This window comes from Takifugu flavidus, chromosome 15 (assembly GCF_003711565.1).
Source record: "Takifugu flavidus isolate HTHZ2018 chromosome 15, ASM371156v2, whole genome shotgun sequence".
NCBI classification, from domain to species: domain Eukaryota; kingdom Metazoa; phylum Chordata; class Actinopteri; order Tetraodontiformes; family Tetraodontidae; genus Takifugu; species Takifugu flavidus.
Window position 1 is genome coordinate 9,204,398 of NC_079534.1, and position 552,663 is coordinate 9,757,060.

The window sequence follows — 552,663 nt, forward strand, 5'->3', positions numbered from 1 at the left end:
CCATCAACAGCCCCCCGTGCTACTGGCAGTAATCCTGTCGTTGAAAGGTTGGTTTTAGTACCCAGGGATAGGAAATGTCCTACGTTTAAGGGAAAATCAGGGATCGGGTTGCTTGAGTGGCTAGAGGAGGTTCAAGCTTGTATGAGAGCACGTCATTTGTCTACATCCGACCGAGCATTTTTTTTGTTTGATCACCTCGAAGGTGAGGCCCGTGACGAAATCAAGTATCGACCTAGTTCGGAGAGAGAGGACCCTGTTGTTTCGGTGTTAAAAGAACTCTACGGTTGTTCAAAAACTTATGTGGCCCTACAGGAAGCGTTTTTTTCCAGGCGACAACAAGACGGGGAGACATTGCATGAGTTCTCCCTCGCGCTTATGAGCCTCATGGCTCCGGTGAGGGAGCGTGCTCCCTATGGGATGGCTAATGCGGAAGACTTGCTACGTGATCAATTTGTCGAACACGTCCAGGATGGTGCATTGCGGCGCGAGCTGATGCAGTATGTTCGGAGGCAGCCCACGGCTACCCTGCTCGATGTCCGGAGCGAGGCAATCCGGTGGGAACGGGAGGGTCTCCCTGGGGGTAGTAGGGGTCGAAGTCAGTCTGTACCGTCGGCATTCGGTCTCCAGTATGGGGTCCAAGGCTCTCGGGGGTCAACCACCCCCCTTATGGGGTCCGAATTGGTAGACATAAGGGAAATGTTGAGACTACAACAGGAGCAGCTAGATCAACTTACCCAATGCCTTTCCTCCTTGCACAATGTTCAACCGCGCCAACCTCTATCCCGTCGTGGCCCTGTCACATGCCGGCGTTGTCAACAGCCAGGGCATTATGCAAGTGAATGCGATGGGGTACGTATCCCCTCTCGTGCTCGGTCATTGTCTGCTGGTCAATCCTCTAATAGGCAGTCTCGCCCTGCCCAGGAGTCGGAAAACTAGTGCCCACCGGACTGCAGAGCCACAGTCCGGCGGGGGTAAATCCTGGCTCGGTGGGGGTGTTGGAACTAATGTCCGCTTGCCCCCATGTTAACGTGAGTATGGGGGGAGTTCAGGTCCCTTGTCTAGTGGACACAGGTTCAATGGTGTCGACTGTGACGGAGAGTTGGTTCCTTCAGAATTTACAGCCCTGGGGCCATGATCGGTTGAGATCTTGTAATTGGCTGAAGCTTAAGGCAGCTAATGGGCTAGCCATCCCTTATGTTGGCTACCTTGAATTGGATGTGAAAATCTGTGGTACTTTTGTGCCACGGTGTGGGGTCTTGGTTGTTCGAGACCACCTTGGAGAGGTGTCTTCCGAGGTCCCTGGTATTCTGGGGATGAATATCATCCGCCGATGTTATCATGTTCTTTTTGGACAACATGGGCAGGCTTTGTTTAATTTACCTTCGGTAACTGAGGCACCAAGGTCAGTTACACTGGCACTCCAGATGTGCAGCCAGCAACCATCCTCACGCCTCACCGGGAAGGTGAAAGTTAGAGGTAGGAAGGCATGTCGTATTCCTGGTGGCACAATGAAGATTGTGGTTGCAACATGTTCTGAGCAGTTCTCGGGTAGGAGTGTGCTGTTTGAGCCTTCCGAGAATGGCCTGCCGGCCGGGCTGCTAGCATCGCCTGCTTTGGTTCGGGTCGTACGAGGCACTGCTTACATCCCGATTGTAAATGTTGGCACCACTAGTGTTTTGTTGTATCCTCGCACCATTGCAGGCACTTTAGACGAAGGGTGTATTGTCAGCATGCCTGCAGGCGTCATTGAGGTGCCAACTAGTGTCGCTACCAGTGCTTCTCAGGCTGTTTCGGATGTCACTCCTGATCTGGTTGAGGCCATTGATTTATCAGCCCTGCCAGTCGAAGATCAGGGGAAGGTGCAATCTCTCCTTCGACAATACGCCTCCGTCTTTTCTTCTCATGAGGGGGATCTGGGATGTACGAGCCTGATCAGCCATGACATTCCCCTCTTGGATGATGTGCCTGTTAGGCAGTGTCATAGGAGGATCCCACCGTCTGAGTATGAGGTTGTCAAGGAGCATATCAATCAGCTGCTTGAAGCTCAGATTATCAGGGAGAGCAGCAGTCCTTATGGTTCTCCGATTGTACTAGTTAAGAAAAAAGATGGGAGCCTCCGCATGTGTGTGGACTATCGGCAGCTTAATAATAAGACAAGGAAGGATGCGTTTCCTCTTCCTCGTATCGAGGAATCCTTGGACGCCTTGACCGGGGCTCGGTGGTTTTCGACCCTTGATTTGGCCAGTGGTTACAATCAGGTTCCCGTTACAGAGGCCGATAGGCCCAAGACCGCTTTTTGTACGCCATTTGGCCTTTTTGAATGGAACCGGATGCCATTTGGCCTTTGTAATGCCCCCAGCACCTTCCAGAGGCTTATGCAGCGACTGTTTGGTGACCAACAATGTCAGTCACTGCTTCTCTATTTGGATGACATCGTGGTGTTTTCATCCACGGTAGAACAACACCTGGAGAGGCTAAAGGTGGTGTTGGGGAGGCTGCAGGAGCAAGGTCTGAAGGCCAGGCTTGAGAAATGTGCATTTTTCCGGCGAGAGGTGCGGTACTTGGGTCACTTAGTTTCCAATCAAGGGGTCTCCACCGACCCTAGTAAAATAGAGGTGGTCGCCAATTGGCCGACCCCCGCCACTGTCACGGAGTTGCGCTCATTTTTGGGTTTGGCAAGCTATTATCGCCGTTTTGTGGAGGGTTTTGCCAAGTTGGCAGCCCCCCTGCATCAGCTGGTAGCCAACCTGAATGTTAGGAAGCCTAAGGGCTCCGAAGAAGCAGTGGCAGGGAACTGGTCCGAAGAGTGTAATCAAAATTTTGAGGCTCTTAAAACTAAACTCACGACCACACCAGTGCTCGCCTATGCTGACTTCACCTTACCTTTTATTCTGGAGGTTGATGCCAGTCATAGTGGTCTTGGAGCTGTCCTCTCGCAGGAGCAAAACGGGAAGGTCAGACCCATAGCGTATGCCAGCAGAGGACTACGGCCCACAGAGCGCAATATGGCAAACTATAGCTCCATGAAATTGGAGTTTGTTGCACTCAAGTGGGCTATGACTGAAAAGTTCAGGGAATACCTGCTGGGTCATAAATGTATCGTTTTCACTGATAACAATCCGCTCAGTCACTTGTTTTCTGCCAAGCTTGGTGCTACTGAGCAACGATGGGCGGCCCAACTGGCCGCTTTTGATTTCGATATCAAATATCGCTCCGGGAGGAACAACAAAAATGCTGATGCATTGTCCCGGAAGCATCCAGTTGGGCCCCAAGACCTAGAGGTGATGGTGTCGGGCACCTCGATCCCTGAACCCTTACGGCAGGCATTGCAGGGTCAAAGTCAATCTGCCAGCCAAGCTGCCATCGCTGCCTTGCCCCATCATGCACCTGCTGACCTTCAGGCCCTTCAACAGGCCGACCCCATCCTTCAGGAGGTTTTGACCTTCTGGGGGCGGAAGCAGCGTCCCAACACCCAGGAGAGGAGGCTCATATCCTCCTCTGCCTGGGCTATCCTACGCCAATGGGGCCGGCTAGTGGAGCGGGATGGTATTCTTTTCCGGAAGATATTCCGCCCCGATGGTAAGGAGGCTGTATTGCAGCTGCTGGTGCCCTCTGTGTTAAAACATGAGGTGATGGCCCAGGTTCACCAAGGGCATGGACACCAAGGAGTGGAGAGAACATTAGAGATCTTACGGGAGAGGTGTTATTGGCCTGATATGTCTCCCGATGTGACCCAGTGGTGCAGGGAGTGTCAAAGGTGCCAGGTTGCCAAGGACACACACCTGACCACCTGTAGTTTTATGGGCATTTGTTGGCCTCTCAGCCCAACGAGATTGTGGCCATTGATTTTACATTGCTGGAGCCTAGTCGTAACGGTCTTGAAAATGTACTTGTTATGACTGACGTTTTCAGCAAATATACCTTGGCTGTTCCTACCCGGGACCAACGAGCCACCACGGTGGCCCAGGCATTGGTCTCCGAGTGGTTCTTTAAATTCGGTGTCCCTGCTCGCATACACTCCGATCAGGGCCGTAATTTTGAAAGCCTCCTCCTTCAGCAACTCTGCACCCTTTATGGGGTTGAAAAATCTCGCACCACCCCGTATCATCCTGCTGGGAATGGGCAGTGCGAAAGGTTCAATCGCACTCTTCACAACTTGTTGCGAGCTTTTCCTGCCTCCCGGAAGCGAGATTGGCACTCATGCCTGCCGCAGGTACTTTACTCTTATAACACAACCCCCCATCAGTCGACTGGCGAATCTCCGTTCTATCTTATGTTTGGACGAGAACCCAGATTGCCGGTCGATTTCCTGCTGGGTAGGGTCGAAAACCCAGTTGAGGGTGAGATCCATGAGTGGGTTGAGGAACATCAAACCCGCCTCCAGCTGGCATTTGAAGGAGCCAGGGAAAGGTTGAGGGTGGTAGCAGAGCGCCGGAAGAGGAATCATGACCAGCATGTTCGGGACCTACCCCTAGTGGTGGGGCAGCTCGTGTGGTTACGCAACCATGGGTTAAGGGGGCGTCGGAAGATCCAGGACTTATGGGGTCCTACTGTGTATAGGATCTTGAGGGCACCACAAGACGGGGGGTCAGTTTATACTATCGCACCCACAGATGATCAGACGAAAGTGCAGAGGGTCCATCGCACCTTGTTGAAAGCCGTGGTTGGAGAGGCCCCCTTGGGTGGGCAATTGGTCCCTAGTTCCCTTTCTAGTGATCAGTCCCTATTGGACGAGCAGGCAGATGAGGAAGATTTGTTTGTTATGGAGCCTGGGGTGGGCCTCATCGAGGCCCCCAGTGTAGCACCTGTTGTAGTGCCTAGTGCTTCCTCTGACCAGGATCCTGGTGCAGCCTTTGGGGCAACATCGGTGCCATCATTGGGTGTAGACCTCACTGGTACAACTGCAGTAACTCCCGGGATACCATTGCCAGACACTGCTTCTGCCGGTTCAGATCCACGAAGTGTCCCTTTGACCCAAGTAGACAATTCGCTACTTGTACCCCTGGCAGTCTCATCTACCAGTGGCCCCACGGAACACGGGCTGCGAAGATCAAATAGGTCAACAGCTGGTCGGCACCCTAACATTCATCATCTCCCAAGGCCAGTCGCAGATCCTGCGGTCGGGGCAGAAGGGCCCCCAGCCTCCATTGTGAGAACAGTGGTTGCACTTCTTCAGCCATGGTTGTGATATCATAATGATTCAGTTTTTCCATCATCGGGCCGACGATGCAATTCCTGGGGGTAGATTGTGGCAGCATGGAGTTCATGCGCTGCCGATTAGCTTAATTGTTCGGGCAGTTGCAGCTGTGGCGTTCCCCTTAAAAGGAGACTGTGCTGCACTGGCTGCTCTTGTTGTCGAGCTTTTGGGTGCCACGCCACAGTTTACTTGGTCCTCCTCATTGATTGCTGTGCGATCGGGCTGTGCTATCCCGTGCGCACCTGGGACTGCTGTCATCAGAGCTGGGGAGCCGTGGGTGTCTTTGGTTCGTCGGCTGTTTGGCCCTGCTTGCGGGAACGCTGTGGTGGCTCGGTGTGCGTCTCCGTTTTAGAGATTTCTTTCCCTCACCTGACGGTACGTAGCGGCTGCTTTTAGCCTCACCATATGGGGAATTGTCAGCAACTTAAAATTGCTTTCTCTTTTAACAGAAATTGTTACAGGTGCCGGCTCTCGTGCGCTTTCCTCCCGTTGCCCGGCTGCTGTTTTGCCCTCCGCATCGCGTGTATCGCGTATGGTCCCGACTGTCACTCCTGTGTACCTCTGCGAGGTATCATCGTGTGGGGTCCAATCTAAAGTGCGAGTGTGAGTGAACTGCGCCTCTAGGAGGACTAGGATTGCCTTTATTTTGGGTTTATTGTTTTGTTGCGGGGGGGTTATTTTGCATGTTTATTTGGGGTTGATTTGTGATTATTGTTTGTGTGGGTTATTTTGCATGTTTATTTGGGTTTGACTAAGTGTGCTTTTTGCTCGTGTGGGTTATTTTTGCATGTTATTTGGATTTGATTAATTGTGTTATTTGTGTGCTGTGTGGGTTATTTTTGTATGTTTATTTGGGTTCTATTGTGTACGTTTTTCTGTTATTTTCTAAGTGGTGCCGATCCTACCCTGTGGGGTGCAGGTGTTTTAAGGATAATTGTAAAATCTCAATATGAATTTGAATGGGTGTGTGAGAGTATTTTAGCAATTGTTGTTAGCGGATATCCGGAAATAAAGGTATTAATTGGCACACTGGACCAGTCTCTTACCCTCATTAGAAACACTTGTGCGGCCTTGATAATTCTCCAGGTGGAATTCCTGGGGTGGTGTTGTCGACTTGGAAAAGAGATATACCGAGCCCCGTCTGGGCCCACGCCACAAATGCAACATGATCATCTGAAAACTCATGCTGCGCTCACATTATGACGTTTTTGACGTTTTCTCGTGGGGAAACCATCACTTTTGGTCAGGAGATACATTTATTTCAAAACAGAGGTGAATGCAACATGATCATCTGAAAACTCATGCTGCGCTCACATTATGACGTTTTTGACGTTTTCTCGTGGGGAAACCATCACTTTTGGTCAGGAGTTACATTTATTTCAAAACAGAGGTGAATGCAACATGATCATCTGAAAACTCATGCTGCGCTCACATTATGACGTTTTTGACGTTTTCTCGTGGGGAACCCATGACTTTTGGTCAGGAGATACATTTATTTCAAAACAGAGGTGAATGCAACATGATCATCTGAAAACTCATGCTGCGGTCACATTATGACGTTTCTGACGTTTTCTCGTGGGGAAACCATCACTTTTGTTCAGGAGATACATTATTTCAAAACAGAGGTAAATGCAACATGATCATCTGAAAACTCATGCTGCGGTCACATTATGACGTTTCTGACGTTTTCTCGTGGGGAAACCATCACTTTTGGTCAGGAGATACATTTATTTCAAAACAGAGGTGAATGCAACATGATCATCTGAAAACTCATGCTGCACTCACATTATGACGTTTTTGACGTTTTCTCGTGGGGAAACCATCACTTTTGGTCAGGAGATTCAAGTTTCTCAAAACAGAGGTGAATGCAACATGATCACCTGAAAACTCATGCTGCGCTCACATTATGACGTTTTTGACGTTTTCTCGTGGGGGAAACCATCACTTTTGGTCAGAGATACATTTATTTCAAAACAGAGGTGAATGCAACATGATCATCTGAAAATTCATGCTGCGCTCACATTATGACGTTTTTGACGTTTTCTCGTGGGGAAACCATCACTTTTGGTCAGGAGATACATTTATTTCAAAACAGAGGTAAATGCAACATGATCATCTGAAAACTCATGCTGCGCTCACATTATGACGTTTTTGACGTTTTCTCGTGGGGAAACCATCACTTTTGGTCAGGAGATACATTTATTTCAAAACAGAGGTGAATGCAACATGATCATCTGAAAACTCATGCTGCGCTCACATTATGACGTTTTTGACGTTTTCTCGTGGGGAAACCATCACTTTTGGTCAGGAGATACATTTATTTCAAAACAGAGGTGAATGCAACATGATCATCTGAAAACTCATGCTGCGCTCACATTATGACGTTTTTGACGTTTTCTCGTGGGGAAACCATCACTTTTGGTCAGGGATACATTTATTTCAAAACAGAGGTGAATGCAACATGATCATCTGAAAACTCATGCTGCGCTCACATTATGACGTTTTGACGTTTTCTCGTGGGGAAACCATCACTTTTGGTCAGGAGATACATTTATTTCAAAACAGAGGTGAATGCAACATGATCATCTGAAAACTCATGCTGCGCTCACATTATGACGTTTTTGACGTTTTTCGTGGGGAAACCATCACTTTTGGTCAGGAGATACATTTATTTCAAAACAGAGGTGAATGCAACATGATCATCTGAAAACTCATGCTGCGTCACATTATGACGTTTCTGACGTTTTCTCGTAGGGAAACCATCACTTTTGGTCAGGAGATTCAAGTTTCTCAAAACAGAGGTAAATGCAACATGATCATCTGAAAACTCATGCTGCGCTCACATTATGACGTTTTTGACGTTTCTCGTGGGGAAACCATCACTTTTGGTCAGGAGATACAGTTATTTCAAAACAGAGGTAAATGCAACATGATCACCTGAAAACTCATGCTGCGCTCACATTATGACGTTTTTGACGTTTTCTCGTGGGGAAACCATCACTTTTGGTCAGGAGATACATTTATTTCAAAACAGAGGTGAATGCAACATGATCATCTGAAAACTAATTCTGCGCTCACATTATGACGTTTTTGACGTTTTCTCGTGGGGAAACCATCACTTTTGGTCAGGAGATACATTTATTTCAAAACAGAGGTGAATGCAACATGATCATCTGAAAACTCATGCTGCGCTCACATTATGACGTTTTTGACGTTTTCTCGTGGGGAAACCATCACTTTTGGTCAGGTGATACATTATTTCAAAACAGAGGTGAATGCAACATGATCATCTGAAAACTCATGCTGCGCTCACATTATGACGTTTTTGACGTTTTCTCGTGGGGAAACCATCACTTTTGGTCAGGAGATACATTTTTTCAAAACAGAGGTAAATGCAACATGATCATCTAAAAACTCATGCTGCGGTCACATTATGACGTTTCTGACGTTTTCTCGTGGGGAAACCATCACTTTTGGTCAGGAGATACAAGTTCTCAAAAACAGAGGTAAATGCAACATGATCATCTGAAAACTCATGCTGCGCTCACATTATGACGTTTTTGACGTTTTCCCGTGGGGAAACCATCACTTTTGGTCAGGAGATACATTTATTTCAAAACAGAGGTGAATGCAACATGATCATCTGAAAACTCATGCTGCGCTCACATTATGACGTTTTTGACGTTTTCTCGTGGGGAAACCATCACTTTTGGTCAGGAGATACATTTATTTCAAAACAGAGGTGAATGCAACATGATCACCTGAAAACTCATGCTGCGGTCACATTATGACGTTTCTGACGTTTTCTCGTGGGGAAACCACTTTTGGTCAGGAGATACAAGTTCTCAAAAACAGAGGTAAATGCAACATGATCATCTGAAAACTAATTCTGCGCTCACATTATGACGTTTTTGACGTTTTCTCGTGGGGAAACCATCACTTTTGGTCAGGAGATACATTTATTTCAAAACAGAGGTGAATGCAACATGATCATCTGAAAACTCATGCTGCGCTCACATTATGACGTTTTTGACGTTTTCTCGTGGGGAAACCATCACTTTTGGTCAGGTGATACATTTATTTCAAAACAGAGGTGAATGCAACATGATCATCTGAAAACTCATGCTGCGCTCACATTATGACGTTTTGACGTTTTCTCGTGGGGAAACCATCACTTTTGTTCAGGAGATACATTTATTTCAAAACAGAGGGAAATGCAACATGATCATCTGAAAACTCATGCTGCGGTCACATTATGACGTTTTGACGTTTTCTCGTGGGGAAACCATCACTTTTGGTCAGGAGATACAAGTTTCTCAAAACAGAGGTAAATGCAACATGATCACCTGAAAACTCATGCTGCGCTCACATTATGACGTTTTGACGTTTTCTCGTGGGGAAACCATCACTTTTGGTCAGGAGATACATTATCTCAAAACAGAGGTAAATGCAACATGATCATCTGAAAACTCATGCTGCGCTCACATTATGACGTTTTTGACGTTTTCTCGTGGGGAAACCATCACTTTTGGTCAGGAGATACATTTATTTCAAAACAGAGGTGAATGCAACATGATCATCTGAAAACTCATGCTGCGCTCACATTATGACGTTTTTGACGTTTTCTCGTGGGGAAACCATCACTTTTGGTCAGGAGATACATTTATTTCAAAACAGAGGTGAATGCAACATGATCACCTGAAAACTCATGCTGCGGTCACATTATGACGTTTCTGACGTTTTCTCGTGGGGAAACCACTTTTGGTCAGGAGATACAAGTTTCTCAAAAAGAGAGGTGAATGCAACATGATCATCTGAAAACTCATGCTACGCTCACATTATGACGTTTTTGACGTTTTCTCGTGGGGAAACCATCACTTTTGGTCAGGAGATACATTTATTTCAAAACAGAGGTGAATGCAACATGATCATCTGAAAACTCATGCTGCGCTCACATTATGACTTTTTTGACGTTTTCTCGTGGGGGAACCATCACTTTTGGTCAGGAGATACATTTATTTCAAAACAGAGGGTCCGGCAACATGATCATCTGAAAACTCATGCTGCGCTCACATTATGACGTTTTTGACGTTTTCTCGTGGGGAAACAATCACTTTTGTCAGGAGATACATTTATTTCAAAACAGAGGTGAATGCAACATGATCATCTGAAAACTCATGCTGCGGTCACATTATGACGTTTCTGACGTTTTCTCGTGGGGAAACCATCACTTTTGGTCAGGAGATACAAGTTTCTCAAAACAGAGGTAAATGCAACATGATCACCTGAAAACTCATGCTGCGCTCACATTATGACGTTTTTGACGTTTTCTCGTGGAAACCATCACTTTTGGTCAGGAGATACATTTATTCAAAAAGAGGGTGAATGCAACATGATCATCTGAAAATCATGCTGCGCTCACATTATGACGTTTTTGACGTTTTCTCTCGTGGGGAAACCATCACTTTTGGTCAGGTGATACATTATTTCAAAACAGAGGTGAATGCAACATGATCATCTGAAAACTCATCTGCACTCACATTATGACATTTTGACGTTTTCTCGTGGGGGGAAACATCACTTTTGGTCAGGAGATTCAAGTTTCTCCAAAACAGAGGTGAATGCAACATGATCACCTGAAAACTCATGCTGCGCTCACATTATGACGTTTTTGACGTGTTCTCGTGGGGAAACCATCACTTTTGGTCAGGAGATACATTAATTTCAAAACAGAGGTGAATGCAACATGATCATCTGAAAACTCATGCTGCGCTCACATTATGACGTTTTTTGGTTTTCTCGTGGGAAACCATCACTTTTGGTCAGGAGTTACATTTATTTCAAAACAGAGGTGAATGCAACATGATCATCTGAAAACTCATGCTGCGCTCACATTATGACGTTTTTGACGTTTTCTGTGGGGGAACCCATGACTTTTGGTCAAGAGATAATTTATTTCAAAACAGAGGTGAATGCAACATGATCATCTGAAAACTCATGCTGCGGTCACATTATGACGTTTCTGACGTTTTCTCGTGGGGAAACCATCACTTTTGGTCATGAGATACATTTATTTCAAAACAGAGGTGAATGCAACATGATCATCTGAAAACTCATGCTGCGCTCACATTATGACGTTTTTGACGTTTTCTCGTGGGGAAACCAGCACTTTTGGTCAGGAGATACATTTATTTCAAAACAGAGGTGAATGCAACATGATTACCTGAAAACTCATGCTGCGGTCACATTATGACGTTTCCTGACGTTTTTCTCGTGGGGAAACCCACTTTTGGTCAGGAATTACAATTTTCTCAAAACAGAGGTAATGCAACATGATCATCTGAAAACTCATGCTACGCTCACATTATGACGTTTTTGACGTTTTCTCGTGGGGAAACCATCACTTTTGGTCAGGAGATACATATATTTCAAAACAGAGGTGAATGCAACATGATCATCTGAAAACTCATGCTGCGCTCACATTAGTCATTTTTTGACGTTTTCTCGTGGGGAAACCATCACTTTTGGTCAGAGATACATTTATTTCAAAAACATAGGTAAATGCAACATGATCATCTGAAAACTCATGCTGCGCTCACATTATGACGTTTTTGACGTTTTCTCGTGGAGAAACCATCACTTTTGGTCAGGAGATACATTTATTTTTCAAAACAGAGGTGAATGCAACATGATCATCTGAAAACTCATGCTGCGGTCACATTATGACGTTTTGACGTTTTCCTCGTGGGGAAACCATCACTTTTGGTCAGGAGATACAAGTTTCTCAAAAACAGAGGTAATGCAACATGATCATCTGAAAACTCATGCTGCGCTCACATTATGACGTTTTTTTGACGTTTTCTCGTGGGGAAACCATCACTTTTGGTCAGGAGATACATTTATTTCAAAACAGAGGTGAATGCACATGATCATCTGAAAACTCATGCTGCGCTCACATTATGACGTTTTTGACGTTTTCTCGTGGGGAAACCATCACTTTTGGTCAGGTGATACATTTATTTCAAACAGAGGTGAATGCAACATGATCATCTGAAAACTCATGCTGCACTCACATTATGACATTTTTGACGTTTCTCGTGGGGAAACCATCACTTTTGGTCAGGAAATTCAGTTTCTCAAACAGAGGTGAATGCAACATGATCATCTGAAAACTCATGCTGCGCTCACATTATGACGTTTTTGACGTTTTCTCGTGGGGAACCATCACTACTTTTGGTCGGAGATACATTATTTCAAAACAGAGGTGAATGCAACATGATCATCTGAAAACTCATGCTGCGCTCACATTATGACGTTTTTTGACGTTTTCTCGTCGGGGAAAACATCACTTTTGGTCAGGAGATACTTTATTTCAAACAGAGGTAAATGCAACATGATCATCTGAAACTTCATGCTGCGCTCACATTATGACGTTTTTGACGTTTTCTCGTGGGGAACCCATCACTTTTGGTCAGGAGATACATTATTTCAAAACAGAGGTGAATGCAACATGATCATCTGAAAACTCATGCTGCGGTCACATTATGACGTTCTGACGTTTTCTCGTGGGAAACCATCACTTTTTGTTCAGGAGATACATTTTTTCAAAACAGAGGTAAATGCAACATGATCATCTGAAAACTCATGCTGCGCTCACATTATGACGTTTTTGACGTTTTCTCGTGGGGAAACCATCACTTTTGGTCAGGAGATACATTTATTTCAAAACATAGGTGAATGCAACATGATCATCTGAAAACTCATGCTGCGCTCACATTATGACGTTTTTGACGTTTTCTCGTGGGGAAACCATCACTTTTGGTCAGGAGATCATTTTCTTTTATCTCAAAACAGAGGTGAATGCAACATGATCACCTGAAAACTCATGCTGCGCTCACATTATGACGTTTTTGACGTTTTCTCGTGGGGAACCATCACTTTTGGTCAGGAGATACATTTATTTCAAAACAGAGGTGAACAACATGATCATTCTTGAAAATTCATGCTGCGCTCACATTATGACGTTTTTGACGTTTTCTCGTGGGAAACCATCACTTTTGTTGTCAGGAGATACATTTATTTCAAAACAGAGGTGAATGCAACATGATCATCTGAAAACTCATGCTGCGCTCACATTATGACGTTTTTGACGTTTTTCTCGTGGGGAACCATCACTTTTGGTCAGGAGTTACATTTATATTCAAAACAGAGGTAATGCAACATGATCATCTGAAAACTCATGCTGCGCTCACATTATGACGTTTTTGACGTTTTCTCGTGGGGAAACCATCACTTTTGGTCAGAGATACATTTATTTCAAAACAGAGGTGAAATGCAACATGATCATCTGAAAACTCATGCTGCACTCACATTATGACGTTTTTGACGTTTTCTCGTGGGGAAACCATCACTTTTGGTCAGGAGATTCAATTTTCTCAAAACAGAGGTGAAATGCAACATGATCACCTGAAAACTCATGCTGCGCTCACATTATGACGTTTTTGACGTTTTCTCGTGGGGAACCATCACTTTTGGTCAGGAGATACATTTATTTCAAAACAGAGGTGAATGCAACATGATCATCTGAAAACTCATGCTGCGCTCACATTATGACGTTTTTGGAGTTTCCTTTTCTCGTCGGGAAACCATCACTTTTGGTCAGGAGATACATTTATTTCAAAACAGAGGTGATGCAACATGATATCTGAAAACTCATGCTGCGGTCACATATGACGTTTCTGACGTTTTCCTCGTGGGGAAACCTCACTTTGGTCAGGAGATACAAGTTTCTCAAAACAGAGGTAAATGCAACATGATCATCTGAAACTCATGCTGCGCTCACATTATGACGTTTTTGAGTTTTTGACGTTTCTCGTGGGAAACCATCACTTTTGGTCAGGAGATACATTTATTTCAAAACAAGGTGAATGCAAACATGATCATCTGAAAACTCATGCTGCACTCACATTATGACGTTTTTGACGTTTTCTCGTGGGGAAACCATCACTTTTGGTCAGAGATTCAAGTTTCTCAAAACAGAGGTGAATGCAAACATGATCACCTGAAAACTCATGCTGCGCTCACATTATGACGTTTTTGACGTTTTCTCGTGGGGGAAACCATCACTTTTGGTCAGGAGATACATTTATTTCAAAACAGAGGTGAATGCAACATGATCATCTGAAAACTCATGCTGCGCTCACATTATGACGTTTTTTGACGTTTTCTCTTGTGGGGAAACCATCACTTTTGGTCAGGATTTACATTTATTTCAAAACAGAGGTGAATGCAACATGATCATCTGAAAACTCATGCTGCGCTCACATTATGACGTTTTTGACGTTTTCTCGTGGGGAACCCATGACTTTTGGTCAGGAGATACAAGTTTCTCAAAACAGAGATAAATGCAACATGATCATCTGAAAACTCATGCTGCGGCTCACATTATGACGTTTTTGACGTTTTCTCGTCGTGGGGAACCCATGACTTTTTGGTCAGGAGATACAAGTTTCTCAAACAGAGGTAAATGCAACATGATCATCTGAAAACTCATGCTGCGGTCACATTATGACGTTTCTGACGTTTTCTCGTGTGGGAACCATCACTTTTGGTCAGGAGATACAAGTTTCTTTCAAAACAGAGATAAATGCAACATGATCATCTGAAAACTCATGCTGCGCTCACATTATGACGTTTTTGACGTTTTGTGGGGAAACCATCACTTTTGGTTCAGGAGATACATTTATTTCAAAACAGAGGTAAATGCAACATGATCATCTGAAAACTCATGCTGCGGTCACATTATGACTTTTTGACGTTTTCCCCGTGGGGAAACCATCACTTTTGGTCAGGAGATACATTTATTTCAAACAGAGGTGAATGCAACATGATCATCTGAAACTCATGCTGCACTCACATTATGACGTTTTTGACGTTTTCTCGTGGGGAAACCATCACTTTTGGTCAGGAGATTCAAGTTTTTCAAACCGAGGTGAATGCAACATGATCACCTGAAAACTCATGCGCTCACATTATGACGTTTTTGACGTTTTCTCGTGGGGAAACCATCACTTTTGGTCAGGAGATACAATTTCTTTCAAAACAGAGGTGAATGCAACATGATCATCTTAAAATTAATGCTGCGCTCACATTATGACGTTTTTGACGTTTTCTCGTGGGGAAACCATCACTTTTGGTCAGGAGATACATTTATTTCAAACAGAGGTGAATGCAACATGATCATCTGAAAACTCATGCTGCGCTCACATTATGACGTTTTTGACGTTTTCTCGTGGGGAAACCATCACTTTTGGTCAGGAGTTACATTTATTTCAAAACAGAGGTGAATGCAACATGATCATCTGAAAACTCATGCTGCGCTCACATTATGACGTTTTTGACGTTTTCTCGTCGGGAAACCATCACTTTTGGTCAGGAGATACATTTATTTCAAAACAGAGGTGAATGCAACATGATCATCTGAAAACTCATGCTGCACTCACATTATGACGTTTTTGACGTTTTCTCTCGTGGGGAAACCATCACTTTTGGTCAGGAGATTCAAGTTTCTCAAAACAGAGGTAAATTCAACATGATCACCTGAAAACTCATGCTGCGCTCACATTATGACTTTTTGACGTTTTCTCGTTTCTCGTGGGGAAACCATCACTTTTGGTCAGGAGATACATTTATTTCAAAACAGAGGTGAATGCAACATGATCATCTGAAAACTCATGCTGCGCTCACATTATGACGTTTTTGACGTTTTCTCGTGGGGAAACCATCACTTTTGGTCAGGTGATACATTTATTTCAAAACAGAGGTGAATGCAACATGATCATCTGAAAACTCATGCTGCGCTCACATTATGACGTTTTGACGTTTTCCTCGTGGGGAAACCATCACTTTTGGTCAGGAGATACATTTATTTCAAAACAGAGGTGAATGCAACATGATCATCTGAAAACTCATGCTGCGCTCACATTATGACGTTTTGACGTTTTCTCGTGGGGAACCATCACTTTGGTCAGGAGATACATTTATTTCAAAACAGAGGTGAATGCAACATGATCATCTGAAAACTCATGCTGCGCTCACATTATGACAGTTTGACGTTTTCCGTGGGGAACCATCACTTTGCAGGATGTTCCAGGAAGCATCGTGCGCGCTGCCGAGAAGGTGATCGGCTGCAGGCTCCCATCCATCCAGGACCTTATATCTCCAGGACCGGAGGTGTGCAGGTCGGATCACGGCCGACCCCTCCCACCCTGGTCACGGACTGTTTTCCCCCTCCCCTCAGGCAGGAACTACGGTCCATTCGGACCAGAACCTCCCGCTACCTACACATAACAGCTTCTTCCCCTCTGCCATCAGGCTGCTGAACACCAAGTGACTTATCACTTAAGCACCATGTACAGCAGCCAGCCGGACTCACGAACAATACACTACTCCTCATGGACCTGCACTATTTCTCACACTCACTATTTATGTAAATACTGTATATAAGTCTTATTTTATTTTATTTTATTTATCTTATTCTAGTGTGGTGTTGATGTCTAATGTTATGTTGAATGTCGCAGCGGCACACCACGACAAATTCCTATTTGTGTAATACGTGTATTACATGTAAATGGCAATAAACCTTCTTCTGATTCTGATTCTGATGACTTTTTTGACGTTTTCTCGTGGGGAAACCATCACTTTTGGTCAGGAGATACATTTATTTCAAAACAGGGTGAATGCAACATGATCACCTGAAAACTCATGCTGCGTCACATTATGACGTTTTCTGACGTTTTCTCGTGGGGAACCACTTTTGGTGGTCAGGAGATACAAAGTTTCTCAAAACAGAGGTAAATGCAACATGATCATCTGAAACTCATGCTACGCTCACATTATGACGTTTTTGACGTTTTCTCGTGGGGAAACCATCACTTTTGGTCAGGAGATACATTTATTTCAAAACAGAGGTGAATGCAACATGATCATCTGAAAACTCATGCTGCGCTCACATTATGACTTTTTGACGTTTTCTCTGTGGGAAACCATCACTTTTGGTCAGGAGATACATTTGTTTCAAAACAGAGGGAATGCAACATGATCATCTGAAAACTCATGCTGCGCTCACATTATGACGTTTTGACGTTTTCTCGTGGGGAAACCATCACTTTTGGTCAGGAGATACAGTTTCTCAAAACAGAGGTAAATGCAACATGATCATCTGAAAACTCATGCTGCGCTCACATTATGACGTTTTTGACGTTTTCTCGTGGGGAAACCATCACTTTTGGTCAGGAGATACATTTATTTCAAAACAGAGGTGAATGCAACATGATCATCTGAAAATCATGCTGCGCTCACATTATGACGTTTTGACGTTTTCTCGTGGGGAAACATCACTTTTGGTCAGGAGATACATTTATTTCAAAACAGAGGTGAATGCAACATGATCATCTGAAAACTCATGCTGCGCTCACATTATGACGTTTTTGACGTTTTCTCTCGTGGGGAAACCATCACTTTTGGTCAGGAGTTACATTTATTTCAAAACAGAGGTGAATGCAACATGATCATCTGAAAACTCATGCTGCGCTCACATTATGACTTTTTGACGTTTTCTCGTGGGGAAACCATCACTTTTGGTCAGGAGATACATTTATTTCAAAACAGAGGTGAATGCAACATGATCATCTGAAAACTCATGCTGCGCTCACATTATGACGTTTTTGACGTTTTCTCGTGGGGAAACCATCACTTTTGGTCAGGAGATACATTTATTTCAAAACAACAGAGGTGAATGCAACATGATCATCTGAAAACTCATGCTGCGCTCACATTATGACGTTTTTGACGTTTTCTCGTGGGGAAACCATCACTTTTGGTCAGGAGATACATTTATTTCAAAACAGAGGTGAATGCAACATGATCACCTGAAAACTCATGCTGCGGTCACATTATGACGTTTCTGACGTTTTCTCGTGGGGAAACCATCACTTTTGGTCAGGAGATACAAGTTTCTCAAAACAGAGGTAAATGCAACATGATCGTCTGAAAACTCATGCTGCGCTCACATTTGACGTTTTTGACGTTTTCTCGTGGGGAAACCATCACTTTTGGTCAGGAGATACATTTATTTCAAAACAGAGGTGAATGCAACATGATCATCTGAAAACTCATGCTGCGCTCACATTATGACTTTTTGACGTTTTCTCGTGGGGAAACCATCACTTTTGGTCAGGAGATACATTTATTTCAAAACAGAGGTGAATGCAACATGATCATCTGAAAACTCATGCTGCGCTCACATTATGACGTTTTTGACGTTTTCTCGTGGGGAAACCATCACTTTTGGTCAGGAGATACATTTATTTCAAAACAGAGGTGAATGCAACATGATCATCTGAAAACTCATGCTGCGCTCACATTATGACGTTTTTTCGTTTTCTCGTGGGGAAACCATCACTTTTGGTCAGGAGATACATTTATTTCAAAACAGAGGTGAATGCAACATGATCACCTGAAAACTCATGCTGCGGTCACATTATGACGTTTTTGACGTTTTCTCGTGGGGAACCATCACTTTTGGTCAGGAGATACAAGTTTCTCAAACAGACGTAAATGCAACATGACCTCCTGAAAACTCATGCTGCGCTCACATTATGACGTTTTTGACGTTTTCTCGTGGGGAAACCATCACTTTTGGTCAGGAGATACATTATTTTAAAACAGAGGTGAATGCAACATGATCATCTGAAAACTCATGCTGCGCTCACATTATGACGTTTTTGACGTTTTCTCGTGGGGAAACCATCACTTTTGGTCAGGAGATACATTTATTTCAAAACAGACGTAAATGAATGCAACATGATCTCCTGAAAACTCATGCTGCGGTCACATTATGACGTTTTTGACGTTTTCTCGTGGGGAACCATCACTTTTGGTCAGGAGATACAAGTTTCTCAAAACAGAGGTAAATGCAACATGATCATCTGAAAACTCATGCTGCGCTCACATTATGATGTTTTTGACGTTTTCTCGTGGGGAAACCATCACTTTTGGTCAGGAGATACATTTATTTCAAAACAGAGGTGAATGCAACATGATCCCTGAAAACTCATGCTGCGCTCACATTATGACGTTTTTGACGTTTTCTCGTGGGGAAACCATCACTTTTGGTCAGGAGATACATTTATTTTAAAACAGAGGTGAATGCAACATGATCATCTGAAAACTCATGCTGCGCTCACATTATGACGTTTTTGACGTTTTCTCGTGGGGAAACCATCACTTTTGGTCAGGAGATACATTTATTTCAAAACAGAGGTAATGCAACATGATCATCTGAAAACTCATGCTGCGCTCACATTATGACGTTTTTGACGTTTTCTCGTGGGGAAACCATCACTTTTGGTCAGGAGATACATTTTATTTCAAAACAGAGAAAATGCAAATGAACATCTGAAATCATCATGGTGTTATGAAGTTTTCCCATCGTGTGGGAAACCATGTGGGGTCTGGAGACATTTATTTGAAAGAACTTTTCTTCATGATCATCTGAAAACTCATGCTGGGCTCACATTATGACGTTTTTGACGTTTTTTCTCGTGGGGAAACCATCACTTTTGGTCAGGAGATACAGTTTCCAACAGAGGTAATGCAACATGATCATCTGAAAACTCATGCTGCGCTCACATTATGACGTTTTTGACGTTTTCTCGTGGGGAAACCATCACTTTTGGTCAGGAGATACATTTATTTCAAAACAGAGGTGAATGCAACATGATCATCTGAAAACTCATGCTGCGCTCACATTATGACGTTTTTGACGTTTTCTCGTGGGGAAACCATCACTTTTGGTCAGGAGATACAAGTTTCTCAAACAGACGTAAATGCAACATGACACCTGAAAACTCATGCTGCGCTCACATTATGACGTTTTTGACGTTTTCTCGTGGGGAAACCATCACTTTTGGTCAGGAGATACATTTATTTAAAACAGAGGTGAATGCAACATGATCATCTGAAAACTCATGCTGCGCTCACATTATGACGTTTTTGACGTTTTCTCGTGGGGAAACCATCACTTTTGGTCAGGAGATACATTTATTTCAAAACAGAGGTGAATGCAACATGATCATCTGAAAACTCATGCTGCGCTCACATTATGACGTTTTTGACGTTTTCCTCGTGGGGAAACCATCACTTTTGGTCAGGAGATACATTATTTCAAAACAGAGGTGAATGCAACATGATCATCTGAAAACTCATGCTGCGGTCACATTATGACGTTTTTGACGTTTTCTCGTGGGAAACCATCACTTTTGGTCAGGAGATACGTTTATTTCAAAACAGAGGTAATGCAACATGATCATCTGAAAACTCATGCTGCGCTCACATTATGATGTTTTTGACGTTTTCTCGTGGGGAAACCATCACTTTTGGTCAGGAGATACATTTATTTCAAAACAGAGGTGAATGCAACATGATCATCTGAAAACTCATGCTGCGTCACATTATGACGTTTTTGACGTTTTCTCGTGGGGAAACCATCACTTTTGGTCAGGAGATACATTTATTTCAAAACAGAGGTGAATGCAACATGATCATCTGAAAACTCATGCTGCGCTCACATTATGACGTTTTTGACGTTTTCTCTCTCGTGGGAAACCATCACTTTTGGTCAGGAGATACATTTTTTCAAAACAGAGGTGAATGCAACATGATCATCTGAAAACTCATGCTGCGGTCACATTATGACGTTTTTGACGTTTTCTCGTGGGGAAACCATCACTTTTGGTCAGGAGATACATTTATTTCAAAACAGAGGTGAATGCAACATGATCATCTGAAAACTCATGCTGCGCGTCACATTATGACGTTTTGACGTTTTCCTCGTGGGGAAACCATCACTTTTGGTCAGGATATACAAGTTTCTCAAAACAGAGGTAAATTCAACATGATCACCTGAAAACTCATGCTGCGCTCACATTATGACGTTTTTGACGTTTTCTCGTGGGAAACCATCACTTTTGGTCAGGAGATACATTTATTTCAAAACAGAGGTGAATGCAACATGATCATCTGAAAACTCATGCTGCGCTCACATTATGACGTTTTTGACGTTTCTCGTGGGAAACCATCACTTTTGGTCAGGAGATACATTTTTTTCAAACAGAGGTGAATGCAACATGATCACCTGAAAACTCATGCTGCGGTCACATTATGACGTTTTGACGTTTTCTCGTGGGGAAACCATCACTTTTGGTCAGGAGATACATTTTCTCAAAACAGAGTAATGCAACATGACTCTGAAAACTCATGCTGCGCTCACATTATGACGTTTTGACGTTTTCTCGTGGGGAAACCATCACTTTTGGTCAGGAGATACATTTTTTTCAAAACAGAGGTGAATGCAACATGATCATCTGAAAACTCATGCTGCGCTCACATTATGACGTTTTTGACGTTTTCTCGTGGGGAAACCATCACTTTTGGTCAGGAGATACATTTATTTCAAAACAGAGGTGAATGCAACATGATCATCTGAAAACTCATGCTGCGCTCACATTATGACGTTTTTGACGTTTTCTCGTGGGGAAACCATCACTTTTGGTCAGGAGATACATTTATTTCAAAACAGAGGTGAATGCAACATGATCACCTGAAAACTCATGCTGCGCTCACATTATGACATTTTTGACGTTTTCTCGTGGGGAAACCATCACTTTTGGTCAGGAGATACATTTATTTCAAAACAGAGGTGAATGCAACATGATCATCTGAAAACTCATGCTGCGCTCACATTATGACGTTTTTGACGTTTTCTCGTGGGGAAACCATCACTTTTGGTCAGGCGATACATTTATTTCAAAACAGAGGTAAATGCAACATGATCATCTGAAAACTCATGCTGCGCTCACATTATGACGTTTTTGACGTTTTCTCGTGGGGAAACCATCACTTTTGGTCAGGAGATACATTTATTTCAAAACAGAGGTGAATGCAACATGATCATCTGAAAACTCATGCTGCGTCACATTAGACGTTTCTGACGTTTTTGTTTTCTCGTGGGGAAACCATCACTTTTGGTCAGGAGATACAAGTTTTCAAAACAGAGGTAAATGCAACATGATCATCTGAAAACTCATGCTGCACTCACATTATGTTTTTTGACGTTTTCTCGTGGGGAACCCATCACTTTTGGTCAGGAGATACATTATTTCAAAACAGAGGTGAATGCAACATGATCATCTGAAAACTCATGCTGCGCTGACATTATGACGTTTTTGACGTTTTCTCGTGGGGAAACCATCACTTTTGGTCAGGAGATACATTTATTTCAAAAACAGAGGTGAATGCAACATGATCACCTGAAAACTCATGCTGCGCTCACATTATGACGTTTTTGACGTTTTCTCGTGGGGAAACCATCACTTTTGGTCAGGAGATACAAGTTTCTCAAAACAGACGTAATGCAACATGACCTCCTGAAAACTCATGCTGCGCTCACATTATGACGTTTTTGACGTTTTCTCTCGTGGGGAACCCATCACTTTTGGTCAGGAGATACATTTATTTCAAACAGAGGTGAATGCAACATGATCATCTGAAAACTCATGCTGCGCTCACATTATGACGTTTTTGACGTTTTCTCGTGGGGAAACCATCACTTTTGGTCAGGAGATACATTTATTTCAAAACAGAGGTAAATGCAACATGATCATCTGAAAACTCATGCTGCGCTCACATTATGACGTTTTTGACGTTTTCTCGTGGGGAAACCATCACTTTTGGTCAGGAGATACATTTATTTCAAAACAGAGGTGAATGCAACATGATCATCTGAAAACTCATGCTGCGGTCACATTATGACGTTTCTGACGTTTTCTCGTGGGGAAACCATCACTTTTGGTCAGGAGATACAAGTTTCTCAAAACAGAGGTAATGCAACATGATCATCTGAAAACTCATGCTGCGCTCACATTATGATGTTTTTGACGTTTTCTCGTGGGGAACCATCACTTTTGGTCAGGAGATACATTTATTTCAAAACAGAGGTGAATGCAACATGATCATCTGAAAACTCATGCTGCGCTCACATTATGACGTTTTTGACGTTTTCTCGTGGGGAAACCATCACTTTTGGTCAGGAGATACAAGTTTCTCAAAACAGACGTAAATGCAACATGACCACCTGAAAACTCATGCTGCGCTCACATTATGACGTTTTTGACGTTTTCTCGTGGGGAAACCATCACTTTTGGTCAGGAGATACATTTATTTTAAAACAGAGGTGAATGCAACATGATCATCTGAAAACTCATGCTGCGCGCTCACATATGACGTTTTTGACGTTTTCTCGTGGGGAAACCATCACTTTTGGTCAGGAGATACATTTATTTCAAAACAGAGGTGAATGCAACATGATCATCTGAAAACTCATGCTGCGCTCACATTATGACGTTTTTGACGTTTTCTCGTGGGGAAACCATCACTTTTGGTCAGGAGATACATTTATTTCAAAACAGAGGTAAATGCAACATGATCATCTGAAAACTCATGCTGCGGTCACATTATGACGTTTTTGACGTTTTCTCGTGGGGAAACCATCACTTTTGGTCAGGAGATACAAGTTTCTCAAAACAGAGGTAAATGCAACATGATCATCTGAAAACTCATGCTGCGCTCACATTATGACGTTTTTGACGTTTTCTCGTGGGGAAACCATCACTTTTGGTCAGGAGATACATTTATTTCAAAACAGAGGTGAATGCAACATGATCATCTGAAAACTCATGCTGCGCTCACATTATGACGTTTTTGACGTTTTCTCGTGGGAAACCATCACTTTTGGTCAGGAGATACAAGTTTCTCAAAACAGACGTAAATGCAACATGACATCTGAAAACTCATGCTGCGCTCACATTATGATGTTTTTGACGTTTTCTCGTGGGGAAACCATCACTTTTGGTCAGGAGATACATTTATTTCAAAACAGAGGTGAATGCAACATGATCATCTGAAAACTCATGCTGCGGTCACATTATGACGTTTTTGACGTTTTCTCGTGGGGAAACCATCACTTTTGGTCAGGAGATACATTTATTTCAAAACAGAGGTGAATGCAACATGATCATCTGAAAACTCATGCTGCGCTCACATTATGACGTTTTTGACGTTTTCTCGTGGGGAAACCATCACTTTTGGTCAGGAGATACATTTATTTCAAAACAGAGGTGAATGCAACATGATCATCTGAAAACTCATGCTGCGCTCACATTATGACGTTTTTGACGTTTTCTCGTGGGGAAACCATCACTTTTGGTCAGGAGATACAAGTTTCTCAAAACACAGGTAAATTCAACATGATCATCTGAAGACTCATGCTGCGCTCACATTATGACGTTTCTGACGTTTTCTCGTGGGGAAACCATCACTTTTGGTCAGGAGATACAAGTTTCTCAAAACAGAGGTGAATGCAACATGATCATCTGAAAACTCATGCTGCGCTCACATTATGACGTTTTTGACGTTTTCTCGTGGGGAAACCATCACTTTTGGTCAGGAGATACATTTATTTCAAAACAGAGGTGAATGCAACATGATCATCTGAAAACTCATGCTGCGCTCACATTATGACGTTTTTGACGTTTTCTCGTGGGGAAACCATCACTTTTGGTCAGGAGATACATTTATTTCAAAACAGAGGTGAATGCAACATGATCATCTGAAAACTCATGCTGCGGTCACATTATGACGTTTCTGACGTTTTCTCGTGGGGAAACCATCACTTTTGGTCAGGAGATACAAGTTTCTCAAAACAGAGGTAAATGCAACATGATCACCTGAAAACTCATGCTGTGCTCACATTATGACGTTTTTGACGTTTTCTCGTGGGGAAACCATCACGTTTGGTCAGGAGATACATTTATTTCAAAACAGAGGTGAATGCAACATGATCATCTGAAAACTCATTATCACGTTTTTGACGTTTTCTCGCTGAGAGGAAATGTCAGTTTGGGCATGGATGTGCTTTCTTTCCAAAACAGAAGTGATTTCATCAGGATCATATGAAAACTGATCTTGCAATTACATTTTGACTAAATTGACGTTTGCGCAATGAGGAAATGTCAGTTTGGGCATGGATGCGCTTTCTTTCAAAAACAGAAGTGATTGCATCAGGATCATATGAAAACTGATCTTGCAATCACAATTTGACTTGAATGACGTTTTTGCTGAGAGGAAATGTCAGTTTGGGCATGGATGCGCTTTCTTTCCATAACAGAAGTGACTGCATCAGGATCATATGAAAACTGATCTTGCAATCACATTTTGACTAAATTGATGTTTGCGCAATGAGGAAATGTCAGTTTGGACATGGATGTGCTTTCTTTACCTAACATAAGTGATTGCATCAGGATTACATGAAAACTGATCTACAATTACATTTTGACTAAATTGACGTTTGCGGAATGAGGAAATGTCAGTTTGGGCATGGATGCGCTTTCTTTCCAAAACAGAAGTGATTGCATCAGGATCATATGAAAACTGATCTTGCAATCACATTTTGACTAAATTGACGTTTGCGCAATGAGGAAATGTCAGTTTGGGCATGGATGTGCTTTCTTTACCTAAACATAAGTGATTGCATCAGGATTACATGAAAACTGATCCTACAATTACATTTTGACTAAATTGACGTTTGCGAATGAGGAAATGTCAGTTTGGGCATGGATGCGCTTTCTTGCCAAAACAGAAGTGATTGCATCAGGATCATATGAAAACTGATCTTGCAATTACATTTTGACTAAATTGACATTTGCGCAATGAGGGAATGTCAGTTTGGGCATGGATGCACTTTCTTTCCTAAACATAAGTGATTGCATCAGGATTACATGAACACTGATCTTGCAATTACATTTTGACTAAATTGACGTTTGCGCAATGAGGAAATGTCAGTTTGGGCATGGATGCGCTTTCTTTCCTAAACAGAAGTGATTGCATCAGGATCATATGAAGACTAATGTTGCAATCACATTTTGAGTTGAATTACATTTGGGCTGTGAGGAAATGTCAGTTTGGGCATGGATGTGCTTTCTTTCCAAAACAGAAGTGATTGCATCAGGATCATATGAAAACTGATCTTGCAATCACATTTTGACTTGAATGACGTTTGCGCAATGAGGAAATGTCAGTTTGGGCATGGATGCGCTTTCTTTCCAAAACAGAAGCGATTGCATCAGGATTACATGAACACTGATCTTGCAATTACATTTTGACTAAATTGACGTTTGCGCAATGAGGAAATGTCAGTTTGGGCATGGATGCGCTTTCTTTCCAAAACAGAAGTGATTGCATCAGGATTACATGAAAACTGATCCTACAATTACATTTTGACTAAATTGGAGTTTGCGGAATGAGGAATGTCAGTTTGGGCATGGATGCGCTTTCCTTCAAAAACAGAAGTGATTGCATCAGGATCATATGAAAACTGATCTTGCAATCACATTTTGACTTGAATGACGTTTTCGCTGAGAGGAAAGTCAGTTTGGGCATGGATGCGCTTTCTTTCCAAAACAGAAGTGATTGCATCAGGATTACATGAAACCTGATCCTACAATTACATTTTGACAAAATTGGAGTTTGCGCAATGAGGAAATGTCAGTTTGGGCATGGATGCGCTTTCTTTCCAAAACAGAAGTGATTGCATCAGGATCATATGAAAACTGATCTTGCAATCACATTTTGACTAAATTGACGTTTGCGGAATGAGGAAATGTCAGTTTGGGCATGGATGCACTTTTTTTTCAAAACAGAAGTGATTGCATCAGGATCATATGAAGACTAATGTTGCAATCACATTTTGAGTTGAATTACATTTGGGCTGTGAGGAAATGTCAGTTTGGGCATGGATGTGCTTTCTTTCCAAAAGAGAAGTGATTGCATCAGGATTACATGAAAACTGATCTTGCAATCACATTTTGACTAAATGACGTTTGCGGAATGAGGAAATGTCAGTTTGGGCATGGATGCGCTTTCTTTCCAAAACAGAAATGATTGCATCAGGATCATATGAAAACTGATCCTACAATTACATTTTGACAAAATTGGAGTTTGCGCAATGAGGAAATGTCAGTTTGGGCATGGATGCGCTTTCTTTCCAAAACAGAAGTGATTGCATCAGGATTACATGAACACTGATCTTGCAATTACATTTTGACTAAATTGACGTTTGCGCAATGAGGAAATGTCAGTTTGGGCATGGATGCACTTTCTTTCCTAAACAGAAGTGATTGCATCAGGATCATATGAAGACTAATGTTGCAATCACATTTTGAGTTGAATTACATTTGGGCTGTGAGGAAATGTCAGTTTGGGCATGGATGTGCTTTCTTTCCAAAACAGAAGTGATTGCATCAGGATCATATGAAAACTGATCTTGCAATCACATTTTGACTTGAATGACGTTTGCGCAATGAGGAAATGTCAGTTTGGGCATGGATGCGCTTTCTTTCCAAAACAGAAGCGATTGCATCAGGATTACATGAACACTGATCTTGCAATTACGTTTTGACTAAATTGACGTTTGCGCAATGAGGAAATGTCAGTTTGGGCATGGATGCGCTTTCTTTCCTAAACAGAAGTGATTGCATCAGGATTACATGAAAACTGATCCTACAATTACATTTTGACTAAATTGGAGTTTGCGGAATGAGGAAATGTCAGTTTGGGCATGGATGCGCTTTCTTTCAAAAACAGAAGTGATTGCATCAGGATCATATGAAAACTGATCTTGCAATCACATTTTGACTTGAATGACGTTTTCGCTGAGAGGAAAGTCAGTTTGGGCATGGATGCGCTTTCTTTCCAAAACAGAAGTGATTGCATCAGGATCATATGAAAACTGATCTTGCAATCACATTTTGACTAAATTGACGTTTGCGCTGAGAGGAAATGTCAGTTTGGGCATGGATGCGCTTTCTTTCCAAAACAGAAGCGATTGCATCAGGATCATATGAAAACTGATCTTACAATCACATTTTGACTTGAATGATGTTTGCGCTATGAGGAAAGGTTAGTTTGGGCATGGATGCGCTTTCTTTCCAAAACAGAAGTGATTGCATCAGGATCATATGAAAACCTGATTTTGCAATTACATTTTCACTAAATTGACGTTTTCGCTTGGAGACAATGTCAGTTTGTGCATGGATGCACTTTTTCCGAAACAGGATTGATTGCATCAGGATCATCTGAAAAACTAATGTTGCAATCACATTTTGACAGTTTGGGCATGGAGGCACTTTTTAAAGTGAATGCAAAGGATCATTTGAAAACTAATGTTGCAATTTGACATTTTGACAGTTTTGAGGTTTGCGCGTCCAGGAAACGTCAGTCTCAGCATGAATTATTTTCATTATTTCCAAAAGAGAAGTGATCTCATCAGGATCAAATGAAAAACTAATGTTGAAATCACATTTGGACATTTTGGGCATGGCGGCACTTTTTTAAAGTGAATGCAACTTGATCATATGAAAATTAATCTTGCAATCACATTTGGACTTAATTAACGTTTTCTCGTCGAGTAAACATCAGTTTGGGCATGGATGCACTTTAATTGATATCAGCTAACTGCCATAGACTGTCAAAGGCTTGATGCCTCCTGGGGCGGCCACTAGAGGGAACTGTTTCCCTGGTTTAAGACCCCCCGCCTCCTCTGACTCCTCCTCAGCTGTCCCTGTTGTACTCTGACTGCTTAATGTTATCTCCTCCATTTTTTTTGTCTTTTTTTGCATCTGCTCAATTTTCTACAACAACTGGGCACCAACAGAGGGCACCTCAGTTAACATATCTTTCTGCCTTCTCAGAAAATTATTATCCTCTGAAATCATGCCTATTGGTACAACAAAATTGTACAAAGATTGTTGGAGGAAGGGAGATTTTCCACAAGAAGGCAGTGGTGCCCGCACTGCTCCTCTTGGCTGTCCCATTCCTGCTTCCGCCTCCATCTGAAAATCAATCGTGCCTTCTGCTCAACACCCCTTTCCCCGCTCCTGTCCTCAGACTTCCCTATTTTATGCTCTTTCTGCTCCTTCAACTTATTGACTGCATACACCATCTCACACACACACACACACACACATCATGCAACGCTTGTGGGCTTCCATTTTGGTTACCTTAATTGGCCATATTCTAGCTTTTGGGGAGTGTTTCACACCAAGAACACTACTATATATGGTTATCTGGAGGTCATAACTTCTCTCCTAGGTGACATCTTGGGCCCTCTTGTTCTGCCCCCCTACATTCCAGTCTCCTACTAATTTACGTTCTGCTCTGCTCGACCTACTAGCTTGTGGAATATATTGGTCATATTAATTATACTGATGGTACTGAGTATATGAATCATATCAAAAGATACATGTCAAAAGATAGAAATAAAGGGAATAAACGATACACAATCAATATATCACACCATGATAAAATTGTAATTGCAAGCAGAAAAGGAAATGTGTAAAACATAGCAAAGTTGTATGGATTGAGACTGGATGATGCATGATGATGATGATGATGCATTTGTTCTATTTTTATTCTTTATATTTTAGAAATCTTTAAAAGCAAACAAATGCATTAATAAGAAATTAAAGGGGTCAAAGCAAAACTTAAAATAAGCTTTTTCTGACATTGTGTCAGTGTTTTCCCCTCCCATTTAGGCCAGTGGAGAGGAAATGAGACAACAAAAAATACAATGAAAGCAGCAAATAAATATGCAAGGGACAAGCTGAAGGGCCTATAGCAAAGAAAGAAGGAAAGAGTTTCTAAGGGTGAGGTGAGTTCACCAATAGTATAAGCCAAAAGCATTTACTAATCCTGACATACACACACATGCATGTTCACACTCTCTCTCTGAAGTGACATGTGAGTGAGGAGCTGATGGTGAATCCGTAGGGAAACTTCCATTCTTCTCTTGTGGGTGATTGTGTGGATGATGATTGTATGTATGAGTTATTTTCCTTTTGTTTTTTGGTTGTAAAAGGGGTTGTGGATTAGGTTTTGTGCGTATGTGTGGGGTTTCCCCCACTGCGGGGTGGCCCGTGGTGGGGCTAATAAATACCTTCAAGTCCAAAAAGTCAGCTTTGGCCGACCTGTTGGATGGCTCAGCACAGGGTGCTGTGGTCCAGATTCATGATTGCCTCCCAGATGGATGCTCCCTCCCGTTTCTTCCTTAGATAAGAGAACAACATCAGTCACTCCTTACCTACGAGTGGCTGCTCCGAAATCTCAGACTCTGCTGGGTTCTATTAGAACCTTTATAGGAGTGAGTGGTTAAGTAATCCAGATGTGCAAGACAGCTTCTCTAGGGGTCGTCCGTCATTCACCCTGACCAGGCCTACTGTGTGCCCAACAGGTTTATCAGTGATATTAGGGGTATTTTGATCCTCTCCAGTTCCTTGGCCACACAGACTGCTATTTCCATATACCAAGCTTATGACCGGGTTGCACACCAGTACCTGTGGCAGACCTTAGCTGGCTCTGGGTTCAACTGTGGCTTTATAGCCGTAGTCCAAGCACTCTATAGTGGCATTGCAAGTATTCTAAAAACTAATGGTGGGTTGAGCACTCTGATCCAGAGAGGGGTGAGGCAGGGTTGCTCTCTCTCTGGAATGATATACACAAAATGATTCCTGGCAACATCGTGACTACCCTTCAGGAGCTATCTGTTAGTGTTTCTGGACTTCTCCATCAAGCAGTCCCAGTCTCACCTTCTGTTGCAGCCTCGACATTGTAGACAATGTATGTGCTTAAGCTTGAAACTGGTATGATGAGCATGCCTATCAGTGAGAAAGCACCTCATACAAGGTGAAGGACAGGATGTTATAGACTATATTATCTACCCAACATCTGTCGCCTGTGGAGGGTCAGCTGTGAGAAACAATTCCATATTAGGTAGAATGCTGCAACTGTGAAACTGGCAGTGCGGAAACTCACAGGTGAAATGCGTAGCGTGCTTGTGTGTCATAGCCCTCAGCTGAGAAATAAAGGTCTTAAATCTGTGATTTCACTTCCGAGTTTTATTTGCCACACCGCAACACCTTAGGACTTTTCAACAGCATCAATAGTAGACTCTATTCCACTGCTCTGGAACCTCAGGTGCCCATCCCAGCTTGATACTCGGGTGAGGTAGTAGTGCATCAGCTTGTTGCTAAAGTGTTTGTTAGTGATCGATTTCCAACCTCACCTATCCTTCTGTTAAGGCAAAAATAGCATTCATTGTTGATTTATAGTCAGGCAGAGTGATAAGGAAATTCTCCAGCTTCCAGTACGATGTTGAGTTTATCATATCGACAACAAGTACTTGGTTGCTTAATAAGATTGTTAATGTCAAAAGGTTCAGTTACTAGGAAACATGCAATGGTGAGCAGGAGCTTGGAGCCTGTGAATACATCTTTAAATGGTCACTGCATGTTTGGCAACCAAACAGGAATAATTCACCAATCAGTATATATAGCCTGTCTGAACTTGAAGGGGGGGGGGGCTATTCTGATGTACACCTGTACTGGAGTTTTGTTGTCTCCATATTGTGCAATATAAACTTACTTTCCAATCAGTGTTTTGTGGCTTTTCATTTAAAAATGTATCTAGATTACTTTTTGGACAAAATCTTTCCCGACAAGAGCTGCACAGTCAGCCACAGCTGTGATGGAAAAAAGGACGCCAGTCTCCTCTAATTTTTGAGTCTCTAACTGCTGACCATCAATGGGTTTTCCATCATCTGGTTCAGGGCAACGAGTCAGAAACCCAGCTCTTAACACTACCAGGAATCAGCATCAGTTGCTGACTATGCCATCTACTTTCGGACATCCATGGCTAAAAGCAGCTGGAATGACTCGCAATCCAGAGGGGCTTTTGTAAAGGGATTAAGTGAGGAGCTGAGTTAATGGTAAAGACGAGTTAATGGTTTGAGATGAGATGGCGGACCTTGAAGCCCTGGTCTTGCTTGCCAGCTGCCTTGATAATCATCTCAGGAAAAGGCGGAGGGTGAGGTCTTTTAGGTTTCTTCCTCGCATCTGCTCTGTTGCCTTGACCATTGTCACCAGCTGTCTTCCAGTGGAATTAACCAGCCCCGCCCCCTTCTTCCCCTGCCTCGGAGGAACCAATGCAGCAGGGCAGAGCCTGTTTTAACCCTGTCCAAGAGGAGGCTCACTACGCAGGCCTGTCTGTACTGTGAATTTGGCCATTTATTCGAGTCCTGTCCAGTATCTCTCCAGCGCATGCAGGAGTGTTGGTGAGTGGTGTCTCTTCCTGCTCTGTGATCACTTGTCTGACTCTATGACATGCTCCTCTATTTCCAAAATTCTCTTCCCCTGAGCTTCTTGGTCGACTTCAACTTTTTGAGCAGGATGTCATAAAGCAGGCCAACATTCCGAACACATTGCTGCCAGAACTCTAAGACTATTCTGGACCTGGACAGAAGACCTCTAACCTAGCTAACTCATTAAACTGCACTCACCCTAATCTCTGTAAACTCACTGCAATCAGATCCAACTCTTCATTTTCCCCTCATCCTCCTATCCCACTGTACTTGGGCCATCACTGAACCCCAAGAACTTGCTCATGATCTGAGCAATTGTTCAGGAAGCAGCATACTCTCTCCCTGCTTCTTTGATTGCTGCATTGATCTGCACCCAGCACCTCCACTGCCTTCCGTAAGTGGGCATTCTACATCAATATCTTCCAAATAGCTACTGATGAATTTCTTTGGCCACAATTGCAAGCAATTCTTTGTCAATTTGCACATAGCGTTTGGGTCTATAAACACCCTGGAGTCATTTCATACTGACTGTCCGTCTCAACCCTCAGAGTAACAACAGATAAGATACATGGTTTTATGACATATGAGTACTGCTTGAATAAACACTTTGCTGCTCTTACTCCCAGTGTGATGGGTGCAATTGGGACCCAAAAGCAGCACTCTGGAAAGCTGGGACCGTTGGTAAGGACCTTTATTAGTACACAGACAAACAGTTTGTTCTTCAGGCTCGGGGCCCACACAAAGTCTATGGGTTTCAGGCTCGGGGAACGGGATGAGCTGAGCCAGAATGCGGAACCAAGGGGGGAGGACATGAACCCTCGGAACCATACAGTTCCGTTTACAGCAGGCAGGAGTGACAGAGAGGGGTTTACAGGACATGAGGCCAACGATGCAGCAGAGCAGACTGAGGACGAGCAGTAGCAAAGTCAGGACCAGGTGAGCAGACAGGAACCAGAAACGCTGAAGCAGAAGTCATGGTCAGGGATGGAAGGCTGGTGAGTTTACCAGGAGACAGGCAGTGCAGGCAGGTCAGAGGCAAACAGGTTCAGCAACAGGAGGTCAGGCAGGTAAGAAGTGCTGGAGAGTCTTGCATGGAAATGCTGAAGAACAATCTGCCAAGGAGTGAAAGTGCAGGGGAGGCTTTTAAGAAGGGCTGATTGGGAATACGCTGCAGCTGTGCTTGCAGGTGAGTGGCGTTGAGCTGATGGGGTGGGAGTGGCTGGCAGGTAGAGTGGAGCAGAGGCAGGGAGAGTGGAAAATTACTGAGGCAGAGGGACAGGAGGGAACGGAGCTGTGACACCCAGTGCCAGTCCTTCCAACTTCCTCGGAGGGGTACTTTGATCTGAAAGGTTTGGGATTAATTAATTTATCCTCTGGCACAGGCATGTTTTCTCTGACTCAACCACTTTTAATATCAGGTTTGAATTTTTTCTCAATGAGCACATGTCCATTGTATCTTATTTCTGCCATAATTTTACACTTACTTTTGTTAAGTTTCAGATGCACCTTTGGAGTTCTGGTGCAGCCAAAATCTTCAACAGAAGCCTTTTAAATCTGTATGTTTAAAATCGTAAAATGTGTTGAAAGTACACAAATGAGATTTCTTCATTCAGTTTGCCAAAATCCATTTCAGCTACAACTTCTGTTTTGCAGAGAAGGTAATGTTCTCTTTTGATGGCTTAGTTAAATTTTTCTGTTCTCAATTCCATTTTAAGTGCATGCAGTCTTTTGTCAAGTCCAATTTTTTCACATGGCTCTCCTGCTAGAAATTTATCATTTCAAATTTCAGATAAAACTTTTCTTCATACTGACATATCAACATGATTCTGCCTTTAGCTGGAATGTGATGGTCTGCAATCAACAAGCTGATGAAAAGGCTACAGAGAGGCAAAAAAACTAGACAAATGTGTTACTGACATCATCACTGACTGAGAGAAGGGGAGGAGAGGAAACCCTGAACCAGCAGAGTGACACAAATCTGTCAGATGATTATGTTTAGGCCAATAGCAGTGTTACTAGATGTAGATGACTTTGACCCTTTTTAAATGTAATAATGTATGTCACTATAATAATGACTGTAATTACCAAAATATGCTAGATTTCCTTCTGGGTTTAAGGATGTTGAAGGTTTCATGTGCTCCACTTTCTGTCTTGCTTCTGTTTAAATCCATATGTTTTGATACACAGTGGTCAGGGGAGCAACATCTGGTAAACAACTGTTATTTTTTTCTCCAGTTTGCAAGTCAACACAGCAATAAAATGGTAGGGTCAGAGCCTATTGCTGACACCAAGTAGCACACTTTCTACACACATACACTACATCTATTTAAATACAATGACATCTGTACTGATACCAATAATCCCATATTTTTGAAAATTAATCTTGGGCGATTTTTATTATAATAAAAAAAAAAAAAATACAGTTCTGACTGCTGCTGACTCTGCCTGTCGGGGAAGAGATCCTCAATGACCAATGAGACTCCGTTATGTCACTTTTGGTGTGAACATAAAAACCCTCTACCAAAAGGAAGCTTCAGGGCCAAGGCTTTATATTCTGGACCAAGAAAAAGGAGTAGAATAACATTATTTGTTAAAAGTTCTGATTTATATCACTGCAATTCATTTGCTCTCATCAATGTTCTACAGTTAAGGTTACTGTCAAAATCACACCAGCAATTAAATGGTTACTTTCTTGAAAAAATGTTATCCAATTAGACACCTCTTTCAAAGCTCTGTTAGCTGGCTCATTAAATGGTTATAATTTCATGAATTTCAAAGCTTGTGACGGGTATGGTACGGACCCAAGTGCAGTACAAAACAGGCAATGAACTGATGATCAGTTAACAGGTTTATTAACTGCAATCTGGCAAACAAAGAACAGTTTGAGGGCGGGGCAGTGGACTTGGTCGAGGCAGGCAAAAAGTCAGTAACCGGGAGGCAGGCAGAATCAGGCAAACAATCCAGAGGGAGACTGGCTGAGCTCGTGGTCAAAACGGAAGACAGTTAATTTACCAGGGGTCAGGCAGAACAGGCAGGGTCGATACCGGGAAGACAGGCAGGTAAACGCTGGAAAGTCATGCATAGCAGAGAACAATCTGGCACTGAGTGAGTGTGAGGCTGAAGAATATATACTGGTAGGTGAGCTGATTGATGAGTGAGGGCAGGTGTGTGATCAGTGACTGAGAGCAGGTGTGTGATCAGTGACTGAGAGCAGGTGTGTGATCAGTGACTGAGAGCAGGTGTGGTGATCAGAGGGTGTGGTGTGAGCAGGGCAGTGGAAAGGTACTGAGTCCATGGGCTGGAGCAGAGTGTGACACTTTTGTAGAGTGCTTACACCAGGGACATACCATCAATGCCACAGACCTCCACATCTCTGGCTCTAGTATTTTAAAAAGACCCGTGGGATTTCAAAAAGGCATTTATTAATATAGCTGCTAGCAGTATTCATTTATTGCTTTTGTGTAGACCTCTATATCCACAACAATAGTGACATAATTTGGACCAGGCATAAGTATTTTTTAAAGTAGACAACAGCAGAGGAGCAGAAGTGCCTCATGGATTGCAGTTGTTAAAACCTTTTTAATTAATTGTGCAAAGTGGACAGGAGTTGCGGTGATCATTGGAGAAGGGAGACATGGTAATCTTCGGGAGAGAAGATAAAAGGCAAATGTTAGTCAAGGCAATAATCGTTAGTACAAGGAATCTGTAATGCTCGAGTTAGCACTCGCAAGGATAAAACAATCTTACTCTGGATACCTGGTATTGGCTACTTGAAAAATCATGTGGATTAGCTGCAGGTGTGGAAGCAGCCAGTGAGAGATGGGTCTCCCATGCTTCTAGTGGAAACACAGAACACCGCAACCCATGACAATCATGACTTTTTAAAAAAGCTATAAGAAAATTTATTTATACTTCTACCATTTCTTGTCACAGTCTGCTCCTTTCTAATCAGTTCAATTGTACACCTAGGTCTTCCCTTTGGCAGTCAGCACAATCTGGCACAATGTGCCTGGCACTCATTCTTTGCCAGATTGTTTGTGAGCTCGACATGCGTATTCTGCTCCTGCTTAGTAAACTGTTTATTCTTCCGTCTGACCAAGTTTTTGTTTGCACCCAGTTTGTTGTTTGCCTGAGTTCTTCTCGTCCTGGAAGAAGTTCTTTTCTGAGGATCATTGACCTGTGGGTTTATTTCCTGGATTTTTAGGACACTGTGTTTGTGGATGAACAGACTGTTTATTAAAAAAATTCCATCACTGGCAAAGTTCTTCTCTGTGCTTTGTGTGTTGCATCTGGGTCCTGCTTCTGCTTGTGAAAGTACAATCTGGTCCAAACATGGACCCAACACACACTACTTCGTCGCAGAATTGTTTCAATAAATGCTAAAATGGTATTAGAAGAATGGTGGCATTGGCGGGACGAGGCCAGAGTGCCTTTCCTAGTATGGACTGACCAAAGGAACTTGGAATACATCTGGACCGTGTGAGAATAATTATTCTATTATTATCGCACAATGAGAAGAAACAGAGTGTTTTTCACTTCTCTTCATTTACTACACTTGTTCAGAATACCAGATTTATTGTGAGACTGCTTATCTGAAACCTTGAGAGTGGATGAAATTCTATAGGCTGATTCACAAGCTGATGTGAATAGGTTTGCAGTGGAGCAGCAGAACGACGGAGGGTGTCCCAGAGTGAACTGGTGCTCGTTCTCCCTTGCACGGTTACCCGTGTGTCTGTGTCTTTTGATGATTCATGCAGGGTTTTGCTGAGTTGCTCTGTTTTAACTCTAACAACCACCAAGCAATTAAACTCGTATCAAGCACACTGTGCCTTTATTTTTATTTTTTACCTGTTTCCATTTCACCCTCTCCTACAATCCTGGTTCCTGTGAAATCCAATGCCCTGTCTCGGAAATTTCTCTAGGGGGAAAACCCAGGAGAGGAGCCTAAAACCATTCTTCCTTTCCCCCTGTGTGGTTGCCACACTGTCTTGGGGAATCTCTTGAACGCTTGTTTGTTCCGCCGGCTCTAAGGTCCAAGGTTCTGTAGTAGGGCCATGGTTCATGACTCACCTGTCATCCAAAGAACATGAGATGTTCTTCTGCAACACTTCTGGTAGGCCACCTTGCAAGAAGAAGCCTGTGGATTGGTCCCACATATCTCTGGACTTCGTTAACTGTCTACCCCCATCCTGGAACAACATAGTCATCGTATTTGTGGTGGATAGGCTTAGTCAAATGGCCCATCTCATACCATTACCCAAACTCCCCTCAGCCAAGAAAGCTCAGCCACAGCTCAGCTGGTTCTGCTTCATGTCTTCCATATCCATGGCATGCCGGTAGACATAGCCTTTGAACCTTAGTCCAATGGCCCAAAAGAATGCATGAACCAGGAGATGGAGACGGCTGTTTGTTGCATGGTTTCAAGGAATCTTTCATGGTTGGAACAGCTACTGTGTATCCAGTACGTCCAAAATCCCCTCACCTGTTCTGCAACAGGATTGTCCCCTTTCCAGTGCACCTATGGGTACCAACCGCCACTTTTCTCTTCTCACGAGATGGAGGCAACCTGTCCTTCTGCACAAGCCATCATCTTTAGGTACAAGCAAACTTGATCCCAAACTCATACCACCCTCTGTCCACTGTTATACATCCAACCATCATCAAACCCCAACACCCTCTTACCAGGTGAGCTAACAAGTACTGTATGGCTAATGATGCAAGAATCCATTCAAGTAGAGTCACAGAAGTTGGCGCCTAAGATCATCGGTCGATTCCCAAATGAGAAGGTGATAAATACTGTGGTGGTGAGATTGAAGCTGCCCGGGTCCATGTGGATTCACCCAACCGTCCATGTCTCCAGGGTGAAGACAGTACATAAGGGCCCTTTGGTTCAGGCTACTCCACCTCCCCCACCTCCTTGTTGGGGAAGAGGATGACAGTACTTGGTGGATTGGGGCGGTTAAGAACCAGAAGAAAAATCCTGGGTCCCTGCTCATCACATCTTGGATGGGGCTCTCATTTTCAACTCAAGCGGCGGAACCCCGAGCAGGTCCCAGGGAGACCTTCAATAGGTGGAGCCAGCACGTCTTCAATGCCTTGTCCTGCAGTGGGTGGTGGTTATATAGGGAGTTCTGTCAAAGTCTGGTCCATTCTAATGAATTCATTCGTGCACACCTGGGTTTTCCCATTGACTGCAATCTAGCACACTTGTTTGAAACTCTTTGCCAGAATGTTTTTGTGCTCATGCCCCACTCTCCAGCTTTATTCGTTGGATTGTTTTCTTGGTTTCAACCCTGCCTGTTCTCAACCTGCCTGTGCTGCTCCTACCCTTGTAAACTGCTTATTCTTCTGTCTGACCAAGTCTTTGCCCACTCCCTGTCTTTTATCATTTGCCTGAGTTCTAGTCGTCCTGGAACAAGTTCTTTTCTGGGGCTTACCAATTTGTGGGATTATTTACTGGAATCTTTGGACACTGTGTTCGTGAATGAACAGAGACTGTTTATTAATAAAATTCAATCACTGGGAAAGTTCTTCTCTGTGGTTTGTGTGTTGCATCTGGGTCCTGCTTCTACCCATGACACTTCCCACATCTAGTGCCCCTGTTCCTTATTGTCATTTCAGAAAGGTGGCAACCCTTGTCTCAGGACAAATGCCAACTCCTTAGGCCCACTTTTCTAAATCTTTAAATTATCTTAAATTAGCAGTATAGCAATAGTTACGGTGCACTATGGTTACAGAGTGCACTTGGTGCACTATGGTTATATAATAGGTTAGCTAGTCAAGGGCATTGTAAATAACAATATATCATAAAACTATAATATACTGTATATATCTTTTAAATTTAGATATAACTCACCTGATGCTGTGGTGTGTCATTTTCTGGAGGTTCTTTTGTCATTTGAAGTCAGTTGACAAAAAAGTCATCAAACACGTGTAATGATTAGGCTTGTCATTCAATGTTAGCGGTTATGAGGTTAGAAAACGGCCAATCATAATTTAGCCTTTCCAGTTCTCCAATTGGTTGCTTGTTTGACACAAATGTAACGCTTTTCCAAGTTAAGCAAGAACAGAGGCCATTATAAGCATGCACAGCTTGGATCAGTGGGTTTGTCAAGGGGCAGAGAAATGGTTGCAAGCTGTTGAGAATTGTCTTTATCTTGTTATGTGTTTCACCATATGTTTCTGTCTTCCCTTAGAAGTTAGGCAAGGTAGACTCATTAACAAATGTAATAAAGAACAGAGACATTTGCAGGATTGTTGTTTGTTCTATTGTTATCTCAGGAGCCAGTCAGGCAGGAGCCAGTCAGGCAGGGGGTGTCAAACACTCATTGTAAATGCGACATCAGGGGGGTTGATGATGATCACATTTGCATGAAGAATGGGATCTGGCCACTGGGAAAACAATGGAAAAGAAGAACTCTACCAACACCAAAGGGACTGGAGGAAGAGGACGAGGACATCTCAGCAGAGGAACTGGATTGGATTGCATGAACATTGAGAATTTGCATGTGTGTTTCTATAAAAGACTGGGCCAAGGGATAGTTAGGTTGTCAGACTTCGTGCCCTGACAATTAACTCTGTTGTTGCTAGGGTTATGAACTGGCCCGGAGCTCTGTAATATTTGTATCTGGAATTGGTTCTATTGTCAAATACATTTTGAAATTGGTACTTTTCTTCTCGAAGTCTTCATTCAACGAACACGCGGATCGGCAGCTACATACGTATTGCGATCCAACAAAGCATAGAATAATTTTTTTTTGCCTGAACGTTTTGTGCTTGTGAACATATTTTTCTGCGCTCAGGATTGAAGCACAAGTATAATGCAATACAGCTCAACTGTCCAAAATAATGTCGATAAAAGTAGATCTCCATACACCATATTGATAATTTTGGTATGACACTGTGTGCTATCCAAGATTTGTGTTCTAGTTTCTGTTATTTTTCTATGGCACAGTGCACAGTGTACTCTGACATTGAGAAAACCTAATAGATGTAAGTAAAAAAAAACTTACTAAATGAACCTTGTTTGGCTTTTTTTAATATGCACTGTTTCTTAAAATTGTTTGTATAGGAAAGCACATCATGAAAACTGCCTTTTCTGAACTTCAATCACACCGAGGTTCTCTTAAGCATGCTTGACAATGGTCTTATCCCATCCTATCAGCTTGTTTAGCCTTGGTCAAAAAATGCTTCGTCAACCTCTCCTGAGGCAAAACATGGTGTTGTATTCACCTCACGATTGCTTCTTTTCATATGTGTGTGTTGCTTAACTGGACACTCTGTACAGATACTGGGCAGAGAATTTATGAATGGGGGCTCTGTTGTGCCCCTCTAAAGGGGGTTTGTGTGTCTTTCTGTGGGCTGCAGGAGGTGGTCTGTTTGGGCTCTTCTGTTGGCATGTGTTTGACTGAATGTGTGGACAATGTGCTTGTGAGGCCCAAAGAATGTGAATCTATTGGCATGTGTTGCAGTTAAGGAGATGAATGCATGTTGGAGAAAACAAATCTGTTTTCAAGGTTGTGTGATGATGATCACTTAGGTTACTTAAACAAAATTGGGAGTTGAGGGGAATCAATTATTACAGCATTTACGTGAGTTTATTAGTGTGTGTGTGTGTGTGTGTGTGTGTGTGTGAGACAGAGAGAGAGAGAGAGAGAGAGAGAGAGAGATAGAGAGATACCAAGGGAAAGAATAAATGTGAGAGAGATAACTGTTATAAAGCCACCTCCTGTCTTTTAGCACTCAGCTGCCAGACTGGGGTTTGGGTCATAAACAGGGGGCAAAAGCCACGGATGACTTCATTCTAATTTTTAGTGTATGAATATATTGGAGTGCTTCTGGCTGGTGATGCAACTCTTCTTTCAGAAGTGGAGTCTCAACTCTCTCTGTGGTATGGACATGACAGCAAAGACAAGGCAAACTCAGCAAGCTCCAACCACCCCTTCAGTTATATTGCATCTGCAACTTTGAAGGTAAGCAAATTAATTTCCCACAAAGGTACACTGAACACAAAAGAAAATTATCATTAAAACAAAGAATATAAATGGGTTTTTTTCTACACCCAAAAATGGAAAATGAAAAAGTATAATACAATTTATAAACTAACACTATTTACTCAAAGTTAATTTAAATTAAATAAAAAAATATTAACACATTTAATATAATGTTGGAAAAAATTTCCAAAATAGCATAGAGTTAAAATGATTTTTGTGGAAGTGTATTGGTTTTGTTTTTTGTTTTTTTGTCTAATGTAATTCACAACTTATCAATACATACTTATCAATGTGTAGTAACTAAACAATACAATAACTTCACCTTGTATTGAAGTCAAACATTTTAAAATTTATGTTTTCAGACACACTTCATAACGATGTTTCTTTTGTTCATCTGTTTTCATTTTAACAGCATTTAAAAATTCTGGAGGGTATGATCTGTAAAAATCGAATTCACAACAAAGTCAAACAGCAAGAGAAAAAGACAAAAGTTTTTGTATGTACATTTTACCCTATTTACATGTGTCCTGCAATCCTTTTTAGCATTAATTAATGTGAAATAAAAGAAGAAACCGAGGGAAGGAAGGACGGATGGACGGAAGGAAGGAAGGAAGGGTGTTTTCTTTTCACTCCAGAATACTAATAAGAGTCTTGTCTCTCTCACTTCCTCGCTATCTTATTTTCTCTTTCTTTCTCTCTTTTACTAATGAACAGTCCTTTTTGTCAACAGTGTCTTTTGTTTATTTTATCTTAGCTCAGAAAAAGTATCCCTGTGTACATTCTTGTATAGTTCTCTGCAGGTCTACAGTTCTAGCCACCTTTATAGCTGTATGCTGGCCTGCCATCCTCCAACCCTGTTGACCCACTGTACTCTTATACCAGCAGCTTGTATAATTAATGTATTTCTATGATCTCTGCCTATTCTTTCCTCTACCTGTCCTCCCCCTTCTCCTCTCTCTCTACCCAGCCAGCCATCAGCAGGAGGGCCCCCGTATATGAGCCCGTCCCACTCAAGGTTTCTTAATGTTAAGGGGGAGTTTTTTCTTGCCACTGTTGCTTGTTGGGGGTCAGGCCCTTGGATTCTGTAAAGCACCTAGAAACAATTTTGATTGTAACAGATGCTATATAAATATTATACAGTGATCCCTCGCTATATCGCGGTTCATCTTTCGCTGCTTCGCGGATTTTTTTTTTTTACAGTGCCTCTGAATCCTGATTGGCTCAGGGGCTTTACTGTTGTCTAGAAATAAAATATTGACGCTGTACTGTATTGATTTTTCACTTGTCAACAGTTTTTTCGTTTCTGTACATTCTGCCAACTTTACATTTGCACTTGGTCGCTTAGCAACCATGGTGAGAATGGCCACTGAACTTCAGCGCACGGCACAAGAATGGGACCCTTTGATGAGTCGTTCATTGCAGTTCTCAAATATAATTGAAGGTGGCATATCCGTTTATAAAAATCTTCTTGCCCAGAAAAAGAAAGAACGCCAACAACTGCCTATAACAATGTTCTTCTCTCGGAGAAAGACTCCTGCGCCTTCAGTAGAAACAGACGCTACAGCGGAGCGGAGTCAGGACACAGAGGCACAGCTGGGACCGTGAAATACGCGAGTGACAATGTTTCCAATCTTGTACAGTATTACTATATTAAAATTATTGTTTTAAACAAAGTTTGGTCTTTAAAACAGGTTTTGATGTTTGGTTTCATTCTACTGTTCAGTATTGCATTGTAAAATAATTAAAAAAAATAAAGTTGCTACTTCGCGGATTTCACTTTTCGCGTGTTACTTTTGGAACGTAACTCCCGCGATAAACGAGGGATCACTGTGTGTATATATATATATATATAATATTGATTTGATTGAACAAGTAAATAATGCAATAATGATTGGTACCAGGAAAGTTATTTCATTTTAAATATTATTTATTTTTTGATCCTTCAAAATTTTATGAAGCAGATGATGGTTGTTCTTGCATGGTCAGCTTGGATGGAAAGTTACTATAAAGGGAACCCCCCTTGATTTTTCCAGAATTAGCTACTGTCATAGTTGATATTGTTGATATTTCAGAACTCGATAAATAACACATTTAAAAGAAATGACGAGGAAACAAGGCAGCAATTATTGAAAAAATTTAACTTTCTTTTTTATTTAACAGATGACATCTGTCACTTCTCCTCCTTTGGATAGATGCCCTCCCAAGAACGTTTGCCACTCCCAGACACAGACAGATGTTTTAAAGCCGTTACTAGATGCTGGTATGTCTGTTGGAACTTTGAGAAAGAGTCGGCGTATTCTCTCCAAAGATGGGCGAAGCAATGTGCGAATTGAACATGTCAGCGAGCGGAGTGCTTTGTACATGCGTGACCTTTGGACAACATTTGTGGATATGCAGTGGCGCTACAAGTTCTTTATATTCACGGCCACTTTTACAGGAACCTGGTTCTTATTTGGAGTGCTATGGTATTTGGTAGCCTTGGTGCATGGGGACCTGCTTGGTGAGATATTTGTTGATCATTCATCATTTTATTGATGCTTTTTAATGTGCTTTGCTCAAAAACACTATTTTCACTAATTTAAAACTGAAATAAAATAGTCTTCTTTCCTTTTGTTGCATCATATTTCTCCAGATTTTAACCCTCCATCAAACCACACACCCTGTGTGGTGCAAATGCAGACTCTGACGGGGGCATTCCTCTTTTCCCTGGAATCCCAGACAACTATAGGCTATGGTTTCCGTTGTATTACTGAAGAATGTCCAGCTGCAATCCTCCTCCTCATTATCCAGTTAGTCATTACAATGTTAATGGAGATCTTCATCACTGGAACTTTCCTGGCAAAGGTGATTAATGTGACATTAAGCCATCATGACAAGAATAGTGACGTAAAAAAGAAAAGCTGCAAATTTTAACATATCAATCTAGAATATAGATTAATCTAGAATCTACACAAAAAATACAAGTCAATGTAGAGGTTTGGTCCTCCAATATTTTTTGTTAGCTACATCAATTTGAATTTCAAATTGATGTTTGAAATTGATGTAGCGCATTTGAATTTCAAATTGATGTAGCATTTGTAGAGCAAATGTAGCTTGTACAGGAGTTTTTGCTTCACTGAAGTACTTGTGGTGTAAAGTAACTCATCAAAAATAAGCTAATATTAGTTAACTATTCATTAGTAAGTGCCACGGCAATCATTTCGGAATGCGCTAACCCACTCTGATTGAGAAACTCACTAACACTATAGGCTATGTGCACAGCACGTCAGTGACAATTTAGGGGAAATATAAGCAAGCTCAAAAACTTTTCAGTGAACCATCGCTTGTTACAGCCTCTTCAAAATTGTAAGTTCACCATAAAACACATTTTTGCCCCAATAGATCACTTTAATAGCTTCAGTTTGATTAAAAATTGAAGAAAGGGATGGATCCAATCATTTGTATGTGGTTAGGGGACAACGAAATTGCATGTCTCACTCTTGCATGTCGCCACCTGGTGAGGGCTGAACAAATCTCGACTGATCCACACCTCCTCCACCATCTCCTACATTACTTATACATATTTGAGTTATTTTAGCATTATTTTTGTATTCATTAATACATTGCCCTTTTTTCCATACTGAAAAAAGTATAATGAATAAAGTGTTTTTATGCCCAAAACAGCTCATTATTTTATTATTTTTTCCTCCTCAGGTTGCTCGGCCAAAGAAACGGGGTGAGACAGTGAAGTTTAGCCAACATGCTGTGGTGACGACCCATGAAGGTCAACCGTGTTTAATGATCAGGGTGGCAAACATGCGTAAAAGCCTTCTGATTGGGTGTCAGGTAGGGATCTTTTAGTTTAAATATAAAGTGAACTTTAATTTGATCGATCATGAAGAGATATTGTTGTAATGGTCCATTTTGGTTTACAGCCATCTCTGTAAAGTAACACAGACACTTCTGACCCCTGAGGGACAGCTAAAATCTGTTGCTCCTTTTCTACTGAAGGTGACTGGAAAACTACTCCAAACCTCTCTGACTAAGGAAAGTGAGACAGTTCGTCTTGACCAGAGAAATGTGTCTTTCCAAGTAGATACGTCGAGTGACAGCCCCTTCCTGAGTCTGCCCCTCACATTCTACCACCTCATTGATGGCAACAGCCCTCTGAGGGCATGGGCAGCTCAAGGTAAAGATTTCTTATGTTGACAGCAACACCATATTGTCACTAATGATGTTTTTGAATTATAAACTACCGTAATTTCTGGACTGCAGAGCACACCTGATTAAAAGCCGCATAATCTAATTTTAGAAAGAAAATCAATTTTTTACAAGCCGCACCAGATTATAAGCCGCAGGTATCCCACGTAGTAATATGAAAAATTAGATCGAAAACATTCAGTACCGGTATATGTTTTTATTACCGTAAGAGACGAGTCACTGACAAGTGACAAACAGACAGGTAAGAAACAACAGCCACACTTTTCACGTGTATGTTTATACAGAGACCTTAAATCCAATTTTCATCACATCAGGATTTTTTAACTTTTAATTTAATCCGCTTAGCAACATAAATATATCGTACCGGTAAATGTTTGTTTTTTCTAACGGTGTCTGTAATGCAGCTACCTTGAAATATACATTTGTATCAGCTACACACAAATTACGTTGTTTATGCTTTTTTACTCAAACAATGAACAATCTAAAACTCCCCGATGGCCCACCTCTAAAATCTTCTATTTTCATCACGGTGGCGATTGCGTTTGCCTTCATTCTGATTTGTACAGCGGAAACTCCGTGACCGCCTGCTTTCTGTGTGTTGACCCAGTCTTCCAGAAAGTTTTCATGCTTGGGCCACCTGCTATGTTTATGTCTAAAAGCTTTTGTCGTCTCTTTGCTTTCGATCAGTTCTTCAGTCGGGCGTCTCCACCTTCTCGCCATTGATTACCACAATGTATGCCAAGATTACGTGAGCCAGCTTGATTTCCTTCTTCAACCGCCAGAGTGATCGCTTTAAACTTAAAAGCCGCATCATATGCTTTTCTTCTCGTGTTTTCCATGTTGATGAGGGTTAGTAAAAATGACTTATTCACAATAGTTGTGATAGTGCGCCAGGAAAATAAACATAAATAAGCCGTACCATAGAATAAACCGCAGTGTTTAAAGTTTAGAAAAAAAGTAGTGGCCTATAGTCCGTAAATTATGGTACATTTCCATTTAAGTTAAACAATTTTGATTATTTTCAATTTAAAAAAGCTGATGTTTCACATGTCCTGTTCAAATAATGGGAAGAGTCACTGTATTTACAGTAGCAAGCTCAGCCTCAACTTGAATCAGGAAATCCCTCTGTTATAGCATACCACAATTAGAGCATGTCTTTCTGTTTGTTGCCAGACAAAGGTTTTAAACACCTTTAATATAACTGCTATCCCCGCTTTCCATAGTTTACTTGATGTATATAGTGTATGTGTGTAACCTGATTCATGTGTTCACCAACTTTGAAATGTCAGTAATGAGGCACTCGGTAAGGCAGGTAGCTCGCTTGCATTGAAGAGGGTCCTTGTGAGCCCAGAGATTTCTATGCAACACCACAGCTACAGAGTGACAGTGAGCTGGCAACTATGGCTTTTTTGTTTATTTTTTATTCAACAATTGTAATTTACAAAAGTAAGGAATTTTTACTTTTACATTTCTAAGTAAGGTAAGACCACAAAACTCTTTTTTCATGAAAACATTAAACATAGCTGCTGGTGATCAAATGGTCAATAATCTACACTGTTGAGTTCCTATATTTGTAAATTGATTCTGATAGTCAGCGTCTCCTCAGACATGAATCCTCACCACACATCACCATACTTCAACTCAACTTTATTGATCCCTTTAGGATAACTCCCTCAGGGTAATACCAATACCATACCAAGACATAATTAATAGTAATACATTTGAAAATGAAAAGGTTTTTGTCAGTTGTTGTGGACCTTGTTGGCATCTCTTTGGATGTCTTCTGTTTGTAAAATAATACATCAGTTATCCTAAATTTAGTTTTAATAGTTCACCGCAACTGCAGCTGTATTCAAAGCACTCCAGTGATGTGCACTAATATGACAAAAATACACCTCTTAATTTACTTGAGTCTATACTTCATCCTCTATACGTGACTGTATTATACTGTGTCACTTCTTGTTATGATATTCTGTTCCAACAGGTGGAGGTTGGACAGACCCAGACTTGGCAGATTTTGAACTCCTGGTAATCATGAGTGCTACAATTGAACCAACCTCTGCCACTTGCCAGGTTCGCACCTCGTATCTGCCAGATGAGATTCTGTGGGGATATGAGTTCCCTCCTGTTGTCTCCCTTTCCTCATCAGGCAAATATGTTGCAAATTTTGCTTTCTTTGACAAAGTATCTAAGGCCAAGATCATGCCCATTTTTAAACCAGCCAACCCTGAAAATGGGTACCACGGCAATGGTTGTAAGACTGTGTCCAAGGCATCCGATGCAGACAAGATTTGTTTGGAACAGAGATACAGAGAAAGAGGGGAGCAGAGAGATGCTCCTCATAGTGTTCGCATAAGTAATGTTTAAAAATAAAAGTAACAATTGTAATAATAATCAGCATAATTTGTATTTGTAGCACCATTTATATGCCAGTATTTTAAGTTTCTGAACAAAAATAGCTGCATAATAAAAATTAAGGACATTAAAATGACAATACCATATTTTTAAGAAACACATTCAAAAATTATATCAGTCTATCAGTAAAAGTTGTTTGGTCTTGAGCAGGTTGTCCCAAATTCGAGGAGAGTCTTTAGCATTTAGCCTCAGAGAAGACCTCAATATCAACCAGACATGGACTACTTGAGGAGGGGCTGCATGATGCATAATTAATTTAGATAACTGGGGTCTGACCTATGTGTTGTGGGATGAGAAAGTAATAAGTAAAAATCAGTTGTACAGGAAACCAGTGTCAGAATGTAGGAAGCCAATGTCATGAAATGATGATGTGTATTTAAAACTTTACTTTATGAAAACATTTTTGTTATTTCCATTGTGTCCATGCCAGACTGTGTAAGTTATCACCAGACCATATTTTCCATAGTGTGGTTGTAGATTTTGCACAAAATAACAATGTGGTCAATTAGCCTGTGTACATAGCATGAATAAAAAGAGATGTCAGCTTTGTTTACCTTTATAGCATGTATAACGGTATTGAATAAAACTAAGACTTTTTTGACAATGCTTCCTATAAAAAGGAAAGAAAATACTTGTGTTGTGCACAGTAAACACAATGTGATATGCCTGACAAGACACTTTGTTAAGGATGTGTTAAAACTGAAATGCAGCAAAATATCAGATAGAAAATATGTTGTTGTTGCTCTGTATGTTGTTCTTGTAGACCTATGTAATGTTTGTACTATTAGCATGTAAATGCAAAATGTAAAACAGCAATATATCAGCTTTTAACTGTTACTGGTATGTAAGATGTAATGAATGTGCTTGCATACTGGGAACCAGTCAAAAATAGCAGCAGTAACAGTTTTCTAGCAGCAGATCCTTAAGTTAAATTTATTAGATTTTGCAGAGTTTTAGTATTGTAGGTGTAACCATCTGTGATATGCACTCCTGTCCATTAGTTATTAATAATGTGAACATTTTACAAACTGATTGTCAAAGCTCCTTTTTATTAACTGCTTCAAATTGGACAACTGATTGTTAAGAGATGGTAAAGTGAAAGTGATGAAATTGACAATGGTAGCACTAAAATTGATCAAATTATTTTTAAAAAACACAAAAACATTTTATCAACCTGTCAAGTGTCAACCTCCAAAGGTGACAATTCTGTTAAAAAATGATGAGTTCATTAAAGGTGACTAAAACTTGTATAAATACATTTAAGCGTTTGTCATTGAACTATTAAACCAGTACAACAGAAACAAAAACTATTTATCAAATGTACTTTTTGCATAGAATTTTGACAAAGTACTTGGCAAAGTAGTGTCATTACTGTGAATCAACATAGCACGATTGAGTGCCATGTTTTCGGGGAACATTTGCTCCTGATAGGGTTTCCCAGTGGCTGAAAAACCAGATAAAGTATTTTAAACTTATGTGTATTCCACAAAGATTTCAAATAATAAAGCATGTTGTACTTGTAGTAATTCTGTTTTCTTAATTCAAGGTAAGTGCAAAATGTGTTTTAACATGTATGCAGATGCATTTTTAAAAAATTATACTGTAATTGTATTGGATGGAAATTTTTTTTTTTTAGCGGTCACAAGGCAGTATACCTATTTTTCACCTTCTGAATGGATAAAAGGGGATGAACTGGCATTTTCTTGATTGTAATTATTTTATTAAATGATTTGTTAAGTACAAGAGTGTGTGCAGTAAGGATGTTTGATTGTATCATTAGATAGAATGTGTTTTAATCTTGACATTATTTCAAGCGTCATTGTTTGATGTAGTCTTTTATATTATTATATATTAGTTAAAACATTATCTCATGTAAAGCAAATATTTAGCAAAATTAAATTTGATTGACAGTAATATACTGTATCAACAGTTCAGAAGAGGGACCAAAACAAAAACAAACTCAATGAAACAAAAATGAAAATAGGATATATTTAAATATTTAGATATAAAAATAAAAGTCTTTTGCTACATACATAGCATAGAAAGCTACACACTGTATTTACATAAATGCATGAGATGTATATTTTAAGTGTTAAAAAAATATTGTTTTCAGACCAGCAAAGTTTACATTTTTTAATATATAAACTGAACTATATCTCTCTAGAGTAACATATGAAAAAGTAAGTACCATATTGTCAACAAATTTACCTTTTATATATCTTTTAGGACGCAATTTTACAGAATTTTTAATGAGAGGGTTGTTTGCAATATGAAAGCCATCCTGCATCGTAAAGGGATAATGATGATGTTGTCATTGTGATGACATATGACAAAGAGGAAAAAAAACAGCCTGCTGCTGATGGAGTGTCCCTTGGAGAAGGATGAGAAGATTGCAAAATGTACATCTAATGATATCCAAAATGATTGAACCATTGGCAGACATGGCACTTAGAGAGATAAGGAGAAATTGTAAAAAAATAGATTAGAGCGTTTAGAGATCTTGGTTTGAAATAATGGAGCATGTATATAAGATTAAAGGAAAACTAACCACAACAACAAGAAAAAGATTTTGCTGGTGGTGGAGTAAGTGCATGTGCGAGATAGACTATACATTACAGACGTGGAAACACCAGGGCGGCGTTTTGAGATTTGTCCTCTCTGTAGGACATTTTTTTATTCAGGCTTTCAAAATGCCAGTTTTGGTGTGGACGAAAACAACCATATGACAAATAACTTTGGTATAAAAAAAACCCCACACCCGTTGTTACGGTTTAGTTTGAACAGGTCCCGGATGCAGACAGAACACAGCCAACTTGGTATCAAAGGGTTTATTTAACTGAAAGAAATCTTAAACGCCACAGGGGGGAAAAAACTTGCTCGACACGGGGAAGAGATCCGGCAAAATTGTTCACGAAGGGAGGGAAGTGTGGTGACCTTAAGAGAGAAGAACAAACACATTACTAGCTCACAAAGCTCCACCGAGTAGATTCTGAGAGTCCACATCTACCACTAAACTGATGGAACAATCTGACATTGGTGAACAGGAGCGATGAAGCGATGACATGCGGCTAAACATCTCATCGCTGGCCAGATTGGGAAGGGGACCAGAGAATGCTACGGAGTCCGACATCGTTTTTGCGTAGTTACACACCGACTCCAAGTTAATTTTAGTGACCTCCGACTGATGAAGCCGGGTGTCGTTGGCTCTGACGTGAATAATAACTTTACCAAATTTACGATTACGTCTCGCCAGCAGCCATAAATTTGCTTCTATGTCGCCCGCTCTGGCCCCCGGAATGCACCTAACTATGGTCGCTGGAGTCGGCTTCACGTGGCGCAAAACAGAGTCGCCAATTACCAGGGTCGGTTTCTCAGCGGGTGTGTCGCCGAGTGGGGAAAAGCGGTTAGCCACGGGAAGCGGTTGGTGGTGCACCGTGGGCCTTTGTTTTGGGCTACGCTTCCTACGAACCGTCACCCAGCCGCCCTGGCTAGTCGGCTGCTCGGCTGCTGCGGGGGACCGCTAGCTGGGCGGCGGCGCAGCTAGCTTACCAGGGCTACTTGACGCAACTCCAGCTAACTCCAAACTGCAGAACCGCGTCTCAAGCTCGCTAAGTCTCGCCTCCATAGCCATAAATAAACTACACTTTTTGCACCTATTCCCTTCACTAAGGGAGGCAGAGGAGTAACTAAACATTTTGCACAGACGGTGAGGCCATGCTAACGCTAGTGATCGGCGAAGCCCTGTATTTGTTTAATATGGGTTGTTTCTCACTGTTGATATCAGGTGACTAGAATGTCCCAAGTGTTCAAAATTTTAAGTAAAGTGAATACAACACACCAAGTGTTCAATATTAAGTGAATACGGCACCCCGTGCACAATGCAACCAACGAACGATAGAGGAGACAGGAAGTGACGCAATACTCACGCAACCAATCCAATGTCAAGGCTCCCCAGCTCTGATGACAGCAGACCCAGGTGCTCATGGGATAGCACGGCCAGACCGCACAGCAATCAGTTGAGGAGGACCAAGTGAGCTGTGGCATGGCACCCAAAAGCTCAACAACAAGAAAGAGCAGCTCATGCAGCACAGTCTCCTTTTAAGGGGAACGCCACAGCTGCAACTTCCCCAACAATTAAGGTGATGGGCAGAGCATGAACTCCACGCTGCCACAATCTACCCCCAGGAATTGCATCGTCAGCCCGACTATGGAACAACTGATCCCTTATGACATCACAACCATGGCTGAAGAAGTGCAACCACTGTTCTCACCACGGAGGCTGGGGGCCTTTCTGCCCCGACTGCAGGATCTGCGACTGGCCTTGGGAGAAGATGAATGTTAGGGTGCTGACCAGCTGTTGATCTATTTGATCTTCGCAGCCCGTGTTCCATGGGGCCACTGGTAGATGAAACTGCCAGGGGTACAAGTAGCGAATTATCTGCTTGGGTCAAAGGGACACTTAGTGGATCTGAACCAGCAGAAGCCGCGTCTGGCAATGGTATCCCGGGAGTTACTTGAGTCACGGCAGTTGTACCAGTGGGGTCTACACCCAATGATGGCGCCGATGTTGCCCCAAAGGCTGCAACAGGGTCCTGGTCAGAAGAAGCACTCGGCATTACAACAGGTGCTACACTGGGGGCATCAGCGAGGCCCACCCCAGGTTCCAAAACAAACAAGTCTTCCTCACCTGCCTGCTCGTCCAATAGGGACTAATCACTAGAAGAGGAACTAGGGACCAATTGCCCACCCAAGGGGGCCTCTCCAACCACGGCTTTCAACAAGGTGCGATGGACCCTCTGCACTTTGGTCTGATCAACCGTGGGTGCGATAGTATAAACTGACCCCCCTTCTTGTGGTGCCCTCACGATCCTATACACAGTAGGACCCCATAAGTCCTGGATCTTCTGATGCCCCCTTAATCCATGGTTGCGTAACCACACGAGCTGCCCCACCACTAGGGGTGGGTACCGAACATGCTGCTCATGAATCCTCTTCCGGCGCTCTGCTACCACCCTCAACCTTTCCCTGGCTCCTTCAAATGCCAGCTGGAGGTGGGTTTGATGTTCCTCAACCCACTCATGGATCTCACCCTCAACTGGGTTTTCGACCCTACCCAGCAGGAAATCGACCGGCAATCTGGGTTCTCGTCCATACATAAGATAAAACGCAGATTCGCCAGTCGACTGATGGGGGGTTGTGTTGTAAGAGTAGAGTACCTGCGGCAGGCATGAGTGCCAATCTCGCTTACAGGAGGCAGGAAAAGCTCGCAACAAGTTGTGAAGTGTGCAATTGAATCTTTCGCACTGCCCATTACTGGCGGGATGATACGGGGTGGTGTGAGATTGTTCAACACCATAAAGGGTGAAGAGTTGCTGAAGGAGGGGTCTTTCAAAATTATGGCCCTGATCGGAGTGTATGCGAGCAGGGACACCGAATTTAAAGAACCACTCGGAGAACAATGCCTGGGCCACTGTGGTGGCTCGTTGGTCCCGGGTAGGAACAGCCAATGTATATTTACTGAAAACGTCAGTCATAACAAGTACATTTTCAAGACCGTTACGACTAGGCTCCAGCAATGTAAAATCAATGGCCACAATCTCATTGGGCTGAGAGGCCAACAAATGCCCCATGAAACTACGGGTGTTCAGGTGTGTGTACTTGGCAACCTGGCATCTTTGACACTTCCTGCACCACTGGGTCACATCAGGAGACATATCAGGCCAATAACACCTCTCCTATAAGATCTCTAATGTTCTCTCCACTCCTTGGTGCCCATGCCCTTGGTGAACCTGGGCCATCACCTCACGTTTTAATACAGAGGGCACCAGCAGCTGCAATACAGCCTCCTTACCATCAGCACGGAATATCTTCCGGAAAAGAATACCATCCCGCTCCACTAGCCGGCCCCATTGGTGTAGGATAGCCCAGGCAGAGGAGGATATGAGCCTCCTCTCCTGGGTGTTGGGACACTGCTTCCGCCCCCAGAAGGCCAAAACCTCCTGAAGGATGGGGTTGGCCTGTTGAAGGGCCTGAAGGTCAGCAGGTGCATGATCTGGCAAGGCAGCGATGGCAGCTTGGCTGGCAGATGGACTTTGACCCTGCAATGCCTGCCATAAGGGTTCAGGGATCAAGGTACCCGACACCATCACCTCTAGGTCTTGGGGCCCAACTGGGTGCTTCCGGGACAATGCATCAGCATTTTGGTTGTTCCTCCCGGAGCGATATTTGATCTCGAAATCAAAAGCTGCCAGTTGGGCCGCCTATCGTTGCTCAGTAGCACCAAGCTTGGCAGTGAACAAGTGACTGAGTGGATTGTTATCAGTAAAAACAATACATTTATGACCCAGCAGGTATTCCCTGAACTTTTCAGTCATAGCCCACTTGAGTGCAACAAACTCCAATTTCATGGAGCTATAGTTTGCCATATTGCGCTCTGTGGGCCGTAGTCCTCTGCTGGCATACGCTATGGGTCTGACCTTCCCGTTTTGCTCCTGCGAGAGGACAGCTCCAAGACCACTATGACTTGCATCAACCTCCAAAATAAAAGGTAAGGTGAAGTCAGCATAAGCGAGCACTGGTTTGGTTGTGAGTTTAGTTTTAAGAGCCTCAAAATTTTGATTACACTCTTCAGACCAGTTCCCTGCCACTGCTTCTTCGGAGCCCTTAGGCTTCCTACCAGTCAGGTTGGCTACCAGCTGATGCAGGGGGGCTGCCAGCTTGGCAAAACCCTCCACAAAACGGCGATAATAGCTCGCCAAACCCACGAATGAGAGCAACTCAGTGACAGTGGTGGGGGTCGGCCAATTGGCGACCACCTCTATTTTACTAGGGTCGGTGGAGACCCCTTGATCAGAAACTAAGTGACCCAAGTACCGCACCTCTCACCGGAAGAATGCACAATTCTCAAGCCTGGCCTTGAGGCCTTGCTCCTGCAGCCTCCCCAACACCACCTTTAGCCTCTCCAGGTGTTGTTCTACCATGGATGAAAACACCACAATGTCATCCAAGAGGGGAATGTCGTGGCTGATCAGGCTCGTACATCCCAGATCCCCCTCATGAGAAGAAAAGACAGAGGCGTGTTGTTGAAGGAGAGATTGCACCTTCTCCTGATCTTCGACTGACAGGGCTGATAAATCAATGGCCGCAATCAGATCAGGAGTGAAATCCGAAACAGCCTGAGAAGCGGTGGTAGCGACACTAGTCGGCACCTCGATGACACGTGCAGGCATGCTGACAATACACCCTTTGTCTAAAGTGCCTGCAATGGTGCGAGGATACAACAAAACACTAGTGGTGCCAACATTTACAATTGGGATGTAAGCAGTGCCTCGTACGACCTGAACCAAAGCAGGTGAAGCCAGCAGCCCGGCCCGCAGGCCATTCTCGGAAGGCTCAAACAGCACAGTTCTACCCGAGAACTGCTCAGAACACGTTGCAGCCACAATCTTCATTGTGCCACCAGGAATACGACATGCCTTCTTACCTCTAACTTTAACCTTCCCGGTGAGGCGTGAGGATGGTTGCTGGCTGCACATCTGGAGTGCCAGTGTAACTGACCTTGGTGCCTCAGTTACCGAAGGTAAATTAAACAAGGTCTGCCCATGATGTCCAAAAAGACATCATGGACATCCAACTCAAGGTAGCCAACATAAGGGATGGCTAGCCCATTAGCTGCCTTAAGCTTCAGCCAATTACAAGATTTCAGCCGATCATGGCCCAGGGCTGTAAATTCTGAAGGAACCAACTCTCCGTCACAGTAGACACCACTGAACCCGTGTCCAATAGACAAGGGACCTGAACTCCCCCCATACTCACTTTAACATGGGGGCAAGCCACCAAGCCAGGATTTACCCCCCCCCCCCCCACCCCCCCCCCCCCCCCCCCCCCCCATTAGTTTTCCGACTCCTGAGGAGGGCGAGACTGCCTATTGGAGGATTGACGAACAGATGATGACTGAGCACGAGAGGGGACACGCACACCATCACATTCACTTGCATAATGCCCTGGCTGTTGACAACGCTGGCATATGACAGGGCCATGACGGGATAGAGGTTGGCGCGTTTGAAAACTGTGCAAGGATGAAAGGCACTGGGTAAGTTGATCTAGCTGCTCCTGTTGTAGTCTCAACATTTCCCTTATGTCTACAAATTCGGAGGGTTGGTTGACCCACTAGAGTCTTGGACCCCATACTGGAGACCAAATGCCAATGGAACAGACTGACTTCGACCCCTACTACCCCCAGGAAGACCCTCCCATTCCCACCGGGTTGCCTCGCTCCGGACATCGAGCAGGGTGGCCGTGGGCTGCCTCCGAACATACTGCATCAGTTCGCGCCGCAATGCACCATCCTGGACGTGTTCGACAAATTGATCACGTAGCAAGTCCTCCGCGTTAGCCATCCCATAGGGAGCACACTCCCTCACCGGAGCCATGAGGCTCATAAGCGCAAGGGAGAACTCATGCAATGTCTCCCCGTCTTGTTGTCGCCTGGAAAAAAACGCTTCCTGTAGGGCCACATAAGACTTTGAACACCCTAGAGTTCTTTTAACACCGAAATAATTTTATCAGGGTCCTCTCTCTCCGAACTAGGCCGATTCTTAATTTCTTCACGGGCCTCACCTTCGAGATGATCAAACAAAAAAAAATGCTCGGTTGGATGTAAACAAATGACGTGCTCTCACACAAGCTTGAACCTCCTCTAGCCACTCAAGCAACCCAATTCCTGATTTTCCCTTAAACGTAGGACACTTCCTATCCCTTGGTACTAAAACCAACCTTTCAACAACAGGATTACTGCCAGTAGCACGGGGGGCTGTTGATGGTACTGAGGAGTCGAAGGGCTGGTCACTAGGACCTGGCACAGCTGCAGCCTGTCCCTGATGCAACCTCTCATTGTCTACTCTCAGCTGTGCCACCAACTCCCTTAACTCCTGAAGCTCCACCTCCATATCTGAAACTGTAATGCACAAAAATGATATAGCAGATTAAAGGGCAGATAGGTAACTAAAACTGGATTATATGTTCTACTACAACTACAGAAGGCCCAGCTGCTGTTTTGCCTCCGCACAAAATAGTCACCAAACGATATTAATTCTGAGGTCAAATCAACCAATTAAAACATTTATCAAAAGGTAAAACGAGAAAAAAAAAGACACTGGACCACAAGTCTCCACCCTCCAAAAGAGAGATCCTGCGCCAGAATGTGGCGCGTGCCTAACGGGCGCAATGTACAAAATTAATACTTTTATTTTGGGATATCCTGTAACAACAATTGCTAAAATACTCTCACGCACCCATTCACACACACTCAACATGCAGATATTAAATTCATATTCAAGATTTAACAATTATCTTTGAAACACCTGCACCCCACAGGGTAGTGTAGCACTTTTTAGTCAGCTACAGTTACCATTGTGAGGATGAAGTTTTGATCACCCGCGCTGTTCGTTCACTAGACTCAGAGTAACCACACAAACAACAAGAGTTCCTTGCAAGGGGGAGCCGAGCAGCAGTTCAAGCTTCCTCTGTCAACTCCGTTCGTCTGCTGCTCGCTCACCTCTTTTATTGGTGCAAACAGAATGGGTGTCTAAACAGGATCTCGTAACTCATTGTCTTCTGACATCTTTACAAACTTCTCTAATCTTGACCAACAGGATACATCTGGATGCTGAGCTTGGTTGTCAGCAACTTCAGCACCTTTACGAAACACTCTCATGTTCTTCTTTTCTTATCAACATTCCTCAAACACTCAAAATCTACATACAATAGCATTTAAAGATAATACTAATAACAACAATAACAATAATTCTTCTCACACCATGGACCAGATAGGTTCGACTACTGGAGCAGTGAATGAATTAAATGTAATAATAATAACCACAGACCAGAAAATAAATTTAAATTGCCAGCATATTATTTGAATGAAACAGACAGAAAAAACATCAAATATACAGTTGACATACAATTGACAGGCTTTTGATATCACTTTCAAAAGAAATGAAATATTCTTCCCTTTTTGTTCAAGTTTGTAGTTTTCAATCCTTTTTGGGTTTTTCTTTTTTTTTAAGTTTCAACCATTTCTCACACTTTGTTGTTTATACCAACAAACCAGTTACACTTGGAACAATACCCTTAAAGTACTCACAAGGATGAATAACCAAAAAACACCATAGTAAAATTTAAACTCAAAATAATTCAGCAAAAGACTGAACAATTTGTTTCCAAAAATAAATGCCCTTTTTTTTATTTAATTAAAAAAAAAAATCCTTTTATTGTCCTGAACCTTTAATTTAGAGTCTATGGGAGTCTTCTGCACTTTTGCAGAGAGATGTGGGCAAATCCTACCAGTTCTGATGAAAACGTGCAATTTCCAGCAGGGGGCTTTGCTTCTGTGTGATGCACGGTTTCTGGGTCATCGTGGTCTTCATGGGTGGCTCGCCACCTTGTACTACGCACGTGGATTCCAACTCTCCGACTGTTTCTGGTCCACTCTTAAAAAAGGCCTACCATAATAACCAAATAAAATACATATAAACTCAAATAATACATATGGTAGCTTTAAAATTAAATAAAAGTCCATTTCAGTTCACTAAACACTTGAAAAGGTAGTGCACTTGCCGTCTCAGCAGCAAAAAAATAAAAATAAATACCATCCACAGGCTCATGCTCCCCCTCAGCATCTTCCCCACCGTGTATGTTCACCATTTTAACATAAAACAACATAAACCCCCACATTAACTTTGCATCTCCACGAAATGACTGATAAATCATGAGAAAAAAGTTCTTACATGAAATGAAATAAACTTTTACACTCACCAAGTCCCGTTTGGTATCAAAAATAACTTCACCAAATCACGGACAAGTTGGAAAAAACAAAGATACCTCCTCGGAGCACGAAAACAACTCCAGTTCAACTCCTTTTTTCACTCTTTTCTCCTCTTTTTTTCTATCCCAATCAGCGGCTCTGTGAAGAACGTTTGCTCATCTCCAATTCAGGTGCAGTGGAAAAGCCAAAACAACCCGATTGGCTGTGGCTAGTCACCTGGTCCACGTCAGCACAGCCCTTCAAAATAAGAGTCTAAACACAAATTTCAAGTCGCTTCAAACAAAATGGAATCACAATGAATTTGCAAACCTTTAACTCTTACCTAGACACCGTATCATGAAACATACAATTTTAATGATTTTTAACCATCTTAATACCATTTGTCTATCACTTAAAATGTATTTCTTATTAGCTGTTTTTTTACTAACATGCTTTTATTGTATGAGGCTTTGTAAACCAGGGTTACAGTAGGATCTGCACCAATTAGAAAATAACAGGAAACGTACACGATAATAGAACCCAAATAAACATACAAAAATAACCCACACAGCACACAAATAACACGATTAATCAAACCCAAATAACATGCAAAAATAAATAATGTTTATTGGAGAGAACAGTCAGGTATTGATCGGACGCTGCAGCATGCCCGAGGGAGGTTTCGCGGTCCCGTTGGTGAAGAACTCTGAGGTGTTTAAATCGATAGCTCCTTCTTATGCAGTCAAGTAAACACACTCTTTTCTGATGACCTCATATACACAGTATAGCAAACCCAATGGTATAGCGTTCAGTTAGTACCAAAAATGGGAGTAGTAGAAAGGCTTCATGCTACACATCCTCATATGGAGAACAACCAGGAGCCCACGGGCTCCAGCGTCATCTCTTAGCAGCTTGTCTTAGCCATGACAAGCCTTCCCTTGCGATCTTGCAGAAAGGCAGAAGACACAGGACACATGTGGAGCATCTCCTAATATGGCTGGCTGCTAAACACATTGCGGCCTTACAGAAGTAAAGGCCTGCACAGAATGGATACACAGGCTTCAGATACTACACATTTCCCCCCTTCAAGACTACATAGAGTCTCGAAAAATAAAGGATAACCAAGTTTTAAGTAAAGGTGACGGTGACTAATAAAGTGGTATAATTTGATACACGTGAGAAAAAGATTGATTAAATAGGCATGAATAATATGTGAAATTTAGTGGAGTGTGAGAACGAAAAACCCATCCGACAGACCTCTTTCAGTTTACAACCCTCAAAACACTTTAGACGGGAAAATTCTCTCACGGTCCCTCTGCCGACGGCGACCACCTATGGTACTCCAAACCAATTTGCAAAAAGGTTGTATTAGAGGAGAGTTTGGCTGTTTGAAAAAATCAAAAAATGTCTATGGTCAGGCTGGTCGACACATCGGACCTTACCTTGGACCTTTCCCTGCCTAAGGACCCCTTTCCCTTTACCAAAACAAGGAAAAACCTGAGTTCTCATAGCATCTGCCTACTGATGAAATCTCCCTAGTAAATTTATTAGCACAAAACTTCAGATACATGCATTAAACACATCAAACAGTGATTTTTGAATCTGTAGTTCACAGACCCCCTCTTCAGTTGTTCCACATCTTCATTCAGGGTCCTCCAGCATCTTTCACAGTTCATTTTGAATTTCTGAGTCCATTCCAACATAGTTGTCACCCAACATAGCTCCCCAACTACTGTCCTGGAAACAGAAAAGAGAGGTGCCAGTATCTTTGAAAAAAAAAAAAAACATTGGTTACATTAGAGGGAATACAATGCAAACATATCAAAACATGATTGTCACGATTATGTAAATTATGTAACCATTTCCCCCCTTTGTCACCAGTACTACAACGGAGGAAAGGAAAACAAACACCATTAAATGCAAAGAGTAACATAATATTATAGCTCGAAGGTCACACTAGATACTAAATTATTGATTATACAGGATATTTATCAACGATCTCGTCAGAAAGGTCCTCCTCATCTGAATCAATCAAAGCTTTGTCACTTAAGAGTGGCATCTGGATTTGGTTGCTAGGCTTCACTACACCAATCCAATGCAATATCATCACCTTGGCACAAGTTAATGACAAAGTACAAAAACAAAACATCACACCCAGTGACACTACAACTACACTGAGAACCTGCCTCAACATAGCTCCAATTGGACCAAATTTGTCCTGAAGCCAGGCCGTCGCCGATGTTCCCGCGCCTTCAGATGGACCAAACACATCTCTTATCTTCTTCAAAGCGTCAATCACACTTGTTATATTATCACCATTGTCGGGAATCAAAGTATAACAAGCATGTCCTGTCAAGTTCAAAGACACACACAAACCTTCTTTGACCAAGATGTAATCTAGAGCCATGTCATGTTTCAACAATGTAAGTCTGTGGCTCCTCTGAGTGTTGGAAAGATGTTCAAAGCCGCTTATGGTTTCATTAGCAAAACCCTGCAGAGTGTAAGTAATATTGTCAATATGTTCGGCATGAAATACAACACCATACCACGGAAGCAAACCGATACCCCATTTTTCTCTTAAACTAATTCTCCAATGATAAGAGTTATGAAATTGTGCAAGTTCTCTTCTCCTCCTGGCGCTCGAAGCAGCGGTAAAATTGCTAGTAGAAGTAGTGTCATCTGAAAGCGGGGAGTGTAAAAACCTCATACGGGAGTTTCAGTGTTGCCATGTAGCAGCATCCAGTCCATGCATAAGGCAAAAACAAATAAGCTTTGTTGCCACACACCCACCAAATGTCTCTAAACATCCCAATAGTCACATCAGCAGGCAAAAGATGGTGTATAGCCCACACCGTCCGACTGGTTTCACCTTTTGGTCCAGGAAAAATAGCGGGATACAACTTGATACGATTAGAAGGATCAGGGTTGGGTACTTTCATACGATACTCCATACAGTTAGACACTCCAAGGAACACACCATCCCCATTGTACGTGTCATTTGCACAAAAACATGTAATAGTTTTCGCCTTTGTTTTGACCTCAAGAGGGTCGAGTACTGCCATCATCGGATTTTCATATTGACCAAACAAATTGATGTACGGCAAGTCTCCATAACGAGTACAATAACTACTAGGTTTAAACAAATGAATGGACAAAGCCATTAGTACATTGGTTGAAGCCTTCTGGTGATAAGACAACCACGACAACAAAGCAAATTGACAAGCTGATGGTAACGGTTCCGCTCTAGTTTCTAAGATGGAAGGCCAAGTACTTGGCGAAGTCACTTTCAAAATACAAGGACCTTTCGCTGACTTAATGGATCTAACTGAATGGGTCAGTTGCTGAAACCACAAGTTTCTGCCTGCCCACGGATCTGCAATATCCATAGCGGACAAATCAAATCCAAACGCTCTCCATTTAGCATCACGTCTTAACTTGGCATGGACTCGACCAGCTAAGCAATCAGCTCTTGGTCCTTGTCCCGAGCTAACATTATGTGATTCATAGTGTTGAATTGTATTGGAGAAGTCGATCTACTTCACTCCACTTAAGTTTTCTGCACTAAAAGGGTCCTCCACCATTACCTTGGGAGGTGGCGGAGCCATAGAAGCCACCTGTACATATTGAGTAGGATGTGGAGTCGTGTTAACAGGAGATGACGTAGTGGTCGCAGTGGTAGTGGATGGAGTTGTTACAATAGTAGTAACGGGTTGTTTGGGCTCATCCCATGGACTAGGCATCTGGTTACCCGTGACGTTGTTAAGTAATATCAAATTTATCTTGGTAGACCTGTTTTCCAAATCGCGTGTTATGTCCACATCCACCTCTGGTACTTGCCGAGGCCCAAACTGCATACACTCATAAACACCTTGATCTTCTGGTTGTGGTCTACGGATAAGCATACCGCAGTCTCCATCATTTTTTACCGTCCTGTGATCGTTAACCCACACATATTGAGAATATTCAGTATAGTTGGAGAATTCTATCATTGTCCTATCTGCCGTAATCCACATCATAAAGGTCTCATGAGGGGTGAGTCCACAATACGAACAGTCACAAGGAAGTAAAGCTGCAGTCCCGTAAACTACTCTTACTTCGTGTTCTGTAATGCATCGACTGATCGCACGTCCTTGCCGACCTGCCCTGTGTATTTCTGGTTGCACTTCTGGTTGTGGGCCTAGTTCTGCCTTGAAGGAAGTTCTGGTGACTCCACCTCTGGGAGGTGTTGAAAATTAATGACGTCGAAATTCTGTCCCTGTTGTGGTTCTGGGGTGTCGTTTCCAACAGCAACTGAAGGAGGCTCAACAGCAGCCACCACATCTTCCACTTGGTGAGGATCCTCAGGGTTCTCGTGCCCCTCTGCTTCATACTCTACAGAATACTCTAGAAGATGGGGCTGAGCACGTGGTGTCACTTCACTCTGAGCCTTGACACAATGTGACAAATGGTACCATGTAGGTGATCCTTTGACCTGGACCGCAGTTCCGGAACAATGCACAACTTCATATGGGCCTTGACGACGCTCGTCAAACCACTTTCTCCAGAACACCTTAACAAATACCTTATCTCCAGGTTGCACTGTGGTGCCCCTCTGCTCGTAGAGCCTCTGTTGAGCCTCTTCCCGCTGCTGCCTGTCAGAAACATATGTGGATATTCTTTTATGAAGAATAGCCAAATGCTTAACATAGGCACGCATTCCATCCGCAAGAAGTGCCAAACTTGGACCTTTGCCACTTGTGCGCCAACAAGGAGTTGGCATTCGTCTGCCTGTCACTAGTTCATGTGGTGTCAAGTGCAGATCACGGAGTTCACTAGAACGACAAGCCATCAGGGCAAGTGGGAGAGCTGCCACCCAGTTCAAGCCTGTATGTTGACAGATTTTGGCAATGCGATTTTTCAGAATGCCGTTCATTTTCTCACAAATTCCTTGACTTAGCTTTACAGTCTTGTCCACAAATTCTCTACCATTGTCTGAAGATATTCTATCTGGCAGTCCCCATCTACTGATGACTTCACGACACAAGAACTTAGCAACCGATTGGGCGTCTTTTCACTTCGTTGGACATGCTTCAGCCCACCGAGAAAATCTGTCCACAACAACCAACATGTATCTTTTACCTTCTAATGGTCTAATCATGTCAACAAAGTCAATGACTAGTTCACGCATCGGACCTGTAGGTGTTGGAACATAGCCAGGGGGAACCGTCACCCCACGGCAAACATTGTTTTTCAGGCAGATAGCACATCTGCCAATGACATAATCAATTGGCTCCAGCAAATAAGGAGCCCAAAAACCATATTCTTTGGTGATTTTTCTTTTCACCTCCCCCCTTGCAACATGGGCCAAACCATATGCCTCCAGGATCATCAGACCCAAAAGGTCTGGGGGTGCCACAATCAGGCCCTCATGATTCCTCCAGAGGCCAGAAGAGTCCGGGATGGCACCCCGATCTTGCCAAAGTTGTTTGTCCAAGGGGGAGGCATCATTTTGCATGGCAACGTCCTGTAATGTGACGTCTTCCAAATCTATCTCATGAGTGACCAGGAGAACCTTGCCAGGCCTGTTTGCTCCAGTCACTGCTTTTGCTGCATCATCGGCAGCTTTATTTCCTCGAGTGATTCTGGATTGATCAGTTTTGTGTGCCGCACATTTGGCAATAGCTATTTCCTTTGGTTTCATAATGGCTTGTAGAAACTTCATGATCTGAGCATGGTGCTGAATGGGAGAACGGTCCGTCTTTTTAAAACCTCTACTCTTCCACACTGCCCCGAAAAAATGACACACATTGTGCGCATATGCAGAATCAGTGTAGATTGTCACTTTCTTTCCCTCTGCTAAAAGACAAGCCTCCGATAAGCCCACAAGTTATGCAAGCTGTGCAGAAGCTGGCTGAGGTATTGTTTCAGCCGTCACAACAACAAAATCAGGACCTTGAAGTTCCACAGGTGGCTTGATTACCGATAGTCTGCAGGTGCACCAGTCCCCGGCACCACCTGCGGCTGAGGCATGGCTCCACCACACCCCCCCGCAGGAGAAAACCTGCAAAAGAGTTCCCAGAAACTGGGAACCTGACATTACCCCCCCTCAACGGGCGCCTCCGGGCGTCCTTCCAGGCTTCTCCGGGTGGGCATGGTAGAAGTCGCGGAGGAGGCTGGTATCCAAGATGAACCAGCGGGGAACCCACGATCGCTCCTCCGGTCCATACCCCTCCCAGTCGACTAGGAACTGGAAGCCACGGTCTCGTCGGCGGACGTCCAGGATACTCCGGACCGTATAGGCAGGGCCTCCGTCCACAATGTGGGGAGGAGGTGGAGGGTCAGACGGGGGAACCAGATCCGACTCTGCAACAGGCTTTACCTTGGAAACAAGGAAGGTGGGGTGTATCCTCAACGCTGGAGGAAGTTTCAGGCGGGCGGCTGCGGGGTTCACCATCCGATCCACCTCAAAGGGACCCACGAAGCGAGGAGCCAGCTTCCGAGACTCGACCTGGAGTGGAAGGTCCTTTGTGGACAACCAGACCTTCTGACCTGGTTGATAGGAGGGGGCTGGCGTCCGGTGTTGATTGGCCTGCAGTTGGGATCGACGAGAAGTCCGCAGTAGAGTCGAGCGGACCTGCCTCCACACCCTCCTGCAACGGCGAATGTTGGCCTGCACTGACGGTACAGCAACCTCCTCCTCCTACCCCTCAAACAATGGAGGCTGGTAGCCCAGGGAAGCCATGAAGGGGGACAGACCAGTGGAAGCAGAAACCAAGGAGTTGTGGGCGTACTCCACCCATGGCAGGTAGGTGCTCCAGGAGGATGGGTCTTGGGCTGCCACACACCTTAGGGGGTCCTCCAGGCTCTGGTTGGTTCTCTCGGCCTGCCCGTTGGCCTGTGGGTGGTACCCCGACGTAAGACTGACCGAAGCTCCCAGCGCCGAGCAAAAGGACCTCCACACCTGTGAGCAGAACTGTGGACCCCGATCAGAAACTATGTCTGTAGGTAATCCGTGGAGGCGGAACAGCTCCTCCTCTATGCAGTCAAGTAACACACACTCTTTTCTGATGACCTCATATACACAGTATAGCAAACCCAATGGTTATAGCGTTCAGTTAGTACCAAAAATGGGAGTAGTAGAAAGGCTTCATGCTACACATCCTCATATGGAGAACAACCAGGAGCCCACGGGCTCCAGCGTCATCTCTTAGCAGCTTGTCTTAGCCATGACAAGCCTTCCCTTGCGATCTTGCAGAAAGGCAGAAGACACAGGACACATGTGGAGCATCTCCTAATATGGCTGGCTGCTAAACACATTGCGGCCTTACAGAAGTAAAGGCCTGCACAGAATGGATACACAGGCTTCAGATACTACACATTTCCCCCTTCAAGACTACATAGAGTCTCGAAAATATAAAGGATAACCAAGTTTTAAGTAAAGGTGACGGTGACTAATAAAGTGGTATAATTTGATACACGTGAGAAAAAGATTGATTAAATAGGCATGAATAATATGTGAAATTTAGTGGAGTGTGAGAACGAAAAACCCATCCGACAGACCTCTTTCAGTTTACAACCCTCAAAACACTTTAGACGGGAAAATTCTCTCACGGTCCCTCTGCCGACGGCGACCCACCTATGGTACTCCAAACCAATTTGCAAAAAGGTTGTATTAGAGGGAGTTTGTGGCTGTTTGAAAAAAATCAAAAAAATGTCTATGGTCAGGCTGGTCGACACATCGGACCTTACCTTGGACCTTTCCCTGCCTAAGGACCCCTTTCCCTTTACCAAAACAAGGAAAAACCTGAGTTCTCATAGCATCTGCCTACTGATGAAATCTCCCTAGTAAATTATTAGCACAAAACTTCAGATACATGCATTAAACACATCAAACAGTGATTTTTGAATCTGTAGTTCACAGACCCCCTTTCAGTTGTTCCCATCTTCATTCAGGGTCCTCCAGCATCTTTCACAGTTCATTTTGAATTTCTGAGTCCATTCCAACATAGTTGTCACCCAACATAGCTCCCCAACTACTGTCCTGGAAACAGAAAAGAGAGGTGCCAGTATCTTTGAAAAAAAAAAAAAACATTGGTTACATTAGAGGGAATACAATGCAAACATATCAAAACATGATTGTCACGATTATGTAAATTATGTAACCATTTCCCCCCTTTGTCACCAGTACTACAACGGAGGAAAGGAAAACAAACACCATTAAATGCAAAGAGTAACATAATATTATAGCTCGAAGGTCACACTAGATACTAAATTATTGATTATACAGGATATTTATCAACGATCTCGTCAGAAAGGTCCTCCTCATCTGAATCAATCAAAGCTTTGTCACTTAAGAGTGGCATCTGGATTTGGTTGCTAGGCTTCACTACACCAATCCAATGCAATATCATCACCTTGGCACAAGTTAATGACAAAGTACAAAAACAAAACATCACACCCAGTGACACTACAACTACACTGAGAACCTGCCTCAACATAGCTCCAATTGGACCAAATTTGTCCTGAAGCCAGGCCGTCGCCGATGTTCCCGCGCCTTCAGATGGACCAAACACATCTCTTATCTTCTTCAAAGCGTCAATCACACTTGTTATATTATCACCATTGTCGGGAATCAAAGTATAACAAGCATGTCCTGTCAAGTTCAAAGACACACACAAACCTTCTTTGACCAAGATGTAATCTAGAGCCATGTCATGTTTCAACAATGTAAGTCTGTGGCTCCTCTGAGTGTTGGAAAGATGTTCAAAGCCGCTTATGGTTTCATTAGCAAAACCCTGCAGAGTGTAAGTAATATGTCAATATGTTCGGCATGAAATACAACACCATACACGGAAGCAAACCGATACCCCATTTTTCTCTTAAACTAATTCTCAATGATAAGAGGTTATGAAATTGTGCAAGTTCTCTTCTCCTCCTGGCGCTCGAAGAGCAGCGGTAAAATTGCTAGTAGAAGTAGTGTCATCTGAAAGCGGGGAGTGTAAAAACCTCATACGGGAGTTTCAGTGTTGCCATGTAGCAGCATCCAGTCCATGCATAAGGCAAAAACAAATAAGCTTGTTGCCACACACCCACCAAATGTCTCTAAACATCCCAATAGTCACATCAGCAGGCAAAAGATGGTGTATAGCCCACACCGTCCGACTGGTTTCACCTTTTGGTCCAGGAAAAATAGCGGGATACAACTTGATACGATTAGAAGGATCAGGGTTGGGTACTTTCATACGATACTCCATACAGTTAGACACTCCAAGGAACACACCATCCCCATTGTACGTGTCATTTGCACAAAAACATGTAATAGTTTTCGCTTTGTTTTGACCTCAAGAGGGTCGAGTACTGCCATCATCGGATTTTCATATTGACCAAACAAAATGATGTACGGCAAGTCTCCATAACGAGTACAATAACTACTAGGTTTAAACAAATGAATGGACAAAGCCATTAGTACATTGGTTGAAGCCTTCTGGTGATAAGACAACCACGACAACAAAGCAAATTGACAAGCTGATGGTAACGGTTCCGCTCTAGTTTCTAAGATGGAAGGCCAAGTACTTGGCGAAGTCACTTTCAAAATACAAGGACCTTTCGCTGACTTAATGGATCTAACTGAATGGGTCAGTTGCTGAAACCACAAGTTTCTGCCTGCCCACGGATCTGCAATATCCATAGCGGACAAATCAAATCCAAACGCTCTCCATTTAGCATCACGTCTTAACTTGGCATGGACTCGACCAGCTAAGCAATCAGCTCTTGGTCCTTGTCCCGAGCTAACATTATGTGATTCATAGTGTTGAATTGTATTGGAGAAGTCGATCTACTTCACTCCACTTAAGTTTTCTGCACTAAAAGGGTCCTCCACCATTACCTTGGGAGGTGGCGGAGCCATAGAAGCCACCTGTACATATTGAGTAGGATGTGGAGTCGTGTTAACAGGAGATGACGTAGTGGTCGCAGTGGTAGTGGATGGAGTTGTTACAATAGTAGTAACGGGTTGTTTGGGCTCATCCCATGGACTAGGCATCTGGTTACCCGTGACGTTGTTAAGTAATATCAAATTTATCTTGGTAGACCTGTTTTCCAAATCGCGTGTTATGTCCACATCCACCTCTGGTACTTGCCGAGGCCCAAACTGCATACACTCATAAACACCTTGATCTTCTGGTTGTGGTCTACGGATAAGCATACCGCAGTCTCCATCATTTTTTACCGTCCTGTGATCGTTAACCCACACATATTGAGAATATTCAGTATAGTTGGAGAATTCTATCATTGTCCTATCTGCCGTAATCCACATCATAAAGGTCTCATGAGGGGTGAGTCCACAATACGAACAGTCACAAGGAAGTAAAGTGCAGTCCGTAAACTACTCTTACTTCGTGTTCTGTAATGCATCGACTGATCGCACGTCCTTGCCGACCTGCCCTGTGTATTTCTGGTTGCACTTCTGGTTGTGGGCCTAGTTCTGCCTTGAAGGAAGTTCTGGTGACTCCACCTCTGGGAGGTGTTGAAAATTAATGACGTCGAAATTCTGTCCCTGTTGTGGTTCTGGGGTGTCGTTTCCAACAGCAACTGAAGGAGGCTCAACAGCAGCCACCACATCTTCCACTTGGTGAGGATCCTCAGGGTTCTCGTGCCCCTCTGCTTCATACTCTACAGAATACTCTAGAAGATGGGGCTGAGCACGTGGTGTCACTTCACTCTGAGCCTTGACACAATGTGACAAATGGTACCATGTAGGTGATCCTTTGACCTGGACCGCAGTTCCGGAACAATGCACAACTTCATATGGGCCTTGACGACGCTCGTCAAACCACTTTCTCCAGAACACCTTAACAAATACCTTATCTCCAGGTTGCACTGTGGTGCCCCTCTGCTCGTAGAGCCTCTGTTGAGCCTCTTCCCGCTGCTGCCTGTCAGAAACATATGTGGATATTCTTTTATGAAGAATAGCCAAATGCTTAACATAGGCACGCATTCCATCCGCAAGAAGTGCCAAACTTGGACCTTTGCCACTTGTGCGCCAACAAGGAGTTGGCATTCGTCTGCCTGTCACTAGTTCATGTGGTGTCAAGTGCAGATCACGGAGTTCACTAGAACGACAAGCCATCAGGGCAAGTGGGAGAGCTGCCACCCAGTTCAAGCCTGTATGTTGACAGATTTTGGCAATGCGATTTTTCAGAATGCCGTTCATTTTCTCACAAATTCCTTGACTTAGCTTTACAGTCTTGTCCACAAATTCTCTACCATTGTCTGAAGATATTCTATCTGGCAGTCCCCATCTACTGATGACTTCACGACACAAGAACTTAGCAACCGATTGGGCGTCTTTTCACTTCGTTGGACATGCTTCAGCCCACCGAGAAAATCTGTCCACAACAACCAACATGTATCTTTTACCTTCTAATGGTCTAATCATGTCAACAAAGTCAATGACTAGTTCACGCATCGGACCTGTAGGTGTTGGAACATAGCCAGGGGGAACCGTCACCCCACGGCAAACATTGTTTTTCAGGCAGATAGCACATCTGCCAATGACATAATCAATTGGCTCCAGCAAATAAGGAGCCCAAAAACCATATTCTTTGGTGATTTTTCTTTTCACCTCCCCCCTTGCAACATGGGCCAAACCATATGCCTCCAGGATCATCAGACCCAAAAGGTCTGGGGGTGCCACAATCAGGCCCTCATGATTCCTCCAGAGGCCAGAAGAGTCCGGGATGGCACCCCGATCTTGCCAAAGTTGTTTGTCCAAGGGGGAGGCATCATTTTGCATGGCAACGTCCTGTAATGTGACGTCTTCCAAATCTATCTCATGAGTGACCAGGAGAACCTTGCCAGGCCTGTTTGCTCCAGTCACTGCTTTTGCTGCATCATCGGCAGCTTTATTTCCTCGAGTGATTCTGGATTGATCAGTTTTGTGTGCCGCACATTTGGCAATAGCTATTTCCTTTGGTTTCATAATGGCTTGTAGAAACTTCATGATCTGAGCATGGTGCTGAATGGGAGAACGGTCCGTCTTTTTAAAACCTCTACTCTTCCACACTGCCCCGAAAAAATGACACACATTGTGCGCATATGCAGAATCAGTGTAGATTGTCACTTTCTTTCCCTCTGCTAAAAGACAAGCCTCCGATAAGCCCACAAGTTATGCAAGCTGTGCAGAAGCTGGCTGAGGTATTGTTTCAGCCGTCACAACAACAAAATCAGGACCTTGAAGTTCCACAGGTGGCTTGATTACCGATAGTCTGCAGGTGCACCAGTCCCCGGCACCACTGCGGCTGAGGCATGGCTCCACCACACCCCCCCGCAGGAGAAAACCTGCAAAAGAGTTCCCAGAAACTGGGAACCTGACATTACCCCCCCTCAACGGGCGCCTCCGGGCGTCCTTCCAGGCTTCTCCGGGTGGGCATGGTAGAAGTCGCGGAGGAGGCTGGTATCCAAGATGAACCAGCGGGGAACCCACGATCGCTCCTCCGGTCCATACCCCTCCCAGTCGACTAGGAACTGGAAGCCACGGTCTCGTCGGCGGACGTCCAGGATACTCCGGACCGTATAGGCAGGGCCTCCGTCCACAATGTGGGGAGGAGGTGGAGGGTCAGACGGGGGAACCAGATCCGACTCTGCAACAGGCTTTACCTTGGAAACAAGGAAGGTGGGGTGTATCCTCAACGCTGGAGGAAGTTTCAGGCGGGCGGCTGCGGGGTTCACCATCCGATCCACCTCAAAGGGACCCACGAAGCGAGGAGCCAGCTTCCGAGACTCGACCTGGAGTGGAAGGTCCTTTGTGGACAACCAGACCTTCTGACCTGGTTGATAGGAGGGGGCTGGCGTCCGGTGTTGATTGGCCTGCAGTTGGGATCGACGAGAAGTCCGCAGTAGAGTCGAGCGGACCTGCCTCCACACCCTCCTGCAACGGCGAATGTTGGCCTGCACTGACGGTACAGCAACCTCCTCCTCCTACCCCTCAAACAATGGAGGCTGGTAGCCCAGGGAAGCCATGAAGGGGGACAGACCAGTGGAAGCAGAAACCAAGGAGTTGTGGGCGTACTCCACCCATGGCAGGTAGGTGCTCCAGGAGGATGGGTCTTGGGCTGCCACACACCTTAGGGGGTCCTCCAGGCTCTGGTTGGTTCTCTCGGCCTGCCCGTTGGCCTGTGGGTGGTACCCCGACGTAAGACTGACCGAAGCTCCCAGCGCCGAGCAAAAGGACCTCCACACCTGTGAGCAGAACTGTGGACCCCGATCAGAAACTATGTCTGTAGGTAATCCGTGGAGGCGGAACACATGCTGGACCAGGAGCTCTCCAGTCTCAGCTGCCGACGGGAGTTTGGGTAGGGGAATAAAGTGGGCCGACTTGGAGAATCGATCGACCACGGTGAGAACGACTTGATGACCCTGGGAAGGAGGGAGGCCAGTGAAGTCCACTGCAATATGTGACAATATGGAGTCCAGCAGAAGCTTAGTAGGGTGGAAGTGAGCCTGGTGAGCAGAGCGGCCAACGGTAGAAATTAGCGTAGCCCAGAAACTGCTGCAACTGCTTACGGGAGGAAGGAGTTGGCCATTCCATTACCGCCCTCACCTTGGCTGGGTCTGGTGAAAGCTGTCCCCGCGCCACCACGAAGCCCAGGAAAGAGATGGAGAAATTTGCATTTCTCAGCTTAACGAAAAGTCGGTTCTCCAGGAGCCGTTGGAGAACGAGCCGGACATGCTGGACGTGCTCCTCCTCAGACTTGGAAAAGATCAAGATGTCATCTAGGTACACAAAGATGAATTTATTCAACATGTCCCGGAGCACGTCATTAATAAGGGCCTGAAACACGGCGGGGGTGTTGGGGAGTCCAAACGGCATCACAAGATACTCGAAATGGCCCAAAGGGGTGTTCAAGGCAATTTTCCACTCGTCCCCCTCTCGAATCCGCACAAGATGGTATGCACTCCGAAGGTCTAGTTTAGAAAAAACCTGGGCCCGGTGGAGAGGGGCGAAGGCCGCGTCGAGGAGGGGCAGTGGATACTTATTCTTGATCGTGATTTCATTCAGGGACCGATAGTCGATGCAGGGGCGCAGGGTTCCATCCTTCTTCTGCACGAAGAAAAAACCAGCACCAACTGGGAAGAGGAGGATCAGGCCAGAAGCTAGGGACTCTCCAATATAATTCTCCATCGCCTCCCGTTCCGCCCTGGAGAGGTTGTAGAGTCGGCTCGACGGTAACGTGGCCCCAGGGAGGAGATCGATGGCACAGTCATATGGCCGATGGGGTGGAAGGGAGAGCGCCCGCTGCTTGCAGAAGACCTCGCCTAGGTCATGGTACCTCCTCGGAACCTGGGACAGATCGGGAATCTCCTGGGCGGGTGCCAAGGTCCCTGACGAGGAGGTGACCGCCAAACACAAACAGTTGGTGTGGCAGTTAATGCTCCAGCTCACCAGCCTCCCGGTTGGCCAGTCGAACTGAGGGTTGTGTAGGGCCAGCCACGGGGACCCGAGGACTCCAGGGGATGAGGAGGAACGGATGAGGAAGAAGTGGATCTGTTCCCGATGATTTCCTGAGATGATGAGGGTGATTGCCTGGGTCCGGTGAGTAATCCTAGCCAGGACCTCTCCGTTGAGACCCAGAATGGTCTTCGGTTCGGGCGGCGTCTCGAGGGGAAGGCGAACCTGCCGGGCCAGGTCCTGGCTAATGAAGTTGCCGTCCGCACCCGAATCCACCAGGAAGGTTGTTGGCACCGACTCCTGCCCCCAAAAGAGCGTGCCAGAGAGGGTTAGACGGACGGGGGGTGAGCAGGAGGAGGATCTGCTCGCCAACACTCCTGCCGGCGTTGACGAGCTTAATCTTTTGGCCGCACCGGGCAGTCGTCAAGGAGGTGGCCTGCGTGGCCACAATAGGCGCACAACCCAGCTGAGCGCCAGCACCGACGTTCTGCCTGGGTTAGATGTGTTCGACCCAACTGCATTGGCTCGCAGGTTGAAGCCTCAGGAGCTGGGACAGGGACGAAGGCTGACGAGTCCCCGGTGGTCTCCCTCAGCCTGGAGAACCTCCCTGAAGCTCTCACCGTCCGCTCGCTCATCCTCTCCTCTGCCGGCGTCGCTCCCGAAGTCGATTGTCCAATCGAGTAGCCAGACCGATGAGCGCCTCCAAGGTCTCCGGCTGCTCCCTCGCTGCTAACTCATCTTTCAGATCGTCGGAAAGCCCCTGTGTAAAAACTCCCTGAAGCGCCACGTCGTTCCAGCCGCTTCGGGCAGCAAGGATGCGGAAACGAATCGAGTAGTCAGCAACAGAGCTGGAACCCTGGCGCAGGGACAGAATCTGGGAGGACGCTTCGCTGCTCTGAACGAGATGGTCAAAAACACGTCTTAATTCTGCCATAAAAACCGGAAAACTAGAGGACGCGGGGGTCTGGTTCTCCAACACGGCTGTGGCCCATTGCGCCGCTCTCCCAGAGAGTAGGTTCACCATGAAGGCAATTTTTGCCCTGTCGCTGGGGTATGTGAGGGGTTGGAGATCAAAAACAAGCGAGCACTGGAGCAAGAATGAGGCACACACACCTGCCTCTCCGGAATACCGCTCCGGGATAGGAACGTGGGGCTCCCGTGGTGCAGCAGTGACCAGCTGTGACGCGACTCTTGGCGCCTCCGCTGGGGTTGGAGGCGGGGCCTGCTCCGCTCATCCCGAGGCGAGCAGGTTCGTCACGCTGGCGTTAAGAGTCTGGAGAGAGGTCCAGATGTCGGTAAAGAGCTGGTCGTGTTGACCCAGCAACCTACCCTGAGCCTCCAGTGTACGGCGCACTGCGTCCTGGTCCGCCGGATCCATGTAGGTTGGCGTGTAATGTTACGAGCGGTTGTATCAGGACCCGACAGCAGGCAGGACACAGTGGCGTATCGTTTTCCGAGAAGCTTTATTTAAGTTTATAGAACGTTGTGCAACTCAAAAGGCGTGGAGACCACAACTCAGTTCTTAACCAAAACAGGAAATGAAAACTTACGACAAAAAATCCTGAACGGGGTCGAAAACAGTCCACGAAAGAAAAAAGACAAACGATAATCCGATAAACGGGTTCAAATGTTATCCACGAAGGAAAAAGTCTCACGATAGTCCAGGAGGGTATAGCCGGGGTATTCCGAAACAGACAAAACACGCCAACGCTGGCCAACCGTGAGAACAGTCCATAAATAGGTGGCTTGATTACCGAGTGTCTGCAGGTGCACCAGTCCCTGGCACCACCTGCGGCTGAGGCATGGCTCCACCACGCCCCCTGCAGGAGGAACCCTGCAAAAAAAGGTCCCAGAAACTGGGAACCTGACAGTCTTGCCAATAATGTTAAGCATTGCTGTGCTGAAACTCTCACATGGAGTTACCCAGACTGAGCCTTCACCAAGACCTCAAAAAAACAAGACCCCAGCAAAAAAGAGGAGGAGAGAAAAACGCCACAGCGTTTTGATCCCCTATCTGCATGGGGTCTCTGAGAAATTTAGGAGGATCCTCGACATACCAGTGCAATTTAAACCAAGTAACACTCTCAGACAGAGGCTGGTACACCCAAAGGACAAGACACAAACAATGTAATGTTTATGCTGTACAGTGCCAGGAGGAATGCAAGGAACTGTACATTGGTGAAACAGAACAACCTCTCCACAGAAGAATGGCACAACACACACGTGCCACCTCTTCAGGTCAGGACTCAGCAGTCCACTTACACTTAAAAGGAGAGCGGACACTCCTTTGAGGACAGCCAAGTATGGGTACTGGCCAAAGAAGACCGCTGGTTTGAGAGGGGGGTCAAGGAAGCCCTCCATGTCAAATTAGAAAAACCATCCTTAAACAGAGGTGGTGGGCAAAGGCATTTCCTATCACCCACATACAATGCAGTCCTCTACTCCTTCCAACAACAAACCAAACATTCACACCATTTCAGGAGACCTGGTGACTCACCATGTGAGCTAGCAGACAAAGGGGAGACACCTCAACTGAAACTAGGTGAACGACCCTACCAAAGACTCTCAGGTGACCACCCAGATTATTAGCATCCTAATGAGCCACAAGGGCTATATTTTCAAGCTCTGCCCTCAGCGAGTTCAGAACTGAAGAGGCGTTCTGGATAGAAGGCTTCAAAGAGAAGAAATACAGTCCAGTTGACAAAAAAACTACCTTGGATAACTGTGACCTGGATGATTGAGAATCTACACAGACACCAGTATGCCAACTTAAAACATGCATTCTAGCAAGTCTTTAGCAATGTACTCACATACACCATCCTCTGGAACTGAAATGAATCCAAAATGGCTTTTGCAAAAGCCGAAAAGCATTTACAGATTTTGGGACTCGGTGCACACATAAGGCACGCCACATTATAAGGCGCCCTGTCCATTTTGGAGAAAACTTAAGACTTTTTAGTGCGCCTTATGGTCGTGAAAATACAGTAGTTAAATTATGACGGGTTGGATATGGACCAAATAGCAGTACACTTGAGCTCAGGGTCAACTAGAAAAGTCTTCATTTGATAACAGCAACCTCGGATGTGATCTGCGATTTCAGGAAACCGTCTCTTCTTCAGACCAGTGGCCCGAAAGGAGTCTCTGGGTTTAGGATGAGGGGAAGGGAATGGGCTTACTCTTGGTGTAAAGGCCAAGGGGAGGGGCCCAGAGCTGGGCAGCAAGGCAGAGGTACTGATGAAGGGCGAGCGGCAGATGAGTCGAGGCCAGGCAGAAGAGTCAAAGCCGATTATAGCTGGAGACACAGAGGCAGAGTCGAAGACAGAAAGCAGGTAGGTTTTCCGGGGAACAGATGAGGCAGGTAGAACAAAGACAGGCAGGAAAATTATGCTGGAAAGTCTTGCATCAAAGCTGAAGGAACAATCTGGCAAGGAGTAGAGTGCAGGAGAGGCTTATATGCTGTGATAATTGGGATGAGATGCAGCTGAGCTGACAGGTGAGTGGAAAACTACTAAGGGCAGGAGGGAAATGGGTGGAGGGAGCGGTGACATAAATACTGTTTACAGCAGCACATAAATACTGTTTACAGCAGCAGTAGAGGTGTTTTCGCATGGTGAGTAAGAAACAGCCCCAAAAGCAATAATTGATAATTCGCTTGCTAGTGAGTGTCCGTTGTTGTAATGGGAAGTACAGTTTTAGCAGAGAAAATGGTGGCAATTGTTTTTGGGAATTTTAGGAGTGCAGGAATCTGTTCTAAGGAAAAGACAGAGATCGCTGACCAGCTGATTTGAATTTGCATTAGGAAAGGTTGCGCCATGGCAACCTTGGGACCACAGGGGTCTTAACAAGTCCCACCTGTGAGGGATGCTGAGGACGAGTAATTTTATGGGTGCAGGGTAGTGGAACAGGGACCACTGATGTGCCTTTTAAAAGCTTTTATAAAAGAACACTGGCCAAGATTCAGCGTTGATAAAATGAGATACAGCTACAGAGGAATTAAACAAGGCTACAATGTGGAGTAAAACTAACTGGAGAAAAAAGGAAGAGGAAAATGAGGAGTTAATGGCAATGGCAGTCACTCTTAAAGCTGTTGTTGTGTCTGAATTAGAGATATGTAAGCATAAAAATAACGTGCAGCGCAAGAACGTGAAGGGAGAGAACGCGCATCATAAAGAGACAGAAGGGAGATGGCCAGGAACAAAAATAGTAGGAGATTTGTATCCCACACTTGTCTGCACTTGAAAAATCCCTTCTTTATGCGATGCAGACACACGCATTGAGAATTGAAGGAGTTTTGAATATAAAAAATGGAGTGCTAAAAACTGGGAATGATGATCCATGAATGAGAGCATGTGCAAGGCTGTAAGATGTGGAAGAGAAGAGAGGTTGGGAGAGAAGAAAGCAACAGTTACAAAGTGCAGGGAAAGAGAGAAAGAATGGGACAGAAAAATGTTAGAATGAAGCAGGAAGCAGTTTGTGGAGTCAATCTGCAGCTTCAGGGTAAGAGGAGTTGACGATGGTTCTCAGGTCTAGAAGTAAAATGAGCAGTGAGAAGCAGGGAGAAGTAACAGGCCTTCATATGCCCCAGGTGGAGGTTGGGTGGAGGTCTTGTTGGATTGCAATACCTCTCGTGTGTCACTGCCAATCCGCGTGTTCTTTAAATGAAGACTTCAAGTAAACAAATGCCAATTTCAAAATGTATTTAGCAAATAGAATCAATTCAAGATACAAATATTACAGAGCTCTGGGCCAGTTCATAACCCTACCAACAACAGAGTCAATTGTCAGGGCATGAAGTCTGACAACCTAACTATCCCTTGACCCAGTCTTTTATAGAAACACGTATGTAAATTATTGATGCTAATTCAGTTCAATCCAGTCCTTCTTCTTGGATGACCTCATCTTCTTCTTCCAGCCTCCTTTGGTGTTGGTGCGGTCCTTCTTCTCCATTATCTTCCCAGATAGCCAGGTCAGAGGTCATTTTCCTGCCGAGGAACTTTATCAACACCAGTAAACTATGCTGTCACGTTTTACGATGGGGGTCTACCACTTTTCTGTCTGACTGTCTCCTCCTGGCTCCAACTGTCTAAACAACATTCATGTCAAGGAAGGGTCAACTGACTTGCTTATGTTTATTCCTACTAAAGATTATATACTATCCCTAACTTCTAAACTAACTGTAACAGAAAACAAAAACATATAGTATAACACATGCTAACAAGATAAAAGATGCTAACAAGATACAATAATTCTCTTCAGTCTGAAACGTTACAAGTCGTACAATTTAGGAGACATATTCACACAAGTGGAGGACCTTTTGCAACCAAATTATTGCAGGTCACATATGGGAGGGTGTACAGTTCAGCACCCCTGACTAAGTCCCTCCACCCGTGCTGGTCGCTCAACCTCTATCGCCAGTGGCAGCCCTTCATTGAACAGCTGGGCTTACACTTTCCCCTACTGGACTCCCCACACTGCACCCTTCCCCTCATATGTGTGGACAACAGGACCTTTTTATGTAGGTGAATGTAAAATTCCTCCTCTTACTTTTCAATTGGATCAGTCTCGACCAGCATATAAGCCACAGTGCAAAGTTTCACCAGAGGCCACAGAAGGCTTGAAAGATGCCATTGGTGGTGTCCTCTCAGCAGGAGTAATTAAACTGACATGTTCCCCATGGAATATACCCCTGCTTCCTGTTTTAAAAGCAGATGGGAAGTCTTTCAGAATGGAGCATTATCTATGTGCTATTAATAACTTTTTTTTGGAACAGCCCAAGCTGGTTCCGAATCCCATGACTGCCTTAGCGGAGCTTAGACCTAAACATAAGTATTTTACAGTGGTTGATTTGGCTAATGCTTTTTTCCGTTTGCCTGTGGCCCCTGAACTGCAACCTGTTTTTGCATTCACATACAACAATCGGCAATACACCTACAATAGGATGCCACAAGGATTTTCTTTAACTCCCGGTATCTATAATGCCATAATTTAGAGGTGTCCAAACTTTTTACAAAGGGCCAGATTTGGTCAGATGGAAATGTGTAGGGGCCGACCCTTCGGCCTGACATGCTTCAAAACGTTACCATTGTAAATTAACATGTAAATATGTAACTATATCACTTTGCTGTCTGCAGCTAGGTTGATATTGCAAATGAGAATCTGTTGTCAATTGCATTAATAGGATAGTTAAAGGTTTAAATAATAATAAATTAAATACAAATAAACGATTGTATGCGATTGTATGTTGACCGAATTTTTTATTACATGTATTAATTGATTTTGTTTTAACAAATCACATCCCAGTGTATTTTGGCAGAGAATAATACTGTCAAATCAGATGACAGAAATTTGACACAACTGTGGTCTGATCACCAAAAAAAAATCAATTCGCACAGACTTTGGAATTTTTTCCTCAGAATATTTTTTTTAAAAAAAACCTGCATTAATGAGATGGGTAACATTGGTGTTTTGACTGTAGTAAACAGGCCAGGTCTGGCTCAAAAACAGTGGTTTTGATGTACAGGATGTCACGCCGGTGAGAGTCACTAAGTCTTGTCCTCACGCAGTGCTTGTTAATGTTCATAATTGAGAAAGTCTTCTCGCACAAGTATGTTGAGCGAAACAAGCTCATCATTTTCTTAGCAAATGTTCGAATATCTTGGAACCTGTCTTTGTCTAGCTGGCGGTTGATGGGAGGCAGTTGTTGGTAGTGATTGTGACACTCCGCGTCACACTGCAGCTCAATGAGCTCCAGCTGCAGGTAGCCTGGAACATCCTTAGGATCCATGGAAAAGGGGGAGGGAAAAAAGTGCGATCTCCTTTTCAATAGCTGCAAAATCCCTGGAATGCTGTTAAAATTCCTCAGTCAGAGATTAGATGTTTTCAGCATACCTCCTCATTTGCGCACAGATATTGTTTTCTGGAAAACTGGTCATCATTTCCTGCAGTGATGGGAAATGTGTGGTATTGGGCTGCGTTTGTGACAGGTGCCTTTGGACAAGTAGAAGCTTTGTCCCAAAAGCTTTAATGTAGGAATACAGTTGTCTTACCACTTAATTTTGCCCCTGAAGGCTCGTGTCCAGCGTGTTCAGATGTCGTGTTATGTCAATTAAAATCCAAAATCAGCCAGCCAAACATTATCAAAGAGTTCCGACATCTGTTGTCTCTTTTGTGACAAGAATTGTCCGATTTCCTTTCTGAGGGAGTACAATCCATATTCAGTGTGGATGTCCAGTAGAAACTGTTTAAACTGGCGGTGGCACAGGGCTCTGGAGCCAAGATCATATTTCAGATGTTTGGCAAACAAAACTTGTTGGTGAATAATACAGTGGAGCTTTATAGCTTTGCCTCCTTCTTCACTGACTTTTTTGCAGACGAGCGTTGATATCCCACTTTTCACCTACTATGGCAGGTGTGCTGTCCGTAACTCTTGCTTTTTCTCAGGACAGAGTTTCTCCACAATTTTCATCACGCAGTCTTTAATAAATTCACCCTCTCTTGGCAAATTAGGCAGACAAAGTTGTTTCATATGTCAGTGAAAAAGTACTTTCCACCTGATTCCACCCGATTTCCACCTGTCCTTGAAACGGTGGCCCTCGTTGTCGACTTTCCTCTTTTTCGTTCCAGTTGCCATTTTAGAACTGGCCTACAGGAGTCAAAGTTCACACACGGCTCGCGTTGAAAGTGCAGTTGTAGGTCTGCTGCTATGCTGTGGTGAAATATAGAATTGCTTTTTTGTGTGTATTGTTTTCTGAGGTTAAAATGTGCTGGTGGGCCACTATTATTGATTTTATGACAGAATGCTTCAGGCCTGTGGAAAATGTAGACACAGGCCATATTTGGCCCGGGGGCCGGCCTTTGGGCATGTCTGCCATACTTCTTCAACTATTGCAGTCGTTGCAGTTTACAGAAGGTGTTTTGTTGGTTCGATATGTTGAAGATTTGTTGTTGGTGGCTCCCACCCATGACGCATGTCTAGATGCATCCAGGAAGTTGTTACATCTAATAGTAGATGCAGGATTCTAAATTACAGTTGGCAAGGAAACAGGTTGTTTGTTTAGCACAGCATATCTCATCTTATGGCACCATGCTTACTGCTATACAAATAGAAGCAATTCTAAGTCATCCACAGTCAGCAACATGCCAGCATTTTTAGGCCTGACAAACTTTTCACATAATTTTATGCCAGATTATGCTGGGGGAAAAAATCTCCCTTACATGATTTAATTAAACAACAGGGCCATTTGAATCTTACAGAAAAGTTGGAGTGCTCGCCAGTTTAGGAAGAAGCTTTTGTAACACTGAAGCAAACTCTTAGTAGAACTGCAGCATTAGCCATTCCTGATTATGACTCACCATTTTATTTGGACGTTTCTGAAAAGCCTAAAACTGTGGCTGCAGTGCTGTATCAGAAACAAGAGGGGAAGAGGAAAGTCTTGTTGTATGTGTATAATTATTCTATTATTATCAATTAAATGCATTTGTATGTTTAGCACCTAAGCAGATGAAGAAGAAACAGAGTGTTGCTCACTCTGCTTCTCACAACTTTCCTGATTTAATACATTTGTCCAGAATACCAGATTTACTGTGAGACTGCTTATCTGAAACCTTGAGAGTGTCTAGGGCAGGGGCGGGGAACCTTTTTCATATCGAGGGCCATTTCAATTTTTATAAAGTCCTCCGAGGGCCATACTATTATGAACACATACCTAGGGATGCAAAAAAAGACGAAAAAAAAGTCTATAACCACTGTTACTAAGTCTCATGATTGCTGCATTTGAATTATTTATTTAGCACACATGCATATAAAATCACCAAAAAAATAGAATAAAATGACAAACAAGTAAAATATGTTTACATGATCATATAAAACAATAAAAAAAAAGAGGTGCAGAGTTGAGGCAAGAGACCCGTAAGGGCCTGTTCGAGGCCTCTACTCACAAAAAGTGCAATACAACAAGATAATTAAGAAAAGAAATGAAAAGAAAGAAAGATAAAGACAATAATAATAACAACTAGAAAGCACTCGGAGAGCGCAGACCTCCGCCAAGCGCAACAATTCCTGGCATATTGTGATTTCCACCATAAATATTAGTCCCACATATACTTTGACTACATATTTAGATTCCTTGACCATAAAAACATACCGTTAGCCACTGGAATCATAACAATATGTCTTAGTTCAGTTATTTCAGTTATTCACGAAAAAAAAAATCACGCTTTGAAACAATTTTACTTTGTCCGGCGCGAGCACCTCAGCGGCGGCTATGAGGCACTCCTTCACGAACTCTCTTTCGGCGTGAGGTTTCAGCTTCGTGGCTATTAATTCACTCACCACAATACTTGCACGCGTAATATTCTCTCTGTCGGTACATGGTCGTGTGAAAGCTGCTTGTTGAGCCTCCAAACTCCGACGAAGAGCGTTAATTTTATCCAAACGCATCTGTCCTTTCAGCTCGTCGAGTTTAGCATGTTTTGAGCTGTAATGGCGCTCGAGATTTGCCTTTTTCATCACTGCCAGCACCTCGCCACAAACTAGGCACACTGGCTTGCCTTTTACTTCAACAAAGAAAAAAATCATTTGTCCATTTCTCCTGGAATACACGGCATTCTGCACCCACCTTCCTTTTCTTGACAGTTGCCATGATGCATCAATTTTTTGTCCGTGTCAATCAGTCCAGCCCACTACGTACATCACATACTGTGTTCACTGACCCTGACATAACCGTCTGTTTTATCTCAGAAAACGGGAAAATATTTCCTCTTGTTACGAAAGAAATTTCAGGATACGAAAGGCAAAAATACGCTACCGCTGCTATTCGCAGCTCGCGGAGTTTAGCGAACGGTCCAACTGTATAAGTGCACATATAAAATATAAAAATCTTATTGCGTTGCGGGCCGGTAGAAATAATCTCGCGGGCTGTATACGGCCCAGAGGCCGGGGGTTCCCCACCCCTGGTCTAGGGAGTGGAAGAAATACCACAAAGTGATAACAAGCTGATGTGAATAAACGGAGGAGGTTTGCAGTGGAGCAGCAGAACCACGGAGGGTGTTCCAGAGTTAACTGCTGCTCATTCTCCCTTGCAAGGTTACCCTTGTGTCTGTGTCTTTTATTGATTCACGCAGGGTTTTGCCGAGTTGCTCTGTTTCAACTCATATGTCAGTGTACTGTTGGATGGATTAGAGCAGAAAGCACCTCCATGTGACAGATATGCAGCAGCATTAGTGAAAGTGATACAAAACAGCTAATGTGGTCATGCATCACCCTTTGATGGTCACAACATCACATAGCGTGTTTGCATTTGTGTCATTGGCAGCTTTTACTTTGACTTCAGGCAGATAAGACAATTATCAAAGTAATCTTAACCCAGCCACACGTTATATACACACTTGAAGGAATAGATATGGCAGACCAGATTTAGGTTTAGCTCCACATTGCTGTGAAGGAAAAAACGGAAGAAGAACTTAGGTTAAGAACAGGATTGGAGAAAACAGAAATTCATTTATTAGAACAGAGGATGCCTGAAAGTGACGTTTTAGGATCTCTGTAATAGTGGTACAATCTTTTGAACTCAGCGCTCTATTACAACAACCTTGTTACAGCACCGACCCTCATTTCCTAGACTACGATCACCCATGTGTAGTCTGACCCTTCTGACGAGTCCATTACTCCCAACAGCTGCCTCTCTTACCTGACCTAACTGTCACTCATTTCTAGGTTGTTTGTCACTCTTTTCTAACACAGTATCACCAACTTTCAAATTTCTTTTTGGATCATGCCAGCGTTGCCTAACAGCTAAGTTGAGAGGATATTCTTTGTACCATCGGCTTCAAAACTGCTCCACAAGGATGCAACACCACCTTTTTTGGGCATACAGATTCACCCTTATGAACATGGCAGGTGGTGGAACAGCAATGGCTGACTTCATAGTAGGTGGTGTGGGGTTAGTGGTTCTAAGCTGTTTGGGTCATTTAAATTCTCAACAGTCAATGGGCCACCATTCACTATTGCCATTGCCTCATAAAGGAATGTTCTCAAGGAAGCATTGTCTAATCTTCCTGATGAAAGGGAAAGAGTTTGGCTGACAACATTTCTAACTGTATGAATTTGTCTTTCCCATACTCCAACTGCATGACTTGCATGTAGGACATTCATGGTGAAATGACATTGATTTTCAGCAAGAAAAACAGCCAGTCTGTTGACATCAAGTTCCTTTAAGGCTTCGCAGAATGTATTTTTTGCACCAACAAAGTTCGTTCCTTGATCAGATTTAATTTGTCAGACTGTACCACATTTAGCAATGAACATCTCCAACCATTTATGAAAGACTCTGTAGAGAGGTCATCCAGCAGATCATCTTGATATCAATCAATCAATATTTATTTCTATAGCATCTGTTACAATCAAAATTGTTTCTAGATGCTTTACAGAATCCTAGGGCCTGACCCCCAACAAGCAACAGTGGCAAGGAAAAGCTCCCCTTTAACAGGAAGAAACCTTGAGCAGGACCAGGCTCATATAGGGGGATCCTCCTGCTGATGGCCAGCTGGGTAGAATGAGAGGAAAAGGGGGAGGACAGGTAGAGGAGAAAATAGGCAGAGATAATAGAGATACATTAATATAAAAGCTGCTGGTATAAGAGTAGAGTGGGTCAGCAGGGTTGGCACGCCAGCATACAGCTATAAATGTGGCTATACCTGTAGATGGATACAGGGGGATGGGGAAGCAGAGAAACTACACAAGAAATAATATCATCATTGATCTACGAGGAGGGGGGGGAGCCATGACCCAGTGGGGTGACAGAGGCCTGTCAGGTGATCATGTTTCTGGACCCCGGCAGCCTCGGCCTATAGCAGCATAACTAAGATGTTAACCTAAGAATTAGATGAACCTCTATATACTGTATGATAATTAACCTGGATTATTGTAAATATACATCCTCTTTGTATGTTCCAGATTCTATTCTATTCAATTTTCTTATTTTTCTCTGCGTGCTCTGCTGTTGTTGCACTGTAAATTTCCCCGTGTGGGACAATAAAGGACCTGAATCTGAATCTATAGGATAATAACGAACTACAGCATTACTGACAATAAGCTTTTTCAAAGAGAAATGTTACGTGCGAGTTAAGGAGGCCAGGACCCAGATGCAGAGTGCAAAACAAAAGGTTCTTTATTGACAAAAATCCAAACAATCGAACCAAGTAACAACAAAACTCTAAGAAAGTATCAACAGAAAAGCGAACAAAAAAATCACCATAAAATGGGAAAAAACAGTCGAGGAAAAGTACAACTGAAGGCCGTGACTAGGCACTGAAAAAACGTACTACTCGAGAGAATAAGCTAGGCAAATGGCTGGTGATCTCTGGGAGCTGGAGCTAGGTACTGAGGCATGAGCAACAATCAGGCAGCAGAGACAAAGAGGGGAGAGCTTAAGTAGTAGCCAATTTAGGCGGAATGAGCTGCAGGTGTGCCAGAGGCTCAGCGCTCTCGGAGATCAGCCTGTCCTAAATGCCGCTCCTGCAGGTAGAGGGGGAGGTGAGAAGTCTGAGTGACAACCAGAAAACCAAACCACAACAGAACCTCCCCCAATGGACGTCTCCTGGCGTCCTACCTGGCTTACATCGGAACCTTAGATAAAAGTCCCGCAGCAGTTGCAGTTCGAGGATGAGGGAGTGCCCAATCCAGGAGCGCTCCTCTGGGCCGTACCCCTCCCAGTCGACCAAGTACTGGAAACCCCTCCTCCCCCTGTGTACATCCAGAATCCTGTTGACCGTGTAGGCCGGATGGCCTTCGATGAGACGTGGGGAAGGGGGTGGTGGCACAGGAGACTGGTGGGAGCTTTCAGTAACAGGTTTGAGGAGGGAGGTGTGGAACACTGGATGGACGTTCAGGGAGGCTGGGAGGTGGAGATGAACCGCACTGGGATTAATGAATTTTTCCACGGAATAGGGCCCAATATACCTGGGGGCGAGTTTTCTGGACTCCATCTGGAGGGGAAGGTCACGGGATGAGAGCCACACTTGCTGGCCCACCTGGTAGTTGGGTGAAGATGCTCGGCAGCGGTCCGCCAGCCGTCAGTTGCGCTCCGCCGTCCTTCCCAGTGCGGTTCGGGTCCGGCAGAACTGGACGCGGACAGAGGGTACCGCCGCGTCGGATTCTTGGCTCGGGAACAATGGAGGTTGGTAACCATGGTTAATCATAAACAGAGACAGGCCGGTAGCTGAGCTGATGACGGAGTTGTGGGGGTATTCTACCCAGGGTAGTTGTGAGGCCCGGGAGGCGGGAGGCCACACAGTGCAGAGAGGACGCCAAGCTCTGATTTGCTCGTTCAGTCTGCCCATTGGACTGAGGATAGTAACGTGAAGTGAGACTGGAGGTGGTTCCCAGGGCCCGGCAGCACACCTTCCACACCTGCGAGGTGAACTGGGGTCCGCGGTCTGACACGATATCCTGAGGGATTCCATGTAGTCTGAAGACATGCTGTACCAGAAGGTCTGCCATTTCCAAGGCCGTGGGGAGTTTAGGGAGGGGAACAAAATGTACTGCCTTGGAGAAGCGATCAACCACAGTCAGTATGGTATCGTTACCTTCAGAGGGGGGCAGACCGGTAACGAAGTCCAAAGCGATGTGAGACCAGGGACGAGGGGGGATGGGTAAAGACTGCAGGAGTCCTGGGGGAAGTCTGTTTGAGGACTTGCAAAGGTCCGGACGTCCGCAGCCATGGATGGCCACCAGAAGCGCTTCTGGATAAGGGCCCATCTGGGACCATCTGTCCCTGGAGAGCTTCCTGAACTTCCGCCCACCAGTGGACCTCGCCCAGCACACACTCCGGATCTAGGATGGTCTCCTTGGAGGGCTCCCTCTCCTCCAAGGAGAACTGGCGGGAGAGTGCATCTGGCTTCGTGTTCCGTGAGCCAGAGCGGTAGGTGATGGTAAAGCGGAACCTGCCTAGGAACAAGGCCCAGTGGGCCTGTCTTGAGTTCAGGCGACGAGTGGTGCGTAGGTAGGCGAGATTTTTGTAGTCCGCCCACACGATGAAAGGTTGGGTCCCTCCCTCCAGCCGGTGCCTCCACTCCTGCAGAGCCTGGACCACCACTAGGAGTTCCCGGTTCCCCACATCATAGTTTGATTCCGCTGGAGAGAGAGTGTGCGAGAAGAAGGCGCAGGGGTGAAGCTTGTTGTCGGTGGGATGGCTCTGGGAAAGGACAGCCCCAACCCCGGAGTCCGAGGCATCAACCTCGACCACAAACTGCCGCTCAGGATCTGGGTGCACAAGGACAGGGGCATTGACAAAAATGTTTAATTTTTTGAAAGTCTGTTGTTCAACCGGAGACCAGACAAAAGTGGGTTTGGGGGACATGAGACACGTGAGTGGGACTGCCAGGTGGCTGTAGTTCTGTATGAATCTTCGATAAAAGTTGGCAAAGCCTAGAAAACGCTGAAGCTGCTTAAGAGTAGTGGGAACGGGCCAGTCCTCAACCGCTGCCACTTTGGAGAGATCTGCGCGAAGCTGTCCCTTCAACCACGAAACCCAGAAAACTAACAGGTGATACATGGAATTCACACTTTTCTGCTTTTGCGTACAACTTGTTTTCTTGTAAACTCTTCAACACTTCTCGTACGTGTCCAACATGTTCCTCCATTGAACTGGAAAAAAAAAGTATATCGTCCAAGTAGACAAAAACAAACTTATTAAGCAAGTTCCGCAGTACGTCGTTGACCAAACACTGAAACACGGCAGGAGCATTAGTTAACCCAAAGGGCATCACCAAATATTCAAAATGGGGCCTAATGGGGTGTTGAATGCTGTTTTCTACTCACCCCCCTTTCTGATTCTGATGAGGTGGTAGCCATTCCTCAAGTCTAATTTGGAAAACACCATGGCTGTGTGTAGTGGGCTGAAGGCCGAGTCAATCAGAGGGAGAGAGTACTTGTTTTTTACGGTGATTTCGTTCAGTCCTGTATAGTCAATACATGGGCACAAGGAATTGTCTTTCTTCTCCACAAAGAAGAAACCTGCCCCTACGGGAGACGAGGAGGGACGAATGAGACCAGCTGCCACTGACTTGTATTGGTATAATGTATTTTTCCATGGCCTCCCGCTCCAGCTTGGCCAGTTGAAAAAGTCTTTTGGTGGGGAGAGTGGCGCCGGGAAGCAAGTCTATGGCGCAGTTGTAAGGTCTGTGGGGAGGTAATGAGGAGGCGGAGGCTTTACTGAACACCTGTTGCAGGTCCTGGTAGTCAGTCGGAACGTTCGTCAAATTAATCTCCACAGGTGCTGAAGATCAAATCAAATCAATCTTTATTTATATAGCGTCTTATACAATCAAAATTGTTTCAAGGCGCTTTCCAGAATCCCAGGGCCTAACCCCAGACAAGCAACAGTGGCAAGGAAAAACTCCCCTTTAACAGGAAGAAACCTTGAGCAGGACCAGGCTCATGTAGGGGGACCCTCCTGCTGATGGCCGGCTGGGTAAAGAGAGAGGAGAGGAGAGGAGAGGAGAGGCACAGAGCACAGAAATACACACAAAAATACACTATACGGGTCAGCGGGGCCGGAGGTCGTCATGCAGCTCCGAAGGCGGCGATACCTGTAAATAAATAGAGAGGGGAGGGGGGGGAAGCAGAAAAACTACACAGGAATCATCATAACTAGTCTGCTTGATGAGGAGGAGGAAAGGAGAGGAAAGGAGAGGAGAGGAAACCATGACCCAGTGGGGTGACAGAGGCCTGTCAGGTGATCATGTTTCCTGATCCCGGCAGCTTTGGCCTATAACAGCATAGCTAAGATGTGACCTAACGATTAGACGACCCCCTAAGTATGATAATTTGTCTATCTATGATAGTAACTGGAACTACAGAATTAACAACAATAAGCAACAATAAGAGGTAGGTTTTAAGTCTGATCTTAAAAGTAGCAATGGAGTCAGCCTCCCGTACCTGGACAGGTGCTGGTTCCATAGCAGGGGGTCCTGGTAGCTAAATGCTTGGCCCCCCATTCTACTCCTAGAAACTCTGGGAACCACAAGTAGACCAGCATTCTGAGAGCAGAGCGGTCTATTGGGCTGATAAGGTATCACTAGCTCCTCCAGGTAGGATGGAGCTAGGCCTCTGAGGACCTTGTAGGTCAAAAGAAGGGTTTTAAAAATTATTCTAAATTTAACGGACAGCCAATGAAGCGACGCCATTACAGGAGTTATGTGAACTCTTTTGTCAATACCTGTCAGAACTCTGGCTGCAGCATTTTGGATCAACTGGAGGCTTATTAAAGAGTTGTTTGGACACCCTGATAATAAAGAACTACAATAGTCCAGCCTGGAAGTAACAAAAGCATTAATTAACTTTTCAGCATCATGCCGCATCATTAGCCTCTAATCTTTGTGATGTTCCTCAGGTGAAAAAAGGCACTTCTAGAGACTAATTTAATGTGTGAGTTGAACGAGAGATTTTGATCAAAAGTTACTCCTAGATTCCTCACAGAGACTAGATGTTAATGAGATACCATCTAGAGTGATCATATGATCTAATCTATCCCTGAGAGGTTCAGGACCAAACACCATGACCTCAGTTTTTTCTGAGTTAAGGAGGAGGAAATTTGAAGACATCCAGGACTTTGTCTTTAAGACAGGTCTGGATCTTCACTAACTTCTGTCTCCTCTGGTTTCATGGATAAATAAAGCTGAGTGTCATCCGCATAACAATGAAAATTTATCCCATACTGCCGAATAATGTTCCCTAAGGGAAGCATGTACAAGGTGAAGAGGATTGGTCCAAGTACAGAACCTTGAGGAACCCCATTGCTAACCCTACTGTATGAGGAGGGAACACCATGGACTTGAGCAAACTTGTATCCATCAGATAAATATGATCTTAACCAGTCTAGTGCTGTCCCTTTAATTCCAATCATATGTTCCAGTCTCTGTAACAGGATGCTGTGATCAACTGTATAAGATGGGTCTGTGAACCTGGCTGGCAGAGCTGATTTGAGGCAATGAGCGTGGCAGTGGTTACTCCAGTTGCGGATGGTTGCAGTGGACAAATCGATGTGAGGGTTGTGGAGCTTGAGCCAGGGGATACCCAGAATGACGGAGTTCAGAGAAGTGGTGATGACGTACAGATCCAGGTGTTCGTGGTGGTTCCCGGAGAGAATTAGTTTCAGGGGTTCCGTTTTGTGTGTTACCCATTCTATTAGTTTACCGTCCGAGTGTACATCTTTTGGAGTTGCTAGTTCATAAGTGGGAATGTCGTGAGATTTAACAAAGTCCGAGTCAATGAAATTGTCGTCTGCACCGGAGTCTACCAGCACTTCAATGGGGACCGAGTGCTCATGGTCATAGATCGTCCCTGGAACTTGGACCCTTGAAGCTGAGGGGGAAGAGATACGGCTCACCACCGTTCCTCCGACTAATGGGGAGCCCCACCTTTTGGGCACCTCAGGACAACGGGAAACAAAGTGTCCCCGCTGACCACAGTAGAGGTCCCGCATCCGGCGTTGTCTCTCCGCTGGCATAAGGCGTGTCCTTCCTAACTGCTTGGGTTCACCGGTTGGTGGCGGATGTTGCTCCTGGGTGGAGTGGGTGGCTTCAGGAGATCTCGAGGTGGAGTCAGGTGAATAGAGCTAGGTGCTGGTGCAGAGCCGCCCCCTCTTCATCCCCTGACGCTCCCTAGCTCTTTCCCTGATCCGATTGTCTATGCAGATGGCTAAGTCAATGAGGGAGTTGAGAGAATTGCACTTATCACGAACCGCTAATTCATCATTTAACTCCTCTGCCAACCCTTTGAGAAATATGGCCTGCAAAGCTGAATCTCCCCACCCACTCTCCGCCACTAAAATGTGGAAATTTACGGCGTAATCGGAAGCAGAAAAAATACCTTGTTGTAGGTCTAGCAGTTGGTTTACAGCCTGCCTTCCCTTTTACAGGTGATCAAAAACCAATTTCATCTCCTCTATGAATCTAGTGTAATCATTCATTAGCTCCTGGTGTTGTGGGGAGATAGCTACAGACCAGGCGGCGGCCTGTCCGGTGAGTAAACTCATAATGAAGGCTACTTTAGCTTGAGGGGTGGAATAAGTGAGAGGTTGCTGAGTAAACACTAACTGGCACTGGTGCAGAAACTGGGAGCATGTCCCTAAATCTCCTGAGTACCTGCCTGGTATGGGGATATAGGGCTCTTGTGCTGTAGAGCTGGGTTGGTCGGCAGGCTGTCGGCTGGACGTGACTCGGCGGTGTTTGGGGAGCAGGTAAGTCATTCATCCAGAGCCGCCAGCTGTCTGCTGAGTTGGAAGATGACGGCCGTGATTCGCTGCATGTACTCCGACATTTGGCGCAGAGCCGACTCCACCTGGTTAACTCGTGCCGCTTGCGCGGAAAGTGTTTGCTTCAAAAGGTCCGACTCTCCTGGGTCCATGCTGGCCGGATTGTTCTGTTACATGCGAGTTAAGGAGGTCAGGACCCAGATGCAGAGTGCCAAACAAAAGGTTCTTTATTGACAAAAATCCAAACGATCAAACCAAGTAACAACAAAACTCTAAGAAAGTAGAAATAGAAAAGCGAACGAAAAATCACCATAAAATGGGGAAAAAAAACATCGAGGAAAAGTACAACTGAAGGCAGTGACTAGGCACTGGAAAAACTTACTACTCAAGAGAATAAGCGAGGCGACGGGCTGGTGATCTCTGGGAGCTGACGCTAGGTACTGAAGCATGAGCAACAATCCAGCACTGGAGACAAAGAGGAGAGAGCTTAAGTAGTAGCCAATTTAGGCGGAACGAGTTGCAGGTGCGCCAGAGGAGATCGGCCCGCTAAATGCCGCTCCTTCAGGTAGAGGGGGAGGTGAGAAGTCTGAGTGACAACCAGAAAACCGAACCACAACTAGGAAGATTTTAAGTCTAATCTTAAACGTAGAGATAGAGTCAGCTTCCCGTACCTGGACAAGGAGCTGGTTCCACATTTAAATTTAAGGTCATAAATAACTACCTGTGACAATGATCAGTGAGATCATTTCTGCTGAAGGATAATCTCAAATAAAGAAACTTACATAGAGAATTCTATTAAAAAAAATACAACAAAAGAAATTGATTATAAAGTCACATTCACTCAAGTGCAGACAAAATACATAATAAAACTGATTACCAGTACTTAGAAAAGCTGTTCTAAATTTATTAGTTGTGTTATGGAAAAATAATGTTACAATTTAAAAAAATCAAGGTACATGGGGGAAGGAGATGGAATACAATGTTTTATTTTATCTTGATTTTACCATTCTGTTAAATGAATGAACAAATATCAAATCTAAACATAAACAGTATACACACATGTAATAGATACAATAATTTAAAAAAAGAATTTCAGTATGGTGCCCAGAATGTTTTATACTCACCCAGTTCTTTGTTCACCTGTATATCTGCCTCTGAAATATTTTCAAATCCAAGCTGAAATCCTTTACAGTGTGTGGATAAGGCTGTGTCAATAGTGCCAGTTGTAAATAATAATGTGTCTTTGCCTAAATACATTAATACTAAAGCCTACATAGGTCTTGTTGGATCGCAGTACCTCTCGTGTGTCACTGCCAATCCGCGTGTTCTTTAAATGAAGACTTCAAGTAAACAAATGTCAATTTCAAAATGTATTTAGCAAACAGATGTATTTAGCAAACAGATGTATTTAGCAAACAGAATCAATTCAAGATACAAATATTACAGAGCTCTGGGCCAGTTCATAACCCTAGCAACAACAAAGTCAATTGTCAGGGCATGAAGTCTGACGACCTAACTATCCCTTGACCCAGTCTTATATAGAAAGATATATGTAAATTATTGATGCTAATTCAGTCCAATCCAGTCCTTCTTCTTGGATGACCCCATCTTCTTCTTCCAGCCTCCTTTGGTGTTGGTGTGGTCCTTCTTGTCCATTATCTTCTCCAGATGGCCAGGTCCGAAGTCATATTCCTGCCAAGGAACTTATCAACACCAGTAAACTACGTTGTCATGTTTTACGATGGGGATCTACCCTTTCCTGTCTGGCTGGCTCCAACTGTCTGACCAGTCTTCAGGTCAAGGAAGGGTCAACTGACTTGCTTATGTGTATTCCAACTAAAGAGTATATAGTATTCCTAACTTCTAAACTAACTGTAACATAAAACCAAACATATAGTATAACACATGCTAATAGGATAAAAGATGCTAACAAGATAAAATATTTCTCTTCAGTCCCCCTTTTGGCCTAGCCTAAACTAGGCCAATACTACCAAATTATTGTCAATTCCCTTAAATCTCTCCATCACTTACTCCCATCAAGGGAATGGTTTCCCTTCGAATTTGAGCCATCTGGTAAGGAGGAGGTTGCTTTCCTTCAATTGCAGTTACGATTATACGATTACATAGAGAACGAATACAAGGAATACAGCAACAACCACACAAAATTAAGCCGGCAGTTGCAGAAATTAATGACATCAAAACAGATACAATGATCACTTTCCATTTACCAAACATTCTATCCATCCATTTCTCTAGTGGATTAGTTACACCAGAATGCTCCTTCATTTCGTCTGACAATGTCCGCAAACCTTCCAGTGCCCGGGTCATAGAACCATCTGGAGCTGTATTATTAGGAATGAATGTACAACATTGATCTCCAAACATAGCACAAACCCCTCCTTTTTCTGCTAAAAGCATATCAAGTGCCATTCTATTTTGCACAGTCATCAAAGAAGTGGCTGCAACCTGTTCTGACAAGCCAGCCACTGCATCTCTGATGAGATTCGCCAATCGCTGCACATTATAATGAACATAATTGATTCTATCCACATTCTTATTTGGAGTTATAGGAAACAGTGCAGAGATTAAAGGTAAATTTTCAAATCCAGCTGATACCTGGTCCACTAATTTATATTCATCAGGGCTCCCCTTGGAATTCCAATTGAATCAATATATGTTGGGGATCCCTGTGTGAGATCAAATGATGTTCCTCTCCTATATCTAATTGGAGGTAGCACCTGCTCCCCCTTTGAACTTAATAGAGTGATAGGGAGTAGGAGACGAACCAGAGTACATGTTCCTGACCAGTCGGGTGGGATTGCTGGCATCAGAGTGTGCGGATCACAGTGCCAAAACAAATCAGCTCGATGAACTGGAAAGTGTGAAGTGTTACTCCATGTAGTGACATTTACCATGTACTTACACCATGTTGAAGGCAAGTCACCTACCAACCTTCTTCCCATTCGTGACAAGCAGGTAAAATTGGATCTGACTGAAACAAATGTAGGAGGAGATGTCTTATTCGAGACCACTGGAAAAAGAGCTGACAAAGTGGATCATACATGTGTCCATGTTCCTCCAAATTCCAGGGTCTCTACAGCCACCTATGATAAATCAAACTGAAATGTTGTATCACTCCCTTTAGTGTAATCAAGAATCACCCCTGTGTAACCCAGACAGATGTCTCCCACGTTGCCTTGAGATCCTCCCCACAACGCACACCAAAGTAGAACTGTAATCATTGTGCCGTCTCCTGTAGATGTTTCCGAATCTGTCCAAGCGTTCTCTGTGGATTACCTGCTGGGGTACATTGATTCCAGTGATACCAGAGTTAGGGTTAATGTGTTAGAGTGTTAGTATGTTAGTATGTTAGGGTTAACATGTGATGTTCACTCTACAACTTCAAAGGGACCAGTCCACCTGTGCTCTGGCCATTTTCACTTGATGGTTCTCAGAAGAACCCATTCAGCTGTGTGTTGAGTTCCTGGATCCTTCCTGACTGTTGTTACAGAGATTGCCTGTTGGGAGAAAACTGAGAGAGTCGTTTTTAGTTGAAAAAATAAGATTTATATTTCATAAAAGTGCTGGGCTGGTCTATGGATTTTCTGCTCCTGGTCCCGGAAAGAGAACACCCCTCTCGAGCTCAAAGGGGGTGAATCCTGTTCGGGAGCTAACAGAGCTTCTTACTGACATCAAGGCTATTGGAAGCGCCTGTGTCCATTTCATTCCACTGTGAGCACATATCTTGCCAATTTTGCTCTTCAGTGTTTGATTCATTCTTTCTACCTGCGCCTAACGCCTTCTCTACTTCTTCTTAAAATGAGTTCTATTCTCAAACCTAATTTGTTTGGGGAAACCATGTATCGGATTAATCAAAAATTTAATAACACTTTTTGCGCATCTCTTTTACGGGAACCGCCTCTGGGCAGCCAGTGTATGCATCCACTGCCACCAAGAGGTATCGGAACCCATTGACTCAGTCTATCATGTCAGTGAAATCTATAATTTTCTGGCCCTGTCATGGGGGCAATTGGAAACTTGCCCTCGTGTGGTCGAATTGTTGATTTCAGATTAAAGTGTGTGCATATTGAACATTCTCTGATATAATTTTCTACACTGGCTGACAAAAATGGATGCCACCAATGTGTTAGATACCGCATCATTTGTGGTTCCTGCAGTGTGTCAGGCCGTGGGCCTCTTCCAGAACGGCATCTAACAGACCGGGCGGGAGAACAGGTCTGCCGTCTGGGCCCCGCCAAATTCCTTCAACTTTCACAGCCCCCCTTTCCTTCCAAACTGTTTTTTCATGCGGAGAAGCTTCTTTTTGATCACAACTAAGTCTTTCCCTATCGTATCTTGGAAGAATTTCATGAACTGTTTTCTCTGCCAACAACAAATTGTAACTTGGTTTATAACCTGCTGCCTTCTTTGCTGCCTGATCTGCAGCCTCATTACCTCCTCCCTCCAGAGAGTTCTCTTTGCTGTGACCTTTGCACTTTACGACTGCGACCTCTGCTGGCTCCATGAGTGCCTGTGTCAGTTGCCTCATCTCTGCCTCATGTTTTATAGGAGATCCTGATGCTGTGTTAAAACCTGCCCGCAACCATTGACAAAGTTCTAAGTGTATTGCTCCCACTACATATGCTGAATCTGTATAGATGGTCACTCTCTTTCCCTTTGATATTTCTAATGCTCTAATAACTGCCTTCAATTCTGCAAGTTGTGCTGACTCTTTACCTGTTAGGTTTCCTGTTTCCACTTCCTCAAAGCCTTCTTCTGACTGTCTAACTATTGCATAGGCAGCTTTCAGACCCTCTTGTGGGTGTCTGAAACAACAGCCGTCTGTGAATAGTATTTCATCTCATCTGGATCCTTTAACGGCTCCGTCTTAAGATCTACTCTGATTTTTTCATCTTTCTTCACTTTCTCTTCACATCTGTGTGGTTCACCCTCTCCCATGCCATCTGCCATATTGATCCCTTCATGTGTGTATGTTATATGTGGTGCCGTTAAAATCTTGTCCATCCTGGTCTGCCTAAGTGAGGTCATGGTGAATGCTGCTGACCTGACCAGTGATACCACACTATGTGTTGTAAGAACTGTCAGAGCGTGACCCATCACTAAATGTGCTGTTTTTTTTAAAAGTTTTGCTACCCCTGCTACATGCCTTACACACGATGGGTGCCTGTTTTCAATGGGGTCCAGCATTATACTTGCATACATTAATACTTTCCTTTCACCCCCTTTTTTCTGAAAGAGAACACCATTTACTGTATGTTCTCCTTCAGAAACATCCAAAAAGAAAGTATCTTTATATTCCGGAATGGCAAAACATGCAGATGTCGTGAGTGCCTGTTTAAGAGCAATGAACGCTTTCTCTCCCTCAGTTGTCCATGTCAACCGAGCTGTCAAATTACGCATTCCCTGTTCATTCACCATTGCACGTAGGGGCGTAGTCTTTTCTGAGTATGCAGGGATAAAGTGTCTACTATAGCCCGCAAGACCCAGAAATGACAACATTTCCTTTACAGTCTCTGGCTTAGGATGTTCAAGGATAGAGGATTTATGAGCTGGTGATACACCTGTACCCTGAGCAGAAACCACCACCACCCAAGAACGTCACAGAGCGACGACAACACTGAAGCTTCTTTCTAGAGACCTTAAAGCCCTTTTCCCACAAATGCGTAAGGAGTGCCTCTGTTGCCCCACACACCAGACTCAGCTGATGTAGCCGCCAATAAAATGTCATCAACATATTGAATCAAGACCACCCCTTCTGGTAGAGTGAGGTCCTTCAACAACTTCCGTAATGTCTGATTGAAAATACCAGGGGATAAAATAAATCCCTGTGGTAAACGTGTATATCGTAATTGTCTGCCTTTATATGTGAAAGAAAAGATGTCACGCATAGCGGAGTCAAGTGGGAGACAAAAAAATGCATTAGCCAGATCAATACATGTGAACCATTTATGGGAAGGAGACAAAGCTGATATTGCAGTATATGGGTTGGGAACTGGCACTGTGGGTGTTGTCACGATAGAATTAATACGTCTCAAATCATGAGCCATCCTATATTTCCCTTTTTCCTGCTTCTCAACTGGCAAAATCGGAGTATTCCATGCTGAAGTGGAATACTCAAGAACCCCAGAAATTAACAGCCCTTCTATTGTTTCCTGAATGCCTTCCTCAGCAGGTGGTCTGTGTTTATATTGACTCTGCCAGACAGGGTTGTAATCCGAGACACTGAATGTCACTGGCTCAACAGTAGAACACAACCCCACATCTGCCGGGCCAGAGGACCACAAAGTTTCTGGAAGTGAATTTAAAATTTGTGCACTGTCCGGATGATCAGTCTTTTCTCTCCCATGAAACCTCTGAATCTGTCGATGTTGTAAGATTACTGAGTTAGTAGTTGTATGCATTATCTTGTAACTCTTTTCTAAAGGAGAATATAACAGGCCAGGAATCTGAGTAGAGCTCCAATCTGTGACACTCATTAACCTTTTTATCATAGGACCAAGGTCCTTTGCCTGATGTTCAGCATGGATGGCAAGGGTAACGTGGGGACACGCTTCCTCAGCCATCTCATACCACTCATTTTGTTCAGCAGTAAGGTCAACCTGCGCAGCCACACCCTCAGGCCCCACGAACAAACACGGTGATGTAATCATCCAAAAATTTCCTTGTAACTTTTCTCTAAACGCATCCTGATAGACCTCATTATTCTCACGGTCATAAAATAGAGTGACATGATAGGGATCAACTGGCGGGGCAAAGGGACTCAGCATCGACAGCCAGGGCCTCCAGCTCTGAAACAATGCCACAACCCCGACACCAGGTGAGGTCTCAGGCTCAAGTTCTCCCCAATAAATGTCCGCCCACACCCCTTGTTCTGGAAAGGGTGTCACACTCATCAGCATCTGTCCCTTCACACCTTGGTGTGGAATACAGCAATTCAATTTCATTCCATTAGGAAATTGCACCACCAGACCTTTGTCTCCACACAGAATAGCTGCTCCTGTCCTCACCAGGAGATCTCGTCCCAACAGGTTGATAGGGCAATGTGGTGAAATGACAAAGGGGTGCAACAGTCTGTTCAGCAAAACGAGTCACTAATGGCACAGAAAACGGCAGTCTCTCCGGTCTCCCTGAGAACCCCACAAGCTCGACGGTGTCAGATGAAATCAGCTCCGGTGTTAAATTCCATGAGATAGTGGAATAGCGGGCTCCTGAGTCAACCAAGAAAGAATGTCCTCTTCCCTGCACCGTCATGCGGACGAGGGGATCTGCCAGTGCCTCGTCCGCGGGGGCCCCTGGGCCCATCATCACTGCCACTCATCGTAGTGCCAGTTTCCCGCTGGGAATTGGCCTTGTGGAGCAACCTCAGGATTTGGAGCACGATATTGAGGTCTTCCCCTTCCTCTGTTTCCTCTGTTAGACTGGGGGAAGAAAGGAGGGTTTGGGCCAGGTCCGAATGTTGGAACACCGCCTGGTACATCCGGATAGTTGCGATATGGACAGTTCCTTTGCCAATGACCATACCCTTTACAGGCGTGACACTGATCTCGGCCATAGTATCCACCCATCGAGCTGTATCCCTGCCCACCGCGTCTCCCACGCATGCCTCCCCTAGGACTCACCCAATGTGGGTTTATAGGTACAAAATCTTGCTGCGGACCTAACGGATCTGGCTGCACCTGCCGAGGAAACTGCTGAACCATCTGTTTCTCCTTCTTTCATTTATCATTAAGCTTTTTCCGTGCCTCATCTAACTGCATTTTTAGGAGCTGTTCCTGGGCTGTCATCACCCCCTCTTTCTTTCCCTGTTTAACTTTAAATGTGTTGATGTGGTGAGAGAGATGTCTCTCCCAGACTTCCGCTGTACTGCCTGGAAGGTCAGGATTTCCTTCCATGGCTTCTTTCACTGATTGTGGAAGTCCTAAAATTATTGCCTGACGGAACAAAGTGGTGTGTAGATTATCTGAGCCAGGATGGCACCCTGTGGCACCCTGTCTGCATTGCTCCTGGAGATACTGGAAATATCTGTCTCATAGCTTCACCAACCCTGGTTGCACAAGGGCCAAAACGTGCAGCATTAGGTCTGCCTTTAATGCCTGCTGCTACTTCAACTTTATCCAAATCCCAGAGAGACACTTGTCTCCCTAAAATTCCTCTAAAGTCTCCCACCGCCAGCTGCATGCTCTGTGTTAAACTGAAAAGGGTAGACATCCACTTGCCGCCTCCCTCTGCGGGTGGGGCATCTTATCCACCAAACAATTAATGTCTGTGATAGGAAATGGAACATATACTGGTAGCTGTCCTCCTCTTTTCTGTATCAGAGGGGCCTGGAACTGCAGCCTTCCTAAAACAGGCCCCTTACTCCGCGTGTGTATTCCTATCTGACCCGCCTCCTCATTATTTATGGCCCCTGTCAACGGTTCACCTCTATAGTCACACTCACTCTCTTCCCATGATTCTAATTCATATGGTTCTGTCTGAGCTTCAACAGGCTCCTGAACCTCCAATTCACCAATAAATGTAGCCGGAATTTTGTAGGTATCTGTCTTATTCTCACTCTCCTCTTTATCACTGCCATAAATCAATCTTGCCTTCTCCTCCCTGCGCTCAGCCCTGGCAAATCCTCCTGATGGATCAGCTCTTTTCACTTGTTTTGTTTGATTGCTGTTGTTAAGTGTCAATGTCTGGTTTGGATCTTCTAATGGAGACTTCTCTTCATTGGGCACTCGTGTAACCCCCCTAGATCTGCAATAGTGCACCGCTGCACATGTCACAGCCACAACATGTATCCTTCGGCGCTTATCTTCCAACTCCTTACCCTGTTTTTGCCACGATTTTCCTGCTATACAACCTAATTTTGGATTATCAAGATGATCCTGTAATATAGTGTGAATTTCTGACTCCCCCTTACACAATGCTTCTGCTAAATTAACCTTCACCTCTGGAGGGGGAAGTATCTTCTGCTTCTGAGCTTCCTTCCACAACTTTTTTATTGCATCCAATTCTCTCTCCCTGTCCTCTTCTTTCATGCCACTCACCACCTGATCAAGAGTCCACTTCCACTGTTCTTCCACAGACCGAGGATAGGGAGAACATTCTCCCTGATCCCAACACGCTTTACCACATTCCAGTTCCATCTTTAACTATGCTCCCAAGTGAGATTGAATGTGAATGACTCCAACGGTCAACTCAATGCCTCAGTGAAACAAGCTTCTAGATCAAACGTCTTTGATCCGGTTCCACTCTGGGGGTTAATTCCCAAGGACAAAGAGCCTTTTAATTCACGTTCACTCTGGCACTTTCCAACCCACACAAAAACACAAATCTCGGGCGTCGGGAGTGTCCGTCCCGTCAACTGTGCTCCGAGTCCCAACCCAAATCTTTTTCATATACAGTGCACTGCATACAGCAATACAGCACTGTACTAGTTACGGTTTACTCTAACCGTACTTATTTACGGACTCGAACCGTTATTGCTAACGGACTCGAACCGTTTCTATTTACGGACTCGAACCGTAATTGCGAACGGACTCGAACCGTTTCTATTTACGGACTCGAACCGTAATTGCTAACGGACTCGAACCGTTATTACTGCAGTCATTTCAATATTTTCTATATTTGTATCTGGAATTTATAACTAGGACACTTCAATTGACAGTGACGACAAATTTTTTGGAAATTGCCAATGTGCAGAACTTTTGATTAAACAGGTGTCTGCTTACCTTTTATTAGGGATCCCTTTGTCGTCAGTTGTCTTCCGAAGTGACCGTTGTTGAATTCTTTGCCTCAGATGACTTCTCTGTCTTCATCACGTCGGGGTCACCAAATTGTTGGATCGCAGTACCTCTCGTGTGTCACTGCCAATCCGCGTGTTCTTTAAATGAAGACTTCAAGTAAACAAATGTCAATTTCAAAATGTATTTAGCAAACAGATGTATTTAGCAAACAGATGTATTTAGCAAACAGATGTATTTAGCAAACAGAATCAATTCAAGATACAAATATTACAGAGCTCTGGGCCAGTTCATAACCCTAGCAACAACAAAGTCAATTGTCAGGGCATGAAGTCTGACGACCTAACTATCCCTTGACCCAGTCTTATATAGAAAGATATATGTAAATTATTGATGCTAATTCAGTCCAATCCAGTCCTTCTTCTTGGATGACCCCATCTTCTTCTTCCAGCCTCCTTTGGTGTTGGTGTGGTCCTTCTTGTCCATTATCTTCTCCAGATGGCCAGGTCCGAAGTCATATTCCTGCCAAGGAACTTATCAACACCAGTAAACTACGTTGTCATGTTTTACGATGGGGATCTACCCTTTCCTGTCTGGCTGGCTCCAACTGTCTGACCAGTCTTCAGGTCAAGGAAGGGTCAACTGACTTGCTTATGTGTATTCCTACTAAAGAGTATATAGTATTCCTAACTTCTAAACTAACTGTAACATAAAACCAAACATATAGTATAACACATGCTAATAGGATAAAAGATGCTAACAAGATAAAATATTTCTCTTCAGTCTTTAAAGCCTCCATTAGCAATGAATCATACAAATTGGATATAGTTTAAATTTTCTTGGCAGTTTTCAAGGTAAAGCCTTTTGTTTTTTATGATCAGTTAAAAGTTTGTTAAAATTGTTAAAACACCTAGAGGTGTTATGACACATATTTCTTTCCACCGCTCAACCTAGCAGAACCTCTAATCATCATACCAGGAGATAAATTCTCTACTAGGTATAATCTGAGTAAAACATGCTCAAATTGGTCTTCTATAGTGGAGCACAGAAGCGCAATAAAACATAAACTGCCACCACACAAGTACACAGACATGCATCATTGTAAACACACACAAAAAGACCGACGTAATTGCATTGTAATGCACAAGTGGCTGCTGCATTGTTTGATTCATTCCTCAGGTGGAAATTCTTTAGTTATTTGTCTTTTGTCACCCACTGAAAAAAAAGTAAAAAATGGCCCATCTTATTGAGACATTTTGCCTGGAGACTGTACAGCACAGCACATGACTCAGCTTGGACTGGTTTCATCCTGGGTTGCTCTACATGTGTTCTTGGACCAGCTGAACACTCCTTGTGGCCATAATAGCAGATGAATGGAAGAGAGAGAGGTATGTTATCGCTCACTCACAGGCACACATGCATACAAACATATATACACTACCTAATAGATGAATATTTAATAAGGTATATATAAATGTGTGTGTGTGTGTGTGTGTGGTGTGTGTATGAACAAAATCCACAAATTGCTTCCAGTGGATCTCAAAAAATACAAATGATACATATTTAGAGGATATCCATACTGTATATATCCAAAGTGCCACAAAAAAGCAACAAAACTGCTACACATCATGTGATGACAGAATTTGTGTCATCATGAATTTGGATGAATGAAAACTTTGCTTTCCTGTCATCAGCTAGATCTTTTATGTAAAAACATGTTCTAAATCTTAATTTGGAATCTGGTTGGTTAATTGACTATGTTGAATCAGTGAGGAAATGCTGTGGAAATTATTCTATTCTATAATGTTATATCCACTATTGACCTTGGATGTGCAAAGTCCTGTTCGATTAAACAAATGGCCAGTTTAAGTTTAGTGTTGACACCGTTTGTGTTAGGAGTTATCTTTTGTGTTTCCCATTCCCCCTCCCTTCTGTTTCTTGTCAGTCTTATTTCTGTGTGTTTATTTCCAGGCTCTGCGAGGCTGCTTCCCTGTTCACACCCATCATAGGATCTATGCACCTGCAACTCATCTCCGGACAATCATCTACACCTGCCTCCTGTTTTAAATGACTGGTCCACACTTCCATATTTGCCAATTTGTTGTTCTTCCCTCAGTGGTAACAGTTCAGATCAAATACTCTTAGTAACTCGTGTTTTTGGTAATTCTGATTCTCGTACACTGTGCCTGTTTTTTGTTTGCAGCTCTCTAACTCTGTCACCTGATCCTGCCCGTCTCAGGCAGGATCGCTGTGGATTTTTTTTTTATTTTGTGACTTGCTGGTCTTAAAACTGATAGCTTTCAGTGAAATAAGCTACACCGGATTCAGTCGTGTGTGTCTGCCTTTGGGGTTCAGTTCCTGTCTGCCAATCCTAACAGTTTGATGTCAAAAATGTAAAAGATAAGGCTAGAATAACCAAAACTTCTGTTGTTACCTTGTGTAAAGATGGAACTCCCTTATTCAGAGTGGTATGGGATGAATGCCTGAGCAGTGGTCAGTGATACTATAAATACTGACTGAACTAAAGTATGCCTGGTTAATTACAAATACCAAAACTGATGCGGAACACAAGACAACAATTGTGAGACATAAAATAACAGCAAATTTATGTAGCAGCCTACAAAATGACACACTTACATATACATGTACAAATTATCATATGAACATGAAACAGCTTTCATTTTTGATATGTTAAATTATAATTCAACACGCTTCTTGCTTTCAGAATAAACAGCTTAAAGCGAGCTGGTACTCATTCTTCATCCATCCTTTTGAATGCCAACAATGAAAAAAGGCAGTCTGGTTGACAGAAGCCACAAAGTTTTGTGCCATGGAAAAACATTGAGAACATTTATATGTTTTGCTGTGTACTGTGCAAAGCAGCTATTCAAATGATCTACTTTAAATCTGCATCATTTAAAAACAATATCACTCTCATCAAAGAATGCTGATTATTTTGTTATCGCATATAAATCAAAATGTGATTTTCATCTAAAATGCTAAAGTTTTGGTCCAACATCACCTATAAAAAATACTACAAAATGAATGCCTTTTTAGGCACATCAGTATAAATATGAAAAAAACAAAAATAATTCTTACTGCTCAAATGAAGGAAACCAATACATTTTGATGTGATGTAAGGGCAGGGAAGGTATGTTTTTCAACAAACTGCAGAAATTAATCAAACAATAAACTTACAATACAATAAAAGCATTGTATTGACCTTAAATTAAATGGTAAAAATGCATCCCATTCGATCGAAGTAAATGTTCATTGGTCACATCGACTACTCAGTCTAAATCAAAAAAGGCAAAATTGATTTAAAGCCCAAGCTGCCCCTAGCAAATATGTTTTCAGTGAGTTTGAATGCATGTGTGTCTACCACTTAAAGCCCTCCTTGCATGGAGTAAAAAAATTAACAGTAAGATTCTATAAAGAAAAGAAATGTTACTTCTTGTTTTTATCTTCCAAATACTCTCCTTGGTTGTGTATCTTGCATTGTTGTGCTAGCTCAAAAACACCATTCAATGTAAGTGAAGAAAAGGTCAGCTCAAAAGTATTTCATAATTTATTTGTATTTTGTGTGTACAGTATTGCTGTTGAGTGCTGCATATGTTTTCACTACTAAGTGCTATGTTGTTGTTTTTTTAAATCTACTAGTTTCAAAAAGAAATCAATACTTTTGTACAAGTTGCTTTTTAAACAAATTCTGATAAACATAAGTTTATAATTTTTCAATGTTTTTGAATTTTTCTGCACATTCAACCTGCTTCAAAAAGAAAGTTAAAATGCATGTATGTCACTCATACATGAGTCTGCATCCTCTGTGTTTGTCTTTGGGAATAGTCAGAGGGTGGGGATGAATAGGAAGAGCGAGTAGAGCTTCCGTATTGTACCAGTCCTGTCTCAGGACTTTGTTGGCCTAGCCCAGTCCCTTGTCCTGTTGAAAACCTCTCATATGCTGGTCCTTCCTCCATAGAAGGGGCAAAGGCCATGCGATAACTGGTGTATTGTGATGAATATCCATAGTTATCACAAGACATTTGATTGGAGCTATCAAGCAGGCCACAGTCTCCAGGATAATCTCCTGGTGATTGATGGGCTGGATTTGGAGTTGTTTTCTGAATATGCGCTGTCCTGGAGAAGGTGTTGAACTGGGCATAAGTGGCATGGGATATCCTGGAAGGGGGACGGGGGTCATAACACCCTGCTCTTGAACCTGGAACTATGCTGGGAGGAACAGCACCACTGGTTGCAGCTGATGGTCCACTAGCACACGTTTGCCTACTTGCGTGGTTTGGCGAGCGAAACTCTCCTTGGTAGTGTATGGTTCTGGACTGGGGTCGTACTTCATCATGGGTGGTGGCATGAACATTGTAGTAGCCATTGGTTGGATCCTGTGATTAGAGGACAAGGCAATTTAGTCTCATCACCTTCACTTTTCATTAAGTTAGTTGGTACAGTTTGATTTCTATCAAATCTTAATTGTGATTTATTTAATCTTAACTAATTTTCCTTTCACAAATTTCCTTTAGCTATCTATATTTTATGGGCCAAAATATAGAATTGTGGAACCTGACTTGATTTCTTAACCATTAAATTAGTATTGAGCTACTAGATGATATTGTTGGTAATGGTGTGATGCGGTTAATGCAAAAATGTAATGGTGCTGAATAAAATGTGTGCACAGACTCAGGGCATAATCAGTTTCTAATACAAAGAGCAAAGACCTCACCTGACATTTGGTACAACCAGTGTGGATTTAGCCAAATTGTAATACCCTGCATTTGTCGACGTGAATATTTTTAGTCACAGGAATGATCAGGGGGCCACAAAACAGTGTATGTGATATTGCTGTGAAAACTGAATTATTAACTGCTGCTTGATGTTCATGGTGAAACTGAAATGATTAAAGGGTTGATGAAATGTGATGTTCTATATGAAGGATAAATAATTTTGTTTTCACAAAACAGGGAAATCTAACCTTGAGCTCATACTCCTCCCTGGTGTTATTCTCGCTGCTGATGTCCGGCTTCAGTTCCATATTGTGTTTGAATGGCTGAGTGGAGGGAGAGAGGGAAACAGAGGGCAGAAACTAAACCATCAAACAACGAAACACACACATGAAAAGAGGGAGGGTAAGAAAGCAAAAGAGGGAGGGGAGAGGAGAACACAGTTTCAGGTTTTCATCCCAAGATAATGGAAGTTGAGAACAACTATTTACTGGCTTGGTGATTAGATTCTCTGTGACTCCCAGAGGTAAACTAGACAGTGTGTGTCCCTGTAATGTTATATGTGCAAATATTATGGATGCTGTTGTCTATATAATTTTTTGATAGCATGTTCTTGTGCTTTGTTTTGAGACCTCGCCATTTCGTCAGTACGTTTTAAGTGGCCCAACAGCTCCTCTCCACAGTCCTCTAGTGAGTCAGATAGAGGTCTACTCACAGAATACATGGCCTTGACCATTCGGGTTGTTGTGGAGACATCAGCTACTTCCTCCTCCAAGCTTGGAGTCTCCTTGTTTACTGTTTTTACCTTAATATTCGGTTTACCAAGGGTGATGCCTCGCTGACCTAGAAGAAAAGAATTGTACTGCTAATTGTTAAAGAAAGGAAAAATATGAGTCCAAGAAATATTGTTTTGTGTCCAGAGCCTTTTTTTTAAAAAAAAAAAAAAAACTACTTCAACAGGTAAGAAACGCAAACAGTAGCGATATTGCTGTCTAGTGGAAAGTTAATGCCATCTATTGGTAAATGATTATGTTCAACACCCCCACAGTTTAACAATACATTTAAAAGTCTCCAAATAAGATTACAGACCTGTACTCTTCTGCACACACACAAAAACAATTTTTTAAACGACAAAAAAATTCAATTTTTGTCTACATGCTTAAAATTGTAAAAAAGAAAAGAAAGAAAAAATCAGTTAAACTTGTATTCGAAAACATTTTTTTCATTTACAGCAATTTTTTTCAGGAGATCTTTTTCACGTCTTCAGACCTGCTGTGATCAGGCAGCATTCAGCATTCACCTTTCAAGCATAAATATTTACTCCAGAAATCCACTTTTAACAAGGTAAAGTCCAATCTGCGCCCTAAGATAAACAAACGGTTTTGTCTGCTTTCATGTCATTTGTTGGACAATATTGCAATTTGATTTGTCTATTCTGCACACATTCATGGACATAGTGGTGGCAAATTTCTATATGTTTAGTTCTAGAGTGGTCTGCAGGATTCTTGGCTATTGTGCTGGCACCTCACTTTTCCTCCAGATCCACATAAACAGCAAGAATCTCAAGGTCTTATCTTGATCACAGGGATCCAATGTGCTCTGTTAAAATCCAATTTCCATCGAGAATGCAGTGAAAGCCTTGCTCCAGCAGCATGGGGACTGCTTCAGGCCATAGATTGTTTTTATTTCAATTGGCACACTAGGTGTTCCTGTCCAGGTTTAATGTAACCCTCTGGTTGCTTCATATAAATTTCTTCTTTGAGGTGCCCATTAAGGTGCACATGTACCAAGAGTCACAGTGTTTTAGATCCACGTATCCCTTCTTCCCTTAGTGATGAAGACTTCATGAGCTTCTTAACTGATAAAGTTCAAGCTATCAGAGAGAAAGCTAACCAGGCCATCCCAACAACTGGACCATCACCAGATGTGCTGACTGTGGGAACATACAGGTTCTCCAACGAGCCCTTAAACTCCTTCACCCCTATATATTTTTCTGAGGCGTCTTTGCTAATTCAGAAATCCAAGACCAACACGTTTTTAGATCCCATCCCAACACACCTGTTGAAGGATGTTTTACCATTGATAGGCAGTTCTATCCTGGACCAGATCAATTGTTCTTTAGTGACAGGTTATGTACCCCGGTCATACAAGTTGGCAGTGATTAAGCCGTTGCTTAAAAAACATCACTGAGTCCTGATGTGTTAGCAAATTATAGGCCGATATCCAACCTTCCTTTTATCTCTAAAATTCTTGAGAAGGTGGTGGTTACTGGAGCACCTGCAGAGGAACAGCCTGTTTGAGATGTTTCAGTCAGGCTTTAGAGCTCATCACAGCACAGAAACAGCACTTCTTAAAGTTACTAGATAGACTGGAACATGTGATTGGGATTAAAGGGACAGCACTAGACTGGTTTACTAATGATCTTCTTATAGCTTCAGATCATGGACTGGTCTCTATGCTGGTTCTGCTGGACCTCAGTGCTGCTTTTCATACAGTTGATCACAGCATCTTGTTACATAGACTGGAACGTGTGATTGGGATTAAAGGGACAGCACTAGACTGGTTTAGATCATATTTATCTGATAGATACCAGTTTGCTCATGTCCATGGTGTTCCCTCCTCATACAGTAGGGTTAGCCATGGAGTTCCACAAGGTTCTGTACTTGGACCAATCCTTTTCACCTTGTACATGCTTCCCTTAGATAACATTATCATTAGGTTAACATCTTACCTATGCTGTTATAGGCCAAGGCTGCCGGGGTCCAGAAACATGATCACCTGACAGGCCTCTGTCACCCTACTGGGTCATGGTTTCCTCTCCTCTCCTCATCAAGTAGACTAGTTATGCTGATTCTTGTGTAGTTTTTCTGCTTCTCCCCCCCTTCTGTATTCATTTACAGGTATCGCCGCCTTCGGAGCTGCATGATGACCTCCGGCCCCACTGACCCACTTGGCCGACGGCTTGCATAAATAGTATATTTTTGTATGTGTTTCTGTGCTCTGTGCCCGTCCTCTCCTCTCCTCTCCTCTCCTCTCCTCTCCTCTCCTCTCCTCTCCTCTCCTCTCCTCTCTATTCTATCTACCTGTCCGCCCCCCTCTCCTCTCTCTCTACCCAGCTGGCCATCAGCAGGAGGGTCCCCTACATGAGCCTGGTCCTGCTCAAGGTTTCTTCCTGTTAAGGGGGAGTTTTTCCTTGCCACTGTTGCTTGTTGTTGGTCAGGCCCTGGGATTCTGTAAATCGCCTAGAAACAATTTTGATTGTAACAGACGCTGTATAAATAAAGATTGATTGGTTGGTTGGTTGGTTGGGTGACTGACTGACTGACTGACTGACTGACTGACTGACTGACTGACTGACTGACTGATTGATTGGGTGGCGGTTATATGACAGATTGAAATATCTGAATATTCAAAAATGTTTGAATTAAATAATGTAAAGCTGAGAAGGCAAAATTAATATACAAAGTAGATGAACAAAAAGCTGACACATTGTGCATGCATGCCACATTTGTGCACTCACTGCCTTTACGTTGATGGTACAAGAAGGCAAGCACAAATAGAAACATAAGCAGTACTATGCAGGAGCCAACTGTACCACCAGCGATAATTCCTACTGGAACGATATCTGAAATAAACATAAGCAGAAGAGTGTTCAGAGTGGAGGGACAGCTGTGGATTCTTGGTTACATAAAACTGCATTGGTATTTTGCTGTTTAAACACAAATCCACATCATAGATATTGTTTTTTCATACCTGTCTCTTCCAATGTGATAATCATAGTGCCAGGTCCAAATGAGTTCCAGGCAGTGCAGTTGTACGGAGAATGGAAATCAGACTCCATGACGTTGTTGATGGTTAGGGTGGAGATGACTGCTCCACCCTCCGATGGAGGTTTGCTCTGCTCCACTGTGTAACGCTCCATTAGTGTACCTTTTTCCTTGTCCCATACATTTTCCTTCCATGCCCAAACCTGAAATATGTTCAAAAAGTGTGAGCAGGAATGCTAAAACAGCATTGAGATTACTGCCACCTTTCAAAATAGTAATTTCCTCACCCCCTTTGTTGAATTATGAATTAAATGCTATTAACCACATTTTAGGCTAGCGGAGTTCAATTTCAGAACCCTGACCTGGCCAGACCTTTTCTAAAATTCTTTAAGAAATCACTTTTCTGACAAATCGAAGTGAAAAGATCTTGAAAAGATCTAAAGAAAATTCAACAAATAATAAAATAATTGAAATTTTTCTGGAAATGATAAAAAGCCATTTCTAAATGTGTGGGAGTAAGTAAACCACAGTCAGAGCCATTAATCTCTGTCTCTGACAATATATGACAAAATAATGGGAGTGATTGAGCTAGTCCCTTTGAGAGTGCAGTGGTGTCCTGGTATCTGTGGATTCCTAGTTGATCATACAAGGCAAAAAGCTGAGACTGGACATTTTTCCCTTGGTTGCTGTGCAGGGTCTCTGGCTCCTGCAGGCCAATGCCGCCCTAGTACCTACTCTGTGACCATTTCTGCCCTGGTCAGAGAGCTTGTACATCTCTGGCCATTTGGTGGAGTGGGTGGCACAAAAAGAAGTTGATGGAACAAAGCACATAGTGGTTGCACTTGTCGGAACAATGGCTCGAACACATCTACCAAAGACTCTTTGGTGTTTGTCCCCTGTGTGTCATTATGTGTGTCTTGTTTTCCCCCAGGCAGAGCTGAGCTGTGACCAGGCCTTTTCCCGCCACCATATCTGCGCTGCTGTGGCTCATTGGGTCATATCTCTGCAGCTGTGTCGCAGCTGTGGCTCACCATCTCATCAGCCGCTAGTTAAAAGCTGTCTCTTCGTCTCTTCCCTGTGCTTGCCGCTAGTTTAGTGAGAGACTGCTACTGGTGTGTTGTGTGTTTTTGTACACTAAATTCCAGAGGTGCAGTTTGCCTCCACTAGTTTCCATACTTCTGTTGCCACAATGCACATGAAGCTGACGTTGTACAGTCAATGGGTCTGTAGTTCATAGCTGTTGTGAAACCCTAAATGGGATTTTAAAAAAAAAACAAAAAAACCCCTGCGTAACATCCAAACAATATGCCAAGTATTGTGCCAAATGAATGAGGTCGGTGGACTGACTGAATACACCAAATGGATTTTTTTCTTCACTGATATACCGGAGCAGATATACTGGTATTGCAAGATGACAATGAGCTCAAAATTGTTTAAGAGTGGTTCAGGGCGCATGAAACATCATTTTCACACACAAATTGCAACCACAGAATTGAAACCTATATCCTTTCACAACTCTTCTTTGGGATGTGTTGAAGAAGGCTTTGTGCAGTGGTCCAGTTCTCCCATCATCAATATAAGATCTTTGTGAAACATCAATGGAACACTTGACAGAAATAAATCTTGTGACATTGCAGATGCTTATCAAAATGATGCCATAATCAAAGCTTAAGGGCCAACAAAATATTACAAAGGTGCACAACTTATATATATGCAACATACATATGTATGTGTATATATATATGTGTGTGTGTGGGTGTGTGTGTGTGTATATATATATATTTTTAAACTCTTCCTCGCCCTCCTGGGCGGTGCCTCCTTCCTTCAGACTTGGGTCCTCTACCAGAGGCCTGGGAGTCTGAGGGTTCTGCGCAGGATCATAGCTGTTCTTCGGACTGCGCTCTTCTGGACAGAGAAGAGTCCCAATCACACTGTTGCCTTCATGCCCCACATTCTCTCCATCTCCTCCTTCAGCCCTTGGTACTTCTCCAGCTTCTCGCGTTCCTTCTTCTTGATGTTGCTATCACTCGGGATTGCTACATCTATCACCACCACTGTCTTCTGGTGTTTATCCACCACCACTATGTCAGGCTGGTTGGCCACCACCATCTTGTCAGTCTGGATCTGGAAGTCCCACAGGATCTTGGCCTGCTTGTTCTCCAGCACTTTTGGGGGTGTCTCCCACCTGGATCCTGGGACCTCCAGTCCATACTCAGTGCAAATGTTCCTGTACACTATGCCAGCCACCTGGTTATACCGCTCCATGTATGCCTTGCCTGCTAGCATCTTGCACCCTGCTGTGATGTGCTGGACTGTCTCAGGGGCGTCTGCACCTGGGGTCTTGTCTGGTATGGTAGACACTGGCCTCTATTGCTCTGGTGCTCAGGGCCTGTTCTTGTGCAGCCATGAGTAGTGCCTCTGTGCTGTCTTTCAGTCCGGCCTTTGTCAGCCACTGGTATGTTTTTTTTTATATCAGCCACTTTCTCAATTTGTCGGTGGTACATTCCATGCATGGGCTTGTCCTTCCATGATAGCCCCTCAGGTTCCTCCTCCTTGGTGGGCTTTTGTTGCCTGAGTCATTCACTCAGCAGTGGGTCAGGGGGGCCATCTTCTTGATGTACTATCGGAGGCTTGTTGTTTCCTCCTGGACAGTAATTCGGACACTTTCTAGTCCTCGGCCCCCTTCCTTTCGCTTTGTGTACAGCCTCAGGATACTGGACTTAGGGTGAAACCCTCCGTGCATGGTGAGGAGCTTCCTTGTCTTGATGTCAGTGGCTTGTATCTCTTCCAGTGGCCAGGGTATTATGACAGCAGGGTATCTGATTACTGGCAGGGCGTAGGTGTTTAAGGCCTGGATCTTATGCTTACCATTCAGCTGACTTTTCAGGACCTGCCTTAACCTCTGTACATATTTGGCTGTGGTTGACCTCCTAGCTGCCTCCTTATGGTTAACATTTGCCTGCGGGATCCCCAGGTATTTGTAACTGTCCTGCACATCTGCGATGTTTCCTTCAGGTAGTTCAACCCCATCAGTTTTAATCAGTTTTTGATCACCTTTCCTCTTCTAGATATCATCCACCCACATTTGTTCTTCCTGGTAACGTATTGTGTCACTTCCTGCCTCCTCAATCATTCGTTGGTTGCATTGTGCACGGGGTGTTGTATTCACTTTACTTAAAATTTGAACACTTGGGACATTCTAGTCACCTGATAACAACAGTGAGAAACAACCCATATTAAACAAATACAGGGCTTCAGCGATTATTAGCGTTAGCATGGCCTCACCGTCTGTTTCACCCGGTGTCTTTGTCTGTTCAGAGTGTGAAGTGTTTAGTTAGTCCTCTGCCTCCCTTAGTGAAGGGAATAGGTGCAGAAAGTAGAGTTTATTTACGGCTATGGAGGCGAGACTTGGTGAGCTTGAGATGCAGTTCCGCAGCTTGGAGTTAGCTGGAGTTGCGTCAGGTAGCCAGGAGAAGCTAGCTGCTGCGGAGCTGCCTAGCGTAGCTTCAGCTAGCGGTCCCCCGGCAGCAGCCGACTAGCCAGGGCGACTGGGTGACGGTTCGCAGGAAGCGTAGCCCAAAAAAAAAAGGCCCATGGTGCACCACCAACCGCTTTCCGTGGCTAACCGTTTTTCCCCACTCTGCGACACACCCGCTGAGAAACCGACCCTGGTAACTGGCGACTGTTTTGCGCTACGTGAAGCCGACTCCAGCGACCATAGTCAAGTGCATTCCGGGGGCCAGAGCAGGCAACATAGAAGCAAATTTATGGCTGCTGGTGAGACGTAAACGTAAATTTGTCATTATTCATTATTCAAGTCGGAGCCAACGACACCGGCTTCGTCAGTCAGAGGTCACCAAAATTAACTTGGAGTTGGTGTGCAACTACGTAAAAACAATGTCGGACTCTGGAGCATTCTCTGGTCCCCTCCCCAATCTGGCCAGCGATTAAATGTTTAGCCGCATGTCGTCGCTTTGGCGCTGGCTGTCACGGTGGTGCCCCGAAAACCAGGTGGCCTTTATAGACAATTGGAGGACTTTTTGGGGAAAACCTGGTCTGATTAGGAGAGACGATGTCCATCCCACACGGGATGGTGCCTCTCTCATTTCTAGTAATTTGGCTAATTTTATTAGACCCAAAGTGACCTGACAATCCAGGGTCCAGACCAGGATGCAGAGTTGTAGTCTTACACACATCTCTGCTGTTTCCATAGAACCCTCATCCACCAACAATAACATATTTAACACTATAGTCTCTGTTCCACGGTTAAAAGTTCACCAAGCACAGAGCAGGGGAGCGGTCAATCACCATAATCTTATTAAAATTAATACTAAAGCACAAGTTGGAGAAACTAATATCACAATTAAGTGTGGACTCTTAAATATTAGACCTTTTGTGTAAATCCCTGTTAGTACACGACCTGATAGCGGATCATCACATTGATTTATTTTGTCTTACTGAGACCTGGCTTCAGGAGGAGGAGTATGTTAGCTTAAATGAATCTACTCCTCCTACCCATCTTAATTATCATATTCCTCGTGCTATTGGTCGAGGAGGGGGAGTGGCAGCAATCTATCACTCCAAGTTATTAATTAATCTTAGACCAAAATATGGCTCCAGTTCATTTGAAAGCCTGATCCTTGGCATCACACATATGAACTGGAAGACATATCCATGTAGACGTTGTAAATGACAGCTTTAGAAATGGCTTCATTTCATTACTTGAGTCAGTTGGTTTCCTCCAGCAGATAAACCAACCAACTCAAAACTTCAATCACACCCTAGATCTAGTTCTGACTTATGGTGTTAAGGTAGAACATGTGTCAGTGTTCCCTCAGAACCCACTCCTGTCAGACTATTCTTTGATCACTTTCACATTTATGATTAAGGATTCTTCTATGCTCACAGCACAGTCTTACTATAGCAGATGTCTTTCAGATAATGCTGTAGCTAAGTTTAAGGAAGTGATCCCTGTGCTAATCCCAGGACCACTGTGTATTTCCCCAGGGATAAATCATTATAACCTTAGCCCTGCTGAGGTTGACTCTATTGCTGAAGGTGCAGCAACCTCACTGAGAATCACGCTTGATTCTGTTGCCCCCCTGAAAAAGAAAATAGTAAATCAGAGGAGGTGTGCCCCCTGGTATAATTCACATATCAGGACCCTCAAGCAGAAAGTGTGAAGACTGGGAAGGAAGTGGCATTCTTGTAAAATAGATAGCTATCATGTAGCCTGGAAAGACTGTCTATTAGTTTACAAAAAGGCCCGTCGCAAGGCTAGAACAGCTTATTTCTCTTCTTTAATTGAGGAAAATAAGAGCAACCCCAGGTTTCTTTTCAGCACTGTGGCCAAATTAACTAAGAGTCACAGTGTTTTAGATCCACGTATCCCTTCTTCCCTTAGTGGTGAAGACTTCATGAGTTTCTTCACTGATAAAGTTCAAGCTATCAGAGAGAAAGCTAACCAGGCCATCCCAACAACTGGACCATCACCAGATGTGCTGACTGTGGGAACATACAGGTTTTCCAACGAGCCCTTAAACTCCTTCACCCCTATATATTTTTCTGAGGCGTCTTCGCTAATTCAGAAATCCAAGTTCACCACGTGTTTTTTAGGATGTTTTACCATTGATAGGCAGTTCTATCCTGGATCAGATCAATTGTTCTTTAGTGACAGGTTATGTACCCCGGTCTTACAAAGTGGCAGTGATTAAACCGTTGCTTAAAAAACCATCACTGGATCCTGATGTGTTAGCAAATTATAGGCCGATATCCAACCTTCCTTTTATCTCAAATTCTTGAGAAGGTGGTGGTTACTGGAGCACCTGCAGAGGAACAGCCTGTTTGAGATGTTTCAGTCAGGCTTTAGAGCTCATCACAGCACAGAAACAGCACTTCTTAAAGTTACTAGATAGACTGGAACATGTGATTGGGATTAAAGGGACAGCACTAGACTGGTTTACTAATGATCTTCTTATAGCTTCAGATCATGGACTGGTCTCTATGCTGGTTCTGCTGGACCTCAGTGCTGCTTTTCATACAGTTGATCACAGCATCTTGTTACATAGACTGGAACATGTGATTGGGATTAAAGGGACAGCACTAGACTGGTTTAGATCATACTTATCTGACAGATACCAGTTTGCTCATGTCCATGGTGTTCCCTCCTCATACAGTAGGGTTAGCCACGGAGTTCCTCAAGGTTCTGTACTTGGACCAATCCTCTTCACCTTGTATATGCTTCCCTTAGGGAACATTATTCGGCAGCATGGGATAAATTTTCATTGTTATGCTGATGACACTCAGCTTTATTTATCCAAGAAACCAGAGGAGACAGAGAAGTTAGTGAAGATCCAGAACTGTCTTAAAGACATAAAGTCCTGGATGTCTTCAAATTTCCTCCTCCTTAATCCAGGAAAAACTGAGGTCAGGGTGTTTAGTCCTAAACCTCTCAGGGATAGATTAGATCATATGATCACCCTAGATTGTGACGGGTATGGTATGGACCCAAGTGCAGTACAAAACAGGCAACAAACTGATGATCCGTTAACAGGTTTATTAACTGTAATCTGGCAAACAAAGAACAGTTTGATGGCGGGGCAGTGGACTTGGTCGAGGCAGGCAAAAAGTCAGTAACCGGGCAGGCAGAATCAGGCAAACAATCCAGAGGGAGACTGGCTGAGCTCGTGGTCAAGACAGAAGACAGAGTTAATTTACCGGGGGTCAGGCAGAACAGGCAGGTCGTAAACAGGCAGGGTCGATTCCGGGAAGACAGGCAGGTAAACGCTGGAAGGTCATGCATAGCAGAGACAATCTGGCACCGAGTGAGTGTGAGGCTGGAGAATATAGAAACAGAAAGCGTGAGCCTGACTGCCACCGGATTGATGACTCTTTTGACGGGGAACGGTCCAATGAACTTGGGAGCCAGCTTGTTGGACTCCACCCGCAGTGGAAGATCCCGGGTGGAGAGCTAGACCTTCTGGCCCACCTGATATTCTGGAGCTTGGCAACAACGATGGTTGGCAGCAGAGGAGTAGCGGCCAGCAGTCTTCAGGAGGGAGGCTCTAGCTCGGGCCCAGGTCCGATGACAGCGATGGAGGAAGGCTTGAACTGAAGGGCAAGAGGCCTCCTTCTCCAGGGCTGGGAAGAGGGGTGGCTGATACCCATAGGCACTGAAAAGGAGACAGGCCTGTGGCAGAGCCTGTCAAAGTGTTGTGAGCATATTCCACCCACAACAGCTGCTGGGACCAGGAAGATGGATTCTGGGACACAGTACACCGAAGGGCTGTTTCCATTTGTTGGTTCACCCTTTCAGTCTGGCCATTGGATTGAGGATGGAACCCTGATGACAGACTCGGCGTGGCTCCCAGCAATCTGCAGAACTCCTGCCAGAACACGGAAGAGAACTGGGGTCCCCTGTCTGAGACCACATCCACAGGAATTCCATGGAGACGGAAGACATGGTCGAGGAGTAGTTGGGCAGTCTCCTTAGCTGATGGGAGCTTGAGTAAGGGGACGAAGTGAGCCATCTTGGAGAAGCGATCCACGATTGTAAGTATGGCCATCTTCCCCTCAGATGGTGGCAGACCCAGTGACAAAGTCTAAAGAAATGTGTGACCAGGGACGATGCGGCACAGGAAGTGGCTGTAGAAGATGGGACGGGGCCTGACGAGAAGACTTGTTCTGGTTGCAGGTAGGGCAGGCGTTGACATATTTCCGGGTGTCCTCCTCTAACGAGGGCCACCAGAAGCGTTGCTTCTCCCTGAAACTGGCGTGACAAAGCGTCTGGTTTGACATTGCGGGAGCCGGGTCTGTAGGAGAGGGAGAAATCAAACCTGGTGAAGAAGAGGGCCCATTGTGCCTGTCGGGAGTTGAGTCTCTTAGCAGTCCGGATGTATTCCAGGTTTTTGTGATCTGTCCAAACTAAGAAGGGCTGCTTAGTCCCCTCAAGCCAGTGTCGCCACTCCTCTAGGGCCAGCTTGACAGCCAGAAGCTTCCGATTGCCAATGTCGTAATTTCTCTCAGCCGGTGAAAGACGCCGAGAGAAGAAAGCACATGGATGGAGTTTCTGGTCACCTGCTGCTCGCTGAGACAGGACTGCACCCACTCCAACATCGGAAGCATCCACCTCCACAACGAACTGTCGTTCAATCTCCGGGACCTGGAGGATGGGTGCTGAGCTGAACCGGTTCTTCAGGGTCTGGAAAGCAGAGTCTGCAGCGTGGGACCAGCGGAAGGGACTCTTGGGGGAGGTCAACATGGTGAGGGGAGCAGCAATGGAGCTATAGTTCCGGATGAAGCGTCGATAAAAGTTTGCAAAACCCAGGAAACGCTGCAGTTGCTTAAGGGTCTCCGGAACTGGCCAGGACTTTACCGCCTCCACCTTAGCAGGATCCATCTCCAAGCGTCCCTCGGCCACAATGTAGCCAAGAAAGGCCACCGACTGGGTGTGGAACTTGCATTTCTCAACCTTGACGAACAGCGAATTCTCCAGGAGACGCTGCAACACCGTCCTGACATGGTGAACGTGATCCTCAAGGCAGGTGGAGAAGATAAGAATGTCGTCCAAGTAGACAAACACATATTTGTTGATCATGTCCCGGAGGACATCATTCACCATGGCTTGGAAGACAGCGGGGGCATTGATGAGACCGAATGGCATCACCAAATACTCATAATGTCCAGTGGGGGTGTTGAAGGCCGTCTTCCACTCGTCCCCCTCCCTGATGCGTACAAGGTGGTAGGCATTACGAAGGTCAAGCTTGGTGAAGATCTTGGCCCCTTGAAGTAGCTCATAGGCAGAGGAAATGAGTGGTAGGGGGTACCGGTTCTTGACTGTGATGTCGTTGAGACCCCGGTAATCGATGCAAGGGCGCAGGGTCTTGTCCTTCTTGTCCACAAAAAAGAATCCTGCCCCTGCAGGTGATGAAGAAGGGCATATGATTCCTGCAGCCAGGGAGTCATTAATATAGCCCTCCATGGCCTCCCGCTCTGGACCAGACAGAGAGTAGAGGCGCCCCTTAGGAGGTGACGTGCTAGGCTTCAGATCAATACCGCAGTCGTAAGGGCGGTGGGGGGGGCAGCGAGGTAGCTCGGGTTTTACTGAACACCTCCCCGAGGTCGTGGTACTCAGCAGAGACTCTGGCCAGGTCCAGGCAGGTGCTGGGGAGCGTAGTCTGGCGCGGCATTGATGTATCCCGAAGGCAGACCTGGTGGCAGAAGCCGCTCCAGCTGGGAATAGTGGCTGTGGTCCAGTCGACATGCGGGTTGTGTTTGCGGAGCCAAGGAAAGCCCAGGATCAGAGGAATGTTGGATGAGGGCAGGAGAAGAAACTGGATGGTCTCATGATGGTTACCAGAAATCAGCATGTGAACAGGGGCAGTCTGGTGGGCAACCGTTCCCAGGAGATGACCATCCAGGGCCCTGGCAGGAATCGGTGGGTTGAGGGGAATCCTCTCTAGCCCGAGTTGCATACCGGAGTCAATGAAGGTGGCCAGGGTGTGAGAGCCATCGGCAAGAAGAAGCTTGGCTAGAAAGAGGGGGCGTTTAATCTGTGAGGAAGATTTCACTCCCACATGACTCACCAGGACTTCCTCATTCACTGGTGAGCTCTGCCTTTTAACGGACAGAGAGAGATAAAATGTCCATATTGCCCACAGTACATACAGAGATTCCCCATCTTGCGACGCTGACGCTCCTCTGGTGTGAGTCTGGTGCGACCCAGTTGCATTGGTTCTGGGTCAGCAGGAACAGGGGCCGAAGCGGGGGGGAAATCCAGGCGGTGAGCTGCCGTGGAAGGTGCGGGGTTCTGTCTCCTTTCTCTTCTCCGGGCCCTGACATGGAGATCCAGTTGAGTGCTGAGTTCGATGAGTTCGTCCAGTGTGGCAGGTAGAGGGTAAGAAACCAGTTTGTCCTTGATATACTCTGCTAAACCATGCAGAAAGGCATCCAGCAGAAAGGCATCCAGCAGGCATGCAGCCAGGTTCCAGTCACTCTGACGAGCCTTGGTCCTGAAGTCGATGGAGTAATCTTCCACGGAGTGATTCCCCTGCCGTATGGAGAGGAGCTCCGAAGTGCCATCTGGACCCATAGCTCCCAGCCCGAAGACCTTGCGCAGCTCCTCCAAGAAGGCCTGGAATGAAGCACAGGCAGGAGTCTGCCTCTCCCACTCTGCAGTTCCCCAGAGGAGAGGTCTTCCTGTCAGGTTGCTGATGACGTATGCCACCTTGGCTCCCTCAGTGGCAAATGTGTGTGGCTACAGACTGAAGAGCAGGGAACAGGAAGTCAGGAAGGGACGACAGAGCTTGGGATCCCCATTGTAGCGCTCTGGGGCCCCCAGCCGGGGTTCTGATATCATCCTCGGCAGCGCTGGAACGGGAGCAGGAGGTGGAGGTGCTGGTGCAGAGACTGTGGTCTCTGGAGAGGAAAGGGTGGAGGTCAGCTGTTGCAGTTGAGCAGTGAGGGCTGTGATGGCCCTGGCTTGGGCCTCCGCAGCTTGTCGGGCATGGGCAGCCGCCTCCACCAACCGCTGCTCATGAAGCATGAGTACTCCCTCAATTCTCTCAAACCGATCCCGTGGTGACGGTGGTTCTGCTGGGTCCATGATTGGCCAGATTGTACGGTGACGGGTATGGTATGGACCCAAGTGCAGTACAAAACAGGCAACAAACTGATGATCCATTAACAGGTTTATTAACTGTAATCTGGCAAACAAAGAACAGTTCGAGGGCGGGGCAGTGGACTTGGTCGAGGCAGGCAAAAAGTCAGTAACCAGGAGGCAGGCAGAATTAGGCAAACAATCCAGAGGGAGACTGGCTGAGCTCGTGGTCAAGACAGAAGACAGAGTTAATTTACCGGGGGTCAGGCAGAACAGGCAGGTCGTAAACAGGCAGGGTCGATTCCGGGAAGACAGGCAGGTAAACGCTGGAAGGTCATGCATAGCAGAGACAATCTGGCACCGAGTGAGTGTGAGGTCTGGAGAATATATACTGGTAGGTGAACTGATTGATGAGTGAGGGCAGGTGTTTGATCAGTGAGTGAGGGCAGGTGTGTGATCAGTGACTGAGAGCAGGTGTGTGATCAGAGGGTGTGGTGTGAGCAGGGGAGTGGAAAAGAACTGAGTCCATGGGCTGGAGCAGGGTGTGACATAGATGGTATCTCATTAACATCTAGTCTCTCTGTGAGGAATCTAGGAGTAACTTTTGATCAAAATCTCTCGTTCAACTCACACATTAAATTAGTCTCTAGAAGTGCCTTTTTTCACCTGAGGAACATCACAAAGATTAGGAAGCTACTGACGCGGCATGATGCTGAAAAGTTAGTCCATGCATTTGTTACTTCCAGGCTGGACTATTGTAATTCTTTATTATCAGGGTGTCCAAACAACTCTTTAAGAAGCCTCCAGTTGATCCAAAATGCTGCATCCAGAGTCCTGACAGGTATTGACAAAAGAGATCACATAACTCCTGTAATGGCGTTGCTTCATTGGCTGCCTGTTAAATTTAGAATAATTTTTAAAACCCTTCTTTTGACCTACAAGGTCCTCAGAGGCCTAGCTCATTTAGCTGCATTTAGCTATCAGGCTTGTGGTTCCCAGAGTTTCTAGGAGTAGAATGGGGGGCCGAGCATTTAGCTACCAGGCCCCCCTGCTATGGAACTAGCTCCCTGTCCAGGTACGGGAGGCTGACTCCATCGCTACGTTTAAGATCAGACTTAAAACTTACCTCTTTGAAAAGCTTATTGTTACTAATTCTGTAGTTCCAGTTACTATCATAGATAGACAAATTACCATACTTAGGGGGTCGTCTAATCGTTAGGTCACATCTTAGCTATGCTGTTATAGGCAAAGGCTGCCGGGGTCCGGAAACATGATCACCTGACAGGCCTCTGTCACCCCACTGGGTCATTGTTTCTTCTCCTTCCTCTCCTCTCCCCCTCCCTCTCCTCTCCTCTCCCTCTTCTCTCCTCTTCCTTTCCTTCTTCTTTCCTCTCCTCTCCTCTCCTCTCCTCTCCTCTCCTCTCCTCTCCTCTCCTCTCCTCTCTATTCTATCTACCTGTCCACCCCCCTCTCCTCTCTCTCTACCCAGCCGGCCATCAGCAGGAGGGTCCCCTTACATGAGCCTGGTCCTGCTCAAGGTTTCTTCCTGTTAAAGGCGAGTTTTTCCTTGCCACTGTTGCTTGTCTGGGGTTAGGCCCTGGGATTCTGGAAAGCACCTTGAAACAATTTGTGAGCTGTATAAATAAGGATTGATTGATTGATTGATTTTTCTAGCCCAAATGACATCCTGATGTCCTTGATGTAGATCCTAGTGAGGTGAATCAGAGAGTCGATGTCACACTCGTTCTTGGCATATAGCTTGATGTCTTCCATGTTGAGGAGGTGGCTGACGGTTGTTCCACTTCGGAACTGGTACCCATAGCCACTCTTGGTGATGATCTGGCTGAGGAGGTTTAGGCCAATGCAGAACAGCATAGGGGACAGAGCATCTCCTTGATATATGTCACATCTGATGCTCACCTGCACAATTGGCTTTGAGTTAGCCTCCAGAGTCATGTTCCACAGCTTCATGGAGTTCTGGATGAACTCTTTTAGTGTTCTGTTGATGTTGTACAGCTTTAGGCACTCTAGTATCCATGTGTGTGGCACTGAGTCATAGACTTTCTTGTAATCAATCCAGGCAGTGCAGAGGTTGGTGTGCCGCGTCCTACAGTCCTGGGCAATTGCCCTGTCGACCAGTAGCTGGTGCTTGGCACCTCTGATGTTGTTCCCTATGCCTTTCTGTGCTCTGCTCATGTATTGATCCATGTGCCTGTTCATCTTAGCCGCTATGATGCCTGATAGGAGCTTCCATGTGGTGCTGAGGCAGGTTATGGGCCGGTAGTTGAACGGTATTGTGCCCTTCTGGGGGTCCTTCATTATGAGGACTGTCCGGCCCTGGGTTAGCCACTCTGGGTGGTTCCCTGATGTTAGCAGCTGATTCATTTGTGCTGCCAGGCGTTCATGGAATGCAGTCAGCTTCTTAAGCCAGTAGGCGTGGATCTTATCGGCCCCTGGTGCTGTCCAGCTCTTCATTTTGGACACTCTTGTTTGGATGTCTGCTAAGGTGATGACTACTGGGTCTTGTTCTGGGAGTTGGCTGTGCTCAGTCTGTAGTTCTTGCAGCCATTGGGCAGTAGTGTTGTGCATATTCATGCTCTTCATCTTAGAGCCAAGCATCTGTAGGATTACCGTTTCCGCTGCATACATCAGCTGATTGGTCTCAGTGATGGTAGTGGTAGGGATGGTTGACAGTGACGTGTTCATGTCCTCCAGTAGAGACTGGTCTGGTACTTTGTGTGTTAGCCTTGGCAGAGAGGTAGTTGAGTTCCCCCAGAACTTCATGATTCTCTCTCTCAGGTCAGCTGCCCTTGTCCCGATTCCTACTGTCATTGGGGCTGTGTACCCAATCTCGATATTGGGGGGTGATGATGAAATCACCCCCATACTGACCTGGCGTCCTGGCTCCCCCTTGCCGTAGCATATTTTGTACCGTGGGTACAATCTCTAGCTGTGATAGCAGCTTCTTGTTGCGGATATTCGAACACTGAGCTAAGAGCTGCTTCTTAGTCAGTGAGGATGTGGGGTTTCGAAGTACCCATTTCTCCCACATCCTCTGCATGTACCCTCTCTCGCTGGGGTTCCTCCCTTAATAACACTCCATCAGTACCACATTCTCTTCCGTGCTCCATGAATGCCTTGTTCCAGTAGCCAATTTGACATCAGGTGGCCCTATATATATATATAGGCATCTATATATGTGTGTCTATATATAGACACACACACACACATTTTCGCGACCATAAGGCACACCTTATTAAAAGGTGCAGTCTTAGTTGCGGGTGCTATTTCTGTATTTAACACTTACATAAGGCACACTAGATTATAGGGTGTGGGCATGGTAAAGCTTAAAACATGCATGCTAGCATGTATTTAGCAATGTACTCATGTTATTTTTGATCAATCCTCATCCACAAATCCATCAAGGTCCTGATCTTCTGTATCCAAAATGAATGAAATAAATCTGAAATGGCTTTTGCGAAAGCCAGCAAGCCAAAAATCATTTACAATTTTTGCAACTCGGTGCACACATATAATGCACTGCATTATAAGGCGCCCTATTCATTCTGGAGAAAATTTAAGACTTTTAAGTGTGCCTTTTAGTTGTGAAAATTTACTTTTAGAGTCTGTGTGTGTGTGTGTGTGTGTGTATCCAGCGTATATTAATTTTTGTAATTGCTCTTTACTCTTCCATCTGTGGTCAGTCACAGTTGAGATAATCATATTTTGGTGATTAGGTGGATATGAGAATTCATTAATACAATACTCTTTTCCATTTCTGGGTTTCTGTATTACAAATATCTTATACACTCAATCTAAACTTTGAATAAAACTATTTTATATGTTTCGGGCATCTGCTGTAATTCAACATTCCAGAATAGCTATCTCAACTTGCAATTCTCATAAAACAATACAACAGCAATTTCTTTTGAGGCACACTTCAGCCTCAAATATGAGGTACAGCAGATGGAGAACAATGCCACTTGTGAGGGAAAAAACATCCATATTATTTTCAGGGTACACAACAAAATCATCCTGTTCATGATTCTGTTTGAAACAGAAGAAAAGGTTGTCCGCCTGCAATAGATAATAGCCTCAAAAGCTGGACTTACAATCTTATCAGGTGATGGGCTACTTGCAATGAAACATTTGATCTCTCCCCTCTCTCCTCTGACAGCATATTGAACAGGATCACTCGAGATGATGGGAGGACCTGACATACACACAAATCAATGTGGTGACCAAACAAAATCCCAAACATCTGAATCTGAACTATAATATGCAGCAGACAATACAAACACATTCTTATAATTTATATAAAATGTATGTACATACATTTTTATCTTTTAATAAATATATTCAGGTGAACAGACACATTAGCTTCATTGACACAATCTGAACAAAGACTACACTATGTATCCATCAGTTCCAATAAGCATAATTTTGTCTTATTAACTTTAAATATAATATGTGACCATTTGTAAGATTTTCATTCATACATATTTATTTCCATTTTTTCCTGTTCTTTTGCAAACATTTTTTTGTTTTACTGTCACTCGGACACTGGCATGTATGCTGAAAAAAATAGCTGATCACTCTGAGTCAATCTTGAAATGGACAGGATGGATATAAATGTGGTCTCCATATATTATTCCTGTTTACCATGTCTACCTTTAACCATCATTGTTGGAAAATTCCAAGAATGAGGACAGTAACTGACCATTCACAGTCAGTGTAACCTCAGTCTCTCCCACTCCAATCCTGGGAACGATGGCCTTGCACACATATTGGCCTGCATCAACTTGGCTCACAGACTTTAGATATAGTTGGTTGTTGTTACTGAGCACCTGCAGAAAATGCATAAGTAAACAATATAAATCACAACAATAAAGATGTTAGATCAGCATGCACTGTATAGGGACTACGCTGAGAAGTGGAGGACTCTTGTTTCAAGCCCCAGTTGTTGTCAAAATTTGGAAGGTGGGCTGGTAGAAGGAAAGGTGCCAGGGGCCAGAACACCTTCAGAGTGCTGCCAAGGTACCCTTGAGCAATGTACTGAACCCCCAAATGCTTAGATAAGGGCCCCAGCAACCCTCCCCTTGACCCAGCAAGGGAAGCAGTGGTCAAGAAAAAAATAATAAAAATGATTTGCAGACATGTTGATGCAGGTACTGAAAAGGGGATGGAGCTTACATTTAAATCATAATGTATGACTTGGCACCCTCTACTAACTTTTTCCACCTTGAATATCAAAAAACAATTATGTTTCTAGAATACAGTTCTGATGGTCACTTTAGTTTTTAAAACAGGCACTGTATTTCTATATGTCAATGCAAATCAGAAGGTAAAACAGAAAGTAAAAACAATAATGTATTGTGGTCTCAACATTATTGTTGAGATTGTGGTGTGTACAGTATGTAACACCATGGAGAAATCCCATCACAAAATGCATTTTTCAACAACTGTATCAAGTACATCCAGTCCACGCATATACTGTTGCAGATACATTTAAAACATCTAAAAAAAACACTTTTTTTTAAAGCCTTGACCAGGCTACACGCTACCAAAAATGGTTTTATAACATAGTAAAAATATTATACAGTAGAAAAATAATTGAATGTATATGTTATTTGTGTGGTTGTCCATTAACTATTATCTATGCTGCCATAGGCCGACACTGCCAGAGAACAGAAAGGTGCTGTTAACACATTTTCTTGTGCATTCTTTTGTGCTTTTATCCCCTTTCCTCTGTCTTTCTCTATATCCATCTAAAGTTGCTGACCTCATAGCTGTGCATTGACCTAGCAACCTCTGACTCCACTGACACTCTCAACTTGTGTATTGATAGCTTATTTTAATTAATGTATTTACAGGACTGTTCTCTCCCCTCTCTGTCTGTCCTCCCTCCTTCTCCTCCTTCACTGCCAGCAGGCCATCAGCAGGAGGGTTCCCCATATGAGCCTTCTCCTGCCTAAGGTTTCTTCCTATTAAAGGGGAGCTTTTCCATGCCACTATTGCTGTTAAGGGGGTCAGGCCCTGAGTTTCTGTAAAGCCCCTAGAGACAGTTTGATTGTAATAGATGCTATATAAATAAACATGAATTGAATTGTTAATCTAGCAGTGACAGTTAAATGCAGTCCCGTTTCAGTTCTCCTATACATACAAATATTTAACCTCAGTAAAATATTGTTGTAATGTTGAACTACTGTTTTGTTCTCACCATGTTAGAGCCTTTCTTGGTCCAGGTGAGAGTGAGAGGGGGATTTCCAGACCATTTGCAGTTCAGAGTGACATCAGAATCCACATCTACTGTAACTGGCCTTGGCTCCACTACCAGTATTGGGCCAACTGAAAAGCAAATAAAGATAAAAGGAAGACATGAGAAACATCATAGATGGAGAAAACTGTAGTCTAACATTAAAATAAATAAATAATACATAAAACAAATAAATAAAACAAAGCATCACATCTTCATTAAAAGGTAGATGAAACTTTTCTGTACTGGAAAATATTAGTGATACAAACCCTGTGAGTTTCTGTTTTATAGAAAATAAAACATCAAAATCATACCTATTTTTTAAAACTATTTATTAGATTAATTAAATACCTAATTTAATAACAATTTGGTAAGCATTTATGTAAATTACTGTTCTCCATCATCCACGTTGAAGGGAAATCTTGGTTTAAAAGAATTCAACTGGATTTGAGTGTGTTCTTCAAAAATGTTTCACCTCTTCTATAAGAGGCTTCTTCAATTATTTTTTAACTGGTTGGAATCCTAGAGTGTTTGGGGTACTGTGTTTGTTTACTGAATGCTGTCAGTTGATGGTGGTTGCTGGATCCTGGTTGATGGTGGTGTTTTGCATTATAAATGTCCATTATTCACACGTTTAATAAATTGTCAACAGTGACTACTAATGAGAGCATTCACTAAACATATTATTTTGAAACTTATTATTTGGACAAATAACCCTGTTAAATTAAGTCTCTTCAAATTTAAAATAATGGAGCCTGAACATAATCTTTCCCTAGGAGATTCTCCAATCCTATCCATCAGTGCAAGCGCAAAGTACAATGGATTGACCAAATAGCCCATACCAGTTTTACGGTCAGTGCCAGAGGGACCATCAGAAAAGCTATACATTTGTATTCTATATTTCAACAATTGTATTCTATATTTCAACAATTTTGGACTCTAATGGCAGATATTTCATAGTAGCAGGAAAAGTTTATCATACAAATATTGAGTTAGAAAATGTGTCTGATCCCAATAGTTCTTCTCAAACATTTTCCTCAAAAACCCTCCATAATTAGGCTCCCATCATCTACTGATTTCCTAAGATTTTAATCATGCCTTTATAGATCTAAATCTACAATTCCAAAATCTGCAGTAACATTCAAGTCTTTTACAAAAACATTTAAGCTGTCAGATCCTTGTAGATGCGGCAAACTTATTGCTAAACAGTAAATTCTTTCCCCCAGTTGTTTAGCCTATTTTGCACTAGATAATAGACATATTTCTTTTTTTTTAAAAAGATTGATGAAAGCATTTTGAGTTCAAATTTACATTTTAGACATTCAGTATATGTTTTTGTTCAAAGCGACTTACAGTGAGAAACACAAATAAGCCACCATGCAATCATGCATATGTGAATAAAATACTACATGATAGCCTTAAACTACCATATACAAGTGCAACTACAGTACCAACTAACAATGACTGAAGAGCGATATAAACAAAACAAAGAGAGAGAGGAGGTAAGAAGAAACAGGAGAAGAAAGATATAGACTGACGCTCATGTGTGGCGTGGTAGCATGGGATTGTTCAAGTAGGAGGCAGCAGAGGGCTGATATGATCCTGCTTTGGTTGGTTGAAGACCATCTGATGCAACTTCACTACATGCACCCATTAGAAGGGCATTGAAGAAGGTCACCATGGCTTAAACTAGCAGCTGGGTGACATATGAGGTTAGGAATGACCTGATATTTCTCATGTTGAATAGAGCAAAATAGCACAACTGGGAGAGTGAACCTACATGATCAGTTCGATGTCAATGATGTGATGAATGTATTGGTTGGCTGGAAAGCCAGCTCGGTTTGAGCAAAGTTAAGTCATTGTGATGAGTCTGAGAGACAGTTTGAGATCTTGTCTAAAATTGATGGTTCATCTGATAGTTCATAAGATAGTTCATCTGATGGTTCATCACGACCTGATAGCGGATCATCACTTTGATCTATTTTGTCTTACTGAGACCTGGCTTCAGGAGGAGGAGGAGTATGTTAGCTTCCGGGTACGGGAGGCTGACTCCATCGCTACTTTTAAGATTAGTCTCAAAACCTACCTCTTTGAAAAAGCTTATTGTTACTAATTCAGTAGTTCCAGTTACTATCATAGACAGACAAATTATCATACTTAGGGGGTCGTCTAATCGTTAGGTCACATCTCAGTTATGCTGTTATAGGCCATCTGACGACTCTGCTGCTGCTGCTGTCGGCCTCATCACTGATGGGGACGATACGGAGTACAGGGAACTTATTCAGGGCTTTGTGGACTGGAGCCTGCGGAACAACCTCCAGATCAACGCTGGCAAAACCAAGGAGCTGGTGGTGGATTTCCGCAGGCGTAACAACCCCCCGCCTGCACCAGTGAACATCCTGGGAACGGATGTTGACGTGGTGGAGTCCTACAAGTACCTGGGTGTTCACCTAAACAATAACCTGGACTGGACACACAACACAGACGCCCTGGTCAAGAAGGGCAACAGCAGACTGTTCCTGCTCAGGAGGCTGAGGTCTTTTGGAGTGCAGGGACCCCTCCTGAGGACTTTCTATGACTCTGTGGTGGGATCAGCCATCTTCTTCGGGATAGTCTGCTGGTCCAGTAGCATCACAGACAGGGACAGGAAGAGGATGGACAGACTGGTGAGAAGGGCCAGCTCTGTCCTGGGATGTCCCCTGGACTCAGTGGAGGTGGTGGGAAATGGGAGGATGATGGCTAAGCTGTCATCCATGTTGAACAACACGTCCCACCCCCTACAGGACACCCTGACAGCACTGGGCAGCTCCTTCAGTGAGCGGCTGCTCCACCCTCGCTGTGTGAAGGAGAGGTATCGTAGATCTTTCCTGCCGGCTGCTGTCAGACTGCACAATAAACAGAACAACCGCTAACACAATCTGAATATTATATATTCTGATATGTATATTGTATTCACCCTCTGTACTATGTACAGGTACACAGAGGCCGAGTATCCATTTATCTGGATTATTGTAAATATCCACCCTCTTTGTATATTCCATTTGATTCTATCTTATTTTTTCCCCTGAGTGCTCTTGTTGCTGTTGTTGCACTGTAAATTTCCCCGTGTGGGACAATAAAGGATCTGAATCTGAATCAAGGCTGCCGGGGTCCGGAAACATGATCACCTGACAGGCCTCTGTCACTCCACTGGGTCATGGTTTCCTCTCCTTTCCTCTCCTTTCCTCTCGTCATCAAGCAGACTAGTTATGCTGATTCTTGTGTAGTTTTTCTGCTTCTCCCCCCCCCTATTTATTTACAGGTATCACTGCCATCGGAGCTGCATAATGACCGCCGGCCCCGCTGAAGTGATTGTGCATCATATTTTTTGTGTGTGTTTCTGTGCTCTGTGTCTCTCCTCTCCTCTCCTCTCCTCTCCTCTCCTCTCCTCTCCTCTCCTCTCCTCTCCTCCTCCTCTCCTCTCCTCTCCTCTCCCCCTCCTTCTCCTCTCCTCTCCTCTTCTTTCCTCTCCTCTTTCCCCTCCTCCTCCTTCTCCTCTCCTCTACCTCCCCTTCACTCTACTTCTCCTCTCCTCTACCCCTCTCCTCTCCTACCTATCCTATCCTCTACCTGTCCTCCCTCTTCTCCTCTCTCTTTACCCAGCCGGCCATCAGCAGGAGGGTCCCCCTACATGAGCCTGGTCCTGCTCAAGGTTTCTTCCTGTTAAAAGGGAGTTTTTCCTTGCCACTGTTGCTTGTCTGGGGTCAGGCCCTGGGATTCTGGAAAGCGCCTTGAAACAATTTTGATTGTATAAGACGCTATATAAATAAAGATTGATTTGATTTGATTTGATTTAAATGAATCTACTCCTCCTACCCATCTTAATTATCATATTCCTCGTGTTACTGGTCGAGGAGGAGGAGTGGCAGCAATCTATCACTCCAAGTTATTAATTAATCCTAGACCAAAATATGGCTCCAGTTCATTTGAAAGCCTGACTCTTGGCATCACCCATCTGAACTGGAAGGCAGAAAAGCCACTTCTGTTTATAGTTGTATATCGGCCCCCTGCTGGGCCACATTCAGAGTTCCTGTCTGAGTTCTCTGATTTCTTATCTGACTTGGTCCTTAGAACGGACAAAGTCAGTGTTCCCTCAGAACCCACTACTGTCAGACCATTCTTTGATCACTTTCACATTTATGATTAAGGATTCTTCTATCCTCAGAACAAAGTCTTACTATAGCAGATGTCTTTCAGATAATGCTGTAGCTAAGTTTAAGGAAGTGATCCCTGTACTAATCCCAGGACCACCAGTTTATAAAAAGACCCTCCGTAAGGCTAGAACAGCTTCTTTTTTTTTTTTCTTTAATTGAGGAAAATAAGAGCAACCCCAGGTTTCTTTTCAGCACTGTGGGCAAATTAACTAAGAGTCACAGTGTTTTAGATCCACGTATCCCTTCTTCCCTTAGTGGTGAAGACTTCATGAGCTTCTTCACTGATAAAGTACTAGCTATCAGTGAGAAAGCTAACCAGGCCATCCCAACAACTGGACCATCACCAGATGTGCTGACTGTGGGAACATACAGGTTCTCCAACGAGCCCTTAAACTCCTTCACTCCTATATATTTTTCTGAGGCGTCTTCGCTAATTCAGAAATCCAAGTTCACCACGTGTTTTTTAGGATGTTTTACCATTGATAGGCAGTTCTATCCTGGATCAGATCAATTGTTCTTTAGTGACAGGTTATGTACCCCGGTCTTACAAAGTGGCAGTGATTAAACCGTTGCTTAAAAAACCATCACTGGATCCTGATGTGTTAGCAAACTATAGGCCGATATCCAACCTTCCTTTTATCTGTAAAATTCTTGAGAAGGTTGTGGTGACTCAGTTACTGGAGCACCTGCAGAGGAACAACCTGTTTGAGATGTTTCAGTGAGGCTTTAGAGCTCATCACAGAAACAGCACTTATTAAAGTTACTAATGATCTCATAAATCTTCTTATAGCTTCAGATCATGGACTGGATCTACTCTATGCCGGTTCTGCTGGACCTCAGTACTGCTTTTGAGACAGTTGATCACAGCATCCTGTTACAGAGACTGGAACATGTGATTGGGATTAAAGGGACAGTACTAGACTGGTTTAGATCATATCTTTCTGATAGATACCAGTTTGCTCATGTCCATGGTGTTCCCTCCTCATACAGTAGGGTTAGCCATGGAGTTCCTCAAGGTTCTGTACTTGGACCAATTCTTTTCACCTTGTACATGCTTCCCTTAGGAAATATTATTCGCAGCATGGAAAAAAATTTCATTGTTATGCTGATGACACTCAGCTATATTTATCCATGAAACTAGATGAGACAGAGCAGTTAGTGAAGCTTCAGACCTGTCTTATAAACATAAAGACTTGGATGTCTTAAAATTTCCTTCTCCTTAACTCTGAAAAAACTGAGGTCATGGTGTTTGGTGCTAAACCTCTCAGGGATAGATTAGATCACATGATCACTCTAGATGATATCTCATTAACATCTAGTCTCTCTGTGAGGAATCTAGGAGTAACTTTTGACCAAAATTTCTCCTTCAACTCACTCATTAAATTAGTCTCTAGAAGTGCCTTTTTTCACTTGAGGAACATCACAAAGATCAGGAAGCTGCTGACGCGGCATGATGCTGAAAAGTTAGTCCATGCATTTGTTACTTCCAGGCTGGACTACTGTAACTCTTTATTATCAGGGTGTCCAAACAACTTTTTAAGAAGCCTCCAGTTGATCCAAAATGCTGCAGCCAGAGTTCTGACAGGTATTGACAAAAGAGATCACATAACTCCTGTCCTGGCGTCTCTTCATTGGCTACCCGTTAAATTTAGAATAATTTTTAAAATTCTTCTTCTGACCTACAAGGTCCTCAGAGGCCTAGCTCCATCCTGCCTGGAGGAGCTAGTGATGGCTTATCATCCCAATAGACCACTTCGCTCTCAGACTGCTGGTCTACTTGTGGTCCCCAGAGTCTCTAGGGGTAGAATAGGGGTCCATGCATTTAGCTACCAGGCCCCCCTGCTGTGGAACCAGCTCTCTGTCCAGGTATGGGAGGCTGACTCCATCTGTACTTTTAAGATTAAACTTAAAACCTACCTTATTATCACTAATTCTTTAGTTTCAGTTATTATCCGAGACAGACAAATTATCAAACTTAGAGTCGTCTACTTATTAGGTTAACATCTTAGTTATGTTGCTATTGGCCGAGGCTACCGGGGTCCAGAAACATGATCACCTGACAGGCCTCTGTCACCCCATTGGTTCATGCTTTCCTCTCCTCTCCTCTCCTCTCCTCTCCTCTCCTCTCCTTTCCTTTCCTTTCCTTTCCTTTCCTTCCTTTCCTCTCCTCTTTATTTTTATTTTTTTAATACAAAATAAGATGAAAAATAAATAAACAACTTAAGAATAAATAAGAAAAGAAATCACTCAATCACTAATAATAATAGAAAAAATAGAAATTGTCTGTGCTCATCACCCACCTTTCTCTTCACTGCAGGCTTTGAAAAAGACATGTTTGGGGCTGTGTAATATATATAATTCCACTTGGTGCCATTAAGGTTTCTGTTTCAGTGTTTAGCTGACGCACCCCCCCCACACACACACACACACACTCACACACCACGGGCGTAGGTTTATCTCGGGATGATGGTAGGGATATATCACAATCAATGTTTGGGGAATACAAAATAGTCCCTGCCAATATTTACCATTTTATTTTAATATAGCGAAAATCTACATTTAGTAATATAAATATTTCAATATACTACGCATGTGGTAGCATTAATTAAAACTATTTTAAATTACTTCACGTTTTGTTTATGAGAGGTTCCGACTCCGAGATGTATTCAGAGCTATGATGACCCACCCATGCACCGCTACTTCACTAGCTGCGACAGAGTGATGGACATTTAGTGGTGCCGCCAGTAAGGTGGCCTCACCCACGCAAAAGCAGAGATCCATCATAGTCCCTACCAACACACACACATGCATCAACACTAAAATGTCACAATTGCACAAGCTGCTGATTTGTAAAATATGCTGTGAAGCGACATTTATACAAGACAAAGTTCCATGTTTCGAAAAAGCTCTGAAAAGTGCCTCCTCTCCACATGCAAAGTGTCTTCTCTTCACCATGGAACGCCCCCTCTCTTCGAGGACCAATTCGGCTCCGTGTCTCAGACGCCACAAAGGCTGTGATTGGTCCTTGAAGAGAGGAGGCATAATGTCACGAGTTCGCAACAAGCCCGGTTGATGTCTTGCCCCCAAGAGCCATATACCTCACTGTGATTGGTGGGTTTGTTCAGCTCCGCACACAACAGTGTAAAGTGCCATTCGTATCAAACTCGCTGGCCGCACTAACATTAAACTTTCATATTAAGGTGGGGGCCACAAACTATCGTTGCAGAGGCCGCAGTTGGCACACGAGCCGCGAGCTTGAGAACACTGATCTACAGGTATCTCCACCTTCATAGCTGTATGCTGACCTACTGACCTCCGACCCCGCTGACCCACTCAACTCGACTCTATTTTAATTAAAATAATTTCTATGTTGTACCTATTCTCTCCTCTACGTGTCCTTCCCCTTCTCCTCTCTCTCTACCCAGCTGGCCATCAGCAGGAGGGTCACCCTATATAAGCCTGGTCCTGCTCAAGGTTTCTTCCTGTTAAAGGGGAATTTTTCCTTGCCACTGTTGCTTGTTGGGGGTCAGGCCCTGGGATTCTGTAAATCGCCTAGAAACAATTTTGATTGTAACAGACGCTATCTAAATAATGATTGATCGATCGATTGATTGATTGATTGAAAGTAATGGGCTAACGGAGCACGTGAACCAGGCGATGGAGACAGCTCTAGGATGCATGGTGTTGAAGAATTCCTCCTCCTGGTCGGAGCAGCTGTCGTGGATTAAATATGACCAGAATTCTCTCATCATTTCTACCATCAGCTTGTCAACAGGAGCCCTGTGTATGCAGTGATGTGGCTTCTCTGCTCTCGCCATCGTGGACATGAGAAACAGTTACTACTGGGCCCCAGACCGGTTCATCAGGTGCCCACAGCTGATAAAGGATGTCTGCTGCCTGCATGGTGACCAGCCTGCTCTGTCATTTTTCTGGGCCTGGGGAAAGCCCCCTGTTGGGTCTGCTTCTTCGCCAGTGGAGGACTCTGTTGTGGAGGTCTTGCCTGATTCGTCACAATTGTTTCAACCAACGGAGGTGGGCTTCTGTGTCTTGTAGGAGTTCTAGTTGCCCCCTACCGTGGTCCCCCTTTCTCCCACCCTGGACCTGCATTTGGGACATCGAGGACCTTGAAGGTGGCGTCCTGTTACTGCCTGCTCTTCTGCTCTACTGCTGTGGTGAAAATTTCCACTCACTCTGCCACCTCTCTCCTCCACACCACCTGATTAGCCTTTACCATTTTCCCCAACCTCTTACACATCCTGGAAAGAAGGCACTGCAGTTTGGTCATATGTTGCCAGATTACTTATTCCTTCATGCTTGACTTTCCAGCACATCCTTTTGTACAGATTTATTAATTTCAACCCTGCCTGCCTCAGACCTTCCCTCCTCATCTCAGCCCTGGTAAACACAACAGCATTCAGTCCCCGACTAAGTTTTGCTTATGTGTGTTTGGACCTACGCCTTCCTGTGGCTGTGTGGTGTTTCTGCCTTCCATCTTGCAGGCCCTTTGTGATTAATTATAGTGCTGTTGCCTGCAAGACAACCATTAAAGTTCCTTATAAACTGCTTCCTAGTTGGTGTGCTGCTTTTGAGTCCTGCCACACCACCATTAAATCCAAGTCAGTTTAGCTGTCTTCGACTCTACTCACAGTGCACATCCACCAGGATGCTGACGTTGGTGCTTCCCACAGCGTTGAACACTTGACATGATACTGGTTCAGTGAAGAAGGAGTGATCTGCTGTGGTGACCATTACTCTTTCTCTGGCCCCCTCTAGTATAATGCCACCTTTTGCCCACCTAAAAAATGAAACAGATTTCAACCATTCATAAACTAATAAATCTATAATATTATCTTTGTCAGGCAGTGTTAGTTTTATTTTGTTTTTTTTTAAGTCTGACTAAGTGCCTAGCAGCACCACTAAGGGACCCTGTGGTAGAGTAAACCTACCTAGGGTTCAAAACTGCTCAAGCTAAAAGTCAGTGTTTGTCTATAACTATTACCACTTAAGTACAATTACCATTCAAGATCACTTCCAGATACAAGTCAGTTATTTATTATTAAAACATTACTTTTAACAATCACTGGCAGCTGCTGGGGTTTCAAAAAGAGGAAACATTTACAATACCGGTATATATAATTCTAATAATTTATTACAATCATAAAATACAGAATTCTTTCCTATGTTCCCTCTCAAGAAAAGTTATGCTGCTTAAACGGCCCATTGTGTTTCAGGTACAAGACTTATTATTGTCAGCCATAATGTGTAAAAAATAGCTGCTTGTCAAAATATCAATGAATTAACTAAAGCAACTTAATTAAACTTGGAACCACATTAAACAAAAATGAGATCGCTGTGTTAAACTGTAGGAAATAAATATGATTTTTTTTTTAATGTACAATAGTTTAGACTGGAAATGGGATATCTTGCCAAGCAAATATCAATAAAAAGGCTGCAGTTTGTCTAATGCCTTCTGAGCCTTAATGCAGCGACCAAACACAGTATTTGTGTCAAAGTGTTACTCTACTGCTTTATCAAACTGTTGTTTCAACATTCGTTATACCACTGCTCTGTTGCTCTTTTTGTACCTTTTCGCTCAGTTCCATTTGGCTTACTTCCCCACTGCCTTTTTTCTGTGATCTACATTGCACAAGTACCAATTAGGTTTAATGGTGTGGGTGAAAGTTTTTTGGCTTGATTGATTTGTGTTCTTTTTTCTGTAGCTTGACTTTATTTTTTCTTCTAACTTCCTCTACATCCAGTAGTAGTAGTTATTATTATAGCCTAGTAGGTATTATTTGTTAACCTTTGAAATGGTTTTGTGGTTTTTGTTGTTTTAGTTTGTTGACTGCCATCTAAATTGTTTGTTTCATCTTTTAGATACTGGAGACCAGTGGTGCTGTTGCCATGGTGGTGATATCTTTGCAGTGTATCATACATGCTGGGTGGTTTTGGTTGATTTCCTTAATTTGAGTGGATCCTCCCCCACTTAGTACAAGCACTTGTCCACTTGGCTCCAGCCCATTGTTTGAATTTTCCTTTTTTTAAATTTATGTGAATGTCCTTTGAATTTTGAAAGATCATTTGGGTTAAATTTGTGTTTCGAACCACGTTTCATGCCATTTAATGAGTAGGCTTCCCTGTGTGCTTCATATATTGAATTTATTCCCTTTGTGAGATTCTCAGGGTGGTATTTTTGTTTGTTTTTTCTGGTGGAACTAAACAATTTGTTTTCAACCTTTATAATCACCACATATATGTTTGATCATTTATAATTTATAATCAATCACTTAATCATCATAATCAGTGCACCTTACATAGACATAGACATATAAGATACAAATGTTAGCCAGACCTGTAGCCCATGATTGGTGGGTTGGCGGTGGCCTGACAAGTGAAGGTGACTCTCTCACCCTCCAATACAGAGCGAGGTTCAATGGACAGGGTCACCACTGGAGAGTCTACAAGGGTAAATATAGAGAGAGAGAGGGAGAGATAGATATAGATATATAGATAGATATAGCTATATAGATATATAAATAAAAGTAAATGACCAGCTGATCTGTCACATGACCCTTTCTCCTGATTAGGGCACATACTTAATCCTCCCCCTTTTTTTAATCTGGTCATTCTTGATGCTGCTCTGCCTTCTGGCTATTTTGCTACTGTATGCTATTCTCTCTATACTATTCTGCTACTCAATGCTTTGGAGCTCTAAATGTGGTTCAACTAAGTAAAAACAAAACAAAAATATAACATTTGCTTTACTAGCATCTGTGCCACTCTGCTCAAGATTGCATCAACATCTTTGATACCATTGCTGCTAAGGGCTTAGCTAACATCTCCACTAAGGGCAAGTCGTGTTGGGTGCTGCCAACAGGTAAATAACTTCAGGTCAGATAAAAGTACAAAAATCTGATGGCTAACTGGGAGCTTCCAAACTGTTCACATTTCCGCTGGCATCGCCGCTAATTGCTTTGGTAAAGTCTTCTAAATGGCTCGGCTAGCTTCTCCGCTGATGGCAAGGCTGGCGTTTCTGTTACCTGCTCAGCTGGCATTTCTGTTACTTGCTCAGCTGGTGTTTCCACTAAAGGTATAGGTAGAGTTTCCATTACTTGTCCATCTGTCTGGCCTTTCCACTACCAGCACGGCTAGAGTCTCTGTTAACATGTTTTCTTATAATCGCAAATTAAATTTTTAAAACAGCCAAACTGAAGGCTCAATTTATTGCTAATACTGCAGCACATGCAAGTATTTAATCCCCCTGTAGCACTTTTATTCGCTGCTCTTTGTTCAGTTGCCCTGGCTAATTGCTGCTATAAAGTTTAGAATCTAAACTATTACACTGCTCAGTGCTTCAGAGCACAATCCCATCACCACCCCAGGATCAATTTGTGGACTCTTTTTGACCCTACATGCAGGGGTTTGATATTCTTTCCCTGTAATGTCTCGGCAGCCTATTATCAGGGAGTGAATACACCAAGAAAGAGTCTAACGCCAAACCTACTTCTATTTTGTTACATTGATGCTCCTTCTATGGCAAATAATAGTGTGCAATAACGTGTTTGATTTAATTCAGAGTTGTCTAACTGAAATAAAGGTAACATACGGTGAACATTGAGGGTGACAGTGGCCCATTTTCCCATTGGCACTGCTGGGTTTCTGGCCACACAGGAAAAGTTACGGCCACTGTCGGTGTCAGATGGTGTAATGGGCAGATAGCTCCTCGTCGTCACTCTCTTCCTGTCTTGTAGCACTTCCTAATTTTGTATTTTGTAAGAGATTTGAAAAGTGGAAAAAAGATCATCAATTATTGACGAAAAAAGCAAATTTTTTACTGCATAAGAAGAACTTACTGACAGGGTACATAAAAACAAATGGGAAAAAAAATATGCAGGATTAGCAAAAACTGGTCTACTTCAAATACATTTAAATACATTTTAAACTCTATTCATTAAAGATACCTTCATTGCTAGCATTTTCTAAAAATGTTGAAAAATCATCAAGATAAGTGTCTTCGGGAAAACATTGGACCCCAGATGGACTGAACAGCAGCTCAGCAACTACCTGCTTGGTCACACACACACACGCACACACACACACACACACACACACACATATATATACGTATATTTTTAAAAAAAATCTCTTCCTCGCCCTCCTGGGCGGTGCCTACTTCCTTCAGACTCGGTCCTCTACCAGAGACCTGGGAGTCTGAGGGTTCTGCGCAGGATCTTAGCTGTTCCTAGGACTGCACTCTTCTGGACAGAGATCTCTGATGTGGCTCCTGGTACCTGTTGGAGCCATCTACTAGGCTTGGGTGTTACTGCCCCTAGTGTCCCAATCACTACTGGGACCACTGTTGCTTTCATGCCACACATTCTCTCTATATTCTCCTTCAGCCCTTGGTACTTCTCCAGCTTCTCGTGTTCCTTCTTCCTGATGTTGCTATCACTTGGGATCGCTACATCTATCACCACAACTGTCTTCTGGTGTTTATCCACCACCACTACGTCAGGCTAGTTGGCCACCACCATCTTGTCAGTCTGGATCTGGAAGTCCCACAGGATCTTGGCCTGCTTGTTCTCCAGGACTTTTGGGGGTGTCTCCCACCTGGACCCTGGGACCTCCAGTCCATACTTAGTGCACTATGCCAGCCACCTGGTTATGCCGCTCCATGTATGCCTTGCCTGCTAACATCTTGCACCCTGCTGTGATGTGCTGGACTGTCTCAGGGGCTTCTCCACACAGTCTGCACCTGGGGTCTTGTCTGGTATGGTAGACCCTGGCCTATATTGCTCTGGTGCTCAGGGCCTGTTCTTGTGCAGCCATGAGTGGTGCCTCTGTGCTGTCTTTCAGTCCGGCCTTTGCCGGCCACTGGTATGTTTTCTCGAAATCAGCCATTTCCTCAATTTGTCGGTGGTGCATTCCACGCAGGGGCTTGTCCTTCCATGATAGCCCCTCAGGTTCCTCCTCCTTGGTGGGCTTTTGTTGCCTGAGGCATTCACTCAGCAGTGGTTCAGTGGGGGCCATCTTCTTGATGTACTATCGGAGGCTTGTTGTTTCCTCCTGGACAGTAGTTCGGACACTTACTAGTCCTCGGCCCCCTTCCTTTCGATTTGTGTACAGCCTCAGAACACTGGACTTAGGGTGAAACCCTCCGTGCATGGTGAGGAGCTTCCTTGTTTTGATGTCAGTGGCTTGTATCTCTTCCAGTGGCCAGGGTATTATGCCAGCAGGGTATCTGACTGACTTATTGGCAGGGCGTAGGTGTTTATGGCCTGGATCTTATGCTTACCATTCAGCTGACTTTTCAGGACCTGCCTTAACCTCTGTGGGTATTTAGCTTTGGCTGACCTCCTAGCTACCTCCTCATGGTTACCATTTGCCTATGGGATCCCCAGGTATTTGTAACTGTCCTGCACGTCTGTGATGTTCCCTTCAGGTAGTTCAATCCCATCAGTTGCAATCACCTTGCCTCTTCTAGATACCATCCGCCTACATTTATCTAGCCCGAATGACATCCTGATGTCTTTGCTGTAGATCGTTCTTGGCATACAGCTTGATGTCATCCATGTAGAGGAGGTGGCTGACGGTTGTTTCACTTCGGAACTGGTACCCATAGCCACTCTTCGTGATGATCTGGCTAAGGGGGTTTAGGTCTATGCAGAACAGCAGGGGGGACAGGGCATCTCCTTGATATATGCCACATCTGATGCTTACCCGTGCAATTGATGTTATACAGCTTTAGGCACTCTAGTATCCATGTGTGTGGCACTGAGTCATAGGCTTTCTTGTAATCAATCCAGGCAGTGCACAGGTTGGTGTGCTGCGTCCTACAGTCCTGGGCAATTGCCCTGTCGACTAGTAGCTGGTGCTTGGCACCTCTGATGTTGTTCCCTATGCCTTTCTGTGCTCTGCTCATGTATTTATCCATGTGCCCGCTCATCTTAGCCGCTATGATGCCTGATAGGAGCTTCCATGTGGTGCTGTGGTGCAGGCTATGGGCTGGTAGTTGGACGGTATTGTGCCCTTCTGGGGGTTCTTCATTATGAGGACTGTCCGGCCCTGGGTTAGCCACTCTGGGTGGTTCCCTGATGTTAGCAGCTGATTCATTTGTGCTGCCAGGCGTTCATGGAATGCAGTCAGCTTCTTAAGCCAGTAGGCATGGATCTTATCGGGCCCTGGTGCTGTCCAGCTCTTCATTTTGGACACTCTTGTTTGGATGTCTGCTAAGGTGATGACTACTGGGTCTTGTTCTGGGAGTTGGCTGTGCTCAGTCTGTAGTTCTTGCAGCCATTGGGCAGTAGTGTTGTGCGTTGCCTCTTTCTCCCAGATACTCTTCCAGTATTGTTCCGTCTCAGCCCTGGAGAGGGTCTGTTGTCATATTGTTGCCCTGCCATTGAGAGTAGTCCTTTGCCGGGTTGGTGGAGAACACCCTGTTTATCCTCCTTTCCTCTACTTCTCTTGTGTACCTCTTTAGTTGGGTAGCCAGGGCTGTGAGCCTTTGCTTAGCAGTCTCCAGTGCCTCAGGTATGGACAGTTTGTTATACTTGGGCTGCTCCGTCCTTGGATTCACGTCTCTACTCAGCTCTGTTAGGAGGCTGACTTCTCTCCATGTCGCCATGATTTTTGCCTCCAGCCTTCTCCTCCATGGGGCCATTTGCTCCTTATGGCTATTCATGCGCTTCCTCTTATAGCCAAGCATCTGTAGGATTATCGTTGCTGCTGCATACATCAGCTGATTGGTCTCAGTGATGGTAGTGGTAAGGATGGTTGACAGTGCCACCTGGTTATGCCGCTCCATATATACATACACACACACATATACATAAATACATGCAAATGTTTGTAGATGTGTGTTCGTGTGTGTTTGAATGTGTGTATAGATATATGCTATAGCATTATACACTGTATGTACCATATATACTGCAAGACAAATGCTTAGAATTTTTTTAAATCAGTTTATGCATCCAATGGAAAATTGGATCTGCGGAGCAACTAGTGGCTATAAAATGCTCATGTTTTGTAAATTTGTGTCTGAAAAGCATTGAATTGGAAGGTTACAGAGAAAGAAGTATAAAATATACCTGATGATTGTGTGTAAGTGCCCTACTTAAATGTACATAAAGTGAATGTACATACATCAGGTACATTATGTGTACACGTGAAAGTGTGAGCTTATTTTCATCTGCAGGTACTGATATAAACTGGGTTTAGTCATGTATATGGATCACCGTAGAATGGTAGGCACCCTCCACAGGCACTCTGTCCTTGGTCCACTGGATATGAGCTGCAGGCTTTGCCCCCCGGGTCACACAGGTCAGATTGTAAGGAGCTCCAGCCATCAACAGGAGCTCAGGAGATCCGTCAACTACAGGGTCTTCAGGAGGGACTGGAGTAGACATGCATGCACACAGTGTCGTCAAATGCTTATTCACAGATTTTCAGATGAACATTCATCTCTTACCAGAAACCTGATTTTAATCTGATGACATCACATTTGATAAATTTACATTTAAAGTCACACAAGACTGTTCTTCATATTCTTCTACCTTTAAGTTCTAAGTTTTTCCCATTTTGGGAAGCATCAACTTTTTGTGAGGTTCATTGCAGGAGGAATTGTCTGTTTCAAATGGAACCGGAACTAATAACATGGAAGTTTCTCAGTTCCACCACTGGGAAGATCCAGTGGGGTTGGATGGTTTGCGATTTGATTGGCAAATACAGAAGAGTACTTGGGAGGACCAGAACAATGCAGCAGAAGCTGACTCTTTGGAGATAGAATATGCCCATTATCATTTAAATGTAAAGAAGTGAGAGGACATAATGACTGCTTCGCTGTGTTAAAATATTATTGGTAAAACTTTAATTGTTTTTCTACATAAACAGCAGTTTAGAGTATCTGGCCTTCTTTTAGTCTGAAATGAGTCCTGTATGGGGTTCCAGAAGGGGACTCTGGTTCTGCCGGGGGACTTCATTACAACATGTGCAATGTTTGAACATGCAGAGTAGGGTGAATAGAGGAAGGTTGTGTTTTTGTGACCTCTTTGCTTGCTGTTAATAAACAGTATGATCAAGCATAAGGATGCTAATAAGTGTACATTTTACCAGAGCACACTAGCACCATAATGATTGGTCATAACCCAAAAAGAAAATGAGAGATAGAACTGGTTAAATTATATTTATCAGGGGGTTGGCTAGCATCTTCCTTAGAAATAGAGACAGAAGCTCATTCGTTTGCAACAGACTAGAGTAAAGCTGCTGTAGTTGGTGGTTCAGACATCTGTGTTAAGGTTTGGGTTTTTACAGGACCCGAAATCAGGCAAAACGCAGTGATAAAAAGTGCAAAAACTAGTCTTTAATTAATCAAACTTGCAGTCCTCCTGGACCGCAAGGAAGCACTCGTCCAGTCTTTCGGGGCACACGAAAATCTCCAGAGCTCAAGGTGGCTTTGTCGGGTCAAGTACAAATATAGTGGTTATTAAACAGTCGAACATGGATTATTACCCATTTGTATGTCTTTATATGCCTTACAAAAGTTGTTCATAAACATTTTACTGTCACGTGGTGTGTACTTTTCACTCCCAGCTTCTTAGTCCTTGCACTTGCCACAACAAAAAATCAGATCATGAGACTAGCGTTGTTTGATGAATTTGTGAGCAAATTCTCCCTGCATAATCCAAACAATTGGGACTATTGTCAGGACTGGCAGTAGGGAGAAACAATTTTTTCACAATAGTGTATAGCTGACTGATTTTAGCCACTCGGGAACTCACTGTGTGAGTGTAGTATCTGAAGCCTGTGTATCTGTTCTCTGGAGGCCTTTACTTCTGTAAGGCCACAACTTGTTTCTCAGCCAGCCTGGTGCCATATTAGGATAGGTTCCATATGTGTCCCGTGACGTCTGCCTTTCTTTAAGCTCGTAATGGAAGTCTTGTTTTTTCTAAGAGGAGTTGCTAAGAGGTGATGCTGGGTCCCATAGGCTCCTGGTTGTTCTCTAGATGAGGATCTGTATCGTGAGGCCTTTCTCCTATTCCCATTTTTGGTACTAACTGAACTCTATGCCATTTGTTTTTCTATATTGTGTTATGAGGTCATCAGAGAAGAATGTGTTTACTTGACTGTATAAGAAGGGGGCTATCGAAGTAAGCACTTTGGAGATCTTCACCATTTGGACCACGAAACCTCCCTCGGGCAAGCTGCAGCGTCTGATAGATACATGACTGTTCCCTCCAATAAACATCTCTTATAACCAAGTCTGTGTCTGAGAAGATTCCTTCCTCATCAACACCTCTCGACTACCACCAGAAGAAATTTACCACATGAGTTTTGTAGCCCCCTCTTATCAATAGTATTGGTCACCCATATGTAAGTTGTACTAGAAGAAAGCCCTCTCAATTGTTGTCAAAAACAAAAACTGATGGCATATTTTGTTTCTGAATGTTTGCTCAAAGGTTTCACTGAGTTCTGAGACAATATTGTTGCACATATACAGTATATTGCAGATGACCTAATGCACCCATCATGCCTTGTGCCTACTACCGTAGCCTTTAGGTGCAGTGTTATCATTTGGTGTTGCTCCATTTGATCAGGTGTAACTTCAGCAACAATATGTTTCTAAAGAATGAGGTCAGCTTACTAGCTATATATACTGAATGACCTGTGATATTGGGTGCAAAGACTTGCCTGGATTATATTTCTAAAATTTAGCATACACTCATATCCAGAAAAGTCTGAACGCACAAAATAATTCATATGTGTGAAACTGTGCATACTCCTGAATCCTAGTATATTTATACGTTTGGATCCCAATCAGCATGGAATTGAATAAACACATAGGAATACTATTCTCCTCTTTGACCAGGCCCTCAAATAAATATATAAATTAGTATAAACAGGGCCTGTGGGTGGGATTCCACCTTCCAATTGTGGCTGAAGCTCAGCACACAGTTCCATGAGTACTGTCCTTGGGAACATGAAGTGGCTAATGAGCCAGTTGTCAGAGCCAGTGTGGAAAAGTGGGTACGCAACATTTTTGTGCATGAGGATTTTCTCTTCCCTGATAGTTTTAGGAAAGAGTTGTTTATGGAGTATTAGATGTCATTTTCACACATGAATTAGCAACCACAGAGTACAGACATTAACCCCATTGAGAATCTTTAGGATGCACTTTTTGCAGGTGTCTGTCTCTCCCATCATCAATACAAGATTTTGGTAAAAATTATTGCCACACTGCACAGAATTGAATCTTGAAACATTGCAGAAGCTTAAAACAAGCTCAAAACAATGACACAGCAAATATGTGTCATAATCAAAGCTAAAGTTGGTCCAACCATATATTAGAATGTGTGACCTCTCTTTTGGTGGTGACTTTTTGTTTGGCAGACATGTAACACACTGTGGCTGAGTAGATCCACCAGTATTAAAAGTGTAAACCCTAAAGTAGGTTGCTTTACTGTTTGAAGCTATGTGATTTCTCACTTCTGAATGCTTTCCATATGACATTTAATCACCGTATAAAATAGCAAGACTTTCCACAAGCCAACCACTGTTTAAGCCAGGCATGGGCAAACTACGGCCCGGGGGCCACACGCCGGGCCGTTTTAAACGTTTTAATCCGGCCCGCCAAACTTGAAAAATTAAATGAATAAACCTTGTTAATGTTATATTTTCACTGCAATTCTGGTGTTTTCCCACTAGAAAAAAGACAGTCAGGAGGAGAGTGATGGTGATATCCTGAAGAATAACAGAACTTTCAGTGCTTTAAAATAGAAATGGTTATTAATTTTTTTTTAAAAGGCATATTTTATTCATTTGATTTTAAGTGTTTTAAGACTCATTCCAAAGTCAGATATTTGGTTGTAATGCTTCTCTTCATTTTCATTTGAAATTAAAGCACATGTTTTCTCCATATCCCAAGATGTGTATTTTTCTCCAATGAGTGAGGTTACCAAAGCACTCCATCCATCCATCTGCTCCTGGTCCGGCCCCTTTGTCAAATGTTAGAACCCATTGTGGCCCACGAATCAAAATGTTTGCCCACCCCTGGTTTAAGCCAATCACTGCTACCAAACAGCTCCAAAGTAGACATGGAAGTTGAAGTCCCGCCTTCTGTGTTGTCCATATCAGTTACAATTTTGACTGGTGAAATCAGTCCATGGCCCACTAAAATGCAATCGCAACCCTATAAATGCAACTAGTGGTGTCAATCATTCAACAGGAGTCCCATGCTTCTCTTTTGGCAACACAATATTTTTTCTTGAATGCAGAAGCCTTTATATATATTTTTGGCATACTTGTGGCTATATTTCTATTTCCTGTATACTTCAGTTTTAAAAAGTAAACAAGGTCTTTCACATATCTTTCATCTAAATCAATCTGCATGCGCCACTTCAGGAGTCACACTATGTCTTGTTTTCATAGTTTACAGTATGACCACCAGCTGTCCCTCCAAACTTTTTTCCACATGAGCAGAAATACCATTTCTGTTTTTAGCATGAGCTGTGGCCAATCGAAATTTCTATCTATCATCACATTAGTTTGACAACTTGAGAAAGTGGCCAAAGATGTTTCAAGAAAAAGATGTGAGAATTACCAATTCAGGCCTGCAATTTATTGTCATTTACTTTGAATTTCTTTGTTCTCCCAGAATGTGTAACAGCCGTGAGTCTGAGAAATTGTTCAAGTTAGAAGAATTTTTATGCGAGTTTGCATCTTAAAGTTGTGAGTTCAGATTAGTCAAATAAACAAATTTTTATGACCATGAATTCTTCACTGTGACCATGAATTCAATTTTGTGGAAAGTGTTGAAATGACAGGGGCAAGTGATTGTACCACAATTCCTCCAACCGGGCATGCTCATGATGAAACGGGCACGCTCATGATGAAAAATGGCTAATAACAGTAGACCGGGTGGAGCTGCCAGCTATGGTGACGCATCACGTAAAGTCAATAATGACTATAACCAATATCTAATATTCTTTTTAAATTAAAACATTTTAAAAAATATACAGCTTTGGACTTACAGATAAACTAATGACATGCTGGTAACTCTAAGTAAGCCTTAACATTAGAAGTTGGCTTGTGCACATTAATTAGCAATGACATGCAAAATATGAAATAATTAATTTGGGATGTAATGTTGATCAAAACATGACTTCGATTTATAAATTATCTTTAGCATAAAAAGCTGTCCCTGGGATAAGTCCATTCTCTTTTCCTCTTTGACCTTTTTAAGTACAACACACAAATGTCTGTGGAGGAAAGGATTGGCAAAGTAATTTGTGTATATTGTATTTATGTGAGGCATCTTATCAATTTAAAAAAAAAAAAAAAAAAATTCCAATCCAAACTTTGTGTTAATCTTGTCATTAAGAAAAAGCAGTCCACAGCAACAACGTTAATCCAGATGGCTTTACTCCAGGATGCATCATCGAGTAGGTGACTGGACAATGATGCAAACCTGTTCTGTCAAGCATGAGCATGACATTGACTCCCTGATTCACCTCACTAGGATCTAGAGCATTAGACATCGAGATGGCATTCAAACTAGATAAATACAGTGGGACCTCTACTTACGAAATTAATTGGTTCCGGAAGTTGTTTCGTAACCTGAAAATTACGTAAATAGAGACGCGTTTTCCATGTAAATGCCCTAATCCGTTCCAATTATTTTATAAATCATAAAAATGCATCAAAACATGTAACAAATACATGTTACAATTAGATTACCACACAATAAATGTAGGAATTCAGTGCAAGGCTTCTCCAGGAACAAAATGAACTTTATTACAGGCTAATCTTACATTAGCCGTCATTACTAGCAACGAACGTTAACACTTGTGGTAACACCGCCATCTAATGGACAAACATTCGAACACCCACAATAAATCCCGGTTACAGTTACAACAATAAATATGAAGAGAGCTGTACATAATGTAAAAAACAAAGAATAAAGTAAAGAATAAAAATCATGTTTACTTTTTAGCTGCTATCATTGTCACCTTTTGCCTTCTATGGTTCGAGTTCTCTCTCAACAGTGGTTTTTGAATGACATTTCTTAAAGAACTGATCCAAGGACTTTTGCTTTTGTTGGCTTTTGAGAATCCTTCGAAAATGTGAAAGGCAAACATCATCATAATGAGCAATAGCTCGACTCGTGAACACTTTTTCTGGGTGATTCTTTTTGACAAATTCTGAAACTTCATGGAATTTTCCTAAAATGTCTTTTATTCAGGCTGATGGAACAATGGCTGCCTCCTCCTCGTCCTCTCCGAACTCCTCCTGCACTGCCGTGTGTTGCATTGCTTCCAACTCCTTCAGCTCCGCCATCGAAAGCTCCTCCTTGTGCTCCTGAATCAACTCGTTGATGTTCTCGTCATTCACCTCAAGACCCATGCCATATCAAAGCGAAATTATTTCGTCAACCTCAGGCTCAACTTTACCCTCCACCTTGAACCCCTCAACATCTCGTGGGGCAACAACATTCATCACTTTCCTGGGGTCCATAATGAATAAAAGTTAAACGAAGAGTGTGTGTCCAAACAACTCTTTAAGAAGCCTCCAGGTGATCCAAAATGCTGCAGCCAGAGTTCTGACAGGTATTGACAAAAGAGATCACATAACTCCTGTACTGGCATCTCTTCATTGGCTGCCCGTTAAATTTAGAATCATTTTTAAAACCCTTCTTTTGACCTACAAGGTCCTCAGAGGCCTAGCTCATTTAGCTGCATTTAGCTGTCAGGCCTCCTTGCTATGGAACCATCTCCCTGTCCAGGTACGGGAGGCTGACACCAGCTCTACTTTTAAGATTAGGCTTAAAACCCACCTCTTTGAAAAAGCTTATCGTTACTAATTCTGTAGTTCCAGTTACTATCATAGACAGACAAATTATCATACTTAAGTGGTCGTCTAATCATTAGGTTAACATCTTAGCTATGCTGCTATAGGCCAAGGCTGCCGGGGTCCAGAAACATGATCACCTGACAGGCCTCTGTCACCCCACTGGTTTCCTCTCCTCTCCTCTTCTCTCCTCTCCTCTCCATCAAGTAGACTAGTGATGCTATTTCCTGTGTAGTTTTTCTGCTTCTCCCCCTCCTTCTGTATTCATTTACAGGTATTGCTGCCTTCAGAGCTGCATAATGACCTCCAACCCCGCTGACCCACTCAACCGGCAGCTTATTCAATATAATGTATTTTTGTATGTATTTCTATGCCTCTCCTCTCCTCTCCTCCTCCCTGTCCTCCCCCTTCTCCTCTCTCTCTACCTAGCCGGCCATCAGCAGGAGGGTCCCCCTAAATGAGTCTGGTCCTGCTCAAGGTTTCTTGCTGTTAAAGGGGAGTTTTTCCTTGCCACTGTTGCTTGTCTGGGGTTAGGCCCTGGGATTCTGGAAAGTGCCTTGAAACAATTTTGATTGTAAAAGACGCTATATAAATAAAGATTGATTTGATTTGAGATCAGAGCTCTCTGTCCAGAACAGCACAGTCCTAGGAACAGCTAAGATCCTGTGCAGAACCCTCAGATCCCAGGCCTCTGGACGAGAACCCAAATTAAAGAAAGGAGAGGCAGTCAGAATCGGCGTACTGGTTCCAGCAAGAGCCTACTTTTTTTGGGGGACCAAGTTGGAGCTTTCCAGTTGGACGGCGGAGACGATGGCCAGAAATATGGTAACTGCAGAAGTTGTCACACACCAGGTGGGGGTGTTTTGACGGGCCCTTAAATAGATTACCCCTCTAGCCTTATTGTCCAGCTAGGAATAAGTTCACTGATAATTGTACAAATACTGGTGGACCACTGAAAACCCAAGCTTTCAGCCCATGACTATCTAATCCACAAGCATGGAGGTAGAGGAGGAACTATTTCCTGCCATTTTCCTTGCACCAGATTTTAAAGACTGCTCTGGCCCCCTGCTGAAAGACTCATCATTTGTTTCTCTACAGGACGTATCCAGAAAAACACTGGTAAGATGCTGGTGAAGACTATAAACAGGCAAAGACTGAAACAGTGCTGAAACACCCTGGAAAAGGTACTTTGGCCTAGACCAGGAATGCATTTGTGTCAACCATTAATGAAACAGTGGAAGACAAGTGTCCCTTCTGTGAACATAGAGAGACATTTTTTCAGTTTTTATTAATGTCAGCATCTTTTACAATTTCTGTAGTGTATTTAAGCCATAAGAAAAAGTTAGAGGAATGTTTTATTCTTGGACCTATCACTGTGTATGTGTCAATATGATCAAGTCCAGAATCCACCTTGATTTTAATTTTTAAAAGGCAACTGGAGATCTGGACTCTTTTGATCAGGTGTGGTGTTTTAATCATATCCTCTGTTTTTTGGTAAATTACTCTTTGCAGTTTGGAGATGCACTCCTGCAAAATTATTTATATATTTATTGATTTAGTTATCTATTTATTCTGAGTGAGTGGTTTAGGATATAAATTATATATGTTCTTTGTAAGATCAACATATAAAACTGTTTTTCAAAATTCAAATTCTCTCTTTCTCTCTTACACACATACTGACGCGCACACACACAAAAATAATTTTCGGACGATCTCTTACCAAGAACACTGAGTTTTGCTCGCCTTGATCGCAAGGCAGCCTCTGTGGCTTGACACTCGTATAAGGAGTCATCTGATAGCTCCGCATTCGAAATCTCCAGGTTGTACTGGCCAATGTCGAATGACCGCAGGACACGATACCTAGGCCAAGCTGCAGAACACACACAGTGGAGTTAAACACATGATGAGACGTCCTCTTAGTGTTTAATTAATTTGCAGGATAACAAAAACTCAAACAAATAAATTTATTAACTGTATGACAATTAATTGAATCAAATGTAATACTCAGTTGGATCAAAATGTATTGATATACAGTAGTACTTTTAAATCACCAAACGGTGAAAAGTGCTTTACAATAACAAGACATGTGTGTTACGAATTGAAGTTTTAGACAGAACCCGAGAGCAGGCCAGGACACAGAGGTAAAATGGTCCAAAGAGTTTTATTTACAGGGGAAACACACAAAGAATACAGAAACAGTGCTCCTGGCCTGCAGGGAGCTTGGGAGTCAGCATCAGCACTTCACAGGTCCACGGATGAGTCCTCGAACAGAAGCAGTCCCCCTGGGCTGCAGAGAACTTGGGAAACAGGCTTGGCACGCTCACCGGCCCAGCAAATGGCACGAAGACCTCGAACATGCTGGAGAGACACAGAAGACAGAAACAGTCCTCCGGGACTGCAGGGAGCTCGGGAGTCAGCGTCTTCCCTTCACAGGTCCACCGGTGAGTCCTCACCAGAAGCAGTCTCCCTGGACTGCAGAGAACTCGAGAGTCCGGCTCGGCACAGTCACCGGCCCAGTAAATGGCATGAATACCTCGAACGTGCCGGGGAGACACAGAAGACAGAAGCAGGGAGATTGGGAGTCAGCGTCAGCACTTCACGGGTCCACGGGTGAATCCTCGAACTGAAGCAGTTCCCCTGTACTGCAGAGAACTCAGGAACACGATCTGCACTTCTCTGGTCCAGCAAACGGCATGAAGACCTCAAACGTGCAGGGAAAACAGACCAAGCAAAGCCACAAAGCCACACCAACAAAGCCACAATACTCCACTCTACACTCCACAAACACTCCACTGCAAATCCACTGCTACTCCTGTCCCCCCTCCCCCTCTCCCATGACCTTCAGCTCAACCATGCCCTACATTTCACACTCTGGTCCATGCCCATCCTGCCCACCAACACCTCCTTCACAACACACCAGGTGAGGAAGGCCTTGAAGAAGAACAGGGCCAGGAAAGCAACGGGTCTGGATGCCATCAGCTCTAGGCTCCTGAAGTTCTGTGCAGAACAGCTGTGTGGGACTTTAGATTACACGTTTAATCTGAAGCTGGGGAAAGTGCCACAGCTACGGAAGACATCCGGCATCATTCCAGTGCCGAAGACACCGCACCCCAAGGAGCTCAAAAGCTCCAGGCCGGTAGCTCTGATGTCTCATCTGATGAAGATGCTGGAGAGACTCATCCTCGTTCATCTGCGCCTACTGGTGAGCTCCTTCATGGATCCGCTGCAGTTCGCCATCTACCTCCTTCACACCTCCCTCGCCCACCTGGAGAAGGCTGGAAGCACTGTAAGGATCATGGTTTTTGATTTCTCCAGTGCATTCAACACCATCCAGCCCAGGCTGCTGGGGGGCAAGCTGCAGGTAGCTGGGGTGGATCACCACCTCACAACATGGATTTTGGACTACCTCACAAAAAGACTACAATTTGTGAGGGTGAAGGGCTCCGAGTAAAATCAAATCAATCTTTATTTACATAGCGTCTAAGACAATCAAAATTGTTTCAAGGAGCTTTACAGAATCCCAGGGCCTAACCCCAGACAAGCAACAGTGGCAAGGAAAAACTCGCCTTTAACAGGAAGAAACCTTGAGCAGGACCAGGCTCATGTAGGGGGACCCTCCTGCTGATGGCCGGCTGGGTAGAGAGAGAGGAGAAGGGGGGAGGACAGGTAGAGGATAGAATAGGGAGGAGAGGAGAGGAGAGGAGAGGAGAGGAGAGAGATAGAGCATAGAAATACATACAAAAATACATTATATTGAATAAGCTGCCGGTTGAGTGGGTCAGCGGGGTTGGAGGTCATTATGCAGCTCTGAAGGCCGCGATACCTGTAAATGAATACAGAAGAGGGGAGGGGGGGGGCAGAAAAACTACATAGGAAATAGCATCACTAGTCTACTTGATAGAGAGGAGAGGAGGAGAGGAGAGGAGAGAGGAGAGGAGAGATAACCATGACCCAGTGGGGTGACAGAGGCCTGTCAGGTGATCATGTTTCTGGGCCCCGACAGCCTTGGCCTATAGCAGCATAGCTAAGATGTTAACCTAATGATTAGATGACCCCCTAAGTATGATAATTCGTCTGTCTATGATCGTAACTGGAACTATAGAATTAGTAACAATAAGCTTTTTCAAAGAGGTAGATTTTAAGCCTAATCTTAAAAGTAGAGATGGAGTCAGCCTCCCGTACCTGGACAGGGAGCTGGTTCCATAGCGGGGGGGCCTGGTAGCTAAATGCTCGGCCCCCCATTGTACTCCTAGAGACTCTGGGAACCACAAGTAGACCAGCATTCTGAGAGCGGAGCAGTCTATTGGGCTGGTAAGGTATCACTAGCTCCTCCAGGTAGGATAGAGCCAGGCCTCTGAGTATGTTGTAGGTCAAAAGAAGGGTTTTATAAATTATTCTAAATTTAACGGGCAGTCAATACCTTTCAGAACTCTGGCTGCGACATTTTGGATCATTTGGAGGCTTCTTAGAGAGTTGTTTGGACACCCTGATAATAAAGAATTACAATAGTCTCAGTAGTTTCCTAATCCTTGTGATGTTCCTCAGGTGAAAAAAGGCAATTCTAGAGACTGTTTTAATGTTTGAGTTGAAGGACAGATTTTGGTCAAAGGTTACTCCAAGATTCCTCACAGAGAGACTAGATATTAATGAGATACCATCTAGAGTGATAATGTGATCTAATCTATACCTGAGAGGTTCAGGACCAAACACCATGACCTCAGTTTTCCTGAGTTAAGGAGAAAGAAATTTGAAGACATCCAGGACTTTATGTCTTTAAGACAGGTCTGAAGCTTCACTAACTTCTCTGTCTCCTCTGGTTTCGTGGATAAATAAAGCTGAGTGTCATCAGCATAACATTGAAAATTTGTTCCATGCTATGAATAATATTTCCGAAGGGAAGCATGTACAAGGTGAAAAGGATTGGTCCAAGCACAGAACCCTGAGGAACTCCATGGCTAACCCTACTGTATGAGGAGGGAACACCATGGACATGAGCAAACTGGTATCTATCAGAAAGATACGATCTAAACCAGTCTTGTGCTGTCCCTTTAATCCCAATCACATGTTCCAGTCTCTGTAACAGGATGCTGTGATCAACTGTATCAAAAGCAGCACTGAGGTCTAGCAGAACCAGCATAGAAACCAGTCCATGATCTGAAGCTATGAGAAGATCATTAGTAACTTTAAAAAGTGCTGTTTCTGTGCTGTGATTAGCTCTAAAGCCTGACTGAAACATCTCAAACAGGCTGTTCCTCTGCAGGTGCTCCAGTAACTGAGTCACCACAACCTTCTCAAGAATTTTAGAGATAAAAGGAAGGTTGGATATTGGCCTATAGTTTGCTAACACATCAGGATCCAGTGATGGTTTTTTAATCAACGGTTTAATCACTGCCACTTTGTAGGACCGGGGTACATAACCTGTCACTAAAGAACAATTGATCTGATCCAGGATAGAACTGCCTATCAATGGTAAAACATCATTCAACATGTGTGTTGGGATGGGATCTAAAAGACACGTGGTGGACTTGGATTTCTGAATTAGCCAAGACCATCCATCCATCCATCCTCTACCGCTTATCCGGGGTTTGGTCGCGGGGGCAGCAGCCTAAGAAGAGAAGCCCAGACTTCCCTCTCCCCAGCTACTTCTTCCAGCTCATCCGGAGGGATCCCCAGGGGTTCCCAGACCAGTCGAGAGACATAGTCTCTCCAATGTGTCCTGGGTCTTCCCAGGGGTCTCCTACCGGAGGGACATGCCCTGAACACCTCACCAGGGAGGTGTCCAGGGGGCATCCTAACTAGATGCCCAAGATTAGCATAGATTACATTAGCCCAATTAGCCAAGACGCCTCAGATAAATATATAGGGCTGAAGGAGTTTAAGGGCTCGTTGGAGAGCCTGTATGTTCCCACAGTCAGCACATCTGGTGATGGTCCAGTTGTTGGGATGGCCTGGTTAGCTTTTTTTCTGATAGATAGAACTTTATCAGTGAAGAAGCTCATGAAGTCTTCACCACTAACTTGTTAATTTGGCCACACCAATATAACATTAAAAATTTAATAAATTAGAGAAAGTGGTTGGTGGAGCTAGCTCTCCACACCATTTTAATCTGCAAACTGAACATCTCATCTGACAAACTACTTGTGGAGGCAAGTAGACAAGCTGGCAGATCAACATCCACTGCCTTTATCTGACAGTGTTGTTAACCATGGGGATGCACCCCATTTCCAAGAGAGCCACTGGAGCCACTCTAAATTTTAGAGCCAACAGGAGTGATTATGTTAGAGGGTATGCATCTCAGTTCATTATCACTCAGTTCACTGCTGCATCTCAGTTCAGTGTCTGTGACTTTATCACAATTGCACTATATAGAGGAGGTAACTAGAAGCCAGAGTGCAACACTAAGGCAGGAAAGAGGGACTGCTTCACATTTCAGCTACGTTTCAAATCACGTTAGTCCAAACAAAGCAGAAAACCTGCCTGAAAGCATCATCTGAGGAATACTACAAATTGCACATGAATAGGTGACTGGAAATGGAATTACCATATTTTCACAATCATAAGGCACACTTAAAAGTCTTGCATTTTCTCCAAAATGGACGGGGTGCCTTATAATCCGGTGCACCAAGTTCCAAAATCTGTTGGAACAGATTTTCAGCTTTTTGAAAAACGATTTTCAGCTTTTTGGCTTTCGCAAAAAACATTTCGGATTCATTTAGTTCATTTCGGATACAGAAGATGATGTACATGAGTACATTGCTAAATACACGCTAGCATACATGTTTTAAGATAGCGTAACGGTATGTTTTACCATGCCCGCGCCTTATAATCTGGTGCACCTTATGTATGTGTTAAATACAGAAATAGCACCTGTAACTGAGACTGCGCCTTTTAATATGGTGTGCCTTATGGTCTTGAAAATACGGTAGGTGTTTTATAGGCCTAGGCTGTGTTAAAAAAAACAACTGAACTTAACTAAGTGTGGGCTGGTAGTTCACGCAGATGCACCATGTTTTATGCATCACCTGATGGGGCTGATACTGTATATGAACCACTTAAGTGACTAATATTTGGTCTATTTAAAATGAAATGCCAAAATACACAGTTACATGGAGTGCATGTTCCTCAAAGTTGATCATGGTGTGCTCAAGTCCAGGGACAGTTGCTAATCACAGAAATTGAAGAGTGATTTTGTTATCTGTGCCCATGATGACATTTTGACCTTCCTTGTTTGACATGAAACCCTGCAGGATAGAAACCAATATACTGCACGACAAGTCCAATTAGCCATCAAAAACAAGGTTTGCAGGCCAATCTTCTCAGCAACTGGAGCCATCCAGGTTGTTAGCACCAGGCTGCTAACAAGCTACCTCAAAGGAGCCATCAGTTTTCGTCCAAAGGTTACTACCAGGACAACATAGCAAAGATTGCCTACAACTGGAATTACAACTATTCCCAGCTTGGCTCCCCCACCAGGACCACTAGCTAAAACAGCAACACACCAGAGCTCACTCTCTCCCTCCAGGATTGGTAACACCAACTGGGCCGAGTATAGCTAAGCTAAGCAAAGACCTTCAAAGTGATGTATTTTTGTTGTATTGAGTTGTTGTGATCAGTTTGGTACTTAGGTTATGGTTCAGGTGGCTCTGTCACATTGTAAAGTTGATGTCAGTTAAGTTGCAATATATAGATTCAGGGTCTCTTGCATGCTAAACAAACCATCCTTTCTCCAACCTGGCACCTCAGGAAACACACAGTCCATTGTCCCCCCCCACATTCCACATGTGCATGTGACCTCAGCCAGCAAATGGTCTGTGCACCTCACATGATCAGACATCTTGGTCAGCCTTCTTTGTTCCTGGTCTCAAGGCCGCAGCAGTCCCTTTTCACACAGACATCTGTATAGAAGTACACTGTTGATAGATTGTATTGTCAATAATTGATTAATAATAAACTTAATAACTAAAACCAAAATTACTACATTAACTAGTTAGATTTGAAGGATTGGGAGTCTTGACATTGTAGATGTTGACAGAATTCACGCTTGTGCAACATTACTGTAAACAGACAGCAGATCAGTTTAAAAGGCAGAGTGCTAAATTTACAACCTAATGTATTATGAGACTGATTTTACAAATCGGCTATCTTTTCTCTTCTCACAAGGGTGGTGCCCTAAGATAATCTAATACTCAGGTTCAATTATGTAATAGTCATTTATTTATGATAGCTTAATCCAAATTAGTAGACTTGCACCAAAAGCGGTACCTTAAATGCAAACCAGACCAAAGCCCAATAGACTATATATACTGATTGCCATAGTTTTCTCTATTTCTCTATTTAATTGTGAATTGGATTAACAAAATCCTGGCATTTTTCCAATTATTCACTCATTCACTGTGAAACTATTACTCTCTCCAACAAGGAGTAATGCTCTCCTTGACCTTGAAGTCTTTTTCTAAGTGAGAAAGCTGAAAAATGGAGGAACTGGAAGGGGGGGACAGGAATTAAAGGAGTGACAGAAAAATTTTGACCTGACCCTTTATGGATATGACCAAAAGATTCACATCACATGTCACTGTGTGTTTGTGTGTATGCCATGCTCACTGCTTTAATGCAATTACAGCAGACTCATAACTGTGATGTATACAGTGATCCCTCGTTTATCGCGGGAGTTACGTTCCAAAAGTAACACGCGAAAAGTGAAATCCGCGAAGTAGCAACTTTATTTTTTTTAATTATTTTACAATGCAATACTGAACAGTAGAATGAAACCAAACATCAAAACCTGTTTTAAAGACCAAACTTTGTTTAAAACAATAATTTTAATATAGTAATACTGTACAAGATTGGAAACATTGTCACTCGCGTATTTCACGGTCCCAGCTGTGCCTCTGCGTCCTGACTCCGCTCCGCTGTAGCGTCTGTTTCTACTGAAGGCGCAGGAGTCTTTCTCCGAGAGAAGAACATTGTTATAGGCAGTTGTTGGCGCTCTTTCTTTTTCTGGGCAAGAAGATTTTTATAAACGGATATGCCACCTTCAATTATATTTGAGAACTGCAATGAACGACTCATCAAAGGGTCCCATTCTTGTGCCGTGCGCTGAAGTTCAGTGGCCATTCTCACCATGGTTGCTAAGCGACCAAGTGCAAACGTAAAGTTGGCAGAATGTACAGAAACGAAAACTGTTGACAAGTGAAAAATCAATACAGTACAGCGTCAATATTTTATTTCTAGACAACAGTAAAGCCCCTGAGCCAATCAGGATTCAGAGGCACTGTAAAAAAAAAATAAAAAAAAAATCCGCGAAGCCGCGAAAGATGAACCGCGATATAGCGAGGGATCACTGTATTTCAGAAATGAAAAGGGCTCTACATGTTGAGTACGTTCAATTTCTGTGATGCTTCCACTGTTTTTTTTTTTTTCAAACATAAGCAGTCATTTTAAACATTATTTTACTTGTTACATAACAAAAAAATCCATAGCAGTCACCTGTAAAATAGGAACATGACATGGGACTTGAGTTCTTGTGATAAGTCAATATGAAATCTGCAACGGATCTGTTATTGCCTCTCTTTTGCAGCTGGATTGGCAGAGACAAGAGCAGAAATGCCACTGCAGGTCTGTTTGAGGCATCTCAGATATCTAATTTGATCTGTGTAGCTTGTTAAATTCTTACACAATTATTTTTGTATTGATGTTTTTTTACAAAGTGCTAGTGTATTTTTCTTGTTTTCAACTCTGCATTGACAGTACAGCGTCCAAATTGTTTACAGTGATTTTACCATCATGATTCTTGATGCAGATGTCAAAAATTTTAATGCGTGAAATGTTTGCCAAACATGGAGCTATACGAAGTTTAAGTAATAATATTTCAAACTCACAATTTTCTGCCACAGAATGACACAATTATTTTGTTTTGTAGTGGTTTTGTACCCTTATATTATTGAAATGAAATAGTGTTGTAAATGTGAAAAAACACCCGCTTTGGGAAAATTTTGTCTAATTTAGCCTGATATAAAGGTTTTTGCTTAAATTGCTACTCATATGCATAGGAACAGGAAAAACAGTAATGTAATGGTGACATTATATTTAGATGTGTGCTTCTCCATTACACTTTTATTATATTTCCCATGCCCAAACCAGATGAAAATAGATGCTTTCCCCTCACCTCGTAGACCTTCTCCAATGCCAAGAGCCAAGCCATCCTTGGTCCATTGCACGATGCCACTGTAGTTGAAGACCACACAAGACAACACTATACGTTCTCCCACCACCACTGATTGGTCGGCAGGCTCTTGAGAGAAGCGAATACACTTTACTGCAACACAAGAACAAAAAGGAAAAATCAGTTTTCAGTTTTGTGATCCTGACATGCCATCAGCTATGGATGTTATTTGTGACTATTATTTTTCTATATTTTGTTATTTATGAATAAGATATATTGAAATATAAACTTTTATCAGTAGGAAACTTGAATTGAACTTGATTGCCAGAAATGTTGTGTGTCCGAAGATTTTTATGAACCTCAAAACTCAAAACAAGAGTCTTCCTGCAGGCCGGCATGGGGCCACTTCCAGTGTAAACTTCACCCGCAGGGCACGTTCATTGTCAGGCCAGTCAGGACTGGAAGTCCAAGAAAAAGTCCAATTAACTTTAAAAAGATTAACACAATCACACCAGCCAGCAATGTTGTCATATTATTTCAACTGTGAGTTTGTGTACAAACTCAAAGTCCATTTAAGAATTTTTAATATAAAATCATATAGCCACTATCAGAGATAGTGGCTTTGTCACAGATTTATATTTAATTAATCAACAAAGCCATTAGTTCCTGAAATGCAGGTACAGGCATATGGGTATGTCATTACTTATTTGTTGTTTAGAATGGTTCCTATACAGTATGTAGCATTTAACATGGGTTGGCCCACACATCTGTAAGCTGTTATATAAATTAACATTTAATAATTTTATTGCAAAGATCTGGAGCTTCAGGCACAAAGAAACTCTTTTGTTGAATTTGTTACTGATATGTATGTTCATATCTAGAATATTTTATAGCAAAGCTTTATAGCATTGTGTCTGCAGTCGATAGCTCTGTTTACATTAGGGAAAACTGGCTCTTGTGTAAAATGCACATAAACTTGTACTTGACAAGTATTATCGTTTGTCAGCAGTCTCATCACAAGATATCCAAATAGCTTCCACTTTAGAGAATTTAAATTGCTCCAGGATTTCTTCTTTGTCTTGGTCATCATGATTGTAGCTTTCATGATAGAATTTAGAGCTACTTGTGCAATGGTCCACTTTAAACCCTTCACTTTCAAGAAAAATAAAGTGGTGCATCTACATGACAGAAAAAGTTATGTTCAATTTATAGTTTATACACATTTAAACATCTAAACCAAGTGGAGTGAACAATAGTAAAACATGTAATGTTAATTTTGACAACAAATCATAACTGCATTACCGTTAAGTCATCACAGCTTACTGACATACGTAACATTTAGTTGTTTGACTACATAGGGCAGCTAGACTCTCTCTATAAGTTGGGACTGTTACTTAGTGGTAGGTTGTCTGAGACAGTGGAAAACAAATGACAAGTTCCACACGGTAGATGGAAAATTACAAAAACATCAATGCCAAAAGCAGCAGTAGCAGCAGCAGTAGTCAAATCGTGAAAAAGTCAGAAGCCTTTGTTTTTCTCTGGGCTTGACACTTCATCTCTTTCACCCTTTTCAGGAGAAAGGATTTTGCTTACATGTATTTTCGCTAGCAAAACAAGCTTCCTGTACACAATGGCACTTCTAAAATTTATGAATGTAGAAATTACAAGAGCAATGGCTCTTAGGACCAGTTAGTGTTAATGCTCTCTTTCTTACAGGTCTTCCCCACATCCTGTTTACTGGTGTCATCCTTGTTTTCCACCTTTGTCTTGTTGCTTCCATCCACTTTATGTATAACACCTGCATTTCCATTCTCTTCTGTGCCAAGTCACATTGTGTATTCAAGCGTTTTCTCAAGAATCTGCCAGTGTTTGACCTGATGCCTGTTTTTGTTAAAACTAAGCCTTTCATTCTTTGGTTTGTCCTTGGACATTTATTGCACATCTGTTCAAATCTTTATTCAACTTTTTTTGATGTCTCTGTTCTGCTTCCTTCATGTCTTTTTAATCCCTTCCTTGTCCACCTGAATCAGAATGCATTAAGACTGATGTGAGGTATTTTTCTTTTTCACACGAGTTCACACACGCCCTCACTGTTGTGTACATCTCCCCCTCTGCTAATGCCGATGCAGCTTGTGATGTCCTGCTCTCAGCAGTGAGCAGGCTGCAGACACAGCACCCTGATGCCCTCCTCCTCATCTATGGGGACTTCAGTCATGCCTCTCCATCATCTTCTCTGCCCATATTTACCCAATACATCACTTGCCACACCAGGGACAATAAAACACTTGACCTGTTTTATGCAAACACCAAGGAGACACACCACTCTCTCCCTCTTCCTTCCCTGGGCTGTGCCAACCACAACCTTGTACACCTCCAGCTGTGTATAAACCTCTTGTGTAGAGGCAGCCTGCTATCACCCGCAAAGTGAAGAAATGGTCCGAAGAAGCTGACGAGGCCCTGAAAGACTGTTTCAACTCAACTCTGTGGGATGTATTCAGCGATGCCCATGTGGAGTGGAGGACATTGACAATTTCACCCACTGCATCACTAACTATATTAATTTTTGTGTGGAGAACACAGTACCCACTAGGACTGTACAGAGCTTCTCCAACAGGAAGCCCTGGATCTCCCCAGACATGAAGGCTCTCCTGAAGGAAAAGAGGGCTTTTGTGTCTGGAGATAAAGAGGAACTGAAGTCTGTGCAGAGGGAGTTGAGGAGGAAGATCAGGCAGGAGAAAGGTGGAGTACCAGCTGCTGCAGAACAACATCTGTGGGGTCTGGAAAGGACTGAAGACCATCAAGGAGCAAAAGTCCCAGCCTGTGGGAGACCAGGGGTGGGCAAACAACCTGAACTTGTTCTTCAACAAATTTGATCAGGCACCCACCCCTCCCCCAGCCCAGTCTCCTCTGCTGCAACCCCCTGTGCCCCCAATCAACTGCTACTCCTTTCCCCCCTCCCCCTCTCTCATGACCTTCAGCTCACACATGCCCTACACTTCACACTCTGGCCCATGCCCATCCCCCCCCACAAACACCTCTCTGCTCCAGCCTGTCCCTTACAACACACCAGACATCATCATGCCACCTCCAGAAGTTCTCTGGCGACTCCGCTGCTATTGGCATCATCACTGATGGGGACAATGGGGAGTACAGAGGACTTATTCAGGACTTTGTGGACTGGAGCCTGCTGAACCACCTCCAGATCAACGCCAGTAAAACCAAGGTGCTGGTGGTGGATTTCTGCAGGCGTAACAACCCCCCGCCTGTACCGGTGAACATCCTGGGAATGGACGTCAACGTTGTAAAGTCCTTTAAGTACCTGGGTGTTCACCTAAACAATAACCTGGACTGGACACACAGTACAGACACCCTTATCATGAAGGGCACTAGAAGACTTTTCCTGCTCAGGAGGCTGAGGTCTTTTGGTGTGCAGGGACCACTCCTGAGGACTTTCTATGACTCTGTGGTGGGATCTATGACTCTGTGGTGTGATCTGCCAACTTTTATGGGAACATAGGCCACCAGAAGGGAATTGTGGGCATATTCCACACACAACAGCAAAGAGCAATAGGAGGTGGGATGACGAGGCGATACAAAACGTAAGGCACAGGACTAGTTGGCCCTCTCTGTCTGGCCATTCAACTGAGGATGGTATCGGCTCACCATAGCCCCCAATGCATTACTGAAGGCCTTCCAGACGTGGGATGTGAATTGAGGCCCTTGAGAGTCTATGGAGGCAAAAGACATGCTTGACTAGAAGGTGTACTGAAATGAAATGTACTGCCTTCGACAACCGGTGAAGAGAATTTGTGTTTATCTTGTTATCATGTGTTGTACCATATGTTTCTGTTTTCTCTTAGGAGTACTTTAGAAGTTAGGAATGGTCGAATCTTTAGTAAGTGTAATAAAGGTCAGCTGACCCTTTCTTGACATGATTGTTGTTTACATAGTTGTAATCAGCAGGAGACACTCAGACGGGACGTGTTAAATCCCCATCTTCTACCTTGGTGACAGCATAGTTTACTGGTGTTGATAAGTTCCTCTGCAGGAAGGTGAACTTTGAACTGACCATTTGGGAAACAGTGGACAACAAGGACTGTGTCAGCATCCAATGGGACTGGAAGAATCAGACGATGTCATCCAAGAAGAAGGACTGGATTGGACTGAATTAGCATCAATAATTTACATATGTGTTTCTATAAAAGATTGGGTCAAGGGATAGTTAGGTTGTCAGACTGCATGCCCTGGCAATTGACTCTGTTATTGTAGGGTTATGAACTGGCCCGGAGCTCTGTAATATTTGTATCTTGAATTGGTTCTATTCTATTGCTAAATACATTTCGAAATTGGCATTTTTCTTCTTGAAGGCTGTTTTCAGCTCAAGTTAGAGCGGGAGACCACGTGACCTAGAGCGGAACTGCAGAAAAATTCTGATCGAAAATCTCCCAAACAAATGACCATAACTCTGTCCCGGAAGCTCCTATGAGCATTAAAATACATAATGTCTTCTGTAGCTACAAGCCTTGACTAACTCACAAAGCAGCCCCTCCCACTAGTCCCCACTGCCTGTGAGCAGTGGGGACGGCATTGTGCAGGTGCTGAGGCTGCTCAACATGCACTGGCATTGTGCAGGCACTGAGGCTGCTCAACATGCACTGAATTGCCTTGGTGGGGGCAATAGGCAGACATGGAGGGACAACAGGCAAGAGGCAGGGACCGGCCAGAGGGTGAGGCACACCCTCACTAAACTCCTATACCAGCAGTTTGTTATAATTAATGTATTTCCATGATCTCTGTCTGATCTCTGCCTATTCTCTCCTCTACCTGTCCTCCCCCTTCTCCTCCCTTTCTACACAGCCGGCCATCGGCAGGAGGGTCCCATTACATGAGCCTGGCCCTGCTCATGTAAGGGGACTACTGTTTTTCCACCTGTTTTTCCTTGCCAATGTTGCTTGTTGGGGGTCAGGCCCTGGAATTATGTTAAGCGAAAATAGAAAAAAATAGAGAAAATTTTGTTTGTAACAGAGGCCATATAAATAAAGAATAATTGATTGAACAGAGCAGAGATGCAGAAAAGAACAGCAAATGGAAAGAATGAAGGTAAAAAGCCTGGTGACTAGAAAGATCAACTCAAAAGAGGAAACAGGGCAATGAAAGCAATCAAACAATCATACATATACAGTACATCAAACACAAAATAAACAAATAGTTAACAAAGAAAGGTTAGTAGACAGACAGAAAGAGAGGAGATTATTTGATTGACAAGACAGGTGGAGATATATGTGTCACCATGGTAACACTGAAACCTGTGAGTTAAGGACAGAAAGACTGTAGAGAGCAAGTGCATGTGTCTGTGTGTGTTGGGGGGTCCATCCCCATGGTAACACCAATAAAGGGATTCTGTGAGGGGCATACACACAATAAGAAAGTGGAAAACCTCTTGCATCTATCTTTCAATATGAAATGCTTATGAGAGGCGAGTACTAATTGTGCCTCAACTGTGCGATCTGTTAGGTTTTTTCTTATTTTTGACAACTACCAGCTTTTCATCTGTGTTAAAGAAAGTATGTAATTTTTGGTGATTGTGAAGTAAATGATTACAGCTTTCAGAACTATTGGCACACAAGACAAGTCTATTGCGTATGTGTATTGTCTATATAAGCATCATGGGGTAGCCAATTTGGCAAAAACAACAGGATTTAACTGAGATTAAATAATTGTGTACCCCAGAATGCAGAAGACTTACAATTTATCTGTCAAATATGCCAATAGCTTTTCAGCTGATGTACCAAGTAACAAAAGCAGTGTGGCAGTATGTGACAAATTTAATCAAAAGGGGTACAGATTTAAGTAAGAAGAACTTCTCTCATCTTTTTCCCCCTTTTGTGGTCATGAGGAGGATACACAATGTCAGGTCAACCCTTGGATGAGTTGTCAGTTCATCACATGGTCCTATATGAACATTTGTGGGTTTAGTACCTTGCTCAAGGGTACCTTGGCAGTGCCCTGAAGGTGTTGTGGCACCTTCCTCCACGTCCAGAATGCCTTCCATGTTTTGTCTGCACTGGGGCTCAAACCAAAAACCCTCTGTTTCTCAGGGCAGTTCGCAACAGACTCAGCTACCACCACCCCTTGTAGGAAAACCTACTGAGAGAATTTACAATGAGGCACCTTACCTCTCTACCCAGCTGGACATTAGCAGGAGGGCTTGTTGGGGGTCAGGCCCTGGAATTATGGAAAGCGCCTAGAAACAATTTTGATTGTAACAGACGCTATATAAAGATTGATTGATTGATTGATTGATTACCTCACCGAAGCTGCAATGACCAACTGTACCCAACAGGAAAATTAGCATATATATATATCTATATATATCTATATGATATATATGTTTTATTGCAGGTATTGTTGGAACTCTCCCATCTTTTGGAATATTTACCATTGTGTCACATCATAAATGCATCCTCAGCTCATAATTACTTTGCCTCCAATAGTACTTTAAGGTAGCATAATTGCAGGGTGCAGCAGATGGCTGCTGTTTAACTGGTTTGCATGTATATGTGTAATGGACATTTACTATCTGTTTTAAAACAGTGTCATGGTTCCTGGTCAGAACCTACAGCTTAATATAGCTCTTGTGCGTGGGCTCAGCAAAAATTGAAATAATTTGTTCCTCACTGCTCAATCAATGTAAGAATAAACTATACAGGAATATTTATTTTGTCTCATTATCTGATCAAACCATGATGAAAAAAAATTATGTTCATCTATGTAGAAGAATATAATTAACTAAAATAAAAATTACTCTGTCTATGATGTTTCGAATGACAAACATACAATAAATGATTTTTATTTTTTAAAGGCTGGGCTGTCCCATGTTTTTTTCTTCTGTGTGTGTGCCACTCCCATCCTGTTTTCTGTCTCTGACTGCAGGTGTGGGTCTGTGGGTCAGCGTCTTCGCTAATTCAGAAATCCAAGGCCACCACGTGTCTTTTAGACCCCATCCCAACACACCTGTTGAAGGATGTTTTACCAGTGATAGGCAGTTCTATCCTGGACCAGATCAATGGTTCTTTCGTGTCGGGTTATGTACCCCGGTCCTACAAGGTGGCAAGCCGTTGCTTAAAAAAACATCACTGGATCCTGACGTATTAGCAAATTATAGGCCGATATCCAACCTTCCTTTTATCTCTAAAGTTCTTGAGAAGGTGGTGGTGACTCAGTTACTGGAGCACCTGCAGAGGAACATCCTGTTTGAGATGTTTCAGTCAGGCTTTAGAGCTCATAACAGCACAGAAACAGCACTTCTTAAAGTTACAAATGATCTTCTCATAGCTTCAGATCATGGACTGGTCTCTATGCTGGTTCTGCTGGACCTCAGTGCTGCTTTTGATACAGTTGATCACAGCATCCTGCTACATAGACTGGAACATGTGATTGGGATTAAAGGGACAGCACTAGACTGGTTTAGATCATACTTATCTGACAGATACCAGTTTGCTCATGTCCATGGTATTCCCTCTTCATACAGTAGGGTTAGCCATGGGGTTCCTCAAGGTTCTGTACTTGGACCAATCCTCTTCACCTTGTACATGCTTCCCTTAGGGAAGATTATTCGGCAGCATGGGATCAATTTCCATTGTTACGCTGATGACACTCAGCTTTATTTATCCATGAATCCAGAGGAGACAGAGAAGTTAGTGAAGCTCCAGACCTGTCTTAAAGACATAAAGTCGTGGATGTCTTCAAGTTTCCTCCTCCTTGACTCAGGAAAAACTGAGGTCATGGTGTGTCCTGAACCTCTCAGGGATAGATTAGATCACATGATCACTCTAGATGGTATCTCATTAACATCTAGTCTCTCTGTGAGACCAGGAGTAACTTTTGATCAAAATCTCTCCTTCAACTCACACATTAAATTAGTCTCTAGAACTGCCTTTTTTCACCTGAGGAACATCTCAAAGATCAGGAAGCTACTGACGTGGCCTGATGCTGAAAAGTTAATTCATGCTTTTGTTACTTCCAGGCTGGACTGTTGTAATTCTTTATTATCAGGGTGTCCAAACAACTCTTTAAGAGGCCTCCAGTTGATCCAAAATGCTGCAGCCAGAGTTCTGACAGGTATTGACAAAAGAGATCACATAACTCCTGTAATGGCGTCGCTTCATTGGCTGCCCGTTAAATTTAGAATAACTTTTAAAACCCTTCTTCTGACCTACAAGGTCCTCAGAGGCCTAGCTCCATCCTACCTGGAGGAGCTAGTGATACCTTATCAGCCCAATAGACGGCTCTGCTCTCAGAATGCTGGTCTACTTGTGTTTCCCAGAGTTTCTAGGAGTAGAATGGGGGGCCGAGCATTTAGCTACCAGGCCCCCCTGCTATGGAACCAGCTCCCTGTCCAGGTACGGGAGGCTGACTCCATCGCTACTTTTAAGATCAAACTTAAAACCTACCTCTTTGAAAAAGCTTATTGTTGTTAATTTTGTAGTTCCAGTTACTATCATAGATAGAAAAATTATCATACTTAGGGGGTCGTCTAATCATTAGGTCACATCCTAGCTATACTGTTATAGGCCAAGGCTGCCGGGGTCCGGAAACATGATCACCTGACAGGCCTCTGTCACCCCACTGGGTCATGGTTTCCTCTCCTCTCCTTTCCTCTCCTTTCCTCCTCCTCATCAGGCAGGCTAGTTATGATGATTCCTGTGTAGTTTTTCTGCTTCTCCCCCCCCCCCCCCCGTTTATTTACAGGTATCGCCGCCTTTCGGAGCTGCATGACGACCTCCGGCCCCGCTGACCCGTTGTATAGTGTATTTTTGTGTGTGTTTCTGTGCTCTGTGCCTCGCTTCTCCTCACCTCACCTCTCCTCTCCTCTCCTCTCCTCTCCTCTCCTCTCCTCTCCCCCCTCCCTCTCCTTCTCCCCTCCACTCCCTCTCCTCTCCTCTTCCCCCTGCTTCTCCTTCTCCTTCTCCTCTCCTCTCCTCTCCTCTCCTCTCCTCTCCCTTTTCCCAGCCGGCCATCAGCAGGAGGGTCCCCCTACATGAGCCTGGTCCTGCTCAAGCTTTCTTCCTGTTAAAGGGGAGTTTTTCCTTGCCACTGTTGCTTGTCTGGGGTTAGGCCCTGGGATTCTGGAAAGCGCCTTGAAACAATTTTGATTGTATAAGACACTATATAAATAAAGATTGATTTGATTTGATTTCACATTCCCAGCAGCCACGGGTCTGACTTCCTGCTAAAAAGGAGATGGCCTCTTATATGTCATCACATCAATGACGTTATCCTTACACCCTTCTGTTAGCCGGGTTACGTTGAGATAAATAGTGGACAACATGGATATGAGCAAGTTGATGGTCAACATTATTGTTTTGTACTATGCAATTTTGTCACTTTTGCAATGTTTACAAGCTCATAGCAGATTGAAAAATGTCCAAGTGCTAATGCAGTGAAGGTAGAAGGAATTTGTGGCTAGTCTGGAAAAATTACAATGAACCTTTGATTATTTTGTCAAATTTATTGCTCCTGTGATTACCAGTAGGCTACAAAGTGAAAGAGTGACTACTGAAGAGAAAAATATTATGTTACCAAATAATCAGTCAATGAATCTTTATTTATATAGCGTCTGTTACAATCAAAATTGTTTCTAGGCGCTTTACAGAATCCCAGGGCCTGATGTCAAACAAGCAACAGTGGCGAGGAAAAACTCTCCTTTAACAGGAAGAAACCTTGAGCAGGACCAGGCTCATATAGGGGGAACCTCCTGATAATGGCCCGCTGGGTAGAGAGAGAGGAGAAGGGGGAGGACAGGTAGAGGTAGAGAATAGGTACAACATAGTAATACATTATATTAATTAAAATAAGCTTCCGGTAGAGTCAGGTTGGGTGGGTCAGCGGGGGTCGTAGGTCAGTACGTCAGTAAACAGCTTATGAAGGCGGCGATACCTGTAGATGAATAAAGAAGGTGGGAGCACAGGAGCTGTATCTCTACTTTTCCACGGTCCCACCACTGTCTTAGGCACGTAATATTAGATTTTCTCTCTCGAAACCCCAACCAGAAGTGCCGTAAAACATCTCTAAAACTGTTGTCTTGAGCTAAGCTGGAATTAAAATGCCAGTATGCACTCTTGGGAAAGATATTCTTCACGACGACTTCGCCTAAAACCAACGAGTGGTCTGTAAAGCCGACTGGCGTGATGCTACAGCTCCTAAAAACACTAAAATGATGTTTAAAACAATAAAATCGGTCCAGTCTGGCCGAGGAGATCCTACCCTCACTCAAGCGGGACCAAGTGTATTGCCTGTTGTCTGCGTGCATCCTCCTCCACACATCCACCAGGCCATGACAATAGGCCAGCTGTCTCAGACAATGTTGCGAGGCTGGATGAGGCTCTGCATGGTTGCGGTCTAAAAAAGACTCGGTGCAATTAAAATCTCCACCCAGGAATAAAAAATCATCCCCACAACCATTTAAAACAGTGCCAACTTTTTCTAAAAAGCTCTTCCTCTCTGTACCGTTGGTGGGAGCATAAATATTAATAAAAACCAAGGAGTGGTTTGGAGGCGCGCTTTCACCATCAAACACCGTCCCCTCACCACATGCTCCACCTCCAGGGACGATGGAGTGAAGCCCCTTGAAAAAAGGAGGCCCACTCCACCACTGAGGGTGGTGTTGTGGCTCAGCAGCACCTGTCCTTCCCACTCCTTCTCCCAGTCCGCTTCTATGCCGCAGTCGCTGTGGGTCTCCTGGAGGAACAGGACATCAATGCGTTTTCTTTTTGCTGTGTCGAACACTAGTGCCCGTTCTTTGCGTCCCTGGCTCCGTTGACATTCAACGTTCCCATTTTGAATATGTTCATGCCAAGGGGAAAGATAAAAATCACAGACAGTGAAAAATAAGTACAAGAAACCATGGCAAAATATTTTTCAATTTAGCTGTTTTCTTGCTTTGCCCATGTGCTTCCTGAGCCTATATATTTCGGGGTCGGTGAGGCCTGACGTTGCCTTATTCCTAATTAAAAAGCTCGCTTCCTCACCACGCTCACCTGTGCTCACTCCTCCCTCACCCCGCTCACCTGTGCTCACACCTCCCTCACCCCGCTCACCTGTGCTCACTCCTCCCTCACCTTGCTCCCCTGTGCTCACTCCTCCCTCACCCCGCTCACCTGTGCTAACTTCTCCTTCACCCCGTTCACCTGTGCTAACTTCTCCTTCGCCCCGTTCACCACCCACTATCCCTGGCCCATCGAGTCCACCCATCACCTGACCCACTGTACCCTGCTCACCCGTCTGGATCCTGTCTCCAGTCTCTCCTGTCTCACCCAGTTCAACTGTTTCACCCATCACCTCACCTTTTCTCCCCAGTTCATTTGAATCACACACCACCTCACTCATCACACCACTCAGATCACACACCTCCCCAGTTAAATCCACCTTCCCCCTGATTCACCACTCTCACCATTCATTTCTACCACCATCTCCACAATCTCGCTCTCTCCACTCACCTCACTCTCACGCACACACTCGTCCCGCTTCTCCTCCATCTGCGACTCTGCTGTCGCTCCGTCCGGGGCAGCGGAGCTTCCCTCCGCGCTGAGCCACCGACGCCTCGCCGCCGGAACGGGCCGCGGGGCCGGAGGCGCCACGGGCGCGGGGTGGCGGCGGCTCTGCCATCAAAATCGTCTACCCGAACGATGAAACGATAATTAAATTCCTCCGCCCTATTGTTGAGGATCATGTGCACCTGCCTGCGATGAGACACTACATGTCTCAGCAGCGGTGACTTACAGCCAGACAACATTTTGCGGATGGGAGAGACCACTTCCCATGCCGAGACAGCTCCCGTACCAGGAACTCATCGCTAATGAACGGCGGCACATTGCACAGTGTAATCCGTGCCGCCGGCTGTGTTAGCGGAGTTACCTGGACGAACTGTCCGCCCACGGTGATCCCCGTCTCCACCAACATATTTACCTGCTCCACCTTGGCCAGGAACAAAACACCACCGCCCTATTCATGCGGGCGGCGGATTTGATTGAGCTCCATTTTTTGGCCCACAGCCAGCGCCACCTCCTCCACACTAAGCACGGAGCCCGCACCCACCTTGACTCCGTGCTTCCGACTCAAGCGGTTAAACCGGCGTTGGCCGCCATGACGGCCGCACGCGGTCGGCCGCGGCTTGTAAAGGACCCTCCAGCAGGGGCGGGCTCCATCCCCTCCCAGTCGATCAGCCCACACGCTGGTGCTCCTGTTCGACAGTCCTCTCCTGTTTAGTACCCTCACACAGTCGTTGTATAGGGTCTTCTTATCGACTGCTACCAGGGAGAAGGTCTTTGCTGGTCTGAGGAGAGAACCGTCTAGATTCCCGAGGTGGGCAACCAGCCTGATCTCCGGGAAGGGGTCCTCGCTGTCGGGTTCGGTCCCCTGGCCGTAGTCCTCAAGAATACGCCTCTCTCTCGTGCTGAGTCTGTTCCTCCATAACCGAAGCACCCCCTCAGCTGCCTGGGTAGAGCGGATGCCTAACAGGGAACCCACTGCCTCCGCACCCGTTAGGTCTGGCCCTGCCACGGCCACTACGTGCTGGAGGAGTAGGGTCCGGGTCCGCCACAGTGCAGCCGTCAGCCTCGGCGGGGCTTCGGCCGAGACATCCAGCCTGGCTCCGTGCACCGTGGGTTCCCTTAGCAGCCAATACAGAGATTCAGAGCTGGTTCTTTTCTCAACTTTAAAAAGGGCCCATGCCTTAACAACACTCTGATAAAATGGAGGTAGCCCATTTAACTTTGCAAATTTAAAGTCAGTTAAAAACAGAGCATCATCCAGCCCCAAGTTACTCACCCATCTGAAGACACATCTGGCCACATCTCTCCACATTAGGTCCGCCGGCCCTGTTAAAAACCTCTGTACAAACTGTATTCTAAAAGCGGCGGTCCTGCTGGCCAGGTGGATGAGGCCCTGTCCTCATTCCTCTCTGGGCAAGTACAACACCCCCTGCTGGACCCAATGCATGCTGTCCCAAAAGAAGGCCAGAACTCTTGTCTGCAGTTGTGCTAGTAGCCCGGAGGGTGGCTCCATGCAGCTGAGCCGGTGCCAGAGCACAGAGGCCACCAGGTTATTGAGGACAAGAGTTCTGCCTCTGTACGACATGCGGGGGAGGAGCCATTTCCATTTTTGAATTTTTCCGTCTACCTTTTCCAACGTGTCGAGCCAATTTTTCTTTTCAGTTTCTTCATCTCCAATAAAAACACCGAGGTACTTTAGGCCGTCCCTCTGCCAGGCAAGGTCCTGGGGAAGGACCGGCAGACCATTTGTCCACCTGCCAACGGCCAGGGCCTCACTCTTCTGCCAGTTGACCCTGGCCACGGACAGGCGGTTGAATAAAACTGTTAAATTAGATAAAACATCTACGTCCCTCTGGCTGCGCACCATTACTATTAGATCATCTGCGTAGGCAGATAAAACAATTTTTCTGTAAAAGGACGGTAAAAACAGGCCATCCACATTTGCACGGACCCTAGAGAGAAGGGGTTCGAGGGAGAGAGCGTAGAGCATTCCAGAGAGGGCACAGCCCTGCCGGACGCCTCTACACACTCTGAAGGGAGCACACAGACTGCCATTAAACTTCAGCATACTCTCAATGTCACAGTACAGGACGCGGATCATCGCTATAAAGCCAGGGCTGAACCCGAACCTCTCCATCACCTTCCAGAGGAACTGGTGTTCAACCCGGTCAAAAGCCTTTTCCTGGTCTAGCGAAATGAGACCAGTATCAACGTCCAATGATCTGGAGACTTCCAAAACATCTCGAATTAGGTGGACATTATCTACTATGGACCTGCCGGGCACACAGTAAGTCTGGTCCCGGTGGATGACCTGCTCCATAGCTTCCCTCAGCCTGGAGGCCAAGGTCTTGGACAGAATCCTATAATCCACACACAGTAGAGACACAGGGCGCCAGTTCTTGATCTCCTGCAGGTTGCCCTTTTTTGGCAGGAGGGTGACCACCGCTCTCCTGCAGGACAATGGCAGGGAACCCGAGGCCAGGCTTTCATTAAAGACCTCCAGCATGTCGTGGGCCACAATGTCCCAGTAGGCTTTAAAGAACTCTACTGTGAGCCCATCGACACCTGGAGACTTCCTTCCCTTCATGCGAGCAGGGCGGCGTGGAGCTCATCGAGTTGCAACGGCCTGTCCAGCTGCGAGTTTGCCTCCTCAGAGACCCGAGGAAGGTCCCCGCAGAACTCATGGAACAGGCCGTCATCCCTGCGATACTCACTCTCATACAGGGAGGAAAAGAACTCCACCGCCCGCTGCCTTATCTGGCCCGGCTCCACGGTTCCTGCCCTGTGCTCGAAAGCAGTGAATGGATTATTAGGTTCTGTCCACGCCTTTTCTCCAGCCCAAAGAAGAAACTAGAGGGAGCATCTTGAGTCCGGGACCTGACCAGTGCACCCTGTACCTGACTGTCCAGCAGGCTGGCCAAGGCCATTTTTTTGGATTGGAAGGTTTCAATACACCCTCGATCTCCTGTGGAGCTGCCAATCGCCTCTAGCTCCACTATCTCCATCTCCAGGTCTTTGATCGACCTGCGTGTGTCCTGCGTGGCATTGAGAGTATACTGCTGGCACAGGAGCTGCATCTCTACTTTTCCACGGTCCCACCACTGTCTTAGGCACGTAAAATCGGACTTTCTCTCTCGAAACCCCAACCAGAAGTGCCGTAAAACATCCCTAAAACTGTTGTCTTGCGCTAAGCTGGAATTAAAATGCCAATATGCACTCTTGGGTAAAATGTTCTTCACGGCGACTTCGCCTAAAACCAACGAGTGATCTGTAAAGCCGACAGGCATGATTCTACAGCTCCTAAAAACACTAAAATGATGTTTAAAACAATAAAATCGGTCCAGTCTGGCCGAGGAGATCCTACCCTCACTCATGCGGGACCAAGTGTATTGCCTGTTGTCTGCGTGCATCCTCCTCCACACATCCACCAGGCCATGAGAATAGGCCAGCTGTCTCAGACAATGTTGCGAAGCTGGATGAGGCTCTGCATGGTTGCGGTCTAAAAAAGACTCGGTGCAATTAAAATCTCCACCCAGGAATAAAAAATCATCCCCACAACCATTTAAAACAGTGCCAACTTTTTCTAAAAAGCTCTTCCTCTCTGTACCGTTGGTGGGAGCATAAATATTAATAAAAACCAAGGAGTGGTTTTGGAGGCGCGCTTTCACCATCAAACACCGTCCCCTCACCACATGCTCCACCTCCAGGGACGATGGAGTGAAGCCCCTTGAAAAAAGGAGGCCCACTCCACCACTGAGGGTGGTGTTGTGGCTCAGCAGCACCTGTCCTTCCCACTCCTTCTCCCAGTCCGCTTCTATGCCGCAGTCGCTGTGGGTCTCCTGGAGGAACAGGACATCAATGCGTTTTCTTTTTGCTGTGTCGAACACTAGTGCCCGTTTTTTTGCGTCCCTGGCTCCGTTGACATTCAACGTTCCCATTTTGAATATGTTCATGCCAAGGGGAAAGATAAAAATCACAGACAGTGAAAAATAAGTACAAGAAACCATGGCAAAAATTTATATTTTTCAATTTAGCTGTTTTCTTGCTTTGCCCATGTGCTTCCTGAGCCTATATATTTCGGGGTCGGTGAGGCCTGACGTTGCCTTATTCCTAATTAAAAAACTCGCTGACCGGATAAAGCAGAGCCGGTCAGGAAAATATGTTCCCAGATCAAGGCCTTTCATGCCCTTGGTCTGGGTGAGGAACTTTTTAAACAAGCCTGGGGGGTACAGGTCAAACTCCTGCCCGTCTGGCGTTGTGCCGGACAGTTCGCTGCCGTCCGACATCGACTCACAGTCGCTGGTGTCTGTGTCTGCTACTGTCTCCTCCAGCCTTCCTGTCTTGCCCCCCTTGTCCTTCATGGCGCTTTTCCGCTTGTTCCGCTTCCTTGCGGGAACAAGCCACCACTCGGATGCGCCACTCGTGCCCTCACCTGCACTCACTGCTTCCTCACCACGCTCACCTGTGCTCACACCTCCCTCACCCCGCTCACCTGTGCTCACTCCTCCCTCACCTTGCTCCCCTGTGCTCACTCCTCCCTCACCCCGCTCACCTGTGCTAACTTCTCCTTCACCCCGTTCACCTGTGCTAACTTCTCCTTCGCCCCGTTCACCACCCACTATCCCTGGCCCATCGAGTCCACCCATCACCTGACCCACTGTACCCTGCTCACCCGTCTGGATCCTGTCTCCAGTCTCTCCTGTCTCACCCAGTTCAACTGTTTCACCCATCACCTCACCTTTTCTCCCCAGTTCATTTGAATCACACACCACCTCACTCATCACACCACTCAGATCACACACCTCCCCAGTTAAATCCACCTTCCCCCCTGATTCACCACTCTCACCATTCATTTCTACCACCATCCCCACAATCTCGCTCTCTCCAATCACCTCACTCTCACGCACACACTCGTCCCGCTTCTCCTCCATCTCCTCTGCTGTCGCTCCATCCGGGGCAGCGGAGCTTCCCTCCGCGCTGAGCCACCGACGCCTCGCCGCCGGAACGGGCCGCGGGGCCGGAGGCGCAACGGGCGCGGTAGCGGCGGGCTCCGCCGCCTGCGCGTCCGAGGCCACGCGGCTCGGACAAGCCCTGGCAAGATGACCCTCCTCATTACAGTTAAAGCACTTGAGGGCGGAGGAAGTTGCAAAAAGGGTATAATCAAAATCGTCTACCCGAACGATGAAACGATAATTAAATTCCTCCGCCCTATTGTTGAGGATCATGTGCACCTGCCTGCGGTGAGACACTACGTGTCTCAGCAGCGGTGACTTACAGCCAGACAACATTTTGCGGATGGGAGAGACCCCCGTACCAGGAACTCATCGCTAATGAACGGCGGCACATTGGACAGGGTAATCCGTGCCGCCGGCTGTGTTAGCGGAGTTACCTGGACGAACTGTCCGCCCACGGTGATCCCCGTCTCCACCAACATATTTACCTGCTCCACCTTGGCCAGGAACAACACCACCGCCCTATTCATGCGGGCGGCGGATTTGATTGAGCTGTGGCCAATTTTTTGGCCCGCACCCACCTTGACTCCGTGCTTCCGACTCAAGCCGGTTAAACCGGCGTTGGCCGGCATGACGGCCGCACGCGGTCGGCCGCCTCACACACTCACACAAACACTCGATAAACTAATATAAACTTGCAAACACCACAATAAATTAAACTATATTATCTAGCATTCACTCGCACACAAGAAATAATAGGAAAAATAGCGCTTTCGCACGGTTTTCCACTCGCTCGCTCGCTCCTCCGCTCTCACACGTCTCACTCAGAGAAGAGAAGAGAAGAGAAGAGAAGAGAAGAGAAGAGAAGAGAAGAGAAGAGAAGAGTGCCATCTGTTCGTAAGTTGAGAGCGCGTGCCAGGTGAGTCTAATTAACATATGATTAGCATAAGTCACCGCCCACTAATGCCCATAAAAGGAACTGCAGCAGGACCCCGTAGACCAGGGGTGGGGAACCTCCGGCCTCCGGGCCGTATACGGCCTACGAGACCATTTCTACCGGCCCGCAACGCAATAAGATTTTTATATTTTATATGTGCACTTATACAGTGGGACCGTTCGCTAAACTCCGCGAGCTGCGAGTAGCAGCGGTAGCGTATTTTTGCCTTTCGTATCCTGAAATTTCTTTCGTAACAAGATGAAATATTTTCCCGTTTTCTGAGATAAAACAGACGGTTATGTTATGTCCGAGTCAAGGTCAGGGTCAGTGAACACAGCATGTGATGTACGTAGTGGGCTGGACTGATTGACACGGACGAAAAATGCTTAGCGAAACACACTAAACTCGACGAGTTGAAAGGACAGATGAGTTTGGATAAAATTAACGCTCTTCGCCGGAGTTTGGAGGCTCAACAAGCAGCTTTCACACGACCATGTACCGACAGAGAATATTACGCGTGCAAGTTTTGTGGTGAGTGAATTAATAGCCACGAAGCTGAAACCTCACGCCGAAGGAGAGTTCGTGAACGTGCCTCGTAGCCGCCGCTGAGGCGCTCGCGCGGAGAAAGTAAAATTGTTTCAAAGCGTGAATTTATTTCGTGAATAACTATTGAACTAGGACATACAGTATATTGTTATGATTCCAGTGGCTAACGGTATGTTTTTATGGTCAAGGAATCTAAATATGTAGTCAAAGTATATGTGGGACTAATATTTATGGTGGAAATCACAATATGCCAGGAATTGTTGCGCTTGGCGGAGGTCTGCGCTCTCCGAGTGCTTTCTAGTTATTATTATTGTCTTTATCTTTCTTTCTTTTCATTTATATTCTTGATTATCTTGTTGTATTGCAGTTTTTGTGAGTAGAGGCCTCGAACAGGCCCTTACGGGTCTCTTGCCTCAACTCTGCACCTCTTTCTATTGTTTTGTATGATCATGAAAACATATTTTACTTGTCATTTTATTCTATTTATTTGGTGATCTTATATGCATGTGTGCTAAATAAATAATTCAAACTCAAATGCAGCAATCATGAGACTTAGTAACACAGTGGTTATAGACTTTTTTTTTTGTCTTTTTTTTGCATCCCTAGGTATGTGTTCATAATAGTATGGCCCTCGGAGGACTTTATAAAAATTGAAATGGCCCTCAATATGAAAAGGGTTCCCCACCCCTGCCGTAGACAGAGCAAAAAGCAGCAAAATGCCCAAAGCTTGCCTCTCCACGCCTGATTTCTGACGCCGTGTTGAACAATCAAGAAAGGATGGCTAACACGCTTGATAAAATTGCCTCAACCCTGATGACTATAGCCAACACGCTTAAAGAACTCAACGAGAAGGTAAAAAAATAAATGTGTAAAAGCTGTGCTCTGAAACCGGTCTCTCTTATTTTTTTCTTTTTGAAGTGAATCAAGACTGTTAGACTGAAATTGTGACAATAATGCATTTTATTCACAAATGGGCAATTAATCGCACTCGAACATGAACCGCGTTCCGCAGTCTGGCCCCATCATTGCGTCAGGACGCACATCCTCACGGGGTTGTGGCTCTGTGTCCAAACACATCCAGCGCCCCTTTAAAATGCCGATGGTGCGTTCAATGGTGGAGCGACTGCGCGCATGCATCTGATTGAATAAAATTTCCTGTGGAGTCTGAGGGTTGGTCAGTGGTGTCAACAACCAGGGAGCCAGGGCATATCCTTGATCCCCTAATAAAATAAATCAAGATAAAATCACACATTTGCACATTTACGTAATTTTAAAATTCTCCGTAAATCACCAAAAATAGGAAATAAATAAATAAATATAACAGAATTATCATTGTAATATTAAATTTTATTGAACTGCACAAGAGAAGAAAACACAACCATGCCAACATGTCGGCACTGAAATGTGCGTAAGAGTACTCCTGAGTGTTCGTAGGATTTGTTCTTACCTACGCATAAATCCAGGATAAGAAGAAATTGGTGAATGCCACAATCTTCGTAAAATGTTCATAAGTGGGACTTAAGAACAAATTTGTTCGTAAGAACGGTTCGTGAATGGGGCCCACTGTCCTCCAACATGTGGGTGACAGATCCACATGATGTAGGCAAATTGGACATGGCTCCCATCACATTCATGATTACATGTTATAGTGTGTTTTTATACTTTTTTCATTCATCTTTTTGCACTAGTCTCTGTCAAAAGTGTGCACCTATAGATGTACAACTTGTGAGACTATGCATTTGTCTTTTCGTCTTTCTGGGACTATTTAAATCTACATCAGCTGACCCATTCAGCCATGGCTCCATTGTTTACACCCGGGAACAGCTGTTAGCACTGAGCAACACGAGGGTACTCCCCGTGGAAAGACCAGAGATCCCCATGGGATTAACGAGAAGGAGAAAGGGATGCAGAGCAGGGACGAAGTGTCAGGAGAAGAAAAGACGGTATAAACCATCCATACCGTCTGTCATCATGGGAACGTGAGCTCTCTCCCCAATAAAATGGATGAGCTGTCGGCGCTAACCAGGCTGCAGAGGGAGTACCCGGAGTGTAGCCTCGTGCTTCACAGAGATCTGGCTGAAAAGACTCTCGCCGGATTCACACGTCACCCTGGACAGTATCCAACTCGTGAGAGCGGACAGGAAAGCTACAGAGAGTGGTAAGAGGAAAGGAAGGGGCATTGCGATGCTTGTGAATGATAGATGGTGTAACCCAGGGCACATCAGGGTGAAGGAGCAGTACTGCAGCAAAGACATTGAACTGCTAGCGGTTAGCATTGGGCCATATTACCTCCCGAGGGAATTCCGGCACGTTATCGTGATAACGTGTACATGCCTCCATCGGCTGATGCTGCCTGCGAGACTGTACACACCATAGTGTCAAAGCTTCAGACATCGCACCCCCAGTCCCTCCTCCTCATCTCTGGTGACTTTATTCATGCTTCTCTGTCCTCCACTCTCCCAACCTTCACCACTGTGAAATGCCATACAAGAGACAATAGACTTTGGATTTAATGTATGTGAACACCAAGGATGCATACACCTCCTCCCCCCTCCCCCCGCTGGGCCATTCTGATCACAACCTGGTTTATCTGTCCCCTGCATACATACTTATGGTGAATAAACAACCACCCACCAAGAGGTATGTAAGGAGCTGGTCTGAGGAGCATGGCTTTGAGGGATTGCTTCGACACCACAGACTGGGATGTGTTATGTGAACATCGACGGCCTGACGACCTGCATCACGGACTACATTAACTTCTGTGTGGAAAATACTGTGCCTACCAGGAAGGTTCAGTGTTTCCTCAACAACAAACCCTGGGTGACCCCTGAACTAAAAGCCTTGCTGAATGAGAAGAAGACGGTTTTTAAATCTGGGGACGAGGAGGAGCTGAGGAGTGTCCAGAAGGAGCTGAGAAGGGGGATAAGGAAAGGCAAGGACAGCTACAGGAGGAAGATGGAGGAGCGCCTCAAGGGGAGCGACGCCAGAATTCTGGAGAGGCCTAAAAACCATCTCAGGCCACACAAAGGACAGTGGGAGGGGCCCTGAATCTGGGGGCCAGGACTGGGCAAATGAGTTGAATTTCTTCTTCAACAGATTTGACTGTGCCGCCCCTCCCTCTCCCAGACCTGACCGTGCTGTCACATCACCATCCTCCCTCTCCCCCCGTAACACCAGCAGCTCTCCTCTCACACCACGTCACCTCCCTCCACCCCCTGCCGGATCGACCCTCACACTCCAACCCCCGTCCTCACTCCCCAGGAGTCACACTTTGCCTCTCCATAACAGCTGATCAGGTGAGGGAGGAGCTGAGGAGCACCAAGACCAGGAGAGCTACTGGCCCTGATGGCATCAACTCCAGACTTCTTAAGGACTGTGCAGATCAACTCTGTGGAGTACTCCTGCACATCTTTCTGGAGAGAGTCTGGAGAGAGTTCCACTCCTGTGGAAAACATCACGTGTGGTTCCGGTTCCTAAGACTGCACACGCCAGGAAGCCCAACCACTTCAGGCCAGTGGCTTTAACCTCTCACCTGATGAAGACCATGGAGAGGATCGTTCTCGCCCACCTCAGACAGCTGGTAGACGGCAAGATGGACCCTCTACAGTTTGCATATCGACCAGGCATTGGTGTGGATAACCTGTCATCTACCTGCTGCGACTACCTCACCAAGACCGCAGTACGTGAGGCTCCGTGACTGTGAGTCCGATGTGGTAGTCTGCAGCATGAGGGCACCGCAGGGTACAGTTCTCTCTCCCTTCCTCTTCACTCTCTACACATCTGACTTCAGCTACAACTCAGACAGCTGCCACCTCCAGAAGTTCTCAGATGATACAACCATCGTTGGACGTGTGTCTGAGGAAAACGAACTGGAGTACAGGGAGGTCATCACCAACTTTGTCGCCTGGTGTGAACTGAACCATCTGCGCATCAACGCCAGCAAGACAAGGGAGGTGGTGATCAACTTCAGTAGGAAGGCTAATCACATTGCACCTGTGAACATCCAGGGTTTGGACATTGAAATCATGGAGTACAAATACCGGGGTGTTCACCTCAACAATAAACTGGACTGGACTTACAACACACATGTCCTGTACAAGAAGGGACAACGCTGACTCCATCTGCTGAGGAGACTGAGGTCCTTTGGAGTGTGCAGGACACTGCTTAGGACCTTTTAAGATTCTGTGGTGGCATCAGTGATCTTTTACGCTGTGGTCTGCTGGAGCTGTGGAAGCTCAGAGAGGGACAGGAAGAGACTCAACAAACTGGTCAGAAGGGCTGGCTCACTCCTGGACTGCTCTCTGGACTCCATTGAGGAGGTGGGTGAGAGGAGGATGTTAGCCAAGCTGACATCAATTATGGACACCCCCTCTCACCCCCTACACGAGACTGTGGGGGCCCTTAAGCAGCTCCTTTAGCAGCAGACTGTTACACCCACGGTGTAAAAAGGAATGGTACCATAGGTCATTCATCCCAACTGCAGTCAGATTGCACAACATTCACAACTCTTAATGTAGCACCAATAAACCATGGTTGGCATATTTTTCTGCACTACTTAATCATACTACCTCCGGAATCTCTTATTTGCACATTCATTTTTCTTCATATAGTATAATTGTTATTGTTAAAGTGTTATCTATCCTACACAATCAGATTGAAACACACCAATTCTGCCGGCATTTAAGGCGGATGGTGTCACTTATAGAATGTCACATGACCTCCGTAGGATCAACTCCAGGGTTTTCAAACTCCCTGATGGCTGCTCCTAATCCTGCCACTGCTCTCCCCTTATTAACACCTGAACATCAGTGGTTCACACTGATTGATTTGGCTAATGTATTTTTCTGTTTGCCCTTAGACCCCGCCTGAAAACCACTCTTTGCTTTTACTTACAATGGCACCCAGTACACATACAACAGAATGCCCGAAGCATTTTCTCTCACACATGGAATCACTGTTCTGAAAAAGTTGTAACAACACTCTCCACATCTCCCTGAACACAGTTTAATGATTCAGTATGTTGATGATCTTCTGATAGCAGCAAAAGACTGATTGTCTTAATGCTTCACTGGCACTTTTGCAGTACCTTGGGAGTGTATGATTCCTGATAAAGAAATCAAAGCTGAAACTGGTGCATCCCAGAGTCTTGTTCTTAGGCAACATTTTATCAGCACGAGGGACACCACCGCGCAGCTATTCTACACCATAAGACCCTGTCTACGCTAAAAGAGCTGATGGGTTTCATAAGCCTCACTAATTATTCCAGACACTTCATTTCAGATTATGCCTTTCACACAGCACCTCTCCGTGGCCTCTTCAAGGTAGCGGTTCTTTCGAACGGTGCAGCACAACTACAGTAGACTCCAGAAGCCATGAATGCTTTTCATCAAATATGCCTGGCTTTAGCCAACGCTGCCACCTTGGGGAAACCTGACTATAATTCATCATTGTAAATGTTGCTGAAAAGTACGACCTCTGCCTGCCTGTTTCAGCAACAACAGGGGAGAGAGAGGTACTTGGGTTCTACAGTGTCATACTGAATCCCACTGAGCTGAGAACACCTTCATGTATAAGACATGTAGCAGCCTTAAAGCACCCATTGATAGTGAACACAAGTTATGCTGTGACAGCATTTGTAGTCTCAGTGTTTTTTTCAATGACACCCGGGAGAGAGAGCACGGTGATAGACATTCTGACACAGCCTTTCATAACATATCAGAGCAACAAAAACACATGTCAGAAGGTGTGGAAGAACATGATTGCATAAGTCTCACACAAGAACTTATCAAAGCATGCCCTGACACAAAAGCAAGCCCACTCTGTCAAGCAGTACAACTGTATATAGATGGCAGTTGTCATAGAGCAGAAGAAGGACTAAATGCAGGCTTTGCAGTGGTAAGGAGAAATGGAGATCAATATGTGACAGTTACATCAGGGCCAGTGCAACAGCCATCTGCCCAGAGAGTAGAATTGGTGGCCCTCAAAGAAGCACTGAAAGAGGCCAAAAATCGAGATGTAAATATTTTTACGGATTTGGCATTTATTTATCATGTTGTACATAGAGATTTAGGAGCATAGATGAGAAATTGCTGGAAGACAGCAACAGGGGTTGCATGCAAACATTAAGGTGTGGTGAAAGAACTCCCTGAATTGTTAAACCAGCCAAAGCAGTTAGGATTAATCAAAGTAGCCGCACACAAGAATGATGGGACTCCCCAAGCTAGAGGAAATGCAGAAACAGATAGGGCGGCAGAGCATGTGGCCAAAGTAGAATCTCTTGGTAACACCTTTGTGGTTACTGTGATGGATGAGTGTGAAGATGAGATAAGACCCATATCTTTGAGAGAATGGGCAGTGCCGTAGGCAAAGATTTACCTGAGAGAACAAGATCATTGGGTAAGCAACGGACAATCGTTCCCAATGCTGCAGGTCTTCAAAAGAAAGTGGCAAGAGCCACAGTGGACAGGCCCGTTCCAAGTGATAGCCCGAACCCAAACAGGCATCCAACTCCAGGGGAAAGTGAAGAATTGGTACCATCTTTTCCAGTGCGTTCAGGTTCCATATTAGAAACCACAAAAGGGTTCTCCAACATCAGGTACCCCAACAGAAGAAACGGCTGAACGTCTTCCTGCAACGATGGCATGGTCTCTGAGTAATCGAGTGATGACCTACTTAGAGCCCTTGAAGGAAGAAGAAGCGAAGGGGGGGGCACCCCGACGTGACTAAAGAGGATCTCCCTGGCAATATTGCAAAAATTTCATGTATTGCTTGAAAATGTTTATTGTTTTTGCATGCATTACAGGATGTGTTTCATGGTTTGTATGTGAGGTTCGCCATTCCTCCACCAGTAGGAGGGAAAAGGGGAGTGCAAAAAAAGGTAAGCATGTCTGTCAACCCCCATGGAGCCAGTCTTTTGCAAACACAGTTGCGTAACCTTATGACCCACTCGAGCAGCTGCAGTGCATTCGAGGAGGACAACCAACACGCATGTCCTGGTGGTATAGAGTTAACATACACCCTTGGACGAACTTAAAGAGCAGTCAGGTGTAGACGACCCCCTTGGTGGATGGATGACCAAAATATTTGGGAAATGGAATGGCATTATGTTTTCTTTTATGTTTGACTTTTGTAGTGATCCTTATTACTTGTGGATGCTGTTATGTACCTTGCATACGTGCATTATCAAATCAAAATCCAATCAATCTTTATTTATATAGCATCTGGTACAATCAAAATTGTTTCTAGGTGCTTTACAGAATCCCAGGGCCTGACCCCCCAACAAGCAACAGTGGCAAGGAAAAATTTCCCTTTAACAGAAAGAAACCTTGAGCAGGGACATGTAGAGGGACCCTCCTGCTCATGGCCAGCTGGGTAGAGAGAGAGGAGAAGGGGGAGGACAGGTACAGGAGAGAATAGGCAGAGATCATAGAGATACATTAATAGTACAAGCTGCTGGTATAAGAGTAGAGTGGGTCAGCAGGATCGGAGATGAATACAGGGGGTGGGAAGGGGGGGGGCAGAAAAACTCCACAAGAAATAACATCGCTGGTCTACTTGGTGTGGAGGAGAGGAGAGGAGAGGAGAGGAGAGGAGAGGAGAGGAGAGGAGAGGAGAGGAAGCCATGACCCAGTGGGGTGACAGGGGCATGTCAGGTGATCATGTTTCTGGTTTCTGTTAACCTAATAATTAGATGACCCCCTAAGTATGATAATTTGTCTGTCTAGGATAGTAACTGCAACTACAGAATTTGTGACAATAAGCTTTTTCAAAGACGAAGGTTTAAAATCTAATCTTAATAGTAGAGATGGAGTCAACCTCTCTACCTGGACAGGGACCTGGTTCCACATCAGGGGGGCCTGGTGGCTAAATGCACAGCCCCCCCGTTCTACCCTTAGAGACTCTGGGGACCACAAGTAAACCAGCATTCTGAGAGTGGAGCGGTCTCTTGGGATGATGAGGTGTCACTAGCTCCTCCAGGTAGGATAGAGCTTAAAATTTTCTATTTTAAATTAGAAACTTTGTTCTCTCACCATATAACCCATAAGTATTCATAGCCATAGAATCAAATTTTGGTGATACCCTTTATTCCTTCCTCCTCCACAAGTCTCTTCTAATATTAAAACATTTTTTTTTTTGTTATTTTTGCTGCCTATATTGAAACTTCATATTTAGCATTTTGATCAATGTTTATTAGAGACTAAGAACAGTAAAATCCCCATGTTTTTTTCATTTTCTTTTTTGTAAGATTACTCGGGCTCAAGCTTCCTCTTCTGACTGCCTTTCCCTGCACATCACTAGCTGCTTTATTACAGTGCTCGAGGCCCAGGTAGATGCACACTTTATTGTGTATGTGTCTGTGGTGTAGGCGTGTGGTATAAAGGGAATTCAATATTTAATAAAATATTCAATACAAGGGAATTTAATAAAATGTTTTTCTCTTGGCAACTGCACATTTGCAGTTAAGTTGTGCGCACAGGTACGAAAGGAGACTCCATCTGAATACTAAAAAATATGGTTTATCTCTTTCCTCTCAATCGTGGATGGCGCCACAGAAGAGATAATTGCATATCCTTTGTGGCAGTCAAGAACACGCAAATGCATATACGATGCATGAGTAGAAGCAGTGTAACACGTTAAAATCCTGCGACCACTTTGGTTTTCGCGTCATATATATCATACCCACCCAGCAGGATATAACCGTGTGTCTTTTCGCATTCTTGTATGTATAAAGCATGCGATAGACGTGATTGTGCCACATTTGTCATTGAACACACCGTGTGTCTCATTGGCCTGTTATCTGCGTTTTCGTGCGTTTCCGAGGTTAAACCAAAGCAGAGTACGAAGATACCTAAATCTGTCTCATATACGAAAAATAACGATGGTTATTTGGATGATTACCTCGCGATAGAAAAGAGCCTGTACCGCCCAATACACTATTTCCATCACCGCCTCTGTGCTGTGAAGATGATGTCCAGAGCAGCATAAATATGTTTGATAGAATATAGAAATACAGTATAATATAGAAAATCCATGCTACCATCCATACATACAGTGACTGTTAAGGGTGCATCGACACATGCGTTAGCCGCAGACAGAAAGACACAGCGCTCTATGGCTGCAGACAGGGGGACAAGAGAAAAACGTATTGGGGCATTGGAAGAAACTTCAGCCAGTTCAGACAAGGACGTTGTAAAATCACCCACCTTCGTTCAAAGTGATGACCAAAGTTATGATCCACAGGGTTGACATCGTTTACTGGAGCGCAAATAGATGGTACCTTTGTCTGCTTCCCCGAAACGACACCATCAATTCCTCCCGAGTGCCTGAATTTAAAAAAAGATCGCCCGTGACTCATGGGAGTAAAGATAAGCCACAATTGCAGAAAAAATATCCTCTTTCCCTTCTTTTCTCGGACGTTCCTTTCTCGGTTGATCGGTGCGGGGGGTGGGGGAATCAGGGCTTTTACTTTCCTTTCTGTTCGGTAGATTTGCCATATATACAGCGCAATAGACTCTCACTCTCTCTCTCTCTCTCTGTCTTATTCTCCCCCTCTCTGTTACTCTCTTTCTCTCCCCCCTCCCTCTCCATTCAAAATGAATTGATTTCACACTGCCAATATTGTGACGTTTGTTCTATAGGGCAACCATGTAGGTCTCCGCCATAATAATTTACTTACTGACCCACTGTGCAAGTAAACAATATATTTGGTCTTTGAATCACGTTCTTGACGTGTTATCACCAGAAATTACTATCAGAGAAGATCAAGTTGGAACGTTATGGTAGCAGTCTAGATGCAGTACTGGTGATGGCCACACGAGTGTAGTGTTTACCCAGTTGTCAGAGTAGTTATGCAATAATTTAAACTAAAATGGAATTCGTGGTCCATTTTTGTGTGTTGTTAGTCATATATGTTTAGTATGTTAATGCAAACTTAACCCAATGATCCACACCTAAGCCAAGTCCTTTTATCCTGGAATGCCAAACATGCAACTGATTAGTGCAATGAGGCTAAGTCAATCCGTTCTCTCTCATTCATCCCGGATTTGTTTATTATTTTGTGCAATAGCCACAATGATGATGATATCAATGATAATAATCAGCATCATACACACACACACACAAACAGGATCACGCATGCGGGTGCGCATTACAATTCCATTGAAAAACAGGTGAAAAGATAAGTTATAAAGAATGACAATACAATTTTTCTCTTTTCCTTAACAGCCACATGTGTCAGGCAACCTGCAGTCTGTAACTGTGAAATTGACTTTTTTCAAGACACATTCCCTCAGTGCAATCACTGAAAGATGTTTTAGACATCATCTCCAGAAGCAGTCAAAATTAATTGAACAGTATGTCTTTGACTTACAGCTACAAAATTGTGTAATTTGAAGCATTATGTGAATTCCTGATCACAGATCAAACAGTGATTGGAGTGAGGGACAAGAATGTATGGATGCAAGATTTTAAAGAAATTGACCTCACATTAGAGAAAGCAATGTCCTTGCCTATTTTTCTTGTCCAATTATATGTAAAACAGTGGTATCTCACACTATCACCACACAACAGATCCCAACTCTGTAGGTGTTATGGGGGGGGTGATTCAAAGCTCTGCAAAAACTTTTCCTAATGCTACTCTTACCTCCTCCAAAGCTTTCCCTATTTATTCATCAGTGTAGCTTTTAATGAAAACCAGTCTGCATGATACTGCACACAATCCTCAGAACAGAAATGGTGTCCTGGACCTCAATACACAGCAGTCACTGCAATTTTCTTTCTTGCGAGCTAGTACTCATCCTCAAACAGCTGTGAACAAATTCATTTTGCAAAATTAAAACACAGTGTATTATAAACAATAGAATTTAAAGGATTTTGTTGTTCAAGAACCAAACATGCAAAGTGTGATGAAATATATGGCTCACCAACCATTCTTAGGATCAAAGTTGTCCTTAAAACTCATGAAGATTTATATAAATTTCTGAATGTATTGCCATCACAAATAATGCTACTTCATGAGGTTATACTGCTGCAACAGAAGGTGGAAGTAGTGTTATGTTGTCATGGCATTCTCAAGGAGGATGAGTCTGTTGTGTCTGTTCAGGTGCTATTAGAGTTGCACCTGGCTACTGCACAGGTTACATTGGCCCACCTACTCTGGCACCATCTCTCTCCCCCGGCTTTCACAACAGCAGCTCTTTTTCTTCCTCATTTGTCCATAGACAGCAAGTACCACTCAAACCTAAGATGACCACCATTGAACTTCTCCATTTCATACAGGAGAAGAAACAAAGTTAAGTCTATTGAAATATGTGGGTAGCCCTGAGGATAGCAGTTGCTATTACAGTAACAGTTGCTACTGCAGAAAGGAGCTTCTCCAAAGTCCATCCTTGAAGTCCATCAAAACATACCTAAGATCCACCATGTCTCAAGAGCATTTGAATGGACTGGCATTAAAAAGCATCAGTCAGGAGGTTTCTAGGCAGTTATCATATGATTGCACCAATGATCCCTTTCTCTAATGTCTTAGAGAAAAACCTTAACCAGTCCAGTCGATGCAGAGATCTTATTTTGATACATCGACATGGTGAGTGATGTTGAGAGCACTAAAGAGAACTCGGTGAATCTGAACACTGGAGCGTGTAAACATACTGCCAATTAAATATTTTTAAGACAGAAAGTCCAGGGGAGCAAAAACAGTGAATCAAAGAACTTATGATGAAAGGCCTATACCTACAAAGGGACTGTGTAGAGCCAACCTATTTTACAATAGTAAAAATGTGAATGCAATATTTGTTCTATTGGGGTTGAAAGCCTGCTTAGTTTTAGGGCTAATTTAAAGAGTCCTTGTCATCAACACAATTGCAGTGACACAAAAGGAGGCAGCAAGAGGAGGTGTTCAAAGGGATAGGCCATAAATAAGCTGAGGACTGTTACACAGCACAACGACCCAGCAGGGAAAATTGCAAGTAGCATTCAAGAAGAGGCTGAGTCAAAGCTGATAAAAGAAATTGACTGGAAGTGTTGGGGTCCATGGTTCCGGGTTGTGTGTTTGGTTTTTCCTGCAGGGGGCGTGGAGGAGTCGATATTGACAACAGCTGACGCTGCAGGCAGACCCACCTGTCGGCAATCTCCATCAGGCCACCTATTTAAGTACGGAGCGCCTGTCTATCAGTTTTGGTGTTTTTCCTGCTCATTTGAGGTCTCCACGCTGCCCTGCTGGACTGGAGAATGCGCAGAACCTGACTCCCATGTTGGCTCCACTCTGGAGCACCAGTTAGATTTGTTCGTGAATAAAGACTAGTTTTTGGACTTTTTATCACTGTGATTTGCCTGCTTTCGGGTCCTGTAAAAACCCAAACCTTAACAGGAAGTTTGACTGCAACTGTCTGTATTAGCTATATTAGCCCACTATCAAAATGATAAGTAGGCTACAAATACATAATGAACATTCATGATTAAATGTTTGTTTTCCCTGCAGCACATCCTGGAGAGAACGACGCACCATGTGTCTACTCTGCTGGACGTTGGTGCTTTTAAGCTTTTATGGGAGGGATTTTATGAGGATTGGAAAACTTTAAAAATGTTTGTCATGTTTTTCCTCCTACAGAAATTATATAATAAATCAATATTTTCACACCATCTTTTTTCATTTTTATATTATTGAAAAGCTCCAGGGAACAACTATGGCAGCGATAAGAGCCGCATGAGGCTCAAGAGCTGCACCCCTGTTCTAGGTCATCCAGGTCAAAGAGAAATCTTGGCTTATGAGAAATCAGCTGGACTTCTGTTTTTTGAAGACATTTCACCTCTTATCCAAGAGGCGTCTTCATTTCAGAACCAAAATAGAGAATGTTCACAACATTCCCAATAGAGATTATGTCATTTTCTTTTTACTCATAGATACAAACTTCCACAAGCAACCCACATGGAAGTGACTGTTCCATCAGCTTGTGGTGCTACCGACAGATTTGGGCGAGGGCTGGGATGGCTCTCTATAGCTAGGCTTGAATAAATGCAGCAGCTGACTATCATCCTCACCAATCCCCAGGTACGTTCCAATCCACAAGGCTTAGCTGTCTATGAGAGACGTACCATAGAATGTCCAGCCCCAGAAACTCACTCCATGGTTTGTTGGTTCTTTTCCCATTTAAAAAAAAAAACTTTAATCCTTTATTTGTGCAGTTAAGACTCTGTAGATCCCTCAAGCTCCATTCTACTTTCCATGACAGTAAAATAAACCCCGTTAGAGCACTACCATCCAAGCCTCCTCCTATTCCACTGATGTTTGAAGGTGGCCGGGTATACTGTCTACAGTAAAAGGACAGTTAGCTATGAGGAAAAGTAGACATGGGAAGCAATTCTTGGTTGACCTGGGAAGGATATGGCCTCAAGGAACATCAGCATATACCTACAAGTTACATCATTGATAAGAGACTCATTCATTTTTAAAAAAAATTAAAAACCAAAAATGTTGTTTCTGGTCCTATAAAAGGGGTACTATCAAGTATCATCAAATCTGTTAATCTTGTTTTGTACTTCCTCTTATTTTGAATTATTTCTTCTCTCAATTCAGGTACCTTTACCTCTAGTAGTAGTATTTTCTGCCTTTGTGATTGTTGGACCCACCCTAATTGTTTCTAACCATTACCATCAAGTTTTTGTCTCCCTCCCTTATCCTGGGTTAGTTCATCTCATCATTGTCCAAGCTTTAGCAACATGTTCTTTTTTTTATAACCCTTGTCCTGTCAAACGGTGAGACAGCAGAATTAGCATTGGAATGCCTCTTGGTATCAGTCAGTTTTTTCTACCGGGATGGGCCTGACGAACCATCCTGAAACATGATGAATACTAACAATTTATTTTATAAATTAATCTTGAACCCGACTGCTAGGGAACCTATGAACCGATGGACAATTACAAGGCAAATAACTACTAGAAAAGCAATAGACAGAAGAGAAAAGAGAGAAAGGAAACGGAAAAACAACTGGTGCACTTCAGTGGCAACAATTAGAAAACCCTCAAAACAGGACTGGTTTTACATGTGGAGGTCATTTCAAGTTTCTCCCTCTTGATCTTTTTTGGCTGGTTTTCCACTCGTGCTGATTTTGGCTTGCGTAATTATCTCTACTGGCAGTATGAGGCGATTCCTTAACCCTACAGAAGTTGCACAGGTTGTCCAACTTCTCCAGGATGGCACATCCACACGTGCTGCAGCAAGAAGGTTTAATGTGTCTCCCAGCACAATCTCCAGAACATGGAGGAGATTTCAGGAGACTGGTGGTTATTCTCGGAGAGCTGGACAGGGCCGTAGAAGGTCCTCAACCCCTCAGCAGGACCGAAACCTCCTCCTTTGTGCAAGGCGGAACAGGCTGAGCACTGCTCGTGCCCTACAGAATGACCTCCAGAGGGCCACTGGTGTGAATGTCTCTACCCAAACAATCAGGAACAGACTTCATGAAGGTGGCCTGAGGGCCCGACGTCCTGTAGTGGGCCCTGTGCTCACTGCCCAGCACCGTGGAGCTCGACTGGCATTTGTTCAAGAACACCAGAATTGGCAAGTCCGCCACTGCCGCCCTGTACTTTTCACAGACGAGAGCAGGTTCACCCTGAGCACCTGTGATAGATGTGAAAGAGTCTGGAGAAGACAAGGAGAACGTTATGCTGCCTGCAACGTCGTTCAACATGACAGGTTTGGTGGTGGGTCAGTGATGGTCTGGGGAGGCATATCCATGGAGGGACGCACAGACCTCTATTGCCTAGGAAATGGTGCTCTGACTGCATTAAGGTATCGAGATGAAATCCTTGAACCCATTGTCAGACCCTACGCTGGTGCAGTAGGTCCTGGTTTCCTCCTAATGCACGACAATGCCCGGCCTCACGTGGCAAGAGTATGCAGGCAGTACCTGGAGGATGAAGGAATTGAAACAATTGAATGGCCTTCATGATCCCCTAACTTAAACCCAATAGAACATCTCTGGGACATTATGTTTCGGTCCATTAGGCGCCGCCAGGTTGCTCCTCAGACTGTACAACAGCTCAGGGATGCCCTCACACAGATCTGGGAGGAAATGCCACAATCTGCGTCTCATTAGGAGTATGCCGCAACGTTGTCAAGCATGCGTACAAGCTCGTGGGGGCCACACAAGATACTGAAAAGCATTTTGAGTTGCAGAAATTAAGTTTTGGAAAAAATGGACTAGCCTGCCACATCTTCATTTCACTCTGATTTTATGGTGTCTACACAATTGAGCCCTCTGTAGGCTGAAAACTTTTATTTCCATTAAAAGACTTGGCATCCTTTTGTTCCTAAGACACTGCCCTGTCGTTATTTGTATAGATATCCAAGTTCATATTGAGACCTGATGTATCTAATGTGTTTCTTTAAAGTGCTCCTTTAATTTTTGTGAGCAGTATATTTGTCTGTGCACCTGTGCTTCCTGTCTGTCCTGTCGTTTTTTTAAATGTTTTAGTAATGGACAGTCAGGCCTGCTCAGCCTGAGGGGTTTACAGTAGAAGCCACCCGAAGCCTCACCATCACCCAGAGCCTGCGGTACTCTGCCCCATGTCAAGGGCGAAGGAGGCATGCACCACCACAAATGCAAGGATTCCTGGCCACGGAGTCCCACACCCTTGACAAGATCCGGCCACGACCCAAGAGCACAGACGGTCTCCCATACAAACCCTCACACAAGTGGGTGAATCTCATGATTGCAGTTAATCCATTTTAAAATATACTGTATTCTGACAGCAAGGAACTAATGACACACATTTGGTAGTTCTGGACCTTCCGTATTTTTCCCTTTCTGTAGCTTTTAGACTAATTCCTGATAGATTATTTTTCCACAAATACTTAGAAATGCTAGTGTCTAATGATTTAAACCAAACCAATGAATATATCATTGAGAACAACTAATTCATTTTTGGTAGGATCATCATCTATTGTCTCCTCCTGGGCTACCACCTTATCGTGGTGGAGGGGTTTGCGTGTCCCAATGATCCTAGGAGCTCTGTTGTCTGGGGCCATATGCCCCTGGTAGGGCCACCCATGGCAAACAGGTCCTAGGTGAGGGATCAGACAAAGCGTAGTCCAGGACCCCCTCATGATGAAAAACAACATTGGTCCTACGTTTCCCTTGCCCGGATGCGGGTCACCGGGGCCCCCTCCTGGAGCCAGGCCTGGGGGTGGGGCACATTGGCGAGCGCCTGGTGGCCGGACCTCTGCCCATGGAGTCCGGCCGGGCACAGCCTGAAGAGGCAACATGGGACCCCCGTGGGCTCACCACCTGCAGGAGGGGCCAAGGGGGTCGGGTGCATTGTGTTTTGGGTAGTGACCGAAGGCAGGGACCTTGGCGGTCTGATCCCCGGCTGCATAAACTGACTCTAGGGACATGGAATGTCACCTCTCTGGTGGGAAAGGAGCCTGAGTTGGTGCGCGAGGTTGAGAAGTTCCGACTAGATATAGTTGGCCAGACCTCGACGCACGGCAAGGACTTTGGAACCAGTCTTCTCGAGAGGGGTTGGACTCTCTACCACTCTGGAGTTGCTGATGGTGAGAGGCGACGGGCTGGGGTGGCAATTCTCGTTGCTCCCCAGCTCAGTGCCTGTATATTGGAGTTTACCCCGGTGGCGGAGAGGGTAGCCTCCCTTCACCGTCGGGTGGGAGGACGGATCCTGACTGTTGTTTGTGCCTATGGCCCAAACAGCAGTTCTGCGAATCCACCCTTTTTGGAGTCCTTAGAGGGAGTGCTGGAGAGCGCTCCTTCTGGGGGCTCCCTAGTCCTCCTGGGTGACTTCAATGCTCACGTTGGCAATGACAGGGTGACCTGGAGAGGTGTGATTGGGAAGAACAGCCCCCGATCTGAACCCGAGTGGTGTTTTGTTACTGGACTTCTGTGCTCGTCTCAGATTGTCCATAACAAACACCTTGTTCAGGCATAAAGGCGTACACATTTGCACTTGGCACCAGGACACCTTAGGCCACAGATCGATGATCGACTTTGTGGTTGTGTCATCGGATTTGCGGCCGCATGTTCTGGACACTCGGGTGAAGAGAGGGGCGATGGTGGGGAAGGATGCTGGGACAGACCCGGCAGGCCCAAACGTGTTGTGAGGGTCTGCTGGGAACTCCTGGCAGAGTCTCCTGTCAGAAGGAGCTTCAACTCACACCTCCGGGAGAGCTTTGACCATGTCCCGGGGGAGGCGGGGGACATTGAGTCCGAGTGGACCATGTTCCGTGCCTCCATTGTTGAGGCGTCTGACCGGTACTGTGGCCGCAAGGTGGTTGGTGCCTGTCGTGGCGGCAATGCCCGAACCCGCTGGTAGACACCAGCGGTGAGGGATGCCGTCAATCTGAATAAGGAGTCGTATCGGGCCTTACTGGCCTGTGGGACTCCTGAGGCAGCAGATGGGTACCGGCAGGCCAAGCGGAGTGCAGCTACGGCTGTTGCCGAGGCAAAGACCCGGGCATGGGAAGAGTTCGGTGAGGCCACGGAGAACGACTTTCGGACGGCCTCAAAAAGGTTCTGGACCACCATCAGGCGTCTGAGGAAGGGGAAGCAGTGCACTGTCAACACTGTGTATAGTGGTGATGGTGTGCTGCTGACCTCAACTCGGGATGTTGTGGATCGGTGGAAGGAATACTTCGAGGACCTCCTCAATCCCACCAACACGCCTTCCTGTGAGGAAGTAGGGCCTGGGGACCTGGGGATAGGCCAGGGGTGGGCAAACATTTTGATTCGTGGGCCACAATGGGTTCTAACATTTGACAAAGGGGCCGGACCAGGAGCAGATGGATGGATGGAGTGCTTTGGTAACCTCACCTCATTGGAGAAAAAATACACATCTTGGGATATGGAGAAAACATGTGCTTTAATTTCAAATGAAAATGAAGAGACAAAATATCTGACTTTGGAATGAGTCTTAAAACACTTAAAATCAAATGAATAAAATGTGCCTTTTAAAAAAAAATTAATAACCATTTCTATTTTAAAGCACTGAAAGTTCTGTTATTCTTCAGGATATCACCATCACTCTCCTCCTGACTGTCTTTTTTCTAGTGGGAAAACACCAGAATTGCAGTGAAAATTTAACATTAACAAGGTTTATTCATTTAATTTTTCAAGTTTGGCGGGCCGGATTAAAACGTTTAACGGGCCGCGTGTGGCCCCCGGGCCTTAGTTTGCCCATGCCTGGGATAGGCTCTCATATCTCCTGAAGTTGCCGAGGTAGTCAAAAAACTCCTCAGTGACAAGGCCCCGGGGGTGGATGAGAGCCACCCAGAGTTCCTTAAGGTTCTAGATGTTGTAGGACTGTTGTGGTTGACTCGACTCTGCAACATCGCGTGGACATCGGGGGCAGTGCCGCTGGATTGGCAGACCGGGGTGGTAGTCCCTCTTTTTAAGAAGGGGGACCGGAGGGTGTGTTCCAACTATAGGGGGATCACACTCCTCAGCCTCCCTGGTAAGGTCTATTCAGGGGTACTGGAGAGGAGGGTCCGCCGGATAGTTGAACCTCGGATTCAGAAGGAGCAATGAGGTTTTCGTCCTGGGCGTGGAACAGTGGACCAGCTCTACACCCTCAGCAGGGTCCTCGAGGGTGCATGGGAGTTTGCCCAACTAGTCCACATATGTTGTGTGGACTTGGAGAAGGCATTCGATCGTGTCCCTCGGGGGGTCCTGTGGGGGGTCCTCCGAGAGTATGAGAGTCGAGCCCGCTGATACGGGCCATCCGCTCCCTGTACGATCGGTGTCAGAGTTTGGTCCGCATTGCTGGCAGTAAGTCAGACTTGTTTCCGGTGAGTGTTGGTCTCCGCCAGGGCTGCCCTTTGTCACCAATTCTGTTCATAATTTTTATGGACAGAATTTCTAGGTGCAGTCATGGTGTTGAGGGGGTCCGGTTTGGTGACCTCAGGATCAGGTCTCTGCTTTTTGCAGATGATGTGATCCTGTTGGCGTCATCGGCCCGTGACCTCCAACTATCACTGGATCGGTTCGCCGCCGCATGTGAAGCGGCTGGGATGAAAATCAGCACCTCAAAATCCGAGGCCATGGTTCTCAACCGGAAAAAGGTGGAGTGCCTTCTCAGGGTCAAGGAGGAGATCCTGCCCCAAGTGGAGGAGTTCAAGTACTGTTGTGGCTTTTCCTCTCTGTCTGATTACTTAATAAACTTACACTTTTCCTAAGTCAGAATGCCTATGCCAGTGCCAATGGGTTGAAGCAGAGTTGCCACGACAAAGTCGAATAATGAGTCAGGATCAGCTGGTTTACGGTCCAATGATGGTTTATTGTCAATTCACAATTCACCATGCATGAGAAGTAGCCCGGGCTAAGTCTGAAATCTAGCAAGAAATCTCCAGCTTTTATACAATTTGGAGCCTGGGTTTACTCCTCCCCGGGCTCCTCCTTCTATTTAGTCATTTTTCCCCGTTTTCCACCATTATGTACTTTTTAGTATTCTTATCAGAGGTTAGGTGTACTTTCCCATGTTTTTTTAAACAGACAATGTCCTTTAGCCATTCCCACTTCTTGGAAACCCCCACTTTCAGGCCATGAACAGACAAAGACCTCTTGGTTATCAAGGCAAACATTGCAACCGTAAAGAAGGAAAACATTAACATGGAAACTTAGTCTGGAAACTGGGAACTAAACATTAACATGGAAACTTTCCTTTTACCCTTCACTACATTTCCCCCCTGTGGTCCTGGAAAGGACCACTCAAACAAAAGCAAAACATGTTTAAACAAACTTGTGCACAGCATACTTCTATGTGAGGTAAAGAAAACACACCAATAAGTGAGGTATATATGTGTAATCACACCAGTGTAATATTTGACCTAACCATCCCTCAGTAAGGATCACTACAAGGTTAAACACTGAAGAGAATTATTTTATCTTGTTAGCATCTTTTATCTTATTAGCATGTGTTATACTATATGTTTTGTTTTATGTTACAGTTAGTTTAGAAGTTAGGAATACTATATACTCTTTAGTAGGAATACACATAAGCAAGTCAGTTGACCCTTCCTTGACCTGAAGACTGGTCAGACAGTTGGAGCCAGCCAGACAGGAAAGGGTAGATCCCCATCGTAAAACATGACAACGTAGTTTACTGGTGTTGATAAGTTCCTTGGCAGGAATATGACTTCGGACCTGGCCATCTGGAGAAGATAATGGACAAGAAGGACCACACCAACACCAAAGGAGGCTGGAAGAAGAAGATGGGGTCATCCAAGAAGAAGGACTGGATTGGACTGAACTAGCATCAATAATTTACATATGTCTTTCTATAAAAGACTGGGTCAAGGGATAGTTAGGCCGTCAGACTTCATGCCCTGACAATTGACTTTGTTGTTGCTAGGGTTATGAACTGGCCCAGAGCTCTGTAATATTTGTATCTTGAATTGATTCTGTTTGCTAAATACATCTGTTGCTAAATACATCTGTTTGCTAAATACATCTGTTTGCTAAATACATTTTGAAATTGACATTTGTTTACTTGAAGTCTTCATTTAAAGAACACGCGGATTGGCAGTGACACACGAGAGGTACTGCGATCCAACAATTTGGTGACCCCGACGTGATGAAGACAGAGAAGTCATCTGAGGCAAAGAATTCAACAACGGTCACTTCGGAAGACAACTGACGACAAAGGGATCCCTAATAAAAGGTAAGCAGACACCTGTTTAATCAAAAGTTCTGCACATTGGCAATTTCCAAAAAATTTGTCGTCACTGTCAATTGAAGTGTCCTAGTTATAAATTCCAGATACAAATATAGAAAATATTGAAATGACTGCAGTAATAACGGTTCGAGTCCGTTCGCAATTACGGTTCGAGTCCGTAAATAGAAACGGTTCGAGTCCGTTCGCAATTACGGTTCGAGTCCGTAAATAGAAACGGTTCGAGTCCGTTAGCAATAACGGTTCGAGTCCGTTAGTAATTACGGTTCGAGTCCGTAAATAAGTACGGTTAGAGTAAACCGTAACTAGTACAGTGCTGTATTGCTGTATGCAGTGCACTGTATATCAAAAAGATTTGGGTTGGGACTCGGAGCGCAGTTGACGGGACGGACACTCCCGACGCCCGAGATTTGTGTTTTTGTGTGGGTTGGAAAAGTGCCAGAGTGAACGTGAATTAAAAGGCTCTTTGTCCTTGGGAATTAACCCCCAGAGTGAAACCGGATCAAAGACGTTTGATCTAGAAGCTTGTTTCACTGAGGCATTGAGTTGACCATTGGAGTCATTCACATTCAATCTCACTTGGGAGCATAGTTAAAGATGGAACTGGAATGTGGTAAAGCGTGTTGGGATCAGGGAGAATGTTCTCCCTATCCTCGGTCTGTGGAAGAACAGTGGAAGTGGACTCTTGATCAGGTGGTGAGTGGCATGAAAGAACAGGACAGGGAAAGAGAATTGGATGCAATAAAAAAGTTGTGGAAGGAAGCTCAGAAGCAGAAGATACTTCCCCCTCCAGAGGTGAAGGTTAATTTAGCTGAAGCACTGTGTAAGTGGGAGTCAGAAATTCACACTATATTACAGGATCATCTTGATAATCCAAAATTAGGTTTTATAGCAGGAAAATCGTGGCAAAAACAGGGTAAGGAGTTGGAAGATAAGCGCCGAAGGATACATGTTGTGGCTGTGACATGTGCAGCGGTGCACAATTGCAGAGCAAGGGGGGTTACACGAGTGCCCAATGAAGAGAAGCCTCCATTAGAAGATCCAAACCAGACATTGACACTTAACACCACTCTTTACCCATCATTACCTACTACCTCTTCCCCACCCCCATATCAATTGCCAGTCTTGACTATTAACAGTGGTCACTTAGACGTGGATAGAGATGAAGAAATAGAGGATTTATGTGAGACAGTGGGTGAACTTCGGAGACAGGTTAGAAGGATCAAACAGGGACAGGAAGAGGTTGAAGATAACTTAGGAAAAATTGAATTTAGAGAAGAAGCCCAGGTGGTTCGCCCTAAAATCTCCCAACAAACTATATTTAAAAAACAGGACAGTCAAAAATCTGCGTTAAACGTCTTTAAAACATTTAGCAATCAAACAAAACAAGTGAAAAGAGCTGATCCATCAGGAGGATTTGCCAGGGCTGAGCGCAGGGAGGAGAAGGCAAGATTGATTTATGGCAGTGATAAAGAGGAGAGCGAGAATAAGACAGATACCTACAAAATTCCGGCTACATTTATTGGTGAATTGGAGGTTCAGGAGCCTGTTGAAGCTCAGACAGAACCATATGAATTAGAATCATGGGAAGAGAGTGAGTGTGACTATAGAGGTGAACCGTTGACAGGGGCCATAAATAATGAGGCGGGTCAGATAGGAATACACACGCGGAGTAAGGGGCCTGTTTTAGGAAGGCCGCAGTTCCAGGCCCCTCTGATACAGAAAAGAGGAGGACAGCTACCAGTATATGTTCCATTTGCTATCACAGACATTAATTGTTTGGTGGATAAGATGCCCCCACCCGCAGAGGGAGGCGGCAAGTGGATGTCTACCCTTTTCAGTTTAACACAGAGCATGCAGCTGGCGGTGGGAGACTTTAGAGGAATTTTAGGGAGACAAGTGTCTCTCTGGGATTTGGATAAAGTTGAAGTAGCAGCAGGCATTAAAGGCAGACCTAATGCTGCACGTTTTGGCCCTTGTGCAACCAGGGTTGGTGAAGCTATGAGACAGATATTTCCAGTATCTCCAGGAGCAATGCAGAATTTAAGATTTAAGTGGGAGGAAAGTGAGTCGGCACATGGGTTCCTTACGAGGTGTAAAGAGGAATGGATGTGTGCCACAGGGTGCCATCCTGGCTCAGATAATCTACACATCACTTTGTTCCGTCAGGCAATAATTTTAGGACTTCCACAGTCAGTGAAAGAAGCCATGGAAGGAAATCCTGACCTTCCAGGCAGCACAGCGGAAGTCTGGGAGAGACATCTCTCTCACCACATCAACACATTTAAAGTTAAAGAACAGGGAAAGAAAGAGGGGGTGATGACAGCCCAGGAACAGCTCCTAAAAATGCAGTTAGATGAGGCACGGAAAAAGCTTAATGATAAACGAAAGGAAGAGAAACAGATGGTTCAGCAGTTTCCTCGGCAGGTGCAGCCAGATCCGTTAGGTCCGCAGCAAGATTTTGTACCTATAAACCCACATTGGGTGAGTCCTAGGGGAGGCATGCGTGGGAGACGCGGTGGGCAGGGATACAGCTCGATGGGTGGATACTATGGCCGAGATCAGTGTCACGCCTGTAAAGGGTATGGTCATTGGCAAAGGAACTGTCCATATCGCAACTATCCGGATGTACCAGGCGGTGTTCCAACATTCGGACCTGGCCCAAACCCTCCTTTCTTCCCCCAGTCTAACAGAGGAAACAGAGGAAGGGGAAGACCTCAATATCGTGCTCCAAATCCTGAGGTTGCTCCACAAGGCCAATTCCCAGCAGGAAACTGGCACTACGATGAGTGGCAGTGATGGGGCCCAGGGGCCCCCGCGGACGAGGCACTGGCAGACCCCCTCGTCCGCATGACGGTGCAGGGAAGAGGACATTCTTTCTTGGTTGACTCAGGAGCCCGCTATTCCACTATCTCATGGAATTTAACACCGGAGCTGATTTCATCTGACACCGTCGAGCTTGTGGGGTTCTCAGGGAGACCGGAGAGACTGCCATTTTCTGTGCCATTAGTGACTCGTTTTGCTGGACAGACTGTGTTGCACCCCTTTGTCATTTCACCACATTGCCCTATCAACCTGTTGGGACGAGATCTCCTGGTGAGGACAGGAGCAGCTATTCTGTGTGGAGACAAAGGTCTGGTGGTGCAATTTCCTAATGGAATGAAATTGAATTGCTGTATTCCACACCAAGGTGTGAAGGGACAGATGCTGATGAGTGTGACACCCTTTCCAGAACAAGGGGTGTGGGCGGACATTTATTGGGGAGAACTTGAGCCTGAGACCTCACCTGGTGTCGGGGTTGTGGCATTGTTTCAGAGCTGGAGGCCCTGGCTGTCGATGCTGAGTCCCTTTGCCCCGCCAGTTGATCCCTATCATGTCACTCTATTTTATGACCGTGAGAATAATGAGGTCTATCAGGATGCGTTTAGAGAAAAGTTACAAGGAAATTTCTGGATGATTACATCACCGTGTTTGTTTGTGGGGCCTGAGGGTGTGGCTGCGCAGGTTGACCTTACTGCTGAACAAAATGAGTGGTATGAGATGGGTGAGGAAGCGTGTCCCCACGTTACCCTTGCCATCCATGCTGAACATCAGGCAAAGGACCTTGGTCCTATGATAAAAAGGTTAATGAGTGTCACAGATTGGAGCTCAACTCAGATTCCTGGCCTGTTATATTCTCCTTCAGAAAAGAGTTACAAGATAATGCATACAACTACTAACTCAGTAATCTTACAACATCGACAGATTCAGAGGTTTCATGGGAGAGAAAAGACTGATCATCCGGACAGTGCACAAATTTTAAATGCACTTCCAGAAACTTTATGGTCCTCTGGCCCGACAGATGTGGGGTTGTGTTCTACTGTTGAGCCAGTGACATTCAGTGTCTCGGATTACAACCCTGTCTGGCAGAGTCAATATAAACACAGACCACCAGCTGAGGAAGGCATTCAGGAAACAATAGAAGGGCTGTTAATTTCTGGGGTTCTTGAGTATTCCACTTCAGCATGGAATACTCCGATTTTGCCAGTTGAGAAGCAGGAAAAAGGGAAATATAGGATGGCTCATGATTTGAGACGTATTAATTCTATTGTGACAACACCCACAGTGCCAGTTCCCAACCCATATACTGCAATATCAGCTTTGTCTCCTTCCCATAAATGGTTCACATGTATTGATCTGGCTAATGCATTTTTTTGTCTCCCACTTCACTCCGCTATGCGTGACATCTTTTCTTTCACGTATAAAGGCAGACAATTACGATATACACGTTTACCACAGGGATTCATTTTATCCCCTGGTATTTTCAATCAGACATTACGGAAGTTGTTGAAGGACCTCACCCTACCAGAAGGGGTGGTCTTGATTCAATATGTTGATGACATTTTATTGGCGGCTACATCAGCTGAGTCTTGTTTGTGGGCAACACAGGCACTCCTTATGCATTTGTGGGAAAAGGGATTTAAGGTCTCTAGAAAGAAGCTTCAGTGTTGTCGTCGCTCTGTGACGTTCTTAGGTAGGGTGGTTTCTGCTCAGGGTACAGGTGTATCACCAGCTCATAAATCCTCTATCCTTGAACATCCTAAGCCAGAGACTGTAAAGGAAATGTTGTCATTTCTGGGTCTTGCGGGCTATAGTAGACACTTTATCCCTGCATACTCAGAAAAGACTACGCCCCTACGTGCAATGGTGAATGAACAGGGAATGCGTAATTTGACAGCTCGGTTGACATGGACAACTGAGGGAGAGAAAGCATTCATTGCCCTTAAACAGGCACTCACTACAGCTGCACACTTGGCAGTTCCAGATTACAAAGAGCCTTTCTTTTTGGATGTTTCTGAAGGAGAACATACAGTAAATGGTGTTCTCTTTCAGAAAAAAGGGGGTGAAAGGAAAGTATTAATGTATGCAAGTATAATGCTGGACCCCATTGAAAACAGGCAGCCATCGTGTGTAAGGCATGTAGCAGGGCTAGCAAAACTTTTACAAAAAACAGCACATTTAGTGATGGGTCACACTCTGACAGTTCTTACAACACATAGTGTGGTATCACTGGTCAGGTCAGCAGCATTCACCATGACCTCACTTAGGCAGACCAGGATGGACAAGATTTTAACGGCACCACACATAACATACACACATGAAGGGATCAATATGGCAGATGGCATGGGAGAGGGTGAACCACACAGATGTGAAGAGAAAGTGAAGAAAGATGAAAAAATCAGAGTAGATCTTAAGACGGAGCCGTTAAAGGATCCAGATGAAATACTATTCACAGACGGCTGTTGTTTCAGACACCCACAAGAGGGTCTGAAAGCTGCCTATGCAATAGTTAGACAGTCAGAAGAAGGCTTTGAGGAAGTGGAAACAGGAAAGATAAAAGGTAAAGAGTCAGCACGACTTGCAGAATTGAGGGCAGTTATTAGAGCATTAGAAATATCAAAGGGAAAGAGAGTGACCATCAATACAGATTCAGCATATGTAGTGGGAGCAATTCACTTAGAACTTTGTCAATGGTTGCGGGCAGGTTTTAACACAGCATCAGGATCTCCTATAAAACATGAGGCAGAGATGAGGCAACTGACACAGGCACTCATGGAACCAGCAGAGGTCGCAGTCGTAAAGTGCAAAGGTCACAGCAAAGAGAACTCTCTGGAGGGAAGAGGTAATGAGGCTGCAGATCAGGCAGCAAAGAAGGCTGCAGGTTATAAACCAAGTTACAATTTGTTGTTGGCAGAGAAAACAGTTCATGAAATTCTTCCAAGATACGATAGGGAAAGACTTAGTTGTGATCAAGAAGAAGCTTCTCCACAGGAAAAAGAAAAAGTTTGGAAGGAAAGGGGGGCTGTGAAAGTTGAAGGAATTTGGCGGGGCCCAGACGGCAGACCTGTTCTCCCGCCCGGTCTGGTAGATGCCGTTCTGGAAGAGGCCCACGGCCTGACACACTGCGGGAAACCACGAATGATGCAGAGAATGTTCAATATGCACACACTTTAATGTGAAATCAACAATTCGACCACATGAGGGCAAGTTTCCAGTTGCCCCCATGGCAGGGCAAGAAATAATTATAGATTTCACTGATATGATAGACAGGGTCAATGGGTTCCGATACCTCTTGGTGGCAGTGGATGCATACACTGGCTGCCCAGAGGCGGTTCCCGTAAAAGCAGAAGATGCAAAAAGTGTTATTAAATTTTTGATTAATCCGATACATGGTTTCCCAAACAAATTAGGTTTGATAATGGCACTCAGTTTAAAAATAAAGATTTACAAGAAGTAGAAAAAACATTAGGCCTTAAACATGCATTTGGCACCGTCTATCATCCACAATTACAAGGGAAGGTAGAAAGAATGAATCAAACACTGTAGAGCAAAATTGGCAAGATATGTGCTCACAGTGGAATGAAATGGACACAGGCACTTCCAATTGCCTTGATGTCAGTAAGAAGCTCTGTTAGCTCCCGGACAGGATTCACTCCCTTTGAGCTCAAGCGGGGTGTTCCCTTTCTGGGACCAGGAGCAGAAAATCCATAGGCCAACCCAGCACTTTTATGAAATATAAATCTTATGTTGTTCAACTAAAAACGTGGTCAGAGCACAGGTGGACTGGTCCCTTTGAAGTTGTAGAGTGAACATTATATGTTAACCCTAACATACTAACATACTAACACTCTAACTCATTAACCCTAACTCTGGTATCACTGGAATCAATGTACCCCAGCAGGTAATCCACAGAGAACGCTTGGACAGATTCGGAAACATCTACAGGAGACGGCACAATGATTACAGTTCTACTTTGGTGTGCGTTGTGGGGAGGATCTCAAGGCAACGTGGGAGACATCTGTCTGGGTTACACAGGGGTGATTCTTGATTACACTAAAGGGAGTGATACAACATTTCAGTTTGATTTATCATAGGTGGCTGTAGAGACCCTGGAATTTGGAGGAACATGGACACATGTATGATCCACTTTGTCAGCTCTTTTTCCAGTGGTCTCGAATAAGACATCTCCTCCTACATTTGTTTCAGTCAGATCCAATTTTACCTGCTTGTCACGAATGGGAAGAAGGTTGGTAGGTGACTTGCCTTCAACATGGTGTAAGTACATGGTAAATGTCACTACATGGAGTAACACTTCACACTTTCCAGTTCATCGAGCTGATTTGTTTTGGCACTGTGATCCGCACACTCTGATGCCAGCAATCCCACCCGACTGGTCAGGAACATGTACTCTGGTTCGTCTCCTACTCCCTATCACTCTATTAAGTTCAAAGGGGGAGCAGGTGCTACCTCCAATTAGATATAGGAGAGGAACATCATTTGATCTTACACAGGGATCCCCAACATATATTGATTCAATTGGAATTCCAAGGGGAGTCCCTGATGAATAAATTAGTGGACCAGGTATCAGCTGGATTCGAAAATTTACCTTTAATCTCTGCACTGTTTCCTGTAACTCCAAATAAGAATGTGGATATAATCAATTATGTTCATTATAATGTGCAGCGATTGGCGAATCTCACCAGAGATGCAGTGGCTGGCTTGTCAGAACAGGTTGCAGCCACTTCTTTGATGACTGTGCAAAATAGAATGGCACTTGATATGCTTTTAGCAGAAAAAGGAGGGGTTTGTGCTATGTTTGGAGATCAATGTTGTACATTCATTCCTAATAATACAGCTCCAGATGGTTCTGTGACCCGGGCACTGGAAGGTTTGCGGACATTGTCAGACAAAATGAAGGAGCATTCTGGTGTAACTAATCCACTAGAGAAATGGATGGATAGAATGTTTGGTAAATGGAAAGTGATCATTGTATCTGTTTTGATGTCATTAATTTCTGCAACTGCCGGCTTAATTTTGTGTGGTTGTTGTTGTATTCCTTGTATTCTCTATGTATGTATTGTATAATCGTAACTGCAATTGAAGGAAAGCAACCTCCTCCTTACCAGATGGCTCAAATTCGAAGGGAAACCATTCCCTTGATGGGAGTAAGTGATGGAGAGATTTAAGGGAATTGACAATAATTTGGTAGTATTGGCCTAGTTTAGGCTAGGCCAAAAGGGGGATTGAAGAGAATTATTTTATCTTGTTAGCATCTTTTATCTTATTAGCATGTGTTATACTATATGTTTTGTTTTATGTTACAGTTAGTTTAGAAGTTAGGAATACTATATACTCTTTAGTAGGAATACACATAAGCAAGTCAGTTGACCCTTCCTTGACCTGAAGACTGGTCAGACAGTTGGAGCCAGCCAGACAGGAAAGGGTAGATCCCCATCGTAAAACATGACAACGTAGTTTACTGGTGTTGATAAGTTCCTTGGCAGGAATATGACTTCGGACCTGGCCATCTGGAGAAGATAATGGACAAGAAGGACCACACCAACACCAAAGGAGGCTGGAAGAAGAAGATGGGGTCATCCAAGAAGAAGGACTGGATTGGACTGAACTAGCATCAATAATTTACATATGTCTTTCTATAAAAGACTGGGTCAAGGGATAGTTAGGCCGTCAGACTTCATGCCCTGACAATTGACTTTGTTGTTGCTAGGGTTATGAACTGGCCCAGAGCTCTGTAATATTTGTATCTTGAATTGATTCTGTTTGCTAAATACATCTGTTTGCTAAATACATCTGTTTGCTAAATACATCTGTTTGCTAAATACATTCTGTTTGCTAAATACATCTGTTTGCTAAATACATTTTGAAATTGACATTTGTTTACTTGAAGTCTTCATTTAAAGAACACGCGGATTGGCAGTGACACACGAGAGGTACTGCGATCCAACAACACCAACTGGAAGGGCAGTTGGATAATTCCACCTGAAACCCATCCCGGGACTTGCCCATCCTGATGGTCCGGTGATCGTTACTGCTGGGCTCCTAGCTACACCCCGCAGACATGGCCAGGGAAACATCCTCCCATGAGCAGTGAGAAGTAAAACCCCAGCCAGGTGGCAAGGGTAGCGTCACATTACAAGGTTACATACAGCTCACACATGAGTATAAGGTTATATGTAGTTCACACAGGAATATGCAGGTCGGATATACTCATGATTATATCAGCATACACCCACAAACCCAGTCTGTTCTGTTTACACAGCCAGTTACACTTAGTTTGTTTTTGGTTCAAGGAGCACTCTCCTGGTACACTTATGAGGAGTACTCCTCTTAAGACCTTTTTTTTTTTTGCTGGTACAGGTGATACCCTCATTGATTTCTCATCATGCCCATGCCCATAAAGTGACATGGGCGGTTGGCGCTCTTTCTTTTTCTGAGCAAGAAGATTTTTTATAAACGGATATGCCACCTTCGATTATATTTGAGAACGACTCGCAAAAAAAAATCCGTGAAGCAGCGAAGCCGTGAAAGATGAACCGCAATATAGCGAGGGATCACTGTACATCGTTGTACAGTGTAGTGGAAGTGTTGGTTCTTTAGATGTGTCATAGTGATTCATTACCAACGGTCTCCAGGTCTCCCATTCATGATAGAGGAAAGAGTTTGATGTTGTTAGCTTCATCCAGAATACTCGAGCCTCTGAGCCGAGGTGCATTGTCTGCGGAGAATCTGTAGGAGTCGTTAGTGGCATCATAGGAACGGATATTCTGTCAGGTTGTTCATCTGCCACATCAAAATAGATTCCATCCGGTGTACATTTGATCTCTGCTTGTAGTTGACATAGCACGTCTCTTCCCAAGAGGTTGATTGGCGCATCTGCTGAATATAGAAGAGATGTGTAGATTGTTCTTTTCCCTATTTGCAATGGAACCGGCTCAGTCATTGGTATCACTTGTGTTTTCCCAAAGAAGCCTACTGTCCGAATTTTGGAAGCTGAGAGGGGAAGGTTGGCTCCATCTCTGCCTATACAAGAATAAGTAGCTCCCGTGTCTATCATAAACTGATGTCGATGATTGTACACAGTCACATTTATTGTGGGCTCTACGTGTGGACGTTGTGTTAGTATAGGCATAATTCCCTTCCCTTCAGGCTTCTTTGGGCATCCCTATTGCCAGTATGCCGCTGGACCCATCCATGGTCCATTGGTCAGTACAGTAGGCACAGTCCCAGGATGGTGGGATCCTGGGCCAGGATTTTGGGGTCCTGTCCATGGATTGATTGGACATTCTCTCTGCAAGTGTCCTATTTGTCCACATCCCCAGCATTGGAGTTCTGTCTGATACTGCGGTGGTGCTTGTCCTGGTGGGGGTCCCCTGGATTGCTGCGTTCCTTGAGGCCTTCTCCATCTAGGGCTGTCTGGCTTGGGTTAGTCACTGTTACTGATTCTGCTACATCCTTATGGCTAACCAGCTGCACATTGCCATCTTCATAGAAGTGAACCTGGATTTTCAACACTCCAGCCACCTGACCAGTAGGCTGTCCGAGGGTCAGCCTCCACTCGGACCTGCAGCAACCATTCCAGTAATTATGGGGTTGAAACTGATGCCCTTCAATGCAGGCTATGATTGACTCCTCGCCCTCATCTGTGTTTGTGTATACTGTGCAGCCCCCGGTGGGGTAGTGCTCTTTCACGTAGCCGCTGAGGGCGGAATCGATGGCATTTCTCCAGCTCTTCAGGGGAATTTCTCCATCGTATGGCTGCACGTCACTCACTTCTTTTTTGAGGTAGTCAAAGCAAAAAGACAAGCAGTTTCGGGGGTCCAAAAACCGCCCCTGCTCCAGGGCACCATGCTTTGTGATCAGGACTGGCTCATCATAGCCCTCTAGTCTGATGGGAGTAAACTGATCCATGTTGTATTTGGCAAAAGCCTGTGATGCTCCCTCCTTAAGGAGGTTATCATTGCTGAGAAGAACCCGCACATCATTGAAGACCTCGTTGAACTCTCCTGGTGGAGCATGGGTCACAAAGGTGGTGACTACGCTCACCTTCTCGTCATCTGACAGTGGATCATTCGTGTCAGCCATCTTGGCTCCCCTCATTGGTGGGCTACCCCTTCCTCTGCCAGCTGTAGGCTGCTGGATGCTTCCCCCTTGATTGAGGTGCACGTGGATTGGTGGCATTTGTTCAGTTTGGAGTTGACCAGCAGGTGGCACTGCAGAAAGAGCTTGGGGCACAGCAGGTGTCGCCTGTGAAGCAGGCGGTGGAGACATTACGGGTGTAACTATGGGTGCTTGCGTCACTCTCTCAACTGTCGGTTCTTTCTCGGGCTCTGGGTCAGCTGCCCTCACTGCTGCTTGGGGTCTGTGTTTCTCTCGTTCCTTTTTTTGTTTTGCCAGTTCCCCTATTTGCAGTTGCGTCAGTTTATTGGCCAGTATCTTGTTCTGATCTTCAAGGGCCTGCTTCTCGGCCCTATATGCATTCACATAGTGAATTATATGCTCAGAGAAGACGGTCCAGGTCATTTTCATCAGCCCTACCACTCCATTTAGCTTGACCTGTACTTCTTTTGGCATAGCGTTCTTTATGTACATCATAAATAAGGCCCTTGTTGTTTCTGTACTGCCCCACTCACTCCCAGTCTCAGTCTTCCACATTTTCTGATAACTATGCAGGAATTGTGAAGGACTGTCTTCTTCCTTCAAGGATTCTTTTTCTAACTTGGTGGGGTCCATGCGTGAGGGGTACTTCTCTCTCAGGACCTTCCATACTTCGGTTCGCATCTGGTCAAAGGGCACCTCATCGTGTTGATGTGTCACTGTCATTCCTCTGTATCCGGCTGCCCTGAAGATCTCTGCAGTGGCTGTTTGTCCTACTGTTTTTATCAGCAGCGCTTTGATGTCGCCGCCTGCCAGGTTGATCCCTCCAGTGATCTCCTCGAGCTTCTTGATCCACTTGTCAGCTCCCTCTGCCAGGGGGGTTAGTTTACTTGCAAGTGTTATCATGTCCATGAAAGACCACGGCACATACCGATAGTCATTCTGGGCTCCTTTGGCTGATGCAGTCCCTCGAGACTGGTCCTTCTTTTCCATTCGTTGCCGTAGAGTCATCCCACCACCTGTTTCCCCTTTTTCCATCTGTAGTTGTAAATCAAAGGTCTGTCCTGACTTAGCTTTGGTGAGGGTCGCTGCTGAGAACTTACTCCTGTTCCGGACTGGGCTTTGCCAAAGCACCACGGAGGAGTCTTCACTTGACAGATCTGTGTCACCGTCGTCCTCCTCTAGATCGTCGTTCCCCTCATCAGATGAACTTTCTGGCTTGTCTTTCCCTTCCTGATCTTCTGTGGTTTTCTGTTGTGATGTCATGGATTCTAACTCTGCACTGTGTCTTATCAATTCTTTGAGCTGTTCTTCTTCTTTCCTTGCTCTTTCTTTTATTTTCTTGCTTTCCCTGATGCCTCCATTCTCACTCTTGTGGGTAGCTTTCCTAGGTGTTCCCTCACTTAGGTGTGATTGAGATGTTGAGGTGCATGCATCCTTCCGGCTGCTACTTGGTTGTTCCCTTGCCTCTTCCTCATCCTCATCTATTATGACTTTTATCTTTCCTGTGATCTTTCCTCCTACCTTGTCTTCATCTATCATTATAAATTGTCCTGCTCTCCCTGGATAATAGGGTGGGGGCCTATAGTCGGTGTCTTTATGCATCATCGGGTTTCTGGTGGCTTCCATCCTGAAGTACTGCAGGATATCCCTCTGCTCCGCATTTCCCAGTTTTTTCCTCATGTGAGTTACTTCATGCTTTTTATCTTTATTTCTTAGCTCCTCCTCCACTTCATCACATCTTCCAGGATCAAAGCTGCCTTCAAGAGGCCACTGATTTCTTCCTGATGTCATTTTGTGCCAATTTCTCATGCATTGTTGAATTCTTCGTGTGTTTATATCCTTCCACTACTACTCTTACTACTCTGTCTACGCTTTTTCTATGCTTATCGCTTACACATTAATAACATACATATCACAACACAACCCCTTATGAGCTTGCTCCTTGCAAGTTCTCACTTTAAACCTTATATTGCTTCCTACAGTTTTCCTTTCCCTGCCTAGGACCACTCCTCGAAAAGGCACAGTGGTTGACGTCTCCTCAGGCGGTACTTTTAATTCTCATACTGGCTTTATCCCTTAGCCTTTAATATTCTGATCAATACATACCCTCGTATGATTGTCCTACAAAACAAACTTTTATAAGTGACTTTCTGCTCAACCTGCTTGTTCCTTACACCTTCCTTCTACTCTCTCCCTGGATAACTCTTATTCCAGGCCGTCTGATTAAACTTTCCCTGTCCACTCTTTTCATACATCACCAACATATATACTATTGTTCCCAATCCCGTAAGTGATACGGCAATCCAAATGCAAATCAACAGATTAAATATACATTTTTCAATTACATCCATCCAATATCTATTATTTTCCAATCACACAATTAAGGTTGGGCCCGCTCACCAGCTATTACTGCTCATATACACAATTTGTGTTCTTTTTTTAGTTCTAGGTTCTTTTGAGACAGTTTATCGGTACCTTCTGACCACCGGCGTCCGATGGAGGCTGGATCCCCATTAATTTTAAAAAAGAAAAAAGAATTTGGTATCTCACCTGCCGTTGGTGGATATATGGGCCCGTGGGGTTCCTGGCCTCCACCCAGCACCTGCAGTCGTCTGGCCCGGTCACTGCCTCCTGGCTGGCTCGCCAAAAATGTTGTGGCTTTTCCTCTCTGTCTGATTACTTAATAAACTTACACTTTTCCTAAGTCAGAATGCCTATGCCAGTGCCAATGGGTTGAAGCAGAGTTGCCACGACAAAGTCGAATAATGAGTCAGGGTCAGCTGGTTTACGGTCCAATGATGGTTTATTGTCGATTCACAATTCACCATGCATGAGAAGTAGCCCGGGCTAAGTCTGAAATCTAGCAAGAAATCTCCAGCTTTTATACAATTTGGAGCCTGGGTTTACTCCTCCCCGGGCTCCTCCTTCTATTTAGTCATTTTTCCCCGTTTTCCACCATTATGTACTTTTTAGTATTCTTATCAGAGGTTAGGTGTACTTTCCCATGTTTTTTTAAACAGACAATGTCCTTTAGCCATTCCCAATTCTTGGAAACCCCCACTTTCAGGCCATGAACATACAAAGACCTCTTGGTTATCATCACAATCAGGCCTATAAGCACGAAGGCAAACATTGCAACCGTAAGGAAGGGAAAACATTAACATGGAAACTTAGTCTGGAAACTGGGAACTAAACATTAACATGGAAACTTTCCTTTTACCCTTCACTACAGTACCTTGGGGTCTTGTTCACGAGTGAGGGAAGAATGGAGCAGGAGGTCGACAGGCGGATCGGTGCGGCGTCCGCAGTAATGCGAACTCTGCACCATTCCGTAGTGGTGAAGAGAGAGCTGAGCCGAAAGGCGAAACTCTCGATTTACCGGTTGATCTTTGTTCCTACCCTCACCTATGGTCATGAGCTTTGGGTAATGACCAAAAGAACAAGATCACGGGTACAAGCAGCCGAAATGAGCTTCCTCCATAGGGTGGCTGGGCTCTCCCTTAGAGATAGGGTGAGAAGCTCTGCCATCCGGGAGGAACTCGGGAGTAGAGCCACTGCCTCTCCGCATTGAGAGGAGCCAGATGAGGTGGCTTGGGCATCTAGTTAGGATGCCCCCTGGACGCCTCACCTGGTGAGGTGTTCAGGGCATGTCCCTCCGGTAGGAGGGCCAAGGGGCTTTGATCATAAAGCAACTTGCTATTTTTGTACCCTTTTATGACGGCTGCCCAATACTATACCCTATGCTGCCAGTATCACTTAAATTCAACTTTAACAAAATGGCTATAACCCAATTTCAGATGTGTGCATATATATTCTGAAATCGGCACATTTGCATCCCTAATCAAGTGGCTAAATGGAATCATAGCCCATTAATCAGAAATCTTTCCACTGAAGCTTACCCCTGAAAGTAAGAAAGCCACAATGAATATGTAAATAGATTAGTAAATGTATCTCCTTCTACTTTAAACTCAACTACACTGTAAAAAAGAAAAAGTTGAGAAAACGTAAAATTGCAAGGCAACATGATGCAAGAGATTTGAGTTTTCTCAACTTTTGCCTACTGTTGTTGACTTAACTAAGGTTTTCAAGTTCTGACAAGAGTTCTGCTAACTTGGATCTTCTTGTTCACCTAATTAGGATAATCCTGGAAGGCTAACAAAGAAATTCTGGTTTCAATGCCATGTATTTCTGCCTTCACCAAATGCAGATATTCTTTTTGAATAAACATACAATTCTTACTCCAGTGAGTTGAAAATTTACCTGTATAAATAAAGGAAAATTTATGTTGCCGTCATTATATTTGAAAAATGCTCAATAAATAGATATTGAATAAAACAAAGCACAACTGAATGTTATCTGAAATCTTATTTATTTTGTTGAACAGTGCCTCAAGTACATTTCAGAATGTCATGGGTAGTTGTGTCAATTTCTGTAAAAAAAGTATTGCCGGTTTCTTCAGAGACATTAAAATTGAAGTCCAGAACCAAAAAAGAAAAACAAAGTATGTGGGAAAAAAAGTGTCCAGCAACATATAGTCATTCATGCACACACCCTGATTGTCTTGTAAAAGCTGAACTTAACCACTTGCACATTAAATAGAATAGTGCCACAAATGATTGGCTGTGTACCCAGACACTTAAGTTTTACATGGGCATAACTATGATGAACTAGTTAAAAGTTCTTAGAAATTTTACCATCAATGAACAGGGAACTAACAGGTAAAACACCACTCCACAAAAAACAGTATCAATATGCAAATGCATATTATCATGTTCCAGTGTTGCACCGAAATCTGTGACCAATCAGATTCTGTGACCTGCCTTAGTATTCTTTCCCTAACCATCTCAGTCTACAGAAGCCCTATTTCCACCAGTAAAAGAAAAAAAAATCCATCCAAATTTGGTCGTTTTTATCCAGGTGAAACTACTTTAAATTTGTCTCATAATGTCTTTTTATTTCACAATTTCGATTTAGCATGGGGATTCTTTTTTTCTTGTACAGGCAGAAATGGGCTTCCATAGGAGTGAAATGTTTAGGGTAAGAATATTAGGAAAGGTCAAAGAATCTAATGAGTCACAGATTTCGATGTAACACTGGCAAGAGAGTATGGCATTTGTAAACATGGACCTTGAGGACTGACAATTCAATAAAAATGTGACCATTTTGACACCCATTACAGTTGCAGTAAGTGATGCACTCCTTGGGAGGACATAACATAACAAAAACACTGGCATTGCAAATTTTTGGAGTGGGTGTCGTGGGTGCAGTGTGTTGGAGGGGCCTTGAGTGGAGTGGTAGCGTAAGGTATAATAAAGTTTGCCAATACATTACCCCAGCAAATACTGTACTACTTCAATTATAGTCAATCTAGTATAACAACTTGTGCCTAGGACAGCCTTACCTCCTTAGAGGAAAACAGTGCAGGCCATCTCTCCTGGACCTCAGATACCATAGGTTGACACTCCACGACCTCTCTCTGCCTGAGGGAAAATGTCAGCGCCATCTTCTGCTGTATGACTGTCATGTTCTTTTGTTTCTTCATTTCATCAACCAGAGCAATAACTATGAAAAAATTAATACTATCTGTAATTTGACATCAACAACTCACAGTTATTCCTCAAATATTCTGTCTCCTTCCCCATTATGTAAAAAGCTCTGAAAATGTAGCAATCTTATAACAGAGCATGAAGCACAACTTTAATTTGTATGTAACAGTTAACTTACAGTAATTAAGGACATTAGACAGTGTCACACCAGCTGTCAAACTGTCAAGTTAGCTTTATACATTACTGTAAAGTAACAGTGCAGCACCGGATAAACGGTGTCTATTGAACAAAAGAAAAACGTTAGCTAATAAGCAAGTTACTGACATCAGTGTCGTATAATTGGCGCACATGTCTGCCATACACCGACCCATAAAAGCGTGTGCACGAGGACGCCTTCCTGCACCCGCGTAGCTTAAATGGGTGGGAGTTTGTTGGTCATGTTAACATCATGTCTCCACACAAGGATAACATTAAAACAGATTAAAAAACGAGTAATAAGCTAATAAGCTTTACCACGGCCGACGTGCAGTAAAGATGAGATACCGTCATTTAGTGATGAAAGTCTGTATCTGAATTTCAGACGTGATTAACATTAAACAGTATCAAACATTACTTTTTGCGGGGGTCGAACGAGCTGGGCCGATGCTCTGTAATAAAACCTTAGCATAGAAGTAGGTGAAGGGCTGGAAATGTCGTTAGGCGCTTGTAGAAAACGCTAACAACATACTTAAGCTAATTAGCTTACCTGCTAAGGCAAAATGGTCGTCAGCTCCCGCTACTGTCCAGAAAATGTCCAAGCACTACTTTGGCCACATTTGGTCAAGTTTTCTTGGGGGGGGGGGGGGGGGGTTCAGTACAGAAAATGTCTACTGACCATCGTCACACGTCTCAGGTCTGCTCAGGTTCAGTAGAAGGTCCGTTTGGTCGTCAGCGAATTCAAACTTGTTTAGACCATGTGCGCATGCGCACATCAGTCATCTATGGGGTTTCCCACTGGTTCCCAACTTAACTCAAATAATCTACTCAAAAGTTGATAATCTTTATTGTGCTGCTTATAAAATCTTAGTTAGGACAACAATGAGAGAAATGTGTTGGGCACACAAGTTTTTGTAGGTTGTAAATGGAAAGCTTTATTTCTGAGTCAGTTTAATTTGAAAACATTTATTAAATCAACAATTACTAGTTATCGTTTTTAAAGTGTATTACATTTATTGCCTTGATGGCTGTTAACATTTTAAACTTTAATGACAAAGTAGTAATGGTTTTTGGTGGCAATACTGGGACCACCGCAGTAGATCTGGGTTTGTTGGCCGAGTATACCATAGTAACCAATCACAAACCTAGGGCTGAAAATGGATACTGAGCTCAAACTAGACCGACCAGAAGTACCTGACCAGTTTTATTTTCTAGTTAAGGCAGCTGGCAAGAATAAAGCCTATTCACATTGAAACAGTAACATCTCCACTTAGTTGCATTAGTGCAATGAATGCTAGGTGGGGGTTAGTGGGTCAAATCAAACTTTATTTATATCTAAAAAAGCGGTTAAATCATATGAAGAAATAACAAAACAAAATCAAGCAAGAAATCTATTTCAAAACATGTTTCTTAACATGGGGACCAGGCTCATGGAGGGGGACCCTCCTGCTGATGGCCGGCTGGGTAGAGAGAGAGGAGAGGGGGGAGGACAGGTAGAGGAGAGAATAGTTAGGAGAGGAGAGGAGAGGAGAGGAGAGGAGAGGAGAGGAGAGGAAACCATGACCCAGTGTGGTGACAGAGGCCTGTTAGGTGATCATGTTTCTGGGCCCCGGCAGCCTTGGCCTATAACAGCATAGCTAAGATGTTAACTTAATAATTAAATGACCCCCTAAGTATGATTTATCTGTCTATGATAGTAACTGGAACTACAGAATTAGTAACAATAAGCTTTTTCAAAGAGGTAGGTTTTAAGCCTAATTTTAAAAGTAGAGATGGAGTCAGCCTCCCATACCTGGACAGGGATCTGGTTCCATAACAGGGGGGCCTGTTAGCTAAATGATCGGCCCCCCATTGTACTCCTAGAGACTCTGGGAACCACAAGTAGACCAGCATTCTGAGAGCGGAGCGGTCTATTGGGCTGGTAAGGTGTCACTAGCTCCTCCAGGTAGGATGGAGCTAGGGTCCATGTCTTTTAACTAGTACATATAAACATGAGTCCATTTCACCAATTTTAGCTTTGCTCCACTGACTGTCCATCTATTGGAATTCCCTTATTTGCTTTTAAGTTCCTGAATGATCTTGACCCACCTTACCTCTCTGAGCTCTTACACCCTTATGCCTGATGGCTAAATGCATGCCCCCCGTTCTACCTTTAAAGACTCTGGGGACCACAAGTAAACCAGCATTCTGAGAACGGAGCAGTCTATTGGGATGATTAGGTGTCACTAGCTGCTCCAGGTAGGATGGAGCTAGGTCTCTGAGGACCTTATAGGTCAGAAGAAGAATTTTAAAAATGATTCTTAATTTAATGGGCAGCCAATGAAGAGATGCCAGTACAGGAGTTATGTGATCTCTTTTGTCAATACCTGTTAGAATGATTGCTGCTTCAGAGGTACAGCTCGGTAGAGAGGAGAACTATGCTAACTAGCTGTGGCAGTGGTTACTACAACTTTTAAGAATAACACAAAACAAAATCCACCTAAATAACTACACACAAGGCTACAAACCCAAGCCACAAAACAAGGAAATCATAAGTACATAAGTTTAACAGGACGGTCCTGTTAAACTCCACTCAAAACCCAACAGGTCACTATCTGGCTAAACACAACAACCACTGCTCAGTGTACTAAAAAGGGATATCCAAGTAAGAAACAAAAACAAATGTTAATTACATTAACAGAAGCAAACACAATACCAAAATGATGACATGTTTTACATGGGAGGGTTTCGCTATAGCCTACATGTAATTTACTGTAGCTGAGGGCAGCTGCTCAGAAAGAGGCCACACACCACACCAAACTGGATCACACAGGGACACCACAGCTTTGCCAGAGGAGAAAGAGGGTGCCTATCCAAAATGCAGAGGCATATAAACAGTCAGTTGCCACAAATTAGCCACACCGGGGTAATGGGGGGCATGCCATATACCTCCCGGGAACACCAGAGCAACCAAAAAAAAGACAGAAGAATAATGCGTCATACACGCACATACCCATTAACATACACGGTTACATTTATATAATTGTATCGTGTAATACATTTTACTAAATTACTATTTGACTATCTTATAGAGGTTTTAGCTGGAAAGAGTATGAAATCCACTAAACGCCAGATTACAGATAAATCCAACGTGATTACATCAGCAACAGCGCAACAACGCAGTGGTGGCTGAGTGTTGCCTTCACCAAGAGTGGGAAATTAATTTTACCAGGGATTTAAAGTATTTTATATGAGCTATATATTTCATTGAGCTATATATTTCATTGAGAAAAAGTAACCCTGATAACTTTAACATAAAATTAAAAGAAGATTTAACAACAAAAACGGGTTAAGAAAGCCAAGCTAAAGAAAAAGTCTAAATGTCCGAAACCAAAATGTACTAAACGGGCCAACAACACGGCATGACGTTTGGATTTAGATCCCAAGTTGTTTACAAATGTGTTTGTTTCGTGGAAATTTTTAATTGTAATTACAACATATACTGTATTTATAATTTCGAAAACAAACCATAAGGCTATTCGTGTTTGGAGATTAGTCCATAAACGCATCATACGATGAGAAGAACGGAGCATGCGCTAGACGAAGCATCTGAGCAGTATAACCGCTCGAAAAAAAACATCTATTGCAATTGGACTATTAAGATTTTTTTTTCTTACTATATTCTCTAGACTTTACACGCAGTCTTTATTCAAATTCGGCCGACGACTTCGTTCCAACCAATCACAATTCTGCTGTGGGTTTTACTAAAAGATAAGTGGCGGCTGTGTGGTGGTGGTGACAGTTTAAGTCGAAAACCGGTTCCACCATTTGGAATCTGCTCATACGTTGAATTTAACAGAAACCAACCAACCTTTCTTCGTCGTAAGCTGCAACATGTCAGAAAGTGTTTCTGGGTGAGTTAAAGAACAATTGCTACACAAATTCTGTCCATGAAATTTAACATACGTGTTTTACTCATTTGATAAGGAATTAAACAGCGATATCTAGCCAAATAAATTAAAGGAACAATTGACAAATTACGAATATTGAATTTACGCAGTATTTGTAAACTGAGAGGATTAGGCTACACAGGCTGTTATAGCAGCTGGAAGCGCTCGACAACCTTCTCATGATGCACCATCCTGTTAATGTTGTCCAGATAAAAATCTCTTTCTACGTGCTTCACAGAAAAGAAACACAGTTTTACACGATTCGTCAGCGAAAAGCTCAACTTTGCGATATGGGTAGGAGGGTGAGACCCGCATGGGTTTCTGAATTGACGCCGCACCCGCTCACCTCACAGGAAACTGTTCATCCGAGAGGCAAGTGCAGAACTGGAAGCCCTTAGTCACGCCGTGGAACGTCACCTCTATGGCTGCTGTGTTTCACTACCTACCGATATCGTCCTATGCAGTCGTTGGTGTTACTAAACATGGTTCAGTCCTGATACAGGACTCAATCTATCGTTTTAGTGATTTCTTACCATTGTGCTGATTTAGTCACCCATGTAATTTTAACAGGAACGCCTACTTTGGAATAACGATAAACTTTATTTGATTTTCCTACCTCTTGACTTGATTTGCCACAACCCTAACAATTTTTGTTAGTTTTAGTTTAGGTTGCCCCTTGGTTGCAGTGGGAAGTTTTTGTTTACATATGTTTTCCCCTCAATGTTAGTGGATTATTTGAATCTTTGTACCTGCCTGTTCAAGAGCATATTTTTAGTAATGAATGAAAGGCAAATTTGGCAGGGTTTTATTTTAGTACAATATAATAACACTACAAATGAAGCTTTGTTACAATACAATGCAATTACAATACAAAGCAATTTAAATATAACTATAAAATACAAACAATAAAAATATGCAAAAACGTGCAAACAAAATAGGCACGTTGTAGACTTAAACTGGTCTTGTGGGTATTTCTTTCCCAACCTACCTAAAAGATACAAGAAAGAAACGTTTGAGCACAGTTCACAAAAGCAGGAGAAATCCCCCTACTATGAGTTTCTGTCCACCACAAGTGATTTAAAGATTCACCATTCATTTATTTTTTGTGCATCCTCCCCGTGACCCCAAAAGGGATAAAGTGACCAAGAAGATGAATTTTTTTTTGAACATTCACCAAACAAGACAATTTAATTTACTATCTCTGGGGAGCAATCTTGAAGGCTTGCCCAATGACGTACTTACACTTTTTCTGCCTGGTTGGGGAAATTCTTTCAACAGTCCACTATAATTAAAGTCAGAAAGAAAGTGCAGTTACACCTCGTCAGTCAAGCTTGGCATAAAACTGATGTGAACAATGTATCACCTATTCTTTCACAGAGTTGAACAATGGAAAACCTTTTTGGAACTTCTCTATACTGAGCAAGGACATATTTGGTCCTGTGAATGGCAAATGGCTGCCCCAAAAATTTGTACTTCCTAGTGTTCCAAGGAAATTCTTCATACAATTATACAATTAAGATGAAGAGAGATTTTATACAATCTAATTTATGCAAATTTAATATTCTGTTCCTTCTCTCTCATTGACCAGACTCCCGTCTAACTCCGCTCTCATTACAAGAGTGCAATCACCTCAGGCTATTTTGCACTAAGATTGTGCTCTTGTAATGAGTAACTCGACAGTACCCTCCAAAGTATCGATTTTATCATCAGTCAGGCGATTCGTGCTCTGCATTAAAATGTGTTCATTTTAGTTTTTGCAGACATATACAGGTATATTACATTATATACTGGCTTCACACACACACACACACATATATATATATATATATACCGGTATAAATTCTCTTCCTCGCCTTCCTGGGCGGTGCCTCCTTCCTTCCTTCAGATTCGGGTCCTCTACCAGAGGCCTGGGAGTCTGAGGGTTCTGCGCAGGACAGAGCATCTCCTTGATATATGCCACATCTGATGCTCACCCGCGCAATTGGCTTTGAGTTGGCCTCCAGAGTCTTGTTTCACAGCTTCACGGAGTTCTGGATGAACTCTCTTAGTGTCCTGTTGATGTTATACAGCTTTAGGCACTCTAGTATCCATGTGTGTGGCATAGGCTTTCTTGTAATCAATCCAGGCAGTGCACAGGTTGGTGTGCTGCGTCCTACAGTCCTGGGCGATTGCCCTGTCGACCAGTAGCTGGTGCTTGGCACCTCTGATGTTGTTCCCTATGCCTTTCTGTGCTCTGCTCATGTATTGATCCATGTGCCTGCTCATCTTAGCCGCTATGATGCCTGATAGGAGCTTCCATGTGGTGCTGAGGCAGGTTATGGGCCAGTAGTTGGATGGTATTGTGCCCTTCTGGGGGTCCTTCATTATGAGGACTCTCCGGCCTAGTGTTAGCCAGTCCCCTGATGTTAGCAGCTGGTTCATCTGTGCTGCCAGGCGTTCATGGAGTGCAATCAGCTTCTTAAGCCAGTAGGTGTGGATCTTATCGGGCCCTGGTGCTGTCCAGCTCTTCATTTTGGACACTCTTGTTTGGATGTCTGCTAAGGTGATGACTACTGGGTCTTGTTCTGGAAGTTGGCTGTGCTCAGCTTGTAGGTCTTGCAGCCATTGGGCAGTAGTGTTGTGCGTTGCCTCTTTCTCCCAGATACTCTTCCAGTATTGTTCCGTCTCAGCCCTGGGGGGTCTGTTGTCATATTGTTGCCCTGCTATTGAGAGAACAACGGGCGACGTCCGAGCTGGTATGACTCTATCAGTTATCATCCGCTCATAGCTGAAGTCTGAATTATGGCCCCTGGCTCAGATGTCATCCTCTTGGTCAGAGTCAATTAGAGGTTTTTTTAAAAAATGTAGTCATTTTTTGGTCATGAAAATTCCTGGTCATGTGTATTAAACTGGAAATAGAATATCCAACGCCAGTGTACCTGGAACTGGGTCTTGAACTGTGTATAGTGGTATACAGTGATCCCTCGCTATATCGCGGTTCATCTTTCGCGGCTTCGCTGCTTCGCGGAATTTTTTTTTTTTTTTTTTTTACAGTGCCTCTGAATCCTGATTGGCTCAGGGGCTTTACTGTTGTCTAGAAATATAATATTGACGCTGTACGCCAACAACTGCCTATAACAATGTTCTTCTCTCGGAGAAAGACTCCTGCGCCTTCCGTAGAGTCAGGACGCAGAGGCACAGCTGGGACCGTGAAATACGCGAGTGACAATGTTTCCAATCTTGTACAGTATTACTATATTAAAATTATTGTTTTAAACAAAGTTTGGTCTTTAAAACAGGTTTTGATGTTTGGTTTCATTCTACTGTTCAGTATTGCATTGTAAAATAATTAAAAAAAATAAAGTTGCTACTTCGCGGATTTCACTTTTCGCGTGTTACTTTTGGAACGTAACTCCCGCGATAAACGAGGGATCACTGTATAAGACTGTGTATAGTGGTATATAGGACCTTCCCGGGATCGGACTGAGTGATTGCCAAAGTGGAGTCAGAAGAGATGCATCAGTGTGACTGGCCAGGTATCCTTGATATCCTGGTCAATGTAGCAAAAGTACATGTCCATGTATGTGTCTGTGTGTGCATGCAATTTACAATAATATTTAAATTTGATATTTACAGAGAAAATATTTCTGTTTTGTATCTCAGTGACAGCTATGCTGAGTGTCAGGCTACAGCTAACTGGCTGCTTTCCAGGACAGACGTGTGTCCAATTGTGGCAATTGTATGTGGTTCTGGCCTGGGCGGACTGGCTGAGATACTGAAAGATCCCCAGGTGTTCAGCTACAGTGAAATACCAAACTTTCCTCAGAGCACAGGTGTGTTAATAGTTTCTGTCTGGGAAAACAGTTGTTGGCATGCACACTTGAGGCATCAAATTAACATATGTGTGTGTGTGTGGGGGGGGGGGGGGTCCACATGTGTGTGTGTGTGTGTGTGTGTGTGTGTGTGTGTGTGTGTGTGTGTGTTTAGTGCATGGCCACGCTGGCATGCTGGTGTTTGGAACACTTAAAGGGAAAGCTTGTGTTTGCATGCAGGGAAGGTTCCACCTATATGAGGGCTACCCCATCCAAAAGGTAAGCCCCTGCATAAGGATGTTTTGTATGCACCAATGACCCACATAGCCCTTTCTTATAATGTAACCATAAATGCTTGTATCCCTAGATCACACTGCCAATGCGCGTTTTCAAGTTATTGGGTGTGGAGACGGTGGTGTTGACCAACGCAGCTGGAGGCCTCAACCAGGACTTCAAAGTGGGAGATGTCATGATCATCAAGGACCATATTAACATGCCAGGGTTCGCTGGAAATAACCCGCTAGTTGGTCCAAATGATGAGAGGTAGGTGGAGAGGACATTTATTTTTGAAACTACATATTGTAGCAAATTTAAAAATTTAACCATCCTTTCTTACTAACTTAAAATAATGGTATGAATGGTAGATGCTTGGTTCATTTTTTGTAAATGTTTTTTTCTTTCTGGAAGATTTCAAAATACACTCAGCATTAGGTACATATTGCTAGACAAAGATTGCACCCCTTTTGGTCAGAACTGCATTAATACTTCGTGGCAAACATTCAACAAGGTTTTGGAAACATTTCTCAGAGATTTTGGTCCATTTTGACATGAGAGCATCACCCAGTTGCTGCAGATTTGTTTTGAATGCTGGACATCTATAATGCAAATCTCCCCTTCTACCACATTCCAAAGGTGCTCTACTAGATTGCAATCTGGTGACAATGATATGGTGCATTATCCTACTTGAATTATCTTTCAGAAGATGGTACACTGTGGTCATTAATGCATCAACATGGTCAGCAAAAATACTGAGGTAGGCTGCAGTGTTCAAACGATTGTTACTAAGGGGCCCAACAAAGCATCGAAGACAATATACCCCACCCTATTACACCACTACCACCATCATCCATGTGTTCATGTTGTTTCTACCAAATTCTAACCCTGAATGTCGCAGCTGAAATCGAGATTCATCACACCAGGCAGCATTTTTCAAATATTTATCTCACCAAATTTAATGATCCTGTGTGAATTTTAGCCTCACTTTACTGTTCTTAGCCAATGTGAGTGACACCCAGTGTGTTCTTCTGCTGCTATAGCCGATTTTTTTCAAGGTTCAATGTGCAGAGTTGGTATTCTGGATTCCTTGGTTGTAATGTGCACTTAAGTTACTGTTGCCTTTATCACCTTGAACCAGTTTACCCATTCTTCTCTGACCTGTTACATCAACGAGGCATTTTTGTCCACACAACTGGTGCCCACTGGTTACCGTAATTTCTGGACTATAAGCCGCTACTTTTTTCCTACACTTTAAACACTGCGGCTTGTTCTACGGTGCGGCTTATTTGTGTAATCTTTCTATCGGTCGCTAGGGGCGCTCGAGCAGAAAAGGTAAGAGAGACCGGTGGAATATATGTGTCGAGGAAGACGCAAGTTTAGTGTAACTTCGCGCTTTGTGTATGAATAAAATTAGCATAAACAGACCCTCATCATGGAAAATGCAAGAAGAAATTTTACCGGTATGTTTTTTTAACCAGCCCTGTTAGTGCTACTGCCGTATTGCTGCTGTGTTACTGCCGCGTCACAGGCACTGTTTGAAAAGAAAAGCAAAGGTAGTGTAGCGTGTTGGGGAGGGTCAGGGTGGGAATTTCCCAGCATGCTTTGTGGCAGTGTGTCTGTGGGTTCAGGTTGGTGTTAACCCTGTTTTTGTTCGTTGTAAATGTTATCTTTTGCAACTTTCAATGTTAGTGTTCTATTTATTGAGTTCTGGTTGTTGATGTATTTAATTACTGTTTTAATTACTGTTTGCACCTGCACACCATAAGCCAGGTTATGTGTGTGATTGAAGACCTCCCTTCGTTGACGCGTCTTTCTTTCAGTGTAAAGTAGAGCTTACTGCAGTCGCACTGCAGAATAAGCTGGCAGGAGTGTGCGTTTGAGTTCTTCTGCGACCGATGTTACAATGTGGCTTATAGACAGGTGTGACTTGTATAAATACAAAATTGATTTTCTTTCTATATTTGTGAGCCCTAGGGATGCTTTGTGTAGGAAAATCCTAGTAGATCTTACTCACAGAAATACTCAGACTAGCCGTAAGGTACTGTTCACTGGTCAGAAAATCCACTTGGTTTGATATTCAGCAAGTTGTCTTGACCTGATCTTGTCTGAATGCATTGGGTTGTGGTCATGTTATTAGCTGATTTGCTATTTGTTGTAACAAGCAATTGAACAGGTGTACTTAATGAAGTGGCCAGTGAGTCTATATATCTTGCAAATTACTATGTTTAATCATATTTTCCTTCTCTATACAACTGTCTTACATATATTTTTAAGAAAAAAGAAGGTAGCCCTAACCCTCACCAAGATACCAGAGTTTATTAGACATGGATTATTTGGGCAGGATGTTCCTGCTTCACTGCTCCAAAGCAATAAAACAGCATTTTTAGTGTAGATTACAACAGTTAAAATGAACTCAGCCTGTTCTTCCCACAGGTTTGGCGTCCGGTTTCCCTGCATGTCTGACGCATATGACCGTGAACTGCAGCAGCTGGCCTTTGATGTTGCATCAGACCTGGGCTTCAGTGACTTTCTGCGGGAAGGAGTCTACTGTGTCCTGGGAGGTCCAACCTTTGAAACTGTTGCTGAGTGTCGTATGCTCCACAAACTTGGAGCTGATGCTGTTGGTAAGGATCGAGTTTTCTTCAAGTTTGTACTCCACTATATCTACTGATGGAGGGTAACATTACATTTAGTAGTACTTGTAGTACTACTTCAGTAGTACTTGTTCTATACTGTACTAACATTTTCTGACACAATAAAACTCTAATCCATTTCAAACAACAAATACTCAACACTACGTCTATTTTACAAATTTGTACTAAAATACTTTGAATATTAAATATTTGAAGATTCATTGTTTCGGAATAGCAATGGGAATTATTTATTTATTTGTTACGGCATATGTTTAAATTACCTGTACATATTTTACTTAATTTGGAGTTCTGGCTGATCAGTCAGCATTTTCAAATCTCCCTTTATACAAGTTAAACAATAAAAGAAACACAAATGACACTAGAGTATCTTCTGACATTGCATATTTATTAACAAACGCCTTGTGACTTTTGCCTGAAAGTATACTATAATAGATTACTGATTTAGTTAATCAAAAATAAGAATCTCTGTATCGTTCACCCCTGTGTACTTCGCCTTAGTTACGCTAACAACGTTCTCTTCTTTCTTTCTCTTCTTTATACCTTTGGGGTTCACAGGGAGGGTGCTGGTACCTATTTAAGCTGCTGACAAAACTTGAATACAGTATTGCCATAAGTTTTTTGCAATTCCCCAGTAATGTACCATTGAAGAAGGAACTAATTAAGGTGTGGTTGCAACAGCTGACAGAAGATAAACATATGTTAATAATTATTTCTTCCTTCTCATTGCTAAAGGGATGAGCACGGTCCATGAAGTCATTGTTGCCCGTCATGCTGGGATGCGTTGCTTCGCCTTGTCGTTGATAAGCAATCGTGCAGTGATGGATTATGACAGTAAGGAGAAAGCCAACCATGAGGAGGTCCTGGAGACCGGGAGGCTGCGGGCCAAACAACTGGAGAATCTGGTGTCCAATTTGGTGGCTAGGCTGAAGCCGAAGAATAACACTGGCGAATAGTGACACTATCACCACTATAGTGCCAAACCACTTGGGTGGATTTACTACTAGATGAAGTAGTTTCTTTGGTAAATATTTCTTGTAGGCTGTGCTGGCTTTGTGTGGTCCTAACATCTTTGAATACACTCCTGTAGTTCCTACAGAATGCTTTAAATGTGTACAGATAAATGATACACTTAATGTTTTTGTAAAAGGGCATATTTTCCAACTTTAGATTTAACTTAAGATATAATAACTTAAGATATATTTATTTTTTTCTTTTCCTTTACATCCCAAATGTTGAATTTAAAGTGAAGGACCAACACCTCGTGCATGTCTTAACCTAATTATCTTTTAAAAAAGGGGAAGTAATAGTAATTATAGTAATGCCACATTATATTTATGCTCATGTATTTGTAAGTCATTTTAATTTGACTACATACAGGTAACACATAAATCAGCAATGAAATCCTAACAAATGAAAAATCTCTGTAGAAACGGTTACTGACTGACTGAACTTAAGCGGTACTCATGATCAGTTATTACAATAAAATTGGTCAAATTGAAACAGTTTGGTATCATTCTTGCTCAGTTGTACTCTCAGATAATTTCCCAACAGTCTCAGCTACAGTTTAGTTTGATTTTCATGATGACTATATTTTCCACTGACTTCTTTTAAATGTAAATCACAAAATTATGATTACTCTCTCCATGTATTTATTATTTTCTTGCATTTTCAATAACAAACAAGGAAAACAAAACATCCCCAACAACGCATACATGTACATTCACATCTCTACACAGGCCCACAAGATACAGACACACGCTTGTATCATCTTAAATTATAATACATATTAAGTAAAATATGGACAAAAACAAAACAATAAAATAGAGTTCTCTCCTACAGTTTGCAAGTATTCAAAGTAGATCTCAAGTAGATATTAAGTTCTCCTGTCATGAGAATCATGTAAGGTATCCAGAGCTTTTTAAAATCATTTTGTTTGCCCTAAATGTCAGTCGTTCCAAACCTATACAGCTTGAAATTTAGTTGATCCACAATCCCAATGAGGGAGCATCCATGCTCTTCCAGTGCGACAGCCCTCCTTGCCTACAATACTCCAGTATCATAGTCTGTTTTAAAGATTCCAAAAAGCTCTTTGGTTAAATTCCAAGCAGACAGTTTGCTGTTCAAAGGAACGTCGGTAATAAGCATTTCTGCATTTTATAATGTCCCTCCAGAAACCTTGTATCTTAGAGCATCCCCATAAGCAATGCAATAAAGTATCTTTCTCATCCAAGCATTCAAAACAAGCATCCGGATTGGTGGCAGACATATGATGAAGTATGACGGGGGTAATATACATTCTCATCAGCCACTTGTATTGAAGTAATCAAAACCTTGTATTTACACCCTTAAGCAAACTTCATACAAATCTGTTTCATTAATGTCATCTTGTAAATCAATCTTCCATGTGTTTATTTTATCGAGTGTTGTTTCATTACTATATACAGCCGGTAGACCTTAATACCTTGATACAAAGCCTTTTGTTCCTATGTTAACCCATTGCTATTTCCTCCAACTGTGACAGAGGTGTTGGATATATTATCTGTTTATTCTTTGATGACATATAGCTTTTCAGCTGTAGATACGTAAAAAAAAAATTCTAGGGATTTGGTATCTTTGCCACAGATCATTAAAGGAAAGTAGAATCCCATCCTCATAAAGGTGTTATTATTTTCTGTACCCCTTTTGTATGCCACACCCAAAATCCCCCATCCTTTTCGCCAGGTTGAAATTCTTTATTGCCCCAAACAGGGACAAACAGACAGTGCGGGCATGTCACCTATAGTATATGTTTATGTGATGCATACCAGACCATGGTATTTTTAATGGAAGGGTTTTTCGTACATATTTTTAATGTTTTAAGGCCTGAGGAGTACATATATAAGCTTAATGGTAGTGGAATTGATTCACGCTCAATGCAGACCCAAGTGGGAGAGGTAGTAGTACAGAAGTAATAGGCTGCTGAGGCTAGTTGAGCAGCCCTATAGTACCATCTGAGATTAGGAAATTGTAGTCCTCCTCGCTCATAAGGCAAATATAGTAGGTTAAGACTGGTCCCCCTATCATTCCAAATGAATTTACTAAAAGGTTTGTTAGGTTTGTTGTAAAACATCTCTGATAGTGGCAGTGGGAGTGTTTGGAAGTAGTATAAAAATTGTTGTAAGATAGTCATTTTAATTAAATTAATTTGTCCAATCATAGAAATGGGCAAGGTGGACCAACAGTTCAGTGTTTCAGTTACTTTTTCTAGGGGATTGTAATTTGCTGACGTTATATTATTTAGTTCAGGAGTTATTTTGACACCCAAGTATCTAAATTCCACTGTCGTCATACTGTATATGGGGTATCTATTGTTGGATTATGATGTTCTTCCTTATTAAGGAGCCGAAGTATGGATTTGGAGTTATTGATTTTAAAACCTGAAAAGCTCCAAAAATATTCAATTAACCTCACAAAATTAGGAATGCTATATTTTAGATTCAGATTCAGATCCTTTATTGTCCCACACGGGGAAATTTACAGTGCAACAACAGCAGCAAGAGCACTCAGAGAAAAATAAGATAAAATCAAATAGAACAGGATTTGGAATATACAAAGAGGATGTATATTTACAATAATCCAGATAAATGGATACTAGGCCTCTGTGTACCTGTACATAGTACAGAGGGTGAATACAATATACATATCAGAATATATAATATTCAGATTGTGTTAGCGGGTGTTATGTTTATTGTGCAGTCTGACAGCAGCCGGCAGGAAAGATCTGCGATACCTCTCCTTCACACAGCGAGGGTGGAGCAGCCGCTCGCTGAAGGAGCTGCCCAGTGCTGTCAGGGTGTCCTGTAGGGGGTGGGACGTGTTGTTTAACATGGATGACAGCTTAGCCATCATCCTCCCGTTTCCCACAACCTCCACCGAGTCCAGGGGACATCCCAGGACAGAGCTGGCCCTCCTCACCAGTCTGTCCATCCTCTTCCTGTCCCTGTCCGTGATGCTACTGGACCAGTAGACTATCCCGTAGAAGATGGCTGATCCCACCACAGAGTCATAGAAAGTCCTCAGGAGCACTCCAAAAGACCTCAGCCTCCTGAGCAGGAACAGTCTGCTATTGCCCTTCTTGACAAGGGCGTCTGTGTTGTGTGTCCAGTCCAGGTTATTGTTTAGGTGAACACCCAGGTAATTGTACGACTCCACCACGTCAACGTCCGTTCCCAGGATGTTCACCGGTGCAGGCGGGGGATTGTTACGCCGACGGAAATCCACCACCAGCTCCTTGGTTTTGCCAGCGTTGATCTGGAGGTTGTTCCGCAGGCTCCAGTCCACAAAGCCCTGAATAAGTTCTCTGTACTCCGTATCGTCCCCATCAGTGATGAGGCCGACAGCAGCAGAGTCGTCAGAGAACTTCTGGAGGTGACATGAAGATGTGCTGTATGAGAAGTCCGTGGTGTAGAGGGTGAACAGGATAGGAGCCAGAACTGTTCCCTGCGGGACACCGGTGCTGCAGAGAAGCCGATCTGACTGGGAGCCCTTCACCCTCACAAACTGTGGTCTTTGTGTGAGGTAGTCCAGAATCCATGTTGTGAGGTGGTGATCCACCCCAGCTACAAACTGGAGAGTTTGTCCCCCAGCAGCCTGGGCTGGATGGTGTTGAATGCACTGGAGAAATCAAAAAACATGATCCTCACAGTGCTTCCAGCCTTCTCCAGGTGAGTGAGGGAGTTGTGGAGGAGGTAGATGACGGCATCGTCCACCCCGATGCTTGGCTGGTAGGCGAACTGCAACGGGTCCGTGAAGGAGCTCACCAGTGGGCGCAGGTGATCGAGGATGAGTCTCTTCAGCGTCTTCATCAGATGAGACATCAGAGCTACCGGCCTGTAGCTGTTGAGCTCCTTGGGGTGCGGTGTTTTCGGCACTGGGACGATGCAGGACGTCTTCCACAGCTGTGGCGCTCTCCCCAGCCTCAGGCTCAGGTTGAACATGTGACTGAAGATCCCACACAGCTGGTCTGCGCAGGACAGGTTTCTCAAGAAAAATAATATGTCATCTGCAAATAGCTAAATACGGTGTTCCCTCCCCCCAGCTGTAATGCCTGATATTCTGCTGTGTTCCCTTACGGCCATAGCTAAAAGCTCTATTGCTAATATAAATAGTAGTGGTAACAGAGGGCAACCCTGTTGGATGGATCTTTGTAGACTAAAGGATTTTGATGTGGCATTATTAGTAAGGATCTCAGCAGTTGCATTTGTATACAATCAAATCCATTTAAGAAAAACTTCACCTAAGCCGTATCTCGGGAGAACATTGAAAAGGTAATGCCATTCTATTCTATCAAATGCTTGGGAAGCATCTACTGAAAGTAGTGCAGTGTCTATCGCATTATGTTTCTCATTAAGTATATTCAAGATCCTCCTAATATTATGATAGCCTTGCCTTGTTTGTATAAAACCTTGCTGGTCATCGTTAATTAGTCGTGGAATATACTTATCAAACCTTCTAGAAAGTGCTTTACAGATTACAGATACACATTTTTGTATCACATCCCATCAAACTGATTGGTCTGTAATACAAGTGTTCAGTTGGGGGCTTATTTGGTTTAAATATAAGGGTTATTAAAGCTAATTGCAATGTATCTGGTAGAATTCCTTTGATAAAAGATTCACTAAACATATCAAGTGGATTAACAAGTTTTTTATGGAATGTTTTGTAAATCCATCTGGACCTGTTGCTTTTCCACCATTAATATCCACCATAGCTTCAAGAAGCTCACCTGCCATCAATGGGCAATATAATCTGCTTTTTTCATCATCTGTTATTGTTTGGAGTGTCAGCTGATCAAGAAATAGATTTTGTTCTCCCATTACTATGCAATTTGATTTGTATACTTTCTCGTAAAAGTCTCTGAAAGTATTATTTATTTCTATGGATCCATAGTAAGATTGCCAGTAGTTGATCTTATTGTGTTTATCGTCCTTTCCTTTACATCCTATCTGTCTGCATTTTTTTAAATTATCAATCAATCAATCAATCAATCAACCTTTATTTATATAGCCAGGCCAGTAAGTTGCCCGCCTTCTCCCCTTGGTCGTAATATGTTTGTTTGGTCCACCTGAGGCTCCTAGTCACTTTGTCAGATGATAATTTATCATATTTAGGGCTCAAAACCAAGAGGTTATTCAGTTTTGCAAGATCATTGTCCTTATAATGATCGATCTCTCTGAAAGCAGTTCCTGGTTGCATTGTTTAGCTTCAGAGCTAGTTAGTATTGCTGATAATTCCCCCTTTTATATAGGCTTTAATTGTGTCCCACCGAGTGCTGGCCATGGTTTTATCTGTGTTTAGTTCAATATCTCTGTCAATTCAGCCTTCTACAAGTTGGGATCCTGTAACATGTGCACCTGCAACCTCCATCTTGAGTTACAACCAATCTTTCCAATACTAATACCAATGCAGTCATAGCAGCATCTTTTAAAAAGCAATCTCAATCAATCAATCTTTATTTATATAGCATTTGTTACAATCAAAAGTGTTTCAAGGTAAAGCAGGAAGAAACAGTGGCAAGGAAAAACTCCCATTTAACAGGAAGAATCCTTGAGCAGGACCAGGCTCATGTAGGGGGACTATCCTGCTGATGGCCGGCTGGGTAGAGAGGGAGGAGAAGGGGAGGGACAGGTAGAAGAGAATTAATAATAATAATTAATGGTGGGGAGTAGAGAAACTACATGAGAAATAACATCATCACTGACAATCAAAATTGTTTCAAGGTGCTTTCTAGAATCCCAGGGCCTAACCCGAGACAAGCAACCGTGGCAAGGAAAAACTCCCCTTTAACAGGAAGAAACCTTGAGCAGGACCAGGCTCATGTAGAGGGACCCTCCTGCTGATGGCTGGCTAGAGAGAGAGGAGGGGGGGGGGGGGGCAGGTAGAGGATAGAATGGAGAGGAGAGGAGAGGAGAGGAGAGGAGAGGAGAGGAGAGGAGAGGAGAGCACAGAAACACATACAAAAATACACTATTTATGCAAGCTGCCGGCCGAGTGGGTCAGCGGGGCCGGAGGTCATCATGCAGCTCCGAAGGCGGCGATACCTGTAAATGAATACAGAAGGGGGGGGGGGGGCAGAAAAACTACACAAGAATCAGCATAACTAGTCTACTTGATGAGGAGGAGAGGAGAGGAGAGTCAGCCATGACACAGTGGGGTGACAGAAGCATGAAGTCAAACTGTCCTTTAAGTTCTTCCAATTTCACGTACTTCTTCTGCTCTTTGAACTTCACCTGGACCAACATTTTACTGTATGTGTTTCTGTGCTCTGTGCCCGTCCTCTCCTCTCCTCTCCTCTCCTCTCCTCTCTCCTCTCCTCTCCTCTCCTCTCCTCTCCTCTCCTCTCCATTCTATCCTCTACCTGCCCCCCCCCCCCCCCCTCCTCTCTCTCTAGCCAGCCATCAGCAGGAGGGTCCCTCTACATGAGCCTGGTCCTGCTCAAGGTTTTTTCCTGTTAAAGGGGAGTTTTTCCTTGCCACGGTTGCTTGTCTGGGGTTAGGCCCTGGGATTCTAGAAAGCACCTTGAAACAATTTTGATTGTAAAAGACGCTATATAAATAAAGATTGATTTGATAAATAGATTGATGCAATTCCATGGAAAAGGTGAGGTGAAATTTTGAAGTCTGTATTAAGAAACATGTTTTGAAATAGATTACTTGCTTGATTTTGTTTTGTTAATTCTTCATATGATTTAACCGCTTTTTTATATGCATAAATCCAATTATTGTAATAGCAGTCTTTTATAAAGACAAGATTACGACTGTCTTTTCCTGTTATCAAGAGGTTTTGCCTGCCACCTGATGCACAAGTGGTTTACAAGGATGCAACAGGGACAGAGGTTGATGCAGATGTATTCTGCAACCTCATTGGGCCAGGCAATGCAGTGCTGCTTTTTCAAATGATGGTGAGAAAAAAATAAAGCAAGTCCAATAATTTACAGTTACATTTTCACTTTTTTTTAATTTTCAGATAGCTCATTTTCTCCTGCATCTGAAGTGTCTGACTCTAGCTTTAGCTCGGGTACATCAATTATAATTATGGACAAAATCCCTTGCAAGAGACTAAGATAGTTATAATGCTTGTACATCATAAGTTTATTCACACTTTCAGAGTGTTGGTTATCCTCATGTGCCACCTTGTGTTTCATTTTCTGTTAGTTCGCTGAATCTGTGCTTAGAAGCAAGTCAGGAGGTGAAGAATTCCTACAGGAGTACCACACAACAGAAACCCCATCAGATGCTGCAAGAAGAAAAATGGTCAACATACTGGTGGCAAACATGATTGATAATCATGTGTAAGTGTTTTTCATATAGCAAGACTGCTATTACAATAATTTGTGGCTAACCACATGACCATTTCATAGATATTTTATGTATCCCCTCTCAGGCACCTGCCCTCAAAATCAGTCATAGTAGACTGTGGTCTTGGGATAGTGATCCTGTTCCCAACCCTCAAGGATCCATATTCGGACAAAGGCTATGTAAGTCATTATTGTTTGCACTGCTCTCATGATCTGCTACCATCTGTATGTCATTGACATTTACATTATGAAAATAAAGTCTGAATGTATGTTCATTTTTATTTCAGCAACACTTCTATGATGGCAAAAAGCAACACAGGGTACATTGCTTGGCGTCTGAAAATGGTCCAAAGGAAGATCCGTCGAGAATCTGCACTGCCACCAAAAAGCCCCACTGACCTTTGTTCCGGGGATCCACAATTAAAAAAAGGACTGTTATTGTTGAAAATTAGCTTGATGGGGATACTTAATGAGAAGCCAGGTCTTTGCTGAACCACACCACAGACAGGCTCTTGATTTTTCAGAAGGTGAGGGGGACATGATCCTGACAGAAGTGGCGATATCCTCTCCATCTTCTCAGATTCTTGGAATAGAAGGATCGGTAAGTTTGGAATCGTATGTTAAGAGTGGCTTGACAATTACAAGCATTTCCTGTATTTGTAATTTCATTTTATTTCATACAGGTTGATTAAGACACACTCCTGTTTGACAGTGAGACGTCATCCAGACTGCTTCAAAAGTGGGATGTGTCCTTCAGGCCAAAAGTCTCACTTCAACACCAGAGTTGTGTCGCTTATGGCAGACAGTAGAAGGTACTTCAGAAAGTCAGCTTGATTGATGCAACGAGTAAGTTGTGTGTGTGTGTGTGTGTGTGTGTGTGTGTGTGTGTGTGTGTGTGTGTGTGCGTGTGTGCTAAAGCATTTGTTGTAATTGCAGTTGGGTGCAAATTATTACTTTTATGATTGATTAAAATTAGGAAATGAAAGCAACTTTGGTACATGAAAGAGTTTTGGAATGTGAACAGTAATAGAAAATTATTACGTAATGCACCCGTTGTCTTTCAAACTTGGAATGAATTTTTCAGTTAATCTTTCAAACTCTTTGCCCTCAGCCTACGACCCAGAAATGGCCACTCTGTTTTTGTTAATGCATCTCCCACCACCACCTCGGGGAAAGGCGTCTCCCAAAATCAGTGCATGTGATGCAATTGAGGGACTGGTAGTCTTTCATAAGGTAATTGTATAAGTTCAGAATTTTCCACATTAACCTCTTAACCACACAAGGTTGATTAAAATTTGCTTGGATGGAAAATTAACCTTACTCTGAATGGGCTTTTTTTTTTTGTGACAGCTCATTCTTGAATTTAATGTAAGGTTTCTTAATGTCAACCATAGTCATGCTGCAGTTTGGAGGAGCATCTTAGCAACCAACAGGGTCGGCAGCCATACCTTCTTGCTGTTGGGCATCAGAGGAACAAGATTGACCATTTCTACATCGCCATGGATAAGCATCTCATTCCAAGCCAAGCCAAGGACTCCATTGGGGCATGTGATGAACTTTTCCCATTAAAGGGACAGCACTAGACTGGTTTAGATCATACTTATCTGATAGATACCAGTTTGCTTATGTCCATGGTGTTCCCTCCTCATACAGTAGGGTTAGCCATGGAGTTCCTCAAGGTTCTGTACTCGGACCAATCCTCTTCACATTGTACATGCTTCCCTTAGGGAACATTATTCGGCAGCATGGGATACATTTTCATTGTTATGCTGATGACACTCAGCTCTATTTATCCATGAAACCAGAGGAGACAGAGAAGTTAGTGAAGCTCCAGACCTGTCTTAAAGACGTAAAGTCCTGGATGTCTTCAAATTTCCTCCTCCTTAACCCAGGAAAAACTGAGGTCATAGTGTTTGGTCGTGAACCTCTCTGGGATAGATTAGATCACATGATCACTCTAGATGGTATCTCATTAACATCTAGTCTCTCTGTGAGGAATCTAGGAGTAACTTTTGATCAAAATCTCTCCTTCAACTCACACATTAAATTAGTCTCTAGAAGTGCCTTTTTTCACTTGAGGAACATCACAAAGATCAGGAAGCTGCTGACATGATGCTGAAAAGTTAGTCCATGCATTTGTTACTTCCAGGCTGGACTACTGTAACTCTTTATTATCAGGGTGTCCAAACAACTCTTTAAGAAGTCTCCAGTTGATCCAAAATGCTGCAGCCAGAGTTCTGACAGGTATTGACAAAAGAGATCACATAACTCCTGTACTGGCGTCACTTCATTGGTTGCCCGTTAAATTTAGAATAATTTTTAAAACCCTTCTTTTGACCTACAAGGTCCTCAGAGGCCTAGTTCCATCCTACCTGGAGGAGCTAGTGATACCTTATCAGCCCAATAGACCACTCCGCTCTCAGAATGCTGGTCTACTTGTGGTTCCCAGAGTTTCTAGGAGTAGAATGGGGGGCCGAGCATTTAGCTACCAGGCCCCCCTGCTATGGAACCAGCTCCCTGTCCAGGTACGGGAGGCTGACTCCATCGCTACTTTTAAGATCAGACTCAAAACCTACCTCTTTGAAAAAGCTTATTGTTACTAATTCAGTAGTTCCAGTTACTATCATAGACAGACAAATTATCATACTTAGGGGGTCGTCTAATCGTTAGGTCACATCTTAGTTATGCTGTTATAGGCCAAGGCTGCCGGGGTCCGGAAACATGATCACCTGACAGGCCTCTGTCACTCCACTGGGTCATGGTTTCCTCTCCTCTCCTCTCCTTTCCTCTCCTCATCAAGCAGACTAGTTATGCTGATTCTTGTGTAGTTTTTCTGCTTCCCCCCCCTATTTATTTACAGGTATCGCCGCCCTCGGAGCTGCATAATGACCTCCGGCCCCGCTGAAGTGATTGTATATCATATTTTTTGTGTGTGTTTCTGTGCTCTGTGCCTCTCCTCTCCTCTCCTCTCCTCTCCTCTCCTCTCCTCTCCTCTCCTCTCCTTTCCTCTCCTCTCCTCTCCTCTCCTCCCCCTCCTTCTCCTTTTCCTCTCCTCTCCTCTCCCTTCCTCTCCTCTTTCCCCTCCTCCTCCTGCTCCTTCTCCTCTCCTCTACCTCCCCTTCACTCTACTTCTCCTCTCCTCTACCCCTCTCCTCTCCTCTCCTCTCCTCTCCTACCTATCCTATCCTCTACCTTTCCTCCCCCTTCTCCTCTCTCTTTACCCAGCCGGCCATCAGCAGGAGGGTCCCCCTACATGAGCCTGGTCCTGCTCAAGGTTTCTTCCTGTTAAAGGGGAGTTTTTCCTTGCCACTGTTGCTTGTCTGGGGTCAGGCCCTGGGATTCTGGAAAGCGCCTTGAAACAATTTTGATTGTAAAAACGCTATATAAATAAAGATTGATTTGATTTGATTTTCAAAGCACATTTTGTGTTTAACTTGTCTTATGGTGATGCACTTGTCAACTTTTACACATTCCTGTAGACAATGGTGTATAACATTAATGTGGGAAAAATGAAGGCATCACCAAGACTGAAAGAACTGAGAGCCAGACTACTTAATCAGGCAGTAGACTTCTCACACTCGATCAGTGGGTAAGAAGCTAAATGCTGACATGTTTCTTGTCAGAAAGTTCTTCACAGCAGTCAGCAGTTGATTTCACATTTAAGAACTGAACATGGGTACTATTCTGGACCCAAGTTCAAATTGTTTTGTTCTCAGCAAGGCTGTAGGCATCACTTTTCAACATATTCAGGTTTTCGAAAGCATCTTAATTGTGTTCATGGCAATGCGGAGCGAACTGAACTCAAACTTCAACAGCTAACAATGAGCCAGTAGCATCCTCATCTCATGATGTGGAGGAGCAGGTTAATTCCCCTGGTCAATGTACTGTAGCTCTGCCATCATTTTTTGAGAGCATTTCTCAACTAACTCAAGATTCAACCAAAGAAATGTGTGCATCCTCCGTGGCCAAATTATAGGGGAGTGGGATTTCCGTCAGTTTAGTATCCTCAATTGTAGGAGATTTGGAGGAACTAACAAGTGAACTTCACTCACAGGCTAAGGATGCTGCTATTGCTGCTTTACCATTGGATGATCCTAACAAATCTGTGAAGAATTTTAAAACCCATTCACACATTTGAACACTCAATGGAAACTAAATAAATTCTTTAACAAAAAATGGGGAATTGTAGAGCCAATAGAAATACAACTGGGAGTGAGATACAATAACAGGAGAAATCAGAGAACCGGAATTTATAATCAAGTGCCTGTGAAGGATACTTTCATATGTTCCAATTTTAGAAATATTGAAGTTCATGTGCAGAAATTGAGAAATTTTAAAATTTTTAAAGAGGGTCACTTAGAGCCTGATACTCACCGTAATTTTCGGACTACAGAGCGCACCTGATTAAAAGCCGCATAATCTAATTTTAGAAAGAAAATCTATTTTGTACTTATACAAGCCGCTCTGGATTTTAAGCCGCAGGTATCCCACGTAGTAATATGAAAAATTAGATCGAAAACATTCAGTACTGGTATATGTTTTTATTACCGTAAGAGACGAGTCACTGATGAGTGACAAACAGTCAGGTAAGAAACAACAGCCACTCTTTTTACTTGTATGTTTATATAGAGACCTTAAATCCAATTTTTATCACGTCAGGATTTTTTAACTTTTCTTTTAATTTAATGCACTTAGCAACATAAACAAATATATTCTACCGGTAAATGTTTTTTTTTTTTCTAACGGTGTCTGTAATGCAGCTATCTTGAAATATATGTTTGTATCAGCTACACACAAATTATGTTGTTTATGCTTTTTTACTCAAACAATGAACAATCTAAAATTCCATGATGGCCCACCTCTAAAATCTTTTTCATCTATTTTCATCGCGGTGGCGATTGCTTTTGCCTTCCGTCTGATTTGTTCAGCGGAAACACCGCGGCCGCCTGCTCTCTGTGTGTTGACCCAGTCTTCTAGAACATTTTCACGCTCGGGCCACCTGCGATGTTTACATCTAAAAGCTTTTGTCGTCTTTTTGCTTTGGTTCAGTTCTTTATGCTGGCATCTCCACCTTCTCGCCATTGATTACCGTAATGTATGATAAGATTACGTGCGTCAGCTCGATTTTCTTCTTCAACCGCCAGAGTGATCACTTTTAACTTAAAAGTCGCATCATATGCTTTTCTTCTAGTATTTTCCACGTTGATGAGGGTTAGTAAAAATGACTGATTCACAATACTGTATTTTCCGGACTATAAGTCTCACTTTTTTCATAGTTTGTCAGGGGGTGCGACTTGTACTCCGGAGCAACTTATATGTTAAATAAATACATTATTACAGAATTTCACATGTTCGTTATTTTCACACTGACAACCACAAGAGGCGCTCTAGGCATGTGTACCTGAGGAACGAGTTCCTTTAGCGACACAGAAGGAGAAGCGGTGCTTGTCTATGGAGTTAGACTTCATTGTTTGGTAAACATGCTCGGATGTTCTTTATGCTATAGTTATCTGAATTTGTTACATTAGCATACCGTAACCCTATTGCTAATCCTTTATTATTTTAAATTGCCTTTCAAGATTAAATGTATGTTCTTGGTCTCGGATTATATCAAATAAATTTTCCCCCAAAATGCGACTTATAGTTCAGTGCAACTTGTATATCTATTTTTCTTCTTTATTATGCATTTTTTGGCTAGTGCGACTGAAACTCCAGAGCGACATATAGTCCAGAAAATACAGTAGTTGTGATAGTGTGCCACGAAAAAAAAACATAAATAAGCCGCAGTGTTTAAAGTGTAGAAAAAAAGTAGCGGCTTATAGTCCGGAAGTTACGGTACTGTGACTTCTTTGATGGAAGTTATTATTTTCTTTATTTTGTTTTAAGAAATTCAATTCAGCTTTGATGAACATACATCTGGTGTCACTTTTTCATACGCAGGACATGCAAAAGTATGGTTTTGATGTTATACTGGCACCTGTAGTATCTGAAGCCTGTGTATCTATTCTGTGCATGCCTTTACTTCTGTAAGGCCACAATGTGTTTCTCAGCCAGCCTGGTGCCATATTAGGATATGTTCCACATGTGCCCTGTGACTTCTGCTTTTCTTTCAATGGAAGTCTTGCTATTGCTAAGAAAAGCTGCAAAGAAGTGATGCTGGAACCCGTCGGCTCCAACTTGTTCTTCATATGAGGATGTGTATCATGAATTCAATTTCCCTCCGGGGATGAATAAAGTAATCTTGAATGAAGCCTTTCTACTACTCCCATTTTTGGTACTAACTGAACTCTATGCCATTAGGTTTGCTATATTGTGTATCATGAGGTCATCAGAGAAGAATGTGTTTACTTGACTTTATAAAAAGGAGCTATTGATGTAAGCACTTCGGAGTTCTTCACCAACGGCACCATGAAACCTCCCTCGGGCAAGCTGCAGTGTCCGATTGATACCTGACTGTTCTCTCCAATAAACATCTATCATAACCAAGTCGGTGTCTACGAAGATTCCATTCTCATTAGCAACTCTTGACTATCACCAGAAGAAATTCACCATGCACCTCTGATAAATGATTTGGAAAAAATTGGAAAGCAAAGGGCTATGTCTTCCATTTTCTGTTGCAGCAGTGTATGGTACAAGCACAGGTTACAGGGGATAATCTTTGAATGCACACAATTCTTGGTTTTAATGAGTCATTTCTGTATGTATTTTCTATGATCTATTCCTATTCTCTCCTCTACCTCTCCTCTCCTCTACCTGTCCTCCCCCCTTCTCCTCTCTCTATCCAGCTGGCCATCAGCAGGAGGGTCCCCCTCCATGAGCCTGGTCCTGGTCAAGGTTTCGTCCTATTAAAGGGGTGTTTTTCCTTGCCACTGTTGCTTGTTTGGGGTCAGACCCTGGGATTCTGTAAAGCACCAAGAAACAATTTTGATTGTAAAAGACGTTATATAAATAAATATTGACATTGATTGATTTAGTAGTCACCATTTGCATCACCTTTGATTGAGAAGAGTGATTGTCAAACAGTATACAGTGAGGATGATCCTAAGGTCATACTACGCAGAAGATAGATGTTTGAAGTGCAATGCTGGTCTCTCCAGGAAAACCCCAAACAGAAGTCACTGTATGGTTTGAAACATAATTTGACACTTAATTCATTGCAGTAGTTCCACGTTTGTGATAACTTTTCATTTGATATTATGCATGATCTTCTTGAGGGAGTGTTTTGTTATGAGCTGAAACTGCTTTTTGGAGATCTTACACAAAACTTTATTTCAGAACAAGACTTACTTTCACGGATTTATGGATTTGATTATGGATTTTTACAATGAAAAAAACATCCCACAAAAATAATTTTGGACAGTGCAAACAATAGCATTGGCTTTAATTCTATTCAGACAATGTGTCTTGTAAAAAACATCCCACTGTTGTTTGGTTACATAATTTGTAAAGAAAACAACTGTAATTTGGGTCTGCTGTTACTTCAAATAATGAACATTGTTTTTTCGCCATCATTCACTCAAGGTATGACAACTTTTTTGAAGCATTTGGATTGCTGAACACCACAAATTATTTAAATACTTGTATCCACACAGAAAACTATTGCACATGTGGTCCATGAGATTCGAAGCCAAAACATACCAAATCACTTGCTAGATCAGATGACAATTTCATGTCATTGGGAAACCTTCAAACACCAACAAAATGAATATGGAACAATCAAATTTTTTTCCCTCAGAGATGAGAATGTGAACACATTCTCATCAAATGCTTGAAATAATCATGTCAAAAGACGTTTTCTCAACTACTTGGGTTAAAGTTAGTGGCATAGAAGATTCAAGGTTTCCATTATTAGTCCCACATTGGGGAAATTTATGGTGCAACAGCAGCAAAAACACACAGAGGAAATGACAGGAATGCAAAGATATAAAAATAAATAATAAATATATACTGCAAAAAAACAATAGAAATTATACATTTTTTTAAAATCCTAAATAATTAAGACTGTATACTTGTACATAGTACAGAGAGGAGTTTACCTGAAGAATATACATACAGTATCAGAAATATATAATATTCAGGTTTGTGCAAAATGGTTAAAATGGTATTATAGAATTGGAATACAGAGCTGGGCTTGTTGTTTGCAGTCATATGGAAAATGGCTTGCCATTGTTTTCTCAAATATGTACTATACTTTTGGTTGAAAAAAAAAAAAAAGAACCCAAAACAGCACCATCTGTGCTCCCCCACTGTGCACTTGAAATATCAAAGCAATTTTTATATAGAACATAATGTAATATTGTCTAATGTGTTATATATATTACGATAATGGCCTTCACCCGCATTCATTTTGCCAATATCTGCTGTTCATACGCAAACTACGGGAGGCTGAATATATAGCACTCCCACACATATAGAGGTAATTAAATTAAATTGTGACTGTCTCAACTCAAATAAAAACACTGGCATACTATGCACATTTGTACATGAACACAAATCCAGACATGTCACAGGCTGCTTCAGTAAAGGCTTACTACAAAAAATATTAATGCTCTTTCATATTAAACCTCCAAATTTCCAGTTGACATCAGCACCGAATCCGTTGTGTCCATCAGCTGTGGATTTCAGCAGCGCTTTATTTGAGTCACTTATTCGCACATACCTGAGAAGATTACTCCGGATGTTAAATGCTCTTGTAGAACTCTTCAGCATCCTGAGGTGTGGGAAAGAGGTAAATCTTGTCCCCATGCAGTATTCTGAGTTTGCAAGGATTGTGATGGAATCCACGGAAGGCCTTCATGTCAACAAGTTAAATCCCTGACGGATCCGAACAGTTTCCGCAGAGAGATCTTGGACAAATATTATCTTGGCCCATCGTATGTGATCTCTTGTCGCCATGATTTCTCCTGAAACTCAAGGAAGCGAATGAGAATCGTTCTGCCCCAGTTGGGGTTCCCGGTTACTAGTGTACGGTGCACCTTTTCTAAAAAGAATGACATGATCTCGGTAGCCTGTCATTGATGAAATCGAAAAACGACTGTTGGTCCTCAGCTCCTTCCCGTACACCAAGCAGCCGGAAGTTTTTCCGTTGGTTTTCCAGATCCTCTGATTAGGATTCGAGGAAAGTAACAAGCGTGATGGTCGTGTCAAGTGCAGCTTGCGCTTTTTCGAGTGATCCCTCAACCTCCACGATGCAGCGTTCACCTTTGTCTATCTGCACCTCATTTGAGGTGACATCTCGTTGCATTTGTGTCATTTTGGATTCCATGCAGTTCGCCATTCCAGTCAGACGAGTGTCTATGTTGTCCAGCTTTGTTCTAAAGTCTGACCGGAGTGACTTAAGCTCACTCAGAACTTTGGCTAAATTAGCTGTGCGGCTAGCGTCCATGTCGCTGGCTATCATCGGCGATGTTGTTTTCATAGCTGTTTTGCAGGCGTGGGTAAAAAATCTCACACTGCATGGCTGGCGGGGGATTAGACATGTCGCTGCCAAGGTTGTACTTTAGACATCAGTCGCAAATACTCATTTTTTTGTGCACTCCCACTAGGCTGCCATCATGGTCATTGTCACGTGACTTTCTGTCATTATTAGTGTACACTCTAACAAACAAGTGATTATTGAAGACATTCAGCTGTTGCCATAAGATTCTTGCTAACTGAACAAACCAAAAGTGAATGAAGAAATGAATAAACTCAAGCAGAAAAAAAGATGTCTGGCATTGCCGTGTAGGGCATCTCAGGGCAGACTAACCTCTAAAGTCCCAGTAAGAATGCAGACCAGTTCCAGGTAGTGGAACTTCCTTGTGGTTGGGTATCAGATATGACTATGCTTGTTATCGGTCATCACAGTCAAGTTTTTCTGACTCATTCAAGCATTTTTATTTTCAGACCCCTCACATTTTCCATCACCTTCCTTCATAATACTCTAGAACCAACTTTGTTACCATACAAGGAGTTTTATGAAGAACTTTGTACCCTTTATTTTTATGCACATTGTGTGATTAAGCAGATATCAAGACGGTGTGAGCACATCTGCAGCATGTTGTGCCATCTACCAGATCATCTTGGTTAATGACTGAAAGTAATCCACAGTACAGGTCCTTCTTTCGGCATTTTGCTCTTTTGAACTTAAAATATACATTTTCAGGGATTTTGGGTGTCTGGATAAATGTATTGAATATGTTATATGTTTCAATACACTGATAAAATAAACTTTCCCTGAAATAAATGTAGCAGTAATGTGAGTCAGGACAACGGCATCTTTGAACAATTATATTTTAATTGATAATATGTTTGACTTTCCAGATTTTTTCAAATTAAAATAATTCATGAACAAATAAATTATTATTGGAACATAATATTGTGCCAGTTTTTAAACAATATAAATTTTTAAATCATATTTTAAAAATATGGAAAGTTAAAAATCTGAGCTGAAGAGCCATGCTCATCTGTTTTGTTGAGGCGATTCGAGAACGCTTCAAATTCTTGTGTTCGAATTTTGACCGAGGTGTCATCCACATATCTGAACCAGTGGCTTGGTGCAGTTCCTGTGAAGGATGTCAGGGCCTGATATTCCCACTTCTCCATGTATAGATTGTCAACTGGGGGGATACTGGTGAACCCATGGCACAGCCATATTTCTGCCTGTAGAAGCCTTCTCTATACTGGTGCAAATTTGGGCCGGTGTTAAGGCTGTTCTTTCTGGAAGATTCTTGTCCAATAGAAGGTGCTTGTGGATGGTGTCTATTGCCCTGGTGGTATGGATGCACGTGGAGAGTTATGTGATATCGTAGGGTACCTTGGTCTCTTCTGGATGTAGTTTGAGACCACTGACCTTTTTAGCAAAGTCTTGGGAGTTTTTGATGTGGTGTGGGGTGTTGCCAACCATGGGAGACAAGATGGAGGCCAAGTATTTTGAAATGTTATATTTACAAAATTTATGCTACTTACTATTGGTCTGAGAGGGGTTCCTTGTTTGTTGATCTTGGATAATCGATAAATGCAAGGGATGGCTTCTCCTGAATATAGATGGTAGTATTATGGTCTGTCGATGGCTTGCTCCTTTTCCACTTTTCTGTAGTAAATCTACCACCTTCTTGTATGAGCTGGTAGGGTCTCACTTGAGTTTCTCATATGTATTGGTGTCTGTCAGGAGATTGATTATTTTGGTGTCATAGTCAGTGGTATTGAGTAGGACCGTGAACCTACCTTTGTCGGCTGATAAGATGGTGATGTCCTTGTCCTTGGCTAAGGATGCAAGGGCTCTTTTTTCCTCGTTTGTGATATTGGAGGTTAGAGTTTTTGCACTAGCAGCCGTTACCTTTAGCCTAATCTGTTCTGCTTCTGCTTCCGGGAGTTTATTGTTTCTGATGGCTGTCTCAGTGGCTATGATGAGTTCGACAATTGGTACCTCTTCAGGGGTGACTGAAAAATTCAGACCTTTGGCAAGCACTTCCTCTTCGGTTTGTGTAAGCTCCCTGTCTGATAAGTTTTTTACCCATTTCTCCCGTTGTGCATCAGACAAGGATGTGTCCTGTTTTTTCTGTCATGGAGAAGGGGTTGGCTCCGTTGGGGTTGTGCTTTCCCAGTAGGGTGGTGAATTTTCGTGTCTGATGTCCCTTGGTCCTGGTGTGATGGGTGGCCTGAGTCCTGGAAACAAATTTGGCTACTTCTTCCATCATTTCAGAGGGGAGCAGTAGGTATAGTTCCTCCCTTCTTTCATCTAACTTAGCTTCCAGGGCGTTTATGGTAAAATGGATTGTCTGATCCTTTAATTTAGTAACCGTTATTCCGTGGTGTGAAGAATTACCTGGGCTCTGTGTTCTTTTACTGTTGATCCGATGCGTAGACAGGTGGGAGTAATCTTCTGCTGCAGCATAGGTGGTTTTTAAAATCCGCTAACTTCTTAGCTGTTTTTTCTCTCGCACCAAACAAAGGGTATCTTTCCAAAATTGTGATGCAAGATGTCTGTGTAGATTCTCAATCATCCAGGTCATAGTTATCCAAGGTAGTTTTCTTTGTCAACTGGGAAATTTATGGTGCAACAGCAGCAAAAACACACAGAGGAAATGACAGGAATGCAAATATATAAAAATAAGTAATAAATATATACTGCAAAAAAACAATAGAAATTATACATTTTTTTAAAACCCTAAATAATTAGACTGTATACTTGTACATAGTACAGAGAGGAGTTTACCTGAAGAATATACATATCAGAAATATATAATATTCAGGTTTGTGCAAAATGGTTAAAATGGTATTATACTGGATACAGTGATCCCTCGTTTATCGCGGGAGTTACGTTCCAAAAGTAACACGCGAAAAGTGAAATCTGCGAAGTAGCAACTTTATTTTTTTAAATTATTTTACAATGCAATACTGAACAGTAGAATGAAACCAAACATCAAAACCTGTTTTAAAGACCAAACTTTGTTTAAAACAATAATTTTAATATAGTAATACTGTACAAGATTGGAAACATTGTCACTCGCGTATTTCACGGTCCCAGCTGTGCCTCTGCGTCCTGACTCCGCTCCGCTGGAGCGTCTGTTTCTACGGAAGGCGCAGGAGTCTTTCTCCGAGAGAAGAACATTGTTATAGGTAGTTGTTGGCGCTCTTTCTTTTTCTGGGCAAGAAGATTTTTATAAACGGATATGCCACCTTCAATTATATTTGAGAACTGCAATGAACGACTCATCAAAGGGTCCCATTCTTGTGCCGTGCGCTGAAGTTCAGTGGCCATTCTCACCATGGTTGCTAAGCGACCAAGTGTTAGTCCGTCCTCCTCCTCTTTATCAACACGTGTGTCTTCAATTGAAAAAATGCAAACGTAAAGTTGGCAGAATGTACAGAAACGAAAACTGTTGACAAGTGAAAAATCAATACAGTACAGCGTCAATATTTTATTTATAGACAACAGTAAAGCCCCTGAGCCAATCAGGATTCAGAGGCACTGTAAAAAAAAATAAAATAAAATAAAATCCGCGAAGCCGCGAAAGATGAACCGCGATATAGCGAGGGATCACTGTACTAATACTGGACTGTATTTCTTCTTTGAAGACGTTTCACCTTCTATCCAGAAGGCTTATTCAGTTCTGAATTCGCTGTGGACCGAGCTTGAAAATATAGACCTTGTGGACCATTGGCATGGCTAATGATCCGGGTGGTCACCTGAGTCGTTGGCAGGGTCGTTGGTAGGGTCATTCACCTAGTTTCAGTTGAGGTGTCTCCCCTTTGTCTGCTGGCTCACATGGTGGTGAGTCACCAGGTCTCCTGAAATGGTGTGAACGTTTGGTTTGTTGTTCAAAGGAGTGGAGGGCTGCATTGTATGTGGGTGATAGGAAGTGCCGTAGACCTCCACCTCTGCTTAAGGATGGTTTTTCCAATTTGACATGGGTAGCTTCCTTGACACCCCTCTCAAACCAGTACTTGGCTGCCCTCAAAGGAGTGCCCACTCTCCTTTAAGTGTAAGGGGACTGCTGAGTCCTGACCTGAAAAGGTGACACATCTGTGTTGTGCCATTCTTCTGTGGAGAGGTTGTTTCGTTTCACCAGTGTACAATTCCTTACATTCATCCTGACACTGTACAGCATAAACAACATTACATTGTTTATGTCTTGGTGTCTTGTCCTTTGGGTGTACCAGCCTCTGTCTGAGAGTGTTGCTTGGTTTAAACTGAACCGGTATGTTATGTTTCTGGAGGATGCTTCTAAACTTCTCAGAGACCCTGGACAGCTAGAGGATTGAAACACTGTGATGTTTATTTCTCTCCTCCTCTTCTTTGCTGGGGTCTCGTTTTCTTGGGTAGCCACATGTTTTGAGAGCTGTCTTAATGTGGTCCTGTTCCTTCTTCCTGCCTTGGGATGTGGTGGGTATTTCTTTGGAGAGTTTTGATCACTCCCAACTTGTGTTCCAGTGGGTGGTGAGAGTCAAACTAGAGGTACTGGTTGGTATGTGTAGGATTTCTGTAGACTTCGATGATGAGGTTTCTGTTATATGCTCGTCTGTTTTGAACCATGAAGTCACCACCCTATACACATGATCATATCTGTGTATATTTTCTTTGGATTGTTGTTGAATTATTTTTAGGAATGCCTATTCAGACGTGCTTTTAAAATTTACAGTAACATCCAAAAGTGTGGGTTCTCATGAGTCAAAATTAATATTATGAACAGTGAAGCGAGTGGAAGATTTTGAACATAATTCATTTTTAGATTTTCTAGATAGCTGCTAAGAGGAACAAAAACACTTCTGATTGTTAGGAAAAGTTTAGGAGGATCTGGGTATAAAGATTAATAGATCATTGTTTTCCAAGAGCTCAAATCTTGGCTTCTTATTCTCTAACTATTGAAAAAAAGTTTCATGTTAAATTTTATTCCTTTTGGAGATTGTTTCTTTTGTCTCTTAATTGATTACATTAACAGAAACTATGACGAGGAGTGCAAAAATTATGCATGCTAGTGTAAAACATGATTAGATTACGGCAGTTTTGTTACTGTAGAATAATTTTGCTCTTGAAAAATTAATAAACTCAGGAAAGTAATCCTAAACTCTGTCTTAAAAATAGTGTTAATAGTGTAAGCTCCCATCATAGGATATTCAGGCTGACATACATAACAAGCATAAGAATACAATCTACAATAAACAGTTAAATTTATTTCCCATACAAAAACAATGCAGTTATGTGCAGAAGAATACAATGCATAAATATAAAGAAATAGCAACAGCCCTTCAAAGGCTGGCAGATGAGTGTGGGGTTTGATCAAGTTTACTTTGCACAGCAAATATCTTGACAAAGCTATTGATGGTTCCAGTAATTTTCCGCTGTAAAGGGATCGTTAGATAGGCTGTACTGCCCTCTGTTGTATGTTGATCTGCAAAACATTTATGTGGTATTTCTTTTTTTTTCATGAATTGCTTTAAATGTTATATTCTAGCTATACTTCACTACATCACAATTCAAACCAATCAGAAGTTTACATCTAAATTTGTCAAGAGTCTTTGATTTACCATATTTTCACGACTATAAGGCGCACCTAAAACACTTTTCCCAAAAATCGACGGTGCGCCTTATAATATGGTGCGCCTTGTGTGTGGACTGAGTTCCAAAATCTGCTGTGCACCTTTGGTGGGTGCACTACAGTAAACGCTCCGCCAATCGATTAGCGGCACACCTACGCGTAAGGATCCCCTAAAATGGCGCCGGTCAAGCGAGACGCGTATGAATGAGCCTTACTTTAAACTGCAGGCCGTCGAATATGCGGCTGAAAATCGAGCAATCTTAGTGTTTTTGCTTTATGAGGCAGCGGCATCTCTCCATACGCGCAAGGACAACTGTTGCGCAGCGGCTGCCAACGGATTACCAGGAGAGGGTGGCCATCTTCCGCACCTACTGCCACAACAAGATAACCACGCCAAGCCACATCACCAACATGGATGAGATCCCTCTGACTTTTACCATCCCTTTGACCCACAAAGTGGAGAAAAAGGGACCAGCACGGTGGCGATACACACAACGGGGCACCAGAAGTCATCGTTCACCGTGGTTCTCGGCTGCCACGGAAACGGACAGAGCACTGGATGACGGAAGGTGAACACACCTTCACAAAGACAGGCAGCGGCGGGCAAGTTATGCCACCATATGCGGGTGGATTGTAGACGCATGGGCTATGATACCGTCTTCATGTATTGTAAGAGCTTTCACAAAAGCCGGCATCAACGCTGAAGCAGAACCGGTCGGTGAGTCTGATTCAGATGATTAAGAAGAGGAATTCGGGGTGTTGGACATTGAAATAGTGCAGCTATTTAATTCAGATACAGAAGATGAAAACTTTGATGGTTTTGTGGTGGAAGAATGAATATTTTGTTCAATAAATGTGTCGAAAATCACTGTTTTAGTTCCGTTGTCATTTTTTACTGTATGTTTCAGCATGCGCCTAATAATACGGTGCGCCTTGTGTATGTTTTAAATACAGAAATAGCACTCATAACTGAGACTGCGCCTTTTAATACAGTGCGCCTTATGGTCGGGAAAATACGGTAATTGGAAGTGTCAAGAGTTTAGAAAATTCTGAGAAAGTAAATGATATCAGGTTATTAGTCATTCTAGCTTCAAAATCCAGGCCTCATTGGACAAACTTTGTAAATCATTACAAGTTTGCTTTATCAATGGGGGGTTCATTCTAAAATAGAATGTTTTTGGTTTGAAAAAGATAAATTTTAAAACTAGTGTTGAGGACTTGTTGTATAGCTTGCAAAACAAGCAGGCCACTGCACCAACACAAAAACCACAGATACAGTTTGTTTAATAAAGTTTAGAAAAATATTTTTTGGTGTGATGACAGAATTTACCATTCGTCCAATATAAGCATCAATATTTCAGGAGGGAGCTTACAAAGTAAGGAACGCCATCCCAAGAAATTTTAACTATAATGTAAAAAAAAAAAAATTAGCAAATTAAACTAGTTGGTTGGACCAATTATGAAAGGAAATTGTCACAATGGGGGCAAGATATTTTGGGATTCATGTCATAAAAACTAGGTACAATAGCATATTGTCACCAAAGCTGACAGATCCTTGGTATAAAGGAACCTTGATGTAAGGCATGTTCCTACAAAAGTGAGGATTAAGAAGTCTGCAAGATTTGAGAAACTGGAAAGCCATTTTTGGAATGTCTAGCTTTATGTTTAGATGATGGAAATTGGGTTAGTGTTTTGATGATATAACATCGATATAAAGAAACAAATGCCATGTCTTACATCTGGATGGATTTGCATAGTAAAATAACCATTTCATACAATACTAAATTACATGCAGTATAACAATGATACAAATCCCACTAAAATGAGCTCCCTGGGTTTCTGATTGGGTTCAATGACACTGCTGTCTTCCACTGAGTGGTCTTGTTCAGTTCAGTATGATCTGCATTCATATGTGTTACCATTTGTAAAGTAGACAGGGGTGGCAAAGTAAACAATTTCTATAGTCCAGTCTTAGGTAGGTTTCTGGTGCGATTTCAAAGTTAGAGGAATGGTGCAGAACAGAATGGTGAAAAGTACACAAAAACATCACCTGCGTGCAGATTCAAGGTGCATGTGCTGGGACGACCTCAGCTGTGTGTGTGAATGATTCTGTGCCGCTTTAAATGGTGCATCAGGATGAAGGTTTTCCCACACAGTGTGCAGCAGTATGGACGCTCCCCGCTGTGTGTGCGCTGGTGGACCCTCAGACTGCTTTGCTGTGTGAACCTCTTCCCACATTGTCCACAACCATATGGCTTCTCTCCTGTGTGTGTTCGATGGTGTATGCTGAGGTGGGACGAACACTGGAAGTTTTTGCCGCATACTGTGCACCAAAAAGTCCGCTTTCTCTTGTGGCTTTGGTAGTGCAGCTTGAATTGGTGTAGACGGCTAAATGTCTTCCCACACTGAGAACAGACATAGCTCCTTGCCATTCCAGACAGAGATTTGTGTGCAGGGAAATTCCCTGGAGTGAAAGTGGTGTGTGAGGCCATTAAAACAGGTCTGTCATCAGCTGCATCCTCTTGGTCCTTCTGATCATCGAAGTGTCTCATATGTGCATTTCTCTGCTCATACACTTGTTCTCTCTGTCTGTCATGATGTGAATGGCCACCCTGGGGATGAAAACTGGACGACTGGTCAATGTCCTTCCGAAACTCGTTGTTATAGACACCGCTATTTGGCCTCTGAGAAGATATCTGCTGCACGCCAAGAACTTTGGTAGTGTTGGGAGTGTCAGAATGATCAGGAAACGTGTTAGAATACTCATCTACCACACTGGAAAAGTCAGGAAACCCAGCCTCTATATCACTGCCTTCAATTAGGGAGGACCACAGCTGAGTTTCCCTTTCCTCCATTGAGAATTCGGCAGCAAGTCTGGTCTGTTTTCCTGCAGCATGCTGGCATCCATCACGCCTGAACCCAGACTGGTCTTCCTCCTTCTCCGCCTTGACAGTAAAATGAAGGCCACTGTTATCTGCTGTGTGCTTACTGGTGCTGTATATTTCACCAAACTCAGAGGTTTGTGGTCTGGAGACTTCTGAATGGCTCAACTGATGACTTTCCTTGAGATATGTGCTCTCTGGAGCAACAGTTGGGTTGGGAGATTGTAAAGCAGACCCTGTAAATGGCAAATGTAAAGAGATGGCACAACATATGGTGTATGCACTGTTGCATTTAGAAAAAAATAATGAAGTTGTAGGACTTACCACCTAATCCCACTGATTCACTGATCCACAAAGTCTCATTTGGACTTTCTTCCTTTATTGTGAATGAAACTGTGGCACCTTCAATCTCAGAAAACTACAGAGAGGAAGAATTGTAAATCAGGGCTTTGTAATAATTCATTCATCTCTGAATAGTTAGCGTGCAGTCATTACAAAGTAGTTTACTTGACATTTAGAACCAAATCCAGAAGATAGCACATGAAGTAATTCAACCGTGGATTTGTCTCTACTGCTGACATAAAATAAAGATTCAGCAATACAACCTTGACCTTCAGGTCAAATAATGGAGGTAAACATTGATAAGTTCACTGTTAAATACCCAATAACAAGCTATTTAGCTGCCAAATCATGTTTGAATGTGTTTGTCTTTAAGCGTCTCTGCTCATCAATCTATAGTCATCTTCTGGTTTCCAATAAACGCTGCCTGGTGTCCTTTGGTTTTCTTATGAAGAGAAAATAACACTGGTTCTTAAACCTAACAGAAAGTGTCACACTGCAACATCTACAGTTACCTGCCTATTTTTTTTTGCTAAGCTGCGTTAGGTAATTTCTGCAATTACGTGATGAAATGTTTCCTGAGCAGTTAACTGGTCTCTTTGTCTGGTTCATTTGCTCAACAGTAACATTAAAGAAACTGGTTGTTCTCACCATGTGGCATCCAAGCAAATTGATGGAAAGTTGGCAAAGGAAAGAAGGTGGCACAAAAAACGGGCAAACAGCAGGGAGGACAGTAGTCTTAAGAAGATTGTCAAAGCCCATTTAGGAATTTTAAGGAACTTCACAGAGACTGTAGCTGGAGTCAGAGCTTCAAGAGCCATCACACACAGAGGTATCAAGACGTGGACTACAACTGTCACAGTCCTTGTGTCAAGTCATTCTTGAACCACAGATGTCAAAGGCGTCTTACCTGGACTTATGAAAAAGAGGACTGGACTGTTGCTCAGTGGTCCAAGGTGCTCTCCAAAGATGAAAGTAAATGTTGCCTTACATTAGGAAATCAAGATACCAGAGTCTGGAGGAAGATTGCACATGCACAGAGTCCAGTCTGCCTGAGATCCAGTGTAATCATCTGCTGACTTTTCCTACTGTGTTTTAGCAGATCAATGGTCAGCACAGCATCTAGCATCTGGATTTTGAAGCCCTTCAAGCTTCTTTATGCTGACCAGCTTTATGAAGATGCAGTTTCTTTTCCAGCCTGCAATGCAAAATTGGTTTGATGTGCATGGTGCGCCTGTGCTGAGCTGGCCAGCAAACTCCTAGAGAAACTATGGAGTATTGTTAAGAGGAAAATGCAAAATACCATACCCAACAATACAGACAAGGTGCAGTCTTTTATCAGAGTAACCACTTTATAACGCCTCAGCAGTGTTACAGGCTGATCGAATGTACTTTTCAGAGGACCTAATGAGTTCTATGCATTGTTTGTGTAGTGGACTGTGTGAATTGATAAGAGGACAGGATCTGAGAAATTGGTATTGCTTTGTTTCATTTCATTATCTTTACCACTTTATCCTTTGTAGGGTTGCAGGGAGGGCGCCGGAACCTATCCCAGCTGCATAACAATAAGATCCACTACTGGATGATTCACCAGCTCATCACAGGGCCCTATGTGAGCAACTGTGGGTTTGGTACCTTGCTCAAGGGTACCTCTGCATTGCTCTGAAGGTGCTGTGGCGCCTTCCCCTACTACCAGAACACCTTTCATGTTTTGTCTGTTTAGCAGCCCAGTCCTCAACAGACTGAGCGACCACCACCCGACTTTGTGTATTAATTTAACAGATTGAGCAACAAAAAGGACACATTACCTTAAAATCTCCTGTAGGATTTAAACAATTGGTCTTCAAGACTCTGTCCGTGCAATTTTCTGAAGGGAAAAAAAGCAGCACATCAATATATATTTTGAAGAAAATAAATATAAATAACATGATAACCTGAACATGATTCATGTCAGATTATTTGCATGTACTGGCAAGTGTCGCTAAAGACATACATACATTAATAGTAATTTAAATTAATTAAGCGCACGTATTGAGGACTTGAACATCTTACCAAAACCACGCTGCAGCTCTGCATTTTTGTTCTCCATCATTAATAATTTGCGTTTGAGCACCTCATTTTCGCTTTGCTTGCGGGATAATTCAAGATGCAAAAACGCACATTTGTCATCGACTAATTTGGATATCTCTGCCACTGCTGCTTTGACCAAAACCTCCATTATTGAAGATAGCTGTGTCTGAAAGGGAGCGCACGTCGCCATGTTACTTCATTTAAATTGAGAAAGGGGAAATGTATTGCAAGGCTGCTAGAATGGCGCGATTCTTTCAAAACAATGCGAAACTGACGGATTCGAAATTCTCCATCGCTGTTTCCATCTTGCTAGCGCGAGGCTTTTCTTCCGTCTAGCTAAGCGGGTAGCCGTAAATACCCGAGGAGATGCGCGGAATAATTAAAGCGACGGAAAACCATTTTTGGCACAGTCAAAAGTGTCTTACCTTCACTTTGTCTTTCAAGATGATAGTGATGGAAGCAGAAAAGAATTTACATTACTACAGCAGTTACCATTTGACATGTGACAAATTTTACTTGAAATCTTTTTTACAATACAGAAAAAATATTTTAGGTTTGGATTTTATGTTGAAGCTAACACACATTTATTTTTATTATTAATATTCATAAATAACGGTTCATTAACAAAAACTATTTTATCCCCTGGGTCTTTAGACCCCAGTACAAAATATACTCTTACGAATACTGCACTTTATGTAATACTGCTTTCATAGGGAATTAAAATGCTGCCAAATATATTTTACATTGTCTTTTGTCCAAAAGCTTTTAATAGTACTGTATAAAGGTTTGATTCCCATGTGAAAAAGTTCCCATATGCTTTTGTATTATCCTTCTAGGGAAGATGCTGTTGGAAGTGTTAATTCAAGTAAACTCATTGAGGAAAATCAGATGCATTTCTTTTCTCTCTTAGCCAACAGCTGGTTTCATCTACTCGGGAGCATCCCTCATTATGGCCCAAATGGAGCTGATCCCAGCTTCATATGGGCAAAGGTAGGGTACACCTCTGAATGAGTTGCATACTATTGCAGGGCTCTATATGAGCATTTGGAGGTTTGGTAACCAGCTTAAGCCAGAACACCATCAAAGTTTTGTCCATGCCAGTTTTGAACCAAGAACCCTCTGCTTCTCAGACCAGTCCAACACACACTGAGCTACCAATGCTCCTAATATTAAATTTCAAAATATCACTGAATATTTACAGATTACACATGGTTCTTACATTTGATTAAAGCCACTGTTGGAGGTTATCCTTTGTGTTAATGAGGGGGTTGCTACATGTTGGCCTGACACACAGAAAATACACACAAATGTAAATTTTCTTTTTAAAAGATCACAAAGTTCTGGTCATATGAACAATGAACTGAATAAGCATGATTTTCCATTTCAACTAGGTAACGAGCAATTCCACTACCGTTGAACAGCACAGGTTTTAAATTAGTCTTACCTTAACTGGTGTGTATGAAAACCATTTTATGTTAAATTACTAGCATCTTACAGAACAAACAAGTATGTGAGGAGAAATGAGTCTGAAAAGCAGTATTAACATAAACTATAAATTCAACACAGCTATTTAGGCTTTGTCTGGTGTCAAGTAAGTAAGTATTCTAAAGGCCAACTTGGGCAAAGGTCAAAAGATGTACGGTTTGTAAGGAATCAGTGCCATTTAGAAAAGTGACTGCATTTCCTCTGCATTCCAGTTTTGATTTTGGGGTGTGTTTGGGGTAAAGCTGATTTTAAAAATCATGCAGACTTTCCTCAACATGCAAATTAGGCATTGTTCACACTACGCAACTTTTTGCATTGTCAGGTCTCCATGCTGTTCACACTACGTGCCTCTTTGTCATCTGCCCATGAGTCCTGGGGTTCTGTCTCCAATTTGGGAGAGGAGAGCAAAAACCAGTCATGACCTTACGACTGGGCTGCCCAGCACTACAGGGGTTGACTCTGAGTCACTGATGAAAACTGGATATCTGGCATATTTGATTTCTAGAGGGTTTGCAATGACGTAAAAAGAGCTACAGCCATTGCAAGGGGCCACAATGGGGACACGGGGCTTGGTGGGAATTGCATAAGCGTCCAGAACAGCAGTAGAGGCAGTATAAACAACCAGGATCATAGTCTATTCTTCTTTTATTTTTGACATAGTAATTCACAAATTACTATGTCAAATTATTTTCTGCTCCACATCCAGGTTTGTAGTGAAAAATATAGTGTGAAAACCCCAGTCATCAACCAGTCATGTAGTGTGAACACCCCACTGGCCTCAGGACTCTCGACCAGTCGTGTAATGTGAACAGCACAACAACCTGCTGACTCGAAAGGCAGTGTAGTGTAAACAAGGCTTTGCAGTTTTTAGATACTCATTTAACTGAACATCTTTCTGCGTATTTGGAGCTGAATGAAAGTTATGTGAGGTTGTTACACTGGTGCATCTGGAATAAACTGAAACTCTCAAAGCTTTTCCCGCAGGATGAGCATATAAAGCAATTGTTTCCAGAGAAGTGCTGCTCACTGCGATCCTCATGGTCACCTGATGGAATCAGATTTACTTCAAAAACATCTCCCTTGTCATTTGTTATGGTAAAATCATGAACAGCTACTTCCTGTTTCATAGTATGATCTTGCACTTCAGGTGCTAGAGTTAAGTCAGATGTTGACTGCATTCCCATGACTAGATGATCACTGGTTATCAGTTCTTCACTGGGTTTGTGCTCTACAAAAGGCAGACTCTTCCTGGGGGAGGTACATTCCTGCTGCTTTTCAACTGCTTCACAAGTACGACTTTTTGGACGCACGTCATCAGGTAAAAGTGCACAGATATTTTGTTCAGTGATGTCAGCATGTGTATCTAGCCCAATTGTCCACAGTTGATGATGTTCTGATTTTGCTGGGCAATTATTGGTCCCTAACGGACTCAGTGTTTGGTAATCCTCCATATGTGGCTCCAATTTAATCCTCAGTGTTTGCTCACTTTGGGTAGAGCCTGGCACATGTTCTTTTAAAACTCCCACTCCAGTTTTAAGACTGTTCAGGTTGTCTTCAGATACAGGAAGCATCAGATGATTGGCCTCAATCGCCTCCATGTTCTCCCCTGTTTACAAATGGAGCAAGGAGTGTTGGTGAAACCATGTAAATCAAAATCTGTTTTATATGAGAGCTGCGGAGCAACACTAGCAATTATTGCCACTCCACACAGACCAGACATTAGATAAACTAATTACTTTCCATTATTAGATGTTTTGTAGCACTGACAAGGAACTGAAGATATGAACCTATAAATCACCAAGACCAGCAATTCAGACTTAACGGTTGCTAAAGTTCACAGAGCTACAATGTCTGGATGCTGTCAGTCAAAAATTTCTTACCATTTCTGTGTGTCTTCATGTGGCCTTTGAGACTACTCTTCTGATTAAAGCATCTGCCACAGATATGGCAACCATAGGGCTTCTCCCCAGTGTGAATTCGCAAGTGCCTTTCAAGGTGGCCATGGCGCTCAAAGACTTTGCCGCAGTAGGTACAGACAAATGATTTCTTCTGTTGAAACACCTGAAAAGACCAGCTTCCGCTCTGTTGATGGTGATTTCCTGTGGAGCCCACCATTCCCTGCAAGCCTGCTTCATTTGTCATCACTAGTGTTTCTGAAGAGCCATACGGTGTCTGTGAGATCATTGTCTGTTTCATTTCCCTATATGATTTGCCAGAAAAGGAAAATGTACTACAAGAAGTGTCAACTGCTGAAGGCAGTAAATGAAAAGACATCTGCGGCGAGCTCCTGAGGTATTCTGCACTGCTGCTCTCTGAGCTGTTTTGTCCTCGTAATGTGGAAATCCATTGTTCATTGTTTCTGTCTAATGTGAAATTTTCATCTATGTTATCAATGTTCAAGGTCTGTTCGGTTCCTCCATTCATCAGTGGCTGGTTTATTTGCTGTTCAGCAGGCTCATTCTTTACACTCACATCTGGTTTTAGCATGTCCATATTCTTTGCAAAGCTATCATTAGCTATCTGGCACTCTTCTTCTGGTTGAAGGTCTGCATGTAGCTTCTGCTCTGCTGTCTTTTCACACTCTTGGATCTCAGTTGTTCTGGGCAGAATACCTGTTAAAGCATAAATAATCACATTAAACTCCAGCTCCATTTAGGCCTGCAAAATAATAGCAAATACTGGAAACAGGATTATTAAAATAACATGTTTAGGTTTCTTTCAGCCCTGTCATCTTTCTGATAGACCTTGATGAATTACCATAACAAGGTGAATCAGAATGATGCGTTTATAATGGTTACATGCTAACGTTTTGCCATGAGGATCTGGATTCATAATATATGTCAGAATTTTTCTCTTTCTAATATTTACTTATGAGTGTTCACCAAACCTTGTTTTAAAAATATCAGTTATTGTGATGATGCATACCAGGAATCAATGTTATACTGTAATTTATTTAACCTTTTAAACTAAATTTTTCACAGTAAAAAAAAAAATGTCATAAGGATTTCACATCAGCTGGGTGTTGAAATTCCATGGAATGTTTGGTATTATTCAGCTCATCAGCTTCTGCTTTTTTATGGTCCAACAAAGGCGTTTACCTAAACTTTAAGCAACGGATAAAAACAAACATCGCTGTCCTATTTTATTAACATTTTGCAGCGGATGATTGTCTTTTACTCAGCCCGCAGGCTAAAACAGAACACGTTTAAACAATAACGTTGTCACAAGAAACAGAAAAGTTCATCCTTTGTGTTTTCAAATTTGCTCTGTGTTTACACAGAGACGGTGTTAAAACGAGGATTCATGATAACGACTGAAACCGCTATGGCAAGCATGCCAGGCCAGTAGTGAGCAGTGTTCAATGGAACATTAGTGATTGATACTGTCCTTGGCGAATTTAACAAATGTGTCTCCACTGGCCGGAATATTGTAGGAACTCTACATTTTGTTGAAGTGTGATGACAATCCTAGCACAGTTACCAGCAATAGCTGTTTACCGTTTTCAGCTCCCTTGTTTACATGGAGTCAAAAACAATAGTTTAACCATAACTATTCACTAATTCTTTCAGATTTGGGCAAATCTGAAAGAATCCTGCATCATGAGTTCAGGCCTTATTTGCATCCAATCTAAGCAGTGACATCGTAAAAGCACCCAAATTATTCAGATACCAGCAAAAGAAAAAAAAAAATACTGACATGAGGAAAATAGATATTGGAAAATTAATTAATTATTGAACCTGGGCTCTGTAAAGTTATTGTTTAAGTTTAATAAACCATAAATTGCAGTTGTTCAAGTAAAGTACCTAAAAGCATTGCGATACAGATGAAAGGAATATTAGTGCCGGATGATTGACTTACCTCTTCTGTGAATCTTCATGTGCTCCTTCAGGCTGCTTTTCTGGTTGAAGCGCCTTCCACAAATCTCACAGCAGAATGGCTTCTCACCTGTGTGAATCCTTTTGTGCCTCTCCAGGTGCCCAGCTCGCTCAAAACATTTACCACAGTATGGACAGATGAAGCCTTTTTTAAACATCAGCTTCTTCACTGTCCTCCTCCGTACTGTGTTATGTAAAGTACGATACTGATCCAAGCCTAGCAAACTATGGCCGAATTTTCCATGCTGAAAGCCATCCGAGCCAATGGAGGGAGCACCCATTCTTGGGTCCAGAGGGGATTCTGGAAGACACATTGTGGAATTTGGTACTAAACTTGCTATATTCAAAAAATCTGGGTTGTTGATTTCCGGCTGACTTTGTGTCATTCTCCAATCAGTGTTTGACGGTTGGTACAAGGTTGGCAGATCAGACTGGATAGTGGCTTCATTATTTGCTCCTTTCAAAGTTTCACATTTGACCTGCACTTGAGGCAGGGATGGACTGTTTTGGTCCTCATCTGTGTGTACTTCAGGTAATGCCTGCTCATCAGGAGCATCAGTCCCATTACCTGTAAAGATGGAATCATACTGGTAATCAGAGGTACAATACAGTCGGACTTTATTGTTAGTAACAGTAAAACAATTATTACTAGTGACTATTCATAGTTAAACAAAGCCTGCACATAAGTGGTACAGAGCATTTTCAGATAACAGTCAAAAAAGTAAACTGATGCCCTTCCAAAGTTTATTTCACCCTCTGATGTTTGATATGGAATGTTCTAGTTAGGAAAACACTCAAACTAAATTCCTATTAGTACTGTAAGTAGCAGTATAACTATGCTGTGCATGATCTGACTTTGATAATCACCAACAGACATATAAAGGTATGACTGCAATAGGGCATTAAATGAGTATATTTCAGATTTGGTTAGTGAAAAGTCATCCATATCAATGCTACCTGACTAAAATCTATTAGTTAAACATTCCTGAAGTACTTAAATGTATTAAATGTACAAGCACGGTTTGCATAGACCTTGTATAGTGTGAAGAAAAAAGGTCAGAGAAAAGCCTGTCCTTATTGAACCCAAAACAAAAAATGCGTCCTTCACAAGGTGATCATCTGAGTTGCAACAGTTCTCCGTTTGCGCAACATAAGAGCAGATCTCACCAGCTCTGCCAGTGTCAGCATGTAGAGTCACTCTTCCCTGTACTTTTCTCAGTTCGTTGTGCAGAACCTCGAGGTTAGTCTTGAGTTTCTTAATCTCACTGTCACGCCGACACACTTCTAGCCGCATCACGACCATCCCATCTTCAAAAACTTTGACGATTTCTGTCACGGCGGCTTTGGATAAGGCATCGATTATGGAAGAAATCTGAGCCCGTAAAGCAACAGTGCTTAACATTGTTTAAAATAAATATAGAAAACACTAAGTAACTGGGGGGAAAGTCACGATAAAGTTAAACACATGTCCATCGAATAACTAAAATATTGCTGTTGGACCATTATTGTGAGCAAGCTAATGATGTGTGAGCAGCATTAATGTCCTCAGCTAGCCCTATCTTATTAGCACAAAAAGACACGGAAGTGATGACACAAATACCGTAAATACGGGACGCGCATATTACCGTACCTAGATCAAGAAAAGATACAAGGTCGAAAGCCGTTTTATTTTTTTTATTTTTTTTATCTCATCACAATACAATAAAAGTTTAGCAAACAAAGTTAGCATAGGGTTGGCTTAGTGAACATAGGGTTTGACAATGTTGGTTTTATTTTAAGACTATATCTAGGCGATCTGCAGTAACTGGAGATTAAATCAAAAACTAATTCTGTAATGTAACCAATTAGAAGTGGATCTTTTTATTTTTGAAGAGAGCATGCTCAACCCATCAAAACATTCCTATTGGCAATCACTTGTATTAATATGCAAAAAGTATTTATTTTCTGAGTCAATCATCTGTTAGGATACCACAATGACAACATACCCGATAAATATTAGTGATTCGTTATTTATTTATTTATTTAAAATGGACTTCACAATAGAAATCATTTTTTTAAAACATGTGATCAGGGAAAATGCTGCCCTTCTCCAGATCTGTGGAACCAATGTCCTGTATCTGTGAGCCAGACAAAACTGAATCAATAATATATTTAGATAATGATGTTGAACTCGATAATTTTGAACAAAATGCGTCATTGTTTTCTCTCAATGAATCAAAATTTCAAAAAAAAAATAATTTCTATACATTTGAAACAAATTGCACAAATGCAATTAATAAGATCACGAAGGCACGCCTACCTTGTAAAAGGCCTAAAGTCAATATTTCAACTTTATATATAGTCAAAATACACAATATTAACATAAATAAACAATCACTGGGGACTCTGTTCTCTGCAACTGGAGCTCTGCATAGTGTCTCTCACACCTACTCCTGTCTCTCAAAGATTTCTACCCAAACTCATCACTGCCCCCAAAAAACAAACAAAACAAAATTAATTTCATGAATACTTTAACATTGAATACTTTAACTGAATGAATACTTTAACTGAGAAGGAGAGGGTGCTTGGTTCAAGCTCCAATTAGAAAGTTTTCAGAAGAGATCTTTCTTGTCTAGTTGATGTGTGCCAATTGTCCCCAATCTGGCCAGAATGTTAATCGCATGTTGTTGCTTCGTCCCTGGTTGTCACGGTGATCCCCCAAAAACCATGTGTCCTTTGTAGACAACTGTAATAGTTTTAGGAAAAAACCTGGTCTGATTAGGAGAGATGTGTCCATTGCACCCAGGATGGTGCCTCTCTCATTTCTAGGGATTTGGTCACTTTTAATCAACCCAAAGTGACCTGACAAACCAGAGTCCAGACCAGGATGTAGAGTTGCAGTCTTACAACTCTGCTTCTCTCTCCCCCTCCCCCCACCTCTCTGTATCCATCAACAGGTCTAGCCGTCTTTATAGCTGTCTGCTGGCCTGCCAACCTTTGACCCTGCTGACCCACTCTACTTTTATACCAGCAGCTTGTACTATTAATGTATCTCTATGATGTCTGCCTATTCCCTCATCTAACTGTACACCTGTCCTCCTCTCTCTACCCAGGAGGGTCCCCCTACACGAGCGTGGTCCTGCTCAAGGTTTCTTCCTGTTAAAGGGGAGTTTTTTCTTGCCATTGTTGCTTGTTGGGAGTCAGGCCCTGGGTTAGGTTGAAACAATTTTGAGTGTAACAGACGCTATATGAATAAAGATTGACTGACTGACTGACTGACTGATTGATTACACATCTCCCCGCTGAATCTGTAGAACATTCATCCACCAACCATAACACATTTAGCACTGTAGATGTTGTTTCTGTCCCATGATTAAATGGTCACCAAGCACAGAGCAAGGGAGTGGTCAGTCACAATAATCTTATTAAAATCAATGTCAAAGCACAAATAGAACCTAAAAGCATAGTTAAACATGGACTGTGTAAATCCCTGTTAGTGCATGGTCTGATGATCATCTCATTGATTTATCTTCTATCTTCCTGAGACCTGGCTTCAGGAGGAGGAGTATGTTAGCTTTAATGAATCAACTTAATGAATCAAGGACCTTGCCTGGTGGAGGGACAGGCCTAAAGTACCTGGGTGTTTTTCTTGGAAATGATGAAACCGAAAGAAACACATTAGAAAAAGTAGAAGGGAAAATTCAAAAATGGAAGTGGCTTCTCCCCCGCATGTCGTACAGAGGCAGAACTCTTGTCCTCAACAACCTGGTGGCCTCTGTGCTTTGGCACCGGCTCAATTGAATGGAGCCCCTCTCAGGTTTGTTAGCACAAGTTCAGACAAGAGTTCTGGCTTTCTTCTGGAACGGCAAGCATTGGGTCCAGCAGGGGGTGCTGTACCTGCCTAGAGAGGAGGGAGGATGGGGCCTCATCCACCTGGCCAGCAGGACCGCCACTTTTAGAATCCAGTTTGTACAGAGGTTTTTAACAGGGCCAGTGGACCTAATGTGGAGAGATGTAGCCAGGTGTGTCTTCAGACAGGTGAGTAACTTGGGGCTGGATGACGCTCTGTTCTTAACTGACTTTAAATTTGCTAAATTAAATGGTCTACCTATTTTTTTAAACAAAGTGTTGTTAAAGCATGGGCCCTTTTTTAAGTTGAAAAAAGAAAAAGCTCTGACTCTCTGTATTGTCTGGACGGAGCCAGGCTGGACATCTCGGCCGAAGCCACGCCGAGACTGACGGCAGCACTGTGTCGGACCTCAGACCTCAGAGCGAGAGCCTGTTTCTCCTTGTGGACTACAGCCAGGGGACCGAACCTGACAGCGACGACCCCTTCCCAGAAATCAGGCTGGCCGCCCGTCTCGGGAATCTGGACGGTCCTCTCCTCAGCCCATCAAAGATTTTCTCCCTACTAGCAGTCGATAAGAAGACCCTGTACTACAACTGCGTGAGGGTACTAAACAGGAGAGAACTGTCAAACAGGCGCACCAGCGTGTGGGCTGATCGGCTGGGAGGGGATGGAGCCCGCCCCTGCTGGAGGGTTCTCTACAAGCCGCCCCTGAAGAAGAGGACCGGGGACCTCCAGTGGAGGATCTCACATTACGTTGCACCGAACGCTCTTCTCTCTAGAATGAATACTGCTGTGTCGGACCAGTGCCCGTTCTGCTCCGGGCGAGAGACTGCATTTCATGCATACAGTGAGTGTGAGAGGCTCACTGTGCTTTTTAATGTCGTAAAAGGTGTTTTTAATGGTTTTAACAAAACTTTTTTGATTAAAACATTTATTTTTGGTGCAGGGTATAATAAAGCTGCTCGGAACAAGTGGCAGCTCCTAAATTTTATTTGTGGAGAAGCCAAGATGGCAATATACATCTCCAGAAATAACAAAATACCAAAAAACGGAGATAGCGAGGCCACCTCTGTGTGGCGTTGCAATGTCCGGTGTAGGCTGAGGTTGGAGTTTGGTTTTTAGAAAATAAACGATCTCGGCCAATTCCACAATATATGGCGTCACAAGGATGTACTATGCACTGCTACAGAAGATTTGCACTTTTCACACCCCCTTGTGGGATAATTGTACTCCGGTTTATTTATATTTATCTATCTATTGTCAAATTTGTGTCTCTAGGCAGGGCGATTGTGTCCCTGTGTAGATTGTGAATAAAGTATTTTTGCAAAAATCGAAAAAAAAATCTTTCATTTACAGTAAAACACAACATAGCTTATAGTAAACAGATTTTGCTGAGAGACAGATATAAAATAATTCAGTTCAGTTACAACCAAGATTGTCTCTAGACAGTTTACAGAAACCTAGAACTCTAATCATAAACCCAGAACCACGAACAAAGAGGAGTAAACATCATAGACAGGACCAAGTCCATATGGGAGGATTCTCCATCTGTCCACCTGTCCTCTGCAGGGGATTGAGTCACCAGCATCTTTTTAATGATTTGAGATAATAAATTGTATTGATACATCATATATAGATTATTCAAGGGACAAGCGTAAAGATCGATAATACAGTATATGAAAGAAGTTGCAAAACATCTTTTATTCACAGTTATAGGCTCATTCATTATATTTGTTCCAAGGTATTTACAGTATAACCAATAATAAAATGTATTATTTATACAAATCTATGTCTTAAGTATTTAATGAATGCTATAAAACAGTTCATATTAATGATTATAATTATTTTTAAATTTAACAGTTCATATTAATGACTATAATTAGTTTCACCCTAACATTTAAACACAAATCTGTATTCATTGAAGTTTTGTTTTGTTTATATGGGAATTAGAAAAGTGAGTCTATAACAATAAATTCAGATTATCTCACAAGGTTTTTTTTAATCTAACAGCAAATAGCTATCTAATAAAAAGTAAAAATGCATTAAGTATCTGAGAATTTTTATACAGTCAGTTTTGGGAAAATATTATACCATTTAATGCTTCACATATTTAACAACCAAATTCACTGCATTTCATTTCCCCATTCCCTCTGCCTTTCCTTTTCACACTCTTTCTCTTTTTCACGTCTCATTGTTGCTATAGCAACAGCCTCATCAAAATACATGCTGAGTGGACTGTTCCTACTCACATCTTTCCCCCCCTCTCTTTCACCTCCACTGAGTTTTGGCTTCTCTTTCTCTCTGCCCCCATTGTCTCTGTCTTTCTCATGTTCTCCTTCACAGATGTCATCTTGCTGCATCACAGCCTTCATCATGGCTTCCTTCCCTATGTCAGAGTCTAGTCTGTCTCTGTGCTGTTCCTGCTGCTGCTGTTGGCGGAGGTTCAAGGCAGTGATTCTGCAGTGCTGTGGCTTCGGAGGCACAACCGGTACTGCTTTTACTTGATGAATTTTGGGATGTTTGGAGATTACCACCATTCTTCCCACTGCATTCGGGCTGCTGTCGCTTTCACTTGTTTCATTGTCTGCAGAAAATACCTCCCTTCTGTCTTGACATCTTTTTTCAATAAGGGCACCTTTCCATTTATTTGTCTCTAGGACCTCTGTCTTTTCTAAAATTGTCCCTTTCTCAATTTCTAGCTGAATTTCACAATCTGCAAGCTTTTTGGCAGGTCTTGATTCCTTTACTGTTTCTATTCTAACTTCTCTTTCACTTGTCTCTCCGTCATTAAACTCCACATTTACTGTCTTCACTCCCATTTTTGCAACATCACTTTGTTCTGCAGATTTAATCTCAATCTGCATACTTCCATCTCCTTTTGTAATTTCGCATGTAACATCCACATGATCATCCAAAATATCACTGTTCTCTTTGCTGCTTACCTCCATCTTTTCTTTAGAAACTAGGTTGTACATTCTTTCATCATTTGGTCTTATATTCGGTACAATGTCTTGAATTGTATCGTCTGTATCTTTGTATCTATTGATTTCTTTTACATGATCTCTGTCCTCTTTATCAGTTGGTTCTAGTGAACTTTCAGAAAAGTCTTTAGACTCCATAAATAAAACCTCCACAGTTTCTGAGTGGAAATTCTCTGCATAATCACTGTAAGAGAAATTATCTATTTCTGTTTGCTTGTTTACTGTTGTGTCAGCCATGACACTTGATTCTCCATCAGTTGACAAGGGATACATACTGCACCAGTATGTTGATTCCTCTGGGTTGAGTGGTTGCTCATTGTTGTTGTTGCTGCTTCGAGGATCTTCCATGATGCTGTTTATCTTCCGTGCTACTGTGCTGCAGGGGATAAACACATTTTAAAGATATGATTTGGATTATTTCAAAGCTGAAAACAACACTATATATATTTTCAAAATAAAGACAGAATTTTAAAAAGTTAATCTGTAGCAATAAAGGTTTTGCCTAGTGTGGATGATGAATGGAACAAAAAGAACAGTTTTCAAAGATTTCTAATGAAGGAAATAAGAATCACCTTTGTGTCTTGCTTTGTTCCTGGGGATTTTTAGCTTTATCTTCTGTTCTTGACCACTTATTTTCCTCCCATCTGTCACTTACTTCAGTATCTTTTATGCCTATCTGTATCTTATCTGTAGTTGATTCCAAACATGGAGAATGCTTAATGCCTTCATCATCTGTGATCTGTACTACATCTACAGGATGAATTTCAAGAGAATATTTTTCCTGCCTCTCAATTTCTGGTTCACATCCAGATAGTTCCTTTGAAAAGAAATAAGATGGGAGGCTTTTGACAAACATGTTCTCCTCATCCTCACTGTTGTAATCATCTACATCATTATCATCATCATCATCATCAGAGCCAGACTCCTCCTGTCCATGGATAGGTGATGTCATGTAAGGCAAACTAAGTGATTTAATGTGTCGGCCATTTGCATCAATGCTGAGCTGTTTGGGTGACTTTGATTCTGTGTGCCTCTGGAGCTCATCGACATGATGTGAGGGCTGACCCTGCTCCATCACTTCATACTCATCATCTGAATGACCAGGAGGTTCAACAGAGAACTCGTGTACCTGACATGAAATAAAGAGAAAAGTGCCTCATAGAACTAAACCCTTTTTCTTAAAAAGTACTAAAATAATGTTTAAACCTCACGTGATTCAGACCTGATAAGGGACAGTACATTCCATGTGCTCCAGGACGCTGCAGTCCATGTGGTCCAAGAATTCAAAGTTATCTTGAACATAGCCTGACAGTGTCAAGTCATCTTCAGTTGAATTGAGGTTGTCTGAAACATTAGACAACATTTCTTCATGTGCAAAATCAGCACAATCTGATGATTTCATAACTGTAAATAGAGACAATACTAGTATAATTAACAGGGCATGTAACATAAGAAAAAGCAGAAATTTACATGGTCTAAAGTAAAGATGGATGATATTTCCCAAATGAATGAGGGTATATATGCAATATGATACAATGTAGCACTGTGATATACTGATATATTGTCATACACATATTTGCACACAGGACACAAATGGTGGGTGGGTGGATGGATGGATGGATGGATATGTCTGGTAGTAGATTGGCAATAAGTAAATGCAATTACCCATGTATTCACTGTCTTCATCATGGTCCATTTCATGAGTGACAACACTCGCTTCCTCAAAGTCAGAGGACAGGATTTTGGGTCGCATCTCTCTGAACACATCAGCCATCATCATCTCTGGCTTATGTCCACAATCTTCATGTTGCTTCTCTTTCATTCCATCTCTCTCTATCTCAATGCCACCACAGGCAACTTTATCTTCTGTTCTCTCCATTAAAATCTCCTTGTCATTTTTATCTCCCTCTTCGTCCTTTATTTCCACCTCATCTCCTTTCTCCTTATCTGTAATCTTGTCCTTCCCATCCTTATCTCTGCTATAGTGGATGATCTTGTCACCACCCCCTCTTTGCAACACCCCAAATGCCAGGTTAGTGGTGATATGAAGGGGTACAGTCACCAGAGTGGGCCCTGTAATGTGCATAGCTGCTCTTCGGCTCATTTTGGCAGAGTCTCCTGGGGATTTGGACTGGACACTTTCATGATTTGGAGATTTGACCCCTTCAAGGTCAAGTGCTGCGGAGGTGCCCTGGTTTCCTGCACTTACTGCACCAGTACCTCTACGGTACGTTACAGCATACTCACTCCTACCTATGGCACCCGCGAATGTATCCAACCCAGAATGGCTAGAGGGGGTCATGAGGGGAGGCGATTTGTTTGAAGGATGCTGGCTAGTGCCTCTGGAACCTGATAAAGACACATGAGTGTAAATTATGATTGAATCTGTATGTCACAGGCAGTCCACAAAAATTATTACATTTTTATGTATTTTAACATGTATCTAAAACAATATCACACCTTTTTATTTTTTTCTTTCAGTTATTATAATGAATTATAACTTCTAACCCATTTATCTTTACATTTTTTCATACATTAATTTTAAAACGAGAAAAATGCTACGTTCATAGAATTCCTTTATTTAAAAAAAAAAATCTGATTTCATTATAAAATCACAACAAAAATAGTCTCTTCAACCAGAACTTTAATGAATTTATAATGTATTTATCAATATAAATGTGGCAGGGCGTGGCCTGCCCTCCGAACAGGTGTCCTATGGAGGTAGTGCCTTAATTGGTGGGTGGGGAGAAAAGGTTTATATAAGGCACTGCCTCCAGCTGACTTTAGTTGTTTTTCCCCCTTCGACGGTACGGCGGGGTTGCGGCTTATCTGGGCGGTTCGACCAACAAACTGTTTCACAGCGCGAGTATGCTGTTTGGCAGCGCCAAGAAGGTTGGTGCTTCCTCCCGCCATCCTTCCACCTAGAGCGCTTTGCCGTGAGGGCACGCGCGCTAGTTTACCCTGGGCAGTTGACTGCCGGCTGGCGTCGGTGGGTCGCGTTGCCCCAGCGGGAACCCTTCACGGAGTGGTGGCGCCACCAAACAGTCAGCACGGACTACCTCGCGTACTGGACCCACTGCTGCTTTGGCTCCGTCCCGTTTTCGGGACTCTCTCTCCTGTTCGCTCTCGCGCTCTCTCTCTCTCTCGCCCCCCTTCGCTCGAGGGACGGCGCTGAGACGTAGTGGTGCCGCCGAGGCGACCACGGAGCTATTGCTCTCAATTTTTAGACTCTTAACAGTGTTTTAATTGTTCTCTTTTCTTTGTGGACAGGTGCTGCGGGCCACGGCGGGGACCCAACCCCTGGTGGAGGGCGTTTTACCACACCTTTCGTGTGTAGTTTTGTTTGTAGTAGCACGGGTGTTTTTAGTTTTATTTCCCCTAATTGAGTTTCACCTGCCGGTGGGGCCCGAGCTATTTCGGTGTTGAGTTGTATTTAATAAAATTGTACTGCCTAACCCTCAATCCTGTCTCTGCCTCTGGAACCGAACCGTATCTGCGCGTGCCTGTTTCCGGTTAATTCCTGGGGTGAAATTCCCCAGGTGGCGTTGTCATCCACCGTTTCACCGCTCTCCACCCCGCCACATAAACATTTAGCTTTGGCTGAATAAACACTTTGCAAATAATCTAAGATGTTAGGAAATACATGAAAGTACCTTCATTTGGATAGGACGGAGTGCTCAGAGAATCCATGCTTCTTGCAGGTCTTAAAGCATTCCTATCTTTTTCTGAAAGTGAGAAACAGTGCTTCAGATGTAACTGTAATGTACAATGACACAAATGGTACACACCATCGGTGACATGTATGTGCTTATACCTTTAACAGAATGTTTTTGCCTCCGTAGTGGGTCATGGAATCGACTTCCAATGTTGAAGATTGACATCCACTTCCTGCCTTTAAGAGACCCTTTCCTCCTATGGAGCCAAATGAAAAAAATCAAATCTTTCTTTGACTCATTATCATCAGTACAATATGACACGATACAGGCACAAACAAATACAAAAACATGTTTGACTCTACAATGTTAGCACTCCATACACCACACATTGCAAGAACCCTATGGTAAAGAACAGGTTGTTAAATGACGTGTAAGAAAACTATTTAAATGATTTTTTAGAGTCTGCATTTTCAAGTACACAGTTGATGCTGGAAGGAACACTTATGTTATTTAAATGGTCAAGGTGGTATCTTGCAGGGACCAAGAGCTCATATTCTTTTAAAATATATATCAAAGATAAATACAGTTTTGTGTGTAGATGAACTAAAGTGTCTGAAATCTCCTTTGAGATGCTTAGATGATCTGTCCAGTTCAAAAGGCTGTGTCGCATATGGCCACGGTACCGTGTGCCCCAATCATTAGAGGAATATGCTTTTTATTGGGTAATTTTTGTTTGTTTGCTGACTTGTTAGCTATATTCAGTAGGCTCATAAAAATACATTTTCCATGTTAGGTTGTATAAAATGTCAGCTGGACTGTGGAGCTGACATGGCTGACATGTTGTGTGTTGCTTTAAAATCTGCTTTATTTTAGCGGTTAGAGGATTGTCTCAAATTCCACTATTGATTTATTCCTATTTTGCAAGAAGTGACTTGTTTGTTGTAACAGATTTTTTTAAAAATATTCGAGAGAAAAAAGAGACTCTACTTACTTCTCACTGCCTTCAATGATTGCATGGTATGGTCGGATGGGTAGGGGGGCATCACCAGGACAAATGTTACCAAAAGTAAGAACAGGCTGAGTATGCCGGAACTTGATAGAATCTTCATCCTGATTGGATTCTGTTGATGGGAAGGGTAGAGAAGTCCTTCTCTGATGTGATATACCTGAGCATTTGCATATAATGTCAATAGTTACAGTGAAGGTGCAACTGTGATGTTTCGTGCAGCTTACACACTGCGGTATTGCTTAGTAAAATGGTTGTTCATTTCTAAAAATAAAGTTAATATGTGCTACCTTGTTCAGGAAAAAGTTGAGGGACATGTGTGAGGATGAATTCTACCACGATCGACTGAACTCGGACCTCCTTGAAGACTGCCGTACCATTAAACCCTGATGCCTCAATGTCCTTTGACCTTAACAGATACAACCATTTTTGGTGTGAGAAGCAAAAACTTAACACTGAAGAAATAAACTCAAGCTGGGGAGGTGAAAAAAAGATCAGACTTAGGAGAAAAATGAAGAAAGCTTAATGCTTAAATTCTGTATTGTAAGAATGATCTATAAACAGCTAATATCAAACAATATCACCATAGATCACTTCAGCAGAGCTAGACTTCAAACACTACAAAGACATGAGCAAACCTGAGCAAATTGGGAGCCCAAACGATAGCCAGGTTCCTGGCATGCATGTTTGTCTCTGAAGAATAAGAGGCCATTCTCAAAAGATGGTGCATCAGATACTCCAGAGTCCTGATCACGATAAGGGAAACATTTAAAGATTTCTATGAAGACACTGACATGTATGTAAGTAGAGTGTACCTGTAATGAAGACTTGGGAGTTCTTTTAACACATGTCTAATCTTTAATAACCTCTCTTCCTCCAGCTGAATGGCCACAGCATCCTGCAAAACAATGTGTAAACTAGTAGCGCTAAAGTATTAATATTTTGTTGTATGTCTACTTTTGTATGGATAGCCTCGATCTTAATTTCTATTGCTGTTCATGGGTTTTATTTTGATTGGGAATCTAGATAATCAGTCAAAATAGTAATGATACTTACAGCAAACTTGTCATAAAGCTGGTATGTGAGCAGAGGATTGGGCAGCTCTCTGAAATAAGCTTTACACAAGGAGCTGACAGAGTGGATATCCTGCAGGTACACATCCTTGTTTAGATCTGGAGTCCCTTCACTCTCAAAGTCAGCCCTATAACATCGGTCATATAAACCAGTCAATATCAGACTATGACTCAAAATACACCATATGTATCAATTAAGAGATCATGTATAGTGTAGGGCCCATAGATGAACCCACGGTTTACCTTAGTTTTTGTATGTTGGATGATACACCAGACAACCTGTAGATTCCATCGACAACTCCGTGTGTCTCCACAAACTCACTGCAGCTTCGCAGTACATGAGGAACTGTATAAAACACAGTGACTTAAATTACTGACAAACAATATCACACACATAATGTATATTTCCTACGGCATTTAATTTATAGTTCATAGACATTCATAGTAAACAAAGGTTTCACTTTCATAAAGGGTTTTAAAGAGTGTTTCAACAGTGTTTCAATGAGTTCTAAATGTCTGTGTCGAATCTACTCCTCCTACCCATCTTAAATTAATCAGCCCATGTCATTCATACATATTACGTTTTTTTTAATCCTTAAACCAATAGCAACTTTTAGCAGCAATGTGAAAGATTAGGAGCAACTTTTGGTGATGGTGCTGGAGCCAATCCCAGCTACTTTTGGAGGCAGTGAACACACCTGAATAAATTACCATCTCATTGCAATCAATTGATTGATTGATTGATTGATTGATTGCAGGGCCCCATGTGAGCATTTGGGGCTAGCTGGCTCACAAACATATACTATGAGTCAATACACTCCATCATACCCAAAGCATGATCAAATGATGGCAATATCACCCAGTCGGCCATTTCACTGTATCCTTCTCAAACATATATTGAGGAAAAAAATGTTCAAAATATTGTTTGTCAACTGATGCTGCAATTTGTAAATAGAGACCCACTGGGTGACCATTTGATTATAGTTTTTAGTGTTAATTGTGTCATGGGGTCACTTACCCTCTTGCGATGAGGCATTCAGGTGCTCCAACAGATCACACCCAAACACCTTCTCTTTGTTTGTTCCTTTTTTGCGAACCCTTCTCATCTTAGTCCTGTCTGCTTTTCCACTTCACATCCAGATAAGTCTGGGGGTCTGAGGGTCTGTGTGGCTGGGACTCAAATTGACCCTCTCTGTTAATGGGATGATACAGAGATACTGTGCATTCCAGAGGTTTCACCACTATGCGACTGCTGCTGCCAGTGCTTCCTTTACTTCAGAGCATGTTGTTGGATGCAGGTAGCACACAACAAGCAACGCTGTCCATTCTGTAAAAAAGAAATAACTAATTTATGTGAGGTGATTCAGTTTCATGTTGCAAGTAAATTCTGCTAAAAAAAATAAAATAATGCCAAATGAACAGCTTACATACAAAGATTTCCACTTCCACCTATGCACTTGATTTTTAATTTTTTTTTTTTTTTTTTTAAAGACCCCGCCCTTCCCCTTTTACTTCTCCTATTCTGTTAAGCAAACCTCTGAATCTTTTATTCCAGTCACGCCACAAAATGGCAGTATGCTGGAGGACCCATTCAGAACTGTGGTCCTAAGGGGACATTTTCATTACTGACTGGTTCTCTGCACGCCACCACCAGCACCTGCTCCCCCATTTTTCATTGATGCGGAAGTTTAGCACTGTACAAGATTGAGCTGGCATTCAAACTCTCTCCCATTTTACTGGCACTTGCCACTGTTTTGATTCTCTCCACCATCACTCTGTTTCTTTGGACTCACATTTGAGACAGAACCAGAGATGCTTTTAAAAGAAATTAGAAGGTAAAAACGTGAACAATCTTCCTACCTTCACTCTGCATCGGCACACAAGAAGCAGCATAAAAGTTGTGACGTAAAAACCACTGAACTTCCCCTGCTGACTTCCTGAGTGTCTCTGACTCTTGCGCATTTATTCTGTATGCGGTCCAGATCAGTTTCTGCCACACAATTTGTCAAAGTAAAGTAAAGAGCCATATGTTTTTAAAGTGGCACTTTCCAATTCAATGATTTAAAAAAAAAATCTATGTTCGGGATAATTTTGTGAATGCCCAATGTTGAGAGATGACATTTTTGTAATTTGTTTGTGTGGTTATTTGTATGTAAGCTGTTTCCTGCCCTTTTCTTTAAATAATTGCTTTTGGTTGTTTTCATTAGGTTTTAACTTTTACCATGTGATATCCGGTACAGAATTTTTTCCAGAATCTTTTAACATGAAATATTGATTTACCTTAAATTTGAAAGATGAATAATTGTTTAAATAATTTTTCGCATGTTGATTTATTGCTTTTAATCTCCACAGTACTCTGCACTGAGACTGAGAGTAATATGTATGTAAATTGTGCTTGCGATTTCCATGATGTTCATCAGTTATAGGACAGGAAATCTGCAGTGCGCATGCATGCAGCTACATCTCCCTAGCAGGCAAAAGACAAATTGCAGGCAAATTGCATAAGAAAGCTTTTTTTTTTTTTTTTTTTTTTTTTTTTAAAGAAATGACACCATATATTGTTATACCTGGTTGTTTAAATTTGGTGATGGTCTTTCTCGCAAAGTTCCTGATTTACAGCTTTCACATATCTAAAGTAAAGCTGTATTATGGAATGATAGTCTACATTAGTGGTTTTCAAATGTCCCCGGGGGGCACGGAGGCCGAAAGAACAAAAGGATGGCGTGGTACTGCTTTACTTACGCCCAGCAGATGGCACTAATATCACTAATGACTATAAAAAAAAAGACCCCCAATTACTTTAGAATTGTAAACAATACACGCCAGCAGAGAAGTACCTCACGCATCTCCAACAGCTGTTTGTCAGACTGAGTGAGCATGGGCTTATTACCGTAATCTGAGTTTGTCAGTTTGGCTGGACCTTATCACCTTCCTGGAGCACCATTTGACTTCACAAGGAGTCAACACCCCACTTCCTGCCAAGGAGGTGTTGCTCCGACACCAAAAAGTTGCTTCAGGGTTTTTTGGGTATGTTTACAACCGTTTTATTGCCCATTCTGCCCACCTTATACATCCTTTGCATGTATAAGTGATGTCACCTGGGTTAACTGCCTTCCATGGGTTCTGCTCAGTCTTCGTTCGGCCCCCAAGGAGGACCTGCAAGCCTCCTCTGCTCAGTTGTTCTATGGTCAGCTGCTTTGTGTTCCAAGGGAGTGTCTACAGGATACAGCAGCAAACTGGTTGACAGGTGTTCATCAGGCTAGGGACAGTCATTTTGCCAATGCTGTTGTCATGGTGACAACATCTCATCACTGCGGTCTCCACAGCTACACTCTCAAGGACCTGCCATTATCTGGATATGTATTAATCCATTTTGGAGCAGGTTTCTAAGAGCTTTGTTGTTGACATGGGGGGTAAACCAGAATGAATGGCAATTGATCCCCCTGAATGCATTTTCAGCCTGGTAGGAAAGAAAACCCGGCAGGATCGTGGCCCTCGAGTTTGACACATGTGGCTTAAATGAATCTACTCCTCCTACCCATCTTAATTATCATATTCCTGGTGTTACTGGTCAAGGAGTGGGAGTGACAGCAATCTATCATTTCAAGTTATTAATTAATCCTAGACCAAAACATGGCTCAAGTTCATTTGATTGTAAAAGACATTATATAAATATAAATTGATTGATTGGTTGATTGATTGATTGATTGATTGATTGGTTGATTGATTGATTGACTTCACAAGTGTGGCTCTTTCACCAATACCACTTTCTTTGTGATGTAAGAAGGTTCCCTACCCACTTAATAGTATAATGAAACTTACAAGTGCCATTATTCTGTAGCACTTGGATATTAAACAATATCACTTTTTTATACTGCTCTACATATAAGTACTACTTGTGAAAACACCTTCAGTCCTCTCATTCCCTATAGATCCAAGGGCTGTATGTCCTGAAAAATTAAAGTGAGACAGACACAGTTTTGTTATTGAGCAGGAAGAAAAATAACTGTCTTTATCAGAGCAGGAAACACAAACATTTTCAATAAAATACAGATGTGACACAGAACAACATAATTTATGTTGTAAAACACCACCCAAACATTAGTTGAATAGAAAAGCAGAAATAATTCAACTTGTATGGGAAAGCCACTCATTTAACAAGTCAGCTAAGTTCAGATTTCCACTGTGAATTAGAGGAAAACTTAATTAAGTATCTTGATTTGTAGGTCTAATCTATAGAACATGTCGCTGTAGGCTATGTTTATGAAAGGAAAAATTAAACAATATTGATTTTATATATATATATATATATATATATATATATATAGATAGATAGATAGATAGATAGATAGATATAGATAGATAGATAGATAGATAGATAGATAGATAGATAGATAGATAGATAGATAGATATTTGTAATTTATTAAGGTACCGTATTTTCACTACTATAAGGCACACCTAAAACACTGAGATTTTTTCAAAAATCGATGGTGCGCCTTATAATATGGTGCGCCTTGTGTGTGGACTGAGTTCCAAAATCTGCTATGCACCTTTGGTGGGTGCACTACAGTAAACGCTCCGCCAATCGATTAGCGGCACACCTACGCGTAAGGATCCCCTAAAATGTTTTCACTTTATGAGGAGGGGGTATCTCTCCATATGCGCAAGGACAACTGTTCTTCATCCAGTAACTCAATGCTGGGTTTTCCTGGGCATTGTTTCCTGAGTCAGAAATGGACTTCCCTGTTCAAGGAGACTGGACAGAGAGTGGTTTGCAAAAGTAGACAGTAACATAAGAGTAACAAAATGCACAGCAACAGCAGTAATGCTCATTGGTTGGATGAAGAAACCAGTCAATAAGTACAAAACTGGCAATGTATAATTTTTAGCCTATTTATGGAACAATACTTGCATAGTTGCCATTTAAATATCATTTCCAATTGCAGAGAACTATGAAGGAGATACTTTTGGTCAATTTTATTTATATTTGTTATCCTACACTATAAAAATGTACTATATTTTCAAACTCTTTTCCAAATAGGTTTTTTGACATATTTTACAAGAATCAACATACCTAATGACATACCATACCTAACTTTGTTGTACATTATTTTTCCTAAGAATAAAGACTCACCTGGCGGTGTGGAGGGCTGAAATGAGCTAAAGGTCTCAGAGGCACTATTGCTGAAGCTATCTGGGCTAAAGATCTTAAAGAGTGGTAGCTGAGGTGAAACAGGTAAACAGTGACACCTTCTGCCTGGCAGCTGCTGCCGGTAAACAGATGGCTCCTGTTGGGTTCCATGAGAGCTTTCTTGGTTACTGAATATGCTCCCTGGAGGTAAGTGCAGGTCAAACACCAGCAAGAAGATGGACTTGCTGGGTGTGTCAAAATACTTACCGTATTTTCACGAATATAAGGAGCACCTAAAACACTTTCTTTCTCAAAAATCGATACCCCCTAAAATGTCGCTGGTCAAGCGTCACGTGTATGAGTCTTACTTTAAACTGCAGGCCATCGAACATGCGGCTGAAAATGGTGTTTTCGCTTTATGAGGAGGCAGCATCTCTCCATACGCATAAGGACAACTCTTGCGCAGCGGCTGCCCGCGGATTACCAGGAGAGGGTGGCCATCTTCCGCACCTACTGCACCTACAAGATAACCGCGCCCAGCCACATCACCAACATGGATGAGATCCCTCTGACTTTTAACATCCCTTTGACCCACAAAGTGGAGAAAAAGGGACCAGCACGGTGGCGATACGCACAACGAGGCACGAAAAGTCGTCATTCACAGTGGTTCTCGGAGTGCTGGATGACAGAAGGCGAACACTCCTTCACAAAGACTATGAGGCAGCGGCGGGCAAGTTATGCCACCATATGCGGGTGGATTGTAGACGCATGGGCTATGATACCGTCTTCATGTATTGTAAGAGCTTTCACAAAAGCCGGCATCAATGCTGAAGCAGAACCAGTCGGTGAGTCTGATTCAGATGATGAAGAAAAGGAATTCGGGGTGTTGGACATCGAAATAGCGCAGCTGTTTAATTCAGATACAGGAGATGAAAACTTTGATGGTTTTGTGGCGGAAGAATTAATATTTTGTTCAATAAATGTGTCAAAACTCACTGTTTTACTTCCGTTGTCATTTTTTACTGTATGTTTTAGCATGCGCCTAATAATACGGTGTGTCTTATGTATGTTTTAAATACAGATATAGCACAGTGCGCCTTATGGTTGCAAAAATACGGTAATCTTTCCTCCACACAGGTCCTCTTGGGCAGGGAATGGGTTGATCTTGTGGGTTTTAGAGACCAGTTGAGAAGTACGGGGGGGGGGGGGGGGGGGGGGGGGGGGGGGGGGTGATAGTAGGGGTCTTGGATATTGATATTTCTCCTAGGCCATGGTGATTTCTGAGAAGTTTTGTCAACCTGGAGACTGATCGAGTATACGTGCTTGAAGCCCTGCATTTTGTCAGCTGGAACAAAGACATAAAAATTCAATTTAGAGTTGAGCATTTCTCAATTTAGAGTGAAAGCGGATAGTACCACAAATACAAAAAAATTCAAAAACATCTAACAGTAGCATAGTTCCTCCTCAGTCTGTGTGTGTCTTGTGCATGTGTACATATGTAGCCACATGTAATGCAATATACCTATGCAACACTAACATGGTGTCACTGTGATGCAAAGATTATTGCAGTATGTGATGAAACTGACTGTGCGTGTGTGCATGTGTGTGCGTGTGTGCGTGTGTGTGTGTGTTGAACTTCCTCCCTGTTAGGCTCATACATTTTAAGGACTCACCCCACCCCTTCTTTACTTACAGTGATGGTGTATAATGACCTAAGAAACCACCTAATTTTAATGATCATTTCTACTATCTAAAACTGGCAGATACCGTTGTGTTTGGCCTGAACCTTTAAATTTCCCATATTTGGTGAAATTTTATAAATAACATTCACAATCAGGTCCTGATTGAAACTCAGAAATTAAAATATCATGAATTCAAATAATAACTAGACATACCTTAAAGAGCAATGGATGGGGCAAGAAAATCAAGAAGACATAAAACTGGTTTAAAAACCTAATAAAACCACTCAAAAAACAAGCTCTCACCTGTCTGCATTCTCGGGTCCCGCCTTGTGTTTTGGGTACAAATCGTAACACTGATGTTATTAATGTTATTTAAAGATGAATCATTGCATCATTGCATCACTGCATCACGTTTCTTTGCTGTGGTTTTACCGTTGGGAATGGTTTATCATCATCATCCCCACTCAGCTTGGCAACCCATGCTCCATCTCTTCAACTTTAAGACAAGCCAGAATTTCATCAAGGCACTTTACAATATTTGGGAATGATGGATACATCTTCGGGTTCATCTATCAGAATTAGATCAACAATGGCTTTATCGCTCATACTCACAAGGAATTTGCTTTTGCCAACTCAACTCCACCGGCAGTTTATTTTAATTAATATAATGTATTTCTATGTTCTCTATCTATACTCTCTTTTACGTGTCCTCCTCCCCCTTCTCCTCTCTCTCTCTACCTAGCCGGCCATCAGCAGGAGGGTCCCCCTGTATGAGCCTGTTCCTGCTCAAGGTTTCTTCCTGTTAAAGGGGAGTTTTTCCTTGCCACTGTTGCTTGTTGGGGGTCAGGCCCTGGGAGAGGATTGCGAAAAAGAAGAATATGGGGATGATTCACAGGGAGTGGACTGCAGCTGTAGTCAGAGCTTCAAGAACCATCACACACAGACATATCCAGGAAATGGAATACAACTGTCACAGTTCTGGTGTCAAGCTACTCTTGAACCAGAAACAATGTCAGAAGCTGGGCCAGAAAACTGTCCTGTCCTAAACCCTGTAGATTCACTGCTGAGGTGCTTCCTCTTTATCTTAGCAGCACAACAGCCTGACAGTTTCCATGTCATGCCATATGGCTACAGTAATACCTACAAAAGAGCTCCAACTAAGTATTAACTGCTGTGTACTGTCATACTTTTTAATTGAACATTTAATTTCGGTAGACCTGTTTTTGTTTGTTAGATTAAATTAACATTCTAATATTGAGTTTCCGAGACAACGTCTTTTCTTTGACTGTAAACCAGAAGAAATAAACACTTAAAATACATCAGTCTGTGTCACAGCCCCTTTTCCCCAGTTCCCTCCTGTCCCAGTACTTTTCCACTGCCCTGCTATCACCACACCTGCTTTCAGTCACTGATCACCACACCTGCTTTCAGTCACTGATCACACACCTGCTCTCAGTCACTGATCACACACCTGCCCTCACTCATCAATCAGCTCACCTACCAGTGTATATATTCTCCAGCCTCACACTCACTCAGTGCCAGATTGTTCTTCTGCTTTCATGCGAGACTTCCCAGTGTTGTTTCCCTGCCGGATTACCCGTTACCGACCCTGCCTGTCTTCGTTCTGCCTGCCTTGCCTGTTCCCCGGACAACCTACCTGCTTTCTGCCCCCGACTACGACTTCTGCCTCAGCGTCTCTGGTTCCTGTCTGCTCACCTGGTTTAGACTTCTCCGCCCGGCCCCGACTTCGCTGCTGCTCGTCCCACTCCCCGAGCCTGCAACCCATAGACTTTGTGCGGGCCCAGAGCCTGAAGAACGGACTATTTCCTGTGTTTCCTTGTCTGCCTGAGTTCCTGTTTGCCCGTGTGTTAATAAAAGTCATTACTACGGTCCAGCTTTCCAGAGTGCTGCATTTGGGTCCAAACTGCACCCGTCAGTCTGTGTGTAATTAACTTGTATGATTTGGAATTTTTGAATTTAATTACTGAAATTAATCCCCATTCTGGTGAGATTTTATTCACTTACATGCAAAAGTATTGCATTCTGCTTTCATTGTCTCCAATATTACTGATAAACAGAACCTCATCACACGTAACAAGAGAAAACACAATTAAAGCAACAAACAAAGCAAATCTGGCTATAGTCAGCTATTGTCTAGTGCAGGCCTGGCCAACCCGCGGCTCCCGAGCCACATGCGGCTCTAACGTTCATATCGAAGTTTGGGTTTGTGTTTTTTTTTAATATGCGTGTTCGCTTTGCTTGAGTTTAATACGGTACTTTTGGCAAAAGCGCATGCGCGTTAGATGAAAATACCGCAAAGTTTCTCAGTAGGGACAAGGTCTTTTGAGTAAACAATTAGTGTCAAGTTCACCTTCAAAATGGCAGGGAAAAAATGCACGAAAGCTTCGTGACTCGGTTCCGTGATCTACAATTGAAAAGGCCACAGATTGCATTCCTCGTTGCCCCTTTTAATGTGGAGACGCACTGTTTAAAAGCCCCGCTAGTCACAGATGAGGCTGCAGCTGAGTTGGAGATGATCGATCTTTGTGAGGAGGACCAACTGAAACCTGCTTTAAGGGAAGGGGCCATTGAGATCTGGAAAAGTGTGCCAATGGAAAAATACCCCAATGTCAAACGGGCTGCGCTTAAGATACTGTCAATATTTGGGTCAACATACGTCTGCGAGTCTGTGTTTTCTATCCCGAAACGCGTGAAATCAAAGCATCGATCTGTTCTGACTGCCTGGCAACAAGTGAATACAAGCCAGATTTGAAGAGGATTGTTCAAAGCAAGGAATGCCAGAAGTCCCACTAAGCAACATGCATAGTAAGAGAAAAACATTTTTTTTTAATTATTATATTTTTGTTTGTGGTCTTGAGTTGAATTGAGAGTTTGTGTGTGTGAGACAGTGCACTGAAAATGACTGGCCCGTGGTCTGTAGAAGTCAAATTCTGTAATTATCATGTTGGTGTGTGACATTTACAATAAATCTGGCTAAGCAGAGGTCTGTGTGTGTGTGAGGAAGGGATGAGGTGATGTTCATGTGTGCCCATGTGTATGATGTGGCTCTTTGCGATAACACAGTAAAAAATGTGGATCTTAGGCTCTGATTGGTTGGCCACCCCTGGTCTAGTGGCAAGAGGTGAACTTGTGTTTTTGTGTTTTCCAACCTCTGTCAGAGCATCAAGCTGACCTTCATGGACACACACTCAAACCTGCAAAAGAAATTATTGAAATATATACTGTATCTAGTTTCATTTCATAGATTGATCCATTTTTGTGACAACACAACAAAAAGCAACAAATGAAAAACACAGTTCTATGAATTCTGTGTGACAACCAGAGGCAGTGCTTTAAGTACTGAATATTCCCCTTCGTGCATGCACAGTTCGAGTATGTATACCAACAATGTCACTTGTGCACTCTGGATGACCCAAAGGAGAATATATATTAGGGTTGGGTTGTTACAGGACCCGAAAGCAGGCAAGAACGCAGTGATAAAAAGTCCAAAAAACAGGGTTTTTTTAAAAAAAAAAAAAAAAAAAATCAAACTGGCAGTCCTCCTGGACCGCAGGAAACACTCATCTGGTCTTCCTGGGAGCACTGAGAGCTCCAGAGCAGAGCCAACACAGGAGTTTGGTTCTGTGCATACACAAGTCCAGCAGGACAGCATGGAGACCTCAAACAAGCAGCGAAGACACCAAAACACTCCAACCCTGATAGACAGGCGCTCCGTCCTTAAATGCGTGGCCTAATGGAGATTGCCGACAGGCGGGCCTGCCTGCCTGCAGCGCAAGCTGTTTCCAATTGACTCCTCCACACCCCCTGCAGGAAAAACCACCCGGAACCCTGGACCCCAACAATATATCTTCCAGTGCCTCTCCAGAATCATTTCCTACAGACAATTCTCATGAGAGCATGAAGATTCTGCTTTAAGCACTGAATGGCATAGGCCAGAAAAGTCAAAAGGAATTCTGCTTACAAATCTTCAGTCTATATGTCCTCAGGGCCTGCACTGGATATGACAGCTCAAGCTTGCCCCCCTCTCTTACTTGGAGGAGGTCAAACAGTGCCACTTGAATAGTTGGCACTATCACAGCTTTTCTCTGTAATAGACCTTGAATAGTTGGCACTATCACAGCTTTTCTCCGTAAGGGTCTATTACCTTCAGACACCGATTGACCAATGAGCCATCTGAATTCCACCTTAGACATGAGTCAAAAGAGATGACTCATGACAGAAGACATGATCCACTCTTTTCAAACAAAGATGGCATTGTAAATAATATTGTGCATATGTATGGAAGATCACATGGAAGTGTATGCATGTATATACACGATTTCTTTTTTAAAAACACAACCTCTCCCACACAAATGTCAAAAGCAGAATGAACTTGTGACTAAGAGGGCCTGACCTAATTTTGGCTTGGTGATTAAGCATGCTTTTACACCATATTTAGTACGCTCTAAAGGATCAGCGTAAACTTTCTCACTTTTGGGCTTTTTTTTCAACTTTTCAACTTTTTTTCAATGCAACATTGTTAGGTTCAAACGACCTGAAACACGAGAAAAACAAATGAGGCAAAGACAACAGTTTTGAATTTTACTTGCAAGGAGAACGGGGAGATGTGCTCAGTTACAGATCTCCAACACGTTCTGACGCACAACTTCCGCCATCCTTCTTTTATTGAAATTAGGAGGTTCCTAGTTACACAGAATTCAAATGTGCCTAAGGGAGGGGGAAAACACAAGATAGCAGGTCCCATACAAAGCAAAAGACTGTAAATCATAATGGTGAGATTATACGTAGGTCTTCACTGATTTGATTAGTTTAGCTCGCACACAGCACATTCTTCCATATCAGACAGATTAAAAGAACACCTCCTGGGTCATGCCCTGCAGCTCTGTCTCCAGTCAATGCCACTTCTCCACAGCAGCTGCATTTCTGTCGCCCTTGACCAGAGAAGTTCGAGTTGACACATCAAGCATCATGAACATTAAGCATTAGCAAATAATAAGAAACATTAAGTAATGAGAAACAATATAACAAGAATAAAGAATATAACAAGGTAAAAGCAAATAAGAGATAACTTTAATATAATGGATCTAACAAACATATTCAATTAAGATCAGTTTATGAGAAAGCCAATTTCCATAACCGAGGATCAGACCACCAAGGCCCCCGCCTTGGTCCACCGCCCAATCCACAATGCACCGGACCCTTCATGCTCGTTCTGCGGGTGGTGGGTCCACTGGGGATGGGAGTGCCCACATAGCAGGTTAGGGTTGGGCCCGGCCATGCCCCATGGATGGAGGCCCAGCCACCAGGCCCTCATGATCGAGCCCCAGCCCCAGGCCTGGCTCCAGGGTGGGGCCCCAGTAACCCTCCGGGCCGGGTACGCGGCTTCTCCCTTTTTTGTTCCATGCTGGGTCTTCTGAACCATTCTTTGTATGACCCTTCACCTAGGACCAATCTGCCTTGGGAGACCCTACCAGGGGCAAACTGCCCCGGACAGCATAGCTCCCAGGCTCATTAGGGTACGCAAACTCCTCCACCGCGATAAGGTGATGGTTCACGGAGGACCTGGTCACCACGCGGACCTGGCAGGCCCAAACTCTTAGTGAGGGTCTGTTGGGAACGGATGGAGGAACCCGTCAGGCTGGTCTTCAACTCCCACCTTTATTATTCCATTCGAATTTCATTTCAAAGGTTTCCCAGCAGATGGCGCCATAGTTATCATATGGGTATCATGTTTCGACACAATGAACCCTTTCCCGGATAAGCCGGAGAAAACGTAAGGCAGTTTATGAGAGTGAGAGAGAGAGAGAGACCACACTAAGTTGCTTTGTAGCTCAAGTACCTTTGCTCACAAAAATACAGTATTTTCCAGCAGAATATTTTGATCCGCTGATTGCGCACTAATTTACCAGGTAAAACATTAACCTTTGCTCAGTGATTGAAATGTTTAGCTAATGTTCTGTCTCCTTTAGTGATGCAATAGGTGTATAAAGTGTAGCATATTCATGGCTTTGGTGCCTAGACTTGGTGAACTTGAGGCACGGTTGTGTAGTTTGGAGTTTGAAATTGCATCAGTTAGCCAGGACAAGGTGGCTGCTGTGGAGATATCCATTGCTTCAGCTCACTGCCCCTTGGCAACAACCAAGTAGGGGGCTAGCCAGAGTGCCTTGGTGACGGTTTGCACCGAGCGTAGTCTGAACCAAAGGCCCACGGTGCACCACCAACTGTTTCCCGTCGCAAAAGATTTTTCCCCGCTCAGCGGCCGACTCCGTTTCATGCAACACGAAAGTAAAGCGCCAACAATCATTTGCGTGATTGCGTGAGTATTGCGTCACTTCCTGTCTCTTCTATCGTTCGTTGGTTGCATTGTGCACGGGGTGCCGTATTCACTTAATATTGAACACTTGGTGTGTTGTATTCACTTAATATTGAACACTTGGTGTGTTGTATTCACTTTACTTAAAATTTTGAACACTTGAGACATTCTAGTCACCTGATATCAACAGTAAGAAACAACCCATATTAAACAAATACAGGGCTTCGCCGATCACTAGCGTTAGCATGGCCTCACCGTCTGTTTCACCCGGTGTCTTTGTCTGTTCAGAGTGCGAAATGTTTAGTTACTCCTCTGCCTCCCTTAGTGAAGGGAATAGGTGCAGAAAGTGTAGTTTATTTATGGCTATGGAGGCGAGACTTAGCGAGCTTGAGACGCGGTTCCGCAGTTTGGAGTTAGCTGGAGTTGCGTCATGTAGCCAGGGTAAGCTAGCTGCTGCGGAGCCGCCTAGCGTAGCTACAGCTAGCGGTCCCCCGGCAGCAGCCGAGCAGCCGGCTAGCCAGGGCGGCTGGGTGACGGTTCGTAGGAAGCGTAGCCCAAAACAAAGGCCCACGGTGCACCACCAACCGCTTCCCGTGGCTAACCGCTTTTCCCCACTCGGCGACACACCCGCTGAGAAACCGACCCTGGTAATTGGCGACTCTGTTTTGCGCCACGTGAAGCCGACTCCAGCGACCATAGTTAAGTGCATTCCGGGGGCCAGAGCGGGCGACATAGAAGCAAATTTATGGCTGCTGGCGAGACGTAATCGTAAATTTGGTAAAGTTATTATTCACGTCGGAGCCAACGACACCCGGCTTCGTCAGTCGGAGGTCACTAAAATTAACTTGAAGTCGGTGTGTAACTACGCAAAAACGATGTCGGACTCCGTAGCATTCTCTGGTCCCCTCCCCAATCTGGCCAGCGATGAGATGTTTAGCCGCATGTCGTCGCTCCGTCGCTGGCTGTCACGGTGGTGCCCCGATAACCAGGTGGCATTTATAGACAATTGGAGCACCTTCTGGGGAAAACCTGGTCTGATTAGGAGAGACGGTGTCCATCCCACACGGGATGGTGCTTCTCTCATTTCTAGTAATCTGGCTAATTTTATTAGACCCAAAGTGACCTGACAACCCAGGGTCCAGACCAGGATGCAGAGTTGTGGTATTACACACCTCTCTGCTGCTTCCTTAGAACCCTCATCCACCAACAATAACATATTTAACACTATAGAGGTAGTCTCTGTTCCACGGTTAAAGGTTCACCAAGCACAGAGCAGGGGAGCGGTCAATCACCATAATCTTATTAAAATTAATACTGAAGCACAAGTTGGAGAAACTAATATCACAATTAAGTGTGGACTGTTAAATATTAGATCTCTTTTGTGTAAATCCCTGTTAGTGCACGACCTGATAGCGGATCATCACATTGATTTATTTTGTCTTACCGAGACCTGGCTTCAGGAGGAGGAGTATGTGAGCTTAAATGAATCTACTCCTCCTACCCATCTGAATTATCATATTCCTCGTGTTACTGGTCGAGGAGGGGGAGTGGCAGCAATCTATCACTCCAAGTTATTAATTAATCCCAGACCAAAACATAGCTTCAGTTCATTTGAAAGCCTGACTCTTGGCATCACTCATCTGAACTGGAGGACAGAAAAGCCACTTCTGTTTGTAGTTGTATATCGGCCCCCTGCTGGTCCACATTCAGAGTTCCTGTCTGAGTTCTCTGACTTCTTATCTGACTTGGTCCTTAGAACGGAAAAAGTCATTATCATTGGAGACTTTAACATCCATATGGATGTTATAAATGACAGCTTTAGAAATGGCTTCACTTCATTACTTGAGTCAGTTGGTCAGCTTTAACCACACCCTAGATCTAGTTCTGACTTATGGTGTTGAGGTAGAACATGTGTCAGTGTTCCCTCAGAACCCAGTCCTGTCAGACCATTCTTTGATCACTTTTACATTTATGATTAAGGATTCTTCTATGCTCAGAACAAAGTCTTACTATAGCAGATGTCTTTCAGATAATGCTGTAGCTAAGTTTAAGGAAGCGATCCCTGTGCTGATCCCAGGACCACCGTGTGTTTCCCCAGGGATCAATCATTAGAATCTTAGCCCTGCTGAGGTTGACTCTATTGCTGAAGGTGCAGCAACCTCACTGAGAATCACGCTTGATTCTGTTGCCCCCCTGAAAAAGAAAATAGTAAATCAGAGGAGGTGTGCCCCCTGGTATAATTCACATATCAGGACCCTCAAGCAGAAAGTGCGAAGACTGGAAAGGAAGTGGCATTCTTGTAAAATAGACAGCTACCATGTAGCCTGGAAAGACTGTCTATTAGTTTACAAAAAGGCCCTTCGCAAGGCTAGAACAGCTTATTTTTCTTCTTTAATTGAAGAAAACGAGAACAACCCCAGGTTTCTTTTCAGCACTGTGGCCAAATTAACCAAGAGTCACAGTGTTTTAGATCCACGTATCCCTTCTTCCCTTAGTGGTGAAGACTTCATGAGCTTCTTCACTGATAAAGTTCTAGCTATCAGAGAGAAAGCTAACCAGGCCATCCCAACAACTGGACCATCACCAGATGTGCCGACTGTGGGAACATACAGGGTCTCCAACGAGCCCTTAAGCTCCTTCAGCCCTATATATTTTTCTGAGGCGTCATCGCTAATTCAGAAATCCAAGACCACCACGTGTCTTTTAGATCCCATCCCAACACACCTGTTGAAGGATGTTCTACCACTGATAGGCAGTTCTATCCTGGACCAGATCAATGGTTCTTTAGTGTCAGGTTATGTACCCCGGTCCTACAAGGTGGCAGTGATTAAGCCGTTGCTTAAAAAACCATCACTGGATCCCGATGTCTTAGCAAATTATAGGCCAATATCCAACCTTCCTTTTATCTCTAAAGTTCTAGAGAAGGTGGTGGTGACTCAGTTACTGGAGCACCTGCAGAGGAACAGCCTGTTTGAGATGTTTCAGTCAGGCTTTAGAGCTCACCACAGCACAGAAACAGCACTTCTTAAAGTCACTAATGATCTTCTCATAGCTTCCGATCATGGACTGGTCTCTATGCTGGTTCTGCTGGACCTCAGTGCTGCTTTTGATACAGTTGATCACAGCATCCTGTTACAGAGACTGGAACATGTAATTGGGATTAAAGGGACAGCACTAGACTGGTTTAGATCATACTTATCTGATAGATACCAGTTTGCCCATGTCCACGGCGTTCCCTCCTCATACAGTAGGGTTAGCCATGGAGTTCCTCAAGGTTCTGTACTCGGACCAATCCTCTTCACATTGTACATGCTTCCCTTAGGGAACATTATTCGGCAGCATGGGATAAATTTTCATTGTTATGCTGATGACACTCAGCTCTATTTATCCATGAAACCCGAGGAGACAGAGACGTTAGTGAAGCTCCAGACCTGTCTTAAAGACATAAAGTCCTGGATGTCTTCAAATTTCCTCCTCCTTAACCCAGGAAAAACTGAGGTCATGGTGTTTGGTCCTGAACCTCTCAGGGATAGATTGGATCACATGATCACTCTAGATGGTATCTCATTAACATCTAGTCTCTCTGTGAGGAATCTAGGAGTAACTTTTGATCAAAATCTCTCCTTCAACTCACACATTAAATTAGTCTCTAGAACTGCCTTTTTTCACTTGAGGAACATCTCAAAGATCAGGAAGCTACTGATGCAGTGTGATGCTGAAAAGTTAGTCCATGCATTTGTTACTTCCAGGCTGGACTACTGTAACTCCTTATTATCAGGGTGTCCAAACAACTCTTTAAGAAGCCTCCAGTTGATCCAAAATGCTGCAGCCAGAGTTCTGACAGGTATTGACAAAAGAGATCACATTACTCCTGTACTGGCGTCGCTTCACTGGCTGCCCGTTAAATTTAGAATAATTTTTAAAACCCTTCTTCTGACCTACAAGGTCCTCAGAGGCCTAGCTCCATCCTACCTGGAGGAGCTAGTGATACCCTATCAGCCCAATAGACCGCTCCGCTCTCAGAATGCTGGTCTACTTGTGGTTCCCAGAGTTTCCAGGAGTAGAATGGGGGGCCGAGCATTTAGCTACCAGGCCCCCCTGCTGTGGAACCAGCTCCCTGTCCAGGTACGGGAGGCTGACTCCATCGCTACTTTTAAGATCAGACTCAAAACCTACCTCTTTGAAAAAGCTTACTGTTACTAATTCAGTAGTTCCAGTTACTATCATAGACAGACAAATTATCATACTTAGGGGGTCGTCTAATCGTTAGGTCACATCTTAGTTATGCTGTTATAGGCCAAGGCTGCCGGGGTCCGGAAACATGATCACCTGACAGGCCTCTGTCACTCCACTGGGTCATGGTTTCCTCTCCTTTCCTCTCCTTTCCTCTCCTCATCAAGCAGACTAGTTATGCTGATTCTTGTGTAGTTTTTCTGCTTCCCCCCCCCCCCTATTTATTTACAGGTATCACTGCCATCGGAGCTGCATAATGACCGCCGGCCCCGTTGAAGTGATTGTGCATCATATTTTTTGTGTGTGTTTCTGTGCTCTGTGCCTCTCCTCTCCCTCTCCTCTCCCCCTCCTTCTCCTTTTCCTCTCCCTCTCCTCTTCTTTCCTCTCCTCTTTCCCCTCCTCTTCCTTCTCCTCTCCTCTACCTCCCCTTCACTCTACCTCTCCTCTCCTCTACCCCTCTCCTCTCCTACCTATCCTATCCTCTACCTGTCCTCCCTCCTCTCCTCTCTCTTTACCCAGCCGGCCATCAGCAGGAGGGTCCCCCTACATGAGCCTGGTCCTGCTCAAGGTTTCTTCCTGTTAAAGGGGAGTTTTTCCTTGCCACTGTTGCTTGTCTGGGGTCAGGCCCTGGGATTCTGGAAAGCGCCTTGAAACAATTTTGATTGTATAAGACGCTATATAAATAAAGATTGATTGATTGATTGATTGATTGATTGATTGAACAACAGCACCCATTGTTAAGTGCATTAAGGGGGCCAGAGCAGGTGATATAGAAGCAAATTTAAAGCTTCTGGCAAAAAATAAGTATAAATTTGGTAAAGTTATTTTTCACCTCGGCACAAACGACACCCAGCTTTGTTAATCGGAGGTCACTAAAATTAATATTGACTCGGTGTGTAACTTTGCCAAAATTATTTCAGGCGCCATAGCATTCTCTGGTCCCCTCCCCAATCTGGCCAACAATGAAATGTTTAGTCACTTTACCTCTATCACTGGCTATCACGGTGATACCCCAATAACTACCTGTCCTTTGTAGATAATGAATGGCGCCCCTCTTCTAGTAAGATGGACAATTTTGTTAGATCAAATCCAACCTGACAAATCAAGGTCCAGATGCATCCTTGTAGTCTTACACAGCTCTCTGCTGATTCAGTATAATAATAATAATAAGAAGAAGAAGAAGAAGAAGATTTTTGATTTTACAAAAACATTTTATTTACAAAGCACACAGGGACGCAGAAAGCCCTGTCTAGAGACACACAGAATAACAAATACATAAATAGATAACTATTAAAAGAGCAGCAAGTATAATTTATCCCACAAGGGGTTGTGCAAAAAACGGTTGTCAATGACGGTGCATAAAACATTCTCGTGGCACCATATCTCCTGAAATTTGTCGAGGTCATTTATCATTTTGTAGAAGTCAAACTCCCACCTCAGCCTGGACCGTACATTACAGTGCCACACAGAGGCGGCCTCCCAGTCTCCAGATTTGGCCATTTTATTCTTTCGTGATATGTAAATAGCCATCTTGGCCTCACCACAAATAAAATTTAAGAGCTGCCACTTGTTCCGAGCAGCTTTTCTGTACCCCGCACCGAAAATAAATGATCTAGATGAAAAAGTTTCATTAAAACCACTAAAAACACCTTTCATCATATTAAAAAGCACAGTGAGTCTCTCACACTCACTGTACGTGTGGAAGACAGTTTCCCGCCCGGGACAAAATGGGCACCGGTCCGACACAGCATTGTTCATCTTTGAGAGCAGAGCGTTCAGGGCGACGGCTCCGTGCAGGATCCTCCACTGGAGGTCCCCAGTCCTCTTCTCCAGGGGGGGTTTGTAGAGCACCCTCCAGCAGGGGCGGGCACCATCCCCTCCCAGTCGATCAGCCCACACGCAGGTGTTCCTGTTTGACAGTCCTCTCTTGTTTAATCCCCTCACACACTCACAGTACAGGGTCTTCTTCTCGACTGCCTGCAAGGAGAAGGTCTTCGGTGGTCTTAGGAGAGGACCGTCGAGATTCCCGAGATGGGCGGTGAGTCTGATCTCTGGAAAGGGGTCCTCGCAGTCCAGTTCTGTCCCCTGGCCATAGTCTACCAGGAGCCGTCTCTCTCTCTCACTGAGCCCGTTCCTCCACAGCTGAAGCGCCCCCTCGGCTGCCTGGGCAGAGCGGATGCCCAACAGGGAACCCACTGCCTCCACGCCCGTTAGGTCCGGCCCTGCCGCAGCTACCACGTGCTGCAGCAACACGGTCCGGGTCCGGTGTAGTGCTGCCTTCAGCCTCGGCGCGGCTTCGGCCGAGACGTCCAGCCTGGCTCCATTTACTATGGGTTCCCTTAGCAGCCAGTACAGAGAGTCAGAGCCAGTTCATTTTTCAACTTTAAAAAGGGCCCATGCCTTAATAACACTCTTATAAAAGTCTGGCAGCCCATTTAATTTAACAAATTTTAAGTCAGTTAAAAACAGAGCGTCATCCAGCCCCAAGTTACTCACCCGTCTGAAGACACATCTGGCCACATCTCTCCACATTAGGTAAAAACCTTTGTATAAACTGGATTCTAAAAGTGGCGGTCCTGCTGGCCAGGTGGATGAGGCCCTGTCCTCCCTCCTCTCTAGGCAGGTACAACACTCCCTGCTGGACCCAATGCATGCCGTCCCAGAAGAAAGACAGGACTCTTGCCTGAAGCTGTTCTAGCAACCCCGAGGGGGGCTCTGCGCAATTTAGCCGGTGCCAAAGCACAGAGGCCACCAGGTTATTCAGGACAAGAGTCCTGGCTCTGTAGGACATGCGGGGGAGGAGCCATTCCCATTTTTTAATTTTCCCTTCTACCCTCTCCAGCACATCTAGCCAATTCCTTCTTTCAAATTCTCCATCTCCAATAAAAACACCTAGGTATTTTAGGCCGTCCCTTCGCCAGGCAAGATCCTGGGGAAGGACCGGCAGACCATTTGTCCACCTGCCAACGGCCAGGGCCTCACTCTTGTGCCAGTTGACCCTGGCCGTGGACAGGCGGTTGAATAAAACTGTTAAATTAGTTAAAACATCCACGTCCCTCTGGCTACGCACCATTATTATTACATCGTCTGTGTAGGCAGATAAAACTATTTTTCTATGAAGGGACGGTAAAAACAGGCCATCCACGCTTGTACGAATCCTAGAGAGAAGGGGTTCGAGGGAGAGAGCGTAGAGCATTCCGGAGAGGGCACAGCCCTGCCGGACGCCTCTATGCACCCTGAAGGGAGCACACAGACTGCCATTAAACTTCAGCATACTCGCAATGTCACGGTACAGGACGCGGATCATCGCTATGAAGCCAGGGCTGAACCCGAACCTCTCCATCACCTTCCAGAGGAATGCGTGTTCAACCCGGTCAAAAGCCTTCTCCTGGTCCAGCGAAATGAGACCAGTATCGACGTCCAATGATCTAGAGACTTCCAAAACATCTCGAATTAGGTGGACGTTGTCTACTATGAACCTGCCGGGCACACAGTAAGTCTGGTCCCGGTGGATGACCTGCTCCATAGCTTCCCTGAGCCTGGATGCCAAGGTTTTGGACAGAATCCTATAATCCAGACACAGCAGAGACACAGGGCACCAGTTCTTAATCTCCTGCAGGTTGCCCTTTTTTGGCAGGAGGGTGACCACCGCTCTCCTGCAGGACAACGGCAGGGAACCCGCGGCCAGGCTTTCATTAAAGACTTCCAGCAGGTCGTGGGCCACAATGTCCCAGAAGGCTCTAAAGAACTCTACCGTGAGCCCATCGACACCTGGAGCTTTCTTTCCTTTCATCCCGAGCAGTGCGGCGTGGAGCTCGTCGAGCTGCAGCGGCCTGTCCAGCCACGAGTTTGTCTCCTCAGAGATCCGAGGGAGGCCCCCGCAGAACTCGTCGAACAGGCCTTCATCGCTGCAGTACTCGGTCTCGTAGAGGGAGCAAAAGAACTCCACTGCTCGCCATCTTATCTGGCCTGGCTCCACGAGTTCCTGCCCTGTGCTCGAAAACAGTGAATGGATCATTTGGTTCTGCCCGCGCCTTCTCTCCAGCCCAAAAAAGAAGCTAGAGGGAGCATCCATCTCCGTGATGTCCTGAATCCGGGACCCGACCAGTGCACCCTGTACCTGATTGTCCAGCAGGCTGGCCAAGGCCATTTTTTTAGATTGGAGGGTTTCAATACACCCTCGATCTCCTGTGGAGCTGCCAATTGCCTCTAGCTCCACTATCTCCATCTCCAGATCTTTGATCGACCTGCGTGTGTCCTGCGTGCCATTGAGAGTATACTGCTGGCACAGGAGCTGTATCTCTACTTTTCCACGGTCCCACCACTGTCTTAGGCACGTAAAATCGGATTTTCTCTCTCGAAACCTCAACCAGAAATGCCGTAAAACATCTCTAAAACTGTTATCTTGGGCTAAACTGGAATTAAAATGCCAGTATGCACTCTTGGGCAAAATGTTCTTCATGGCAACTTCGCCTAAAACCAACGAGTTATCTGTAAAACTGACTGGCGTGATCCTACAGCCCCTATAAACACTAAAATGATGTTTAAAACAATAAAATTGGTCAAGTCTGGCCGAGGAGATCCTACCCTCACTCAAGCGGGACCAAGTGTATTGCCTGCTGTACGTGTGCATCCTCCTCCACACATCCACCAGACCATGAGAATAGGCCAGCTGTCTCAGAAAATGTTGCGAGGCTGGATGGGGCTCTGCATGGTCCCGGTCTAAAAACGACTCGGTGCAATTAAAATCCCCACCAAAGAATAATAAATCGTCCCCACAACCATTTAAAACAGTGCCGACTTTTTCTAAAAAGCTCTTCCTCTCTGTACCGTTGGTGGGAGCATAAATATTAATAAAAACCAAGGAGTGGTTTTGGAGGCGTGCTTTCACCATCAAACACCGTCCCCTCACCACATGCTCCACCTCCAGGGACGATGGAGTGAAGCTCTTCGAGAAAAGGAGGCCCACTCCACCACTGAGGGAGGTGTTGTGGCTCAGCAATTCCTGCCCTTCCCACTCATTCTCCCATTCTGCTTCATTGTTCCGGTCGCTGTGGGTCTCCTGGAGGAACATGACATCAACTCGTTTTCTTTTTGCTGTGTCGAACACTAGTGCCCGTTTCCTTGCGTCCCTGGCGCCGTTTACATTCAACGTTCCCACTCTGAAAGTGTGCATAGTGAGGTGAAGTTAAAAATCAAAGACAGTAAAAAAAACAAGGAAACATCGCAAGCCTTTTTTATATGTTGAGCTGTTTCCTTGCCTTGCCCATATGTTTTTTAAGCCTGAAGATTTCAGGGTTGGTGAGGTCTGATGTAGCCCTATGTTTGATCAAATGACTCGCCGACTGGACAAAGAGGAGCATGTCGGGAAAATGTTTTTCCAGATTAAGGCCCTTCATGCCCTTGGTCTGTCTCAGGAAGTTACTTAGCATGCTGGGAGGGTACAAATTGTTTTCATGCCCGTCTGGCCTTGTGCCGGACAGCGAACTGCAGTCCGACATGGACTCGCAGTCACTGGTGTCCGTGCCAGCGGTTGCATCCTCCAGCCGCCCGGTTTCACTATCTCCCTTGTCTTTCATCGCACATTTACGCTTGTTGCGCCGCTTCATGGGAACAAGCCACCACTCAGACATACCACTAGCGCCCTCACCTGCGCCCATTGCTCCCTCACCTGTGCTCACTGCTCCCTCACCTCCCTCGCCTGTGCTCACTGCTCCCTCACCTCCCTCACCTGTGCTCACTGCTCCCTCACCTGTGCTCACTGCTCCCTCACCTCCCTCACCTGTGCTCACTGCTCCCTCACCTCCCTCACCTGTGCTCACTGCTCCCTCACCTCGCTCCCCTGTGCTCACTGCTTCCTCACCCAACTCACCTGTGCTCACTGCTTCCTCACCCAACTCACCAGCCGCTATCCCTGGCACCCCAAATTCACCCATCACTTGACTCACTCCACCTAGCTTACCTGTTTGGATCGCGTCCCCAGTCTCTCCTGCTTCACCAATTTTTACTGTTTCACCCATCACCTCACCATTTTTTTCCAGTTCATTCAAATCACACACACCATCAATCATCACGCCACTCAAATCACTCACCACCTCAGTTAAGGCCACCTTCCCCCTTGATTTACCACTCTCATCATTCATTTCCACCACCATTTCAACAATCTCGCTCTCTCCACTCACCTCACTCTCACGCGCACACTCGTCCCGCTTCTCCCTCCCCCGCGACTCCACTACCACTCCGTCCGGGGCAGCGGAGCTTCCCTCCGCACTGAGCCACCGACGCCTCGCCGCCGGAATGGGCCGCGGGGCCGGTGGCGCCGCGGGAGCGGCGGGCTCCGCCGCCGGCGCGTCCGGGGCCACGCGGCTCGGACAAGCCCTTGCCAGATGTCCCTCCTCTCTACAATTGAAACATTTGAGGGCGGAGGAGGTTGCAAAAAGGGTGTAATCGAAGTCGTCTACCTTGACGATGAACCGATAATTGAACTCCTCTGCCTTATTATTGAGGATCATATGCACCTGCCTGCGGTGAGACACTACGTGTCTCAGCAGCGGTGACTCACACCCTGATAACATTTTTCGGATGGGAGAGACCACCTTCCCATGCCGAGACAGCTCCCGTACTAGGAACTCGTCACTAATAAACGGCGGCACGTTGGATAGGGTGATCCGTGCCGCCGGCTGTGTTAGCGGAGTAACCTGGACAGACTGTCCGCCCACCGTGATCCCCGTCTCCACCAACGTATTAACCTGTTCCACCTTACTTAGGAACAGCACTACCGCCCTATTCATACGGGCGGCAGATTTAATTGAATTGTGGCCAATTTTCTGGCCCACCGCCAGAGCCACCTCCTCCACACTAAGCACGGAGCCCGCTCCCACCTTGACTCCGTGCTTCCTGCTCAAGCCGGTCAACCCGGCGTTGGCCGCCATGACGGCCGCCCGCGGACTCTCACACACGCTCCTTAAAACAATATAAACTCGACAATCACCACAATAAATCAAACTATATTATCCAGCATTCACACACATACAAGAAAAGAATAGGAAAAAAAAGCGGTTAAATGAATCAACTCCTCTTACCCATCTAATTTATCATATTCCTTGTGTCACTGGTGGAAGAGGGGAAGTGGCAGCAATATATCACTCCATTTTACCAATTAAGCCCAAAACCAACCAAGAAAGCCTGACTTCGGCATCACCCATCTGAACTGGAGGACAGAAAAGCTAGTTCTGGTTGTAGTTGTATGTCAGTTTCTGGGTGGGCTTGTCTGAGTTCTTTGACTTGTTATCTGACTTGGTGCTCTGAACAGATAAAATCCTTATTGTTGGTGACTTTAATATTCATGTAGATAATGTAAATGACAGTTTTATGAATGGTTTCATGTCATTATTTGAGTCGGTTTCTTCCAACAGATTAATCAACAAACTCATAGCTTTAATCAGAATCTGGTTAATTTGAAGATGTATACACCGTATATCTTTTAGATCCCATCCCAACACACTTGGATGTTTTACCACTAATTGGCAGTTCTTTTCTTGACCAGATAAATTGCTCTTTAACAACAGGTTTTGTACCTCACTCTTACAAGATGGAAGTAAGTAAACCATTGCTTAAAAAAGACATCACTGGTTTCTGATGTTTTAGCAAATTATAGTCCTATATCTAACCTTCCTTTTATATCTAAAATTCTTGAGAAGGTGGTGTTGACTCAGTTACTAAACTACCTGCAGAGGAAAAGTCTGAGATATTTCAGAGTCTATTTCAGTTTTAGAGCTTATCACAGCACAGAAACATTTGTTTAATTTACTAATGATACTCTTCTTCAGATCATATACTTCAAATCATATACTGCTTTCTATGCTGATTCTGCTGGACCTCAGTGCTGCTTTTGATACAGTTGATCATAGCATCCTGTTACAGAGATTTTAACATGTAACACCGGGATTAGAGGGACAGCAATAGACTGGTTTAAATCATATTTATCAGATATATATAAATTTGCTCATGTAGATGATGTTTCCTCTTCATATAATAGGGTTAGTAGGTACATGCCTTTTTTAGGAATCATTATTCGGCAGCATGGAAAAAACTTTCACTTCAATTCCGATGATACTCTTCTCTTTAATAAAGTTAGAGTAAAGAGAAACACCTATATATGACAGGATTTACACTTTATGTATCACAAGCCTGATCCTTGTGACATAAAAGAGTTTGTACAAACCTGAGTATACTTGGATGGGAAAGCCGGTTCTTTAACTTGACTTCCCGCAGCATATTGGCTCTATTGCTGCTGATCTTGTTCATTTTCAAAGCCATAACCTGGTTTGAAGCTCGGTGACACACCTGTAAAACATGCCAAGGATGATGAATTTAACAAGGCATAAGGATTAATAAATGAACTTGTTATATTGTCTGTTTATTGAAAAGCTAGTATTGTACAAACCTTCAAATGATCAATTATATTGATCAAGGGTTATTACTGTATATAGAAAATTAGAAATTGACATAATGCTCTTTTGTAGATATTTAATATCTGAGTGAAAATGAGGTCAGCCCGTAGTAGAAATTACAAAATGTGTCACTCTGGAGCTGCACAATCAATGTGCATGGTGACTACAGTTTTCATCTGCAGACTTAGATAATGGAGGAACCACCATACATTTTGTTCATGGTGGTTTGGGTTTATTCTAGCATGCCTTATTTAGAAGGCATGTCTATTGATGTTAAAACCAGTGATTACATGTAAGAATCAGTGTGTATCACTGTTACAGTGCAGTAGTACTAGGTAAAAACACAAAACACAAAAAGACAAATGTTCACAAAACATTTCTACAAGCCTTTTCAGTCCCCTTTGTGTTAGCATTTGTGCTAGCATTTTATAACCAGTATTATTAGTGCTACAGTGTCTAGACAAATGTAAGGTGTGTTGTGGAGTGTAGATGGAATAGATAAAAATAATTTTCTGGGTGATAATTTGATTTACTAATTTGAGTTCAATCCAAGCTATAATGCAATGCTAGTTCTTGTTCTTAAATCATTAAAATTACTTTAGGCAGAAAAAACAAATCTCAAATTTCTAAGAAATGAAAAATACAAAACTGACATGCAATGTATACGAGGCATTATATACAAACAAAGCATATACAAAGCAATGGATTTATTAAGTGGGAGTTTTATGTGTAAACTCCTCATTTTTTGTCTTATACACTTTACACCCAATAAATGGCTTCTATGTTCCAAGAAAGGGACATGAAATACCAAAATGAAATATCAATCATAAATTTGGACATAAACATCCTAAACAAATATTTGCATGAATCCAAAATCATTCACAATCCTCAATACTGAATGTTTATGTCTGTGTAGATTCTCAATCATCCAGGTCATAGTTATCCAAGGTAGTTTTCGTTGCGAACTAGTCACAGAAAAAGTTGAAGATGAGATGAGACGAGAAATAAAATAATAAAAAATTCCAATTGTGTTGGATTACCAAATTAAATAGTGTTGACAAGTGCACTGTGGAAAAACAGAAAATTAAAAAGTCTAAAGCAGGTTGTCTGAAAGAATCTGAAACTTTATGTCATCCACAAAAAATCAACAGTGTACAAAGGGCTAATAGGAAATGAAACATGCGGCTAAAGGTCTTGTAAAATGTGTGGCTTTGAACCATAACCTTAAACTAACCTTTAAGAAATGTCATTGCAGTGAAAAATGTATCCAAAAGATAGGTCTAGTCAAAAGCACAATAATCTGGGTAATGTCGAATGGACAAAACATTATATCAGATAATTTAGACAATTGTGGTCATTCATTTAGGCCTAATTTTTCATCCAATCAATTCATTCATTTTCTTAACCACTTTATACCTTTTGGGAGGATGCTGGAGCCTAACCCAGCTGCATATGGGTGAAGGCAGGGTACACCCCTGGATGAGTCGCCAGGTCATCACAAGGCTCTACGTCCAAAACTGAGGGTTAGGTATCTTGCTCAAGGGTACCTCTGTACCTCAGCAGTGCTGTGAAGGTGTACTGGCACCTTCACACTACTACCAGATACACCTTCCCTGTTTTGTCTGCACTGGGTGTTGTGACTCCTACTCTGGCCCCACCTCCTCCTGGGCAATCAGCTCAACCACCACCACCTGGGCCCTCTCCTTCAGCTGCACCCAATCCGCCCAAACGACTCTGCACCCATAAAAGGCCCCTATGCACTCAGGCCAGTGCTTGATCTTACTGATGTTTTTGGCAACACTTCCCGTTGACCCAGCATCTCTCCAGGCTCCCCAGCGACTCCCTGCGTCTTCCAGCGACTCCCTGCGACTTCCAGCGTCTCCCCCGGCTCCCCCGGCTCCTCTGCAACCTTCCTAGCCCCTCTTCCTCTGACCTCTTCCTCGGACGGATTTCTCCTGTCCTCTGGACACTTGGACTCCCCCACGGACTCTCGCCCCTGGATCTCAAACTTGGTTCGTCTGCCGCATCACGCACCTATAGTTTGTCTCGGCCTCTCTCATTTAGTTTCTTCCCTCCTGGTTTTTTTGCTTCATTAAACCTTCTGAGTTTACTTTTAATTCCCGTGTCTGTCTGCCTTCTTTGGGGTTCCGCCACACTTGACCGCCAGTCCTCTCGAGCGTAACAGAAAGATCAAGCCAAGATGAGTCAAGGTGGAACCCCGGGGGAGCCGGGCGGCCCTAGGACCCCCACGTTACCCTCCCCCCTCGAAAGAAGAGTGGAGGCCCACTCTGCCCAGCTCTCCTCCCTTCAGTCGGAGCTAACCAAGGCCTTCCCCACCATCCAAGGGGAGATTTCCGAGCTCCAGAGCTCCTCCCAGACCACCTCCAGTACCCTGTCCGCCCTCTCCAACCAGATGTCCGCCATGGCAACCGTTTTGGCTGCCATTCGGCAGAAGCTAGGCAGCGACCCCGGTGGGGCTGCTCCATCAGAACCATCTCTCCCGCTTTCTCCCCGAGCCGAGCCCAACCTTGCCAGCCCCCGTGTGTTCGGCGGGGATTTCGACCTGGGCAAGGGGTTCCTCCACCAATGTGAGCTGCTCTTCCGCCATCAGCCCTCCAGATTTGTTTCCGACGAGGCCAAGGTTGGATTTATAACCTCCCTCCTGGCCGACAAGGCATTGAGCTGGGCCATAGCTGCCGTCGACCTGGACCCCCGCCTCTCCTCAGACTACAGCGCCTTTCGACGGGAGTTCAAGGCTGTGTTCGAGCACCCCACCTACGGTGAAGACGCCGCGAGTCGTCTGCTCGCTCTCCAGCAGGGGTCACGGTCAGTTGCGGAGTACACCCTTGAGTTCCGCATCCTGGCTGCAGAGAGCCGCTGGGGCAAGACCGCGCTCCGTAGCGCCTATCGACGGGGCCTGAGTGAGGCAATCAAGGACCTGATTGTGAGGGACCGCCCCTCGTCACTCAACGAGCTGATCACCCTCTCGCTCCAGATGGATGAACGACTACGGGAGCGCCGCCAGGAGCGCGCCCAACGTGCGGGCGGTTCTACCCGCCAACTCTCCCACCGCACTTCCTCTGCCCCTGACTTCTCCCCTACCAGCACTGCCGCCCTGCCTCCTCACATCCCCTGGCAATCCCCAGCTCACTCCTCCCCCAGAGCCGGAGAGGAACCCATGCAGATCGGCCGGTCCCGTCTCTCACGGCAGGAGCGGGAGCAAAGACTCCGAGACCAGTTGTGCCTGTACTGCGGAAACAACGGCCACTTCATCCAAGCCTGCCCCGTCCGACCAAAAGGGCCTGCTCACCAGTAGGGGGAGTACTGGTGAGCCGAGCTGTGATTCCCCAACCCACCGAGCAACACAACCGCCTCTTCCCCGCAACCCTCTCCTGGGATAAGGAGTCTATTCCGGTGAGTGTTCTCATTGACTCTGGGGCTGATGAGTCCCTGATGGACTTTTCTCTCGCGCGTCAAGCTGGCATTCCCCTGGTTCCTCTCGATCGCTCCCTGTCCCCCCAGGCGATCGATGGCCGCTCTCTGGGTAACATCACGCATCGCACCATCCCACTCACCCTAACACTCTCGGGTAATCACATAGAGAGTACACGTTTCCTGGTTTTGCACGCCCCCACCGCTCCACTCGTGTTAGGAAGACCGTGGTTGGAAAGGCACGACCCCCACATCTCATGGGCTTCGGGTCGGATCCTGGGGTGGAGCGTGGCCTGTCACGCCAACTGCCTTCGCTCCGCCCCCTCTCCATCCAGTAATCCCCGGCCCGCGCTCACTCCCCCAGATCTCACTGGTGTTCCCCCTATCTACCATGATTTAGCCCCAGTGTTCAGTAAGGACAATGCTCTGTCCCTTCCCTCACCGGCCCTATGATTGCCCCATCGACCTCCTCCCCGGGGCTCCCTACCCCACGGGTCGACTTTACAATCTCTCCATCCCAGAGAAGGAGGTGATGCGCAATTACATCACAGAATCCCTTGCCTCTGGTATCATAAGACCATCTTCATCCCCCTTAGCAGCAGGTTTCTTCTTTGTGGCCAAGAAGGATGGCGGCCTGAGGCCCTGTATCGACTTCCGCAAACTTAACAACATCACCGTTAAGAATAAGTACCCTCTTCCCCTTATGAGTTCCACGTTCGAGCCTCTCACTCATGCCCGGGTGTTCACCAAGTTAGACCTCCGCAACGCTTACCACTTGGTGCGGATCAGGAAAGGGGACGAATGGAAGACCGCCTTCAACACTCACCTCGGGCACTTCGAATACCTGGTCATGCCCTTCGGCCTCTCCAACGCCCCCGCCGTCTTCCAGGAGTTGGTCAACGATGTGCTCCGAGACATGATCAACGTCTTTGTGGTGGTCTACTTGGACGACATCTTGATCTTCTCCCGCACCATGGAGGAGCACCACCAGCATGTTCGCCTGGTCCTCCAACGGCTTTTGGAGAACCGACTCTTCATTAAAGCCGAGAAGTGCGTCTTCCACTCCGCCTCAGTGGGGTACCTCGGCTACATCGTGGAGGAGGGGCGGGTGCGCGCAGATCCGGCCAAGATCCAGGCGGTGGTGGAGTGGCCACGCCCCACCGGCCGCACTCAGCTTCGCCGGTTCCTTGGGTTCGCCGGGTTCATCCGGCGGTTCATCAAAGGGTTCAGCCAAGTGGCTGCCCCTCTCTCCGCTCTCACCTCCACCTCGCGCCCTTTCACCTGGACACCGGAGGCTGAGACCGCCTTCTCGGCCCTCAAGGACAGGTTCACGACGGCTCCGGTGCTCGCCCATCCAGACCCCGCTCGGCAGTTCATCGTCGAGGTCGATGCTTCGGACGCGGGCATCGGGGCAGTCCTCTCCCAGCGGTCCGAGGCAGACCAGAAGATTCACCCATGTGCCTACTTTTCCCGCCGTTTTGATCCGGCTGAACGAAATTACGATGTGGGCAACAGGGAACTTCTGGCGGTCTATGGAGCCTTGGTGGAGTGGAGACACTGGCTGGAGGGAGCAAGACACCCGTTCCTTGTGTGGTCGGACCATAAGAACTTGACCTATGTGAGAACGGCCAAGAGACTCAATCCCAGACAGGGCCGCTGGGCTCTCTTCTTCAGTCGGTTTGATTTCACCCTCACTTTCCGTCCAGGTTCCAAGAATATCCGGGCTGATGCCCTCTCCCGCCAGTTTCCGGAGGAATTCCCCGGCGCCCCCAGGGACCCTAACACCATCGTTCCCCCGGCCCGGGTCATAGGGGTCATCTCCTGGCCGATCGAGACGGCCGTCGAGCAAGCCCAGAGAGACGAGCCAGATCCTGGGAACGGGCCTCGGGACCGAATGTTCGTGCCTTCCTCTGTCCGGCCGCAGGTGCTGGAGTGGGGCCACTCCAGTTGTTTCGCCTGCCATCCTGGCGCGCGTCGGACGGCGGAGTTTGTGCAGCGGCGCTTCTGGTGGCCCAACCTCCAAGAGGATGTTCGGGAGTTTGTGGGCGCCTGCACGGTCTGTGCCCGCAGCAAGGCCTCCCATCGCTCGCCAGCAGGCCTTCTGCACCCCCTTCCCGTCCCCAGTCGACCCTGGTCTCACATAGCCCTGGATTTTGTGACGGGCCTCCCCGTCTCGCAGGGGAACGACACCATCCTGACCATTGTGGACCGCTTCTCCAAGGGGGTCCACTTTGTCGCTCTCCCCAAACTCCCTTCTGCTGCAGAAACTGCTGAACTCCTGGTCTCCCACGTCGTACGTCTCCACGGGATCCCCCTTGACGTGGTCTCTGACCGTGGCCCCCAATTCACTTCTAGGGTGTGGCAGGCCTTCTGCAAGGGGATTGGGGCCACGGTCAGCCTGTCCTCTGGGTACTACCCCCAGTCCAACGGACAAGCCGAACGGGCCAACCAGGCTTTGGAGGCGGCCCTGCGCTGCGTGACCACCAGCAATCCTGCCTCCTGGTCAAAGTTCCTGCCGTGGGTGGAATACTCCCTCAACGCCATGGAGAGCTCTGCTACTGGTATGTCCCCCTTTCAATGTTTCCTGGGCTACCAACCCCCTCTGTTCCCCCAGCAGGAGCTGGAGATCGCAGTGCCGTCTACCAGGGCCCATCTCCGCCGATGTCGGCACATCTGGAAGACTGCCCGCAAAGCCATCTTGCGGGCCACTGAGCAGTCCCGGCGTTCGGCCAACCGGCGAAGGAGGCCGGCCCCAGCTTACCGGCCTGGCCAGAAGGTCTGGCTGTTGGCCCGGGACCTCCCCCTCCAGACCTCGCAGACTTCCTCCAGAAAACTGAACCCCCGCTACATCGGTCCCTACACCATCTGCAGCATCATCAACCCCTCTGCAGTCCGTTTGGATCTCCCTGCCGCCCTCAAGGTTCACCCGGTCTTCCACGTCTCGCTCATTAAACCCTTCTCCACCAGCCCCCTGTCCCCTCCTGCTCCGACTCCACCTCCCCCACAGGTCCTGTCGGACGGAGAGCCGGTGTGGAGCTGCTGGCGGTCCGCCGACGGGGAAGGGGCTTCCAGTACCTGGTGGATTGGGTGGGTTACGGCCCCGAAGACCGGAGCTGGGTGCCCCCATCCTATCTCGCTGACCCCTCCCTCCTCGAAGACTTCCACCGAGACCACCCGGATGCTCCTGGGCGGTCGTCCGGTGCTTCCCGTAAGGGGGGGGGTACTGTTGTGACTCCTACTCTGGCCCCACCTCCTCCTGGGCAATCAGCTCAACCACCACCACCTGGGCCCTCTCCTTCAGCTGCACCCAATCCGCCCAAACGACTCTGCACCCATAAAAGGCCCCTATGCACTCAGGCCAGTGCTTGATCTTACTGATGTTTTTGGCAACACTTCCCGTTGACCCAGCATCTCTCCAGGCTCCCCAGCGACTCCCTGCGTCTCCCTGCGTCTTCCAGCGACTCCCTGCGACTTCCAGCGTCTCCCCCGGCTCCTCTGCAACCTTCCTAGCCCCTCTTCCTCTGACCTCTTCCTCGGACGGATTTCTCCTGTCCTCTGGACACTTGGACTCCCCCACGGACTCTCGCCCCTGGATCTCGAACTTGGTTCGTCTGCCGCATCACGCACCTATAGTTTGTCTCGGCCTCTCTCATTTAGTTTCTTCCCTCCTGGTTTTTTTGCTTCATTAAACCTTCTGAGTTTACTTTTAATTCCCGTGTCTGTCTGCCTTCTTTGGGGTTCCGCCACACTTGACCGCCAGTCCTCTCGAGCGTAACACTGGGGCTGGAACTGAGGGGAAAAAAGACAGGCTCTACCGCCTGGTCTAATTATTCTGTTATAAAACTTTACCAACCATTTAGGGTCCATTTTAATACAATTATTGTCAAATCCAACTACTGTGCATGTAGGTTTCGAACACACAACATAAATACGTTACAGACATGTCACAATCAGATTGGCTGGTAAAAATGATAACACATTGACAAAAAAAACAATGGCAACATATCTCAAAACATGTTCCAGTAAATGGAGGGGAATACTGTACCTAGAGCGCACCTGACTGAAACATAGGTCGCAGAAGAACTCAGACGCAGACTTCTGCCAGCTAAAGCTGCAGTTCAACTGCAGAAAGAGCCACTTTATTAAACGCTGAACAGAAGACATATTAACGAAGGGACGTCTTCAATCACACACATAACCTGGCTTATGGTGTGCAGGTGCAAACAGTAATTAAAACAGTAATTAAATACATCAACAACCAGAATTCAATAAATAGATCACTAACATTGAAAGTTGCAAAAGATAACATTTACAACGAACAAAAACAGGGTTAACACCAACCTGAACCCACAGACACACTGCCACAAAGCATGCTTGGAAATTCCCACACTGACCCTCCCCAACACGGTACACTACCTTTGCTTATCTTTTCAAACAGTGCCTGTGACGTGGCAGTAACACAGCAGCAATACGGCAGTAACACAGCACTAACAGGGCTGGTTAAAAAAGCATACCAGTAAAAGTCACTCAGACGCGGCAGTAACATAACATAACAGCAACACGGTAGCACAGCACCAACAGGGCTGGTTGAAAAAACATACCGGTAAAAGTCACTGAGAGCTGTCTTCATCGAGAGTTTGTCCTCTTGATGGCTGCATTCACAGAATCTGAAATGTGGGCCCTCATGCTGTCCAAAACGAATAACGCTTTTTTTGTATGAAAAAATCCTCCCGGTTGCTTGTCATAACACTCGGTCAACCATTCTTTCATTAGGCTCTCTGCCATCCACCCTTTCGTGTTAACTTTCACGACAATGTCTTTCGGGAGTTTTTCTTTTGGCATAGTAATCCGCTTAAAAATTACCATTGGTGGAAGCTTCAGTCCGGATGCAGTGCAGCCCAAAACACAGGTGAAACGCGTCCTCTCATGGTCGCTTGTTGTCAGTGTGACAGATGCTTCACCTTTCTTGTTGACGGTCCTGGTGAGGGGCAGGTCAAACGTCAGAGGTACCTCATCCATATTTATGATGTTGTCTGGTCCGATGGAATTCTCTGCTATCTTTGTTTGAATGAATTTCTGAAAATTTGCGACTTGTTCCTCGTATTCGGGATGGAGTTGCTGACACAGAGTTGTCCGTGTCCTGATGGACAGACCTTTTTGTTTCATAAATCTTAGACACCACGACGGTCCTCCTTTGAAATCCTGAATTTTCTTTTCGGTGGCGATTGTTTTTGCTTTCAGTCTTATATGCACAGTAGAAACACCTCGGCCATCTGCTCTTTGTGTGCTCACCCAGTCCTCAAGAATGTTTTCCAGTTCGGGCCACCTGCTTCTATTACCTCTGAAAGCTTTTTTCGTCTTCTTACATTACTCCAGTTCTTCCCGCTGCCGTTTCCAGCGTCTCACCATCGATTCATTTATGTTAAGTTTACGTGCAGCAGCTCTGTTTCCTTCTTTATCGGCCAGCTCGATTGCTTTTAACTTGAAAGCTGTGTCATATGCATTTTCCATGATGAGGGTCTGTTTATGCTAATTTTATTCATACACAAAGCGCGAAGTTACATTAAACTTGCGTCTTCCTCGACACATATATTTCACCTGTCTCACTCTTACCTTTTCTGCTCGAGCGCCCCTAGCGGCCGATAGAAAAAAATACATAAATAAGCCGCACCGTAGAATAAGCCACAGTGTTTAAAGTGTAGGAAAAAAGTAGCGGCTTATAGTCCGGAAATTACGGTAATATAGATAATCATTTCAAATGGATGGAGTGCCTGACCTAGATTTATACAAAGCAGAAAATGAATCTACTGTCAAAGGATGTCACTGGAGAATTACATCACAGATATCAGAGAGATGATTTAGGTCTACCGTATTTTCACGACTATAAGGTGCACCTAAAACACTGAGATTTTCTCAAAAATCGACGGTGCGCCTTATAATATGGTGCGTCTTGTGTGTGGACTGAGTTCCAAAATCTGCTCCGCGCCTTTGGTGGGTGCACTACGGTAAACGCTCCGCCAATCGATTAGCGGCACACCTACGCATAAGGATCCCCTAAAATGGCGCTGGTCAAGCAAGACGCGTATGAATGAGGCTTACTTTAAACTGCAGGCCATCGAATATCCGGTTGAAAATGGCAATCGAGCAATCTTAGTGTTTTCGCTTTATGAGGAGGTGGCATCTCTCCATACGCGCGAGGACAACTGTTGCGCAGCGGCTGCCCGCGGATTACCAGGAGAGGGTGGCCATCTTCCGCACCTACTGCCGCAACAAGATAAACACGCCCAGCCACATCACCAACATGGATGAGATCCCTCTGAACATCCCTTTGACCCACAAAGTGGAGAAAAAGGGACCAGCACGGTGGCGATACGTACAACGGGGCACGAGAAGTCGTTGTTCACCATGGTTCTCGGCTGCCACGGAAATGGACAGAGCGCTGGATGACGGAAGGCGAACACTCCTTCACAAAGACTATGAGGCAGCGGCGGGCAAGTTAGCTCCGGGTAGATAGCTCCTTGACAGCTGCTGGCTATCTGATTTGTCAAGTTAAGATTAACAAAAAACAGGATGTATTTTTCCTCGAAAACTCACACCTCCAATGGCCTCATTTCGAAAGTGAATCATTTACAAATGAAAAATACAGCAATGTTTTATTAAATGCTACAAGCATAATATTTCATATGACTACCGTTGTTTGACAGCTTTGGTGTCGCTCCTCTCTTGCTGTCACTAATTCCACCTACATTTGATCGACAGATAGAGGAACCAATCACGTGTGCAACAATAATATAACGTTATAGATGTCAAAATAATGTTATAATAATGATAAACATTAATAGCTTAGTATGTTTCAGATTAATCGTGTTAGTTTTTTATTTTAATGCATTTTATTACATTCTTTGGATAATATTTTAAAGATCTTTGAAAGAGTAAAAATAAATAATTCTCCAGTATTACAACTTCCAAAGAGAAGACACTGATTTTTAATTAGCAATTTTGTTGAGAGAGAGAGAGAGAATTTTGCCCGATGAAGCGGTCACATGACAGGCACTATATCCGGCATTATATCCGGTCGATAGTGCGTGACATTTAAATGCTCTGAAAGTGTTGTTTTGAAGATAACGGTAGCCGATTTTATGTAATTTACGTGAGTATTGTTTTTCCCACCCGCACAGGAGATCTCCCGTTATTTCGACGTGCGACACCAGAGCGAACCGACATGGATAGCTGCGCAGCTTTCCAGAGCAAGTTAACCAACATCATGGAAATGTTAGCTAAAGCTGCTGTACTAGAAATCAGTAAGCTGTGGGAGGACGGCTTCAGTCTCGTACAAGTGGAACTTCGCCGAAAAGAAAATGAAATAGAAGCCTTAAACAGGAAGTTAGTGTTAATAGAAAACGAGCGGCTATACATCCTCTCTAAGAAGCAGAGTTCATGCCTGTCCACGTCGTCTTTCTCGAACAAGGAGCAGCAGAACAGCAGTGATGGTAAGAATAACTGCTCATTAGAGACAAGGTAATACTGCCTACTTACTCTGGCTACACTGTCAGTCATTTTATCACCTTCTATTTTGTGCTGATTTTAATCACTGTTTTATATGTCTGCCGTTCAGTGTCGAGTTTCCTGAAAGGTGCTTACAAAGAATATGATTATCAATACTTTGTGTTTTACAGCAATTGTACAGTTCACAAAAACACAGCAAGTCACACAGATAGAGAGATAGATTAATTGACATGACTGAACATTCATAATTTTCACATCAAGACACATTTATAACATAAAAACACATTTAAACACAAAAAAATGTCCAGACTAGCATTACTATAATTGTTAGGATTACTTAGCATCTATTGTATTAATAAATTTTATTTTGTTTAGATATTCAGTATGACAGCCACAGTGAGCAAAAGTTGACTTTTTTTAGGATTTATGTGTTTAGAGGGTTCTTAAAGGTTAAAAAAAAAAAAAAAAAGTTCAGTAAGTATTCAACTCTTCCGGAAACACTTTTGTGTGTGTTTTAGGACCAGAATTCGATTCAGCCCAGACTTCATTTTGTGATCCCAGTTTTAAAGACAAGACAGACCCTTTGGCCACTCAGAGAACCCAGAGAACACCACCTTCACCAACAGATGAACAGTTAGAATCTGACTGCTCTGAGAGTGATGGAAGAAAACATGATGGCAAGGATTTTATCATCAAGTCCGAAGAGCAGGGAGATGTCGTGATTATGGAGAAGGAGGGGGACACCAAAAAAACTGCTAATGAAGAAGCAGTTCACAATGAAATGGAACTGAACCAGCAGCCTTTTGAGGTACCAGAACAAGAGAGCCAGCGGTGGTCAACAGTTTCTGTGGGAGACAGTGAAGCTACTGATGACTCTGACTGTTTTTGCGAGCCAAAGCAACTTTTACAAAGTCTAGATTCGGAAATCCTATTCATTCAGAATGCATTAGATATGTTTGATAGTTCAGAGACAGTTTGTTCTGACAGGTTGATGAGGGAAAAAAGACAGGCTCTATCGAGCAAATCAAGGGCTTCTGTAACTTTTAGCCAAGGGCAGACAGGTCAACGTATAGATGCACTAACAGACAGAGGTGAGTCCACTAGGATTCCTATCGATAACCCCCCTCCAACTAAGAACATGTCCTCTTTCAACCCAGATAGGAGATTCTTTTTTTTAAATGAGCCAGAGTTGCAAAGGACATTAGCAGGCCGCCGCATTAAGGAGAAGTGGTTCATTTGCCCATTCTGTGGCAAAAGTTTTGACCGTGTCAGCCATCTGGAGATTCACCAGCGAATTCACACGGGAGAAAAACCATACATGTGCGACACGTGTGGAAAGAGCTTTTCTCAGAGAAGTAACCTTCGCACCCACCAACGGATTCACAAAGACATTCAGTCACAAAATGCAGTTTGATATGCTGAATGCAGGACAAAAAAAATCAGATTTAATGCCTCAATTAGGAAATTCTTGATGTTATAGGATATTGTGTTGCTATTTTTTCCAAGTTTTGGTTATGCTTTGATTAAAGGAATTAAATTTGGTTATTTAGTTTAGGGAAGAATTTATTTCCTGAACTTTGTTTATATTTTGCTGGACTATTAGAGTAGTTTTTCAGTCCTGTCAAATTTTAAGAAATGGTGTTCAGAATGTATCTAGTTCTTAACCAACACAAAACAGAACATCATAAGTAGTTAAACTTTACAAATGGAGGAATTGTTGTCTTCTTGTAGCAATTAAGTCTTTATTACTGTGGGGATTACCTAGATTTTGGCAAGTACCTACATTTGAAAATTACCTAAATTATACCAAGTAAAGACTAAAATAGGGCCTTTAATATTACCCCAGTACTATTCAATTAAAGTTGCACTTTAAAGTTCAATGACAATAGAGAAAATGGTTTTATATATATTAGATGATGGCACAGTGCATACAGTTACAGTACTGACTTTGTGAAAGCAAAAAAAAACCCTCCTAACTAGGAAGCCAGGTGACTACAGAAGTGTGTTTTGAAAGAAAAAAAATCACATGTGGGGCACCACAACCACTTAATTTTCAGAAACTATTCAGAAGTTCCTGGGGATGAGTAATTTTGGATGAAATTTCCTGTTGTAGAGAACTAACCTTACATTTCTGAAAGTATATTAAGCTTAAAGACTTTTTGTATTAGATTGTTCACATTTTCACATGTCTAAACAAATAAATGTACATTAGGTATGACTATGTCTTAATACAGTTTCTATTTTTTAGGGGGGAATTTATTTATTTTTTTAAAGTGGAGACTGCAGAAAAAACTGCAGCATATGGGATTTTTATATTTTTAAAACACAGATGATAAATGTTCCTTCATTTGTGACATTTTGTTTTATTTTTCATTTGCACAATATTTACACATTTAAAATTGGCATGATGCTGCAATGAACAGAATCATGCTGTTAAAGGGGGAACCCTTCAACAACACCCCCCCCCCCCCCCCCCCCAGTTATCTGCTTTTTGAGGTGTTTAAATTCATGTTTTTCTAATCAAGCAAAAGGTAACACTTAAATATGGGGGGGGGGGGTTTAGTTTTGTAAACAAAATAGAAAAATTGACCAAAAAAAGTTGTATAGTGGCAGGTAAAGAGTGAACACCTCTTCAAAATTTCTGTTACATTGAACAGTTAAGGAAGAGGAAGATGACGTAATCTGCAAAGGGCATGAAGTTAAAGATGAGACATTCCCTTTAGATTAAAAAAAATTTAATTCTCATTTTTCATCAAATTTTGCAAACCTTTCTGAAGATATTTCAGTCAAACAGGATTTTAAACTTTCTTTCTCTAGCCAGCAGACTTCAGATGGAACTTCAGAAACAAGTCTTGAAAACTGAAGAAGTTAAAATAGATTACTTGAGTACCAGAATAAATGACATTTAAAACTGGGGGGATCCAACTGTGGATCCATCGAGGTATGGTGTATGGGGTTATGTTGGTAGTCACTAGAGAATATTTTACAGGCAGATGAAAGAATGGTTCAATTATAATTCTGAATAATTTAGGAAGCAAATAAAGACCATATGTTAAAAACTTAAATTACAAAGGGGACTGTACAAATGAATAGTGACCTTGAACACACCTGAAAATCCAGGGTAACATGATCTTAATTGCCATTTCTTAGCTACACAGACAACTAAGGACAAGGTCGTCAGAAAACGTATTTACTATCCTGTGATGACCTGCTTTGTGGGCATTAGTGATTTTTATTTTCAGAATGCTGCTTCGAGGAGCCCATGGCGGAAGCGCCGCGAATAGCTGCGAAGCACCAACAAACGGAGGGATTTTCGTTTTGGCGCCCAAGTTAAGGATTGTGTCGTTCACGTCCCGCATTTTGGCTGCGATCGGCACGCGACGTGCAGCGATCGTTTTGGCATCTGGAATATTTTTCAGTGTCCAAAAAGAGAACGCATACAAAAAAAATCACCTTCCAAAAAAACACACATACACATGAACGAGAAACAGGAAAAGAAATTAAATAGATGATAAAAAAAAAGATCAGATAAACATTTATTTAAGATTAAGATCTATATCTACAGACCACAACACTGGCATGAGTAGACAACAGCTCAGTTCGATTTTTGTTGAGTTAAAGCTTCAAATTTTGGCCTTGAGTTTAACCTTTGACTGAAAGGCTGAGAGCTGTGGTTCCTATATGTTTGCAGAGTGTTGCTTTTATATTTTTCAACCCAAAATTTTACCAAAGAAAAATAATCCACTGATATCACTTGGAGTCTTTTTTTAACCAGGCATTATCTTTTAATTTTCCAAATTTTTACCAGGGATGCTCAAACTGTTTACAGATAACTGTACATTAAAAACACTAAGTATCCAAACTTTTCATCATCACACTAGACTAAAAAAGACCATAAAAGCAAAAAATCACAATGCAGAGGTAACATGCTAAAAATGGGAATAGCCTATTTCTTGGGTTTATAATACACTGAGATGAAAAAAAAAAAAAAATGCATAAAGTTGATTCATTTTTTGTATTGTGGATAAATGCTTCCCATTAATTCCCATCAACTGTGCCAAAAAGGCAGCCTTTTTTTAAATTAATTAATTTTGATTTTTTTTTTAATTCATTTTTTTTCTTCACCTCAGTTATATGGGGTTATATGGGGTTGGGTACTCACTGTATGAAATTTCAAGATTCCAGATTACTTTATTCATCCCCGTAGGGAAATTGAATTGTACTAGCACCCTACACATTAAGGAATATAACTGTAGTGTATAGACACAAACTTCATTCACTGATTAGAATTAAACCATTAGAATGGTTGGGACCACTTCCATGAAGTGTATGAAACAAACATGCTGCAGCTAGTGGAATTGTGGCAGCAAGGATCTCTGCCTGAGAGGTGGCCATGAAGCAAAGCTAGCGGCCTGATTGGAAACAGAGATGTCTGTTTTCTAGATTATCTGGGCTCTGGAATGCAGCAGGATGGCATTGGGGTGTAATTTGGGCCTGAGGACTCCGTTACTGTAGTAGAAGTGATTGGTGAGAGCTTCTGACAGCTGATAGAAGCTGCTGTCTTCATCACCCTCATATCCCTCTACTATTGACTGTGGCGAGTCTTCCTCCTTGGGGTTGCTCTGTTCTGAGTCTGAGTCATCCTGCTGAACCTTTATGGGACCCATAGAAGAGAGTAGTCCTGAGTCCTGGCAGACAGAGCACAAACTATATTTGTCATCATTTTCAATTCTCAAAATAATCGAACAGCTGCGAATAAAAAGGACTTGACAACACTGATGATGGCAGATAACCTATTATACTGTTGGGACCTGGACCTGTGGATGAGCAATTGAGGCTCACCAAGCATAACCCAATGACCACATGGCTTTCATTATACTAGACCAGTGCTTCTCAATTATTTTCTGTTACGCCCCCCCTAGGAAGAAGAAAACATTTTGCGCCCCCGCCGTGACTATAATTAGTATCATTTGTCTATGAAATTGTTATAAGTACACCTCTGCATAACATTGTATCCTTATTAATATTAAAGAAAACAAAAAAGAAAGAAATATAGACCAAAGCGGGATGATTGTTGCCAATATTCGGCACGTTTTTGCCGAAAAAACTCAAGCGGCTGATCAGCGTGACTGGGGTGTAATGTCTTTAAGTGACGCCTTCATTTATTTGGCTTCATGCTGTCCTGCCAACATTTTTAGACACAGTAAACACACCGGTCTTTCCTCGTCTCCCACTGTAGTCGTAGTGAAGCCAAGCGCTTCGTCATATTTCCTCGTCTTAGCTTTCGGGAGACTTTCGTATGTCTCATTATCTCCGTCTCTCTCCGCCTTTCTTTTCATCACTGTTAAGTATTTTTTCATGCTGTCTCTTGGTGGTTTGTTCACTGCACTTCCTATCTCTTGCCGCTCTGTGGTGTGTGCGCGCGGGATGTGCAATTACACTTTATTCTAGTACGGCAAAAAAAAAAACATGTTCTCCGGGGTCACACGGCATCGCACCGCGCCCCCCTGCCCCACTATTTGAGAAGCGCTGTACTAGACCAACAAAAGTCCCTCAATCCTCCAGGTGTGAAAACCTGACCCAGCAGCTGTCACTGGTTGACTGTGGCATGTGACTTGGAAGTCATCAGGTCATATAAAGGCTTTTCCCAGGACCCACCCCCACCCCAGCTGCTGAGCTTAGGCAGCAAGCTTAGAGAAAGAAAGCAGCAACACTGCCTTTCCTCACAGCAGTGACAAAAGTGCCTGCAGAGAAATTACAAAGATACTGCAAAACAACTTCTATTAGCCAACAAACGATCTTGCAGTCTAATCTTCTCAGCAATGGGGGCTACCCAGCTAGCTAGCACCAAGTTGCTTAAAAACTACCCCAAAACTGGAAGTACAACTTTTCCCAGCTTGGCTTCCCCACCAGGATCTCCAGCCAAAAGAGCAACACACCAGACCAATCATCTCTCCCTCCAGTACTGGTAACACCAACGAGGCTTAGTCAAGCCACGCTAAACACAGAATTTCTACCTGATGTTTTATTTGTGTCAAAGTGATTTGTGATCAGTTTAGTAGTCAGGTAATGTTTAGTTGGTTCTGCCACGTTATTTAGTTGATGTTGGTTAACTTGCAGTACATCGATTCAGGGTCTCTTACATGCTAAACTAACCACCCTACTGCAGCCTGGTGCGACCTCAGTCTGCACATGGTTTGAGTGACCCACACAGTCACCTATCTTGGTCAACCTTTTTTGTTGAATCTTCTTCGTTCCTAGCCTCAAGGCCTCAGCAGCCTCTTTTTCAAACACACACACACAGACACGCACACATGTATAGAAGTACACTGTAGATGTGAATGTTTCAATGTTTTACCGTTGTTAATAATAAATGTATTTTAAACATACATGCTGTTTGTTTAGTGATGAAAGAGTGAATTTTGTCAAACTCAACACTCTCAAGAGCTCCAAATTTCTTCCGCCTTAATTAGTTGTAAATTAGGCTTTGATCATTTATTAATCACTCATGATATCCAAATGTAACATTTACTACCCTTAGCAGGTAAATACAAAAGCGGTGCCTGTGCATAAGCCTGGCACAATGATACCATGTGATATTTAAAAACAAACTACAATGGATTTCAGACTAATCTCTCCGCAGTTAATATCATACTGTACCAATGACATGTTGCTGTTCTTCAGGTATGACACTACCCTTCTCCGCTCCTTCTCTATCTCCATCTCTGTTTCTCTCAGGCTCTCACTGCCATTAGGCCATACACAGGGGCGCCCAAGTTCATCCACTTCCACCTCTCCCTGAGGACCCCATTTTTGTACGCGAGCCGCAAGCGTTCACGCCAATCCGGCTTGAAGTCAAATGAAGGGGACCCCATTTCTCACCCACTGTGGTTTGGCCTCCTTTGTAAATGGGTTGTTCCTGTGGGGAAGCGACCTGTACAGTTACATCACTTTACGAAAGATGCCCCTGAATAACCAATCAAACTGAATCAATCAACAGAAATCAGCTAAATCAGAGGTTAAAAGAGAAATATATAATGGGTGAGAATAAGAATTTAAAATAAGAAACTAAATGTTTATGACATTTTGATAAGAATTAGTGATAGATAACTGAGCCTTGTGTTGAAAGGGTTCATTGTGTCGAAACATATGATAACACATATGGCAACATCTGCTGGGAAACCTTTGAAATGAAATTGGAATAGAATAATAAAGGCAAGGTGTCATAAAATTAATAAGGTCTCGTCTCGTTTTCTCCCGCTTATCTGAATCCAGGTCACGGGGGCAGCAGCTTCAGGAGGGATGCCCAGACAGCCCTCTCCTCGGTCACTTCCATCAGTTCCTCCGGAGAGACCCCCAGCCACTCACAAGCCAGGCGAGAGATGTAATCCCTCCACCTAGTCCTAGGTGGGACATGTCCGAAACACCTCTAAATGGAGGCGTCTGGAAGGCATCCTGGCCAGATGCCCGAGCCACCCCAGCTGACTCCTCTCGATGTGGAGAAGCAGCAGTTCTACTCCGAGCTCCTCCCGGGTGTCCGAGCTTCTCACCCTATCTCTAAGGTTGAGCCTGGCCACCCTGCGGAGGAAACTCATTTCGGCCGCTTGTATCCGCGATCTCATTCTTTTGGTCATCACCCAACGTTGATGGCCATAGGTGAGGATTGGGAAGTAGATTGATTGAAAAAACGAGAGCTTTGCCTTCCTGCTCAGCTCCTTCGTCACCATGACAGATCGGTTTAGCGCCCACATCACTGCTGATGCCGCTCCGATCCACCTGTCGATCTCCCGTTCCATTCTACCCTCACTTGTGAACAAAATCCCGAGATACTTGAACTCCTCTACCTGAGTCAGGACCTCCTCCCTGACCCGGAGAAGGCACTCTACCTTTTTCTGAGCATGGACTCTGACTTGGAGGTGCTGATCCACATCCCTGCCGCTTCACACTCGGTGGGAAAACTGCCCAGCATGTGTTGGAGGTCCTTGATGGTTCTTGATGGCGCCAGAAGAACTACATCTTCCGAAAAAAGCAGCAATGAGATTTTCCGCCTCCCGAACTCGACACCCTCCACCCTGAGGAGTGTGATCCCCCTATAGTTGGAACACACCCTCTGGTCCCCACTCTTAAATATAGGGACCACCACCCCAGTCTGCCAGTCCAAGGGCACCCGATGTCCACGCAATGTTGCAGAGGCGTGACAACCAGGACAGCCCTACAACATCCAGAGACTTAAGATACCCTGGGCAGATCTCATCTGCTCCCGGAGCTCCACTGCCAGGCAGCTGTTTCACTACCTCGGCAACTTCTGCTCCGGAAATTGGATGGTCCACCTCCTGGTCTCCCGACTCTGTTCCTCCTTGTGGATACGTGTTGGTAGGATTGAGGAGCTCCTGGAAGTATTCCTTCAGATAATAACCGCCAGATAATTGCCCCAGGAGACGTCAGCAGCTCCCCACGCACACCTAGCACAGTGTGAGCAAGTTGCCGCATGCCGCCCCTAAGTTTGCCAGAATCTTCTCAGTGCCGACCGAAAGTCTTCCTCCATAGCCTCACCGAACTCCTCCAAGTTTTTGCCTCCGCGACCGTCTCAGCCGCAACCCACTTAGCCAACCTGTACCAGTCAGCTGCTTCCGGAGACCCACAGACCAACCATGACCTGTAGGCCTCTTTCTTCAGCCTGACGGCTCCCCTCACCTCTGTGTCCACCACTGGGCACGGGGATTACCGCCACGACCAACACCAGCAGCCTTGCAGCCGCAACTCGTGACAGCCGCCTCAACAATGGCGGAGTGGAGTATGGCCCATTCAGACTCAATGTCCCCCCCGCCCCCGGAACGCAATCAAAGCTCTGTCGGAGGTGGGAGTTGAAGACCCGCCTGACAGGTTCCTCCACCAAGCGTTCCCAACAGACCCTCACTACGCATTTGGGCCTGCCAGGTCTGCGCGGTGCCCCCCCCACCTGATCCAACTCACCAACAGGTAGTGATCAGTTGACAGCTCTGCTCCTCTTTTCACCCGAGTGTCCAAAACATATGGGCATTAATAAGGTGTTATGTATTTTTAACGAAGGTTCTATCTGCATTTTAAAATGCAATTAAAAAGGTTCTATGTGCATTTTAAAATGTTTAACTATATTAAATAGTTATATACTGTTGTTGTATGATAATGGGATTGTACCTTAATAAAGTACTGTATGTAAAAGTGATAAACTTTTACATGGGTGATAGAAATTCAAAATATTTTTAGAAAATTCAAAGATAAATATAGATAAATGGGAAATGCTTGTGTAACAATAAACTTGGGGAAACCAAACAACCTCTCCACAGAAAAATGGCACAACACAGACGTGCCACCTCTTCGGGTCAGGATTCAGCAGTCCACTTACACTTAAAGGAGAGTGGGCACTCCTTCGAGGACAGCCAAGTAAGGATACTGGCCAGAGAAGACCGCTGGTTTGAAAGGGGGGTCAAGGAAGCTATCCATGTTAAATTGGAGAAACCATCCTTAAACAGAGGTGGTGGCCTGAGGCACTTCCTATCACCCACATACAATGCAGTCCTCCACTCCTTCCAACAGCAAAACAAACATTCACACCATTCCAGGAGACCCAGTGACTCATCAGACAAAGGGGAGACACCTCAACAGAAACTAGGTGAACGACCCGACCAACGACCCTGCTAACGACTCTCAGGTGACCTCCCAGATCATTAGCATGCAAATGGTCCACAGGGGCTATATATTTTCAAGCTCTCTCCCCAGCGATTTCAGAACTGAAGAAGCCTTCTGGATAGAAGGCGAAACGTCTTCAAGAGAAGAAACCCAGTCCAGTTGACAGAGAAAACTACCTTGGATACAATGACCTGGATGACTGAGAATTTACACAGACAATAAACTTGGGTATTTGGATCATTCAAAGGTTTTTAATTTCTGCTCTCAAACACTTTACATTTGTCTTCTAACCTGTTAATGTGTATTTAATATCTGTGTCCATCAGAAACTACTGAAATCAATGTTTCCTTAATGCAACTACAGCAATAGTGCTCCCAAAATCTCTTCCACTCAAAAAATCTACAATGGTTCGAGGGATCGTGCTCCCGGTTATGAGAATTTGAAAACCGTCCTGATTTAGAAGCAGCATGACACTGCCAAAATGAGGGCGGCATTATTTGGTCAGAAGTACATGATTTTTTCAGGGCACAGCGAGGCATCGTTACATCCTGACATGATGCTTCTGCTTCAAAGGATTGATACAAGTCCAGCTGCTGCTTCGAGGAGAACATCTCTATTGAGAATGATTCGAAATCTGATTGTTACTAATATGTCTTAAGAAACCGCCAAATACCAAAGTTCTGTACACGGAAAACATTCGAGCAGAATTTTTTGCCCTCAAATTCATACAAAATGATTGTCTTCAGTAGGAAACTTACCAAAGACAGCTGGCTGTTTTTTAAACAGCTGTCCACTCTGAGCAGGGCATAATCATCAGGCTGGAGGAGTTTGAAAAAAGAAACATTACTGACAACATAAAAATTACAATAAATATAACTACACAACACAAAATTACTTTCATTGGCAAGTAATGAGACAGTTACATTTCTGATTACCGTAATTTCCGGACTATAGAGTGCACCTGATTATAAGCCGCATAATCTAATTTTAGAAAGAAAATAAATTTTGTATTTATACAAGCTGCACCGGATTTTAATCTGCAGGTATCCCATGTAGTAATTTCACTTGTATGTTTATACAGAGACCTTAAATCCAATTTTTATCACGTCAGGATTTTTTAACTTTTCTTTTAATTTAATCCGCATAGCAACATAAACAAATATATTCTACCGGTAAATGCTTTTTTTTTTCTAACGGTGTCTGTAATGCAGCTACCTTGAAATATACGTTTGTATCAGCTACACACAAATTACGTTGTTTATGCTTTTTTTACTCAAACAATGAACAATCTAAAACTCCCCAATGGCCCACCTCTAAAATCTTCTACTTTCATCGCAGTGGCGATTGCTTTTGCCTTCCGTCTGATTTGTACAGCGGAAACACCGCGGCCGCCTGCTCTTTGTGTGTTGACCCAGTCTTCCAGAACATTTTCAAGCTCAGGCCACCTGCGATGTTTACGACTAAAAGCTTTTGTTGACTTTTTGCTTTGGATCAGTTCTTCAGGCGGGCGTCTCCACCTTCTCGCCATTGATTACCGTAATGTATGCCAAGATTACGCGCGGCAGCTCGATTTCCTTCTTCAACCGCCAGAGTGATCGCTTTTAACTTAAAAGTCACATCATATGCTTTTCTTCTAGTATTTTCCATGTTAATGAGGGTTACTAAAAATGACTGATTCACAACAGTTGTGATAAAGCGCCACGAAAAAAACATAAATAAGCCGCAGTGTTTAAAGTGTAGGAAAAAAGTAGCGGCTTATAGTCCAGAAATTACGGTAACCAGTTCATCAAGCCATCATAAACTCTAGACAACATAATGACTAAAATAAATCAATAATAACAGTTTGTAATTATTGGGAGGCTCCACAACAGCTCCTCTGGCTCAGGATGGGTGTATTCTGTAAGACAGATGACTTGTCAGCATGAGAGTGTGTTATGGGTTGTGTACCTGAACCCGGGGGTCTGTGCTAAAAGAGTTCAGTCTCCTCAGAGATGTTTCTCTTGAAAGGTTGTTAATTTCTTCCCTGGGCAAGAAAAAACAGCATACTGAAATAATAACTGAATTTGGTTATTTATTTATTAATTACCTAAAGATGTTTGATTATTTAAAAGCATTCATTAAAAAAAATCCTGTTCAGCTTACATTTTTCCACTAAGCTGCCTCACAAGCTTTCTGTTCTTCTTTCGATGGTAGCAGTTGACAAGAAAAACCACAGTGACCAAGAATATCACTAGGGCTCCAGCCGAAGCACCGATAATGGTCAGAAACTGCTTGCTGATGGGAGAGTCATCTGTGAGTTGTGAGTTTTCTGGGAAAAAAAAGACACAGTGCCTTGATGAAATGTTAAGTTATATAACTGAATTTGAGTAAACCTGAATTAGGTGTCAAGTTATTATTTCCTTTTTTCTTTTCATTGTTCAGATTTTTATAGTCTAGAAAATTGCAATGTAAAATACAGTGGGAATCTTAAAAACAAGCAAACCAAAAAATTACGTTTCCATCCTGACTCGCGTCAACGCGGCTCAACCACAAGGGACAGCATAGTTACATCATTTTTCTAAATGTGTCCTAATAAGGCAAACAGTAAATTAAGGCTAAAGCGGCATTCACTCACCTGATATTGTCATCATATATTCTGTTTTTCCAAATCCTAATTTGTTTTTGACCACACATTCATAGAGCCCGCTGTCATTCAGGCGAAGTGGCCGCCCAAAAATTAGCTTTTCTCCGACCACAGATGTTCCGTCTGGCAAAGCTCCACCGTTCCTGTGAGTAATCAGAGGTGTCACCAGATAAACTCAAAGGTTAAAAATACAAATATCAATGATTCACAGTAGAGGCCACACTCATTTCAGCAATTAAAAAAAAATACCAGCACAACAGGACTCAAACTATTCATGAGGAAAACACAGATCTAATAACAACAATCCACAACAGCCAAACTGGTTTACGTGAAGAAGTCTGAAAAAAGGATCAGGGTTACCACAGAATGTTACAACAGGTATCACCAACTGTATTATTGGAAGCAGGTTTCTAATCCAGTACACTGAAAGGTCATGTTGCCTGTAGTTTCACTGTGCTGGAGCAGCCATTCAAAGTGCTGCTATAGCTCCACAAAACTGGAGCCAACTCACATTTCTTTTTTTTCTCAGAACAACACCTAGTGTACTTTTTGCGTGAAGGGTGGTGTCTGAACGGGACACAAAAAAGAAGGTTAAAATGAAACAGAAAGAAGAAGTTAGCTACCCATTCTTAGCCAATTACTAACTGCCATACAATTACCAATTCCAGAATTTATTCTAGGATGACTGCATGTTACAATACATTGCATAGAAAATGTACTATGTATTTTTTGTTTAAAGAAGGACTTGCAAAAATACCAATGTCATGTCAACATGCAAACAGGTGTATATTACATCTAGAATATGATGTCTTCATGCTATCTGTTCCAGAAAAACTGAAGAAAGGCTTTTGGATATTCAGCTCTGTCAGACTGGAATATGTTGCAAAATGTTTTAAAAATTTAAGAACGGATCTCACTTAATGGTTCTAAATGCACCATGAAGGGATTATTTTTATTTTTTTATTTTTATATTTCTATTGTATTATGTTGTCTTTTCAGTAACTTTGTGTTCTGGAATTCATGGCTGATGGCTAATAATAATAATAATAATAATAATAATAATAATAATAATAATAATAATAATTAAATGCCTTATGACTAAAACATTTTTCAATTGACACACAGATTTCAGTCCCTGCGTTTTCAGCCGTGGCTCTGATGGCTGGTAGACTGTTTCTAATTAAAGTGCAGACCCTATGTTTAAGCAGAAATTAGAGTTATATTTAAAGTGTGGCACTGTGATTAAGTGCATAGCATGTGTCTCCTGCTCTTTCTTGTGTCTCTTTCTTGCTCTGTCCCTAGTTTTTATACCGTGATGAAGAACAGAGAGCTTCTTAGAATTAAACAGACGTATCTGTTGTATGTGTTGTAAGTTTCTGTTGTAAGTTTGTATGTAATTGGTATGTTTTGAGGTGCATTCCAGTTCAATTTAATGAATGAATGAGTAGCAGAATGTCAACTTTAACATTTAATGACTGGATTATTGCTGGAGACCAGACCAAGGTAAACAGTTAATATCATGTGTTGCTAACAGTCTGCCTGTACCATTTCCAGGTCACATTTTCAGGTTTGGGGTATCCTCCACTGCTGCATACCAGCTCACCCTTCTTCAAGCCCACAAACCATTCCGCTGTAGCACTGGAGATGGCTGCATCTGGGGGATCTGACACAGAGAAAAGTTTTTCTTTCTTTTCAGCACTGTGGCCAAATTAACCAAGAGTCACAGTGTTGTAGATCCACGTATCCCTTCTTCCCTTAGTGGTGAAGACTTCATAAGCTTCTTCACAGATAAAGTTCTAGCTATCAGAGAAAAAGCTAACCAGGCCATCCCAACAACTGGACCATCACCAGATGTGCTGACTGTGGGAACATACAGGTTCTTCAACGAGCCCTTAAACTTCTTCAGCCGTCTTCAGCATCTTCGCTAATTCAGAAATCAAAGTCCACCACGTGTCTTTTAGATCCCATCCCAACGCACCTGTTGAAGGATGTTTTACCATTGATAGGCAGTTCTATCCTGGACCAGATCAATTGGTCTTTAGTGACAAGTTATGTACCCCAGTCCTACAAGGTGGCAGCGATTAAGCCGTTGCTTAAAAAACCATCACTGGATCCTGATGTGTTAGTAAACTATAGGCCGATATCCAACCTTCCTTTTATCTCTACAATTCTTGAGATGGTTGTGGTGACTCAGTTACTGGAGCACCTGCAGAGAAACAGCCTGGTTTAGATGTTTCAGTCAGGCTTTAGAGCTCACCACAGCACAGAAACAGCACTTCTTAAAGTTACTAATGATCTTCTTATAGCTTCATATCATGGACTGGTTTCTATGCTGGGTCTGCTGGCTCTCAGTGCTGCTTTTGATACAGTTGATCACAGCACCCTGTTACAGAGACTGGAACATGTGATTGGGATTAAAGGGACAGCACTAGACTGGTTCAGATCGTATTTATCAGATAGATACCAGTTTGCTCAGGTCCACAGTGTTCCCTCTTCATACAGTAGGGTTAGCCATGGAGTTCCACAAGGTTCTGTACTTGGAACAATCCTTTTCACCTTGTACATGCTTCCCTTAGGGAACATTATTCGGCAGCATTTTCATTGTTATGCTGATGACACTCAGCTTTATTTATCCATGAAACCAGAGGAGACAGAGCAGTTAGTGAAGCTTCAAACCTGTCTTAAAGACATAAAGTCCTGGATGTCTTCAAATTTCCTCCTCCTTAACTCAGGAAAAACTGAGGTCATGGTGTTTGGTCCTGAACCTCTCAGGGATAGATCAGAGAACATTATCACTCTAGATGGTGTCTCATTAACATCTAGTCTCTCTGTGAGGAATCTTGGAGTAACTTTTGACCAAAATCTCTCCTTCAACTCACACATTAAAACAGTCTCTAGAGGTGCCTTTTTTCACCTGTGGAACATCACAAGGATTAGGAAACTACTGATGCGGCATAATGCTAAAAAGTTAGTCCATGCATTTGTTACTTCCAGGCTGGGCTATTGTAATTCTTTATTATCAGGGTGTTCAAACAACTCTCTAAGAAGCCTCCAGCTGATCCAAAATGATGCAGCCAGAGTTCTGACAGGTATGGACAAAAGAGATCACATAACTCCTATAATGGCGTCTCTTCATTGGCTGCCCGTTAAATTTAGAATAATTTTTAAAACCCTTCTTTTGACCTACAAGGTCCTCAAAGGCCTAGCTCCATCCTACCTGGAGGAGCTAGTGACACCTTACCAGCCCAATAGACCACTCCGTTCTCAGAATGCTGGTCTACTTGTGGTTCCCAGTCTCTAGGCCGAGCATTTAGCTACTAGGCCCCCCTGCTATGGAACCAGTTCCCTGTCCAGGTACGAGAGGCTGACTCCATCTCTACTTTTAAAATTAGGCTTAAAACATACCTCTTTGAAAAAGCTTATTGTTACTAATTCTGTAGTTCCAGTTACTATCATAGACAGACAAATTATCATACTTAGGGGGTCGTCTAATCATTAGGTTAACATCTTAGCTATGCTGCTATAGGCTGCCGGGGTCCAGAAACATGATTACCTGACAGGCCTCTGTCACCCCACTGGGTCATGGTTTCCTCTCCTCTCCTCTCCTCTCCTCTCCTCATCAAGTAGACTAGTGATGCTATTTTTGCCCCCCCCCCCTTCTGTATTAATTTACAGGTATCGTCGCCTTCGGAGCTGCATGATGACCTCCGGCCCCGCTGACCCATTCGGCCGGTGGCTTGCTCAATATAGTGTATTTTTGTATGTGTTTCTGTGCTCTATGCCTATCCTCTCCTCTTCTCCCCTCCCCTCTCCTCTCCTCTCCTTCCTATTCTATCCTCTACCTGTCCTCCCCCTTCTCCTCTCTCTCTACCCAGCCGGCCATCAGCAGGAGGGTCCCCCTACATGAGCCTGGTCCTGCTTAAGGTTTCTTCCTGTTAAAGGGGAGTTTTTCCTTGCCACTGTTGCTTGTCTGGGGTTAGGCCCTGGAATTCTGGAAAGCGGCTTGAAACAATTTTGATCGTAAAAGACGCTATATAAATAAAGATTGATTGATTGATTGATTGATTGATTGATTGATTGATTACTGTAAGAGCTTTCACAAAAGCCAGCATCAACGCTGAAGCGGAACCAGTCGGTGAGTCTGATTCAGATGATGAAGAAGCGGAATTCGGGATGTTGGACATTGAAATAGCGCAGCTGTTTAATTCAAATACAGAAGTTGAAAACTTTGATGGTTTTGTGGCAGAAGAATGAATATTTTGTTCAATAAATGTGTCGAAACTCACTGTTTTACTTCCGTTGTCATTTTTTACTGTATGTTTTATCATGCGCCTAATAATACGGTGCGCCTTATGTATGTTTTAAATACAGATTTAGCACCCATAACTGAGACTGCGCCTTTTATTACAGTGCGCCTTATGGTCGTGAAAATAAGGTAGTTAAGTGTGCTAAACTGACAAGCTGGTACATTTTCTGAGACTGACTAATCACTAATGGCTTGGCTCTCTTTTGCCTTGTGCCCCAAGGTGATCAAATATACTTCAATTGAATTCATCTTTATTTATTTAGTGTCTGTTACAATCAAAATTGTTTCTAGGTGCTTTACAGAACTCAAGGCATGAACCTCTACAAGCAACAACAGCAAGAAAACAGCTAGATTCAATTATTAAATAATAAATAATTGTCTTTGATAATCATGTATTACTTAAAGGCCCCGAAGGTGGATGAGATCCACCCGGAGTTCGTTAAGCTCTGGATGTTGTAGGTCTGTCGTGGTTGACACGACTCTGCAACATCGCGTTGACATTGGGGTCGGTGCCACTGGATTGGCACACCGGGGTGGTAGTCCCTCTTTTTAAGAAGGGGGGCCGGAGGGTGTGTTCCAATTATAGGGGGATCACACTCCCCAGCCTCCCTGGTAAGGTCTATTCAGGGGTATTGGAGAAGAGGGTCCGCCGGATAGTCGAACCTTGGATTCAGGAGGAGCAATGTTGTTTTCGTCCTGGGCGTGGAACGGTGGACCAGCTCTATACCCTCAGCAGGGCCTTCAAGGGTGCATGGGAGTTTGCCCAACCAGTCCACATGTGTTTTGTGGACTTGGAGAAGGCATTCAACCATGTCCCTCGGGGGGTCCTGTGGGGGGTCCTCCGAGAGTATGGGGTGTCGGGCCCTCTGATACGGGCCGTCCGCTCCCTGTACGATCGGTGTCAGAGTTTGGTCCGCATTGCTGGCAGTAAGTCAAACTCGTTTCCAGTGAGGGTTGGTCTCTGCCAGGGCTGCCCTTTGTCACCGATTCTGTTCATAACTTTTATGGACAGAATTTCTATGTGCAGTCATGGTGTTGAGGGGGTCCGGTTTGGTGACCTCAGGATCGGGTCTCTGCTCTTTGCAGATGATGTGGTCCTGCTGACGCCATCGGCCCGTGACCTCCAACAATCACTGGATCGGTTCGCCGCCGAGTGTGAAGCGGCTGGAATGAGAATCAGCACCTCCAAATCCGAGGCCATGGTTCTCAGCTGGAAAAAGGTGGAGTGCCTTCTCCGGGTCAAGGAGGAGCTCCTGCCCCAAGTGGAGGAGTTCAAGTACCTCGGGGTCTTGTTCACGAGTGAGGGCAAAATGGAGCAGGAGATCGACAGGCGGATTGGTGCGGTGTCCGCAGTAATGCGGACTCTGCACTGGTCCGTAGTGGTGAATTTACCAGTCAATTTACCGGTCGATCTTCGTTCCTACCCTCACCTATGGTCATGAGCTTTGGGTAATGACCGAAAGAACAAGATCACGGGTACAAGCGGCCAAAATGAGCTTCCTCCGTAGGGTGGCTGGGCTCTCCCTTAGAGATAGGGTGAGAAGCTCTGCCATTCTGGAGGAGCTCAGAGTAGAGCCGCTGCTTCTCCGCGTTGAGAGGAGCCAGATGAGGTGGCTTGGGCATCTAGTCAGGATGCCCCCTGGACGCCTTCCTGGTGAGGTGTTCAGGGCATGTCCCTCCGGTAGGAGGCCCCCGGGAAGACCCAGGACACATTGGAGAGACTATGTCTCTCGACTGGTCTGGGAACACCTGGGGATCCCCCCGGATGAGCTGGAAGAAATAGCTGCTTAGGCTGCTGCCCCCGCGACCCGACTCCGGATAAGCAGTGGAAGATGGATGGTATTACTTAAAATGGCCAAATATAAAACTTTTATAGCCTTAGCAGGAGGGCACAAAAATGGTGTCTGCCCCTGGGAAAGCAACACTTCAAAAAGAAAAGTCTCTGTTGTTCCTTTTTAACCAAATGCTGCTGTTACAAAACCACAAAGGGAGTCAATAATGTAAATGTCCAAGAATTTAAGACAGTTTACAATGTCAGTGGCATTAATACAGACAGAAATCGGCATGGACATGGATTTCCTAAAATCTACAATTTTTACAACATTGAGGAAAAGGTTTTTGTTGATGCACCATATAGACAGATTTGCCTCCCTATGAGCAGCCTCATCATTATTGCTAAGCCCAATGACTGTGGTATCATTAGCAACATACTCATAAGTAAACAGACTATACAGTAAATGACTAAGGCAACAACCTTGATTCACTAGTGTTAGGAACAACTTTGAACCTGCTGCCAGTTAGGAATCTGGTGATCCACTGACAGGTGAAGGCAGGTACTGTGAAGTGGATGAGCTTTTGGTTGAGGAATTCATTTATGATGGTGTTGAATTAATTTCAGCTGGGTTGAAATGTAAATTAACCGGTGAATACTTTACCATGATGGACCTGTTCAGCATTTGCAGTACTGTAGATGCTGCCCTGGTTTGTCTTCGCTGTATTTTTCCCTGGGTTATGAAAAGGATCTCCTCCATTTTGACAGTTACTGCTCTCTGAACTGAATTGGACAATCCACCCTTTTCTGGCTGAGGGCCATGGTTTCAGATCAGAAGAGCTGATCTTCACCCCAGCTGCCCACGTTCAGATGTAAACTGCACCCGCGAGAGCTGACGGCCAAAAGGACATCACCCACAGAAGGCAGAGATGGATTGATTAGGCCACTGAACCTGACCCCCTGCCCCTCCCAGCAACTGATAGAAATTCTGTTCATAAAAACAATAAACAGAATCAGCGATAAACGGTTGACCTGGTGGAGTCCAACCTTCACCAGGAATGAGTGAGACTTACTGCGAGCAAACCAAGCTCACTCATACAGGTGAGAAGTCACCACATTAATGTGGCCTGTCCTCTGCTGGAGCCCTGCTGCCATGGGGCAGCTGCACCTGCTCTCCTACATCACTGAGCTCCAAGCAGCCACCAGACATCCCTGAATGTCATGTGGGGAATAATGGGCCCACTTTTCTATGACTGGCACTAAAAGCCACATTTTGGATCTTAGGTTGAACTAAGAGTGGGTCTCCCATCTCCAGTACTGGAGCACTGACCTTCCCATGAGTCTGAGGAGTGTGATCCCCCTGTAGTTAGAACACACCCTCTGGTCTCACCCTTATTTGCCACTTTACAGGCAGTATGCCAGATGTCCATGCAATGTTGCAGAGGCATGTCAACTAAGACAGCTCTGAAAGTACTTGATGAAAATCTCTTTTTCTCCTCCATGACTAAGAAGCACCAATCCCTCAATTCTCTGTCCATAAAGTCATATTGTTTGAAAGGCTTGAGAAGAACATTGAAGGGAAACTCATACAAATTGGGCTGGCATTACATTTTTCCATATATCCATAAAAGTAAAACACAAAATCAAATTTAAAGAAAAATAAAATTGGATTTAGCAATGATTACAAAATGTGTAATGACAACACTTTTATATGTGTTGTTAACAAAGAGCATCAGTATAGCCGGAAGAGTGACTGTATAACTTTAAAATTGATAACTTTTTTTAATTTTAGATGTAGGGATGTAGTCAGCCTTCTGCAACTGGACGGAGAGCATGTCCACAGCAGGGGGGCTGGATAGCTAAAATACTTGGCCACCCATTCTACTTTTAAACATTCTAGACACCACAAGTAAACCAGCATTCTGAGAACAGAGAGGTCTATTGGGATGGTATGATGCTGTCTGCTTTTCCAGAAATTATGCAGCTTGGCCTCTGACTACTGTGTGGATCAGGAGAAGGATTTGGAAATCTATTTAAAATTTTATGGGCAGCCAGTGATGAAATATAAGTACGCTCTTAAAGCACTTCTTTGTTGTTCTTGGGTATGAAGTCAATGCATATGCCACATGAAGAAAAGAACATCTGAAAAGAACATCTTTTTAATCATCACAGACAATGATTTAAGGTCTTCCCATTGCAGGGATATGTTATGACTTACTTTCACTAAGTACAACCAGAAAAAATGCAATGCTAAATAAAGATTGGCTGCAACTTTGATTCCTAACTCTCTTTAACACATTATAGCCGCATTCTGGTCTAACCGTTTTATCAGTAGTCTTGAGTGAATGTTGTCATTATGTGGCATACTTACAGTGAACAATCAGGTAGTTTGTAATCCTACGTGGCTGCTCCAGCCCAGCATGCCACACCATGCAGTCTAGCTTTTTCCCATTCATGCTACGCAACGGATGCAAAGAGTAGAAGCTAGACACAGACCCATCCTCTTTGATGCGGTCAGTGTACTGTCCCGGCAGATCAGTGTTCCAGGTAAGACGGGGGCGCGGACGGCCCACGGCTCTGCAAGAAGCGGCCACTCGAAAAGTCTGACCTTCCACCAGGACCTCAGGCTCAAGGGCAGCAATGGGTAGAACTTAAACAAAGAAGGGGAAACCAACAATCTTGGATTTGAAATTATTCATTAAGAAATTAAATATGCTTCACACAATTCATAGAGGTCAAGTGAAGTAAACTGGACAGTTGAAAGCAACTGGAAGATGTTTTACCTGTTTTGGTGGGAGATAAATAATAGTTTTGCATCAATATTTTATAAAAAATAACTGTGTGCTCTTTGATTCCATAAAGTTGGCAACACTTTATATAGTCAGTAAATTTCTTTTGGTTTAAACATCATTTCAGAAGCTCTTGTATCCTACAAGAGGTGGGAGGTGGTTGGATGGGGGAGAAAACATACTCCAGACACTGAGTGTGACGCGTCTCTCAAAGTTTCCATTGGGAAAGGTGGAGATGTGGCAGGTGTATCTGCCTTCATCTGACACTTCCGTGCTGGAGATGAGCAGGGCTGAGTTTTCCATAGGAATGCTTCTTTCAAACCTGACCCGGCCTGCATAATGTCCAAACTCTGACACACAAAATGAGAAAGTGCATTTCTTGTTATTTATTAGGCTCACACAAAAATGTTTTTTGTTTAAAATCTCTTCCAAAACCACCACGTGTAGAAACTGCTCCAGCAGCCCAGAACCCTGTGCTGCAGCTTACCCGTGTGGCCATCCATGAAATGGGCAGTAATGATCTGCTCCTTGGTGCCATCAGCATGTTCCTTGAACCACGTGACTTGCACCACCTTTTCCTCCTCTTCCACCTGATAATGGCAGGGAAGCCTTGTCTCACCCTCAGCCAGTGAGTGCTGGGATGTGATGGGCTCCAATGGCTCCACAAAGACACCTTGTGCACAGGTCACTGCAGAGGGAAGTGGACCATTTAATATCTGTAGCCATTACACTGATTAATATGAAATATTTTGTTGTAATTGCAGTTAATTGTAATCCCTTTTAATTCTAAAGTTCATTTAGCATTTGGTGTTCACAATAGTAATTGAATAAATTATCAAGAAGCAATTAATATGAACAAGGCCAGAGTAGATTCCTCTGACAATATTTTTACATGACTAGATGAATTGTACTAAGGGAAATGATCTTTCATTTCAATCTATCATTTTGTATCATCAATACAGTAATGAAGCTGAAGTGATCTTATAGATGATGCACATTTATTGTCACTTCTCAGTGAAACTGGACCTCCAAACATTTGTTTCTTCCAGTTCCTCAAACAAATTTTTTTTTATTTGTATCTAATGTATTGTACATCACTGCAAATTTACTATTCTTGTACTTTGTGCAGTTAAGTAAAGCAGGTATTCTGACAGCTATTAGGTTTTAGAACCTACATTTAAGTAAAGGATTGATCAGTTCATCTACAACGTGTTTTATCTGTTTTGATATGCTGCTGTATGCAGAATTTCTACTCTACTTTTTTCAGATCTGTTGTAGGAACTGGCATGAAGACAACATCTGATCAACAGACACTTGTCTATCAGAAAGCAGAGGAAGGCTCCATAATGTATGATAATTAAAATAAAAGTGTGCAGACTGCATACAGCGAGACAACAGCAACTGTAGGCAGACAGCCACAGTCTTACCAAACCTGTTCATCTGCTTATTCATAGACAGAAAGAGATCTAATTGTAGGTAGAGGGGAGGTATTCCAGCTGTAATAGAAAAGTGCTAACAACTACCACAATAGTGTCCATAACTGTGGTCTAGCATTATTTTAGTGTTTAAAACCAAAATGTTTTCATACAGTTGTTCATGTGACCATTTCCATACTGCTTTAAGGGATTTTTGTTTTAAATAGACCTGGATCACTTAGGGATTATTTACACAATTCCTTCAGTTAAAAAAAACACACAGCAAGAAATAGTTCAGATAAGAACAAGCACTAAACTAGTGCTCCACTAACCTGACTAGGATTTCAGGACAGCAACAGATAATTCAACAAATCTATTTCGCACTTGAACATTAACCATTTCTGGGGCACACACATCTTTTTCCCCCATGGTTACTGATTAATTAGCTTCTCTGCAGCAGACAAATACAGGTTAATTTGAGCAACACAATGCTGCTGTACAAGCTTTTCCTGTTCATTCAGGATGTGTGTAATGTCACATGTGCTTTCACAAAACAAGGAAGTACTGCAAAGAGCAACATGGCCAAAAGAAAGAAAAAAAACCTTGGCCAATAAGTTCTGACTCATGTTCCCTACAAATAAGAATGCAATAGGACAACATTCTGTTATGGTGCCTCTCTCCACACCTATGGGGACAAATGAAGACACCAGCATTTCGAAAGTATGGTAACAAAAAAAGATGTGTGCAAGCTGAAGGTTTTGAGCACATGTTCGCTGTAATTGCTTGGGTTTAATGGAGCCACAGGAGAGGCAATCAGACTGGGCAATGAAGTTGGCTGGCAGCAGAATTTTAAACCTCCCAGAAAGGCATTTCTCTTCACTTGTTTAAAATTAGACCATACAATGACAATACAACAACCGACAGGTCCAGAGTGGTTGGAATATTACCATCAAGAAGTCTTATTTTTAGAAGTAACCAAAGCAGCAAGTGAGGAAGTATAAACATTTTAGCTACCCTTATTAAGTATCGCAGAACCAACTACAGAATTGGGGGGGAAAAATCTGATTAAAAGATGAATAAATGGGAAACAATTGTAATGAACATCTCGAATTGCAACTACAAGAGGCTTCCATGACCATGTGGTCCTTCTACATTGCTGCAAATATAAAAGACAAACGGCATATCCTCTACAAATACATATAACGCTCATAGGGGAAATAAGTAAGTAAAAAACTTATAGTCAAAGGCATAAAAGTGGCTTTAGCGTCCTCTTACCATATATTTAACTTTATATCTAAAGTTGCCTGTCTATTATTATTTTTAAAATATAATATAGTAATGACATCGATAAAAACTAAACTAGCGTGGTTACCGTAAGTGACGCTATATTCTACATAGTTTTTACTTGTTTTTGTCATAAAAGAAGTCCTCTGTACTTTTTTTATCGATTTATTTTATTGTATATTTATGGAAAATAAAGAGAACTCACCAACAAGTAGAAGCATTACCAAACCCTTTGCGATTTGCCGGGTCTCCTTCATCTTTATACAAACACCGAATGCAGCAGCGTCTTCCAGGTTATGTTATTAAGCTTTTTATTACCGAACTCTATGGTGAATTTAGAGCATGATCCCAAGGATCCTTTCCTCATCAGCTCGGGCATATAACAACAGTGGCCCACTGTGGAGCGCTCATGCAGGCTGGAGATGGTTTGGTAGAAATTACAAAATGCATGAACTCTATTTCCAACGCATTTTGCTGCGGGTAAAAGCGGCAACCCCCCGCGAATCACAGTATGAAGCCAGCTTCTAAAGACTAAGTTGGCTCCAAAATGAAGAATAAAGTGTGGGATTTTTTGCCAAATAAATCTGGAGCTTCCTTCACGGACAAACCAGCCGACCACAAGCTCTGATTTCACGTAAAACAAACGCCTTCTGTCCCACATAGGGCCGCCCACACGGAAACAGCGCCGTCTTTTTCAGGTAACGGCTCACTCCGTGTGTGCGTGCGTGCGTGTGTGTTGGGGGATGGGGTTAACCTTTAGACCAGGGGTCTCAAGCTCGCGGGCCAACTGCGGCCCCCGGGACGATAGTTTGTGGCCCCCACCTTAATATGAAAGTCATATGAATGGCACTTTACAGTGTTGTGTGTGGAGCTGAACGAACCCACCAATCACGGTGGGGTATATGGCTCTTCGGGGCGGGACATCGGCCGAGCTTGTTGCGAACTCTTGACATTACGCCTCGAAGAGAGGAGGCGTTCCATGGTGGGGGGAAGACGCTTTGCATGTGGAGAGGAGGTGCTTTGCAGAGCTCTGCCGCTTTTTCTAAACACGGAACTTTGTCTTGTCTGTATAAAGTCGCTTCACAGCAAATTTTACAAATCAGCCGCTTGTGCAATTGTCACATTTTAGGCTATCTAACTGGCGGCACCACTAATGTCCATCACTCTGTCGCAGCCAATGAAATAGCGGCGCAACAAAACGTGAAGTAAATGAAGTAATTGGTAGGGACTATTTTGTATTCCCCAAACATTGAGTCTGTCTTCGGGGAATCATTTCACTGACCTGTTCGGAATCAGCAATCAGCCCGATATTTAAGCTCCTGCCTCCCGGTCGCTCTCTGCCAGATTGTCTTCTATTGTCTTAAAGCGCCTTGAAACAATTTTGATTGTATAAGACGCTATATAAATAAAGATTGATTTGATTTGATTTTGATTTGTCTTCTAACATTCATGCAGTCATTCCAATGTTCCATTCATGTTCAAAAAGTTAAAGGTTAAAGAACTGTTAATACAGACTTTTGAAACTGAATAATAATTAGATAAATAGATTAATCAGCAACTATGTGTCTTCAGTCTTCTATATCTGCTGTATTATTATCATTATTATTGTTATTGTTGTTAGTGATTGAGCGATTTATTTTCTTATTCCTTCTTAAGTTGTTTATTTATTTTTCAGCTTATTTTGTGTTAAGAAATTTTTAAAAAATTTATTTGAGAACATTGGAATGTTTTTATCAGAGCTTTTCTTGTGGAAAACCTGATGCGGCCCAGCCTCTCCCAGACTGCCTCCAGCAGCCCCCAGGAAAACTGAGTTTGAGACCACTGCTTTCTTTAGATCATTTAGATCATTCATTCTCTAGACTTTACATTTATCCATCCACCATCCGTCCATTGTGTGACTTGGCCTATCTCATTGAGGCCACAGCAGATAGATTCTTGTGTCACTCCTGTGAGCCTGCGGGAAAACAGTTGCTCAAGTGATTCCATTAATCGAGGGTAGCTCTTCAACATACCATAAAACAGGTTGATCTATATAAATTGGCATACATGGTAGCCTGATGTATCTACACGTGTTATGGATGGACGGCTCTAAGAAAAACTTGCTGTGCAGAAAATTCATGGACACCAGGGGCTCAACAATTATCACGTGATGTACTGAGAACACAACAAATGGAGCCTCTTATCTCCATACTGCTTCCAGAGAGGCCTTGGAAAAGAATCACATTGGACCTCTGACTGAAAACAAAGCCGTTATCTGGTGATCTCAGTCCACTCCTCCAGGTTCCTGAAAATATGGCACCTGCCCTCAGTTATAAGCACACAGGTCATCCAAAAACTCAAAGCGGTCTTTGCCATGTTTAGCATCCCTGATGAAATGGTCAACGATAATGGACCCCCAGTCTCAAGTGCAAAGTTTAACAAGTTTGCCAGACAAGTCGTCTTCAGGCACTTCACATTGAGCCCTCATCACTCGCTACGCAGAAAGAGTCATGCAGACTGCGAAGAAAATCCTTAAGCAGGGTGATCCCTCTAGTGACCTATGGCCTTTGGGGGAAGGGAAACATAAAATAACATAGCAAAGTTGTGTTTATGTGTATATATATATAAGGTGGTGGCAAGGTGGTTGGTGCCTGTCGTGGCAGCAATGCCCGGACCCGCTGGTGGACACCAACGGTGAGGGATGCCATCAAGCTGAAGAAGGAGTCGTATCGGGCCTTACTGGCCTGTGGGACTCCTGAGGCAGCAGATAGGTACCGGCAGGCCAAGTGGAATGCAGCTACGGCTGTTGCCGAGGCAAAGACCCGGGCATGGGAAGAGTTCAGTGAGGCCATAGAGAACGACTTTCGGATGGCCTCGAAAAGGTTCTGGACCACCATCAGGCGTCTGAGGAAGGGGAAGCAGTGCACTGTCAACACTGTGTATAGTGGTGATGGTATGCTGCTGACTTCAACTCGGGATGTTGTGGATCGGTGGAAGGAATACTTCGAGGACCTCCTCAATCCCACCAACACGCCTTCCAGTGAGGAAGTAGGGCCTGGGGCCTCTCGTATCTCCGGGGCTGAATTTGCCGAGGTAGTCAAAGTTCAAGAGTTCCTTAAGGCTCTGGATGTTGTAGGGCTGTCGTGGTTGACTCGATTCTGCAACATCACCTGGACATCGGGGGAGGTGCCACTGGATTGGCACACCGGGGTGGTAGTCCCTCTTTTTAAGAAGGGGGACCAGAGGGTGTGTTCCAACTATAGGGGGATCACACTCCTCAGCCTCCCTGGTAAGGTCTATTCAAGGGTACTGGAGAGGAGGGTCCGTCGGATAGTCAAACCTTAGATTCAGGAAGAGCAATGTGGTTTTCGTCCTGGGCGTGGAACAGTGGACCAGTTCTACACCCTCAGCAGGGTCTTCGAGGGTGCATGGGAGTTTGCCCAACCAGTCCACATGTGTTTTGTGGACTTGGAGAAGGCATTCGACCGTGTTCCTCGAGGGGTCCTGTGGGAGGTCCTCCGAGAGTATGGGGTGTCGGGCCCGCTGATACGTGCCGTCCGCTCCCTGTACGATCGGTGTCAGAGTTTGGTCCGCATTGCTGGCAGTAAGTCAAACTCGTTTCCGGTGAGGGTTGGTCTCCGCCAGGGCTGCCCTTTGTCACCGATGGGTGGTGGGTTCGTTCTGTTCATAATTTTTATGGACAGAATTTCTAGGTCCAGTCATGGTGTTGAGGGGGTCCGGTTTGGTGACCTCAGGATCGGGTCTCTGCTTTTTGCAGATCTTTTAAAAAAATCCATCAATCTTTATTTATATAGTGTCTTATACAATCAAAATTGTTTCAAGGCGCTTTCCAGAATCCCAGGGCCTAACCCCAGACAAGCAACAGTGGCAAGGAAAAACTCCCCTTTAACAGGAAGAAACCTTGAGCAGGACCAGGCTCATGTAGGGGGACCCTCCTGCTGATGGCCGGCTGGGTAAAGAGAGAGGAGAGGAGAGAGAGGAGAGGAGAGAGGAGAGGAGAGGAGAGGCACAGAAACACACACAAAAATACACTATACAATGGGTCAGCGGGGCCGGAGGTCGTCATGCAGCTCCGAAGGCGGCGATACCTGAAAATAAATAGAGAGGGGAGGGGGGGGGAGCAGAAAAACTACACAGGAATCATCATAACTAGTCTGCTTGATGAGGAGGAGGAAAGGAGAGAAAAGGAGAGGAGAGGAAACCATGACCGAGTGGGGTGACAGAGGCCTGTCAGGTGATCATGTTTCCGGACCCCGGCAGCCTTGGCCTATAACAGCATAACTAAGATGTGACCTAACGATTAGACGACCCCCTAAGTATGATAATTTGTCTATCTATGATAGTAACTGGAACTACAGAATTAACAACAATAAGCTTTTTCAAAGAGGTAGGTTTTAAGTTTGATCTTAAAAGTAGCAATGGAGTCAGCCTCCCGTACCTGGACAGGGAGCTGGTTCCATAGCAGGGGGGCCTGGTAGCTAAATGCTCGGCCCCCCATTCTACTCCTAGAAACTCTGGGAACCACAAGTAGACCAGCATTCTGAGAGCGGAGCGGTCTATTGGGCTGATAAGGTATCACTAGCTCCTCCAGGTAGGATGGAGCTAGGCCTCTGAGGACCTTGTAGGTCAAAAGAAGGGTTTTAAAAATTATTCTAAATTTAACGGGCAGCCAATGAAGCGACGCCATTACAGGAGTTATGTGATCTCTTTTGTCAATACCTGTCAGAACTCTGGCTGCAGCATTTTGGATCAGCTGGAGGCTTCTTAAAGAGTTGTTTGGACACCCTGATAATAAAGAATTACAGTAGTCCAGCCTGGAAGTAACAAAAGCATGAATTAACTTTTCAGCATCATGCCGCGTCAGTAGCTTCCTGATCTTTGTGATGTTCCTCAGGTGAAAAAAGGCACTTCTAGAGACTAATTTAATGTGTGAGTTGAAGGAGAGATTTTGATCAAAAGGAGAGATTTTGATCAAAGATGATGTGGTCCTGTTGGCGTCATCGGCCCGTGACCTCCACCTATCACTGGATCGGTTCGCCACCGCATGTGAAGTGGCTGGGATGAAAATCAGCACCTCCAAATCCGAGGCCATGGTTCTCAACCGGAAAAAGGTGGAGTGCCTTCTCCGGGTCAAGGAGGAGATCCTGCCCCAAGTGGAGGAGTTCAAGTACCTCGGGGTCTTGTTCACGAGTGAGGGAAGAATGGAGCAGGAGGACGACAGGCGGATCGGTGTGGCATCCACAGTAATGCGGACTCTGCACCGGTCCGTAGTGGTGAATTTACCAGTCAATTTACCGGTCGATCTTCGTTCCTACCCTCACCTATGGTCATGAGCTTTGGGTAATGACCGAAAGAACAAGATCACGGGTACAAGCGGCCAAAATGAGCTTCCTCCGTAGGGTGGCTGGGCTCTCCCTTAGAGATAGGGTGAGAAGCTCTGCCATCCGGGAGGAGCTCGGAGTAGAGTCGCTGCTCCTCCGCGTTGAGAGGAGCCAGATGGGGTGGCTTGGGCATCTCGTCAGGATGCCCCCTGGACGCCTCCCTGGTGAGGTGTTCAGGGCATGTCCCTCCGGTAGGAGACCCCCGGGGAGACCCAGGACACGTTGGAGAGACTATGTCTCTCGACTGGCCTGGGAACGCCTGGGGATCCCTCCGGATGAGCTGGAGGAGGTAGCTGGGGAGAGGGAAGTCTGGGCTTCTCTCCTTAGGCTGCTGCCCCCGCGACCCGACCCCGGATAAGCGGTAGAGGACGGATGGATGGATGGATGAATGTCACAATTAAGTGTGGACTGTTAAATGTTAGATCTCTTTTGTGTAAATCCCTGTTAGTACACGACCTGATAACGGATCATCATATTGATTTAATTTGTCTTACTGAGACCTGGCTTCAGGAGTAGGAGTATGTTAGCTTAAATGAATCTTCTACTCCTACCCATCTTAATTATCATATTCCTTGTGTTACTGGTCGAGGAGGGGGAGTGGCAGCAATCTATCACTCCAAGTTATTAATTAATCCTAGACCAAAATATGGCTCCAGTTCATTTGAAAGCCTGACTGTTGGCATCACACATCTGAACTGGAAAGGAGAAAAGCCACTTCTGTATGTAATTGTATATCGGCCCCCTGCTGGGCCACATTCAGAGTTCCTGTCTGAGTTCTCTGATTTCTTATCTGACTTGGTCCTTAGAACAGACAAAGTCATTATCATTGGAGACTTTAATATCCATGTAGATGTTGTAAATGACAGCTTTAGAAATGGCTTCATTTCATTACTTGAGTCAGTTGGTTTCCTCCAGCAGATAAACCAACCACACCCTAGATCTAGTTCTGACTTATGGTGTTGAGGTAAAACATGTGTCAGTGTTCCCTCAGAACCCACTCCTGTCAGACCATTCTTTGATCACTTTTACATTTATGATTAAGGATTCTTCTATGCTCAGAGCACAGTCTTACTATAGCAGATGTCTTTCAGATAATGCTGTAGCTAAGTTTAAGGAAGCGATCCCTGTGCTAATCCCAGGACCACCGTGTGTTTCCCGAGGGATCATTCATGATAATCTTAGCCCTGCTGAGGTTGACTATTGCTGAAGGTGCAGCAACCTCACTGAGAATCACGCTTGATTCTGTTGCCCCCCTGAAAAAGAAAATAGTCAATCAGAGGAGGTGTGCCCCCTGGTATAATTCACATATCAGGACCCTCAAGCAGAAAGCGCAAAGACTGGAAAGGAAGTGGCATTCTTGTAAAATAGACAGCTATCATGTAGCCTGGAAAGACTGTCTATTAGTTTACAAAAAGGCCCTCCGTAAGGCTAGAACAGCTTATTTTTCTTCTTTAATTGAAGAAAACGAGAACAACCCCAGGTTTCTTTTCAGCACTGTGGCCAAATTAACCAAGAGTCACAGTGTTTTAGATCCACGTATCCCTTCTTCCCTTAGTGGTGAAGACTTCATGAGCTTCTTCACTGATAAAGTTCTAGCTATCAGAGAGAAAGCTAACCAGGCCATCCCTACAACTGGCCCATCACCAGATGTGCTGACTGTGAAAACATACAGGTTCTCCAACGTGCCCTTAAACTCCTTCAGCCCTATATATTTTTCTGAGGCGTCTTCGCTAATTCAGAAATCCATGACCACCACGTGTCTTTTAGATCCCAGCCCAACGCACCTGTTGAAGGATGTTTTACCATTGATAGGCAGATCTATCCTGGACCAGATCAGTTGTTTTTTAGTGACAGGGTATGTACCCAGGTCCTACAAGGTGGCAGTGATTAAGCCGTTGCTTAAAAAACCATCACTGGATGCCGATGTGTTAGCAAATTACAGGCCGATATGCAACCTTCCTTTTATCTCTAAAATTCTTGAGAAGGTTGTGGTGACTCAGTTACTGGAGCACCTGCAGAGGAACAGCCTGTTTGAGATGTTTCAGTCAGGCTTTAAAGCTCATCACAGCACAGAAACAGCACTTCTTAAAGTTACTAATGATTTTCTTATAGCTTCAGATCATGGACTGGTATCTATGCAGTTTCTGCTGGATCTCAGTGCTGCTTTTGATACAGTTGATCACAGCATCCTGTTACATAGACTGGAACATGTGATTGGGATTAAAGGGACAGCACTAGACTGGTTGAGATCATATTTATCTGATAGATACCAGTTTGCTCATGTCCATGGTGTTCCCTCCCCATACAGTAGGGTTAGCCATGGAGTTCCTCAAGGTTCTGTACTTGGACCAATCCTCTTCACCTTGTACATGCTTCCCTTAGGGAACATTATTTGGCAGCATGGGATAAATTTTCATTGTTATGCTGACACTCAGCTTTATTTATCCATGAAAACCAGAGGAGACAGAGCAGTTAGTGAAGCTTCAAACCTGTCTTAAAGACATAAAGTCCTGGATGTCTTCAAATTTGCTCCTCCTAAACTCAGGAAAAACTGAGGTCACGGTGTTTGGTCCTGAACCTCTCAGGGATAGATTAGATCACATGATCACTCTAGATGGTATCTCATTAATATCTAGTCTCTCTGTGAGGAATCTAGGAGTAACTTTTGATCAAAATCTCTCCTTCAACTCACACATTAAATTAGTCTCTAGAGGTGCCTTTTTTCACCCGAGGAACATCACAAAGATTAGGAAACTACTGATGCAGCCTGATGCTGAAAAGTTAATTCATGCTTTTGTTACTTCTAGGCTGGACTATTGTAATTCTTTATTATCAGGGTGTCCAAACAACTCTTTAAGAAGCCTCCAGCTGATCCAAAATGCTGCAGCCAGAGTTCTGACAGGTATTGACAAAAGAGATCACATGACTCCTATAATGGCGTCTCTTCATTGGCTGCCCGTTAAATTTAGAATAATTTTTAAAACCCTTCTTTTGACCTACAAGGTCCTCAGAGGCCTAGCCCCATCCTACCTGGAGGAGCTAGTGATACCTTACCAGCCCAATAGACCACTCCGCTCTCAGAATGCTGGTCTACTTGTGGTTCCCAGAGTTTCTAGGAGTAGAATGGGGGCCGAGCATTTAGCTACCAGGCCCCCCTGCTATGGAACCAGCTCCCTGTCCAGGTACGGGAGGCTGACTCCTTCGCTACTTTTAAGATCAAACTTAAAACCTACCTCTTTGAAAAAGCTTATTGTTACTAATTCTGTAGTTCCAGTTACTATTATAGACAGACAAATTATCATACTTAGGGGGTCGTCTAATCATTAGGTTAGGGGTCCGGAAACATGATCACCTGACAGGCCTCTGTCACCCCACTGGGTCATGGTTTCCTCTCCTCTCCTCTCCTTTCCTCCTCCTCATCAAATAGACTAGTTATGCTGATTCTTGTGTAGTTTTTCTGCTTCTCCCCCGCCTTCTCTATTCATTTACAGGTATCGCCGCCTTCGGAGCTGCATGATGACCTCCGGCCCCGCTGTATAAAGTGTATTTTAATGTGTGTTTCGGTGCTCTGTGCCCGTCCTCTCCTCTCCTCTCCTCTCTCCTCTCCTCTCCTCTCCTCTCCTCTCCTCTCCTCTCCTCTCCTCTCCTCTCCTCTCCTTCTCCTTCTCCTTCTCCCTCTTCTCTCCTCTCCTTCTCCCTCTTCTCTCCTTTCCTCTCTTCTCCTCTCCCTTTACCCAGCCGGCCATCCTTGCCGCTGTTGCTTGTCTGGGGTTAGGCCCTGGGATTCTGGAAAGCGCCTTGAAACCATTTTGATTGTAAAAGACGCTATATAAATAAATATTGATTTCATTTATGGAGTTAGACTTGATTGTTTTGTAAACTTGCTCGGATGTTCTTTATGCTATAGTTATCTGAATAAGTGTTAATATGTTACGTTAACAAAGCAGACACGTACTCAGTTCGTTGTGGGTCATGTAGCTGAATTTGTTACGTTAGCATACCGTAACACTATTGCTAATCCATGCTAATTGCCTTTCAAGATGAAATGTATGTTCTTGGTCTCGGATTTTACCAAATAAATTTTCAATTTAATATATATATATTCTTTATATATTCTTTATTATGCATATTTTGGCTCGTGTGACATATAGAAAATACGGTAGGTTCACTAACCATATAAAATCTGGCTAAAAATTGAAATATTTATAATAAACCATGGAAATTAATGACCAGAGAGACCACATTAGAATAGGTTCAAAACAATTATTTTGAGGAAAAATGACAAATTATTTTATGCTGGCAGCATTTTTACAGCTTTTGAAGCACAGAAATGTCATTGCCACTGTTGCTTGTCTGGGGTTAGGCCCTGGGATTCTGGAAAGCGCCTTGAAACAATTTTGATTATAAAAGATGCTATATAAATAAAGATTGACTGATTGAATGATCATTAAAAACACTTGAAATGTTGAAACTATCCTTTCTGTGCATGAACACCACTCAGACATGAATGTTGCCTTACTCTCAGTCTGCAGTATAATATTGTGAGAATGACACCATATAAAACGAGAATTCCATCCAGGATGTAGCACACGCACATGTCATCCATGGCCTCTGCACACACAAATGCATCACTTTCATCACGTCACAGATGTTGAAAGAGCATTTTTTTTAAAATCTATTTTAACGCTTACCAGCGCAGGTGGGACTGAGCATAAGAAAGCTACCGGCGAGCACGATGAGCTCCAGATTAGAGTGAGCTTCTGAGTGAAGCTAGCAAGACACTGAAAGCTGAGATCAAATCTTTCTGAACTGTGCAGGCAACAGAAACATCAGGAAGTCCAGAGCTCAGTGTCCCTTTTCTGAAGTTGTCAAACCACAAAGAAGTTCCTCTAAAAAAACTCATGTGAAAACTCTTGTCTCATCCCCTATTTTAGCATTTAGTATAAGTTTAATAATGGAAAATGGCTCCCATACTGTATACTAAACATACTAAACACCAAGAAAAGGAAAATGCAAGACAAATCTTTATTTTTTGACAAGCCATTTTGATTTGTTAAATTGCATCAAAACAGGTATTTTCAAATGACTGATTAAAAATAAGTCATTAAAAAAAGTACAATATGCATTGTTACAATGTCCAACATACACAGGTGCCTTTTTTTTAACTGTAGAAGTGTGGGGACAATTGTGTCCTTTCTGCCCCTGCACATGTAGAGAGCAAGGCTACAGGAAGACCGGTTCAGGTGAGGCGGTGTTATGCTACAGCTGCAGTTACAATCATGTGTCAGGGTTGGGGTCGTTGTCGAAAAGGCATTCAAAAGACTGCAAGTCACACATAGTGGCTCCCAAAGTGGCTCTAAAAGTGGCCAACGGCTGCCTGATTGGGACCAACGGTGGTCTGAAACACACCATCCGGACTGTAACACACACGCTATGTGATCAATTCACAGATCAGGTATTGTTTAACACTAAATTATTGTTTTTATAATGAGCACTCAGAGGAGTTGTTCCCTGACACACTTACTTTTGGGTTTAGTCATTTTGTGTTAGTCAATGGTTTAAAATAGTGCAGGGAAATTCACCACTTCCCTCTTTTTAAAAATCTTTCTGTAGCCTCTGCTGCTTTGTTAAGTGATATTAGCTGCTGTAGCATCTTTACTGTTTAAATGTGCAGAAGTAGACTGCAGGTTACGACCAGAAGTTGATGGTTTTTTGCTGTTTTCTTGAAGACTCTTGAAAAGCTGCACAAGTAGGCAATCATGATACAAAACTGAGAAGGCATTTGCACTTTTTTCTTTACATCTAGATATAAAACACAGACTACAAAAAAGCCACATATTAAGTAAATGCATACATTACATTCTGTAAGTAAAAAAAGGAATCACGCCTTTTAATAGAAAAACAGTCTGTCATAAAGAATGAACATTACACTGACAGTGGTGCACCAGCACTGACACATAATTGGTTTTTAAGACACAAGAGGAAGTGGCATAGATGACGTAATGTCCCCTCCTCTGGCATTCGGGTGCCAAGTCAGCAAATTAATGTAGTCTGGTGACTAAAAAAGGCAAATTCCATTAAGGAGGGTTTTTTTTGTTGCTGCAAAGACAAGTGTCAAAACAGCAACAGAAAATGTCAAGGCATCTGTTTGAATCCAGGTTTTGAAAATCACCCAGCTGATCACAGTTTGATATTAGATAATCTATGATGATGAGGATGATGACAAAACAGTGTGTGGGGGAATCACCCTGCTCTCCACCTCCATCACAGACAGGGGACAGTGACAGGATAAGCAACATCCACAACAGCCCCTGCCAGTGGGGAGAGGCAAGTCAGGAGGTGCTGGCTTTATACTGAGGTCTCCGACTGCAGCCTCATGACAAATTTGTGGCTTTTCGGGTCAATGAATTCCTCCCCAAGCCGCAAGAAAGGGAGTTGTGTCACGGTGACCACTAGGGAGAAATCCAGATGACGTAGTGAGAAAACCAGACCTTGACGAAGCGCTGACGTCACTGGCTCCTCGCTCACTAAGGTCCACTGGCGTCCTCTGTCGTTCTGATGTTGATACTGCATAGTGGGGCCCGAGGCCAGGTAACGCGCAAGGAAAGCCTAACAGTAGGATGCAGGAAGTTAGAAACATTTGTACAAATCTAAGACATTATGTTACGGTCCTCTTAACTTGTGTAATTCCATCTTTTTCTGGGAGTTAAATTCTGCTACACAAAGCCACAAATGATTATTTTGGAGAGTATAGCATGCATTGTTTCTAATGGTTTTAGTTTTTAAAAAGAAGCTTGAAAATGTTTCTTCAAAAATAAAGACACCAGTTTTGTTTAAATCAGACATCACATTTGAAAACACACTAAATGAAGTTTTTGTTTTAAATTAGACAAAATAAATTATGCTTAAAATGTGTTTCAAATGTGTAAAATATACATTGCAACAGCAAATATTAAAGCCCTCAGATAGTGTTGTTTCTTTATGTTAGGTGTTAAGGTGATCACAGTCTTTTACCTTTGGCGTCATGTTGTGTGTGATACAGAACTGTAGGTGTGTGAGGATGCTCTCCATGCTGTGGAAGGCCTGTTGTCGGGTGGTTCTCAGGTATTTTTGCATGGCCCGGGCCATTGGAGCAAATATGGCTTGTGCGGCCTCTCTTGGATCCATGATCTCCCTTGGATGCTTGGGTGATGAGGCAACCTCATCTTCATTGAGACGCTTGATGTGTGTAAAGGCCTCTTCTACTGCTACAACCAATCTGCAGAAATAAGGTGAAGCCTGAGCACCAACACAGCACGCAATTTCCTAATGGAGTAAATATGTCATTTCCAAGCAGCAATGGTTCTCGGTTTCTCTAACCCTAACATCGAAGGTCGGTAGGGGGAGGTGCCAGAACACCTTTGGATCACTGCCGGGGTACACTTGAGCAAGGTACTGAACCCACAAATGCTCACATAAGGCCCTGCGATGAGCTGGGGACACATCCAGGGGTGGACCCTGCCTTCACCCTTATGATCACCCTCCCCATGACCCGCAAGGTAAAAAGCGGTTATGAAGACAACCGAAAAAAGGAGAAAATATCACTGAGCAGGGATTTTTTTTTTAAAATCAATATATCTCTTATTACATATTAGATATGTCTTATTTAAGTTTCAGCATAAGCAGATAGTTGTATCTTTGTATCTTATTCTCAGCATAGCAGCCAATTTTACAGTGCTCTTATAACATCATCATTTAACTAAACTTTATCAATAAACTTTGTCATTTTCACACAAACAACAAAAATTTTCTAATGAAGTGATGTATTTTCATGGGTTTGGGACATTCTGAGAGCAGTTTGGTACACTTAAATAAAGATTTCTCTTTTGTGTTTGTAAAAATGTTTTATGAACTATCTGTTCCAAACACAAAAGGGAAAGCTTTATTTCAGTGTACCAAGCTTGTTTTTAAAAACAAGCCATCCTAACAGATGGTGGTAGAACCACACCATGCCCACTCAGCGGTCATCTCTAAAGTGTGCCATGACAACTACAGCGCTGTCTCACCTGGCCTTGCGTTTGCGGATCCTGCGTTCCATCTCGGCCTCTTCGTAGTAGAGCTCGTTGTGGGAGTTGTCTCTCCTCCGGGCTGCCGCTGCTATCATGGCTCTGGACTGGCCAGTGGAGTTGTTAGTGGGATTTTCTGTAAGGCAAGACAAACAGAAGGACAAGCAGGGAGATCAGAGAGACAGGGGAACAGAAATGTGTTTAGATTGTGAGCACTTCAACTATGAATGAATGGCTCCGACGCACACTGAAACAGAACATGTTTAGGGTATATTTACCATCCAGAGAGTAAACTTTGAAGCCTGTCATCTTCTTAGACAGAATGGACTTGGGTAGGTTGGGCAGAACAGGGTTGTAGACGGGGAAATCGCAATAATAATGATCCAACAACCAAACAGCTGCCCGCTGGATACTGGATACAGAACAAACAGGTTACACAACCGTTCTTAGATGGCTGTTATGAGAACACTGCCATGATAAGATTGTCTAAACCATGACAGTTTAACATTTGGCTTTTTAATACATAGCTTAATATAATGCCAATATTTTGTACATGTTCTATTGCTCTGAGAGAATTGTGATTGGGGGTTCAAAAGTATAACCCTCATCCTCAACCATGTGGTGTCACTCGGACTTAATCAGATTTAAAATGACTATTTGGGGAAGAGGATTAGCTCGTGGAATTGTGGAAATAACACAGGTGTTCAATCAACATTTTTTCTTAGGTTGTTTTTCAAATTAAAAACCAAACATCAGCCAGTTCAAGAATGGCAAATTTAACAACTAGTATTGAATAGAGTTCAACTTTTTGGGGCCATCTCACTGACCTGAGGTGTCCTATATTGTAGAATTTACTGGCTCCATCTGTGCTTCGTACCACCTTAAGGCAAAATGCGGACTGTAGATGTCGAACCTCCAGCAGCACCAATGCTAGGTATTGGATGAAGAGCAGCGCATCCACCAGTGAGGCAGCATATTCCACAATCCCCCTGTAATCCCTCTCCTGGGGTTCCAGCACACGCACACCATAAAACAGCCAGTAAGAGGCCACAAACAGGAAGACCAAAACCATCAGCAGACAGCGGAAGACAAAGAAACGTGGGAGTGTGGCACGGGGGCTCCGGAGGAACAACGCCCAGGAGGAGATAAGCAAGACCAGGAGTTTGAAGGCCAGAGAGACATACAGGCCTTCGCAGGGTGTGCCACAAGGCTCGAGGGTGTCTCGCCACAGCACTTGAGGGAGAACGAGGAAGGCTAAAGGCGTGACCAGGGCAAAGAAACTCAGACAGCCTCCCAAAGCTACACCAATGAAACGATTGCACTCCAATGGGGTTGACTCCTCCAAGTCTTTGGTGACCCGTGTCAGATCTTCATTCGAGATGCTGTGCTCCGAGGTGCCCGTCACAACTGTGGTGGTCTCGCCCCAGTTATCATCCTGTAGAATGCAGAAAAACAATCACTATGAAGTCTGGATATAGATAATATTTAATATAAACTTTTTTTTTCTTTTAAATCGAAGCAAGCAAAAAAACGGAGTGGAAGAGATGAGGTGAGTATTCTTTTCTTTTTTTTTTTAAAATGCTTTTGAAAGGTGTTGTTTGCATAAAAATGGTCATGACCCACCCTGTCATCTCCACGGGTCGACTCTGCATCCAGCAGTGGCTCTCCTGGTGTCTGGATGGTCACAGATTTGTCACCACGACTGCTGCTGTCTCGACTTTTAGAACGATGGCGGTCTCTCCGATCCCTGGGAGACAAACACAGGAAGTGCTCAGTGGAAGTGAGGCAGAATTTAGAACCACAATGACATTATCGTCGCTCATATGCCAGTAGTAGCGTTATGCCAGTGAGTCAATCTTCAGAAGTGACTGCATACAGTAGTGCAACATTTAGAAACAGCAATACTTTTTTTCATCATATAACAACTTAAAATTGTGAAGGTGAGAAACTCACCTTCACCTTCTCACCAACTACTCATTTTATTTAAAACTCAAGTTATGCGACCTGTATTTACCTGTGCTTGCGGGAGCTCCTAGAATGGGAGGACTTGTAAGAGTAGCCCGAATACTGCGACTCGTTGTCCATGTCTTGGGTCGGCAGTGAGCAGGCCTTATGAGCCCTGCCGCCTCCTCCCACCGTGCTGCGCCGCTCACACACTCCTCCCAGCTGGCGCTTGCATTCAGAGATGGACTTGCTAGAGAGCACAAGGGGTAGCTTAAGCAGGTCAACCTTACTCCGGAGGGAATCTATCTTGAAGGCCAATCAGGAGGGCTCAGGAGAAGGGAGGATGGTGAGCAGAGGAGGCTAAAGGACAGAGATTAGAAAGCTGGTAGGAGAGGATGGGCAGTGTGATGGTCACCGGGGACAAGTGGAAGTGGCTGACATCTGCAAGAGGAAAAGGGTTGGGAAAGCAGAATGGTTAAAAGTCATCACAGAACACCTTGGATTGGTTGCCTCTGATCCCCATTTTAAAATATAATTAAGCTTTTATTTAAAAAAAAAAAAAAAAAAAAAAAAAACTAAACCCAGTTCAGGCTAGAATCTTTAAAAATGTTGATTGGAGGGCTCCACACTAAGACTGTTCTGTCGTCCCGGGGACATAAAAATATGTATTTGGTAGCATAATTAATAGTCCCCCGGACAGTCAGGACAATTTTTTGGACTCAAAAAAGACCCATGAAATTAACAATAAAGAGAATATGACTGTGTTACTACTAATACTGTTACCACAGGACACAGTGCTGCTTTGCACTGTACTTCATCCTGCCTGTCTCGCTCTATCATTTCCTGCGATGGGAAAGTTTGACTTGCGGTCCGATCTGCAAGTGTTGAAGTCAAGATTTACAGTCTCTAAATGAATAAGGAGATTGTATACGTTCATTTGTAAAGCCTGATACCACACCCTCTCTGTCGTGCATGTGGGTTTTTGAGTGTGTATTTTTCAGATACTCTGGTTTCCTCCTAGGCCCAAAATAATGCACATTTGGCAGATTGGAAGCTCTAAGTTGTCCCTAAGTTTGAGTGTAGAAATGAAAGGTTTATGCTTATTGATGGGCTAGTGAACCGTGTATCTAGTCAAAAACACACCATCCTTAAATCACCAGTCAGCCTGAGGTTTTAATTTAGTTGAGTTTGTTAGTTGTGTCGTACGAAATGCTAAAATCTCAAGGGATTTCCCTGCGTTTAGGCATAGGCCTCAGTGATTCTGGCCATCGTCTTGTTTGAAAAAAGGCCAGAAAATAATGGTATCGATTTTCAATGATCGTGACTGAATAGAAATATGAGCATTTAAGTGCCTCTATAATGTGGATGGGGAACTGTGCAAATCACGCAAGTGTCATATGCTGTGGGTATTTGCATCGTAAGTGCACATGCCCTGTGACGCCTTCCTGTATCGTAACTTTTATCGCTTTGACCAAGGTAATCTAAATTAATTCGCTACAAGTCTAAAGTTTAAAAAAAAAAAAAAAAGCTGAACATATAGCCTCATATAGACACGATTGAGCTTTGAGACAAATGGAATATAGCATCTGTTCACTCGTAGTATGTTTTCTATAGAGTGAAGAGAATTTGTGTTTATCTTGTTATCATGTGTTCTATCATATGTTCCTGTCTTCTGTTAGAAGTACTTTAGAAGTTAGGAATGGTAGAATCATTAGCAAGTGTAATAAAGATCAGTGACCCGTCCTTGACAGGATTGTTGTTTAGACAGTTGTAATCTCAGAAGCCAGTCAGGCTGAAGGTGTTAAACACCCATCGTAAAACTGGACAGCAGAGTGGTCTTGATAAGCTCATCTGCGGGAAGAAGGTGAACTTTGATCTGGCCATTTGGGAAGACAACAGAGAACAAGGAGTGTACCAGCATTCAATGGGACTGGAAGAAGAAGACAAGGTCATCCAAGAAGAAGGACTGGATTGGACTGAATTAACATCAATAATTTACATATGTGTTTCTATAAAAGATTGGGTCAAGGGATAGTTAGGTTGTCAGACTTCATGCCCTGGCAATGGACTCTGTTATTGTAGGGTTATGAACTGGCCCGGAGCACTGTTATATTTGTATCTTGAATTGGTTCCATTTGCTAAATACATTTTGAAATTGGCATTTTTCTTCTTGAAGTCTTCATTCAAAGAACATCCAGATTAGCAGTGACACACAAGAGGTATTGCGATCCAACAAGAGCCAAATCGGTGCCAAAAGGTTTAATTATTTGAAAAAATAATATTTGAAACTGAAAGTTTTGTTTCTGATGTTGAAATGCAACCACAGTTTTTGTGTTACAATTTTTAAAATCTTCAGATTCTCTTTTTTTATTTTTTTTTATTTCTGCATCTTATATTTTCATTTCAGTTTCAAAACTGTTCTTCAGGCTTGGGTCTATTTTTTCAGGTTTAGACTTATGGCCGTGATCAGGTATGGGTGGGCATGGTAACAAATGATTGTTGTGGAATAATGAGTGACAGCATGGCAATGAAGGCTGAGATTGTGTGGCCTTCAGGGAATGTGGGTTATATGACACATCATGTTGATTGGCCGCAAAAATGTTTCATAACTGACTAGGTACCAATCATAATATTTGGTCAACATATTATGGCAAAAATTGCAGTTTAACACCCAAGCTGCCCTTATTTCCTCATGACATGTAAAGCAACGCAGGACGGCAGCTTTGTTAAATTTTACTACCGTGGCTTTTACTTATAGTTTTGTCAAGGTTACCCCATAAAAATAATCTTCCGCATTTTTCTACAGTTTTATTAAATATTTGAGGGAAAGCATATTTTGATAGTCCAGAGACCCAATATTTAATACTCCCAAGTACCAATTCATATTTTGTGAAAGTCGAGCGCTTAAGACACAGCACACACAATTTTATATCAAAGAGCAATTGTACATATTAACTATTATCTGAGGTGTTTGATAACCATTTAAATGCCCAATACCCAATCATACCCCACAAGCATGATTATGTACCATAAAGACGTCTTTTGCTTTTTGTGCATGTTTCAAAAGTAAGACGCCTCTTGAACACTGAGGGTATATTTAGACATTAAATTATATATTCGGCCATATTATGCTGACCAAATATTGAAACTGGTGTCACATAAATTTTGAAACATCTGCTACTTTGCTATTGGAAACTTTTTTGTGGGCAGTCTCGTCAATATGAGAGATAGTGTTCATTGATTTTAAAGTTACCTGAAGGCATCATATTAAGGGATGGTCTCAGCCTCACCATGCATCACTATGCTGCCTCTCATTATTCCACAGCTTCCCATGCTAGATGAGTCTGAACATGTAAACCTATGACCAGAAACTAAAGAAAAATAGAAACTGGGAAAAAAAAGATTGAAATTGAAAATATAAGCTGCAGATGCTTTATGCTAGTGATGGGACGAGCGACACTGGTGCGTCAACACTGTGCCGAGAGCTCAAGAGTGAAACCCCGTATCGGTGCGTGTACAGTATTGCTTTAAGAAAGAATCACGTGACCGATACAGGAATTGTATCGTTTGGATGTGCCGCGTCAAAGTGTGTTTATAAGGAAAAAAAACTGTATCGACATGTCGTGGGTTTGTTGGATGGAGTTTTGCAGTTGCGTGATTATGGATCGTTCTAAGAAGTTTTCCCCAGTGTGGAATAATTTTGATCTTGTGACTCCAAACAAGGGAAATCTTTTTCTCCTTTGAGCATTGTTTACTGTTATATACTATTTTTTACGGTGGCGCATTGCACTCACTTTATCAGTTTATCAAGTGAATGACCTGTGATACATATGATAGTCAGTTAAAGAGCCTTACAGTTGCTTTATTCATTTTATAGGGTGTCTATTTTTTTAACAAGTGAATGCAATGCACCACCTTAGTTTTTACTCTGTTCTGGTAAGAGGTTTGAATTGTTTGTAACTTTTTATGTTATTGTAGGTGAAGTGTCGGCTCTGCTCCACAGAGCTATCTTACATCAATAAGAGCACTTCATCAATGCTGAGGCATTATAGAGCTCGGCATGGCAATGAAGAATTGGCAGATACTCGTGAGAGAACCAGAAAACATATCCACATCTGCATCAACTTGCACTTAAAACTCTCTGCTCACCATCGTCATCTGCACCGTGTGAAAGAGTATTTTCTAAGGCTGGGGAGCTGGTGTTTAAGAGGAGAAATCGCCTTGGAGCAAAGACACTCCAAAAACTTTTGTTTCTCAATAAAAATTCATAAACTAATCACTTTTTTGTATCATTTCATATGATTTAACAGTTAACAAAAAAATGTGTGTACATAAGTAACAAAAATTGTAACTCTGAATTGTAACTCAAATTTTCTATATTTTACATACCAACTCAGTTTAGCAAACAAGGAATTCCCATACCTGCAATCATTTTATAACTACTGCAGGGGTCACTATCGGGTGACCAACGCAGTATCAATACAGTGCCGACACAGTTTGTGTAGTGTGTCAATACACTCCTTGAGGTATCATCGTCCCATCACTACTTTACACATTGATTCAGCTCTATTTTCTGACTAATCTCTGTTTGAGAAATAACATATTTGAAAGCTCAACATGTGCATAGACATAACTTATGCTGTTTGTAGCATTAGCTAACAGGCTAGCCACCATAAGCGTAAACCCCTTGAGCCGCTGTCACCGGTTGGGTGGTGCTGTACATAAGTTAGTTAGTAAATCTGATGTTGGATGATCAATCATTCACACAGATGAGTAGTGAAAATTATTTTGAGGAACAAAACATTTTTTCATTTTTTTTATTTTTAAATCATTGCAGTTTTTGGATGTTCCTGGACAAGGTTTTATCTTTTTCAATTAATCCTTAGGGCTTATAAGGCTTTAGATCATTATTTAGGAAGCTCTGTAAAATACAATGTCCAGAACATAAAATTCAGTTCTAGTTTTTTATTCAAATTGAAATCAAACATTGTTTTTAAATGGTTTACACATTACTTTATTCTCATATTGCTTAATCTAGCTCTCACTTAACCACCACATGACTTTGAAACATCATTGTTGGATACAATGGCTGCCATATTGGATTACTGTGTTTTCACCAAAACCCTTTGCCCTCTCCCTCTCTCGTGCCTTCTCCCATTCTTTCTTGTACTACCTGCACTACCACTGGGAAAACAGGGCCTCATTGCTGCCATGGTGATGAAAAGGGGTGTTCAGATGGGGGAGGAGCTTGGAAGTTGACAGTTGTTATGGAAACCTGACCTCTTACAACCCTCTGCCACTCTACTGTCCACACCAATGAGAAATTACCAAATTAAAGTATTGGCATGATTTTCTGTTTATATTCTGAAGTAATGGAGATGATCAGTAAGCTGCAGTGTGAACACTAAATACTGATGTCACTTATTTTTATTTCCATTAGGGAATGTGAAAACCAGGTCACTTATGCAGGGAGTACAATGCAACATGGCAAACTGTCAGCAACAACATTAAAAAGATTTGAACAAAATGTCATCGAATAGACAGGCTGACCGTACATTTTTCTTCAGATGTCATCTTTAAGGAGAGCTCTCAGCATGTCTGTCACAAATCAACAGGTTTTTATCTATACAGCAACATCAGAAGCAAAACTTTCCATGTTGAGTTTTTCCCATACATTTTTAGTTTTTATACCGTATTTTCACAACCATAAGGCACACCTTATTATAGGGCGCAGCTTCAATTAACGGCCTATTTTAGAACTATTTTCATACATAGGGCGCACCGTGTTATAAAGCGCATAGCATAGAAACTACGGTAGTGCCTGTGGTTTCATGACGCATTCACTAGATCGAGCTGCGCTAAAAGGAATGTCAATAAAACAGTCAGATAAGTCAGTCAAACTTTATTAATAGAATACAAACCAGCGTTCTCACAACTCCATTCACTCCCAAAATGAATAAACAGCTGTTTTATTATTTTTCCCGAGTGACGTAGTGTTTTCGCGCAACACAGTTCTTTTAATAACAGTGAGTTATAACAGGCAGTGCAATATTTTTATCACATAGGGGATAGTGGAGTTTAATAAATCTTCGATTTAGTGCAACATTTTTATCACGTAGTACTGTTGCGGTAAATCAAACGTTAGTGCAAACACAATATACGGTAACTCGAACTCTCGTAACTCTCGAAGTAGTGCAAAGCAATAGCAATATTACAACGTTGTTCAAACGTTAATGTCCATATTCACAGTATGACCAGCCTTGTTAAGTTGTAAACACACAAAAGAAACAGGTAAAGCTCACTTTATCAGTTCATTCCTCATCCAGGAATCCCTCGAATTCTTCTTCTTTGGTGTCCGAATTGAACAGTTGTGCGAATACGGCATCCAACCTGGAAGTTTCTGGCCATTAGCCTGGCAGGCGAGAACTACGGTGAAGGATGCCTTCTCATTCCCTGTGGTGCGAACATTCACCGTATGTGCTCCCGTTTTGTCCACAGTGCAGTTCACAGGAATATCGAAGGTGAGCGGAACCTCGTCCATGTTGATGTGTTCTGGCCGGATCTTTTTTTCCAGCGATGTTGTTTCTGCAGTATGCGCGGAAAGTGGCCAGCTTTTCTTGGTAATCTTCAGGCAGTTGCTGCGAAACACTCGTTCGTGTGCGGATGGAGAGGTGACCTATTTTCATAAACCGAAAGCATCAAGAAGGACCGCCTCTAAATCTTCAGTTCGTCTGCTAGCGCTGTTGCCTTCATTCGAATAGTGACTGTAGAGACACTTCTACTTGCTGCTCTCTGTTCAACAACCCACTGTTCGAGTTTGTCCTCCAACTGTGGCCATCTTGCTTTGTTTCCTCGGAAGCTCCGTTCAGTCTTCTTTACCTGGCGCAGGTCGTCTTGTTGCTTCCTCCACTTCCGCACCATTGATTTGTTCACGTTGCCGCTGCTCTATTTCCGTGTTCAACTGCATGACTGATAAGCCTTCAGTTTGAACTCTGCATCATAAGCGTGTCTCTTGCAAGGAGCCATTTTGGGGTCTTTACAGACAGAAATGGTTTGGGACTGGACTGGAATTCCTATTTATCGTTCTTACTGCTGTTACTTCGGCCACGCCTACTGACTACGGTAGCCGCGATTAACCAATATTACCGTAATCCATACAAAAGGCGCACCAGGTTAAAAGGCGCACCGTCGATTTTTTAGAAAATTCTAGGCTTTTAGGTGCGCCTTATTGTCGTGAAAGGGTGTGTGTGGGGTGTACAGGGAGGGGTAGTACCTCTGGCCTGGGGGAATGTCGTGCCCTTCTAGGGCAGCTCGCCAGCCTTTGGTCCCCACCTGTCACTCAGCTCTCACTTGTGGCTCCCCGTAGCTGTTAACATGCAACAGCGGCCACACCCCGGGCAACGACTTCGACAGGTCGGCTAAACCAAGTGAGGGTAACCGTCGGGTCATAGACCTTCGGTGAATAGGGCTCTGCTCACCCAGCATGTGAAGACTGCTTCGATGGACCAGGCGGAAGAAACCAATAGTAAGGATCAACGGCTGAAAAAGCGTAGCAGCAAGGCATTGTGGAATGCATAGGGCACACCGGAGCACGGAAGAAGGTCTGGCCATCCACTGCAGCCAAGGGGGTACCCAGTCGTAACGCCTCGTCGTGCCACTGGACTCTGACTTCTGCGGCCGAGAGGGTGGGGTTGTCCCAGCGCAATGACTTCCCCACCAAAATCTCTTTCTCAGCGCAGGTTTTTGTGTAGTCTTCTCGCACCTGCTGAAATTTACAGAGATGACTGCACTGACATCATCGGATCGATGGTCAACCCAAGATTGTCGTGAAAATACGGTACCTTTTCTATCACTAATGTAACCACTCCACTGCCTATGGTTTAGAGTTAGACCTAATTTCTTTAATCTACTCAAATCGAAGGAAATTCAAACCATAGTTTATATTTAATGGTGCCTTTGGCTTTTCTACCCTTGTCTGACTTGATGACTGCTGTATGTGGCCCTGATATCCAAATGCATCTGTCATTCAAGCTGCTGCTGGTTGTGATCCCTGCAGATGGGCCTTCAGCTTCTTCTGCTTTTGCATGTAATGTTCAGCAAGTAAGAACATGCCTGCAAAGATCTCTTTCATTATTTTTTCCACATCGCCCTTTTAATCATGTCTTTCTTAAAACCATCAGAAGTGGTTTGAGAAAAAAAAACACATACACAAGTTAATAAATATTGTACACTGCCTGAACACATGGTAATAGATGAGATCCCAGCAAGACCAAACACCCACTGAAATTTAGATACATTTTATCAACCTTAAAAATTACTTGGTTCTGCTCGTAAAATGTTCAAAGCTTAACCTGTACATTTATTTTGATAAATGGTAACTTATACCCTGATCTTAAACCAACTTTTGCTAGAAATGCAGTCTGTATCTACGTCAGACTAAGTCAGACTCTCATGCAACACTTGATTTCCAGAGGTGTGGTCCAGTGTTAGGGTGGATATTGTTTCCCATTCAACCTCTATTGCCCATTTAAACAATACCTACAGGACACTTCTCAATGTCTTCAGGCATGATAGCACTGAGGATAAAAATGTTCTAAAGGAAATCCTAGACAAATCACCTGAAGCCAAATAAGCCAATTGGAGCAAACAGATCATTTTATAACAGCAGAATTCACATTCACTGTTTATATCCTGTGCTCTTATAACTGCTCACATTTGTCATCAATTGATTCTTCTAGAACACTGCATTTAAGGACTGTGTTTAAAAGAGAACATTGGATTTTACAATTAGACAGTGTGCCTGAGGACAATGGGCCAGATTCACCAATATGTTCTTAAGAATCTTCTTAGATTCTTTCTTAAGTTGTGTTTAAGAAGTTTTTTAAGAAAACCCTACGTCGGATTCATCAACGCGTTCGTAAGCCCCAGAATTATTCGCAGCTGTGTTCTTAGATTGATGAATGCCATCTGTTTGTAAGTTGAAAGCGTGTGCCAGGTGAGTCTAATTAACATACGATTAGCATAAGTCACCGCCCACTAATGCCCATAAAAGGAACTGCAGCAAGACCCTGTCGACAGAGCAAAAAGCAGCAAAATGCCCAAAGCGAAATGCCCAAAGCTTGCCTCTCCACGCCTGATTTCTGACGCCGTGTTGAACAATCAAGAAAGGATGGCTAACACGCTTGATAAAATTGCCTCAACCCTGATGACTATAGCCAACACGCTTAAAGAAATCAACGAGAATGTAAAAAAATAAGAATGTAAAAAAAAATAAACGTGTAAAACCTGTGCTCGGATTGTGACAATAATGCATTTTATTCACAAACGGGCAATTAATCGCGCTCGAACGTGAACCGCGTGCCTGCAGTCTGGCCCCATCATTGCGTCAGGACGCACATCCTCACGGGGTTGTGGCTCTGTGTCCAAACACATCCAGCGCCCCTTTAACATGCCGATGGTGCGTTCAATGGTGGAGCGACTGCGCGCATGCATCTGATTGAATAAAACTCCTGTGGAGTCTGAGTGTTGGTCAGTGGTGTCAACAACCAGGGAGCCAGGGCATACCCTCGATCCTCTAATAAAATAAATCAAGATAAAATCAAATAAAAAGACAGTTTTGGCATGGTTTCCAATTTGGTTGATTAATGTTAAGTCATTGGCACATTTACGTAATTTTAAAATTCTCCGTAAATCACCAAAAATAGGAAATAAACAAATAAATATGACAGAATTATCATTGTAATATTGAATTTTATTGAACTGCACAAGAGAAGAAAACCCAACCATGCCAACATGTCGGCACTGAAATGTGCGCAAGAGTACTCCTGAGTGTTCGTAGGATTTGTTCTTACCTACGCATAAATCCAGGATAAGAAGAAATTGGTGAATGCCACAATCTTCAAAAAATGTTCGTAAGTGGGACTTAAGAACAAATTTGTTCGTAAGAACGCTTCGTGAATCTGGCCCAATGTCTTTCTCAGTGTGTGGTCTGACGTTTACCACTGAGACATGCAAAGAAAGAGTTGTTTCACAGCCAAATTCTCTTCTATATACTTCATCATCAACCACTGCATATTTAACGCACACCCATTAATTGGTGATTAATACCAGCTGTAGTCCTGCAGTAACGTGAGGCATTAAAGTTTCATAGAGCGTACTTCCAATAATTAAAAGTTTCCTGATTTTCAGGTTCTTATTAGCCAATATTTATTCGGCCACTTTCATCAAAGCAATGCAGAAGCCAGATACTAAGTCAGATTCCGTTAAAAAAAGAACATCGGAAAAGTAATGTGTTTTTACAAAGCCATTTTGGTCAAGGACTGCTTTGGCCATGTTGTATTTGAAAGTAAACGTTGCACTAATTGCAATTTTATTTCCCCAAATCAACAAATGGGGAAGGGATAGTGCTCAATAAAAGACCGGAAGACAAAAATCATCCACAACTGAAAACAAACCAAGGCAAAAAATTACAGTTACACTCAGCAGCAATTCATTAGGTACCTTTTTCAATTGCTTGTTAGCACAAATAGCTAATCTGCCAATCACAAGGGCACAAGAATGCATTTAGGCATGTAGAAGTGGACAAGACAACTTGCTAAAGTTTATTGAGCAACAGAATGTGGAAGAGAGAGGATTCAAATGATTTTAAAAGTGGTTTGGTTGTGGGGGACCAATGGACAGGTCTAACTATTTCAGAAACTGCTGATTGGCTGGGATTTTCACGCATAACCATCTCTAGGGTTTACAGTGAATGGTCGAAAAAACATAAAGTATCTAGGGAGCAACAATTGTGTGGACAGACAATTGTGTGCCTTGTTGATGCAACAGATCAGAGAATATGCAGACTGGCTCAAGACGAAAAGCAACAATAACTCAACAGTTCATTACAACCAAGGAATACAGATTACCATCTCTGAACGCACAACCTGTTAGACCTAGAAGAAGATAGGCTACTGCAGCAGGGGACCACACCAAGGACCACTCCTGCCAGATAAGAATGGGGACATGAGGCTACACTTCACACAGGCTCACACAGGTTACCAACTGATGATTGGTAACACAATGACTGGCTTCAATTGCAGCAGCAACGTTCAGATGCGCAGAACATTCAGCTGGGTCAGAATTTGGCATCATGAAAGCACGGAACATCCTGTCTTGTAACAACAGTAAAGGTTAACAATGGTGGTGTAATAGCACAATTTGGGCCCTTTATCACCGGTAGCGTTTACGCACCAATGTCATCATACCACGCAACCCAATATTTGTACCACCATGATGGATGGAAAAATGAAGTGTCAAAGTGACAACAACGCTTCTGCTACAAATAATTTACAAATCACCCCTGAATAACAGCAATGTTGTCCTCTTTAGCCATCTTCAGTCATCTCAAAGGAGAAGGCAATGATTGTTATATCACAAAGTTGTGGGAAATTGGCCTGCAGGATCTGTGTTTATTGAAGTCCATGTTTTTGTAATCTGCAATTGGGAGCTGGGTGTTTTGTCAAATTCTATCAGCAAGCGTTAAACATACCGTATTTTCCAGACTATAAGGTGCACTTAATATCCTTGAATTTTGTCAAAAATCAACTGTGCCCCTAATAATCCAGTGCGGCTTGTGTATGGGTTAATTCTGTTTGTGCATACTGACGTCAAACCAATTTTAAAATCTGTCAAAATGTTTTGATAAACTACAAATAAATCAAGTGCACCACTTATAGGATTACGGTAGTCAGTGTGGGTGTGTGTATCGGTATATAGACCCCAAAATGGCACCTGTTAAGAGGCAGGCTTATGAAGCGGATTTCAAACTGAAGGCTATCAGTCACGCTTGGGAAATAGAGCAGCTGCAAGAGAATTCAATATTAATGAATTGATGGTGCAGAAGTGGAGGAAGAAAGAAGACAAACTGCATCATGTAAAGAAGACCAAACAGAGTTTCAGGGGGAATAAAGCGAGATGGCCACAGTTGGAGGAAAAACGTGAACAGCGGGTTATTGAACAGAGAACAGCATGTAGAAACATCTCAGTAGTCTATATTTGACTTAAGGCAACAGTGGTAGCGCGCGATATGAAGATAAATGACTTTGGGAGGTCCTTCTTGTTGCTTCCGTTTTATGAAGAGGCATAATCTCCCCATCCACACCAGAACTACCATCTCACAGCAGGGTAGTTCTGGCTGATCTGCGACTGCATGCGCACCTATCTCACTGATACTGTCAAAATCCAAATGAAGAAAACTAATTTGGAGCTTGCCATAATTCTGGGTGGATTGACAAAAGAACTCCAACCGCTGGACATTGGTGTCAACAGCTCGTTCAAAGCTAAGTTGAGCGCCGCATGGGAACATTGAATGACAGAAGGCGAGCACACATTCACCAAGACAGGGAGGCAGCCAAGTTATGCCACTATCTGCCAGTGGATTGTGGATACCTGGGCTAAAATATCAGTCTCAAGTGTCGTCCGAGCTTTCACGAAGGCTGGAATCATGACTGAACAGCTGATTAACAACAAAGAGACTGGCGTCCTTGGTGCTGAAATCGCCCAGCTGTTAAAACTCAGACACTGAAGATGAAGACTTTGATGGATTTGTTCAATAGGGTTGAGCTGAAAAGTGAGTGTATTGTTTTGCATTTTAAGTGTTACAATTGAAAAATGTTGAGTTATTGTGATTGAGCTGAGTAAAGTGTGAGTTATATGACTGTTTTAGTTCGCTTAATGCACCTGGTTTGGCTTATGTATGAAAAAAACCCTGTTCAGACCTCTTTTTTGGCAGTGCGCCCTATGGTCCGGAAAACACAGTACTTACGATGAATAAACACTGTCCTCCAATTGCCTCCATAGTAACCAGATCTCAACTCAATAGAACACCTTTGGGATGTGCTCGAACGGAAAATACACATCATAGGTGTATAGCCGAAACTCTGCAGCAACTATGTTGATACCATCATGTCACCATGGACCAAAATATCTGAGGAATTTCCCCAGCACCTTGTTAAAATACAAAAGGTAAGATTAAGGTAGTTCTGAAGGCAAAAGGAGGCCCGAACTTTTAGTAGGAAGGTGTACCTATATAAGTAGTTGGCGATTGTACATTTTCCCCAAAGGCAAAAGCAAATTGCTCTACCTAAGCCGTTTGAGCTGAGACAGCTGCTGGCAGGCTGCACCAACTCTTAGATGGCCACTTCCATTTGATACACCAACTGTGAAAATAAGTGTGCACACACAGAGTGGTCAAAGAGGGGGAGACTGCTCAACCCTGGCCACCACCCACTGCTGCCTGCTACAGCAACAATGAAGCTAGCAAAAACACAAGACAACCACTACTGTTAGCCTGCAAGTACACAGAGGCAGTTGTGTGTGCGTTGAATCAACAGGCCTGTTCTCTGCTAAGCACCTTACTTCATAGGGAACCTGCATACAATATGTTTTGAAACCTAAACAACATATTAAGGAGACAAGAAGTGGCTCCTCAACAAGCCGCCATTAGATGTGATGCATTCATCTACGAGGGCTCAGGTTCATTAAAGTGCTATTTATTTAGACATTACCATCATATAGCAATGCTTAATGTTAAACGTCGCTACCCAAGATGAAAAATTCATACTGTTGGCTTCAAGTTTTACCTAACTATTTTACTTTAGTTCAATTATTTTTTTCTGTTGCCTGCTTTTTGCATGATTTCATTAGTATTATAATTACAACAGAGCGGTGTGCATATAGTATGATATTAATTCTGCCATTCAACGTGATACTATGATTTTAAAAAAAACAGCTCCTGTATTTTGTGGTTCTTTAGTGCTGTTGGAAATCCCCAGGATGTGATTATACAGGCCCCAATTTAATGCATAAAAATTGAATAAACTTTTGAGTTCTGATTTGAAGCTATGGATATATCTATATATGAATTAACTTTCAAAAGATATCATTACAAATAAATGTTATTTTGGTTTAAAGACGAGCAATAACACAGTAAACATTACTCCAATACAAAAACAAACTTTGGTGTTACTTTCCAAATCTACTTAGGGCTCATTCCAGATATTGTTCTCAGTTTTGATCTAAACTCAAAACCCCTGTTGGTTAATGAGGTAAGGATAAAACCAAAGCTTATCACTTTCAATCTAAAAAATATTCCAGCTCGTCTCCTGTGAAAGTGTTCGTACCGAGCGTTCAGCCTTATTCCACAACAGCCTCAAGGATTTACTGGACATTTCCGTCGACCATAAAGTCTTGTACCATCTACCAAAAAATAAGGATAAGGTTCCTGTGCAAGAGCAGGACAACGGGAGACAAGTCCACAGCGATCGTGATCAAATGTTCCCCTCTTCTCGTTTCGACTTTGCTCGGGGTAAAATGAATGAACGCACTCCGATTCCCAGCAGGAAAATTCAAACGCTTCGGCCTGAACGCAACCGCATCGCTGCCAAATCAACCTTCAGGCGCATCTCTGGTCGGATCCATTCAGTACGCCATAATCGAAAACCGTCGTTATCAGTATTAAAAACACCTCAGAAAGTTACGCAGCCTCGGTGAGAATAACAAGAGGGTCGACCTGGGTCCTTAACTTCCCTGTGGTTTGTAAAAAGAAGCCGACCATCGCGACCATTGTTTGGAGGAATCGGAAACCGAAGACGCACCGAAATCATCCGCGTCTCAGCGAGGGCCTATCGCGCACAGTTATTTACACCAAGTGCAACATTTGACGTTATTTTCAACAAAAGCGTACTTACTTAATTCAGATTATGCATTCAGGTATTTGCACTTTCTTTCCACTCAACCGTAGCACCGTGGCCCCCGCCTTTACTCCACTTTGGCCCCTCCTTTGATTCTCTCTCCCCCACCGGAGGGGGAGGGGTATGCGACAGGGAGAGAGGGGAACAGCTGCGTCCAGCGGGGAGGCGGGGTTGCCCGCCTTAAAGGTCCACCCACCACTCCCTGTATATAAGTCTTCCCAGTTCTTCCAGTATAGAAATGTTTCTCCGCCCCCTCCTATCTTCCAGAAAGACAGGAGAGGTAAATTACCAGGCTGAGTAAAATTAGGGCGTCATAAATTATGTGTATAGCTGTATAACTTTAGCTTATTTTGTTAGGGTAATGGTCAACATGTAGCTTGGTGTAGTAACATTATCTGACACAGTGTTTGCACTCACGATGTAATTTAGTTTAAGTTGTGACATCATGTGTTCTTATACCCTCAAACCACACCAGGAAAAACCATCCATCATCCATTCATCCTCTACCGCTTATCCGGGGTCGGGTCGCGGGGGCAGCAGCTTAAGCAGAGAGGCCCAGACTTCACCCTCCCCAGCCACTTCTTCCAGCTCGTCCGGGGGGATCCCCAGGCGTTTCCAGATCAGTCGAGAGACATAGTCTCTCCAACGTGTCCTGGGTCTTCCCGGGGGCCTCCTACCGGAGGGACATGCCCTGAACACTTTACCAGGGAGGCGTCCAGGGAGCATCCTAACTAGATGCCCAAGCCACCTCATCTGGCTCCTCTCAACGTGGAGAAGCAGCGGCTCTACTCCAAGCTCCTCCCGGATGGCAGAGCTTCTCACCCTATCTCTAAGGGAGAGCCCAGCCACCCTATGGAGGAAGCTGGGGAGGATAGGAACGAAGGTCAACCAGTAAATCTAAAGCTTTGCCTTTTGGCTCAGCTCTCTCTTCACCACAACAGAGGAGCTTATTCTCATCCCAGCCGCTTCACACGCGGCGGCGAACCGATCCAGTGATCGTTGGAGGTCACAGGCCGATGACGTCAACAGCACCACATCATCTGCAAAGAGCAGAGACTTGAGGTCACCAAACCGGACCCCTCACTGGAAGGCGCGTTGAAAAACCTCTTTTGTGAAAAGGCAAAATTTGAAGGAGAGCCACAGATGAGGGATCCCTCGCCCTGAGATGGACAGATGTGTAGTAGATGCCACATGTACAGAAAACATTAACATCAGTAATCTATACAGTGTATAGAAATAAGTCCATGGGCCGAGGCACAGCTTTAGATGTCCTTTTACGGAGTTCTGGCCCACCCATCCGTCAGATCTTGATGGACCATATCTAGGATCGACAAAACTAGAAGAAGAAAAACAAGAAAGGTACATTTATGTGACGTGAATATATAATTTTCTAGGGGTAGGGGAAGCCTATGGAGAGGTGCAGGTGTATGCACCAGTAGTCTGAACCTATAGCAGCTGAATGGGGCATTCTGTTCACCCTAATTATGAGCCTTATCAAAAAGTAAGGTTTTGTCTGGTTTTAAATAATAACACCTCTCAGATCCATACTGTATTTACTGAACCCTTCTTTGTTGAAAAATAAAATATGGTTGTTTTTTTTTCAAATTCAAATGAACCGTGTGTTAACATCACTGTGTTCAAAGAACAAAACCAGCCACTTCTGTAGTCTATATTTACAATATAAAGTTGTTTTGATCAGCCTTGAAGAGGAATCAAAGAAAAACAACACAAAGCAAAAGTATTTTACAATATATTTAAAAAAAATTAGAATAAAATAAAATATTTCTGAACACTCAGAGTGAAACCTGGGCCTGTTTGGATGAACACAGAGCTGATATCCTTGCAGGAATCAAAGAAAGACACACAGGAAACTCTTCCTCAACAGTTCTCAGTCCCTCTTTTTTTTAGTTTTTATAGCAGTCGGGCTCGAAAAGTTCACCTTACAGATTTGTTGTTGGGGAAAAATGGGAGCAATGTAGCAAAATAGCTTTTTTGGCCAGATTTGGAAACTCCTTGGCAGTAGCCAACCAAAAACTGTCCAAAGGTACATCTGCAAAGCTTAGCTTTAAACCACGGTTTAGCCTCAGTTCAGTTAGGTCCTCCTGCTCCTGTAGAGTCATCTCCTTTCCCCCAACTGATGTTGAGCAATAAGGGTCCCTAACCCAGTCAAGACTTGAGGGAGGATAAAGTGAAAAAAATTGACATCTTCTCGAGAGTTTTTAAATGCTTAACTATTATCACACACAGCAGTGTTATTGTCCTGCCAATTCAATTGGAAATCGTGTTTTCTGAGAAAGGAACTTTGGCTTTTTCTTTAGTTCCTTCGGGACCAAGCATCTCATTTACAAGAGATTTGCAGGCACAAAATATTAATGTAATAGTATGTGACTTTTTTGACTTACTGTAGCTACAAGTTCAGCAATGTGGTAACCAGCTTTAACCCTATAAAGCCTGACACATCAAAAAATAGCCAGAAAATTCTAATTTTTTGGAAATGAGATGTTTATTGAACCTTTTAACAAAATCCCAATTTTTTTTAAATTTTGTTTATGACATTTTTTTTGTATCAAATATGATACATTAGGCGATTTCGGCAACTTTTAGCTCACGACTATGTTAACTTTAGACACAAAAACAAAGTTTGCCCATAACATTTTGACAATATAGAACATGAACAACATTTTTCTCTTTGTTTTTTTTGCATAGCACTTTTTAGCACAAGAGGCACACTGCAGCCTCTTTTACGGGGTGGTGTTGGAGTTGTTTCTGGAGAGGACAGTGGTCTGCCACACTTGATTTTGGTTTAGAAAAAAGAGACATCTCAGAATCTCGCGTATCAAATATGATACAAACGGCTTTAAAGGGTTAAGGGCTCTCGTTTACTTTTGTGGTTTTTCTCATGAAAGTCACCGGTTTCTACCTGTGTTCACGCCGGTGAACAAAATAGTCTGCATTCTTCTTATGAAGTAAAGGGCGTTTCGTTTGGAAATGGGACTTACTTGAGAACATAGCACTGTTGGATAGCTTTTCCCCACACACTCAGCACAACGGAGTCAGTATCGTTGTATCCCCGGTGAAAGTAAATCCAAATGAAAGATAGCCTTCCCTGTATTGCCTTGCATCAGAGATTGTATTGCCAGAGACTGCTTGGGCCAAGTGTCTTTGCTTTCTTTTGATCTCCACCCATACTTGGGCCTTCATCTGGGTTTTATCCAAATTTTATCCAGTCATATATATAAGGACAAAAGGTTTGTGTGCAAGGTCTGTAGCAAAATTTACTCCCTTTCAACCAAACACAGGGGACTGAAGTTGTCAAATGAGTGGAATGAGTTTAATCTCTACACTTGTAGCTGACAAAGCAAAACAAGTTCTGTCTTTGCATAAAAGGATTAAAGAGAACTGAAATTAAGTTACACAGAAAAGCATCAGAGATAGAAAAGCTTGCAGTGTTGTGCAGTGTACAGAATAGGTAAGATGGACATGACTTACCTTGACAATAAAACAAACACAGGAGTCATTTGAATAATTAATTTGTCAAATGTATAGCTTACTTCTGCAATGTCTGGTCTCCAACTGAATGGTAGGTGCCACTTAGTTCCCTTGCACATTAGTCTCTTACTGAGGACTGTCCCCCTTAAGACCTCCCGTTCGCCAATATTGAAGTAAACAGACATTATTTGTATGAAAAGTTCACTAAAACAAATTTCTTTCTACAAATCAGCACCGTTTTTCTAGAATATACAGTATATTCTCTCTCCCTCACTACACCCACATCTAAAACAATCACTTGCTTCAATAATTAAGTAAAATAGCTAGCAAAATTTTAAATTTTAGCCTTCTACACACAATTTCTGGAAAAGAAGCAAAGTTTATTTTTTTAATCAAGGCATAAAAATTGGTCATGAATTCCAGCAATTGAAGAAAAGAAAATCAGAGTTTGTTTTCACAGCTCTAAGAAGGATCATTAAATGAGACTTTGCACAAAAGGTGAGAAGCAAAGGTAATCAGAGTAACAGCAAATCAACAGCGTCATTACACATGTTCTGACTGGATGTAATGATTGCTGGTAGCTGGTCGACATGAACAAAATGGCAATCAGACTACTGGGTAATTAAATTTCACAATATGTGAAATAATTTCTTTTTTTTTTTTTACAAATTTACTTTTTCTGACTTGCCCATTAATGCAAAACTGATTTGTATTGATAAGTTAACTACACTGAGAAAAGAAAGCTGCAGTATTGCACACACCATCGCAATCCTAATACAGTCTTCAGTCACACACTCACTCTCATTAATCCACTCCAAATTAGTCTACTTTCTACACAGGAAATAGTTTATTATATTATTTCTCACTTCACTCACTCATTCACTCAGTCCCTACATGACACAGTGAAAAAAACAAAAGAAATAAAAATAAGAGAAAATTAAAACAAATAGACATCTTTTTACATTGGCAGGATCAGCTGGTGACTGACCAGTGTTTCCTGACCCTGATGAGTCCAGATCTGTCCAGGCCGATCCAGTCCATTCCAGTCCCTGTGTCTCCTCACCTGAGTGAGTCTACTAAAGTGGAGTTGTTATCTCAGCGATTCCCCCTTAAACCCTCTTTTAATGAGAAACCGCTTGTCCATGTATGTAGTTGGAAGAGTAGTAGTTGTAGTAGTGGTCCCGGGCCTGTGTGAATCAGATCTGTGTAAATCAGTAGGTGGCATTGCTTGGCTCCCTCTCTGAGCCGAAGAGGATGTCAGCCTTTGAGCTGACGATGTACGTCAACAGCAGGGACGTAAGCAGCACGCCAAATCCAACACCCAGTGTCAACATCTGGATGAGATAGAGAGCGGTAATGTTTTTGTTTTCAATTCTTTTACTGTTACAGTACATTTAAATAAATAAGCAATATCAGTAATTCAATTTAAAAAATGAAACTCGGTATATGGACTGATTACACACAGACGACTTGTTGTTTTTCTTTGAATTTTAATTAGTAGGGCTTGCAAATAATTTTTTGTCGACCACTTTATCCCTTTTGAGGAAACAAGGAGGGAGTAGCAGCCCATCCCAGCTGCACATGGGTGAAGGCAGGATATACCCCTGAATGAGTTACCAGCTCATTGCAGGGCCCTATGCGAGGTGTGCTCACGGGGTACCTAAAAGTGTGCTGGCAGCTCCCACTGCTACCAAATGTTGTCGAGCTGAGAATCCGCTGCTTCCCAGCCCAGTCGCCTACAGACTGAGCTAACGAAAACCCCAAAAATTCAAGCTTCAGCTGCTCTGAAAATTGGTATAAAATTGGCCATCCACTGGATGGACATGGAAGCCCATCCAGTGGATGGCAGCTCGTCTGTGTTGTTGTTTCTGGTGTCTCACATCTCCCTCTTCAGAGGGGTTTGCAGCCAGTCAATTGACTGCAGGGACACCATGGCCAAACACCAGGTATTGGTGCTGCTAGCAGTGTGGCAGGTGCCAAGTCTTGCTGGAAAATAAAATCAGCATGTCCATAACACTGGTGAGCAGAAGTATGTTAAGTGCTCTAAAATTTCATGGTGGAAGCCGTTACTTTGACCTGAAAAGTCCCAGTGCACCAACATCAGCAGGTGATAGGGTTCCCCATATCATCAATGTTGACACTGGAGCCCCAGCTCCTTGGACTGTGCATCTCCACTCTTCCTTCAAACTCTGGGCATTTTTTAAATTAAATGCAAAATTTAGTTTTACCTGAATAGAACCACTGGACCACTGATCAACAGTCCATGACTTTTATCATCAGTTGAGGTAAGACGCCTCTGACGTCTACCAGACTGACTACAAGAGTTGTAGCCCTGGATCCATCTGTGTGTGATGACTCTGACTCCAACTCCAGTCCACTTTGTGTGAAACTCCTCCATGTTCTTGAATGGGCTTTGTCCTACAATCCTTTCAAGTTTGCAGATATCTCCATTTCTTTGGCACCTTTTACCACATTTTTCCATCATTTTTCTTTTATGCTGAACTCTGAGAGCAGCCAGCTTCGTTAGCAATGACCTTTTGTGGCTTGACATTGCACACGATGTCAGTGATCATGTCCTGGACAACTGTCAAGTGAGCAGTGGCTCAAATGATTGTGTAGCCTACTGAATCAGATTGAGACACTATTTAAAGGCTCATAGAACCTTTGTAAATGTTTTGGGATTAGCTATCATGACACGAATGCGGCTTCAATATTGAAATTTTCAAAAAAAAAAAAAAAACTTTCCAAAAAATGAAAAGTCAAAGTTCAAAGAAAAAAATGAAATATAACCTGTCTGTGTGTAAGTTTGTAATAAACATTTTTTCATAGAGAATTAAATTACTAAAACAAACATTTTTTATGATGTTCTAATTAATCAAAGATGCACTATTATCTCACCAGCTTGGAATCCCATCTCTAGTATTACACATCATTTGGTTTTGAAGTAAAAATACATGTAGATTTCTGATTTTGAATTTGAAGAGCAAACAGTTTACCTCTAGGTCATGACTGGCCACTAGGAATATCCGTCCTTTGATGCTCTTCCACCTGGACTCTGTCCATGTGGAATAATCCTTGGAGTTGTACTCCTGTAGGTGGAAGGCTGGGGACACAGCTTTGGAGAGGTGCACTGTGGAGCGTACACAGAAACCATGTCGCTCTGTACTGTTCAGAGGCAGGGTGCCTTGAACCCACATGTAAGTGTAGATCTGGGAGAAAGGAAAGAGATGAGGTGGGATTACTGAAGTGCAACAAATTCACACTTAAAAGTAAATATAACACCACCAATTGTGAGGCAGGTAGGGTAGGTAGGTATGTTGGAGGTTAAAAAACCATCCAAAATAAGTTCTTGAAAACAACTTATATAGTCTGTATATTCCAAACAATCTTACATGTTTGCTTTCTTTGTCATCCTGGTCCTCTCTTTGGTTCTGGCAGTTCTCCTGGGTAATGTTCACAATGCTTCCAGTCAGGTTGGCAAGCAGATACTGGACCAGAAAAGTCGCCTCACTGGACTGCCCAGTCACACCCACATAGAAGTTTGTGGGTTTGTTAGCTGGAAGGTAACAATGGTGATAAAGCAGCTTTAGTTCTGTGGTTGGTGCCCCACCAGAGTTCAGTAACAACAACTACCATTTAATCTATCCCAATTTACCCAAATGGCTGATCCATTCAGATGGTATTATTTGCTGGAACCAAGAGTTATTTGACTGAACAAGGAAACCATAGAGCATTCGAGTCACCTAAAGAGAGAAGAGAACAGTTTAAGTCAATGCTGACCAGATCAAAGAATATAGATACAAACAGTATAAACAAATATATCCAATATGAACAATATACATTTACTGAAAAATGTTGATTCAAGCAATTTTTACTTTTCCTGTCATGTTGCACAGCACTTAAAAGAAATTTGACCCTCAACAACTCTGCCTTGGATAGAATAAAATGATTTAAAGAGAAATATGAAAAATAAAAATTGATGAGTTTCAGCATCTGGTGAATTTGATTTACATATAAGTGTGCCATGCGCTTATTAGGTGCATTTAAAGATCACAAAATAAAAGTGGAAAAATGCCAGAGAAGTAAGAATTGTTTTCATTACTCAGTTATCAAAAAAGGCATCATCTTGCAGAGAGAGGTGTAATTTCTTTAAATCCATAAAATAAAGCATACTATTTGAGGGTCTGCATTAATGTTGCCCAGCTGTGTTTCTGCTCCTCCAGCCTGTAAGTACAGAGTCCGAGCCACCATGGTGGCCACCTCTGTCAGAGACTGAAAGAAATATAAACAGAAATGGAAACAATTGTCAGTTTACTAAAAAAAAAAACACTTCAGAGACTTACACGGTTAAAACAATTTTTACATTACTAACTAAAAAGACAAATATGAAATGCCACCAGGGAGAATGCATTTTAATGATTTAAATGAGTTTCCTCCGCAGGGTGGCCGGGCTCAACCTTAGAGATAGGGTGAGAAGCTCGGACACCCGGGAGGAGCTCGGAGTAGAACCGCTGTTTCTCCGCATCGAAAGGAGTCAGCTGGGGTTGCTCGGGCATCTGGCTAGGATGCCTTCCGGATGCCTCCCTTTAGAGGTGTTCCGGACATGTCCCACCGGGAGGAGGCCTCATGGCCGGCCCAGGACTAGGTGGACAGATTACATCTCTTGCCTGGCTTGGGAGCGGCTGGGGGTCCCACCGGAGGAGCTAATGGAAGTGGCCGGGGAGAGGGCTGTCTGGGCATCCCTCCTGAAGATTCTGCCCCTGCAACCCGGATCCGGATAAGCGGGAGAAAACGAAACGAAACAACAGCCGCATTTCCACTGTGCAAGTTCCTGGTAAATACACGGAGCAGGAACTTTCCAGGAACTGTTCCTCTCATTTGGCCCTCTTGAGGGTTATATCTCCACTCTGTGATATAACCCCTTAGCGGTTCTTTGAGTTTTGATCGCCATGTAATTGTGACAGTGACATCAGCCAGGTGAGCCGCCAAAAGCAAAAATCATAAAGAAAACAAGCAAGAGAGTAAAGCCTAAATGAGCTAAGGCAGTGTGATATTTTAAGAGAAGATGATTTCAGTTAACCAGCCAACATAACTTTTTTAGTTCTGATCTTTCGGAACTGTGTAAACATTAGTGTTAATAAATATTAAGTAACCAGCACATGTTGCAATATTTATAAAATTCAAACCAAGACAGGCAGGGGCAGGTTCCACATTTGTGTTTTGTGTACATGGCAGTTGATGCTATGAACAAAAGGAGAAGCCGTGCCTGTGAAGCTAATGCTAGGTTTAGCCAATTATTGCCAAGTAAAACTCAAGCCCCACTCAGGAGGTTTTCGGGGTTTTTACAAGGCTGCCACAAGGCCCTGAGTTCCTGTAAATGACACTTCGAAGGAGGTTCTTGTAAAAGAAATTATTTTTGTTTAGCATAGATCATTTGGGAGTATGGTCAAGCAAGTTCATTTGATGATGCTTGTGCAGGTGTACGAGGTGTCACGAGTTGTAGAACAAAGACTCCTTAGAAAATAATGAAGATGTGCAAGTCAGCAACCTTCAAAATGCTACAGTTTATCATGCTAACCTTGTGACGATGAAGTAAGTAGATGGAAAAGTACTGAGAAAGGCGTAGTTGCTAAGCATTGTAAAAGGGACATGTTTGTTACATTGGGCAGAGATCTCTCTGCATGCTGTTGTTGCATGTGTTCTGATTATTAAACTCTTAAAAGCAGCATTCTGACTTTGTGGTAACTGAAGAAAATCCTTGACATTCTGCAGTGAAGACATGGAATTGGCCGGACATGCATTTACCCCAAAAATTCCTGCAGTGGAAACATGCATAATGATACCTTCGCAGTGTCTGTGAGAAAGTCGAGCTGTTCCTCTTGCGTCATGTTTGATGGGTAAGAAACTTTCAGGTACTCTGCGTTGTCATACATGCTCTCATAGAACCTGAACACAGAACACAAAAATTCCATCTAGAAAAACACAATTACCTCTAATTTGTGGTTTTCAAACAGCCAATCATCACCTGTTGGTGAACGCAGATCGATGATCCTCAATAACAACACCGGGGATGGGGTGAGCTCGCAGGAAACGCTGGAAGGATGAAGGTGGGAGAGGCTGAGAGAAACCGGGCTCCTCAACGGGGATTGCCGATTGATTCGCAGCCAACTCCACATTGTTAATCAGCTTCCTCACCTGAAATAAAACATTAAAGATAGTTGTAATAATAAAACACTTCACATCCTCATCACCTTACTTTAATAAGCACTTCATTATTTTCTTACAAATTATGTTTTATTAAGCTATAGTGTTAATTTATATCATATGTTTCCATTCAATTTTATATGTAACACCTCTGAAAACTATATTTAGTGTTTACTATTTATTCAACACAACATTTTACAAAATTTGTCATTTAACCAATGTGTTAAGTACAAACAGATGAACATAATTGTAAACCTTATGAAAAACAGATTATGTTCAGCGTGATGGGGCACTGGTAATGATTGGAAATATAAATGCAGATATATACCTCATCATTGATGCTGCCATTCTTCCGAGACACCGGGTCCGAATGAAGCCACAACTTGGAGTCAGACCAAAATCCTACCTGTGAACAGTTTTAACATTCTGGTTAACCTCACGTTACACAAGTATTACAACACTAAAATAATTAACAGCAATTATCTTAACAACATGATTTCAGATTCCTATTTGACAAAAAATAAAAATACAGTTATAATACATAACTTCAGATTGGTTTAACAATTAGAGTAATTTTTTAAGTAGTTTTTAAATCTTTCATACCAATTTAATCAGATTTTGGTTACTCAACAAAAATCTGCGTACTTTATAAAGTGTCTGAAAATAATACCTGTCCAATCTCCAGAACTGAATGAACATTATCCAAATCCACAGCAAATTCATCGTTCTGCATATCATACACCATTCTTGAACTGCCAATGTAGTCAAAGGTTTCCTAAAAAATAAAATAAAAAAACAACCCATGAAGAAACGGGGAAAACAGCTTGGAGAAGAGCAGCATTTGGAGCAATGGCCATAACAGTGTTGACATTACTGACCCCTTGAAACAATGTGTAGAGGATGGTACGGTTGGGGTGGTTCTCCTGAGTGATGTTTCTCAGGGCATGAGCAGCCGCCAACAGGGTAACAAAACCAGAAACTCCGCTCTCTCCTCCAGGAGCAATATCGAAAAAAAACGACCTGCTGTCCAACTGAGGAAAGGAAAGTGAGCTGAAGTATTACCGATTTTCTTTTTTTCTTTTTTATTAGTGCACTGCTTACAATGGGTTAAAGTGTAAAAAACATTGAGTGCAAGTATTTTAACAGGCTCCACTCTCAGGCCACAAGTATCAGGACCGGAAATACATTTTTGTGCGTTTCCTAAAGACCTCCAACATTTTCATGCTTGGAGTACCATCGCTTTTGGTTTCATTGTTTTCGCAATTTTCCAACCAGTGTCGGACATTCTACGCCTAAGCGATAATGTATCCAAAGTATAGATTTTACTCAAGAGAGTATAGCCACCCTATGTACCCAAACTACCGAATATTACATTAGTTGGTGAGCTGTGTTAACTTAACTGTGGCCAGCAGTTAAGATGCTCAGGGTGTTTGTTGTCCAAATTAACAGGAAATGTTTTGCTATTGCTCACACCACTTGCTTTAAAAAGCTATCAAAAGGCCCAAATATTTGATTTTATGGTAAGGCCCACCTAACTTCAGACGCCATTTGAAGAACAACTTTTTTAAAAACCATATTATCTCAAAATTACATGATATTTAGTTGATTCCTGAATATTTTCATTTTTCACTAATTTCTAAAGCATCTTTTCTTGGAGCTTACCCTGGCGGCTGCTATGACCACACTCTCCCACATCTTGTGGCCCTTGGATGTGACATTGAGAGGCCTGGTGGCGGCCCAAACATTAAAGTCACCCAGTGGATCACAAACCATCTCTAAAGAAAGACAAAAGTACTATTTATAATAAAAACAATGATAGCCATGCTTTCCAGAATTAAATTCAATATTCTATTGGCAGATATTTTTTTATAACTACTAAACATCCTGAATAAAGATGAAAAGTCTCCATTTGGGTGATATAAATACCTGGGCTGATGCTGAAGCTGTTTTTATCACTTCTCCTCATGCAGGTGCTGGTGTCAGTGACAGCAGACATGTGGGAGTACATCTGCATAGCACACAGCGGGTACTGTGGTGCATTGTTATTTACTGCAAGATTATGATTGATGTAACACTGCAGATTTTTAAAAAAAACACACAAAGAAGTTCACTTTTTTGTTCAAATCAGTTCAAGTTCAAATCAGATTCATGACAGAGACAATTAAACTGATTTGTATTCATCAAACACAGGAGCAGTAGAATGCAATGAATAGGCATATTTTTGTGACTAATTTAATAAGTCGAATTAAAAGCTAATAATGTCAATTTGTGAGGTAAATGTCATGGATTCCCGTTACCTGTCGTATCAACTGGGTTTCATTGTCATCCTTCAGAGAAAAGATCGGGAAGTTAAATTGCTCATAGGACAAACCATTTCCCAAAGGGTTCCAAACTGTTACATTACAATGGGCAAAAGCTGGATCATAGTCCTCTACATACACACCTAAAGGGGAAATAATGGGCAAATGTCAACAGCCACAGCACAAAATGTCTGAACTCAACTTAGTAGGGCTAAAAACTTTATCCACCTGACCATTTGATCCAATATTTCAATCTCAAAAATGGGATAAGATAATAATTCACATACTGCATTTTAACAACAAATAAAATAGTTTAGAATTATTTACTTGTTATTGCTACTGTGAAAACAGTCAAAAATCTGAAAATCCCCATCAAAATCTGTTTTTATATTCAGGACTGAAGCCAGTCATTATTGTAGTATTTAAAGTAATCCATCAAACAGAAGTAAATGTGATTTCCTGAAAGTAAGCCGTCATTCGTTAATTATTTATTTGCTTAGGATAGTCATTTTAAAAACAGAATTATGCAAGCAATTATCCAAACAGTCAAGACAACCAATTTTAAATAACCAAATATGACAGTTTAGACCAACTACAGATGGCATAACACATTTCATGCCTGTCACAAGAAAAACATAATGTCAGAGAACCATTATATCCTTTCAGATTAAAAGTGGTGATGTTGTCATCACACTGTACAGTGCAAGATTTGAAAGGTATACTTGTACATACCCGTGTTCTCATTGGGACAGGTCGTGTGCGGGGAGAAGCCCGTGGATGGATTTATAGTTGGTGCCACAACTGCTACACCTGCCACTCTGCTCGAGCCATTCTTCAACTTCATCATGACAGCTCTGTTAGCCAGATCATGGCAGTCGACAGATCCAATCAGTCAAATTTACTGCGCTTGAGTTCTATCAATGGTAATTTATATTGTGGCTCTGTGCTCATACTAGACGGTTTCTATTACTGTAAATGTTACTCTACAATACATTCATGTGAAAAAAAAACTTAATGATCTAGTATTACTTCCTTTACTAATAGATATTACCAATTGATATTACTGTTAAATTGAGGCAAACAGAATTTTTTGTTTAAACATCTGTGTAGGTGACAAAACAAATTTTGAAGCATTCCACTGTAAATCTACTGCAGACTCACACATTACCTGGTAAAGAGTAGGTAATCCAGGATAACCAGGTAAGGAGGATTGGGACCAGAATTCAGAACCCATTCAAGATTATCCTCTGAGTCCAGCACATGGAGCACGCCAACATTTCCTGACAAAGAGGCTGAAATCAGGGGAAAAAAATTGAATCATGGCCTACAACGTGTAAGACTAAATTTCCCCCTAAATTTATTCCAGTTTTAAATATGGGCTAACTTCTATTGAAAACAAGTTTTCTCTTTATCCGCACTTTAGCTATATACATTTTTTACACAGTGACATGAAAACTCATTGGGGCCTACTGCACCAAAGTTTCTCACAACAAAAGAAAATATTTATTTCACATAATTGGTCTATGTATTTTGAATTCATGGAGCATTAGTTTACAACACTCACACTGGCAGCCTATTTGATGGGTTGCATTGAGCAGCCGCACACAGGGGATAGTGTAATTAAGATTCACATAAATCTTCTTTTCCACTGAATTAGAGCTGATTCCTGGAAGGAAAAATATTGTCAGCATTATAAATCGATTACAGAGAACACATTCAGAATAAAGTATGAATTGTTTAAATCCTCGCTAACTAACACTAATGCTTGAGACTTCAGCTAGTATAATGTAATGTGCACTGCTTTATCTCAGCAGCTGCTAGTCATATCAAAATGATAATATAATGTACTTAACTATACATTGTGCAGCATAAAGCTCGTTATATTCCTTACAGTTACAGATAGGAACGTACCCTAGCAAGGCCAGCTAATATGCGACTCTAATGCAGCAACGGTGAGTTAAATCTATTGATGTTTTGATGGGTCAGGTGTGTGCCGAATTGAAAAGATTGTTTCCGTTTGAAGGGCCGATAAATGCATCACTTCTGGTTAAGTTACACTGAAACAACATTAAACTACAAAGGATCATTTCCAGCAGTTAATCTATTCATTGCGAAAATCAGATGTGAAATCACGAGCAGTCACGCTCTTGAATCGTTGGTTTAGACCGATTCAGGAACCGATGCAGAAAACCTAAAAAAAATTATTAAATGAATAGACCATTTCTAAACCCAAATATATATTTTCAAAAAAACTCGATAATATATCAAATATAAACCCTTAAATAATAGAGTCAAAAAACAGGTAGTTAAGATTAAGACAAAGTGCGGATATCTTTAGCCAAGCCTAGCTAGCATAATAGCAATTAGCATTGCGCTAGCACCGAATAAAAAGAAACCCGTTGAGATAAAATCTGAATCACAGCACACCATGCTGATTTACAAAATCGTAGACAAATAAACAAAAGATAACTAGGCTATAACTTACCAATGGATAAGCATCCAACTACCAAAATAATGGCCCATTTATTCGACCACACACCCATCTTCCTGGTTGAGAAAGTAAAATACCCCACAAAGTGTTAATACAAATAACGTCCGGGTTCCGCTCCGCTGTTTCATTCCGGTCTCAACCATGTGTTCAAATAAAATGGTAGCTACCACATGACATGACTCCAGACTCAAGTACCTTTATCAATACTGAACCCTTACATACATAAAACAAATCTTCCCATATTATTGCAAACAAATGAAGAAGAAAAAAATCAGAGACACTGTAATACTTATTATACATCTTTATTTTTTACCCAGATAGAGAATTGTTCATCACTGACATAACACTCTCTTAAAGTAGACAAGTCGTTTTTAAGATTATGCACAGGACTACATGTAAAGTTATACAGAAGGTTAATCATAAAGGAAAGAGATTCTCATTTTTATTTTTTCATGGCTACCGTCATTAATCCTAGAGTGGATGTGGTACTTTGCCTGGTCTCTTCATCTTATTTTTCCAACCTCATCTAACGGAACTGTAGTGGGCTCACGCGTAGTCCAATGACATCTTTGCCAATCTCAGTCACCTAAAAAGTAAGGTAAAATTAATCATTAAAGAAACCACCCTATGCATCTTTCTCTTATCATTGTGCTTTTTATCAAACAAAACAAAACAAAAAGCTTACTTCCTTAAGACAGTAATTAATGGGTTTTTTTACATTTCTGGGATTTTTTTTTAAATTCTGGCTTTTGGCTTTATCCTTATCTTCTCAGCATACCTGTGTGACCCTGCAGAGCTGGCCTTTGTATGTGGGACAGTAGCAAGCACCAGACAGCGGGCACTTCTCAACAGGACGTCCACGGTACAGAGGAATAAAAGAGGCAGCGCACAAATCAAACGGATTATGGGGGTCATAGTTCAACTGATGGGCATCGGTTGGGGTCTTCTCACAGGCAGCCAATATCTTGCGTGTCTAAGTTTGAAAACAAAACAAACATTCATCAAGTAAACTCTTCAGTGTTTTTCCCATTGAGGTCCTTCCTAACCAAAAGTGTATAATATGCACATACGTATGCGGAAATTCATATTTGCAATTTTGTTTTTTTTTGTATTTCTTCAACTCAAGCCATGAACAAAAATACTAAACACTGAATTAGTTTACTTCTCCTCTTCCGTATATTGCAAGATTGATGTTACTGAATGAAAAATATGTCTGGGTGAAAATGTAAGGGCTCAGCTCTCAAAGGAAAGCCCAACATCAAACAATTCATGATCTATGCCCTCACGGCAAATGGATCAATGATAATGGTTTGAATGCGTGTCAATGAGAAAATTTTTACTCAATAAGAAAAATATGCTAGATTTGCTGCTAGTACAGATTTCCAGTCAGCGGTTTTTGACGGATCAAAAATCACCCAAATATGAACAACTATTAAAATATCAGCTAATACTAAAGTTGAAAAATAATGTTATCTAGAATGAAGTGCCAGGTGCGTATGTTTTGCTCACTCAGATACTGAGTTAATATATGGGAAAACAGTATGCTAAATGTAACCACTGATTTGTCAAAAACCAACCTGTTGCGCAACATTTGGATTAGGTCCCAGCTCGAGTAGGCGGCAAGCAAACCCAGCAGCTGTTTTGAAGTTCCGAAGTTTGAAGAATAAGTTCAGAGCTGTGCGCAACACTAGAACCATGTGGACTGGCTGGAGATTGCAATGGGTAAAATAAGCAGCCATCTATACACGGGGTGGATGAAACAGAAAATCGTGTGAATTAAATATGTGGCAAATCAACACCTCGCCGGAACACAAGAAATTTTGCTGTTAATCAAACCCAATTTTTACCTCACACAGCCTCTTCTGGTCCTCTAATGTGTCTTTAGGTAACTTCTTTCTCTCTATCTCCATGGTCAGACCCACTATATATTCTCTGCAAATTGTGATCAGTTGCTGGGCCTGGAATACAGAGAGCAAGTACAAAACTAGTGAAAACTGAATATTTAAGAAGGGATATGTAGGACACAATCCACAGTGTTGCTCACCTCTGCAATTTCCTGTTTGTTGTCAACTACCAGTAGAGGCACTGACAATAGAATGGATCTGAAGCGTTCCACAGCCTCCTCAAACCGACCAGCAGTGGTTAACTGGTAACACTGCTGAAGACGAGTGATGAGGTCAGAGAGACGCAAGCCCACAGCGGGGAGGCCTTGCTTTGCTCCACAGTCCTAAAAATAAAAGAAAGAAAGGACACAGATTTAGAAGATAATAGTTGTCAAAGATGAACTGTGTAAAGACTGTTGTTGACAAACACCCTTTTTATTTCCAGTAAATAAAATTAACATCTGTACCTTCCAGTTTCTCTGGGGATGACCACGAAGGCAAGGTAGTGAGGGCAGACCCAGGTAACATGTCCGGCCCCTGGACAATGTCTGCATGAACAGTGTCTTATAGGGGCCAAAATTGACAACTCCCACCTGATCATGGAGCAACTGTAGTGCAGAGGGATAGTTAATTTAAGCTTTTCTGAAAGCTGCATTTTAAAAAGCAAAGAAATAATAGGTTGTGCACATACTCTCATAGCAGTTTCAAAAGAACCAGCCAAGATGTGGTCCACTGGCAGCTGGGAGTTGTTGCACCACATCTGTGTGGGACTTATACCCTTGGTTGGGGGGACAAAGAAGCCATCTTCGGCTCTTCCAGCTCCACCAGCTGGCACATCCTGGTGTTTGAAAGATATTCAAATACAGAATTAAAATGGAGAGGTGAAAAAGCTAATGGGCATTTCTTATAGCTGTTCTTGAATCTGTAAGTGGCCAAGCCATTAATCCTTTTCTTTTGTCACCAGCTCTGGCGGAAGGTCCAAGTCTTCCTCCACTTCCCAGCCTCCTCCCTCCTCTTTTCCCATTCCTTCATCACTAAATCCTTCCTGGGCATCCATGTAGCCATCTGACAAAAGATTAGCCAAGGCAATTTATATACAAGAAGTAATTATGATGTGTCACCCACTCAAGGAAAATCTTGAATTGTCTTATAGTATAAATAGTGTCATTTAGTTAAGATGGATTTACCCTCATCCAGCTGGAGCTCAGCATCATCTCCCCAGCCTTCAGCCCCAGAGACATCCATGTCCAGGTCAGCAGCCATCTGACCCGTCTTCCCTGTATTTTATATATATATATATATGCATAAAATACATATATAGATATGTATTTTATATATATATGTATGTATATATATGTATATATAATTTTTTTTTTTTTTTTTTTACTTACCCTTTCCTGCAATGACTCCTTCAAAGAAACCCTTTGACACAGTGAGCAGAGGCCAATTGGTGTCAAGAGGATTGATGGGTGGAGGTGGCTGCAGCAGTTGTGCATTGGGATCAATGTCTGGCAACTAAAAGACACAAGAGTCACTATTATTTTAAAGATTTGTTTTGTCATTTTGGTTTTCATCAACAAATGCAAGATTTTAGTGGCCAAACTTGCATAAACGCTGTTTCGGAATTATGTTTTCCATACCATCTCTTTTTCTGGGTCAAAGGTCTCCTTAAGTGCCTCAGCTTCTTCATCCAGGCCATGTGTGGCAGCAGTCAAGTACGCCAAAGACTCTGAAAACACAGACAGACCATGTAAAGTGTTGTGTACACATGATGATTATTACGAGAAAAACAATGTACTCACTCTGTCCACAGTTCTTCAAGATGCGGACCCTCTCAATGGCATCTCCCAAATAAAGTGCTGCCTGGTATTGGCCACTCATGTCCTTCCTGATCTCAGCTATAATTTTGAGATGGCATTAATATTACTTCATCAACATATAACCAACCAAATATCCTCATCATCTCTGCTCACCAATCTTCATCATCTTGCGCAGCTTTGACAAATTTCCAGTGATGAGGTAAAGGAATGTAAGTTTGTCAAAGTTCTTTGTCCTCTGGTAGCACATTTCCACAACTTGGTGGTGGCCCTGCAGCAGGGCAGCTTCACCAAGGCGTTCCCAGCAGCTCCGGTCATCCAGAGCCTTTGCAGCTTCCAGAGCTACCTACAAGTGCATCGACAAGAGGTTCAACAACATTTTTGGGTAGGGCAAAAACTGATCTAAGTTTTAAAATACATTCAACATTATCATTGTGCAAGAAAGAATTGCTTCACCTCAATGTTTCCACATTCCAGAGCCAAACTAAAGCGTGTCTTCTCATCTTTGACAAAGTGTAGAGCCACCTCAGGATAGCCCTTCTTCTGCAGGTAGGCAATGATAGACTGGCCCACCAACTTGGCATTGCGAACCATGTGAAGCACCTGGAAGGATAATGTGTATACAGATTTTAGGGACTGTATAAGAGAATTCCTTCAAAGCTGCACATACTGAAAATACTTAGACATGTTGGGTATAATGCTTATGGCTATTGAATGCTACAAATGGCTAAATCCACAGACTCACCTCATCATATTTGCGGTTCACCAGGGCAAGTTTAAAGCGGTATTCTGTTGGGTCAATGGTGAGAACCCGTGGCCTGCACTCTCTGTCCAAACAGTACACGCTGTTTCCTCTTACACGGGTAACATAGATGGGCAGATCAAGTGTCCGGATGATGCCATGATCGCTATGGCAAAATAAAACAGAAGTTAATGCACAAATTAAATAAGATATTTAGTCCTGCTTCAGCTGTTAATTACCAAAAATCATGGTAATGGGTTGGGTTTTGGTTTCAAAAAAAGTCACTTTTTCTGTTAAATTTGTGCCCTCATGTCTTGAAAAACATTTTTAAGCCTCACTGAAAGTTTCAAATGGTAATTTTTATTTATTTTTTGACAAGTTACATGTCAGATATTTTCCAAAAATTTTAAACTGCAATATGCTCTTTAAACCTTTAAAAGAAGCACCTACCCAGAGGTAAGAGCATATTTAATGTGGTTAGAAGTGGTGTAGATGAAAACCCCACTCTCATCCCAGGCTCCGCTCTTCACTCTGATGTTTTCATGAATGTTGCACAGACTCTCCAACTTACGGTTACAGATCATGATCGCTATTGTTCAGGGATAAAAACCAAATAAGTAAAATTAAAGCAACTGTCAAGAAGCAGGTTGTTGTGCATAATTGTGTGGATTCTTGTAATGCAATTAATATCAGAGTTGGCTTTGGTAAAATAATTCAATCGTGCCGCATAGTTACCACGTTTACTTCAACTCTGCTGATAATGCAATTCTAAACAAACACAATACACAGCCATATTACATTTCTAAGATATAGTGCAGTAGATTATTTAAATATAGTTACAGTTATTAACTATGGGTTTTAAACACACCTTACATAAAATAAAGCCATGAGCTGAGTATGTCCTTTTTTAAGCAATACAGTATAAATATATAAACATCACTTTGTTCCCTTTAATGCAAACTTGACTCCCAAGTCTAACTAATGCATTAAAGCCTCAACTCAGGAAACCAAAATTACATTTGGAAAAAAAGGAAGATAATACAGTTCCTATTCTTATTTACTCACCGTGTTTAGCGAGCAGAGCCACATGGCTTGTGTCAGCACTCCACACTACATACTTGACCTTGGCCACCTTGACAGTGGCCAGAGACCGCTTTTGCTGAACATCAAACAGTGTGACACCATCAGCATCACGCAGAAGTAATGATCCTGTCCCAGCATAAAAGATCTCCTCACAGTTTGGGACTTGAACTTTCTTAACAATTTCATTTTTCAGGTTCTTAATCAACAGCTACAAAAAAGAAATGTGGGAAAAAAGGAACACACATTGTGAATATTAAACAATGAACAACAACACATTATGACTTTAAAATGGCCAAATACACTTACAGAGTGCATTCGATCCAAGACGGCAAATCTGTTCCTGGCTACCCAGACGGCAGTCAAACCAGAAGACCTCTTTCCTTCAGGTGCTGAGATTTTTAAAAAAAAAACACAGTCAATGCAGTAAATGCACAGAGGTATGCTTTGTTGATAATTTCTTAAGGCTTTACAAATCAAGAGAGTATACAGAAGAGGAGTCAAGCTTAATGACTTTATTACCATCAGGGTTCTGAGAATCACTTTCTTTAGGAATAGAGTACAAGTCATAGGTGCTGTTCTCGAGGTTGGTCGCTCTCTGTAGAAGGAAGATAGATTGACATTCAACACCACAAATAACATACTTAAGCATCTCTCTGCATTGCTAAATATTATTGAAACAATTGTTTCATTTAAAACATACTTACAGTACAGAGGAGTACAGCATTCTCTGCAGGGTTGTAAGACATGCTGAACACAGGGAACTTAGACCCACTAGGGTGATTAAAAAAAGAGAATATTATTCTAAAATACTGAGTTATTTGCACTCTGTTTCTGAGGAATGTGACCTACCTGCGTAACTGCATGACAGCAGTGTCTTTGCTGCTGTTGAAGTCTAGCTGGCGGAGGAAGCGGTCCTTGACATAGTATAACATGTTGCCGTGCACAGCATACGCCGGGCGTTCACGCTCCAGCTTGAACACAATCATACCACTGTCATGCCCTAAAGGAGAAATGGTATACAAACAAGTTATATAACTGTGAAACATACAAAAACATTTTAATAGCGAACCATCTAACAAGTGATGCAACTGTATGTATTTTGAGGCAATAAATGTGTAGTTTTATTATTTTTTACACTAAAATGATGAACCACATATTAAGAATCTTAGTCTTTTATAAGTACCGTATTTTCGCGACTATAAGGCACACTTAAAAGTAACATAAATTTTCTCCAAAATGGACGGGGTGCCTTATAATGCGGTGAGCCTAATGTGTGCACCGAGTTCCAAAATCTGTAAATGCTTTTTGGCTTGCCGGTTTTCGCAAAAGCAATTTCAGAATCATTTCATTCATTTTGGATACAGAAGATGAGAACTTTGATGGATTTGTCGATGAGGATTGATCAAAAAATAACGTGAGTACATTGCTAAATACAGATCAAACGAAAAACCAACCAGCAGCAAATAGGTTGAGGTTTGGGTGAGCTCCGAGAACCCAGAAACGATCATGGTCCCTTCGAAAGGTCTGCACTCCAGTCCTTTTGGACATATCCCACACTCGGATGCTCTTATCCTCGGAATTGGATAGGATGAGCTCTTGCCGTGGATGGAACACAGCACAGGACACATTGTTGTAGTGACCACGACATGTGTCGAGCTCCCAAGCTTTGGATTCTGGAATGTGGCAAAGGGAAACTGAAGTTCTTACAACATAAGCTTTTGTTTTAACTTTCAATCTGATGTAACACATCTACAGGGTGTCAGCTGTAACAACCACTGTGAAATAGCCTGTTGTATGCATGTGCAGGTCATTTACCATTCATTCTCCAGATCTTGACCTGCCTGTCATCAGCTCCAGATACAATAAGGGGCATGCTGGGATGAAAGGCAGCCCAGTTAACACCCCTATCGTGTCCCTAAATAGAAAAACATGAGAGCCCATCTATGACAAAATGAACACGTTTCATACAGATCAACTACAGAAAAGTAACTGAAATCATCATACTTTAACCAGAAACATCCCTGCTTTGTGTTAAACCAATAAAAAAAACATCTAGTGCCACACTTTTCATTTGTTTAGTTATTTGAAGAAAATAAGGCTTAAACATTAAATACCTACAAATGTAGAAACAACAGCATTAAAAAGTAGAGCATACATTATGCCCTTCTTAGTGAGCACAGATTAATAGCAACAAATTACTGAAAATAACCATATTTGTTATTTTTAGGATTGATCAATCAATCTTTTAACTGCCATTGCCAATGACATTCAACACATCATGGCACGACCACAGTTTATATATTTATTTAGCCCAACAGAACCCAAATTATAAAGATTAAGAGTATTACCTCAAGAACATGCTTGACAACAGCATCAGAGACACCAAACAAGTCTACACCAGAGATCCCTCGCACCTCAGTCTCCACTGCACCAGGAGACAGATTCTTCTTCCTCAGACCTGGAACCAATATTCAGGGTAATGCATTCATAGAAAGACCCCCAACCACAAATTGGAGAGGAAAAACAGACACTTAAAATAGAATACAGATCAGGATCATTATAAGGGGAGGCAACACAGTAAAATTATTCATGGGGAGAACTGCTGAACACACACAGGAACAAGAAACATCAACACAAGCTATGCTATGTTATTCTAGACAAATCTATGTTTTTGGAAAACACAGCTTGTATTCATGTTGTCTTGTCCATAACATAATGTGGTGAACAGACAGTTGCACGATAAGGAAAGCTGAAGGAAGACAGAAATGGCACTAGGAACTTTTGTGCAGATGTGGATGTTTCCATTGAGAGTATGGGTTTCAGGAAGATGTGGAGCAGTGTGTGGAACAATCTCATGGGATGGTTGGTGTTTAAGACATATTCTGATGGGTTGTTAAAAAGTTAGAAATAACAGATTGTTGATATTTGCATGTTTTATCTGAGAAATTAACATGCAAATTAAAAGATGATGCATCAAAGCTTATACCTAGGCCTACACATTAGAGTAATAATGTAAGAATTTTAACTGTCACCAACATACTTTTCTGCATTTCAGGTTAATTTGCAATTGCAGAGACAGATGTACTAATGCCATGCCAGTCTAATTATAAAACCTTTTTTTTTTTTTAAAAAAAAGCATGTTTGTAAGAGGTGCCATTTCATGCCAGTTAGTAGTTAGGGTTGCTTTTCTTTGGTGCAAGTTATCGAAACAAAATTATAAAATAAAGTCCCCTTGTCATGAAAGCCTTCCCACATGCTAAATGTGAATGTAAAATTGAAAGGTTCTAAATCATGTTAAGCCATGATAATCTCTCTTTCTCTCACACACACACACACACACACACACGCGCACACACACACACACACACACACACACACCAATAAAAAGTTGAATAAAGTTCAAAAAAGTTGAAGAAAGGTCATGCACAGGCACAGAAACACCCCTTCTAAATCCTCGAGACATCAGTTTACAGTGCAGTATCACACCAGCTAATACCACACTATAAAAAGTGTTATAGGAAAGGTGTGTCAGCAAACAGCCCACACAGATTTGTCCTTAATACATAAGTGAGGAAGAAGCAATGCAGGACCAGTCATTTTACTGCTTCTTCCTCACCATCCACCCATTGCTTTTAACTCTTCCACAACCCAGCCCATTGTCCTTGTATCCATCAATCCCAGGCTCTCACCGGAAATATCCCACACTCGCACGGTCTGGTCCAGACTGGCAGACACAACCAGGTCTTCAGATGGGTGGAACTGGGCACACATCACATAGTGATTATGGCCCGTCAGCACACTGGTTACCAAAGAGAAAAAAATATATTAAAAAATACAAGACAACGCACTTTTAAGAAATGTGCACATGCACGCACGCGCGCGCACACACACACACACACACAGACACACGTAAGGTTTGTTGCAAACAAAAAAACTGATACAAAATATCTTAATCTAACTGTAGTTTTAAAACTGCATTTTCCTACTACAAATTTCATTGTAATATACCAGACACAGGTCCTGGACTGCCAGTTCCAAATGCGAATTGTCTGGTCATCTGAGGCACTCAGAATCCAGGGATACTCCTACAGAGAGCATAAAATAATGTCATGAATTTCAAGGTTATGTCTAGTGTAGTTTACAGGATAGGCTCAAAACAACTCACATGATGGAAGAAGGTGGTTCTGATATAGTCCAGATGCCCAAGAAGAGTGAAGAGGCAGCGCCTCAGCTTGTAGTTCCATACCTACTCGAAGTAAGCATCGAATAATATCTAATACTAATCTCCAATGGGAAAATTACTGTTTTTATACAAACTACAAATCTGATGAAGTATATGTACATGAAGATATGATGAACAAATGTACGTACAATAATTTAGGGGCAGGTACCAGGTTTTAATGAGCATTGGAAAATAATCACCTTAATTTTATAGTCATCTCCTCCAGACACAAACAGAGGCTGCTGTTTGTGGAAATCAATTCCTCGAACGGGCCCTGTAAGGAAAGACATGCAAGTTACATTAATACATCAATTTTTTTAACAGAATATAACTATTATAATGGATTGGTCCTATCTATAGATTACCATCATGTTCGTCAAATTTGTCAATCAGCGTACACATCCGATAGTCCCACAGCTGGATGACGCCGTTGTGCAAACTTGCAAGAACCCATGGTCTCTTGGGATGGAAACTAAGGCCTGAAAATTAGATACTTATTCATTTACAACATAATACAAACGTATTAACTTGTAATACAACGAACAGATATTCTGCCGTGTTGTTATTAACAAATAAAAAGATCCAATTAAAAACAAAAAAAACTTGCGTTAGCTATATGCTTTCACTGTAGCCGTTAGCTATATGCACTACCTATTAAAAAGCAAAACATGTCTTTGTTGCAAATGTGCGACTGGTACGACATCAGTTATTGAAAAAGACATTTGAATATGTCTTTTACTGAAATAATAATAATTATAAGGTGCAAAATATATATTTTAGCTTTGTAGTAGATTCGCTAACGATAGCTCCAGTGTTACCTGCCGCTAGCGAGATCTTACCTTTAACACGAGCGGACTTGGTTTCAAATTTTGTCAACATCTTTTCTTGAGAGGAAAGCAGGTTGTAACTTTAGCTGCGCTATAAGTTTAACCCACGCAACTGTACAAACAATATTCAAACAGGAAAATTCGGATAACCTAAATCGACTTCGCTGATTTAGCTTACTGAAGCTGACACGTCGATCGTTCCATCTTCCGGTCATGAACAATATTTGACGCAGGAAGCTCCACGACCGCGGAAGTTTTTCTTCTTTGTGTTTATTATTGGGTGGCGTCTAATGGTAGAAGGAGCATTACCGCTACCTACTGTGTCGGTGTGAGGGTCAGAATAGGTAGAAGAACAAACCAAAGAAACAAGATACTAATTATCTCTGACCATTCCCGTTTCTCCCGAAATTTGAAACTTGGGTTTGTATTATTTCTTCACGCCTCAATACAATTTGGACATTAAATACTGCAATGTGTTTAGTTGATTTTTCCATGTTAATTTTCAATAATTTCAAATAAGATGGTAATCACTCTCCTCAACTCACAATTCACACAGCTCAAGTAACTATATTAAACACTTTACTACACATTGTGCCAAAAACACAAGTAAAAACAAAGAGAAATAAAAGCAAAAACACACAAATGGGGTTAAAACCATGAAGACATTTAAAAGCAAAATAATTTTAAAATCAATTCAAAAGCAAACAGGAAGCCAATGAAGTGAGACTAAATCACACAAATTAAAAGATGTGCAGACACATTTTGGACCAGCTGCAGATGGAAGAGCAGTCTGGCTAAGATCAACAATAACAATTTTGAAATGTATACACCTTATTGCTAGGCATTAACAAAATATTATTGTAACCATTTTCTTACATAAATGCATGAAATATAAAATGTACAGATATCTTCAAATACAACGCAATGTGGAAAAAGAGAAATAAGGTCAATGCAACAAACATTGTTGTACAATATTTAATTTCAGATGTTTACAAAACAATTGTGTTATACACCTTTTCATTTTTAAAACCATTTGCTGGGGACATTTGCATCAGCCAAGTCAATAAGGATTATGCTCCCACCTCAACTGAAAAACCAGGGATGATACAGTAAACTGACTTTCTTTATGCACTCATGTCATTTGCAGAATTTTCACTATGGCAACAAAGCAACCACAACAAAAAAATAAATAAAATCAAAATAACAGCAAACTGTTGATGTTATACATGACAGCACCCCTTTTCTTGTCTCATATGGAGTTAGTCATTTTGCACTTCATAATTGCTACAAATAACAATTTATAATTAATGAATCAAGAATCACAGAAAAATCTAGAAGATTTACTATGTTCATGTTTAATTACAGATATTTCTTTCATAAAGGGGACTCCAAATCATAGACAGTAGCCTTTACAAAAAACCCTGGGAATTACAAGGGACAATATGCACAGTAGCTATAGTATAATGATCACTGTAACCACAGTAAAGGGATCCAAAAATCAACATCACAATCACTTAAAATCCAAATCAGCAGCTAGGAAAAATGGACTCACACGGAGCAATTTATCATGGGAAATTAGTTGCACTAAAAGCAATTTCTTATACGGGAAGACCTGATTTTATTTTATTTTTTTATAAAGGCAACAATAGTAGCAGTGTAGTGAGAATTTGAGTTAACCGTGAGGATAAACAGCAGGGTAAACATGCCTTTTTAATTTCAACAATTAAATTGTGAGGAGATTATAGAATCAGTTGAAGGTGGGAATGTTAAAATGTTCTCAATCGTATGTTCAGTGAATGCAGGTATTTGGCATGTGGCCGGTCCTTGTTGGTCTCTATCTGGAACCTCCTATTGTTATCTCAGCAGCTACACCTTTCTGATTTCATAGAAAAATGCATTTATGGCCTTCTCCCATATGAGGTTCTTTTATTGCTGCCTGTCACTGATGCACACTGAGTAACTCGTTTTCAGAGCTTCGAATGGCCCCCATCTTCACCTCACATCACATGATAGAGCACTGCTCTGCTTCCCCTTTCTCAGGACCTCCTGGCAGATTAAGGGAATCTGGGTTAAAATTAAAACCTGGAGGCTAAAGGAGAAAGAAGAATTAGAAAAATGCTTTCTAGGGAAAGATGAGCACGTTGATGCTCCCTTAACGCGTGACATGTTAAATTGCAATGTAAAGTGACAATAAAAAGTTATCAGATTAACTTTTTAACTGCAGTATTAGGAGACAAAATGCAGCAGAAAATACACATACTCGTCGATCTAATATTGCAAATAGTTATTTTGCACACTATTTTGGATTTAGAATAAAGTTGTGCAAATATCCATCTCAGGCTGCTCTACATTTGACGGGAAAAACAAAGCCAAAATACTGGTTATTATTCTACATACCTACTTACTTATCATGACAGCCTTGAAAAAAGACATTAGTCATCAATTCAATGATTTAATTCCAGTATACTTTCAACTCGCGCACAATATTTTGTTCATCCTGGCATTTATTTATATGTACAGAATAGTAAGCACACTATGTGATTATGTTGTGCATTTTTTCCCCAGTGTTAATCATATTTTAAACTCGACTTACAGCATCCCCTGCTAGTTCTCTGGGTGGCTGACCAAGTTCTTGAAGCTGTGAATCAGGACACGAAAACGCAGTGAGTTTCCTCATTAAGACAATTCAATTCTGCTCATATACTACATAACAGATTAGGTAATAAAAGACACATTGCCTTTAAATACATGAAATTTCAGTGGATATCAGAAAATCAAAGTTGAAGTTATCAATTTCTGAATTATTCAGAGACTGTAAAGTTCAGTGCAGAATCGTTCTACCATACCTTTTGCATGAGGTCCATGATATTCTCAAAAGTGCTTTCTTTTTCCGATTCTTGCTTTCCCCTCTCAAAGTGCCCACATATTTCTGTCATTATTTGAGCTTGCTGTTCATAGCGTAGGTAATCTTCTGAACTAAGGCTGGTCTTGTTGGCTTCCAACCATTTCGGATACTGTGAGGATGAGTGATGTTCACAAAGGACACCCGATAGTGAAATTACAGAGGAGTGAGTAAAACAGATGCAAACCTTAGCAGTGATGTCTTTCAGAGATGGGTAAAGCACTTCTTTAGAAAGAAGGTTCTGCATGATGGACTGCATGATGGGCAGGATATTACTGTCATCACCACCTCCATCACCTCCCTCCCCCAATCCCAGGTCTTCTAGAGCCTTGACTAGGTCATCTCCAGCTAGTCCAGAAGTCTGTTGGGGGACTCTATGGTTAAAACTTTTCAATCACTTGTTTTTATAAAAGGAGTTTTATAGTAACAGACTGAGTTTCATTTTACCCACTTGAAGGCCATCTGTATTTTTGGCCAGGCCACGGAGGGTGTCTTTCAGACAAGAAGTAAACTCTTGCTGGGATGCCGTGTCAGTACCTGTGCAGTTAGCAGCAATAACATTTAAATTTGAAGCACATTATTGTTTTTAATTTAGTGTCAGATAAGCTGAACTGAGTTTACATTTAATTAAGGTGTATATGTGGTTCAACACGCATCAGAGCAACAAAATTGAGCCTGCTTGCATGTTCATGTGTGACACATCCAAAATAGTCAACTTAACTGCACATTCATTTCGTGGAATTAGAAGCCTATTTATGAACATTTAATTCTATCAGATTAATGAATATCAGCAATATGTAACGGCTAAGTTAATAAAGTCACTGTTCAGAATTGAATTAAGTTAGAAACATATTTACAGATTCACTGGTAATGACTCAATAACGCAACACAGAAACATTAATTTTTAAAAAGTAAGCCCTTATCTTAATCTTCGCAAAGTATACAATCAACAAGAACCTGGTTTTAAATTAATTATCATAACTATGTCTCAGATTAACACCTCAGAGCAGAAACAGATCGCTGGTTGATATTAGTTCTTGTGTTTGTTTGTGATTGAGTTATTATATATTATAATCTACTTAAATGCTGCCTCCTCTTTACAGTCACTGTGTGCAGCGGCTCAGCCACAGCCTACTAGCAGGCTAATGAACGCACAGCTATGACCATGGAAACTGTTGACTAAGCTGGGACAGCCTAGTTTTGCCTGCTTTTCACAAACACTACAGGGCTATCTCAGCCCATATGGGGCTACAGATCACACGCCGTAGCATATTTCTCAGACCCAGAAGTTGATCATTTTTTGCTTTACCACTGAACAACTTTCATAGGAATAAATGAAGGATCCACCAGCTCTTTTAATGGATATATGGATCCCATGTTCCTCAGAGGAAGCATTTTCTGACTGGTAGACAGAAAACACAGCTCAACTGTGGTTCTTTAGAAACAGATTTGGGTACCTTCTTTCACAAGAGTGAAAAAAGAACCAATCACAACTGAGGCTCATATGCCCCTTTGCCACTAGGCATTTTCCCTGTGATAAGCAAGACCATGCTGTGCCGATTTTCTTTTCTGCCACTAAGGTGTGCTGGCTCCACCCAAAGCAGGTCACTGTGAAGTCAAATAGCTGTAATCTAGCTCTGAGGGAGTAAAACTCCACCCTGTGCAGCCTCAGCTTCACACAAAGGCCGAAAATGTGTGGGAACTGTTTAATAAGGAGAAAAATTAGGCATCAAATTTTCTGTTGACTTTTAAAATACACCTCTACCGTTTTATGTAGAGAAAAACCTTTTAATATCTGCTCACTAACCATTGACCCATATTTAAAGACACATTTACAAATACATTTTAAAACATGCAAATGACAAGAATTGCACAACCAGTTAACATATGCCATAACTGCTGCTGGACCCTGCACCAGCATTTATGAGCTGCCCTCAAGGGGGCAGTTCAGGTGTGAAGAAAAAGCATTTCTCTTAACCATGCTGGGCCAAACCTTGCAGAACCAAAACAGTCCGCTACTGAAAAGGCAACAATAGACATTTCCACACGGGAGATATCTGGTTATGACAAAGGGGTCCTTGTCAGATCCTGATGACATGGTCAAGTTTGATAAGTTTCAAGTCGATATAAAAACAACTAAAATTTTAAGTTTGGTTAAACTGAATAAAATATAGTCAGCTGTTTAAAAGTCAAGATCAAAACTCAGATAGCGGTGGTTATATCTACAGGCCTTACCAACTTTGCCTGCAGCCTCTGACAGCCTCTGAAAGTGTTGCAGTAGTTCTGGCTCTTCGTGGGCCAGCTCACTCATAGCTTTATCCCAGTCATCCTTAGCTTGTGCAGCCATTTCACCTTCAAAAAGTGTCTCAAAGAATTTGCAGTCTTCAAGCAAGGGAGGCTATATTGAAGTATACAAGAAAATGTTTGAGTCCTTAGAAGATCTTGCTGAAAAAGAATGAGTGTTAAAATGTATCAAGCGTGAATTTTGTATATCCATATTAAATAACCTTTAGCTGAAGGGAATAACTTTATCACCCCTTCAAAGGTAATAAACCCACCTTCCCTACATTGTTGTGGTCTGAGGGGGAAGCACCTGTAGACCTAATAGTTGATGTAGTCTCAAAGTCATTTAATGCACCTGTGGGACAGGGGTTGCATTTTAGGTGAAAGATGGAAACAAGTTTCTGAAAGTGTCAAAACTATTATTCAACTACTTTCAAAGTACATAACAATCTTTACTAACTGCGCATTCACTGTATGTTCAGTGTAGAATATTGTCAATCTCCATAATATACAAATACCAAAAATAAGCACCGTTGATCTGGGTCACAGTCAAATACCTTAACATTAGCATCAACGCGTTTTTATCACAAAGCTAGCGGGTTATAGATAGGCCACATTTTAATTGTTTCTGCCACTACAAAGTCTAACTATTCGATTGTCAACGCCATTGACAATATTGACTCGAAATGACAAAGGTCGTTTTGTTCCAAAAGTGACCAGGTCCAAAGATTCTATGTAAACACTGACTGTCCAACAATTCGTCCAATTCTGCATCGTGTCCACTGGAAGTCTGTCCTGTCCCAGACGCCATGACGTTATCCTCTCCAAACACCCTCGGTCCACAGGGACAGAGGTTTCTATTGCGAAGATGTCGCTTGTCAAGTGCGTCATATCCTGGCACCGGAAGTGTAGCTAGCGCCATCTAGTGACACTAATGGAGAAACTGTCGTGGACTGACACGCTGATTGATATCAGCAAAGTTCCTGACAAAAATAGTTTCCGAAGATGGTAAATCTGTTCCATTTTGCAAATAAGTACATAGCTTGCTCATACGTAAATTTATAGTAAATAAATTAGACAGAATTTATATTGTTTATTTAAATTTCATTACAAAATATAACATTTTGGCGTTGCTGGTTTACGCAAAAATGAAAAAAAAAATCTGTTCGGCATCTGTTCCTGTACTAAATTGAAAACAAAACACACAGCTGTTCCAGTAATGACTAACATGCAGGCGACAGTATGCAACACCTTTGCAAAACCCCGCATATTGTATTGGTAAATATGTCGTTACCATAGTTACTGTTGCCTTCGTAAATCAAAACAAACCCTCACACAATATGCCGAAACACACTGTGCCTTTGGAAAATTAGGGCGAAAATTGCGATGATGATTTCGGCCATAGCGATAGAAGTGAGTTCCTCATGACAACAGAGCGAGCTTAAGAGCTCTTTGCTAGACATTTATGCCTTAGAATGCACTCTGATTCTTGTTTAACAAACTCCAGTGCGCTCAAGCCGAAAAATATTCCGACATATTAAATCTTATTTAACTCATAAGTTGCACATACAAATGCAGAAAACAACTTGAACGAACGAAGGGATCCGCTTTAACATTTAAAATGAAGGTTTCTGGGTGTATCGGTGTGTCTAGAGTCTGGACTCAGAGCATGACAAAAGGGTGTGTCTAGAGCAGGACAAAAAGGAGGAGCAGGAGGAGGAGAGATCGGCAGGCCGACGTGAGTAACGGTGCAGACATTTGATGCCTAACTTGGTCTGTTGGGCGGAGTACTGCAGGCTGCTGAACACTGAAAACTACGTTTTTCTCTCCCTGGAAGTCCCTACGAACAGAGCCTGTCTGCAAGCAACATCGACAAAGGTAAATAAGTCTGGTAAGAAGCCACAGATTCTGACTGGATCACTTTTAGAAGGCTTTGCGCCGCAGTGACTTGTTGCCTCTTGCTTATCTGCATGTCTTAAACACTGATCATTTTCATTGATTTTTTTTTTATGTGTTAGATTTTGCTACTAATAAAATATATGCGTAAGAAAAAGCTAAAGTGGTTGATTGGTGATGCTAAAGCAACTTTATTACTATTTTATAAAATCTTTTGTATTGGTTTGTGGTTGATAAATTCCAAACTTCCATAAATGCAATAGTGAACACACAGTTTTCTCATGCATGTTTTGTGTCAAGTTTGTGTTGTGATATAGTGTGGTTTGTGTGGCAGAAGCTGGGTGTGGCACACAGCACACCCACCATCGCCACCAATGAATGAATCTCTTCTGGAGCCTAAAACTTAGTCAACACATGTTTTTATGGTGACTTTAACCCTTCCTTTCCTAAAGTACACATAAAAAAATCGAGTCTGTCCTTTATGACCCCCTTTATGTAAGCTTCCTTTTAGGTGTGGTGGTCAGGGTCGGCATTGAAAAGCTGTTTTCTTCAAAATGATAAAATTATAAAAAGGATAGTTATAATTACAATTAAAATTATGTGTTTTAACCTTTAAGAATGCAGTTAGATTTAATAGTGTCACTTTCCCTCTTTCTCTCTCACTTGTCACACACAGTCCCTCTCTCTCTCTCTTTCTCTCTCTGTCTTCCTCTCACACAAACATACATAAATACACCACACCACTCACACACACACTTATAGCCTATGGGATGTTTTGCCAGGTTGTCTTGTGCTTCAACCCATGGATATAGTTTAAATTGATTAAATTGGAAAACTCGAGTTAGTCTTGAGTCATGACAACCACACAGCAGCCCACATGATTTTTTTTTTGCTGTGTGTGTGTGTGTGTGTGTGTGTGTGTGTGTGTGTGTGTGTGTGTGTGTGTGTGTGTGTGTGTGTGTGCTTAATGCTGTATGGATATGCACAATAACAATGTCACAGCCTGTTTGCTGGTCTGCTGCAAGCCCGAAACCTATTGTCACCAGCTTTTCTATTTGGAGAAGCACCCTAAATTCTGCATTCAACACCACGCTCTGGAAAGACATTTTCTTACACTTTAGTTGCTTTTTTTGATTACCTTTCTGCCATTTTCTTCTCACATTTTCTTCCATAATTTATTTCCATGAAGCAAAGTGTGGCAGACCTGATTTTTCCAATTGGGTATTCATATTTGACATATTTGGTACTCGGATTTAAAAATAAGACAAGGAGCTCTGAGCTGGGAGGGTAGGATGGGGAAAGGAGAATTCATGGAAAATTGAAGACGTCACCAAGGAAGATCTAAAAGGGAGGCAATAAAATAAATAACTTGGCAAATATGATAAAGTTAGCAGTTGTTCACAGCAACGGCAATAGTTTTGGTGCAGCACATCTGGAACCCATCAACAAGTTGGAAAATCTTACAAGAAATGAGGGGGGTGGGATGAAAAGAGTGGGGCCCAGTGGTGACTCATTCCTGCTATTCTGCTCCACCACCATATTAAAACTATGTGTCCTTTTGTGGCCATAGGGCTTCCCTAGTGCCCCTCCCTACCCTTCCTTTTTCAGCCTGATTTTTTCCCGCCCATATTCCTCTCTCTTTCTTTTTTTAGATGTGACTTTACTCAGCTTTCAATGGTTTTAGTGTCCAAGGCTGATCTCAGCAAGTTACTGGACTTGTTTAAGGTTTAAGATGTTTCGCCTCTTCTCCAAAAGGCTTCTTTAGGTCAGAAATAGCTGGAGCCAGAGCTTGAAGCGTGTGGACCATGAGCATGCTAATGATTTGAGTGGACCTATTAGTGATGATTATTTTTAGCAACAGGAAACAGAAGAAAATGACAGCAGAATGTTGCAACGCAACTGCAGAAAGTGAACACGAGGTTGTAGTCTGAGTTGGTGGAAAACGCCTCAATTCAAGTGAATCTCTGGATCAACAGGTTTTTGAATATCTTGACCTAATGATTTTTTCTTACTTTTTTCTAATCTAGGAAAAAAAAAATGTTTTGCACTGTGCACCAATGATATATCATGCTTTACCTCTGCAGGCAAAACCACATTAGGGGTTAGAAAGCAGCGCCTCTCCATACTTTTTCCTTAGAACTGACATTGTGTTTAGAGGTGAGAATTACCTACCTTACCCCAAGCCCCAACTCATGATGATGTGACATCATGAGTTGAGAATCTATCGACACACATTTTTCTTTCTAGTACTGTATCTCTTTTGTAATTTAAATATTAGCTACAAATAAACATTTCTGACGGGGAAAAATTAGCATTTTTGGTTTGGAGTGTATTTGGAGCAGATGTGGTCATGAGAGTGGAATAAATGAAGAACGACATGTTTGGAACATGACAAACAGTCTGTAGAGTTGAGGGAGGTTGGCCACACCTGATACCAAAGATATACGCCTGGATGAATGCTTGAGTCAAACAATCTGCCCAATCTCTTCTTCATTGACTATTCTGGATGTTAAGATCATCCAGGAAAAAAGATGATTGCCAGATGAGTGCAGTCAACGCCAATCTGTTACCATTGCTGCTTTATTCTCGGTGCTTTGACTATTCTCGTAAAGTAAAACAAAAATAAAGATTAGGAAAATGATGTCTAAACCTATGTTGTCATAAACCTCACATATCTTTTCTTCCTATAGTTCCATTGCCTGATCTGAGTGGCTGTAGAAATCTAACCTCATGGCCATCGTTTTGCACTCCAGCCCCCTCCTGTGGGCCCGGTTAGCAGCCCTGATCTTCTCCTGCGTGGCCTTTTCTGTGGCGGTACACGGTGGTGGCCTTAATCATGGAACTGGAGACTGGTGCATCTTCTGCTGGGCCTTCAGTTTTGCTGGTACCCTGGTCGTTATTCTGGTGGAGCTCTTTGGCCTTCAGACCAGAGCCCCTGTTTCTTGGAAGAACTTCCCAATCACCTTCGCCTGCTACGCTGCCCTCCTCTGCCTGTCCGCCTCCATAATCTTCCCCCTCTACTTCCTCAAAGGTTCCAGTGGTTCATCTGAAGTCCAAAAGTACCGTATCGTGTCAACTGTCTTTTCCTGTCTAGCCACTATTGCCTACATGACCGAGGTGAGCATCAGCAAGGCACGGCCTGGTGAAGTTGCAGGTTACATGGCTACAGCCCCTGGTCTGCTGAAGGTGTGTGAGACCTTTGTGGCCTGCATCATCTTTGTCTTCATCAGCGATCCCATACTGTATGACAATCATGATGCTCTGAAGTACTGCATGGCTGTCTACTGCATTTGCTTCATCCTATCGGCAGCCATCATCATGCTCTGTATCGGTGAGTGCACTGGCTGTCTTCCCTTCCCTTTCGCCCGTTTCCTGTCTGCCTATGCACTTCTGGCCGTGGTCCTCTATTTGTCTGCTACCATTATCTGGCCCATATTCAAGTTTGACCCCAAACACAGGGGAATAAAACAAAGGCCTTCCACCTGTGGCGGTGCAGGGTTGTGTATTTGGGATAAGTGTATGGCCGTGGCTGTGCTAAGTGGTGTTAACTTTGTCCTTTACCTGGCCGACCTGATCTACTCCACCCGATTGGTGTTTGTCAATGCTTGAAGGAAGAGCAAGCTTGTTAGGGCAGAAGTATACTGCAGAAAATTGAATTTGTCACTTTGTTTGGTGACGTCTACACAATCGAAAATGCTTTTTGGGGCAGGAACAATTGGTGTAACTGAGTGTAGGATGTTAAACTAGAACAATTCAATTATGTTTAAATTAAAGGATATCATTTCACTATAGTGCTGCAAGGAAAAGCAGCACATGAGAAAAACAAGATGCCAAGCAAAGGTTCATCTATCTAATCTGGTTACTCAAACCACAATATTGTGGTTCTATGGCGCCAAACACAGTTATGGTTACATGTCTCTATCCCTGCAATCCTGCCAAATTTAATTTCGCATAAAGTATAATGTCACCATAAGCTTTATGAGAAGAAATGTCAAGAGATATGTTTACATGTAAAACGGTATTGTCTTCAGTTCTTCTTTATGTGCAACTATATCAAGCTTTAGCTTTCAGTGTCCGACTTGACAGTGTTTTGATTGAGAAAGACCAATGTGATTTACGGTGCTGATATAACCTCACTTTGATTGTAATTTGAAAATACATGTAAAAATTAGATCAGAAAGCTATGGGAGATCATGTGACTCCTGCAATTCATTGTTCATGTAAACATAGTATGTGGTGACAGCGATGGAAAAATATGTTTTTTTTCTTATAACTGTTTTTAGTTTGATGCCAAAAACACTGCCAATTTATTTGGTTTGCAACCTCAAAGGATAGATTGTAGAAGAAATTAAGATAGCAGCTATCAGTGCAAATTTATATTATATTTTGAATTCAGAGATTCTTGAAAACAAGGCCTTTCTGGTTCTATGATGATTTTATAAAATGTTTTCCTATGTGCAGAGTATCTAGAAATGATTTGTAAATTTCTAATGGCTTCAAGTGTTAAAGACTTTTAGTGTTGCACCATAGCTTCCATGATGGTAAGATGAGTGCTAAGCTAGCTTTTTGCTCTTATTATAATATACTTTGGGTATGGGTAATCATATTGGCAAGCCACAATAAAATGCAACAATATCTTCATGAAAAAATAATATGCACGTTTGAGAATTAAATAACAAATATGTTATCTGAACAGTGAACTTAATTTTTTTTCATGTGGATTCATTTCTTCTGTATTAATTTGTGATAAGGTTGTATCAGCAAATTCATTTATCTTTCATTTTGGGTCTGATGATTATACTGTTGTTGGCAATGGAGACCAAAAGCCTCTCTCAATCATGTTCCTGTCATATTGTCTAAGATCATTTTACTATTCCTTTATTCACATTATTTGCGTGGAAACCATGTCAGTGTTGCAAAAATTAATTCAGTGTTTCAATAAAAAACACATGGAAAAGCACGTGTGGTTGTGTTATTTCATTTTAAGATTCCTTAAAAGTGACAAAGACTGGGGTTCCTCTGTAACCGTCACTGCATTCCACTGTTCCATTGTGGGGCTTGTGTACATCACAAGGTAGGCGGATGAACTATATGGTAAACAAAAAATCCCTCATTTTGCTATTGTTGTATTTATTCTTATTCTGATTCACAAAAAAAAAAAACAAAGAGTGAAATTCATCAGTGCTACAATGACTTGATACAATCTCGAATGAAGCTGGGCAGAGAAAGAGCTCTGTATCTGTTTCCCACTCTTTAAGCGGATGCTTTGTTCCCACCAAGATAAAGAGTCAAATGTGAAACAACCACAACACTTGAACAAAAGTGTGGATTTAATTTTCTCCAAATCTGAGCCAGGTTTAATTTCTGCTTCTTTTTCATTTTCTTCTTCTTCTGCTGGACTGATTAAATGTTTTTTTTATTCTAATGTCTGTTAATTTGTGTTCTTCTTCTACTTTGTGTAATTTGTTTCTTCCTGTTCTGTATGGAGAAAATACAAGGACATTTTAATGCTCTAGTGTATTATTTACTATTATGACACAATAGGTTTTTGTGTTTTTATTTATTTTATTGTTTTACCTGCACTTCTTTGATGTAGCCTGGCAATTTGCTACTTTGATTTACAGTATTTATTCCAAGTGAGCTAGATCTCTGCCAATGTTTTACTTAACATGGGAAATCAAGGCAACAGTGTTCAAAATTGGTTAATAAATGAAGTACATAACACCATAATATTGTGAAGACATTTAAGTCCTATATTTAGGAGTAGTCTAGTCATTGGGTGCATATGGGTGAAGGCAGGACGCACCACTGAATGAATCACCAGTTCATCCAGGACCCTATGCAAGCATTTGGGGGTTTGATAACTTGCTCAAGGGAACCTCAGGAGTACTCTGAAGGCATCTCCCCCTACTACCAGAAAATGTTTCAAGTTTTCTCCAAACTGAGAACCCTCCATTTTTCAGCCCCCTACAGACTGAGCTACTCTAATACAAAATCAGTAATGGTAGAGACACAGTGTGTTTAAAAATCTGCATTCTTTTCAGTACATCTCACATGAACAGCTGTCAGATGTAGCCAGATGGCTTTACTACTCCCACAAACCTTTGTGTTCTCATACTTAGTTTGATGTTTGGCTTGTCCAAACTTGAATGACCCATGTTCAGACAAAATAATCACTCTGTTATCACCTGCATTCACTGCTGATTGTTGGCATTTCCATTAAGGATCAATATTTCCATGAACCTGTGCATGTCAGTCAGACTGAATGACACTGAGATTAGTGCACATCTCTGCCAGTGGCTGAACATCAGATCATGTTCCCGAGTTGGCTAAGTGCATAGGATATAAATATTTTGCTGTGGACAGTATACTTAAAACTTCTGTCTCTGGTGCTTTAAATAAAAGGTTGGGTTTTTTTTAGAAAAAGGAATCCAAACAATTTCTTTGTAGGATGTTAAAAATCTGTAAGGAAACTGTGATAAAGCTAATATCAAATTATTAATTATTAATATCGAATTATTTACCTATCGTAAACATTCTTAAACTACTGCTTGGAAGAAAGAAGGAAATGGACATTAATTGTGTCACAGATAAAATATTGTTTGAGATAATGCACTTACATTATTGCTAAAAGCTTTTCAAAGCTCTATCCTGTTGCCTTAACACTTATTCAGTCTCAAGTTCCTGACATGGCCTTTTATGGTTGTGCAGATCCATTTCCACACATAAACCTGGCATGAAAATATATATACACCACTTGAGCATCATTTGATGAGATTGGTGCATTTTTTACAAGGTCTCTACGCACTGCCTGAGCCATCCATTAACAACAGCCAGATGTAGCCATTTTCTCTACCAGACCTACTGAGCTTATTTACCACTTGACTCTGATGAAATGTGCTTTTTTACAGCAGGAAAAGCTAAGCTGTTTTATTACTTGTGTCTTATGATTGTGATTAAGGGGAAATATGAGTGTAGTTGAATGTTGTAATTTCCTTTCTTGTATTTTCTTCTTTTTCTTGACTGCTTCATCCTTTTTGGGGTCTCAGGGAGGGTGCTGAGTCCGTCCCAGCTGCATCTGCGTGAAGGCAGGGTACACCTCTGTGTCACCAGCTTATTGCAGAGCATTGCGGGGTTTGGTACCTTGCATAAGGGTACCTCGGCAGTACTCTGATGGTGTCCTGGCACCTTTCCCTGCTAGCCGAGCACCTCCCAAGATTCGTCTGCACCAGAGCTTAAACTGAGAACTCATCACATCTCCCATGGAGACTGAGAGACCACCACCCCTTTTTGTAATTCATTCATTTATTTTGAATTTGAATCAGTTTTGCTTTTGCAAGAAAAACAGAAAAAAGCACACTGAACCCAGACACGCCCTTATATAATTTATGTTGATAGGATGTTAAAACATTATATTTCCTTTATAAAACAACAGCAATTTCCTGTGGTCAAAATGACAGAATTCATTGTAACTAGCATCTTAATACCAGCAGCATAGAATTTTTTTTAAAATGATGGTGAAGAATAAAAGGCACAAGTGTCAGCTCAGTTTGGCTAGTTGTTCATCTGCGACTGGTAAGAGTGGATATCCTCCCCAATTAATTGTGTTACTATGGAGGAAAAAGAGAAAGTCACAATGCTGTTCATCGCACCATTTCATATCCACATTTCCTAGGTTTCTGAGAATGTTAACTCACATTATAAAGACAGAATCAAGGGAATAATCACTTTGTGCTTGTTTAGCCCTGATGAGAACATGTTTCAGTCTTAAAGTTACTATTATTTAGTTTAATTGGGCTCAAATATCAGAGGTAGCATCAGGAGACATCTGCTCACTCTTTTGCAGCTGGTATACTTTCCCACCGCCCAGGGAGGAAGTCCTTTTATTCTATACTCTGTCTACTTGTGTCAAAAATTAACACTATTCGCTACTTCATAATGCCTTTTTTTTTGCTGGGTGTTATAGTTCTGGTAAACAGAGTGAAATTGTATTTCATAAATACAGTGAAATAGTTTGATTTCAAGTATTATTTGTTGTATCTATAATTTGCGGTTGATAAAATCACGTTGTTAATGTACTAATATATCTTATCAGGATAGTAATGTGACCACACCTGAGTCCTAACACATAGCGCAGCATGTATAGACTGAATATTTTAACTTTTATTTGACTAAATGAAGAGCTTGAAAGCTTATTATCAATCAATGAATAACATACAGACATACAGTGTATATATTTACCTATGTGCATATATCTGCAGATGAACACATATATGCACATGAATGAAATCATTATCATTGTTATTGCATGGAAAGAAAAACACATGTAGCTCACCTTCATCAAATGTAATATGGTGCATAGACGCAGAGCTGTTAAACTCTAGTGGGCACTCCTGAATTTTTTCAGCCCTCTCTCTGACATATTCAGTTTCCACTGCTCCTCCTTGCATCTCCCAGCTATCATATTGAGAGTATGGTGTTGAGCTGATGTTCTGATAAGGGCTGGGTCTGGAAGGAGGGGAGGAGCACACCTCTTGAGGATATGGAGAGCACTGCAGGTAAGGGGAGGTGGGGATGGGAGGGAGAGGGGAGGTGGAGATTGGACTACTGGCAGGAAATGGGCTAAAAGAGGAAGAGTGCGACGGTGAAGGTGAAGAGGACAAGTAAGGTGAGTCCAGCCATGGGGAAGGGGAATGGGCCTGTGGCCCACGGGAATACAGAGGGGGGAGGAGCTCAGTGAAGCCCAGCTCCAGGTTTTCAAAGCTGGGGTGACGCTCTGACAGAATTGCCCTGGGCTCCTCCAATACCACGTCAGGTTTGGAGATGTAATCATCAGGGCAAGACATAGTTGGACAGGGAGGGGAGTAAGTGGAAGGGTAGGGAGAAAAGTGGAAGCCCAGGCCTCTGTCTTTATTCATGGGATCACTTCTCATGTGGAAACCCCTGTCTATGCTACGCTGACCAGCCAATTGACACACAGTCCCCCTATCCAGGTGCTGGGCTGAGGGCTGAAGGGAGGACAGTAAGGGGTCCTCTTCTTTAAACATGACTGTTAGGAGAAAGAAGAAACAACATTGACAAATAATAACATCTTTTCAATCATATCATATAATTTTGTAGTTTTTCACATTTCAATCATTAAGAAAATTCTACCACAAGGTGGTAAAAATTATCTCTCTTGGGAATAGTTATTTTTTAAGTTGGTAGATAGTTACAAAGTTAAAGTTGTGTATAATGTTTTCAAAGGCATGCTGTAAATGTAAGGGAAATTTCAAAATAATAATTTTTGTTGTTATTGAAATCTCTTTTTAAAAAAAGACTCACTGGGAAGATACTTGAAGCAATGAGTGCTGCTCCTTTTCCTTTTCCCATTGGAGACATAAAGATTAACGGACACTGGGCGAGCGATGGAGAGGTCGCTGTAGGTGGGGATCCTCACACACAGCAAACACTGAAATAAGAACAGTTAGCTTAGCTGACTCTTACCACATTTTCCTGATTTTATCATTTACCTCATTGCTGTTGTCGCGGTCAACATGGGCCTCCTCCTCCCACTGGAATTTACCATCTAAAAGAGCACAACTTAAATGAAGTATAATCTAGGTGGAAAAACACTGCAAATAATATGTTTAATGTAGTTTTTTTTCCCATGTCCCATTTTGGCTCTTTTGCACTGTAGAACTCTGATTTTGAGAACACAGAAGATGCAACAGAAATAAACATCATCAACAATATGAAAAAATGATGTAGGGACTTTTACCTGTCCCTCTTTCTGTAAACAGGACTCTTGAGACTGGCAAGAAGTTTGAACCACTCAACATGAGTTCTTCCCCTCCCTCAACTGAGCAAGAAGTAAGACTGATGGACTCAATAACGGGAAGCTCCTGAGCTGAACGCTGGGCTGAGGTAGCAAAGAATGAGAGAGAAAAAAAAGTGAAATCTCAGCTGCACTAAATGCACCCAATTTAATAAGAATTGGAAACATTCTGATATCTCCAACTATGTGTCAATCTGCTTGAAAATAAAACTTTACTCACAGCATTCAATGGGCAATGAGGCAACCTGTAGAGCCAAGACTCGCCCAGAAGGAGCGACAGGGGGCGCAAGAGGAAGATGGACACGAAATACTAAACGGACACGTGTGTTCTTCCTTCCAACATCTGTTTCTCCTTTCCTTAGCTCAATGTCTGAGTTCCTCAGCTTTAGAATCCCGGCACAGTCAATGCTACAACACAGAGACTCGTTTACATTCATGTCATTGTTACTTTTGATAACTTACCACCATCTACATGAAAATGCCTGCTGGATTTAATGATTATTTAAATGCAGATAACATTCTGGGACAGATCTACAAAAACTGCAAGTTAAAGAAAACTTCTTGGACTGTAGGGAGATGTGTCAGTGCAGCTCAATCAGTGCTGAATCCAATAAAAGCTATTACTCCATTACTTACTATGGCATTAAGCAATTTATCAGTTTACTGGTTACTAGTTTACCCAATTTACAATACATCACATGATAACATGATAACCTTCCTATAGAGAAGGGTTTTGTTTTCTTGGAAAAAGTTACAAAATGGATCTTCTAATAATTATTACCTGGGTTGCTTCCCCAAAGATCCATGATAAATCATTTAATCAAAGTTTTCTAGGTAAACTATAAGAAAACCCATACATCCATAAGAAAAACTGAACATTTTTAGTTCAAAATAAAGGGTGAACGCCTTGAGCTTTCCTGTCTGCACCACTCACAGCACTGTCATGTTGTTCTCGGGCGTGAGGGGGATGTCCAAAAGTTTGGTTCCTGCCTGGACACTCTCATGACTGGCAGTGCCCACCATCTTTCCTGTCACCCTGTCAAAAGAGAAAACAGCATTTATTGCACCTCAAACCCACCTCTGATCCTACACTGACAAGTCAGTCTACTAATCTACCAATTCTCCTATCCACCAAATTCATGGAATTGCAATGAGGAAAGATGCCGAAGGGTGGGGTGGGGGAAGATGATATGTGCTAAGTTTAACCCTTTAAAGCCGTTTGTATCATATTTGATACGCGAGATTCTGAGACGTCTCTTTTTTCTAAACCAAAATCAAGTGTGGCAGACCACTGTCCTCTCCAGAAACAACTCCAACACCACCCCGTAAAAGAGGCTGCAGTGTGCCTCTTGTGCTAAAAAGTGCTATGCAAAAAAAACAAAGAGAAAAATGTTGTTCATGTTCTATATTGTCAAAATGTTATGGGCAAACTTTGTTTTTGTGTCTAAAGTTAACATAGTCGTGAGCTAAAAGTTGCCGAAATCGCCTAATGTATCATATTTGATACAAAAAAAATGTCATAAACAAAATTTAAAAAAAATTGGGATTTTGTTAAAAGGTTCAATAAACATCTCATTTCCAAAAAATTAGAATTTTCTGGCTATTTTTTGATGTGTCAGGCTTTATAGGGTTAAGTTATTTACAAATTCCAAAAATGAAGGATCTTTTACGGTTTATGAAAAGTGGTTTTGCTAAATTGATTTTGATTTTGTTACTTCTGGATGAAAACATTGCATAATGATCCATGTCCATACATACAATTCCTATAATTATAATAATATAAATAAATAAATGTCATAAATAATTATGATATGTTATTAATTGTAATGACACATTATATCTTTGTAAACTTTATTGAGAAAAGTTTGAAAAGTTTGTTTGTTTTTAGCATGCTGATACCAAGGATCTATGTAAGCATAGATTACATTATCTTCACAGTTATGTTTATACTGTTTTTACATTTTCAATTATAACTGCTGACAGGAACAACAGAGGGTCAGGGGTTCAGTTCTAAGTTGGTTAGAGTGACATTTTGATGAATGATGAGCAGTCTTGATGAACAGAAAATGACAGAAGGGTGAAATAAATCATAAATTGCTAATAATTGATTGGCGTTTGTTTCCACCTGTGTATCTGATAGAAGGGATGTGGCCGGATTGATCGGTCATCGGCTGTTCCGACAAAAACCTGCAAGGAGAGTGGCTTCCTCTCAGTGAATCCACATAGCTGCGGACAGAATAAAACAGTAAAAACATCACATCTCCCAAGATCTTGTTCCAATGTTTTGAAACTATTCTGTTTCTGTATCTACAACCACCTGTAGCTGCAGATTTGTATTTCACCTTGACGACAGGATGTCCTGTCGGTGTAGCCTTCACAGCTCCTCTGCTCCCTTCCGTTTCATAGTGGGCTCTATGGTGAGGACGAGGCTGCACCTCAATACGTAGCTCATACTGGTCAAACTGGGAAGGCAGTGGCCAGTCAAGTGGTGGCAGCGCATTAGACCTACCACCATATTTAATCAATACACAATCAGCATGCCACATATTCACTGTGATATCTGTGATTACATAAAGCAAATCACCATCAAACAAGCTTCAAATTATGAGTGGGTAAACAAAACAAAACAGAGCTATTTAGCTATTTAAAAATGTACATAGATTAGCAAAAATCTATATTCTGTGCACTTAAACAGCAGACTGTTGTATTGTAACACCATTCTATTAAACATTAACATTCATGAAGCTAAAATTGTGCCTAAATTACAACTATCTTTGTTCAATATTTTCGCATTCATACAACTCTGGAAAATGACAACTTTCGTTATAGTTTATTTCATGAAAATTAAGAGCTATGCATGTTTACCTTCACCGACTCAGAGTACAACTGAGACTGAAATCAATTCATTCCGTGCAGGACAAAAAACATTATTATATGATATGGTGACGTGTATCCTTGCCTGAACAAAGGGCTGTGGGTATTGACTCGGGCTCTGCCCCAGGCAAGGGCAGGAGGTACAGAGAGGTAGTCCATGCCCAGTGATGGAGGCTCTCTCCTGGTCTTCTGGGTCTCTGAGAGCAGGCAGGGTGAGCTGGGGCCTGGAGACTGCTCCTGGTCTACCTCCCTGGGAGACAACTAGAGGACGCAAAGGTTTGCTACAATGACTAAAATGTATTTATTTTAATGACTATGAAGCCACCAATCTTCACCTGCCCCAGTGATGTCTTCCTGGTTTTCTGTGGGATGCTGAGCTCACAACTGATTGGCTGTGCCTGAGTCAGGTTGATGGAGTCTCCACCCTCGAGGTCGCAGCCATGCAGGTCTTCTGAATAACTGCTTCTCCTTGTGTCGGGGGAGGCAAAAGGTGTGTTCCTACGCTTTTTACCCCCAGGGGATGTGGGCCTTGAGGATGGAGAGTGCATAAAGTTCATTGTGGCATCGTTCACGTCTTCCTCCTCCACCAAGAGGGAATCACAGCTTGAAGCGGGGCTGAGCCATCCTCGGGAAGAGGGGCTGGAGGCAGGGCTAGGACTTGGGGAGCTGGGGCATCTGTCACGGTAAGTAAAAGGATCCAGCAGTGGAAGGTAGAGACGCTCCCTGTCCCAGCAACCACCACCACCACCATCACCCATATCCCAGTACCTTGAAACAGTGGAAGGTGGGTCATCTTCTGGGGAGATTGTAGTTATCTGAATACTTGGGCACTCAACCACACGAGACTCTGAAACCTGGAGGGAAAGTTAGAAGATCTTTGTATCAAAATGTAGAGAGATATCTTTGTGCACTTTTTAAATATCTATTCGAGGTGATCTCTAGGGAATCAAATCATGAGGTACCACCCTGCTTGTTACCCAAGGCAGCAGGAAACCATAACTCCTGAAAAAATCAAAAAATATTTAGTGTTGTCCTGAAGTGAAGAAACGGTAATGTCCACAGTTCATGTTGCATTTGAGTGTTTCAACATGTGTATGTTGTCATTGTGCCAAGTTCAATTAAATACTTAAATATACAAATGATTACACTGTATTTATGTTTGACAACATCCAGTCTTAATATATATTTTTTTTCAAAGTAAAACATGTAAAAAACAAAACAATAATTACTAGTTATTATAGTTATATTTGTAGTTATTATAGTTATAGTTGTGTTATAGTTTGTGTTCAGATTTACCTGGACAGAACGTGCCGGCAGGCTCTCATAGGTCCCGATGAACTCTCTGATGGCGGCACGTCGTGGTGGAGGGGAATTCATCCCAGCTTGCTGACTGACTAAGGGAGGTGGACTGGGGATGATGATCAAGTGTTCATCATGAGATGTAGCTAGGTGATTATCTGCAACTGAGAAATGGATAAATTCAAACACCGAATGTACGTAAACACCAAAATCTGTGGCACTGAAGTAGGATGAAGTTTAGAGTGGAGCTTTTCTTCAGTTACGCTATAATCACCTACAAAGAACAACATTGAGATGCTATTAAATGATGACAGTGTTCCCTTCTCCAACTTTCTTTGTTGTTGCTTTCTTCTTTTTTAAAAAAATGCTTCATTTACTGCCCTTTAATAATTTTTCAGAGGGGTAGTTATCTTTAAGCAATAATGCCGGTGGGCCAGCTCTAATAGTCAATTGGTATGGCTTCGCGGGCCAAATATAATTACACTGCGGACCAAATTTTAGAGTTTGACACCTATGTTTTAGAGGCTTTTGCCTGTGACCTGAGCTTGAAAATGTGCTGATTTTAAGAACATTCATTCATAATAAAGACATTTAAAAATTTGATTCAAAACAGTCCGTGTCTTTTTCAATGTATGTTCAAAGACCTTGTCGGAGATTTGGGCCCAAACAATCAGATGACACAAACCCTGGAAAGTGGCAGCAGCACTCGCCACAGATTGTGAAGTCCGTTTTGGTAAAGATCAATGTACATCTGCAAGTGCCAAGAAATGAGGTCTGTGTGAAAATGGCTTCAATTGTTTCCTGGCAACATAAATATTTCCAAGTAATTAAATGTGTAATGCTGAGGCAACTGTTTCGCTGGTAGCACAGCAAACAAGCAAACTGTGATTTGTAAGCTTGTGTACAGAAAATGACCTATTTAAGACAATGAAGCTAATTTCAAATTTACAGGATAAAACACATTTTATTCTTATTCCTGAGTTAAACCTTCAAGAGAAATGGAGAGTTAAATGTTAAATACAATCAAGTTTGAGTCAGAGTTAGCTCTTGTCATACTTCCAAATAGCTTTTTTCTTCTACAGAGCACTTGTATTTAGGGAACAAAATATCTTGTTCTTTAAAGAAACCTCATTTAAACTCCAACAGTAGAGTAGGTCCTGGGCTATGATACCATCTTCATGTATTGTAATAGCTTTCACAAAAGTCGGCATCAACGCTGAAGCGGAACCGGTTGGTGAGTCTGATTCAGATGATGAAGAAGAGGAATTCGGGATGTTGGACATCGAAATAGCGCAGCTGTTTAATTCAGATACAGGAGATGAAAACTTTGATGGTTTTGTGGCGGAAGAATGAATATTTTGTTAACTGTGTCGAAACTCACTGTTTTACTTCCATTGTCATTTTTTACTGTATGTTTTAGCATGCGCCTAATAATACAGTGCGCCTTATGTATGTTTTAAATACAGATATAGCACCCGTAACTGAGACCTTTTATTACAGTGCGCCTTATGGTCGTGAAAATACGGTACTGTATGAATATGTTCCAAATTTTGTCACGTTTGATTTCAGTTATTTAAAAAGGCCATGCTGCCGAACTAATCACTGAAGCTTCAATGACCAGCTTAAAAGCAAAATTCATAAATATCTTTAAACACAGAGATTATCTAAGTGAGTAAAGTTAGTCTGAGACTGTGTATATGAGGTTCCTTCCCATATGGCAGTTGTTAACTATACAGTACTCACACGCACAGCTGATTAAATGTGATTAGAAACACATTGAGTCTGGGTTTGCACGCAGGCGTGCGCTATTAGAATTACGCGCAAAGGCAAGTCAGAAAAAGTTTAAACGCGCGCACATGTTCACGCAAAGCAAAAGCATACTAATATACACGGTGGCATGCTTACAGACACAGGCACGCAAGCAGCGCAATCCAGACCAAACAAATCCACATGAACTGACCGCGTAGATAAAGGCTGCTATCGCGCTTGTGCAAATAATTTTCCGTGCAACAGCATGGCCCTTTAATTTTAACATGCAATCATCAGAGAAATGACTCTAACCCAGGTTCCTGGTGTCGGGATAGTCCAGCAGGGTATCCTCATTCTTCTCTGGGTTTCCAGAGTTGTCCGGTTCGGATGTGCGCACTGGCGATGGCCCCTGGCTCTCTTCTTCAAAGACCAACTTAAATTCGAACTCGCCCTCATCCCAGCCCGCGCCTGGCGCGGCCCCCATCGCCCACCACCAGATAAGGACAGGATACAGCTAGATGAATGCAACCGCGTTCAATTGAGTTCTCGGTATGCCTCCAAGGTTTCCTGGAGCTGCTTTCTCCTATATGTGATCCTAAATGCGAGTCATTCCCGGAATAGCCGATCTCGGATGAAATTCCAGTAAAGATTCTACGCTGTTTTCACACGACGACGGCTGGCTCTTGCTCGAATAATTCCAACTTTTTCAACTTTCAGGCTTTACAGGAGAAGTCATATCTGTCTTTTCGGTTCCAGTAGGTCGAGAATCGTTGACTTCCCTCTGACTTTTCCGCCGTCTGCACAGCTCCTTCATCATGCCCGGTCAAGACGGAGAGAAGGGGGTAAGTTTAAATATTCAAATATTTTTTTCTTGTCCTTTACCCTTAATTGCCTTTGGGTGGGTTCCTAGCTCCAGTTGGTCCGTTACTCTTTCTCCATAGGACCTTTTGGCTGTCAGTCATGAAGTCCCCCCACTCCCAGCCTGCTTCCTCTCCCCTCTTCCCCTCTTGCGGTTTCTCCATGAATCGCTCCAATCTCTCTCCGTCTCGCGTTTTATTTGTATTATCTGTTCATCAGTTGCTTATTCTTTATCTGTTCTTGACGGGGAGTTAGTTCATCTTCATAACTTTTTTTTTGCATTGATTACTTATAACATTTTAGAAGTCAATCACACGTGTTTTTAATTCATTCAGAAGCACAAAGTTATGGGAACTAGTTTCTCGTCATCTAAGTCTGCCATTGTAGACCAGCAGGTCTGTGACATTCACATTGGAAACATAAGAGGGCCCATTTCCTGTGGCGATGTACTTAACAGCCCCCCTTTTTTGGAAGTCACTTTTTCCTCTCCTCCCATTTTCCATGTTTTATAACCCCAATCCTCCTTCCTCTTTTCTCCTGACCAACTCCTCAATGTTCTACCTTCTCTTCAATCTTGTTTCCCTCCCCTTCCTCTCAACCACAGATCTGTTTCTCATTATCCTCTGTAGTCTGCTCTCTGTCTGAGTCAGGAGATGAAAAACTTCAATAAACATACACTCTCTGGCAGTCTTTATCCTGGTCAAGCACCATGTCGCACAGCCTCCCTTGCTCTTTCTACCTTACTCCTTCATCCTACTTTTATTCTCACAGTGGAATTTACTGACAGGGCAAGGCAGTTCTCTAACTGTCCCCTTTACCGTCTTGAGATCAATAGTCAAACCCCGGTTTGATCACAAAATGCTGCAGTGTGGTTGGGGAGAGAACAAAGATCTGTATACTGACTGAAGATAAAAGTCAACCTGATACAACCTGATCTGATAACCAATATTTAACAACTATATTGTGTTTAGAACTATGGGGTTAGTTACAGCTATTTAAAAGTATTTCTTCTTCTCAGTTTGACCCCCTTTGTTTTAGTTGACATATTCAGATTTTCTGTAACATTCATGAAGCAGTAGCAAGCAGCCACAAATATCATGTGTGTTTAGAATGTGAAGCATACCTTGAAGACTCCTGTACACATATACCACACATATACCAGTTATAGTAGATACAAGAAGTTTAATGTTATAAACTGAGCCACCACTGCATGAGGCGTATTTGCTGAAACTGTAGTTTATAGGGTAGCTAAAAAGAAAAACTTGGTTTTTTATTACCACACTAAGTCCTGATACAGGCAAAAGACAGCTTCATTTTCCATGTGATTTACAAATCTGAACACATTTGGTCAGGCTGTGCTTCAAAGAAAAGCCACATTTATATGCATGCAAGGTTGGTAATCTTCTGTAGCGGCAATACTTCAAAATAAAAGTGAACTCATAAAAATCCAGTCTGGGAGAGTGAGATGAGGTAATCTCATATGAATATGCTGCCACCCAGTGGTAAAAACCAAAACACATTCATTTCCCTCCAAAGTCAGCTCTGTTTTACAAAATGTAATGAAGATGTGGATCTAAGAAAACAAAAAAATTAGAGATGAGACCAAAATGAAGCGTGTTATGTTTGTTGTGATAGGCCCTCATCAGTCCAGTGATATTTGCACTAGTCCTAGTGGAGCAACTCAGTATGGATTTAGAGACAGTGAAGAAATAGTGTAGCTTCAGCTAGCGGTCCCCCGGCAGCAGCCGGCTAGCCAGGACGGCTGGGTGACGGTTCGCAGGAAGCGTAGCCCAAACCAAAGGCCCACGGTGAACCACCAACCGCTTCCCCTGGCTAACCGTTTTTCCCCACTCGGCGACACACCCGCTGAGAAACCGACCCTCGCAATTGGGGATTCTGTTTTGTGCTACGTGAAGACGACTCCAGCGACCATAGTCAAGTGCATTCCGGGGGCCATAGCGGGATAGAAGCAAATTTATGGCTTCTAGCGAGACGTAAACGTAAGTTATTATTCACGTCGGAGCCAACGACATCCGGCTTCGTCAGTCGGAGGTCACCAAAATTAACATAGAGTCGTTGTGCAACTACACAAAAACGATGTCGGAGTCCAAAGCATTCTCTGGTTCCCTCCCCAATCTGGCCAACGATGAAATGTTTAGTCGCATGTCGTCGCTTCCTCACTGGCTGTCATGGTGGTGCCTCGAAAACCAGGTGGCCTTTATAGACAATTGGAGCACTTTTTGGGGAAAACCTGGTCTGATTAGGAGAGATGGTGCCTCTCTCATTTCTAGTAATTTGGCTAATTTTATTAGACCCAAAGTGACCTGACAATCCAGGGTCCAGACCAGGATGCAGAGTTGTAGTCTTACACACCTCTCTGCTGCTTCCATAGAACCCTCATCCACCAACAATAACATATTTAACACGATAGAGGTAGTCTCTGTTCCACGGTTAAAAGTTCACCAAGCACAGAGCAGGGGAGCGGTCAATCACCATAATCTTATTAAAATTAATACTAAAGCACAAGTTGGAGAAACTAATATCACAATTAAGTGTGGACTGGTAAATATTAGATCTCTTTTGTGTAAATCCCTGTTAGTGCACGACCTGATAGCAGATCATCACATTGATTTATTTTGTCTTACTGAGACCTGGCTTCAGGAGGAGGAGTATGTTAGCTTAAATGAATCTACTCCTCCTACCCATCTTATCATATTCCTCGTGTTACTGGTCGAGGAGGGGGAGTGGCAGCAATCTATCACTCCAAGGTATAAGTTAATCCTAGAGCAAAACATGGCTCCAGTTCATTTGAAAGCCTGACTCTCGGCATCACCCATCTGAGCTGGAAGACAGAAAAGCCACTTCTGTTTGTAGTTGTATATCGGCCCCCTGCTGGGCCACATTCAGCGTTCCTGTCTGAGTTCTCTGATTTCTTATCTGACTTGGTCCTTAGAACAAACAAAGTCATTATTATTGGAGACTTTAATATCCATCTAGACGTAAATGACAGCTTTAGACATGGCTTCATTTCATTACTTGAGTCAGTTGGTTTCCTCCAGCAGATAAACCAACCAACTCATAACTTCAACCACACCCTAGATCTAGTTGTGACTTATGGTGTTGAGGTAGAACATGTGTCAGTGTTCCCTCAGAACCCACTCCAGTCAGACCATTCTTTGATCACTTTTACATTTTTGATTAAGAATTCTTCTATGCTCAGAGCACAGTCTTACTATAGCAGATGTCTTTCAGATAATGCTGTAGCTAAGTTTAAGGAAGCGATCCCTCTGCTAATCCCAGGACCACTGTGTGTTTCCCCAGGGATCAATCATTATAATTTTAGCCCTACTGAGGTTGACTCTATTGCTGAAGGTGCAGCAACCTCACTGAGAATCACGCTTGATTCTGTTGCCCCCCTGAAAAAGAAAATAGTCAATCAGAGGAGGTGTGCCCCCTGGTATAATTCACATATCAGGACCCTCAAGCAGAAAGTGCGCAGACTAGAAAGGAAGTGGCATTCTTGTAAAATAGACAGCTATCCTGTAGCCTGGAAAGACTGTCTATTAGTTTACAAAAAGGCCCCCCTCAAGGCTAGAACAGCTTATTTTTCTTCTTTAATTGAGGATAATAAGAACAACCCCAGGTTTCTTTTCAGCACTGGCCAAATTAACCAAGAGTCACAGTGTTTTAGATCCACGTATCCCTTCTTCCCTTAGTGGTGAAGACTTCATGAGCTTCTTCACTGATAAAGTTCTAGCCATTAGAGAAAAAGCTAACCAGGCCATCCCAACAACTGGACCATCACCATAGTACATAGTGGGTACATACAGGTTCTCCAACGAGCCCTTAAACTCCTTCACCCCTATATATTTTTCTGAGGCGTCTTCGCTAATTCAGAAATCCATGACCACCAAGTGTCTTTTAGATCCCATCCCAACACACCTGTTGAAGGATGTTTTACCAGTGATAGGCAGATCTGTCCTGGACCAGATCAATTGTTCTTTAGTGACAGGGTATGTACCCCGGTCCTACAAGGTGGCAGTGATTAAGCCGTTGCTTAAAAAACCATCACTGGATCCCGATGTGTTAGCAAATTACAGGCCGATATCCAACCTTCCTTTTATCTCTAAAATTCTTGAGAAGGTTGTGGTGACTCAGTTACTGTAGCACCTGCAGAGAAACAGCCTGTTTGAGATTTTTCAGTCAGGCTTTAGAGCTCATCACAGCAAAAAAACAGCACTTCTTAAAGTTACTAATGATCTTCTTATAGCTTCAGATCATGGACTGGTCTCTATGCTGGTTCTGCTGGACCTCAGTGCTGCTTTTGATACAGTTGATCACAGCATCCTGTTACATAGACTGGAACATGTGATTGGGATTAAAGGGACAGCACTAGACTGGTTTAGATCATATTTATCTGATAGATACCAGTTTGCTCATGTCCATGGTGTTCCCTCCTCATACAGTAGGGTTAGCCATGGAGTTCCTCAATGTTCTGTACTTGGACCAATCCTCTTCACATTGTACATGCTTCCCTTAGGGAACATTATTCGGCAGCATGGGATAAATTTTCATTGTTATGCTGATGACACTCAGCTTTATTTATCCATGAAACCAGAGGAGACAGAGAAGTTAGTGAAGCTTCAGACCTGTCTTAAAGACATAAAGTCCTGGATGTCTTCAAATTTCCTCCTCCTTAACTCAGGATAAACTGAGGTCATGGTGTTTGGTCCTGAACCTCTCAGGGATAGATTAGATCATATGATCACTCTAGATGGTATCTCATTAACATCTAGTCTCTGTGTGAGGAATCTTGGAGTAACTTTTGATCAAAACCTCTCCTTCAACTCACACATTAAAACAGTCTCTAGAAGTGCCTTTTTTCACTTGAGAAACATCACAAAGATCAGGAAGCTACTGACGCGACATGATGCTGAAAAGTTAGTCCATGCATTTGTTACTTCCAGGCGGGACTATTGTAATTCTTTATTATCAGGGTGTTCAAACAACCTTTTAAGAAGCCTCCAGCTGATCCAAAATGCTGCAGCCAGAGTTCTGACAGGTATTGACAAAAGAGATCACATTACTACATCACTACTTTTAAGATTAGGCTTAAAACCTACCTCTTTGAAAAAGCTTATTGTTACTAATTCTGTAGTTCCAGTTACTATTATAGACAGACAAATTATCATACTTATGTGGTCGTCTAATCATTAGGTTAACATCTTAGTTATGTTGTGATAGGCCAAGGCTGCCGGGGTCCGGAAACATGATCACCTGACAGGCCTTTGTCACCCCATTGGGTCATGGTTTCCTCTCCTCTCCTCTCCTTTCCTCCTCCTCATCAAGCAGACTCACTCACTCTCTCACTCACTCATTTTCTACCGCTTGTTCCTCCACTGAGGGTCGCGGGGGGGCTGGAGCCTATCCCAGCACAATGGGCGGAGGCAGGGTACACCCTGGACTGGACGCCAGTCAATCGCAGGGCTAACACATATAGACAGACAACCATTCACTCTCACACTCACACCTACGGGCAATTTAGAGTTTCCAATAAGCCTAATCCCCAATCATGCATGTCTTTGGACTGTGGGAGGAAGCCGGAGTACCCGGAGAGAACCCACGCAGGCACAGGGAGAACATGCAAACTCCACACAGAAAGTCCCCAGCCTCAGTGCCAACCGGGGATCGAACCCGGGGCCTTCTTGCTGTGAGGCAACAGTGCTAACCACCACACCACCGTGCCGCCCCATCAAGCAGACTAGTTATCCTAATTCTTGTGTAGTTTTTCTGCTTCTCCATCCCCCCCCCTTCTGTATTCATTGACAGGTAGCTGCATGATGACCTCCGGCCCCGCTGACCCACTGTATAAATAGTGTATTTTTGTATGTGTTTCTGTGCTCTGTGCCCATCCTCTCCTCTCCTCTCCTCTCCTCTCCTCTCCTCTCCTCTCCTCTCCTCTCCCTCTCCCTCTCCTTTTCCTTCTCCTTCTCCCTCTCCTTCTCCCTCTCCTCTCCTCTCCTCTCCTCTCCTCTCCTCTCCTCTCCTCTCCTCTCCTCACCTCTCCTCTCTCTCTACCCAGCCGGCCATCAGCAGGAGGGTCCCCCTACATGAGCCTGGTCCTGCTCAAGGTTTCTTCCTGTTAAAGGGGAGTTTTTCCTTGCCACTGTTGCTTGTCCGGGGTTAGGCCCTGGGACTCTGGAAAGTGTCTTGAAACAATTTTGATTGTAAAAGACGCTATATAAATAAAGATTGATTTGAACAGGAGGAGACCTTGAGCAGGAACAGTCTCATAACAGGGGACCCTGATGACAAACAAACAAACAAACAAGCAAGCAATTTTAATCTTAATTTTAAAAGATGAGAGGGAGTTTAGGGTTATTGGGGTGATGCCTCTCTGGATAGGATGCAGGTGGAGTTGGAGGACACGCCCCACCAGACAGAAGAGGAATCCCAAGCCCAGCAATGCCAATAAGCGGTGCTTAAGGAGGCACATTGTTGCCAGACCTACTGTAGGTGCTCAAGGCCAGGGTATTGCTCCTTAAGAGGACCATGAGACAGGAATGTCTGGCAATTCAATTCAGTTCATTTTTATTTATATAGCAACTGTTACGATCAAAATTGTCTCTGGGGAATCCCAGGGCCTGACCCCCAACAAGCAACAATGGTAGGAAAAACTACCCTTTAACAGAAAGAAACCTTGAGCAGGACCAGGCTCATGTAGGGGGACCTTCCTGCTGATGGCCTACTGGGCAGAGATGGAGGTGAAGGGGGGGACAGGTAGAAGAGAATAGACATAAATTATGGAAATACATTAATTAGATGACACAATGGGTTTAGTTTGTCAGCATTTTTTGCCATGGTTAAAGTTATCTGATTTGCCCCTGAAATCAAATAATTGTGTTCATATCTCAGAATTTATGATAAAACAGTGTTTTTCGCTCTCAGAGAAAGCCAAAAACTGCAGTGCAGAGGATGTGTTTGGATCACTAAAATGTGTGAAAAGCAGTGTTTTTTCCACTTAGAGAAGACTACAAACAGAGGTGTTGATGACCAAAACACTTCAGTGGCTGCAGCACCTAAAATGTGATGTTTCCACATGTCATTATCATGTATTAGAGGTTGTTCCTTCCAACAGGAGTTAAATTCATCAATCAGCAATGTTCCTAGCACAGAACCACATCATGCGGAATGATGATAATGGACTTTGTCCTATGTGAAACCCAATTCACACTTTTCAGTACTCTTGTGAATTTGGAGACCAATATTAATATTGTCAGGCTAATCAGTATTTCCAGTGTGCAATATTAATATTTGAGATCATTATCCTAAATTTCCAAACAAACATATCACATATGCTGGAGCAAAAGGTTGCTGTAACTTTGATTTAGGCATGCAATTGTAATCGGTATGGTGCTAGGTGTGTGAGTGTGTATGAGTGCGTTCTGCAAGTTGCCGCTTGTACACTCTTCATCCTTTACATGGAGCTTGTGCAAGAATTTGAATCACCTAGTCATCTACCGTTCCTTGAAATTACTCAACAATTGACGTATGCTGTAACAAGGGCCCCAGGATATATAAAATGGAATTTTTCGGTGTGACGCTTACATTGGTAGGGAATAATACATTCGTCTAATAAAAATATATGGTTGCAAATAGTGTTGTATTGTGTCGTATGTCAAACTGCACAATTTGAATAGATCCCAACTTAACAGGGTACTTTGTTTAACATTAATAGACTCTGTTTTGGGAATGGGGGGGATTGCAGGACACACCCTCTTAAGCACAGCATGTTAGAGCCTGTGTGACAGAATGTTCCTCGGTTTATTATGGTCTGTAGAGTGAGAGTGAGACGGCAGCAAGAAAAATGAATATGACACACGCCATGGAGAAACATCACATCCTGAAAAGGTAAATTTTCTTTTTTTGAGCTATTCATAAAGTCCTAATATTTATCTTAAGCCTTCGTTATGATTGCCAGCCATTGTTAAATCTTATAATGTAAGTTTAAATTCCTGCTGTAGTAAAGTTACCAGTATATTAAATATGACATCTATGTTGAGCAGCAAGCACACAATTCTAATTCCTATTTTTATGCTTCTCTCCAAGTGACAAATCTATTTTACAAAATGTTTTATCATTACTTTTGTACACTGATGCCTTTATGGTTCTATTAATGATCAGGGTGTGCTATGGAAATTTGTTATTTTCCATGTGCTGCAGTACGTAATGGAATTTAGTCTTTAAGTCTTAAAGTTCTTAAAGTTTAAAGATAAAACATTACAGAATTATATCTTGTTCATCATAAACATCAGATATCTTGACTTCAGCCCATGTTAGTACAGTTGTTAGTGAGACTGCATTTTTAACTCATACTGTGTTTTGTTGTTTTTCTGGTTGAAATTGTTAATGACAAATTACATCTTGCTAAAGTTTGGACTAAACCATATAACAGTAACTGAAAATATCATTTTCTTAGAAGATTTTTTAAGTGTTTAAATGGGAAAAAAGAAGTATTTGACTTTCGATTTTAGAAATCACCCATGAGAAAAATTGTCCATGATTGACCATGACAGCATCAATATCTTTCTTAGACATGACATGTTGCTTCTGTAGTGAAGTAAATCTGGCCACATTGTTTACAGGGTCACTTGATTATATAGCCATCAGGGGAAAATAAAGCACTCAAGTTTGACCACAATACAAATATTAGGGCTCCATTTGGGCTTATCAGGAAATGCATACTTAATAGAAAATGTAGTTTCTCAAACATCAAGTCTCTGAATCAATTGAATTTTGTCTCTCTCACTTATAGTAAAATGCTCATAATATTAGTATAGTCTCAATGAATGAACTGCTGTGTGTTGTTTTCATGTCAGAATAGAGAGGCTTGACAAATGTAAACAGGAAATCAAACCAGAAGAAAACAATAAATTAAAGATTGTTCACTAGAGTCCAGCTGAATATTATTTACAAATGTCTGTGAGATTGTGAATATTTTAAGGTATAGAGTAGTTCCAAATAGTTCTTCAGTCTGGTTAGTAACATTGTTAATGTAATAAATAAATAAATACTGTCATCGTGTTCAAAGCCAATGAAGTCTCTGCTGCAGTGTTACTGCAGATATTTTACAAACTTGATCCATTATACAAAATAAAATTGCATTATAGATAATACCGTAAAAGTATACAGTTTTTTAATGTGTTTCTTTCAATCAGGTTAGTAACATTCTTAGTCTGACAATAAGATACCTAAGACGCCTTAATTCTTTAACATTTCCATGTCATCCTCAGGATCAACCATTCTGCTAGCACGGACAACTTGAAAATTTCTCATTTACTTTTAAATGAGACAAACATTGAGGAAGAGAGTGTTGTGAGCAATGACTTCTCCACAACCTTAGGTGCCCTCATCCTCAGCTTGGTCTTCCTTCTGGGTGTCCCTGGCAACCTTTTCATTGTCTGGAGCATCCTGGCACGTATCCGCCAACGCTCAGTAACCACCCTTCTCATCCTCAACTTGGCGTGTGCTGATGGACTCTTAATGGCCCTGACCATCTTCTTCATTGTCTATCTAGCCAACCAGACATGGTTATTTGGTGACATCATGTGCAAAGGTCTCTTCTATCTGTGCAACTCCAACATGTATGCTTCTATCTTCTTGATCACACTGATGAGCATGCACAGGATGGTGGTCTTGGTGTTGCCCAGGAAAATATCTTCTATTGTCACCAGTAAATTCATGAAGAGGACCATCATATGCATGTGGGTGCTGGTGATGATGATTTCTATCCCATCCGCTGCCTTTCGAGAAGTAAGAGAGGATATTGATGACAGAAATAAAATAAGACTTGTCTGTGCTCCCAATCACACACTGCCACAACATGTAAGTAGGCCACTATTTTCTAATTCATCATATTTCTTATTATATTTATTTCTTATTCAGAAGTACATATTTAATAATACCCATCATCCAAGGGGCTTCTTCAATTCCCTCTGACTGGTAGAGTTGTGTGTGTGTATGGGCATTGTTAAGAGTTGAAGGTTTAATACGCGAGTCATTGGGATAGTTAGTCATCTAGGTCACATGGAGCCAGGTATGGATGTGTGTTGGGGCACTGAGAACTGTGTGGCAGAGTTTGAGCCTTATGCCACCTCCTCTGTTTAGAAACTATTTTTCTTGCCTGACAAAGATGACTTAATTTCTGGCCAAAATCTGAACATTCACCTGGGACAGGTAGGTCAAAACCAAAACCAGGGAAATGGGGGCCTTCACTGATCATATCACAGGGGGACCATAACAGCAAGTTTCCCATGAAGAGGTCAAACTGAAAACAGTTTAAGACTTTGCAGTCCACACTGAATCCAATCTCTCAACCTGAAAATTTGCATAAACCCCACACGGAGTTAAACACCCACTCTGTTCCACACCACCCACTTTAAAGGATAGGGGTAAACACCAAGCACAGGATATACCCACAAATACAGAGGGACAATTAACGGAGCAGAAACACACTAGGGATGCTGTGAAAATGTGTGGATATCCAAACTGGGGTTTTAATTAAATCCAGCAAAAGAAATAAAATCTGTGTAGAAAAACCTGGACAGAGCAAAATTTTTCATCCTCTACATTTCATTACTTTTCAACAAACACCACTTGTTCACTTTAAATATAGGAACAGGTTAAGGCAGAAAAGAGTCCTCCCAAAAGACAAAACACAAGAAGAGCAATGTGGTCTATTCAGTCAGGTGTGGTAAAGATTGCACAGTACCAGTATATGGGATCGATTTGGGGAACTCTTCAGGCCAGGACTCAGCAGTAGAGGGACACCTCAAGGTCACGGGCCAATCTTTGAAAGAAACGAGTAGTCAGAGCTTCACCAGAGCAGGCCGGTGGTTTAAAAGAACCAAAGAAAGCATTCTTGACAGACTGGGAAAGCACAAGATTTTAAGGCACTAAGAACTTAGGCCTACAAAACCCAGATTTCCCAATGCCATTTACACCTGTCAGCACGGCCCAGATGACCCACAAGTCAAGAACATGCTGGAAAATGTTTTCTTTCATTCGGGTCATCTTGAAATATATCAACTTGAATTCCTCAAAGTTATTTGAAGATGTTTTGCCTCTTATCCAAGAGGATTCTTCAATTCTGAGAACTTTTAAGATGAAAAGAAGGTACTATTGACAATGGCCCCATAGCAGTTCCAGGGACTCATGCATGATATCTTCAACTCTTAGTCCCACCTACCATTGTTTTTTCCTTAGAAGTATATAACTCTCTACCAGTCAGATAGAACTAAAATAGCCTCTTAAGTGAATTTTTACAAATGGATGTAGCCCAGTCGAAAGCACCCAAGCAGCAACTGATGGTGGCATTAGTAAAACTTTTTACTCATGTCATGGAACATCTGTTGTGGGTTTCTCATACGACAAATTCTATATTAACATAAAATGAACTGTTTTCTAACTTTGTATGAAACAAATTAAAACAACTTTTTGTTATTTTTAAATACAGAAAATGAATAAATTGTCCAGTAATGTCCAGGTCAATCAAAAGCTCTTTCATCAACACAGCAAGTTACTAACTACAAAGCAAACAATCAGAAACTGAAGCTGCTGTAGTGAACTGGCAATCAGAGAGAAACTCTGACTATTCATTTTTTTCATGTCACATATGCTGTGGTGGTGCTGTATAGTCGAAAAAGTGATAACATTACAGGCGATACTTCTCTTATGGCATTTGAAAGGACCTGTTTTGTATCTTTGTGCAGGTGAGGTTTCAGTACACCTTTGAGACAGTATCAGGATTCATTATTCCTTATGCTGTCATTATAATGTGCTATGTGCTCATCCTGAGACGCCTGAGGCAGACCAAGTTCCAAAGAAAGGTCCACAGTGAGAAACTCATCTTGGCCATAGTGGTGACATTTGGCATTTTCTGGCTACCATACCATGTTATCAATATGTTACAGGTATGTACGGGGTTGTTCTAGGCTTGTTTCTCTGAAATCTCCAATTCTGCTTTCACACAAAAAAGAAATTTTGAAAGATGTTTATTAATTCCATTTTCTTTTTTTTTGGGGGGGGGGAAAGGTGGCAGCTGAGTGGTACCCAGAGGATTCACCCACAAGAGAAATGTAAGAAAGGGTTGCAATACCTTCTCATTCAAAAATCACAAGACAATCTTCAACACTGAGGATTTTACCATGTTTACTTTTTTCTGATGGTGAAATTAGTCATATGTTTTAATCACTTCATATCAGAAGAAGTAATTTTTCTCCATCATTTTAGAACATCATAATCAGAAATTTTGACATCTGTTAAAAATTAAAAATGCTGGTTTTGTTTTGGCAGACTGGATCTTATCTCAAAATCCAGCCGTGCGGTCACCTCGGCTTTTGCTTTCACCAGTAGCTGTGCCAATCCAGTCCTGTACACCTTTGCTGGAAAGTCTTACATCAAACAGAACGGCGTTGCATTTATGGCTCGACTCTTTGAGGGAACGTCATTGGACCAAACAGGAAACAAAATGAGTCGGCTCATGAGAAAAGACAATATAGGAAACAGTATTCACTCGTCAAATTGCTCAACAATTCCTGTTTCACTCAAAGGAGTTGATCTGTGAATTAAAATGTAATTGTAAATTATGTTTTCCAAGAATTATGAGTGAACTTTTTAAAAAGTACCACTTAAGGGATGTCAGTAGTGTAAATAGTGTTGAAGCTGGCCTGAAGGTCAGCAGTGTAAGTGCACTGTAGCTGAAGAGTGGTCGAACTGAATTGTTTATATTCTATAACTGTCAGTAGCATTCGAGCATTGAGAAATTCTTCATTTGGTCCTTTGGGAACCACGTCTTTTGCTCATATTGATTCAACAACTCTTATAACATATCAGTTTGTGTGACACCTTCATACACCATTCCTGACTCTAATAATTATTGCTTTGTTTGAATATGTAAAAAAGGGTAGCAACTTTGCACCACTGATATCAAGATATAGTTGGACTTAATCTGAGTATTCTGACTAACTACAGTATATTGCCTCTCAAGGCAACATCTGCAACTGAACTGCTCATGGTTCCATTCATCTTAAATATTTGTTAAGATGAACTAAAACATGGAGGTTGTATGACATACACATATATATATATATACACACACAAACACACACACATATATATACTGTATATATACAGTGCCTTGCGAAAGTATTCGGCCCCCTTGAACCTTGCAACCTTTCGCCACATTTCAGGCTTCAAACATAAAGATATAAAATTTAAATTTTTTGTCAAGAAACAACAACAAGTGGGACACAATCGTGAAGTGGAACGAAATTTATTGAATAATTTAAACTTTTTTAACAAATAAAAAACTGAAAAGTGGGGCGTGCAATATTATTTGGCCCCCTTGCGTTAAAACTTTGTAGCGCCACCTTTTGCTCCAATTACAGCTGCAAGTCGCTTGGGGTATGTTTCTATCAGTTTTGCACATCGAGAGACTGAAATTCTTGCCCATTCTTCCTTGCAAAACAGCTCGAGCTCAGTGAGGTTGGATGGAGAGCATTTGTGAACAGCAGTCTTCAGCTCTTTCCACAGATTCTCAATTGGATTCAGGTCTGGAATTTGACTTGGCCATTCTAACACCTGGATACGTTTATTTGTGAACCATTCCATTGTAGATTTGGCTTTATGTTTTGGATAATTGTCCTGTTGGAAGATAAATCTCCGTCCCAGTCTCAGGTCTTGTGCAGACTCCAACAGGTTTTCTTCCAGAATGGTCCTGTATTTGGCTCCATCCATCTTCCAATCAATTTTAACCATCTTCCCTGTCCCTGCTGAAGAAAAGCAGGCCCAAACCATGATGCTGCCACCACCATGTTTGACAGTGGGGATGGTGAGTTCAGGGTGATGAGCTGTGTTGCTTTTACGCCAAACATATCGTTTTGCATTGTGGCCAAAAAGCTCGATTTTGGTTTCATCTGACCAGAGCACCTTCTTCCACATGTTTGGTGTGTCTCCCAGGTGGCTTGTGGCAAACTTTAAACGAGACTTTTTATGGATATCTTTGAGAAATGGCTTTCTTCTTGCCACTCTTCCATAAAGGCCAGATTTGTGCAGTGATTGTTGAAGGACGACTGATTGTTGTCCTATGGACAGACTCTCCCACCTCAGCTGTAGATCGCTGCAGTTCATCCAGAGTGATCATGGGCCTCTTGGCTGCATCTCTGATCAGTTTTCTCCTTGTTCGAGATGAAAGTTTGGAGGGACGGCCGGGTCTTGGTAGATTTGCAGTGGTCTGATACTCCTTCCATTTCAATATGATTGCTTGCACAGTGCTCCTTGAGATGTTTAAAGCTTGGGAAATCTTTTTGTATCCAAATCTGGCTTTAAACTTCTCCAGAACAGTATCTCGGACCTGCCTGGTGTGTTCCTTGGTCTTCATGATGCTCTCTGCGCTTAACAGATACCCTGAGACTATCACAGAGCAGGTGGATTCTATTTATCATCAGTCATTTAGGACAACATTGGATCATTCAGAGATCCTCACTGAACTTCTGGAGTGAGTTTGCTGCACTGAAAGTAAAGGGGCCGAATAATATTGCACGCCCCACTTTTCAGTTTATTTGTTAAAAAAGTTTAAATTATTCAATAAATTTCGTTCCACTTAACGATTGTGTCCCACTTGTTTCTTGACAAAAAATTTAAATTTTATATCTTTATGTTTGAAGCCTGAAATGTGGCAAAAGGTTGCAAGGTTCAAGGGGGCCAAATACTCATACACACACACACACACATATATATATATATATACATATATACATATACATATATATACATACACACACACACACACACATATATATATACACATACACACACACACACATATGTGTGTATGTATGTATACACACACACACACACACACATACATAAATATATATAAATAAAATACAATATTGTATGTTGATCATACAAAACATATATATATTCCAATATGAAAAACTTCAGTGTCTTACCATTAAGCACCCTCATTTTCAGTTATGATTTAAAAGTTGTGAAATCAAGACTCCATACAATGAAAACTGAATACTTTAATATATTCAGACAAAAAAAACCAAACATGTGAAACACATTTTAACAGTGTATATTTTAAAAATCTTGTCAAGTTTGCAAATCCAGCAGCTTTATTTTGTGAATACGCTTGAAACCCACTTTGTGATCCATAGGCTACCTGTAAGAACAAAAGATAACACGCAAGATTTGGAATTTAGTTCATCAATGACAAAACTAAAACGATATTGAGCACTGCTATGAAACCAATGTCAGTCCCCATGTTAAGTGATACACACCTCAAAATCCAATGCCTCTATGCTGTCAGGTTCTCCATTCCTAAAAGGGAGCACACTGTTTAGTGTAAATTGCATTATAATAGGTTCTTCATAATTGTGTCTTGTCAAACCCCATCAGTGCAGTGAAGTTATAATCACGAGTTTCAGGTGAAACACGGACACATGCAACTCATCATTAAGGTTTGACACTGGCTGAAAAACAATCCCAATATAGTTTCATCATTACCACCAAGAGTGCACCCACAGCTTCAATTCAAATGATCTATGGGGATGCAGCACTTTATTGTATAGTAGCTTCAAAGATACAATTTTTAGAGTACTTACTGAATTCTGGCGTCAAATCGTATAATTACAAAAATATGTAAAACCACACGAAATATACGAAAGTTAAAGGTGATTAAAAATATTGCCTAATAAAACTTGCGAGGTTCGCCGATTGATTAGGTTTAGTAATTAAGACAACCTTTATAAAAAATAAAAAAAATAAAAAATAAAAGCTCTCCGGCTCTTTATAATTTTGGGCATGTCCACTGACCACGAGGTCGACAAGATGGGCATTAACAAGCTAACAAAGAAGGGTTAAGAAAACAACCAGAAGAAGAAAGTACATGCATATTAATGTGAACCATGGACATTATCTACTTACCCAGAACTCGAGGTTATACCTTCAAACAATCAGTTCGAACGCTGGTGTGTATAACTCAGTGCACCACCATTTAACACACCATCACAGTCAGGAAGAAGGGAAATTGAAGAGAACGAAGCTTAATTTATTTCTAAAACCACGTGATCACTGCTTTCGTCACCCACCAATCGTGTGGTTTCCGGGTTGTTTGTCAGTCCTAAAAAACTATGTATGCGGTATAAAACCCAAAAATAATTATTTAAATACAACTGTTTTTTCGTCATCTCACAATATTGTGAATTAGCACAAAATGTGAATTATGCAATATTATGTAACTGTTTTTACTTTGAAAGGAAAACCCAGAAAAAGAAAATTGCTGACAATTGTATTGGCTATAATAGGGCCATAGATAATAGAGCCTTACAAAAAAGTAAATTTAAAGAAACCCCAGCAATTTCAGTGTATTTAGCACATTTTAAAAAAAAACAGATTGCTAGTATGATGATCAACTATATGATGAGACAATAGTTAGACATTAACCGTCATTTAACCTTCTAAATAAAATCAGTCACAATTGATTTTTTTCTTTATTTCATTTTGTTCTTTAGTTTAGTGTGTAATTTAAAAAACCAAACAAACCTAGTAGATTTTAGTACGTAGAATATTTTGTTCCGCACTCCAGTCTAGACGGGGGCGGTATTTCACTTAGAGTGCCACCCGCCATAAATAATAGGAAGGAAGAAGTTAACTGTTAACGCCAGAAGAAGAAGTCGACAAGGTCGTCCTACGGAACAATAATTACAGCAGCCCTGGTTGCTCGGTTAAATGGCTGCCTGTCACTTCAGGGGTTAACTAGACTCGTCGCGGCGCTGCTAGAACGACGATATTGTTGTGACAGACTAATCTAAGGCTCGATACTAACAAGACACGATGAGGTTTTTAATAGGTATTTTGAGTTATGCAATCCAATTTGTTCATAAATGTTAACCAGAAATATATATCAACTGCAATAGCTATAGCATGTGAATTCGTAATTAGTTGAATCAGTAAACGTTTGAAAGTTTCTTCCAGAAAACTGCGTTTAAAGCGGGATAGCTTTGTTAATGCTCAAAGCATTTCTATAATTGTTGTGGCACAGCGATGTTTGCAAAAGTAACGCACCTTCGTTTTGTAAGCATGTGACCCACATAGATTAAGCTGACAGGCGACAGGCAAATTCTGATTTTTTTTCCCCTTCAACGTGATTGTTCATATGAATTAAAAACTTAAATCCTATGTTTAAGCTTTTGAGCTGCTGCAAACGTCCAATTTTCCCTCAGTGGGATCGAATAAAGTAAATCTTTAATTTTTTATTTTTTTTTCTTTAGTAGGAACAGCTCAAAGGGCATATTCCAGTTTAAAGACCACTTTTAGTCATTGTTAAGAAAAATAATTCGGGAGCATGTACTAAATTACAAAACTTTAATTTAGAAATGAGAGGCCTTTAGTGAGAGTTAACCACTCTAACCAAATCAAGGCCATTGTGATATTTGTGTTTTTGCCTCCAATTTAGTCCGGCAGTCTTATTTGTCTTTACACTTAATTTAATCTTGTGAAATATGGGCAAAATATGTTTTGCACTTGTCTTGTTTGTACGGGTAGCTGTCACACTCAATATGTAATATGCAATATGTAATTCTGCTGTTTTTGTGTACATTTGTGTCTGGTGTTTTTCTTACTTACAGGAGGGGGATCAGGATTTGTAGGCAGAGAGCTGATGTGCTTACTGAAAAACAAAGGCCATGAGGTGACTGTGATATCTCGACAGCCTGGTCCAGGGAAAATAACATGGGTATGATGAAGAGGTTGATTCCTCAGCTTTGGGAATTTTTAATTCATTCACAGTGAGACCTCTTCATTTATTTCATTACATTTATTGTTATTATAATTCCGGAATCACTTTTTCTTTGCTTTTCCTCCAAATAATGAGCAATTTATGAATACCTAAACCTTTTTCAACAACTTCTCTGTTTAGGATGAGTTGGAGTTGAACGGCCTTCCACATTGTGAGGGGGTCATCAACTTGGCAGGAGAAAATCTGATGAACCCACTGAGATGGCAAGTGTTAAATAAAGCCTTTGTCTAAGTCCATTAGATAGTTGCAACTACTTTAAATAACACTAGAAAGTCCTGCCTGATTTTTAAGATTTTCACTGATCCCTATTAAGTAACTGATTAGAAACTTGTTTGGAGAGGCTGTGTGTAAATTAAAACACCATTTGGCTCTCTTGGGGAATATTTTTGGCTTGTGGATTAAACTAGCTATTTGAGGATGTCATTTTTGACATCTTTCCATTTTCTGACATTTTATTGCCCAAATAACAAATTCTGAATACAACAAAAGTGAAGATGCAGAACTATCAAATATATTAAAGAACCGATTTCTCGTCTTATTTTTGGTCTTAGGTGGAATGAAGGCTACAAAAAGGATTTATTTTCCAGTCGCATCAATACTACAAAAAGTCTGGCTCAAGCTATTGCAGGGTCTCCCAGTCCACCTTGCTCCTGGGTCCTGGTAACAGGTGTAGGTATGTAGTAGTTACGCATAATAATAACACAGGCTCTCTGATGTAGCTGTAACTGTAGCTGCAGCATCAAATAACACAAACTTAAAGATGATAAAGTGAGACCTCTCTGTGTTATTGTGGATCAGCTTGTTACAAGCCCAGTCTGACAGCTGAGTATTCAGAAGACAGCAAATGGACACCATTTGATCTTCTCTCAAAACTTGTGAAAGAGTGGGAGGCTTCTGCACTTCTTCAAGAGAATATGGCAAAAACCACCAGACAGTTCATCATCAGACCTGGTATGTCCAAACAATGGATTTTATGGTACATTGAACAAACATTACCAGTTAAGTCAGAAAAGGAGATGTTGTGTATCAAAGAATTTGATATTTTAAGAAATGTGAAAAAGTTGTCTGTGTAAAACAATGTCATACTAAGTCACCCAGATTTTTATTTGTAAATCTTGTAAATAGCTTTAATTTCACAAGCTGAAAAGATGAATTGGCATACACAGTTTTTGTACATCCTTGTACCTACCTCTCTTGAAGCATACACACAGTTGTAAGTTTGGATCAACATTGGCAGAACTTCTTTAAGAAGAAAACACATCTGAACACAGTGCGCGAATGCTGTTTATAGATTTCAGTTTCATCATTCAATCGAATCATGCCCCTCTGGCTCATTCTAAAGATCATTCAGCTGGGGCTGAACCCTGCCTTTTGCAATCAGGAAAACACAGATAATATGACAACAGGAGTTCCACAAGGTTGACAGCATCACAGAATCACTCACCTTGCTCATTAACTCCACATCACTGGCCAAGAAAGCCAACACCTCAAGTTCACCTCAGGTTCCTCCGCAAGTTGAAAAAAGCTTGAGCTCCGCCCCAATTGTAATTTGCAATATTCATATGCACTTAAATCGGTTATGTGTGTTATTTTTATTTACTTTAGTTTGTTTACATGATTTTACCCTATTTTGCACGCTCTTTTTTGTGATTTGGATTAATTTTTTAGAAACTGCAAGAAATATCCAAGGCTGAAAGGAATAAAATAACGTTCTCACAGGCCACAGAGCGGAATATGTAATAACCTTGACTCTGGCTGCTAAATATGCTAAATTTCTTGCCACCAGGTGTAGTTCTCGGCCGTGATGGTGGTGCCATGAAGCAAATGCTGCTGCCTTTCTGGCTTGGCCTTGGTGGAACTTTGGGCTCAGGACGCCAACCATTTCCCTGGATCCACATCTCAGATCTAGCAGGAATTATTGCCCACGCCCTTGAACACCCTGGAGACGTTGCCTCCTCCTCTCCACAAGTTTTTAATGGAGTAGCGCCTGTACTGAACACCAATTATGAGTTCACCAAAGAGCTGGGCAGAATAATGAGGAGACCAACCATTCTCCCTGTGCCTGGCTTCTTTGTTAAAGCTCTAATGGGCTCTGAGCGGGCCATGGTCCTCACACAGGGCCAGAAAGTCATACCAAAGAGGACACAAGAGTCCGGATATCACTACAAATACCCAGACTTGACCTCAGCCCTTATCGAAATTGTAGGGGATTAACAGATATTTAATTTTACTGTCATGTAGTACTGTACTCGAATGTCAAGCCCACCAGTACCAGTGCTCTAGGAGAATGTGTTTTTAAAAAAAATCTTCAACCACTTTGAAACATACACAGAATCGTAATGCAGTTGACTCAAATGGAAAATGTATCAAAAATCAGAACTTGATTTTTTTTGCACTTAGTGTTTAGCTGACTATTATTTTGTTCTTTACTTTGCCCAAATTAATATTTAATGCAGAAGTTTCTTTTCACAAGTTTTAAGAAAGAATTTCAGGCTGAAATTGATTAATAGTTACAAAAAAATCTAAGGCACTCTGTCTTTTAAAAGGACAGATTATAATAAGAGTATTATAAAAATCCTGCCTTTTGAATCAAATCAAATCAATCTTTATTTATATAGTGTCTTATACAATCAAAATTGTTTCAAGGCGCTTTCCAGAATCCCAGGGCCTGACCCCAGACAAGCAACAGTGGCAAGGAAAAACTCCCCTTTAACAGGAAGAAACCTTGAGCAGGACCAGGCTCATGTAGGGGGACCCTCCTGCTGATGGCCGGCTGGGTAAAGAGAGAGGAGAAGGGGGAGGACAGGTAGAGGATAGAATAGGTAGGAGAGGAGAGGAAAGGAGAGGGGTAGAGGAGAGGAGAGGAAAGGAGAGGGGTAGAGGAGAGGAGAAGTAGAGTGAAGGGGAGGTAGAGGAGAGGAGAAGGAGGAGGAGGGGAAAGAGGAGAGGAAGGGAGAGGAGAGGGAGAGTGGGGTGTGTCGTGGAATTTTTAGCCGTTTTGAGAAGTAAACAATGAATCTAAGTAACTGCGTAGGAGATGGTTTTATTCCAGTCAGTCGGTCAGGATACACACACAGAAGCATGCGGAGAGATCTCTATTAAGTGTTTACAGTTCTGATCTTATATAGCCGAAGGCCCGCCTCTGAGGCGCGGACACAGGACGTCTTCACAGCATGTGTGTGCTGCATGCACAGGACACAGGACGTCAACACAGTAGGTGCACGCTGCATGCACCACAGGTGTTTGGTGCCTTCACAGCATGTGTTCCGGCTGGCGCAAGAAGTTGAATGACTGAGAATGTCCCCCCCTCAGTTGTTTGACGCCGGTCTCCTTTGAACCTTTGTTTCTTACAAATGCATGAGGTGGCAAACGGACTTCATCTGCTCTCCTAAATTTCCATTTCAACCCTTCCTTTTGCACTCAATTTACATTTCACAATAAAATTCCATTTCAATTTTCTCCTTTTGCACTCAATTTACATTTCACAATAAAATTCCATTTCAATTGCTATCCTCCAACCAGCTAATTAACCCAAAAACACACGCAAAGCTTTCCTGAGCCTTGAAACAGTCTCTCAGTCTCGTTCGGTTGGCAAAACAATGACGAGAGAGACTGCTGCCTGGACACTTGTCAAGATAATAGTGAGACAAAGCCCAATTTAAGAACATGAAAGAGATTCACAGGACTACAGCTGAAGTCAGAAGAGACAACATTAGGTGTTTTTTACCTGGATGAGGACAAAAGGTACTGGACTGTTGCTCAGTGGTCCAAAGTCCTTTTTTCACATGAAAGTATATTTTGCATTTCATTTGGAAATCAAGGTTCCAGAGGCTCAAGTAAGTAGAGAATCTCTGGTGGTGACGAGGAAGAGGTGAGATACCTGAACGAACAATGCAAATGAACTGATGGCCCAACATGCACCTTGTTGATTTGGAACGCACAAGCAATCTTGACCATATGGTAATACTGCCAAATTATCAACAGCACTGTTTGACTTTATTGAAATAGACTTAAACAACTATATGCTGCAATACTATGTTTTAAATTCCACTTTCTCTGAATAACTGGACTACTTATGTTTTCCATCCATCCATCCTCTACCGCTTATCCGGGGTCAGATCACGGGAAGAAGAGAAGCCCAGACTTCCCTCTCCCCAGCTACTTCTTCAGCTCATTCGGGGGGATCCCCAGGTGTTCCTCACCAGAAACGAGTTTGACTTAACGCCAGCAATGTGGACCAAACTGTGACACCGATCGTACAGGGAACGGACGGCCCGTATCAGTGGGCCCGACACCCCATACTCTCAGAGGACCCCCCACAGGACCCCCCGAGGGACACGGTCGAATGCCTTCTCCAAGTCCACAAAACACATGTGGACTGGTTGGGCTAACTCCCATGCACCCTCGAAGACCCTGCTGAGGGTGTAGAGCTGGTCCACTGTTCACGCCCAGGACGAAAACCACATTGCTCCTCCTGAATCCGAGGTTCGACTATCCGGCGGACCCTCCTCTCCAGTACCCCTGAATAGAACTTACCAGGGAGGCTGAGGAGTGTTATGTTATGTACTTATGTTTTGATTAGAAATTTCAAATATTTAGAAAAATTAATATAATGGTAATTAAATGTACCCAGTAAAAGTACGGTAGTTCATATTATGATAGTAGTAGTCAACCATGTAGTGACTGCAATCATATAAGTTTGATTACAAGAAATCTTTTATTAAATTTCCAGTATCCAGCAGTCACATTTTCAATAATACAGGCACTTTAAAAGTGCCCATAATTTTAAAGTACGTTCTTGTTTTCAGCCTTCTTTTAAATGTATCACTCTGAATCTGTCTGGATGTCACTGTCGTCTTTTGGAATGATTGGCACCCGGTCTCCCCAGTCACTGCTGCGTGCACATCGGTACACATCTCTGAAATGAGAAAGAACAAAAATGACATCCAGTCAGGATTTGAAAAAGCAAACACAAAGTCACATCTTATAATGCAAATAATTAACGCGTCATGACAAGCCCGCAACATGCTGAGTGTTCAGCAGGCTCATTTATTGACGGTTTTGCATGAAAAAAGACAAACTAAAGTTTGGGTACAACATGGCACTGTTGTCTGAAAGTGTTTCCTAGGTTTCAGTATTTCCTTTTCAATTAAATATCTGGATGTCACTGTGATCTTTTGGAATTATTGGTCTTGTCTATTGATCATATACTGTATATCACCAGTAAGTTCCAGTAAATAAAGCCTGGTTGATCCATCAGTCTCAGGACTAAAAGTGAACTATTTAAATCCAATATTATTGACCTTAAAACATCAATGGTTTAAACAAGAAGGGGAAGGTATTTTAAAGCAATAGCAATAGTTCAAAGACCAAGTCGTTTGCTGTTAAGAGAAAATGGAAAATGGATCATGATTGGTTTGATGTCGAAGGTTCTGTGGTCAGATGAAAAAAAAAAATCCGGGTCATTTCCCCTTATAAGTGGTGTCGCGTCAAGAGGGAGTTTTTAGAATCAAGAACACTGGCTACAGTCAAACCCGGAAGGTTGAGGTATTATGATGTGGGTGTTTTTTCAAAGAAAGTAAATAAAATTAGGAGAATAGCCTCTAAATTGTAAAAGTAAACCAGTGAAAAGCTATAAGGTGCATTTAGGTGGCAGAACATCCCCAAACAGCAGCAAACCCAGTCAGTCTCAACATTCGGTAATAGGAGTTGTACCTTATCTATAACCTACAATCAAGTCTGTAAAGCAACAAATGTAGTTAGCCTACACTAAATCTGGCAGAAATAGGGTCAGGGTTACGTTTAGGCAAGCCAAAGGCTTGTATACTGTATGTCTACAGCACAAAAACCAACATTTTAGAACTTGGCATGTCACAATGAAGACTTTACCTGCCGTGTTTTTTTGCTGTCAGCACAATGTGCTGCAAGTGTCCATCTGGGCTGCACAGTCGACAGTGAACATGTCTTGCTCTGCGCTGTACTGGTGCCACCAACCGGGACCAGCTTACACCTTCTGTATCAACATCTGTTGGCTCTTTTCGAGTCAGAATCAGGTAGCTGAACTTCTCCGTCTGGGGCATATTGTGCTGGAAAGGAAAGAGTATGTCAGGGCTTGAGCTGCTGAGGGTTTCACAGACAATGTTGCAGAGTTTGGTCTTACACCAGCCAGAGCAAGAGGATGGTGCATCTGCTGGAAGTTGCAGGGCATAACAGACCCCAGTACTAGTTTAGGGCACATTATTTCATGAGGACACTGTAAAAGTATAAACATGAGAAAATTACTAGAGCTTTGGCACACAGGACGAAAATCAGGAGGTTCCACCTACTGGAGCAAACACTGATGCTGGCCTGATGTCATAAACAATCTTGTCCTGTGTCTAAAGACAAACAACTGCTTTTAATAATTGCATCACATCATTTACACACACATATTGAAAGTTAATAAAGTTGAATGAATGATTATGCTCTTTTCTAAATATTATATATTTTTAATATATTTTTGCTAGATCGCTCTTCATCAATTGTTTATACCTTTAATAAAGTTTCTCTGGCTTCCATTAGTATTTGATGGCCTTCTTTGGTGCCATTTTCCACCAACACCTAAATTCAGAAAACATGAAATACTAATATAGAAGCTTCAGATAGTAGGAGAGATTACAAACCAATTAATATCTCCAAGCACACACACACACACACACCACACACACACACACACACCACACACACACACACACACACACACACACACACACACACACACACACACACAAGGTATGAGTTTGTCTTCCTCCACAGAGTCAGCACAGCATCCTCACGATCCTTCACACCAGGAAGTTCTGACAGGGTGAAGGCAGCAGTCACCAAGTCAAACTGCACCTGCAGGAACATAAAGTCAAATGTAAAAAAAAAAAAATCAGGTTGCTAAAATTAAGAATGGTTTGACATTTGGAGACCACAGACTGCTCTGTTTTTTTCGATTTGCCTGACCGATTCTTGTCTACTTTTGGGTTCTGCTGTTATTTTTGGCATACTAGCTGATGCCCACCCAGTGTGGTTTCAAAGGCATGAGGTCCAAGATAAAGAAAAATGAAGAACAACATTTTTTTTTCTTATCAAATTACATTAAAATCATGCTTTACCTTAGGAGAGACAGGGAGGAACTGTCTGAAATAGACTTGCTTTATGCATGGCTCCCCTCTTTCTTCAATTCCTTTTCATCAAGACACAAAAGATCAGGAATGGACTTCAAAAAAGTTTTTGGAAGTATTAAGTTGTTTTAGAAATGCCTGTAACAGTACCTTTCAGAAGTTTCTCTGCTAGGATGTTCATTGGCCCAGAGCTGTCCACACACACCATCTCCTTTAAAGACTCACTCCAGCATGAGTGTGCAGCCCTGTAGGAGAGTAGTAGGGATAGTACCAGCAAAGTCTACACACTAACCAGATGTATAATGTTTGACTCACCAGACAACTGTTCCCAGACCAGAACCAAAATCTAGGAGAGTCTGGGGAGCAAACAAAGGGTCCCTTTTCTTTATCTAAGATAGAAAAGGAAAAGGTTTGTTATAGTGAGTATATAAATTTAAATAAAGAAGCTCTTAGACTCTTCAAATGAGGTGCTGTTGTGTGAGTGAAACTACGAATATTAATGATTTTTTTGTTGCAGGCACCTCATTTACAGCTCTCCTAACTGCTGCGTAACAACCAGCAAGCCGAGCTGCCATGTACACCAGACCCAGCTCTTCATCATACCTGATACACAGAGAGCACAAAATAATCAGTATCTTATAATGAAGCAGACCCCCCATTTTACATCCCAAGCTGAACATTATGATGAATCCATTACCATGAAAAATTCCATTAATGTGAACAGTTGAGAAATTTGAAGATAAAATAATCTCCAAAAAGCATTAAGTTAAACACAAAAAGGAGAAAGCAGCCCCCTGCCAAGAAAATGGGAACCTCCTGAGATTTGGGCTCTCTAATAACTTTGACCAAGTCATCATACCTTAGTTGGCCTGTTATTCTGTGTAAGTTATAAAGAGAATGTGTCATCTGTAACTTTATGTCTTTTGGAGAACATTTTAAGTGCTCAAATTTTTGCATGGCAGTGTAACAGATGCTAATGGTAACAAATGATGTGCAACTAAAGAAATGGTTGGGAGATGTGTTAACTGGGCATAAACAGCGTTTATTTAAAAAAATAAAATAAAATAACAGGCTTGTATTCCTGATATATACTGTGACATGGGAGATAAAAGTCATACTTCAGGGGAGTCCAACGATATGTGGTTCTTCTTAGCTCAAACAACACTTTTTTCCTGATTTGCTCTTCAAGCAATTGTTCATCTAAACCTGCAAAAATAATAAACAAGCTCTATAATCGCAGGTATATCATGTAATTTTACAGCTGCTGTTACTTTTTGACTTGTAAATCCACTCACCATATCCCTTTTTAATTGCTCTCTCCCTCAGCTCTTTCTCTAAGCTCATAGCTTTTTTCTGCAAGGTCACATTCTCAAATGCTCGCTTTCTGCTCCAGAGGAAGTTTTTGAGGAGATTGGCACGGTCAGTTAGTCGAGCCACCTGAGCTTCTAAAAGATTGAAAATATACTGCATTAACAAAATGTCAGGACCAGCAAAAGCTGCATTAGAATTCAAAATGACTTACTGTGAAGAATTTGGCATGCGTGTGTCTGTAGCGTTTCAGGAAGACGCAAGGTTTTCAACTTAGACACACCTGGGTGCTTCCGGTGCACTTCTCCTTTTAGGAAATCTATATGAGGCTGTGCAGCTGTACTGATTCCCTATTAATTAAAAAACATGTAACGACTTTACGGTCTATTTTACCCCAATTAGACAAACAATTCTAGAAAATATACTGTATATAAATCACTATTATACGAATATTGCATATATTGAAGAGACTGCATTGAATTTCTGCTCAATTTAGCACTCCATTTGCAGTCAACAGTTTTTATTCTAAGACATTTAAGAAAATTTAAGTTTTTAAAAAAATTATATAGATATACTCCAATAACATGAGCATTTTTACTTTTTACTACGAGTAGAAAAAAATACAATGCAATCAAGAGCAACTAATACTAATTCTGAAAATTGCAATTAAAGCAAAATCTGTATTTTATTTTCCATTTCTCAGCTGTGGAAATGTGTTTTCCACATTTTCGACCTATTTAGCAAAGAAATTACACTCACTTTACATGTCGTCCTCACAACAGCAGCCTTACGACAAACGACACTGGCGACATAACTCACTGCAGCCATGTCTTTGGCGTATGTGCTGAGGCTTATTTTCTTTAATTTTAGGTTTTACTAATACCCACTCCTCGGCGACAATAGCGTAAGCATTTTCGTACCCTTAGTCCTTCAACGGAAAAAAATCCGATCATCACCTAATGAGGAACCATCGGTCCCGAAGTTTTGTTCCACCTTGTTAGTACATACGCCAGGGCATTCACTTTGCTAATAATGCAGGGGCACGGTCTTTTTGGTCTAATTCATTATTTTCCCGTGAATTGCTTTCGCCCAGAAATAAAATGCAAATATATAGGGTGCCGAGAGCCAGTTGCAATTTCATTAACTTTGCGCTTGTTTAAAGAAGTAGCCAATGTATGTGGCAGTGTGAGACATCTTAATTCTTAAAATGATCTTTAGCAGAGCAGAGCGGGTGACGGCGCGGCCAAACTTTTGAGTCCTTTGTTGACGTCTCAGTGCACGTTAAAGTGCTTTAAGATAACCCAGCTGAATGAGGTTTTATACCTCGTTAAAAATCATGAGGCGCCAAAGAAGCGCAAGAAATAAAAATCAAGCTGTCGAAGAAAGTCCGAGTTCCGACACAGGTCAGTGCCTAGTCTTGTACTGTCAGTTCGCTTGCTAACACAGTTAGCTGCTGTAACTGTCACTGTTAAAACATGTTGTGGTATCGAAGTGGAAACTCGAGCTCGTGTATTTAAGGGTTATCTCATGTTGAGGCTTGTAGATATTATCAAAACTATTTGAAAGTATTAAAAGAAAGACTTCGTTGTCAAAGAGAGCCACCTCGATATGTTAGCTAATTTACACCTTTCTTATTATCCCTCTCCTGTCCCGTACAAAACACTGTTCAGAAATAGATTATTAATATTGTTGTTAATATATTATTAATATTATTATTGTTGTAAGTCCTTATTGTTATATTAGTGATCCTTTAAAAAACAAGCACGATAATCTAGCAGATCTTATTTTTTGTAAGAAATTTGCATAATTTAGGCAATTTTTTACATTTATTTAATTTTCATTTAGTTCAAAAACCTTTTAATTTTAACTAGCAAAATATTCTTTTCTTACTATATTTTCAAATTGCTACAGATTGTTTTGAATTGTTACAGTGTCATAGTAGTGTACAGTATTTCTCTATGTGTGAATCAGTGTGGCAGTGGCAGGGAGACGAAGGACAGTGGGAACCATACTCGCCCTCTGTCTGCACCTTACTGAACTCAGCAGTTGCGTCTGGGAACTCTGTCCATCTCTCTTTGGACTCTGGGCAATCCTATGAAGTTGACCTGAAGAAAATGCTTCAGATTAACCCTGTGACCAAGTACAAGAGGAAGATTCGTTGTCAGACAGTAAAACCAGGTACATAAATTCCAGTAATGGTAATGCATTATATGGACCCAACTAAAGACTTGTGTTTTTTTTAAAATAGAAAAAGAAATCAGTCTTTACTACAATGTGGTTTGTGTAACATAAAAAAATACAACATCTAATAGCAAAACCAATTACATAGTTTAAAGCTATACAAATATTGGGATACTTAATATGATAGACTGACATTAAATTGATGACAAAGTCTATCTCTTACAGAAACCATGGCCAATGCTATTGAGGAAAGCCAACAGAGCAGTACTCGAGTTCAAATTAAAGAGGAAGAGGAGGAAGAAGATACAAACAAGCAGCCTGCTACTAAGAGGATGAGAGGACAAACTAACTATGAAGGAAGTCCCAAAGAGAATCCAAAAATTGAAGGTAACTTGGATTTATTGGCCACTTTTGTTGTCTTTGTAATGCATACAACCAGTGTGAAATGGGATGACAAATGCAGTTGCTCAGCCAAATGCCTGTTTATGTAGGTTTTTAACATATTACTTTATATGAACTTGGTGTTATCTCTCAATAAAAGTTTGTATTTGCATGTTGAAAAGAGGTGGTAAAGATGGTGGTCCTGAAAGGAAAAGCTCCAGTGGACTCTGAGTGTAAAGCAAAGCTCAGAAAGGTACAAGATTTCATATACGGTACATCCTTAAAAGACTTTAAAATATTGATTTAGAGTTATCAAAATACTCTGTAAACTGGGCTTTATTTTAAAAGCTGTTTTGAGTCACAAAGAGTTTTGAATTATATCAATAGACTTTTTATAATTAATCAAATATTACATTGCTAACTGTTAATTTCTTCTCTCAGGCTCATGTTTACACTGAAGGAAATAATGTTTATGATGTCATGTTAAATCAGGTACACTTTTAATTTATCTGGATGATCTAAAATGAATTTACAAAGATCATTCAGCTGAATTTGATTCCCATTCTGATTGATTTTCTAGACAAATCTTCAGTTTAATAATAACAAATACTACCTGATGCAGCTGTTGGAGGATGATAAATCCAAATTTTACAGTGTGTGGTTTAGGTGGGGAAGAGGTGAGTGTATGACCATTCCTTCCTATGTATCTTTTAGATAAACTGAATTAATGTTGGTTTGTTTGTTTCTCTGGTTCTTGTTCAGTGGGAAAAGTGGGTCAAAACAATCTGATCGAATGTGGTGCAGACCTGAACCAAGCCAAAGATATCTTCAAGAAGAAGTAAAATGATGCAAATGAAAATGATTTTTTTTAATCAAACTAGAATAAGTTGGATATGGTTCCTTTGTTTTCCACAGGTTCCTTGACAAGACTAAAAATGAGTGGGAGGACAGAGAAAACTTTATGAAAGTAGCAGGAAAATATGACATTGTGCTTATGGACTACAGCGCAGATGAAAAGGTAAAAAATCAAAGGTAATAAATCCTTAATTTGTTCACTTCTTCATAAGGTTTTGTTCATTCTGCATGAACATTTTAACCCATTTTAGGAGAAGAAAAACGCCATGGTAGATACCAAAAAACAGGCCTCCATGCTGGATGTGAAAATCCAGGAACTATTGGAGCTAATCTGTGATCTTAAAGCCATGGAGGAATGTGTGCTGGAGATGAAGTTTGATACCCAAAAAGCTCCACTTGGTCAGTGCGACATAGCAGAAAGGTATTAATGTGAATGAAAGCTTTTGCTTAACATGTTCGCGGTCAAAATTTGTCCTGCAGGTAAATTGACCTCAGAACAGATCCGTGCAGGCTATGTGGCTCTAAGGAAAATTGAGGACTGTTTGAAAAAGAAGAGCAGCCGCAATGAGCTGTTGGAAGCATGCAACCAGTTCTACACTCGCATCCCTCACAACTTTGGGTAGGGACCATGCACTAATGTCTCAATGATTGGATAAGTATTAGCTGTAAAATAAATCTGCTTTTCTCCAGGTTGAAAACTCCTCCAATCATTCATACAGAACAAGAGCTAAAGGAAAAGATTGCACTTTTAGAGGTAAACAGGTCATCAAATGTAGACAGGGCACCAGAAGGTGGGTGCTGGGGGGGGGTTTGCAGGAGATGGTGCTGTTTATTACACTGCTTGTACCAAATTTCATCTATTTAGTCTTTTCCAACTCCTTTACTTATTCTCTGTACCAGCAAAGTTTCAGAAACTGTAATGTTAAAGAAATAATCTCAACAAATATGTTGAGACCTTCACCCCTCCAGTGACAATAGGGCTGTGTACAATGCACTTATCAATCACACAGTTAATGTCTCCTGTAAAATCTCTGGTTGGTGCTCTCATTTATTTATTTCTGTCTTTTTTGAAGGCACTGAGTGATATTCAGATTGCTGTGAAAATGGTTAAATCTAATGAAGACGGTGATGAAAATCCACTAGACAGGCAGTATCGCTCCCTCCATTGCAGCTTGCAGCCTCTGGACTCCAGCTCCCATGAGTACAGGGTCTGTAGTAACCACTCACTGTTCTAACAATGAAAAGACACAAAGTTATCTCATCTTGTCTTCTTAACTGCTTTACTTCTTTCGGGGTAATGGGGGAGCGTACACAATGGCTTCACAATGGGTAAAGGCAGGTCCACGCCTGGATAAGTCGGCAGGGCCCTATGTGAACATTTGTGGCTTAGGTACCTTGCTCAAGAGTACCTTGTCGGTGCTCTGAAGTTGTTCTGGCACCTTCCCCTACTACCAGAACACCTTGCATGTTTTGTCTGTACTGGGGCTTGAACCAGGAACCCTCTACATCTCAGCCTAGTTCCTAACTGAGCAACCACTGCTCCACACAAGGTTATGGATATCAAATATATTTATCTGGCTTTCTGTGTGACGTGTATGGTATGGACCCAAGTGCAGTACAAAACAGGCAATGAACTGATGATCAGTTAATAGGTGTATTAACTGAAATCTGGCACACAAAATTAGTTTGAGGGTGGGGCAGTGGACTTGGTCGAGGCAGGCAAAAGTTCAGTAACCGGGAGGCAGGCAGAATCAGGCAAACAGTCCAGAGGGAGACTGGCTGAGCTCGTGGTCAAAACAGAAGACAGAGGGAATTTACCGGGGGTCAGGCAGAACAGGCAGGTCGTACACAGGCAGGGTCGATACCGGGAAGACAGGCAGGTAAATGCTGGAAAGTCTTGCATTGCAGAGAACAATCTGGCACCGAGTGAGTGTGCGGCTGGAGAATATATACTGGTAGGTGAGCTGATTGATGAGTGAGAGCAGGTGTGTGATCAGTGACTGAGAGTGGGTGTGGTGATCAGAGGGTGTGGTGTGAGCAGGGCAGTGGAAAAGTACTGAGTCCATGGGCTGGAGCAGAGTGTGACATTCTGGGGGTCCTTTCAGATATAAAGAAAAGACAATCATTGGGGCTCTTTTTTTTTTTAAAACCTAGTCATGATATGCATTCCCTGTTCAGTATTTACACAATAACAGCATTGTGTGTGTGTAATTCAAATTTATGAAAAACTATACCTGTATTTACCTGACTCAGGAATAATGACCTATGCTTTGGCTGAAGTGAAGCTGTCACTGTTTCCACTTGCTATGTAGCTCTTTAATATACTAAGAGCAGTAGATCAAATGTTATTGAGTATTCACTGAATAAACCATTATGCAATAATAGATTTGAACATGCATTTCAGTAAAGAAAAATTCCTGTCTCTGGCCATTCTTTTTACATAAGATTGATGTAAATTTAAATGGACATCTTTCACTTATAAAAATGATGTGGGGAAAAAAGGCCAGCTGTTTTTTATTTTTTTGTTTTTTTTTAACATTTCCCAAAATGCATTAAGAACACATTAGGGGAATTTCCCATTTTGCTTCAGCACTAACTGCGTATGTTATATCAAGGTGAAATCTGTTCCTAAAAGGGTTGTTTATGTAGCGTGAACATGTATTTTTAGCTATGTTTTGCCACCCACCCCCTCAGCATTTTTCAGACTATAGCTCAACAAATACTAGTATGTGAAGACACTAGTAGTACCGGTAATGCAAAGAGCGAAGCTGACAGCTTTAAAAATCAATCACCCAGAAATACTCCAACCGCTGTGGTGACCAGAGAGATGAACTTGAAACATCAATTGCACGTTTTGGAATGTTGTTGTGCTTTAAAGTCCATTCTACTGTGTAATGCGGTTGCTCTGTTGCTCTGTGTGAAGGTAATTGAAAAGTATCTCCAGTCTACTCATGCTCCCACCCATTCAGACTACACCATGACCGTCATTGACATTTTCACCGTTGACAGAGAAGGAGAGAGTAACAATTTCCTGTCACACTTTCACAACAGGTAATACACGGATAGCCAAAATTAGTCCAGCTTATTATCACTCATGTTCAAATGTTGTGCTGTTGCGAAATGTGCTTTGCAGTCAGTGGTCCATAAATAAAAAGATTGTGTCCCCTCCCTCTTATTATCTTTATCTGTCTAACAAGGACTTTGTTGTGGCATGGTTCCCGTCTTTCTAACTGGGTTAGCATCCTGAGTCAGGGGCTCAGAGTAGCTCCACCTGAGGCTCCAGTCACTGGATACATGGTAACACCTAACTTCTGATATTCTACCATCTGCTTTATTTGTTTTTAGCTATACTGAATCTTGTCTCACAGTATAAGTATATTATACAATACATATTGTGTCAGGCAAACATGGGAGTAAATTATTGGAAATGAAACCTGCTACTCTTTGTTGCAGTTTGGAAAGGGTATCTACTTTGCTGACATGTCATCAAAAAGTGCTAACTACTGTTTCGCCAATCAGAGTAACCACATTGGACTGCTACTACTGTGTGAGGTACGTTCACTTATTTTCTTGATGGTTCTGTGTTGTATCTTCTTTAATTTAAGATCTGTATTCTTTGCTGTTCGATTGAAAAACACTCTGGTAATCTCCGACTTTCTGGCACTACAATAGTGCTTTTCCACTAGTACCTGCTCAGGTCAGCTCAAAGCTTCAGGGTTTTCCATTACGAGATACTTTTTAGCACCTACTTGGTCAGGGTTCTAAGTGTGCTGAGCCTGGGTTTGAGCTGAAATTGGTAATGCAGGCCAGTGATTGGCCAGGGAAAGATGGGTCGTGACAGTCACTCAGTCACTTGACTTAAACGTGTCACTTTAAAAATCTGGCAATGGCGAACAAGCTTTTTCATTACCTCTTTGAACAAAATGATAATGGCTATGTACACCGACGAGGTGCAGTCTTCTGTACAGAAGCCTGAGAGAGCTTCCGAATACAGAGCGATCTAAGATAAGGGGGTTACCAGGAGGACTCTGAGCTGATGGTTTCTCATGCAATTACCAGACCATCAAGGACCACAGCGGTCAGGTTGGGTTGAAAGGAAAGGACTGGATGTGGTTTAATGAAAATGGATGCTGTTGGGTGGAGGCTTTACAGTTTGTGTCCAGGGTCTGCAGCGATGTCACGGGTCCTCCTCCTGGCGCTGGACTATGAGTCCTGGATAGAGGGAAGATCGGTCCTGATGATTTTCTCTGCAGCTCCAATTGTCCTTTACAGCTCTTATCCAATTTGGTGGCAGAGTCAAACGAGATGTGATGGAAGTGCACAGGACAGACTGAACTGTTGAAGTGGGTTCCAGGAAGCAAGTTGAACTTCCAGAGAACCCTCAGGCAGTACCGTATTTTCCGGACTGTAAGTCGCACTTTTTTTCATAGTTTGTCAGGGGGTGCGACTTGTACTCCGGACCGATTTAAATTATTACATTATTACGGAATTTCACATGTTCATTATTTTCACACTGACAACCACAAGAGCGCTCTAGGCGTGTGTACCTGAGGAATGAGTTCCTTTAGTGACGCAGAAGAAGCGGTGCTTCATCTATGGAGTTAGACTTGATTGTTTGGTAAACTTGCTCGGATGTTCTTTATGCTATAGTTATCTGAATAACTGTTAATATGTTACGTTAACAAAGCAGACACATACTCAGTTCGTTGTGGGTCATGTAGCTGAATTTGTTATGTTAGCATACCGTAACCCTATTGCTAATCCATGCGAATTGCCTTTCAAGATGAAATGTATGTTCTTGGTCTCGGATTTTATCAAATAAATTTTTCCCCAAATGCGACTTATAGTCCAGTGCGACTTATATATCTATTTTTCTTCTTTATTATGCATTGTTTGGCTAATGCGACATATAGTCCAGAAAATACGGTACATCCTCTGCAGGGCCTTTTTGGTGACTGTTTATGTGGGAGGTCCACAGTAGACATTGCATTTTTGGGAAGGGGGTTCAGCTCCAGTTTATTCTGACTGTACCAGAAGACCAACTGTTCTGCCCGACCATTAAGCTGATCCATCAGCAGCAGTGATGGTGGTGGTGCTTCTGTAAACCAGATCATCTCCTCTTAGCTTCTCTGATTCTCTTGTTCAGTTTTTTTCTGGTGTGCCTGTACAGGCCCCCTACCATTTGCAGGCCTCCTTGGTCATGATTTTTTTTATAACCCATGGCTTATTGTTTTTGTATATACAGAAGTTTTTTGTCTGTTTAGAGCTGATGAAAGATGTGAGTGGGCGCATCCAAGTCGGGATTGTGTCCTCAATTGAAAAGTGATAGAACCTGCATGGAGTCAAGCAAAGTGGTGCCACTATTGTTTACAGGAGAACCCCATGTATGACGATATCACATGCTTATTTCACATTTTTTTTCCTGCCTGCTAAGATTGTTAAATTATTTGGCTATTGAGTAATAGTTAGACGTAATTATTATTAAATTATTTGATCCAAGTACATTAAATCACCTTGGGGCACCTCCTGATCACAACAACTCGCTATAACACAAATACAACTTGCTTGACTGGGCCTAGTTTGTGTTACCGGTCCTGGAGGGAGAGATACTTACTCCAGTGTGTTGCTCTACTGAGATGGTGATCCATGTGGAGGAGCCAACCTGGGAAAAGATTCTAGATCCAATTTGAAAGCTTGTGCATTCCTGGTGGTTGCAGAAAACTGGTAGCTACTTTGAGGTAGCTTGTTAGCAGCTCAATGCTAACTGGCTGGATGGCTCCTGTTGCTGAGATGTTTAGCTTGCCAACCTTGTGTTGGGTGTCTTATGGCACTTGTCCCATCTCGTTGCTGTGAGAAATGGCAGTGAAGCGAGGAGAGCAAAAGTAAGAGAGAACTAAGTCAAGCCACATGCCACAGTCAGCCAGTGGTAACTACTAGATCAGGTTTTCACACCTGGAGGATTGTGGGACATTTGAAGTTATAGTGCTTTTCTTTGTCTCCAAGACAAAGAAAGACATGCAGTCATCTTGGTTATGCTTGGGTAGCCTCCACTGCTCACCCACAGGTCCAGGTCCCAACAAAGGTGCAGGAGAGAGAATCCACCATGTCCAGATCTCAAACTGATTGATGACGGCAGTAGAAATAGTGAAACTGATATAGAATAAGAATCAGAATCAGAGTACTTTATTGATCCCTTTAGGGGGTGTCCATTAGGGAAATTAGCATCTCCCCAAAGAAAGGTACAGCACTGTTTAAAATATTAAAAATATTAAAAATAATAAAAAATAAAAATAGAATAAAATAAGAAATAAAATAGAATAAATTAAAAATAGAATATAAATATAAAATATCAAACTATAGAAATCTAAATAAATGAACTGAATGAATGAATGAACGGAATGAATGGATGTCCCAGTATTATGTTATTGCAGTGTTGTTCCAGTCCTTCTGTTGGCCCTCCTCCCCCCCAGTGAGGAGTTGAACAGTCTGATGGCTCGGGGGATGAATGAGTTCCCCAGTCTGTTTGTTCTGAATTTGGGGAGGCGCAGCCTCTGGCTGATCAGGCTTCTCTGGGTGTGGATGACAGTGTGCAGAGGGTGGCGGACATTGTCCATGATGCTCTGCAGCTTGTCAATAGTTCTCCTCTCTGCCACTGTCACCAGAGGTTTCAGTTTCATCCCAACCACCGAGCTGGCCCGCCTGATCAGCTTCTCCAGCCTGGAGAGGTCTGCTTTTGTCACACTCCCCCCCCAGCACACCACAGCGTAGGACAGGACGCTGGCGACCACAGACTGGTAGAACATCCAGAGGAGTTTCCTGCAGATGTTGAAAGATCTGAGTCTCCTCAGGAAGTACATCCTGCTCTGGGTCTTCTTGTACAGCTGCCTTGTGTTGCTTGTCCAGTCCAGCCTATTGTCCAGCCACAGCCCAAGATATTTGTAGGTCTGCACGCCCTCCACCTCCTCCGTTCCTATCTGAACTGGTCTAGGTCTCGGTCGGTCCCTCCCAAAGTCAATGACTAGTTCTTTAGTTTTGGAGGTGTTGAGCTGCAGGCCGTTGTTGTGGCACCAGGCAACAAAGTCCCTCACCAGGCACCGGTACTCCTCCTCTTCGTCGTCTCTGATACATCCAACGATGGCTGTGTCATCAGCGAACTTCTGAATGTGACACATTTCAGAGTTGTAACAGAAGTCCGAGGTGTACAGAGTGAAGAGGATGGGGGACAGCACAGTCCCCTGTGGAGCACCGATGCTGCTGACCACAGTGTCAGACGTGATGTCCTTCATCCTGACGAACTGCGGCCTGTCGGTGAGGTAGCTGGAGATCCAAGCAACCAGGCAGGGGCCCACTCGCATCTGTAGAAGCTTGTCCTGTAGGACAAGGGGCTGGATCGTGTTGAAGGCACTCAAGAAATCCAAAAAGAGGATTCTCGCTGTGCCACTCCCCTTGTCCAGATGTGAGTGGAGGGAGGAGGGGAGGTGGAGGAGGGAGGAGGGGAGGCGGGGTTGGGGGAAGTTGTGGTGGGTGGCGGGTTGGAGGGAGGGGGGGGTAGAGGGGGGCTCGGCTGCTGGGGGGGAGTGGGGGGGGGGGGGGTGGAGGGGAGCTGGGCTGCTGAGGTGGGGGGCAGAGGATTGGAGTGGAGTGGGCTGACTGAACCTGTTGAAGAATTGGTTCAGGTCGTTTGCCCTCTCCACTCCTCCCCCTTCCGTGCTGGTCTTGGCTTTGTGACCAGTGATGGTCCTGACACCTTCCCAGACGTCCCGCATGTTGTTATCAGCCAGCTTCTTCTCCACCTTCTTCCTGTAGGTGTTCTTTGCCTCCTTCAGGCAGCGTTTCACCTCCCTCTGCGCTTCTTTCATCTCCTCCCTGTCTTTATTTCTGAAGGCCTTTTTCTTCTTATTGAGGACATCCTTGACTTCCTGTGTTACCCATGGCTTATTGTTAGGATAACACTCTACAGTCTTGGTGGGGACAACCACATCTACACAGAAATTGAGGTAGTCTGTGAGACTATCATATCATATCATATCAATACATTATCAATACAATACATATCATATCAATACAAATATAAGCTTAGATTTGGCAGAGGTAATAAAAACATAAATATTTCTTTTTGACTTCGTTTGATTTGATGTAGAACTATCTCCTTATCCATACTGTGTTTCTATATGTGATTCTAGGTTGCCTTGGGTGACAGTAACGAGTTATTGGATGCAGACTTTGAGGCCAGCAAACTGCCTGATGGAAAACACAGTACCAAGGGCCTCGGACAGACCGGACCTGACCCCAAAAACTCTCTAATTCTGTTAGTAGATTCAATCATGCTCACTATTACGGCTAAAGAAATATCTAGACAGGGATGTTTGTTGATGTTGTCACATTAAGACTATTTACACGACGAAAACATACACTGCTTAAAAAAATTAGAGGAACACTTTTTAATCAGAGTATAGCAACCTATCATTCAAAGTTCTGGGATATTGATCTGGTCAGTTAAGTAGCAGAGGGAGTTGTTAATCCGTTTCTGCTGCTTTGTTGTTAATGAAATGAACAAAAGGTGCATCAGAGGGGCAACAATGAGACGGCCCCCAAAACAGGAATGGCTTTCCAGGTTGAGGCCACTGATACCTTTTTTCCTCCTCATCTCTTTTGGCTGATTTTTTTTACTGACTGACTTTCTACTGCTGTCATTATTCATTTGGCTTGGATCAACATCTCTGTTGATAGCATGGTGCGGTACCTGTATGCTACAGAGGTTGCACAAGTAGTCCAACTCCTCCAGGATAGCACATCAATACATGCCGTTGCAAGGTTTGCTTTGTCTCCCAGCACAGTCTCAAGAGCATGGAAGAGATTCCAGGAAACCGGTAGTTACTCCAGGAGCGCTGGACAGGGCCATAGAAGGTCCTTAAACCCTCAGCAGGATCGGTATCTGCTCCTTTGTGCAAGGAGGAACAGGATGAGCACTGCCAGAGCCCTACAAAATGACCTCCAGCAGGCCACTGGTGTGAATGCTTCTGACCAAACAATCAGAAACGGGCTCCATGAGGGGCTCCCGACGTCCTGTAGTGGGCCCTGTGCTCACAGCCCGGCACCGTAGAGCTCGATTGGCATTTGCCATAGACCACCAGAATTGGCAACTACGCCACTGGCACCCTGTGCTCTTCACCGATGAGAGCAGGTTCAACCTCAGCACATTCAGCAGATGTGAAAGGGTCTGGAGATGCCGTGGAGAACGTTATGCTGCCTGCAACATCATTCAGCATGACCGGTTTGGTGGTGGGTCAAGATGGTCTGGGGAGACATATCCCTGGAAGGACACACAGACCTCTACAGGTTAGATAATGGCACCCTGACTGCTATTAGGTATCGGGATGAAATCCTTGGACCCATTGTCAGAACCTACGCTGGTGCAGTGGGACCTGGGTTCCTCCTGGTCCACGACACTGCTCGACCTCATGTGGCTAGAGTATGCAGGCAGTTCCTGGAGGATGAAGGAATTGATACCATTGACTGGCGCCCACGTTCACCTGACCTAAACCCAATGGAACAACTCTGGGACATTATGTTTAGGTCCATCCCGTGCCGCCAGGTTGATCCTCAGATTGTCCAGGAGCTCAGTGATGCCCTGATCCAGATCTGGGAGAAGATCCCCCAGGACACCATTCGTCGTCTCATTAGGAGCATGCCCCGACGTTGTCAGGGATGCGTACAAGCACGTGGGGGCCACACAAACTACTGAGAATCATTTTGAGTTGCTACAATGACATTTTGGCAAAATGGACCAGTCTGCTGCATCATTTTTTCACTTTCATTTTTGGGGTGTCTTTGATTTACCCCCTCTATAGGGTGATCATTTTCATTTCTATCAAATTATGTGGCATAATTTTGTTACTAATACATCACCTACTTTTTATCAGGAAAGACATTCAAGATCATTTTTCCCCCCGTTTAGATCTGATGTGTTTTCGAAGTGTTCCTCTAATTTCTTTGAGCAGTGTTCATATGAAATTAGAATGGGACCTTCAGATTTTAGGAGTTAGGGCATCTCAGTTGTCCTTCAATGAGGTTTGATCGATGTTATTCTCTCTCTTGTTCTCAGAGCGGATGTGAACGTTCCCATGGGTCCTGGAATAAAGACGGGGGTGGGTAAACACAAAACTTACTCGCTCCTTTACAACGAGTTTGTCGTTTACAATCCTGCCCAAATTCGAATGAGGTACCTGCTGCGGATCAACTTCAACTACTCCTCGTTGTGGTGAGGCCAGGAAAACCGGTAGCTGTAAAATCTAGAGCTTTTTTGGAAAGGTTGACTTTTAATTTTCAATCTACTCAACTTATGTACTTGAATTATCAACATAACTAATTTCAGGAGGTACAAAAATAAAGGATCTGTAGGGTTAGTATTTTTTCCAACAATAAGTCAAACAGACCGTTTGACTTTTATTTTGTGTTGTAAAATTCACAGCCTCCAGTTTTGCTTCGTTATGTGCAGCAAAACCTATGAACACTGTATCCACTGTTTCATTAATAACCTAAAATGCTATACAAAAGTAAAAATTCAGAAACCTAATGTCTATGTTTGATAAAGTTATGTAGCTAAAAAGGCAAAGGAAAATAAACGTGTTACAAAAGATAAGCTTAATGGGGAATGTGTTTATTTTTATAGTGTGTACATATACATACCATAGAGCTGATTGGTATGGTATTGTTTGGAGACTGTAAATGTGTTTGTGTACATAGTTTTGGATCTGCATAATTCTAAATATTTTTAAAAATTTGATTTATTTCGGAAAATATTTTAATGTTTATGGCTTCCAGCTGATGAAAACCTTTAAATCAGTGTCGCAGGTATTAGAAAAAAATTTGATTTTTAAGACAGAAATTTTGGGCTGCATCTTGCAAATGAAATGCAACATTTACTTTCATCTGAAAAGGGGACTTTGGACAAATGAGCAAACACTCTAGACCTTTTTGTCCTCAGCCAGCTCTGTGATCATTATAGTCCTGATTCATCTGTGTGATGCCTCTTGACGCTCTGACTCCAGCTCCAGTCCACTCCCTGTGAATCTCCTCCATGTTCTTGAATGGGCTTTGTCTCACAATCCTCTCAAAGTTGCAGATATCCCTGTTGCTTTTTCACCTTTTGCCTCATTTTTTCCTTCCATTTAACTTTTTATTGATTGTTCTTGGATGCAGAACTCAGGGCAGCCAGCTCAATGTCTTTTTGTGTCTTCCCCTCTTTGTGCAGTATGTCAGCGATCATCTCCTGGACAACTGTCCAGGCAGCAGTCTCGCCTATGATTGTGTTGTCGGCTTCAGAAAATTGAATTTAAAAAAAAAAAATCCAAATAGAATCATTTTCTTCTTCTTTCTTTATTTATATAGCATCTTTTACAATCAAAATTGTTTCTAGGTGCTTTACAGAATCTCAGGGCCTGACTCCAAACAAGCAATAGTGGCAAGGAAAAACTTCCCTTTAACAGGAAGAAACCTTGAGCAGGACCAGGCTCATGTAGGGGGACCCTCTTGCTGATGGCCGGCTGGGTAGAGAGAGAGGAGAAGGGGGAGGAGAGGGAGAGGAGAGAATAGGCATAGATCATAGAAAATACATACAGAAATACTTTATATTAAGTAAAGTAAGCTGCCGGTAGTCAAGTTGAGTTGGGTCAGCAGGGTCGGAGGTCAGTATGCAGCTCTGAAGGCGGCGATACCTGTAGATGAATACAGAAGGGGGTGGGGGCAGAAAAGCGACACAAGAAATAACATCACTAGTCTACTTGGTGAGAAGGAGAGGAGAGGAGACCATTTCTCAGTGGAGTGACAGAGGCCTGTCAGGTGATCATGTTTCTGGACCCCAGCAGCCTTGGCCTATAGCAGCATAACTAAGATGTTAACCTAATGATTAGACGACCCCCTAAGTATGCTAATTTGTCTGTCTATGATAGTAGCTGGGACTACAGAATTATTGACAATAAGCTTTTTCAAAGAGGTAGGTTTTAAGCCTAATCTTAAAAGTAGAGATAGAGTCAGCTGGACAGGGAGCTGGTTCCACAGCAGGGGGGCCTGGTAGCTAAATGCTCGGCCCCCCATTCTACCTCTAGAGACTCTGGGGACCACAAGTAGACCAGAATTCTGAGAGCGGAGCTATCTATTGGGCTGGTAAGGTGTCACTAGCTCCTCCATGTATGATGGAGCTAGGTCTCTGAGGACCTTGTAGGTCAGAAGAAGAATTGAAAAAATATTCTAAATTTAACAGGCAGCCAATGAAGAGATGCCAGTACAGGAGTAATGTGATCTCTTTTGTCAATACCTGTCAGAACTCTAGCTGCAGCATTTTGGATCACCTGGAGGCTTCTTAAAGAGCTGTTTGGACACCCTGATAATAAAGAATTACAATAGTCCAGCCTGGAAGTAACAAATGCATGGACTAACTTTTCAGCATCATACTGGATATGTAGTTTCCTGATCTTTGTGATGTTCCTCAGGTGAAAATAGGCAATTCTAGAGACTATTTTGATGTGTGAGTTAAAGGACAAATTTTGATCAAATGTTAATCCAAGATTCTTCACAGAGAGACTAGATGCTAGGGAGATATCATCTAGAGCAGGGGTGGGGAACCTTTTTCATATCGAGGGCCATTTCAATTTTTATAAAGTCCTCCGAGGGCCATACTATTACGAACACATACCTAGGGATGCAAAAAAAAGACAAAAAAAAGTCTATAACCACTGTGTTACTAAGTCTCATGATTGCTGCATTTGAGTTTGAATTATTTATTTAGCACACATGCATATAAAATCACCAAAAAAATAGAATAAAATGACAAACAAGTAAAATATGTTTTCATGATCATACAAAACAATAAAAAAAAGAGGTGCAGAGTTGAGGCAAGAGACCCGTACGGGCCTGTTCGAGGCCTCTATTCACAAAAACTGCAATACAACAAGATAATCAAGAAAATAAATTAAAAGAAAGAAAGATAAAGACAATAATAATAACAACTAGAAAGCACTCGGAGAGCGCAGACCTCCGCCAAGCGCAACAATTCCTGGCATATTGTGATTTCCACCATAAATATTAGTCCCACATATACTTTGACTACATATTTAGATTCCTTGACCATAAAAACATACCGTTAGCCACTGGAATCATAACAATATATGTCTTAGTTAAGTAGTTATTCACGAAAAAAAATTCACACTTTGAAACAATTTTACGTTGTCCGGCGCGAGCGCCTCAGCGGCGGCTACGAGGCACGTTCACGTGAGGTTTCAGCTTCGTGGCTATTAATTCACTCATCACAAAACTTGCACGCGTAATATTCTCTCTGTCGGTACATGGTCGTGTGAAAGCTGCTTGTTGAACCTCCAAACTCCGACGAAGAGCGTTAATTTTATCCAAACTCATCTGTCCTTTCAACTCGTCGAGTTTAGCGTGTTTCGCTAAGCATTTTTCGTCCGTGTCAATCAGTTCAGCCCACTACGTACATCACATGCTGTGTTCACTGACCCTGACCTTGACTCGGACATAACATAACCGTCTGTTTTATCTCAGAAAACGGGAAAATATTTCCTCTTGTTACGAAAGAAATTTGAGGATACGAAAGGCAAAAATACGCTACCGCTGCTACTCGCAGCTCGCGGAGTTTAGCGAACGGTCCCACTGTATAAGTGCACATATAAAATATAAAAATCTTATTGCGTTGCGGGCCGGTAGAAATGGTCTCGTAGGCCGTATACGGCCCGGAGGCCGGGGGTTCCCCACCCCTGATCTAGAGTGATAATGTGATCCTGAGAGGTTCAGGACCAGACACCATGACCTCAGTTTTTCCTGAATTAAGGAGAAGGAAATTTGAAGACATCCAAGACTTAATGTCTTTAAGACAGGTCTGAAGCTTCACTAACTGCTCTGTCTCCTCTGGTTTCATGGATAAATATAGCTGAGTGTGTGAGAAGAATTATTGTTGTTATCGTTTAAATGCTATAGTGAGTAGATTTAGAGTGTTTAAGGAATGTTTAAGAAAAGGAATGTATGAGTGTTTGAATCAAGTATTGAAGCTGTTGTGTACCCAGCACCTGGAGGTACCGTGTTCAAGGACACGAGGAAGTTGTAAAGATAGGAAGAGAAGGAATCGTGAGGTCAGGTTGACATGATCTTGTGTGCACCAAATAAAAGAGGTGAGCAAGCAGCAGACGAACGGAGTTGAGAGAGGAAGCTTGAACTGCTGCTCAGCTCTCCCTTGCAAGGAACTCCTGTTGTTTGCGTGGTTGATCTGAGTCTGGTGAACGAACAGCGCGGGTGACCAAAACATCACCCTCACAAGTGTCATCAACATAACAATGAAAATTTATCCCATGCTGCCGAATAATGTTTCCTAAGGGAAGCATGTACAAGGTGAAAAGGATTGGTCCAAGTACAGAACCTTGTGGAACTCCATGGCTAACCCTACTGTATGGAGAGGAAAAGCCATGGACGTGAGTAAACTGGTATCTATCTGATAAATATGATCTAAACCAGTCTAGTGCTGTCCCTTTAATGCCAACCACATGTTCCAGTCTCTGTAAAAGGATGCTGTGATCACACATTAAAACAGTCTCTAGAAGTGCGTTTTTTCACTTGAGAAACATCAGAATCAGAATCAGATTTATTGCCATTGTTCATGTAATACACAGTATTACACAAACTTTGTCTTTTGAATTTGTCTTGGTGAGACGCTGCGACATTCAACATAAAGAAGACCACACTAGAATAAGATAAATAAAATAAAAATAAGACATATATACAGTATATACATAAATAGTAAGTGGTAAGAGGTAAGTGGTAAGAAATAGTGCAGGTCAATGCAGGATGTGATGTATTGTTCGTGAGTCCGACTGGCTGCTGTACATGGTGCTTAAGTGATAAGTCACTTGGTGTTCAGCAGCCTGATGGCAGAGGGGAAGAAGCTGTTCATGTAGCGGGAGGTTTTGGTCCGAATGGACCGTAGTCTCCTGCCTGAGGGGAGGGGGGAAAACAGTCCGTGACCAGGGTGGGAAGGGTCGGCCGTGATCCGACCTGCACACCTCCGGGTCCTGGAGATATACAGGTCCTGGATGGATGGAAGCCTGCAGCCGATCACCTTCTCGGCAGCGCGCACGACGCGCTGCAGCCTCAGTCTGTCCCTGACAGTGGCACCAGCAAACCACACGGTGATGGAGGAGGTGAGGATGGATTCGATGATGGCCGTATAAAACTGCGCCAACATCCTGGGAGGCAGTTTGAGCTTCCTCAGCTGCCGTAGAAAGAACATCCTTTGCTGGGCCTTCTTGATGAGGGAGCTGATGGTTGGCTCCCACTTAAGGTCCCGGGTGATGGTGGTGCCCAGGAAGCGGAAGGAGTCCGCGATGGTGATGGGGGCGTCCATGAGGGCAAGGGGGGGCAAAGGGGCTGTGACTTTCCTGAAGTCCACAGTCATCTCCACTGTCTTCTGAGCGTTCAGCTGCAGGTTGTTGTGTCCGCACCAGGACACCAGTCGAGCCACCTCCCTCCTGTAGGCGGTCTCATCGCCATTGGAGATGAGCCCGATGAGGGTGGTGTCATCCACAAACCTGATCAGCTTGACAGACTGGTGGCTTGAGGTGCAGCAGTTAGTGTGCAGGGAGAAGAGGAGGGGGGAAAGTACACAGCCCTGGGGTGATCCGGTGCTGATGGTGACGGAGTCCGAGACAGTCTTCCCCAGCCGCACATACTGCCTCCGATCCGTCAGGAAGTGAGTGATCCACCTGCAGAGGGAGTCAGGCACACTAAGCTGGGACAGCTTGTCCTGTAGCAGAGCGGGGCGGATGGTGTTGAATGCAGAGCTGAAGTCCACGAACAGGATCCTCGCGTAGGTTCCCGGGGAGTCCAGATGCTGCAGGATGGAGTGAAGGGCCAGGTTGACCGCGTCGTCCACAGATCTGTTGGCTCTGTAGGCGAACTGCAGTGGATCCAGGAGGGGGGTGGTGATGGACTTGAGGTGTGGCAGGATCAGGCGCTCTAAGGACTTCATGACTACAGAGGTGAGTGCCACAGGTCTGTAGTCGTTAAGCCCGGTGATCCGTGGCTTCTTGGGGACAGGGACGATGGTTGAGGTTTTGAGGCAGGCTGGCACCTGGCACGACTCCAGGGAGGAGTTGAAGATGTCTGTGAAGACAGGAGTCAGCTCCTCTGCGCAGTGCCTCAGGGTGGAGGGAGACACGCCGTCCGGGCCAGGGGCCTTGCGCGGGTTCAACCTGGCGAACTGCCTGCGCACATCCTGTTCACTGATGGTGAATGAAGGGGGGGAGGAGGGGGGAACTGGTGGTAAGTGATGGGGGGGGGGGGACTGATGGTGAGTGGAGGGGGGGGGGGGAGGAGGGGACTGCCTTTGATGGAGTGAGGTCCATGGGGGCAGTGGCACTGGGGGGAGGGGAGGTGTTGGGCATGGCTGACGAGGTGTCAAAGCGGGCATAGTGGAGGGACAGACTCTGACAAAGGGCTTTGTCGTCCTGACCCTTTGAAGCCTGAGGCCTGTAGTCGGTGATCTGCCTCAGGCCTCTCCACACAGAAGCAGAGTCGTTAGCAGTAAACTGCTGCTGAAGTTTCTCCGAATACACAGATTTAGCTCTCCTCAGTTCCTTGCTAAACCGGTATTTGGCCTCTCTGTAGCAGTCTCTGTCTCCACTTTTCAGCGCTGCTTCCTTTTCTTTCCTGATCTGTCTGAGTCTCGGTGTGAACCAGGGCTTGTCATTGGAATAACTCACCCTAGTGCGCGTTGGTAGAATGCGCTCCTCACAAAAGTGGATATATGAGGTCACAGTGTCCGTGTACTCATCCAGATCATGTGTGGCCCCTTTAAACATGTCCCAGTCAGTTGTATCCAGGCACGTGCGCAGCTCCTCCACAGCCTCACTGGTCCATCTCTTCGTGGTGCTCACGGATGGTTTTGTTAGTTTAAGTTTCTGTCTGTATGTGGGGATCAGGTGGACCATCACGTGATCAGACAGTCCTAGCGCAGCACGGGGGATGGCCCGATACGCGTCCTTCACTGTGGTGTAGCAGTGATCCAGCGTGTTCTCTGCTCTGGTGGGGCATTTGATGAACTGTTTGTACCTGGGGAGCTCGTAACTCAGGTTGCTCTGATTAAAGTCACCAAGCACGATAACCAGAGCGTCGGGATGGGTCCGCTCCACTTGTTGAATACAGTCCGCGAGCGTGCGCTGAGCCTCGCGCACGTCCGCGTCTGGCGAGATGTAAACAGAGGCCAGAATGAATGAAGCGAACTCACGCGGAGAATAGAAGGGTCTGCAGTTGATGAAGAGGTATTCCAAAGCAGGAGAACAGTGCTGAGAGATCACAGTCACATCAGTGCACCAGTCGCTGTTGATGTAGAAGCAGACTCCACCGCCTGCTCTCTTGCCAGAGAGCGCCAGGTCGCGGTCGGCACGGAACAGCTGGAATCCCTCGAGGAGGAGCGCGCTGTCCGGTGTCTCTTTCCTGAACCAGGTTTCAGTGAAGCAGAGAACACACGAGGTGGAGAAGTCTTTAATCCGCATCAGCAACTTCAGCTCGTCCATTTTGTTGCAAAGTGAGTTGGCGTTGGACAGAAAGATCCCAGGCAGCGCCGTGCGCGAGCCTCTCCTGCGTAGTCTCGCCAGGGCACCGGCCCGTCTTCCTCTCCTCCGCCGTCTCACCTTTTGGGCCAAAAAGTAAACCAGGTCGGCTGCAGGAGCCAGAAAAACTGGAAGTAAGTCCGTGGGGGTGAGAGTCCTGATGTTTAGTAGCTCTTCACGGGTGTAAGAGCAGGCAGACACACAGTTAACAAACAAAAATAGACAAACAAGAACGCAGCAAGACACCAAGGCGACCGCTCTGGGCGCCATTTGACAAACATCACAAAGATCAGGAAGCTCCTGATGCGGCATGATGCTGAAAAGTTAGTCCATGCATTTGTTACTTCCAGGCTGGACTATTGTAATTCTTTATTATCAGGGTGTCCAAACAACTCTTTAAGAAGCCTCCAGCTGATCCAAAATGCTGCAGCCAGAGTTCTGACAGGTATTGACAAAAGAGATCCCATTACTCCTGTACTGGCGTCTCTTCATTGGCTGCCCGTTAAATTTAGAATAATTTTTAAAACCCTTCTTTTGACCTACAAGGTCCTCAGAGGCTTAGCTCCATCCTACCTGGAGGAGCTAGTGATACCTTACCAGCCCAATAGACCGCTCCGCTCTCAGAATGCTGGTCTACTTGTGGTTCCCAGAGTTTAGGAGTAGAATGGGGGTCCGAGCATTTAGCTACCAGGCCCCCCTGCTATGGAACCAGCTCCCTGTCCAGGTACGGGAGGCTGACTCCATTGCTACTTTTAATATTAGGCTTAAAACCTACCTCTTTGAAAAAGCTTATTGTTACTGATTCTGTAGTTCCAGTTACTATTATAGACAGACAAATTAGCATACTTAGGGGGTTGTCTAATCATTAGGCTAACATCTTAGCTGTGCTGTTATAGGCCAAGGCTGCCGGGGTCCGGAAACATGATCACCTGACAGGCCTCTGTCACCCCACTGGGTCATGGTTTCCTCTCCTCTCCTTTCCTCCTCCTCATCAAGCAGACTAGTTATGCTGATTCTTGTGTAGTTTTTCTGCTTATCTCCCCCACATCCCTTCTGTATCCATTTACAGGTATCGCCGCCTTCGGAGCTGCATGATGACCTCCGGCCCCACTTTCCCGCTGTATAAATAGTGTATTTTTGTATGTGTTTCGGTGCTCTGTGCCCGTCCTCTCTCCTTTCCTCTCCGCTCCCTCTCCCTCTCCCTCTCCTCTCTCTCTACCAGCAGGAGGGTCCCCCTACATGAGCCTGGTCCTGCAAAAGGTTTCTTCCTGTTAAAGGGGAGTTTTTCCTTGCCACTGTTGCTTGTCTGGGGTTCGGCCCGGGGATTCTGGAAAGCGCCTTGAAACAATTTTGATTGTAAAAGACGCTATATAAATAAAGATTGAGATTGATTGATTAACAAAACAGACGAGCATGTAAAATTCACCCGGGAAGATGTAAAAGGAAACAGTCTGGCCTTTCTGGACTGTGCAGTCAAGATCACTGAGGACAGAAACCTCACCTCACCAAAAGTCTACAGAAAACTTACACATACCGACCAGTACCTCTAGTTTGACTCTCACCACCCACTGGAACACAAGTTGGGAGTGATCAAAATCCTCCAACACTGTGCCAAAGAAATACCCACCACATCCTAAGGATGGAAGAAGGAGCAGGACCACATTAAGACAGCTCTCATAACATGTGGTTACCCAGACTGGGCCTTCACCAAGACCTCAAAAAAATGAGACCCCAGCAAAGAAGAGGAGGAGAGAAACAAATGCTACAGTGTTTCGAGACCCTATCTGTCCGGGGTCTCTGAGAAGTTAAGGAGGATCCTTCAGAAACATGACATACCGGTTCAGTTTAAACCAAGCAACACTCTCAGACAGAGGCTGGTATACCTGAAGGACAATGTTGTTTATGCTGTACAGTGCCAGGAGGGATGCAAGGAACTGTACATTGGTGAAACCAAACAACCTCTTCACAGAAGAATGGCACAACACAGATGTGCCACCTTTTCAGGTCAGGACTCAGCAGTCCACTTACACTTAAAGGAGAGTGGGCATTCCTTTGAGGACAGCCAAGTACGGGTACTGGCCAGAGAAGACCGCTGGTTTGAGAGGAATGTCAAGGAAGCCAGCCAGGCCAAATTGGAAAAACCATCCTTAAACAGAGGTGGTGGGCTAAGGCACTTCCTATCACCCACATACAATGCAGTTCTCCGCTCCTTCCAACAACAAACCAAACATTCACACCATTTCAGGAAACCTGGTGACGCACCACCATGTGAGCCAGCAGACAAAGGGGAGACACCTCAACAGAAACTAGGTGAACGACCCTACCAACGACTCTCAGGTTACCACCCAGATCATTAGCATGCCAATGGTCCACAAGGGCAATATTTTCAAGCTCTGTCCCCAGCGAGTTCAGAACTCGATAGAAGGTGAAATGTCTTCAAAGAGAAGAAATACAGTCCAGTTGACAAAGAAAACTACCTTGGATATTAGCCATGCTTATGTCTATAAATGCCTTTCTGTCAAAACATTGTTGATGTCAGCTGCTTTGATCCTCAAACTAGCATGTAGCTAGCTAGTTCAGAAATAGACAGTTTCTTGTTTTTAAAGAAAAATCTGAAGAAATAGGCTAGCAATGCTGCTGTCGGGCAGTGCTGGTTGAAAACCCTTGGTGTAGACAACTGAACCAGATTGACCAACCAGTTAAAGGCTCAAGAAACTTTCGCTGATGTAAAGTAAATTTAAGTACTATCACAATTCACAACTGCAACAATTCTAATAGCTAAACAATGCGGTGTAAAGAGATCATTCTTTCTATAATAAATGCTTTATTAACTGAAAGTAGTAATTCATAAACCATAATTAGTAAGTAATTCATAAAAAAATCAGTTTAACTTCCATTATAATATTAATGTATTTTTCATATGTATGTTTCGTTGCATTGATTAAATTACCATAAATAATAAACAATAAAGAACATAGGTCAGGACTCAGCAGTCCACTTACCCCAAAGGAGAGCGGGTATGCGGCTCTAGAGCCGCGGTTTGCCGACCCCTGACTTGGTTATAGGTAAAAGAAAATCACAAAAGACATCTCTCACACACATTTATTGTAAAAAATACATATAAAAACAATGTCTGAGACATACAAAAGATTGTAGCTTAGAAACAGTATAGTGAACAGACATGGGACAAGCCATTGTTTTCTTGAAATGCATTACATATTTACAATTTAATAAATAAAATTCAATTTATTAATACCAGACAATACAGATTGTCCATATCCTGGGGATGCAGCTCAGTATGGCAACTCTTTGAAAAACATTCGGTACCCCGGCCTAAATAGGGTATGCGCATAAGATCAGCGCCCTGTGCCATTTAGTAAACACCATCATTGGGTGTAGATTATTCAGTTAACATTGTTTAAAACTGAGTTATTGCACCACATATTTTACATGGAATATGAAACCAAATAAATGTAATGTGCAGATTTCACTGCCTTAAATCAACAACCAACCACCATCTTGAATCCCACCCTGCTCAAACACAAACATTAATATCTCCTCCCTCTGTGTTCAGGTAAACAACATCAGGATTTATCAACGCAACTAATGTAACGCAATGATGAATGCAGCCCACTATTTTTGCTTTGAGAAATTTGGCATCATTTTTAAAATTACCAGTGCACAACCATGACACATGCACTTATTCCCCTCTTATAGCAAAGTAAGTCATAACACTGCCAACTGCTGTAGAGCAGGGTAAACTCAGAAGGAGATGTTTGAACACATGGAATAAACTTGACTTTCAAACAGAGAGCAATAGAAAGCTGCTTTTACTCTTACCCCCAAACCCAAGTACTATCTGCATTAGGCCACATTTGTTGAGCAGCCTTGAGAGACAAGACAAAAAAAAACAAAAAACTACTCGCACAAGAACCCCTTTACCAGGAAAAGCCTTTTTAAAACACACACAAAAGTTCATTTTAACACATTTATCAAAAAATCACCATCATTTCATGGTATATTTGAAATCAGAACAAAAAGCAAACCAGGTGTGGTAATAGTTCAGTTATAGTCAGGTGGCAGGTGTCAATAGCCTCCAGTCTTGGAAAGAGAGGCAGAAAAACCTCATGGTGGACCTGGCTTTTCCTTTTCCCTTCAATCAGGTGTTTGGCCAAACTGTTTTTCTGGTTTGTCCCCTAAATCATGACTATAGCCCATTATTTGCAAACAGGCAACAATAAGGGAATGATAGGACAAAATCAAAACCAATTTCAGACGTACATTAGGATCACATGGACGACCATGTTATGAACCACTGCCACAGTACAGGATGGTCTCCAGAGCTCAAATCCAACATTACATTTTAAAAAGAGCAGTATGCTTGTCTATGCAGACTTCTGAGTGAATAACACAGACAGCCACATACTTTCAGTTCTGAGTAGGACATTTCCTGTCCATGGTCATCATAATAACACACACACACACACAAACACAAAAGTGCTCAATTTGGTGCTAACACTTGCGTCATCGTGGCCCTGCGAAATACCTAAAACCTTTCTAAAATGTAGCGCCACATTAAGCTCAAAACTGAATGAAAACCGAGGAAACTATAAAAACAAAGAATCCCCTAAATTGCCCTGGAATGTTTCCAGGTTAAGAAGAAAAAACAAAACAAAAGGCATGACCCTAGTCAGCAAAAACAGCCCCAAACCTCCAGCAGGTGGGAACTAAAGGCTTGCTCAGTTGGGGTTAGCCGAGGAAAAAAAAAAACATCCACCCCAAATACTTAGATACATTTGGAGAGAGATAAAATACACAGGAGAAGATTCATTGTCACAGTTTAACAGTTTTTTTTTTTTTTAATACTCCCAAAATTCAGAATCCTTGTGAACAAAATTCAGGGATATTTGGGGATCATGGACTTCTATTTTTTTAATGTTCTGCACATTCAGGTGCTTAACCTAATCCACTTGACAAGGACCTCTTCCAGATGTGTAAGCAGCTGTTTACTGGCTAGAAGGGACCAACATTGGACATGTCTGAATGAAGAGCACTAAGTGGTCCTTAACTGAAGCATCTCCCAAAAATCTTTTGTTCTTGCCTAAAATATTGGTCCACTAATTAAAATAGACAGTGCAACCTTGTTTTTTGTGTATATACATTTTTAACTGGGATTCAGTGTAGTCTCCTGTAAAAAAAATAAAAACACAAGAGTGGACTTAAGACATTTAAAAAAAAACAAAAAAACTGATTCCCATTAAATACATTCTCTAAATAACCCCATGCAATATGGTTGAAACCTATAAATGCATTGCTTTTAAGTGTCATCAACACCTGAAATATTCTAAACTGAAGTTAGTTTAGAGCCTTAACGCAACTCTTTAGAAACAGACCTAAAAGAAACCAGCAAAGGCCAAATATTGGGACAAATATATCAAGCCAGACTGGTTAGCTTTTTTCCCCAATACCGATTTGAATATACTGTACATACATATACAGTGCATAGTTTTCCCTTTTAGTATTATTGCGTAATTTGTTTATGTAGATGTGGCGACTATAAATTTCCATGTTCAGTGACTTATCACATCGATGTGAGTAGATTATGCTGTACTGCTGATGAAATTTGAATACTTGTTCATAATGTCGCATCGGCTGATTTATTTCCGAGCCATCAGCAGGTAAATTGGCGGACCACATGCTGGAAACAACTAAAGGTTTTAAAGTCAAATGAACACATACCTGAGTCATATTGATCATTATGAAGAACTAATGTGGCCCGTGAATCAATCAAAGGGATGTTCAGGGCAGCAGGGTTTTACCTTGGACCAGGAATCAATGCAGCTGCAGGAAGAAAGGAAAAAATAAAAAAGATGGAGGGAAAAGGGAAACAAGAAATAGTGTTTTTGCACCAATATACTTCAGCTAAGAAGCAAATGAGATTGTGGAGGGTCAGGTGAAGGGTCATTAGGGCAGAAGATAAAGTTTCAGTTTGCTGCTCAGACATTGTATACAGCAATGTTTAAAGATTGCCTAAACTCTCTCACACGCTCTCTTTTGGTCAGCAAATCTACCATATCTTAAGGCCAGTCCTGGCAGATAAAGAGATGTTTTGCAATATTAATTTGATATTTCACCAACATATGCTCTTGCAGACTGGTGGATAAAACCCTTCCAAATATACATTTAGGTGGTGATTTATTGAAACATTTAGTCTACATGCATTTCTATCAGCATGTCTCATGTGTGGCTAAACTCTTTTATAAATTATATAAAAATTATATGTTTTTTCCTTGTTTGATGTGTTTTACTGCTGTTGCCATCATTTTGATGATTTGCTGTTGGTAAATAGTGGTGTTCAATGAAAGTCTATGGCATTTTACAATATAAGATAAGATTTTTCTCTCTCAAAATGAAGTAGTTCTCATGTTTTGGGTCAAAGATCTCAAAATTCAGTCGCAACTAAGTTCATACCTATTAGTATTCTAAACGTTTTTAAGACTGAGGTGCTACTGTGTCATTCACAGCTTGTTTAAACAATATATACAAATGCATTTTCATGACCGCTAATATTTATTAATGCAGTGATTAAACAAAAATATTGAAAGTTCCCAAAGCCTTTGTAAAAGCCTTTAGTTTCAGTACAACAAAATGAAATGGTAAGGTTAAAGCAGGCTGATTTGATTAGTAAGCTCTAGTTTGCATTTTTAATATAAATTTTGATAAGCTTATACTACCTATCGTAACATTTTGACTGGATGTCTAGAATGACTTGTAAATTGTTCATGTTATAGCAGCACCATATTCACCAGTACCGTCTTGTAATAATAAACTGGTATGATGCAGAAAGCCTTCCTTAAGAGCGGAAAGTAGATATTTTTTCTTTTCACAATTTACTTCTTAGTGGAAAGAAACACAAACTGGTGTTTTGACAACACATGTGAAGAGATTTTCCTTCCTTAACAAACTCCATATGTGTTAAGTTACTGGTATGTAATGCCAGGTTTCAGCTTCTTGAATAATGTCAGTCTGCATTTTGCTGTAATACAAATGCACCCACTGAATTTTATTACCTCTTATGGTAGACACAGAGACAAGCCAGCCTGGCAATGGTTTCTCCCTGTAAAAGATCCTCCAAACAAATGGAACACTCTCCGCTGTCTTTACTGAGCACGTCGGCTGCAGACAAACACACACCCAGCAACCATAAGTTTTTCCAGCCTTTTAAAAATACATGCCATCTGGCTTAGTTCAATGACAGGACACTTACTATTGTAAGGTAGGGGTGGAGATGTGAGGCAGCTCAACAAGTGATCCTCAATCCGACCCCCTGGGAAGGGCTTTGAACAGAAAGGGCAGCGGATATCTGCTCAGAGAAAAGGCACGAGAGAGATTTAAAGGTTTACATCTCAGAGAGAAATTATTTATAATTGTTCACATGAGACTGACAACAGGGGAAGTGTTTGGACTACTAGAACACAGAATGGCTTGGTGAAGTGAAAGCTGGACTTAACCACTGGCTTTTCTGCATTTTACTGTAAAATTGCTCTCTTTAAAAGTGGGGATGTTCTTATCAATAAAAGTTTAGTTAGACACCCAGTAGTGCCGATGGCATGCTATGACCATGTGTGGATGGAACACATTGGTTATAATGGTACCAGACTGTCTATGTTGCCATCCTCCATGAATAGGCAGTTAAACTGTGACACGCATCACTACATATGCTAGATGACTGTCCCTGCTGTTAGGAAACATTTCACTTCCTCCTCAAAACTGCCTTCATGTATTGCAGCATCTTGCACAACCATATAGGTAAATTTAATGTTAAAGTAGCAAGCAGCAGGATTAGGCCACAGATTCTGTACAATATCTCCACTTTCACACCAGGTTTAATTCATACAAATGGTTCCATCGTTATTCTAGTCAGCAAGCAAGCGCCAGAGAAGAGAATATCTTTTTTTTTTTAAATTTGCCTTTCTAAATAATACACTGAAATGTCAGCTTGGAGGGGACACCTTTGAGAGCTGCACCAGGGTTTTGACTATTAAATTCAATGGATGATACATAGCTAAAATGAATTCCTCTCTCTCTTTCTGGACCTTAATCAATAAATGAAGTTTACCACCCTGTTCAGGCATAGTATGAAATCAGGTTGTGTAAATCAGAACGTACTGCCATGCCGATTGTTGACGCGATACAGGCCAATCCAGGCTTCTGACACCGGCCTCTGGTGGATGCCTCGTACCCTGGAGGATCTTGCGCCGGTGCTGCGAGAGGATGAATGTCGATTCCCAGGCAATCGCTCAGAAAAAGTGCGCTGGGGTGTACGATCTGTTTCTTCTCTCGGTTGATGTTCTGATGCGACCGGAGGGTCGGGGCTTATGGTTCCGCCTTCCTCGGGTCTCCCCTCGCTGTTGTCACTAGCGGGTGACGTTTGATCGGGGGCAGATGGGATGCTGCGGTGGTCAGCGGGGCTGCCATCCATACTCGCCACACGATGTCCGTGGTCCAAGTCGCTGCCTTCTTCCGATCGGCTTCCGTTTGTCTCGGTGTCCTCGAAGCTGCCAGAGAAGTCGACCATGAGGCTGGTGGGTCTGTCACATTGCGGCCGGCGATAGGAATCTCGCTTTGAGCCATCTTTTTCGAAAGCAGGGGAAAGTGATTCTTCCTGTATGCGACTGGCTCTCGTCCCCATCTCTGGTGTGCTACCAGGCTAAATTAGATATCTAGCCGCACTGCTTCCTCAAAACGAACTACAACTAAACAAGGGGCTCTTGAGAGTCAAAAACCGTACCTTAAGGTTTCGTCTTCTGGCTGGCTACTCCAATTACGATTAACAACCAAATTTAGTGGAAACACTAGATGTATGTAATTCTTCTTCTTCTGTTTTCATTTTTTTGAATTCCCCACATTTTCTTTTCTTTTTAACGGCCTGTCTCCCCACTGCAGCGGAAATGGGGTATACACACTTCCTCTCTCGTTACGGTAATATGACTGCGCCGACCAGGGAGTTGAATATTCAGGCACTTAATAAAGAATGTATCACGGTTTTGTGTCTTCATGTGAGTCGTTTTTAATTTAACCCTCTACGGATTGCTGTCTTTATTTCCTTTTGATATTTGTGAGGAGTAAGTAGTTATATAGAGAGTATTACGGTAAAAGTGTACGATAATAATACTGGCCAATCACCGCTCTCAACCGAGTTTCGCAAGCGAGTCGGCGTATCAGGAAATGCTCCAGTCAGTCCAAACCATTACCTACTTTTGCTGAACTAAGTTGCTGTTTGTGCTGTATTCACGAAGACGTACCTTCTTAAACCAGCGTTTATCGTTGTTCCTACAAGTGAAATCTGTCTGCGTGGTAGGTTTCATACTCATTATAAATGTTGTAAAGAGTTAAACGCCGCAACTACAGACTCTTGAGCATGACTCACTATAAAGGTCCATTCCTAAATTGAATCTAAACTAAAACCCTAGTGTTTTTTTCGTTTTCACTTTTAATATATATCAAATTTCAGTCTCAACCAAACCCAACTGCTAAGTTTATTTTAATTTGTTAATTAATCCATGTTAATTAAGAGTTGCTTATTGTCCTAGCTTATTTCTTCATGAGCTCACTGACTCCAAAACGATGTAGTTTATTATCTTGTGAAGACTTTGGACCAGAGCAACACCCATAACTGCAGTGCTAGAGAGATTTCTCAAACAGTCATTCAACAATGTTGCTGAACTACATGTCCTAATGTTATCAAGTAGTGTAATTCAGACTAGAGGAGAACCTCAGTCTTTGACCTCCTTATTGATGTTTCTCTACACAGATGAAGGCAGTTAATTTGCAGCAGAAAAACGTGACCAAGAGGGAGCAACAGCCCTCAGCATGTGGGGGAAGTTTGTCTTCTAACTATGAACCTCTGAATTTGGAGAACAAATTCTTAGCTCAGACATCCACAGTGATTCCACAAGCCTGCTCTCTTTTGTTAAACCATGCAGCACAGCCTTCATCTTCTCCTGCTCTCAAGCCCTCCAGCCTGTCTTCCACATCCTCTTCCCTCCTTTGCACCTCTTCATGTTCATCCTCACTTACATCGCCTCTCCTTAGCACAGAAAACATGCTTCTGTCCAGCCACTCTGTTCTCACAACTTCTTCCTGCCTTACATCTGTGGCTAATGAATATTTAGTCTCCACCTCCCTCTCCAACACTTCATTCCTTAATCAGTTTGTGCCTGCTGAAGATGGAGAAGAAAGCAGTGAAGTAAAGCCATTGTGTTTGGAAGAAACAGGTTTGGTAAATAAAACATTCTTTATGGTCATCTTTTACTATTATATTGTTAATAATGGTGTTTGATTCAGTTTAATAAATACACTTATACTATTTATGTTATTTAATACTAAAAACTAGAACAAGTCAACATAAGCCTACACAATCTATGTTATACACTCCTGAACAAAATTTTAAGAATTCATACTTTGCACTGTTGGATCTTAAGAAGGTTCTAAGGATTGTATAAAAATGCAAAAACAAGAAATGGGAGTAAACAATTTATTGCAAACAACCATTAAACTGAAATAGACTGTTCATCAGATGATCAAAAGTTTAAGATTACTGTTATGACCTCCTGATGGCAATGGCACAAAAGCTTTTTCTCTGAACGCAGATGGATTGTTGAGTTACATCATAAAGGCCTGAGAAAATCTCACAGGTGGGATCTCCTTGTCATGCCAGTAACGTTAGAAGCCATCAGGACTGCCAAGGTTAATTTTTTTCCTCATTGGAGAATAAAACTTTCTTCCACCTTTCAGTGTCCCATGTTTGGTCCTCTTGTGCAAACTCCAAATGGACAATTTTGTGCCATTGAAGGAGGGAGACAACATCTTTGAGCTTAATTTGGACCAATGTATTGTCCCATGTATTGACAGACAGCCAATTGGATCGTCAGGCTTAGGGCAGGTGAATTTGTTTTGGCTCTACCACTTGCCTTTTTCCCCTATGACCGTTAATATCTTTTAAAAATTTTAAAACGACTGTTTTACTGCATCCAACCTAAGCAGGAATAGCGCTCTGCGAGAGGCCTTGCTGATGCAGCTCAACAATTGAACTGCGTTCAAAGAAAGAAAGCTTTACTGCCTTTGCCATCAGGAGGTCGTGACAATGTGGGTACCTGACAGAAAAGGACACTGAATCCACATTTTTCATTTCCTGCATAAGAGAAGTCATCTATCCATCTGGCAGCTACGTGGATAACTTCTTTTTTAAATGACTATGGGCAAACGGCCTGTAGGGAGTAAATGTTCAGTTTTTCACCATCTCAAGAAAAGTTCTCAAATTTGAAGCTTTCCTAATACATGTTTGTTTTTTTTAACCTTAAATACAGCAACAAATAATTTCAGAAGAAGCTGAACTTTTGGATGAAGGAGATCATGAGGAAAGAGAAGCTTCAGTGATCTCCATGGAATTAGGTGTCCCAGAAACAGAGGGCAGCCAGCGAGAGTCTGTGGTCATCAGGCACAAAGATTTTGTGGAAATTGATAGAAGAGAAGATATGACTGAAATGGAGCTTAAAGATAAAAAAGTAACAAATCTTTTAATTGTATATTTTTTAAATTATGTTTTTGTTATCTAGTAATTTTTTTATGTTTTATGTTTTTCTGATAGTTTATCAATGTTGTCTTTCCATCTCTTCTTCAGTGTCTCTTGCTGAATGCAGTTTGTTGTTCCTTGGTCAATAAGAGCATACCTCCAGGTCAGAAGGACTGGGACACTGAAAAAAGTGTTTGGACCGTGATTAAAAACATTGCCAGAGACATTTCTGTATCTGACCCACAATTTCTTCTTAAGGTTAGTCTGTGCATGTGTCTGAAGGTGTCTTTATTTTGATCATTTACCTCTTCCTTTAATCTAAACTAATAAATTAAGATTAGCAAATAAGAGAAATCTATTTTTATATTGGTCCAAAGCAACCACTGATGATGAACAGTATAGAAGAGGTATAGAACCTTTCATGTAATTGTGTGCTTGTTTTTTTTTCCATCCACCATTTAGGTGGCTGTTTACACCCGCCAGCAGCTAAACATTCGCATCACTGCTAACTTCTTATTGGCATTGGCAGCCAGTCAGCCCTCCACCAAGCCCCATGTTCGCAGATACTTCAGTGCTGCTGTGCAGTTGCCATCAGACTGGCTGGAAGTTGTCAGGATCTATAGTACAGTAAATACCTGTTGGTTCTTAGTTTTATCAGCTTTGTTACATTCTTTTGGTTTTAACTAGTATGTTTGTCTCCAGTGTTTCAGTAGCTCTCTGCCAATGTGCTTGAAAAAAGCATTGGTGGACAAATTCAAGGAGTTCAGTGAATATCAGTTAGCCAAATACAACACACGTAAACATCGTTGTAAACACAACCACAACAAGGGAAAATCCAAGGTACGGAAGCATTGCTATAGTTGAGCAATATATTACTGTCTGTCATGGCTTACCTTTTTTTAAAATTCACCGTGGTTAAGAAAAGTCATATTGTTATCTTAATAGCTTAATCCAATGCCCAAATCCAGTCCTCGAGGGTTACAGGCTGGCCAGGTCTTCTGTCCTACCGGGAAGAAACATGTTCCAGCGTTCTGAAATCACACACTTGTTTTGTATTCATTACTCACTAAATAGGGACTTAGCTTCAGTGAACTCCTTAATGCACTCACCGATAAGCTTAAATTCCATTTTCGGACACTCAGTCATGGTGCTTCAAATGGATCGAATAATAAACACATATCAAATTGATGTTATCGCCAGTGAAATAATTAAATTTGTCTCCTGATTAATTAACAGAAAACACTCACTGGTCATTTGTATTGTTGCTTTATTATTATGCCAGTATTATTTTATTCTGACGCACCAAAAAATATGCACACTCCCGAGTGCACTATATAGGGTATAGGGGCTTCTAATACGGCATGGGTAAAAATTGTTGTTTATCTGCTAGTACAGAAGGCAGAACTACAGCCTTTGAGGACTGGTTTTAGGCACCCATGCCTTAGAGGGAACAGACAGTGAAGATGTAAAATAGTTTCCATATAAAATAAAACATTTGTTTGTTGTGTGTGTTATCTTTGATTTTCAGAAACCGAGTCATCAGCAGCTGAAGCAGTGGGCGAACTTGGTCAGATCAGATTCATCTATTCTGTCCAAGTTTGTAAGTTAAAGTTCACTGCTTATTTGATTACAAACTTAGTTTTTATGTTTTATTTTACATTTGTATTGATCCCAGCAATGTGTCTGGGTTAGCAGTTGTGTAGATTTTATTACATGTTCATGCTTAATTTCAAGACCACCTTTTTGCTTTTTTCTGTAAAACTCATTTATCTCCCAACAGCTGCAGATAACGGAAAGCAAAACAGTTGTTGATAAAAAGCAGAGTGAGTTCAGCTTAAAAAAGATGATCAAAAGGCTTCATATTAAAGAACCAGCTGAACATGTTATGGCCATCCTTGGAAAAAAGTAAGAAACTCTGAACATTAAATTACATTCTTGAGTTCGACATCATATTTATTTCTTCTTATCAAAACACACATGTAAAACTATGTGTTTCTCCTAGGTATCCAGCTGACATAAAGGTGTTCACCCATAGTGGAATGAAGGGTGTGTGGGAGAGAGAAAAAGCAGGGCAGAGAATGAAGCTTAGACAGCCAGAGACATGGGAGCGGCTGCTCAGTCTGAAAGGCAACAATTCCTCCACCTGGGAGAAGCTTATAGGTTCACATGCAGTTTCTTTTCATTAATTGAAAAAACAAAGAAAAATCAGGTTTAACTGACAAGCTTTTTTAAAAGTGTGAGTGCCTATGATTGATATAAGTTACCTATGAGACTTTTCATTTTTATATCAGTATTTTAGTTTTAGAAATCTATATTAATATATTGTATATATCCTTATTCAGGGATGTATAAATCTTTGCCCATATGCAGCTGGGATAGGCTCCAGCACCTCGTGAGCCCAAAAGGGATAAAGCAGTCAAGAAAAAAAAATCTGTATAAGGCAGCTATTGATTTTAAAATCCACACACTGAATGGTAAAAACATTACATTGTCCTCTTTCTGTGTAGACAATAAGTCTCTTCCATTCATGGCAATGCTGAGGAACCTGAGGAACATGATTACTAAGGGAATCAGTGAGGCCCATCATAAAAAGATTCTTAGCAGATTGACCAATAAGGTGACATGAATTTGCTTGATTGCCATGAGATGGCTTGTCAGTCGCTTTCTCTGAACTTTGTTTCTGCCACGTTTATAGAAAGCTGTTATACAGAGTCGACAGTTCCCCTTCAGATTTCTGGCTGCCTACAAAATCATCTTGGAGCTTCGCAATTTAGGTGAACAAGCACTGATATTTGTAAAATGAAAGAACATTATGATCATAGCAACAGTAAAGATGACATTACGTAAATGATAATAACAGTAACAATGGCAATTACTACAATGGTAATCCTGATTATTTTATTCATTTAGGTTTTCCTGGAAATTATATGTATTATTTATATATTCGTTAAATAAAACCTTCCATTGGTGATATGGTGATATGGTGATATGGGGATGTCTTTGAATTACTGAAATGGTCTGATTAAAGCACTTTCGACGAAATCTGCAACCATCACACATTTTAAATTGTGTCAGCAGTGTTGCATGTCTGACATATTCAGCTCATTCTTATTCTTTGCCTTTCTTGTACATTTAACTGCAGCATCAAAGCAAACTATAACTCCCAGTCAAGACATCCTAAAGGGGATCCTGAAGAAGATCCCTAAGAGTAGACATTTCAGATCTAAGGACTGGGACACAACTTCAAGGAGCAGGATCAAGGTCACACTTGGAGTGCCATTTGTGTATCGACAATACCAGCAAAAGAGAGCAGGATTTCAAAAGGCAGTGTAAGAGATTTTGTAATAGCAGTTTGTTGTGTTTATTGCACATTTGACCCTCCTGTAGAAGGGGAAACCACCTGACGGTCAGCATTTATGGTCAAAATAAAAAATAATTTCTACATGTATTATCATATGTCCTAAGATTTCTGCATTTCTGTTGATCCAGTCAGAAGCATTTCAGTGTTGCGCTGTTGGACCGTTACCTTATTGCTCTGGAAACAGCAGTTCAGATCTCCTGTCATTACAACGTGCCCCCCCTCCCTGGAAGGACCATTATTCTGCTCTCTGACTGCATAAACAACAACAACAGCCGCCTGAAACAGGACTTCTGCCTTCCACCAGACCCAGAGCAGAAAGATGACAAAGAGGAGGAGGGACAGCATTCGAGAAGAAGAGAGAGAATCAGACAGGAAGATGACAAGTTGAATCCTTCTGTAAGATGCCAGTCTTTGCTTTGTGTGTTGTTGATTAGTTTCACTTGTGTTCCTCATCTCTACCTTCCTGTCTCAGGTCTTGGAAGTGGCAGTACTGCTCTCCCTCATGATTGGGAGCAGTGCTGAAGACTTTAAGCTCTACCTAAGTTTTTGGAGAGGCTTAAAGGAAATCAAGATCGAATCTGATGTTCTGTTGGATAATGTCAAAGGTGTAATAAAACAACTTAAGGTCAGTATTTCTGCTTCTTTTTTTTATTTTTCAAAGATTTTTTTTCTATAGCATTTACACAATGTGATTTAATAGAAGTAAAGTAAACAAGAAAGCAATAGTACTTTGTTTTTTTTAAATATTGTATGCCTGTCTTTTGTAGAATTCTGCCGAGTCTAATGAAGAGGGTGATTCTCTCTTTACTTTGCTAAAAGGCCAAAAGGTTTGTATTAAACATTGTGTTTTCTTGTTATAATCAGAGTTAAATTGCTTGAACAGAAGTACAAATTACACTTAACATCATGGTGGATTTACCTGTAGCCTAATTACCGGTACTTTCATTGATTGACTTATTTTAGAAAAGCTGTATGCTTTGGTGTTTATTAAAGTTGGTGAGTTAAAAAGGTTTTTATGGAGGAGATGCTCCCATTAAAGACAAGGAAAAGGGTACGCAAAGACAAAAAAATCCTTGTATACTAAAATGGGACAAATAAGTACCGGTGTATGTATAGTAACCGCAGGAACAGTTGCCCCATTTCAAGTAAGCTTTTCTTCTTCAAAATCTGCAGATAAGGCTTATTACATGTTACCACTCTATTATTTCTTTGTGGTGCCTTCTTTATCTGTCTATGGGACATATCTGACCTCATAATACTCTTTTACTGTCAGGTGGACAACATCATTATTTTGACAGAATTCTGGCTCAGTGATTATATTGATTGGAGTATCAGCAACTACAGGAAGGATGTAAATGATAAGGCCCTTGTGGTAAAAATATTCATGTCATCAGAAAGGTAATGTTTGAGTCTGCTACTATGTCTGCTTTCATACAGTTATTTTGTCATCATTGGTTAAACTGCACCTTCAAATGAGCTACGGATTTTTAATTCAAACTCTCATCATGAGCAAGTACGGTAGTCAAGTCTGACCAGTCGCTTTTCCTTCTATTTTTTTTTTAGTGCAGAGTACAATTCTGACAAGAACTGTGTGAACTTGACAGGGTTCAGTGACCAAATCCTCAGGTAAAATTTCTGCTTTGATTTTTTTTTTTAAAGACAAGTTTACATTATATACAAGAAGTATTCACCTAGCAATCAAAAAATTATGAGCACAGCATGTTTAGTAAGTACTTCTGGGTTTGTAGGGATTAGGTACATTTTACCTTAAGATCAGGAGATTTATAATTTGCCCAAGTACAGAACATAATATCTCTCTTTGACTTTGTTTTATGTTAACAGTTCAAATCAATGTTTGTTCCATCTGATTTTAACCAAGAAAACATTTCATCCTGGTGTTAATATGTAACTAGGTTTGTGGCAGAGCGAGGATCATCCAGACTACTTGATCATGTGGAGCATATAGACAGGTTATACAATATCCCACCGCCAGGTGGAGCCAAGGTCCCTGAGACCATAAATACAGTTGTACAAATACCAGTAACGCCACAGTTAAGGTAAAAATATATTTATTTCATGCATCTCCCTTCCTTTTTCAAAACCTTTTACCACAATCTCAACCCTCTGATTTCAGGTGGCGAAGTGTACGTGTGTTTATTTCCTCCACATTCAGAGACATGCATGCTGAGCGTGACATCTTAGTACAAAGTGTGTTCCCAGAGCTGCGTCGTCGTGCTGCAGCACATTGTCTCCACATGCAGGAGGTTGAGCTGCGCTGGGGTGTTACAGAGGAAGAGTCACTTCGAGCCACTGAGCTGTGTCTTTCGGAGGTTTCCCGTAGTCAGATGATGGTGGGAATCCTGGGAGAGAGATATGGATTGGTTCCCCCTAAACCAGTTCTTCCTGACCTGCCACAATACAGCTGGGTAAGAGATCACATTCTTAACAACTTTTTATTTATTTTCCCGAGGCAATAAGTTTTACATCTGATGTTATGAAGGCACGATACGTACCAATCCTAAAAACACAGTCCTAAAAAGACAGTAATACACATAGCTCATGTAAATATATGGATGCCATATATAGTACTGGTGACTGGCATGGGTTGAGTCTGTTAAATAGTCTGATGGCTGTGGGCAGTAAAGACCTGCGGTACTGTTCATTCACAAATCACTGAAGGAGCTGTTCACTGCTGTAAGAGTGTCCTGTAAGAGGTTGGACATGATCAGCAGGGACATCCTTGTCATCATTCTCCTGTCTCCCATCATCTACTGAGTCCAGACGGCAACCAAGAACAGAGCTATTTTGCTGCTGGCTCAGAAAACTATTCCCTGTGGCCAAAAACTGCTGAGTCATCAGAACATCTGAAGACTGCAGGTTGAAGTGGACAAAGTCAACATTGTAGTGGATGAGGTTGGTGGTGAATCACCCCTGTTATCTACAGCTTGCCCCCAACAGGGTGTTGAGAAATGACAAGATGACAAAAACATGATCCTGGTGGTACTTATGCTTGGTTGATAAGTGAACTGCTGCAGGTCTTTAAATGAACTCACCAGCAGGCGTAGACCAGGACCAGCTTCACCCATCTTGCTCCTGAAATAGCTTTTCCATGTTCTGATCCTCCTCCTTTAGTGGCCTCTGTGTGGCTTAGAGCTGGTCCTGCTTAAAAAAAAAACCCACAGTCTTCTCTGTGGTGCTGGAGGTTGCAATCATTTCGGTCCAATTGTGCTACTTGAGTGTTGCCATTCAAAAATTTGTAAAAGTCTGATCAAATATTGTGATTTTTTTTTCTTTTTCTGGCATCTTTTAAAGCTAGTCATTAATTTTTTTGTGCCAAACCTTTTTTGATTTGAATGAAAAAAATAATCCTGCTTTTACTATGTTACGTTTTCTTCTATAGTAGCATGCAAACCTTACTTTTGTTGTATGTGGCAGTTTGTTAAAGGTCCCATATTTTGCAGAGAAAGAAGTATTTCTATGATGCCCCCTGAACATGTAATTTTAGTTTGTGCTAGAAATTAGGATCAGATTAGGTGTACAGCATGTCCATCATCTGCTGTTTCAGCTGTATTCAGGACGGGCTGTTTTAGTGTCTGTAGTTTCACAAATCAGCTGCTGCTTTCTGTGCAACTCCTCATGGCCAAATTTCCCTGTACCAATCCCAACCAATCTGAGGCCAACGAAAGAGTTCAATGTGGCTGACAGCAGTAGCTTTTGTGATGGCTTATTTTTACCTGTAAAGGTAGGAAGCGTCATCCACTGATAATTAACTTGCATACAGTTCAAGGAAAAATGCTTTATGCATGATATGGGAACTTTATTACCTCTGCAAAACAAACCAAAAACAAAATGTTCAAGTGCAATAACAGGAAAAGTCAAAAATCTACTGTAAATTAATTTCAACATGTTGAGAATTTTTAATTTAATAGGCAACCTGTTTCAATGTGTAATATTGTGAGGCAATTCTTCAGGTTATTTATAAGTATAATTTTCTTGTTCATTTGCAGCTGGCATCTGCCCCTGCAGGCCTATCAATCACAGAAATGGAAATCCGTCATTTTGAAGCTTTTTGCCCTAAAACAGCATCACAGCGGATGTTCTGCTACTTCAGAGATCCAAATATCATTAAGTATGTTAAATATGCTCATATTTGAAAATCACAGTTTGCTTTTTCGTGAACGCTTTTATTTAAATGACTCATTTTGAAAGATTTGCAATTATTTCTAATGCAGGACATTTTACTACTGCAAGACTGTTTGATTTTTCACTAAAGTGTTTTCTTTAACTTATTTTTTAGATCAATTCCTGTAGCTTGGAGAGCTGACTTTGTTGCAGAATCAAAGGAAGCAGAGTCTAAAGTGGCATCTCTGAAGAAAATGCTACTGCTCAGTGATATAAAAGTCACTGAAAAGTGAGTCATTGTAGTTATCTCTTTATTTCACTAAATTTTTACTTTTAACATTGTTTGCCACAAAGAGAGCACTAGTTTACTTACGCAAGTTTATACTTGTATTATTATTACTTTCAGTGTCATCTTCGCATATAACAACAACCAAAAATATAAGAAAAGTTATAAGTGTATTTTCTTTGCTTATTTTTGTAACAGTTACCCATGTGAATGGGGAGGTGTTGTAAGTGGAAAACCATATCTGAAAAACTTGGATCAGTTTGGCAAAACTGTGCTTGAAGACCTGTGGAAGGCTGTAGAGGAGCAGTTTGTGGAAGTTAGTTTGTTTGTACATCCAGTGAATGTTAAAATGTTAAAGTTAAAGGTTTTGGTTTAATTTATGACTTTAAACAACCCATTCTGTTTCTTTTAAGTTAGAATGATACATACACTGCTCAAAAAAATTAAAGGAATACTTTTTAATCAGAGTATAGCAACCTATCAGTCAAACTTCTGGCTCCGTGAGGAGAAGGCCCGGCATTCTGTAGTGGGCCCTGTGCTCACTGCCTGGCACCATAGAGCTCGATTGGCATTTGCCATAGACCACCAGAATTGGCAACTACGCCACTGGCGCCCTGTGCTCTTCACCGATGAGAGCAGGTTCAACCTCAGCACATGCAACAGACGTGAAAGGGTTTGGAGATGCCGTGGAGAACGTTATGCTGCCTGCAACATCATTCAGCATGACCGGTTTGGTGGTGGGTCAGTGATGGTCTGGGTAGGCATATCCCTGGAAGGACGCACAGACCTCTACAGGTTAGATAATGGCACCCTGACTGCTATTAGGTATCGGGATGAAATCCTTGGACCCACTGACAGAACCTACTCTGGTGCAGTGGGACCTGGGTTCCTCCTGGTCCACGACAATGCCCGACCTCATGTGGCTAGAGTATGCAGGCAGTTCCAGGAGGATGAGGGAATTGATACCATTGACTGGCACCCACGTTCACCTGACCTAAACCCAATAGAACAACTCTGGGACATTATGTTTAGGTCCATCCGCTCAGGAGCTCAGTGATGCCCTGGTCCAGATCTGGGAGGAGATCCTCCAGGACACCATTCGTCGTCTCATTAGGAGCATGCCCTGACGTTGTCAGGCATGCGTACAAGCACGTGGGGGCCACACAAACTACTGAGAATCATTTTGAGTTGCTACAATGACATTTTGGCAAAATGGACCAGTCTGCTGCATAATTTTTTCACTTTCATTTTTGGGGTGTCTTTGATTTCCCCCCTCTATAGGGTGATCATTTTCCTTTCTATCAAATTATGTGGCATCATTTTGTTACTAATACATCACCTACTTTTTGTCAGGAAAGATATTCAAGATCATTTCCCTACCGTTTAGATCTGATGTGTGTTCGAAGTGTTCCTCTAATTTTTTTGAGCAGTGTATTTTATATTGTGTGTACTTTTATATTGTGTGTATATTTTAATATTTTATAATGTGTATTGTAAAATTATTCAGTACTGAACTGTAATTTAAAAAATAATCGTACCTCATATTATGTCGATCTATATACAAAAATTAAATTTCAAACCTACTTACCGTATATAATAATACATGTCAGTAGATTAAGAACCTCATGATTTTTCATTTGACAGGTCCAGGACAAATTTGAGGCCACATCTGATGATGCTGAGCAGGAGATGCACCAGGGAGCGCTGCAGAGACAGTTCTTTGGTAGAGCAAAGCTGCTAATTAAGGCTGTTGAGATGGTGGAAAAGGTCTGGAACAAAGGAGGGATGATGTTCGTGGAGGGAGGACCGGGAGAGGGCAAAACTGTCTTCATGGTAAAGTTGATTTACTAATTTTGTGTTTAGGTTTTTAAAAAATATATATTTTATAGTTTCAACCCTGTAGTATAAATGTAAGCAAAATACAGTATGTCTCAAATACATTTTTTCTGACTCATAATTTGGTATGTCTGATGATTTAATCACGAATATCCTGATTAGTATGTAACAAATATTGATCAATCAGTGAATAACTCCTGTTTTATAAATTCTTTTTGCAAAACATTGACCCTGAATAACTGTTGTCGGGAAGACATGATGTGATTTAGGGAAGTTTCTATATAAGTAAATATGACAAGCAGGTGTAACATTTTTTTTGGTTGGCCAAATAATAATAATAAAACTGCTGCCTGGTTGTGTGAATGAAAAGCACTGCCCAAATCAGCATTGAATGCTGAGGTTAATGTTAATGTTAAAAGTTAGGATCATATATAATGGAATCAGTCATGTTTGAAAATAAAAATAGCATAAATATCACTATCCCCCGATTGCACAGGTTGAACAGCTGAAATGACATTTGAATTTATTTTACCGCATCATCAAAGTTATCATACTGAAAGAATAGGACTTTTAATTAGGACTAGCCATAATACCAATCTCCATGGTTTCATGGTAAACTTAAAGTAATAGGATTTATGTATCCTTCTCCACACAGGCTGCTCTAGCAGCTGCCCTCAGGACTGGAGAAAAGGCAAAGGAACAGCTCATCTGTGATGTCATCTCCTACTCCACCACTGCAAGCCAAGCGGCACGCTCTGTGGAGAACCTGCTTCGATACCTTATTCGGTGGTTCAGAAAGATGGACTGTACTGAAAAAGACTCACCTATTCCTAACTCTTACAAGTAACTGATCTTTGAATAGTTTTTGAATGGGATTTTATTTTATATATACATTTAGCTGTTGATTGTCCGTCTCTAAATTTGTCTGCAGAAAGTTGCTGTTAGAATTTCAATCTACTTTGAGCAACAAAAGGAAGAGACCTGTTGCATTTCTAGTTGATGGAGTAGACCTTGTTCAAGATGGCACAGGTCAGGCAAATTCCGAATGGATACCACAGCAGCTTCCACAGGTTAGTATATTATCAGAGACGTGCACATAAACCTACAGAAACAAGAATTCTGTCTTGACTGTTTCAGCTTGGTACATTAAAAAATTTGAGGAATTCTGTTTTTGCATGTGTTTCTAAAGATGCACAAAGGAGATCATTTTATAATATTTCTTTAAAGCGATTAGATTCTGATTATCTTTTCATTGTCAGGGTATTTGTTTGGTCATGAGCGTCACATCCAACGCAGTGCTGTTGCAGACACTGGCCAAGAAAAGAAATGCTGTTCAGTTTGTCCTGGGGCAGCTCACATTGTCAGACCGTAAGGAGATAGTTATGGAAGAATTGGACACCTTTGGAAAGAAACTCAGTGACTCAGCTTTCAACAACCAGGTTATTTTTTAATGTTTGTAAAATGAAACCACATATTATTTCTTAAATTCATACCTGTGATTTCCTGGGTAGTCTGGGTGGTTGCTAAGTATCCAGTCTGCAGGTAATGGTAACTATGATAAACACCTTTTCTGAACACTTGCAATAGTCTAAGATTCAACGTCTAACACAATGATTTTTCTGCTTGTCCAGCTCCAGATTCTGACAATGAAAAAGGGGGCAGTGAGTCCTTTCTATCTACATCTGGCCTGTGAAACCCTGAGGAACTTTGCTTCTTTTGACAAGGTTAAATATCACTTTTACAGACACGTCAGATTTCTCTGGGTATACCATATCATGCCACTGTATTAGTGAAACCTTACAGTAAAGATAAAAGACACTATTGGGGGGAAAAAATCTGATTTTAATTGATCCTAATCAATGCGATTATGCTGTCCTGGAAATACACATTAACTTATGACATATGAACAGGCATAAACTTATCCATGATTACTTTCGTAAAAGTTGAAAGAGAATGTCCAGGCTTTGCCACAGTCCCTGGAGCATTTGGTGGCGTATGGCCTGGATAGACTGTGCTCACAGTACAGACACTTGATTGGACTCCGCTGGGCCTTGGCAGCACTTACTGTCAGTGCAACTGGTAAGAATTTCTAAACGGATAGTTCAGAAATGCCAGTTTGTAAAAGTTTCAGTTTGTGGGCTTGTCTAGTGTGTTTGCACATTGTCTCTTCCTGTTTGACAGGCATGAGAGCGAGAGAGTTGTACTCTACACTAAATACTTGCAATGAACTGTCGTCACGGGATGGACCAATGACATGGCAGGAATTACTGCAACTGTCCAGGAATGCCAAAGGGCACATACCCATGACAACCTTCACCTATATAGTCCTGAGTTTACAAAGGTATAAATTCCATATAAGCCTGTTTGTGGATATCTGTGTATAGCAAGATTACTTTGTAATAAAAAGGAAGACTTACTCAAATGAACAGCAACAGGGTTTAGTTTGGTCTTTCCTCTCCCATAATAAATACACACTGTATCCAGTGTATCTCCCACCCATTGTATTTGGGGTTTAAAAATGATGCAGGAGCCATGAAAGTACATTTATGTTTTAGATTAGGTTTGGGGTTATTTGAGATATTGTTATGTAATTAACATACTCATATTAATGATTATATAATAATGATTATATGAGTTGGGAGATTGCACAAAAGATGATGATGGGCTGATTTTTTTTACTTATGCTCACCTGTTTAGTGAGAAAAATAATGAGAAAGGGTCAACTTTTTGTGACCCCGATCTTGGTGATTACTTTGATGATAATTTCCTGATTGCCCCGTTGTAAAACAAGCTAAGCTATTGGTGACTTTGTCATTGATTGTTGACCTTCAAACAAACCTAAGATGTTTTCATTTTCTGCTTCAGTTAAGTATTGTTTTTGCACAGTTGTGCCTGTGTCTAATCAAAGATGTTCCTTGTTTGTAGTTTGATCGGCATGTCGCATTGCCACAACACCAACGACCTGCTCATTTTAACTAATCCTGAAGTGAGAATAGCTTTTGAGAACATTCTCCTCCCATCAGAAAGTGACAGAACCAGAGCTCACCTTGTTCTGGCAGGTAATGTAAATAAAGTTTAAGTTACTGCAATGTGTATAACTACAGGCAATGGTGGATTTAACCTATGTTATGTGTTATTACATACTGTATAATTACACAGCTCATCTATGGGCATCAGCTGACCAGCAGGGCACAGATACCTTTCATAACTGTGAAGCCAATTACATCCAGCATTTGCCTTCCTCACTGGTTTGTCACCTCAAATTCTCACTCATAAAATTTAATGTAATTGACTTGAGTACACATTCTTGGTTGCTTGATGTGACAATTGTCTGTAAAATTAGAAAATCTATTCCCTATCTATATGTATTTTTAGTAAACTCACTAGTCAAGAAAAGGTGGTTCAGCTCATCAAAATGAAATATCACTTTATCCTAATAACATCTACTCTTTTTAATTGTTTCTCTTAATGGAAATATTTTAAGTACACCCCTGCATACCTCAAACTTTATTTTGCATTCCTTTGACAGAATCTGAAACTGAACATGATATGTGAAATAAGATATTAACAAAAAAATAAACAAATAAAATGACTCTAATCACTGTAAATTTAACACATGGCTCAGATTCAAAGTGGCCAACCAGAGGCACTTCATCAACTGCTCTCCAGTTACTACTTTCTGTATGCTAATGTTCATCACGGCCTCTTACACCATCTTCTGGACACCTACATTTCATATGGTGAGTATACATAGTGCTTATTCTAGAATTTCAGGTAAAACACTGTGAGATATTTTGGCTTATTTGAAGATTTATGGGGGTGGAAGACTTGTGAAGCTTTTGACCATTCTTTCCAGTTCATAAAAAGAGATTTTAAGCTTCAAAGACAAACTAAGAATGACATCTGGAGGTCAGTGGCAATTGTAGGAGCCATAGGCTTCCAAATGAATTCCATATCTTTGATTCCAATTCCAAAACAAAAGCCAGTCAAGCAACTGTGTTGTCATTCTCAGAATCAATGACTGAACACGAACTTTTAGATGGAAATGACAGGTTTCTGCTGTGAGGTCTCCTCAGACCTAATTAGGTATCATCAAAGGTTCATTGTTACATTTTAAGCCTCAAACATCTTTAATCACATGATCATGGAGAATTGATAAGGGAATTGGGAGTGTTTCAGACCAGTTGGTTTCAGTGAACAAGGCTCCCAAGCTTCAGTGTCAAATATACCATTTATTTTAAGATGCTTTGTTTCCCCATTGTCTTGGCATTTTCATCACATGATCAACACCAATGCAATCTTTCTAGTGTCAAGGTACATGATTTTCCCCCCCTTTTTTTGGCAGATAAGATGAATAATTCTGAAGCATCATGTAAGCACCTAAAAATACAGAACCCTCTCAAATTTCTGCTATTATTGTGAAAGTTTTTCATGCAAGTTTCTCTCTGATCTTAGTTTGTTCTAGTGCTTGTCTAGAAGACTGTAGGAATTTCTTGCACCATCATAGCCTTCTGCTTTCCTCTTGGCCAAGTCTTTTCATTCAGCAGGCCCTCAATGAACCTCCTAATACCTCTGCTCACACCTGGGCACAAGGCCTTGTGAAAAAAGGAGGGCTTCATGTCATGAGGTGGCTAAACAACAGCCAACAGGATTTTAAACATCCCAGGTAAGCAAAAATGTGTTGTTTTTAGGGCTGTAAAAATACGTTAATCCAGATTAATTATTTACACAAATACAATCGTAAAGTAGACAGCAAATAACTGCACTGATTATCATCAAAGACACTGGTCTTACAAATGTTTCCAACTTTGGTGCATATCCTAATTTTTGAACAGTTTTGCTTTCTGTGTGTATGTCTTTTTAACTGCTTTTTACGCTCATTTACTTAATGTAGTAAGCTGGTGTCAACTTTTTCCACCAAGCCAACTTGCATGGTTTTGAGCTCAGATGGACAGATGATGGTGGTTGGCACTGGACATGGAATGCTGCATTTCATCGACACACAGAGCGGACTGGTATAGAAAATATATATTTTTCTCATTCAATAGCCATGACTGGCATAGAATAACATTCAGTATTTATATTCTTGGTTTCTGATTTGAAGATGAAGACACATTAGTTGGTCCCAACATACTGACTGTTGAAATGAATAATAATCATCATTTAATAAACTTGTGGGTGTGGCCTTCAGTTAGGTCAATTTGAAATCCAGAAAGCATTTTTTTCAGTCCAACTGCACTGAATATGATGGTCCTCCAACAAGAAGAATGCCTTACCACATTAGAGAGAGGCCAGATAGATTTGACATAATTGCTGTTATTGCTGACTGTGTTAATATATTACGTCAACCCACAGAGATCTCAATATACTGTATATCCACGAGTCAAAATTCACCCCAGTTTGTTTGTGGCATGGCAGCACTTACTGCCCTGCTGAGAGGACTGGTATCATGGAGATAGAATTTTGTTATATTATACTACTTGGGATGTGTTTATTATAGAAAGGTTTGTCAGTAGACTAACTGTAGCTAGATAATAATGTTACTCACTTCAGCTGCCTGTATGATGTCATAACTAATTAGTGTGTACTTCCCATAATCAAATGTATTCAGATTTTTATCTACAGTAAATTTGCATAACTAAATGTTAATGTATGTCCCCATTTTCTTTTTATAATGATTTACTGGTCGCTTATTTCAATTGGTCTGCATTTTAACCCTATACCCAGTGATAATGTTTTTATCGGGATTGTTGTCTATTCATATTTAATAAATATCCTACTTTCAAATATCTACAAAACAGGAAGTGAAATCACTGGTAAGCAGCTGTGATGGAATCTCAAGCTGTGTCTTTCTTAAAGATGGGCATCTTGCTACTACCTCCTTCAATGGAAAACTGGAAATGTGGGACATTGGGAGTGGCTGCAGGTGAGAGGATGATTTTATGGACCATTTTTCTTAAATCTTATTTTATTGGTCATCGATTTGATGTTTGAATGAATTTCCATGTGTCCCATTCAGGACTGCTTTCATTGAAGCCCATACGAATGCAATTACAGCAAGTGATGTCACTGTAGATATGAAGCACGTGGCTACAGTGTCTTTGGACTCGATGCTGAAGGTTGGTCTATATATTTTTCTGTTAGTGATTTTGAGTAATTTCATTTGTTTTTGTGGCCAGGTGTGGTCTTCTACTAAAGCATATGAGGTAGCAGCCTGGCTCAGCCCTGGCCCATTGAACTGTGTGTCATTTCACCCTGAGGAGCACCTACTAGCTGCAGGCTGCTGGAATGGCAATGTGATTATGTGGAACTGGCTGCAGAATAAAAGTGATGTGGTAAGTTCTCATTGGCAGACTTCAAAAGCACTTAGTTAGAACATAACCATTAAGAAATCCCCCAATCTTCCCTAAAAAAAAACAGTTGTGTCGTGAAATTTTTTTAAATCATAATTGTCCAATGATTCACATTTATCCGACTTTCACATTTATCCGACTCTTCTTTTTAGAAAAAAGAGTAGAAATATTTTCTTGAATAAATTAAGTGATGCTTTGTACACAAAAAGATGAATTGCCAGAATATATTGTAAAACTGAATGAATGCTGTTTTCAGTCCTTCTGTGGTCACAAGTCATCAGTGCGAAGTCTCTCCTTCTCATCCTCATCCACAATGTGCTCTGGCTCTGTGTCTGGAGAGATCAGGGTCTGGTCGGTACCCAATTTCACCTGCGTGGGATGTTTCCAGGCCCACTCTGGAGCCACCGAGGTCCTCACCTTTCTGGATGAAGGCCGCATGCTTCTTAGTGCTAGTTCTGATCACACGGTAAGGTACCGGTACCAGTCTGTCCATTCAAAACCAGGAACAGGGATTCTGAGATCAGCAAATGTATTTTTTTGCACATATTTGGTTCTTTACATCCAGTGACATTTCTTTGATTCAAAGTAATAGAATAGAAAAAGTTTTGGTGCTTGAAGCACCATTATATTTGAGTAGCATAGTAGTATTTTTTTTTCCAAAACATTGTCATTTTTATCATTCATTTAAATATAGATTGTGACAAAACCATTTTTTTTCCCTCTTACATTTTTTGACAAAGAGGGAAAATATTTCCTTGAATAAATGAAATTATTTATGGGAAAAGGAGGATGACAGTGGGTATGTGAGTGACCATCGTCCGTTGCCTCTGCAACGGCTGTTGGTCTCACTGATGTGCATTCGTCACAGCACTGGATAGCATAAACCAAGCTGCTATGTCTGTTTTTGAGAATTTTGTTTGTGGGGAGTCTCTGGCCACATGAAACGTTAAAGTTAAAGTTAAATTTGCCATCCACTTTGAATAGAAAGTTGATTTTCCTTCTTTGTGTTGTTTTTATTCTGTCAAACAGCTCAAGCTCTGGTCAGGAGGACTTGGACGTTCAGTGGCTGCATTAAAGAGTGAGGTAATCACTTCACTTGTGAATGAAAGTTAGGATAATTTTTGCCATTCTGTCAGAATAGATGGGTTATCCATTGTTTAATATACAGGGTGATATCTGTCATTAAATGTTTTTATTTTATCTTTCAGTGTGAAGGAGAACCATGTCTGAAGAAGCAGAAGCTTGTATCACATGACCCTGCTGCTCTGTGTGTGGCTGTGAATGGAGATTGTGTTGCTGTGGGTTACCATGGAGCTGGTATCAAGCTCTTCAGTCTTGATACAGGTGTGGCCACCTGCTAGTAATGTACAAAATTAATAGTTTTTTACTTAAGCAGTTTACTGATGTGAAGGTTTCCCCATTGCACTCACAGGTGAAATGACTAAGACCCCAGAGGTTCTTGATGTCTCTATTTTGTGCATGATGTGGGTCAATATGGACCATGATGAGGGTGAACCAGAGTTGTTGGTAGCTGGAAGAAGTGACAAATGTGTGGGAGTTTTGAAAAGAAATAAAAGAGAAAATGGAACGCTGGGCACCCTGAAGGTGATTGGATTGTGTGGTACTCAACATGGCGACATTTTGGCATTGGCGCAAAATGCCACATACTTGGCCACCGCCTCAGGTCAGTGGTAAAGTGAAAACACACAACATCAGAAGTAGCAGATTTTCTTGTTTATACTTTTCATAATTTCTGTTGATTTAGATGACTGCACTATTGCTCTGTGGTTGCTGAGTCATCTTTGTGATATGGCCACTCAAGAGCCTCAATCACTGCTGAGCAGCCATAGTGGAGGTGTCACCTGTCTGGCTTTTAGCCCTGATGGTGGTCAACTGCTGTCTGGTGGAAAAGATCTGGTATGTTAATGAATAACCCTTATATGAAATTTTTGGTACATGTGTTATTACAGAATTGCAGATACATCTCGTGGAAAGATGCATTTGTCATCCAAAGCATTGGTAGTATTTTACACAAGTGAAATTCATTTGGTGTTTGAACTCACAATACAGGATATGATGTTGCAAGGTTGTGGTCAGTAATACAGTAATCAGAATGCAAATACCTTTCCTTTACTATAATAGCAGTATTGGAGTTATTTTTTCCTCTGTAATGAATGACAGTTGTGCTTTATTAAACTGTCAAGACACAATGAAATTATGACACTCCAACTGAAACTAGGGGAACAACCCTACCAACGACCCTGCCAACGACTCTCAGGTGACCACCCAGATCATTTGCATGCTAATGGTCCACAAGGGTTATATTTTCAAGTTCTGTCCCCAGCGAGTTCAGAACTGAAGAAGCCTTCTGGATAGAAGGCAAAATGTCTTCAAAAAAGAAAAAAAACAGTCCAGTTGACACAGAAAACTACCTTGGATAACTATGACCTGGATGATTGAGAATCTACACAGACATTATGACACTATTATATCAAACATTTAAATACAGATCCTGCTCTGTAGTGTAAAGAGTTCTAGAAGGATATTATTATTCTTTTGCACAATGCTAATTGTGTTGTATGCTTTTTCCTAGCAAAACATGTTCTAGTAGACCAGCAGGAAGAAACCCTTTTATACCTAAGCAATCGTTACAATGTGAAAAATAAATGCCTAATTTGCAGTGCAGTAAATATAAGATCGTCGGAGCTAGGGTATGTGATCAAAAGAGTGTTGGAGTAGTAACAGGGTCTCTTTTTTTCAGGCTCTGATCGTGTGGGACGTAAGTGGATCCCCTGCTGTTCTGTCCAAGTCACTCAGTCACGCTCATAAAGACTGGATTACCAGCTGTGTTTGGAGTCCGCATTGTGTGGTAATTATTTAGTGTATGCCATGAGTGAATGTAATTAGCTGTCTTCTCAGGAGTTCCATTTTTAGACATTGTTTTTATATATAGTTTAATTGTCTCCCTTTTCTGTTCTAGATAAGTTCTTCAAATGATGGGAGACTTTGTTTATGGGATCTGCAATCAGGCCAATGTCTCAAAGAAATCTCCTGGAAAAGTCGTCTAACATCCGTTTGCTGCTTGGTGATTTGATTATTTATTCACTAGCTAATTAACAAGGTATTTTTTTTTTTTTAGCTTTTAATTAGCGCTGAACCATCTTTCTGTCCTGGCTGACAGCAGGACACTGTCATCATCCTGCTTCACTGTTGGTATGATACCATCACTGGGATGTGTTGCGCACATGATAAACAGTGGCTGAAATTTTGCTGTTTTGATTTAACAACAAACCTTTCAATGTTGGTTCCATCAGCCCAGAAAATATTCTTATTCCTTTAGCTGTGGCAGGGCGGCCCGCTTATATTGGTGGAGTTGCTGCAGTGACTGCTGACTGTCTGAAACTTATCATCTGAACACAGGATCTCCGGAGCTCAGCCAGTGGGTTCTTCAACCCAGTGGGCTCTTCACCTACTAGTATATTATACGTGAGGGGCAAGGAGCAGACAAATAACTTTAACCTCACCTTTTGATACTTCTGTGTACAGCTGTATCTCTATCTCTGGAAGATCTTCAGTTGATGTTCATGGAATTATTGGAAAGGCTCATTTCAAAAGAAGATTTTAACTTTGTATACACTCTTGATATTTTGATAACATCATAGATTTTTTTGTGTCGGTATAATTATTAATGTCTATAGTTGTTTTTGAGACCAGAAAGACATTGCAGTGTAGGCTGAAGATAATGTGGATCTGTCTATGTAAACAAATTAATTAAAACCCTTCTACCCTAGATTTCTCGAAGCTGACTGCACCACCAGTCTCAACGAAATCTTGGCTGTTCCAAAGTTCTTTAATTTCTGAATGGCAAAGACCTTTGTGCTCTTTTGGACCTTTAGTCCAGCAGAATTTGTTTGTAGCTTTTCCCAGATCTATGTCGTGCCTTTGTCATTTTTCCTCCGATATTGTAAGGTAGACCTTCCATAGACAGAAGTGTGTACTTCCAAATCATGGCCAAATAAGTGTAAAAATAGTGTGAGATACCAAAGCAGTGGGTAACACATAAAATGCAATTAATGTATGGACCAATTGGAGCATTTTCAACTGTGTATGAAGATAGTACATAAAAGTATATATTTTAATGACATCATTGCCGACTACGGTTTGATAGTTGTGGATATAACTGTATTGTAAAGTGTGAGCTATCTGGAGAATTGAAAAGAGTAATCTTTTGACTCAACTATTACATTTCTGCACCCAGGGACAGTATGTGATTGCCAGCTGTTCAGAAGGAATGCTTCACGTTTGGATGTGGGAATCAAGTGTAGAGATCTGCCACATTTCTGCACATAAACAGCTCATCCATCACTGCACACTTTTGCCAAACACGGGTAAATACCATGCAACATAGTAAAGAGCTTAACAATGAATATAGGAAAATGCCTTTGTTAGTTGTTATGTGATCTGATGCTATTTAATCAGATGAGACCAAAGATGATGGCCCTGAGGAAATAACTGTTTTTACGGCTTCTGAGGATGGTACAGTGCAGCTCTGGAAGCCACTGCAGGTCTGTCCAAGTGTCTAAATATGAGGACAGAGTAGATTTTCCATGAATGTAACATCCTGATATTTTATACAGGTGCAGCACTTCAGCACCTTCCAGGGTCACAATGCTGCTGTATGTGGAGTTGTTGACAAGAAAGGACTTTCAGAATTCCTCTCTATTTCTCAAGACTGCACTTTGAGATGCTGGACACTAATGAAAGGTAATAATTGATGATCTGTCTTGTACTGTGTGTTGTGCTAAAACAGTACTGTCTGGTCCATTAAGTAGATTTTAATTCTGAAGAGAAAGATACATTTCTTTTTAGCTCAGATTTTCTATGTTCTGTATGTAAGAGTTAAACAAAAATATAGAATTCAATTACTGGTGGGAATTAAAACAGAATATAAAGGCTATGTAAAATCAACACCTTTGGTATTTTTAGTGGTGATTTTATTACCCCTACCAAAGAGGTTATGTGACAGGCTGCATCTGTCTGTCTGTTTGGAAATGTTGATAGCGGTGTGATTGGTTTATGATCAAAGCCAAGGTGATCATACCTACTGCATTACATAACCTTATATTATTACTGCCTTTATATAGTATACTATACTCTAGTAATACTCTGTAATTCAAAATATGTGGGGAAATGACCTGCTTGGCCGAGGTCTGGAATCGGAGTACTTTTTTGCTAGTTTAGCACACCTTATAACTCCATAAATAAAAACCATGACATTTTATAACTTATCAATAGCAATGTTTTTGCTTTACGCTAATTGAAGGCCCCCACATTTATATCTTACCTTCATATTTCAAGAAGAAAAGAATACTTTAACCCCAAAGGTGAAATGACACCATGCAGTACCACCGCATCTCGCGAAGAGAGAACATCATAAAAAATAGAAAATCTTAAGAAAAGTTTATTTATTTTAGTAACTGAATTTAAAAAGTACAGTCCATAATTAGCTAAGTAGAGTGTAAGTAACACCACAGACCTTCACCATCGTACGTTTTAATTACCGTAGATTGTAATTTTGCAAGACACTGAAATTTCCATGTCTGTGAGTAATATATTGACTTTTGAATTGCTGTTATTCTAAAATATTTTGCCATGCACTGGCAGCAGGATCATACAATGCAATCACTAAGGGAAAGTTGTGAGTAAGCTGCCCTATACAGGTGCTCTGAGCATCCTGGCATACCTGGCTAAAGAGCACCTGGGGAGTGCTTTGACAATGTCCCAGCACCTCTACTGCTCCCACCATCCTAGTTTTTGGCCCATAGCTGAGACTTAAACCAGAAGCCCTCCGACTCCCAGCCTTGTACCCTACAGCTCCCCCTTATTTTTCACATTTATTATATTTTTAATTGTTTGCAAGGCCATGGTTCTCAACCGGAAAAAGGTGGAGTGCCTTCTCCGGGTCAAGGAGGAGATCCTGCCCCAAGTGGAGGAGTTCAAGTACCTCAAGTTCAAGTAGAGATTGACAGGCGGATCGGTGCGGCATCCGCAGTAATGCGGACTCTGCACCGGTCCGTAGTGGTGAAGAGAGAGCTGAGCTGAAAGGCGAAGCTCTCGATTTACCGGTCGATCTTCGTTCCTACCCTCACCTATGGTCATGAGCTTTGGGTAATGACCGAAAGAACAAGATCACGGGTACAAGCGGCCGAAATGAGCTTCCTTCATAGGGTGGCTGGGCTCTCCCTTAGAGATAGGGTGAGAAGCTCTGCCATCCGGGAGGAGCTCGGAGTAGAGTCGCTGCTCCTCCGTGTTGAGAGGAGCCAGATGAGGTGGCTTGGGCATCTAGTTAGGATGCCCCCAGGACGCCTCCCTGGTGAGGTGTTCAGGGCATGTCTCTCCGGTAGGAGACCCCCGGGAAGACCCAGGACACATTGGAGAGACTATGTCTCTCGACTGGTCTGGGAACGCCTGGGGATCCCTCCGGATGAGCTGGAGGAGGTAGCTGGGGAGAGGGAAGTCTGGGCTTCTCTCCTTAGGCTGCTGCCCCCGCAACCCGACCCCGGATAAGCGGTAGAGGATGGATGGATGGATGGATGTTTGCAATCCTAGCTCATCTGTGTGTCTTTCTTCTCAGAGACTGCTTCCACTCGGGCAGGACCAGTCACAGCCCTTTGCTTGTCTCCAAAAGATAATCTACTTCTTGCTGGCTATGAATCGGGTTTAATTGAGATATGGCAACACACCACTGTGGTCGGCTATAAGCAGGTGAAGACATAGACCATAAAGGAGATGAACGCTGAACAGGTGCATGTTGGTGTAACTATAAGACACATTTATTGGTATTTATTTGACAGACTTTTAAAAGTGGCATCAGTGCAATCTCCGTCATGCCTGATAACCAGTTTGCTGTCAGCTACACAAAACCTTCCATTGATATTTGGAAACTGGTATGGAATCAAAAAAGCAACATTACAAGGTAAGCAACAGCCAGAGATAAGTAAGCCACCACTCCAGTCAACAGAATTACTTATTAAAATATTTCATTTCAATTTATTGACATAACCGAGGATAACAAGAGAACTTTTTACAGCAATTGTGCAATATGTGTGAAGAAAATGCAAGCTAAACCTCGAATATTTGTTTGTTTTAAATGTTACAAAAATAAAAATGCATGACAGTTATTTCAAAGTTTTTATTGACAACTACACATCAAATAAAACTTTTGATATTGCATCAAATTCTCCTATTAGTTGGTACACTTCAGATAGATTAAACTATAACTATGCCCCTTTATTAACTTTCTTTTGTGATAACTTTTGTGATATGATCTTAGGTTCAAATGACCTGAAACGTGAGAGAAACAAATGAGGCAAAGACAACAGTTTTGAATTTTACTTGGAAGGAGAACGGAGAGATGTGCTCAGTTACAGATCTCCAACACGTTCTGACGCACAACTTCTGCCATCCTTCTTTTATTGAAATTAGGAGGTCCCTAGTTAGACAGAATTCAAATGTGCCTAAAGGGGGGGGGGGGGGACACAAGATAACAGGTCCCATACAAAGAAAAGACTGTAAATCATAATGGTGAGATTATACATAGGTCTTCACTGATTTGATTAGCTTAGCTCGCACACAGCACATTCTTCCATTTCAGACAGATTAAAAGAACACCTCCTGTGTCATGCTCTGCAACTCTATCTCCAGTCAATGTCACTTCCCCACAGCAACTGCATTTCTGTCATCCTTGACCAGAGGAGTTCGAGTTCACACATCAAGCATCATGAACATTAAGCATTAACAAATAATAAGAAACATTAAGTAATGAGAATCAATATAACAAGAATAAAGAATATAACAAGGTAAAAGTAAATAAGAGATAACTTTAATATAATGGTTCTAACATATGTATTCAGTATTATTCTATCAGTGTTGGAAAATCAATTCTGATAACTTTGGCAAAAGTCCAAGTTGCAAAACTACAGTTTCATACATTGATTGTATTGTGCACACTAACCTTTCACTCTGTCCAGTGTCCCAGCTGTCAGCCTGCTGAAGGTGAACACATACAAACTAAAAGAAGCAGCTGTGCGCCTCAGCTACTGCACGGTCCTCATTGGAGTATCAGAGTCTGGAAGGATATTTCATGTCTCGTCTGAAGAGGAAAATTGGATGCACATAGTCAGCGAGTAAATCTATTTAGCTTATTCCCTGTCCAGAATGTTAGTGTGGTTATATGTTTGATATTAATTTAAATCTTTGATCTGAACATTTCAGAAACCATAATTTACCAGGCAATAAAAGCCTTGTGTGCTCTCTGCATTTAAGGATTTGTTTACAACAGGACATGTTTATTGTTGCCTATGGTTTATGTATGCAATGATTGGATTGATTGATTGATTAATTCATTCAAATTTGAATTGATTCTCATTTCAGTTGGGAGCAGAGAACCAGAATTTTGGGGTTGATTCCAAATGATGAGAAAAGCATGTGGTTGGTTGGCGAGGAAGCAGGAGAAATTCTAATTGGATTCATTGTGAGCTTCTTATATATACATCATTGTGCTTTTCCAATGAATTATTTCATGGAAGTGTGAGATAAGATCAATATATTTTCATACAATAAAATCATATGTTTATGTATTAAAATAATTCAAAGTTAGATTTCTGTCAATTTCTTTATAGTACAGAAACAGCCATTTATACTTTTACAAGTGTTAGTGTACTAAATATTTTTATGTAGTAACTGATGTCCTTGTCCTCAGTTTGCCATGGGCCCCCATTATTCATTCCGTTCAGCTTTTAGCTCAATGAAACTGGAGTCCGGAGATGAGGGAAAGAGTAGCTTGATATCAGCAGTAACTGTAAACAAAGGTATGACATCATGTCTACTACTAATAATGAAAATATGATATCAACTGCCTGAACACCAAAGATTGATTGATCTATCTCTTTCTCTGATTGTGTGATTTTTTTTTGATTTTTTTTTTCAGATTTTGTTGTGTGTGGAGACGTTCGGGGCAACATGTGGTTCATTCAACCTACAGAGCCTTTCTCATTAAGTAACAGAAAACTTGTAAGTTGTGCCAAGAGACGTGCAAAATGAGTCAAAATGCTTTTAATTAAATTTGAGAAAAATCTCATGTTCAGTAATTTTCTAGATCATTGATGGTTATTGATACAACAAATGTAAAGTCACAACACCTCAGTTACAGTATAATCTTGTAGAACATTTTGTAATGTTGTTTTTATTCCCCCAGGTTCATAATGACAGGATCAGCGTGCTGAGAGTAACCGAGCAAACCATCATCTCAGCCTCTTACGACAGGACAGTGAAGCTGTGGGACAGAGACACCAAAAAGCAGGTTCGGCACATCATAGAACAAATACTGCACACACCCAGGGACACGGAGACATTTATGTTTTTGTGCATTAAATTTTGCAGGCTGATGGGTGAAATATAAATATTAGATCTGATTAGTATTTGACTGGTGTTACAATAATTAAATAATGAAAAAAAATCTAAGTAAATTAGTGTAATTTTTATTGTTTTTTAAATCAAAGAACATTCTGAAATTCTATGGATTATAAAACCTAGTAGTTCATTTATTGTAAATAAACTTTAGCAATTGTAGTAATTCACTTCTCTCTATAGTCCCCTTGTCAAGCTTATTCAATATATAAACCAAGCGCATTTCTTGCACAGCTTCATTATACCTATAGATAAGTTTTTACATCTCTTTTTGTCTCTTCTCCCAGGTGGGAATGTTCATGTGCGAAGGGCCTGTTGTACATTTGGAGGTGAACCCCGCAAATCCAACAGAACTGGTTTGCGGTGATGGACAGGGCAATCTTTACTTCCTCACCTGGACACAATAATCTTGATAATTTTACACACTAAACTTTAGGGGATTTAGGGGAAAGGATTACATTTAAAGAAAAATCGCTACTTAATTGTTTGGTTTTCTTCTGACATGAGGTCAATGCAGCAAATAATAAAAATGGCCAAAGAAATTGAAAATGAAATATTCAAACCTCCTAATATAAAAGTATCGCTTCTGTTTGGAGAGGATGCTGACTTCAAATAAACTTGAGTATATGATGAAGTGTGCCCTGCTGCTTTTTATACTAGGCAGTAAGAAATCTGTCTGTCTGTCTGTCTGTCTGTCTGTCTGTCTGTCTGTCTGTCTGCCTGCCTGCCTGCCTGCCTGCCTGCCTGCCTGCCTGCCTGCCTGCCTGCCTGTCTGTCTGTCTGTCTGTCTGTCTGTCTGTCTGTCTGTCTAATCTGGTCCTCTACCTGAGGCCTGGGAGTCTGAGGGTTCTGCGCAGGATTTTAACTGTTCCTAGGACTGCGCTCTTCTGGGTAGAGATCTCTGATGTGGTTCCTGGTATTTGTTGGAGCCATCGACACAGCTTGGGGGTTACTGCCCTTAGCGTAACAATCACTACTGGGACCACTGTTGCCTTCATGTCCCACATTCTCGCCATCTCCTCCTTCAGCCCTTGGTACCTCTCCAGCTTCTCGTGTTCCTTCTTCCTGATGTTGCGATCACTTGGGATTGCTACATCTATCACCACCACTGTCTTCTGGTGTTTATCCATCATCCATCTATCACTCCCAAGTTATTAATTAATCCTAGACCAAAACATGGCTCCAGTTCATTTGAAAGCCTGACTCTTGGCATCACCCATCTGAACTGGAAGACAGAAAAGCCACTTTTGTTTGTAGTTGTATATCGGCCCCCTGCTGGGTCACATTCAGAGTTCCTTTCTGAGTTCTCTGATTTCTTATCTGACTTGGTCCTTAGAACAAACAAAGTCATTATTATTGGACACTTTAATATCCTTCTAGACGTAAATGACAGCTTTAGACATGGCTTCATTTCATTACTTGAGTCAGTTGGTTTCCTCCAGCAGATAAACCAACCAACTCATAGCTTCAACCACACCTTAGATCTAGTTGTGACTTATGGTGTTGAGGTAGAACATGTGTCAGTGTTCCCTCGGAACCCACTCCTGTCAGATCATTCATTGATAACTTTTATATTTATGATTAAGGATTCTTCTATCCTCAGAACACAGTCTTACTATAGCAGATGTCTTTCAGATAATGCTGTAGCTAAGTTTAAGGAAGCAATCCCTGCGTTGATCCCAGGATCACTGTGTTTCCCCAGGGATCAATCATTATAATCTTAGCCCTGCTGAGGTTGACTCTATTGCTGAAGGTGCAGCAACCTCACTGAGAATCACGCTTGATTCTGTTCCCCCCCTGAAAAAGAAAATAGTAAATCAGAGGAGGTGTGCCCCCTGGTATAATTCACATATCAGGACCCTCAAGCAGAAAGCGCGCAGACTAGAAAGGAAGTGGCATTCTTGTAAAATAGACAGCTATCATGTAGCCTGGAAAGACTGTCTATTAGTTTACAAAAAGGCCCTCCGTAAGGCTAGAACAGCTTGTTTTTCTTCTTTAATTGAGGAAAATAAGAACAACCCCAGGTTTCTTTTCAGCACTGTGGCCAAATTAAGTCACAGTGTTTTAGATCCACGTATCCCTTCTTCCCTTAGTGGTGAAGACTTCATGGGCTTCTTCACTGATAAAGTTCTAGCTATCAGAGAAAAAGCTAACCAGGCCATCCCAACTGGACCATCACCAGATGTGCTGACTGTGGGAACATACAGGTTCTCCAACGGGCCCTTAAACTCCTTCACTCCTATATATTTTTCTGAGGCGTCCTTGCTAATTCAGAAATCCAAGTCCACCACGTGTCTCTTAGATCCCATCCCAACACACCTGTTGAAGGATGTTTTACCATTGATAGGCAGATCTATCCTGGACCAGATCAATTGTTCTTTAGTGACAGGTTATGTACCCCGGTCCTACAAGGTGGCAGTGATTAAGCCGTTGCTTAAAAAAACATCACTGGATCCTGATGTCTTAGCAAATTACAGGCCGATATCCAACCTTCCTTTTATCTCTAAAATTCTTGAGAAGGTGGTGGTCACTCAGTTACTGGAGCACCTGCAGAGAAACAGCCTGTTTGAGATGTTTCAGTCAGGCTTTAGAGCTCATCACAGTACAGAAACAGCACTTCTTAAAGTTACTAATGATCTTCTTATCGCTTCAGATCATGGACTGGTCTCTATGCTGGTTCTGCTGAACCTCAGTGCTGCTTTTGATACAGTTGATCACAGCATCCTGTTACACAGACTGGAACATGTGATTGGGATTAAAGGGACAGCACTAGACTGGTTTAGATCATATTTATCTGATAGATACCAGTTTGCTCATGTCCATGGTGTTCCCTCCTCATACAGTAGGGTTAGCCATGGAGTTCCACAAGGTTCTGTAGTTGGACCAATCCTCTTCACCTTGTACGTGCTTCCCTTAGGGAACATTATTCGGCAGCATGGGATACATTTTCATTGTTATGCTGATCACATCCAGCTTTATTTATTCATGAAACCAGAGAAGACAGAGAAGTTAGTGAAGCTTCAGACCTGTCTTAAAGACATAAAGTCCTGGATGTTTTCAAATTTCCTCCTCCTTAACTCAGGAAAAACTGAGGTCATGGTGTTTGGTCCTGAACCTCTCAGGGATAGATTAGATCACATGATCACTCTAGATGGTATCTCATTAACATATAGTCTCTCTGTGAGGAATATAGGAGTAACTTTTGACCAAAATCTCTCTCTCTCTCTCTCTCTCTCTCTCTCCTCTCTCTCTCTTCTCTCTCTCTCTCTCTCTCTCTCTCTCTCTATCCTCTCTCTCTCTATATATATATATATATATCTATATATATCTATATATATATATATATAACTTCTCTCCAATTGTTAATTTACACCATGTTTTATATTTTCTTCAAATTCATATTGTGTATGTGCGCGTGCGCCCTGGTGTGATGCGAATCTCGAGCGCTCAGGTGTGCGACAGCCACTCCCTCTCTTCAGGTACAAACAGGTAAGACTAGTATCTGACGAAGGAAGATCTGCGTCAGGTCTCAGGGACATCTGATTTTCTACTTACCAAGAACCCTTTCAGGAAAACGGCGTTGAATCGCCGAGAAACAGTTTGAATCTCTCTGAGTACTCTGAGAACTGACACAGAGCAGCAAATGGTGAGTTTGCGGCGTTAACGGACTAACATTGATTGAAAACATGAAATTGGGCGGACAGGAGACGTGTTTAATGACGTAACTGTTGGGCAGGATCGATACGATAGCCTGGATTTGGATCTGGAGTGTGAAGAAACAGCTGAAGCTGTGAGTATATCCAAATGGAACTTTAGCTGGCGGACGGAAGTTTTCTTGTGTTGACAGTCTGTTAGCTGCTCCCTAAAACCGCTAAAACAACATTTTATATTAGTCGGGGAGACAAACGGCTAAAATGGTTTCAATTTAAGCCTGCTGAGAGAAGCAGAAGTTGTCAGAAGTCAACGCTTCTCAGAGCTAAATTTAGACATGGTTTTTGGTTTTCCCGTTCCTTTCTTTTCTCCCTTACTTGTTGTATCTAATCTGTTACAATCAGTATTTCCTCTGTTTGCCTTACAGAAACAGGTGCCACAAAAATATGAAGAAATATTCATACATAACATGCGTTCCATGCAGATATTTTTAGTCATTGGTACATACAGTAGATGTTTTGGTGTATGTATTATAAGAATTTGAGGAAAATAAATATACACATTATTGTTAGATCCAACTTTATTGTCATTGCACATGTCCCAGGTACAAAGCAGTGAAAGGAAGATTGTCATGTGAGACTTGGATAGTTCATGGACCGCCATCTAATATAAATAATTACATTAAGAACACAAATACACCATGGACCAAAATATAGACAATCTGACTGAATATAGCAAAAAGGTGTTCATCAAAGTTTTACATCTATTTTGTTTTCTTATTTTGACTGTCTGCTCAATCACGTTTTAGGGGCGGGACAAATGTCACTATGTTTGAATATCAGTATTTTCCACACATTTCAGGACAAAAGGGGTGTTTTTAAAGGGCTTTTTAAGAAAACAACCAAAGCTGTTCAAGACCAACCGCAGGTTTGTAACAGTTTTCTTTAACCTTATGGACTTTTTAATAATGTCATTTACTTCAGATATATAATAAAATATAATTTTATTAACTTTAAGTACACTCATGTAGTAATCAGTGATCTTCAGTTATTGTACATTAGGTAGGCTATTCAAGTGTCCCATCCTGTTCATACTGTAGGTACCTGATCCGTCATCTGTCATTGGACAATGAAACAGAAACACAGCCACTGATTTATCTTATATGTGTGTAGACTTGAAACTAGAGAATATGTGTCCATCTGATGCAAAAGATCAGATGTGGACTCTTAACTAGAATGGCCCCTCTGCTTGTCGCTGGAATTTGCCAGATTCGGTGCATCAAAGATAACATACGGAGTAATATAACTTGAAAATCTAATAAAATGATTTGTTTATATCTTTGTCATAGTAGAACATGGACTTAGAAGATCCTGAACTGTCTGCCAGTTCCATCAGCTTAATTAGCAATAAATCAACAACAGTGAGTTTTTTCTGCTGCAGAGAAACTTTTCCTTAGAAATGGAACCATTCTGATTTTTGAAACCTGAACTGCCCTTTTGTGTCTGCAGGAAAAATCAAGTACAAGTGTTCTTGGTGGGATTTTAAGAAGGTCACCTAAACCAGGAAATGTCCGACGGCTTTCACGGGTGAGACAAAATCTCCTTTTATGTGAGTTTAAAAAAAAAAAAAAAAGTCATCTGCAGAATACAGTCAGTAATTATGTTTCAGGATCTGTTGGAAAGTGAGATGACAGCAAGCAATGACAGTCTGTCTGAAACCAGCAGTGCAAAAGTGAGCTTCATCACTCAATTCTTTCATTAGAATATGGAAACTGCAATGACATAATAATGTTTTTGCTCCTAAATATATGTGTGAATATGACTTTTTTTTTTTAAAGGAATCAATGGGAAGGTTTAAAGGAATGTTTAAAAAAAACACAAAGCTTCTTGAGGCAAAGACACAATCAGAGGTAATAACCATCTTTTACTGTGGGTTATGTCATTAAGATAATCAATTTAATGAAATCCTGACATTAATTGCTTTTATTTTTCACCTTCAGGATGACTTGTTAGCACTCTGCAGTGCTGACAGTCTTTCAGTGAATAAAAAGGTGAGATTTGGAGAAGCTTTCCTTCACTATGAGCATATTTCAATAACTCATGTGTTACAGGAGGCTGAAGGGATGTTCACAGGGTTGTTTTAAAAAAAAAAAAAAAAAAACACTCATGGAGCGGGGACACAAGCCCAGGTTGCTGCTGCATTCTTGTTTGTTCAATAAACCTCTAGTTATTCAGAAAAGATAACTGTATTAATGAGAAGATATCTTTTGTCTGCCACAGCCAGCGAGCTCTCTGGCAGCAATAATCTCACCAAAAACAACAACGAGGTGAACTCGATGAGGTGTTTCTGAGTATGTCCTGAACACCTCACCAGGGAGGCGTCCAGGGGGCATCCTGACTAGATGCCCAAGCCACCTCATCTGGCTCCTCTCAATGCGGAGGAGCAGTGGCTCTACTCCGAGCTCCTCCCGGACAGCAGAGCTTCTCACCCTATCTCTAAGGGAGAGCCCAGCCACCCTTTGGAGGAAGCTCATTTCAGCCGCATGTACCCGTGATCTTGTTCTTTCGGTCATTACCCAAAGCTCATGACCATAGGTGAGGGTAGGAACGAAGATCGAGTGGTAAATCGAGAGCTTCGCCTTTTGGCTCAGCTCTCTCTTCACCACTACGGACTGGTGCAGAGTCCGCATTACTGCGGATGCCGCACCGATCCGCCTGTCAATCTCCTGCTCCATTCTTCCCTCACTCCTGAACAAGACCCCGAGGTACTTGAACTCCTCCACTTGGGGCAGGATCTCTTCCTTGACCTGGAGAAGGCACTCCACCTTTTTCCGGTTGAGAACCATGGCATCGGATTTGGAGGTGCTGATTTTCATCCCAGGCACTTCACACTCGGTGGCGAACCGATCCAGTGATCGTTGGAGGTCACGGGCCGATGACGCCAACAGGACCACATCATCTGCAAAGAGCAGAGACCCGATCCTGAGGTCACCAAGCCGGACCCCCTCAACACCATGACTGCACCTAGAAATTCTATCCATAAGTTATGAACAGAATTGGTGACAAAGGGCAGTCCTGGCGGAGACCAACCCTCACTGGAAACGAGTTTGACTTACTGCCAGTAATGCGGACCAAACTCTGATACCGATTGTACAGGGAGCGGACGGCCCGTATCGGGGCCCGGCACCCCATACTCTCGGATGACCCCCCACAGGACCCCCCGAGGGACACAGTCGAATGCCTTCTCCAAATCCACAAAACACATGCGGACTGGTTGGGCAAACTCCCATGCACCCTAAAAGACCCTGCTGAGGGTGTAGAGCTGGTCCACCGTTCCACACCCAGGACGAAAACCACATTGCTCCTCCTGAATCCGAGGTTCGACTATCCGGCGGACCCTCTTCTCCTGAATAGACCTTACCAGGGAGGCTGAGGAGTGTGATCCCCCTATAGTTGGAACACACCCTCCGGCTTCCCTTCTTAAAAAGAGGGACTACCACCCCGGTCTGCCAATCCGGCAGCACCTTCCCCGATGTCCACGCCATGTTGCAGAGTCGAGTCAACCACGACAGCCCTACAACATCCAGAGCCTTAAGGAACTCTGGGCGGATCTCATCCACCCCCGGGGCCTTGCCACCGAGGAGTTTTTTGACTACCTCGGCAACGTCAGCCCCGGAGATACGAGAGCCTGTTTCCAGGTCCCCAGGCCCTGCTTCCTCACTGGGAGGCACATTGGTGGGATTAAGGAGGTCTTCGAAATATTCATTCCACCGATCCACAATATCCGGAGTTGAGGTCAGCATCACACCATCGCCACTATACACAGGGTTTACAGTGCACTGCTTCCCCTTCCTCAGACGCCGGATGGTGGTCCAGAACCTTTTTGAAGCCGTCCGGAAGTCATTCTCCATGGCCTCACTGAACTCTTCCCATGCCTGGGTCTTTGCCTCAGCAACCGCTGTAGCTGCACTTCGCTTGGTCTGCCGGTACCTATCAGCTGCCTCAAGAGTCCCACTGGCCAGTAAGGCCCGATATGACTCCTTCTTCAGCCTAATGGCATCCCTCACCGCTGGTGAGACAAGCACAGAGGTCCAATAACAAAACACCATTCGGGTTCAGATCAGGGGGGCCGTTCTTCCCAATCACACCTCTCCAGGTCAAACTGTCTTTGCCACCGTGAGCATTGAAGTCACCCAGGATGACGAGGGAGCCCCCAGAAGGAGCACTCTCCAGCACTCCCTCTAAGGACTCCAAAAAGGGTGGATACACTGAACTGCTGTTTGGGTCATAGGCACAAACAACAGTCAGGATCTGTCCCCCCACACGAAGGCGAAGGGAGGCTACCCTCTCATCCACCGGGGTAAACTCCAACATACAGGCACTGAGACTCCAGAGGGGTAGAGAGTCCAACCCCTCTCGAGAAGACCGGTTCCAGAGCCCTTGCTGTGCGTTGAGGTGAGGCCAACTGTGTCTAGTCGGAACTTCTCAACCTTGCGCACCAGCTCAGGCTCCTTTTCCACCAGAGAGGTGACATTCCATGTCCCTAGAGCAAGTTTATGCCGGATCAGACCGCCAAGGTCCGTGCCTTCGGCCGCTACCCAACACACAATGCACCCGATCCCCTTGGCCCCTTCTGCAGGTGGTGAGCCCACGTGAAAGGGGTCCCATGTTGCCTCTTTGGGCTGTGCCCGGCCGGACTCCATGGGCAGATGGTCCGGCCATCAGGCGCTCGCCAACGTGCCCCACCCCCAGGCCTGGCTCTTGGAGGGGGCCCCGGTGACCCACATCCGGGCAAGGGAAACTTGGAACCAATATTGTTTCTCGTCATTTGGGGGTGATGGGCTACGCTTTGTCTGATCCCTCACCTAGGACCTGTTTGCCATGGGTGGCCCTACCAGGGGCATAAAGGCCCAGACAACAGAACTCCTAGGATCACTGGGACACGCAAACCCCTCCACCACCCCTCCTGGGCTACCACCTTATCGTGGTGGAGGGGATTGCGTGTCCCAATGACACCCCCACCTTCCTGGGCTACAAAAATCTCCTTTTACTTGAAAAAAGAAGTCATATAAAGAATACAATTAGTAATCCAGTGCAATGAATATTAATTGAAATTATGTTTCAGGATCTGTTGGAAAATGAGTTGACAGCAAGCAATTACAGTTTGTCTGAAACCAGCAGTGCTAAAGTGAGTCTCATTACTCAAGTCTTCCATTAGAGTATTTAACAATAACACCTGATTGTTTGGCTTCTTTACTCTTTAAAACACATGAAACAGCAGAATCACACTTGTTCAGCACAGCCCGAGGATTAAAAGTTACAATAGTCCATAAACGTATATATGTCGTTCAAATTAATTTTTACAGCACTTTTCAGACTTCAGCAACTTAAAGGATTTTACAGTGATAAAGCACAGCATAATGAAAAAATGCACACAGTTAAAAGTAAAGAACAATCCTTCCTTCCTCGCATTCTCCACAATTGAAATAACAGGCACAAACACGTACATATACCCGGGCACATGCTTGCACATAATAAGCTGATATGGTAACAAAAATGTAAAAATGCCTTTAAAAAACTTAAAAAAAATTCATACCGCTCTCCTCAGATAATAACTTGTCACCTATAATTGGTCACAATGTGTTGAGAAGGGTGTGTATTTTAAAGGTGTGTTGATGCTATTGTGGCTGTTTGGAAGCATTGGCAGAACCTGCAGACATCAACAGTTCAGTAGGAATGTTGGTCATTGTTTGAGTTTATATCGGTCTGTTTCACAAAGTACACAATCTTTTGTTTTATGCCATGACATTTTTTTTTTTTAAGGAATCAACAGGTGTGTTTCTGGGAATTTTTAAAAAAAACTCAAAACTTCTCGAGGCAAAGACACAATCAGAGGTAAGAGTCATCTTTTACATGTGTTATATCATCAAGATAAAAAGGAAATACAGTGCTGACAATTTGACCTTTATTTTTCACCTTCAGAATGACTTGTTAGTACTCGGCAGTGCTGACAGCCTTGCGGTGAATAACAAGGTGAGCTTTGGAGAAGCTTTCCTTCACTATTAGCACATTTCAACAACTTTCATATGTTACAGGAGGCTGGAGGGATGTTCACAGGGTTGTTTAAAAAGAAAAAGTCTCATGGAGCAGGGACACGAGCCCAGGTTGCTACTGCCTTTTTGTTTGTTCAACAAACCTCCAGTTATTTTGAAAGGATGACTGTATTAATGAGAAGATATCTTTCTTTCAGAACGATTCATCCGCAGCCAGCGAGCTCTCTGGCAGCAGTGATAATCTCAGCAAGAACAACAATGATGAGGTGAACTCTTGTTTCTGTAATCATGTTTAACTACCAGCAAAATAAACCTTAAGTGATGTTGATTTTAACATTGACATATTTATTTTGATGAGAAAGGAGGAAATTTAGAGGTGTGTTTATGAAGAAAATAGTCAAATCTCAGTCCGTCTCTTTTATGAGAAGCTCTTGTGTGACATTGAATCAGGGCGGAATATGTTTTATTAATTTTTCAGAAAAAAATAAAGTGACTTAAAGCATTTGCACAACAAATTTGTGGTCCAGTTTAACTTATAGCATTTAATTTAACAGCAATTTCACAATTTAACTGATATGTGCATTGTTGAGTTCTGTTCATTTGCCATTAGATATCAGATTACAGTCCTGGACTTGTAGCTTTTTCAGATAAGGTGGTGGAGCCAGCAGCCAAAGAGGAGCTGCACCCTAATAAATGCATGCAGCTGTTCTTCATTAACTGAACACCAACAATGCTCCTGCCGACACCCTCGTCTGTGGCTCTCCTTTAAGTTTCTTATTTTTACCAAAGAGGGCTTCATTAAGTTCTTCCTGACCTATTTTGAGGGGGTCTAAGGTCAGAGTCGCAACTGTGTCCTATAGCTGATGATTAAAGCCCTCTGAGACAAACAATGTTTTGGCTCAAACTAAATTTTAGCTGATTTAATAGTGATGTGTAAAACTTTTTCCAGTTTGGGGTTCTGTGTTTGCTCCTATATAGTAGAGCTACGGAGCTGAAACATGGAGGAAAGTGAATCTACCACAGTACAGACAGGATAATAGGGGTACAGAGACATTTGCAGTGCGGTCCTTGTTTTTGGATTTTGTAAAAAAAAGATTATGCCGTCTTTATTTATTTCTAAATTTACCTCTGGTCAGTTTGCAGAAAGCCATATAGATCACATATAGATCCAGCACTGGACTGTGTGTGGACCACTGTCTGACTTAATGAGTTGTAATTTTATTGGTACATGGAGGCACAAGTGGTCATTTTAATTACATTCCCAATAGATGCTTAAATGCTTACCATTATCTACTTTGCTCAGATTTTTTTTTTTTACATATTTACAGAAGAACTCAGGCTCTGACAGTGAGGAGGCTTTGGACAATGGAGAAATGCAGCCTGTCCAAAAACCGGTATTCTCGTTATTGCCTGTTTTTAACCAACATTTCAGTTTGTCCTTGGCATTATTTCTCATGTCCTCACCTTTTCTTTACTTTTCAGTGGAAATTTACTGAAGGAATAGCAAAGATGAATCCTTTTCGAGGTGCCAACAGAGTAAGAGATTTGTTTTTGTCTGCTTATTTAATTATTTTTAATGCAACACAATGTCTATAAAAGTGTAAAAAAAAAAGTCTTATTTTTGAAACACCTTATCTTGATTAAGCAGTTAGTGTCAGGTTATGAGGATCTACCAATGAGTTTAGGCAATAAACATGTGTTTTGATTTGTTTCTACCCCACTCGTACCTTTTTCATAGGACAAGTACCTAAACTTACAATTCCACTACATTCACACGATAAAGTTTACTTACTAATATGAATGCTTTTCCTTCAGAAAGACACCAAACACGCACACAAGAATGAGAGTCAACCGAAAGAAAACTGCAGAGCGGTAAGTTTGTTGTCATCTGTGGGCACAAATGCCGCCAATCAACTAATAACTCCTTCTCTTCTTCTTTTTCTTATCTTCTTCTGTTTAACGTATCCTGATCTACACTTTTTTTTTAAAAACATGAAATTCTGCCCTGCTAACTTCAAAATCTATATACTTTCCAACTTGTGTTTCACACTGAAATTGTGTGTATCCTTGTTAGGTCAAAAGTAACTTATTTGAGCTGGAGACAAACGAAAGCAGTAAAATACCACCAGTCCCACCCAGACCATCTGATGAGGTGTGAAAACATTGAAATAACTACCTCTCATGTGTGGCACTGCTTTGACTCCAACGCTGGCAAGCAGTTTACATTTTTGCTGTTATCATATATGCATAGGAGATGAAAGGGGTGATGGCATACAGGAAAGCAAACTAGTGATATGTTATTGTCTTCATTTCTTTATATGAACAGTACAGAAAAATGTGGATTTTATTATATATGTAAACACCAAGGATAACCGGTCTATGTGATACTTTACTTGTTGGATGTCAAGTATTGGTGATTATCCTTTTAAAAATAGAGAAAATATTTGATGTGAATGAGAATAGTAGCTAAGAGCTACTTGGGAGAAAAAAAAGGAAATCTCATTTATATGCGTATACATACATTTTGTGTGTGTGGAGATGGGCACACATACAGATATACCCAAAGAGGTCACTCTTAAATACACTGCTCAAAAAATTAGAGGAACACTTGGAAAACACATCAGATCTAAAGGGGGGAAAATTATCTTGAATATCATTCCTGATTAAAAAAAAAAAAAAAAAAAAGTAGGTGATGTATTAGTAACAAAATAATGCCACATAATTTGATAGAAATGAAAATGATCACCCTATAGAGGGGGAAAATCAAAGACACCCCAAAAATGAAAGTGAAAAAATGATGCAGTAGACTGCTCCATTTTGCCAAAATGTCATTGTAGCAAATCAAAATGATTCTCAGTAGTTTGTGTGGCCCCCACGTGCTTGTACATATGCCTGACAACGTCGAGGCATGCTCCTAATGAGACGACGAATGGTGTCCTGCGGGATGTCCTCCCAGATCTGGACCAGGGCATCACTGAGCTGAGGATCAACCTGGCGGCGCCGGATGGACCTAAACATAATGTCCCAGAGGTGTTTTATTGGGTTTAGGTCAGGTGAACGTGGGCGCCAGTCAATGGCATCAATTCCTTCCTCCTCCAGGAATTGCCTGCATACTGTAGCCACATGAGGTCGGGCATTGTCGTGGACCAGGAGGAACCCAGGTCCCACTGCACCAGCGTAGGTTCTGTCAATGGGTCCAAGGATTTCATCCCGATACCTAATAGCAGTCAGGGTGCCATTATCTAACCTGTAGAGGTCTGTGCATCCTTCCAGGGATATGCCTCCCCAGACCATCACTGACCCACCACCAAACCGGTCATGCTGTTGCATGTGCTGAGGTTGAACCTGCTCTCATCGGTGAAGAGCACAGGGTGCCAGTGGCGTAGTTGCCAATTTTGGTGGTCTATGGCAAATGCCAATCGAGCTCTACGGTGCCAGGCAGTAAGCACAGGGCCCACTACAGAATGCTGGGCCCTCAGGCCACCCTCATGGAGCCTGTTTCTGATTTTTTGGTCAGAAACATTCACACCAGTGGCCTGCTGGAGGTCATTTTGTAGGCCTTCTATGGCCTTGTCCAGCTCTCCTGGAGTAACTACCTGTCTCCTGGAATCTCCTCCATGCTCTTGAGACTGTGCTGGGAGACACAGCAAACCTTCTTGCAATGGCACGTATTGATGTGCCATCCTGGAGGAGTTAGACTACTTGGGCAACCTCTGTAGTGTCCAGGTACCGCACCATCCTATCAACAGAGATGTTGATCTGAGCCAAATGAATAACTACAGCAGTAGAAAGTCAGTCAGTAAAAAAATAAGTCAAAAGAGGTGAGGAGGGGAAAAAAGTATCAGTGGCCTCAACCTGGAAATCCATTCCTGTTTTGGGGGCCGTCTCATTGTTTCCCCTCTGATGCACCTGTTGTTGATTTAATTGACAAAAAAGCAGCAGAAACTGATTAAGAACCCCCCCTGCTACTTAACTGACCAGATCAATATCCCAGAAGTTTGACTGATAGGTTGCTATACTCTGATTAAAAGTGTTTATTTTTTTTTATTTTTTTGTTCTAATTTTTTTGAGTAGTGTATGTGGATTGTTGGATGGTCTTGGCATTATGAGTCAAAGCAATTTCCAGAAACCACAGAATCATACATGGTGAAGATTTGTGCATTTAAATGTCATTAAAATGCCATCATTAAACTTTTTTTTAATGTTCTGCAGGTACAATCCAGTAAGAAAGCTAATGGTGAAAGGGACAAAGACAGAATAATCTCCTCAGAAAGTAAAACTGTAAGTTTTTTCTGTCAGTGACAGTCAAACATAAGGAATGGGTAAAATATTTTGAATAAATCAAAGGCTTGAAAATGTGGGGATCCTTTCACGATGCATGAAAAATCTTGTCTGCAGTGTAAAATGGTCGTCAGGGGATTTTGTCCCGGGAAGTTGAGCAGCTTGGCTCAGGTGCAATGTGAAAGGTGTCCCACGTCGTCCCACTAAGTTACCTGATGATGGACTGTACCTGTACTTGCCTGTTGCGTTCTGATTTTGTCACTGGACTCCTTTTCCCCCTGTTTTTTTTTTTTTTTCTTTAAATCAAACAACCAAATGTGATGTTCCACAGTGTTTAAGTGAAACACAAAAGTGAAGTATGTTCTCGAGAAATCCCACCAATCAGGGTTCATTTATATACCTGTGGCTTGTGTAGTAATGTAACAAAGCTTCTGTGGAGAAGAGATTTGGCAGCAGAATTCAGGCACTGTTATTTATGGCAATATTACCAGCCTGGCCAGCACTGAGTGGCCTCATTATGAACTTTATAGCTGGTTGGCCACAGTCGCTAAACCTCCCGAGTGTGTCCAGCTCAGTAGCTGCACCACCATTGCACTCCACATCCTCCACTGATATCAACCCCCACTGATGATGCACAATGAGCACCAGCACATTTCTGTCCTGCTGTAACCACTGACTGAAAATATTACAACACTGTTGCCTAACAATGTCAATATAGTCTAAGTTTATTTATACTTTGTGAAACTTAGAACATTAGGATGAACAAAAAGCTAATATTCCTGCAGGAATTTAAGAAAACACAGACACATTTTTTGCCAACAAATATTTGTTTTAAAAAAGGTTTTTAGACAAAATCCATTGTCCATTGTTTACCTCACAGTGTTCCGGTGCACATAAAGCCACACCCCTTTCACACCGGGAGGTCAGACCCGTGAATACTGGAAATGTTTAAATGCCCGAATGCTAATCAAAGGCGGGACGGCCCGTGATAAAATGTCCTGCATCGATGCACTAATTTCACTGGGAAAGCAGTGAAATTAGTGCACAATTCAACTGGGCCTATTAGAGTATTGGAGGTCATTAAATCCTCTATTGTAGGTATGTGTGTTAACAGTATTAAGTCAGTTTCTTACTTGTATATTAACATATAGGCCAGACTACTGTGTATCTGATCATTGCTGCTCTTGTGTACATCTGCTCTTCTGCAAGCCTGAAGCTACGCACAGATCATACAACTGAGAGCATCAGCAGTATTTGCCACAAAATTCTGGTGAAAGCAAACACTCAAGTTATTCCTCCAGAACTTCTCTCACCATTCTTATCAGATCTTCCATGGCCATTGCAGGGTTTGCCCGGCACATGCTTCTCATGGAAGCTGGATGTTGTTTTATTTTTTTTATTTTTTTTTTTGTTGTTTTTTATTTTTATTATGTTTTATTAAACAGTTTTTTTTTAACTCTCAGATAATAAAATGTAGAATAAAAACAAAAGCACATTATTAATTATTAACTGAAATATATTGGGGGGGTTGCTTTAAGAGAGGGTTATTTACATGACCGATAGTTTTAACAGACCAAGATAACAGTGAAGACGTCACATGAAACATGGTGAGAATATCCAGGAAATGCATTTGATGGTGGATATCCTGAACATTTGTTCCTCTCACACTGCTCACAGGTTTCTACTTGTAGAGGTTTCACTGCTCTAAATTGGCCAAGCCAAATGGTATATTTTGGTTTGTTGTGGCCCTTTTGTTGTGGACTGGTTTGAGTATTTTCTGTGTTCAATCTTAGTTTAATCAGTCCACATTTTGCCAATACTCATATAGAGTGTCAAGCTGCTTTTTCTAATACACAGTAAGCAGTTGCTTCCTTCACGGTGTCCTATTACCGAAGCACTGCTTGTTTACTGTTTTAGTTGCTGAGCCTCATTAACAAAGATGTTTTTATTGCCATTGAATCAGGCCCAGTCAGATGATGAAAATCTCAGAGATGAAGATTTAGGACAGCAAGAGGAAAAGAAAAGTGGAGAGAGCAAAGACAAGACCGACGAGGTCTTTAATTTACATAACTTTTGCTCCATGGTCAATATTTGAGACTGATTTCTTCATTTTTATTTTTAGACAAAAGTGAGAAAACCCAAGAGACACAATCCCTTTATGCCTCGTGTAAAGGTAACATTCAAATGTCTTTGTTTTCCATCAGTGGAGTTTAAAACAACTTTTTGGATTTTTTCTTGTTGTTATTATTAGTAGTAGTAGTCGTAGTGGTAATGCTCACATATTTCTACTTTGGTATGTTCTTAAGTTAATCCTAATATTATACTGTATTCGCTGCCTCAAGTGTTCTATTTGAAATAAGGAGTTGTGCTGATTGTACAGTGCGGTAGAAAATCTTTTTAACACAGTAAAAAAACATAATTACCATAATCTATTTATTCTTATGTAATTGTGCCATTCTTCATGGCAGATTTGCTGTAACTGTAAATCTCTGGACACCTCAGTCTTTCTTTTTTAATTTTTTTCACTTTGTTAAATTCTTGTTGAATGTCTCTCAAGTAAAGGTTGAATATTAAACTCTAGATTTTGAAGTGATAGCATTTTATCACTGCCTATTAATACTTTTATTGCTGTTGAATCAGGCCCTGTCAGATGATGAAGAGCTCAGAAATGAAGATGCAGCACACCAAGAGGAAAAGGAAAGTGAAGAGATGAGCAAAGACAGGACTGATCAGGTCTTTCAATTCCATTTCTTTTGCTCTATCTTTGTTAATTGATTTCTCCGTCACTGTAAATAGATATATGCTACTGATATCTTCCCTTCTATTTCAAGACAAAAGTGAAGAAACCTAAGAAACACAATCCCTTTATGCCTCGGGTCAAGGTAACAGTTAAATGTCTTTGTTTTCTGTCTGTGATCACTATCTGATTTATTTTTACATCTCTGCCATGTTGTTTAGTGTACTGTACATCAAATTCTTTTTTTCTGTTAATTCTTTTAAAATAATTTAATGTGCACAGGTTTTCCAACTGTGAATATCTTTGTATGTTATTTGCCTATTTGTCGTTTTATTAAGTTAATCAGTGCACAGTTCTAAGCATGTATTATTATAGATAAAGCACAGGGTTCTAATTGGTGGAGGTCAAAACAAAACATGTTAGTTAGATTCTTCTTAAATCAAATGCCAATCTTTTCAAACAGCTGCTCATACACTATTTAAATTTTTTTTTATGATTGTTATAACTATTAACAATGATCATAATAATAGGAATTATAGAAAATGTGTTTTTTTGTTTTTACTATGTTTACAGGGGAAAATGTTACAGAGACATGCAAACACAGCAGAGGTATGCCATATGTACCTAACTTTTGGCTTTCTTGACTCACTTGTGATCACCTTACAGTATTTGTCTTAATGTTGCAGTGCAGGATGTTTTATTAGGATCACATTTACCATAGGTGTGTTTTACTAACTATCCTTGAAAGCATGAATGTGTGTTGTTGTTTGTTGTGCTTTTTTCCTCTCTATTCTGAAGAGGGAACCCTCCCCCACACCCAGACCTGTCTTTTGTGTGACCACATATTTAACTGGAAGGATCACTTGGCTGAAATGTGCCCAGACTTGTTTTGCTGCTGCTTTGTGTTCACAGATGATCCTTTTACCTCTGAAAAAGTCTCGTCAGTGTACTATTTTTATTGGGGATCTCCTATTTAATTTTTTAATCTTTCTCTGTTTATGTTATAACAGACAGCACTGTGATGTTATTGTTTACACCTTATCAAACATATTTGAGATATTATTGGAGCATTATTTCTGTTATTTGAGAATGAAGAAGGAAGCAGGTCCCTGTTTGATCAACTGGAGGACTTCCGCATTGAACCATCACCAAATGAAGACAGAGAGGTTTGAAGTGTCAATAGCAAATAAGTCACTATGGTAATAAACTGTATATATCCACTTAAACCCATTCTTATATTATCATGTTTTCCAGAATATGGATAATCTCATGGATTGGTGGAACACAGTGGAGTGTAAGTCAGATATCAAAATATTTTATGATGACCAACGTTCTGAACAATTGTGAACAGAACGAAATTTAAAGAGGCTTTTGTCGCCCTTTCATCTATTATTTTTCCAGCCACTTTAAAAAATATACACACACATGCATACGTTCAGTGACAAATTCTATAATTCCTTAGTTATGAAGTTGTAATTTTGTGGTAATTCCCCTCTTCTATTTTACAAGTTCACATCATGTTCACTAAAATCCCTGCAGAAGGTTTGATTTGTTTGTTTTTTTATTGCTTCAGCATGGGAAGATACACCTGAAGTTGAGGACATGACAGAAAAGGAGGAGGCTAAGTAAGTTGTTGGTACTGTTGTTCTTTGGCGAATTAGTGCTTCAGCTCTTTGGATTCACTCTCTACTTCACTCTACTTTTTTTAAGAGCCTTTGCTGTAACTGCAGAAAAAATACAGAAGGGAATCCGTGTTTTCAACAAACTGTTCTCCGAGCGTGCCGAGAGCCTCTGGCAGCACGTCATCGACCTCAACAGCATTGCGGATGGCTTGGACAAGTTCAGCAAAAACACAAAGATTGCTCAAATCACCGGTGGCTCAACCAGTGCCATTGGAGGTGTGGCCACTATTGCTGGACTTGCTTTGGCACCAGTCACCATGGGAACATCTTTGATTGTGACCGCAGTGGGATTAGGTGTTGCCACAGCAGGAGGGCTGACGTCAGCGGGTGCTGGGATCACAAACCAGGTCAACAATTCTATGGACCGCAAGAAGGTGGAGAAGATCGTGCAGGATTATCAAGACAAAATAGCTGACCTCAACAAGTGCCTGAAATTCATCAAGCAGGGTATTGAAAACCTGAAGAAATTTGATTTGGTTAAGATGAAACATCACGCTTACAACCGTGACTTTCCTGTGCTCAGCAGTAGTTTTTATGAAGATGGTGCCATGGCAGGAAAGGCTATCCTCATCAATGCAAATGAGATCATGCGCGTTGTGCAGATCGCAAACGTGGCAGGTAGCACAGCAGCTAGAGCAGTTCAGATTGCCAGTATGGCCACTGGTGTACTCACCGGGCTATTTGTGGGAATGGACATCTACTTTGTGGCCAAAGATTCCAAAGAACTCAAAAAAGGGGTAAAGTCGGAATTTGCCGCTAAAATCAGAGAGGTGGCTACACAGCTGCATGACGGTCTGGTAGAGCTCAACAGTATACGAGAGGAGCTGCAGTCCAGCTCCCCGGAGAGCAAAGAGGTAGGAAGTGATGCATCTGACGAGAACAGAGAGGACGACCATTGTGATTCGGACAAAGATGAGATTGACCGCATTAAAAAAGCTATTAAAAAGAATGTTGAAAACTGAAAATATGTACGACAGAAAAATTGTAAATTTAGTGAAGCTTCATTCGAGCTCATAACTCCAGCATCACTGTCTATAGTTAGTAGTTAGGATGGGGTTTGTAAAATTGAGAAACATAAAATAGTTTTATCCCCACAAATGAAACTTTATTTTAGGGGTGTAACTCTTGAATCTAGGTAGCATTCTTAAAGGAAGAGTTGGTTTTTTTTCACCAATCAAATAAAACGATTAAATATGATACTACTTTCAGTGTAATTAATATTTGTAATTGCCTTTAAGGTAGCAGTAAGGTAACATGAAATTGAATAATTTTCAGATTTGTAATATGTTTAGTGAACTTAATATTAATTTGCCAGTCCTGATGTCATTTATGTCTGAATGTCAATATTCAATGTTATCTTTATATGTGCAATAAGTCATAAAATTCCATGTACAGTAAAATGTCCTTTAGTATTTTTTTCAGTTAAGATAAGAATGAATAAATCCCTGGGCACAGTTGGCAAATGAGGAATCAAAATTAAAAAGGATGGCCACGGAGCACAAAAAACAGCTCAGTCCAGCGTGTAACTGGCCATCATCTCTGTAACAGCGTTAAAGCACAGAAAAGAAACCATCAACCTTCTGCTGTTCCTTTGCTAGTAGAATTTTTACATGCCTGTCAGGATGGATCCTTTTTTAATAATATGAGTAAAAACTGGAAACCTCCATTCCAAACTTCATCAAATTCAACAATTCAGGGCTTCCGTCCATGGAAAAATGCCAGTTTATTAGCTCTCCAAGTTTAATAAATTTAAGTTCTCGAGACCTTAGAAAATAAATGTTTTCCTGCCATCTCCATTTTGTCTAAACATGAAAACAAAATTCCATTCCATCCAAATACATCATGTACTGCTGGGAAAGCCAGGATCATCTTTATTTAGCAGGGTGAGTCAAAATATGCAGAACAAAAACAAATGTGTTCTACAGTTGAAGTAAATAAAGGCTTGCTTTTGGGAGGATTGTGAGATTATTTTGAGTCAAAGAAACTGGAAGATGTGTCATCTCTGCCTTCTTTCTTTGAACAACATCCCAGGTGACCTCCCAAGTTTGAAGTTCATTGCTTTGCCTCAATATTTAACTTTTGTCTGTAAAAAAATAAAATAAAAAATCATGCAACCATAACAACTGACTAAGCATTATGATGGGCCAGTATAAATCCTCACGTTTGTACTGAGTTCACTACTGATACATGATACACTGTGTATTTGCGTAATTGAACATAGTTTAAAGTTTAGAGGGGATCATAGACAGAATAGTTCAGATCACAGAGCCGATGTGTTCTTCTACTCTGTGCAGATGATGAGTCAGTGTCCCTCTTTGTTTCCGCCAAACGATCATTCCCACAGGTAGATCTGGTACAGGCCACGCCCCTTTCCCAGGTGAGTTTCACAAACAGCAGGAGAGAGAATCGTATCTTCTGAACGCAGAAACCAGGTAAGATATTCATCTCTTTTTGGATTTAAAAAATGTCATCACATGATCGACTGGATTTTAGTTCTTCATGAGTTCGGGTGATGAAATTGTAGCGTTAACGTTGGGTGGTGTCCAAAGGTTCGTGAATACACGATAATATATGATCGCGTGGGAAAGTAACAATCGGTCAGCAGTCAAGTCTTCCTTCTTTCGGGTTATCCATTTTTGCGTGTTGCCTAGTTCTTGTACTGTTTACCAAACTAAACTAAAAAATATAAGCTATTTCCCGAAATAACTTTGATTTAAATGTAAATCAATATCTAAAATACACACATAATATAATTGTACTTTTATTTATTAGTATAAAGTATGTTGTGGAATATATTGTTTTTTTAAAAAAAACACTGCTTTTAAAAAAAATTAATTACGATTATGTAACCAATGAGTTTTTAAAAAGATTTTAAAGTTACTGATATGATTTTGTGTAAGAACATTTAGCGGTGCAAACGGTCCCAAAACAGTCAAAGGTATGTGCTTTCCTGTTCAACCAGATATCTGTCATGAACCAGTTTCCAATCATACCGAACCTGCACCGTGTACTGCTTTTTTTCTTTAATTATTTGAATAATTAATATTGCCTACTGGCTATTGAACAGCTAAGTGACATACAATTTAAAAGAAAAGGATTATGTTTATCATTACATCTAGTGTTTTTGTTTTATTACTACCTCCAAAAGTCCACGCTTGAATAATATCCGGAAGATCTTGTATTTTATTTTATAGAATCTTAATATAGTGAAGAGAATTGTCTTTATTTTATTATCATGTGTTGTACCATATGTTTCTGTTTTCTGTTAGAAGCACTTTAGAAGTTAGGAATGGTAGAATGTTTAGTAAGTGGAATAAAGATAAGCAGTCAGTTGACCCTTCCTTGACATGAATGTTGTTTAGACAGTTGGAGGCAGGAGGAGACAGTCAGACGGAAAGTGTTAAACCCCCATCGTAAAACGTGACAGAATAGTTTACTGGTGTTGATAGGTTCCTCTGCAAGAAGGTGAACTTTGAAATGGCCATTTGGGAGACAACGGAGAACAAGGACTGTGTAAGCATCCAATGGGACTGGAAGAAGAAGACGAGGTCATCCAAGAAGAAGGACTGGATTGGACTGAATTAACATCAATAATTTACATATGTGTTTCTATAAAAGACTGGGTCAAGGGATAGTTAGGTTGTCAGACTTCATGCCCTGGCAATGGACTCTGTTATTGTAGGGTTATGAACTGGCCCAGGGCTGTGTAATATTTGTATCTTGAATTGGTTCTATTGTTAAATACATTTTGAAATTGGCATTATTCTTCTTGAAGTCTTCATTCAAAGAACACGCGGATTGGCAGTGACACATGAGCGGTATTGCAATCCAACAATTGTGATGGTCATTTCCTTAGAAGAGCCGGGGGTTTATGGGATGCAAGATCAAGGAAAATCAGAACAAATGTCTGAATATTGTGATGCTGCATATGTCAGTTACTGGAATCTCAAGGACTTTATAGAACAGTATAATTCTAAAAATGTATTTTGTCACTGTCCAGCACCACCTGGGTAAGGTGAAATACAATTAATACTATGTAAAATATAATTAACCCAGGATATGTTTTTTTTTTCAGGAAACTCTTGGTCTTGTTAGTATTTCTCAAATTTCTATAATTCTATATCTTTCCAGCTAAAATGGAGGCATGTCAAGTGAAGCCACAAGTGAAAAAGAAAGGACAGCTGGTGAGAATATTTACGTCTGACAAAAAGTTACACACACATACCACAAATGGCCAGTCTAAAAAATGATGATGCAATTGCAATATTGTGGATAATATGAATGCAACACACTTTCTTTCTCACAGTGTTATGTCTTTTACTTTTCTCAGCCTAAACCGCCTCCAAAGCCTGTCAAGGTACTAAAATAAAAACACAACTGTATATTCTTGCAAGTACTCATTTGTTATAGTGATTGTCGACATCTTTAGAAGACTTAATTTTTAGATTTAAAAAAGCAATCCGGGCTCGATGCATGTTTGGAGCCTCTTCAACCTGCTGACACTGTACGTTCCCGCTGGAAAACACTACAGATCCTCATCAGGATTAACAATTAACAGATACAGTTATAGTGGGAAGTGAGGTATTAGGTCTTTTTTCTTTTATCTAAACTCGCTATTGTGAGCAGTGCTGTTGATTTAACATTTGAAAATTGTGCTACTGTTAGAGAGCAGGAAGGTGGAGAGAGAATGGGAAAGACAGGAGTCTTAAACTGAGTGTAGTGTTGGGATCATGACAGGAAAAGCTATAGAGTTGAGAGACATGGTACAAAGGAGGAACATATGTATTCTGTGTTTGGGAATCCAGGTTCGAAGCTTAAGAGCAGTGCTCAAGAGGTTTTATCATGGTGTAGAAGGAAATGGAAAAAGCACGAGTCATCTTGATGAGGGAGTTTCTTAGGAATGCTCTGGAGTTGAAAACAGTGTCAGATTGAGTGATGAGTTTGAAGCCAGAAATTGAAGATGTCCAGTTTAATCAGTGGTTCTGCTCCACTGTGTGTGTCTGTATGTGTCAGCTGCATGTGTTTGTGTGTATGTGAGAGAGAGACAGTGAGACAGAATGTTAGCAGTCTAAGGTCCTGCTGAAGCTCTTCTGGAGCTCTCTATGACTGCTCCCTTGTTTTCTAATCTAACTGCCTGAAGCCTGCTGATTGGAAAGGAGAAAGAAACACTATTTTCTGTCCATCTGCATGACCAACTTTGCAATTAAACATGAACAATATATATGTAATAAAACAAACAACATTTAAGGGAGCTCTCGGCCACTGTGTCCATGCTTACTGCCAGTACTAAAACTTGTTGTGTGGAAAAAAGTACATAAGGAGGCTCTGTGGTAAAGAAATACAGAACCACTGGAGAAGGCAGCTGAAGAGTCTGTTATTCAACTAAGGAGTGAAACTTTGGGGAGACATGGGAGGCGTTGAGGTGGAGATGAATGTTAGGGGTGATGTGTGATAAAGGAGCCGTATTTTAGAGACACAGACACCAAGGAGAAGACAGGTAGCAGAGCTGAAAGGGGCGGAGATGAAGATGTTGAGATGTTTGTGAGTTACAAAGGTGGAGAAGCTCAAGAATGAATATATCAGAAGCGCAGCACATATTAGATGTTTGGAGATAGTCAGCAAGGGCAGACTGAGATTGTTCGGACATGTCCAGAAGAGTAACAGTGAATATAGGAATAAGGATATTGTAATTGGAACTGCAGGTAGGAGGCCAAGAGGAAGATGAAGGTGGAGGTTTATGGATGTAGGGAAAAAGACATGAATTTAATTAGTGAGGCAAGAGCATGCACAAAAAGGGTTGAGATAGAAACAGCAAGTCAGCTGTCTGTGACTGCTGACTGTGGTGTTTTATATGTCAGCATCCCTTCTAACCTGTTATAAAGAAGAAAATGTTAAAAAAAATAATAGGAACAAATATCTTTTAACAATAAAAAGTGTTTTGCAAATTTAAAGATTTAATGTGAGACATTACATTATTTTTTAATACTCTTACCTTTTTTTGCCACTTTACAGGTTATTGTAGTTTCAAAACAATGTAAGAGAAAAGTGTCATCATCTTAACGTCCAGTGGCTCAACCCAGACTTAGAGAAAATGGGCAAATCATTAAAATATCAATATTTCAACACGTTTTCATTCAACTGTTTGATCAGTAATTGAGTACTCCATGTGTCATGTCCATGTGTTTGTTTCTGTAAGTAAAGGTTGTCCTAAAGCAGCAGAAGGTTTTTGTTTTCAGCAGTTCTGTTAGTTTCTTTATTGTTTCTATGCAGGAACTGAAGGCATCACCCAGATACAGCGAAAGCAGAAGTGTTGAGGCTGAGAATTCAAAGGTACATGCACACACATCTCTTCTTTTGTTTTCTCTTCCTATTTTTTAGGATTTGAGGTTGATCTTTCTTCCTGTTCCAAATCAAAACAGAGAAAACATTGCATTTAGAAGTTCCTGACTCAGTGCAGAACTTTTCTCACCACTCTTACATGTCTGCCATTTTCTCTTTTCTTATGTTGTGTTGTAGAATGCACTGTGTGATATACTGCTAATGGGAATGTTTCAGTTGGAGAAAATGATGTTGTTCACTATAATGGTTATACTTATACTGTATTTAAATGTCAAAACAGGCTTAGTATTGAAATGCTATGGGAACTTTACTATAATATATAGGTGAGAAAAATCCACTAAGAGATGGATAAAACCGTGGACTCAGTGTTAATGACTTTAAAATATCTATAGAACTCTAAATGACTATATCTGTAAGATAGGTGTAAACAGTGCAAATAAAAGTGTAGTGTATAAATTCTTTAGTTTTACAATGTTCAGATATATTGTAAAAATAAAAAAATGGATACATTTCATTTTTGTCACTGAAGAACATCTGTGTACTCCATTATCAAAGTTATGTGAATGTGAATGCCTTGTCAAACTGGCTCCTGGCATGCCCCACTTCCACCAAAGAGTCTCCAGGGCTGGTTCAGAGCCAATCCCTGACTGAGCACAGTTTCTTTCTTTCTCCACCATCCAAACCAGTTTCATCCTAGTTCCAAACAGCTTCCAGGCAAGCGCCATTTTCAAGCTCGGCAAGACAGGGGCCAGAGCTAAGAACCATTAACGCAGTAGGCTACATGGGCAGGGATACAGATTAAATCCACACACGGCAAAAGCTATAAACTGCTATTAAAACTACAACCAGCAGGTTGCAAAACTCATACAGTCATTTGATCTTGTTTTGCACTGATGTAATGACATGGGTCTGACTTTGCTTTGCTTTGCTCCTGGCATATGGAAATGCAAAGCGGTTCTTTAGAGGCACCGGGCTGGAACCAGTTATGCACTGGCTCAAGCACCAGCACCAAAACTAGCATCAGGTTCTTTTTGGTGGAAAAGAGGTAGCAGTAAACAGGTGTGCTGGCATGTGCTACACCTGCTATGAGTGCCTTCTATTGTAACAGTCATTTCGATTGAAATTGACTGAGAGTCGCAGCTGATATGTAAGGTTTATTATAAGGTTAATTTCTCCAGGTTGCAGAATGACAATGAGCAGCGACTTTATTCATTCAGGCTTTACAGCACTGTGAAAAGTGTCCTGAGACATATAATAGACAGCATAATTTCACACTAAAGTGTATAACTCCTCGCACGTGTTATCAGTCTCCTCCCTGGCTACGCCCTCATAAATGTACAAATTACTATAAACAAGGCCTCTGCACAATCGAAACAATTGAAACGAGCCTTGGATCTCAAAAGCAAGAAGAGGAACTTTACCAACTGTGAGTTGGAGACAGTCGCCAATGATGTGAAGGCAGAAAAGATTAATCTTTTTTGGCAGGCTGTCCTCTGGAATTAATAATAAGCGGAAGTTTTATTCTGAATCAAATCAGTTTCCATTTGAGAATTTGACGCACAACAAACACTGGTGTGTGCAGTTGTAATGCAGTTGTAGGTCAGGCAAAACGTAAGGCTGATCAAGTAATTTGAACACCTTATGTGCATGTTTGATGACTTAAGGACTTTAAAAATGGGGGCATGTTGGAGAGACTGTGAGCAGCAAAAACACGTCATTAACTTCAACCACTGATGAATAATGATGCTGACTACAGAATTATACGTATGCTCAACAGCTGTCAGAGGGATTCAATTGTTGGTGTGTAGGTACACATACATAAATACAAAATACGTTGTTGTTTGTATATACACGCATGCATCTATTGCTCTGGTGTTCAAGATACTTTTACAAGGACGGCAGCAATCATTTTTGTTGATGGCTAAGTCTGCTTCCACTCTTGATATAAGTAATAAAATAATAATTGGCACGTGACTGAGGTGTATTTAAATGTTTTGAAGCTGTGTAACAATTAAATTTTTGTGGGTTTCATCATCATAGCATTGTTAATATTTTCATTATTGCACTTTTCATAACAAAGTTTAATGTTCTGTGATCTGCTGATTTCACTGTCCATTCATAACACCTCCTCACTAAGATAAAAGTTATTGTCCCCTTTGCCAGAGTTGTTCCAAGAAATGTCTTGAATCACTCTTGTGTAAAGATTTCTTGCTAGGAATTTTTAGGCTAAGTCAGGAGCACCCTGAGAGGCCTTTAAAAAATTTTGTTAATCTGGGCGCAGGTTTTTACCTGTGAAGTATGTTTGGTATATGTGAAGGAAGGAAGTGGCTTTAGTGCTGTGCGGTCTAACATTTTACACAAGGGACTGATGACATTGGTGGAATATCAAGAACTTGGATGATTGTTCAAATCACTTTTTTGTGTTATCTCTACTATTTCTCTACTGGATAATCATCCATTTTTAAAGATTGTTGTATCTTCCTCAAGGCTGGCAGAGAGCCGAACAGAGACCGAAGATGTGGGAAATAGAAAGTGGGAAGGCAACGGCAAAAACCAATAATGAAAATAATGCAGAACCAAAAGAACTATTTATTTATTTTTTATTTAGGACTCATGTAAATGAGTTGGATATCTGCAGAGTAATATTGGTTCACTATTTTGTTTTTAATGTTGTAAGTGGCGTGACTATCATTGTTATAAGGTAATTGCCTTTTTCTTGTTTTAGGAGAAGCTGAGTGTAATGAGTGAGCTGTCCACCAGCAAAGACAGTTTGTCTGGACATAACCAGGTGAGCTGCTCACTGTAATAGTTAGTGTTGTCCATGAAGGCGTTCATTCACCTTAACCCTAACCCTTAGAAACCACTAAATTTGCTTGTTCCTACACCTGTGATGGTATTGTCTTTCATCACATCTCTTACTGAAGAAAATACAATCTTCTGAAACTGAGCAGGTATTTATATTTCTTCCAGGATAAAGTTGGCTTATTTGGTCGGATGTTTAGGAAGTCTCCAAAACCACCAGAAAACAATCAAACCAACGAGGCATGTATTGACAGCATTCTGTGTGCATTGTACATTTTTGTATGTTCCCTTTTCATTGTCTCTTTTAGGATCAATGTTCTCTCCATGATAATATGTCAGGCAGTACTGACAGCTTGTCGGAAAACTCAAAGGTGAGCTCAAGAGAAGGTGCTGCATTGTTATTGGTGTCAGTGTTCAGTTGTCACTTTGTACTTATACATAACACTAAAAAAACGAATCAATGCCTTAATCCGACACTAACTGGACAATTGACGTGCATGTGAACTCATTACTCTAACTACTATTGGAGTTTGCCGTATCCTAAGACAGCCAGATAATGCGATAAGAAATAGATTTGCTCTAGTGTACACCTTAATCAGAGTTAAACTAGACAATGCATGTGCACATGCTCCACAACCCCTGCGCTGGAGCATGACCAAAACATAAAAGATATTCCGGTCGCAAGAGTAGGCAACAAGGGATAGCACACATCTTATCTGCACATAAAGTGACACATTTATTACATATGAGATGAACAAATCTGTATGAGTTTCCTGCTTTCTCTTTTTTGAAAAGCCAGTCTGTTGGCTGACCCCATTTTATTACATGACACTGTAGGTCCACAGGAAGGGGGCCATACTAACCCTTATTTCACTTAAGCTATTTTTGTACACTGATAATCATGTATCTTTAAGGATTGTTGTATCTCCCTCAAGCTTCACAGACAGCTGAGCCCAGATTCGAAGATGGGGGAAATGGAAAGTGAAGAGGTACCCGCAAACAACAAGAAGGAAAAATAATGCAGAATCAAAAATGTAGCACTCATGCCATTTTGATTTATGTATGCAATAATAACTGCTGTAACAATCAGTCGCCTTTCCATTCAAGACTACCTTTTTAATTTAGCCAGTGAGATATCTGCAGAGTAATATTGCTTTAGTATTTTATTTTCAGTGATGTCAATAAGTAGAATGACAAGTTAATTTTCACTTTTCTTGTTTTAGGAGAAACTAAGTGTAAAAAGTGAGCTGTCCACCAGCAAAGACAGTTTGTCTGAACATAACCAGGTGAGTAGCTCAATGTTATAGTTAGTGTTGTCCATGAAGGCGTTCATTCATCCACCTCACAGTAATTCATCAAGAACTAGTGTAGAGGTAACTGAACTGTTGAAGAAAGTGGAAGACATTTCACCTCTGATCTGAGCGGGTTCTATAGTTCTTGGTGTGGGTTCTAGAGTAGCTTGGTGCTCCTACTGGATCAAACGGTTGAATGGCTGTCATTGGAGTCGTTTTATTCTAGGTTGTATAATGTATAGTTGTGTCATTGAAGGTCATCGGCTAGTCAAAGGCCCTTAGAAACCACTAAATTTGCTTGTTTCTACACCTGTGATGGTATTGTCTTTCATCACATTTCTTTTACTGAAGAAAATAAAATCTTCTGAAACTGAGCAGGTATTTATATTTCTTCCAGGATAAAGTTGGCTTATTTGGACGGATGTTTAGGAAGTCTCCAAAACCACCAGAAAACAATCAAACCAATGAGGTATGTAATGGCAGCATTCTGTGTGCATTATACATTTTTGTATGTTCCTTTTTTACTGTCTCTTTTAGGATCAACGTTCTCTCCATGATAATATGTCGGGCAGTAGTGACAGCTTGTCAGAAAACTCAAAGGTGAGCTCAAGAGAATGTGCTGCATTGTTATTGTGTCTGCTGAAAAGATGCATAGTGCCACCTAAAATGTGCATGTTAACATGCAGACTGATCATGGAAATGTGTATGTTGACAGGGAAAAGGACTATTTTTTGGTGGCTTGCTCCGAAAAACTCCTAAAGAGGGAATACCTGTACAGGTAAAGATTTATGCACAATTCTAGCTATCTATTAGCTATTCCTAGCTTCTATCTGAGTAGCTAATATAAATTAACCTCTATTCAAGGTTAAAGCGTCACTGCAAACACATCAATAATACAGTAATGACTGAGTGTTTTGACAGCAAAATCACTGAAATAAGAATACCAGAATAATATGTTACTAAGATACCGTATTTTCCGCACTATAAGGTGCATTTAAAACACTGAGATTTTCTCAAAAATCGACAGTGTGCCTTATAATATGGTGCGCCTTGTGTGTGGACTGAGTTCCAAAATCTGCTGTGTGCCTTTGGTGGGTGCACTATGGTAAATGCTCTGCACATCGATTAGCGGCACGCCTATGCGTAAGGACCCCGTAAAATTACACCGGTGAAGCAACACGCGTATGAGGCTCACTTTTAACTGCAGGCCGTCGAATATGCGGCTGAAAATGGCAATCGAGCAGCTGCAAGACATTTTAATATGAATGAGTCCATGGTCAGGAAGTGGAGAAATCAAGAAAGTGAAGTGCACCAAGTGAGGAAGACGAAGCTGAGTTTCCAAACAAAGCAAGGTGGCCCGAGCTGGAAAACCGAGTGGAACAGTGGGTTGTGGAACAGCGAACAACCGGAAGGGGCGTCGCTACTGTCACCATTTGACGAAAGGCCAAAACGATTGCTGAAGAAATGGACATTGAGCACATCCAAGGAGGACCGTCTTGGTGTTTTCGCTTTATGAGGAGGCGGCATTTCTCTATACGCGCGAGGACAACTGTGGCGCAACGGCTGCCCGCGGATTTCCAGGAGAGGGTGGCCATCTTCCTCACCTACTGCCGCTCCAAGATAACCGGCAAAAACATCGTGCCCAGCCACATCACCAACATGGATGAGATCCCGCTGATTTTTGACATCCCTTTGACCCACACAGTGGAGAAAAAAGGGACCAGCATGGTGGTGATACGCAAGATGGGCCATGAGAAGTCGTCGTTCACCGTGGTTCTCGGCTGCCATGGAAACGGACAGAAATTGCCATCAATGGTGATTTTCAAGAGAAAGACGTTGCCGAAAGAAGCGTTTCTTGCCAGAGTTGTGGTCAAGGCAAATTAAAAGGGCTGGATGGACGAAAGAAAATGAAAAAGTGGCTGAGGGAAGTTATGTGGGAACCGGGCTTTTAAAGTCACGTTGCTTGCTGTGGGAGCGCTGGATGACGGAAGGCAAACACTCCTTCACAAAGACTATGAGGCAGCAGCGGGCAAGTTATGCCACCATATGCGGGTGGATTGTAGACGCATGGGCTATGATACCGTCTTCATGTAAGAGCTTGTAAGAGCTTTCACAAAAGCCGGTATCAACGTTGAAGCGGAACCGGTAGGTGAGTCTGATTCAGATGATGAAGAAGAGGAAGTCAGGATATTGGAAATTGAAATAGCGCAGCTGTTTAATTCAGATACAGAAGATGAAAACTTTGATGGTTTTGTGGTGGAAGAATGAATATTTTGTTCAATAAATGTGTCAAAACTCACTGTTTTACTTCTGTTTTCGTTTTTTACTGTATGTTTTAGCATGCGCCTAATAATACGGTGCGCCTTATGTATGGCTTAAGTGCAGAAATAAACCCCATAATTGAGACTCCACCTTATAACCCGGTGCGCCTTATGGTGCGGAAAATAAGGTAATCCCAACATAGGCTCAGCCTCTGACATCAGATCTTTGCGTGGAGATAGTTGCCAGGGGTTCGCAGCAAGCAGCTGGATTCTGGTTCAGAGGAAGGCAACACAAATGCCCAAAAAACAAACACATAGAAGATAATCCCAGAATTTATTCATATGTAAAACCAAAATCAGACTGAGGATCAAAGTTCCAGCAGTGCCTTCTGACAGGCTGAAAGTGGTGCGAGAGGGTGTTGGGGGAAGAAGACGGGGCTTTTGTAAGTTGCGAGACACTAAGCGTAGGTGTCTCGTAATGGAACAACACCGCCCATTACTGCAGTCCGCTGGAAAACAAAGAAAACACAAAGGACGCAAAACACCACAGATGGGACCATCACACCAGCCAATGGGGGACTATCATGATGATAGATAGATAGATAGATAGATAGATAGATAGATAGATAGATAGATAGATAGATAGATAGATGCTGTTCTCTTACTCTTGCAAGAGGGGGAGAAATAGGACTGAGAGGGAGAACTTCTCTCTCCGTCTTTCTGTCAGTGTGGCTCTGAAAGAGACGGAGTCTAACGTGATGCCCAGACATTCTTTGCTGTGACGTGATCAGGCAACTCGGTGTGTAGTTTATTCTGAAATCCAGATGCGAACCGGAATGATTTGCCAGCAATTCTTGGTACAGCTTGGAGTTTTGTGCTTCGAGAGTCTTGAGAGGGGTGATGGGGGTCATCCGAGGGGGAAGCTGAACAGAGACCATGACCTTGTGGTGCTGAAACCCGCCAATTCAGTGGGTGGAGTACCCCTTCTTCCTTTCAGAAGGATTAGAAGTTTTTTATATTTTTTTTAACAGCAAAGACAGTTTGGACCAGGGATGTCTCATCACTGGATCTTCCACACAAGCTGAGTGCGCAGGCGAGCTCTGGCAAAGACCTGGCGAGGCAGGTGCAGTGGACAAGAAGCGGGTGTGTAGAGGAGGGAGAGGTTGAAAGCCTCTCCTTCCTGCTTCCTGAGGCCACTCATCTGTTTCAAGGTGTCACTGTTGGACCAGGTCAAACGTTGATGGTATTCCCCCCTGTCGATGAAGCTGGGCATATTCCACTGTAATGACCGTTCATCTGCCACAGCCAGACCCAGTGAGCCGCCGCAGTCCTGGACAGCTCCCCAGGATCTGTGGAGGATGATATCCGCAGTGGGGGGGTGATGGTGAGAAGCAATGGAAAGACTTCACCATCAGTCTGTTAGAGAGCGCTAGTTCCACCATGTTCACAACATCCAGCCCAAATGATTGACAGGCACCCTGTGACTCAGGGCTTTATCCCAGAAGCAATTAGCCTCTCTGAGGCAAGCTCGGACCATGTCATTGCAGTGTTTTAACCAGAAAATTGATTGAGGAAAATTGACCAGATTCATACCTTTTTTTTCTTTTACTTGACTTCCTGCCAGCTTGATGTGATCACTTGCGGCTCACTCATAAAATACTGTACATCAGATGCTGAAACGAATTCTGCATGGTGTGCAAATGTCTAGTGCCCAGTGCTTCATGGAGCTTCGACAGTGCAAGCCTGTCATGAGGCCATTGTGCAACAGGTTAAAGAGCAGCATTAACTTCTCTACTGTGCCCCGGTCATAAAGTTAGTCAAATCGGAGTCAAAGTTAGTCAAATTGTGTTGCAAGTTGACCATTAAGTGATGGCATGAACTGCTTAGTTACATCTTCAGTTGTAGAAAACAGCAGAAAAATGCTTTTTATGTCGCTGCATGTGATTTGCTTTTGTTTTTTTGGAAGGAATACGAAGATAATGAAATCAGCAGTGAATCTCTGACCAAAAACAGCATAAAGGTGACTTATATTTACAAAAAGGTGCAGCATTTTTCTATTTTCAGTGGGCACTCATTATCTGATATATGTTTCAGGAAAAAAGTATATTTGGGGGGATGTTGAAGAAGACTCCCAAACCTGCAGAAACTACTTCCTCTGATGAGGTAATGACATTATTTAGCACAATATGACTGTGTTTTATCATTGGTCATAGTCATATCTGAACTAAGCAAGGATAATTGGAATAAATTGGAAATGTAAAAGTGACATGTGACTGAAGTGCCAACTTTAGTTTGGGGTTCACAAAATGTCAGAGCAAGCATTAACAATTTTAAATTATAAATAATGTGAAAGGTTTCATATAGCAATTGTAAATCACTGATGACCTTTTTATGAAAAAATTCTGAAAACAAGCTTTTATCAAGCACTGACAATTTAAAAGAGAATAAATTGGTATGTCCTGGTTTATTACAAAATAATAATAAAATACTTTCAGGAGCTGGTTCAGGAGGTGAAGACTGAAAATAAGTTAACTGGTAGCAGTGAAACGCTGTCAAATGCCAATGTCTCAAAGGTACAACAAACTCACACACACATACACACACACACCTCTACACGCATAGACACACAAACACTCACAGGCATCACCTACATCAGGGGTGGCCACACTTTTTCAGCATGCGAGCTACTTTTCAAATGACCAAGTCAAGAAGATCTACCAACTATAAATTTGCAAAACATACATTTATTCATAAATATATTGAGAATTCTTTATATGATCCATATATGTTGGTGTACCTCACATAACTACATGAATCCATATTGCTCAATACAAATCTGTGCAAAATGTTTTTTGTCAAAAAACATTTTTTCAGCATGCGAGCTACTTACAAAATGACCAAGTCAAAATGATCTGCCCACCCCAAAAATGCAAAACATCTAATTATTTTCAAATGTATTGAGGATTCTGTATGTACAATGTATGCTGATGTACCTTGCATAACCGAATGAGCCAATATTGCAAAACACACATAACAATTAACTAATTGGCTTAAAATCAGAGGTAATTCGCTGAATAGCTTAGTGCCGTTGTTTGCGCTTGATTGGTCACCTGAATGTCAAATTCAGTTGTCATCTAACTGGCTGCCCTGTATATCAGTCAAGTGACGGGATGAATGATAGGCTGATATTTTTTAATGTCATGCTGCGATCGACCAGTACTACCTCCGTGATCAACCGGTAGATCGCAATCGACGTAAGGAGCACCCCTGACCTACATCCATTCCCATAACCCAATCCTGAAAGTGGTACACAGAGAACAAGAATTAGACTGGTCCACACTGGCCGTGGGTAGGGCTGAGATGGTTGGTGCAGAGAATCTGGGCTCTCAAGGGCACAAAAACCCTGTCTGCTCACTCCATCAGTTTTGCAACATTTGTATGAATGTTACCAGAGATTATAGATCTACAAATTTCTACTTCTATCAGTCTTATCAATAAATACAAATGAACTTCTTCCATTAGCAGGCTGATGGTTGCACCTTGCTGCACAGTCACTGTATCTATATTCAGGAGGACTGTCTTTGATTGTACATTGACATTTTACCCTATTATAAAATATTTGTCCTGTCTATCTTGTCAGGAGAAAGGTGGAAGTTTGTTCAGCGGACTTTTGAAAAAGACTCCCAAACCATCTGAGAAAACATCAGATTTTGCTGTAATTTCATGCTTATTTGCTATGCAGTGAGAGTTTTTTCATGTGTAATGTGTTATTCTCTTTTTCATGAGACTTTTCTCTTTGTATTTCAGAACAGAGAGGCCCTGAGAGAGCTCTCAGCAAGCAATGAGGACTTGACTGCAAGCGAAGATGACTTGTCAGAAAAAAGCAACACCAAGGTGAGGGGCAGAATGCAGCAAAATCGGGACACAAATGTCTTCAGTTGCAGGATTCACGGACTTTTCTTGTTTTGTTTGTAGGATAAAAATTTTTTAGCAACATTTTTAAGAAACCACAGAAAAAAGCATTGGATTCTGCAGCAGGGAAGGTGACTGGCTAAAATTGAACTAATGTAGCTCTATTGAGTGATGTTGCAGTGATAGTTATTGTCTGTTTTGTTGGATTGAGGAGCTGGAGGTAAAGACTGAAAATGAGTTATCTGGTAGCAGTGAGAAGCTGTCGGATGCAAATGTCTCAGAGGTACAGCAATCTTTCTCTCACACCCACACGTGGACACACAAACACTCACAAGCATACACACCTACATCCATTCCCATAACCCAATCCTGAAAGTGGTACAGAGAGACCAGGAATTAGACTGGTCCAAACTGGCCGTGGGTAGGGCTGAGATGGTTGGTGCAGAGAATCTGGGCTCTCAAGGCCACAAAAACCCTGTCTGCTCACTCCATCAGTTTTTCAGAACTTGTGTTGTGAACTGCAGATGCACACTGAACCCCAAAGGTAGTTACACACACATGACGGAATTAGGTGTAAGTATTTTAGTGAGATTTGTCAATGGAAATTCACAGTTCACAAAAGTATAAGTCAACAGGGAGTTTGCAGTAGGCTGGGCAAGACGGGCAGTCTTTTGAAGCAGAAGGCAGGTGAGAAGATTAACCAGAGATGAGTCGCAGGTGTGTAATTGGTACACAGGGATGATCCAGGAAGCAGCCCTGTCCATCCTGAAAATAGACACAGAGTGGAAAGGTTGACAAGAAACAGAAGGGAGGGGCAGAGGGAAAACACTTGGAAGGAGGGGACAGAGAACTGGTGGAAAACTGGGAACTTTTAAACTTTTAACTGGAAAAAGTTGAAGTTCGGGTGGATCTTCATGGACTCAAATGGATGGCAGAGGGGTTTATACTTTTTTTGATGGGGACGGGACCAATAAAGCGGGAAGAAACTTTACAGGACTTGTTGGCCAACTGAATGTTATGGGTGGACAACCAGACCTACTGACGTGGTTGGTAGAATGGAGCTTGTTGACAGTTGTGGTTGGCTGAGCGGTGGAAGTTGGAGTTGTGCGTGTGCTCCAGAGCCAACCTTGTAGCTTGCCAAGCCTTCCAAACCCTCTCAATAAACTGCTTCATGGATGGAACCGCAATCTCTCACTCCTGGAAGGAGAGACAGGGAGGCTGGGTGGTGGGAAGTTTAGGCAGAGCAAGGACGTGTGCGGTCTTTGAGGGATCCAGGGAAAACTGGATCATGGTGTGCAAAGATAATCTCTTTGTGGACTGGATGTAAACAAGATTCTTGTGGTCCATCCAAGCCACATAGTGTTGCTCTGCACTTTCCAGCAGGTGTCACCACTCCTCCAATGCGAACTTAATAGCCCGTAGCTCACAGTTTCCCACATCATAATTACACTCCGTGGATGTGAACCTACAAGGGAAAAAAAGGCACATGGATGGAGATGTTTATCGGTACCAGAGTACTGGGACAACATGGTCCCAACATCCGAGGCCTGGGGTCAAGTTGCATGAGGACCAGTGATGTGGAGAACAGAATCTTTAGCTTCTCAAAGGCTTCATCTTCCTTAGGAGACTAGCAGAAACTCACTTCTGTCAAAGTGAGTCTCAGGAGAGGTGAACCCTACTGTAGGAGTTGGTAAAGAAAACAATACAACTCCTTCCAATTTGCCGGGATCGGCCACTCTACCACTGCTCTGATCTTCTCTGGGTCTGTCATCATCCTACCACTCTGGATAATTCAGTTAAGGAAGGGAACAAAGTTAGCATGAAAATCTTAATTTCTCCACTTTAACAAATAATTTGCTTTCCAGTAATCTTGCTAAAACCTGTTGCACATGGCCTACATGTTCCTTCATGCTCTAAAAGAAAATCAGAGAGCGGTTCAGAAAATCTCACAGAACATCATTACTTAGCACCTGAAATACTGCCGGGGGAATGGTGAGTCCAAACGGCATGACCAGATACTCACAGTGGCCTAATGGGGGTGTTGAATGCCGTTTTCCATTCATCGCCCTTCGTTTCATTTCGTTTTCTCCCGCTTATCAGAGTCCGGGTCGCGGGGGCAGCAGCTTCAGGAAGGATGCCCAGACAGCCCTCTCCCCGGCCACTTTCATCAGTTCCTCCGGGGGGACCCCCAGCCACTCCCAAGCCAGGCGAGAGATGTAATGCTTCCCCCTAGTCCTGGGCCAGCCACAAGGCCTCCTCCCGGGGGGACATGTCTGGAACACCTCTAAAGGGAGGTGTCCAGAACTCATCCTGCCCAGATGCCCAAGCCACCCCAACTGACTCCTCTCGATGTGGAGAAGCAGTGGTTCCACTCCGAGCTCCTCCCGGGTGTCTGAGCTTCTCACCCTATCTCTAAGGTTGAGCCTGGCCACCTTGCGGTGCAAACTCATTTTGGCTGCTTGTAACCGCGACCTCATTCTTTCGGTCATCACCCAACGTTGATGGCCATAGGTGAGGATTGGGACGTAGATCGACCGGTAAATTGAGAGCTCGGCCTTCCGGCTCAGCTCCTTCCTCATCATGACTGATCGGTTAAGCGCCGCATCACGTCTGACGCTGCTCCGATCCGCCTGTCGATCTCCCGTTCCACCCTACCCTCACTCGTAAACAAGGTCCCCAGATACTGGAACTCCTCCACCTGAGGCAGGACCTCTTCCCCGACCCGGAGAAGTCACTCTACCTTTTTCCAAGCGAGGACCATGGACTCTGACTTGGAGGTGCTGATCCACATCGCTGCCGCTTCACACTCGGTCGTGAACCTCCCCAGCATGTGTTGGAGGTCCCTGCTCGATGGTGCCAGAAGAACTACGTTATCCGTAAAAAGCAGCGACGAGATCTCCCGCCCACTGAACTCGACACCCTCCACTCCCCGGCTGCGCCTAGAAATTCTGTCCATAACAGTTATGAACAGAACCGGTGACAAATGGCAGCCCTGGCGGAGTCCAACCCTCACTGGGAACGCGTCCAACTTACAACCGGCTATCCGGACCAAGCTCCTCTTCCTTCGGTACAGGGACTTCTGCTCTGGAAATTGGATGGTCCACCTCCTGGTCTCCCGACTCTGTTCCACCTTGTACTGAGACCTGGCTTCAGGAGGATTATGTTAGCTTAAATGAATCTACTCCTCCTACCCATCTTAATTATCACATTCCTCGTGTTACTGGTCGAGGAGGGGGAGTGGCAGCAATCTATCACTCCAAGTTATTAATTAATCCTAGACCAAAACATGACTCCAGTTCATTTGAAAGCCTGACTCTTGGCATCACCCATCTGAGGTGGAAGACAGAAAAGCCACTTTTGTTTGTAGTTGTATATCGGCCCCCTGCTGAGCCACATTCAGAGTTCCTTTCTGAGTTCTCTGATTTCTTATCTGATTTGGTCCTTAGAACGGACAAAGTCATTATTATTGGAGACTTTAATATCCATGTAGACGTTGTAAATGACAGCTTTAGAAATGGCTTCATTTCTTTACTTGAGTCAGTTGGTTTCCTCCAGCAGATAAACCAACCAACTCATAGCTTCAACCACACCTTAGATCTAGTTCTGACTTATGGTGTTGAGGTAGAACACGTGTCAGTGTTCCCTCAGAACCCACTCCTGTCAGATTAAGATTAAGATTAAGATGTACTTTATTCATCCCCGGTTGGGAAATTGAATTGTAGTAGCAACCTATACAAATATAAGTATAACAGAATAAATAAATACAGATAAGATTAGAACGTTATAAGCATATATACACAGCATATATTATAAGCATATATATATATAATATATACATATTATAAGCATTATAAGCATATATACATAAATATAGAACAAAATAGAAATAAAATTACAACATAAACATTACCCAATTCCTCATAAACATTACACAAGATCATTCTATGATCACTTTTACATTTATGATTAAGGATTCTTCTATCCTCAGAGCACAGTCTTACTATAGCAGATGTCTTTCAGATAATGCTGTAGCTAAGTTTAAGGAAGCAATCCCTGTGCTAATCCCAGGACCACTGGGCCAGATTCACGAAGCGTTCTTACGAACAAATTTGTTCTTAAGTCCCACTTACGAACAGTTGACGAAGATTGTGGCATTCACCAATTTCTTCTTATCCTGGATTTATTCGTAGGTAAGAACAAATCCTACGAACACTCAGGAGTACTCTTGCGCACATTTCAGTGCCGACATGTTGGCATGGTTGTGTTTTCTTCTCTTGTGCAGTTCAATAAAATTCAATATTACAATGATAATTCTGTCATATTTATTTATTTATTTGTTTATTTCCTATTTTTGGTGATTTACGGAGAATTTTAAAATTACGTAAATGTGCCAATGACTTAACATTAATCAACCAAATTGGAAACCATGCCAAAACTGTCTTTTTATTTGATTTTATCTTGATTTATTTTATTAGGGGATCAAGGATATGCCCTGGCTCCCTGGTTGTTGACACCACTGACCAACCCTCAGACTCCACAGGAGTTTTATTCAATCAGATGCATGCGCGCAGTCGCTCCACCATTGAACGCACCATCGGCATGTTAAGGGGCGCTGGATGTGTTTGGACACAGAGCCACAACCCCGTGAGGATGTGCGTCCTGACGCAATGATGGGGCCAGACTGCAGGCACGCGGTTCACGTTCGAGCGCGATTAATTGCCCGTTTGTGAATAAAATGCATTATTGTCACAATCCGAGCACAGCTTTTACACGTTTATTTTTTTTTTACATTCTTCTTTTTTTTACATTCTCGTTGATTTCTTTAAGCGTGTTGGCTATAGTCATCAGGGTTGAGGCAATTTTATCAAGCGTGTTAGCCATCCTTTCTTTATTGTTCAACACGGCGTCAGAAATCAGGCGTGGAGAGGCAAGCTTTGGGCATTTCGCTTTGGGCATTTGGCTGCTTTTTGCTCTGTCTACAGGGTCCTGCTGCAGTTCCTTTTATGGGCATTAGTGGGCGGTGACTTATGCTAATCGTATGTTAATTAGACTCACCTGGCACGCGCTTTCAATTTACGAACAGATGGCATTCATCAATCTAAGAACACAGCTGCGAACAATTCTGGGGCTTACGAACGCGTTGATGAATCCGACGTAGGGTTTTCTTAGTTAGTGAAACTCCAGACTTGTCTTAAAGACATAAAGTCCTGGATGTCTTCAAATTTCCTCCTCCTTAACCCGGGAAAAACTGAGGTCATGGTGTTTGGTCCTGAACCTCTCAGGGATAGATTAGATCACATGATCACTCTAGATGGTATCTCATTAGCATTTAGTCTCTCTGTGAGGAATCTTGGAGTAACTTTTGATCAAAATCTCTCCTTCACCTCACACATTAAATTAGTCTCTCGAAGTGCCTTTTTTCACCTGAGAAACATCACAAAGATCAGGAAACTACTGACACGGCATGATGCTGAAAAGTTAGTCCATGCATTTGTTACTTCCAGGCTGGACTATTGTAATTCTTTATTATCAGGGTGTCCAAACAACTCTTTAAGAAGCCTCCAGTTGATCCAAAATGCTGCAGCCAGAGTTCTGAAAGGTATTGACAAGAGATCACATAACATAACTGGCATCTCTTCATTGGCTGCCCGTTAAATTTAGAATAATTTTTAAAACCCTTCTTTTGACCTACAAGGTCCTCAGAGGCCTAGCTCCATCCTACCTGGAGGAGCTAGTGACACCTTACCAGCCCAATAGACCGCTCCGCTCTCAGAATGCTGGTCCACTTGTGGTTCCCAGAGTCTCTAGGAGTAGAATGGGGGCCGAGCATTGAGCTACCAGGCCCTCCTGCTATGGAACCAGCTCCCTGTCCAGGTACGGGAGGCTGACTCCATCTCTACTTTTAAGATCAGACTTAAAACCTACCTCTTTAAAAAAGCTTATTGTTACTAATTCTGCAGTTCCAGTTACTATCATAGACAGACAAACTGTCATACTTAGGGGGTCGTCTAATCATTAGTTTAACATCTTAGCTATGCTGTTATAGGCCAAGGCTGCCGGGGTCCAGAAACATGATCACCTGACAGGCCTCTGTCACCCCGGTCATGGTTTCCTCTCCTCTCCTCTCCTCTCCTCTCTCCTCTCCTCTCCTCTCCTCTCCTCTCCTCTCCTCTTCCTCTTCCTCTTCCTCTTCCTCTTCCTCCTCCTCTTCAAGTAGACTAGTTATGTTGATTCTTGTGTAGTTTTTCTGCCCCCCCCCCCCCCCCCCCCCCCCCCCCCCCCCCCCTTCTGTATTCATTTACAGGTATCTCCGCCTTCGGAGCTGTGTGATGACCTCCGGCCCCGCTGACCCACTCGGCTGGCGGCTTGCATAAATAGTGTATTTTTGTATGTGTTTCTGTCCTCTGTGCCTCTCCTCTCCTCTCCTCTCCTCTCCTCTCCTCTCCTCTCCTCTCCTCTCTCCTCTCCTCTCTCCTCTCCTCTCCTCTCCATTCCATCCTCTACCTCTCCTCCCCCCTCTCCTCTCTCTCTACCCAGCCGGCCATCAGCAGGAGGGTCCCCCTACATGAGCCTGGTCCTGCTCTAGGTTTCTTCCTGTTAAAGGGGAGTTTTTCCTTGCCACTGTTGCTTGTTGGGGGTTAGGCCCCAGTAATCTGGAAAGCGCCTTGAAACAATTTGGATTGTATAAGACGCTATATAAATAAAGATTGATTTGATTTGTTGATACATGTTGGTAGGATTGAAGAGCTCCTGGAATTATTCCTTCCACCGCCGGATACTTGCCCCAGGAGATATCAGCTGCTCCCCACCCACACCTAGTGCAGTGTGAGTGAGTTGCCGCCTGCCGCCCCTAAGGCGCAGGACAGTTTGCCAGAATCTTCTCAGTGCCGACCGAAAGTCTTCCTCCATAGTCTCACCAAACTCCTCCCACGCCCGAGTTTTTGCCTCTGCGACTGCCGAGGCCGCTTCGCCAGCCTGTACCGATCAGCTACATTCTTCGCCCTTACAGATCCTAATCAAGTGGTAGGTATTTCGGAGACCCAACTTGGTAAAAATCTTTTCTTCCTAGAGAGGCTCCAAAGTAGAGGATTTTAATGGTAATAGGTACCGGTTTTTGACTGTTATGCTGTTCAGACGCTGTAGTCTATACATGGAGGAAGGGTTCAGTTCTTCTTTTCCACAAAAAAGAAACCTGCTTCGAGAGGTGAGGGGGACAGTCGGATAATCTCTGCAGCGAGGGACTCCACGATGTACTTCTTTATTGCCTCCCTCTCAGTGTGCAAACAGTGGAATAGCCAACTGGGGAGAAGAGAAGCACCTGTCAACTTTTTTGCACAGTCATAGGGTTGATGCAGAGGCAAGAAGAAAGCCTTCTCCTTGCTGAAAACCTCAAACAAGTCATGGTACTATTTAGGCACATTGGAGAGATTGGGAGGTGCCTGGGGCAACTGAACCCCCACCAAGAGTCAATGGGGATTTTAGACATAATGAATGACAATGGGAACTCCAACTTGCCACTTTTCCCCGTACCCAGTCAATTTAAGGATTGTGGTGGTGTAACCAAGGGTAACTCAGTACCAAAGGCGTTTTTGGGTGCTGAAATGACGAGGAATGATAGTTGTGCAGAATGGTTTCCGGACATGATGAGAGTGACTGGGACAGTCCTGCGGTTGATCTGGGTGAAGGGATATGGTGACGGTGAAGGGATACGGTAAAGGATTCATGGAGCAGCCTGCCTGTGCACCCAATTCCTCATCCAACAAACTGTCCTGGTCCCCTGAATCAACCAAGGCTTGGAGATGGAGAACTGGACTTCCAACACATAATGATGTGGACAAGAGAAGTTGTTCCAAGGGGAGGCGAACCCTGGCCTGCCAGTACCCCACTGGTACATACATACATCCACCAGAAATTAAATGCTCGGAACGGCTACAGTATAAATACTCACAGCTCGGATCTTGACCTCGACCGGGCTGGACGACATACTGACATGCAGGATGCTAGCTCCTGGCGTCTTGCTCTCAGGCAATTCTCCATGAAAATAGCCAGAGCGACGAGAGAATTTAGATCCAGGGATTTGACCTGGAGAGTGATTTCATTGCGCAGCTGATCACTTGGCCCCTGCAGGTAAAACTCCCCTGAAGCGCTGCCTCGTTCCACCCAGTATCCACAGCTAGGGTCCAAAAATCCACAGAGTAATCAGCCAAAGAGCACTCTTCTCTGGCAGAGAATCAGCAAGCATGTGGAGGCATCTCCAGAGTGATCTGGGTGACCAAAAATTGCCTTCTGGCTTTGTTACAGCTCGACGTAAAGCTTCGCTTCAAGGCGGTTGTGGGAACTGCCTAGGCCAGTGCCTTGCCTCATAGCAGGCCAAGTTAGGAAGATAGGAAACCTTTAAAAAGTCATTAGGAAAAGAATGTGCCTTCTGTTGGAAAACTAACTAGCATTGAAGCAGGAAATCATCACTGCCTTAGCCACATTAGTACTGTGGTTGATGAGGGTCTGTAACAGTTGTCCTTGTTGACCAAGTAAGGTTTCCTAAGAGGAGGAGGCACGTTGTGTTTCTGCGGGGTCCATACTGGCCAAATTGTTCTGTAACGAACTGTAGGCACAAACCAAACCCCAAAGGCAGATACACACAGCTGAATGAGGTGTAAATTTTTGACTGAGATATGGCAATGGAAATCCACAGTTCGCAAAAATGGAATAAGTCAACAGGGCGTTTGCAGCAAGCTGGGCGAGACAGGCAGGATCAGGCGACAAAGTTGGAGTACTGCAAATGATGTACAGACTCTAGAATTTCAGAACAAGATTAACCAAGCAAACCAGTCAAAAAGAGTTTTTAGCCAAGATTTTACCAGAGGGTTGAACAAGGAATTGTTAATGATGTAAGTGTGAACCAGTCTTTGAAAGTGGAAGGCAGGTGAGATGATTAGGGAGAACACCTAACAATTTGTATGAATTTGTCCAGGGACTATACTGTAGATCTATACAATTTTATACTTCTATCACAGTCTTATACACAAAGACAAATGAACTTCTTCCATTAGCAGGCAGATGGTTGCACCTTGTTGCACATTCACTGTATTTTTTATTCAGATGAACTGTATGTGATTTTATATCACTTTTCAATTTGTAATTAAGAACAGAGAGCTCTCAGCAAGCAATGATGACTTGACAGCAAGTGATGATGACTTGTCAGAAAAAAGCAACACCAAGGTGAGAGGTAGAATGAAAATCAAAATACAAAATCGAGATACAAATGTCATCAGTTGCAGGATTCACTGACTATTTTTTTGTTTGTAGGATAAAAATATTTTTAGCAACATTTTTAAGAAGCCACAGAAACAAACACTGGATGCTGCAGCAGGGAAGGTGACTAGCTAAATTTGAGCTAATGTAGCTCTATTGAGTGATGTTGCACACAATGTTAGTTATTGTCTTTTTTGCTGGATTGAGGAGCTGGAGGTGAAGTCTGAAAATGAGTTGTCTGGTAGCAATGAGAAGCTGTCGGATGCAACTGTCTCAAAGGTACAGCAATCTTTCTCTCACACCCACACACAAACACTCACAAGCATGCACACCTACATCCATTCCCATAACCCAATCCTGAAAGTGGTACAGAGAGACCAGGAATTAGACTGGTCCACACTGGCCGTGGGTAGGGCTGAGATGGTTGGTGCAGAGAATCTGGGTTCTCAAGGCCACAAAAGCCCTGTCTGCTCACTCCATCAGTTTTGCAACATTTGTATGAATGTGACCAGAGATTATAGAGCTACAATTTTCTACTTCTATCAGTCTTATCAATAAATACAAATGAACTTCTTCCATTAGCAGGCTGATGGTTGCACCTTGCTGCACAGTGACTGTATGTATATTCAGGAGGACTGTCTTTGATTGTACATTGACATTTTATCCTGTTATAAAATATTTGTTTTGTCTGTCTTGTCAGGAGAAAGGTGGAAGCTTGTTCAGCGGTCTTTTGAAAAAGACTCCCAAACCATCTGAGAAAACATCAGATTTTGCTGTATTTCATGCTTATTTGCTATGCAGTGAGCGTTTTTTCATGTGTAATGTGCCATTCTCTTTTTCATGAGACTTTTCTCTTTGTATTTCAGAACAGAGAGGCCCTGAGAGAGCTCTCAGCAAGCAATGAGGACTTGACTGCAAGCGATGATGACTTGTCAGAAAAAAGCAACACCAAGGTGAGGGGCAGAATGCAGCAAAATCGGGACACAAATGTCTTCAGTTGCAGGATTCACGGACTTTTTTTGTTTTGTTTGTAGGATAAAAATATTTTTAGCAACATTTTTAAGAAACCACAGAAAAAAGCATTGGATGCTGCAGCAGGGAAGGTGACTGGCTAAATTTGAGCTAATGTAGCTCTATTGAGTGATGTTGCACACAATGTTAGTTATTGTCTTTTTTGCTGGATTGAGGAGCTGGAGGTGAAGTCTGAAAATGAGTTGTCTGGTAGCAATGAGAAGCTGTCGGATGCAACTGTCTCAAAGGTACAGCAATCTTTCTCTCACACCCACACACAAACACTCACAAGCATACACACCTACATCCATTCTCATAACCCAATCCTGAAAGTGGTACAAAGAGACCAAGAATTAGACTGGTCCAAACTGGCCGTGGGTAGGGCTGAGATGGTTGGTGCAGAGAATCTGGGTTCTCAAGGCCACAAAAACCCTGTCTGCTCACTCCATCAGTTTTGCAACATTTGTATGAATGTGACCAGAGATTATAGAGCTACAATTTTCTACTTCTATCAGTCTTATCAATAAATACAAATGAACTTCTTCCATTAGCAGGCTGATGGTTGCACCTTGCTGCACAGTGACTGTATGTATATTCAGGAGGACTGTCTTTGATTGTACATTGACATTTTATCCTGTTATAAAATATTTGTTTTGTCTGTCTTGTCAGGAGAAAGGTGGAAGTTTGTTCAGCGGTCTTTTGAAAAAGACTCCCAAACCATCTGAGAAAACATCAGATTTTGCTGTAATTTCATGCTTATTTGCTATGCAGTGAGCGTTTTTTCATGTGTAATGTGCCATTCTCTTTTTCATGAGACTTTTCTCTTTGTATTTCAGAACAGAGAGGCCCTGAGAGAGCTCTCAGCAAGCAATGAGGACTTGACTGCAAGCGATGATGACTTGTCAGAAAAAAGCAACACCAAGGTGAGGGGCAGAATGCAGCAAAATCGGGACACAAATGTCTTCAGTTGCAGGATTCACGGACTTTTCTTGTTTTGTTTGTAGGATAAAAATATTTTTAGCAACATTTTTAAGAAACCACAGAAAAAAGCATTGGATTCTGCAGCAGGGAAGGTGACTGGCTAAATTTGAACTAATGTAGCTCTATTGAGTGATGTTGCAGTGATAGTTATTGTCTGTTTTGTTGGACTGAGGAGCTGGAAGTGAAGACTGAAAATGAGTTATCTTGTAGCAGTGAGAAGCTGTGGGATGCAAATGTCTCAAAGGTACAACAATCTTTCTCTCTCTCTCTCTCTCACACACACACACACACACACACACACACACACACACACACACACACACACACACACACACACACGTGTTGACACGTGGACACACAAACACTCACAGGCATACACACCAACATCCATTCCAACAACCCAAACTGGCAAGAGATAAATAGAGAAAAGGAATTAGACTGGTCCAAACTGGCCCTGGGTAGGGCTGAGATGGTCGGTGCAGGGAATGTGGGCTCTCAAAGCCACAAAAACCCTGTCCATCAGTTTTGCAACATTTGTATGAATGTGACCAGAGATTATAGATCTATACGATTTTCTACTTCTATCACAGTTTTATCAAAAAAGACAAATGAACTTCTTCCATTAGCAGGCAGATGGTTGCATCTTCTTGCACATTCACTGTATCTGCATTCAGGAGAATTATCTTTGATTGTAAATCAAGTTTGTTCAGTGGACTCTTGAAAAAGACTTCCAAACTATCTGAAGAGACATCAAATTCTACTGTAATTTGGTCTTCTTTTGCTGTGCAGTGTATTTTATTTTATGGTGTTTATATAAAAAGAGCAGCCTACACATATTTTTTCTTCTTCAGGAGAGAGAGGGACAGAGAGTGCTCTCAGCAAGCAATGATGACCTGATGGCCAGCGATGAAAACACCACCAAGGTGAGGAGCAGAATGCTGCAAATTTAGGATACAAATGTCTCCAGTTGGGACATTCACTGACTTTTTTCCTGCAGCATAAAAATATTTTTAGCAACATGTTTAAGACGCCACAGAAACAAGTATGGGATGCTGCCGCAGGAAAGGTGACTGGCTAAATTTGAACTAGTATAGTTGTAATAAGTGATTATCTTAATAATGGTAAATGTGTTTTGTTGGATTGAGGAGCTGGAGGTGAAGACTGCAAATGAATTATCTGGTAGCAATGAGAAGCTGTCAGATGCCAATGCTCCAAAGGTACAACAATCATTTTTATTAAGCACACCTGGGTTTACACACAAGAGACAGACACACACATCAATACCTTCATTCCTGCAACACTTTCCGTCATGTAGAAAAGAAAAAAGTCTGGCCCAGACAGGCCCTGGATATGGGCTCAGAGGGTCAGTCCAGAGGATGTGGGCTGTCAAGGTCACAAAAACTCCCGAGCGTGGACCTTGCAGCCCAGATGTTACTTTGCATGAGAGAAACCTTGCTGACAAAGTGTAGATCAAGGAGTTACTTTATTGTACACTTTTATAGGTTCACAAGATGGGAACACATTTAACTATACATTTAACTTTTGTTTTTAATCATTTCAAACAATTTCAAATATTTTTCTTATATTTTAAAATGATAAAAATGCATTTTAAGGAAAAAAGAGGCGGCCTTGCTGGCATCTTCATAAGATCATCCAGTATTGACAACCTGTTGGAAGAGGTTAGTGTACACAAAGATTACCACATTGACATATTTCCAAAAGCTTTTATAGTTTTGTTTCACATGAACAGTCAATGTTATTCAATAGTTAATGTTAGGTCAAATGAGATTTGTAATGGCAAGATACAGTTAATTTAAATATCAATACATATAAAACTAGAAACAAAGTAGAGAGTGCAGACCTCTGCCAAGATGGCCATTTGCCCAATTTGTAATGGCTTTTTAATGAAATCTTCAGGAAATTTTGATAATGGGCCAAGGAATAGCTCATTAAGCTCATTTTGCTGACGTTCTGGATTCCACTGTTATATAACCTTGTATTAATACTGCCTATATACCTATGCTAACTATACTAAGAGTGTAAGGAAATGACTTGCTTGGCGGAGTTCTGTGCTCTAAATATTGTTTTTTCATTAACTGTTTCTTTCTGTTTTCAGGAGAAAAGTGTTTTTAGTGGTATGTTTAAGAAGTCTCATAAACCATCAAAGGAGGCAACATCAGATGAGGTGTCATAATTGCTCATTCATATAAAACTTGAACATTTCCCCTTTTATTTATTCATTTATTGGTTTATTCAAATTTTCATTCATTTTATTGATTGTTGCCTGTTTAGGAATCAAACACAGGCAAGGAGAAGAGCATGTCTGCCAGTTGTGAAAGTTTGTCAGAAGCAACAGTGTTAAAGGTACTGATTGTGATTTAACTTCAGTTTTCATCGCTGATATGCTATGAATTATTCACTACAAATGAATAATTTTGTTTTTTTTGTCAGGAGAAGACTGTAGGGCTTGTAGGTTATTTTAAAAAGTCTCCTAAACCAGCTCCTCGCACAATAGTTACTAAGGTGATCAAAGAAACACATTTGATTTGCCCTTGTGTGTAATTTTAATCATCTGTAAAAGCTCTTTTATAGTGGTGCAAAATTCCTTGCTTTCCAGGATCCTCTCAGTGAGATGGAGGTCCACTCCAGCTCTGACAGCCTTACAGAAACTGCAGAGGTGATGAAATTCAGAGTTGTGTGAGAGTAGAGCTGGAGTCAGCCTCCCGTTCCTGGACAGGGAGCTGGTTCCATAGCAGGGGGGCCTGATAGCTAAATGCGCGGCCCCCCATTTTACCTTTAGAGACTGTGGGAACCACCCAGTATTGGAGCGGTCTATTGCATCACTAAGGCATCACTAGCTCCTCCAGGTAGGATGGAGCTAGGCCTCTGAGGACCTTGCAGGTCAGAAGAAGGGTTTTAAAAATTATTCTAAATTTAATTGGCAGCCAATGAAGAGACGCCAGTACAGGAGTTATGTGATCTCTTTAGTCAATACCTGTCAGAACTCTAGCTGCAGCATTTTGGATCAACTGGAGGCTTCTTTAAGAGTTGTTTGGACACCCTGATCATAAAGAATTACAATAGTCCAGCCTGGAAGTAAAAAATGCATGGACTTGCTTTTCAGCACGTCGAGTGTTTGTGTTGTGGTTTATGGTCGCTTGTCATTCTCAGTTTTATTAAAAGTCCATCTTTGTTTGCAGGAAAGTGTTAATTTAGAGAGACTGGAACAAGGCCGGCTGAGTAGGAGTAGAACAATCAAGAAGAAAAAGCGAGTGAGTTGTTTTTCTTTACATTGGAAGGGAAATAAAACAGTAATATATTTCTGTTGTAACTTGCTTGGTCTCACTAATCTGTATTTGCTTACCTTTTTTCAGGTTGTTTCATTCCGACTAAAAAAAACTCTTTATAGGGTACCCAAGGCTGACCAGGTAGGCCTTTTTTGTTTATTCCCATTTATGCACCTCTTCTTATGTAGCTTTAGTATTATGCTAAATATTTATTTTTGTTAATCCAATGAAATTATCAATTGAATTGTTTAACATTTAAACACAGAGTGTAAAGTAAATTCATGTTTCTTTTACTTGTTGCACTGTTTTAGGTGAGATTTGCTTCTGTTTTTCCTCTCCTCAGATTTCAGAAAAGATACCTCTTATTGAAGAGGCTGTTGAGCTGCAGGAACTGACCCAAGCAACATCTAAAACAGTGAGTATACTTTAAAGTGGAAGCTAAAAAGAAGAAGACACAGGAGAATATTAAACAGATGTAAAGATTGTGTTACTGTGTACTTGAGGAGAGTACAGTGGAGGTCCAGCCTATTGAAATGGCATCCTATCCATCTGAGGACAATCCAATGGAATCTGAGGAGGTATGTTTTATGCTGCTGTTTATTTGGAACACTAGCCAAATGTGATTGCACTTCTAAAAACAATCTTTTTGCTGACCAAATCCTCTGCTTTTAGGAAGGTGATGAGTTGATGCAGTGGTGGAACACAGTCAAAGGTTTGTATGTGTGTTTATTTAAATATTAACCTGGATTGTTTTTACTCTTTATATCTTAAGTGCCACACAGTGGTTTGATTGTTTTCTATTGACATCCAGGTTGGGCAGAATGGAATGAGACCAATAATTTTCCTGACAATGAGGAAATGTAAGTATATTTGTTTTTATTTTATTTTATTTCAAGTTATTTTATTTTGTTTTACTTTTAGCTCTATTATTTCAAAGATTGCGACAAATATTTGTACGTTTTGGCTATGATTTTCCCAACTGTGTAGGGCTTTGGAGCAGGCCGCAGATCGTGTTTACATGGCAGCCTGTCTATTTGTCCGCCTGTTTAACCAGCGTGGAGCATCTCTGCAACATCGTATCCTGGAGCTTTTGGCCCTGGCAGATGCAGCAGATCAATTTCATAAGAAAACTGTTACAGCTGCTGTGGGTGGAGGTGTTGCTAGTGTTGCAGGCAGTATTGCAACAATTACAGGCCTCATTCTGGCGCCTTTTACGTTTGGGGCGTCTATTATAGTCACCGCAGTAGGGATCAGTGTTGCGACTGCGGGCAGCATCACTTCAGCAACAGCCAACATTACGGATGCTGTTCACTCTAATATGGACCGCAAGAAGTTGGAAAAAATGATCCAGGACTACCAGGATGAGATCAACGTCATCCGAGAGTGTTTGGAGTTTGTGCAGGTAGGAGTTGGTTAATTATCCTCAAGTTACATCAAGTAAAGGCATATAATGTATATATACATGTACATTCACATGTATAATTTTATGTAATGAGTGTGTGTTCAGATATAATCTTTTGTGCCTCTTGCAGGCAGGAATGGACACCTTACAGGAATGGGATTTTGATAAATACTCCCAAAGTGCTGCCAAAAAAGCTCTGAACCACAACATCAAGCATGTGATGAAGGAGGGTGGCCGTGCTGGAAAAGCTTTGATGATAAACACAGATAAACTCATAAGCACTGTGCAGATTTTAGGCACTGCTGGAGGAGCAGCAAAGGCTGTGCAGGCCATTAGTGTCACAACAGGGGTCATGTCCGCGTTATTCCTGGCTCTGGATGTTTTCTTTCTTGCCAAGGACTCCCATGAACTCCGCAAGGGTGCCAAAACCAAGTTTGCCAACAAAATAAGGGATGTTTGTAAAGAGCTTCAAGATGGCCTTCTGGAATTGAACAAAGTGAAAACACAGCTGCAGAAAACAATGGATGGCATTGAGGTGGAGGAGTATGAAGAGATCCATGAGGTAGAGGTGGAAGTTGATGATGATTTAGCATCTGACCCAAAGAAGCTGGCTGAATTGGAACAAGAGTTGGATCTCCTGGAGGAAAAACTGAACAAGAAGACAGAGGAAGATGAGAAAAAGTATAATGAGATGAAAAAAGATAAGGGAAACACTGCTAAGGGCACAAAAACTGGAGAGGACAAAGACAAAGTGGACGACCAAGATGGAAATAAGGAAACTTTGAAGACAAAACACAATAAAGAAAAAAAGCTTGACTCAAAATTTGAAATTACAGATGAGAAAAATGAGCAGAAAATTGAAAAGGTCAATTTGGCAAAAGTCGAAGTTGTAAAAGACAAATCTCCGAGAGAAAGCAAAACAGACAAAGAGACAGAGAACTCTGTTACTGCTGAAAAAAAAAAACAGGGGAGCAGGAATGACACAAACAAAGAAAAGGAGAAAATTAAGACCAAAGAACATGATAAATATGCACAGTATGAGTCAAAACAAGAACAACATGGAAGAGCACATTTAAAGAGAGAAAGTGAAAGGAGTAAGAGCAGAAGAGATGCAGAAAGAGAAAGCCATACAAAGAAAGAAGTGGATCATGGGAGAAAGGTAGAGAGACGAGCAATGGACGGAAGAGCTGAAATGTCAAAGAAAAGTGAAGAGACGGAGAACAGTGGGACACAGAGGGAAGATGACTTTAGAAAAAAGTCACATCTGAGTCAAATGAGACGAGATCACCCTGACCACGAATCAACAAACCATAGAGAGGAGTATAAGAGACATCACACAAGGACAGCAGTGGCACGTGAAGAGTCAATGGAGGCCAGAGTGAGAGGTGGGAATGGGAGTATCAGGAAGCATTCTGGAAGCACACAGGATAAAGAGAAGGTGGAGCAGAGGAAGAGCAGAGATGGTGAGAGAGACAAAGAGGGAAGACGCAGTCACAGAGGATCTCGAGGACGATCCAGCATCCTAGAAGACGGCCTATATATTTAAGTGTAAACATCAAAACCTACTGTAATTATTCAGATATTTACCTTTTTAAAAGGGATGGTTCACTTAAAAAGCGTACAAAAATGGTGGAATACACATTTAACAAGCAATCAACAACTGAAAAAAAGAATTCTTGAGTTTGGATGATAAAGTGTTGAAATAATGCCGAAAATTCTGCAACTATGTCATACGTGTGGTCGCCTGTAGTATTCTATACTCTCATGACCAGAGGAGGATTTTTATCTTTTTTTTCCCCTGCCACCAACTAATGAAGAGAGCCTGGATGTTCAGATATGGTAACATCAATCCTAACATATCCTGCAGTTACCGTGCTTGACATAACAAGATGGAAATGTCTGTTGAACTATTGTCTGTTGAGTAAATATTTTCAAAGGTTTAATTAGTAATTGAAAATTAACCGTGCTATTTAGCAAGCAGGAAGGTATGCAAGTCCCTGCCTGTTGAAGCAACAAGTTTCTGTAATTTTAATCCTATACACGCCTTTTTTTAGGGCAGGCAATACATTCAATCTTGTTTTGTTTCTTTCATGGCTTGTATTACTTTGATTTTATTAGCCATGGACATTGGTCCACCAATCTGTAAAGACTGTTTGTTAGATACCATCCCTCCTGTGGAAGATTTGCTGCATATCTATATAAACATTGTGAGAAGCTTTTGTTTTCAGTAGTGGTAAAAATTCATCTTCAGTTTTCCCTTTGCTCTCTTTCTAATCTACAGTTCTTATTCCTCTTACAGGCACATTATTCTGCAAATGTGTTTTGTGTTTATTCATAAATGTGTCTGCACTCTTGGTATTGGACCTGGATACGCAGTTAAAAACAGTTATTGTTAATATAGTATTAATGAACATAAAGGAAGGGTGTGTGTTTTTGTGCACTGGTGTGTGCTTGTATAATGAGGGCTGACAGTGCTTAAGGTGGTGTAAACAAAGGTTCAAATGGAACATGTTTAATTAAAACCATTAAAAGCACCTTTGAAAACATTAAAAACCACACTGAGGCTCTCACACTCACTGTACGTGTGAAACGCCATCTCTCGCACAGAGCAGAACGGGCACTGGTCCGACGCAGCAGGATTCATCCTAAAGATAAAATTGTTCAAAGCAACGGCCCCATGCAAGATCTTCTGCTGTTAGACAGTCCTCTCCTGTTCAGAACCTTCACGCGGTTCTGGTGCAGGGTCTTCTTCTTCACTGCATGCAGGAAGAATGCCTTTGTTGGCCTAAGGAGAGGACCATCCAGATCCCTGAGATGGGCAGCCAGCTTGATCTCCGGAAAGGGATCGTCGCCATCTGGTTCGGTCCCCCGGCCGTAGTCCATGAGAAGAGGCCTCTCCCTTGCGCTGAACCTGTTCCTCCACCGTTGCAGCACATCCTCGACTGCCTGAACAGAGTGTATGCCTAATACAGAGCCCATGGCCTCTGAGCCCATTAGGTCTGGATCTGCCACAGCCACTATGTGCTCCAGAAGCACAGTCCGGGTCCGACAGAGTGCTGCCATCAGCCTGTCTCCGTGCACTACGGGTTACCTTAGCAACCAGAAAAGAGAGTCAGAGCTTTTCCTTGTTTCAAATTTAAAAAGGGCCCATGCCTTAACAACACTTTCATAAAATAGAGGTAGCCCCAGACACACCTGGCCACATATCTCCACGTTAGATCTGCCGGCCCTGTTAAAAACCTCTGAACAAACTGAATTCTAAAAGTGGCGGTTCTGCTGGCCAGGTGGATGAGACCCTGCCCTCCTTCCTCTCGAGGCAGGTACAGCACCCCCTGCTGGACCATTCCAGATAGATACCATTCCAGAAGAAGTTTAGAACTCTTGTCTGTACTTGAGCCAACAACCCCGAGGGGGGTTCCAGGCAATTAAGCTGGTGCCACAGCACAGAGGCCACCAGGTTATTGAGGACAAGAGTTCTACCTGTGTACGACGTGCGGGGGAGATTGTTGAATTTTGCCTTCAGTTTTTTCCAATTGTACCAAGCCAATTCCTTTATAGTCTTGCCTCAGCCATCCTCTCGCCAGACCAGATTTTGGGGAAACACCGGTAGACCACTGTTCCACCTGCCAACGGCCAGGGCTTCGCTTTTCTACCAATTAACCTTTGCCGCAGACAGGCGATTGAATAAAACAGTTAAATTAACTAAAACATCCACATCCTTTTGACTACACACCATTACTATCATCTGCATAGACATATAAAATAATTTTTTTTGCTAAAAGAAGGTAAAATCAGGCCATCAATGTTTGCACGAATCCTAGAGAGGAGGAGTTCAAGGGAGAGAGCATGGAGCATTTCAGACAGGGCGCAGCTTTGCCGGACACCTCTATGCACCCTGAAGGAAGCACACAGACTGCCGTGTCACTTGCATTGTCACTGTACAGGACACGGATCATGGCTATGAAATCAGGGCTGAACCCATACCTCTCATCCTTGGACAGAATTTTGTAATCCAAGCACAGCAGAGACACTGGGCACCAATTTTTGATGTCCTGCAAATCACCCTTTTTTGGGCAGAAGAGTGACCACTGCTCTCCGACAGGACAATGGCAGGAAACCCATGGCCAGGCTTTCGTTGAACACCTCCAGCATGTTGTGGGTCACAATGTACCAGAGGGCTCTGTAAAACTCTATGGTGAGCCCATCGACACCTGGAGCCCTCCAACCTTGTGACAGGTTATGTACCCCAGTCCAACAAGGTGGCAGTAATTAAACCGTTGCTTAAAAAAACCATCACTGGATCCTGATGTGCTAGCAAATTATAGGCCTATATCCAACCTTCCTTTTATCTCAGAATGTCTTCTCACACAAATACGTCGATCCAAACAAGCTTAGCATTTTCTTAGCAAATGCTCAAATCTCTCGAAACTTGTTCTTATCCAGCTGTCGGTAAAAGTTGGCGAGAGAAAGCTGCTGGTGCCGACTGCGGCTCTCTGCATCACACTGTACCTCAATGAGCTCCAGCTGCAAGTGGTCTGGAACATCATCTGTGTCCATGGAGAAAGGTGAAGAAAAAAAGTGATCTCCTTCTTAATAGCTGCAAAATCCTGAAAGCATTGTCTGAACTCTTCAGCCAGATGAAATATCTGATGTGTACCTCCTCGTTTGTGCACTGACATTGCTCTGAGGGAATCTGGCCATGATTTCTTGCAGCGCTGAAGTTTGCAGTATTGGGTTGGGTCTGGTGGGTAAATGAGGAACAGCATTTAGTGTGTAAGCTACTTCATATGCTGGTAACAGTACTGTTGCCCAATGTATTAAGTCTATGTGCGGGTTAAACGTTATTGATTTTATGAGAGAGGCTTTGGGCCGGATGAAATTTGAACACGGGCCACATTTAGCCCCCGGACCGGACTTTGGGCAACTCTGTCCTAGACAGACAAATTATCATACTTAGAGGGTCGTCTAATTATTAGGTTAATATTTTAGTTATGCTGCTATGGGCCCGAGGCTGCTGGGGTCCAGAAACATGATGACCTGAAAGACCTCTGTCACCCTGCCGGGTCATGGCTGCTCTCTGTTTCTTGTGTAATTTCTCTCTCCATTGCACACTCCCTTTTCTTGCCCGCCTCTACGAGTTCCTGCCCTGTGCCCGAAAACAGTGAGTGGATTACTCTGTTCTGCCCACGGTTCTTTTCCAACCCAAAAATAAGCTAGAGGGAGCGTCCATATCAGTGATGTTTTGAATCCGGGACCAACCAGTGCACCCTGTACTTGACCGTCCAGCAGGCTGGCTAAGGCCATTTCTTTGGACTTGAGGACTTCAATGTGTCCTTGCTCTCCTGTGGAACTGCTAATTGCCTTTAGTTCCACTATCTCAGTTTCCGGGTCTTTAATTGATCTATACTGCTCACAAAAATTAAAGGAGCACTTTAAAGAAACACATTAGATACATCAGATCTCAATATGAAGTTGGATATCTATACAAATAACGGCAGGGCATTGTCTTAGGAACAAAAGGATGCCAAGTCTTTTAATGGAAATAAAAGTTTTCAGCCTACAGAGGGCTCAATTGTGTAGACACCATAACATCAGAGTGAAATGAAGATGTGGCAGGCTAGTCCATTTTTTCCAAAACTTAATTTCTGCAACTCAAAATGCTTTTCAGTATCTTGTGTGGCCCCCACGAGCTTGTATGCATGCTTGACAACGTCGTGGCATGCTCCTAATGAGACGACGGATGGTGTCTTGTGGCATCTCCTCCCAGATCTGTGTAAGGGCATCCCTGAGCTGTTGTACAGTCTGAGGAGCAACCTGGCGGCACCTAATGGACCGAAACATAATGTCCCAGATATGTTCTATTGGGTTTAAGTCAGGGGATCGTGAAGGCCATTTAATTGTTTCAATTCCTTCATCCTCCAGGTACTGCCTGCATACTCTTGCCACGTGAGGCCGGGCATTGTCCAACCTTCCTTTTATCTCAGAATGTCTTCTCACACAAATACGTCGATCCAAACAAGCTTAGCATTTTCTTAGCAAATGCTCAAATCTCTCGAAACTTGTTCTTATCCAGCTGTCGGTAAAAGTTGGCGAGAGAAAGCTGCTGGTGCCGACTGCGGCTCTCTGCATCACACTGTACCTCAATGAGCTCCAGCTGCAAGTGGTCTGGAACATCATCTGTGTCCATGGAGAAAGGTGAAGAAAAAAAGTGATCTCCTTCTTAATAGCTGCAAAATCCTGAAAGCATTGTCTGAACTCTTCAGCCAGATGAAATATCTGATGTGTACCTCCTCGTTTGTGCACTGACATTGCTCTGAGGGAATCTGGCCATGATTTCTTGCAGCGCTGAAGTTTGCAGTATTGGGTTGGGTCTGGTGGGTAAATGAGGAACAGCATTTAGTGTGTAAGCTACTTCATATGCTGGTAACAGTACTGTTGCCCAATGTATTAAGTCTAT

The 552,663-nt window shown here is 42.5% G+C and overlaps 24 protein-coding genes, 9 long non-coding RNA genes and 1 pseudogene across 79 annotated transcripts; 17 read left to right on the forward strand and 17 right to left on the reverse strand.

The window, feature by feature from the left end:
- Positions 1-33,150: 33,150 nt before the first annotated feature.
- LOC130539383 (uncharacterized) lies at positions 33,151-34,864 on the forward strand. The gene is made up of 3 exons (XR_008954103.1): positions 33,151-33,922; positions 33,999-34,162; positions 34,341-34,864. It is a non-coding gene; the product is annotated as an uncharacterized LOC130539383 (long non-coding RNA).
- A 475-nt stretch (positions 34,865-35,339) lies between these two features.
- Positions 35,340-36,784, reverse strand: LOC130539393 (uncharacterized). Its single transcript, XR_008954113.1, has 2 exons — positions 36,261-36,784; positions 35,340-36,146 (listed from the first exon to the last, which is right to left on the reverse strand). It is a non-coding gene; the product is annotated as an uncharacterized LOC130539393 (long non-coding RNA).
- A 4,434-nt stretch (positions 36,785-41,218) lies between these two features.
- On the forward strand, positions 41,219-49,634 carry LOC130539366 (ATP-sensitive inward rectifier potassium channel 10-like). Of its 4 annotated transcripts, XM_057057695.1 has the most exons (8): positions 41,219-41,476; positions 42,465-42,512; positions 43,658-43,757; positions 43,935-43,997; positions 44,130-44,341; positions 45,191-45,322; positions 45,488-45,665; positions 47,682-49,634. In XM_057057695.1, the coding sequence occupies exons 3-8, from the start codon at positions 43,658-43,660 to the stop codon at positions 48,062-48,064; spliced, it is 1,068 nt and encodes a 355-aa protein (XP_056913675.1). In that variant the 5' UTR covers positions 41,219-41,476; positions 42,465-42,512; the 3' UTR covers positions 48,065-49,634. The 4 variants fall into 4 exon arrangements, with proteins under 4 accessions (XP_056913675.1, XP_056913674.1, XP_056913673.1 ...); XM_057057694.1 differs by lacking the exon at positions 42,465-42,512 and having other exon boundaries at positions 41,221-41,476; XM_057057693.1 differs by having other exon boundaries at positions 41,222-41,476; positions 43,658-43,997.
- A 7,962-nt stretch (positions 49,635-57,596) lies between these two features.
- Positions 57,597-60,748, reverse strand: LOC130539382 (uncharacterized). Of its 2 annotated transcripts, none has more exons than XR_008954101.1 (2): positions 58,928-60,748; positions 57,597-58,614 (listed from the first exon to the last, which is right to left on the reverse strand). It is a non-coding gene; the product is annotated as an uncharacterized LOC130539382 (long non-coding RNA). The 2 variants fall into 2 exon arrangements; XR_008954102.1 differs by having other exon boundaries at positions 58,762-60,748.
- A 13,227-nt stretch (positions 60,749-73,975) lies between these two features.
- On the reverse strand, positions 73,976-98,910 carry LOC130539013 (uncharacterized). Its single transcript, XM_057057078.1, is given in 13 exon segments — positions 73,976-74,239; positions 79,904-80,116; positions 86,095-86,237; positions 86,374-86,463; positions 86,596-86,928; positions 87,074-87,604; positions 88,163-88,300; positions 88,368-88,522; positions 90,307-90,706; positions 95,931-96,459; positions 96,462-97,202; positions 97,204-97,311; positions 97,313-98,910. Coding segments are annotated over 13 exon segments (4,896 nt in total). The 5' UTR covers positions 98,564-98,910.
- Positions 98,911-103,929: 5,019 nt separating this feature from the next.
- On the reverse strand, positions 103,930-186,424 carry LOC130539354 (kin of IRRE-like protein 1). Of its 9 annotated transcripts, none has more exons than XM_057057663.1 (16): positions 186,090-186,424; positions 158,903-159,052; positions 151,062-151,095; positions 150,458-150,607; positions 142,131-142,288; positions 138,503-138,653; positions 137,249-137,354; positions 135,543-135,691; positions 126,668-126,795; positions 125,168-125,294; positions 124,560-124,660; positions 109,837-110,053; positions 109,604-109,708; positions 106,799-106,926; positions 106,335-106,445; positions 103,930-105,747 (listed from the first exon to the last, which is right to left on the reverse strand). In XM_057057663.1, the coding sequence occupies exons 2-16, from the start codon at positions 158,936-158,938 to the stop codon at positions 105,154-105,156; spliced, it is 2,295 nt and encodes a 764-aa protein (XP_056913643.1). In that variant the 5' UTR covers positions 158,939-159,052; positions 186,090-186,424; the 3' UTR covers positions 103,930-105,153. The 9 variants fall into 9 exon arrangements, with proteins under 9 accessions (XP_056913643.1, XP_056913644.1, XP_056913641.1 ...); XM_057057664.1 differs by lacking the exon at positions 186,090-186,424 and adding an exon at positions 169,166-169,182; XM_057057661.1 differs by lacking the exon at positions 151,062-151,095 and having other exon boundaries at positions 106,335-106,409; positions 186,090-186,423.
- On the forward strand, positions 163,261-163,950 carry LOC130539392 (uncharacterized). The gene is made up of 2 exons (XR_008954111.1): positions 163,261-163,626; positions 163,757-163,950. It is a non-coding gene; the product is annotated as an uncharacterized LOC130539392 (long non-coding RNA).
- LOC130539368 (uncharacterized) lies at positions 173,390-297,002 on the reverse strand. Its single transcript, XM_057057696.1, has 2 exons — positions 295,363-297,002; positions 173,390-175,686 (listed from the first exon to the last, which is right to left on the reverse strand). The coding sequence occupies exon 2, from the start codon at positions 175,674-175,676 to the stop codon at positions 174,477-174,479; it is 1,200 nt and encodes a 399-aa protein (XP_056913676.1). The 5' UTR covers positions 175,677-175,686; positions 295,363-297,002; the 3' UTR covers positions 173,390-174,476.
- Positions 176,021-181,496, forward strand: LOC130539386 (uncharacterized). Its single transcript, XR_008954106.1, has 3 exons — positions 176,021-176,871; positions 177,493-177,738; positions 178,667-181,496. It is a non-coding gene; the product is annotated as an uncharacterized LOC130539386 (long non-coding RNA).
- On the forward strand, positions 200,407-204,125 carry LOC130539351 (uncharacterized). Its single transcript, XM_057057653.1, has one exon. It carries the CDS (start codon positions 200,413-200,415, stop codon positions 203,554-203,556), a length of 3,144 nt encoding a protein of 1,047 aa, XP_056913633.1. The 5' UTR covers positions 200,407-200,412; the 3' UTR covers positions 203,557-204,125.
- On the reverse strand, positions 207,909-208,488 carry LOC130539379 (F-actin-capping protein subunit alpha-1-like; annotated as a pseudogene).
- On the forward strand, positions 217,785-226,391 carry pnp5b (purine nucleoside phosphorylase 5b). Its single transcript, XM_057057701.1, has 6 exons — positions 217,785-218,134; positions 221,813-221,982; positions 222,137-222,240; positions 222,329-222,504; positions 224,671-224,861; positions 225,624-226,391. Exons 1-6 carry the CDS (start codon positions 218,115-218,117, stop codon positions 225,842-225,844), a joined length of 882 nt encoding a protein of 293 aa, XP_056913681.1. The 5' UTR covers positions 217,785-218,114; the 3' UTR covers positions 225,845-226,391.
- Positions 233,011-235,079, forward strand: LOC130539390 (uncharacterized). The gene is made up of 5 exons (XR_008954109.1): positions 233,011-233,406; positions 233,514-233,827; positions 233,910-234,072; positions 234,338-234,459; positions 234,621-235,079. It is a non-coding gene; the product is annotated as an uncharacterized LOC130539390 (long non-coding RNA).
- LOC130539356 (zinc finger protein 658-like) lies at positions 247,862-260,477 on the reverse strand. 12 transcript variants are annotated; one of them, XM_057057678.1, is made up of 7 exons: positions 260,065-260,477; positions 259,274-259,465; positions 258,881-259,198; positions 256,903-257,634; positions 253,520-256,628; positions 251,453-253,334; positions 247,862-251,364 (listed from the first exon to the last, which is right to left on the reverse strand). In XM_057057678.1, the coding sequence occupies exons 1-5, from the start codon at positions 260,297-260,299 to the stop codon at positions 255,943-255,945; spliced, it is 2,163 nt and encodes a 720-aa protein (XP_056913658.1). In that variant the 5' UTR covers positions 260,300-260,477; the 3' UTR covers positions 247,862-251,364; positions 251,453-253,334; positions 253,520-255,942. The 12 variants fall into 12 exon arrangements, with proteins under 12 accessions (XP_056913658.1, XP_056913649.1, XP_056913656.1 ...); XM_057057669.1 differs by having other exon boundaries at positions 253,520-255,523; positions 255,585-256,628; positions 258,881-259,465; XM_057057676.1 differs by having other exon boundaries at positions 247,862-251,191; positions 251,456-251,546; positions 253,276-253,334; positions 258,881-259,465.
- si:dkeyp-68b7.12 (uncharacterized) lies at positions 264,409-273,405 on the reverse strand. 3 transcript variants are annotated; one of them, XM_057057650.1, is made up of 14 exons: positions 273,303-273,405; positions 272,461-272,769; positions 271,686-271,788; positions 271,426-271,570; positions 271,185-271,267; positions 271,008-271,115; positions 270,660-270,778; positions 270,355-270,484; positions 269,522-269,619; positions 269,361-269,432; positions 267,373-268,056; positions 266,930-267,111; positions 266,280-266,836; positions 264,409-266,083 (listed from the first exon to the last, which is right to left on the reverse strand). In XM_057057650.1, the coding sequence occupies exons 2-14, from the start codon at positions 272,546-272,548 to the stop codon at positions 264,850-264,852; spliced, it is 3,603 nt and encodes a 1,200-aa protein (XP_056913630.1). In that variant the 5' UTR covers positions 272,549-272,769; positions 273,303-273,405; the 3' UTR covers positions 264,409-264,849. The 3 variants fall into 3 exon arrangements, with proteins under 3 accessions (XP_056913630.1, XP_056913631.1, XP_056913629.1); XM_057057651.1 differs by having other exon boundaries at positions 266,930-267,051; positions 270,355-270,529; XM_057057649.1 differs by having other exon boundaries at positions 270,355-270,529.
- A 10,751-nt stretch (positions 297,003-307,753) lies between the features above and the next one.
- On the forward strand, positions 307,754-315,079 carry LOC130539369 (zinc finger protein 777). The gene is made up of 2 exons (XM_057057697.1): positions 307,754-308,198; positions 308,733-315,079. Exons 1-2 carry the CDS (start codon positions 307,931-307,933, stop codon positions 309,626-309,628), a joined length of 1,164 nt encoding a protein of 387 aa, XP_056913677.1. The 5' UTR covers positions 307,754-307,930; the 3' UTR covers positions 309,629-315,079.
- nectin4b (nectin cell adhesion molecule 4b) lies at positions 311,734-332,731 on the reverse strand. 2 transcript variants are annotated; one of them, XR_008954094.1, is made up of 11 exons: positions 332,277-332,731; positions 329,860-330,060; positions 329,555-329,722; positions 328,955-329,233; positions 322,052-322,169; positions 320,498-320,649; positions 320,026-320,191; positions 319,831-319,906; positions 318,642-318,701; positions 314,527-315,133; positions 311,734-311,975 (listed from the first exon to the last, which is right to left on the reverse strand). XR_008954094.1 is itself a non-coding variant. In XM_057057685.1 (10 exons), exons 1-10 carry the CDS (start codon positions 332,326-332,328, stop codon positions 312,654-312,656), a joined length of 1,521 nt encoding a protein of 506 aa, XP_056913665.1. In that variant the 5' UTR covers positions 332,329-332,728; the 3' UTR covers positions 311,975-312,653. The 2 variants fall into 2 exon arrangements, 1 of the variants encoding a protein (XP_056913665.1); XM_057057685.1 differs by lacking the exon at positions 314,527-315,133 and having other exon boundaries at positions 311,975-312,902; positions 332,277-332,728.
- Positions 332,732-342,463: 9,732 nt separating this feature from the next.
- LOC130539361 (vang-like protein 2) lies at positions 342,464-362,318 on the reverse strand. The gene is made up of 8 exons (XM_057057684.1): positions 362,171-362,318; positions 347,512-347,882; positions 347,121-347,244; positions 346,325-346,932; positions 345,776-345,909; positions 345,498-345,633; positions 344,467-344,710; positions 342,464-344,061 (listed from the first exon to the last, which is right to left on the reverse strand). Exons 2-8 carry the CDS (start codon positions 347,580-347,582, stop codon positions 343,801-343,803), a joined length of 1,578 nt encoding a protein of 525 aa, XP_056913664.1. The 5' UTR covers positions 347,583-347,882; positions 362,171-362,318; the 3' UTR covers positions 342,464-343,800.
- A 3,164-nt stretch (positions 362,319-365,482) lies between these two features.
- Positions 365,483-376,827, reverse strand: ncstn (nicastrin). Its single transcript, XM_057057680.1, has 17 exons — positions 376,652-376,827; positions 375,731-375,832; positions 375,335-375,458; positions 374,899-375,020; positions 374,164-374,309; positions 373,793-373,940; positions 373,529-373,641; positions 372,745-372,897; positions 372,537-372,641; positions 372,195-372,272; positions 371,688-371,857; positions 371,506-371,608; positions 369,836-369,934; positions 369,318-369,405; positions 369,055-369,218; positions 368,659-368,871; positions 365,483-366,996 (listed from the first exon to the last, which is right to left on the reverse strand). Exons 1-17 carry the CDS (start codon positions 376,707-376,709, stop codon positions 366,874-366,876), a joined length of 2,109 nt encoding a protein of 702 aa, XP_056913660.1. The 5' UTR covers positions 376,710-376,827; the 3' UTR covers positions 365,483-366,873.
- A 116-nt stretch (positions 376,828-376,943) lies between these two features.
- On the reverse strand, positions 376,944-387,507 carry copa (COPI coat complex subunit alpha). The gene is made up of 30 exons (XM_057057648.1): positions 387,244-387,507; positions 386,770-386,883; positions 386,605-386,678; positions 386,348-386,428; positions 386,191-386,267; positions 385,872-385,981; positions 384,531-384,640; positions 383,998-384,097; positions 383,637-383,855; positions 383,032-383,182; positions 382,887-382,953; positions 382,702-382,777; positions 382,489-382,571; positions 382,165-382,390; positions 381,550-381,688; positions 381,103-381,265; positions 380,814-380,960; positions 380,514-380,703; positions 380,343-380,438; positions 380,181-380,269; positions 379,932-380,055; positions 379,728-379,817; positions 379,502-379,605; positions 379,232-379,378; positions 379,008-379,148; positions 378,702-378,884; positions 378,505-378,615; positions 378,235-378,396; positions 377,436-377,630; positions 376,944-377,243 (listed from the first exon to the last, which is right to left on the reverse strand). The coding sequence occupies exons 1-30, from the start codon at positions 387,281-387,283 to the stop codon at positions 377,184-377,186; spliced, it is 3,669 nt and encodes a 1,222-aa protein (XP_056913628.1). The 5' UTR covers positions 387,284-387,507; the 3' UTR covers positions 376,944-377,183.
- Positions 387,508-388,192: 685 nt separating this feature from the next.
- On the reverse strand, positions 388,193-393,318 carry pex19 (peroxisomal biogenesis factor 19). The gene is made up of 8 exons (XM_057057704.1): positions 393,164-393,318; positions 392,692-392,771; positions 392,369-392,531; positions 390,585-390,670; positions 390,321-390,494; positions 390,078-390,245; positions 389,825-389,869; positions 388,193-389,320 (listed from the first exon to the last, which is right to left on the reverse strand). The coding sequence occupies exons 1-8, from the start codon at positions 393,225-393,227 to the stop codon at positions 389,234-389,236; spliced, it is 867 nt and encodes a 288-aa protein (XP_056913684.1). The 5' UTR covers positions 393,228-393,318; the 3' UTR covers positions 388,193-389,233.
- An 817-nt stretch (positions 393,319-394,135) lies between these two features.
- On the forward strand, positions 394,136-399,272 carry myadmb (myeloid associated differentiation marker b). Of its 2 annotated transcripts, none has more exons than XM_057057702.1 (2): positions 394,136-394,294; positions 397,003-399,272. In XM_057057702.1, the coding sequence occupies exon 2, from the start codon at positions 397,043-397,045 to the stop codon at positions 397,919-397,921; it is 879 nt and encodes a 292-aa protein (XP_056913682.1). In that variant the 5' UTR covers positions 394,136-394,294; positions 397,003-397,042; the 3' UTR covers positions 397,922-399,272. The 2 variants fall into 2 exon arrangements, with proteins under 2 accessions (XP_056913682.1, XP_056913683.1); XM_057057703.1 differs by having other exon boundaries at positions 394,150-394,307.
- A 2,327-nt stretch (positions 399,273-401,599) lies between these two features.
- Positions 401,600-410,883, reverse strand: nfatc4 (nuclear factor of activated T cells 4). 3 transcript variants are annotated; one of them, XM_057057656.1, is made up of 14 exons: positions 410,364-410,883; positions 408,300-408,466; positions 407,772-407,857; positions 407,339-407,531; positions 407,089-407,264; positions 406,472-406,634; positions 406,255-406,355; positions 405,064-405,165; positions 404,350-404,537; positions 404,073-404,213; positions 403,825-403,880; positions 403,637-403,763; positions 402,648-403,361; positions 401,600-401,922 (listed from the first exon to the last, which is right to left on the reverse strand). In XM_057057656.1, exons 1-14 carry the CDS (start codon positions 410,533-410,535, stop codon positions 401,867-401,869), a joined length of 2,442 nt encoding a protein of 813 aa, XP_056913636.1. In that variant the 5' UTR covers positions 410,536-410,883; the 3' UTR covers positions 401,600-401,866. The 3 variants fall into 3 exon arrangements, with proteins under 3 accessions (XP_056913636.1, XP_056913635.1, XP_056913634.1); XM_057057655.1 differs by having other exon boundaries at positions 406,255-406,316; positions 407,339-407,857; XM_057057654.1 differs by having other exon boundaries at positions 407,339-407,857.
- LOC130539389 (uncharacterized) lies at positions 410,466-412,315 on the forward strand. The gene is made up of 2 exons (XR_008954108.1): positions 410,466-410,600; positions 410,769-412,315. It is a non-coding gene; the product is annotated as an uncharacterized LOC130539389 (long non-coding RNA).
- Positions 412,316-417,625: 5,310 nt separating this feature from the next.
- On the forward strand, positions 417,626-423,756 carry ltb4r2b (leukotriene B4 receptor 2b). Its single transcript, XM_057057698.1, has 5 exons — positions 417,626-418,820; positions 420,203-420,794; positions 422,681-422,881; positions 423,003-423,046; positions 423,264-423,756. Exons 1-5 carry the CDS (start codon positions 418,777-418,779, stop codon positions 423,532-423,534), a joined length of 1,152 nt encoding a protein of 383 aa, XP_056913678.1. The 5' UTR covers positions 417,626-418,776; the 3' UTR covers positions 423,535-423,756.
- Positions 423,757-425,978: 2,222 nt separating this feature from the next.
- On the reverse strand, positions 425,979-427,159 carry LOC130539380 (uncharacterized). Its single transcript, XR_008954098.1, has 3 exons — positions 426,903-427,159; positions 426,257-426,296; positions 425,979-426,138 (listed from the first exon to the last, which is right to left on the reverse strand). It is a non-coding gene; the product is annotated as an uncharacterized LOC130539380 (long non-coding RNA).
- A 470-nt stretch (positions 427,160-427,629) lies between these two features.
- sdr39u1 (short chain dehydrogenase/reductase family 39U, member 1) lies at positions 427,630-433,948 on the forward strand. The gene is made up of 6 exons (XM_057057699.1): positions 427,630-427,827; positions 428,606-428,712; positions 428,896-428,978; positions 429,327-429,448; positions 429,574-429,726; positions 430,562-433,948. The coding sequence occupies exons 1-6, from the start codon at positions 427,812-427,814 to the stop codon at positions 430,987-430,989; spliced, it is 909 nt and encodes a 302-aa protein (XP_056913679.1). The 5' UTR covers positions 427,630-427,811; the 3' UTR covers positions 430,990-433,948.
- mettl17 (methyltransferase like 17) lies at positions 433,474-438,283 on the reverse strand. Its single transcript, XM_057057686.1, has 14 exons — positions 437,991-438,283; positions 437,446-437,581; positions 437,219-437,368; positions 437,042-437,129; positions 436,445-436,526; positions 436,239-436,312; positions 436,074-436,168; positions 435,915-435,985; positions 435,544-435,651; positions 435,307-435,375; positions 435,102-435,152; positions 434,936-435,028; positions 434,665-434,861; positions 433,474-433,693 (listed from the first exon to the last, which is right to left on the reverse strand). Exons 1-14 carry the CDS (start codon positions 438,057-438,059, stop codon positions 433,600-433,602), a joined length of 1,377 nt encoding a protein of 458 aa, XP_056913666.1. The 5' UTR covers positions 438,060-438,283; the 3' UTR covers positions 433,474-433,599.
- Positions 438,284-438,349: 66 nt separating this feature from the next.
- Positions 438,350-451,290, forward strand: parp2 (poly (ADP-ribose) polymerase 2). Of its 3 annotated transcripts, XM_057057681.1 has the most exons (17): positions 438,350-438,634; positions 439,203-439,409; positions 439,638-439,799; positions 439,976-440,046; positions 440,235-440,285; positions 440,374-440,470; positions 440,556-440,631; positions 440,709-440,811; positions 440,900-441,047; positions 441,129-441,267; positions 441,339-441,402; positions 441,722-441,856; positions 443,572-443,699; positions 443,846-443,945; positions 444,102-444,200; positions 448,832-448,956; positions 450,754-451,290. In XM_057057681.1, exons 1-17 carry the CDS (start codon positions 438,541-438,543, stop codon positions 450,911-450,913), a joined length of 1,959 nt encoding a protein of 652 aa, XP_056913661.1. In that variant the 5' UTR covers positions 438,350-438,540; the 3' UTR covers positions 450,914-451,290. The 3 variants fall into 3 exon arrangements, with proteins under 3 accessions (XP_056913661.1, XP_056913662.1, XP_056913663.1); XM_057057682.1 differs by lacking the exon at positions 448,832-448,956; XM_057057683.1 differs by lacking the exons at positions 443,572-443,699; positions 443,846-443,945; positions 444,102-444,200.
- Positions 451,291-461,351: 10,061 nt separating this feature from the next.
- On the reverse strand, positions 461,352-467,205 carry zgc:66427 (uncharacterized protein LOC406256 homolog). The gene is made up of 5 exons (XM_057057705.1): positions 466,433-467,205; positions 465,531-465,626; positions 465,334-465,439; positions 464,003-464,104; positions 461,352-463,451 (listed from the first exon to the last, which is right to left on the reverse strand). The coding sequence occupies exons 1-4, from the start codon at positions 466,953-466,955 to the stop codon at positions 464,047-464,049; spliced, it is 783 nt and encodes a 260-aa protein (XP_056913685.1). The 5' UTR covers positions 466,956-467,205; the 3' UTR covers positions 461,352-463,451; positions 464,003-464,046.
- An 88-nt stretch (positions 467,206-467,293) lies between these two features.
- tep1 (telomerase-associated protein 1) lies at positions 467,294-495,894 on the forward strand. 4 transcript variants are annotated; one of them, XM_057057617.1, is made up of 56 exons: positions 467,294-467,620; positions 468,078-468,545; positions 469,633-469,830; positions 469,947-470,096; positions 470,301-470,465; positions 470,541-470,678; positions 471,367-471,438; positions 471,619-471,743; positions 471,841-471,998; positions 472,346-472,455; positions 472,534-472,612; positions 472,981-473,167; positions 473,328-473,595; positions 473,672-473,824; positions 473,967-474,026; positions 474,473-474,597; positions 474,763-474,825; positions 475,113-475,256; positions 475,334-475,625; positions 477,207-477,328; positions 477,497-477,610; positions 477,806-477,923; positions 479,252-479,440; positions 480,099-480,286; positions 480,375-480,513; positions 480,703-480,882; positions 481,075-481,167; positions 481,387-481,522; positions 481,625-481,784; positions 482,369-482,502; positions 482,603-482,691; positions 483,069-483,183; positions 483,789-483,815; positions 483,899-484,109; positions 484,338-484,458; positions 485,245-485,369; positions 485,463-485,562; positions 485,623-485,778; positions 486,053-486,262; positions 486,826-486,879; positions 487,005-487,140; positions 487,229-487,480; positions 487,562-487,713; positions 488,558-488,665; positions 488,777-488,881; positions 490,055-490,184; positions 490,276-490,361; positions 490,434-490,560; positions 492,431-492,561; positions 492,651-492,772; positions 493,827-493,982; positions 494,230-494,329; positions 494,558-494,666; positions 494,786-494,868; positions 495,053-495,157; positions 495,552-495,894. In XM_057057617.1, the coding sequence occupies exons 2-56, from the start codon at positions 468,078-468,080 to the stop codon at positions 495,669-495,671; spliced, it is 7,758 nt and encodes a 2,585-aa protein (XP_056913597.1). In that variant the 5' UTR covers positions 467,294-467,620; the 3' UTR covers positions 495,672-495,894. The 4 variants fall into 4 exon arrangements, 3 of the variants coding, with proteins under 3 accessions (XP_056913597.1, XP_056913598.1, XP_056913599.1); XM_057057618.1 differs by lacking the exon at positions 467,294-467,620 and having other exon boundaries at positions 468,354-468,540; XM_057057619.1 differs by lacking the exons at positions 467,294-467,620; positions 468,078-468,545; positions 469,633-469,830 and having other exon boundaries at positions 470,301-470,460.
- A 2,865-nt stretch (positions 495,895-498,759) lies between these two features.
- On the forward strand, positions 498,760-515,157 carry apol1 (apolipoprotein L, 1). Its single transcript, XM_057057657.1, has 27 exons — positions 498,760-498,910; positions 499,001-499,054; positions 499,777-499,842; positions 500,267-500,335; positions 500,424-500,501; positions 500,584-500,646; positions 500,753-500,824; positions 500,915-500,965; positions 504,040-504,102; positions 504,738-504,809; positions 504,897-504,947; positions 505,010-505,078; positions 505,165-505,233; positions 506,296-506,361; positions 506,450-506,503; positions 506,783-506,839; positions 507,042-507,119; positions 509,180-509,248; positions 511,212-511,301; positions 511,371-511,421; positions 511,889-511,981; positions 512,080-512,130; positions 512,559-512,594; positions 513,074-513,151; positions 513,240-513,279; positions 513,559-513,610; positions 513,696-515,157. The coding sequence occupies exons 1-27, from the start codon at positions 498,908-498,910 to the stop codon at positions 514,627-514,629; spliced, it is 2,529 nt and encodes an 842-aa protein (XP_056913637.1). The 5' UTR covers positions 498,760-498,907; the 3' UTR covers positions 514,630-515,157.
- A 790-nt stretch (positions 515,158-515,947) lies between these two features.
- Positions 515,948-548,422, forward strand: LOC130539347 (titin homolog). Of its 13 annotated transcripts, XM_057057636.1 has the most exons (44): positions 515,948-516,099; positions 517,117-517,485; positions 517,799-517,851; positions 517,998-518,024; positions 519,938-519,997; positions 522,732-522,794; positions 522,977-523,048; positions 523,117-523,179; positions 523,744-523,797; positions 524,032-524,094; positions 524,498-524,569; positions 524,638-524,700; positions 524,816-524,878; positions 528,328-528,381; positions 528,456-528,524; positions 528,857-528,934; positions 530,002-530,076; positions 530,169-530,255; positions 539,580-539,648; positions 539,733-539,804; positions 540,226-540,300; positions 540,392-540,478; positions 540,560-540,628; positions 540,713-540,784; positions 541,206-541,280; positions 541,373-541,459; positions 541,541-541,609; positions 541,690-541,761; positions 542,369-542,440; positions 542,515-542,583; positions 542,663-542,734; positions 543,131-543,196; positions 543,634-543,702; positions 543,810-543,881; positions 543,969-544,040; positions 544,135-544,194; positions 544,718-544,789; positions 544,892-544,945; positions 545,148-545,219; positions 545,308-545,382; positions 545,477-545,516; positions 545,616-545,664; positions 545,792-546,206; positions 546,337-548,422. In XM_057057636.1, the coding sequence occupies exons 2-44, from the start codon at positions 517,479-517,481 to the stop codon at positions 547,750-547,752; spliced, it is 4,515 nt and encodes a 1,504-aa protein (XP_056913616.1). In that variant the 5' UTR covers positions 515,948-516,099; positions 517,117-517,478; the 3' UTR covers positions 547,753-548,422. The 13 variants fall into 13 exon arrangements, with proteins under 13 accessions (XP_056913616.1, XP_056913622.1, XP_056913615.1 ...); XM_057057642.1 differs by lacking the exon at positions 517,117-517,485 and having other exon boundaries at positions 515,991-516,099; XM_057057635.1 differs by lacking the exon at positions 515,948-516,099 and having other exon boundaries at positions 516,145-517,485.
- Positions 530,340-539,493, forward strand: LOC130539385 (uncharacterized). The gene is made up of 3 exons (XR_008954105.1): positions 530,340-530,404; positions 530,485-530,556; positions 539,418-539,493. It is a non-coding gene; the product is annotated as an uncharacterized LOC130539385 (long non-coding RNA).
- Positions 548,423-552,663: the final 4,241 nt, after the last annotated feature.

What these genes read in the sequence shown, in the direction of transcription:
- LOC130539366 (XM_057057693.1), top strand. Translation starts at nt 43,658, where the DNA reads ATGACATCTGTCACTTCTCCTCCTTTGGATAGATGCCCTCCCAAGAAC. An exon ending in CTGGAACTTTCCTGGCAAAG is followed by an intron (nt 44,342 to 45,190) that starts GTGATTAATGTG and finishes TTTCCTCCTCAG; the next exon opens with GTTGCTCGGCCAAAGAAACG. An exon ending in GCCTTCTGATTGGGTGTCAG is followed by an intron (nt 45,323 to 45,487) that starts GTAGGGATCTTT and finishes TTTCTACTGAAG; the next exon opens with GTGACTGGAAAACTACTCCA.
- LOC130539368 (XM_057057696.1), bottom strand. Translation starts at nt 175,676, where the DNA reads ATGATCCTCAACAATAGGGCGGAGGAATTTAATTATCGTTTCATCGTT.
- LOC130539354 (XM_057057658.1), bottom strand. Translation starts at nt 186,135, where the DNA reads ATGTCAACCCTGTGGATCATAACTTTGGTCATCACTTTGAACGAAG. An exon ending in TGTCACCCTCAATGTTCACC is followed by an intron (nt 137,355 to 138,502) that starts GTATGTTACCTT and finishes TTACCCTTGTAG; the next exon opens with ACTCTCCAGTGGTGACCCTG. An exon ending in GGTTACACTGACTGTGAATG is followed by an intron (nt 124,661 to 125,167) that starts GTCAGTTACTGT and finishes TGTGTATGTCAG; the next exon opens with GTCCTCCCATCATCTCGAGT.
- LOC130539351 (XM_057057653.1), top strand. Translation starts at nt 200,413, where the DNA reads ATGACGGTGCAGGGAAGAGGACATTCTTTCTTGGTTGACTCAGGAGCC.
- pnp5b (XM_057057701.1), top strand. Translation starts at nt 218,115, where the DNA reads ATGTCAGAAAGTGTTTCTGG. An exon ending in ATGTCAGAAAGTGTTTCTGG is followed by an intron (nt 218,135 to 221,812) that starts GTGAGTTAAAGA and finishes TTTGTATCTCAG; the next exon opens with TGACAGCTATGCTGAGTGTC. An exon ending in AAACTTTCCTCAGAGCACAG is followed by an intron (nt 221,983 to 222,136) that starts GTGTGTTAATAG and finishes GTGTGTGTTTAG; the next exon opens with TGCATGGCCACGCTGGCATG.
- LOC130539356 (XM_057057669.1), bottom strand. Translation starts at nt 260,299, where the DNA reads ATGTTAAGCACTGTTGCTTTACGGGCTCAGATTTCTTCCATAATCGAT. An exon ending in TGCTGACACTGGCAGAGCTG is followed by an intron (nt 259,466 to 260,064) that starts GTGAGATCTGCT and finishes CCATCTTTACAG; the next exon opens with GTAATGGGACTGATGCTCCT. An exon ending in CATGAAGACACACAGAAATG is followed by an intron (nt 256,629 to 256,902) that starts GTAAGAAATTTT and finishes ATTTGTAAACAG; the next exon opens with GGGAGAACATGGAGGCGATT.
- si:dkeyp-68b7.12 (XM_057057649.1), bottom strand. Translation starts at nt 272,548, where the DNA reads ATGAGAAGGGTTCGCAAAAAAGGAACAAACAAAGAGAAGGTGTTTGGG. An exon ending in TGAAGACAGTGAATACATGG is followed by an intron (nt 267,112 to 267,372) that starts GTAATTGCATTT and finishes CTCTATTTACAG; the next exon opens with TTATGAAATCATCAGATTGT. An exon ending in GAACAAAGCAAGACACAAAG is followed by an intron (nt 266,084 to 266,279) that starts GTGATTCTTATT and finishes TATCCCCTGCAG; the next exon opens with CACAGTAGCACGGAAGATAA.
- LOC130539369 (XM_057057697.1), top strand. Translation starts at nt 307,931, where the DNA reads ATGGATAGCTGCGCAGCTTTCCAGAGCAAGTTAACCAACATCATGGAA. An exon ending in GCAGCAGAACAGCAGTGATG is followed by an intron (nt 308,199 to 308,732) that starts GTAAGAATAACT and finishes TGTGTGTTTTAG; the next exon opens with GACCAGAATTCGATTCAGCC.
- nectin4b (XM_057057685.1), bottom strand. Translation starts at nt 332,328, where the DNA reads ATGAAGGAGACCCGGCAAATCGCAAAGGGTTTGGTAATGCTTCTACTT. An exon ending in GGTAATGCTTCTACTTGTTG is followed by an intron (nt 330,061 to 332,276) that starts GTGAGTTCTCTT and finishes TTCCCTCTGCAG; the next exon opens with TGACCTGTGCACAAGGTGTC. An exon ending in TTTCATGGATGGCCACACGG is followed by an intron (nt 329,723 to 329,859) that starts GTAAGCTGCAGC and finishes TTTGTGTGTCAG; the next exon opens with AGTTTGGACATTATGCAGGC.
- LOC130539361 (XM_057057684.1), bottom strand. Translation starts at nt 347,582, where the DNA reads ATGGACAACGAGTCGCAGTATTCGGGCTACTCTTACAAGTCCTCCCAT. An exon ending in CGACCCGTGGAGATGACAGG is followed by an intron (nt 346,933 to 347,120) that starts GTGGGTCATGAC and finishes TGCATTCTACAG; the next exon opens with GATGATAACTGGGGCGAGAC. An exon ending in CAAAGTTTACTCTCTGGATG is followed by an intron (nt 345,634 to 345,775) that starts GTAAATATACCC and finishes CTTGCCTTACAG; the next exon opens with AAAATCCCACTAACAACTCC.
- ncstn (XM_057057680.1), bottom strand. Translation starts at nt 376,709, where the DNA reads ATGGGTGTGTGGTCGAATAAATGGGCCATTATTTTGGTAGTTGGATGC. An exon ending in TCTACACATTGTTTCAAGGG is followed by an intron (nt 372,642 to 372,744) that starts GTCAGTAATGTC and finishes TTTATTTTTTAG; the next exon opens with GAAACCTTTGACTACATTGG. An exon ending in ATGACAAAGAAAGCAAACAT is followed by an intron (nt 368,872 to 369,054) that starts GTAAGATTGTTT and finishes CCTTTCTCCCAG; the next exon opens with ATCTACACTTACATGTGGGT.
- copa (XM_057057648.1), bottom strand. Translation starts at nt 387,283, where the DNA reads ATGTTGACAAAATTTGAAACCAAGTCCGCTCGTGTTAAAG. An exon ending in GGCTCTGCTCGCTAAACACG is followed by an intron (nt 381,689 to 382,164) that starts GTGAGTAAATAA and finishes CCTGAACAATAG; the next exon opens with CGATCATGATCTGTAACCGT. An exon ending in ACCAGAAGAGGCTGTGTGAG is followed by an intron (nt 378,397 to 378,504) that starts GTAAAAATTGGG and finishes CCCCGTGTATAG; the next exon opens with ATGGCTGCTTATTTTACCCA.
- pex19 (XM_057057704.1), bottom strand. Translation starts at nt 393,227, where the DNA reads ATGGCGTCTGGGACAGGACAGACTTCCAGTGGACACGATGCAGAATTG. An exon ending in AGAGGCTGCAGGCAAAGTTG is followed by an intron (nt 390,671 to 392,368) that starts GTAAGGCCTGTA and finishes CTAACTGCACAG; the next exon opens with GTACTGACACGGCATCCCAG. An exon ending in TCATGGACCTCATGCAAAAG is followed by an intron (nt 389,870 to 390,077) that starts GTATGGTAGAAC and finishes CCTGATTCACAG; the next exon opens with CTTCAAGAACTTGGTCAGCC.
- myadmb (XM_057057702.1), top strand. Translation starts at nt 397,043, where the DNA reads ATGGCCATCGTTTTGCACTCCAGCCCCCTCCTGTGGGCCCGGTTAGCA.
- nfatc4 (XM_057057654.1), bottom strand. Translation starts at nt 410,535, where the DNA reads ATGGGGGCCGCGCCAGGCGCGGGCTGGGATGAGGGCGAGTTCGAATTT. An exon ending in TCCCGACACCAGGAACCTGG is followed by an intron (nt 408,467 to 410,363) that starts GTTAGAGTCATT and finishes TCCATTTCTCAG; the next exon opens with TTGCAGATAATCACCTAGCT. An exon ending in CCATATTACATTTGATGAAG is followed by an intron (nt 401,923 to 402,647) that starts GTGAGCTACATG and finishes TTTCCTCCATAG; the next exon opens with TAACACAATTAATTGGGGAG.
- ltb4r2b (XM_057057698.1), top strand. Translation starts at nt 418,777, where the DNA reads ATGAATATGACACACGCCATGGAGAAACATCACATCCTGAAAAG. An exon ending in AAACATCACATCCTGAAAAG is followed by an intron (nt 418,821 to 420,202) that starts GTAAATTTTCTT and finishes TGTCATCCTCAG; the next exon opens with GATCAACCATTCTGCTAGCA. An exon ending in GATTCACCCACAAGAGAAAT is followed by an intron (nt 423,047 to 423,263) that starts GTAAGAAAGGGT and finishes TTGTTTTGGCAG; the next exon opens with ACTGGATCTTATCTCAAAAT.
- sdr39u1 (XM_057057699.1), top strand. An exon ending in CTGATGAACCCACTGAGATG is followed by an intron (nt 428,979 to 429,326) that starts GCAAGTGTTAAA and finishes TTTTGGTCTTAG; the next exon opens with GTGGAATGAAGGCTACAAAA. An exon ending in GGTCCTGGTAACAGGTGTAG is followed by an intron (nt 429,449 to 429,573) that starts GTATGTAGTAGT and finishes ATTGTGGATCAG; the next exon opens with CTTGTTACAAGCCCAGTCTG.
- mettl17 (XM_057057686.1), bottom strand. Translation starts at nt 438,059, where the DNA reads ATGGCTGCAGTGAGTTATGTCGCCAGTGTCGTTTGTCGTAAGGCTGCT. An exon ending in CAGCATCAGTGTTTGCTCCA is followed by an intron (nt 435,029 to 435,101) that starts GTAGGTGGAACC and finishes ATACTTTTACAG; the next exon opens with TGTCCTCATGAAATAATGTG. An exon ending in ATCCTCTTGCTCTGGCTGGT is followed by an intron (nt 434,862 to 434,935) that starts GTAAGACCAAAC and finishes TTTCCTTTCCAG; the next exon opens with CACAATATGCCCCAGACGGA.
- parp2 (XM_057057681.1), top strand. Translation starts at nt 438,541, where the DNA reads ATGAGGTTTTATACCTCGTTAAAAATCATGAGGCGCCAAAGAAGCGCA. An exon ending in GTGGTTTAGGTGGGGAAGAG is followed by an intron (nt 440,471 to 440,555) that starts GTGAGTGTATGA and finishes GTTCTTGTTCAG; the next exon opens with TGGGAAAAGTGGGTCAAAAC. An exon ending in AAAGATATCTTCAAGAAGAA is followed by an intron (nt 440,632 to 440,708) that starts GTAAAATGATGC and finishes TGTTTTCCACAG; the next exon opens with GTTCCTTGACAAGACTAAAA.
- zgc:66427 (XM_057057705.1), bottom strand. Translation starts at nt 466,955, where the DNA reads ATGGGGACGAGAGCCAGTCGCATACAGGAAGAATCACTTTCCCCTGCT. An exon ending in CGTCAACAATCGGCATGGCA is followed by an intron (nt 465,627 to 466,432) that starts GTACGTTCTGAT and finishes TTCTCTGAGCAG; the next exon opens with ATATCCGCTGCCCTTTCTGT. An exon ending in TCCACCCCTACCTTACAATA is followed by an intron (nt 465,440 to 465,530) that starts GTAAGTGTCCTG and finishes GTTTGTCTGCAG; the next exon opens with CCGACGTGCTCAGTAAAGAC.
- tep1 (XM_057057617.1), top strand. Translation starts at nt 468,078, where the DNA reads ATGAAGGCAGTTAATTTGCAGCAGAAAAACGTGACCAAGAGGGAGCAA. An exon ending in ACTCAGCTTTCAACAACCAG is followed by an intron (nt 480,883 to 481,074) that starts GTTATTTTTTAA and finishes CTGCTTGTCCAG; the next exon opens with CTCCAGATTCTGACAATGAA. An exon ending in TTTGGAGTCCGCATTGTGTG is followed by an intron (nt 488,666 to 488,776) that starts GTAATTATTTAG and finishes TTTCTGTTCTAG; the next exon opens with ATAAGTTCTTCAAATGATGG.
- apol1 (XM_057057657.1), top strand. An exon ending in GTCTTTCAGTGAATAAAAAG is followed by an intron (nt 500,966 to 504,039) that starts GTGAGATTTGGA and finishes ATTATGTTTCAG; the next exon opens with GATCTGTTGGAAAATGAGTT. An exon ending in TTGGTGGAACACAGTGGAGT is followed by an intron (nt 513,280 to 513,558) that starts GTAAGTCAGATA and finishes TTATTGCTTCAG; the next exon opens with CATGGGAAGATACACCTGAA.
- LOC130539347 (XM_057057636.1), top strand. An exon ending in GGGATGCAAATGTCTCAAAG is followed by an intron (nt 541,762 to 542,368) that starts GTACAACAATCT and finishes TTTCTTCTTCAG; the next exon opens with GAGAGAGAGGGACAGAGAGT. An exon ending in GCGATGAAAACACCACCAAG is followed by an intron (nt 542,441 to 542,514) that starts GTGAGGAGCAGA and finishes TTTTTCCTGCAG; the next exon opens with CATAAAAATATTTTTAGCAA.